At 47.9% G+C, this 542,860-nt stretch overlaps 1 protein-coding gene and 2 long non-coding RNA genes across 5 annotated transcripts; all 3 read right to left on the bottom strand.

Annotated features, from left to right (window-relative positions):
* Positions 1-53,885: 53,885 nt before the first annotated feature.
* On the bottom strand, positions 53,886-68,878 carry LOC122461816. The gene is made up of 3 exons (XR_006284015.1): positions 68,741-68,878; positions 62,551-62,639; positions 53,886-55,293 (listed from the first exon to the last, which is right to left on the bottom strand). It is a non-coding gene; the product is annotated as an uncharacterized LOC122461816 (long non-coding RNA).
* Positions 68,879-96,405: 27,527 nt separating this feature from the next.
* LOC122461830 lies at positions 96,406-110,548 on the bottom strand. Its single transcript, XR_006284032.1, has 3 exons — positions 110,317-110,548; positions 102,253-102,257; positions 96,406-96,416 (listed from the first exon to the last, which is right to left on the bottom strand). It is a non-coding gene; the product is annotated as an uncharacterized LOC122461830 (long non-coding RNA).
* Positions 110,549-231,740: 121,192 nt separating this feature from the next.
* On the bottom strand, positions 231,741-508,013 carry FGF12 (fibroblast growth factor 12). 3 transcript variants are annotated; one of them, XM_037909407.2, is made up of 5 exons: positions 507,657-508,013; positions 322,147-322,257; positions 315,199-315,302; positions 241,145-241,343; positions 231,741-232,145 (listed from the first exon to the last, which is right to left on the bottom strand). In XM_037909407.2, exons 1-5 carry the CDS (start codon positions 507,667-507,669, stop codon positions 232,027-232,029), a joined length of 546 nt encoding a protein of 181 aa, XP_037765335.1. In that variant the 5' UTR covers positions 507,670-508,013; the 3' UTR covers positions 231,741-232,026. The 3 variants fall into 3 exon arrangements, with proteins under 3 accessions (XP_037765335.1, XP_037765334.1, XP_037765333.1); XM_037909406.2 differs by lacking the exon at positions 507,657-508,013 and adding an exon at positions 401,784-401,886; XM_037909405.2 differs by lacking the exon at positions 507,657-508,013 and adding an exon at positions 350,831-352,322.
* Between the last annotated feature and the right edge of the window lie 34,847 nt (positions 508,014-542,860).

Below are 542,860 nucleotides of genomic sequence, written 5' to 3'. Positions count from 1 at the left end.
AAAGATTTGCCGCTTTCACGGTGCTGGCATAGTTAGAACAACAAAACTTTCCCAGTGTAGATGCAGCCGTATTAGTACAAAAACGCTTATGCTGGCAGAGTTCACTCGGCTCTGGAGCAGAATAAGCTATACCAGGCTAAAGGACCTTGTACCAGGATAATGTGCCAACATGAAGACTGTTCCCAGCACAGCTGTGTTGGTAAGAAATCACCCCCTTTACTGATACACTTCCGGCAATAAAACTTGTGAAGTGTAGATCAAGCCCGACACTGGGAGGAGTTCACATCCATGCTGCTCGCCCTTCTGGCTACAGAAGGTGCAAGACTGTGGAGAATAGCCTTCCACAGGAAGCAGTGGGGGCAAAAGATCTGTCTGGCGTTCAGATTAAACTCGATAAGTTTATGGAGGAGCTGGTATGATGGGATAACATGATTTTGGTAATTGATCTTTAAATATTCATGGTAAATAGGCCCAATGGCCTGTGATGGGATGTTAGATGGGGTGAGATCTGAGTTACCCAGGAAAGAATTTTCTGTAGTATCTGGCCGGTGAATCTTGCCCATATGCTCAGGGTTTAGCTGATCGCCATATTTGGGGTCGGGAAGGAATTTTCCTCCAGGGCAGATTGGAAGAGGCCCTGGAGGCTTTTCACCTTCCTCTGTAGCATGGGGCATGGGTCACTTGCTGGAGGATTCTCTGCTTCTTGAAGTCGTTAAACCACAATTTGAGGGCTTCAGTAGCTCAGACATAGGTGAGAGGTTTTTCGCCGGAGTGGGTGGGTGAGATTCTGTGTCCTGCGTTATGCAGGAGGTCGGACTAGACGATCATAATGGTCCCTCCTGACCTTAGTATCTATGAATCTATGAATCCATGATTATTATGCAACATGCTCATTATGGTAATGCCTGAATGCCCCCCAAGAATGGGCCCGTTGTGTGGACACTGTACAGACCCAGAGTAGCACCTGCCCATTGCTTCGTACTCAGAACTCTCAGATGCCGTTGAAGGACTGAAAGACGTCAGGGAAATGAACAGCTGCCGAATGGTGGGAGCGTGAACGGCACCTTGGATGGCAGGCCCAGTGTTGACTCTGCTTAGACCTGGGTAAAACACTAGTCCATGAGAGATTTACCTGAGCTGGGGCGGCTGCAAGGTTGGAAGCTGCCAAACCTATGCGGCTGGTTGTCCCCATGTCTTTCACCTGGCATTGTTATTTACAAAGTAATTGTGAGTTCTCACGTAGTCGCATTTACCTCTCTCTGGATATCTGATGCAGTCACTGGACAATCAAGCTGCTGCCTCATTACACATACTTCTTCTTTCTCTGCCTTCCACCTTTCCAGCAAGTTAGAGGCCTGGTTTCCCCCGGCACCAGCTTCACACCCAGGCCCCTCCATTGACTTCTCTGAGTTATTCCTGAGAGCAGAGTTAGGGCCCAGTCCCTGCTCTCGGCCTGCCAGTCCTGCAGCCTCGCTCAGCCGTTCTAGAATGAGTCCCCTTGCTGAGCTCACAATCTGTGGAGAACAGGAAAAATCAACTGGAAAGGGACATAGTAATTTGCTTTAGTCTCCAGATAGCGCTGGAGACTAAAGCGCTCTAGCCATGGAATAGGGGCAGCAGTATAAGCTTCCTCCACAACATTCTCTGCCAATATGCCTCTACCCTCACTTAGAAAGACCTCGTGGCTACCGTGACCATTCAGTTCTTGGCCTCACAACTGACACTGACAGTTGTGACAGTGGGTTTTGTTGTATGGATATTTACCCACCTGGAAATGGGCAGAGTCAGCCAGATGTATTGCATGCGGACCACCCGTCAGTCATCAGATGATAGCGTTTAGATTCATCTGACCTGGGCCAGATTCCAGTGGGCTGGCATACTTATTGTGAAATTTGGGGAGTGCAATTCGGGGAGTGCAACATGCAATATCTCAAGCAAGTATAGTTTGGCTCACACGCTAATGATTGGCTTAGTCCTTCGTAATCTGGTAAGAAAGCAGGTTTACTGAGTGGGGGCGTGTTAGGAGAGCCACCAGGCACAGCAAGTTGTAGGTGACGCAGTGGACTACCCACTCCACCAGAAACAGTGACTGAAATTGGTTGATGTCATTCCAGGCACGGTTTCAGGTGAGGTGGATGCACAACCTCAGATCACAGAGAGAGAATCAGGTAGCGTCTATCACGCCAAGAGGCAGGGTCTGTATCTTGGCTCCTCGCTGCTGTCTCATCTCCAGAGATTTTGGGTGCTGTGCAGCAAACCCACTACACCTGCAAAAGAAACAGTGTGTTGAGAAGACAACGTGCTGTTCAAATAATACCGTAAGGCTTGCAAATAAGGGCTCCTGATGGATTCATGCAGCGCCCGGCTGTCCGGTGTGGCTGGAAGTGTGCTGCATGCCATGGCCGTTGGGAACCTCCCAGAGACAGCTGGGTAGAGAAAGCGGCCACTCCTGCTCCAAATGCGCAGGCCGCTACCGTCTGGCGGATGGGGAGCGGCTGTTAGCAGCCTAGGGCTTATCGGGGCACCGTTGAGCAGTTCTCATGCCACCCAGGAGGGGGCAGCGTGGCACATGCACTTTAACCAATTATCGCCGTGATAATTAAGCAGCTGGGAAAAGGTGCTGAGTGACCAGCCTGGAGCGTGAAGTCCTCTGTCGATCCACAGAGCAGACAAAGCGTGAGCAGTGACAGTGCAACCTTCCCCCCCTGCTTGGACCCGAGCCTGCCGCACTCCCAGCCTGGAGGGGTGGGAAGGGAGTCCAGTCTCCACGTCCGCTCAACTCATGGCTTCTCCACTGAGGCGGCCAGAGACACGGTGTTTTGCTTGCTATGTACTGTTATCGCTCCGAACCCCGGATGGCCTGATTCAGCTTCTCTCTGTGTTACGCAGGCAAAACATGGCTGGGAGTTTGCCTGTGTGAAACCTGGGGATCCGTTCTCCCCTCCACGTGTGATCCTGGGGAGGAGCCTGCCTGGGTGGAACAGGCAGTGATAGGGTCTTGCATCTCCCCTTGCCCGATAGCCGCTCTGGAGGGTCCCCGTGCTGCAGAGCACAGCTCCTACAAGCCTGAAGCGGGTCGGCTGCCCCCTCCAGACGGGGTTTCCTTCCCGCACTGGGAGAATGGGGCCCTGGGTGGGGATTTCAGAATCATCCCCTCCTTGTTATCAAAGGCCACATTTCTTCCCCGCCCCGCATCCAGCGATTTGGCTTCGGTTTACACTGGCTGTAGGGCAGACCTAATGTGTTGCCCCGTGCTGGGATCAGCTGCCGATTGCTTTGAGACTAAGTTCCACCCTTTCCCCCTTAATGCAGACTGAAGTAAGGACCATTCCAGAGATCCCTCCGTGCCCTCCAGCGGCTGTGCATTGCAGCTCACCATCTCAGACACTCTTGGTGAGCTACAGCCTACCTGTTACCCCTCCCCAGGCTACACCCCACGGCAAAGCTACAACCAGCAGCCGTAGATGGATGAGAAATGGCAGCTGTGTCTCAAATGAGCCTTCGGCTAAACAGTGCCCGCTGGGAAGGAGTCTCACTATTTTAAAGACAGAACGCAGCATTCTTGCTATTTGTTGTTTACTTGCATTGCAGTAGTGCCTTGCTGCCCTGGCTCAGGCCCCGTTGTGCTAGGTGCTGTACAAACACAGGACAGAAAAATGCTCATGGCCCCAAATTTTTAACCATCTAAGACAAGAAACAGCCAGCTGGGGAGCAAGGAAACAAAGAGCCGAGAGCAGAGAGGACACGTCTTTCTGAACTTCTACTGGAGCTGCATGTTTCTCTGCTTAACGGCTGGCGAGACCCAGGCCTATGAAAGCGACTGTCACAGAGCTGAGGGGCTGTGGGGGCTCTGCTCCTGGCTCTGCAATGCGGGTGGTGGAGCAGGCCGCTGTGACGGTTCAGAATTACCCTGTTCCTTGTGCACTGGGGAGCTGCTGAGCACCATAGCTTCCAGTTCTCCCTCTTGCACGTATATTCACCCAGTATGGATTATGTCAGCATCATATTATCGAGGCTGCCTGCTACTTAGAAGGTCAGCGGAGTGTCTCATTGAAATATTTATGTCCAGTGCCATTACTTCACCGAGGCAGTGAGCTGAAATGAATGAGCATTGAATTATGCCCTAAATGCACATAAAACATGCCTCAACCTAATGAGTCTCTCAGCACATGACACATTTGTGGTCCGTGTTATCCTTAATTTTTCATGGACCACACTGTGGCTTATAGATGTGGCTAAAGGGATTTCCTTGTAACAGAACTGGTTTTGCATCAAATTACTATGTGTATTTCTTATTTATAACGTGAGGTACATGAGAACATAACTGGGGTCAGATTTTCATCTCAGTGCAGGGAACTAAACACAATGCACAATACGCCTTCCCAGCCCCGGCGAGATCTTCTGCTTCATTTCCATTTGACTGTGTAAGATATGTATCATGTCTGTAAAATATACCAGGGTAGGGTAAAGGGCTGCTCTTGTGGTTGAAGCTCTAAAGAGCTTAAAACCACTGGTATCCATTTGGTGAAATACTTAATAGAAGAAATTTGACACCAGTAGACACTACTGGTGTGCCAGAGCTCTTTAGCCAACTAACTTGAATTGTTTGCTACAGGATAGTATGTGTAGTTACACGGGACCACCACTGGGTGACAGCATCAAGGCGAAAACATTGCAAAGACACAAAACTAAAGTGGGCATATCAGACATTAATACCCTTGTTTTCAAACATGTTTTATAATCTTTCAGGTTTTTTTTCCAGCAGACCCTACATTCTTTCATAGTGGATGAAATTCCCCCGTGTGCAGGTCAGTACAAGGTCCATGCACTGCCTAAGTCCCATGTAAGTCCTGCTTTGAGGACATAATGGAGACTCAGTGGTACACAGACATTATTAGTCTAGCCTGCTCCCTACGAATTTCACCCAGTGTGACTAAATGAGAGAGAACTTCATGGGTCCTTTGGTTTTGCCTGCCTTGCCACCCATGTTCTTCTGAGGCTGTATCTACGGCCACTGTAATTAGGAGAAAACAACGAGGAGTCCGGTGGCAACTTAAAGACTAACAGATTTATTTGGGCATAAGCTTTTGTGGGTAAAAAACCCACTTCTTCAGCTGCAAGTGGTTTTTTACCCATGAAAGCCTCTGCCCAAATAAATCTGTTAGTCTTTAACAGATTCCACCAGACTCCTCGTTGTTTTTGTGGATACAGACTAACACGGCTACTCCCTGATTAGAAGAAAAGTTATTCAGCTGTAGGAAAAGTTTATTCTTCACTTTTTGTTAAAGGAAGAAGAAAGGAACATTCACAAAAAACATAATTTTTTGTAATACCATTTTCCTAAAGCTGCAACACCACAGAATTCATTCCAGCAGGACAAAAAAGAAACGGACTGTTCTTGGAGATATTTAGAGTACAGGGGAAACCACAGTATTTTGAGGATTTGCTTCTCAAAGCAATGACTGCAGTGGTGTTTTAACACACAAGGTAGCCTCACTTAGTGAAACCCCCTGGTTGGACAGTAACACACGCCGAGATTCCCTGTTTAAATGAGGAGTTGGGGCCAGACTCTGTTAATCCAGAAGAACTCCAGGGAAGCCAGTGGAGTTACTCAGGAATTGCACTGGGTAACTGAGATCAGCAGCTGCTGGCTCACAGACTTATCCCCTTACTTAAAACTGTTTTAAAAGATCTTAACATCTACTTGAACCTTAATAGCCCTGGGCGGCTATAGTGTGCCAGGCAGCAAGGAAAACCCATTTCATGCAAAGAGGAATTTATTAAGCTAGTTTTACTGGATTATGTGGAAATCAGATGAGCATCAGTTGGGTTGACTGGAAGATAAATAGCCTACAGGGACTTTGCAGCTGTCCAGCTCAGGAGATTCCTTTAGGTTGCTGGAAATAGTTCCAGCAGCATCTTTGTGTCACTGAGACATCAAGAATTTCTCCCCTTTAGGGCGTGAGTGGCAGGATGGTCCAGTGGTTAAATGCCCAGGCCAGGGATTCAGAAGGGCCAAGTTCAACTCCCACCTATGTCACAGACTTTCTGGGTGACATTGGACAAGTCACTTAGTGCACCTACCTCAGCTTCAAGCAGCAAACTGAGAACAAGGATATTTGTCCTGTCAAACAACTCCATTGACTTCAGTGAGGTTTTTGCTTCATTAAGGGCATTTTGGATTTGACACAGTAAATAAGCAGGATCCATTGGTACACAAGGCATAAAAAGACACACGGTTAGTAGCAAAGCTATTAAGATAAACCACAGCAGGAGAGGCCTATTCAGAGGTCACCTAGTCAGACACCACTTAACAGTGCAGCACCATCATTTCTGACACAACTGAAATTTAGCCTCATGACGATCAATTGATCTTGAAGATTAATTGTCCCCAATAACATAGTTTTACTCCAAGCTGAAATACACAAAGGACAACCTTTAAGTTTAATGGAGCTGTCTTGCTTTGGTATTCACGAAGGTAAAGCTGCTCCCCGCGTCTGCTGTTTGTCTCAAACCAAAGGAAGGCAAGGCAAGCAGCAGGGAACTGGCGCAATCAAAGGGATGGGTTTTGTTCGTAATGGGATTCCCCAGCCCTGACCTGGAGGGAGCACATGGTAGGGTAGGAGGGTCGCTGAGTCCCCATGGCCTGTTCACTCATTGTCTCAGTGCTGAGATGGATGACAAGGGGTCCGTTCCTGCCGCTTTGTGGCCGTGGTTTTTGTGGCGCAGAAGCTCCTGCCCTGGGAATGTTCTCAGGGAGCACAGTGAGAACCCTTTGCTGGTTTGTCTCACGTATTTTGGCCCTTTATAGAACCGTGGGCTACATTCGCTCTCTGACTGCAGTGCAGCGAGCGCTCTGACCTTGCTCTGTGTAAGCGTGTTCTACGCCCAGAACAGGGGAAAGTGTGCTGTGATGGGTGAATTGGAAAAAGAAGGCCCGGTTCAGGAGCGGGACTGAGTTTGGTATCGCACCAGGGACTCAGGAATATGAAGGTTGCGGCCATGCAGACTCTAGAGCCTCAGCATAGAACGCTGTCCAAAGTGGCCTCTTGGCCTGTCCAAAGTGACTGGCCTCTGTACAGAGGCCTTAGTGACGCCAGGTGTCCAGTTTTCGGTCAGAATGTCTGGTCGAAAAGGGAAACTGGCAGCGTCCGGTCAGCACAGCTGACTGGACACTTAAAGTCCAGTTACCTGCCGTGACCAGCCTCTTCCACCAGGGGTGGAGCCTGGGGGGAGCGGAGCTGCCTAGCAGCTGCTGCTCTTCCCACCCCCCAGCCTGACGCAGAGAACTGGCGGGCCCCCGAACTGGGCTCCAGAGTAGGTACTGGTGCCATTCGGGGGGGAGGGGAAGGAGGGGGACGGACAGGACCTGTCTGCCCCCCCCAGCCCTGCTGTGCCCGGATTTCCCCTCCCCAGCCCCTCGCTCCGGGTACTGACCCTTGCCGTGCCCGCTGGGCCCCGACTGGGCAGGCAGGCTCCACGTCAGCTCCTCCCAGCCTGGCTCTGCAGGTGGCAGTTGAGTCCCAGGGTGAGCGACAGGGGTAGGGGTGGAGAGCGAGCGATGGGGGTGGGGGGGCAGGTGGGGCAGGGCCTCGGGGAAGGGCAGGGGTGTCCGGTTTTCAGGGATTAGAAAGTTGGCAACTCTAGAGGCGATGCATGGGGAGGGCAGTATGTAGGGTCACATGCTCCCCCCGCCCCAGATTTGCTGCTTGGCTTGTATTGAGCATGCTCAGTGACACTGCTGAAGCCGGCTGTCCTCACTCTCCCCCCGCACTGTCGGCAGGCGGGGGTCGTCTTTGCTTCTGTATCTCAAAAAAAGCTTATTTCGGTTTCCTGTCCAAGGCAGGAGGAGCCCCACAGAGGTGTGGGAAGCCAGGGCCATTAGCCTGGAGACTGCACACTTCCACCCCGGCATTCCCCTTTGCAGCCAAGTCCAATGGCCATAGGGCCTTTGGCAGAAGACTCTGAGCTGAATTTATCTCTACCAGGCATTTTCTGTGGGCCCCAGAAGAGGGGCGGATGGTGCTGCAGAAGCAGCCGAGCCCTGGGAGTGCAGGCTTCAACCTCAGAAGAGCTCCTTGGGTTAATTGATCTAGTGAGAATAGGCGGAGCCAATGTTTGTCTTCATCAGAGTGGATTGCATGAAGTGAGGGAGAACACTGTTGTGTCCTGCTGGATAGGGCACACCTCAGCTTTCCCCTTCCCTGCAGCCTGTTGTGGAGTGCTGCTGTTACAGCTGCCCTATTCCACCTCAGAGGTGGCTGCATATCAGTGGTGGGCAAAGCGATTTGTAAATTCATATGCCAGCTGAGCTGAGATACTTAGGTTTGTAAAAAAATAACTTGACACTTTTTAATGCTCACATCTCAAAGTGTTTCACAAGGGTGTACAAGTATTATTATCCCCATTTTCCACGTGGGGAAACCGAGGCACAGAGTGATTAAAATGACTTACCCAATGATGCAAAGGGGAGTTCAGAGAACAGAACACAGATGTCCTGATTCCCTCACTGGTGTCTTTTTCACAGAACCAAGCTCTCTTCTGATGCCTCTTCTTCTGCAGTATGTTCACAGTCACTGTCTGACACTGTCTTTGGCCCCTTCTCTGTTGTCTTGCTGGTTGTTCTTTTGAGGCAGTAGGGGGTAAGGGGGGACTACTGTCCCCATGCATGTGGGGCTGTGAGTGCTGAGCTCCCCAGGAACCTTTGTGAATCTAATATCTAGGGACAATATCAGATTTCAAGATGTTAATCTCCCTTTTTCCCCTTCGCTGCATTTCTCAGATCATGCGAATGCAGCTAAATCCAGAGCCATCGAGTTCTGCCTTTAACATGGGTGTCGTCAGGCTGCAATTTGTGTGTTTCATTTGCCCTCTAAAGTCCCTTCCTTTCTTTTGGAAACCATCTCGCAGAACATGGTAAACCTCTGCATGACACACAGGCATGGGGAAGCATTAGCCGCTGTCCGATTACTCTCGGCTTCTGCCTCTTTAGGGTTAGAGAAGGGAGCTGCTTTTGAATTCACTTGGTACTGATCCAATGTGGCAAATATGGGGCCAGATTCTGGCCAGCCACTATATGGATGTGCAAAGGGTTAGCGGACACAGGAGGGGTGTGCCTGCTCATCCCTATGGCCTGGGTGGGTCAGTCCCTGCTCCCTCTGGAACCACTGTAGCACTAGCTGCCCAGAAGAGGGCAGCAGACAGGAGAGCAGGGCCATGAGTGCCACCCTTTTGAGGCAGCCCACACTGCTATCTAGACACTGCGCCTCTCGGGTGGTAGAGGACAGCTCTAACATGTGTGCCCTACAATTCTGGCTCAAGTTGGGGGACATCCTCACAGGCACTCCAGCTGCTTTGCAGCCCCAAACCTACCTCCCTTGGCCCCAGTAGCTTGCAGGGTAACATCTCATCCATTATGTCCAAGTAAGAAAGAGTCCAAGAAGACTTGGCTCAGGCTGGTTTTGGTTTATCCCTTCTCCTAGCCTCCATTGGCACAATGTCTGCTCAGCGAATAAGCTCTGCAGGCCAGGGACCATGTCTTCATACCTGCTTGTAAAGCGCCTGGTGCACTGTTGGTGCTATATTAATCATATACAATGACAGTGAATAACATTTTGAGAGCCACAAGGGCTTTAAGGTTTGGAAAACGAATGTGCTAGACTTAAAACTAATGTTAATGCCAGAGCCCTGGCGTTTCTTCCTTCTAATGTTTAATCTGCCAAGACATTAGACATTTTAACTTTAATGTAATTAATTGAATTAAACTGAACCTGCTGGAGTCAGACATTTAAAAAGCCCTAGCCCCCACCCCCAAGTCTTGTGCACACACATACCAATTGCCTCATATATCCTAACCTTGCTTAACACAGGGCTGGTGAAAATCCCACTGGGCCAGCTCATTAGGTAGAAGGTTTTACTTGAGTAAGCGGAATCCAACAGAGCTATATGAGGCTCCCACAACTGGTACTTTCCTTCCCAGGATCTCACGTTCAGCGCACACAACTACCAGAGTTCAGACCTACCAGCATCTATGGGTCCCATGGCTTTTCCACTGAAGTCAGTAGCTGAACTCCTCTATGGTTAGAAGCTGGACGCTCATGAAGAGGCAGTCGTTGAGGAGAGCTTTGCTGAGAAAGGCCTTCAGATTTCCAGAAGAAAAAGAGGGCTTCTTCCCAAGATCACAACAATAGCAAACGACTTTCATGTTTTCTAGGGTTTTCTTCTGGTTTGTTTTGTGTTGCTGATAACAGTGTAGCAAGGGCTCAGGAAAAACCGGTTTACTTCCTGAGGGAGGGAGGAGCGGGGAGAGAAGAGGACAAATGCAAGGGAACAAAGTCACACAGTCAGTTTTTTAGTTAAGTAAGATCTTCCTTGAATGAACCATACAACAGCCTTGGTCCTGCAATTGGATCCATGCTGGTGGCCCCTACACCAGAGCAGAGCCCCAGTGAGGTGCAGAGGTTTGTTGTAATGGGCCCAATTGCAGGATCAGGGCCAGCGTGTGTGGAAAGCCCTCGCTCTATTCATAGCAGAGGTGTAAAGTCATCAGGACTCCTGTAGAGCTATGTAAATATCGGATTATTTGGTTCGTTGGCAGTGCTGAAAAACAACTGTTTCTGGTTGACCCTAAATAATTTTTTTTTGAATTTTTCAGTGAACCAAAAAGTAAAAAAAAAATGTTTTTTTTGTTTGGGTTGAACCTCAAACAAGATGTGTTATTTTGCTTTTGAGCTTTTTGAAAGATTTTAAAATTTTTAAAATAAAATGGAAGTACATTTTAAAAGGAAAAGTCATTTTGAATTGAAAAATTGAAATATTTTGTTTTGAAAATGATGAAATGAAATGTTTTGATACTTTGGGGATTTTTTTCCCGCACTGAAACAATTCAGTGAATGCTATACAAATCTGTGAAAGGTTTCAGTTGTCCCAAACCTGCATTTTTTGGCTAAAAAAAAAAAGTTTTGGTCAAAATTTTTTGCCCAGCTCTCTAACTGGATTTTTTAAAATGAGCTCAGATTCAGCAATGGAAATGAGGAAAATAAAAGATTTACAGAGCCAGTTGAGATCAGGTCAAGTCTAGCTGCAATAAAGATGTGGGGAGGGGTGGGGGGGTAGAATTTGATCTTTTGCTGTGTCATACTGAATTGTGAGCAGGTGCTGCTAAACGCAGAGGTCTGATTTTGCTTCATTTAGTGTGTCCACTGTTCTCATAAACTTGCATGGACAAACTCCCTGTAATGGTCGTGTATATAAGTAATTATATCACTCAGCATTAGATGTCTCTGTCTGCTACAGAGAGTTCTAGATAGGGTGTGATCCTTGGTAAACAAAGCCAGCTCAAGTTGGAACTAGAGCTGTGTGGAAGCTTAGTTGTGTGTGTGTGTGTGTGTGTGTGTGTGTGTGTGTGTGTAGTGTTTTTGTTTGATCTTTGTTTTGATTTTTTTAATAAGAAAAGATTGTGATTCCAAAATTCTATATAACATGATACTCACCATAGACAAAAATAAAAAAAAGAGCAAATAGAAAAAAAACAATACACATACAATATTGCACAGGCAAAATATGCAAAGTTATTTTTGTTAGAAATGTGCAGGATCTAGAGTGCCTGCTTCTATGCCCTTGGTATTCCTGAAGGGGTATCCAAAGGTAAGTCAGGTACCAGGCACCAATTGTCCTGGTACCACAAAACAAATGTTACCCAAGCAAAGTCTTGAAACGAACAGCTTTCTTGGTTACATCCCAGTCTGTGACATCATTTTGGGGGGACGTTATTAAGAAGGAGCTATTGAAACAACTCCAGTCGCATCTTCTGCTCACGTGTGTCTTCTACCTGCTGGTTTGGTTTGGGGCATGAGCTGAGGACAGAGTTGGTGCTGGTATAAATGGAGTGTGATTAATAATCAACTCCTGACCATCTGGTTACATCAGTCAGCCGCCTTCAGTACCACTTTGTTGACTCACCTGCAGAAGCTGGTGGGAGTAGGTGGAGAAAGATGCCCTCACAGAGATCCCACAGGGGTTCCATATGTCAATGACATTCAAATCCACATCTCCTCCTGCGGTGTTTCTGTGCTCTCCCTGTGCCTGGCAGAGGTTGGGAAATAGATGGGGTTGAACTTGGCTCATTCCAGATAAGATGGAAGTGATGCCATCCTGGGTCTACAAAACCAGGCTGCAGATGTCTCAGGAAAGGCAATTCCCAGTCTCATTATCACTATTCTGTATTGCAGTTGTGTCTAGAGACCCCTGCCTCACCATGCTCGGCATGGGGAACACACGTAACAAAAAGACTGGCCCAGTCATGAAAAGCTTACAATCTCGCTTCTTCCAGGGCCCCACTTACCAAGGCAAAAGGCTTTATCATGGTGCATCAGCAAATCTATTACTCTCAAAACGCACAGAGGCAGCTGGGAATGAAAAAGAATTCTTAAAACAAGTGAACGACCTTTTAATAATTTCATAAAAGGTTCTGTCTTGGCTCGGGTTCTTACTTGGTTCTTATTTTATTGGAAGCAGTCTGTTCGTCTTACCTTGTTATTGGCTCTCCATCTGGATCCTCTAACACACATGTATAGTTTAAAGGTTGTAGAGTATGTAACACTGATCGTCGGAGCCCTGGGCGCCTGGGACCCCTGCAACGAGCGTGTGCTGCGGACCTGTGGGATCGGTCGACGCTACGCACGGCTCATGCGGCGCCTCATGGTCTCGGACACCATCCGATGGTCCAGGGACATCTACATCGAGCACATCACCGGCCACTGACAGTACCAGGAGGTGTGAGCTGGTACGACATCGTGCATCCACTATGGGAAAGGGACTGAGAGGCTTTTTCCACTGGACCATATGAACTGGAACCATAAATTCACTGAACATTAAATCCCACCAAATGAGGGTAGATCCATCCCCATCATCGTATCCACTCATTCTACTCCACACCTGAACATAGCCATTGTATGGAGAACATACTCCCATAGCTCAATGTCTGTACTTTGACCGGTTAAACTTTTACCCGCAATCGGGGAGATTGCAGATTATGTATTCCTTACGCCACCCGTTCCTAAACCGAATTTCGCACCCCTTGATAATCTGTACCTTATCCCCTGATAACCAGAAACCTCTATGCTTGAACTCTGTACCGTTTTCTTTTTATTTCAACATTATCTTAATAAAATTATTAAATCTGTTCAAGCACCTTGGCAACTCTGAGAATGAGTCAGGAGTGAGGAATGCAGTGAACCAGGAGACAAGGGGCCGTAATAAAACAGCTCCATGGAGCAGGTGCCACATAGCCTCAGGGAGACTTGAGCAAGAGCTGTTGTGACAAAAGCCTCACACTGAGCTTTCTGGGTACCTGCAATTTCCCCACAGGCGACAATAAACTCTATTAAAGATGACACTATCTCCTGCCCCATCCTCCAAGTCGTTTGTAGCCCATCACAGACAGAAAGTAGTAATTGGCTTGAAACAAAATTCTACATCTAAACCTTTGGTGCCATATCCTCAATGGTGTAAACTGGTGGAATTCCATTGACTTCAACAGAACAAAGCTGATTGACACCGGCCGAGGAAGACGGAAGCCATACCAGGTGACCTCTGCATCTTCTCAAACCCGCTCACCTTTCAGGTATGCCATGAAATGCTTGCAAAGGAGCCCAGGGGGCCAAGGAATACATGAAAAAATGATCTGGCAAATAATTCTGAATAACAAATGTGTTTGAGAGAATCGTGCTCCATCCATGGACAAGTCTCCAAGAGAAAGCGGTGGGATGGGTTCAATACATTATCTGTTGTGAAAATTAGCTCCTCTCTGTCTGGGGACATAGCAGTTCCCTCCAAGGCTGTGCCTGTGCTTCTGACCTTTTGGCTTCTTTTAGAAGCCAAGCCAGCTCTTGTCCTCTTAAAACACCTGCAGACCTGTACAATACCCGTCTTGCATCAACCGATTTCTGATGAGAGGACCTGTCTGATTACAAAGAGGCTGATCTCAGGGAACGGAAGCTATCACAGATCTCCAGGATCAGTGTTATGTCCCAGCTTTTAAATAGCCCCTTGGAGGAGCCCCTTCAGCGTGCCAGACCCCCAAGCAGTCCCACTCTTCTTTAAGGTAGACCATGAGACCCCAATGCCTCCGAGACTGAACCTCTAGCTCCAGTCTTCCTGTTACTAACCTCGAGTTCTGCCCGGTGAGTCCACCTGGGACAGACTCTTGGTCAGAGGCTTTTTGCCCTCTTCAGGGATCAGTGCACCTTGGCGAGTATTTGCAGGGACACCAGGCAGCCTTTCAATAGCGAGTAGGGTTTATTAGTCCAGGGGAACCCAGCATCAGCAGCCCTCAGGTTAGCGCAGAGGAGCAAGGGTTCAAACAGCTAGTCAGTGTCAGGCTCCACCCAGCCAAGCTGCTTATCCTACCCTCCTGTCACCTCTTGGTCCACTGTCTTCCTCCTGCAGAGCCATGCTGAGTTGACATGTTCCGCCTGCCCAGAGGGGATAGGTGTCAATGCTTCAGTCCTTGTGTTCCCATTGCCTTTCTGGATCCTCCATTGATATGGGGCCATTTAACAACCTAGTCATAGCACCCCCCAGACAGTTTTGTGACTACCATCTCCTGTCTCCATCTCTCTGCCTCAAGAACAGCCTCTAAACCCTTTACCCTCCATGTGCAGCAATGCAAAGCAAGAGGGAAAGTGAAGCGCACACAGGAATGGTAAAAGTATTACAGAATATCGGCCAGCCCAGAGAGTCAGAATAGCTGTTCGGTTTATCAATTTAAATGATCTGGATTATTTGGAGGGAAGATAATTTCCAACGAAATGAACAGATAAAAGATTTCAATGGAGTTTGGTCCCGCTCTTTAGAGCTGATGTGCCGTGTGACTGAGCTGTGTTACGTTACGTACAGTGTCTTGCTGGGAATCTTAAAGAGCAAGGAGTGAGCAGTCATTCATAACAATATCTTACTGAATGCAAATCTGCATGTGATGCTCACTGCTCTCTTGATAGGGAGTGTGGTCTGGTGGGAAAAAGCCTGATTTAAAGCCCATTTAAGTGATTGGAAAGACTTCCATTGACTGCACTGGGCTTTGGATCAGACCCTGGGGCACAGGACTCCTGGGTCCTATTCCTGCCTCTGGCTGCTATGGGACCTTGGCTAGATCTCTTGTAGGTATGCTTTGTCAGACTTTTTCCAGTTAAATTGCCCCGGCAAGCTGAGTTTTCTCGTTGGTGAATTTCTTTTGCACTGAATTCTTACCAGCCTGCCAATGTGCTCAGACACAGAGGAGAAAGCATATTTGGTAAATCCAGCGAGTGAATTGCCACACCTCACTTTTCCCATTGGTAACTACAACGCTTGTCTATGGTCTCTTACAGGTTTCTGGTAAGGCTTTCATTGGGTGTGAAGTGGTTTGAGATCTTTAGTAGTAAGAAGCCATTTAAGATTCCGATCGAGCCCATGTTTTGTCAGTGGTGATCACTTTTAATTATAAACAGCAAATAAAATACTGAAAACTGAGCCATCTGATGCTAGATAACAGAACAGGGATCCAACTTTAATTCGTGTTCAATAAAATCACACACTAACACCCCAGACCAGCAGCCTGCCCTGTGCAAATTCCAGTTGTACTGCTCGTGCTCATTCCATCGAGCTGAAACCAGGCAAAGTAGTAGCCCCCATCACTGCTACACATGCCCACAGCCCACTGGCCAAGGCTGGTTCACTCCCATTTGTTTGTGACACAAGGAAAAATATATACCATATCTGTATTTATGTTGCCCGTTGGCATGACATATTCAAAAGGTCTAAACTGATGGAGCACCCATTTCTAAATGAGCATTCTCCAGTCAGCAAAGAGAACGTTGTCCTCCATTGCAACCTGTTAGGTATCTTGGAGGGGGCAGGAAGACTCGGCAGAAAGGTGCAGTAGCTTAGTAAATCATTGAGTGATCCTTTATTAACTGGTTTCAGAGTAACAGCCGCGTTAGTCTGTATTCGCAAAAGGAAAAGGAGGACTTGTGGCACCTTAGAGACTAACCAATTTATTTGAGCATAAGCTTTCGTGAGCTGTAGCTCACTTCATCGGATGCAGTGAGCTGTAGCTCACGAAAGCTTATGCTCAAATAAATTGGTTAGTCTCTAAGGTGCCACAAGTCCTCCTTTTCTTTTTATTAACTGGGATTATGTCAAATGTGTCGGGCACCTGGGGAGCGTCAGATGAGATATGCACATCTTGCTGGCTGCAAACCAGCTGCATCCAGCGTAGTTGCTCTGGGGAGTTGAGTTTTCTCTTCACAAACTCTGGGCTTCAGAGTCAGACACATTCAGGGTGCAACTCGTGTGCAGATGCCACAATTGTGCAGGCAGGTCATGATCCCCGAGAGGAACCATGAACTCTATTTGCAAACACAGTTGCCTGAGTTACGTGCACAATCAGAGTAAATGCACTTACAAATGAGGTATGCCACGATATCGCTTGCCTTTCTGAAAACCAGGCCGATTGGCTCTAGCGGAGCCGGATCAGGCCCTTGAAGACCTTGACTCACTGCCACACGACTGCTTCTCTCTTTCTCCCAGTGCAACAGCACAGCTACAACGCAGTATGCAGACAGACTGAAATACCATCCTACCATTTATTAGCCTGCACTGGCCTGCCTGCTGTTGAGAGTAAATAGGACCTCAGGCCCGCCTAGTTACAAAAGAATAAAATACCTTGTTTTGCTTTTTCAGCAGATAGTAGCCACACAAACTGCAGACAGGTTATTCTTAGGACTACATGGTCTTAAGTTGTAGCTGTCTGACCTGCCTAATAATAATAACCATTATTATTATGAGCAATTTATGATTAATATAGTACTTTCGGGGCTGTGCAGTCCTACAGCTGGGCTTTCCAGCTGGCACCTAGCCATTCAGATGCCTGTTGGAAGTGCTGACTGGAGAACCCACATGCAGAACTGGGCTCCCTGATTGAGGCAGCTAAGGTTCTGTGCATTGCAGAATGGGCTCCAGACCCCACATACACAAAAAACAAACACTGGAGGCAGGGGGCATTTGTCTGACCCAGTTGCAAGAAATTGGAACAAATGAGCATCCAGCTCTGGCCAGACTTGCTGTGACCCTTTTAAACCCTGGCTATAATTGGCTGACAATGAGTGGCAGCAGCCTGCATATGTCTCAGCACTGGCTCAGATTCTTTTGCCATCAGTCAGAGTTGCAAGTATCCTCCTCTGATGTCATTGAAAATCAACCCTGGAAATAACACTGTATCCTCCATCCTTCACAGGTAGCAGGTGTTGCACTGGTGCAATGCATGGACTCTGCCACAGGGTGGCACTTAGCCATTAGTAGATTGTTTGCATTACAGGCGATCCACCCCAGAGCGTGATTTGTGTCAATTAAACTTAGTTCAGAGTCTGATGGAGTGATGGAGGTTTCTGTGCTTCTCTCCCTCCCAGGCTTTTGCTTCGTGACCTGAAAAGTGTGTCTGACTTAAGCACTGAACCTTTTAAATACCTGTCACCCACATTCCTGTAGTTTGGTTCGTATCGAGGGAGGAATGGGACAGAGGTCCAGGACGGTCTGTCTTCATTGTGCAGCGGATTTCTCTTTAGTACATCTGCATCCTCTTATCCAGCCCTGGTGCATGAAAGGCGGAGGTGGGACACATACAGCTGTGCAGCCAGATGTGTCTGTTGTCATTTCCTAGCTGACGAGGACAGTCTGTGGGCAAAGGGGTGCTGCAGGTATTTTTGAGGGCCGGTCTAACTGCGTGTACACTAGGGGCTGGTGCTGGCACAGTTCTGTCCCTCGCAGACTACGTGTCACGGCATCCCTGGCCGCTGGCAAAGAGTTGAGGGAGACAACCCACAGAGCAGGACGAGATGTGCCAAGCTGCTATGCCAAGGTTATATTGATAATAGCAGGATTGTGACCCAGTACGACCATGATGGTTACAGAACAAAAGGAGCAGCAGAGTTAACACTGATCAAGCAGATTCTTGTTTCCCTGGACAGACTTGGCTAGAAAGCTCCCTCGCCCCTTCACAGCAGTTATTCTTCATTGGCTCTGCCAGGCAGCTTTCCAAAACCATGGGATTTAAAGGACTGGCGGTAAGAGAAGCAGAAGAATGGGGTTGGGGAACTCTGCTTTTCAGAACAAATGCAGCCCCGGCTACATGGCAGAGAATTCCATTCCCCGCATGGCAGCAAGGCGCGTGCCAAACACAGCCATGGAAAAGACAGAACAGGGCTCCTCGATGTGGTGTTCTCTTCCGGTGGGGCGTTCAGACGCTGCGCCAGGCCTTGATCCCGCGACGCTCTTAGGCATATGCTTAACTCTCAGCACGTGAATAATCTCACTGACTTCCCAGAGGATTTGTTAGGTCCTCGGCGTGCTGCTTTCCTGACCTAGGGTAAAGATTCCCTGCACCCTCGTTCAGCCTGATCCCGCACAGGAATACACACACCCTCACCCCTGACTGGCCCCACACCTGCCCTCCCTTTCCACCGCTCAACACCCCCATGCAGTCTGTGCTGCTGCTTCTCAGCATCCCAGTGATGTCACTTGGGGGGAAAGGGCTCGGGTGACTGTCAGGGGGGTGGGGGGGGAACGTGACTGACTGCTCCCGGGACTGGCCCCCGTGGAAGGGCAGTGCTGGGATTGGATACCGACGGTGTTTGGGGGCCACCTGTGAGGACGGGTGATAATATCACCTAGCTCTTCTCATCAGCAGATCTCAAAGCACTTTACAAAGGACACCCCCACTGTACAGATGGGGAAACCACGTCTCAGAGCCGGGAGGTGACCCAGCCGGCCAGTGGCAGAGCTGGGAATAAAACCCAGGTCTCCCAAGTCCCAGTCCAGTGCTCTGTACTTTCTGCTATTTCACTTACCAGATCATGAAATAACAAAACATAGGAATTACGGGTATGTATAGGGCTCCTCAAAGTCAGAGGCTTTTAAGAATACCAATGAACCACCCTGGGAGGTAAGGACGTTTCAGTAGCTTCATTTCACAGATGGGAAGACTGAGGCACGGTGTAGCTAAGGCCCCTTCTCCATTAACTAATGCCTCGGGTTTTGGATCCTTCACCTGAGATACGTGGGGCCTGAATTCCGAGGTGCTGAGCACCCAATGCTCTGGGCTGACATGTATCAGAGCTTCAGGTGCTCACACCTCTGACCATCGGGCATGTCTCAGGCTGGACTCACAAACATTGAGTCACCTCCAACCTGTGGCTACATTAGGAATTTGGCCTCTTTGCCTGAGGCCCCGCAGTAAACCCGCGGCCTAGATGGCATTAGAACACAAGGAATCCTCCCTCCCAGCCCAGGTGCGAGCCATTCGAGCACGCTGCCTCTCTCAGCTAAGTTATCCATTACCTACTGGGCCAAATTCTGAGGCCCCGAGTCAACTTTTGCTCTGTCTTAACCCAGCTAAACTGCCATGTAAAATTACTTAATGCTTCATGATTTAGCCCATTAAGAATGAATAGCAACTAACAGCTGAGAAACCAGGTGTTCAAATAACCTGTACTTAATGTCTTATTACACCTAACCCTTTAGACACCACAAAGGTGATCATATGAGAGACTGACTGATTAAAGATTAACAGCTATGTGATAGACTGTATCTCTTCATTTGAACTCAATACTATTAATAATAAAAAACTTAGGTGCATATATTTGTCAGAGCACTTTGCAAATATTGACTAATTCATCCTCACAATCCTCTCTACATATGCTTTAATTAAGCAGCTCTCATTTGCTTAACTCATGCTAACTGTCTCATTCAATATAAATTAAATGTGTATTTAGAACCTTAGCTGGAAGCATGACCAGGAATTTATACAAAGAATGAATGTGACCTGTGTTACTGGTCGCGGGAGGCAGCAAAGCTCAAACTGTGAGACATTGAGCAGACCTGTGCTGGTGTGCGTTAAGCAGCGAGCTAGGCGGGTAGGTGCTTCTGTAAAACGCATACATTGCCCTGGCCCTGAAAAAATCAAGTCCCGATGTGATGTTGCCATGGCAATGCTGGTAGATTGCTTCCCGTAACATCTGCCTACAGACTTGGCACCATGTAGTTTAATTTTTCAGACCTATTGCAAGGCTACAGCCTGGAAGTTCATTACATTTCTGCACGGTGGGTTGGCATCTTGACATGAATTACACAGACGGGGGATGTCGTGATAGCTAAGATGGAGCTACCCATAACATGCACATCCAAGAGTCTTCCATTTCATCAGTTCTCCATCACTGCCATGAATATGTTTAGTAACTAGCCTGGGTATCTCTTAGCAGATGACGATATTTCTCTGGTTGCCTAGACGCTTGCTTTGGGATGAGCTGTAAAGCTGAGACCTTCCCAACTTTAGGGGCATTAAAGACCGCCTGGCACTTTCCCCAAGAATAAGATGTGCACTGGACATATTCCAGTGGAGTTCATTATATTCTGCCTAGCTCAAACTCTGTCTTTACTTTCAGTTAAGTGTTGTTTCTGTTCTTCATGTTGTGTCCTAAAAAGTGTAGTGCCATGTTGTTGTAAGCTGTTTAACAGCTGCTATGTGCCACCCTAGAGACAGCCGCAATTCATCAATGAGTGAAGTGATTCCCTGTGACTACATTTGTAAGTCAGTGTATAAAGTGCTGAGAGATCGCCCATGTAAGTGTAAGTCTCATTCACATTACAAAATGTGTAGATAGGCCAAAAATACAATGGAGCTGGACAACGGGGGAGGTCTAGGTTGGATATTAGGAAACCCTATTTCACTAGAAGGGTGGTGAAGCACTGGAATGGGTTACCTAGGGAGGTGATGGAATCTCCTTCCTTAGAGGTTTTTAAGGCCTGGCTTGACAAAGCCCTGGCTGGGATGATTTAGTTGGGGATTGGTCCTGCTTTGAGCAGGGGGTTGGACTAGATGACCTCCTGAGGTCCCTTCCAACCCTGATATTCTAGGATTCGATGAAGTTGGGGATTTGGAGAGCTTGACCCAAACCTTTGCACTGCGTAACATTTTTGAATTTTCTCAAAAGAAGTCAGCTTTTCTTTCCCCCGGGAAAAAGGGTGACTAAGAAGCTCAGAATTTCCCAGCTGTTGTCACTGTGCAGGCAGGTGGCATTTCACAGATTTAAATTCACACCCTATTTTTATAGTGTGATAGGTCCCCAAGCTTCCCCCAAGCGTGGAAAATGTCCCTTTCCCCCTTTTCCATTGCTTTGCCTGGCCTACGTGAAGGCAAATGAGTATCTGATCACCTGTATAAATGGCAATGTGGGATTCCATGTTTATTATGGCTCATTGGCTCCAGATCACGTGTGCTCAATTTGTAGGTAAAATTATTTTTTTCTAACTACCAGCACTGCATACTGAACCTGGGAGTCAAGCCGGGTCCTTTCCTTCTCCTGCATCATCACCAGCAAGAAAGGTTCTGCAGACCAAATTCTGCTCTCAGAACACCTGTGCAACTCGATTGTCTTCATCTTATGCCCTCTCTGCACACCCTCCCACCCACACCTGTGCAACCCCAATCATCTTCAGTAAGGTTCTAGGCTCTACGTCTGTATCCATCTATTTCTTGAGGTAAATTGTAAGGTCTTTGAGGCAGGGACTGTCTTTCTGTTCTGTGTTGTACAGTGCCAAGTCCTGAAGATGGTTATCTGTGTGAGAGTGAACGATTGTCTTGTGCAATGCCATCTGTGTTTTCTAGCCGTTTTCCTTACATATCGTAAGATTTGTGTTTTTACCATTGATGCATGTTATGCTGTCGACAGTGATGCTGGGGCCTTTTCTTGAGTTGAAAGTTACTTTAGAACCCAAGTACAGTGTAGGAGTAGATCACATCATTCCATGCAAGGTGTATTACTTTGCCTCTAACATCGAATGCTTAATTGAACACTTAAGGAACTAGCTGAAGCAATCTTGGAGCTGGAAGCAACTAACTTTGAGAACTCATGGAGAATGGGTGAACTCCCAGAGGACTGGAGAAGGGTTAGTACTGATCTCTAAAAAGGGGAACAAAGAGGACCCAGGGAATTATAGACCAGTCAATCTAACTTGGTACCTGGAAAGATACTGGAACAAATTATTAAACCATCAGTTTGTAAGCACCTAGAGGATGATACAGTTATAAGGAGCAGCCAGCATGGATTTGTCAAGAACAAATCATGCTGAACCAACCCAATTTCCCTCTTTGACAGGGTTAATGGCCTAGTGCATATGGGGAAGCTGTAACCGTGATAGATCTTGATTTTGGTAAGGCTTTTGGACACAGTTCCACATGACAGTCTCACAAACAAACTAGAGAAATGTGGTCTAGAGCAGTGGTTCTCAAAGCCGGTTCACTGCTTGTTCAGGGAAAGCCCCTGGGGCACTGGACCAGCTTGTTTACCTGCCGCGTCCGCAGGTGCAGCCGATCGCGGCTCCCACTGGCTGCGGTTTGCCGCTCCAGGCCAATGGGGGCTGCAGGAAGGGCAGCCAGCACGTCCCTCGGCCCGCACCACTTCCCGCAGCCCCCATTGGCCTGGAGCAGCAAACCGCAGCCAGTGGGAGCCGCGATCGGCCGAACCTGTGGACGCGGCAGGTAAACAAACCGGTCTGGCGTGCCAGGGGCTTTCCCTGAACAAGCCGCAGACCGGCTTTGAGAACCACTGGTCTAGAGGAAATTACTATAAGGTGGGTGCACAATTGGTTGAAAGCCTGTACTCAAAGAGTCGTTATCAATTGTTTGCTGTCAAACTGGGGGACGTATCTAGTAGGGTCCCACAGGGGTCAGTCCTGGGTCCAATGCTATTCAATATTGTCTTTAATGATTTGGATAATGGAGTGGAGCTTATGCATATAAAATTTGCGGATGATGACAAGCTGGGACTCGTTGCAAGCACTTTGTGGGACAGGATTAGGGTTCAAAACAATATTGACAAATTGGAGAATTGGTTTGAAATCAACAAGATGAAATTCAATGAAGACAAATGCAAAGTTCTTCACTAAGGCAAGAAAAATCAAATGCACAAATACAAAATGGGGAATAACTAGCTTGGCGGTAGTACTGCCAAAAAGGATCTGGGGGTTATAGTGGAGCAAAAATTGAATGTGAGCCAACAATGTGATGCAGTTGAGATAAAAGTGAATATCACTCTGGGGCGTGTTAATAGAAGTGCATGTAAGACTCAGGAGAGAATAGTCCGGCTCCACTTGGCACTGGTGAGGCCTCAGCTGGAGTTCTGCATCCAGATCTGGGTGTCACAATTTAAGAAAGATGTGGACAAATTGGTTAGAGTCCAGCGGGCAGCAAGAAATATTATAAAAGATTTAGCAAACCTGGCCTATGAGGAAAGGTTAAAAGCTGGCCTTATGTAGTCTTGAGAAAAACAGACTGAGGGGGGACCTGATAACAGTTTTCAAATATGTTAAGAGCTGTTCTAAAGAGGACAGTGATCAATTGTTCTCCAGGCCCACTGAAGGTAGGACAAGAAGTAACTAGCTTAATCTGCAACAAGGGAGATTTAGATTACATATTAGGAAAATTTTTCTACCTATAAGGGTGGTTAAGCTCTGGAACAGGCTTCCAAGGGAGACTGTGGAATCCCCATCACTGCAGGTTTTTGAGAACAGGTTGGACCAAACCCCTGTCAGGGATGGTCTAAATGTACTTGGTTCCTACCTTAGCACAGGGGGATGGTCTTGATGACCTCTCGAGGTCCCTTCCAGCCCGACATTTCTATGATTCTTGGTTTGCACAGATGCAACTGACTGGATCTCAGTTTACAATGCTGTTGATGAGGCACAAGGAGGATAGAATCCAGCTCAATCTTTCTGGGCTGTCTGCAGGAGTAGAAATATATTTAGTCACTAATGTCAGCACGTCTGACTCGGAACACGCAGTGTTGAGCCAGACATTAAGAAGGTGCCGTTGTGGCATAGTAACATTTCAGAGCACGTCTCGTTCAAAAGATCCTGAGGTAGTAAACGAAATGGTACCAAGTATTTTTTGTGGGAAATAACGAAAACATTATGTATATTTTCATCAAAATGTCCCACATTTCAATAAAAATCAAAACCATTTTTTAAAAAGCTTTTCAGTAAAAATATTGGGGCTTGGTGACAAGCTTGGTTTCTGTTTTTTCTTCAAAAAACTAGAAAGAGTAATCAAAATTGACATTTTTCTACAAAATTTTTCTTTTTCAATGAAAAGGCACATTTTGTCCAAACTATGTTGAGAGAGAGAAAAGTCCATCTGGCTCTAGTAACTGTTGGGGTTGCCCCCAAGACCTCTTCCACTCAGGTCCCCCCAAAACTCAGTTCCATGCCACTCTTGTTACTCAGGTTCCTTTATGTGGCATCCAGCAAAGCCATGCTGAAGTGATCGGACTCAAGCATAGGGGCCGGATGCAGGGTACATTACAGATTCAAATGACATAGAAATCCTCTCCCTTGATCTACATTTACACCTTTCGTTGCATTTACTATACTTTGCTTTACACAGTTTGGAACTGGCTTGGTCAGTTTGTAGGAACCAATCCCTGTACAGCCTGTTCTGTCCTTACATGGTCCATGTTCAACCTAAGCTTTAGTTTTACATTCCTGGCTTATTTTGTCCATTGCCATCTTGTTCTTTGCGAATGGGTATTCCCTTCCCGTGTCTTAGCTAGTTCATTCTGTCTCTTAGCTCGCTGACCCATCTTAGTTAACACAAACATTCGGTTTTCAGCCTGCTGATCTATTTACCTCCCTAATCCTGTCTTCCAAAACATAAGGCCTCCCACATGTTTAATGTCAGTCCAGGCCTACAAACAACGACTTCAAGATGAAGGGCTGAGTGGAGCCTGCCAAGGTTCAGAGCTGTGATTCCAACTAGTTCTCCTGCAGCTGTTACTCACAGGTCTGGACCCATTACTCAATGGGGCACTCGGGATTGAGCGTTGGGTGCTTGAAGGTTAGACTGCTGATGCTACCCTCAACATGCTCTAGTTGCGATGGCTTTGCTGACGTGTAGTTACACTTAAACAAGAAGAGGCAGCTGAAGGAGGAGGAGGAGGTGACACAAATGTAGGGGAAATTCTGTGGGGGTTAATTTTCACTCTGAGCACTAGGAATGATTAATTTTGCTCCGGCTGGGAGTGTGTGGTTAATGAAAAGAACTTGGTCAAAGAGCTGAATTAAAAGCTCCTAGACAATGACACACCATCACAAGCGGCAAATGCATCCCTGCTGACTCCTGGAAGATGTATGTTGTTTACAGATTATAAATCAATAGTGGCTTGTCCCCTTCTCCTATAATATTTCAAATTTATTCCTTGTGATTCATTGACTTACTATCAAATTTCCTATATTAGACAGATTATTCCATTCTCTTGGATAAAGCTGCTGCTACAGTTTTATCTCTAGATATCAGTGTCTCTCTTTCGATGGTATGGCGTTCATCATAGACGGCTCGCGAGGTACACACACCTATAGAGAGCCTGCATATAGATTTCTCAGGCTCTTCACTCTTGTTAACCTATTCTGTGGTCTTTGTTAGAAAACCATGGTAGGGGAATACACTAGTGGTTAGAGCACCAAACAGGTTCTTGGTAGTCCTAGGTTCTGTTCTCTGCCCTGCCACTAGCTTACTGAGTGATCTTGAGTAAGCCATTTAGGGTGAAATTTGCCTCTGTGTACAATGGGCCAGTGTAAAGGCCCAAGTCGATTCCAAGGCCAGAAAGGACAACTGTGATCATCTAGTGTGACCTCCTGTATAACACAGACCAGAGAATTTTCCAAAATAATTCCTAGACCAGAGCTTTTAGAAAGACAGCCCATCTTGATTTAAAAATTGCCAGTTATGGAGAATCCAACACACCCCTTGGTAAATTGTCCGACTGGTTAATTATCCTCCCTGTCAAAAATTTACACCTTATTTCCAATCTGAATTTGTCTAGCTTCAACTTTCCAGCCATTGGGTCTGGTTAGACCTTTGTGTGCTAGACTGAAGAGTCCATTATTAAATATTTGTTCCCCATGTAGATACTTATAGACTGTGATCAAGTCACCCCTTAACCTTCTCTTTGGTAGACTCAAGGAGCTCAATCTATTTAGCTTATCACTAAAAGTCAAGTTTTCTAATCCTTTAATGGTTCTCATGGCTCTCCTCTGAACCTTTTGAATTTATCAAGATCTTCCTTGAATAGTGGGCACCAGAACTGGACACAGGATTCCAGCAGCAGTCGCACCAGTGCCAAATACAGAGGTAAAATAACCTCTCTACTCCTACTCAGATTCCCCTATTTATGCATCCAATGATCACATTCACATTTTTGCCACAGCCTCGCACCAGGAACTAATATTCATCTGATTACACACACACATACCCCTACCTTTTTACAGAGTCCTTGCTTCCAGTGATAGAGTCCCTCATCCTGTACGTCTGGCCTACATTCCTTGTTCCTAGATGAATCCATTTACATTTTGCCGTATTAAAATGCATGCTTGTGTGAGCCCAGATTACCGTGTGATCCAGATCCCTCTGAAGCCAATGGACGTCGCAGGCCCTCGGTGCCAGAATTTGGTGTGGTGGGGCTGGGGAGAAGCAGAAACTTGAAAGCCTCCACAAGCATAAGTGACAGCATCACGGTGCATCTCCAGAGAAGACGGGGGAGGGAGGCTGCAATAAGAAGCCTGTAACTTTAAGGATTAATTTTCTTAGGCATACCAAAAATTCTCAGTTGCACCTGTTCTGAAAACTCTTCTGAGTTGGGAGGCAAAATATTCGCTAATAAGCTTAAGGTATGTGCAATAAATTCTTCTTTCTGGATGAAGGAGAAGATGCCTAGAGTTTTGATCTTTGCCCTGCAAGGAAGTTCTCTGGCTGACAGAATTTGTAGACAATTAATTAGACTATGGAGTTTATCACCTAGTAATACAGAGGCGGCCTTTTAAAGACATCTCCTCAATACACAGTATTGTGGTAATGGGCTTATTCCTTTCTCAGACATTAATGTCAGGCAATTTCACAGCATGGAGTGCTGCCAATATAATAGACATTTGCACCAAGCAGCATTGTTCATGTATCAAATACATTCTTTTCGCAAAGCTGATGGCTGTCATATTTTACCATGGTTGAGCCTTATTTTTACTCATTTAATGGGCTTGTCAGGCACTTCATTTACAAGGCATGTGCAATAAAATAAGATCCATGCAGACTTGGGTATTGTAAACATGTTTTTAAAGGTTATATATGTAATTCCTTGTATCAGGTTTAGTATTTCATCAGGTGGGCTGCCCTGCAGTCTTGTCTGAACAGTCACAAAATCATTATGAGTCAGACTAGTAAAGAAAAGCGTGTCACTGTTTTCACAGAAGAGCCGTGCAATTGCACACCTAATATGTGCACACAATTACTGTGGCTTTTCATGCGAATCAGGTATCTGGACACCACTATTTCCCCTTGTTTATTCCTCCCCTCCTTCCCCGCCCCCCACTGTTCCTCAGACGTTCTTGTTAACTCCTGGAAATGTGCTGGAAACGGCACACCTGGATTATCACTTCAAAAGGTTTTCTCTCCCCCGACCCCACTCTCCAGCTGGTAATAGCTCATCTTAAGTGATCACTCTCCTTACAATGTGTATTTTTTCATGGTCTGTGTGTATATATAAAATCTCCTCACTGTACTTTCCACTTTATGCATCCGATGAAGTGAGCTGTAGCTCATGAAAGCTTATGCTCAAATAAATTGGTTAGTCTCTAAGGTGCCACAACTCCTTCTTTTCTTTTTGCATGCATGATTCACCTAGCATGGTTGTGAGATGATTTGGTCTGGTCTATCTGCAGAAGCAAACTGTTTTGTAACATGGTCAAGACACTATCATCACGTTGTAACGGGGTTCTCTGACATGTTTGTAGCTGTAGTGCCAGACCCTCCCCTGGTGTACATTGGTGTAGTCCATTGACTTCACAAGAGTATTTGCACCAGCTAAGAAATTGTCCTGTAGCATAGACAAGGTCTCAGAGGGAAAAGTGCCACCAACCCTCTTCTGAAAGAACCTGGGTTTTCTTTAGAGGTTGGCTATCCATGCAACTGTCTGGACAGACCTGGTTCGCCGTAAGGCGGCTGATGGGAATACAGCTGGAAATAGCATGACTATGGGGCACAAATAGCCTAATATCTGTGAGTCTGTGGTCCTGTATGTATGTGCAAGCGGCAAGGAGGGCTAGACGAATGAGTACATGGTTGGGAAGAGAGCAGAGTTTTGCCTCAATTTCCCCATGTGTAAAATGGAGATACTTTCCCCACCTCAGGGGATGGGCTGGGGATCAGTGAATGTTTGTAAAGCACCGGGCACATAGGGCTATGAGCTATTGTTTTAATAATCAATTATCGTGGAGAGGCCCATGATGAGAAGACAAAGAACTAGCCAGTACTCTTTTGAAGACACTGTCGCTGAAGGTCGGAGAGGATGTCTGGGGATTGGGCCATCTGTGTAGCCAAGGCAGCATGGCTGAGAAAAGGTAGCTGCAATACAAAATACAGGTGGTTGTTGTGACATAGGGTTTCCAGGCCCAGTATGTCCCATATTGTACAGGACCAATTACCCAAAGTGGTGAATGAGAGGGTACCTATGCCATGGGGCTACAACAGCAAGCCCGGCTGCCCCCAGGGGGAAGTGGCTGAGCTAGGCAAAGAACCAAGGTCTCCTGATTCCCAGACCAGTCTCCACATGGGAGACAGGGGGCTTTGTCTCCCTTCAGTAGCTTATGCACGTACGAGGCTAGTAAGTCTCATGCAGCTGGTGGTGAAGGGAACTCGTCCTTCAGCTCAAGATGGAGTGGTTGATACTGTCACTCTGCAGGCCCGGCTGTCAGCCCACATGGGGTCCATTGCAAACACAGCAGAGGGTGCTCCTTGTCCAGTAGCCACATGAACATATACAGGGGAGCCTGGGATGCACTGCCTGGGACCCCCTGTTCCTAGAGCTCTGTGCTCAGTGACATTCCCTCTACTGGTGTATTGGAATGACAATGCCAGCACAGATCCACCCCCTCTACTTAGATGGTAAGTTCCCTGGGGCAGGGACCATCTCTCTGATCTGTGTTTGTACAGCAGTCAGTGCCATGGGGTCCTGCTCGATGACCGGGGCTCCGAGGTGCTGCAGTCCTATAAATAAATAGCAAGAATAATATAAATATTAGGCATTCTAAAAAGACTTCTGGGGGTACTGTTATGCTCAATAAGTGCCTAATCTAAAACCCATCAAAGTCAATGGAAAGATTCCCATTGGCTTGAGTGGGATTTGGATCGAGCCCTCAGCATGCATGTATCTGTGTGCTTGGGTTAAAAAACAAATCCTCCTCTCGCCACAACTGTATTTAGTAGGACAGGCCGTTAATAACAACATCTACGTTGATAGGAACCTAACCATATCAATGCATCCCGCTGCTTTTCTTTGCTTCCTGCATATAATATTTGCATTATCACAGTTGTATATAATTTTCTTCTGGGGATATTTATTTTATTTAATTTTATAGTTTGTTTTCGTATTTGGCCAACAGTTGGAAAGTCTGTTCCCATCCGGACTCAGGCCCCTATTTAGCCTGAGCTGTCTATGATACGTACCTCTGTTCTCTCTCGAATGCAATCCCTGCCTGGTGCAATGCAGTATTATTGTATGTTCTGTGTTCTCAAGACTGAATTGCTGCACTACTGAGCCCTGGTCTCGTTGTGCAAATTAGCAGACTTTCACTTTCACTGTGCGGCAGCCCCTCCGTTCCCCTCCCGCCACCGCCACTCAGAACAGAAACCTCCCTCCCTGGGGAAAAGAAATAGGATTGTGTCAAATCCGCTCCCTTTCCCCTCTAGTTTGTTCGGCTTTTCCTTGTCAGAAGGTGGCAGGATTTTTCAGGACACTCTCTTCATTTGGAAACATCAGCCTCTCCTGCAAATTAAAGGGTTCTGTAAATCTCCCTGTGTGGGTTATGCCCCTGGAATTTCAGCTCTGCAGGGTTTACATTTGAGGGTTTGCTGCGGCATGCAGAAGCCAACAGTAAATGGATGCGTCCAGCCCACCTTCAGCATGGGAAATGTTCTCAGACTGTACACTAATTACTTTGTGCATGTAGCTACTCAAATTGCAAGTTGAAAACGTGTCAAGTTTCTGAGCAACACCCAGCATAACTTCTTCCTGTGCAATGAGCTACACATTAGTTAACAGACACGGCCCATACACAGTTAGAAAACTGTACGAGTACTTATGGATGGCAGGGCTTTCTAAAAAACTCTGGGGACAGACTGTATTTCTCCCCCCAATCCATTGCTGACGTGTCCCTGAACTGTCGGAAAAGCAGTGGCTGCCTCATAATTTGGAATGGGATCCTTCTCTTTTTCAGGCAGCAGTTATTGCTAATATGTATATAACTCCTCTGAGGTTATGATCTCAAAGCAATCCACAAACGTTTAATGGAGCTATACTCGTACAGACAGGTAAACCGAGTCAAAGACAGATCAAGACCTCAACCCAGCAAAGCACATGTTTTTTAAAGCACAACTGCTTTGCTGTTTTGGGGCTCAAGGTCACAGAGAATGAGTGGGAACAGAACCCAGGATTCCAGACTTCACATCCTCTAGGCTAAAATAGGAAGTCACCTGGAGCCTTATACACTGGGAGAGTTTCAATCAGATTGGAGGACAGATTAGAATTCAAAGGAACCTTGGAAAATTGGAGAACAGGTCTGAAATCAAGAAGATGAAGTTTGATAAAGACAAGCCCAAAGTACGCCAGTTAGGAAGGAAAAATCAAGTGCACAGCTCCAAAATGGGGAATAACTGGCCATGCAATAGTGCTACTAGCTAGTGTCTGGGGGTTGTAGTGGATCGCAAATTGAATATGAGTCAACAATGCGATGCAGTTGCAAAAGAGGCTAATATCATTCTGGGGCGTATGAACAGGAGAGCCATATGTAAGACACGAGAGGTAATTGTCCCTCTCAGCACTTCTAAGGCCTCAGCTGGAGTGCTGTGTCGAGTTTTGGGCGCTGCACTTTTGGAAAGATGTGGACAAATTGGAGAGAGTCCGGAGGAGAGCAACAAAAATGATCAAAGGTTTAGAAAACCTGACTTATTAGGAAAGCTTAAAAAAAATTATTCTTGAGAAAAGCAGACTGAAGGGGGAACCTGGTAACAGTCTTCAATTATGTGAAGGGCTGTTCTAAAGAGGACAGTGATCAATTGTTCTCCATGACCACTGAAAGTAGGACAAGAAGTAATTGGCTTAATCAGCAGCAAGGGAGATTTAGGTTAGGTATTAGGAAAAACTAACTACTGTATAATGATAGTTAATCTGGACCAGGCTTCCAAGGGAGGTTGTGGAATCTCCATCACTGGCGGTTTTAAAGAATAGGTTGGACAAGCACCTGTCAGGGCTGGTCTATGCAGTGTTGTGTAGCCATGTCGGCCCCAAGATATTGGAGAGACAAGGTGGGTGAGGTCATATCTTTTATTGGACCAACTTCTGTTGGTGAGAAAGGTGCTCAGAGTGCCACAGCTCAATACAAGGTGGAACAGATTGTTTAGCATAAGTAATTAGCACATATTCTAAGGGACCATTCAAAGTGAAGTGGCCCACTAACACCCCCGTAATCAAGGGACAAAAAGAGGGGGTTAGTGGGTTATAGATTGTTGTAATAAGCCATAAATCTAACGTCTCTTTTCAGTCCATGCTTTTTAGTATGTAGCAGAGTAATTCATTTAAGCTCCCAGGCTTGTCTTTTAAAGGTGTTGTGCAGTTTTCCTTTGAGGCTGAGGACTGATAGGCCAGATAGGGAGTGATGGCTTTGGGAAAAGTGTTCCCCCATGGGTGACAGGGTGTTTTTCTCTTTTATCATTTTCCTGTGTGAGTTCATTCGAGAGAACTGTGATTGTCTGGTTTCACCCACGTTGTTGTAATTGGGGCATTTAGTGCACTTTTGTTAAAACAAACAAAAGGCAGTATTTTTTCACACAACGCACAATCAACTTGTGGAACTCTTTGCCAGAGGATGTTGTGAAGGCCAAGACTATAACAGGGTTAAAAAAAGAATTAGATAAATTCATGGAGGACAGGTCCATCGATGGCTACTAGCCAGGATAGGCAGGGATGGTGTCCCTAGCCTCTGTTTTGCCAGAGGCTGGGAATGAGCAACAGGGGATGGATCACTTGATGATTCCCTGTTCTGTTCGTTCCTTCTGGGGCACCTGGCATTGGCCACGTCGGAAGACAGGATACCGGGCTAGATGGACCTTTGGTCTGACCCAATATGGCCATTCCTATGTTCTTATAAGGTACAGCATGTGTTGTGATAGGCACATGTAGGACCCAGGGATCTTGAAAGGTGTGTTGTGGGGGGTGTTGGTCATTATAGCCGTGGAGGTATGTTTGCAGGTTTTGCTTCTATTGTTCTGGTGGGGTCTGGTGCCGCTTAGGGATGGTCTAGGTCTACTTGTTCCTGGCTCAGTGCAGAGGCCTGGACTTGATGATCTCTTGAGTTCCCTCCCAGCCCTACATTTCTGTGGTTCTATTTAGCATGACTAGTTAAGGAGAGATTGATAAGCCCTATCTCTGAATGTGCGGCAGGTCCATATGCATGCGTGTGAATGTGCACGTGTTTGCGTGTGCACACACAAAGGAGGTTTAAAACCTTTTCACTTTTCTGATCCTGGTGCTGCTGGCTGGTCACCCTGGCCAAGCTGTAGCAGCCTTGTGGTTGCTATGATTGCTAATGCCTCAAACCCCAGACCTAAACTTTGCAAAATTTTGAATCGGGTTCTGACTTTGTGGTTTGGAAAATATCTAATTTCACAGCCAAACTATGTCATTGCCAAACTAGTGGGTAGTTATCTTTTTCTGAGATGGCCAATAGGTGATACTGCACTGCTCTGATATAGGACTGTGGTTCTTGTCCAGGTTTCTATTCCTGAAAGTGGAGAGTAAGAGCTAGGGTCTATTTTGTGTCTCTCTTTTGCCTGTTTTAATCTTAGCTGACTTGTTCAGTCAGACAATTACAGCAGTTAGTTGTCTTTTTCCTCCTTTCTGATTTTTCCTTTGGCTTTTTGGGGAGGCGGCAAGATGCTACAGAAAAAGAAAATTTCCCTATTTTTTTAACATGCACTATTAAAAGAAGCAGACCAGTTGTATGGGACTGCAAGGAAGGCCTGGCTGTGAAAAACTATTTCATCTGTTTCCTTTGGGTGGGGAGCTCCTACCAATGGAGTCCTTTTACCATTTTTACCATAGACTGCATATGTCTTGCTATGCAATTGCCTTGCGAATCTCCCTAATTTCTCTTCTCTGCCTTTTCTCTCCACATCCTGTGTACATGTCACATGCTGGGAGATGCAGCTCCAGCCTCAAGCCTTTGGGAAAGAGGGAGTTCTCATGGAGGAAAGACAGAGGATATTTTGACTTCCTAACAACAAGAGAAAGAAAGCATCCCAATCCTTAACAAAGACAGTTAAAAACCAGAATGTCCTGTCAACTTCTGTGAAGCACTCTGCCATTTGATGAGGTATCTTTCTGCCTTTCTTGGGTTTTCTGTTAGGGGCCAAATTAAAGTAATAAGACAGATAAAGAAAAACTCCTTTCATGCTTATTCCATTTGAACTCCTCATTCATCGCAAAGGCATCTCTCTCTGAGCTTGTCTTGTCATTCGTGCTGTTATGAGGAAAGGGCAGGTGGGGGGGGGGGGTTGCAAGAGAAATTATTTCTTGTTATGCTTTTAAAATTAAAACTTGCCTGTCAGAAACTGTCTCATTTTGCCTTGAACTCTCTGGAAGAATAGGCCTTTCTCTACCTGAGGCTGTGGTTACCGAACTCGCCACATCGTTCAGGGCAGTGGGTACTTGTCCAGGACCCCAAATTATATACTTCCTTTATAATGGACTTTGTTTAGTTTAGTGCAGGTGAGAGATTCTGGAGTGACAGCTCATCACACTCGCGGTGACAGGCATCACGGTCGCCATCCAGTTACCAAGTTAAATGTTGCCTCCAAGTCTTCAAAACACAACAGCTCCATGAGATCTTAGCTAGTCAGGTGCAAGGACAGGGCACTGGACTGGCCATGAGGAGACCTGGGCTATAGTCCCAGTTTCTGCTGCTTGGTCTTGGCCAAGTCACTTAGCATGCTGCGTGTCTGTGTTCCCCTTGGTCTGTCCTGTATTTAGGTTGTGAGTGCCTCAGGTCAGTGGCTGTTTCGCACTGTGGGTCTCTACAGCCCATAGTACAATGGGGCTCTGGGCTGAGCTGAGACTTCCAAGTGCTACTGTAATAAAAATAAATAATAATTATCTAGAGACCATGGGGGATGGGAGGTCCAGTGTGAACCACAATAGCCTGCAGGAACAGGACCAGTATGGCCCCAGTCCTGCACTGACCTCCACGCAGGCGTAGGTGCCTGTCTGTGCAGAGCTCACTGTAGGACAGGCTTCTGGATCATTCCAGCGAGCGTCCTCCCTCCTGGTCCATATTTGCAGTGGCGGCACCTTGGCCACCTGCCCTGGGATGCTGAGCCACATCCCAGTCCCGCCAGCTGCTCAGAACCCTCCCTCACCGGTGCACTTCTCTGCCATATCTCCAGGCACTTTTCACTTCCCTCCCGCTATTCATGTAGTAATCGAGACATCAGGCACTCCGGTCCTGCCTGATCACAGAAGGTTTAGAAGAGTACATTATGGACCATGCCTGGCAGGAGGCTGCGGCTCAGTTTGAGAATACCTCCCTCAAGCATAGGGCCTGGTCCCCAACCTGCCATGATCTCCAGTTCTCTTCCCCAACCAACCAGCTTCTCCCCCCAACTTGGGAGGCCCACCACTGAGGTCTCTCCGATTGTTTGTGGCTGCAGCTGCTGCCCTAGTGCGACTGTTATTGCTGTCTCCTCATGACAGATTGTGCTGCAAAATTGACCTTGTCCGGTGACGTACCGTGTTCTCCAGCAGACGGAGGTAGGGGATGCAGAGAAGGAAGAGGGGAGCAACGCAACACTTCATTTGCTTTATTGATCAGCGCTTGCAGCACCTTGGAAAGATTGTTTTCCAGGCCTGTCCTTGGAAGGTGAGTGAGGCAGCGTTGCTGGTTGCCAGCGCCTGTTGTCAGACATCTCCCCTATTCCGAGTCAGTCGATAGCTACGAGCTATGTGATGACTTTCTGGCAGGGTTACTGCAGCTGGTGCTTCCATCTTTCACATCTGTTCTCATTTGCTCCAGGGAGAGGTGCTGATGACAGCTCAGTGGCACCACATAGTTAAGAGGCCCAACCCCTGGATAAGCAAACTTGGCCACTAGCTGTTTTCACAGCAGCTCTCAGAAAGGAAAGAAAATACCTGGCTTCTTGTAATTCCCTGTGTCACCCTGCAGCTGATTCCGGGTGCTGACTGTCAGAAGAATATTTTTCATGCAGGTGGTGGTAGGGAAGGGGCAGGATGAACTGTCCTTATTGAGGGAGGGGAAGGGAATCAACCCACACTGGCTCCTGGGCCCCATGGCCCTCTTCTCAGCCCCATTGGATCCACCATGTCAGCGATTTCCCCAGCTGACCCCAGTGCTGAGGTGGATCATACACACCCTAGCCCAGTCCTGCCAGCCACCCTCCACTCTCATCCCATCACCTCTCCCTTCATAGAGCCAAGGCAGAAGGGTGAGGCTGGTGCCACAGAGTGGGTTTTCCCCATTCTGCGTGGTCAGGAGCACGCTCCCCGCAATGGGGGTCTCTCCAAGAGACATTCTAGGAGGCCTGGCCACCCTCCAAGGTGAGCAGAGGCAGACGAGGACAAACTGGGTAGCTGACCCTGCTGTCTTTGGGTGTCCTGCCTTGAATTCTAGGGGGAATCTGGGGTGTGTACAGAATGGAGGCCCTGCAAGTGGGAGAAATACCCAGGAGGCAGAGGCAGAAGGTGGCTTTCTCAGCTTGGAAAGAGCTGTTCCTTTGTGTGGAGTGGGTGGATTCTCAGTCTGATTTTCCTCTCACCAACACCGGTGTAAATTGGCACAGCTACACCAGCCCAAAACGACGAGTAAGGGAAGAATGTGGCTGTTGTCTGAGCCGGAATGGGGCTCCAGTCTTGAGGGTTTGGGCCCTCAGCTGCATTTACTTTTCAGCCACCATACGCTTTTAGTAACCGCCCTCCCTCCCTTGGTAGAGCTCTGGGGGTCACACTTCCAGGCGTGTCTCCGAGTCAGAATTTCTGATAGATTTCCATGAGCAAGCCCATTCTCCTATTCCTTTCACCATCTAATGGGCTCTGGCAGCTCGGCACCGGGGAAGGAGTTTGTTGGCTGACTTAATTTGCTCAAGATTTCATCAGGGTAGCTGCAAGAATGGCTCTGGGATTGCTGTTGTGTCACTCCAGCAGCTGCTCTGCCCCAGCCCCAGAGAGCTTATAACTCAAAAGAAAAATGACAAACTCATTTACGTTCAGTTTATTTTTGGGGGCCGGGGGGTTAACTGGAAAATAAATGCATTAAAAATTGGGGGCTAATTCTCTCCATCACAGACCCACAGAAACAGCTGCCCTGGATAGAAGAGAGAGAAATGTGTAGGCTATTGTAAAATGACCTGCTGGCCCCTGCCAGTGAGTATTTCCATGTATTAAACAGGGCAAAGCCAGGATCCTTTAAAAGCAATGGGTCAGCTTATGCTGTGAGTTATACCGGGCTGACCCATCATACGCTGGTGCAACTGGGAGCAGAGCTTAATGCTATGGGCCCAGTTCTCCCTTTCCACGGGTCACACGAGCACACACGCACAGAGCACCACTCCGGGCCAAATTCTGTCCTCCCTTTACACCCACACAACCTGGACGTTGGGTTTGCAAAACGCAGCTTCAGGCAGAACTCAGTCCAGGGTCCTTCACGGGCGAGGCGTGGCAGGGCAGGACCCCAGTTCGGCTCCTCTCAGCCACCTGGGGGACTCTCCTGGATCTCAATGGGAGGGGCACCTGGGCGGAAGAGCAGAGAAAACAGCTACAGGAGGGAGGTCTGCTAAGACTCTGCCTCTTTGCTTACAGTGACCAATTCCCAGTGGCCAGCTGCGGGCATCAGAAGATGAATGACTTTAGCTCATGGGTTAAAGGACATTATCAGTGTGGAGCAAAGTGGAGCCAGAAGGGAAGACCATCCAAAAACCAGACAACATAATTTAGTTTTCAGGCCTTGCTTAACGTTTTCCACTCCCTCTTTAGCAATAGCTGCTGTGTATTGAAAATGAAGCCTACCCCCATCTATTAGTTTGACCCTTTATAGTAGATGTTATTGCTATTTATATATAATTTTACCAAGAGACGCTCAGCATCTGGGTTACAGTGAAGTCCTCTGTCAGAGTAGCAGCCGTGTTAGTCTGTATCCGCAAAAAGAAAGGAGGACTTGTGGCACCTTAGAGACTAACAAATTTATTTACACAGATTTATATACACAGAGAACATGAAACAATGGGTGTTACCACACACACTGTAACCAGAGTAATCACTTAAGGTGAGCTTTTACCAACAGGAGAGCGGGGGGGGGGGGGGGGGGGGGGGGAACCGTTTTGTAGCGATAATCAAGGTGGGCCATTTCCAGCAGTTGACAAGAACGTCTGAGGAACAGTGGGGGGGTGGTGGTGGGGAATAAACATGGGGAAATAGTTTTACTTTGCATAATGACCCATCCACTCCCAGTCTTTATTCAAGCCTAAGTTAATTGTATCCAGTTTGCAAATTAATTCCAATTCAGCAGTCTCTCGTTGGAGTCTGTTTTTGAAGTTTTTTTTTTTTTGAAGAATTGCCACTTTTAGGTCTGTAATCGAGTGACCAAAGAGATTGAAGTGTTCTCCGACTGGTTTTTGAATGTTATAGTTCTTGACCTCTAATTTGTGTCCATTTATTCTTTTACGTACTCTCGTTACAGTGTGTATGGTAACACCCATTGTTTCATGTTCTCTGTGTATATAAATCTCCCCACTGTATTTTCCAATGAATGCATCTGATGAAGTGAGCTGTAGCTCACGAAAGCTTATGCTCAGATAAATTTGTTAGTCTCTAAGGTGCCACAAGTCCTCCTTTTTTTAGTGAAGTCCTGTTAATTCCCGCTGAGCCTTAATGAGAAACTCAAGTGATTCATCCAGTCATTCGTCACATAATACGGAATGATTCAACCAGGATAGACACAGGTTTTCTGCCCTTTCCCACTGACTATCACAGCCTAGCTGTTCAAGATGTAAAGTCAGCAGCATTGTTCTATACTTTCTTCCCTGAGCTTCTCCGAGTTTGTCAGTCACTTCTCAAGCAACTGCTCGGCCACAAGAACTCTCGTATGGTGGGATGGAAATGATGTAAGGCTGCCTCTGAGGCTAAGCCTGCTCGCCTTGCTCACACGTACAGTCCTTGTACAGGTGACCAGTAAGTACCCCATTGACTTTAGTGCCACTCCTCAGGGGAATGAAGGCAACTTGTGTTACAGGATCACCTCTCTTGTTCATAAATAGAGATTTGAGCCAAATTAAAAAGTTGGGCTCTAGATTTCAAACACTCCAAAGTATGTAAGTCACAGGAAGCGAGGGCTCTGGATTCATCTCTGTTAGGAAAGGGATGAATCAGAAGAGGTTTCCTTCTTGGAAGAGGCTACAAATTAGTTTGAGCATCATGTTAATTCCACCGCCTCCCAGCCCTCCCACAGATACCCGTACTCCTGTTTCTCTGCTTGGTTAGTGTGGTTGCAGGAGACATAAATATCCTAACACTTAGCTTCAGACTGTATGAGAAACAGTGAGAGAAACCATTTGTGCTAAAGGCAATAGTCTTCACAGAGACAGACAATGCCGTGAAAAGCTGATGAGCTGCTTATCTACATGCTCCGATGCACTGAAATTTAACAAGTCTCTAACCCTTCTTAGCAGTCAATGGCATTGCTAGGGAGGATGGCAAAGGTGGTGAAGCAGGGCAGGGAGAGGTGAGACCCACATGGCATGATCCCAGCATGTGTGGGAGTGACTCAGACACATCAAGGTTGACACATTGGAACAGGCAGCTTGAGCTATGGCGTTCCAGCGGCTTGTCTCAACCAGCGAGACCCTAAGCAAACTGTGCGCAGGAGGAATATTGGGTCCTTGGACCCAGCAGACCTTTGACGGACAAAAGCAACCCCTTCCAGTTCCCCACCCTGTCCCACACTCAACCCCGTATTTTATTCTGCTGGCTTTTCCTTTCTGTGAACTGCTGCTAAACTGAAACTTGGTGAGGGCTGAGGTAGGTTGGCAGCCACTGTAAAGCTGCTTCCCCAAGCCTCGCAGGAGAACGAAGGGCAAATTCTGAGACTGTATGTTGGAAACACGTCCGAGTGCAGAGTTTCTCCCAGAGTAACTGAGCTCCCAGGACGCTCCAGTATTGGGAGGGGTGAGCTTGGCTGCATCTTGGAGGCTGGTTTTCTTTGAGTGCACCTCAATTTGCCTCACAAGCTGCCCTATAGAGGCTCTGAACCCAGCTAATACAGCCCATGCAAGTGCAGAGGTGATGAAACAAGCCCCGGTGCTCCCCCTTGCTTTTCGTACCTCACCTCGACTGCAGGGGTTTGCCTGCCTGTCTGCATAAAGGAAGGACAGCTGCACTGACAGCCGGCTAATCAGCTGGCACACAGCAGAGAGGAGGGCTGCGGCTGTGCCATTCTCAGCAGGGTAAGGCCTGATCAGTGGATGCTTGCCAAGAAATTCCTGGTGTTCTGCACAAAGGAGCAGTGACTCTGTAGGTGGCGCTCTTCCCACTGAGTTGGCGGGAGGGGTGCGCTGAGCTGTCAGAGATGCCCTCCTTCAGAGGAGACCTACCCTGAGGTCCTGGCCGCCTGCAGTCGTGAACTATTTCACGTCTTTAATGTAGCTGCGGCTTGACTCATTCATGACTTAGTAAATTAGGCCCAAGGGCATAGGGGAGCTGACGGGGAGCCTGTGGAGAGACTTGAGGCTGATGTGTTCCATGTGGGAGGTGGGGAGCCACATTCTATACCAGCTGTGCATCATCTTCACATTCAGCTTCAAATGCAACGAGTGACGGTAATGCAGCCCGGAGGTGACAGACGCAGGCTCTGCTGCGGCCAGGTCCTGCTCCAGGAGGAAGGGACCAAGTTTCCTGGCAGGCTGGAGGTGAAAGAAGGCACATGGGGAAACTGATGTTCCTGGATCATCCAGGTTTGGCGAGGAGTCAGATGGGACTCTGAGGCTTCGCACCACTCCACCAAATGGGGGCTGCGAGCCATCAGGGGAAGGTGGAGACAACATCCTGGCCAGCTGTTCAAGGCATTTCCCCTTTCCAATCAGCATCACTTCAGCCTGAGCCAGCTGCTCTTCATCCAAGCGCTGATCTCTCGTAGACACTCTGGCAGCACAGTCATGGTGGGGGTTGCACCAGCTGAGAATTGGATGGGCAGCCGAGGGTTGGGACACTGCTGGAAGCTAAGCCCATGTTGGCTCATTCTACCTCCAAGTGCTCTTCTGCAGGGATAGTAGAGATCCCGGCGGGACCCTGAAGGTGAGGGCCTTTGGAGAGGTAGGGCAGTTACCCATCATTGCTCTCTGAGCTCTGCTGGGGCCATTGTCATGTTGGGCCATCCACTGCTGTTATCCAGGAACTTTCTACTGCTGAGGTTCTTGCTCTAAGGCATCTGGAGTAGCCGCTGTCTGGAACAGGATACTGGCTAACAGTACCCCTGCTTTGACCAGCTAGGGCCGTTCCTGTGTATTTCTACTTTATTTCATTGCAGGGAGACAATAAAAGCTCGGTATGTTAGAACAGCAGCCAACTCAAGGTCTCCTTCGAGGAAAGGAGCGGTAGAAGTCCAAAAAGAACTTGTTCTAAACTACTACATGCCACAAGGGGCCACAGCAATGGTTCCCTCAACCCACCCAGCAATATTGTTAACCTATCCAGCTATACTCTTAGCCCAGCAGAAGCAGCTATCTCGGGGCTTCTCCTTCTGCCCCTCCACCCCCACAAACATGATACAGTTCTGTGGTGACCTAGAATCTATTTTCGACGTCTCCAACTCATGGAATATTTCCAACACACCTCTGAACAACATACTAATCCACAGAGACCTCCCTACCAACACTACAAAAAGAAGGACTCTGGGTGGACTCCTCCTGAAGGTCGAGACAGCAGACAGGGCTTCTACATAGAGTGCTTCCGCCGACATGCACGGGCTGAAATTGTGGAAAAGCAGCATCACTTGCCCCATAACCTCAGCCGTGCGGAACACAATGCCATCCACAGCCTCAGAAACAACTCTGACATCATAATCAAAAAGGCTGACAAAGGAGGTGCTGTTGTCATCACGAATAGGTCGGAATATGAACAAGAGGCTGCTCGGCTGCTCTCCAACACCACTTTCTACAAGCCATTACCCTCTGATCCCATTGAGAGTTACCAAAAGAAACTGCAGCATTTGCTCAAGAAACCCCCTGAAAAAGCACAAGATTAAACCCGCACAGACACACCCCTGGAACTCCGACCTGGGATATTCTATCTACTACCCAAGATCCATAAACCTGGAAATCCTGGATGCCCCATCATCTCAGGCATTGGCACCCTGACAGCAGGATTGTCTGGCTATGTAGACTCCCTCCCTAGGCCCTAAGCTACCAGCACTCCCAGCTACCTTCGAGACACCACTGACTTCCTGAGGAAACTACAATCCATCGGTGATCTTCCTGATAACGCCATCCTGGCCACTATGGATGTAGAAGCCCTCTACACCAACATCCCACACAAAGATGGACTACAAGCCGTCAAGAACACTATCCCCGATAATATCACGTCAAACCTGGTGGCTGAACTTTGTGACTTTGTCCTTACCCATAACTATTTTACATTTGGGGACAATGTATACCTTCAAATCAGCGGCACTGCTATGGGTACCCGCATAGCCCCACAGTATGCCAACATTTTTATGGCTGACTTAGAACAACGCTTCCTCAGCTCTCGTCCCCTAACGCCCCTACTCTACTTGCACTATATTGATGACATCTTCATCATCTGGACCCATGGAAAAGAAGCTCTTGAGGAATTCCACCATGATTTCAACAATTTCCATCCCACCATCAAACTCAGCCTAGTCCAGTCCACACAAGAGATCCACTTCCTGGACACTACGGTGCTAATAAGGGATGGTCACATAAACACCACCCTATACCGGAAACCTACTGACCGCAATGCTTACCTACATGCCTCCAGCTTTCACCCTGACCACACCACGCGATCCATTGTCTACAGCCAAGCTCTGCGATACAACCGCATTTGCTCCAACCCCTCAGACAGAGACAAACACCTATAAGATCTCTATCAAGCATTCTTACAACTACAATACCCACCTGCTGAAGTGAAGAAACAGATTGATAGAGCCAGAAGAGTTTCCAGAAGTCACCTACTACAGGACAGGCCTAACAAAGAAAATAACAGAATGCCACTAGCCGTCACCTTCAGCCCCCAACTAAAACCCCTCCAACGCATTATCAAGGATCTACAACCTATCCTGAAGGATGACCCAACGCTCTCACAAATCTTGGGAGACAGGCCAGTCCTTGCCTACAGACAGCCCCCCAACCTGAAGCAAATACTCACCAGCAACCACATACCACACAACAGAACCACTAACCCAGGAACCTATCCTTGCAACAAAGCCCGTTGCCAACTGTGCCCACATATCTATTCAGGGGACACCATCACAGGGCCTAATAACATCAGCCACATTATCAGAGGCTCGTTCACCTGCACATCTACCAATGTGGTAGATGCCATCATGTGCCAGCAATGCCCCTCTGCCATGTACATTGGTCAAACTGGACAGTCTCTACGTAAAAGAATAAATGGACACAAATCAGATGTCAAGAATTATAACATTCATAAACCAGTCGGAGAACACTTCAATCTCTCTGGTCACGCGATTACAGTCATGAAAGTTGCGATATTACAACAGAAAAACTTCAAATCCAGACTCCAGCGAGAGACTGCTGAATTGGAATTCATTTGCAAATTGGATACAATTAACTTAGGCTTGAATAGAGACTGGGAGTGGCTAAGTCATTATGCAAGGTAACCTATTTCTCCTTTTCAGAGTAACAGCCGTGTTAGTCTGTATTCGCAAAAAGAAAAGGAGTACTTGTGGCACCTTAGAGACTAACCAATTTATTTGAGCATAAGCTTTCGTGAGCTACAGCTCACTTCATATGCTCAAATAAATTGGTTAGTCTCTAAGGTGCCACAAGTACTCCTTTTCTATTTCCCCTTGTTTTCCTAACCCCCCCCGCCCTTCCTCAGACGTTCTTGTTAAACCCTGGATTTGTGCTGGAAATGGCCCACCTTGATTATCATACACATTGTAAGGAGAGTGATCACTTTAGATAAGCTATTACCAACAGGAGAGTGGGTTTGTGTGTGTGTGTGTGGGGAGGGGGGGGAGAAAACCTGGATTTGTGCTGGAAATGGCCCACCTTGATTATCATACACATTGTAAGGAGAGTGATCACTTTACATAAGCTATTACCAGCAGGAGCGGGGGTGGGGGGAGAGAAAACCTTTTGTAGTGATAAACACCCATTTTTTCATGATTTGTATGTATAAAAACAAACATCTTCTGTATTTTCCACAGTATGCATCCGATGAAGTGAGCTGTAGCTCACAAAAGCTTATGCTCAAATAAATTGGTTAGTCTCTAAGGTGCCACAAGTTCTCCTTTTCTTTTTGCGAATACAGACTAACATGGCTGTTACTCTGAAATACGTATACATTTTGCCCAGAAAATTTAATCTTGTTAGGGAGATTATAATTATGCATTTGTATTCTGGCAGCTCCCACCATGTGCAAGGTGCTGACCAGACGTCAGCACCTACAGTCTCTGCCTCAAAGAGATTACAGCAACAACAGATCTTTTTGCGGAGGGCTGAGCTCCTCTCTGCAGTGGTTAATCTTCCCACAAAGGAAATCTGCTCCCAGAGGTCTTAAAACTGATGAATGATGTATAATAAACCTACGGGTCTGGCTGCTTTAGAAAGATAACATGTCAAATCAGTATAACATATCCCGGGTTCCTGGTCCTGCTTTATAGACACACACACGAATGTGTGGCCTTGTGGGACTGTGTACTGTATTCCGCATGGGAAAGGGGATGAGGACATAATCAGGATGAAAGATATTCTGGGCCAGATTGTGATGCTCTGGTGCGTGTTCAGTCTGTGAGTAAAGGAGCCAAGGGATATGCCCCTGTGTATCAGCTCACCAGTGTGAGGGTTTCACTGTCCAGCCCTAGGAGTTCAGTTTTCAAAGTGATCCCAAGATGCACCTGCAAAAATTGGATATGCACCATGAGCATGCTCAATATCTATACCAGGAACTGGCAATCAGGTAATTGTACATGGGAGTAAGGCCATGAAGAAGCTAAGCTGTAGGATTCTACATCTCCAGCACACTGTAGAGTCCTGGTTTGTGTCTTCCTTGAGGAGGGGTTCATGGCAGGGGAGAGAGACAGGGGTGAAGTCGGTAGGTTCTTGGATTCACTGCCTAAAGAGATGCAGCATCCACTTCCCCATGGGGAGACCCTTGCAAGGAGTAAATGTTGACCTCTCACGGAGATGCCCTGAGCAAGGCACAAGCTTTGTGCAGGTATCCAGGATTTCCCTCAGAACTACATAATTACCAGGCCCCTGACTGTGAATCGGTCACCCTGCCCCAGAAACCCGTTAAAACATGCCTCAGCTTGCGGGGTGGGAACTATGTGATGTTCTGTATCGGGTAATGAATAAGGACTTGGATTGTTAATCTCTGAGGAAGGCAAATATGGCTGAAAGTCATTTTACTGCAAAGTTAAAATTCAATGAAACTATATTAAGGACATTTGAGCAGCTCTGGTGCTCGATAAAATAAAATAGTTAATCATACAGAATATTTTATACTTCTCGATCCTCCTTTATCCATTTGTTTTTACGGGCCATGTGGTGCCTATATACTACAGTGAGGAGCACATCGGGACTATGATAGATACATAGATTAGATAGCTAATCTGTGCAGGCATTAATTAAGTAAGATCACACCACCCCTGTGACGTTGGAGGGGTGAGGTGAGGTAGCAAGCTACGAGCAGAGGAGCTACTAGTGAAATAAGCTAACTTTATGTTGTTACGAGTGACTAAACTAATGCTTGGGATGCATGCTCAGTGTGAACAAAACATTTCCAGAAGCCTGAGCAGATTCGGGAATACCGGAGTGTTTGCACATTCAAGGTCAAATTGAGCTCTGGGCAGAGGGCCAGCAGAAGGCCCATCCACCACGTAAGCCGTAGTAGCTGAGTACACATGGGATCAGTTTCCCTCTCAGTAAATGACCCTGTGCTTTCTTTCCTGATGAACACAAATTCTGTTCTGAGGGCTTGCTAAACTCAGCAGCGATTATTCTCCTCTCTGTCGTACAGCTGGGGGAACCGGGGCTTCGGTTTGGAGATTCCTGTGTTCTGAGGTTAAGTGAATGTCCATAGTGGGTCAAAGAGGGGATAAGGTGCTGATTCACACACCTGTATTTTAACCCCTAGATCTTGCTCTCCTCTTTGTGTATGAAATGCCATGTTTGCCATGTGCTAGTGTCAGGATACTGCATTTATGGTTAGCCTCTTGTCTGTCCAAGCTGTTGAGGTCTTGAGGATGCAGGGACTCTCAGGTTTGGGTGAAATGCTTTTATTTAATTATTCCATCCACAACACAGGGGATGGATCTGGATTCAGTGTCTCCCGTTGAGAATCTCTAAACTCTCTCTTCCCCTCTCTCCCTATTTCTACTTCCTCCTGCCGCTGCTTTTCCTGCTGCATACGTTCATTGTCCACACTAGCTACCCCCTCCCCTCCCCTCCAAAATAAGATCCAGTATTGCCAAAACCAAGCCCACAAAAATCCTGCATCTGAGCCCCAAAAATCATGATATGAGCCTAAAACTCATGAGTTTAAGAACAACAAAAAAAAGTTGGGCTCTTTTGCTTTGCTTTCTGGTTTTGAGCCATTAGGATCCACTTACTTCATGTATTCAAGCTTTTCTTTGCAACCATGAGGGCAGGAAACTTACTTTAAAAAAAGTCCTTTTAAAAAAAAAAAAAAAGCTAAGATTCTCATACAGAATCATGATTCCAGCAGCTGGGGCTTTAAGAAAAACACTAAAAATCACGAGACTTGTGATAAAATCCAAGAGCTGGCAACACTGCATTTTCAGAATGTGCACTATTGTCTTCAAACCACACCTCTGTTTCTGGCTGGTGTCTAGCTAACTTGGTTGCAATGCCAGCCCATCCACTGAGCTTATCAGAAGTAAATTTGTTGCAAGGTGTGACGTTTTGCTATTCTGAAGTCTCCCTGCAGAGCTAGAACTCAGTGATGCTGAAAGCGCCAGTTTAGTATGAATATATAACTAACTCGGTGCGTTCAATTAGCAGAAAATTTGGTTCATCTCACTGCTGAGCACTTGCAATGTGGAGGAAGTTAATTTTATGCTTGCTGAGATTCTTTTGTTTGCAATGACAAACTAAGGAAACTCCAGCAGTACTGCTATCTGTCACAGAGCGATTTTACAATTCCTTCCACTACATAAATGACATGGTGAAAAATCTCCTTATTAGCTTAGACGGCAACAGCTCTCTTTCCCTAATAGCAATGAATTGGAATTAGCTATCCAGTCCCCATGGTGCCCAGTCACGAAGGAAGGTCTTCTACTTTTATAAGCCCCCAGATGCTTCTCAGGACGTCAGGGTGGGAGCAGTGAAAAGCCAGCTGGTCTCTCGCCCTAGTTAGTAATATAGAGACAGAAGGCAAGTCTTGCATGGCTCTTTGTTCTCCCGTTTCTGTTCCCTAGGCATTGCTTGGAAGAGTGCCGCCCATTGTTCTGGTGAAACTGGAATGAAATGGAAGACCTCTGGTGGTGCTGGATGGCTCAGGGAGTTGAGAACGCACTAGAGAACATTTCTCTCCTTTGCCTGGTTCAGCTACTATCTCTCCGGAAACTCTCTGGCACTCAGATACTACTATGGAAAACAAAAAAACCTGCAGGCTGAAACTCCCCTGCTTCAAGGCAGGAACCAATCTCTGACTAATGGAGGATAGGAAGGAAATTTCGACAAGCACCAGCCTCCTGCAGCCTCCTCCGAAGTAGCTGGGACTGGCTCCCATTACTGGCCATTGTCAGAGCCAGGATAATGAACTAGATGGATCCCTGGTCTGCTCTGGGCTGGCAGTCTCTATTTCCCTGTGATTGTGGTGGCACAAAACCTGCGGAGAGGAAGGAATTTAAAAAAAAAAAAAGGAAGAAAGGAAAAGAGGCTCACTCTGGCCCACGCCATTTTGTAAGTGAAAGTTATGACCTTCGGCTGGCTGATCAGTGATGTGCAGTTCCTGGTACGGAACAATGGTTTCAGTGAACATCACATACATTGCACCTATACGTACATTACCGGCACTAATTGGTTCTCCTTGTTGGAAGTCTCAGCAGAAAGGCGAGGCAATAGACACAGATCCAGGCTGCAAAGCTCTGATCCAGATCCAAAGTCCCAGGGTGTTCAGGTCCTGGGTTGTGTTCAGCACATTATAGAGAAAGGGGCAAGTCCTGAAGTTTGGATCCAGATCCAGTCATGGATCCCAGCTTCCCCTAGGGTCAGGGTTATTCAAGTCTGGTCTACATCTCTATCAAGGAATGCATGAAGACCCCCTGGAGATGGCGTCTGCAGGGCAGGACTGAGGCACATGAGTGGGGCATTGGGGGAAACCTCTGTCTATAGCATTAGTGAGACTGTTACTGGAATTGTGTGTCCAGTTCTGGTGTCCATACTTTAAAAAGGATGTTGAAGACCTGGAAAGGGTTCCAAAATGAGCTACGAGAATGACTTGAGGGCTGGAAATTTGCCTTATAGTTAGAGACCTAAGAAGCTCAATCTATTTAATTTAGGAGATGGAAGGTTACGAGGTGACTTTATCATGATCTATGAATACCTATGGGGAGAAGATTTCTGGTGCTCACACTCAGAGATTCCAAGGCCAGAAGGGACCATTGTGATCATCTAATCTGACCACCTGTTTAACACAGGCCAGAGACCTGCCCCAAAATAATTCCTACACTGTAAAACACCCAGTGTGGAGTTGACGGTAGTAGAGGGCTCTTTAATTTAGCAGAAGACAGCAAAACCAAATCCAATGGTGGATCCTTCATCATTTGGAGTCTTTAAATCAAGATTGGGTGTTGTCATAAATATAAAGGGAAGGGTAACCACCTTTCTGTATACAGAACTATAAAATCCCTCCTGGCCAGAGGCAAAACCCTTTCACCTGTAAAGGGTTAAGAAGCTAGGATAACTTCTCTGGCACCTGACCAAAATGACCAATGAGGAGACAAGTTACTTTCAAAGCTGGAGGGGGGCGGGGGAACAAAAGGTTCTGTCTGTCTGTGTGATGCTTTTGCCGGGAACAGAAAAAGTAATCTAGCTAGATATGCGTTAGATTTCTGTTTTGTTTAAATGGCTGGTAAAATAGCTGTGCTGAATGGAATGTATATTCCTGTTTTTGTGACTATTTGTAACTTAAGGTTTTGCCTAGAGGGATTCTCTATGTTTTGAATCTGATTACCCTGTAACGTATTTACCGTCCTGATTTTACAGAGGTGATTCTTTTACTTTTTCTTTAATTAAAATTCTTCTTTTAAGAACCTGATTGTTTTTCATTGTTCTTAAGATCCAAGGGTTTGAGTCTGTGTTCACCTATGCAAATTGGTGAGGATTTTTATCAAGCCTTCCCCAGGAAAGGGGGTATAGGGCTTGAGGGGATATTTTGGAGGGAAGATGTCTCCAAGTGGGCTCTTTCCCTGTTCTTTGTTTAACACGCTTGGTGGTGGCATCATAGGGTTCAAGGACAAGGCAAAGTCTGTACCTTGAGGAAGTTTTTAACCTAAGCTGGTAAGAATAAGCTTAGGGGGTCTTTCATGCAGGTCCCCGCATCTGTAACCTAGAGTTCAGAGTGGGGAAGGAACCTTGACAGGTGTGATTCTAAAAAATATGCTGTAGCTCAATGACAAGATATGGTCTTGATATAGAAATCACTGGGTGAGGTTCTCTGGCCTGTGTGATGCAGAAGGTCAGACTTCTGTGGAGGTCCCTTCTGGTCCTAAAAATCATGACATCTTGCATTACCATCGCTTGCGGTACGTCTGCTCTGTTCTGAGGCTTTCAGTTGCCAGGGCTGTCTATGCAGCACTTCTGACAAGCAGGGAATGCACACTAAATATAAATCAAAGTAAAATACAAGTGTCTTGTGTTGGTGATGGCTGATACTTTTAGTATTTGATAAGGGAGGCAAACCTCTTACATTGTTTAGCCAAAGAAGGTCATTTAGTTTGTCAGAATGTCAGATTGTCTAGGTACAAGGTACAGGTTTATTTATAAAAAATGCACTTAGTGTGTCTGGCGGGAATATTGATTAAAGAAAATGCTGGAAAGGGGATGTAAGGTAGGAGAGTGTGGGAGATGATCGAAAGATTAACATAGGTTAATTCTGACAGGGAGCAAGTGATGCATTCCAAATAATGATCTGGGCTGGAAGGAGCCAGAGGAATTTGACATTCAGTAAAAATTTTAGGTCAGTCGGATGTGCCTTTCCTATCTGGTACAAACTGGGGCTTTCCCATCAGAGCTGCGTGATGCTCTCTGGTGCAAGATTAATGGGGACGCCCCAGGATGCTGGAGAATCTTAAAGAAACCGCAGCAGGAGGCATGGCAAACTGGCACTCTGCCCCTGCTTTGGCTTTTGAGGATGGGGGGATTCTCAGGGTATTGGGGGAGTGGTCACAAGAAGGGATCCACTGTGTGGAGGTTGAAGATGGACTGGAGAGAGATGGGGACAGTTAGGGGAGGTTGCAGGGATGGGCTGGAATTTCCGTGCACTGACATAAGTGGGGGTTATGTATATTTATGTATCCAGTGTGTCTATATGGTCCCATTACCGAAGTATCTCACACTCCCCAGTGTGTTTATTCTCACAGCACCCCTATGGTGCAGGGCAGTGCTGCTATCCCATTGTACAGGTGGGGAACTGAGGCCCATAGGATCATTGCGAGCACTGAGTCTGCCCTCCAGCATAAGACAGAACATGGCCCTAAATTTATTCTCATTTGAATTAGAGTCAATCCTCTAGAAAAACATCAATTCTTGATTTAAACATTGCCAGTGCTGGAGAATCCATCACAGCTCTTGGCAAGCTGCTCCAATGATTCATTGCCCTGCTGGTTAAAAACGTGCACCTTATTTCCAGTCAGAATTTGTCTAGCTTCAGCTTTCAGCCATTGGATCTTGTTATACCTCTGTCTGCTAGAGTGCAGAGCCCTTCATCCGAGTTTTCATCCCCATGTAGATACTTACAGACTGATCAAGTCACCCCTTAATCTTCTCTTTGTTATTCTAAATAGATGGCGTTCCTGGAGTCTATCGCTATAAGGCAGGTTTTCCAGTCCTTTAATCATCCTAATGGCTCTTCTCTGAACCCTCTCCAATTTATCAACATCCTTTTTGAAAGCAGACACCAGAACTGGAGACAGGATTCCAGCACTGCTTGTACCGGTGCCAAATACAGAGGTAAAATAGCCTCTCCACTCCTACTCCTACTTTCCCACTTTTATACATCCAAGGATTGCATTAGCCCTTCTGACCATAGCGATGCACTGGAGCGCACGTTCAGTCGATTTCCCCCCCTCCCGCCCCCAAATCGTTTTCAGAGTCACTGCTTCCCAGGATAGAGTCCCCCATCCTGCAAGGATGGCCCGCATACTTTGTTCCTAGCTCTATGTCTACATCAGGCTGTGTTAAAATGCATACTGCTTGCTTTTGCCCAGCCTTCCAAGTGATCCGGATTGCTCTGTATCGGCAACCTGTCCACTCCTCCAACCCACTCTCATGCAAAGCCTCGCTGACTTCAGGATTACTTGTGTGAGTAAGGGGTTCCCCATCTAGCTCCAAGAAACTAACTTAAAAAACAGGGCTCTGGGTCTTTCTGGAGTTTAGTCACCTGCTCCCAGAGGAGGCAAAGCCCCTGCTGTGTGTCTACTAATCTATTATCACCTGCGTGCTCACACAGCTGGAGGAGTTCCCAGTGACACAGGGGCAGAACTCAGGAGCCAGGGATATGCTCAGGAGGTATCTGCAGGTCTATAGACAGCTGGGACGGGGGGGCGTTTGCTCTCACAGGGAGTGATACACTAGACAACTGCAAGCTTTGCATTGCTGAGTATACACAATGCAGTGTGTGTGTGTGTGGTGTGTGTGCGTGTGTTGTATTTCATCTATGCTCTTAACATAGCTACTGTGAGCCTGATTCTGGCCTCATATACACTACAGTGGCATAAATTTGCAGTCTGACGTCAGTGGGCCAGATTCTGATCTTACACTGATCACACATGGTTTGACTATTGACATTAGTGGAATTGTTCCTGATTTACACCAGGATCAAGCAGAATTAGCTACAGTGTGAGATTAGAATCCCTCATGTATAAATGTGTGTGTGCAAGAGAGAGCTGGGAACCACTTAGTGCCAATGGCAATGGGCCCAGGAATCTCCCGAGTCTGGTATTTACATTCTAGTTTACCAAAGCATGTGATATGAGGTCGCAAATAAATGACGCATCATATCGGTCACCACTATTACTGTGAAACATACGTACAGCAGTTGTGTAAGGAGTTATGTGTATGTACACTGAAAATATATTCTTACAGTCTGTGTGTAGGGATTGGTCACCAGCAAAGGTGACAAAGAGGTTTCCTGTCAGACAAGAGATGTTTATTCACCTGTTTACACTTAAACTGAGTAGTGTCTTGTTTTACAGCGGGTCTCCTATCAAGTCCGAACTGAATACAAATGAAGGATTGTGAGACCTTCAGAGGAAACTAACAGGAAGAGAAAAACTCTGTGTGTGTGTGTGTGTGTGTGTGTGTGTGTTGGGGGGTGACCCTCAGAGCCCCTTCATGCCAACTGGCAAACGGCACACCCAATATACTGTTGTCATGAATATTTAGCCAAACCATGCCTCGTAAGGGATCACGTAAAAACTGATAACACGCTGATCATTAACGTCATTGTGTGATGTATGTACAGCGGGTGTGTAAAGAGTTATGTAGGTGTGCTGGAAATATGTTCTTAAAATACGTTTTGGGGGCAGATTTGATAAACAAGTTGCCCTAGACAAAGGGATGTTGTTTTGTCTGTCTCCAGTGTAAATTGAACAAGGTGATGCCAGAGACAATCAAAGTTACATTTACATACGAGTCAAGAGGGATAGACAAACGGCAGGGGAGAAGAACCTTACCTGGGGGTGCATTTCAGCAGAAGGCAGAGAATGGGAGAGAACCCCTTAGGGTCTGTCTGCACAGCAAAGAAAAACCTGCAGCTAGCCCGTGCCAGCTGAGCTGGGCTCAGACTGTGGTGCTGTTTCATTGCTGTGTAGACTGCCAGGCTTGGGCTAGAGCCGGAGCTCTGGGAGCCTCCCAGTTCACAGGGTCCTAGAGCCCAGGCTAGAAGCCTACACAGCAATGCAACAGCCCAGCAGCCCGAGCCCCGCGAGCCCGAGTCGGCTGGCATGGGCCAGCCGTGGGCGTCTAGTTGCAGAGTAGACATGCCCTGAGTTCCATCCCCCACTTAGGGGAGAAAGGGGACAGCGCCCTCTGAGTCTGCGAATCTTTGATTCTCCTGCCAGAAGGACTGGAGATGCTGGGAGCTTGATGTAAGTGAGGAAGCTGTTTAGGTGAAGATTGTGGCTTGCTAAAGTTAACTCATAGACACTAGAGAGCATGTTTTATTTTGTTTGGTGTGTAACCATTTTCTGTTTCTGCTATCTCTGCTCAGTATCACTTAAACCTCCGTTCTCTGTTAATACGCTCGGTTTGAGTTTATTGTAAAACCTCTCTTCACTGTTGTATTGAATTAAAGTGTGAGCCCTCAGTCTCTCTGGAGACAGTGGATTTAATAATTTCTGTGAGTGGCCAGGGAGAGGGATTGGAGATTGCAGGGAGATGTCTCTGAGTTTACTGAAGGTTCCCTGCAAGGCTTTGACTGGCAGAGTCCGGAGGAGTTTGCTGGTGTGGCAGACAGACAGGCGTGGCAGGACACTGACACACAGACTAAGTCCCAGTAAAGCTCACCCTTGCAGAGACAGAGAGGTAACACTGGCTTACAGTTTTGGTCACCCTGAAAAAGCCTCATGGGTGTGTGTGTGTGGGAGGAAGAACCTTATCTTTAGGTGCTCTTTGAAGTTTTGCTCTACTGTATTTGAAGGTGGGGGGGGGGAGGGAAGGGGGAACACCCTGGCATCCCTTACATAAGAAATAAATGGACAGTGAATTTGCTATATAAAAGTGGGATCTCAACCAGCCTTGGTTGAAAATGCTGGCGAGAACTGTGGGTGAGATAAGCTTCTTTAGCCTAGTAGAGGGTAACTTGTTAGTTAAGTTTAGTCTCTACAAAGCATGTTCTGATTTTGTTTTGTATGTAGCCATTTCTTTCCCATAGTCTTACTCACCATCACTTGCGTCTGCAGCCCTTGACAATACACATACTCTCGCTTTCACTGGAAGTGTATCTAAGGGCTGCGGTGCTAAGCAAAGTGCTGGCCCTGAGTGCATGTGACGAGCTGGCATGTCCTGTGCCTTTGGGAACAGCCAGCCTGGTCATTCTGCGAGTGCTCAGTGGAGAGCGGACTGGACACTGCAGGACCACTCCGAGGACTCGGGAGTTGGTAACGCTGCCTGTGTGGAGAATAAGGGCCCGTGGAGGCCTGGCCAGGCTTGTGCTGCCAGAGGCTGGTGGCTTCAGGGAGTTGGTCCCCACCAAGCACAAGCAAGACGGCTTCACGGTAAGGGCAGTGAGGGGGAAGTCCCTCCCAGCCCTGGTCACCCTGGGAGTGTCCTCGTGTGCGCATAAGGGAAATTTCCAAAGGTCCAAATCAGAGGGGTTGGGGATCTGACTCCCGTTAACTGTCAAAGGGCTTTGGGTGCTGAATGGCCATTTGTGTGTTTGAAACTTTTCCTCTCTCTTCGGAGATGGAAGAGTCAAAGGGCTTTCACCTTTTAATGAACAATCAGCAGGAGAAGCTTGAGGCTACTGCTCTTGACCTGAAGGTGAAATGCTCTCCTGGAAGCCTGTCGCTTCTCTTTCGTTTTATTTATCGATTGGTGTAATAACCCATCCGAGAACAAGGTAGGAAGAGTGTGAATTTATAACTGCGTCACCTGGACTTAATACTCCAACTTCCCTTATCAGTCTCTCCCTTACGTACACTCTGAGCTTCCTCAAAATCTCCCCTAAAACTTTCCATGCTTTGGGTGAATCATTTTTTTAAAAAGGTCCCAAATGATTTAGCTCGACCCTGGTTTATACTGATTCCCAATCTCCCATTCAAAACCACGACTGGTGAGGCCACAGTGATGTAAGCATGCTAAATTTGGCCTTTGACCTTCCATTTCTATCAGCCTTTCTGACATGATGCTGTAATGACAGTGTCACTCAGAGCAAAATTTATGAAAAATGCCCTGCAGATGCTGGGGGGTGGGAAATGCAGCCTTAGATGCTGGGGGGTGGGAAATGCAGCCTTCCCCATTTTGACCTTCTGAGGGAAAAGTCACGCACAGCTCCGCCAGTCAGTCACGCAAGCTATTTGATTTGCATCTTCCAGTCACACCAAGTGAGAGCTGCCGGCTGAATTGGAATGCTATTCAGAGCAGACTGTATTTGTGGTGGAGGCATTGCATCTGTATAAAGGAGTGTAACCTTGTGCGAATGTCACGGAGCCAAAAGGAGCTGTTGCATCTGCTGTCGGGGAATCAGACCTCTGGGCCTGACTGCTGCTCATAGGAAACACAGGAAATCTCCAGGCTGGATCAGTCCTGTGCTACATGCAGCCCAATATCCTGGCTCTCATGGTGGTCAGTACCAGATGTTTAGGAGGAAAGTGTAAAACCCTGCAGTAGGGAGATATGGGATAATTTGCCTGCCGTGAGTGTTGGTTTTAAACCTGAAGCCGGTTGTTTTTATTTCTTCCAGAACTCTTTGTCGGCCTTAACTATTATAACTCTGGGTGGCCTTGTTATCCATAGGAATGTCCAATCCCTCCTTGAACCTTACTAAAGTCTTGGACTCATCAGCCTCTTGTGGCATCTGTCACCACCTGGTCTAATCTTTCTTCTCTCCATGCCCAGTGAATGCATGGCTGCAACCAGCTCTGCACTTGGCTGTTCTCGTAAACTCCGATTCCCTTCCTTCCGAGTCCAAGAGCAGAATGCAACAGGGGCTACTGGAAAGAGAGAGATGGTGAGAATCATAGAATCATAGAATATCAGGGTTGAAAGGGACCTCAGGAGGTCATCTAGTCCAACCAACTGCTCAAAGCAGGACCAATCCCCAACTAAATCATCCCAGCCAGGGCTTTGTCAAGCCTGACCTTAAAAACTTCAAAGGAAGGAGATTCCACCACCTCCCTAGGTAACACATTCCACTTTGCTTAAGAGCCTTTGGTGAGGGACCTTGTCAAAGGCTTTCTGAAAATCTAAGTACACTATATCCACTGGATCCCCCTTGTCCACATGCTTGTTGACCCCCTCAAAGAATTCTAGTAGATTGGTGAGGCATGATTTCCCTTTACAAAAACCATGTTGGCTCTTCCCCATCGAATTATGTTCATCTATGTGTCTGACAATTTTGTTCTTTACTATAGTGTCAACCAGTTTCCCCGGTACTGAAGTCAGGCTTACCGGCCTGTAATTGCCGGGATCACCTCTGGAGCCCTTTTTAAAAATTGGCATCGCATTGGCTATTCTCCAGTCATTTGGTAAATTGCTGATTTAAATGATCGGTTACAGACTACAATTAGTAGTTCTGCAGTTTCACATTTGAGTTCCTTCAGAACTCTTGGGTGAAGACCATCTGGTCCTGGTGACTTATTACTGTTTAGTTTATCAGTTTGTTCCAAAATCTCCTCTAATGACACCTCAATCAGGGGCAGTTCCTCAGATTTGTCACCTAAAAAGAATGGCTCACATTTGGGAATCTCCCTCACATCCTCAGCCATGAAGACCGATGCAAAGAATTCATGTAGTTTCTCTGCAATGACCTTATCGTCCTTGAGTGCTCCTTTAGCAACTCGATCATCCACTTTTTTAAGGATGCCTTTTTGCTCTCACTGCTTCTTTCACTTTGTTGTTTAGCCACGGTGGCACTTTTTTGGTGCTGTTATGTTTTTTAATGTGGGGTATACATTTAAGTTGAGCCTCTATTATGGTGTCTTTAAAAAGTTTCCATGCAGCTTGCAGGGATTTCACTTTTGGTGCTGTACCTTTTCATTTCTGTTGAATTAACTTCCTCATTTTTGTGTAGTCCCCCCTTCTGAAATTAAATGCTACAGTGTTGGGCTGGTGTGCTGTTTTCCCTGCCCTGGGGATGTTAAATTTAGTTATATTATGGTCACTATTACCAAGCGGTCCAGCTATATTCACCTCTTGGACCTGATCCTGTGCTCCATTTAGGATTAAGGTGCCTGTGCTGTCCTTCTGGGGCTCGCTTTGTTCCCCTCTGGAAAAATTTTGTCATCTGCAACTGTGTTCAGCAAAACTGATGACTGCTTAGCCCAGAGTTCAGGAGGTAGATGAGGTTGTCTCAGGGAATTGCTAACCCGTTTTTCTGCCTGCCATTTCTATTAGCAAAAGACATGTGGATACTTATTTAATAGCAAATTCAGGGCTGGACTGAGATCTGTGGGGAATAAAGTTTCTTCCTTCCCCAAAAAGCAGGTAGAGTCTAGGAAGACACAGTGCGATCTCCCCATTCTGCCTCACCAGAGCCCACTTCTGGAGTGACCACCTGTAAAGATTTAGAAAGTCCTTTGTTCTTCAAGACTTCTTCAATCCTTGGTTAAAAAGGCAGCTGTTTGTCTAAGCAACGGGCCATCCCATTGCCACAGCCAACTGTTTAGCTTGGAGAGGAGATGCTGTCATGCGTGTACTGGGCATGGAGAGAAGAAAGTCATTTACTTATGAGAACGCTCAACCAACGTACCCCATAGTCATCTGACATTTGATAGGGGGTGAGGCAAAAGTAATAGCCTAGTCAGTGGGGGCTTAGTTATTGCCCCCAGATGGCAGACAAGACATCTTAAGGGTTTTTTACTCCCAGTGGGCATGGTAACCTTCAGACACCTGACTCATTCTCTACCTTATACTGGTGAGATTTACACCAGATTTACATTGTGAAATTTGACCAACAATAGAGCACCGATCCACGAGGCCCCGGCCTCGTTGTTTACAAGCCTCTTTGTCACTCACTGAACACCACCCAACTTCTGCAATGAATGAGGCTGAGGGCTTGGCGATCATTGGGATTGAACCAAGGACATCCCAAGCTGAAAGCAGCAGTCTCTACAGCGTGAGCTAAATAACCAAGCTTTGCTGCTGTTGTCTGTCACAGCCTTGTATCCTCTGTGGCTCAGGCACACAGGGGGAGGTGTCAGACGCTGACCAGTGGGTTGCATAATCATGTCATTACAAAACGGTGTTGTAGTGCAGAGCTTAAGGGCAATGCCTTTCGAACTGGTCAAAGGAAATCCTTCAAAGACCACGTGGAATTAGGGCTTGTACACACTAGCGCTTACTTGGTATAACTTAAGTCACTCAGGGGTGTGGAAAAGCCCGAGTGACGTAAGTTACACCGACCTAAGCGCCAGTGTGGACAGCCCTATGTTGGCAGGAGACGCTCTCCTACCGCCGCTCAGGGAGGTGGAGTGATTTTGCCGATGGGAGAGCTCTCTCCTTTCGGCATAGAGCATCTACCAGCTACATCAGTACAGCTGCTCTGCTGTAGCAATTCTAGTGTAGACTAGAATTTAGACAGGGTTCCAGAGCGGTGTAGCTAGATTTGGTCAAAACTTTCTATTAAAAAACATTTTTGATGAAAAATTACCTTTATTTTAAACTAACATTTAAATTTATTTAGAAATGTCCCCGTTTTTCAATGAAAACGGCCCAAATTGAAGAATTTTTGGGAAAAAAACAACCAAACTTACGTTTTAATTTTGTAATGGAAAATGCCTACCATCTTGTGACCAGTTCTAATTCTCTCTATCTGTAATGGGGGTTGATATCTCTTTCTGGTAGTAAATAGGGCCTCTGTGGTACCAATAATAATCGGTCTCTAGTATGCACTATTTGCTCCACATAATTTCCTTCTCACCGCTGCTCTGACATACATCAGCAGACATGCACATTTGAACAGTTGGCCAATGGCCATACAAATGTTATTGCAAAATGTTTCCAGGGCTTTCTAATTGGCTGCCTGTTTTTATTGCTTAAATCTCCATAGGTAGTCTTTGCTGGATAGTTCATTAGTTTAGAAAAAACAAACCAATATTACTGTGTCATTAATTGTATTAATGGAGGAAAACACTTTTGTGGGGAGGAGAGTAGTTCATGCAGCATGGCTTGTATGCCCTCCGATCTTACGGTACCGTGTTCCCAGCCCTGGCTCAGTGGTTGAACACTCTGTGGCTGTATCTCATAGCTGTGCGTTCTGGGAGGACTGTGTGGTGGGATGCACACCATTTCTCCTCTAGCTCATTAGATTGAGTCCAGCCCAGGCTCAGAATGACAAAAGTTGCTTGCTGATGGGTATGTTCAATATCCGTAGGGAATTAGTTGCTTGTTTCAACACAGCACCCAGAGAATAATTGTCTGCATCATATAAATTGCTATCCTAACTGGTACCCTGTTGCAGTCTTGAGCTCAGCATGGAAACCAAACTTTCCTTTCCCCCCATAGAGATGGTCCCACCGGGGCAAAAGAAAGGCACAGCAATGAGGGTTGGGTTTGGGAGAAGTGGTGATGCTCACAGCACTTCCCCCTGTGTTGTGCCTTTCCTATGAATAAATCAAGGACCTCAGTCTCCAGGATTGTCATTTAACAATTGCACCATAAAGTTATTTTAAGTATTTAACTGCAGAGCTACAGTGCCAATAAAATCTGAGTCATGCACCAAGCAAACTGCAAAACCTTTCCAGCTCCAGGTCAATGGCTAGGACTCAGAACGGGAGAAATGGTAGCTCCAAAGTACTCATTTGTCCACTGAAAATTAATGAGCAGATCAGTGCTCAGACTGGAAGACTTTTACAAGTAAACCAGGATGTGCACGTGAGCTGAACTTCAGAGGGGGTTGCAGACCCAGCAGTGCATCCAGATTCAGACTTATAAACAGCCACTGAATCTTACCATGCCATAGCTCTGAGGAATGTGGTTCCCACCTGCCTGGATTTAATCCACTTGCGACACAAAGATCCCCTGGCAAAGGGTCCCCTGTTCTCTGCAAACAGCTCTCACCTCAGACCTGACAAACTCACTACAACAAGCACAGGGTAACCCAAAAGATTATCGACAGAAAGCTCATAACTTGTCAAAACTCGTAATCATTGCAAGATGTATGCTTGAGTGGCAGTGGCAGGAACGCTACCACCCGGCTACCACACGAAAGACTCCCTCTTGCAAGAGGTAGGGGGTAACAACAGTCCCGGGTGCACCGAGACCCGTCAGGCCGTTTTCCTGAACTCATATGCACAGTGGAGGTCAGCTGCGGCACCCAGGCAAAAAGTATCTTTGGTTTAAGTGGAAGAGAACTGAAGGCGGTGGTGAAACACTGGAATGCGTTACCTAGGGAGGTGGTGGAATCCCCTTCCTTAGAAGTTTTTAAGGTCAGGCTTGACAAAGCCCTGGCTGGGATGATTTAGTTGGGATTAGTCCTGCTCTGGGCAGGGGGTTGGACTAGATGGCCTCCAGAGGTCCCTTCCAACTCTGTTATTCTATGATTCTATGAAGGCAGAGAGTTTCCTGTGAAGGGTCCTCGACTCAATGTCGCGTTGATCCATCAGAGCCTGGATTTATTGAACGTCTCAGTGTGCTGGGAATAGATGATCATCTTTTACTTGGAGTGATGGTGAGCTTGACCCTGCTACCACGAAGTCCTTATTCTGGAAAAACATCTCGTTGAAGCAAAGTAGAGCTTGGACTTTAGGGTTTGGGAAAATGTTGGGAATATTTTTAGATATAATTAACGTAACACATCAGAACCAGTCTGTGCCTTTGAAAACGGGCAAAGGCAGTAATCTCCTGTATAAAAAAAGTAACGTTGACCTTGAATTCTATGATTGCTTTATGAAGGATAGAGCATTGAGGAGAGGGTGAGAAGAGTATCTTAATTTTATTTGTATTAATATTCTTTGGATTGCTATCAACAAATAAAAAGGCATGCCTATGATTGTCTACTCTAATATCTAGTAGCTCGTCTCCAGCAGTGGCCCATACTGGATATTTCAAAGCATGGTTCCCTTTGCTCCTACTGTCATCACAATCACTATACCATGCCCTTTTTTGCAAAAGCTATGCCATGGAAGAGAGATTTATTCCAGACTCCAGCCATGAAGCATTAGGATTAATTTGATGGCCATCATAGAATCGTAGGACTGGAATGGATCTGAAGAGGTCATCTAGTCCAGTCCCCTACACTCATGGAAGGACTAAATATTACCTAGACCATCTCTGACAGGTGTTTCCATCCTGACTGGTGTAGCTGCAGACACTATTCTTTAGGATATTTCTTGTAATACAAGGGATGAGTAATGCTGTTTTGGGCTTTCTGCTGAAAGTGAAGGCATTAAGATATGAGTCCTTTGCAACAAATCACCTTTTCTCCTGACAAAGAGGAGGCTGGTGATCACTATCTGATCATTGCAGAGCGAGTGCGAAATGCACAAGAAAGAGGGGGCTATTCCTCCATGCGCGCATGCATCAGCCTCATTAATATCAGCGAGAGATTCATGCATTAATAATCTCAATGATACACACACAATGCCAAAGTGAAAAGGATGTTCTGTACCAAGAAACATCAGTGACGATAGTTATTGCCACAAAGGGTATATCCTTGTTAGCCTTGATGGTAATTAATGTTCCTAGGTCAGGCTTTCAAAGGAAGTCAGCAGAGCAGATGGGATGCATCAACAGGAGCTGCGTTTTGGAAAGTTGGCTTCCGGAGAATCACTAGAAGCAAATCCCCTTTGGGTCTAATTCTGTCCTGATGGACTCAGAGGATGAATCATAGAATCATAGAATATCAGGGTTGGAAGGGACCTCAGGAGGTCATCTAGTCCAACCCCCTGCTCAAAGCAGGACCAATCCCCAATTAAATCATCCCAGCCAGGGCTCTGTCAAGCCGGACCTTAAAAACTTCTAAGGCAGGAGATTCTACCACCTCCCCAGGTAACGCATTCCAGCGTTTCACCACCCTCCTAGTGAAAAAGTTTTTCCTAATATCCAACCTAAACCTCCCCCACTGCAACTTGAGACCATTACTCCTTGTCCTGTCCTCTTCTACCACTGAGAATAGTCTAGAACCATCCTCTTTGGAACCACCTCTCAGGCAGTTGAAAGCAGCTATCAAATCCCCCCTCATTCTTCTCTTCTGCAGACTAAACAATCCCAGTTCCCTCAGCCTCTCCTCATAAGTCATGTGTTCCAGACCCCTAATCATTTTTGTTGCCCTTCGCTGGACTCTCTCCAATTTATCCACATCCTTCTTGTAGTGCGAGGCCCAAAACTGGACACGGTACTCCAGATGAGGCCTCACCAATGTCGAATAGAGGGGAACGGTCACATCCCTCGATCTGCTGGCTATGCCCCTACTTATACATCCCCAAATGCCATTGGCCTTCTTGGCAACAAGGGCACACTGTTGACTCATATCCAGCTTCTCGTCCACTGTCACCCCTAGGTCCTTTTCCGCAGAACTGCTGCCTAGCCATTCGGTCCCTAGTCTGTAGCGGTGCATTGGGTTCTTCCGTCCTAAGTGCAGGACCCTGCACTTATCCTTGTTGAACCTCATCAGATTTCTTTTGGCCCAATCCTCCAATTTGTCTAGGTCCCTCTGTATCCTATCCCTGCCCTCCACCGTATCTACCACTCCTCCTAGTTTAGTATCATCCGCAAATTTGCTGAGAGTGCAATCCACACCATCCTCCAGATCATTTATGAAGATATTGAACAAAACTGGCCCCAGGACCGACCCTTGGGGCACTCCGCTAGATACCGGCTGCCAACTAGACATGGAGCCATTGATCACTACCCGTTGAGCCCGACAATCTAGCCAACTTTCTACCCACCTTATAGTGCATTCATCCAGCCCATACTTCTTTAACTTGCTGACAAGGATACTGTGGGAGACCGTGACAAAAGCTTTGCTAAAGTCAAGAAACAATACATCCACTGCTTTCCCTTCATCCACCGAACCAGTAATCTCATCATAGAAGGCGATTAGATTAGTCAGGCATGACCTTCCCTTGGTGAATCCATGCTGACTGTTCCTGATCACTTTCCTCTCGTGTAAGTGCTTCAGGATTGATTCCTTGAGGACCTGCTCCATGATTTTTCCGGGGACTGAGGTGAGGCTGACTGGCCTGTAGTTCCCAGGATCCTCCTTCTTCCCTTTTTTAAAGATTGGCACAACATTATGGTATGAGACTTACCTGCAAGTTGTTGCTCTAGACTGTATAGACAGGCCTGGGAGGGTGGTTTCTGGTTGGACGGGGCCAGTGGAAACAGTGCTGATGGGTATCTGGACAACGAAGAACAGAAATGGTCCAAGTGTTACTACTCACAGCGTAATGGGTTTGTGGCTTGGTAAATACAGGCAACACAGCTAGCAGCTAAACCACAAGTGGACAGGATTGGGTATTGAATCAGCTCCAAAATCAAAAGTCTTTAGCACTAAAGCTAAAAGAGCTTCTCTCAGGAGTGTGACAATCGACTCCAGGATTTGCCTTGGGAGCACTCAGAACGTATCATCTCCTAGGATCACCGACCTGGAATGGACACTTACTGGTGCTAGGGCACCATGAGCACCATTGTTTCCTGCAAAAAACCCACTGCTCACTTCTACCCCCTTTAAATGAGTGGCTGTCGCTTCCTTCCTGCTGGCACTGCCGTGGGTGGCTGGTGCAGGTGTCAGTCTGAGTGGCAGCACCTGAAACCACTGCCAAAGTGCAAAGAATTAGGGGAACTTGTGGAGTAGGAGATCTCACAAAGCTGTTGACCTATTGCCTGGGGCTGCAAAGCTACACTGACTTTGGGAACCATTTTCTACCTCCCTCTAGAATGTAAACTCACTTTTATTCCAAGAGAAAGACGTTCATTATTAAACAAAACCAAAGCTGTTTGTCTACCCAACGGAGCCGTGTACTGTACATCAGGGAAAGGGAAATAGGCTTCCCTGAGCAGGGCACCCAATCTCAGGCATGTATTTGTGTGTGTGGCACTTATTTGTTTGTCAGCATTTCCCTCTCTCTGCTCCCTTCATCACGGTGTGTCTGGATTTCTGTGTCATTCTCTCTGCTTTCTGTTCCATTTCATCCTTGTATTTGTATTCCTCTTTTTGTCTTTTCCCAGTCGAGCCACTCTACGCAGTGAGTGCATTTGGAGGAGCTTTTCACTTCAGGAGTGAAATTCACAGCTAAATCTGTGGTGTCCTATAGGGCGTGTACGGTTTAGTATCCCCCAGGGTGGCAGCAGCTGACTCCTGGCTCATCTTCGTTACGGGATGCCAGGGGGATCAGTGATCAAGTGGTTAAAACGGGACTAAGGCATCAAGGGACCTGAGTTCTAACACTGACTTACGGTCTGCTGCTGGATAAGTCACTTCCCTCCTCTTTGCCTCAGTTTCCTTATCTTTAAAACAGGGCGAATACTTGTGAGGGGTATTGTAGCACTGAATTAATTAAAGCTTGAGTTCCTTGGATGGAAGGAGCTGTATACTGCAAATATGCAGCATTACCCCTACAACGGAGTCAAGCAGCATTCACCTGCTGGCGTGAAGATGTTGAGCATAAGCATTAAAATAATGTCTCTGTATAGCACTCAGCCCTCCAGCCTCAATATAACTGGCCTACAGTAGCCTTGCAAAAACACTAGTGGCCCCAAACTCCATTGTCAGGGACAGTGGTTTGGACCATTACTGTACTACAGACCATCAGCGGACTTTTTTATAAGGCTATATAGATTGTGTCATTTATTGACATCTTTGTACAGCAGAACGTTTTTTCTTGCAAGTTGTCTGAAAAGTTATCCCTGATGTTATTACTATTCACTTAGAATTGCCTCACATAGAATTGCCCGCTATTGATTGTTTCCCCTAAATCACTCAATAGAAAGTTCATCCATCAATCAAATGGTCCGATTTCAATAGCTAAGGATTGGGAGGAAAGGGTCATTTGTTAATCCAGCCCATTTTCACATTCTTGCTTTTTCTGAGTCTCCTCAGTAACCAAGATCCTGTTAAAATGTTTGACATTCCCTCTCCCCCCCACACACACACACTTCCCAGGCCTATTCCCTCCCGATCTATTCTACACTGCTGCATGTAAAGATCTCCGTGGGCCATTACTGTAAATAAAAGAATAAATGGACACAAATCAGATGTCAAGAATTATAACATTCATAAACCAGTCGGAGAACACTTCAATCTCTCTGGTCACGCAATCACAGACATGAAGGTCGCTATCTTACAACAAAAAAACTTCAAATCCAGACTCCAGCGAGAAACTGCTGAATTGGAATTCATTTGCAAATTGGGTACTATTAATTTAGGCTTAAATAGAGACTGGGAGTGGCTAAGTCTTTATGCAAGGTAGCCTATTTCCCCTTGTTTTTTCCTACCCCCCCCCCCCCCAGACGTTCTGGTTAAACTTGGATTTATGCTGGAAATGGCCCACCTTGATTATCATACACATTGTAAGGAGAGTGGTCAGTTTGGATGAGCTATTGCCAGCAGGAGAGTGAGTTTGTGTGGGTCGGGGGGGGTGGTGAGAAAACCTGGATTTGTGCTGGAAATGGCCCGCCTCGATTATCATGCACATTGTAGGGAGAGTGGTCACTTTGGATAAGCTATTACCAGCAGGAGAGTGAGTTTGTGTGTGTGTGGTTTTTTTTGGGGGGGGGGGGGGTGAGAAAACCTGGATTTGTGCTGGAAATGGCCCACCTTGATTTTCATACACATTGTGAAGAGAGTGGTCACTTTGGATGGGCTATTACCAGCAGGAGAGTGAGTTTGTGTGGGGGGGGGCGGAGGGTGAGAAAACCTGGATTTGTGCTGGAAATGGCCCAACTTGATGATCACTTTAGATAAGCTATTACCAGCAGGAGAGTGGGGTGGGAGGAGGTATTGTTTCATGGTCTCTGTGTGTATATAATGTCTTCTGCAGTTTCCACAGTATGCATCCGATGAAGTGAGCTGTAGCTCACGAAAGCTCATGCTCAAATAAATTGGTTAGTCTCTAAGGTGCCACAAGTACTCCTTTTCTTTTTGTAAATCCAAAGTTACTCTTCTGTAGAATCACCCTTGAGGAGCACAGCTGTAAGAGCAGCCCTCCAGTATGGTGAAGTGCATGGCATAAAAAACCTAGAGATACAGACAGGCCTGGATCCACAAAGGCTCTTAAGTGCACAACCTCCAGACTTAGGCACTTACATCTTGTTTTTAGACACCACTGGGATCCACAAAACCCTCGCTCAGCTGCTGCCCCCAAGGCAACAAAACTCACTCAGCGCCGACATTTCCACTGCAAACGTTCCTGAGGTGTGGACGCTTCTGCCTGTGGGCATTGGCACTGCTGCCTCACTCCAGGCGAGGCACGGACCCTGGGAAGGTGAGTGGAAGAACATCTCTCTCGCCTGCAGGGCTCGATCCGGTCGGCATATTCGGAGACCCCCTCACGCCACACAAAACATCCGGCGGGGGAGGACCTGGCTTATAACCTTTATCCCAGTAATTCGGGTACTCCTCCGGGATGTAGGAGACCAGAGGTTCAAGTGCCCACTCTGCCTGCTGAAGAGAAGGGATTTGAACAGGCTCTGCCCCCTCTCCAGTGAGTGCTCCAGATCGGAAGAAGAGCTCTATGTAAGCTCCAAAGCTTGTCTCTCTCACCAACAGACGTTGGTCCAATAGAAGACGGTCCCTCCTCCACTTTGTCTCTCATATCCTGGGACGGACAGGGCTAGAAAAACACTGCACTAGCCTACAGAGCCATTCACGCTCTTTCTCAGGACGAATCAATACTCAGTTAAAGTGGAACAACTCGACTGTGGGAGCCCTGCCTCAGAATTTCCTGTCGTTCAGTGGTTACTGCATTCTCCTGAGAGGTAGCGGGTCCCGAGTCAAATCCTTTCTCTTCAGGAGGCAGAGGGGAGGTCTTGAACTGGGGGGAATATCTCAGCTCCCAGGTGAGGCCCCTAAACCACTAGGCTAACCCACTCCTCCCAGGTCTTTTGTGTGGAGCTAGAAGGCCTCTGAACACGCCTGCTGTCTTGGGCCCCAGACATGAGGTAGGCAGCAGCTTGCCTGATTTGGTTCCTGCATCGTGAGCAGAGCCAGGTGCCGCCTGCAACCAGGACTTTGGCACCGAACTCCCAGAGAGGGGCGGGGCGCTTTGGACACACCATCTCATCGGCATCGCCCGTCGGCTAGCTTTGGTGGCTCCCCGCTGTAGCCTTTTATTTTGTTTTAAGAGAAGATAGCAACGTGGTATTATACCACCGTGGGTCGGATCTACAGCGGCGACAGCTTCAAGCTTAACAGAGAGAAAGTCCCCTCTGCTCCTTGCTTCAGACTGAGAGTCACTAGGAACATGTGTCCTAACAGGTTGGTTAGTCATAACATCCCACAAGAAATGAACAATAAACTCAAATCAGTGACTACACCCTCTAGCATGTTGTGGATCGCAGTCTGAGGTGCCTGTATCTCCTTTCCTGTTGTACAGGGAGCCTAGGTGGCTTTGTGGCTAGCAGCGTGTTCCTGTGGTGTTTCTAGGAGCCTAAAAGTTAGGGCTCATGATGCTGAGGGTTGCAACATCAAAGTCCTTTCTTGGCTCGGGGCCACAGAAATCAGGGTTTTATTAGGAGTCTTGGTTCAGGGAAACAGGTCTGTGAGATCCCTGTACGTCTAAGTGTTCCCTGGCTTGTGGCTGTTTGGGACAAATTGTGAGAAGGAAGGAGAGTTGGGTTTTCCCTAGCTAGCTTTTAAAATAAAAATTTACAAACCCAAGAGTGAAATCTCTTCTAGAAATTGATGTAGAGGGTACAGCTGATTAGGCTTAATTGTAGTGCCTGTGATAACCTGCACAGCATGATTGCTGTCGCCCTGCGATTGGCCAGGGGCTGGGCGGGGGCTAGCTGCACAAGGTTATATAGCAAACCCTGGGGCTGGGGCAGGTAAGTGGTGGTTCAGCGTCATGGGGGGGAGGCTGTCTGAGAAGAAGGCAATGTCTGTGAGGGTTCAGACGTGCTGAAAGCACACTTTGCAGTTTTGTAGGTAGGGGTGAGAAATGGAGCAAATGCAGCTCCTGCCATGAAGGGGATGTGCGCTGGGTTTTGGTGTGAGGGGCAACAGTGAGGCCTCTGTGGAAATTAACAAACTCCAGGCTGTCTAATTCCAAATTCCTGTGGCTTTTTCTTTTAATTTCCTGCACCCTCTTTTCTAGAAATCCTTTTAAGTCTATAGGGGAGCCATCTGATGTAAAATAGTATTTAAAGACATGAACTGAAAAAACCCAGCAACCTCTCAGTTGGATTTCCTTATCAAATGCTTCTCCTTAGTTGCTGCCTTCTCTCTACTAAAGATGAACAGAATAGTTAGTCATGACATTCAAAGCTGCAGCCAAACCAGCTTCCACACAGCTCCCTTCTGTGCAGCTCTCAAAGCTACTCTGAAAAAAGTAATTTTTGCGATAGTTCTGCCTTGGATTAATTACAGATAAGTGCAGACTAGAACAATGGTTGAAACAATGTATCCTTTTTAGTCAGCTCCCAGTCACTCCTCCAGCCAAAAGAAACACGGTGGAGACAGGCAGGCATTCAAGCTTTGTGTAAATTCTTGTGCTCTTGGAGATATTTACTCTTGGAAGCAGGGAACCTATTTTACTCTATGATAAAGTGCTGTTTAAATATATGGCAGTATGTAAAATATTACTAAGAATCTTTTAATTACAAGACTAAATTATAGTGCAACACATTTATTAGGATTTAAATACATCTTTTTTAAAGAGCATCTCTTTGATGGTCTACGGACCCTTTTCCAGTGTGTAAAAACACAGTGAAAAGAGAGGCAAAATAATAGCACATTTCTAATCAGGTAAAGATTAATGCAGTGGACAATGAGTAAAGAGGCTAGGATTCAATTCCTGGCTCTGCCACAGACTGCTAGTGTGCCCTGGGGCAAGTCATTTAATCTTTCTGTACCTCAGTTTCCCATCTGAAAAATGGGGATAATCATGCTTCCTTTGTCTGTATTGTCTATTTAGATTATAAGCCCTTTGTAATAGGGACTGTCTCTTACTGTATGAATGCACAGCACCTAGCACAATGGGTGCTCTCTCTCAGCTGGGAACTCAAGGTACCAGTGGCATATTGATAGCACACAAGCCTCAGGCAGCATGCGTAGCAGAAATTGGATACTTCAACCCCTATAGACCCACCAATCAAACACAAAATCTATCTACTGTGTTATTTATCAAACTGAGCAATTAAATGTGGACAGGGTAATTGCAGGTCTGGTCAGTAGAAATTTGAAAAGGCTTCCTGTAAAACTGCAGAGGGTTCAGTTAATTCATTGTAGGGGAGGACACCGCCCTAATTTGTGGCATAATAAAACATTAAATATTTACTCACATGGATACTAGCCCTCCTAGACTCACTATGCTGGGCCACAAGAGATTGTTGTTCCTGCTGTCCTAAGTGAATGATCACCTTGCCAGGCTGACAGATCATTTTCATTTTCTTCCCTGGTACGTGAGCATTGACTTCTCTTTCAATAGAGCAGAAAAAGGATTAGCAATTAACTAGAGAAGCAGATAGCTTAGAGGTCAAAGCTTGAGGTTTGAAACCACTGCACTCCTTGGACCCACAGATTGTAAACATGACAGGACTAACTTAATGTTTTATCTTTCTGAATTACAGCCCTTGCGTCCCACGGGGGTTTAGGCCCAGGATCACCCAAGGTCCTGTCTGTTCTCTGTGGACATTAACAAACTCATGGCACTTTTCCTAAGAGTGGGGGTTTGCTCCAAAGCTAAAATGTCTTTCCCGCTGCTATTGTGCTGTCTGTTGGCTGTCATCCTCCACCCCAGCAATGGATGCATTACACCAGGGTAGTACACATGATTATTTCCTATGAGCTAGTTTGGGATTTTTTCAGTTGCTGTCTGTAAAATTATTATAATGAGAAAAAGTGTGGAAAAGCATGAGCTTCTTCTCTCCCTCTGCACCCATTAGATGAATAAAGGAATCCAAACCATTCAGCCGGAGCCAGTATTTCACCTAGAACAGCATGTCGCTGACTCTTTGGAGCCCTCACTTACCACTTCCGCAGTAGTTTGAGCAAGGTAGAGACCCCCAGCAATAACTCACTGCAGTTCAGGGAACAGCACAGTATAAAACAACAAGAGAAGGCTGCTAAACATGGCTTTGCCTCCGAGAAGGTGCAAGCCCAATAGTGAGAGAAGGTCAGAGGACGTGACCTGGCACTGACTGCTTCAGTGATCTTGCTGTGCCCAGGGTAGGGCCAATCATTGCATGCAGTCCGTAACTGGCTGCAACCACCTGGACCACTGGGATTTTGTTTTTCAGGACACAAGGTCAAAGAGGCAGGTGTGACTCTCACCAGAACAGATGAGATCTAACGTATCTCCTCTAGCGGGGCTTTAATTCAAGCAGACGCAGAGAAGTGGCGAGATTGGAATCTAGTGTGGACAATTTCCAAATCAGGGCATGAAGCCAAACTGGAAAATTCCAGCTGAGGTTTTCCCCGCAGAGCAGGCATCAGGCACAGGAGAGGAAGGGCACTGAAGCAAATAACAAACCAATCTAAACCCAGTTTAGAGAGTGGCCTGAGCCTCCGAGTTCAGCTCTGGAGCCGGATCTCCCCTGCCTCACAGTGCTGGGATGTTCAGAGCCAGGGTTCTCTCTCTGTCACCTCGCCCACATGCTAGGACCACAGGCAACTTGGTGTGCAAAATGTGCACCAAAAATTACAAACTGAAACAATGTGCAAACTCCACCCTCCTACCCAATTCCCTGGCTCTCCCGCCCCCTCTCCCCTTTATGCCCCTCTCTGCACAAGTCTAGGGACATTGCTAATGATTTGCAGAGTGCACTGAAGAGGAACAGGTTTGGGGGTAGTTGGAGCAAGGGGAGCAGTGAGAGCCCAAAGCAAGAGCCCTAATGCCCCATTCATCCATTTTCCTCACAAGCGTCTGTGTGCGTTTGTGTTTTCCATTCACTTTATTTCTTCTCCATGAAACACCCTTCTCGCTCTGCTGCAGCAAGCTCTCCTCTCTGTGAGGGCACGAGCCAGAGCCCAATGATGTCAATTGGAGCCTTTTCATTGACTTCGGTCAGCATTAGATTTCATCTCTAAATCCCTCATGGCAACTCTCAGTCCTTCAGCGGGGCCCACAATAAATGCGTTTCCAACATTCTGTCCTGGATCTTTATCTTTGCTCATTTATAAAAAGAAACGAGCAGAAACCCTGAACACAACCCCCCACGATGCGAGGAGGAGCTGCATGATCTGTCCCCCTACACTCCTCGTTCTGCCAACCTCCCTTTGTCATGTCTGAAATTTAGCTTGTCCCCTCCTCAGGACAGAGACCGTGTCTTCTACTAAGCACTCTTCACCCTTCATAATCAGTGCCTTCCCATTCGAGCCAGGAGGCTGTTAGTCTGAGCACCTCTGCTAACCTCGGGTAGCAGAGGGTCACGCATTTTGGTACAAGGCCTTCACAAGCACTAACCCCCCCAACCTTTCCCCCAGACTCAGGCTGAACCTGGACCTGCTTTGGGACTTCGTAGTTGGGCCATAACTAGACACCAAAGCACATAATTACTGAGCGTAACTTTCCAAAAGGGGGCCCCTTTGTCTGAGCCTGGTCCTCTCGACTGCATGGAATAAGCATGGGATACAATTAGAGTGAGACAAAACCTAGCTAAATGCTGAGATGGGTGAATGCCTTTTATTATGTAAATGCTGAGATGGGTGAATGCCTTTTATTATGTAAGCAGAGCAAAAATTCAGTAGCTGTGAGCCTGAAAGTTATCCTGTCCTTTGACTGTCGCTGGCCAGCTCCGAGAGCTCTTAAATGGTGACCAAGCAAAAGGGCGCATGGGAGCAATGGTTTGTTGTGCCTAGAGACACCTCCAGGTAGGCTGCCGTTATGTGATAACCAGCCCCATTTTTCAGTCTCGGAAAGGTTTGGCCAGCTTAAATAAGTATCTCAACTTGAGGGTGCTTGCCCCAGCAGGCCCTCTCTGTCGGATCTCTGCCTGTCTCCCGTACAAAGGAGTTCAAGGGTCAGCTAGGCCTCCTTCTTTTTCTCCTTCTTTTTGCTTAATAGAGAGGGAATTAAATGTCTCAATGACAAGCAGCAAGGCTGGTAGATATAAACCTAAAAGAAAGAAGGCTTTGAGGCCAGCTTATCTTCTCTTCTCCACTCCCCCAAGGTCTAACAAAGCCCAGGAATAAAAGCAGAACCAAAATAGTCTTTTTTTTGTCTAGCACTCTTAGGTTAAAAATACACTTAGAAAAATCAAGTTAACTGTCAAGATGCCAGGGTGCAAGATGCCTGCCGTAGCTCACAAGCTGTGCGCAAAATGCGGCGTTATGTTGTTGCTGTAGCTACTTGTTTTTAAGCTCTCGGGGTTTGTCCATTATCCCTGAGACCTTACAACCTGATCTTTCAGAACACTACTACTAGGCATATCCCTTCATGACATGCCTTCAGTGGGACTACGACTCAGCTCATTGGGTAGAGACGTTGTCTTTTATGGGTCTCTAAAGGATCACGCCAACTTATAGTGCTATAGAAATAAGGAGTGTGGCCCACACAGGTTTACATTTCAAAGCGCTAGTCTATTGAACGCGGCTTTGTTAGCTATTTATCAGGAATGGCCCTAATTACCGTTTATATACTTTTCTATAGGACTGGTCTACACTGAGCGGGGGGCGGGGGGGAGGGAATCGATCCAAGATACGCAACTTCAGCTACGAGAATAGCGAAGCTGAAGTCGACGTCTCTTAGATCGACTTAGAATCACTTACTTCGCGTCCTCGCGGCGCGGGATCGACGGCGGCGGCTCCCCCGTCGACTCCGCTTCCACCTCTCGCCCTGGTGGAGTTCCGGAGTCGACGGCAGAGCGATCGGGGATCGATTTATCACGTCTACACTAGACACGATAAATCAATCCCCGATAGATCGATCACTACCCGCCGATCCAGCGAGTAGTGTAGACATACAATAATATGTCCTTAAAGCTTGAATTTGGGTCATTTAGCCTGCTGGTTGCTTAACCCTTTCTGGCCCAGTGTCACAGGGGGGTGTTTGAAGGCCACAAGTGGGGGTTCAGGAAAGATTTCTTTCAGGAGGGGGTCCCCATAGAGCATGGGTTGCAGTTGTTTGCTGATACCCTGTAGGGGTTCCAGTGTGGGGTGGTAGGTGACAAGTAGGTGTCTGCGGTCAGAGGAGGTTTTATTTCTGTGTTGAAGCTCTTGGGCTATTTGGGTGGCCCATGCCTTGACAATAATCTCCTGGGACTGACACCACTACAACCACACTGCATACAACTGTTTAACACACAGCAGACGTGTGTAGTGAAATCACGTAAAAGTTTATTTAGCAAAGTATAAAGATTTGAGGCATAACAAGTAAAGGTATTGGATGCAAATGATTACATATCACGTAAAATCATAACACGCATTCTAGAGTCTAGATTTAATTAAAAAGATATTCCCCTGTCTAATAAAGTTAAGCTCACCCAAAATCTTTGCAGCATTTTCCAGCCATGTTGGCTGTGACTCTCCTTTCAAGAGACAGGACAGGCCGACAGTTCATCTCCTCGGTGAAAGTTCCCACGTGTTCTTCGGTATGCCAGTTATACCCCCCAAATCCATTGTCTTTATTTGTAAGCAGGATACCCCTGCTGTTTTTTGCCTCTTCCCCCCCCACCCCCCGCGCAGATCTTCTCTCACATGATGTCAAACTTTCTTCATTCGCATCAGGCTTAGTAATGCAAATAGATTTACATTGTGAGACACAGTATACAATGGGCTGCCAGAGAGCTAAGTGTCTATGACCTTCTGCCTGGTGGAAACTGTTTATCACCTGGAGACCTGGCTTAAGAACATAGTTTTCAGTACAGATACATAACTTCTTAAATAGCATCCATCCATACATCTTGCTATGATTAGGAGAACCAGTGCATTTCTGAGTGTTGGAAGAGATCTTAGATGCTGCCCTTTGGCTAACTATTATGAAATATTGGACCCATAGGATGCCTGTGAAATCATATGCATCCCCTTTGCCAGCTGGCATCAGAAGGTTCCTGGGCCTCACATGGTTGTAGAGAAAAGCTTGAAAATGTGACACAAATGCGTCCTAAATGCCCAAAATGCAAATAAAAAGAACCTAAAATGTATCATTTCCTTTTAAATCTCATACTTCTCATGATTTTGGGGGTCTGAGTCCATGGTATTTTAACACTTGGGGCTGATTATACTTTAATAACCATTTTTTAAAATAAAGGTTAAATAAAGACATGATCAGTTGCTATAACATCTTAGATTATGAACGCTATAAAAAGAGAAACACATTAGTTTTTACTATTGATGGCTTTGATTTTTCCCTCTCTCTCATTTGCATAATTCTAATGACCCTTTGAATTCATAGCCCTTTTCTCATCAGGTTCACTTTCAAGCTCTGGAAGGACATTGCAATGCTCTGGCTAGAAATGCTGCAGCAGGGAATGATTTTTTTAGGGTTTTAAAAAATGTTTTATACAGTAATTTAAAAAGATCCTGGCAATATTTTTTGTTTTGCTTTTAAGGCTCTATTTTTCCTGGGGGGGGTTGTTTTTGAGAGTTGTTAATGTTAATATTAATGTTACGTTTATTTTTATGCAATCTAAATTTTAGGCGATTTCAGAAGGAAAAAACATCAGGGAAGTAGAACAGTTCTTTTACCTGGGCAGCACCATCTTAGCCAACAAAGACTTCAGGAAAGAAGTGACATCAAGGACAGGGAAGGTGTTCACAGCATTCGCTGAAGTCAACAACTCATGGAAATTAAAGATAGTGCCAAAATAAAACTCAGAATTTTCAACTCAAACGTAATCTCAGTATGAATCTGCGGCTGCGAGCGCTGGAGAGCTACTCAAACGTTAGACAGAAAATGAAAATAGCCATTGAAAATAAGTGTCTCTGAAAAATCCTGTGTATTGAATGGAGAGATCTGTGAAATCCCAGCCAGCAACTTGTCTCCTCCAGAATTAGAAGGACTTGTTGGACATAACTGGGGCAAGTACTCCAGATGCCAACACACAGACTCCCACAAGAAGCTGTCTAGTGGAAACCAACTGGTGTGAGGAAATGAGGATGCCCAAGAGAAACAACCCTTAGCAGAGAGGGCAGAATTGGTGATCTCAACGCCGTAGAGGAGATGGAAGCAACAGCTAATATCAGAGAGGGATGGAAGAGACTAGTTTCTGCCCTGGCATGAGAAGGATGTAATAAATAATAATTTTTAGGTCAAATTTTGATCTGTCCCTTAAGACTGGCAGAAAACAGAGAGCTGTTCGGTAAAAGAAAGAGTTGAAGATGAGTTAATGAACTGAATGTGGCTGCACGTATCATTAACATTAGGTGCCTGGCTTCCTCTTAACAGAGCTACACGCCACATAATGTTTCCTCCAGAATCTTCTCAGCCCAGTGAGCAGAAACTTTCCATGCTCGTTTTTAATGATAACAAATGTCAAATAGTGTAGACTTCCCAGCAACAAACAGAAGTGCAAGGGGCGCCCTTCACTGCAAGCCGGATTGACAACTTTGTCTTTCAGGCCAGCTGTATGCTCATTTCCAGTGTCACGTACGGCCTCTCTGACAGCAGTCAGAATCAACTGTGGCCTTACGCACATGCGCTCTCCCCTGCCTCGCTGATGAAGGCCATTTTATACCTCTGCTAATATTGTCTAATTGTCTGATTTTCTGTAACATGTTAACCACACGTCTCCATCATGGCAAACATTTTCTGTCACCTGTTTCATTTGGCAGCATTTCTTAGGCCAGGCTCAGATGCGGTTACATTTAACAGGTCAGTTTGGTGTTTTGAATCACCCAGTACTATTCATATGTCATCAGGGAAGACCTTAAAGCACTCCATAATATATGCACAGTTTGTGATGAGCCCAAGTCGCAGAGTTGAGATCTGGATTTAAAGTTTGACTTCCCTCATTCTCTAACCTTCCCTCTTCTCCCTCAATCCCCCAAGAAAACACACATTTGGCGTATTTGAAGCAAGGGTTTTGTTTTAGCCTATAAGTGCCAGCTATGAAATTTGGATCTGTGTCCTGGTTTGGAGTCAGAATGGTCTTCCCCCAAAATATGGGGAATCCCAGCTCTGGCCCATGTCTCTATCATTTGCTTCTGAAATGCACCCGCTTCTGAAGTGGATCTGGCAGCTGTTTAACAGCATATAACAACACTACAAACAGCTGAGGACAAGACATATGCTACTGCATTTGAAACTGCAGAAGGAATTTAGGGTAGCCAAATGTAGTTACCCAAATCTGAATTTGGCCAGGACACTTAAGCTAACGTTTTAAATCAGGAACTGGGTAAACTGGTGTTTATCTTTGTATTAACACAAGTAACGGAGTAACTTCAAGAGGAACTCCAAAGCTTCTACTCTTCTACTCAGCAACAGTAAACACATGAGAGACCCTCCCCGCCCCCTCACAATTAGTAACCTTTTATCCTCTGATCTTCCAAACCACCACCTGTTCTGCGGCCATTCTGTTTACATGGTTGGATTCCTGGCATGCACCTGATGTGTTTCATCAGCGCAGCAGGTGCATTCCGCAGGTCTCACCTGGAAACTTTCCACAGCCATCAAGTGGTTACCCTGCTTGTTTACTGGAGAGTTATGGAAATGCTGCTCCTGACCTGACAAGGTATTTGGGGGAGGGAGCTGAGGTAGCGGGGAAGAGTGGGACTTTTGTATGCATGCCAGAACAAATCCGGTCTGAAAGGGACATTGACTTACCTGTGCAGTCCATCGTGGGCGATGGATGGTTGCCTATTTCCTGCTGAGGAGTGTATCATAGATCTGTTTTAAGACTGCTTGGGGATTTGAGGTTGGAAGATCCTATTAATAATGCATGGTGAGGCTGAATTAAAGTAATAATTGTCCCCACAGAGTGTACTACATTGAAATAGTGGTGCAGAAAGCGATTCCTTCAATGAGCTTATTCCTTTTAGTTCCATCGTTGACGTAGTTACTGTTCGTTTATTTGACAGCTTGGTTCCTTTGCATTTGTGATTCATTAAGGGCCGAATGCTGAGCTCAAGCAATGGGGCTGTGTGCAGAGCTTCCTGGAGAGCCAATGGAGGCAGTCGACACTGCTTCAGCTGCCTCAAGACAACAGCCATCTCCATGGTGTTGCCCCTCACCCTCTCAAATGTACACTTGTCTGGGGCATGCAAGAGGGGGAGGGGTGCCAGTGACATAAGGACAGCTTGCCCCAGTGTCTTCCCTGCCCTGTGCCCATCATGCAGGACAGGAGGTACCTGGGTGTGGAGCAGATCTAGGGACCCATGTTTTGCAGCATGTTGACAGTGACTGAGAAGAACCAAAAAGTGAAAACTAAAAACTAAACAGAAACCAATTTATCTGATTTCATGGGCTGAGCGGAGAAAAATGCAAAAAGTAAACAGAGCTCATAAATAAATCCACAACCCAGATTCTATGTTTTCACAGTCTCAGGGCTTGTTATTAATACAGGAAAGGACATTTCTCATCGCTTTTATTTTTTAACCAGTTGGGTTTTTTCCCATATAGGTTACAGAACAGACTGTGAGTGCTCTGTGCTGCCATATCTCTAAGATATTACCTTGAGAAGATTACTTAGGCTGCAATTCCAGAAAGCACCTTAGTATGTGATTAAAGTTAAACATATGCTCTAGTGCTCTCCTGAAGAGGGCTCTTAGATTGTGACCTATTTGAGACCAAGAACAACTTTTTGTTATATGCCTGTATAGTGCCCGGTGCAATCGTGCTGGCAGTTCTAGGGTATGTCTACACTACAACATAAGCCCAGAGCCAGGCTCAGGCTTGAGTCGATTGCCGCCCCCCCTTCTTCCACACACACATCGCTCAGACTCAGGGGTCTGTGTGTGTGTGCACCCAGGGTTTGAGCCCTATTGATTTGCAGTATAGATACATTTCTCCCATGACTCGGGTCCTCAAAAAGTATCCCACAATCCTGTGGGTCAACTTCCGATATCCTCTCTATCCCCAAACTCTCCGAATGACTCCAGGGAAAAGGGAAGCAACCTGACTTGATGCAATGCAGCTGCTCAGCAAGTCAGTGTTTAACCCTTCCATCGTTTTCTGACCGCTGGGCTGCAAACGCCCCATCAGAAAACCTTTTATGTTTGCAATGGAGATGGAACAGAAGAAGCCTTTTCCAAAACACACTGCTTCATGACATGGGAGCACAGCCAGGTTTACCAGAGTTTGGTAAATTTCTGTTGTGGGGCTAGCAAAACAGTGGACTTTCCTAAGAGTACCAGGAATGATCCCACATCCCAGCAAATAGCAAAGAAGCTGGCAGCACTGGAAATGTACTGGACCAGTGACCAGTACAGGAAGCGAATTAAGCCGCTAAAGACTGAATACAGGAAAACCAGGGAGCAGAACTGCACTTTGGGCAAAGTACTGACATCATTCCCATTTTATGAGGAGTTTGGCTGGGTGGCGGGCACCTGACAGCCCTGCCTAGGCAAAAGTTGTTAAACAGGTCTATTCTAAACAAAGGAATGTGTGTTTACCTCAATTTACCTCTTATAGTAAACAGGGGGCTTGAGACAACAAGAAGGGGAAATTGCTGGAGACAAGGTGAATCTGCATTTCAGCAAACACAGGGAATAAGAAAGAGCATGGAGCCATCTTCACCACCAGACTCCATGTCATCATCTTTACTGCTTGAATAAACTTTGCTTTGAGGGATAAACCTCAGAAGAATCCACTTGAAAGGGTGGCTGGACTATAAAAGTGGGGGGCAAAACACCCCAAGATACCTGTCCCCATCTCTTTCTCTCAACTAAGAAGCCAAAGGAACCAGTCCTTTGACTTTGGGGGCCGATCCTGACCTGAGAATTGGGTCAGCCCTGTTGCTGGGATCGTTTGGTAAGGGTTTTATCATGAACCGAGTCTAGTGTGTTAAGTTTCAGCTACTAGAGATTGTTTTATCTTTATTTCTCTTGTAGCCATTTTTTACCTTAATGCTTTGTACTTGTGCTCACTTAAAATCTCTCTCTCTCTTTAGTTCAATAGCCTTGCTTTATTTTTTAATCAAAACCAATCCAGTGCTGTGTTTAAACAGAACTGACTGGGAACTCCAGTTACATCTGTTGAACATTGACCCTTTACAGGGGTAACGGACCTCCCTTACCTGAATGGTGCAGGAGAGGGCTGGACAGCACAGAACACGTTTGGGGGAAAATTCAGGACTGGGAGTGTGTCGGGGTCACCCTGCAGGTGGTAACCGAGGCTGCTGGAAGCCAGGGTGTGGCTGGTGTTTGCTGACAGGATGCTGTCAGAGTTGCCAGACCAGGGCGTGGCTATACCCAGACACTCAGGGTGTGAGCTGCAGGCTGTCTGAGAGCGGCCCAAGTGGGAGCTACAGCAGCAAAGCACCCAAGGTTGTGAGGGCAGGCTTGTGAGGCACCCAAGGTTGCAGGGAAGGCAGTGACACAACCCCTCACTGGTGTGGACTGCTCCCTGGAATGTGCCATGGCCACATTTGGGGCGGGCGCTAGGCAGTCTGGGATATGGCTGGTTTGATTCAGGCCTGTGGACCGCAGTGTGGATGTTAGAAGCCTGGGTTAGAAAATTCTTAATGTAAGGTTAACGATCAGTGTAGACACTTAAGCCCTGGGCTCTCTAACCCAGGGTCAGCTGACTCAAGTCCCCCAAGCCCTGGGGCTTGAGTGTAGACATGCCCCTTGGTGCCACCACAATAGTAAGAGAATAGAGACGAGATCACAGCCAAGAGGGACAGGGATACAGGCAATATGGTGGGAAATTGTTATCCTCAGTCTCGTGGGAGATTTGGGGCAGTGAAATAGCCCTATCGCTCGCTGAAGGAGGGTTAGCTGAAACGAAGCCGTGTACGAAGGGAGGATCTGGCAGAGAGTAAAGTAATCGTTAAAGCCATCTGTCTGTCTCTCTAAGTGCTAACGCCATGCTCACTACTGGAGTACCAAAGCCCCTATATCAGTTTTGCTAATACAAATGTCTTCCGATTCATTCTCTATTGCACTGGACTATGCATTATGAGCTCAATTCATCCCTCACTGGCCTCAGTGGGAAACAGATTGAGCCCAGTAAGAACCTGACCTTGTCTAGCAGAGGCCCTGACGTGGCCCCACCTAGTAAAGTAACTTTTGATGGTTTCTCTTCCGCGTCACCTTCAACTTCAGCAAGAGGAATTTATCTGGAGAGAAAATCCAGGGATTCCACGGCTATTTTGTGTTCCCTTAAAGTCTGGCCAGATCTTCAGTTAATTAACTTAGCGCTAGGAATTCTATTGCCCAGACAGCATTGCCGCACCAGGACCTCCAGAAGCTCCATCGTACATTTAATTGAAGATCTAAGAGCAAGTTGCTTTGCAGCAGCTGTTAAAATTAAAAGGGGTTGGGGCAGAAGGGAGTCCATTAAGATTATCTGCACTGTATCGTGGGGGGAAAGTTTGCTTTTATTATACATGCTAGCCCCAGGCTGAGCTAAATTGCTACTTTCATAGCTCAGCTGAGAGTGGTTATTTGGGCTTTTTTGTACTCCACTAAGTTTGAAGTGAGCGCTTCAAAGATGATGATGATGATAATGTGCTTTTTGAGTCAAGCTAACCAAAAGAATATTGTTGCAGTCACTGATAAAGCCTAAAGAGAGAGGCTCCTTTCTTCCTTCCTTTAAGAAGTTTTGATTGATGGTGTCTCAGAGATGCTAACTGGATGTGTTAAATCGGGGAGAAATAGCAGCTGAAAATATTGCCTCAATCATATAATTGTCATCTCCAGGAAGAAGACTATAGGGCAGGGCATTCACTTCTCCTTGTACCATACAAAGAGGTCACCTGATGCACTCCCAAGAAGGAAGGGTCCTTGTTTTGTCCTCTCTCCCTACCCTGTTTGGTTATTCACACAGTGCACAGTTAATCTAAGGCACTCATTGCCAGGGGATTTTGTGAAGGCCAAAATATAACTGGATTCAAAAAAGAATTAGATAAGTTCCTGGTGGTTAGGTCCATCAATAGCTATTAGCCAAGATGGCCATGCCCTGGGTGTCCCTAAGCCTCTTACTGCCAGATACTAAGACTGGATGACAGTGGACGGATCACTGGACGATGGCCCCATTCTGTTCATTCCCTCTGAAGCATCTGGCATTGGCCACCGTTGGAAGACAGGATACAGGGTTAGATGGCCATTGGCCTGACCCAGTCTGGCTGTTCTTATGTATATGGTGAGCTCTCTGAGTGATGGGCTAATGGTCTGGTCTGACAAGGGGAGCCCTAGGGCCCAGATCCTCAAAGGTATTTTGGCACCTAACTTCCACTGAAATCAATGGGAGTCGGCATAGACACGGACTCCATGTGTGATCCAGAGCTCGAGCACCCACTGAAAACAAAATAAGGGGTGCTCAGCACCCACGAGTCAGCAGTAGGTGGCAGGAGCACATACATGGCGCACAGTGAAACCAGAAGGTGGAAAACACCAACCAGCAAAAACAAAAGCCAGCACCTCTGGGAGCTGGGTGCCCCAGTCTCTGTGAGCTCTGAGCCTATTTTCCCATGGCTAGGAGCCGTTATCCTCCCCAGTTCTCCAGCCCAGTCCCTCTCTTTCCTCATCCCATTAAGAGATTCACCACTGAGTTCTTTTATGTTTACACGCTGAGATGGGCTGACACGGCATCACGCTGCCGTGGGGAGCTGCTGGAACCACCACCTGGCTTGAATTTATCTGCCCTAATCTCGCCTGCGCTTCAGGAGTGCCCATCCCACCATGTCTGCGCTTGTACCCGCCTCTAGGGCAACCTGGTGCTGGGAAGACTCTGCTCTTTTGTTCTTGCAGGAGGCTTGGCCAAGTCAATGCAGCCTCCTGTGCAAAGGCTATTGCAGTGTATTTCTAAGTGGTGTTAGCTTAGTATGCTTGGAAAGCCTTGCAGGCTTCGGAGTCTGAAGCCGTGTTAGCTGCATGAGTTGAAAAGCCTGAATTGACCAATACACCCTTTTTGCCTGTCAAGACATACTCTGAAGGAACTGGGACTTGAGTGCTGAGTACCTGCAACTCAGCATTGGGCCTTGAGTTTGAAATGCAGTGCAGTGCCAGACTGAGCCATTCTCATTGCACCCCACAAAGATCTCAAGCAGCCTCAGAAATAAGAGAGCAGCCAGGTGTCACCTGCGACAGGAGGCTCTGGTGACTTTAGAGATGCCACCTCCCGTACGTCTCTCCACGCCAGCCGCCCATGCTCCAGAATTCTGTCTCCCCCTTTGCAGTTGAACATGAAGGATGGGTTGGGAGTTCCCACAGATGAGAGACTTAGCAGCCTGCTGCAGTGTGCTGGCAAACCATATGATGAGGAGGTTTGTAAAGCTGTGCATATGTCTGGAACGGCTGCTACTGGGAGGAGGTGGTTGCAGGAACCATACAAAGCCTGCTCCCCAGGGACAGAAAGGTATGAAACATCTGAAGTGAATTCAGCTCTTCATTTTTCACCTAGAAGGACGGGTGCCTGGGCTCTCTCCCCAGCCCTTACCCACTCTGAAAGGACAGCAGCTCCTGGTGGGCGGGGAGGGGGAGGGGGAGTAAGAGCGGGGTCAAGGCACAGAGGAACAGAGATGGCATTAATGTTTTTATTGCAACCCTGAGGACTAGCTCATATGAACAGAGCTCACGTTTACTGCAGCAGTGAGTGCCGCATGCTCAGCCTCCAGGACAGTGTGCAAAGGTGTGACAAGGTGTGACATTCCTTTATCCAGCCATGTCGCTGTCGAGGGAATGTCTGGATCCTGGTTCGCTAGATCGGTACAAACTCTGACTTGAACTTGCTGTCACTTAGGGGTCAGTAGTGGTGCAGTTATGGCCATTGCTGGCCAGCGACACCAGGATCAGGGATATCCCCGAGGGCAGACAAAATCAGAGAGAGAAATTCACACCTACTGTCCACACAGGATTGGGAGGCAGGGATCCCACTTTCATTCCCAGGTGTGCTGCTGACATTGTGTGCGTCCTTGAACAAGTGGTCTCAAACTCATTGGGCCTCGGTTTCCCCATCTATAAATAGGCCTCATTTTACGTAAGCTGCAGGGGTATTTTGAGTCCAAATGGATCAATGTTTGCAAGGCACATTGAGATCTCGGATGAGAGAGGAGTATGAGTGTGCCACCTGGACTGCTAAAATAAACAAATATTAACAGCCAGGAATTCTCTGTAAAGTCTCATTCATGCTGACTCCTGGTCCTCTCCCATCAATGCTTCTGAAGGCATGTTTAAATAGCTATTAATTAGCTATTTAAACAAGGGCTATGTAGGCCAAGATTTTCAAAAGGGGCTAGTGATTTTGGGTGCCAGCTTGGGATGCCTTAAAGAGAGGGGCACTTTACAGAAAGGGCTGAGAACCCGTCCTCTGAAAATCAAGCCCCTTTGAAGTGTCTCGTGTTGGGCATCCAAAAGCCTCGAGTCACTTCTGGAAGCCTTAGCCTAGCTAGCGTGTCATGGAGAGATGATGCGGGATAAACAGCTTGAGAAGTTTAATCTCTAGAGAGTGGTGAAGCCAGGATAATGCAGCGAGTGCCAGGGACTCCATTGTGCAGAGCTGTGCTCTGACATTTTATTTGAAAGCAAGTTTGCAAGTTGAACACATCCTCTGAGCAACTTTAAACTGCTCCCGCCACCGCCTGCATGGCAATAACCTGAAGGCTTGCTGAACTTGGCAGCCTCACAAAAGTAATATTTTTACAAGGATGAACTGTTCTTGAATAATTTCTCTAATGTATTGGACACAAACAGGCTCTCCATCAGTATTAAGATATGGACATCTTCTTGCTCTGGCTGTCTTCTGAGACAAATGTATTTACTGGGCACAATGCAAGGAGAATGTCATCCACTATTTATGTCTCAGCTTCACGGCTGTCCCCTTTGTGCTATCCTGGCTTGCTGGTGGAATACAAGATTGTGTTTCAGGCTCCGTTTCTGGCTCCGTGGCAGTGAGGAGCTGTCAGTGTTATTTTTAGGTGGTCTTCTGCGCCGGTAACACTCACATTTTGCAGTGAAACCGATTCTTTATGCCCAGCATGGAAAGAGCTAGAATGTCCCCAGCCAAGCAGCGTCCATCCATTTCTCCCATGACTGTTCCCCTCCACCCCCTTTATTGTTAATTTAGCACCGGGAAAAGGCACCAGAGCCTAGAAGACTGAAGGCCTGTCCACCAAACAAGTACAAGAGCAGCACCAATGCAAAATCTTCTCAGCTCCGGCCATTTGGCGCGCTCTGTGTCAGCCTGGAAAGGCCATCTCAAAGGCTGAGAGGAGGGATTCCATCCCCACGGCCCATGGTTTAATCCTCAGGCTCTCTGGTGTCATTGGTGATCGCATTCTCTCTCTCAGTTTGGCTGTAAGCTTTAGGGTTTTCCCGTGCTTTGGGCTGGTGGAAACTGCAGCTCAGACGGAACATGATATGGTGATCCCTCCTTTGTCTGTGGCCGACTGAGCTGGGCTGGTCCCTCTTCCACCCCAAAGGCTCGATGGTCATTTCTCTCTCTTTGGACAGAACGCAGCTCCTCGCCACTCCACCTTCGGCACCTCAAACGCGGCTGGGTGTCCCTGCAAGGCAGTGGCTGCTTTGCCAGTCTCCTTTTTAGATTGCCTGCCTCAGCTGGGCTGTTTCGCTTAAACCTGTTTCTTTTTCTTTTTTTTTTTTTAATGGGGATGTTTCTACAGAGGCCTTTAAAGCCATCACCTGCCTATTGTAAAACCCAAACCGCTCTGGTCAGAAGGCTCCAAGGTGGCAGCAAGCAACATACCCTGCACCTTTAGCCTGAACTGAGAGCTACCGTCTATGCTGCCCCTACTTCTGTGTAACGTTCCATCTTCGTGTGACGGAGCGAACCTGAGCAGTGTCCAAGCTTGTCCGGCCAAATGGCACCCTCAGTCGCGGTGCCTCTGTGTTACTGAACGTTTGGGCTCGACCAACCTGCCCTCTTCATGCACTGCAAACGCCGGCTGCTTTCAGTGGGAGTTACGTGCAAGAGGGACTATGTGCAAGAACTTACAGTAACCAGGTCCATTCTTGTGCAGCCAGAGACTCACTCATTTGTATGGACAACAAGCTGGTCTGTTTCCACACTGAACTCTTTCGGGTTCTGGCGGTTTCTGGGTGAGGTGCACTCTCCCTGTGAACCATTTTTTCCCCAGGAGCATATCCAACAATGGCCTGTTACAAAGGGTAGTTTGTGAGGTTCAGAGAACAACTAAGGAAAAATTGCTTCTGCATATCTCTGGAGTGCAGGCTGTTAAAGAACTGAAGGCTGCCTTGTACGTTTGGCTGCGGGTTCGCACTCTTGTGTAGCTGGCAGAATGGTTTTCTCGTGAAATCGGTCCCATCCATCCTCATCCTCTACGTATAAGTGACAGAGTTTCTGGTTCAGAGCTTTCAGTTCAAACGAGCCTGAAGGTGGAGGATACAAAGGCTTTTGAATGAGAACGCAGGAATTGCCAGACTGGATCAAACCAGGCGTCCATCTAATTCAGCGTCCAGTGTCCGTCGGAGGCCAACCCCAGCTGCTTCAGAGGAAGGCACAAGAGACTCTACAGTGATGGGGTAGCCTGCATGCAGGGAGAGTTTCCTTCTGATCATTAGCTAGAGATAGACTCTGCTCTGAAACTTGATGGTTGTACCCGTCTGTAGGGCAGTGGGCTCTGTCACCGGCCCAGAAAGGACTCAGTGCCCAGCCCAAGTCTCTTGTCAGGCCCTTCCCTTCGGGCCTAGGTTATTAACTCCAACTCAAAACACACGCAAACTATCCAAACAAAGCAGTTCCTCTGCCCTCCATGGGCTATGGCTTCCAGAGGCATTTCCCCATGCTTCTCTCGTGCTGAAAGCAGGACACCCCTTTCCCTTCAATCCCCCTCTTCGGGGCCTACTGCAGGAGCCCATCTCCCTCCTGCAGCTCCTTTCCAGCTGAACTCTCCCCGCCCTTTATAAGGGTCACCTGACCCCTTCCCAGCTGGGTCTGATGATCCAGCAGGGCTGGCAGGCGCCAGGCCACGTGTCCCTGAAAGGAGCAGACAGCCCTGTTACACCTCCCCAAACTCTTTTCTTTAACGTTGTGTAACCCTTCTGCCTGTCAGAGTTGGCCGCAACAAGGGCCGGTTCAGTATCTAGGGGATCCATTCCAATAACACAATGCAAAACCGGCTTGAGCCCCCACCCAGTGACCTGGGACAAATATATACCACCCCCGCTGGGCGCCTCCAAGAGACAATACTTCCCCTCTCGCAAGCACAGAGTCTGGGTGTAGCAAAAGCCTTTTAATAACAGAGAGAAACAATGTGGCATTACGTTGGGGAAACACCACCAACAGGATTCATAACACAACCCATGAGCAAAACCCACCCCAAGCAAATTGGGGCATGTCCTTTCCCTTTGGTTCTTGAGTCCAGCAACCCCAAATCACCCAAAGTCCCAAAAGTCCAACGACCCAAAAGTCTCTGTCCTTGGTCAGGGCAGCTCCAGAGTTATCCGCAAAGTTTTACCTCCCAACCTGGGTGGAGATGGGGGAAGGGGGGGTTAAGGGGCACCTTACGTGGTCCAAAGCTGATGGCCCCACCTCTCCATGGGGCTCTGCTCTGCCAGCCGCCCCATGAGCTGCTCTAGGCATCTGACAAACGGCTCTGCTCTGCTCTGCCCGCCGTCCCGCAAACTGCTCCACCATGTAGCTTCAGGCTCCCCCACTACTTAACACAACACTCAGTGATTTCAGCTTGTAGTAGGGGAGCCTCAGTGCTGGTGCACCATTAGCCCAAAGTGAATTCAGCTCCGCAGCCTGTAACTAGACTCCTAATGGAATCAAAATTAGCTCTGATATTCCACAGTGGAGAGAGGAGGAAGTGCAATTAGCATGTAAGGCCCTCACCAGGGGGCCCATGCTACCAAGTATCAATACCTGTCCCCAGCCTCTCTCTATTCATAGAGTTTTGGGACCCATGTCCCTTGCCTAGCGAGTGCTGCTTAGTTGATGGCGAGTCCCTCCATCATAACAAAAGGCCAAGTGCAGTTCCACTGTCCTTGATTCCCATAATCAGGGTAATAACAATTTATTCTTCCTGCCCCAATAACAGAGACACTGGGGATCCCACAGCAGCCAAAGTGACCATTTGGGCAGCTATGGCCTCATGCTAGGCGGGGTGGGTGTGCCTAGGGAAAGGAGATCAGCCCCTGAAGTTCTTTTCCACAACTTGCCACACCTCACCTCCAGATGTCAGGGTGGAGCTCATCCTGACTCTGCTTACAGTTGCTTGAAGAGATTTCCACGAGAACCCAGAGTTGGAGCTAATTTTTACTCATTCCCCTTTCCTCCATCACTACCTGTTCTGCTCTCCACAAGAGCTCAGGGACTTTCAGGGAAACTGCTTTACGGGGTCAAAAGCTTTTTAGACAGCAGATCCAGAGGGACAGAATTTCAACTTTCCCACCTCATATAATTGTCAAGCTCATAACGTTGCCTTCTGCAGGAACTGAGGAGGCCTTAGTGTTAGAAGAGAGGTATGGTTCTAAGGATAATGAAAAGAAAGACTCCATTATGAAGAATCACCATTATTCTTTATGTTCCAGTGAGAACTCAGAGACTGAGCCTGGCTGGTAGAAAAGTAGGACCAACTCAATAGGACTTGGATCGTCCATTTGCATATAAATCAACCTTCCAAACTAGCATCATGGGAACCCAGGACTTGAGCCAAGGAGCCAGACTGCCCAGCAGACCTTCAGGCACTTGTCTTAATGTGACATCATTGTGTCTACACTCCACTTTTAATATCACCTAATTCTATCCCAGAAAAATGAGTGGGGATTGTCCATTCCTCTGAGTGCTTCCCTGACTTTTTGCCCCTGCACCCTGGTCTCCAACTTGATTTCTGCAGCTTCCTTTGGGCTGGCTTTCTGCACAGTACTGTTTTCCATTCTGGAACATTGTTAGGTTATGGCTGAGTTTTGTCAGGACTTGTACTCTATAGTTTGCAGTTACGAGGAAGGCCAAATTTTAAAGGACACGCAACTCAGTTTACACATATATGCTGTTTGCATGCGCAGATCATTTGCCCCCCCAGTTTTGTCATTCTGTGATCTTTTGTGCATGTGATCGCAAGACCGCAGGATTATGAGCTAGACCTTGGGGAGCATGTCCTTTCTTCGGAGACCTGATGTGTGGAATACTTAGCCTCCCGGGCTGCAGAGAAAAGAGAGAGTCAATTTGTTAAAGCAAAACTGGAGATATTGCAAGCTGGGTGTAAACATCAAGGTCAGAGAAGAATTCCTTTGTGTGTTCCAAGCGGTCATAACTGGGGGGAATGGGATGAAACTGTGCACAGGAAAGTTTCAACAGCAGGTCAGAGAAAATGTCCTGGTGTAAGGAGAGCTAAGTGGGAATCCCGCAAGAATTTCCGAGATTACCAATTTTTTCCCCATCCCTTTTCAGGACAGAAAATTTTCATGAACCAAAACTCTGGGGGTAAAAAATTCAGATCAGATCAATTGAAACATTTCATTCAATAATTATAAAACATTGTGTTTAGATTTTGACCTTTTAAAGTGTCTTTTCATATTTTACCTTAAATTAACTTTAAATTTCTAAATGAAAAGTCATTTTGACTCAAACCCCAGAACTTTTCACATTTTGACATTTTTTTCATATGAGAAATTCATCAAAACTGATTCTTTCTACAAACTGATTTGGTTTCAATGGATCAGCATTTTCTGATGAAAAAATATTTCATCAAAAAATTCCCCACCACTTCTAGGTGCAAGATCTATTAGAGTCTTGCACAGGAAAATGTCTTGGGAAATCCTCTTGCTGAGTCATCTGCTGTACAAATGACATTTATTATGTAACCTCCAGTTATGCCTGGGTGCCAAGGCTTGCTTTTGCACTAATGGCTTCATAAATTGGAAATCCTAATTCATTTGATTAACTAGCTCTAGGGGAAGCTTCAATTTCATTCTCTCCCAGGCTCTCTTTCATTCCTCTGTCTCTGACCTCTTTTTTTTTTTTTTTTATGCGACTGGCTTCTGTAGATGATGGTGCAGAAGAAAAGCATTTTGGACAGATGAGAAAGTGGAGTTTACTGCTGGGGTAGGGCTGATTGGAAGGAGCTATTTTGCATTTGATGGTGCTTGTTAATGTAGCCACTAGCCGAGCAAATAAAAAAAATAATCCCGACAGCTATCCCAAAACAGAGTGCAAACACGTGTGTCCTCTGAACATCTCCTTTGATTTGTCCCTCATCAATCAGCTTTTCCAGGTTTCTTTGTATTCTTGATAATTTGCCTACCTTTGCCTAATGTATTTATGTTGGTGCAGAGCAAAATAAAATTGTGTTCTTCTTTTGATTTAAAGGGGCACTGACAACTTGAAATCACACTTCCCTTTTTAATTTTGTTTCACCTGCTTTAGGTTTCACAAGTAAAACCTAAAGCTTGCTGTCACTGAGAGAGATTAGAGAAACAATTATTTGGCTCTATTTTTTCCAGTTTATTTTTCTTTCATCATGTGACAGCAGGAGCTGCATAATCAGTTTCACTCTAGTCAGTTTCTCCTGTCTGTTTGGGTCTTTCAAGCAGCAACAAAAGAGAAAGTTGGTTGGTTTGTTTGTTAGTTAAATCTCACAAACTGGCAGAGATGCAGAGGCAGGTACTAAATTGACTAGATACCAGACTGGCAGTATCTCTCAAGAGACACTGCCAGATAGTTTACAACAAAAATAGATCTTATTTTCTTTTTAAAATGGATGGTTAAAGGAACTAATTGTGTGTTGATCTACCATGCACCTATCACATTAGTACCTGGGCTTCTATGTTAATAGAAGAATTTATTTTGAAAAACCCTGACATTAAAATAAAAGACCCAACCAAAGCAAATAGTATTTTTGATGTTCTGTATATTCTGTATATTCTTTTTCTGTTTGAAAAAGCTTTAATCTGCACTGTTTAAAATCCAAATAGAACAATATTCTAACTAGTGCACTTTAGGATCAAATAGATTAAACCACATCAGTCAAGTTTCCTTATCTGAATGGAGTGAAATGTGAACAATTCAAAAAAATCGTTCAGGTTTAGCGATCAAAGATGCTTAATGGTAAATGACATGGATAAGGACGTTTTATACAAGATGGAAATTTAAAAAAATAGGGAGATGGGCTAGTTCCAATCAAGCCTTTGCTTGGGCCTAAGGTCACTTAGGCTTACCTGGCCATATCCCTGATTTGCATGCAAGACGTAGCACTTGCGGGTCTAAGTGAGACTGTGCCCATGTGATCAACTCACTTTGCGAATCTGACCCATGATTTGTAGCTTGTCTGTGTCCCTTTAAAGAGATGGCACTTTAGTAGCTGGTTCTGCCTTCATCAGTGAATTAAAATAACAGGACAGCAAGTTCCCTGCGGGACTGATTGTGCTTTATTCCTGGTCTGCAGAGGCAGTTGGTATTCAGCTGTCAGTGTGTCATGGTAATGTCAGGGTTGGAGATGTGCTGGCACTGAAGGTACCTGAGAACAAATCCTGGTCTGCATGCTTCACCCAAGGCAATAGGCTGCATGTAAGGAACTTTCAGAGACTCTGCGATGGGGGTTAGGGGACAGGCACTGAACACTGCCATGTATCCACTGCTGTGACCTTTTGAGCTGGTCCCAGGTAGCGAAGATCCCTCTCCACTGAAGACAATGAAGCCCCAATGAAACACAGAGGTGTGCAGAGGTGGGTGGATAACATCGTGTAGACTCCCCAGTCTCACACAGGTTCTGCAGCTAAACAGGGCTGGCACATCCCCAGAAGCAGAGATAGGGTTTTCTCCCTCGGCTCTAGAAGCAGCTGACACCACATTGTAGTGTGGCTAGTTGCCTGCGATCAACTGCCCACCTGCAGTTGCATTAAATCCAACAGCTGCCGGAGCATCTAATGTTTGGCTTCAAATCTGTAATCAGTGTATTTGTCTATGTTTCTGATAAATGTGGAGGGGGGGGAGGGGTAGTTCTGATGCATTATCTTTGCGAAATTGAATATTAATTCATTTTGCTTGGATGGCTTTGTAAGGCCTAGCCTCCGTCTGAGGCCCTGAGACTTTGCTAAGGGTGCTGTGACAAATTTGCCCATGTTCCAGTTAAGGGAGCTTTCTTTAGTGGATTTATCTTCCAATTTTAATGGGAATCTCCAGCAAGAACTCATTGGTGCTGTAGGGTTGTTTGTTGGTGAGTTACTGTTGTCTCTGGTGGGCCACATTCTCCACTTATTTACACTTGAGCAATTCTGTTTTAGACCTTGTGTACACAGGAAAGGGTTTTTTTCAGCATAACCTAAGTTGTGAATTTGAACCAGTTACGTCGTTATACGGATTATGTTGCTTGGAAATGGATTTAAACTAAACTGGGGGAAAAACCTCTCTTCTACTGGAATAAGAGTTTACACCTGGTGTTTTTTTATTGGTATTATTATACCTGTATAACTTATTGGTATAACTGGTAAAAATTTCCCATTGAAACAAAGCCTAAGTCAGTGGAGGGTAAGAGAATTAGACCTGTAATGCATAAAGTGCCCTCTAGATGGCACCTGCGTGTTGATTCCATCTGGGCATTTATAACGTGCCCATCGTATAGAACTGCCTGGTGGTCGAGAAATGGAAACCTGTTTCCAAGGCCGAACTGTGAAATGTGAAATTGTCTTTATTTCAAAGTGTTCTAACTGGAGCTAGTTTGAGTTGTTCCTTAACTCACTATTTTTAGCTGTATTTTTTCTGAATTTTTTTTATCAAAAATGTTATGGAAATGATTACTGAATTTGTTTGTTTAATGAAACACCAGCTTTTAGTGAACAAAAAATGTAAATAACCATTTCGATACTGTTTTCAATAAAGGAAGTGGAGGGTAAATGAAGAACAGAGGGTTTTGGTGGTTGGGTTTTTGTTTGGTTGGTTTATTTTTCACACAATGTCAACAGTTTAATTGTGTAAAAAGCAGATTTCAGTTTCCTCCTTGGGATGTGCCAATATCAGCCCCCGGAGGTTGGTCTCACTGAGGTAGAGCGCAAGGTGCATCATCTATTGCCTCAGGATGACAAGGTTTTTTTCCATTTTTCATTATTTGCTGTAATCTATTGATGTAAAGGAAAATGTGCAGGTGAGACCCAGCTGTCCCTCAAATACAAATGTTAATATGCTTTCTTTCTACACCCGATTAACTTCTCCCACTTCAGTTCCTATTCACGTTTTCAACTTTTTTTTCCTGGAAAGAAACTTTTCCTGGTGGCTTTAGACAGTAAATGACCACTTCTCTGGTCTGAAATAGCTGCTCAGGCATTTGAGGTCAGATCCAAGACCACCGCCCATTATATTGACCAATCTTGTCTACTTGTTCACATAAATGTTGAGACTTGCTGATTACATTGGTTTCCATGTGAGTTTTGCAATTGTTTTTGTCTGTCTAGGTACTTCTATGCTCCACTCCCTTTCCGTAGTTACTGAGCCCCTCACAATCTGCAATGAATTTATGCTCACCTCATCTCTGGGAAGCAGGGCAATGCTATTATCTCCATTGCACAGAGGGGAAACTGAGGCAAAGAGGGGCGAAGGGGCTTGCCCAAGGTCACACAGCAAGGCTGTGGTGGAGCAGAGAAATTAACCCAGCCCCCAGGCAAAGGCCGGAGCCACTGGACCACCTTTTTTCTCTGCCAGCCGGTAACATTTTCCCTGGGATTGACTGCAGGAAGGCTTGAATTGGGGCCATAGTCTGTTACCTCCTGCTCAGGCGTGTTTTGTTTTTCTCCAGGGACTGCGATCAGGCCTGCCAACCCAATATGCATTTATAATTTTTGCATAACATGCAGGTTCTGTGCATGACCCTGTCTCTGAAAACAAGCAGCCATCATTTAAAAAACCAGTGAGTCCTTGTTTATTTAAACGACCCTTTCATTCTTTTTCTTTTCTTTTGACAAGGACTGTGTTCTAGAACTCCCTTACTCTTGTGAAATAAAGGTAATGAGCCATAGTGGAGTACGGACACCTTCTCTAAAGGCTAGTCTGGAGGGGGAGAGGGGAGAGAAATACACATGAAAAATTACCACAGCTGCTGTAATCGTAAAAACAAAACAAAACCAACATCCAGACCATGAGTACAACTAACTAATCTCCCAAACGTCGAAGGAAATTCTTGCTTTGGATCTGGGTTCTATCATTAGGGGTCCCGGGGTCCCCCCCCCCCCGTATACAAAGAACATGTCGTCCTTTTATTTTAGATCAAGAGAAACAACAAAACCAAGAGAGAACAAAAGGATAGTCTTCATGAGTGAGAGAGCACAGTGTGCTTATCTCCTCTACAACTTGTGGCATTCTCCTATGAACACAACATGGCCAAGGCCTGCAGCTCCTTAGAGAGGTAAAGGAGAAGTCCACAGAAAGCAAAGATTCATCAGTTACTTACACCACACGTTTTCTTACTAAAAATATAACCCTGAGACAAGCCCCAGGGCAGGATCTGACCATTTCCCAGAGTAGAGTGATATTCAGAACTGGGCTTTGTTTTGTCCTGTGATTGGGGATTTGCACTTTCCCCCTCCATCGTAAGGATGGCAGCAGTTTCTCCTTAAAGCTGAATTTTGCAGCACCTCCAAAATCAACACAAAAAACAAAATGAAAAGTCGGGTTGGTTTGAAACATGGCAGGGCAGGTAGGAGCCCAGGTAGAGTTTATGGAGAAAGTTTGAAGTCGTTTGAAGAAGCGATTCCTGAGAGAGGCACCCTATACCATGCGCTGTTTCCAAGCTTGCAAATCTCTTCCAAGTCTGTTTGCACACAGCGAGCGGGGAAATGGTGGATAGGGGACAGACGAAACGTACTTCTGCTGCAGAGACCTAGTGAGGGCCATCACCAAAAGAGCCTAACATCTCAAATATGAAAAGTTTTATTCAACTTTTTTTAAATGAGGGTGTGCTGGTGATCCACTCGGACAGCTGGCATGGGGCGCTGACTCCACAGTTGAGATCTTGTCTTCACTACTCGAGAGCTGCAATTACCAGTACATTCCCCACTCCTTCTGGACCCACAAGGGCCAGGAGAGGGTAGGTGGTGGGGCTGGGGACCACTGCTTAATATGTATGAAAGAGGTGCCCGGTCAAGCAATATTAACTTTCATAACTGATGCAGCAAGCCCAGAGGTGCCTGGGCTCAGACCTGGCAAGCCCAGACATGCCGGGGCTCAGACCTGGCAAGCCGTGGCACAAATTAAGCATGTCTGGGGACTGGTGCTAACAGCTCAGGTCCCGTTACAGATGCCTCAGTCAGTGAACTCCCAACATTCAACAGCTCAGAGTCCAGGTTTGACGAATTAGACATGGTTCCTTGGCCGGGTATAGTGACTGAGGATTGGGCCTGGAGCCCAGGGAGTGTTACTGGAGGCCCCCAGGGGCTGGCGGGAAGAGGGTGGCATTACTGAAGCATACCTGTGGGGGGCATGGCAGCGGGTGGGGGCAGAGATGGCAGATGGGCAGGATCAGTTACAGCACAGAAGTTTGTGGCTCCACTCCAGCTGTTTCTCCCCCCATCTCCCTGTCCCTCCTTGGACTCCGGTGCCGCCGAGAGAGGCAGTGTGGCCTGGTGGTTGGAGGAGGGGACTGAGGAGCAGCTCCCCAGCGTTTGCTATCCAAGTTTGACACTCACTTGTTTGACACACTTGTTGCATGACCTCGGTTGAGTCCTTTTTGCCTCATTATGCCCACCTGTAAATGGGGTCTATATATGTGCAGTATAACACTAAGCCACTTCACAGGGGAGTGGGTTGTAAAATGCTTTGAGATCTACCAGCGACAGGCTTCCTAGACGTGCTCTATAACTATTGCGTAAGTGCTAACAGCTGTTTTCTATGTGCCACGTGCCATTGATTCTCATTTACTACTAACACACAGAGCACACGGCCTCTCCAAGTGCCTCAGGAGGAACAATTCCTACTGGAGTTCCTGGGAGCCGAGTGCACCGTCCCTTAGAGTGCTGGAGCATGCTCCCGTCGCTGATCTTGGCCAGCTCTGCTAGCTGGTAGAGGGGATGTGGGACCATGACACAACTCCACCTTGCTCCCTGTGGGATGGCTTGTGCTCCCAGCACAGTAGGAGGACTTCACCTGTGCCTGGCTCTTGCATAGCAGATAAATTCCTTGTACCTGCCCTCCAACTTCGGGCACCATGCAAGGGCCAGGCATGCACAGTCCTGCCTTAATCATTCCAGTCTCCCATACCAGCGAAAGTGGAAGGCGCACACACAGAACGTGCAAGCGTGTCCTCTCCTAGGCCTGTTCCTTGCACTAAACCATGAGTCAGTGCGCCTTCCCTGCCTTGCACATCTAGGATGGTGTTATGCTTCTGCCAGGCTGGGGGCTTTGTCATTGTCCATCTTCCCAATTCCCTCTGGCTCCCTGACATGTTTCTGGTGCCACCTACTGCAGAATTACCCACCCCCCGAGAATTTCCTGTCATTCACTTGTGCTGCGGATCGTGGCTTGGACGAGGGTTCTTGCTCTTCCACAGGGCCAGACGCACATGACTGAAAGCCAGAATGGGCTGTGGCCAGCCTGCGAAGAGGACCTGAGTGTGGCAGTCAGGGAATTAAGTAGCACTAGCTGTGTGCTAAGCTCAGCTGAGGGCAGAGCATTGATTTAATCTCTGGAATGTTTCCCCTGAGCCGCAGAGATCACCTCCCTAAATCTTGGTTGCTTTGCTTTGTCTCGCAGCAAAACAACGCAGAGGAATATTCTACAGCGAGTTAGCAGGCAGGGTTTGGATTGGCTTCTCCTGGGGGAAAGCAGGAAGGAGGGAAATGGAGGGCTGAATGGGGTTCCGTAAGGGGTGGTGACTCCATTCCCATATTCCCTGCGTCACAGGACACCACAAGCTGAGTGGCATGGGTAGGAACCTGCATTCTCTCTGTGATGGAGCAGGCAGGAGCCAGGAGCAGAGAGGCCTGTGTGGTTACAGGAGAGGCCAGTGCTTTCCCTGTACTAGATAACGCCACACTGGCATTGACAGCATCCATTCCAGATGTCCTGAGAACTCCAGTATTAACAGCTTCAGTACTCCAGAGCATGTCTCTTTTCCCCTAAGCTCAGAAGCACCATTTCCAATCTCCACCTCCTAACAACGCTTCGATCATATTAATGAAGCCAATAGAGGAACACAGACAAGTTTTTGGAAGAAGATTTTAAAACATTTGCAGGAAAAGTTTAATGAAATGTTGAACTGTCGAACATTTCCCATAACGCCTCATGCTGGAAGGGAAACAGCACAAACCTTTGTTCAGAAGATTTTTGTTGATATTTTCGAAAAGCTTGAAAAACGTTCTAGCAGTTCGATTCTCAGTATTGAGAAGATCAGCGAGGTCCAATTATAAACTCCCTGGAGGGTGGGTTAGACTGCCCGGGCCATGCGGTCTGCTGTGAGGAGTCTTCCCCTCCAGACAATGCACTGTGAATAGAGCTTATTTTATCTCTGTATTTGGCTCTGATGTGACTGCTGCTGGAATCCTGTGTCCATTCCTGGTGCCCACAAGTCAAGAATAATGTAGACAAATTGAAGAGGGTTCAAAGAAGAGCCATGAGAATGATTAAAGGATTAGAAAAGCTGCCTTCCAGTAATAGACTCAAAGAGCTCCATCTATTGAGTTTAACAAAGAGAAGGTTAAGGAGTGTCTTGTTGACAGTCTTTAAGTACCTACATGGGGAACAAATAGTTAATAATGGGCTCTTCAAGCTAGCAGAAAAAGGTATAACTCAATCCCATGGTTGGATGTGGAAGCTAGACAAATTAAGGCTGAAAAAAAGGTGTATATTTTTAACCATTGAAACAACTTAGCAAGGGTACCGGTGGATTCCCCATCATTGACCATTTTAAAATCACAGTTGGATGTTTTTCTAGGAGATCTGCTCTAGCCATTATTTTGGGGCAGGTCTCTGGCCTAGGCTGTGCATGCGGTCAGACTAGATGATCACAGTGGTCCCTCCAGGCCTTGAAATGTCTGAATCTATGAAAATGACAATGTCTTTTATGACAAGTACCCACTGACTAGTGGCACTTACCTCCTCCCTGACGATGTCACAGCCCCTCCATGGAACTGGGGTTACCTTCCTGATGGTATCTGAGAATCAGGATTAATCTGAACTCTGTTCCTGTGACAGCAGCCAATGGCGGGAGCTATTAGCTAGGACCTAAATATTCTTTCTGCTCCTATTTACCGTGTGCTAGGTTGGGGTGTTCTTGTGCTGGCCTGCTGGAATGTGTTTACGCATTCAGTGTGTTTTATCAATGCTCGCATACTGGTGCCGAGTTCGTGTACCGGACACTGACTTGCAGGGGAGCATCTGCTTTTGACAGGCAGTATGTATATTGTGTTGATGCGGCCCACACAACACACACAGAGCTGCACACGCAGCCCACAATGGTAAATCGGTTGAGAACCACTGGGATAGAGTGATGCAAAATCTCCAGGCCTCCTGCATGTATGAACCTGGGAAACGGGATTTGTTCTGGCTTTAGTTGCAAGACAAATGAGGTCGAACAAACCTCATGTGTGTGACTCTTGAGCTAACACAGAGGCTGGAGGTGGGGTTGTGGATCTCAAACGTTGGGAGCTGGTCAAAATGTTCTCATCAAAATATTTTTCCAGGCCGCAATGGCTTTTTGACAAAACAGAAATGTTCATGGAAGCTTTTCTGTTTCTGTGAACAATTATTAGTGTGTATTACTGGTTTCTAAAATCTGAAATATTGTCAGGTTTCAGTTTTTTGATGAAAACCCAAAAAAAATTGAAGGAAATTTTCAGCAAAATTTTTTTTTTCTTTTTCACCTAAATTATTTTGCAGAGGATCAAACATCATTTCTCGACCAGTTCTACCCCTCCCTCTGTCCTTGGGAGAGATGGGTCGAGGCCATGAGTTGAGAGCTATGTAGCATTCATGGGGCCCCAAGCTGTCACTTGTTTTGGTGCTTAGGTCAGCTTTGTGTCGGAAGAGAACGGGAGCTAAAAGGCTGTTACTTGTTTGTATAGTATTCTCAGCAGTCTACTGGTTTTAAACCTATTTCCTATGCCCCTCTGACCCTGCTAAATGAGGTCAGGTATGGGTCTGGGGAAGGGGAGATTGATTTGGGGGTCAAATTAAATGCCTATAAACGAGAGAGGAAAATAGGTTGGTACTGCCTGCTTGCTGGAAGGATGGGTGACTAACCCAGGATGAAATTCATTCGAATACACAAGGCTAGCTACAGTTCTCTGCATCCATTAAGCCCAGTGCACAAGTTGTTCAGAGAGCAGGGGCCCCGGGTTTAGTGGCTGAAAAGAGGAGCCTGTGTATGCCCTTTGATCTGGGGAAAGGCCCTGGGATTGGTGACTTCAGCGATTCCGTTGTCCTGATTCTCCATGTCCTTGTGCAGCTTACACCTGTGCAAAACACACACACAATTCTGGCAAATCATAACACGCCCACTTTGCCCTTGGCAAAGGTGTTGAGACAAATTGCAAGGCACTGGAGAATCAGAATCACCGCAGAGAGATGAAACATAAAACCCTGTTCCTGGCCCCTGGTGATCACTGAAAGACCGAAGGCACTTCTTTGGAGTGAGGTTTTAACTCTTGTAGCCTGGCTGCGTTCCCCTCTAGATGATTACACTCTACCTAAATTCTCTTTGCAGTTTCAGTTGGATGTAATATTCTGTTTTAGTTCCAGTTCCAAATGACTGCATCATGTTACTCTCTGCTGATTAACAGCTGTTGTGTTCCTCTAGGCACTAGCTGCATTTCAGTGATGGGTGAAGTCTTTAACTCAGAGTTTGTAAACTGCTTTGGGATCCCCTAGGAATAAAGGAACATTGTGAATGGAAGCTGTTATCATTTTAATGAAACTCTCATGACAGTTCGCCACGAAACTTAATTTTGTTGTCTGAGATTTGTAAACCTAATAAGATGTTTGGCCAGCCAAAATACTTCCCACATGTGACATGGGGCTTGAAAATTAAGGCTTCATTTGGAATGCAACAAAACCCTTGAAGCTTTGTCACTATTGCAAACGCAGGGGTTTTTTTTGCAAACAGCACTCATAAATATTTAAGGTTTTTTGTCTTTTGACAGTTTCATTCTATATAAATTAATACCTGTCTTGTTAAAAAGTCCAATAATTCTATCCCCTGGTGGGTCCCAAAAGAACTCTTAAATCTGTGATCATATCCACTTCCAAACACTACTTCACTAACTGTATTCATCTGATGCATCCAATGAAGTGAGCTGTAGCTCATGAAAGGTTATGCTCAAGTAAATTGGTTAGTCTCTAAGGTGCCACAAGTCCTCCTGTTCTTTTTGTGAATACAGACTAACACGGCTGCTACTCTGAAACCTGTATTCAAAATGACGAGTGTCCAGGAAATGAAGATAAGTTGTGTGCTGAAACTGATATTTGAACCAGCTGCCAAATTAACCTTAATATCTGCTAAATCAGCATATTTCCTCAGAAACGTGGAAGGGGGCAGGAATGACGGCAAAACCAAAGGAGATGCTGCAAACAGCTATCTCATTTTGAAATAGCCCGCTCAAAGTAGGCTCATCCCACTTCTGGAGAGCAATGCCTGACTCATGCTTGCTGTTAATGGCATTGACATTTCAAAAAGAAGTAGTCGTGCTTGCAAAACCCATCTGCTTTAAGGACCCTGGGTATCAGTGCAGTTGGAGATTTGCTGTTTGTTAGAAGGCCAAGCATTCCATGCAAAAGTTGGAGCTGTGAAGAGTTTTGCACTGTCGGTCTGGTTTGGCCCAGTGATTAGTGATCTCCTAAAAGTTCAGCCAGATATGTACTCACAAGTGTGGGTGCTTGTGCCGTCCACTCAGGACTGCCAAATTAGAACCTAATCCGGAGGGGGCACTGAGCCACTGCAATTCCTGAGCAAGATCTCAGAAACTCTGAGTCAAGTGCCCTTGATATATAAAATAATCATAAATCGGGTGCTGCTATTGACTCTCTCTGATCATATAAGAATTAGGAAGACAACCAAGGAACTTGAAAGGAAATCAATTTAATGTGGGTAAAGGAGAATGTGGTACTCATTTACACAAAACATAAGGAAGCTGTGGAACTCATTGCCACCAGATATCAGTGAGGCCAAGAGATGAGCAGGATTAGAAATGTACATGGATAATGAGAGCATCCCCAGTGACGATAGACAAGATAAAAATGTATGAGAGGAAACCACATTCTTCATGGACTCGGCCACCCATGAAATGATGAGAGTTAGGGGGAAAATGTCCCCTGTGGACTTCCATCATTGTGCATTAGAGAGTCTCTTGCACTTTTCCTGGACGTATCTGGAGCTGGCTGTTATCAAAGACAGGATGATGGAGTAGATGGACCCTCTGGGCTGATCAGATATGGAAGACTCAGCATTCTAACAATGCTGGGTCTTCTGGTGTATGTGGCCGATGCCTCTGCATTACAGAGAAGGATGGCTATGGGCCGCATGGTGAAACACTGTGCAAAACCCCCCATCAGTTTCCTTTGTTTCTGATAAAGAACTAACAGCTGTTTACAAATCAGGATGCAGTGCATCCTTCCAGGCTTGGTGCTTTTTAAATCTCTTCTTCCTCTCCTTCCCGAAATACCCCTGAGGTTACCTAGGCTGCTCTACTTACTGTGTGTCTGGGAGAAATGTTGTATTTTCTTTCGTTTTCATCATTTAAAAACTCCGGGAAATAAATCTGTTGGTAAAAGGAGAAGTGATGAGAAGGTTGCAATCCCCCAAGCTCCTGTAATGTTAACTTCAGAGCTTCTCACAGCCATGGACCCTTTAGTCTGTTTCCAGGAACATGCTCCTTTGATGCAACTCTCTGCGGGCAGAGCCCCAGGGAGCAGGGCCCCTGCTGGGCAGAGGGTGGGAATAGTGAGTCACTCCTCAGTCTGCTGTTAGGCTTCAAGGTGCAACTCAGCCCCCCACACTGCAACCTCTGCCACCACTTATGGGCTTCTGCCCTACCACTTCTGCATGGGAATACCGGGCTAATGGATCTGTACAAAGCAGCCACCCGCTGGCTTCCCCGTGCAACCTCACTGCAAGACTTTAGGCCCAGATCCTCAAAGACTCCCCACTCAGTGTATATCTGGTGCCTGTGTATATCTGAGCCCTACATTCTCACTCTAACCCAGTTGCTTCCCTTCCCTTCAGGGGACTGTGTCCTTGGGCTCTGCCATCGCCGGTATATTTAGCAAGCCATTATTCTCTCTCAAATCGATATGTCCCTCCAAAAGGCCACGATTCCTGATAGGAAAACAAATGCAACTCTGCTGCCACAGAGAGCGCAAGATTTATCTTAAGCAAGTGACCTGCCCAGAGTTTCGTATTGTCCTGCAGGGGACTCTCAGATTGGAAATGATTCAATTTTAGCTTTCAAAGATGATTTTGTTTGTGGTTGAACTAAAAACTTTTCAAGGGAGCCTTGTAAATCTTGGCAAGCCTGTAGCAGTATTCCTTATTTAAAAAAGAAAACTAGAAATGGCAAACGGGAAGAGAGACCATCCCCTCCCCTCCAGTCACTGTGTCTTCATGGTACAGGGATATATTAAATAGATTCCGATTTGTATGCTAACTGCTTTGCTTAGGAAGCTCACAGCCTTTCCCTTCTCAATCATGTTTTGCTTAGAGAACTGCAGACTCCTAGTCGGATTTGCAAATAAAAGCATTGCCCCATTAAGTTAAAGACGACACGAGCATACACCCCTTAATCTAGCATGCCTTTCACGGAACGGCTTTATTTTAGAATTTAACGCTTCGAACCCACAGCTTCTAGAATTGAAACAGGAGTTCTAGACTTTAGAACCTTGTTATAATGACACAAGTTTTGCAATTTGGAAGCTGCGATGAATTTTCACAGTGAGGATACTAAGCAAGGAGCAGTCACAAATCAGCAGTAACATAAAGACAGCTGCTCCAGACATACAATCCCAATAAAGTGGCCTGCGAAGGATCTTCCATCCAAGGTCGTCAATGCTTTACAAACACCCTGGAGTTCAGCCTCACAGTGTCAAAGTCAGATTCAGGACTCTCATAATTTGTCAGACCACTCTGTTTATTAGCAAAGCGCTTTGCTAATGCACCCAGATGTGAGCCCCTCTCTGAGGCTCAAGATAACTTATTTATACACCTAAGCCAAAGCCAATTTAACATAAGAGACAAAAGAAAGCACAAACTGACAAATATACATACATATCTTATTTGCATACTAACGTTTACCAATCTCCTAGCTCAGTAGGAGCTCTAAGTTAATTAGTTTGAGGACCCATTGTCTCACACTCCTTAATGTTTCTCTTCCTGACAACTATATTTCAACAAACTCTTCAAGTAGCATTTCTTTAATGAATTATAATTTCAATATAATTCATTCTACTTTCACAACAGCAATAGGTCAGGTCGGTTCTGTAGGTGGCATTCTGCCCATTTGACAGCTGGGAAAGTTGAGACACAACCTGGTGAAGTTTACACAGAGCTGGGGATAGAACCCAGATGTTCCAAGTCCCGTGTCAACCTTAGACCAAATCTCCTCTCCCTCAGTTGTTGTTATTACTCGAGTGAGATGAAGCCCAAAGGCATAGAATAACAAAAGCTTCTGACTCCGCAAGGCAAGTGTGACACTTCCCGGGGTACTCAGGGTTGTGAGGGACATCGCTATCACCTGCCCTGAGTGTGAGGGAGCCTTGTCCGTGCATGCCTGGGAGCTGTTCCCTGACTTCACTGGCCACAGGCTACACAAGCCCTGCCCTCCAGGGCTACACAGACCCTGCTGTCTTTCTGCAGTTAGCGACAGGGCCTGAGCCCCGCGAGCCTCTCCCTGTAGTGCCCAGCCCCTGTGCTACTGGACACTTGCAGAATTCACAGCTTCCTTGCTTCCAGAGAAGCTGTACAGTCCACTTGCCAGTTCCCCCTCAGCTTAATACACAGTCCTTAGAGAGGTGTACAGTGAAATCAAATATATGCTTAGTTAATGAGGCACCAAGATTCAAGTGGCTGCAAGTAGAAGTATTGGAAGCAAAAGGTTAGCTATAAAATAAAATCATACCACACATACTAGAACCTAGACTTACTTAACTGGAGACTTTCATGTGTAAGAGAGCAATGCTCACCCAAAGTCCTTCCAGCGTGTAACAGCCAGGCTTGGCTGTGATCTTCCATTCATGAGACAAGTCACACTGTCAGATTGCCTCCTCAGTGACAGATCCCAGTGTATCTCTGCACCCCAGATATATCCCAGCAATCCATTGTCTTTATTCCCCAACAGGATCCCATTGTGCTGTTTTTCTCCCTGTAAATTTCCTCTCCATGTGCAAACAGGCATCCACTGCAAGACACACAATGTCCAAAACACACACAACCAGCCAGAGGAGAGTCTGTTACCTCCTGCTTCACAGGAACCTGTCCAAGACACGAACCTCCTGCTTACCTGCCTTATGAACATAAGTTTCAGTACAGACACATAACTCCTTAAGTATTATCCATACATACATTTCACAGTGACTGTGATGAGCAGCGGGTTACTGGCTCTCATCAGAGATCTCCCATTGGTGAATTATGCATATATCCAACGCAGGGCATCCCTGTAAACCTATTGGCACCCCCTGTGCTCACTGCCTGGGTGGGCACGATGTACCTGGGTCATGGTGAGAGCAGTGCTTGTATTCACACTGTAGTCAGTTGGACTGCGTATGGTAGCACACAAACACTACTCCCCAGCATGTGCTATGATACTGGGCTGTAAATTAGGACGAAACAGGAGGGGAAGGAAGCAAATAGCAATCGGTCGGGAGTTGTATGATGGGAAGGAGGAAAGGTTGATTCATAGTATCAGTTATTTACAATGGGATTAATCTCATGGGGCCATGTAATGCCTGCAGTTTTGAAGCATTGCCAATGGGGTGTTTTGCCTAAAACTAATCTAAGATATGACCCAGAGCTGTGCCTTAAGATCCCTATTTATAGAACTTTATAAAATGTAATGGCTTATGGAGCTGTGATCTCTGGATTGGAGAGCTGAGACCGTTTCAGCGCTCCCGGAGGGGCACGTGCTTTCACTCACAGGGTCACTGTCCTTCCCAATAGGTGGCTTTATTTGTGATTTGCATTGCACGGGTGCCTCGAGGCCTTACCCAAGATCAGGACCTCCCCGGGTGCCAGGGATCAAGGCCTGCAGCAGAGTCAGTCTCCTGGCAACCCAACAAGCACAGCTGGCTGGCAGCAGGCTGCCTGGGTGACTGCACACTGACTGGTCGGGAAGGGCAACTGGCTGGCTTTTAACTCCAGCACCAGCAGCTCCCTCGCTGCCCTCTATAGCTGGGATTCTCCCTGTGGCTGTGCCTCCTCTCCTTGTTCCTGTCTTGCTCCTAGTCCCAGGGCCCTGCCACCTCATCCTGCTCCTGGCTCCATCTCCCTCAGCCTGGCTCTGGCTCTGACCCTTAGTTTGGATCAGCTTCCCAATTCTCGCTTTGTCCACCAGGCCTGGCTGCCCATGGCCCATCTCTAACACAGTGCTAGCCACTGCATGTACACATGGCAAGGCATAGGCCATGCCCCAAAGACCTTGCCATCTAAATGGACAAGTAGGGAGAAAGGGAGTATGGATTCCCTCACTCTAAAGAAGGGGAACTGAGGCCCAGAGAAATTAACTGACTTGTCCAAGGTCATGCAGGGATTCTGTGACAGAGCCCTGACGTGGACCCACGTCTCCTGAGTTCAGTCCAGTGCCTTAACCAGGAGATGAACCGCTCCTGTTTTGAACTGTGTAAATTGTTGAAAGTTTTCTGGTTTGCCTTAAATCTATAGTTCTGTTAGAAAGTGGATAATGTTTGATCCCGTAATATTCCCCTGCATCCAAACCAGTGCCTCAGGTCAGACAGCTAGAGTCCCTTTTAGAGACAGCACAGGAACACTCTTATCCAGACCTGAAAAGTAGAAGACAGCAGTTTGTTTCATGCTAGTCATGAGGCTACAAGTTATAATTTCCCCTGGAAACAGCTTCCACAGCGGTCATAAAGCACAAAAAAAGTGTTAATTGCCTTGTGTTGTTGTGTTCTCCGAGCAATTAATGTGTCACCATCTATAGCGTAGGTGGGTGCAGGTATCCAGATGGGGAATTGGGCAAAGGTGTTTTCATTGCTTTCCAGCTCTCCTGGTGTTATTAATTGATCTTCTTGCCACGGGAAAGGGACTCAGGCAAAGGCACAGCAACTGCACCCAGATGAGCCATTTATCAGCAAGCAGGGAACTCGTGTGAACCTATTTAAATCACCATGACATGGCTGGTGATTTAAACGTGGCTGCAGTGTATTATATGGTGACGTGGCTGCAGTGTATTATATAGTTTGGCCATCCGGGGCCTTGAATCTCCTCTGTCGCGCTGGTTTTACACTGGCAGTCACAGCAGTGTAACGGAACAGGGCCGAAGAGTGTGATACGCTCCCAAACAGCCTCCTTCCCTCCCCCTGTGCGTGTGATTGCACCGGGGACCTGGGAGGGAGAGGAGCTGTGTCCCATCGGAGAGGGGGGAATAGATCTAGGAGATTGGAATGTTTCTCATTAGGGACCTTTTCCAAAAGCCCACTGAAGTTAGCACACAGACTCCCATTGATTTCAACAGGCTTCAGACCAGGCCCTACATATTGAATCCACTCCCCTTTTTGAAGAATGGTTCCAGAGATGGGCTCAGGCCAGGGGGACTCCAGCTGCAGAGTTCATCCTGTTATACCAATAAAATAAAAACCAGGAAGATCGTATTAAAGGGGAAAAGGCAAAATACCACATTTATTGTGAATACAGAAAGAATCATAGTAAGCAGTTAGTTATAGCTATTACATTCCATTCAATCTCACATTCATTTATACACACACACACAGGTTCTGCAAGGTTGTTATCATAGTTACCAGCCTTAGAGTTGCTCATGCCAAGCCACTGGCCAGGTGGCCTGGACATGAGGAGGGAGCAGGGCCTTGTCAGATGCTCATCTGATGCTCCTGGAAGTTGGTTTGCAGAATCAGACCCCAAAGTTCTCACTTTCTAGAGTCCATTTTTATAGGAATTTCTTCCTATGCCAGTCTATGGGAATTGCTTCATCATGCTGTTGCTGAATCAATCAGCAGATAGCACATTCCTGAAATCTCCGTGCTGCCAGATGTTATCTTGTTCTTTGGTTCTCCCATTCTTGAGGCTGTTGGGTGGATTCCAGTTTGCCCTCCGGGGGTCCTCTAGTTGTTTCCACTTGACACCTTCTTCAGCCGATGGACACTGGATTCTTAGGCTGGCACCTCCCTGATCATTCAGTTATTATCCACACCAAGCATCCATCCACATACATCCTCTATCTCTATTTTAATCACAGTTATTAACAAAGCGAGATGAATACAACAAAAGGGCGGGGAGTCTCTGGGTGCTATTTCTGTTGTTACAGAATATTGCTTTGAGTCTCTCTCTGTGTGAGTAGTTGTTGTTACAAAGAATTCTTTGAGAACAGACTCTGTCTTAGAATGTACTAACGCAATTAGCAGCTTGCCAAGTTTCACACACAGAGGGAGAGAAACAGTACCAAAAACCAAGAGACCTCTTAATTAGTAATACCCTGGAATTTAAACTATGGGGAATCAAACTCATTTGTGGTTTTAATACAGAACTTCTTTAATATGATCCAACAAGCCCCCAGCCCAACCCCAAAGTGTGGGGGTTTTGTTTCGAGCCATTAGAAAGATAGGGGCCTTTCGTAAATTTCTTCTGAGCCAGGTTCGGCTTTCAAACACCGTCAAAGTTCAGAAGTGTTCCACTCCAGTGTCTCTGTTCAGCTCTACTTCGAATGTGTTAAATGTCTATTTCTGGAAAAGTATAACAGTCGGGAGACTTGTAAATATCTCTCTGGTTCAAGATCTGCAGCCAGCTGTGTTTGAGTGCACAGAGAAAACCGGGGTGCACACAGTGAAAACCGGGGTGGGAGGGGAATGAAAGTTCGATTGCATAGGACCAAATTTAAAAAATAAGTGGCCAGAGGTACCCATGTAATTGTGTGCAGCATTTGTATGCAGTTGCCAGAACCAACCAACCAAATCAGTAGATGACTGAGTGTGCAAATGAGAAGTTCTGATTGTAAGTAGACGTGCAGTTGCACTTGCCCATCTACTTTTACCCACTGAGCCGAGCCTCGACCCACTTAAACCTTGGCCATCCATGTGCCATCAACGCATCTTGTGCAAGGCAGTCAGTCAATCTGTGGTATCTTTTTGATTTTAAGCCCTTGAGTAATTGATTCCATTCATTCGCCAGCCATGTGTCTGCAAGTTTTTTTGTCCCATTGTCTTACGTGATGGTACAGGAAAGCTCAGCCGAGCTGGTGATGGTTATGTGCTGTCAGCACAGTGCACCAGTGATTCCAAAGACTCCAGCATCTGACCATGAATAAATACCATTCAAAACCAGACTCAGACAAGGATGGTTTCTCCTCCTTTTTACTGCTGGCAAAGCTGGTTTGGTTGGTACGTGCTCTGTTCCACAATGATGTCCTTTTTGTTGTTTCGTGAATTGTTCATACTAAAGTCACACTAGTTACAATAAATAACATGCCATTTATTTGCAGCTAAACAGGTTCAATCATATACATAGCCCATCACCATACTGCCTGAGCCCCTTGCACACATTACTGAATTTCTCTTCGCAACACCCCAGTGAAATAGGGACGCGTTATTGTACCATTGCTGGAAACTGAACCTAGATCTCCTGAATCCCAGTCCGGAGAGGCAGCTGTCACTCTGCAGACCGGGGTTCAGTTCCTTACTCTGCTACTGACTGACTGTGTGACTGTGGCCATGTCACTTAATCTCTCAGGGTTTGTCTGCACTGCATTTAAACACCTGTGGCTGGCCCAGATTGGCTGACTCAGGTTCAGGCTGCAGGGCTGTTTAATTGCAGTGTAGACATTCAGACTCGGGCTGGAGTTGGGGCTCTTGGACCTTCCCTCCTGTTGGGGTCCCAGAGCCCCGGCTCCAGCCCAAGCCTGAAGATCTACACTGCAATGTTACAGTCCCGCACCCTGAGTCCCGTGAGCCTGAGTCAGCTGACATGGGCCAGCCATGGGTGTTGAACTGCAGTGTAGACGTAACCTCAGTGCCTCAGGCTTCCATCTCTGAAATGGGGGTGGAAATACAGGAGTGTAAATCAGGTGCAAATCCAGTGAAGTCAGTGGGGTTACATGGTGTAAAACTGTTTGAAGTGAGAGGAGAAGCAGGCATTGTGCGTGCTCCCCCACTCTCTTACACAGTGGTTTGTGGTCGGTAGATCACCCTCTCAGTTTACTCTTCCTGGCTCACACAAACTGAATACTACATTCCCTCTCCATTGGCCTAAGCCATAGCCCAGTAAGTCAGTGGGATTCTTTCCATTCCTTTTACTGGACTTTGGGGCAGGCCACATGTGACTGCTGTGAGCACACTTTGAGAGCTACCTTTGCCTGAAAGACACTGATGGAGTTTAGAGAAGAGCCACAGAAATGATCAGGGGGTTGGAGGCATTTATGGGGAAGGATTAAAAGAGCTAGGGTGGGATATTCCAAAGCCTCTAAGGGTATGTCCACACAGCAATGAAAAACCTGCAGCTGGCCCATGCCAGCTGACTTGGGCTCAGGCCAAGGGGCTGTTTCATTGTGGTGCAGATGTTCAGGCTCGGACTGGAGCCTGGGATCTTCCCTGCAAGTTGGGAGTCCCCGAGCTCGGGCTCCAGCCCAAACCCAAACATCTACACTGCAATTAAACAGCCCCACAGCCCGAGCCCTGCGAGCCCAGGTCAGCTGGAGCTGGCCAGCCGCAGGTGTCTAATCGCAGTGTAGGCAGACCCTAAGTGGCTTACAAGTCCAGGTCCCAGTGACTGTCAGTAGGGTTTAGTAATATATAGCACGATTGATTTTTAACAGGACTTCTGCTCCAAAGTTATTTACGGATTTTGAAAATGCCACTCAAACGGCTTAGTTAGTTGAAAACTACTTCGGGGGTGAGATGGGCGCTGGTGTGAGTTTGCCGCTATCTGAAGGCCGTGCACCACACAATGGGAGGAGTTAGGCTGGGAGTAATGGAATTAAATTAAGAAAAGGAAAATTCAGGATGAACTTAATGAAAAACACCCCAGCAGCGAGATTCATTAGACTGTAGAATAGCTTCCCTAAGGAAGTACTGGACAGTTCCCTTTCCCTCGGACAGTTAAACGAAGACTGAATCCAGTCCTGGAAGTCGTATGATAGGGAATGATTCTAAAATGATGGGACATAACAAGATGCGCTTAAAGGTTGCATGAGAGTAGTTAAATAAGTGACTGTCGTACCTTTTATGTAACTCAGATAGAGGCACAGTATTTCTACTAAGATAAGAATTATTCTGACTGTCTCTTTCACGTCAAGTAAAACTGAAAGCAATGCCGAAACCAGCTAGTATTAGCCAGGAGTACCCAGTAACTGTACCCAGATGGGAAGACAACCTCCCCTGACTGTAACAGACTCTCCTCCACCAGAGATGAAATTATTTACCCAAAGTAATTACTCCACTCACAACTAGGGACAACTCCCAGAGACCAGACATCTGCTGTGCTTTGACAAGTCATTTGCTTACAAATTAATTTATGGGACAAAGGCAGAATAAACACAGTAAGCACCTATATAAATGATTTTTAGAAAGACCTCTTTGTTGTTTTAACACGCAATAAACATTTTTTGGAACTATTTTTATAATTCCTAAGTAAAGATTTCTGTGAAACCAAAATCCTCCTCTGAGACAACCATGGTTAGAAAGAGGTCTTAAAACACCAGAGGTGAGCAGCAAATGGGAGAAAATGGGTTTGTGCCTTTTTTGTTTTTTTATGATGTATAAAGAAGGTCTGGAAAGTGGGCAACTTGGGGGAGGCTCTTTCTCTTGTTTTTCCTTGGAATGTTAAATCTGCCCTTCCTTCTTTCCGGTGGAGGACTCATTGAGTTAAAAGATACTCCCCTTTAGGTGTGACCAGTAAAGGGCATATGACACATTGTCGAGTCGTTCCAATTCTTTCTAGTAGAAGCCAGAGCTATTGAATTACAATATATGTCCATTTCCACATCTCAAATCTGTATCTACCTACAGATCTACAGTATGTAACAGTGAGACAAAGAGCCTAGCATGGTTCCAAATGAGAGTAGATATTGATGTGGATAATGAAAACCATCGCTTACATTCCATGGGTGTGTTGACAGAAAAAGATATAAGCTCTCCTGCTTTAGGACACAAGCCAACCACCAACTGACAAGGCATCGGAAGAAACTTCGCCCCCCCCCCACACACACATCTGTTCACAACCCACTGGGGTTGGGAACCCCAGACAGTAGCTAGTCTCAAAGACAGGATGCAGAACTACCTGGACCCCTGGGTCTGGGCCTGTGTAGCACTGATTGTTACTCTGTTGAGTTGTACATTTAAATGAGTTTATTTATGGTGCCTGGTCCTGACTGGTTTCAGTAAAGCCAGCAACTGGTATTTTTGCTCATGTTCCTATAGAATCCAAACTGTCTTCTTGCATGCTGCACACTGTGACAAAGCTGTGACATTGCTGATTTAGCAGCGCTGGACGCTGGACACGTTACACCCTTCTGGGACTCTAGAGCCAAAAGAAACTGGAATTCTAGATGAGAGGTTATTGGGTTCTGTGATGGGACAGCTGCCCCTCACTGGCTGGCAAAGGGTTAATAGCAGCCCTTGGCACGGCTGCGCAGAATCTAGCCAATCAGGGCCAGGCTGGGCCCTATAAGAAGGCTGCAGGGCAGAGAGGATCTCCGTCTCTCCCTGGAGCTTGAGGGAAAAGGACTGGCTACCTGTAGAGAGAAGCACCTGGGACAGAGCAGTGCTGGGCAGTGTCAGGGGAGCAGGCGGAGCTCCAGCCTGGCTGGCTCCCAGACTGTGGCCTCGACACAGGGGCCGAGTAGGTGCTGGGGCTACGGGGAAGTGGCCCAGGGAAAGCAGGTAGTGGCAGAGGGGAAGGAGAGGCAGTGAGCGGCTGCCAGCTATCACCTCCCTGGGTCAGGGCCCAGAGTAGCGGGCAGGCTTGGCCCTGCCTTTGCCTCACTGGCTGCTGAGGGAAGTGGCCAGCCAAAGGACTGCAGTTTGCCCCTGAGCAAGGGGCTGGACTAGGGGCTGCAGTTTGCCCCTGCAGTGAGAGGCTGGGCGAAGGACTGCTGGCTCCCCTGGATGTGGGGGAGACAACGGAGTTGGGGCAGAGGGCAGTGTCCTGAAGAGGGCGCCGCAGTCTGGGAGCGATACAGGTCCCTACAGACAGCGGAGACGGTGGAGAAGCAGCGACGGAGAGTGAGACACCACCAGAGGGGGTCGCCTTGCGGATGGACAGAGCTAATTCCCGGAGCAACGAGCAGGAAGCACCACGGTGGTGAGCACAACCCGTTACAGGTTCCTTTTTATTTTTTGCAGCTTCTGAATCTGAGGCTGCCTCCTTCAGAACCGCAAAGTAAAGGCTTGATCGGAGACCCTTATTTCATGAGGCTCACCCTCCGGCTCACCTACTCGTGCCGGGACTGTGTAGCCCTGGCAGATGCAGGGAGATTGGTCTTAGCAGTGGCTCTATAAAGGAATAAGGGCCACAGGATAAGGAGAGCCATAATTTTGTCCAAAATCCTAGGAGCCAAGTTGTTGCCATAAAATTTCAAATGTGAGAACAAATCAAGCCATTAAAGCTCACTGGACATTAAAATCCTGATTCAAGAAGGTAATTGACAAGCACAAGGCACATGACACATCGCTGCAAAGCTGGGGAGCAAAGTAACAAGTGATGGAAATATCCGGCTTCAACCTATGTGTTAGCAACACATTCTGAGCAATAAATACCAATTACTGAGCCACAAGGGGGAAGTCAGCCGTGCGTTTCCTGGCCAAACTCCTCCCCCTGCCCCCTCCTCAGACACCGTCACAGCCTCGCAAGGATGTTCCTCCTGAGCCTGCGTTAATTCTCTGACAAACGTTTCACCAGCTAATTGTACAAATAACTTTGCCACTGGGTTACCCTAGCAAACCCGTAGCCCAACCTCCTTTCTAAATCGATCCAAATCCCAGCCTCTCCCGTCCATCTGCCTGCTTCTCCTACAACCACACACCGTGCCCCAGACTTCCCAGGTGCGCCAAATTGATCTGTAAGGCCGCTCTGTTCTCGAGCACCCCTCCTCGAGCCCCTTTCTCCAGTGACGCCTCTGAGGCACCAGCCAGTTAGCGATGGCTGACGGGTAGATGGGGAGAGCTGACCCCAACTTGATTGATTCATAATGAGAACTTTTTAAAAGGCATTTGTCTGTACACCTCTTGCAGACGGTTTCTCTTGGTGGGTTAGCATAGGAGTCCCTGGAAGACTAGTGTTGGCACGAGCTCAGTTCACCAACAGAGCATCTAGTGTTGCTGGTACGTAGTTTCCCCTCTCCCTGAGGGGAGATACACACATTTCAACTGCTTCTCCAAGGTCCTTCCCGTGACAGGAGATGTGCCCTTTAGGGGCAGTCTCTGGATGTGCCACACACACAGATCCAACCAGCCCGTATTTTCACCCTTCAAAAGTCACTTGTCCTCCTTAGCCTGTAAGATCTTTGAGGCAAAGATGTCTCTGAGTATGTTTGTGTTTGTACAGAGCCGAGCACCACTGGGTCCAGGTCTTGTTTGGGGCCTCCTGGATCCTACCACCATCTAGATAATACATAAATCAGAATTCTGGCGACTGGTGATATAAAGGAAAGCAACAAAAAATATTCCCCACCCCCAGAAATAAATTGTAGAATAATCCAAATAGCAGGAAGAAAAGGAGGACTTGTGGGACCTTAGAGACTAACAAATTTATTTGAGCATAAGCTTTCGTGAGCTACAGCTCACTTCATCGGATGCATTCAGTGGAAAATACAGTGGGGAGACTTATATACATAGAGAACATGAAACAATGGGTGTTACCGTACACACTGTAAGCAGAGTGATCAGGTAAGGTGAGCTATTGCCAGCAGGGGGGCGGGGGGAAGGGGGTAGTGATAATCACTTTTGTAGTGATAATCAAGGTGGGCCATTTCTAGCAGTTGACAAGAACGTGTGAGGAACAGTGTGTGTGTGTGGGGGGGGGGGGGGGGGGGGAGGGGGAAATAAACATGGGGAAATAGTTTTACTTTGTGTAATGACCCATCCACTCCCAGTCTCTATTTAAGCCTAAATTAATTGTATCCAGTTTGCAAATTAATTCCAATTCAGCAGTCTCTCGTCGGAGTCTGCTTTTGAAGTTGTTTTGTTGAAGAATTGCCACTTTTAGGTCTGTAATCGTGTGACCAGAGAGATTGAAGTGTTCTCCGACTGGTTTATGAATGTTATGACATCTGATTTGTGTCCATTTATTCTTTTATGTAGAGACTGTCCAGTTTGGCCAATGTACACAGCAGAAGGGAATTGCTGGCACATGATGGCATATATCACATTGGTAGATGTGCAGGTGAACAAGCCTCTGATAATGTGGCTGATGTGATTAGGCCCTATGATGGTGATTAGGCCCTGAATAGATATGTGGACACAGTTGGCAACAGGCTTTGTTGCAAGAATAGGTTCCTGGGTTAGTGGTTCTGTGGTGTGGTGTGTGGTTGCTGGTGAGTATTTGCTTCAGGTTGGGGGGCTGTCTGTAAGCAAGGACTGGCCTGTCTCCCAAGATCTGTGAGAGTGATGGGTCGTCCTTCAGGATAGGTTGTAGATCCTTGATGATGCGTTGGAGAGGCTTTAGTTGGGGGCTGAAGGTGATGGCGAGTGGCGTTCTGTTATTTTCTTTGTTGGGCCTGTCCTGTAGTAGGTAACTTCTGGGTACTCTTCTGGCTCTATCAATCTGTTTCTTCACTTCAGCAGGGGGGTATTGTAGTTGGGTTTGGATTCTACATTTCCAAAAGTTTGGATCCAGAAGGTCAGTTCGATCCCATCCCACCCTATAATGCTATGTGCAGTATGCAGAGAAACGATATAGAGTCAACTTTGCTGAAATTGCTGCAGTCTCAGTTTAAGCGAAGGAGCAGCCGTATTGTGTGTATACATGTCTGTTGGAACATGCACCCCTTTAACAAAGGGTCAGCAAATAAGATCTGTTGTTCCACTGGATTTACTGTCTCTCAGCTTTCAGATTTAAAGGCTTTAACTACCCAGGCCCTTTTCAACTTCTTTGTGGGTTTTTTTATTGTGATGCCAAGATGGTGTCTGTATTTTTGCAGCATCTTTTATTACAGTGCTTAACTCCTATTACCTTCCGGCAAACATCATTACAAACAAAAGAAAAAATCCCACTCCCCCTCCTTTGCCTAATCCAGCCCTGACGCAATGTCAATGCCTTGCACTCTTAAGGAAAGAGAAGACCCCAGGCCTTGGTGGCTTTTTTCCCTATCAGCTCCAGTCACTTTTTATCCTACCTTTTAAAATCAAAGTGGGCATATTGATACAGAGCGGGCTCCCAGTTTTACATGAGGCCATGGGATGAGCACCCAGACTGCTCAGTGGTATCCAAAGGGGATTTTGTGTAACTCCAACATAGCTAAAGAAGTACTTATGGCACCTTAGAGACTAACCAATTTATTTGAGCATAAGCTTTCGTGAGCTACAGCTCACTTCATCGGACGCATTCAGTGGAAAGACAATGTATTTTCCGCTGAATGCATCCGATGAAGTGAGCTGTAGCTCACGAAAGCTTATGCTCAAATAAATTGGTTAGTCTCTAAGGTGCCACAAGTCCTCCTGTTCCTTTTGCAAATACAGACTAACACGGCTGCTACTCTGAAATCTAACATAGCTGTGTCTGCCAGGTCCGAATGCTGACATAATACTCAGTTTCTCTGCTCTTTTCAGGCATGGAGCGCCCGCTGGTTGGCCTCTGAGTGGCTCTTTCTTTGGCTCCTCTTCCAAATCTTTTTAGTGATGTGAAGTGAGAGCGTGAGCTCAAAACCCTCAACAGCAGCCTGTTGTGCTGCCCCCTTTCAGCCACATCGATAGCTCTCCCTAAAACCTGGTGTGACACAGGCGCAGGGTTTGGACCCTGTAGAGATGCAGAGCTGTCCTGCAGATTCACCCTGGCAGCCAGACCAGGAGAACCCTGCTATCTCTCTAAATCCTGTGCCCTGAAGCTATCGAGCATAAGGAGCGCTCCGCTGCCATCTGTGGGTGAACAGTGGGAAGAACGGCCACAGAGCTGCTTCATGGGCCCAAACGATTTACCCAGAATTCCAAATGGGCAGATGCTTGAGAGGGAAGGGGCTCTCTGTCCCCCTCTGTTGGTGAACAGGGGCTGTGTTAGCCGGACTCCTGGGTTCTGTTTCCAAGTCTGCCACTAATTTTCTGCACATTCCTGGTCAAGTCACTTAACCTTGGTCGGCCCCCAGACCACCTGATCTGAAAAATGACAGTAATACCCCCACCACCCAACAGTTTGTTGTCTTGGGAATACTTTGGCTTCAAATCCAGGTGGAAATTGCCTAAGAAAGTGTCCTTTGAGTTGATCTCAGGAGGAGAAGAAATGGCCCAGAATGTTTTATAAAAACACAAGTCTTAAAGTATGGGGTTTTTTTTATGCTTCTCTGCAAGATGGAGCATTTAAACGGTCTCTCATTTTTCTATAGGATCTTTCGCTCAGCTGGGCTCTGTAACATATGTGCAGCAAACAGGAAATGTGGATGATTTAGAAAACCCAGAAATAATCTCGATGATGCACGTGGAAAAAGGAGTTATGTAAAAGAACAGAACAGGAAACTGTATCTCTTATCATCTGCTTCCTTTTCATTCTTTATCTCTGTCGATGCCGAGACTGCACAGTTATATACCCTGCACAGTTATATACCTTCTGGAGAGAGATGACAAGGTTCATCCATCTGATGCTTCTCACAATCTTCCTGGCAGCAGCCCCGCTGCCAGTCTCCTGAGGACTGAAACGCTTTAGTTTAGGGCTCAAGACAGCAGTATTTGGGTGAAATTCTCTGGCCTGTGCTCGGAAGGAGATCAGACTAGAAGCTCTGCTGGTCCTTCCAGCCTTAGATGCTAGGCATTCATGTTGCCATGGCTGCTCTCTATCTGAACCTTGGTGTGGGGGTGACATGGCATTTCCTGTGGGGGGGGGTCCCTCACTACCACCTGTCCTTAGCAGGAGGGAGCCTGATCTGTGTCTGCAGGGAGGGGCAGCTGCCTGGCACCCCCAGTCGCAGACAACACATGCTCTCCCCTCTCGGGGGCTGCTCTGTCCCTCTGCAGGTGAGTGAGAGGTACAGCTCCTCCCCCCCACAAGTCCTCTGAGCGTCCCCCTTAGGTGTCCAGCCCCTCATGCACTGGGCACTCAGTTACCCGACCCGCTGTTCCCAAAGGGACAATGCACCCCAGCTCGCTCATTACACCTTTGGCCCCAGCTTTACCTGCCATGCAGCACTTAGGCTTGTTTATAAAGCAAGCATGAGTTTAGTGAACAGATTCCTATGACAGCAAACAGAAATATTGGCAACAAAGGGTTACATATGGAACAGAATCATAACTCGCATTCTAGAGCCTAAACATATCTAGCTAGCTGCCCTCCCCTCTGAGCACATGCTACTTACTCCAGAGTCCTTCTCAGAGTTTCTCAACTAGGCTGGCTCAGACCCTCCTCTCAAGATCAACCCCACGGGCAATTTGTCTCCCCAGAGGAAGGATGCCAGGGCATCTCTCGGCACCCCTAGATATATTAGACTAGTGCTTTGTTCTTCATCTGCAAACAGGGATCTCCCCTGGCCTCCCCCTGCCATGGTGCAGCTCCTCCTGTTAATGTCTTCTCCTTCAGGCTTGCAACTCTTCATTTGCATTTGACTCAGTATGCAGATGGACTTCCATAATAAGATACACAATGGTCAGCCAGAGAGATAAGTGTCTCCCACCTCCTATCTGCTGGAACATGCCTTATGGCATGTACCCCTGGGTGACCTGTCTTTAACTACAAGGCCTTAGGAACAGAATTCCCAATGTATACGTGTGTCTTCTTACCTATTATGCGCACAGACATTTATCAAAGATGATGGCCAGTGTGACGCAAGGTCTATACTGAAGGCCTGTATGACACACTTCGGTGACCTAGTACATTACTACCAGCCCCAGGGGATCCCTCTAACCCTTGTGCCCTCTGCCAGTTGGCATCAAGAGGTCTGTGGGTCGCAGGTGGCTACCCGACGTGGTGTTCTCCCCTGTGAAAATGGCCAGCTGGCGGGTTAGTGAGAATCACGGTATGTGTCGACAGACTCTGGCAGTCAGGAGCATTCCAAGCTATTGGCAGAATCTTGCCTTTACCATGCAACTCAACCCGCAGCTCAGGAGCAGCGTGAGGAGAGAGATGTATGGGTAGGAGGGACGGCCTTGTGACTACAGACTCCCTGGGTAACCTCAATTTCCAGAGGCTCCGAGCACACGCAACATAACCTCTTCCTTAAGGTCTCTAAGCCTCATTTCCTCATCTCCACGTCTGGAATAATCATACTCACCTATTCCACTGGGGATTCATGAACATTAATGTAAAGCCCTTTGAGATCCATGCATGAAAGGGGCTTGGTGTGTACGTGCTACATATTATTTGAGCACCTTGGTTAGTAATCCTCTCCCGTCCCTAATCAGCCATGTCCTGGGACTCAGCGTGGCCACAGGGTCACTCTCTCATGTGCCTGGTGCCAAAGCAATCCATGCTGCCCAGCTGACGGCTTCTCACTAAAGCGGAGGGCTTACTAACATGCTCTAACCTGTGTTACATTTCGTTGTAATAGGACTAGAGCGAAAGCAAAAACGTGAACTTTTTTTACAAAACAGAATCGTGCCGACATGTCCGTTTTCATACAGAAAAGGTGGGTTTTCAACATGGGTCTCATTCTCCCTCCGGGACCGGAGGGTCCCTTCTGGGCATTCCTGGAGAAAACTTCACTGAAATCGACACATCTTCATCAAACAGTTTGGGTTCACTCGAACAGCATGTTCTGACAAGAAACCGTTTTGTCCAAAACATTCCCATCACGTCTAGCTAGGAAATTCGTATTTTTAAATAGATTCATGTATATTGTTTAATGAAAGCCTAAATGCTGCTCTCAGGAACCGATGGGGGCAGCAGAGAAATGCTGGTGTGGCCTATAGGACTGTCAAACCAGCAATGAGATGTGCAGACAAATGTGTAAGAAGGAATAAAAAAGACAATGTCTGAAGAATCCTGTACAGATACTCAGTCTGGCATAGATCACAGGCAGTGTGAAATTCATCCCTGTGCAGGGAGCCATCACGTAATTGATTTCAAGGCTTAAATGGCACTTAAGTGCTGCCTTACCCTATGAATTTCACCCCATATGTAATAGCCTGTGGTTCCCTACATATGTCTCCCAACTTTGGGGACTTAATTTCAGGGTAAAAGCCAGATCTGCAGCATGCAGTGTCAATCAGTCCCAGGATATTAGAGAGACAAAGCGGGGGAGGGAATATTTTTTATTAGACCAACTGCTGTTGGTGAGAGACACAAGCTTGTCTCTCTTTCCAACAGAAGTCGGTCCAATAAAAGATATTCCCTCCCACACCTCATCTCTCAGATACACAGCACGTAAATCAGCACAAAATACAACCGCAGTTGGTCATGAAGGGCTTTTGTAGTTGCTCACTCTTTTATTAGTAAACACACTGGAGTCATTTTCTCATTAAGATTGTTTTCTGCCGCTCCTGAGTTTGGATTTTGTGTTTTTACTTTATGGTTTAGGCTAGAGAATGAGAGAGAGATTTATTGATTCCTCCCAGCTCCAAATTGGCTTTGGCATTTATAGACCGAGACTTTGTAACAAGAATTTTAATTCTGACTGATGGGTGATGTTTTTCTGCTGCAGTTTCTTACACCATGAGTATGTAGGCTTTGAATCCACAGGGGCCCAATCCTGACAGGGCTAACACAAGGGGAATTGAAGGCAATTAGGCCTAGATCCACAATGATACTTTGCCTAAATCTCAGAACTAAGCACTCCCCTGCAATCCATGAAACTGGCTCAGCTGCCCTAGCCTCTGTTTGGCAGCAGCTGGGACTGGGCGACGGGGGGGGGAAGATCACTTGATTCCCTGTTCTGTTCATTCCCTCTGGGGCACCTGGCACTGGCCACTGTCAGAAGACAGATACTGGGTTGGATGGACCATTGGTCGGCCACAGCGTGGCCGTTCTTATGTTCTTATGCTGCCTAACCCTGTCGGTGGCTAAACGCACTCAGTGCCTAAATTTTTTCACTGTAAAAGTTCCCTAGTACCTAACTTCCTACTTCCAGACATGTGCATTTCTGCCCCAGTCTTACAGGCAGGGAAGATATGTATCACAAGCCTGCCTCCCTTTGTGGATCTGGGCTGTAGCACCTTCTAGAAGGCGCTTAGCAGCTAGCAAGATCAGCCCCTATCTCAGCAATGAAATTCTCCTATTTTAAAGTAATTGTGACCCCCAGATGTATTCACCAATAAAATACTGTAGCCAGATGCCTTCTTTGCTCTCTGTTTTAAGTCATGTACAGGGTGTCACTCTTTTTATCACTGACTAAGCTTTTCTTATCTATTTCTTCCAGTGACGGAAACATAGTTAAAGCAGCCCGAGATAATATGATCATGAACAAACTTGGAGATGCAGCTAAATCCAAACCATGCTAATACGGCGTGTCTGTGCTAGGGGTTTGCTCCTGCACAGACGAGGAAGTTAATAGCGGCAGCTTGTCTGGTGCCTATGTGAGTAGTTCTTCCCCTTTTTATGATTTTGCTGATATATTGTTTTATGATGTGATGCAACCAGAGCTCTCCAGGGCTGAGTGCCAGGTAAATTTATATATGAACAAATAATATAAATAAAATTGACAGAGGTTTAAGGAATCCATTTCTGTACAGCCATGGACAGCTGGTTCCTTAATACAGGCCACTCTCATGAGGAGATATTTCAGCAGAAATTTGAGCAATCCACACAACCCGTCACCCTGGATCTGGGACAGCCCGTGCTATGGAAGCCGGCTACCTTGCTTGAGTTACCCAAAACTTGTCGTCTCGTTTCCAGAAAGATGTTGACACATTGGAGTGAGTTCAGAAAAGAGCAACCACCTGTATTGTCAGAGAGCTAGAGGGACTGACTCTGGAGGAGCATTTGAAAGAGCAAGATAGGGCGATCTAAGCGAATTGATGGCTAAGGGCAAGCCGCGGTGTAAGAGCCCACAGATATTTGAATGGTGTAAACACCACAGAGGAGGCAGAACGATTTGCCAAACTGAAAGGAGTAAAGGGATGGAGATAAAGAGGAGAAATGGGAGGCAATTAAAAAAAGGAACTTTTAGGCTGACTGACCTGCTGGGTGGCCTTGACACGTCCCCTTTCTGTGCCTCAGTTTCCCCCATCTGTAAAATGAGGACAAAGATACCAACCTCTTTGTAAAGCACTTTGAGAGCGATGGATAAAAAGTGGTGGGTAAGAACTAGGGTTTGTTTTGTTTGTTTTATTAATCAATTATCAGGATGGTATCCTAACAGTGAAACATCCGCAAACAAAATGGGAACCGCTCTGCACTGGGAAGGAGACAGAGTAGATGACCACGTAGGTCCTTTCCATCTCCAGCTCCTATGGACATATCCTGCTCTCAGATGCACTGATGTAAATCTGGAGTAGTTCCAATGAAGTCAGTGCAGTTATGCTGGCTTTACAGTACTATAACTGACAGCAGAATATGGCGCTTGAAGGGGAGTTTTTTGCATCCTTTAAAGAACTGAAGGGCCGGGTTACATTGACCAAAAGAACAAGTTACCTGTGTTCCTAGGGTTCAGAGTAACAGCCGTGTTAGTCTGTATTCGCAAAAAGAAAAGGAGTACTTGTGGCACCTTAGAGACTAACCAATTTATTTGAGCATGAGCTTTCGTGAGCTACAGTTCACTTCATCACTGCATCCGATGAAGTGAGCTGTAGCTCACGAAAGCTCATGCTCAAATAAATTGGTTAGTCTCTAAGGTGCCACAAGTACTCCTTTTCTTTTTGTGTTCCTAGGGATAAGCAATAGTTCATGTGACACAAAAGCCAACCTAAACCTTCTCCCCAAATTGCAGGGGGGTCTAAGACTCCAAGAATAGATCTGAACCCAGGTTAATTTCCCCGGTTTGGGAGTCAGAGGAGGTCTGGCTCTAGGTTTGGTCTGGGGCTCATCTCTTCCCAACCGTCACACCCAGACTGAATTTTCCAGCGCTGTGTTTATTACCGGCACAGTTGCATTTCTGCACAGCAGTTTGGTGTTTCTACGTCAAGTCCCACCCAGAAGCGCATGAGAAAGGAATGGAGGAAAGGAACGAACGCTGCCACAGAAGGTTCAGTTCAAGCTGAGGATGAAGTTTCTTGCACCCCCTCTCATTAATGTACGGCCGCAGCAATTAAAATGCAGGGCTGGGAATTAAAAGCTCTAGACTTTATTCTCGGCTCTGTCACAGACTTGGTGCGAGAGATTTCCGGCCTTGGCAGATTCCCAGACGCGAAAAGGGGTAAATACTAGTGCTGGGTAGCTGCCTCACAGGAGTGTTGTGTTCATTAACCGAGCTGATCCGGCACCCCATACTTGCGCGAGTAATGCTTAGTCACACCAGTGTGACTACAAAGGGGCTACTCGCAAGAGTAAGAGATGAAGGGCTGGGCCCAGTGTTGGCAAGGTACCATGAGATCCTGAGGTGGAAGGCTTTACAGAAATACTTTTTATTATTGAGCTGCCTTATTGCTATTAAACTATCACTTTACAGTTCTCTCCCCAGGGCAGAGCATAAACCTGATTAGTATCGAGAGAGGCACGCAGCATACCGTCCTGGGTAACTGGAGCAAAGGCTAATCAGTCCTTCCAGTTGTTTTGTTTGAGTTCTGTCCCTGGCAAGATGCTTTGAGATCCATGCCAGGCCAAAGCATAGCCGGCCCCTGCACCCCATTAAGGTGACAACTGAGTTACTCCCAACAAGTTCACTTACTAGAAAGTGTTCAGATGTATCTTAATTTATGACTGTGTTCTAATCACCATATGATTATGAATCTAATTAAAGATAATGAATGGCCCCACTAGTCTGCTTCCTGCAATAATACCTTCAGGCAGACTCTTCCTTTGTCTCTCTCTCACGTGATGCAGAAATACACCAAGGCATGGGAAACTTCCCCATCACAGAAACTCCAAAGGCCAAACTTTGGGGATCTTATGAGTGTCAAGAAAGGGAGTGAAAGAACTAGGGTTAGGCCCTGATCCTGCAAAAAGAGATGCACCTGCTTAACTTTTTGGGGCCAATGGGACTATGCCAATGTGTAAAGTTAAGCAGATACATAAGTGTTTGCAGAAACATGGCCTTCATTTCCTGCCTGGTGCAACCAAGCTGTAATGGCTACTGTCATAAATATAAAGGGAAGGGTAAACACCTTTAAATCCCTCCTGGCCAGAGGAAAAACCCTTTCACCTGTAAAGGGTTAAGAAGTGAAGATAACCTCGCTGGCACCTGACCAAAATGACCAATGAAGAGACAAGATACTTTCAAAACTGGGGGTGGGGAATAAAGGGTCTCTCTGTCAGTGTTGCTTTTGCTAGGACCAGAGCAGGAATGCAGGCCAGAACTCCTGTAAAGAGTTAGTAAGCAATCTAGTTAGATGTGCTTAGATTCTGTTTTGTTTAAATGGCTGATAAAATAAGTTGTGCTGAATGGAATGGATATCCCGGTTTTTGTGTCTTTTGGTAACTTAAGGTTTTGCCTAGATGGATTCTCTGTTTTGAATCTGATTACCCTGTAAGGTATTTACCATCCTGATTTTACAGAGGTGATTCTTTTACTTTTTCTTTAAATAAAATTCTTCTTTTAAGAACCTGATTGTTTTTCATTGTTCTTAAGATCCAAGGGTTTGGGTCTGTGTTCACCTATGCAAATTGGTGAGGATTTTTATCAAGCCTTCCCCAGGAAAGGGGGTATAGTGCTTGAGGGGATATTCTGGGGGGGAGACGTTTCCAAGTGGGCACTTCCCCTGTTATTTTTGTTAGACACTTTGGTGGTAGCAGCTTTTAACCTAAGCTGGTAAGAATAAGCTTAGGGGGTCTTTCATGCAGGTTCCCACATCTATACCCTAGAGTTCAGAGTGGGGAAGGAACCTGGACAGCTACCTTTGCAAAACCATGTGGTGCTCCTGAGACACACATCCTCTCCTTCCCCTCAGATGCCTCTCCAGAGAAAGGAGATCTATGGAATGCAACCCCATTAACAATGGGATAGAGGTTCTTCCGGGGGAGGCTACGGCTTTAGGGATTTGGTACCATAGAGAGTGGCACGCTATAAATACTGAGTCAAAGCAATACGATAAAAAGGGTGCATGCCAGAGGAGGAAGGAAGAGTGGTTTTATGGTTAATGCAGTACCTGGGCTCTGCACATCTGGAGTTTATACCTCGCTCTGCCACAGACTGCATGTGTGACCTTGGGCAAGTCACTTGACCTTATTTTTGTGCCTCACTTTCTCCATCTGTAGAAAGGGGATAATGATGCTTCTCTGCCTCACCAGGGTGTTCTGAGACTAATTTCATTGCTGTTTGTGGAGAGCTCAGCTATCATGGTGTGGAGCACCAGCGACTCAGACACAAGGCCTCAGAGCAGATGGCCCTGGTCTACTGCTAATCCTTCAGAGTCTGATTTGTGGGATTGTGGGTGGGCCCTGTGCGCTGGTCCACTGGAGTGGGAAAGCCTGATCCCAATGGAACAATGAGCTGCCGTTTTCTTCCCCTGCACGCATGGTGACTGTGCACCCTGATTTCCTTTTCCAGTTCACAGATGGTATGGACATTATCTGCCTAAGTTCATCTATGGTGAGGGGCCTCAAGGCTCAAGTTCAGTGCAACTCTTCATGTGAGTTGTGTGTGTGGTTTTGTTTTTTTTGGGTTTTTTTGCCAGGTGGGAGCCTTATTTAGCAGCTAATCACAGTACATGCTAGCAATTGACAGAAAGTGAGCACAAAGATATTTCTGACATTTTCTCTAAATTACCCTCCTCCTCTTCTGAAATTTTTCCAATCTAACTGTCAAGAACACAGTGTTTTTAGCTGAGTATTAAAGTCTTGTTTAAAAAAACATGGCATTAGTATCCTGCATTTCTACAGCCCCTTTCATCTTCAGCGATCCAAAAAACACCTTACAAATGAGTGTGTGGAAGTTAATCTCTTCCTATTTTAACTTCTGTAATAAATCTCGAGAGCTAACTAATCTTATATTCATGTGCAGAACAGTTAGTTCAGAAAGTGCACACGGATTCGATATCCATTTGAAATTGGGGCAATGTTTAGAGATTTTTGTCCCAGCACCTGCATTCTGGGAAGTGCCTAGCAGATTGTGGGCAACACCATAAAGAAACAAATAGCATGGAAATAGGTACTGATCACGGCAGCTAGGTCCTTTTATCCTCTTTTACTTAGTCCTGGAAAATGTAGCTATTCGCATTACAGCGTCCCCTCTAGCCCCACCCTGGGGCATTGAGTCTGTAAGGACTTAGCAGGCGGAGCGGAGTCTATTCAGCCACCCACCCACAAAATTCTGCTGCGTGAGTTTTCTCTTCCAGCCAGTCGTAGAGCAAGCCTGAGCTTGGTTAGCTCCTGAGCTCTGCCAGCATCGAGCTCCAGGGCAGTAGGGCTGCAGGCTAGTGAGCTGGACATAGGAGATAGTTTTTTAGAGGCCTGGGGGGTCACACATACAAAATGCACCCTGTGGCTCACAAAGGCCACTTTTAATTACTGTACTTTGAGGGTCAAATCGCAGCCTTCATCTGGTGCTGGGAAAACCAGTGAGTTTTGTGCACCTGGATAGGTGGCCAGCATGGAGTCTTCTGTAGGGGGCACAAAATAGTAGGGATCCTACATAAATCTTCTTGGCCTCCCCCATGGGGTATGGGTGTGGAACGGCCCATGCTGTTTATGCCATCAGGCTGAAGTCATTTTCCCTAGAGCACAATGCAGCCTCTTGGGAAGGATCCGCCCTTTCCCCATGGCACATTTGATCAGGTCAGGTGCTGGACAAGTGAATTTACAAGTTTGCTGCATGTTCCGTTGGACACTGCTCATGCTAAGGCCTCCAGCAAAGAGCTTCCTGCAATCCAGGCTTCTGGGTCATTTAAGGGTTTGGACACTTGTCTGGCTACTGGGCTCGACCGTTGCTGCTGGAAGTCTGTTAAATTCGTTCACTCTGCTGCACACTTGTTCCAGAATGTAAGGACAAGAAACATTCTTCTCAGCTGCACGTCTGAGAGCAGAAAATATCTGTGTATTGAGTAAAGGCTACTCCAGGCCAAATGCAGGCTAATCTTCCCCTGTTTTGACAGCACGCCTTCTGGTCAGTTGCTCAGCAGAGGTTTATGACTTAAACCAGTCAGCTGTTGTGATCTGATGCTTCAAATCTCCCTTGATCTGGTGGAGAAGTTTAATATCCCAGGGTGAGATAGCATCAGGCTTCTTCTGCTAGCTCAGGGGATGTCAGATGGGTTGTGAAACCTAAAGATGCCACCAATATAACTCCCAGCTTCCAACTGGCTTTTTCTAGTTATTAGTGTATGTCAAAGATGCAGATATCATGTTATATAGATATGCAGTAAATACTGGGTCCTGCTCCCATTCTCCCATTGAAGTCTAAAGCCAAAATCCCATCCCCTTCAATGGGAGCCAGATTGGGTCCATAGCTTTAGATATTAAATTAAATGTGTTAAATCTTCAGAACAAAATCTGGAGCTAGAGATAGGCATGAATCAAATCCCTGGACTTGAACTCCTGGGGCAAATTCACAACCCAAACCTGGATTTTGATCAGAATTTCACAGAGATCTCCTTTATATTTTATAATAGCCATAACCAAGCCCCCCATTCCCTAATCTAGACACCCCTGAGGTGGGTACGTTAAGAATAATGGGAGCCCAGACCTGGTTCCACATCACGATTCCGTTACTGGCTCCTGTCTCTACAATGGACTCAACCAGGCACCCAGCTTAGAATACCCACGTTTAGGGCTCATTTTGAAATCTGGATCCAGACATGAATTGTGCAGCACAAGCTCATTCTCACACAGGACATCAAACTGGCAATTATACAAAGCGGTCCCTTGAGACGATCTTTTTGTTCATGCTGCCAGTCTGACCATTTCACCACTGTCGCAGTCGGCCTATCGCACAGGCCCCTGTATTACCTTTACGAGACACTGGCAATGTAAACCAAGCTATCACACACGGCAAAGATCATGTTTGTTCATTTTATTCCATTAATTACTTTTGGAGAGATTCCTCCTCAATCCCCCAATACATGATACTTTGTAAACTTTACCCAGTGCCATCACTCAATAATCCAGTGTGCCTAGAGCACATTCTGGTCCTGAATGTCTTTATTTTGACTACAGTTTGCCACTGTCTTGTATACTAGCGAGGGTAATTCTCCTCCTGATATAAAAGTTCAGAGGGAAACTAAGTCTGGCTGTGTGGCATGGTACATGGCCGTGGAACTGCCAGGGATTTGGGTTTGAGATGCTACAATGGTGCTGGCAGCCCTTCTGTGTTCACCTCAGCGCAGCCTGCAGCAGATATCTGGGGGAACGAAGGAAACAAACTGCAGGCAATAGACAGAGACAGAAGCCGCAGAGCAGCTTGAGAAGGGACCTTCCCCCCAGCCACAGCTGATGCAATCACTTTGCCTTCTACAGCTTTCGCTCTGGACACTGTCTCCCCTGTGCTGATGGGCCACTTGCTCTGCCTTCATCCTCTTGGCCTCCCACACAATCTCTTCACCTCGATCTCCCTCCATGTGCCCTTGCTGCCGTCCCTCCCTCCCTTCCCTAGTCTTTCCATTTAGCTGATCTGCTCCTGACAAAACCCCACTCAGAAATGATTTCACCCCTCTGGAGCTTCCTTCCCACACACCACCACCAAAAGATATCTTGGCATAACCAAGCTGTTTGCGGACTACCACTCTGCTTGTGTTACACCCTTTTCCTCCCCTGGAGTCTGTCATGTCTATTTAGGGTGTAAACTCTTTGAGGCAGGGTCTGTCTGTTTTTATGTACAGCGCCTAGCACAATGGAGCCCAGGTCTTAGTTAGTCCCTAGCAACTACTGTAATACCAATAACTCCTAATAATACGGTGCCCACACAGTGTGCCCTCCCAGGGAAATGTTGCTTCTGTTCATTCCGGTTCTGTTGTTATCTTCAGCTAAATTAAGGCTTTGGGACAGATTCTGATCTCACACCAGCTTTTAGTTACATATTTGGATTTATACACGAATAAAGTTTGTCACAGGCTTAGCTGACTTCATTGGAGTTCTGCCTGATTCACGCTTGTCTTGAGATCAGAATCAGGCTCACTCAGGTGGGAAGGGATCCCTCTGCCCTTTGTGGATGCAGAAACAAAACTTGAGGGAACAAGAGCTGGCTTCAGAGGGTGACACATCCTTCCCTTGGGCCTGCAAACTCTCTCTGCTAGCCCTGGGGTGGATGCTAAGAGGGCCTCAGAGGAAGATGTCCTCCTGCCCTCACCTAATGACCGGTAAAAGTGCTGCTGTGTGTTTAAGTTACTCGGACCTTTCCTTATTTCTGCTTTATGACCTGTAAGTGGCAGGTTCATGGATGTTTCACTGTGCGGCCTTAAAACAACAGCTCCTTAGACAAGGCCACACTTCCCGGAGAGGATTGCTCTGACACGGGAGCAGGTTGGGCAGGGAATCCAAACACCTGGGTTCAATCCCAGTGACTCATGCTGTGACCTTGGCCAAGTAGTTAACCTCTCTGTGCCTCATTTGGCTCGTCCATGAAATGGAGAGAACGACACTTGCCTACCTGTGAAAAGCACTTGGAGGTCTTTGGTACAGTCTGAATTTGTCTAACTTCAACTCCGAGCCATTGGAGCGTTCTTTGCAAGTCCTGCGCTTGCTTGGCTCGGGAGCTCTGGCACAAACCCAGCCAGGGTGTGTAGGATGTGGTTAGTTATGGGCTTTCGGCAGCCGAGTGGGTCTCATGAATAAATTTGTGTCTCTGACCTGAACGAATGAAAGAGTGCTTTCACGTGGGATGATTGAAGGGACTGTTCATTGCTGCTTGTTCATCGCGCTGGTAATTCACAGGGTGCCATGGTGCATTCCTTCTTCAACAGATGTTGGGGTGGGGGCTTCAACTGCAGTTGGCTGGCCCCAATTCTTGGTTTTCCTGCCGGCCTCTTTAGCAATCCTTACAGTTGATTAATGCCTCGGCTGTGGAGTGACAACTCAGCTTCACATCTTCATCCATCATCCCTGGACCGTTTCGTACAGGCTTCAAGACCCTAACAAATTCATAACCCAGTGGGGACTTGCTGTTCCTCCAGGTATCTAGTTGAAAAAATGTCCTACTTTTTATAATGGTGCAAGTGGGGGAGGAGTGTGTGACACGGCACCCCGTATTCTTTGCAGTGATATTATTATGATATGATTATGACATAGTTATAATGTTCTTTATGCAAGAAAGGTCATGCGAGGTATCATTGGAAAGGTGATGATTTGCTGAACAAGGATATGCTATTTGTAGGCATGTATCATTTTTGTATCTAAAGTTATGAATGTTGACTATGTACCTGTATTTCAGATGTAGTTACAGCTGGGTTACGCCCACTACACAAGATGCTTTCAGTCTAGATAGCGGATGGGGAAGGGCCTATTCAGGGCAATGGGCCATGAGTAAAAAACAATAGGCCTTAGGAGAAGCTTATCTCCCATCTGGGGAGCCTTCCTGAGAACGCTACAGACAGCCTCCAAGTAATGGCTGCTACGACCCTACAAGGACATGTGACCAGACCACATGTCTCTGGGCTCCATCTTGGATGTCAGTATTTTTCCACAGGCTGGGAACCAAGCTTTGTAATAAAGGGTTCCTGCCATATGCAAAAGCTATATAACGTAGGGACTGACATCATCTGGTGCTCTTTGTTCCTCAGGTGTTTCCAGGAATCTTCTTGTGTGGGGAGCAAAGACTGAACTGGGGGAAATGCTGGACCCAGGTTTCAGGGATTTCTAGCCTGTGTATCCCAACCTGGGGATTCCACCTGGGGATTCCAACCTGTAAAGCAAGTGCAGCTTGTCCCTTAAGAATCTGCAGCCTGCTTGTATCATCTCTTGGGGGTCAGAATCTGCTATTCATACCCAATCTATTTAGTATATTAAGCTTAGTTTGCTGTTTTTGTTTATTTGCTAGGTAATCTACTTTGATCTGTTTGCTATCACCTATAATCACTTAAAATCTATCTTTTGTAGATAATTTTATGAGTTTACACTGTACAGTTCCCTGTGCGATGCACAACGGTATAATTTTGGGTTTATGCTCCAGAGGGGATGCGTGCGTGCCTGAGGAGCTGAGAGCAGCCTTCCCATGCAGAGGCTGGTCAGAGAGCCTGCTTGTAACTGCACCTGGGTGTGTCCCTATCTGTACGTATGCTGCTGAAAGTGCAGGCTGGAGGGCTTTGTAGCTTGTCACAGCAGTACAGTGTGAGAGGGAGCCCAGGCTAGTGGGTTGAGGAGCTCAGTGGTACCCCAGTTCCAGGTGGCACCCTGGGGGGAGCCCGTCACAGGGGGCAGCTGGCATAAGGGTCGGTTACATTCTGCATTGGGTGTCACAAAAGAGATTTGAAGCCTAATTGACTTTTGAACCTTCAGTGGGGCTCTCTCTATATTTTTAAAAACTAGCACCCCATGGTCATATACACCAGGACTAGCCTGAGGCACACAATTCGGATTGAGGTCTGGATTTTGACAATCCCAGTGTGTGGGGCTGTCTGGAAATGGAGTTTTGCTTAGGTCTATAATAGAGATAGCTATGACATTCAGAGTCTGGAGCAAATTCCATCCCATGCCCCAACCTCCAGGGTTAACAGAGGTGTTGCAGTCTGGCTGTGTCTACATGAAACACTTGCACCTTGTTACCGGGTGTTGCTCCTGCTGGGAAAGTGTTAAGTGATTTCTGCTGACACACTGAGGATGTCTCTCATTACCCCACCTAGATTTAAAGAAGGTAGAAGGGGGTCTCTAGAGGAGAGAGGATGTAGAGTATGGGCTGAGCAGTCTTGGGGGAGGAGCCCTAGGAACAATCAAGCCCAGGGACAATTTTGAGCTCAAAATTTTTGTCGATTTCTCTATTAATAAAGCCCAGAGAGGAAGGATGCCAAGTGGCTAGAGCACTAGCCAGGGCCTCTGAAGACTGGGTTCAAGTCTCTACTCAGTCACGGATTTCCCTTGTGCTCTTGAGCAAGATAGTCTCTCTGTGACTCAATTCCCCACCTGCAAAATGGGGATAACAGCCCAGTTGGGGGAGTAAATACAGTGTAGACTGTGAGGCACTCAGATACTGAGGTACCTTAGATATAATCCCCAGGCAAGTGGGGGAGTTTTGCTTTTTCATGCAGTGTGACTTGGAAAAGGCTCCTCCTCCCAGCACATAACCAATACACACAGACGTGCCCTGCCTGCTGGACTGTGCAGAGCACTGAGCAGCCGAAAGTGGTCGGCTTTGTTTTGTTTTTCAACTTTAAAAATAACATGTTCCCTTGAGACTACAGCTGGTCAAAATTTTTCAGCTAAACATTGTCAGAAAATGTCAGGTCATCGAAACTGTTATTATTTTAGAATAACAATAAAAAAGGAAAAGTCAAAATCAAAACATTCTGAAATTATTGAAATGACACATTTTATCTGACCCAATGTGACTTTTTCTTTTTTCTTCAGATTTTGGTTTGCACAAGTTGTTGATTTTTCTTCCCAGTTTAGGGCAGGAAATGTTTCAGAATGGTTTCCAACCAAGCTTTCCTCAAACATTTTTGTAATCCGTGTCACATTGTGAGTTCACATGGAATTGCTCTTCCCTCCGTTATAACGTGAAGGAGATTAAATCAAATTGAGCGCTCCTCCTCTCCCCTCATCAAAGGAAGTCGAAAGATCAGCTTAGCAAGAGAATCCTGGCCCCCAGCCTGCATGGAACAGACAAAGAGATTCCAGCAACACTTTTCCCGGCAGGGCTGGGTCTTCGTGTCTCTTTCATTTTTAGAGGCTAATAGTACAACAGCAATTGATCCTCGACCTAAATGCCACATTGTCAGGGAGATTTTCTGAAGAGCCAAGACAAACGCAACACAGGGTGGTACCGTATGTTACCACGGAGGTGTTTCGTAGAGGGGTGACAGGTGCTTAACACCCCACTCCCAAACATGAGGTGCTTTCACAGGGAGGGAGAAACAGCATAAGAACATAAGAATGGCCATACTGGGTCAGATCAAAGGGCCATCTAGCCCAGTGTCCTGTCTTCCAACCGTGGCCAATGCCAGGTGCCCCAGAGGGAATGAACAGAACAGGGAATCATCAAGTGATCCGTCCCCTGTCGCCCATTCCCAGCTTCTGTCAAACAGAGGCTAGGGACACCACCCCTGTCCATCCTGGCTAACAGCCATTGATGGACCTATCCTCCATGAACTTATCTAGTTCTTTTTTGAACTCTCTGATAGTCTTGGCCTTCACAACATCCTCTGGCAAGGAGTTCCACAGGCTGACTGTGCATTGTGTGAAAAAATACTGCCTTTTGTTTGTTTTAAACCTGCTGCCTATTAACTTCATTTGGTGACCCCTAGTTCTTGTGTTATGAGAAGGAGTAAATAACACTTCCTTATTTCCTTTCTCCATACCAGTCATGATTTTATAGACCTCAGTCATATCCCCCCTTAGTCGTCTCTTTTCCAAGCTGAAAAGTCCCAGTCTTATTAATCTCTCCTCATACGGAAGCCGTTCCAGACCCCTAATCATTTTTGTTGCCCTTTTCTGAACCTTTTCCAATTCCAATATATATTTTTTGAGATGGGGTGACCACATCTGCAAGCAGTATTCAAGATGTGGGCGTACCATGGATTTCTCTAGAGGCAATATGATATTTTCAGTCTTCTTATCTATCCCTTTCTTAATGATTCCCAACATTCTGTTCACTTTTTTGACGGCCGCTGCACATTGAGTGGATGTTTTCAGAGAACTCTCCACAATGACTCTAAGATCTCTTTCTTGAGTGGTAACAGCTCATTTAGACCACCACGGCCAATCTGTCTTGATGTTTGCTTATGTCTCTCTGGGATGTCGAGCTTCCCCAGCAGACATAGCAATTTCCCTGATAGCTTCCTGCAGTGGACTGGATAAGCCAGCCACGCAGGGGCAAGGCCTAGGGGGATCGCGGCTGCTGTGTAGCATTCTCCTGTCTCCACGGTTTGCCCAGCAGCTCCACTGGATAACTTGTGTGTTGCAGGGACAAGGAGAAATTTGCTGCTTGGGGGGAAATTTCACACTGCTGCCCTGAAATCCAGCCAAAGTATGAACACCTCTTTCCTGGGTGGGAGACAGTTCAGCATGGGCTGGGGGCTTCATGTGATTAAGACGCTGTCCTGTTAAAATCCAATTCTGGCTGCCTTGGGAAGGCTAAAGCTTCAACCAGGGTGTGATTTATTTACTTTGTTTAATTTCATGCTGTAAAAAACCTGAAATGAGCAACCTGGCCAAATCCCATCAGCATCTCCAGATGGTGCCTGGCTTTCACACACCAGGGACCCTCCCTGGCCACTTCAAAGGGCTACAGTAAGATCTGTTAGTGCTTTGACAGCGATATCCACTGTCTGTCCAGCGCGAAAGCTTTCCTCCTCCCCTGTGGAGTGTCCAGACATATCTGGCTATCGGGGCAGGGCAGCCCTGCACCCCTAGCGAAGCGGAGTGAGCGGTAAGCCTTCTTCAGAGTTCTGGGGTCTAATGTCTGAGAATCCCTAAAATGAGATTTAAGAGGTGGCACCCATGGAGCTGAGTGTTAAGTGAATCTGGAGCCCAGTGAGCGAGGAAGCAGCAATCCTAGAATATCAGGGTTGGAAGGGACCTCAGGAGGTCATCTAGTCCAACCCACTGCTCAAAGCAGGACCAATCCCCAACTAAATCATCCCAGCCAGGACTTTGTCAAGCCTGACCTTAAAAACTTCAAAGGAAGGAGATTCCACCACCTCCCTAGGTAACCCATTCCAGTGCTTCACCGCCCTCCTAGTGAAAAAGTTTTTCCTAATATCCAACCTAAACCTCCCCCACTGCAACTTGAGACCATTACTCCTTGTTCTGTCATCTGCTACCACTGAGAACAGTCTAGATCCATCCTCTTTGGAACCCCCTTTCAGGTAGTTGAAAGCAGCTACCAAATCCCCCCTCATTCTTCTCTTCCGCAGACTAAACAATCCCAGTTCCCTCAGCCTCTTCTCATAAGTCATGTGTTCCAGCCCCCTAATCATTTTTGTTCCCCTCCGCTGGACGCTTTCCAATTTTTTCACATACTTCTTGTAGTGTGGGGCCCAAAACTGGACACACTGCTCCAGATGAGGCCTCACCAATGTCAAATAGAGGGGAACGATCATGTCCCTCAATCTGCTGGCAATGCCCCTACTTATATAGCCCAAAATGCCATTGGCCTTCTTGGCAACAAGGGCACACTGTTGACTCATATCCAGCTTCTCGTCCACTGTAACCCCTAGGTCCTTTTCTGCAGAACTGCTGCCTAGCCACTCGGTCCCTAGTCTGTAGCGGTGCATGGGATTCTTCCGTCCTAAGTTCAGGACTCTGCACTTGGCCTTGTTGAACCTCATCAGATTTTTTTTGGCCCAATCCTCTAATTTGTCTAGGGCCCTCTGTATCCTATCCCTACCCTCCAGTGTATCTACCACTCCTCCCAGTTTAGTGTCATCTGCAAACTTGCTGAGGGTGCAATCCACACCATCCTCCAGATCATTAATGAAGATATTGAACAAAACCGGCCCCAGGACCGACTCTTGAGTCACTCTGCTCAATACCAGCTGCCAACTAGACATGGAGCCATTGATCACTACCCGTTGAGCCCAATAATCTAGCCAGCTTTCTATCCACCTTATAGTCCATTCATTCAGCCCATACTTCTTTAACTTGCTGGCAAGAATACTGTGGGAGACCGTGTCAAAAGCTTTGCTAAAGTCAAGGAACAACATGTCCACTGCTTTCCCCTCATCCACAGAACCAGTTATCTCGTCATAAAAGGCAATTAGGTTAGTCAGGCATGACTTGCCCTTGGTGAAGCCATGCTCACTGTTCCTGATCACTTTCCTCTCCTCTAAGTGCTTCAGAATTGATTCCTTGAGGACCTGCTCCATGATTTTTCCTGGGACTGAAGTGAGGCTGACTGGCCTGTAGTTCCCCGATCCTTCTTCTTCCCCTTTTTAAAGATGGGCACTACATTAGCCTTTTTCCAGTTGTCCGGGACCTCCTCCGACCGCCATGAGTTTTCAAAGATAACAGTCACCTGCTTTCTCCTGGCCAGAAGCAACACAAGGCTGAGAAATGAAAGCGCTAATTATATAGCTCTTCTGTGAAATATTAATGTTTGGGGGTGAGTTGGTAGGGGTGGAACAGAAGCATGGTCCATTCCCCACCCTCTACCCCCCGAGCAATCCTGCCCAACAAAAGGGGGCAATCTGGTGCAATTGGGTAATTGATAGCATTTAATATATTTATATGTTTGCAGATAAACAAGAAAGTTACAATTAAGCGTCTGTTTTAGGGTTGTTAGGGCACCAGCTCAGATTTGCTTGCAAAAATTGCCTTCTTCCCTGGTCCAACCTTGTACTTGCTGAGGGAGTCAAATCCTAGAGAGAGGGACGAAGAGCAAGGGACAATATTTCACTGTAAGTGACCTGATTCGTGCATGTGGACAGACACACATGTATGTGCTGTCTCTCTCTAGCTCGCCAGCCAGATGCGCCTGCACTGACCACTTGGTGCAATTCTCTGCCTCCTGCAGCTTGCCAGTACCAGCAAAGTCCTTCAAAGCATCCCAAGCTGAGCACTTTCCAGCGTGCAGATTCCTACTTCCATCTCAGCCCCTGCAAAAGAAACTGACTCTGGCCACCAGACCCTCCTCCTGGTGTTAATGGGCAGAGCTGCATTGACTTCAATGGTGCGAGTGAGGTTGATTTACATCTGCCCCTTTGCATCACCCTGCAGGGGAGGAAGAGGCTGCCCTCTGCCTGTCCGGCAAAGCAGCTTCCCATTGAAAGGCAAGCACTACCCTTTTCTTTCAGGGGCAGCCTTCCCAGAGACACTTCTAGCCATCCTGCACCCTTCTTCCCCCATCTCCCGACTGCCTGTTAAGGAATGGGGAGCACATGTCAAACAAAACCTGGAGGAGCAGTTTCCTTTTCGCTGCTCTGGGTAAAGTGTAAGAAGCAGGACGATGCCGTGGTTTTCAGAAATAGAGAATGACAGGTTAGAAATGTTCACACTTAACCTGCAACACCTATAGCCCCAGGAACGAACACCAGGCCAGGAGAGAATACAGTTACCCTGGAAAGGAGCAGAAGGAATGGGGGATTCTATGCTTGCCTTCACAGACACAACATCCAGGGTCACCAAATCTTGCGATATGATCACACGTCTCACAGCATTTGGTGTTTTTCTTAAAGCCTCAGCTCCTGGAGTCAGGTGAATACATGAGAATCGCATCTTTCATTCAAAATGAAGTGACTAGCTCTCGTGATTGAAGAGAAAATCTTGAAAATGTGACCTCTCAAGACTCCAAAGCCAGGAGGCCAATAAAAAGGTCCCAAATCTATTCCTTTTTACAGTCTGTCTTTTTAAAGCCAAGGTCATAAGTTCTTGGAGCCTGACCCATGATATCTAAACACTTGGGGTTGGCAAGGTGTAACAGGAAGATGGCAAGGGCTGCTATTTCTGTCCCTAATAGTTCCCAAGAACCATTTTACTTTGAGGATTGAGCACTCTTTCCCATGGGGAATCAGATACTCGTATCCATTGTGGTTTTAGTTGGTGTTTGCAAAGGACATTAAAGGTAATGCTGCTATAAAGGTGAATGATGAATGGGGCTGTGATCGGAGAATAAGGCCTGCCATTATGTGAAGGTCACTTATGCATCTTCCCATGGAGATCTGAGTTGGAGGAGAACTGATTTCTGCTTAATCCATCTGCACATCTGGAACTTCTCCCCTCCAGCTGCCCACATGGCTAGGCTTGCTTAAAATCATGGCCAGTTTGTTTTCCAGTCATTTATTTCATATGGGGCAGTAGTGACAAAGCTGCAGGCAGTAATCGGAGCAGAAGAAGGTAATTGAGTTCCTTCTAAAAAACTTTGTCCTTTCTCATCCAGTGCCCTACAGACTCTCCTTTTCTTCTAATAACAAGCATGGCATTTGGAGGCCTTTGGAAGCCTTGCAAACTGTCTGTCTTCACTCTTCTGCTACTCAATCCTTTTCTAAAATAAATCAACCACATTGAGCCAGCTGCCAGTCTGAGGAAGGGGTCATGTCCCGCATAAATAAGGAAAGCGAGGCTATTGATAAATTCTTCTAGTGGATTTGTCCTCATCAATTTAAACACAAATCTATGAAATGTAATATATGTGATAGGGTTGTTGGCTTCTTTGGGTTTTTTTAAAGGAAATAGTGAAAATCCCCTGTCCCAGGCTCCGGGCACCTTCTCTTTTTGCCTGTATATAATGGGTGGAATTTTGAAAAGTTATTGTCGTTGACCTAACTCTACTCCTGCTGGAATCATTGATTGAAACTCCCACTGACTTCAAGGGGAGCAGAGTTAGGCCATCACTAAGTGCTTCTGAAAATCCTGCCTTAACTCTGTGGAGTTCATTGTTATCTAGGATCTAGAGTGGGGCAAATAGTGCAAAAATGTCACTTTTAGTTTTTGCTTAAATTTGGCAGTCAAATGCAATTCAAGTTGACATAAGAACGGCCACACTGGGCCAGACCAATGTTCCATCTAACCCAGGATCCTGTCTTCCAACAGTGACTGGTGCTGGATGCTTCAGAGGGAATGCACCGGGCAATTAGATGGCTTCTGGCAGTCAGAGGTTTAGGGACACCCAGAGCATAGGATTCATCTCTGATCATCTTGGCTAATAGGCATTTATGGACCTATCCTCTATTAACTTCTCCAATTCTTTTTTGAACTCAGTTATACTTTTGGCCTTCCCAACATCCTCTAGCAAATGAGTTTCACGGGTTGACTGTGTCTTATGTGAAGAAGTGCTTCCTTATATTTATTTTAAACCTGCTGCCTATTAATTTCATTGGATGACCCCTGGTTCTCAAGGTATGTGATGGGTAAACACCACTTCCTGATTCACTTTCTCCCCACCAGTCATGATGTTATAGACTTCGATCATATCCCCCACTTAGTTGTTTCTTTTCTAAGGTGGACAGTCCCCGTCTTTTCAATCCCTCCTCATATGGAAGCTGTTCCATCCCCCGCATCGTTTTTGATGCCTCTCTTACTTTTTCCAATACTAAATTTCTTTTTTGAGACGGTGTGACCAGAACTGCACGCAGTATAGATCGTGGGCCTGACCTAGAAAAGCATTTAAGTAGTTGCTTGACTTTAAACATGTGTATAAAGTTGAGCACCTGCACAAGTGCTTTGCTGGATCAGGGCCCGTATTCATAGCTATCACTGGGCAAATAGTGATTTAAAAAAAAAATCAAATGATTTCTCTGGAAAATTTGGCACCCTTTGTCAAATGCATGATGTGACTGACAGATCCATATTGGTTCGCACTGCTCTGAGCAACTCTGAAATCTTATTGCACATTTAAGGGAAACGGCAAGACAAGAAAAATCATACTTGAGAGTACAGTGTGTGTGACTCAGCTGGGAGCGGCAGCCATCTTCAACCACAGTTGCTCTCAGAACTAGAGGACCTCCCCAGCAGAGAGAGGTAAAAATGCACATCCCAGTCAGGAAGAAGCTCCTTTTGGTCACCTGGTAGAGATGCTGCCGGCACCAACCTTTAAGAGTGAGGAGGTGAGGGTGGCAATTTCTTTATTCCCGCTCCTGGCGACCACTTCCTTCCCTCCCCCCAGCCCTCCTCCCCATGATGTTCCAACTGATCTTATCCCTTCAGTCAGCTTCCTATTTTAGAAACCTCTTCTAACAACATCCCCTCCCTCCACCACAGGTCATCAGCAAAGTTTGCATCCCTGACTTCACCCCGACAGCACAGACCTCTGCTACTTGAGTTAAAGGAGTAACTCCATTAGCTGGCAGCAGTGGCAGGCTGTTATCTTCTCATGGATGACTCACTAAAGGAAGACACAACACACAGAATTGTGATCATTATCGTCCTGGTTTGACCCGTGGCTGTGGGAAGCATATGGAAAGCCCAGCTACCAGATGGGAAAACATGTCAATTATTGAATGTGCTCCTTCGTGTCCAGCCACCAGACGGCAGACAAGATGCTTATGCAGCTCTAGTAATTGTTACAACAAATACAGGGAGTCCTATAATGAAGGCATTCCTTGTACTGTCTAAACAGAAATGCAAAAGGATGCGGAGTCTGGACTGAATACACTTGGTGTATTTTTCTTTATCTGCTCCAAAGCACCTGACAGGAACTTCCTCTGGTTATTTTTCAATCCTGTTTTTCATGTCTGCTTCTGTCATGGGCTAGTTACTGTCTCTTTTACATTACAGCCTGTATCATTCCAGCCTCCATGCCTTGTTTGCCGTCACAGCCACTGAAAGATAATGAGATTGGGAGTGCTGGGACACCGAGGACCGTTGGTGGAAAAATACTTCACTTAAAAAAGAAGTTGAGAGCATTATCGCCACTTAGGAGAGCGCTCGGAGGAGTGACAGCATATGCTGTTCAGTCATTAAAACAAAAGCTGTAGATCAAAAGCTTTTTGTCAAAGATACGACGCAGAGATTGTTAACCTGATAGGAATGAGAACTGAAGGAACAGCTGATTTGAGTAGCTGCCATCGGGAGGTGGGGGCAGGTGGTCGGAATACAGATTTGAATCGGATGCAGCCAAGGAGAAATGCAGCGATGTAATTAAGAAGCAATTACCAAAGAAGTCTCTGAGATGCTTAAAAATCCCCCATACTCCTCTTCTTGCTGGAGAAATATAACAGCAGAGGGGGTGGGTGGAATCTATATGTTTTATAGCATTAACTTAAACAGGGAAATGGTGGAAGCCTGTTTCAGGCTGGCTGTGTTTGCCTGAAACATTCCACCCTCTTAGCAGATGTTGATCCCACTGGGAAAGGGTAAAGTGAACTCTGCTGACTCACTGAAGCAGGTGAATTTTTAGCCCACCTGGATATAATGGAGGTAGAAGTGACTCACTAGAGGAGAGAGGATCTTGGGTGTGGGCAGATCAGTCCCAAAAGAGGAACTCGAGGAGGCACCAAGCATGGGGAGAAGGTTTGAGCTGATTGTTGTTATAATAAAGCCAACTCCAGGAAGGTGGTGACTTTGGATTTTGTATACTGTATGGACTCTATCCTATGGGACATTTAAAGCAAAATGGAATGAGGCAATAAAATGATACCCTAGGGAACGATCCAGCATTGGCCTAAGAGGTGAACCACATGTCATCTTTTGAACTATAATGTAGTTGGTTCTCCACTAGAACTGTTTACTTTCTACCAAAACGTTAGCCAGATTTGACTGCAGCACACGTCCCGTGTAATAACCCCCACCTACCCCCATGTAGTCAGCTGCAAATGCTTGCAAAATCTGGCTTCTTCTAAATCATTTAAAATTTACTTCATAGGTGCTAACAAGGGCTTGGAAACAGAACTTGGCTCTTGTGAGGGAGGGCATTGCAATCTCTAAAGCAGGGACTGATTCTCTGCATTAGTGAGTAGGTGCTTCATAGTCTCTCACATTGCCAAGCTATGTAATATTTAAAATATTTATTATAATCAGTGAGCCCTTCTTGTGGAAAAGCACCAGAACCATGGAAATAATTCATAGCGGGTAGTTTAACCAACACATTTAGTCTTTTGTTCAGCCTGTGACTTAGCTATGAACAACAGCTCAGGATATTTGCTAAAGTATTTGCTACCCACAATTCATTGTTGAACAAGCTCCACCAGGAATTCTTAGTCTGTAGTTTATTCATGAGCAATTAATAGTGAGAATCTTATGTTTGAAAGTCAAGCTGGCTTGGTTAGTTTAGATCGGGCAGGTAGGTCACATGATATTGTTTGTGTTCCCTGATTTGATGAATCAGGTTTGCTTGTGTGTTACTCATGTTTTCAAACTCAAAATTCACATTCTGTGAAATAGATAGCTGTGAAGGGGTCTCTAGCCCACACAGGTGAACAAAGGGCTAACAGGCATCTGAGAGCTCAGTGAGCCCACCTTGCTGCACCTGGAGGGGTGTCAGGCTTGATTAGGTCCAGCTGGGGGGAACTGAGCTACCAATGCTGAGGAAGGGGCTTGCAAGCCTGCCGCAAGGACTGTTGAGGCCACCGTGGGGCAGACGGCTGAGCCGCAAGGACAGGCTGAGGAATAGCCCAAGAGGAGGCAGAAGGATCTTTTGTGTTGGGACATTTTGGGACTTTAGTTGTACTTTCGTTACGCTGGACACGATGGGACTAAACTATGACCTGGCCAGAGGCTGAGTCGCAAGAAGAGGTAGACCACCGCAAGACCGGAGCCACTATCTGCAGGGGGCGCCAGACAGGAAAGAGCTGCAATGCCAGGCCCAGCCATACGGGGGCGCAGCAGTGGTGAGCGCACCCTCCGACAGCAGCAGTGACAGGTGCTATAGAAACAGTAAGATTTTCTAACCTTCACTGGAATGTGGCATTTTCCTGAACAATCCTGCCATTCAGCTCATTGGCTAGAATATTTACGAAATCAAACGCAAAAGGGGCTCCAGCACAACCACAGCGAACCACATTTTTTATGTAAGGCAATGATGTTGGAAAGCTTGTGTGTACACAGAGCGGATATGCACCCAAAACTCCAGAAACTTCCTCCAAATCGATTCTTCCTGTCCCTAACGAGGAGAGATTGAAATTGACACCGTCGGTGTGAACGGGGACACACAGGAGCGTGTGCGTGTCTGTACGGCTAATAAGCAGTGTGCAGCATGTCTGCTAAAGACTAATTTGGATAGCTGGTAAAATCTGCACTAGATTAAACTAATATCTCCAGGGATCTGACATAGCGTGTGAAGAATGGAGCTGCCCTGCAGCATTGATAAACATTGACAACGGAGGTTAAGGTTTTCATACACTAAGGGAGTTGGAGCTTCCAAGTTTATTCCAGGCAGACTACAGTAACAGAGCTACCATGGCAGAGCCAGTGCAAAGGGAGAAAGGGAAACGAGTATTGGTTTTAGAATTTTTAATCAGCGATTTTTGTTCACAATAAAACGAATTCACAATGCAAAGAGAAGAAAGGGGTTTCTCATTTATAGTCTTCGCGGCTACTGCCTCTCTGTTAAAGCTGAGTTCCAACTTCCACTCGTCCCAGGTGTTCCGATCAAAAATCTTGTTCTCCTGTAATTAAAAAAATTGGCTGAAGACAGAAACTTCAAACTCAGCCCACTTTGCATATTTCACCAAGAGCTTAGGAAGCGAGACCACGCTGACAGTTTTAAACGAAGGCAGAAGTTTGAGAGCTGGCAGTTTGAAATGTTTGAAGCCGACACTTTCATGAATGCAAACTCAAACTTCTCCACCCTGGTTTCCCTCCCCCACCCCAAACACTTTTCCAAGGTGCATTTGACAAAGAAGCTGCTGAAGCCAGCAGAGCTCCCAGCACCACAAGCCTGATGTCTCCCATTCAGGTATCTTTTACAGAAGTTAGAGAAGGATTACTGCATTCTCCATCACTGGCGGTTTTAAAATCCAGACTGGATGTTTTTCGAAAAGGTCTGCTCCGGTTTGAGCCCTGCTATGGGACTTGCAGCAGGAATCAATTGAAGGAAATCCTATGGCCTGTGACATGTGATGCAGACAGCCAGACTAGATGATCACAAAGGCGCCTTCTGGCTTTAAAATCTATGAATCAAGGATGGCTCTGTTAGTGCTGCTGAAGCCACCGGGGGAAGAGTCACCCCACCAGGAAGCCTCTAGTCTACACTCTAGATCAAGCAGTTTGCAAGGTCTAACACGTGCAGGGTGACACATGGAGGATGTACAAGTACACCCGTAGGACTCCCTATTGGCACAGGACCCCCTGCCCCTCACCCCCCCAGTCCCTGGCATAGGGGATGTGGATAGACGAAGGAGGGCACAACGGGGAACATCTACACCCCACCAAGCTCCAAATACTGAGATGCCCCCTATTTTGTGGTACTTACACCCCCCCCCCCACCCGCATCACTGTGGTATCTGAGACTCATAATCCTTAATCCCTTTCTCCTCACAACAGCCCCTGGGGCAATGCTCTTATCATCATTGTACAGAGGGGCGCTGGGAGATTACGTGACTTGTCCAAGACCCCATAGGCAGTCGGCAGTAGAGCCAGGGCATAAAGCCAGGCCTCTCGCGTCTTAGACTATGTCTACACTTAAGTCACTACAGTGGGGCAGTGCTTCGGCGTAGAGACTCACCGCAGCAACAGGAGGGGTTCTCCCATCGCGGTACTTAACCCAGCGCCCCGAGAGGCGGTAGCTAGCTCGGGGGAAGAATTCTTCTGTTGACCTAGCGTTGTCTATACCGGGGCTTAGGTCAGCTTAACTACATCACTCAGGGGGTGGATTTTTCAGCTGGGTTAACCTACCTTTTTAGTGTAGACCTGGCCACAGCTAGTTCCCTAACCATTGGGCCATCCTTCCTCTCTTCCCCTGGGCCTTAGAGGCAGTCGGATGTGAAGTAGAGCAGCCTGGGAAGGTGCTAAGAGTCAGCCGGGTGGCCCTACAGACCCGTAATGAGGGCGGGGAAGGTGCTTAAAGATAGTTTAAAGCTCCCTCTGCACACAGCCCCCCACAGCTGCCCCATGCCCAGCTCGCTCACAGCCCCGGCTCTGGGCCAAAGTGTGCCTTGTGGAGCAAGTGATTGGTTAGGCGGTGGAGGTACAGTATTTGATGAAGCTTCCTCAGCATTTAAACCCACAAAACCAACCAGGGAAAGGGGCGAGAACGCAGGGCAGGGAGCTAACCCGGAATGAGCTGGATACGGGACACTGAGCAACTGGGGTGGGTACTGGCTCAGGAACCAAGAAAGCATCTGCTCTGCCAATAATTATGAGCTAGGCCGCCCCTGCCAGCCATTACCAGCCTGGGCAGGGACACTGCCCCGAGGAGTAAGCGCTGCTCAGATGGTGGTCACTGCCTCTTGGGGAGAGCAGGGGCTGCTCAGTAATGCCCTCTCCGGAGAGTAAGGGGCAGGGAGAGTAGGAGGAGCCTGGTCTGGGCACACATGGGAATGACCTGCACCCCAGAGAGAGGTGAAGTAACCCCCCTGTGCAAGGAAGGGGGAATTTGGCATCTCAGTCCCAATTGCTTCCTAGTATAGTGCAGTTGCACTCTCCCCGTTACCCTGGGCTGGGGCTAATGGCGAGAAATCGGCCTCTGGAGTTAGTGGCTGGTGTGTGTTGAGTATCAAACCGCTTCAAGGACCTTTCACATGGACGCAGATCCCACAGTGAGCTGCAGTTCCCCCATGGAGCCGCCTCTCCACACCCGTTAGCATCCTAGGGGCTTCCCTCCTTCACTCATGTCTTTCCCTGGCAATAAATGAGCAGCCACCATCTCGCGCCTCCTCCGAAGTCGAAGGATTTGTGCTGCTGGGGTCTCTGCTGCTTTTAAGTTAAATAATCAGGGGGAGGGGAAAGAGCCGGAAAACAGGCTAAATGAAGAAGAAAATCCATTTTGCACCTGTCAAATCCCAGCAAGCATTCTCCCACCCCGCCCCTCCCTTTGATCCTCCAGCTACCAGACTTTCCAGCCTCATCCGGCTTAGGAGATGCCGTGTGGTTAGAGCAGGCAGATGTTGCTTGTCTGACCTCTGAGCACAGCCCAGTGTCCTTGAGAGAAGAGGTAATTTAAAGCATGTCACAGTGATTCCGTGTCGTTTTGTATCCGTGCTCACTCCAGAGCTCAGTGTGTAACATCCAGCCTCCTTCCAGGTGCCACTGTCGATTGCTGCCACTCAGCAGGGCAGGGGGATTCCATGGATAGCTGGCTAACAGCCCATCCCCCCTGCCCTGCCTCTCAGCAGGGCTCCGACTGACTCCAGCAAATTCTTCCCTAGGCTGGTGGGTGTCACCCACATGCTCAGGGTCTAACCGAGCACCATATTTGGGATCGGGAAGGAATTTCCCCCTAGGTCAGGTTTCTTGCCTTCTTCTGCAGCATGAAGCATGGGTCACTTGCTGAACTAGAATAAATGATGGATTCTCTAACTGGAACCGTGATTGGAGGACTTCAGTAACTCAGCCAGAGGTTATGGGTCTATTGCAATTTGCAGGAGTTGGTGGGTGAGGTTCTGTGGCTTGCAATGTGCAGGTCTGACTACATGATCACAACGGTCCCTTCTGGCCTTAAAGTTTATGAGTCTAGGTGTGGGGTGGATCCTTTGCAAATTTGATTGCACTCAGCAAAGGGGCCCTGAGAAAATGGCACCTCCTTCCTCTGCCCTCTGGGTGTCTTCCATTCATGTTTATTTATTGACCAAAAACATGGGCTAACCCCTGCCCCTCCTGTGTCAGTCGAGGGCGGGCTGTCTGGTGTGGGAGCTCTCACAGGTCGGTGGCATGGTGTCTGGTGTGGGAGCTGGTGCTCATCATCTATGCTCAGCAATTTCAGCAGCATCCATTAACTGTCTGGTGCACTGCGACCCATTGGCGATGGTCTGTGGTGGTCTCTGAGCTCCCTAACTTCCAGTCCGCTCCTCACCTCAACTGCCCTTTGTCCTTGCACATACAGCCCACCGGCCCGATTGTGCTAGCCTTACTCATGTGAGCATTCTGGCTCGGGATGCTTAGCTCCTCTGAGGAGGTGCTCGGCACCTAGCAGGATCAGGTCCTTCAAGTCCCAGTAACACTGTCTGACTCCAAGACCCTAGAGATCATGGTGGTGAGTGTAGTATAAGAATGGGGGGTTGGTTACAAAATCTTCATCAGAACTGTTTTTTGAGGGGGAATGGCTTTGAGGGCCAAATGGAAATTTTTATGAGCAAATGTCCATTTTTCTCAAAAATCCAGGCTTTTGTTTTTGAAAAACTAAAAACGCACATAAATAAAAGTTTTCCAGGTTTTCTGACAACCAAAACCTGAATTTATTTTGATTTTTTAAAACTGAAATATTAAAAAAAAAAACACATTTATTTTTGAAGGAAAAAAAGAAAAGAAAAATTCTGCAAATAATATAGACTAAAATGAGAAAACAAACATTTTCGTTTAAATTTTTCATGGAAAATAAAAATGCATTTTTCTGAAATAGCTTTAATAAGAACTGAAACAGAATAGAAGAGTTTAAAAAAGAATCTGTTATCCACTCGTACAATTTGGAAATGGATCAGATATTCAGCCCAGATGTCTCAAGTAATAACAAACACAGCCATGAATGCCTTTGTTGCTAATATTAGCTAGCTCATTTAATTTGACTTGTCAGTATTATCTATAGCTATTCAGGAGTATGTTACACGGCTTGAAATTACCCAGCAAACTTCACTTTTCACTAAAGAGCCCAAAAGACAGCAGCACAAAAGATGTCTTTGTATCTATTTTTCTGCCAAACCTGGCTTCCGACGTGCTGGAGTGGCTTTTGCAATTCATACTGGTGTTTTTGTTTGTAGCTGGGTGCTTTGGCTGATACGCAGCTGTACATGGGGCTGAGAGAAATGCTTCCTCAAGATGGCTTGGTTCAAAGCCACCTTCTCCATAGAAGATGATTGTTGATTTTGGGCCCAGTGCCCAGAGGAGCCAATCTTATGTAAGTAAATAAATATTACAGATGCTTTCCAGCAGGGCAGAATGGCCATTGCATGTAAAACATTTATAAGCCCTTCATTAATCTGGAGCGTAAGTGAAATTTTGCTGGGAGTTAAGGATGTCCTGAGCCGTTGGAAGGCTTGCCGTCCATGTCTTGCAGAGCAGTAAGAGATTTGTTTTTCTTTTTTTAAAGTTTCTGATCAAGGTGGAGTAATATCAGTCATTGCAAATGGTGCCTATAAATATGCAAATGATGCTGCTGAAATGACTTTGACTCCCCATTCTCCCTGGGAAGGGAAAGGAAGCTCAGCGGGTTTGTTTTGTATTCTTCTGTTGGGGCTTGTTTGCCCCTTAGACTGAAGGCATCCCCATACACCCCAACTAAGAATGGCTGTCCCCCAGCTCCACTTTGCCATCTGGTGCAAACTTTACACTAAGTCAGAATGGTGGTATTTTATGCCAACTTTGCACAAGTAAAAATGACTGCCCAAGGTGCAATGTAGTGGAGAATCCAGGTGTTGGTGTCCCCAGAGTTCTCTGGCTTCAGTCGGTACAGTTTCAGACCAGGGTACACAGTGGAGACAACATTGGTTGTGTTAGCTGAACCCACAGCAATGGTGGAAGATCAAGAATGCATCTTGATATTGTTGTATCTCTCTGCCATCTTTGATAGTTGACCATGGGTATTGTTGACCCACCTTTGAACTCTGGCAGGTAATCAGTACCTAGAAAGGACACTTCCTTCATTTCTGAGAGCTCCCAGAGGGCAGTACTGGGTTGGTATGCTCTTTGGCATCTCTCATACAAGGTCCTACCAGGTTTTTGTCCATCACTTCTCCTTTTCAAAAGATACATGAAGCAAAGGTGAGGCAGAAATTGTGTTGGCCATGATGCCTCTAATGTGTCACCTGCATATAATGTTGTGTCTCCATTTCATAGATTCCATGGAGCTGTGACAATTTTCACCAGTTGAGGATCTGCCCCATAGATCTCAAGACCAGAAGGGACCATTGAGATGATCTAGTCCAGTGATTCTCAAGCGTGGCCGTGGTGGCTGCCTGAGGCTACCAAGGACTTCATGTGTGATCACCACAACTTTTGGGGCTAGGGAGCCCCTTCTCTCAGCTCCCAGCCACAGCCACCGGGTCTACTTCCTGCAAAAGCAGGTCAAGCCAAGGTGTGCCCAGTGGCATTTCACAGCAGTGTAGGAGGGCTGCTTTATTGGTACTTTTGTGGCATAGTTAATAGTATGTGTTATTCTTTATTCTTTATATTGGAACACTTCATTGTTTTATTTACATGACACTTCCAGATAACCACGTGACTAGACTGTCACTAGTATAACATTTCAACTGTCAGAACTGCAGCCACCCTAAGTTTGCAAAATTCATTTGAGAACCACTGATCTGGTCTGACCTCCTGCATAATATAGGCCAAGGAATTTCACTCAGTGATTTTGACATCAGGCAGGTATCTTCTGTTTGAGCTAGAGTATATCTTTTAGAAAGATTTAAGGACTCCAGAAGATGGAGATCATACTTCTTCCCTGGATAATCAGTCCCAATACTTAATTATCCTAACTATTCACTATTGGCACCTTATTTTAAGTCTGAATTTTTCTAACTTCCATCTCCACCACTGGATCTTGTTACCTTGCTGTGTCCTTGAACATGAATGGTGCAGTTGAGAATTTTACCCAGAATCTAGTTTGCATGAGAAATAGGCAATATGCAATTTGCCCAAACTCAAATCTGGCCAGGACACCAACACTAATAACTTGTTATCTAGAGACTTTTCTTTTAATTGAATTGCAGATCTAAAAAGAAAATTTCCAATCTAAGCCTATGATTTAGTTGATTTTCATGTCCTCAAAATACCTACACAGTGCCCTTTATATCCCTTTGAGTTCCTGCGGTAGGGTTTAGTTGTTGTAGCTCCATACACGTAACATCAGTGGAAAGACACGTTCTCGTGACAGTTTCATTCGTGCCGCAGTTCAAACTATTACCTCGTTTCAAACCTGAGGCGCCTGGAGTATCTGCTTTGACAAGCCAGGTAAGCGAGGGGCTCACTGCCCATTTGTGTTTTCCCTTCCTTGCCAGACCCAGGTAAGTGATGGCTTTATGAATGTGAGCCCATCAACAGACGTTCAATGTGAACAGCTCCTGTTGCATAAAACAGTCTCAGCTGAGACACTGATCAGTGACGACACAGCTGCTTCCTCAGAACGGCAGCAGAGACGCCCTGCTATGGAAGAGAAGACTGATACGCTCCTTGCTGTTTTCCTTTTTGTGTCCGGGTTTCACATTCCTCTCGCCTGCTCTGAATTTTTCCACTACTCTTCTGTTCTTCAGAGAATAATATTTTCTGTTTGGAAGTAGCCAGTTTTTTAATTGTTTAAGTGCACTAGAAAGGAAAGGAGTCCGTAATGTGTTTCCTGTTTTGCATAACAAAGCTTGCTAGCATTGCAGTCTTCAGTGTCACCAGGCCTCACTTGAGCTAATATACTGCCAGCTTATCATTACCATTCCGTTCTGCCATCAGATCAGTGAGCAAGTGCCTCAAATACTTTCCAGCGGAATAAAAATATTACCCTTCTTTAAATCAGAATTAGAAGCAGCCCTAAGTGAGGCACCGGGGAAGTGAAGTTTGCTAACTACTGCAGGTTTAAAGATATTCCTCTGGTGTCTATTTCAGCTGATCTTATTCATTCATTTTAGTTTTCAAAACAGGGATACTGGGAGGCAAGCTGTCCTGCAGTGGCTCAAGATCGTGAATACCAACTTCATGACAGACTGTTAAGAACCAGGGCACAAAGCCCAAATTGGCTCTGAGTTCTATACTTCAATTTCACCCACCAATTCTCAAGTGTAAACTCCTCCGGCACAATAACAGCCTTCATGTGGAGTCACAGACAGGTCGATCTATCTCGCCACCAAGGTGAGCCTGCCTTTGTGATAGATGGTCCCTTCCGTCAAGGATCACAACAATATTCAGGTTACTCCCAGTCCCAAAGGACCAGTCACTTACCCCAGTTCAATTGCACTTTAGATCTCACACCAAAGACAATGCTTTTAGGCAATCCTATAATAACCTGTATACAGTGTGTGATGGAGCGGGGAGCGGGGACTGATTGACCTGGGGATGTTGCAGGGGAGTTTTACGGGGACCGTCTGCATTGGTGATGGGATAGCAGGGGGTGGCTTCACTGGTTGGGACAATACCTGAGCCTGTCACCTGAGCCAGGAGGGGGGTTGGGTCCAGCTGACACCTTCTGCCCAGGAAACTGGACAAAGGCTGGAGGAAGAGCTGCGGGGAGGCTCGGTGAGTCGGCTGGAGGGAGTTTCGTTTTTGGAGCGGGCTGGGGAAGAGGAGGGAGCCCCTTAGAGCTGGGGACTAATCTCCCTGCCCCCCAGAAGGACCTGACTAAGGGGTCCTGTTTATGCCCACAAGCTCTGGTCTGGACTGGGTTCCTGTTGCCTCTAATAAACCTTCTGTTCTACTGGCAGGCTGAGAGTCACAGTGAATCGCAGGAAGTGGGGGTGCAGGGCCCTGACTCCCCCAATCTCCGTGACACAGAGTTATTAATAGGAAAAGGAAATAAAAGTTATTTACAAGGTTAAAACAGTGGCAAAGAGTCCTGTGGCACCTTATAGACTAACAGATGTATCGGAGCATAAGCTTTCGTGGGTGAATACCCACTTCGTCGGATGCAAGGTACACAGATGAGCTACAATCTTATATTTCAAAAGGTAATAGAAGCTTCTATAATAAGTGTGACTGGATTCCCAGAGTACAACCTGGATCTGTGGAACTGCTGTGCCCCCCTAACTCTCCAACTTGGGGTGTATCTCACAAAGCTGTGCCAGTGACAAGCAGCAAACCTCCTCCAGGTGTTGTCATCACTCAGTCATCAGCATGTGAAGCCATACACCCAGCTAAATTGCATGGATACTCCGTTAGCCACTCAAGAATCATACAGAGAGAGAGGCACCAGCCAGTCACCCCAGCTCCCAGCCTTGCGCCCCAGAAATATTCCATCTTACACTGCTCAAGGTTCCCTTGAACAGTGCAAACTCATAAATAAGTTTGCCACTTCTTCATAGGAAAGTGGACATGCACCAGACGTTGTAATCTGAGCTGAGATTTCCCAAGCACTTCAACCAAAACCACACTGTTTTAGGTAAAATATAAAACAGAAAGATCGATTTTAAGTGATTGTAAGTAGCAGGCATACAGCTCAAAGTTGGTTACCTGAGAAATAAAAATAGAAACACAGTCTAAATTCTAACTTTAACAGGCTAAGCAAGATGTGACTCAAGCAGTCTCTCACCCTACAGGATGCTACAGGCAGCTCACAGTTCCTCCATACACAGGCTGGACTCCCCTCCAGCCTGGGACTAAGCTCCCTAGTTCCAAGTCTTTGTCTTCCTGATGATCTTCCAGCTGTTGAGATGAGGGACGAGAGAGGCCAGATGATGATGACGCTGTCCCTCTTTTATACCTTCTTCCAGCTGGTAGAAAGATCCTTGTTGTGACGTGGGTTAGGCCACCCTCATTGCGTATGTGACTTCTCCGAGAAGTCATTGGGAGGGTGGATTCTTTTTGATGAGCCATTAATGCCTGTCTGGCCTTTGATGGCTGCTCCTTTGTCCCTCCTGAAAGACGGGCTCTGGGCGTTTCCCAGCCTCACAACGCATTTCAGTAGCACGTATAGCAATACTTCATATACAGTTTCCAGAGGAGCAGCCGGGTCAGTCTGTATCCGCAAAAAGAAAAGGAGGACTTGTGGCACCTTAGAGACTAACCAATTTATTAGAGCATAAGCTTTCGTGAGCTACAGCTCACTTCATCGGATGCATTCAGTGGAAAATACAGTGGGGAGATTTTATATACGCAGAGAACATGAACCAATGGGTGTTACCATAGAGACTGTAACGAGAGTTATCAGGTAAGGTGAGCTATTACCAGCAGGAGAGCGGGGGCCAGGGGGAACCTTTTGTAGTGATAATCAAGGTGGGCCATTTCCAGCAGTTGACAAGAACATGTGAGGAACAGCGGGGGGGGGGGGAGGGGGATAAACATGGGGAAATAGTTTTACTTTGTGTAATGACCCATCCACTCCCAGTCTTTATTCAAGCCTAAGTTAATTGTATCCAGTTTGCAAATTTCCCCCTGTTTATTCCTCCCTCACCCCCCCCCCCCCCGCTGTTCCTCACACGTTCTTGTCAACTGCTGGAAATGGCCCACCTTGATTATCACTACGAAAGGTTCCCTCCCCCACCCCCCCCGCTCTCCTGCTGGTAATAGCTCACCTTACCTGATCACTCTCGTTACAGTCTGTATGGTAACACCCATTGTTTCATGTTCTCTATGTATATAAATCTCCCCACTGTATTTTCCACTGAATGCATCCGATGAAGTGAGCTGTAGCTCACGGAAGCTTATGCTCAAATAAATTGGTTAGTCTCTAAGGCGCCACAAGTCCTCCTGTTCTTTTTTCATATACAGTGATAGCACATACAATCCAACAGGATATTAAGGTTCAACAGATCAAGACTTGCTATATGATACTGCACAAGGCATGCATTGTACAAAACATCTCATAATCATATGACACGGGTGAATATGGGGGTCCAGGGTGCTACTTTGAGGTACAATGTGACAATAAGCAATCTCTATATGTCCTTTAGGACTAATTCAATCTAAGCTCTGGGGATCTTCTACTTAAACCTAGTAATCCTTGCCCTGTCCCCCCCCACCCCCCAAGTCCAAACAGCATAAAGATACAGTTCCTCCTTGTTAGGGGTGTTTTATTCCCTTCCTCCCTTCTGTTTGGGCTGCAAACTCAGCCAATGGGAAGAATTCGCTTACAAGACTCATCTTCATGGTGGGGCAGGAGAGTAAACAACTAAGTCTTTTATCCTCTTTTACGTCCCACTCTAGTCCTTCTCACGTCGATGGGTCTGCCTTGTCAGGCAGGACGTAACTCCTGTTGGGGACCAGCATTTTGCACTAGTTAATGTCTCTCTCCTGTCTGGTGATTTACATAGTTACCGAGACTGACAATACAATTGCTCAGATATTACCTGATGCTATGGGATACAGATGTTATAAGTGAGATTAATGCAGGTAGCAACTACAAGCATTCCATAAAGTCTAAACACATTCTTATAATTCTAATACCTATTTTAACGATACTCACACATAGGTAAGCCAACTGAATCCAGCCATATATTTGTCAGTATTCCGTTGCGGCGTGGGGACCTTGGCATGAGATTTCCTCTTTCAAATCTCTCCTCCCCTCTGCATTGATGCCAAGAAGAAATCAGCCACTTAATCATGGCTTGAGGGGCAAAAGGGGAAAGCTGGCATTTACTATATATATATATATATATATATATATATATATATATATATATATATATATATATATATATGATTATCTGAGGGGGAAATTGCAAATCTAGATACAAATTATTGATTTGATTATATTCTTCTTCTTCTACCTTTCACAAGTCACTTCTCTATTTTGGCCCCACTTATACAGCACCTAATGCAAAGGGGGCCTTATCCTGGCCCCTGGGCATGACCATAATATAAATATTCAAATCTCATAGAATTGGGGAGGGTAAAAACTCATTGAAGCTGGTGGACAGAACGGTCACCCTTCATTCAGAATACAATGATGCTCCTTTTTGGAACAAGATGGCTGAAACAATGGGAGCCACCACCCAAACCACAGGCCCCATGCAACTCAGATCAGGCAGTTGAGCAACGTGGGCAGAGGGGTTTTACTGTGGGCTGACTACAAATGCAGGGGTTTAGGAATTATTTGGTGGATCTGTGTGTGTTTAGAGAGCAAAGCAGAAGCAAGCCAAGGAGACAGCCAGAACAAGCACCAGGAGCATAGCCCTGAGAAAAAAAGCCTAGAGAGACAGCTTTTTAGATTGATGGCTGAAAGAGGCTTGGAACTAATGAGTAAAGAAACTGTCTCCTGCTGTTTGATTCCTACTGTGTTCAAGGGAACAGGACTTTGTAAGTAAACAGGATTGCACTGAAGAAGTACCAGACTCCATCATCAGTTTCTCCTCATGGAGACAACTTACAAGACCCTGAATATTGACTACCCACTTGGGTCACAAGGGATAACAATAATAATTACACTGAATTAATTCCCACCCCATAACTCCACCATGTCCCAATTAACATCTCTTCACGTCTCCACTTTATCATGCAAATATGAGCCGGGTTTAGCCCACAGAGAGATTTAATTTCAAGTTTTGCAACCGTACACGTGGATCGGAGCTGGATGAACAAACACATTCTAAGACACCCTTTGGAAAGTTTACACAAATGTGCACAGGTGGTTGAGTTCAGTCTTCAAATTCCTCTTGTCTGCTCTGACGCTCTTGCAATCTAGCAGCTGGGCTACTGGACAGATCACTGAACTGGGCGTCGAATGCCTGGGGTCAATTCCTAGCTCCTCCACTGACTGGCTGTGTGACCTTGGGAAGTCACTTCCATCTCGCTGTGTCTGTTCCCCTCTCACCCTTCATCTATTTAGACTATAAGCTCTTTGGGGAAGGGACTGTTTCACAATGTGTCTATGCAGTGCCTGGCCCAATCATGGTTGTGGCTTCTAGGTGCTTCTGGAATAGCAATAAATGAGGTTACTTACCTGTACATTGACTACAACAATTAATTTTAAGTGAATATTTGCATAAAGACACTTTCACACTTTCACTTATAATCACAAGTATTAGACTCAAAAACCTGATTCTCATTACTACGTTCATCCAATCAAGCACAGAAACATCTCCAACTTTTGTTTCCCATCAAATCAGCTCAAAGTTCAGATTTCAAATATCAAATCTTTGCAACAGCCTGCTCACTAACAAGCCCCCAAGCAATCATTAATCGCGGACAGTATTCAGCAAATACATACAAATAGCAAATTTGAGAAAATTGTCATCTGCCCACAGACAATTTGTGACTGGAAAAAAGGCACATTTTGGCCACTAAATTATTTTCCATGAATTATTTAATGGGTTTTGTGTGTGATAAACGACTGCTGAGAAGCGGTGTGCACTTCCAAAGAGGAGAAGAGCATTATCGCGGCTTTCCAAAAGAGTCTCATTTTTAAAAGATCCTTTATTGTACAGGAGCTCCCAATAGGAGCAGCAGCAAGTAATGAAGTGAGCCGTACAAACTGCTCTGAAAACTGACATCCCACGTCAGCCATGGGGTGATCTGTTTTAATGCTTGGTGATCTGTTCAAATAGTTTATCCCTGAGGGGCCTGTTTGAGGAATAGGTATTTTAAGACTGCCCAAATCATAATTAAATCAAGGCCTTAGATAAAATCTTAGACCTTCTTCAAAATCTAGGGGAAATTATTATTCCAAAGAGACATGACATGACTTTCAGCTCCTGATAGTCTGGGGGAGAGGCAGCCATTCATACAGTTCTAATACCCAAATTATATTATATGCGAATATGATTACATTACTTGACTTGATATAAAAAGTACTTTGCTGGTAGCTGCTGCTGTTCTCCTGAGCGTACCATCCACGCTCCTCTAAGTGGAACTCATCTGAGCCACATCAAATTTGAATCATTCCGAGATAATGTCAATGAAAACAGACCATTGTCACAGGATAATAGTCTCCGGCTGCTACATCAATGCAAAGGCATTTATCGAAAATAACTCTCAAGGGGCAATGAAGTAGACACATAATAACAGGAGAGATTGTCAAAGGATCCGTGCTCTGCTGCAAAGGCTATGCTGTCTCGGAGTGCAGAAGATGCTGCTCTCTGTCTCTGGTATTCGTAAGGCAAAGGCACTGCAGTGAAGCCAGGTCTGATCGGGTTTCCTTTGGAGTGTTCGCAGTTCCTGAGACCTGGGCTAATGAATTGCACCCAGGTCTGTCATATGACCATGCAATGCTACAGCATACATTGGCATGAACAACCTTCCTAAACAGTGGCGCTGGCGCACTTTTAATAGTGGGGGTGCTGAAAGCCAGCCCCCTCTACCCCTGTTCGTGCCCCCCACCCAGCTGGGGCCAGGCGCAGAGCCGTGTCTCGGGGGGGACCCGGACTGGGGTAAGGGGGCCAAGGCTGGGGCCAGAGCTGGTGGTGGGCCCAGGACCACTAGTGGAGCCCTGGGGGCAGGGCCAGGAGCCCGTGGCCAGGTGCCCATGGGCGGGCAGGAGCAGAGCCCTGCTTAAAACTTGGGAGTGATGCTGCACCCCTAGTTCCCGCGCCTACATTCCTAATATTTTTGAATTGGTCTCTCAGGGCTAATGAAAGCAGGTGAAACCCCCACTAGCTTTGGCGGGGCTGGGCCCATTTACACCACTGGCGCCTTATTGTATCATGTTAAAAGAGGGGCAGAAATGCTGGAAATCCTGGCTAAAATTCCTGAGAAAATCCCACAGGCTGGGGAAAGTTCTACACAGATCTTGCCAAAATCTCCAGATTATTCTGTGACTCTGCTTAGAAATCAAATACAGCAAGGAGGAAATAACCACTGAGCTTTAGTTAGCTGATCATTTATGCCTCATTCCCACTTTTACAAACTGCCTTAACAGAACAACCTGTGGCCTGGTAGCTGGTTCAGAGATGATGTTATCACAGGGAAATTGTTACCCTCCCAAGGTAGCAGACTGTCGATAGCTGAGTGCTGACTCCCAGCTCTCTGGTCTAACCACTAGGCCACACTTTCTCCCATAATTCTAAAGGGAACAAAATGACCGTAAACTCATGTGAAAGCTGCAGCTCCCACTATTATTTTTGAAGCTCAGGGGTAAATTCCGTCCCTCTCACCCTACCCCTGCCATATCAGAATATTAGTACCCGTGATATTGAATGGCTCTAGAATAGAGTGGAACCCGAATGGGAAATTTTTAAAGATAATTGATTAAATACTGGATAAGTGACTTTTCAATAGAATTTATAAATATTTTCAGTTTTGACTATTTCAGCTCTATCTATTCTTTTTGTTAATTATTTAGCTTTTAAGCACATTTAATGCCCTTTTCTCTCTTCCCCCATTTGAAATGGCACTTTCATTTCATTTTGAAAGGCTCTCTCGTAGAACTGCAGCTGCAGCAGCTTGAAGAGGAAGGGGTTAGATACGCATATGGCCTCACTGATGTCATATCTGAGTACCTCACAATCTTCCACGTGTCCAATTTTGGTCACTTCTGTACAGAAAGGATGTAGAGAAACTGGAAAGGATCCAGAGGTGAGTGACAAAGGTGATCATTAGGAAGGAATGAAAGCCCTATGAGCAAAGGCTGAAGGAACTAGGTATGTTTAGTTTGGAAAAGAGGAGATTAAGGGGGATATGATAGGGGTCTTCAGCTACTTGAAAGGCTGCCATAAAAAAGACGGAGAAAAGTTGTTCTCTTTTGCCACACAGGGCAGGACCAGAGGCGATGGGTTCACACTACATCATAGCAGATTTAGATTAAATCTCAGGGAAAAACTCTTACCTGTAAGAACAGCAGGACAATGGAGCAGACGCCCAGGGCGGGTGTGGAAGCTCCTTCACTGGAGGTTTTCAGAAGGAGGCCGGAGCCACCTGCCTTGGATGGTTTAGACGCAACAAGTCCTGCATCTTGACGGGGGTGAGAATAGATGACCCTCCCGGTCCCTTCTAACCCTATGATTCTATGATGCTCACAAGACTCCTGTGAGATAGGGAAGTGCTATTATCCCCATTGCACAAGTGGAGAATGGAGGTACAGAGAGATTAGGGGACTTGCGCAGGGTCATACAGGGCACATGGCTTTCTGCAAAGCAGCTGCCCAGACCCCAAACTACCACACCCAAGTCCAGAAACTTCTGGGTGTGGAGAGCTAATTGTACATCTGCCCAGCAACAATGACCCAGACCCAACTCATTCTGCCCCCCCTCCCCCGAGATCTCTTAAAGAGATATCTCCCTATTAGGCACGTGAGTGCCATCGACACTGACAATGCTGCAGGGACCCAGTTGTGCTGCAGTCGTGTTTAGTGAAGACGCTGAGAGCTTCTCCTGTCAGCGTAGATTCTCTACTTCCCTGCGAGGCGGTAGCTATGTCGACGGGAGTAGCCCTCCCGTCAACATAGCGCTGTCTGCACTGGGAGCTCAGTCAGTCTGAGCGATGCATGCAGTTATATCGACAGAAGGTTGTGTTGTAGACCAGGGCTGGGTGTCTGGCGTGAGACCTTCGGGTCTGATTTGCAGAACGGCTGAGCGCTCACAGCTGCAAGTGAAATCCACAGTAGCTGTGCTTTGACCATATAACGTGCTATAAAAACCTGGAAAAGTCAAGGCGTAGATGTCTCAGATTGGACACCCAAAATTAGTGGACCCTTTTGGGCTTAATGTTTATGAAACAATCAGATGCTGTGGTGAGATCCCCATTGAAACACCCAGGAGGAAATTAATAAGGCTGTATTCAGTACAGAGTTTGAATGGTGTACAGTAAATAAGGTTGCCCACTGAATGAGGAGGATGAAAAGAAATCACGACTTATTCACTGCATGAGGAGCGCCATGGAGAAGGCAGCCTGGATGGTGGGTGGCCCAGCCCCAGAACTGGGAGCCAAGAGAGCTGGGTTCTGTCCCAAGCTCTGAAAGCCACCTCTCATTGTGCCTTAGTTTCCTCCACTATGAAATGGGGATAATAAACTGTCCTGTCTCCAGAGGCCAGTGCAAGGCTAAATACGTGAAAAAGTTGAAACTTGCGTTAGCTTATTCCACCCCAGGATGCTGTCTACAGCTCATGCAAATTAGCAGGAGGTGCAGGCCTGGAGCCCCAGAAAATATCTTGGGGAGAGGGTGAAGGTCCTACCTAGTCATGTTGCACAACTTCTGCTACCTGGTAGTGTGTCTGCTGCTGCTTCCTATCAGCGGCATCTTGGCATTCTTCCCTTTCGCTCTGGTGTGCCCCTGGAGTTGTGTGCCGCATTGCAAGACTCAGCAACAGACCAACCACCCCTGTTGTCTGAACACTGACCCTGGGACCTCGAACAGTAACCAGCTGCTGCTGTTCCTGCATCTGTGGGGATTCCCACATCCCAGGAGGAGAGATGGATGCTGCAGGCACCTCACTTGGCAGCGTGATGGAGATGGTTGCACATCCCTGTAGTGCTGACTTCCCTCACGGTGTTTGGCAGTGGGTATTTTACACAGAATGTTTGCAGCATTTCTTATCTTTCCACTTGCTCTCGTTTCCTTTTCAAATGCATTTCTCTTTGTTTGAGGTGTATTTGCGGAGTGACTCGATGAGTTCTAAGGAGTCTCACACCAGGCCTGCCATGGTCCCCGTGCTGGTACGTGCCTGGCCTCACCAATGCCCATTTCAGAAATCCTGTGAAGGCATTGGCCTTTCAAAGCAGCGTTTGGCATGTGTTCTCTAACATAGCCCATCCTGCTCCCCACCCAGCGCTGATGTTAATGTGTCATTCATATGCTACATAAATGCAAGTTATTCTTTCACTACAGCCCTGGCTCATAGTGGGTATGTTAGCATGCAGTGTGTAGTAAATGTATGGCTGGGTTAGCCTCAGAAAAGCCTCATCGACCTCTTTGATAAGAGTAACTCTTATCCTCACTGTCACGACTTCTTCAACCCCACACCCATTCAGCACTCACACTAATGTCGTTAACCGGCAGCCCTGGTTAGACTGCAGTGCATGGCATGAAACTCCCTGCCCCATCTGAACTCAAACCAAAGGCCCCCAGGGCTGGGACAGTGATTCAAACAAGTTATGTTATGTGCCCTGTGGAAGAAAAAAACTACTAAGGCCCTTTGACCTAAATCTCCCTATTGCAGAATAACTGTATGTGCTAAGGAAGGATGAGAAAAGGTCATATAGGTATACAAGTGCGTGGCCAAGGGACGCTATGACAGCAGGGGCATTTCTAAAAGCCCCTGACTATCCAGCCAGTTCCGCTTTTTAAGCCCCTGACCGCAGTATTGCAATATACAACCCATGGCCTACAGTCAACCACACTTGGCCTATGATTTAACCTCAAAGCTTGCTTAAACTGGAAAAGTTGCTTATTGATGCAATATGTGTGATATTGTCCTTATAGGGCACAACGGGTAGGGTCTGTGGAAAAGTACCCATGAGGAAGTGTACTGTTCGAAAATGCCACTGAAAACCCTCTATAAGTCTGTTGAAGCGTATGGAAAGCAGAGCAGCTTGCCCTTTTGTGTGGGGCTTTGCTGACTCTCCTGGCATATATGCTCGCATAAAATAAAAAGCCTTAGGCAATTCTGATTCCTAAAACAACAAGTGGTTAATTTTCCACGACAGCCCTAATGAAAACTACCAGAGCTGCCTGGGGAAAATGTCCTGAGACCGAACACCCCTGAACATTGGGGCCTGCACATGCTTCTTCTGGATCAAGGTTTTAAAACTGGCCAAAGCATTAGACCAACCATCTAGGGTAGGGATTGGCTCTGCACTATGTGGGGATAGGATTGTCCTTATCAATCTTCTCTTTATCATTAAAAGCCGTTATTCTTTAGACTGGGGATACTCAGAGGGCACCACCCAGAGTCCTGTAAGTGTGGGGAGGGAAGAGTAAAACTGATTCACTGCAAGTGTGTGTGGCGTAGTGAATTCGAACAAAGAGCAATTCCTGGACCTCTATCAAAGAAGAGGCCCTACAGTCAGATATCCTGATGTGTGCATTTGTACCACAGAGACCTGCCAACGCGGGGTCATCCAGACCATCTCCCTGGCAATGCAGGCTTGTTTCCCACAGCACTGTACTTAAGGGGTTTCAGAGGGGTAGCCGTGTTAGTCTGTATCAGCAAAAATAAAGAGGAGTCCTTGTGGCACCTTTGAGACTAACAAATTTATCTGGGCTTAAGCTTTCGTGGGTTAGCCCACGAAAGCTTATGCCCAAATAAATTTGTTAGTCTCGAAGGTGCCACAAGGACTCCTCGTTATTTGTACTTAAGAGGTTTGTTTCGGTTGGTTTTCAGAATCTCCATCAGTGAGGCTCCCCTTGTCTCCCTGGGGAGATATCTCCCCCTTTGCATAGATCTCACGCTCAGGAAACTTTTCTTTGTATTCAGGCACATTTTCAGTTTCCTAATTTCATATCCTTGCTTTGCCCCTATGTACAAAGCCATTCCTCCTCCTCGTTGGGGGTCTATCTGCAACAGATATTTGTGATTGTTCTCACCCCCTCCATCCTGTCTCAGCCCATCGCTCACTTAGCTAGGCCATGTGTATTTAGCTTTCTCAGCCTCTTTGAAAGTCAGTGGGACTTCAGCTCAAAGTCACTGAGCTGCTTTCTAAAGTTTGATGGAGGCCAGATGGCAGATCAGGCTTTGCTTTGGGTACCGCTGTCAGCACAGCACGTGAAAGCTAAACCAGGCAAACTTGTTTCCAAACTGCCCAGGCCAGAGAAGCACCCAACACAAACTCACCAACCTAATATTCTTTTTAGCAGGTCTATGCCCTGTCCAGCTCCTCTGCCTGCCAGCTGAGTGCAGGCTGCCTCCTTTCTGTCATGCTCCCCATGGACAGACGAGACCCCATCCTTACAATCTGCACACTCAACAGGGAATAAGATTGGCAGAGCAAGGCTTGGCGGGGAGAGGGAGGAAGAAGAAAGCTGCAGGCATATTAACCTCCCTCCTGCCAACATACTGCCTTGAGAATCCTTGGAGTCCCAGTATTGGTACTGTACATTAGGAATTCCTTTGGGCCAAGTTAAAGGCCTTGGTGAGATGCAGCTAACAGTGGAGTGGAGTCCGTGAACTTTCTGGTTTGTACATGCAAGAGCTCTGAACCAGCTGCTTTTCAAGTCTTTCCTTTTGGGATGCAAATCTTCACTGCAGGGACCATGCATGCCACAAAGAAGTTGGGTGGCTGAGTAAAGGAAATAGACTTCAGAGGCTTGGCGTAGTCTCGCTTCAGGGGAATCCAAAGTCTAACGCTCCTCCTCTCTCTCCAGAGCTCAGCAGTTTTGACTGGCTGCTCAAACTTCACTTTCTAATCCCAAGTCCCAGATGAGTTAGGGCAGAATGTAATATTTCTGGATAAATGAAAACTGCGTCCCACAATGGGAAAGAGCATATTGTCTTTTGGAACCAAGTTTGCAGTAATCAGAGTTCAACCCTGCGATCTTCACTTTACTTTGAACTTGTCGGACATAAGACAAACTTTCTTAGAAAAATAATCCCTTAGTGGCAGGGAAGAGCACATTAGTGGAATGGCCTTTCCCGGAAGTGTGAACCTGACTGGGACCAGTCAGATAAAACTAGTGCAAGATCCAGACATAGGGAATACATGCAAGATAAGAGTGCTTGATTCACCGTTGCCAGGCACCCTGTGTCATCATTTTCATCTGTGCTGCCCAATCAGAATGGTAGCGTCTTCCATCCACTTTGCACAGGGGTATGTGATAACACAAGATCCACGGCAGGAGAGAGCCACGAGCTATATTCACCTTGTGGACGGGAGAGAAGAAAAGCAGTGAAAAGACTAAAGGGAAGGTCTTTTAGGAGGAATGAATCTATGACAACCTATGGAGAGGGCCCAATACCCTGTTGCTCTAAGGCTGCAGAATACCCCAGTGTGAGGGGGCTTCCTGGCTGCCATACCACTGCTACAAGCCTTGTCTACACTAGGATTTCACTGAACTGGGCTAAAGTGCATTGTTGTCAATCATGTCTGCACTAGGACGTTGCACCAATATACTCCTCCAGTGGGTGAAATCTCTAGGCCAGCTTCTTCAATGGGGCTACATGAATTTGCACGAGCTAAGAATCTGGCCCCCAGCATAGATAGGGCCTTGGAGTCAACGTCCAGCACGAAGTACTCTTCTCCCCATATAAAGTGTGTCTGTGTACGTTACACAAGCCCCCTGTGAATCTCATTTCCAAAGTAAACGTCAATGGTCTCTTGTTGTTATCCTCAGTTACCTTTCACCTGACTGTAAACGTTTGCACTCTCACCAGGACTGTTTTCTTTCCATGTTTATCACTAGTATTTGTCACTTGTTTATTCCATAATGCACAAGTGTGTATTGTAAGATCACATACTTCCAGCTGAAAGCTTGTGTATACATATCACTTACAGCACAGAGTGCTTTTCGTCTTCAAAACACTTTACAAATATCATCTAATTAATTCATGCAACAGCTCTGAGCGGTGGATAACCATTATGACTATTGTATAGATGGGGAAAACTGAGAAAAAAGGACCAGGGACTTCGTTAGCATCACAAAGGGAGCCAGTGTCTGAGCTGGGACAGGAAGTCAATAATTCCTGGCTCCCGGGATCACTAGGCTATGTCTCACAGTAAAAGAAATTTGGCCACACTCATCTTTGATATAACTCCATTAACGTCAACGGAGTAGGGCCAAGGATGGATTTGGCTCAATACGAATGAGGCTGCTCATTGTCATACCTGGGGTATGAGTCTGTCACCTTGAGCAGAAATGAGCCAGGGATCATCGGATCTGGATCTATAAAATTTGGCTCAGGATCGGATTGAGAATCCAAGGTACAATTTTCAAGTTTAAGGATGCCTGGAGTATCAAAGAGGTGAAAAAAATCCAGCACCGCAAAATGAGTTTTCTTCCTTCCACAGCCGTCTGCCCCCTTCTCACTCTGCAGAAAGCTGATGATAAAAACCAGCTTCCGTTCCAGCCACTTATTTTTTGTCAAGTGCCTGTGGCATTGAGTGTCTTGCCCACCAGGCAGACTGTGATACCCACTTGCATATGAGTATTTTGTTGGCACCTTTGCAAGTGTTTTTAATGCCAAGCGTATCTCTAAATATAACACAGGAAATGATGCTCGTGTTCGCAATAAGGTAATGCAACTAAATCAGGACTTAAAATAACAAAAATAAATCTGATTATTTGGAGACAGAGAAAGTTTTCTACAGAAATGTTTGTCCACTGGGTGTTGTTGTAATTAAATGTATTGTACCAGTAAAACAAAAACAAGATTTTCCCCAAAATTAATTGGCCCTCATAATTAGAAATTGTTTTTGAAAAATGCATTCAATTTATATGATAGAAATTATCCAGATTATATTATGCTGACAGCCACCAGGGTCAGCCCATGCATAGCCTAATGTTCAGAGATCTATTAATTATCTTACTTAACCAGCTTGCTAGCTATGAATGTTTCCCTGCCTTTGAGAACTCCTGCTTGCACAAAGCTATTTATTAAGATGCTACTTCTCAGGATCCAAGTTCCTGCCAGGTGACATTCATGTGTAGATGGAGACACCAAATAAGCATTCCATATTCCCAGCCAAATTAAAACAAACAGAGTTGGAATCCTTTAAATTAAACCTGAGATAGAGAGAAGGCAACCATCTGTCTTGATGGCATAAGCACCAAAGCAGATCAGTTACTGTGTCATGCTGCAGCATCACAAGTAGATAAAAATTCTTGAGTGACAGTCCTCGCCGCAGATAGTCATAGAATATCAGGGTTGGAAGGGACCTCAGGAGGTCACCTAGTCCAACCCCTTGCTCAAAGCAGGACCGATCCCCAGCTAAATCATCCCAGCCAGGGCTTTGTCAAGCCTGACCTTATAAATATCTAAGGAAGGAGATTCTACCACCTCCCTAGGTAATCCTTTCCTGTGCTTCACCTCCCTCCTATGAAATAGTTTTTCCTAATAGCCAACCTAGACCTCCCCCACTGCAACTTGAGACCATTGCTCCTTGTTCTGTCATCTGGTACCACTGAGAACAGCCGAGCGCCATCCTCTTTGGAACCCCCCTTCAGGTAGTTGAAGGCTGCTATCAAATCCCCCCTCATTCTTCTCTCTGAAAACTAAATAAACCCAGTTCCCTCAGCCTCTCCTCATAAGTCACGTGCCCCAGCCTCCTGATCATTTTTGTTGCCCTCCGTTGGACTCTCTCCAATTTGTCCACATCCCTTCTGTAGTGGGGGGCCCAAAACTGGACACCATACTCCAGATGTGGCCTCACCAGTGCCAAATAGAGGGGAATAATCACTTCCCTCCATCTGCTGGCAATGCTCCTACTAATGCAGCCCAATATGCTGTGAGCCTTCTTGGCAACTAGGGCACACTGCTGACTCATATCCAACTTCTCAGCCACTGTAATCCCCAGGTCCTTGCCGCTTAAGCCAGTCAGTCCCCAGCCTGTCGTGGTGCATGGGATTCTTCCATCCTCAGTGCAGGCCTCTGCACTGCTTCTTGTTGAACCGCATCAGATTTCTTCATCAGATTAATGCAGGTGTAAGGTGCAGGGCCAGTGGATGAAGCCAGCGCTCTACTGGCACTTGATGCCTGCTGTGCTTTCCTCTTTTCTCGCTTCCTTTTCCTCTCTCTCAGCCCTCTCTCTTCACCTCCTTGACTCCCTGACACAGCACAGGCCTCCAGTGCGGCCTGTTGTCCCCTCTACCTGCCCGGCTTGTGGTGTCAAGTTTGAAGGTTTTCAAGCTCCTCTTGCAAACCTCCTTCAGCCTGAGCCTAGGTTGGCCCCAGCTCTCTATACAGGAGACCCTTTAGAATGGGTCCATCATCCATCCTGTGCAGATGACCAAGTCGACAGAGAGGTCTGTGTCTGGGAATAGTGATTACACTTGGTGATTTTTCTTTCTCACGTACTTTGGGGTCAGGAACTTTGGTTTCCCACTTGATATTTAGAATACGGTGAAGACAGCAGGTGTGAAAGGTATTTAGCCTTCTCTCTTGCCTGCTGTGGGTGGTCCCAGGTCTCACCACTATACAGCAGCACGCTCAGAAAGCACCTCTGGAAGACCCATATCTTGGCATTTAATGTTCGTTTCCCGTTATCCCACATGCGTTTGGTTTGTTGGCCGAATGTGGTAGCTGTCTTTCTGATGCGAGAATTAATCTCAGGATCTAGAGATAAGTTAACTGATACAGTTGATCTTAGACAGCAGAAATTGTGCCCAACTTTTGATGTGGTGATAGCTATTAAAATTGTAGGTGTAGTGAATACACCTTGTGCCCTAATCATTGTCGTTCCGTGACATGGCAGTTTCTGTGCTGGGGCCTATGTTGGCTTAAGTCTCTCGTGGTGTGAACTAGGGTCGACCTACGTTTTAGGTGTAGGCCAGGCCTTAAACTAGCTCAGCATCACCTGAAAGCATCATTCAGGTCCTCCAAAGGTCACGCCAGAGTTATCCATATATGTCTAATGTAAAAAACAAGCCAAGTCCCGTCTCCTCTCAAATGAAGGAAGACATTCCATACACCTAATTCACTTAATTTCTTGTGATTCTGCTTCCCATACTTTCTCTCCTGCTGCTGCCTTTCTCCCTGACCCCCATCCGACTAATTTTTAACTCCTTACACACCCATAGCCTATGTCTCATATGAGCTATCTGGGACTACAAGTCTCCAGAAGACTTTCCCTCCCTCAGGAAATTCCGTGACTCTTTTTTCCAGTTCAGTTCTGGTTACCAACTAGGTTTTAGAAGAGAGCAGTGCATCCGGTGGGCCAATAGACCTTGTTTGAGCTGTCAATTGCTATTCAGCAAAGCACTGGGGCTGCAATTCATCTAAGGAGCCCAAGGAGATAGGCACCCAGCTCCCACTGAATTCTTTTGGAATTTGGGCACCTAAGTCTGGTGGGTCCCTTTGAAAATTCTAATCTTAAGCATATGCTTAACTTTAAGCACTTGCTTTGCTAGATAAAGATGAACTTACGCATGTGTTTAAAGACTTCTCTGAACTGGAGCCATAATTACGGGAGCTACTGGCCCTACAACTGGAACCAGAAGAAACAAATAGAAACATATAGAGACTAGTATAGACTAGTCAAAAGACTACTGGAGTGCATGCAATATCATTTCCACTTTAAAAGATAAATACCCTGTTTTTTGCTTGATTTAATAACCCTGGCATTCGGCTGCATATAACTGTGCGTGGAGGTGGCATTAATATACATGCTGCATATATCTGAGCAGAGGGAAAAAACAGCCGAGTGAGAATTCCCTGATGATGCAACTTTCCCCCTAAAGTCCTTATTCCTTCCAGTTTATTTTAATTGATCGCAGACAGTGCTCAGTTACTTTAATGGTCTTATTATTCTGAACTTCTATGAGCTGAATGTTAAAAGGAGCATACTCCACAAAGATAGCATCAATAAATAGGATCAAAATGATTTGGGGATGATTGCTGTGGTTTTTGTGCTGTGCAAATACAGACATCTGCCTGCTGCATTGCTCTAGAGCCAGTGGTAAGACAGATGACTATATGGGCACTGTGGATAGAGTATTGATTTGGAGAAGCACCCAAAATGTAGGACTGCTTATCTTAATAAATTGGGCTGGGAGTCTTTAAATGCACCAATGGAATTTAGGGACTCCATTCCCAATTAAAGTCAAATCTGGCTGTCCTGAACATCCCAGCCTTAAGGCCTAGCCAGCACACTGAAAATATAAACCAATAGGCAAGTACTAGGTAGCATGTGTGATATAATCCCTCACCCCATCTGTCTTCGTGGTGATAATCCAGGAATAGCTAGGCACATTCATGCAGACAAGAAGGAAGAATCTCTGCACCAAGGAGCTCTGAAGCTAGTGGCAGGCAGAAGGACAAGTAGGCAGAGGTTAGGGGAAGGGGAAACATGCATATTGTTATAATAATCATTATAAGGCAGCCAAATTCACTGATAGCAGCATGGCAGGGATGGGATCTTCCAGAGGGACTGGAATGTGGCTGGTTTACAGGCCTCGTGGATGAGCTCGTGGAAGTCATGGCCTGCTTAGGGGGCTGTGTGGAGAAGGCGCCGAGGTGACTGTGCAAGAAGCTGACAGAGAGGTGACCAAGGGTGGAAACGTTGGCAAAGCAGAGGGGATGAGGGCGCCACACAGAGTTCAACAAGGAGACTAAGTGGTGAGGCACAGAGATTTGAAGGAGCTTGTGTGACCCTCTGGTCAGCGTGAGATTTGTGTCTCCCTCTGTGACTGATCCACAGAGGTTATGGGCCTGTTACAGCTCCCAGCTTGGGAGCTGGCCATCCACCCCAAGCTGTAGAGACTCCTCATTCTATTAGCAGTGGAGGTCCCTGGCTCAAGCCTTGGTGATGATTAAAGTGGTGGCCAGCCCAATTCAATTAAATGCAACAGCAGATAGGGAGCCCTAAGAGGGTTCAAACAGGAGAGGGGCATGATCAAAACAGACCTCCTATGTCAGGCTGATGGGACTCCCACCCCAGGAGATTCTCCAGAGGGGGACGTGATGGTCCTGTTGCACTGCCAGAGATTGGCTGAATCTAGCTCTCTATGGTGGTTTAAACATGTCTCTTCTGCCTTTTTCTCACTTGCCAGAGTGTGCCTAATTGTGAAGTTGCAAAGATCTGGATTTAACGATCATCAAAGCAGCACGAATTAATTTGATAATACAGAATTTTGAAGAATTTGCAGAAAAATGTTAAATATAGAATCTAATGTCCATGAAGCAAACAGTAGTGAGTAGATTTCAGTCCATTTATTTATTATACAATACCATGTGGGGGCTTTGAAGTCAGAGTCCCAGTGTTTTGGGGACTGTGCATACACATACTAATAGGCAGTCCCTGCCCCAGGGAGCTTCCAGTCTAAATAGACAAAGGGTGGGAGAAGTAACAGAGGCCTTGAGAGGGGAAGTGACTTGCCCAGCATCACCTAGAAGCAGGGAACAGAACTGAGGTTTTCTGAGTCCCAGGTCAGTGCCTGAACCATTAGACCACCCTGCCTTGATGAATGCAGACGACTTAAATTGTAGGTTCACAAAGTTACCGGAAATGTATTTGATTTGCCACAAAGATCATTCAAAAAAATTATTACATTTTTCAGGTTTTCACTGAACAATCCAGAAACCAGAAAATGCTCCATTTTCAACGAACAAAAAGCAAATTTATTTTGATTTTCAGTTGTCAAAAAAATTAAACATTTAGGTGGTTAAAATTGTCAGGGGTTTCAAGAAAGACCTGAAAATGTTCTGTTGAAACAGAGATTTTGTAAAATAATAATAATAATATAAAAAACTCTTTTGAATCCAAAACGCAATTTTTGTCTAAAAAAAAAAAATGCTGGCGACATTTTGGACCACCCCGGCTATTTGATTTGTTTGCAGTGAGGCACATGCAGCTTAGCCTTTGAAATCCGGGACTTGGGAAGGGGACTGGAACATGTTTATAATATGCCAGACTCAGAGGAAGTGAAATGCTAGTGTTGAGTCCGCTCTTCCTGCTGCTGCTGCTGGCTTCAGTGTGTGCCACTCCTTCCCTTTAGTGCTTGCCAAGGGGGGAGCTGTTTGTCCTGGGTCTTTTAGAGCAGTAGACCAAGGGACCAATGGACCATGTCTCCTGGGACCTTTCCCAGCTCCACTAGTACTTTTCCCGGTGACTTTGGGGAGCTCACTTCATTCCTCTGTGCCTCATGTTTCCCATCACCAAAATCATATTGACCCACCTCATAAATGTGCTGAAGCTTAATTATGAGATGTTCCAATGACATATGTGTGCTTTTGTTTGAAGATTCACTGTACAGCAGAAGTCTCCCAGATGGAAATACCCTCACTTGAGTCAAGATTCTTTCATTTTCATATTGTATGAGCCATAGTGTGGTGAAGTGTGAAGAAACCTAGGGTAGTCCAATATAATTTTGCATCTGTCTCTTAATATCCATCAGCTGTTTATGCCAGTGGTTTGGCCATAAATTGAGACTAGGAAGAGTTATTAATGGGACTCTCCTGTTATGGCTGGCATCACCAGGTGGCTTTGTTACACTGTCTTGCAAGATACCTGTGACGTTCCCCTGGTGTTATCTGGACTGGTGATCTGCTAGGTCACTCCAGTCCTCGACTCTGGGAGCCAGCCTTACCCTGCTCTGCTGTGAGAACCCCCACTCCCAGGCTGTTCATGCACAGTCTCTAGCATGTAAGCTGCTCCCACCTACATGAGTGAGCACTTTTGGCTAGCCACTGCTTGGAGTGTGCAGCCAAATCACACCAGCCAATATCTCTGGTCCCAGAGAACTTCCATCTTGCTGTGTCCAGTTATGCCCGCTGGACGCTGCAAGCTTACATGAGTTCGTCAATTTAACAAAGAAATTAATATGTACCAGGCTTGTTATCCCAAGGGGAGTCTCTGACACGCTTCAAACCAAACACACTGCTTCAGGTAGAATAAACAAACAAATTTATTAACTACAGAAGATAGATTTTAAGTGATTATAAGTCAAAGCACAACAAGTCAGATTTGGTCAAATGAATTAAAAGTAAAACGCATTCTAAGCTGATCTTAACACTTTCAGCGCCCTTACAAATTTAGATGCTTCTCACCACAGGCTGGCTGGTTGCCCTTCAGCCAGGCTCTCCGCTTTGATCAGCGCTTCAGTCGCTTGGTGGTGGTGTCTATAAATGGAGGTGGAAGAGAGAGACAGCATGACAAACATCTCTCCTTTTTTATCATATTCTTTCTTCCCTCTTGGCTTTGCCACCCCCCTCCCACGTCAGAGTCAGGTGAGCATTACCTCATTGTAATCCCAAACTGACCAAAGGAAAAGCAGTGACTCACTTGAGAGTCCAATAGATCCTGTGTTGCTGCCTAGGCCAGTGTCCTTTGTTCTTGTGAGGCTGGGCTGAGTTTGTCCCATACATGCCCTGATGAGGTATGAACTGCACCTCTGCTTCTGGAGAGTTTTGCCTGGGCTTGTTTTAAGTCATGAGGACACATTTTCAGCCTCATAACTATATACATGAAATTACAACCTATAACATTACTATAACAACAATGCTCAGTGCATCATGAGCCTTCCGAAGACACCCGGCATGACAAACCAATGCAAAGCTGCTCCTCCTTCATCTGGAGAACTACCTTGCAAAACTCCCCTGTTGGCTGCTCCTGTTCGCTAGTTTCCACCCATGACACAAGCAAGTACCTTCCTTGATAATTTCCTAATTCCAACAAACCCTTATTAGGAGTATTTCTCTTTTATAGGAACTTTTTTTTTCCCAACATGCCTTTCTGGAGCTGGCCCTTTAAATCTGAGAGCCATGTAGCTACAGCTCTAAAGCAGACATTTTGCACCTAGCAGCTCCTCATTTCCCCTCCCCCGCCCCCTTCTGTCTAGTAAGTACCTGTTATATTTTCTCTTTTTGGTGACTGAGGTAGTCTTTTCTCACAGTACTTTGTATGTTGTAAGATAGGCTACTCTCTTGCCATTTATAGCCTGAGCAGATGCATAGAGTATGAGAAAGTTTTTTAGGAGAGAGGCTGGTCTTGTGAGTTGTTATAGAAAAGATTGGCCCAAACCCCAGCTCTTAACATCCCTGAACTTTTGGAAAGCTTGGGTCAGGATCCAAATTGCATTGCTGGCCCTAGTGCAAAAACCTGATCAAAATTCCTTCCCGTCTTGGGGAAAGCTTGGCTGGGTCTGAATTTTGTGGCTCAGTCCTATCTGTAATTTCCAACTAGCTTTTGCAGACCCATGAATATGAGATAATTCAGTAAGCATATGAACTGACCTCTACAACTTTTGCAGTCTAACCAGCATTAGCAAAGAGTCAACAAATACCAGTAGGTAATTTGCTCCATGTACCAACACTGCATTTAATTCTGACTGTGGCAAAGCCGGGTTAGCAGATCTAGTTTAGGTGGTGGTTCAATAGGCAATGAGCACCCACAGATAAATTTTCCTCCAAGCAAATGCTCCATCTGAAAAAAAGAGATCCAGTTTTTCAGCATGGAATTGGCTGTGGTCCAGGCAATCTCAAGGTGCTGATAAATATTCCACAATGCCCAATGAGTTCCTTTAAGGGAAGAAAATCAATTAAGACTTGAATTATATATCAGCACCTGCTTTTACAAAGAGGAATTCAGTCTACATTAAATCCATAAAATTCTGGGGCAGGGATCTCAAACTCAAATCACCACATGAGGACTAGTACATTGGCCCAAGGGCTGCATCACTGACACCTTTTCATATAAAGGTACAAAAGCCACCCCACCACTGCCTCTGGCCCCGACCCCACTCCACCCCTTCCTTGAGGCCCTGCCCCGCCTCTTCCCACCCCTTTCCTGCCCCCATTCCAACCCCTTCCCCAAATCCCTGTCCCTGCCCCACCTCTTCTCCACCTCCTCCCCTGATTGCACAGCTCCCCGCTCATCCCCCCTCCCTCCTGGAAAGCACTAAGCACCACCAAACAGCTGTTTGGCGGCAGGAAGCGCCTGGAGGTAGGCAGAGGAGTGGGGACACGGTGCGCTGGGAGGGCGGGGGGGGTGGCGGGAGAGGGGAGCTTGGCAGCCGCAGGAAATAACTCTGGGGGGGGGCAGGGGGCACGGGGAGCTTGGCGGGCCACAGCAAATAACTCTGTGGGCTGCCTGTTTGAGATCCCTGTTCTAGGGTGTGGCCAGTCAATAAAATGCACTATGGTGCTTTTGAGTTTTGTAGGTTGCACGGTTATTTTGGCAAGCTGTTCAATGTTGGGGGAAAATAGGCGATTTTTTATTTGTCTGGCAAGTTGTCTTTTTCAGAGATCCAAGATAATATTTGGATGTTCTTTGGTCATGCAATTTTTTTCCTCCATCTTATGGGCAACTTCTCACGTCTTCATATAAAGGAACACTATGGTTTATCCACTCCACTCAAACTCCTTGTGCTTTTTCAAGACCCAAATTTTGTCCCCCATCCACATGCAAGAGTGCCAACTGTTTGTGGTTTGCAATTAGTCAAAGCTATTCTAATTACGGCAGGGGTGTCCTCAGGGACCAGGGCCATATTTACACCTTATCTGCCCCTAGGCACAGCATCTTCAGCATGCCCCCACCACAGCCTAAAGTGGGGTGGGGAGGGGCAGGGCAGTGGTGGCAGCCAGGGTACAGCCTCCCTGGGAAGGCATGAGACCCTCCACCATGCATGGCACTCCTAGCACCCGCCCCAGGCAAGGCACAAGATGGGACTGTACGTTTTCTCACGGTGAGCATGCCCCAGATGTCTTCCGTCCCTCCCATAGCCCAGCACGGTAGCCGTGCTCCAGCTCTGCCCGTGCAAGTGAACGGGGCACCACCCACATCCCTCCCTCACCCTCCCTGGCATGGGGCAGAGGCAGCAGGGCAGTCGAGATTGGGAAGGGGCTGGGAAGCTCCCAGCACCTTCAGCAGCTGCCCCGGCCGGCCATAGCTCACAGCACCCCAGGCGGGCTGGACATTTTTAATTGCTTATGTATTAACTTTTAACCCAATTGGAAATCTGGTCCTGTAAGGTACCCAAGCAAGCTAGGCCCTATTTATGTGGGAATGGGTTTGGGGGGAGGTTGGTATAAGTGAAGGTGTGAATTTTAGCCCATATACCATACCGCCCTGTAAGGACACCATTATTCCAGTATAAGAGTGGTTCCTTTCAGTTTAGCTGCTGTGTCTTGGAAAGGGGTTTAATCTCTGAGTATAATACTGGGATAAGAGTGTCCAAGTGAGTTTTTTACCTGTATAACCCTATCTGTGTAACTATATTTGTCTAACTGGTGAAACTCTCCTGTGTAGACAAAGGCTTGGGCCACTAACTCCCACTCAAGGTCAATAGGAGTTAGGCACCAACTAACTTCTTAAGGCCCCTTTGGAATCCCAGCCCCTTGGGCAAATCCCAGGTGGGTGTAAATTGTCACAGACCCATTGACTTCAATGGAACGATGATCATTTATGCCAGGTGAGGATCTGTCCCTGTGTTCTTAAGGAAATGACCACAGCTCCAGGACTTGAGAGATCGGGTGGCTATTCCTGGAATGCGGATAGGGTGGACTTCACTCCTGTGCAGAAGGACAGTACAAGGCGCGCAATGAAAAGCGCAAAGAGCAATTTCACATATAACATTGTTGCACCTCACCTCTGTTTAATCACGAGAAAATGGGGTTACCTCCCTCCCAGGGTGGAAACATCTTGAGAGCAAGATCTAAAGTCTGTGTTTTCGCAGGTTCCAGTTAACTGTTTTGAAGCAAAGACAGATGTGTGCTGATTCCAAGGTGTTGCACAGAAAAACTTTTGAGGGAAAATTATTAAAAATTATTCCAATGTTCCTAAATCTCTGAGTGTAATGGGGAGAGATTTACATTTTAAGTGAATAAAAAGAATCCCTAAATTAAAATGACTATAGCTAATTCCAGTATTGCATGTAATATCAAGAGAAAACTTTCTGATTATGTGTGTTGTCTTTATTCATAATTTAAATTTTAGAAGGAGAAATTAATCAGGGCTTTTATCTTGTGCTTGGCAATACTCAAAACATAAAGCTGATAGAGGAGAAATTCTTACCCACCGTTCAATTAAAAATGGCCTTTAAGATCCCAGCCTCTTGACTGGTTGCTAGCTTTCCAAACCACGGTATTCCCTTGACATTAAAGCAGAGTGCGAGACTGATTTCCAGACCTTGTGCAAATAATGTCTTCCAACAACCTGAATTAAAAATGCTGAAGCAATAATGTCTTGCATTTCTAGAGCGCCTTTCTTCTGAGCGCTTTCCACATACGAATTAATGTCGCTGGGAGGTACTTTGGTATTATGGCATGGCTCACCAGACGGCACTCTCAGCCTTAATTTTACACCTCTTTTAATTTGTGCGCGAGCCGCGCGCCGTCTGGAGACGTGCCTGTTGTGCTGTTGATTCTTTGAGGAGCTCTGGCAAGCAGCAGGAGAGTTTATGGTCCGTATTCATTTCTCCAGTCAGAGTCCATTCTGGAGGTTTAGTTGCTCCCTGGGAAGGGGGCACTGGTGTTTGGGCATATGTGCTCTGTATGACCACCTCTGTTCAGGGACTGTCCCAACATCCACTGTCCCAACATCCATCTGTCCCAACATCCACTTCCATGTAGAAGAGGGACAACAGTATTAATATACCCATTTGACCATTGAGGGAAACTGAGTCACAGAAAGTAACCCACTGCTCTCTTCCATTGATCTTTATTTTAAAAGATCATTCCCTGAATTAATATGAATCCAAATAAATCTCTGATCCTGAATTAGATCCATGTCAACAGGCCTCTGTCACTGTGCAGAGCCCCCAGGGGTTACATGGTTTGTGGTAAATTAGGAGCCGTGTTACATTCCATCTTTAAAAACATGCCAAAACTCTATAACCTTTCACTGATCCTGCTGGGGAGTTAGTTTCTTCTGTGTTTTGTACAGCCCCAAGCACAGTGTTGGTACTTAAATGATATCAATCATAGGAATCTTTTCCATGTATCTATTTATATTAGAAATGGGAATAGTAATTCCAAAGTGATTTAAAGCTATAGCATAATATTGAATTTTAAATGTGCATGAAAAGGAACTCAAGAACTTCAAAAGATCTCTTTCTCAATCCACATCCTATTGAAACTGTTACAGTATGAACTCAGTGTTAGATTTGTATCCCGTAGTGTAACTTTAGTAAATAGAAGCTGCATTTGATCATGCTCCTTATCAGTAAGCTTGGGTGCATTTTACAAGTCATATAATATCCATCAAGTAGCTAATTAAATTAATGAAAGAGTTTTGTTGTCAGTTACAAGTGATCTCCAGAACATTCCCAAAGTCATTAATTAGACTTTATCTCCATCTATTTGTGTAACTTGGTTAAGCTTCAGGGCATTGAAGAGCAAACTATAATCAAATACCGTTTCTGCACTGCAGAATTTAACCCATTCTAGTAATCTCTTGCACAGCTCAGCTTTACAGTTACCTGAAGGTGAGAGGAGATGTCTCGTGCCCAGGATTTTTTTCTGTGTTTATATTCAGACGGGGATGGAAAGTCTTTGTACTGTGGGTGCCCTATTGTAAAATGTGTTGTTACAACAGAAGAAGGCCCTAGCTCTGCAATAGTTAGAGAGAAAAGCTGTGGACACCGTCCTTAGAGGATGGCTCAGGAGATGACAAAGGGGAAGGTGTGTTTGTTTCAGGACGAGGGAGGCCTGTAATGCTGGAAAACTTCATGATTCTGAATTCAGCACAGGATAGTTGTGAGTCCAGGTGAACACTAAAGATGGTTCTGAGCCCCAGCTCCAGGTTCACACTCAGGTCCAAAGCTTTGGGATGTTTGGGCCTCTCTCGAGTCAATACCACCCACTGGTTGTTCAGTGGCATATGAGCAACGTGCTCACAGTCTAAGCCTCGTCTTTAGTAGATACGTGTTCACATCATGAAGGCCCCCATCCTAATTGGCAAGCCTTTGTGGTATTGAGTGGGTTTTATGAGGCCCTCTGAAAGGAAAATATGTATGGGGCTCCAACTCAGCTCCTTCACCTTCTGTGCATGGGATCCCCTCCACCTACACCTCCATCCAGCCATGAAGCAGCATGTGTGGAATGAGGCACCATGTTACTTGTGTCCCTTGCCCCACGACCAGACTTACCAACATTTAATCTTGGCCAGGGAGGGAAGGATTTGGTCACACTTCGATTTATGATAAAAGAGTTGTTAGGATCTCTAGTGATTCATGCGTATCAGAGATCCCATCACACTTTTTGAATGAGCAGCAGTCCTTGCTCCAAGTGCCATTGCTCAGTTCCAGCTAGATTTTGTAATATTTTGGGAAGTCAGCCAGTGGCACTATGACTGATGATACTACAAGTTCTATTTATCGAAATGTAGAAGCCGTGAGCTCTTGGAGAAATGCTTATTGTCAGCTGTGGTGCACTTTGTTTTAGAAACTGAGCATATGTCATCCAGAAAGTCTGTGCTTCCTGAGTGCTTCTGACAGCAGCAGGCTGTCCGTGCTGAAGCAGCATAAAAGAGGAGCTGTCCAGGATTGCTGAGTTTGCTGGAGTTTAGCTGTGCAGAAGGGGTTAACACGAAGTTCCTCGTCTCCTCTGCTTATAATGCTTTTCGGGACTCAACTCTTTATACAGAGAGAGAGGATCTTAATTCTCACTTCTGCCTTCTCTGCACTTGGTTGCTTAGCCTGATGAGATGTTTGGTTCTGCTCACAGCACAGCCACCTTCCCAAAGGGCCAATCCTGCCTCCCTGTTCCTCCTAATTAACCCATCTCATGCCCCCCTGTGCTGCATGCCAGCAGAGGCAGCCTGTTCAGTGATAACGGTTTAGCCCGGTCTCCGCTAAGCATCGTGTGGCGCCTGTCAGCACTGTCACTGAAAGCTTTTGTACATATTTTATTTAAAATCCCGAGCTTAACCCTAGGGGTGAACTCTGAATTCAAGACACACTGGAGCAAGCTGAGCAGTGCCCATTAGTGTTAAAGGCATGGGAGCAGCTAAAGCCCTGTGTGTTGAGCTGAGAATATACCCCCGGGCACTGATGGTTTGGGTACCAGATTTCCTGTAACGGAATCTGAGCCAGGCTGTCTGACATTTACTAGACCAAGTAAATGACAGATTCCAGATTGTCAGCCCTGACAGCCAACATCCATTATCCATCTACAGAGCAGCTGCAGCAAAGGCAGTCCAAGTTTTCATCACACGAGCCCACGCGCAGAACACAACCCTGACCTGGTGTTGCTGCCTCTATGGGGACGAGCGAGGGTATTTCAGTCTCCCTGGCCTGTTCATCTGTGTGGGCTGGCAACAATGGAGGGCCAGTAAGAACCAGCTCTGGTGTGGTTGACATCTCCCCACAAGCAACTGGACTGTGCACCAGCTGCTTTCACAAAGGCCACCAAACAGCCCTCACATGGCCAGACGCAACCCAATGACCTGGGTCAGCAACACACTTAAGCATGTGCCTAATTTTAAGCTCATCCGTTGTCCCATTGAGCTGAGGCCAAACAGGCAAAAGACTCAGTTTCCCATTACTGCCCCTTCCCCTGACAACCACACGCTTTTTGTCGTGCTGTAGGGATAGTGGGGATGCTGACTTAGTGCTCCAAGGGCAGAGGTGGCCCTGGGCTGTAACCTGGTATCAAAAACCTCCAGAATTTGAATGTTATATCTATGTATTCAATGGCTACTGTGGTGTGGCTGGCTCCATGGAACACTAAGGGTTAATTCCAGCTGAAGTTCTCCCCAGGTATCCAGGAATCCAGAAATGACTCAAATTCTGATTCCTGGTGATCAGATGGACAATACTGTGAATCCACTGTTGTGAGGATCTCCAATCTCCTCTGGAGAAACACGAAAACCAGTTTGACCGGGTTCAGAATATCCTTGGGTGGGAAGTCTGGAACAAAGAAACTTTGACATGGACCTAAGGCAGGCTGTGATCTGAGGGAGGGATGCGCGCACACACACACTGTCTAACTCAGGGGTTTCAGATTATGTCAGAGAGGCAGCAGTAGCCGCCTTCTCTCGACCAGACTCAATGCTGAGGATGAGCCGGGGTCAAGTGGAACCCACTTAAACTGGCGAGAAATGCTACGTTTAGTAAAGACACTATGTGTTTAGGGGTTTGTTATTTTAATCCTTCTCTTGCTGAATGTGATGTTCCTGTGGGCAAATAAATAACACTTATTTTTGAAGAAGCTGTCCTGCGTCACTCCAGCTCCATGCTGGTCACAAGCTCCCAAAGACGCCTCCACAGCAGGGGCTGAACCCAGCTGGATCCGCTGAAGGTAACACAGGTGGTAAACAGGGGCTGCTGTAACATGGTGGTCCAGTCTTCAGTGGAGTGAACCACAGACTCCACTGTGGGAGGAGTGCATGCGCAGGCCTGTCACCTGGAAAGGGAGCCCACAGGGAGAATTTGGCTATGTCTACACAGTAACTGGAGGTATAATTTGCAGCTCGTAGAGCCATGCCGGCACTATAGCTAGCTAGCTTACTAAAAATAGCAGCAAGGACGTTACTGTGCAGGCTGCAGTGGGCGCTGTACAAGCTCACCTACCCCCCCCCCCCTCCAGGTACATACTCACATTGCTAGCCCACATCACTCTGTTCTCACTGCTAGTTTTAGCAAGCTACCTAATTAAAGCTAGGCTGGGTTTAATCTATATGACCTGCGAATTAAACCTGTGGCTGCAGTGTACAAGTGCCTGAGATAGGGTGAGATCGGGTGTCCCATCTTGCCTGGGACAATCCCCCTTTTCAGCTCTGTTCTGTCTGTCCCCACTTTTTCACTAAAATCGGGCATTTTTCCCAGCTGTGTGCAGCAGCCTTCAGAGTAGGCTATAAGGAGCACCATGCATAGCCACCATTGCCAAGAATTGTCCATATCACCCCGCATATGTGCCCCACTGAGCCTTTTCACCACAGTCTCTTTCCGTGGCAGATTGAAGTAGTAGGCGAATCGGTGGATGTCATGCATGCCTCGAGCACTTGAGCTACAGCATGTACTGGGCAAATATCTTTCCTGTGTGCTGTCACAACACTTAAATGAGCACTGATTAGACATCTTCTGGAGCGCCTTATAAAGAAGTGGTCCCTGAGTGCACATGTTAAAGGACACCTTTAACATTTAAGCTCTCTATAGTGCATGTTTCCAACACTTCACCTCAGGAAGGGTGTTGTCAGGGTTAGTCAACATCTTTCAATGTTGCTCTGTGTTGTGTAGCCGTGATGGTCCCAGGATATGACAGAAAGAAGGTGGGTGAGTTAATACCATTTATTGGACCAACTTCTGTTGTCTGAAGAGACAGAGACAAGCTTTTGCCACCAGGTTCAAGTCCCTAGTCTGAATCATGAAAAACCTGGAAAGGAGGTCATGGGTTCATCCTGATGTGGAATAGGAAAAATTCTATACTTCAAGTTTTCAAAATTTTTGTGGAGGAGGTTTAGGTTGGATATTAGGAAGACCTTTTTCACTAGGAGGGTGGTGAAGCACTGGAGTGCGTTACCTAGGGAGGTAGTGGAATCTTATTCCTTAGAGGTTTTTACGGTCAAGCTTGACAAAGTCCTGGCTGGGATGATTTAGTTGGGGATTGGTCCTGCTTTGAGCAGGGGGTGGGACTAGATGACCTCCTGAAGTCCCTTCCAACCCTGAGATTCTATGATTCTATGATTTTGAGCTACACAGACCTGACCTGACGAAGAGCTCCATGGAGCTCAGAAGCTTGTCTCTGTCTCTTCCACGAACAAAAGTCGTCCAATAAACAATATTATCTCACCCACCTTGTCTCTCAAATATCTTTCAACACAGCAAGTTCCAAACACTTAATGGCTCTCAAGAGTAGGAGCATCAGCAAGTATTATACCTCATCAGCAGTCATTCCTTGCTTCCCTCTTCCCTTCTCTCCAGGCCTTGAATAACAATTAAATCTGTTTAAGGGGAATGGTGGCTTTTATTATGCTTTTGACTCTCCACTTTATTTTACAAGGCAATTTGAAATAAAACCAGGAGCAGATGCAGCTTCCCAATTCAATGGGTGCACTACATTGGTGCACCTTGACCTGCCCACCCTCCTGTACCCAGGGTCCCTTGGAGAAAGTTTCCATCACAGCCCAGAGGGGGCAGGAGAATACAGACTGGGCACCCCTTCCCTAGCGGTGGTGGCCCAGGCTCCTCCTCCCTCCTGTTGTATTTAGATGAAATATATGGGCTGAAGGTGCTTTCCAGTCACTGTCCAACATTAAACAGTGTTAAACAAGGTTCGGGGTTTGGCATACAGAGACCTCAGCCTGATTAGCACCATGGCAAACAACTCATTAAAACTCCTTTTAACACTTTAAGAAAGACACAGAAAAGAAGGGAAAACTGTTCCAGCATTTGAAATGAAAGTATTTGGTAAGGCTTTCATTTGAACAACATCCCTTGTTCCCTTCCCTTTAGCTGGAGAGTTGTTAGAAGGAAAAACCCCTTGTCTGACCGTCTCTTAGATGGTATAAAAGCTGGTCAGAACTGTCCCTTTCGGGGGAAGAGAAAAGAAGAGGTTAGTTAAGATGGACTAGAGCTGTCACGGCTGCTGTTAACATCTGATCACATTTCCTAGGAGGCCGAACGAGACAAACACACAGAAAGGGGAGAGAAAAGAACAGCAAAGATTTAAAAGTGCATCTTCTTTCTCTGGTTTTGACATTCACTTGCAACCTCCCTGCTGGAAGATGACAGGCACGGCAGTGGTCTGATCAGCCACCCGGAGCCCTGGCAAACTTGTTCCAGCCCCAGGCAGCTAAGGCATTGCTTTTAGCTGCCTCTTTCTGGTCCCAGGCTTACAGCAGCATTGCAACATATTCAGTCTTGTCCGGCTAAGCCAGACTCTTCTTAGAGAGAAGGAAAAAGGAGAGGGATAGGCAAGAGAAGCAGTAGGGTGGGGAAGGAAAAGGACACGCGCACACGCAGGCAAGGTGTGGGACTTGTAGCAAAATCTCACACCCCAGTGGTATCTGGGATTCAGCCAGAGCTGGTGGAGATAGCAGTGTCATCTAGCTCCCTCTCTTTGGGCCAGTTTAGTCAGGACATCTCTCAGGGTCTGGGTGACAAAGGCCTGAGAGCCACAGGGGTGGCAGCCAGGCTGATGAAGCTTGTTCCAGAAACCAATTTCTCCCCCCCCCAAATGTCTTTCTTCAAGGAGCCCCAACGAGAGTGATGATGGGTGGAATAGGGCAAGTAGGGGATGGGGCAGGGGTGGGGAATCTGTTTCGCTTGTCTCTAGTCATGGTCTGGGATGAGCCAGTGTTAAAAGACAAGTGTGGAGAGGAGAGAAATGAGGGGGGAGTTTCTGGCAAGCAGCTTATGCCCTGCAGCATGAGGCTTGGTCATGCTTGTAGTTTGTATCTTCTCTGGTGTTACTGTGGATGCTCTTCCTAGTCTTTAAAATGCCTGATCCCTCTGAAGCATTGTGGGGACAGATGCCAAACATCCCATAGTCGCAGCAGTGCCAGCAGCCTCAGATCTCCTGGAAGCCCCCAAACAACCTTCCTCTGTTCTAGGAACAGGCGAGGGGGTGAGGCCAATCAGTCTGTCTGAGCACATGTAAATTCAGTGCCTCCGATACACAAACAGTATCAGCAGCCCATTCTCTGCTTCCTCAACCTGACCATTCTCCGGCTGGGACAATATAGCCGCCCAGCTCCATTAACTCCCATGTCAGGCAGCTTCCTGGTGGCAGCTGGCAGGACTAGGCAGAAACGTGGCTGTTTTCTGAAGGAAGCTGCAGTGGACCCACCCATGCTCTGTTGGCAGTTTTCCCACCACACATTGCTTTGCTTTTTCCAGGACTTGGCCAGCTGGCCCCATTTCATGCTGTCCATCAGCTTGAGAAGAGAGAGGCCACCCACTGTACCAGCATGGAGCTGGGCTTGGAGCAGAGACCTGAGTTTCTGTTCCTAGCTCGGTCCCAGACTTTCCCTGATGAGTCACGTTGAGCTTCAATTTCCCCTGTCTATAAAATGGGGGATCATCTTGACCTACCTCCAAGAGTGTTGCGAAGCCTCATTCAGTCTCAGATGTTGTAAAAGCACAAAGTATTCTCATGGTGGTCTCTTGGCTTCACACCAGAACCACCCAGCATATTCTAGCTCCAGCACCCAGGCTCCTAAGCACTTGTGCGAAAGGAGAGTCTTTGCTGGCTATTCTGAATATAGGGCCAATGACACACAATGGAACAGTTCTCATTCTGAACAGCAGGGGGCAGTGGCACTTAGGAACTACAGCTCGTTCACTAAAACATCAGTACTGCCGATGTCAGCCAGGCAATTGGCGGGTAGAGGGAGGTCATTTGGCTCCTGAGGAAGGGCTGGTAATAGAGCTGGATTAGGAGTCCTTGGCAGTATCAGCTACTACACTGGAGGGAGCCAGGTTGAATATATTCTGCCCAGCAGATCAGCTTAAACCACAGGAAAGGGACGAGCTGGTAGAAAGAGACCATAAAGAATCACCTGCCACCGTAGGCTCCTGATCCCTGATTGGGGTCCCTAGGTGCCTCAGGTAATAACGCTATATTTCTGTGCAATGTGTTTTTCAAAAGATCCTGGCACCTTCTCAGGAGAAGTGTCAAGGGCTTATTTAAATCAGGATTCAATCATCATCATGTAGTTAGTTATTTGGCTGGGTATTTAATATTTATTACCTAGAATTGCTTTTTAAATTGAGAACTTAATCATATTAAACACACAGGGCCAAATTTAACCCTGGTGTAAATCCAGAGAGCTTCCCAAGGCGTTACCCCTGAGCTGACTTTTGCTCACACAGTTAAATGGCAATTCTTGCAAACCTGTTAATAAAGAAATAAATCACATATGAAAAACAGACAAATAGCAAAGGACCTTTCAATGCATTAAAAGGGATATCTCCTAGAACATTAACAGGTATGAGAACTAAGGGCCAAATCTCACAGCCCCGGCCCAAGCAAAGCTCCCGTCAAAATCAATGGGGATTTTCCTTTTGAACAGAATGAGTAAAGTATGTAGGATTTGCCCATTACATACTTCAATAAACCGAAACAGCAAGAGCTGGAAAATGTTGCAATATACAATCTGTGTATCTGTACATTTATACCGAGTGTTTGTGTGTATAGTATGTGTATATATTTACATTCTGTATAATGTGTACATGTACATACATGGGGGGGAGCTTGAGTTATTTTTCAAGACCCCTTTTATGATTAGCTTCTCCCGCTCCCACAACCTCTCCCTTCCTTTTCTGCTTCATTCCCCTGTTACATCCTGTCGTGGCCTAAGCCCTATTCCTGCAAGAAGATCTGCACAAAGGTACAGGGAGACACCCGCTCTGAGCAATTGGCAACATTGGCCCTAGACTGGAAACCTAGGAGAGGGGCTGCCTTTTTTGTTACTTGTTTGCACTGGACCTACCAGCATGGGGCCCTGATCCCAGATTGGGGCCCTTAGGTGCTACCTTAATATACACAGATAAGAATGTCATTAACCAAACATGTTTTCTTTAAACAGAACTTACCTTCCAACAACTTAGAAAACCTCTGATTTCCAAAGCATTGCAGTGGTGAGATGCGCTTCCAGCCTCTTCTTTACATCGGCTGACTATCAAGGTGTTACTTGTTGGTTTAATTGTTAATTCTTGTTCTTATTATAGTTAAGATCCATTATTTTAGAAACTAGAACAGTATCTATGCTACCATAGCACTGGCTAACTGTGTTGTATCTTCCTTCATTGGATGAGCCACGGCTGATAAAGGCCTACTACAGCTACCAGGTAATGGAGTTGTTCTTTTAGCTCATGTGGTAAAGGCCTATGGCTTGAGTTCTGCAGATCTAGAGTTTCATCCCTGCTAGCAACCAAGCTGGGGATCGTTGCTACATTGCAGTTTCCATTTTTACATCATGAGAGTCTTATAACTAAACTGATCACTGCTGTGTATTAGATCTTGTCTGCTATTCAACAGGACACGTAGGTGGGTGCAAAGCCAGGCTTTCAAGAGTGAAACTTCAAAATCTGCATTCTGTGCAAAGAGGAATTGAATCAGCCTCAAAGGTGAAAGATGAAGTTTTCAGGGTGAAAACACCTATTTCAATACAATTATAGTAATAGCCCTGGATGAATGTGAGGTTGGTTTGGAGGCAATTCCTGTGCCAGTCCATTTACTGATTAAATTCATTTTAGTTGTGTAGCTGTGCAGAGCCACAATTATCATTATTCAGGAAAGGCACCTGGATTAATCAGAACTGCCACATCAGTCCTCTTCTAATACTGATTCCACACTTATCTGAGGGTTTGTGGCTCCTACCAGGGGGAAGTTTACCCACTGATTTAAAACATAGATGAGTTTCCCAAGCAACATGTTTCCAGCTGTAGGTGGGACAGGGTCAAAATACCTGAAACTTACAGGTCATAGACAGCCAAGAGAGACGGTAAGTGGCAACCATTTCAAAAAGGCCCTTATTTATTTAAATCCCTATACATGAATGCCCGTAGAAGGTGAAATTCGGGACCAGCAAAAGGCTATGGCATCAGAATAGGGCTTGACTGAGACCGGTATGGTACGTAGGACACCTGTGTTGGCAGTCTGCATTGGGGTAAAGAGCTTGCTCCATGCTTTTTGTGATGCCTCCACTTTCCATGGTCTTTTAGGTGTAAATGCTCCCTTGTTGCAACATCTCTAAAGCTACTGAGCACATCTAGAACAGTTGCAATTTGCCCAAGGGTTGCTTTAGTTACGCACTTTCACTCTGTGATGAATGTTTCGCAATATTGTGATACACTGCGGGGGATATCAATACCCACAAAAAAGATTTGCTTTTGTTACCCTAAAAGTGTCACAGAATCATAGAATATCAGGGTTGGAAGGGACCTCAGGAGATCACCAAGTCCAACCCCCTGCGCAAAGCAGGACCAATCCCCATCTAAATCAGCCCAGCCAGGGCTCTGTCAAGCCTGACCTCAAAAACCTCTAAGGAAGGAGATTCCACCACCTCCCTAGGGAACCCATTCCAGTGCTTCACCTCCCTCCTAGTGAAATAGTTTTTCCTAATAGCCAACCTAGACCTCCCCCACTGCAACTTGAGATCATTATTCCTTGTTCTGTCATCTGCTACCACTGAGAACAGTCTAGATCCATCCTCTTTGGATCCCCCTTTCAGGTAGTTGAAAGCAGCTATCAAATCCCCCCTTATTCTTCTCTTCTGCAGACTAAACAAGCCCAGTTCCCTCAGCCTCTCCTCATAAGTCATGTGCCCCAACCCCCTGATCATTTTTGTTGCCCTCTGCTGGACGCTTTCCAATTTTTCCACATCCTTCTTGTAGTGTGGGGCCCAAAACTGGACACAGTACTCCAGATGAGGCCTCACCAATGCCGAATAGAGGGGAACGATCACGTCTCTCGATCTGCTCGCTATGCCCCTACTTATACATCCCAAAATGCCATTGGCCTTCTTGGCAACAAGGGCACACTGTTGCCAAGCTTCTCGTCCACTGTAACCCCTAGGTCCCTTTCTGCAGAACTGCTGCCTAGCCACTCGGTCCCTAGCCTGTAGCGGTGCATGGGATTCTTCCGTCCTAAGTGCAGGACTCTGCACTTGTCCTTGTTGAACCTCATCAGATTTCTTTTGGCCCAATCCTCTAATTTGTCTAGGACCCTCTGTATCCTATCCTTACCCTCCAGCGTATCTACCACTCCTCCCAGTTTAGTGTCATCTGCAAACTTGCTGAGGGTGCAATCCACACCATCCTCCAGATCATTAATGAAGATATTGAACAAAACCGGCCCCAGGACTGACCCTTGAGTCACTCTGCTCGATACCAGCTGCCAGCTAGACATGGAGCCATTGATCACTACCTGTTGAGCCCGACAAACTAGCCAGCTTTCTATCCACCTTATAGTCCATTCATCCAGCCCATACTTCTTTAACTTGCTGGCAAGAATACTGTGGGAGACCGTGTCAAAAGCTTTGCTAAAGTCAAGGAATAACACATCCACTGCTTTCCCCTCATCCACAGGTCAGTTATCTCGTCATAGAAGGCAATTAGATTAGTCAGGCATGACTTGCCCTTGGTGAATCCATGCTGACTGTTCCTGATCACTTTCCTCTCCTCTAAGTGCTTCAGAATTGATTCCTTGAGGACTTGCTCCAGGGACTGAGGTGAGGCTGACTGGCCTGTAGTTCCCAGGATCCTCCTTCTTCCCTTTTTTAAAGATGGGCACTACATTAGCCTTTTTTCAGTCATCCGGGACTTCCCCCGGTCGCCATGATTTTTCAAAGATAATGGCCAATGGCTCTGCAATCACATCCGCCAACTCCTTTAGCACTCTCGGATGCAACGCATCCGGCCCCATGGACTTGTGCTCATCCAGCTTTTCTAAATAGTCCCGAACCACTTCTTTCTCCACAGAGGGCTGGCCACCTACTCCCCATGCTGTGTTGCCCAGCGCAGCAGTCTGGGAGCTGACCTTGTTCATGAAGACAGAGGCAAAAAAAGCATTGAGAATATTAGCTTTTTCCACATCCTCTGTCACTAGGTTGCCTCCCTCATTCAGTAAGGGGCCCACACTTTCCTTGACTTTCTTCTTGTTGCTAACGTAGCTGAAGAAACCCTTCTTGTTACACTTACAGTCAAAGCTGTGTCTATCCAGCAGTGAAACCCCTGCAGCTGGCCCAGATCCGCTCACTCAGCCTCACAGAGCTGTAAAATTGTGGTGTAGTTGTTTAGCCAAGCTCTGGGACCCCGCAATGGGCTTCAGCCTGAGCCCGACTATCTACACAGCAAGTTTTAGCCCTGTAGCCTGGGCCCCAGGAGCCTGAGTCAGCTGATCCGGACCAGCTGTGGCCGTGCTGCGGGTCTTCTCTTCCAGTGTAGATGCACCTTTAGTGGTCTGAATGGCTGAGGTCTTCCTTCTTTAACTGATCTTCTCTATTAATACTCCCCCCATTCATTCTGATACTATCCAGCATGTCACGTTGTTCTCCCGGCAGTTATAGCCTGGTGTCCGTGAAAGTCTGGGTGCTTTCTAACAGTGCATCTCCACTACAGAATTCACTGCCTCTTGCTGCCTGGAATAGCCAGACTGCCTTAGTATTATTTAACAGAGCTGTGCAAAGGGCGTTCCAGGCCCCGTTCAAAGTCTCAGATCCTGGCCCTCTTCCCCCCGCCACAAAACTAAAAAGCAAAACACAATCACCACTAAGTGCTTTTACAAAGGGACCTTCCTAGCATTCTCTGAAGCAATTGCACTAATTAGCTCATCCCAGTCTGTCTATCTGCCTTGCAGCCGAGTTCTCAATAGAAATAACTGCCAACTCACTTAACCTTCCCTGCCCTATGGACATTCTTAGATAGGTTTTGATTAATTTTAGCCTGCTGAAACTTCTCTTGCTAGCAGCCACGGTTATAGGAAAACAGCAAAAAATATTCAGTGCTGTTTCTCACACCTAAAGGCCTGTTGTGAATGTAGCTAAGATCAATGGGCATCTTTGTTTCTAAGTCATTCTTTAAAATTTGCTTGCAAAAGCTGGTGATGAGCTCAATCTTGTTCTCAAAACTCTTGACAGTTTAAATGCTAATTTTTGTGTGCCGCTTTAGGTCCTCACTGCTGAGACTTTCTGTTTTTCTCTCATCAAAAAGCAAACCTTTCTCCAGTTTCATTGTACTTACTCATCCTACCTTCAAATTATGTTAATATCGTGTCCACGATGGAGTTAAACCCCTTCCATTCAAAAACTTTTTCAAGATCTGATGAACTTTTGTCCTTTGCGAGTTCGCCCAACATTACTTTCCTGCTTCAAGATCATTTCTCTTTGAACTGCATGGATACGCCTAACGTTTTAACCTGTGAAGCAGCAGCTCCTTACACACAGTGAAACCAGGAGATTGTAATTCCAATAAAGCATCTCCACAAAATAAATGGTGAGCTCTTTGAGTGTCAAGATCTGGACTCTGCAATGTGTTTTGCTTCCAAGATTAATTTTTGATAAGATAGTAGACCACATTTCTGCCAAAACAAGAAACGAAAAATCTGAAACCGACATTTGTAAGCTATCAGCTTGCTCCTTCAGTTCTGGTGTAAGACTGTGTGAAGCCTTGATCTCATCTAAATCAAGAATTCCCTGTGACTCTCTGTATCTCAGGGGAACACCCTGCCCCCCCATGTTCATCCTTATAATACGATTTTGTGGTATCCAATGCAAAGTTTGTCATGTTGGGTGTCTTCAGAAGGCTCATGATGCACTGAGCATTGTTGTTATAGTAACTGTTGTTATAGTAATGTTATAGGTTGTAATTTCATGTATATAGTTATGAGGCTGAAAATGTGTCCTTATGGCTTAAAACAAGCACAGGTAAAACTTTCTAGGAACAGAGGGGCAGTTCACACCTCATCAGGGACAAAGGACACTGGCCTAGGCAGCAACAAAGGATCTTTTGGACTCTCAAGTGAGTCACCTCCCTTCCCTTCCCACCAGTTTGGGACTATGATGAGGTAAGCTCACTTGACTCTGAAGGGTGCTCAGAATTCGTTTTGCTTTTATTTCATTTGACCAAATCTGACTTGTTATGCTTTAACTTGTAATCACTTAAAATCTATCTTCTGTAGTTAATAAATTTGTGTGTTCATTCTACCTGAAGCAGTGCATTTGGTTTGAAGAGGCTCCCTTTGAGATAACAATCCTGGTACATATCAATTTCTTTTGTTAAATTGACAGACTCATATAAGCTTGCAGTGTCCATTGGGCATAACTGGACACTACAAGTCGGAGGTTCCTAGGGTTGTGTCTGGGACCGGAGATATTGGCTAGTGTCATTCGGTTTCACAATCCAAGGAGCAGTTTACATGCCAGAGGCTGTGCGTGAACAGCTAAGGAGTGGGGGTTCTCACAGCTGAGCAGGGTAAGGCTGGCTCCCAGAGTCGAGGATTGGAGTGACCTAGCAGATCACCGGTCCAGATAACTCCAGGGGAACGGCACATACCCTCATCCTGATTTTGTAGTGAATGGATTCCTCAATACTTGCTGTGACCATCTTGTAATGCTTTAGCATTTCCCTGTAATGCTAATATGCTCTTTCAGCACATACCAATGACAAGTAGAAGCAGAGAACAGAGTATACAATCTTTGAACAATTCCTGGAAATAGACTAAACTTGGGAACAGTCACTGCAGCACCTTCTCTAACAAGATTCAGTGAGTGGGTAGCTCGTGAGATGAAAGACAACATAAGAATGGGCATATTGGGTCAGACCAATGGTCCATCCAGCTCCGTATCCTGTCTTCCGACAATGGCCAATGCCTGGTGCTTCAGAGGGAATGAATAAAACAGGACAACGATCCAGTAATCCATCCCCTGTCATCCACTCCCAGCTTCTGGCAAACAGAAGCTAGGGACACTTCAGACCATGGTTTTGCATCCCTATCCATCCTGGCTATTAGCCATTAATGGTTACTGATTTCCCTGCTGAATTTGATTTTGAACCCCTTTGTATGCTGCAGCTCCCTTGTCATAGCTTTGTCCTTTGCAATCATCCATATCTAAACTCTCTTTTTTCAGCTTCTCTAAAATAACCCCCATAATATCCTACCCTGCTTTGATGTGGATATCAATGAAAATCTATGAAATCTACAAAGCATTAAATGGGCTCCTGAATATACCATTGTGGGCACTAACAAGGGCCCTGGATGATCCATTGGGGGAACTAAATGGGACCCCAAATACACCTTTAGGGGCACAATGCATGGCCCTGAACACACAGTTCGGGGCACTAAGCTAAGGCCCCACAATGGAAGAAAAGAGTCAATTTGTACCATGCACATGTAAGCTCGCATTGAAATCCTGTCAATGGGGACTATTGTCAGAGACTGATAGATTCCAAGCCCTGAAGAGACCATTACAATCATCTGCTCTGACCTCCAGCATCACACAGGCCACAGAACCTCTCCCAGAGATTCCTGCATTTTCCAGTTGTGAAGCTAGAAAAATTCAAACTGGAAATCACCTGCAAATGTTTAGCAATGAGGGGAATTAACATTGTGACATTGCCCAGGGATGGGGCGGGTGTTCTGTCACTTGTTGTCTTTAAACTGAGATTGGATGTCTTGCCAATGATAAACTCTAGCTAAGCCAACCATAATTGGGCATGTTGAAGGAATCACAAAGTGAAATTCTCAGACTTGTGTTCTGCAGGTCAGACTAGGTGATCACAGTGGTCCTTTCTGGGGTTGAAATCTATGAATCTCTGAAATTTGACTGGGTGGTAGAGGGGGTTGTGAGGTGTGCATTTGTGGCTGATTGCTGAAGTATCTGGTTGCTACACAGGAGACAGCTGGCTGAAATCCAGCTTATTATATTTGTTTGCTTAGACGAAAAATTAAAAATCAATTCTTTTATTTATTTATTTATTTATTTTACCAAGGATATTGCAGTGAGGAAGAAGCAGTGCATTAAGAAAAGAAGCTTTAACAGCTTTCCAAGTTGCCAGCATTCCTGTATCTTTTGCAAGTTCAAAAGGCCCCGATATTGGCTTGTTCTCACTTTCCAGCCTCGGGTCAGTGTGTTTCACTCATGTGAGTAAACAGAACAGGACATGCCCTTGGGCTGATAACTAGTTCCAACTCTCAGATGTGCCTGGGCTAAAGGATTTCAGGGCACTTCCTCCTTTACTGGAATATTTTATTTCTGTAGTTCCAACAGACTGGTTTTTGACAATGAGACATATGTGCTGAAGCCACCCTTAGATTTAACAAGTCATGTGCTCAGATTCGGAAAGTTAATAACACAATTTTATGGAGAGAAAAGGCCCTTGAAGAGGAGCACTAGAGATGATGCACAGATTGGACATTCTGAAAGATTTTGCAAGTTCATGAAGTCTAATAAATATCCAATGGGCTTTTCAGAAAGCCCGGCTGTGTTCGGAAGGACGCCTTCCCAGAGGCTCGGAAAAGTCAGTGTAAATACTGCATGAATGCATGCTGCAAAGCGGTACCCTCTGTGTGTTCTTTGGCGACACAGGCTCCAGCAGGCCAGTGCCCTGCAGCTGGCACCTTTGGCTCTCTCAGGACAGTGCTGAGACCCGGCGGAACGCTGTTCCGTGTGTGTCGTTTGTGGTATCTGACCAACTCTACAAGTGTCAGACTGAATTTCTTTCCCTTGTGCTCCTTTTGGCCACGCCCCCATCATCTCCACTTCACACTTCTCATTGCTTCCTCTCCCATCCAGGCTGCACTGGGACAATGATCTCCCCCCTTACAGCCTCACCTCAGATCCCAGATACCGCCCTCGCCTGTCCTCAACTCAAGTACAAATAGCTAAATAGTGGGAATGTCTCTAGGGCAGATGCAATCACCTGGTGCCCTCTCCTTGCTTGAGTCAAACATCAAGGCCTCCCTTCTGAGAATACTTCCCGCTGTTCTTGGCAAACATTCAGAGCACTCCTGCTTTCTCCACCATCTCCTGACTGGTTCTGGTTTTCTCTCTGTCCTCTGGAGAAGGATGGTACCTGGCTAATATCAGACTGGAAACGAGGCATAAATTTGTAACAATGAGCGTAATTAACTACGGGAACAATTTACCCAGGGTTGTTATGGATTCAGCATCAGTAACAATTTTGAAATCAAGATTGGATGTTTTTCTAAAGATATTCCCTAGGAATTATTTTAGGACAGTTCTGCAGCCTGTGTTATACAGGCAATGGCCCCTTCTGGCTTTCTCGCCATACTCATTCACATGCATGCCCTAGAAATAACACAGTCAGTGTGTTTGAGCCATGTTTCTTGTAAAGGGCAGCGGCTGTAGACCGCACACAGCACTCAGTGTGACAGTGGAATTTTTGGCTAAGGAAATGCTGGCAAACCGGCTACTCTTACAAAAATGATCTCCTGGGATCATTAATGTTGGACATGCCATGTCATGGTGTGTATATAGCCAGAAATTATTCTAGTCCAGAATTATGAACTGGCCATGCCAGAAAGGATGCAGTCAACAAACAAGAGAAGTTGTATACAGTGCATCAGAAGGACAGCAAACTGCTGCATTAGGGAGATACATGATGTGAAGAATCCAGCTCTACGGGCCCATAAGCTGAGTGCCTTTGGATTCCAGTGCAGCACAGTGTGGTAGCTCTGTCGTTTAGCTAAGGAAGATTTTTGCTAGTAGTAGGAGAACTGATTGAATTATGTATGGCAGGTGAATTGTACAATGCGTTTAGCTCCTCTTCCTCCTCACAAACACACTGGTTTTTACGAACTTGCTTGTAATTGTTCATGGTTGACAGTTAGTTGGTGAACAAATTTCAGCTTCTTTCAAGAACTGTTTTCGTTGAGTATTTGTTATTCATTATCTGGGGCGGGAGGGATGATTGGCCCCCCAAGTCACATGGCACTAATTCTGCTTCCTGGGGGGATGATTGTAAATTTCTTTTAAACAGGAGGATGGCAAACAGTGAATGATGAATAATGGATAGTGAATACTCTTGTTTGTGACCCAATAACCTGGTGCTCATGCAAATACAGATATTTATGCCAAGAACAGATATTCCCTACCTATTTATTCGTGTGAACAAAATCCTGTTCTCAGGGTGAAATTCACCACTGTGCCAAGGGCCAGCACAAGCTCTAGGCAACATTCAAGTCAAACTTAAACTCTCAATATAGGACTTATGAAGAGTTTAAATGGTGCATGGGCCTTGCACTGGTCATCTGCGCGGGAATGGATTTCACTCAGAGAGCTAGAGTTCAGATACTCTTATCATGCAGAGCAGAGCTTCACTTCAGCCCTGCTTCCATTGACAGGAAGACACTATTCAGTATGAGTGAAGGTCCCAAAATCAATAAGTAGGGACTCAAAAATGGCTCAGTGTTTGCAAATATTGATCTTGTGCCTCCAGTCAATTCAATTCCAGCCTTGTAGCCACAGGAGGAGAAGGATCCTGACAGTGGGCTGGATCTGTCCCAGATGTAACTTGAAGTCAGTGGAGTGACACCAGGGACAAATCTGGCCTGTAGCCACTAACCATGAGTTGAACAGGAATTCTAAGCAGGACAGAAGCATAGGGGAGTTTAAGGAGAGGAAGGGACTGAAGGGCTTTGCTAATAGGGTTTGAAGTCTTATAGAGACATCTCTAGTTCAGAGACAGTCCGGGTCAGTGGTACCTGTCAGGTTCCCCAATATCTGTTTAGTGGTTGATATGTCCCGAGTTGGTCAGCTGTCGTGTTCTCAGAGGGCAAAATATCATGCTTGTGTAGTACTGTCAGTCAGCACAGAAACCCAAATCCCATAAGCGTGGAGCTCAAACTCCTCTCTCCTCTCTGTACATGTTCCCCTACTTGGGAGTTCAGGAAGCCATGAGTGGAGACAGGTTTGTTGATCATGCTGTACCCATTCTGCAGATAAACAGAAGATTTCACTTGTAAAAGGCATCCATGTGGAACTAAATTCCACTAAGTGGAGTGTGATACTCCATACCCCAAAGTAACACCTTAACACCCCCAAATTCACCACTGTCATATAATTATGATAGGTTTTGTACAAAGTATGCCTTGTGAGGTATCGTTCTAAAAGTCTTGATCTGTTGAACATTAATATCCTGTTGGATTGTATGTGCTGTCATTGTATGTGAAGTTATGAAGTTTTCCTATGTGTGTGTTATTGAAATATGTTGTGAAGTTGGAAACACCCACAGCTAGCCTTTCAGGTACAACAATGGATAGGCCAGACAGCGTTGATGGCTAATTAAGGGGAAAACACACACTCACAAGGATTACCCTAGGAACTATACAATGGTAACCTCTCAGAGAGAGCACATACACAATAAAGGCTGTTTGACTCACATCATAGCAAATGTCTTTCCAGCAAGTTGGAAGAAGCTATAAAAAGGGCAAGTGACATCATCATTTGGCCTCACTCCCCGCACAACTCAACAACTGGAAACCCCTCTAGGAAACAAAGACTGAACTGGGGAGGTGGCCGCAGGCTGGAAAGAAGAATCCCAACCTGTGTATCAATATCATCAGTGTAAGACACTGCTTGATTCAAATCCATCTAATTTATAGAGCTCAGATTGCGTTTTTACTTTTATTTCTTAAGTAATCAACTTTGATCTGTAGCTTACTACTTACCATCACTTAAAATCTGTCTTTCTGTAGTTAACAAATCTGTTTTATATTTTTACCTAAAACAGTGTGTTGCTTGAAGTGCAAGGGAAATCTGCTCAGGAACAAGAACTGGTATATGTCCTCTCCACATTGATAGCTGGTAAGGCTTACACTGGTAAGGCTTCTGACTAGGCAAGATGGTTCAGCTCTGGGGTCCTAGGCTGGGGAGCTGGGAATTGACTGGAGCATCTCTATTGTTGGTTCATGAGTGCCTGGCAAAAGCATTCATGTAACACAGCTGAGTGTGTCCCTGCATGTGGATGGCTGTGTGAGTGCAGGACCTGGAGGGGTTTGCGGCTTGTCACAGCATCACAGTGTGAGATTGCTATGCCAGAGGGCTCAGCTGTACCCCAATTCCAGGTTGCACCCTCGGGGCTCCCACCACATGGAGTTACTGCAACCAAGTTGATTTTTCACATGCACCTCCTGGCCAACCAATAGTCAACATGATGGTGCATTTCTACAGTGAGTTCCATCTAAGGATCTCCAACTGCCTCACAAACAGTAGTGAGTTGCACCTCACAATGCCTCCGTTAGGAGACATTATTATCACCATTTCACAGGTGGAGAAACCAAGGCACAGACAGAGATTAAGAGGATCAAGATTTCCACGGCTGTCCAGGAGTAGAAGCCAGGTCCTGTGTGTGGTGTGGTGGGTTTTTTCTTTAACCATTATAGACGAGAATTATGAACATTAGTACAAGGCTGTGCATCCTCCCTCACAGTAAGATGAAGCTACCTTTCTTGCTAGCTTTAATTTCAAGCATTCCAACTACTGCCTTTGGCTGGTATATTATATACCATGAGATTATCATGCATTCCAGGCATCGTACAGGGAAACAGACACTTACCAAGGCACCAGATTTGCTGTGCTGATTTCAGTTTGTTTGAGTTCCTCCTTTCACAAAACACTGTCATTCCCTGCCCTTTGGCTTATGATTTCTGAGGCAAATTCCTCTGTCAGAAAATCCAAGGCTCTAGTGTGTAGAAAGGGGTGCATTCCTGAATGCCCTTCCTGGATTTCCCTCCCGGCCAGTTGGCACCTCATACTTGACAAACAATGGGCCTGTAGTAATGGAGAACCAGACTCCTCTGGATTGGAACATTTTCAGGGGCTGACGTGGTGTCAGGTTTAAAGCCTGGGAACATCAGGCAATTCAAAGCCTGTCAGTTCCTCACAGAAGGGGATTATTGCTTTCTCAGCAAAAATACGACACTGGGCAGGTTTCCTGCCCATGAGTCATCCAGGTCATAGGGGTGGGGATGGGTTACATTTCAAAATGTACATTGAGAGGCTTATGTGTGTGGCTAAATATGCGTGGATGAATGTTATGTAAGATAAACATGTCTCTGTGCTACGTATTAAACATGCACAGGTTGCAGATGCGGCAGGGCTGGTACTTACAGATCCCCCAGTTGCCTTTAGACAATCACTGTAAAAAAAAAAAAAAAAGATGTGTCATTAGCAAGTATCCCCACGGTACAGTCCCTGGGACAGATCCTCCGCTGATAGAAATCAACGTAGCTCCATTGACTTCCAGTTCGCACCATCTCATGATCTGGCCATACACACGTGCTGCTGTCAATGCTTTCATTGGGCATTCCTGGGCAAAAAGCCGTTCAAATGCACTTGGGCTCCACTATAAAGCCTGTTGTAGGCAATAGGAGTCTCCTGAACAAAATCTGCATGAAACTGGGACTGCAGAATCTGCAACAAAGCAACAGCTAGAGTATCAAATACCCTGGTCGTCATGAGACTGTTCAGCTGTGGAGTTATACAAAAGTCCCACTCTTCGATCCAGCAGCTCCTCTCTTTTGCAGTCATTTTCAAGACATGCATCCGACGAAGTGGGTATTCACCCACAAAATCTTATGCTCCAATATGTCTGTTAGTCTATAAGGTGCCACAGGACACTTTGCCGTGTCTGCAGATCCAAACTAACACAGCTACCCTTCTGATCTTTTGCAGAAGATACTGGTAGTCATAAATCTAGTTCTCCTTGGGCTGCCTCTGACACATAAGGATTCTGTTATGATAAAGTTTCAGAGTAGCAGCTATGTTAGTCTGTATCCACAAAAAGAACAGGAGGACTTGTGGCACCTTAGAGACTAACCAATTTATTAGAGCATAAGCTTTCATGGGCTACAGCCCACTTCATCGGAAGCATAGAATGGAACACATAGTAAGATATATAGATATACATACAGATAAGTTGGAAGTTGCCATGCAAACTGTGAGAGGCTAATTAGTTAAGATGAGCTATTATCAGCAGGAGAAAAAAACTTTTGTAGTGATAATCAAGATAGCCCATTTAGACAGTTGACAAGAAGCTGTGAGGGTACTTAACATGGGGAAATAGATTCAATAAATCTAACCAGTTTATTTGAGCATGAGCTTTCGTGAGCTACAGCTCACTTCATCGGATGCATAGCATATCATGGAAACTGCAGAAGAAGTCTTCTGCAGTTTCCACGATATGCTATGCATCCGATGAAGTGAGCTGTAGCTCACGAAAGCTCATGCTCAAATAAACTGGTTAGTCTCTAAGGTGCCACAAGTACTCCTTTTCTTTTTACGAATACAGACTAACACGGCTGTTACTCTGAAACCTGTCAATAAATCTAATGACCCAGCCACTCCCAGTCTCTAGTCAAACCCCAGTTAATGGGATCTAGTTTGCATATTAATTCAAGCTCAGCAGTTTCTCGCTGGAGTCTGTTTTTGAAGCTTTTCTGTTGCAAAATTGCCACCCTTAAATCTTTTTCTGAGTGGCCAGAGAAGTTGAAGTGTTCTCCTACCGGTTTTTGAATGTTATGATTCCTGATGTCAGATTTGTGTCCATTTATTCTTTTGCATAGACTGTCTGGTTTGGCCAATGTACATGGCAGAGGGGCATTGCTGGCACATGATGGCATATATCACATTGGTAGATGTGCAGGTGAACGAGCCCCTCATGGCGTGGCTAATGTGATTAGGTCCTATGATGGTGTCACTTGAATGAATATGAGGTCAGAGTTGGCATCGGGCTTTGTTGCAAGGATAGGTTCCTGGGTTAGTGTTTCTGTTGTGTGGTGTGTGGTTGCTGGTGAGTATTTGCTTCAGGTTGGGGGGCTGTCTGTAAGCGAGGACTGATCTGTCTCCCAAGATCTGTGAGAGTGAGGGATCATTTTTCAGGATGGGTTTTAAATGTTTGATGATGCCCTGGAGAGGTTTTAGTTGGGGTGTGAAGGTGATGGCGAGTGGCGTTCTGTTACTTTCTTTGTTGGGCCTGTCCTGTAGCAGGTGACTTCTGGGTACTCTTCTGGCTCTGTCAATCTGTTTCTTCACTTCAGCAGGTGGGTATTGTAGTTTTGAGAATGCTTGATAGAAATCTTGTAGATGTTTGTCTCTGTTATGATAAAGTACGCTCATATTTTGTTAATTAACCAAATACCTACCTCCAAAGCACCCACCAGTCTTTCTTTATGGCCATCGATTTCCTCCAGTTTGTAGTTTTTAAGACTAGTCTAGAAGACTAGTCTAGAAGACTGTGAAAAATTATGAATCTCAGAACATGAACGTTTGAATTTTGAACTGATTGGAACTTGGAAACTCAGTAACCAATTGTCTTGCCCCGCCTCAGAAAATTCAAGCTTTGCTTTGAGATAATGTGCTGAAAATTTGGGGCAGGTACATTGTGATCATCGTACAGAGGTTGAACCCCCACCTTAAGCGTAAAGTAGAACGCAAGTTTAATTATGTCATTGCAAAGTCATAACACCATAATATTCATGAAGATAGATAGATAAGAGATATATAGATAGAGATATACCTCTGTGTGTGTGTGTGTGTGTGTGTGTGTGTGGCTTTGTATTCGTGTATACATATATCTGGGACTGTGGATGTGTGAAATAAATAGGTCTGTTAAAAGGAAGTACTATAATTATTTGGCTTGCAGACAAAGTGAGGGAGATTGATTGAAATCAGTGTAGTTGACTGTCTAGTGTAGTCCCTGTTTTATAATATGGTACTATACTGCTGAGGAAAGGGATTTTTTTAAAATATAGGCTTTAATGCAGAGCTGCAGCAATTGCCTTGATTGACTGCAGTAATTAAGACAGTGAGCATGGCTCTGTGAGATGATTTCATTTCTCTCTTAAGTTAATTATTTCTTTATTAGTAAAAAAGGATCTGAACAGATCTCAGTAGAACTGAAAGTCTTTCCCCCCCTCAAATACTGTACAGTATATGTGCTGTGATGCAAGCCTTAATAAATCAAATTCAATGCCAAGTGGACAAAGACAAGCTGATCAGAGGAGACATTGTTTGAGGATTTGTTTTTCAAAGCGTTTCTCCAGTAAATCCAAGCCAAACAGACAAAATTATTTTCCCTGTCAACCCCCAGGTTTAAATATGATGAGACAGGTATTTGTTGTGTCAGGTTAATTGCTCTCGGCTTTTTGAAACCACAGCCCAGAGTGAGTGTCAATCCTAACTCAAGCAAGCAGTGGGCTTACCACAGAGGGAAACCATATTAGCCAGACCCACACGGTCCCCAGTAGCTTTCGTGACAAGCCAGTCAGCAGGTGGGAAGGTCACTGTGACCTTAGCTGCTTGCTGAATCTGTAAATAAGTCATTACGGAGCTCACAAAAAAAGTAGCAACACAACCTGCAGTGGGAGAGGGAGGAAAAAAATAGCACTGAAGTGGAAGCTTTGTTCTTTAGAAAGTAAGTAGAGGAGCTTTTTAAAACTGGGTCACGGGAACCTTTATTAACTTGTGTGTGTGTCCAGTTCCCATTTCAAATGTCACTCTCTCTCTCTCTCTCATTCGCACACACACATACACACCTACACCTACACCCACACACACACACACACACACACCCACACACACACAGTCCTCTTTTTTCGGAAGCAACTAAAGCCGGTATCTGCTGCTGTGAGATTTGGCCTCTGGTACCTGTAGACTCTGGGGCCTATGTTGACATACGGTGATAGTCAGAAGAACGTCTTTACAAGCCAGGGATTGTATTTTAATGACTCCACTTAAGTGTGTTAGGGTTTCATTTTTAAAGAATATTTGTTGTTCTCCTTAGATCTCTCTTCATTGTGTGTGTGTGTGTGGTTGTGCGCACACGCACACGTGTGTAGCCCTGCAGCATCACTGGACATGGCTTTGAAGCAGGTACTTTCATTATGGAATTGGGGAATGACCAAGCTAACGCCTTTTGAGTAAAGTGATGAGATGAGATGAGCTAGGTAACCATGTGTGTGCACTGTAGGTAAGATATGAGCCTCTCAGTGCTTACACATCCAGGCACCCTTACTCTTGTGAAATTAGGACATACTTGAAGGAGTAAGGACTGCTGGGATCAGCCTAGAGGCTGCTGCCATAAATCAGTTTTGCAGCCATCTATCATACAGCCCCCATCACCATAGTCTGGAAATACAACCTCTGATGTGTTTTCCTCTCCTCTGGGAGCAGTGCTAGTGTCCCCTCTGTACAGAGGGTAAACTGAAGCACGGAGAGGCTAGGTGACTTGCCCAAGGTCATACAGGAAGTCTGTGGCAGAACAGGGAATTGAACCCAGCTCTCTATAATCCTGGGCTAGTGCCTCAACCACTGGACAAGTCACACTGGGGGATTGGAGCTTGATAGTCTCTGACTCTCTAGTGTCCCACACAAGGTACGCATGTAAACCTCTGGGCCAGCCCTGGTAATATGGTACTAGTGATGTTTCTGGGATAAATATCAGTGATGCTTGCATTTCTCTTCGGGCCTTTGGGACACAGCAGTTAGCAAGGCAGCAGAGGGGCTGATGGACCCATTCATTAGAGCTAATCAAACCTTCCCCCAAGACTCACTGAGAAATCAGAGGGTTCCACTCCCCCTTTTTAACTTACCACCCACTAATGTAATTCAATATAATACCTTCCACAGGAGCTGGGTCCTAGAGTGCATGGAAGTGTTCATAGATCTGCAGTTATGATGTCAGCATACAGAATGAGAGCAGAGGGAGAAGGAGAGGCGGTGAAGGAAAAAACCCATGTGTTGGAAAGAGATGACATGCTCCTGCTCCAGCTGAAGTCCAGGAGAGCAGGAGCAGGCCCGGGTTGGAGATCCTGGCTCACTGACACTGCTTTAGCTCCATCTGAAGGTTCAGGAGAGAAACTGGGTTGGACTCTGAAGTTGCTCACTCCAGTTTTACACTGACTGCAGTGGAAGCTGTTGGTGTGTCTGAGGGCAGACTCGGGCCCACCACTCTCTCCTTATTTCTCTCCATCGCAGAAAGGACCCCTCACCTTGAGTTCTTATCTCCAAATCTGCTCCTGTTGTCAGATCTGCCTCTGATGAACTCCTGTCTGGTTCCATACAGGCTGCCTGGTGGCGGATGGTGAGAACGGTGACACCTCCTCTCTCCTTCCATGCTCCCAGCAGATAGCCCCAGGACAGTCCCCTGCATTGCCGGGAGCTGCGGTCTCCATTGGTCACTAGCAGGCTGGCTGTTTTCAGTTCTTATTAAAGTCTGTTTGGGGAGGGAGCGGGGGACAACCTAGGATATGCCAGATTAGCCATAATCTCTAGCGTGATGCAGGCTCACAGCTTCGTACCCTCCTCCCCACCAGCTCTTGTTGACTTGCTTTTAAATTCCTACCTCTCTTTGCTTCCAGTCTGTACTGTTTTACTTCCAAAGGGCCAGTTTGTAGCTAGTCCCTGAACTGGCACATGGAGGGGTTCAGAGGTCACGAGGAGCTCCCGGCCATGTGCCCCTTCCTCCACCCCCCACCACCCATACACACAGTTGCTGGGTGTAGTTGCAGCCCTTTATCTCCCCTGATCTCAGTGTCAGAGGGAGTGAGCGAGCAGTACGTGGTCTGTCCATGCCTCCATCGTTCCCCCTGCCACCCCCGAAACCTGTTCCTTTGCAAACATTTTAACGATGGAATCCGCACCGCTGCCAAATTCCTTTGCTGGAAGAAGAGATGTGCAGACTCAGTGCACAAACTCTAACGCCAGGAAAACCAGAACCTCAGCTGGGTTCGAGTTCACGCCTCTTGGCTGAAGGACGGATGCCCCTGGGCACCACGTGGAATTTGGGGACTGATCACAAACCAAGGCAAGCAAAGCCCTGGCAGCTGCAGCTGAGTATTGCTTTGAGTTAAGGGTTTGGGTGAAGATGAAACTCAAAGCAAAACTTGCAAGTTCCTGTGTGAACTGAAACCAAAGAGAAGGCTTGTGTGAACCGTTGCCAAGTGACAGCACCCCATTACTTCCCGATCTACCTCCTTTCACAGACCGGTCTCCTTTTGCTCTTGTTTCATACTATTCTTTTCTAATCTGTTTTAGTCTCTCCAGGTTCTTCCACATTAGGTTGTTCTCTCTTGCCCATCACCGTGGTATCCGAGTACTAGAAATGGATGAGCCCAGAGCAGAGTCTCCAATGGGAATGCCCCCGGTCTGGGGGATCTTGGATCCAGATCCAAGTTTGCTAGCACAGCCCTAACTCAAATGTATACCAATTCCCTGCAGTCCTCCTGTTTTCATTGTAATCTGTTACGGGAGGACCTGGTTTGGCTCCACCTGGCATCAAGCGTCATTGAGCCCCTCCGGATGGCTTCCCATTTAGCCTCTTTCAGGCAGCCCCATCCAAAGGCCCCCCCCAATTTAAGTGGGATATCAGCAGTGACTCTCGCTGTTGCCTTGCCAGCTGCTCTCAGCAGAGCTGTCTGCCTGTTCCCGTACTCTTGGCCTCTCTCCAATCTGTCAGCACCTGCTCCCCCCACCTCGCCTGTTGGCAGCGGGGGTGGGAATCTGGAAGGTGTTCAGCAGACTGCAGTGTCTCTCTGTGTTCTCTGCCAATAACGACAACCTCCCCACCCCCTTGTGCTGAATCATGACTCAACAGCGGAAAGGTCCCACAATATGAGAAAAAGACTATTAAGCTCTTTGGCAAGGGTTGCTTTGGTACATTTTCCTGAGTGACTTCTCTCCAGCTGAGCAGGTTACGAAGAGCTGCAAAGAGAGTTAGATTCAAATACCTGCCCTGACGTGCTTCTACCAACCTCCCTAGGTAAAAAATGCACCAACCCCAACTCATCACGGGGGTTAAGTCCCACTTCCACTGGTGTGTAATCAGGGCCAGCTCGTGAATTACACCAAGGACAAATTAGACCTATTGTGCTTTAATGGGACTGCCTAGGAAGCACATTAGAAAACAGTGCGCCAGATCCATGGCGGATGTAGTCCCTGATTTCCATTGTGCTACACTGATTTATGGCAGCTGAGGATCCAGCTCATTGGTTTGGACTCAGGTTTAAACGAGAGACGGGACAGAATCAGACCCCCACATTCAAAGCCTCCACTGACCGAGTTTGGATTGAGCTCTGAAATGCAGTCTGAACTTGTGAGCTGGAAGCAAGTCTAGTGTAAACACTACAGGCCTGGTTTCCCTCGCACTCACCCACACTTAGGGGAGTTGCTCCTGGTTTAGACGAGGGTAAGTGAGCAGAGAATTGGGCCAATGTATTGTAAACTTTGCCCGTGGGTTTGGTGCTCACGAGCTGTTGCAGATCAATAGCCCTGCCCTGGAGAAGGGAATTCCCTCTCCAGCCACAGAACCGGTACAGCACAGACAGCATCAGGACAGGCTTCCCTGCAGTCCCTCCCTGTTAGAGCACTTGCAGCCCGGGGACGTAATTCAGCATTTACAGCCCATCTGCAGAGTCCTTCTGTTGAGGCTGCCAGATGTGTGGCTGGTGTTTGGGATGTGGGCTCTACCCTAAGATCTGCTTCCAACAATGACCACTGAATTCAACACCCTGGCCGTGGAGCAGCCCCCAGACAGGTGAGGAGCCACCTGCAGTATGGATTAGAACCAGTAACCTGGGGGGGAAAGGCCCCCCACATCCCAGCACCAGTTCCTGCAAGACATCCACCCCCCCCGGGAGTTAATATTCCTAACTTGGTCCCCAATGTGGGTGGGGGGGGTGTTTTGTTCCTTTGCAGTTGGTTTTACCATGTGCTATTTTTAAACTGTTTGAACTGATATTTAATTTGGCTTTTTCAACTTCTGGACTCTAATACGAGCTTCCTCTCAACTCTCTGGTGTGCCTGATCATCTTGTGACATACCCCTCCCTCCCCCACCACCTTGTTAGAGAACAAAGGGGAACCTAAACTAAAAGCTGTCTTTGCACTCTGTTTTGCACACTGTCACACTGCATTGTAATTTACCTCCGGAGAGCCCCAGTGCTGGGTGTCTCACAGACTGGCCCAATAACACAATCACTTCGCTCCAAAGAACGTGCAGGTACCTTGTCCCCCATTGTTTTATTGAGCATTTGTAGTGTAGTAGCACCCAGAGACTGGTGCCTATTGTGCTAGGCAAACACACCAAATTGTAGCCCCAGCCCTTAAGAACTTGCCATTTAAATGGAGAAGCCAGACCCAGGGTGGGAGTGGAAACAGGGGAGAAGGGACTTGCCCAAGGTCACCCAGCAGATCTATGGCAGAGCTGGGACTAGGACCCAGGTCTCCTGAGTCCTGACTCCCAGTCTTCCAGATCACACTGCGCCTGTCTTCCATTTGATCAACCAGTTGTGTCTTGGCATGCACCCAGCTCGTGAGCTCTCATGTAGCCTCTCAGTGCATGTTTGTGCAGCACCTAATACGCTGGAGACTGGCCCTGTATTGGGGCTTCTGTCCACTAACATAACACACACAGTAAGCGGGCCACTTAACACAAATACTCAGCTATAAATACACAATTGGCGGGAGGATGTAAAGCAAATGGGGTGGGGGGGGAGGGGATCGGACCAGAAGCAAGGAGATTGCTGAGTGATTCTACACACATCTTGGCTTTGATTAGTTACCGTATGTGTGGCTTTAAACCTCTGCCTGGCTCACTCATGGTGCCGTGTGAGTTCAGGATTTCGAGGAGCACGGAGTGTCTAGTAAAAACTCTTCCCTTTAAAATACAAACTATGGACGCGCCATGAGTGTTCCCTGGGTCAGGCTATCTGGAGCTGCTTTCATGCTCTAGGGTCACCTGGAGCCTGGGGCAGTTCTCTGTAGGGCCGACTGAAAGGTGCAGCCAGACCCACCTGGAATACAAAGGGGGCGCATGTGATAGTGTGCCCCATGTGATACTGTGCCCCCCCCCACACACACACACGTCGGCTGAGCTCCAGAAACGGTTTGCAGATGTGGGCTGTTGCTGCGCACGCAGTCCTGCGTTCCCCCCTCTTTCCCTGGCTGAGGGCACGCACACACTGCAGTCACAGGGTGTGATGGCGACTCATGCAGACATGCCCATGCTAACTTTAATCCAGCGAACTCGGGTCCTGAGCAGTGAAGCTGGGGCAATGCACACCACAGGGTGGGCTGTATAAACCTGCCTGGACCCTGCTTATTTACTCATGGGGTCAGCCCATGCTCAGGTACTAGATTAAAGCTAGATCAGGTACATCTACATGAGTGGCAGTCATGCTCTGTGATTGCAGCATAAAGATACCCTGCATCTGAACCCACCTCCCAGACAACGTTAAGGGTTAGTTCGGTGTCCTGCTTTCAAACAAGCCCAGTAGAGTTTGTTCATCCCTAATTATTTGTACTAATACCTATTGTGGTCATGCTGCCTGGGGCTGACAGCCCATGGGCTAAGCAGCATCAAACCAGCTTTGTACATTGGATGGGAGACGGCTAAGGAAAAGCCATGATGCTGTAGGAAGTGGAATAGGTGATTGGAAAAGGGGTCCTGTGGCATAGGTGCCAGAACTAGGGGTACAGAGGGTGCTGCAGCGCCTCCTGGCTTCAGGTGGTTTCCATTATAGACAGGGTTTACAGTTTGGTTCAATGGCTCTCAGCACCCCCACTATAAAAATTGTTCCAGCCCCCCCGTCCTGTGGTTCCGTTCAGGCTTTGCTCTGGCACTCAGCCAGGGCTTAATTTGTAATGAAAGAGGTGCTGGGGCTCAAGCAATTTTTTTACATTCATAACTGATGCAGCAAGCCCAGAGGTGCCGGGACTATGAAATGCCAGGCCCAGAGGTGCCAGGACTATGAACTGCCAGGTCCAGAGGTGCCGGGACTATGAAATGCCAAGCCCAGAGGTGCCGGGACTATGAACTGCCAGGCCCAGACGTGCCGGGACTATGAACTGCCAGGCCCAGAGGTGCCGGGACTATGAACTGCCGGGCCCAGACGTGCCAGGGCTATGAACTGCCAGGTCCAGAGGTGCCGGGACTATGAAATGCCAAGCCCATAGGTGCCGGGACTATGAAATGCCAGGCCCAGACGTGCCGGGGCTATGAAATGCCAAGCCCAGACATGCCGGGGCTATGAAATGCCAGGCCCAGACGTGCTGGGGCTATGAACTGCCAAGCCCAGATGTGCCGGGGCTATGAACTGCCAAGCCCAGACGTGCCGGGGCTATGAACTGCCAGGTCCAGAGGTGCCGGGACTATGAAATGCCAAGCCCAGAGGTACCGGGGCTATGAACTGCCAGGTCCAGAGGTGCTGGGACTATGAACTGCCAGGCCCAGAGGTGCCGGGGCTATGAACTGCCAGGTCCAGAGGTGCCGGGACTATGAAATGCCAAGCCCAGACGTGCCGGGGCTATGAAATGCCAGGCCCAGACATGCCGGGGCTATGAACTGCCAAGCCCAGACGTGCCGGGGCTATGAACTGCCAAGCCCAGACGTGCCGGGGCTATGAACTGCCAAGCCTAGAGATCCCGGGGCTCAGCCCTGGCAAGCCCTGACACAAATTAAGCCCTGCGTTCAGCATTTGTGTTCTCAGCTCTGCCAGACTTCCTGAGTGAGCTGGGGTATGTCGCAATCTGCCTCAGCGCTCTGTCTCAGCCAGCCAGCTCTTCAGAATAGACTCTCTCTTACTATGTGTATGTGCAGCGCCTAGCACGATGGAGCTCTGATCTCGGTTAGGGCCTCTATGCTCTGCTCTACTGCAATATAAACAATGATAATAACACTTCCCCTGAGCCAGTCTCCCTGCATTGAGTGAGGCGGGGCTCCGTCTTTACCATGCGACGTGCAGCCAAGTTCTTGGCCATCAAAGATCCCATGATGTATCTCGCAAGGCTAGCATGATCAGCCTGATGGACTGGCCAAACTAGCTAATGACTTGTTGGTGAACTACATTCAACCCGCAGTATCAGTTCAGCCCTGTGGTCCTGGTGTTTGAGAGCCCCCCAGATCTGCTCAGCCCCCTTCAAGCAAAAGAAGTCAACGAGCTCGGGCTGAGGCAGGCCAGTGGGAAAGTGAATTCTGGAGATGAGTGCCACCAGCCCCCACGCCTGGAGATCGAGGCCCAGGCAGCTTGAGCAGATCTCAGCTGACTTTAGGTGCTCGGGAAATTATTCTTTGTCTTCTGAAAAATCTCACCATTTATTTACCTGTTACAATGTAGGGGGAGGGGCGCTTTTTAAATGAAAACACCAAACCTTTTCTACACAAATGGGAATTTCCCCAAGCTCTGTTTGTCAAAAGAGCCATTTTCTGTTGGGGGGAGGAAAACTTCACTGGCAGACCCTTTCGGTGGGGCCTGGGCAGAGAGCTGGTCTCGGGTAGCTTTCTCCCTCCATATGAGCTAGTGCCTGGTGTATGCTAGAGTAATTTACAGGTTTTGCCATGTGCTCTGGGCTCGCTGGGTGAAGGGCCCTGTATGAACATCTCTGCTGTGGTTTATTCCTGTCCCGTGGCCGGGCAGGGGTGGTGGCACACCACCAGGACTTTCCCTCCCACTTTCCGAAGGCAGCTGGTAGTTTTGCCCATGCACTTTTCCCTGTCCACGCCACGGTTTCATGTCTTTGTTTCCTTTGTGCCTTTCAAGCCGGCTCTGGGACCTTCACTCTGAAGCGCTGTGGCTTTAAGACAGCCCAGGGCGTGACATGGCTTGTGGAGTTGCTGTCCCCATTGCGGTTACCACGCTAATCCCAGCCTAGCACCTCCTTACGGTCACTGGGCAATCTAGCCACATCATCCTGTGTCTTTATCTGGGCTGGCAGTGCCAGGACCGGGATTGTGAGGAGATATAGTTCCCTGAGCCCTTTCCGGCCCCTTGGACACCACGTACGGTCCAGGGCACTGTGTTGGACAACAGCCCACTGGTGCAGCCACACCGATCCCCTTTCTCATTCATTAGGCGGCTCACACTCCCAAGTGGCTTCTTTAAACTCCCAGCCAATGCCTGATCTCAGGGGCCCGGCTGTCACCCTCCCTGACATCACAGGGCTGTCCTGCAATCTGTGAATTATAGACAGGGTCAGTCGCAGGGGTTGAAACAAATACATGGCGCTAACCTGGAGGCACTTGGAAAATCAGCAAAGATTCTGCACTGGCCTATAGGCCAGAAAGGCTTCCAGAGCGCTGCAGGTTTAGAAGCTCAAAGGGAAATGGGGGATAGGAATGGGGCAGCCCCACACTGAAGACACATGGAGAAGAAAGTAAAAGCAGCTTCAGAAAGAATGCCTGAAATCCTTCCCGTGGCCGGTGTTCTGTGACCTGGATCCAGCTGCAGCCCTGTCTGGAGAGAGCAGACCCTACCCTGCACTTTCCTGCCTGCACGCTTTACTTATCTGCCTCACCGGAGGAGGAGCCGGTGTATTTACAGCCACAGGTGTTCAGCTGGATGAAAACATTAACCGACAGGAGGGAAAACCACTTGCTTCAAAGGGTTTATTATTGCTTGGTATTTACTGAGCAAATGCCAGGGGCTGATTATGCATTTACAGAGCCCCCCTGCCCGAATCATCAGGGGAGACTTTCAAACCTCTCTGCTCCATTTGCTGTCAGTCAGCGATTGTGAACTGAAGGGCCGCCTGGGCCTGAACCGTTATCTCCCTGGTTCTAGCTATGGCTCTGTAACAGTTTGGATGCTGTCTCTGTATAGCTAGAGAGAACCATCTCGTTCATCTGTCTAAGTACTGGCATGTGTATGCATATACGTATGATATAATAGACAGATATATGAATATTAAAGAGATCCCAGTGAATGTTCTATGTCTGTGTTCACCACTGCCCTCTACTGAATGGACTCAGAACTGTTCAACTCTCTTAGACCCTATACTGCTAGTAGCTAAGCAAGGGTCTCCTCTCATTCAAGTGCCAGGAGCCTGTGCTTCTGGAGCCGGGGACTGAGTTCTAGCCACTGCTTAATGTGTGCCAGGGCTGGCTTGGCAATTCATAGACCCAGCACCTCTGCTGCTTGCTGTATCAGTTATGAATGTAAGAAAATTGCTCGAGCCCTGGCACCTAATTGCTCGAGCCCTGGCACCTCTTTCCTTACAAATTAAGCACCGGTTCTAGCCCTATAGTTGCTGTGAAGTTCTGGGTGGCCTCAGGGAGAATGAAAAGCACTAGATTGCCCTGGGGTGATATGATTTTGACATGTCTGAAGAATGAGTCTCCGGAGGTTTGGTGCAGATAAGCCACTGTGAAGCTTCTCCAAACCAGCTGAAGCTGCATCAGTAAAAAACGTGCAGGGTTTTGGGCATTTCCTGCTTCTGCAGGAACACAGGAACGTAACAATTCATTAAAAAAAAAAAGTGAACTGAACATCTTAAAGCCTGCATGAATGTTAGACCCGGGGCCAGTGTGAGGCTAGGGGTCAGCATAAGGACTAGGCAAAGGCGAGGGTCAGTTATTACCTTGGAAGTGTTTCACCCATCACCCCGATGGCATGGCCTTATGATGGTCTGTGGTCCCAATCCTACTCTTCCACTGAAGTCAATGCTTCTTTTGCCGTTGACTTCACTGAAAGCAGGAATGGGCCCTGCACCAGGGGCTCTGACTCGTTTTTTCATAGTGTGGCTGACATCTTAATACCTTCCCACCCACTCACGGTTGGGCAACCTCCCATTGGCCAGTGCAGCACCAGCCCTACGGATATTGCTCCATGGAGATGTTACGTTGGGGGAAGTTGTTAATGTGTTTTAGCTTCTTCTGGTGTGATTTGGCCACTAGAAATATGCCAGAGAAATGGGACCTTGTGCCCTGCCTCTGCAGCCCATCACAAATACCCTGAGAACCCCAGACGCAGTTGGAGCAGAGTTTGGGGAGCCCAGCTCCCTGCGCAGTAACATTTCTTTAACCACAGATCCCTGTTAACCAAGCACTGGTCTAATAGTTCAGGCACGAGGCTAGAAATCGGGGCGTTCTAGTCCCACCTCTGTTGTATGATTTTGGACAAATTGCTCCCTGTCTCTGTTTCCCCTACCAGGGTTGTTGAGTTTGGAAGCTATTTGGAGCAGTGACTGTCTTTATACAAAAAAGAAAAGGAGTACTTGTGGCACCTTAGAGACTAACCAGTTTAGTTAGTTAGACTGGTTAGTCTCTAAGGTGCCACAAGTACTCCTTTTCTTTTTACGAATACAGACTAACACGGCTGTTACTCTGAAACCTGTCTTTATACAGTGCTTACCATGATCTCAGCTGGGACTTCTGGACTCTGCAGGTATAACAATACAATTTCATCCCCCCACATCATCCATAAGCAATAATAGCTCCTTACTTATCAACCCCCCCAAAGGATTTGAATGTGTCTGGGCCTGTTTGCTTAGAGAAACGAGCTGGGACTGCATCCATGTCCTGGATCCTCTCAAGATGCCATTTTGTTAACTTGAGTTAAACGGAGTTCATTGTTTTGTCTGCACCAGGCTGACTGAACGACATTGCAGGGAAATAGGTACTAGGTCTTGCCGGCGAATGAGCTCAGGCCGGGCTCTGTTCATAAGCCAAAGGCTCCCCGTGCGTGTTTACCCAATAAGCCCTTATTTCAAATGGATTTGTAGACTGGCATCCCACTGACCTTATTTCTCTCTCCTTCCCATTGTGTCAATAGTTCGCTGGAGTTTTGCTGATGATAAATAATTATAATAATAAAACCCCAGCAAAGTAAAGCCCACAACTTGATTTCTTCTCTTACCTCCCCACCTCCCCCCGCACCCCAGCCTTCTTTGAATATGGAATTAGCTTAAATGTGTTCATGGAGGATCGTCAGCTGTCAATGCCAGATGACAGTGGTGCTACTGACACATGGTTTGTTAGCTTTGATTGTATTCATTAGACAGTAGGACGACGGCTGGAGTGATTGAGACAATCGCTCAGCTCATGGGGGTGGGGAGGCTGAACCAGGGGGAAAAGAACTCATTAGGCTGCAGGGTGGTCAGTGCGGGAATAGGGCGCTCTATTAGGGATCCTAATAGTGCAGTTAACTGGGCTTTTGCAGGGTCTTCTCAGTAGCAAACCTTTCTCTCGGGAACTCACTCCCACTGGCTGGGTCTGAGCCTGCTCAGGACTAGAATACAATGGAAGATACTCCTCTTGAAGAGCTGCCTCTTTGTCTCTGTAGCCTCAGTTTCCCCATCTGTCAAATGGGGACAATAATTTTTGCTCTTCTAAGAGAGGGGTGGTTGTGAGGCTCCGTTGCCGAGAGTGAGACCCTGAGGTGGAAGGTAGCAGAGAAGCACACATTGTCACCTTGCTTTTCATTGTGAACGTTCCCAGAGCAGCAGTGGGGACAGGACAGTCTGGCAGAGGATGCCCCGTGGGGCTTTCAGAGCACCTTGCTTGCTAAGGTGCCCTCCTAAAGGACTTACCCCATAAACTGCCTTTTGGAGGCTAGCAGGAAGCTCAGTGTGAACTTGCAGGGGCCTGGAAGGGTCTGACTTAATCTCTCCCTGTCATGAGGCTAATTTAGAGAGAGGACTTCAACAGCTGACACACTCTATGCCGGAGGCAGGGTGGCCCGGGGACTGAGTCGCTGACCCAGGACTTGGAGACGGGAGCAGTGATTCTAGTCTCAGCTGTCGTGCTATATGATCTTCGGAGAGTCGGTCCCTTGATTTCCACACCTGTAGAATGGGGTTAATGCTACTGAAACTTCTGTGAGGCACTTTGCGATCCACAAATGGGAAGTGCTAAGTATCATTAGATGCATCCGCTCACCGATTTAGTGACTGCACAGGACCCTACGAATGCAGTGCTGTGGAGTGGCGCAGTACCCCACTCTGCAGACACGAGTGCAGGCATAGAGCGGTTTCTGGGAGCCAATATTAGATTCCTGGCTTGGCAGTTAATTGGCTTTTTTGCTGTTGGAGAACTAACCCGTCAACAACAAAATGGCACCTCCTATACCTGGTGCTAGGTCCCTTACGCAAAGCTGGGATGTCAGTTCTATCTCTCCCTACTGCCTTCCATCCACCAGCTCACTAGTGCTCTTGTTTCCTCCTCCAAAATAGCATCTCTGTTCCTGCCGGTGGGATTTCCTACATGCCCCAGCAGCCTCTGCAGCCCTTCAGAGAAGGAGCTGCGTACGTTTGAGACAAAAATCACACCAGAGGCCAGGCTGAGAAGGAAGCCGAGACCCCTGTTTTGGATGCCACGTGTGAATAATTGTTTATAATAAAAGCCCTACTGTGCCTTGCTAAACTTTACTTAACACAGCGCGTCAGCTCTATGATGTTGAACCTCCAGGGGGTTTAATTCATTTAATTTAATAGTTGACGTTTTATGATGCTGTTGTCTAACTGAAATGTCTTCATTCCATCTCCAGATGCTACTGCTAAACATTGCACTGATCTAGCCCAAGGAAATTGGGTGGGCTTTGTTTTTCATAATGCTTGGGAGACAGATGGTGTTCAGATGGTGCAGATGTGACAGCTTCCATTGCGTTCTTTATGGGACTTTTCTTTCTATCTAAGCACTTGTCTTAAAATGATAAACTTGTAATTTTCCCAGGGATCCTAGAAAAGTGGGCAGCACTGTAGAGCGAGTTAGATTTAAGTGTGCAAAACTGAAGCAGTGAGGTGTTTTGGTTTTGTCAAAACAAAGCCAGAGGAGGCTTGTAGTCAGGTCCTATTTTATCCCAAACCTCAGTGTTTTACAGGGAGAAGGAGTGAGGTGGATAACTGCATCTGCTTTGGCCCATCTTTCTTTCTAATAATAATGCCTAGCTCTTTTTTGCTTGTAGAACTCAAAATCCTTTACAAAGGAGGTCAGTATCATTAGCCCCATTTTATAGCTGGAGAAACCGAGGCACAGAGACACCCAGTGACTTGCTCAAGGTCACCCAGCAACAGAACTGGGAATCAAACCAAGTTTTCTTAAATCTCCATTCAGTGCAATAATCACTGAAGCAAACCACCATACCATGCGGGTGGAGGGGGAAGGGGAAGTGTGTCAAATCCAGGATTCCTTCAAACCGCAAATGTTCTGGGAGAGGTGGCAGGTTCAGAAAAATGAGTCTGCCGTTGGTGAATCTTTATGTGTTATAACCCAGAAGCCGGAATCAAAAAGTGCTGCTATTGAATCTACCACACCAAGAAACAACTATGTTATTTTACATGATGTGTAATTAACCTGGGGAACTCACTGCCTTGGGACATTACTGAGACAGAGTTTAGCAGTACCAGATTTAGTTAATTCCAGCAATTAGCTCCATTATTGACAGCCTCCACTTTGGCACGATCATGGACTCTAGACAGTGCCATTCCCTGGTGTGGGTTGGCACTGCAGGCTGGGAAGCTTGCCTTCACATGTCTGTATTGTGGAGAGAAAGCGAAGATGTGTGTCTCCAGGCTAGCAAGCCACCTTCCTTTCTTGCTAACTCCACTGTGAAACAACGGAAAGGGGTGGGTTCTTGCTTCATCACATCTCTTTGTAACCATTCACATCCCACAAACCAGACCTGGGAAGAGGGCACGTCATTTCAGCAAAATTTGGGCTTCACTGATGTCGATGGGAGTTTTGCCCTTGACTTCAGCGAGGCCCGAATGTCAGCCATGGTGCAAAATACGAGCTGGCTGCAAAGCTGAATCAATAAATAAATGCAGGTTTTGCAAGGAGCCCTACTAAAGCCCTGAGGCCTTTCTGAACGCAAACAGGGCAGATGGCTGATTCCAACTCAGCACTGCTACTTTGAGCTCACCGGGCCTTCCCAGATGTAGTGTCCTTCCCGAGCCAGACCTTGAAATCTGCCTTTGTGGTTTATTATTAACTTTTACTCCTGCTTCAGACAGGCAAGGTCTGGTGTGGCCCAATCTCTACGCCGAAACAGCTCCCTCCTGGGCTTCTGTTTGACCCCAACATCTAGTGAGCTCTTCTCAGCCGCAGATGGTAGAAATCTTCCAAGATCCACTGATTGTGCCAGGTGTCTGTCTCGTGGGCACCAGCTTGTGAGAACAGTGCAATGTTGGTTGAATCGGAGACAGAACTGAAAGCCTGCCCTCCTCCTGAGCTTGGACCTAACCTGAAACTAAAGTCAGAGGTGGTGGTTCTGATTCAGGGGCGTGACTCTCAGTCCACCACTGGACTTCAGAGGCACTCAGAAGCTAGTAAGAAGTCACAAAGGCAGGCTCAGGTTATGACAGGTGCTGCAGTATACGTAGTGCAGCCCACTATACTGTACGTGGTTTCAGCTTCTAGCCTGCCATCTTCGAATACCTTTTTCTGTTTAGTTTGAAAGGGGCCCGTTGCTGTGCTGTGTGCACACCATGCCAGCTGAAGTGATACGCTGCTGTGTGTGTATTAATTGCCCCAAGCCCCTTTCCCGTTCACATGCAGAGACACACTGCATCAAACTCTGTAAGTGGGTACGTTCTCAGATATTCTAGCAATGCATGGGTGGAAAGCAGCCCGCCGGCAGGAAGCCTCGGACTGGTAACGGGAGAAATCAAGGTAGAGCAAAAATTAAATGTCTTTGCGGCGGGGCTGGAACGACCATGCATTCAATGTATGGACGCGATGATTTCATGCAGCACCAGAGCCGAATACTCTTAAACGCATAATTGCAAAGCACTTCACGGAAAGCTGTTCTAACCTGAGCCATTGCCCACCGTGAAGGCCCAGTAATGAAACCCATCATTGTCCCGCTTCTGGTGTTTGTTACAAATGATTTCCCCACTTGAAACAATCATATCTGCCATATTTCAAGCAGCTTTTGGGGTTGGTGGTGTGCAAGACAAATAGCTAGCGGGCAACAAAATTCCAGGCCTTGAGAAAGGTGCAGGGCAGCGGCACAAACACAAGGACAGCAGTAAAAAATGAGTGTTTCCAATCAACGCATTCATAATGTGTCGGGGGGGGGGGGGGGGCGGGAAACGGGATTCACTCACTGCTGGAGGCGCCCTCTTGTGGCTGGGTCTGGGGATCAGCTCTTGTCCGGTCTAGCGCCCCTTCACTTGCTCCACGGCCCTTCTTGCTCTCCAGGGCTTGGGATGCTCTCTCATCATGACTCACCCTTCTAGCCAGGTCCCTATATAGTTTTTCCCTTCTGGGGTATCCTTCAGCAGCCTGTGCCACTTCCCCAGTGGCTGTTAGGGGAACCCAGGCCTGCCCACTACTCCAGCTTCCAGCCCCGGGGTCCTATAAGCAGCAGCTGATGTTTGCTGCTCTTTCCCTAGGCTTCTTCGTATTCTGCCTTCCCCAGGCTTCCTTCCCCACAACTCCTCTGGGTAAATCCCTTCCATCAGGGACAGGGTTCCAGGGCTTTAGCCCTCCAGGTTTCCACTGACTCACTTCTGTGCCCAAAGAGCAACTGCAAATTCGCTCCCTCCAGCCTTCTTCTGCTTTCAACGTCCTCTCCTTATAATCCTTGCCCAGCTCCTCCCCTAGCTGGGCTTCCTCTGCAGTTAGGGTTCATCAGTCAAGCTTGACTCTCCCCTAGAAGCTGGGGATAAGGTTAATTGGTCCTTTCTGAGCCATGTTAACCCCTTCCTGGTTGGTGTGGGGTGAACACCCCATCACAGGAAGGTCGTATGACTAGAGATGGGCTGGATTTGGTTCTGGACGTACAAATGTAAAACCCGCGGTGTTTTGACTCCAAATCCCAGTGTATGTGCAGTGCTGTGTCTGGGGGTCGGGGATAATGGCTGCAGTTTGGACAGTGAAGAGGCAGGTACCGGGACAGAGGCAGAGAAAAAGCAGAAATAGTTTTGATGTGACATTTGTAAAGTGTCACAATAGCCCATAATATCAAATGTTGATGGGAAAAGGTGCAAAAAAAGAGACAGACTGACCTGGTCCCACTGAAAAGGCCTCTGGGCATAACTCCAGGGCTGTGTTACGCTCCGGGCTGGTAAACAAGAACGTGTGAGACTGGGAATCAATGAACCAAAATTGGTGTATGGGAAATTAGGCCTAAGTGGTGGGCAAAATAAAGAGGGGAGGGGCCCATCGTTCCCTTCGGGGGTCCTGAGGGGAACAAAGAGACATGGGGCCGGGGGGGAGGGAGAGCCAGCTACCAGGACGCTGGCTGACTGAACGATGAGGGCAGAGGAAAGAGCAAGTTTCACCATCATGGCTGCAACTCCCACCGCCTCCTGGGGCCCCGGGACCCACTGTAACATCACCGGCACTTGGTCATCCTGACTGAGAGAAGTCCTGACCAGGCCAGGCCAAAAGAGGGACCCAGATGACATAGTCACCTCCTCTGGCTGAATCCCAGACACCACCTGGGGTCTGAGACTTCGTCCCCCGCACACACACACACCTCCAAGGGGTCCTTTTCCTTCCCCACCTTCTTTCTTCCCTCCCCCTTGTCCCCCCTTGCCTTCTGTCTAATAAAAGTCTGGCTTAGCAGGCCACGACTATATTTTGCAACACTGCTGTGAGCCTGTGGCCAAAGAGGCAACAAAAGCAAGGCCCTAAATAGCCCAATGCTGGTACCAGTCTTTCCAGCAGAGAAGTTGCAAGTGAGGGAAGCTGCATTTTCTATTCTTTTCTCTCCTCATTTTCATTTTGTCTTGTTTTGCCATCAAAGAAGCAGGATCAGACTTTAACAAGAACAGCTTGTCCATTTCAACTAAATTCCCCTCCTTTCCCCTGAAAAGGACAGTTAGTACCATCTTTAACACCACCTGAAAGACTGTCAGACAAGGGGGGTTTCTTTCTAAAAACTCTCTCCGACTAAAGGGCGAGGGAGAAGAGATGTTGTTCAAATGAAAGCCTTACTCCATAAGTCCCATTTCAAATGGTTTAACTGTTTTTCCTTCATTAATAAAAGGTTAGAAAGATTTTTAATAGCGTGTTTGCCACAGTGCTAAGCAGGCTGCGGGCTCTGTATATCACACCCCGAACCTTGTTTAATGCTGGTCAGAATCATGTTAACAGTTTGGACACTTTGGGCCCATATAGTTCATCAAGTTAATACAACAGTATTCCCTTGCCACAGCCCAAATCCTGTCTTTCCCTTAGAACAGTAAAGCTGTCCCAGCCCTACAAGCAGGGGAATCACCACAGCTGTAGGGTCAGGAAGAGGAATTTCCCTGTGTGGGACGAGAGAAGCCATCGTGTTTGAAACTCATAAAGAGAGAGATTCCAGAGTGGGAAAGAGACAAAGCCCTATAGCAGGTGGGGAAGGGGATTTTCCTTGATGTGTTTCCATGGCTATAGAGGCACACAGCAAATTTCAGGTCTGGATTTTCTAATCCTCAAGGGTTCATTTTAGTCTCTTCTCTAGTTGCCAGCTATCCCATGTCTCTGCCCAGTCACCCGTTTCTGTGGAAGTGACGACTGTCTGTGATACATGCACATCAGGTAGAAGGCAGCAGCAGCAGCAAAAGGTGGATGGAAAAATATCCCTTGCTCTATGTCTAAAAACAAATAAAAAAACAACAGGGCTTTGGGGCCAGATTCATCCCTGGTGTAACTCCATTGTCTTCAGTGGCATTGCCCCACTGCTGAATCAGGTGCTTTAATTCCTAAGGAATGAAAAACAGCAAAGCCTCAGTAAAGGTGGAGGCGGAGGAATGCAGTTGTGTACAGAGGGCTGGGGGTGGTGGTTACTGTTTGTCCTTATCACCAAATGTCTTCATGCAAAATACCCTGTGTCTAGCCTCCTCCTTAGTGCTGGGTTTGCATGTGAAGGCCAGATACAGTGTACATAGAAAACGAGCTCCTCTTGCCTTTTTAAGACCTTCACAACTTCAGTGATGAGCTTGAATTTATATTTAAAATAACCCGCAGCTTTGAATCCCATTTGCACGTCTACTTTATCCATCTTTGATTCCGCTGCCCTCAGGAGCGGAACCAATTTCTGAACAGCAAAATGCTTTTACCGCATTAATAATAGATGGCCTGAAGCTGCACCAGTCAGCTCGTGATATGGATGTGGATGTTGGACATTCCAAAGTTTGGCCGTGCTTGGCACTCGGGTGTGGGCTCCCCTTTAGTTAATGGTGCTTATTTTTAGCTCGCTAGTTTTTGAATGCGGCTGCTCAGAGGCACAGTAAACTCTAGAGAGAGCCTAACCTGCTACAGCAGCGAGGAGTTTGTGTTTGAGGATTTAGATTTAGGACTCTGAACCTGAATCTGAGTTCACATGTCACAGTGGTGAAAATGGCTTGAACCAAAGCCCTCTGGATTCAGAGACGCCTTCCTCACACACAGCCTGGGCGATGGTGAGTCAAACTGCAGATGCAACTCTTACAGCTCAGCCCCAGCTTCAGAAGAACCACCATTACGGGAGGTTGCGGATGAAGGAGGAACCTCACGGTGGTCTCAGGTTGAGCTTTGCTAGGCACCCAAAAGTCAGCTGCGTCTCTGAAGCCAGTCTGAGCCGCCCCAGATCCCTGGTGTGACGTGGGGATTCCCACCAACGGGTTTACCTGTGAGCTAGTCATGACTTCCTGCTTCAGTGAGTCCTGCTGCATTTCTTCCTGTCGCTTCTGCTTCCAGGTCTGTCCACAGTCAGGAAGTACAGAAGAGCCAAAAAATGAAAACCAGAAAAAAGTTAACCAACCGGTTCGGAACGTCAGATAGGGCTGATGTTGGTTTGAGTAAAGACGCGGTTTTAATCTTATTGGTTCGTCTCTTTGTTGAGTATGCATCCGATGAAGTGAGCTGTAGCTCACCAAAGCTTATGCTCAAATAAATTGGTTAGTCTCTAAGGTGCCACAAGTCCTCCTGTTCTTTTTGCGAATACAGACTAACACGGCTGCTACTCTGAAACCGGTAAATTGTATGGAGCCCTCTTACTCTGTAAATTGTGAGGCAGGTTAGAAAATGAAATGAACGTCAGGCCTTCCAAGTGACCTCTTCCAAGACACAGCAGCATGTACAGCCAACAGACAGAATGGATTCAGACCCTACTATGGCAGTAGGTATGTGACACCCCCCGCATCATCATAGTATCTGAGCAGCTCACAAACAATGCCTGTCTCTTCACAGCCCCTGCTTGTGTTGCAGGGCAGGGCTGTTATCCCCATTGTACAGAGGGGGAAACTGAGGCACCGCAATTATGCAACTTGCCCAGGGTCACACAGAAGAGTGGCAAACTGAACCCAGACCTGAGTCCCACTCCTGGGACCTACCCACAAGGTGTCAGCATGGTGAAGTGTGGGGGAGTAGGGTGCAGTGGCCAGGGCACTGGACTGGGAATCTGGAGGCTTCAGGCTAAATCCACAAAGGAATTTAGGCACCTAACTGTCACTTTAGACATCTAAGACCAAAATTTAGCTCCTCAAAACCACTGCTCAGCCCGCATCTAACCCTGTAGGTGCCCGTCTCACTGGTGGAGCCCTGTCTGGTAGGCGCGTTCAGAGCCCGCATTGTGGGAGGCTCGGGTTGGACTCCCCGCTCTGCCTGATGTGGAGCAGAGGTTTGATGTCTCACTTGCCAGCAGAGCCCCTAACCACCCGGCTATAAGGTCATTCTCATTCTTTGACCGGCCCCATGACTAGGAAATCAAGTGGAGGATTGGAACCTCGGTCTCCTACCTCCCAGGTGAGTGCTCCAACCTCGGGGCACCACCTTTCCCTTCATTCTTCTGGGAGAAGGATTTAGACGCCTGACTGCGGGAGCAGGCTCATGACTCTGAATCCCAAGCAGAGGGAGGCATTAAGTTCCTTGGAGGGATGGAGCTCAGACCACAGCCAGTTCCTCTGCCTTTCCTGCTGGCTAGTTTAGGGTCTGTCGCTCTGCCACTTGCTGGCTTTTGTGATACCCGTTCTTAGGTGCCTCACTCTCCCCCGTGCATCACATAAAGCGCCCCAGCACCCGGCTTGGGACTGTAGCTTGCACGAAGCAGCCTGGTGCCCAGAAGGTAGGCAATCCAATGCTGAGTCCACATCCACCTTGTGGAGCTCACCCTTCAGCTCTAATCCCAGCTCTGCTCCTAATCTGCTGTGTGACCTTGGCCAAGGCACTGGGCCTCTGATTCCCCTCCTACCATTTGTCTGTCTTGTTTCTTTAGAGCACAAGCTCCTTGGGGCAGGGACAGTCTCTCCAGCGCCGAGCCCACTAGAGCCCATTCTGCTACCGTATTCAAAATAATACGGCCATCCGTCCTCTGCTGCACCAAGATACTGCCATTATTACCTAGGGCAATACTCGGATGCCACTGTGCAGTCCTGGTGGGCACATGTGGCGAGGTAATGGGGATCCCTGCAGGGCAGCTTCGTTACCTGCTAACCGTACTAGGTCGCTTTCAAGTTTATAAAGAAAGAAACTGAAACTGATGTCAGGTCCATTGCTTGGTGCAATCACCGGCACTTGAATGGATTCAGGCCACACTGAATGCTGGTCCCCTTACCATTTTTGTCACAAGCACAAAGTGCAGGAATTAAATGCATCTACCCTGATTTTTGACACACAATAGCCTGCATAACTTTGCCCTTTGCTATGTCCTCCAGTTTGATGGGCAGCTATCCCCCTGGTACAGATTTAGCAAGCTGCGAGAGAAAGGTGAACAACCAGCTAGCTAGAATTCAGATTAACACCCAAGGTTAACACAGCATAAGCACATTGCTTTCTTTCACCAGCCCTGCTCGGTATTTAAACTGAGATAGTGTGTTCCCATGGGGAAAATTGGCCGAGAATAGAAAGACGCACAGCATGTATCTCTCATTGTGGCAATGATTGTATTGAGCATGGAAAATAGAACAATATACAACCCAGTCTTAAGAGAGTCTTAAAATTTTCTTCATCTCTAATTTTTGGAGGGCATAGCTCAGTTTTCAGCGCTTAGTATTTGTGCCGGCGAATAGTACTGGCATTAACCCTTTATGTGCATCAGAGTGTGGTGCAAATGAACTAAATCCAAACTCCCTTTGTAGAGGTTGCAAGCAGCTAGCTTGACCAGCTAGCCAGCGTGCCCTGTGCTTTCCACAGGGCAATCAAAGGGCAAGTCCTCCTGCACTCGGGCCCTCACTTGCCTGAGGCAGGAGCCTCCTGGAGTACGTGATTGCAGCATCTGGGTCTCGAGGGAGCTCCTCGCATCATTCTCAAAGGTTGCTCTCTGGCTGGTATTCAGCGGTGATATGGGCCCTGGGGAGAAGGTGGTGCTGAGCCCGTGGCAGGATGAGGAGGCAGTTAATGTTTCAATGCAAGCTGCAGTGATGCATGGCTCATGGAAAGAAATGCTCGCTCTGGAAACGCTATGTGACAGCTGCTCGCCACATACTATTCACGGTGGGCCCTGTGCAACAGTAGAGAGGCCCTCGTTACCAGGTATTCCACAGCACCTCCCGGAATGAGTGGGACTGAGCCAAGAAGGAATATGTTAAAATGAATGTCTAAAAATGTGTGAGTAAACCAAACCCGAATGGCAGGTGTGTTTGTTTATAATGCGGGCAAATCAAGGTGTCAGGCATAACTCAGTCGTGATGAAATTCATTGATGCCCACCTGGGACCTTCAGCAGTCTCATAAAAGGGCGTGATTGATTGTTGGTTGGTGTGTGTGAGATGTAATCTTTGTCTCACTGGCCTCCTCCAACAGGGCTTTCAGTCCGCCCACTGGAAGAGAGAGAATTAGAGCATTAAACTCTATGGAAACTCCCCTGCACAAGGGAGTTGAATGTATTTTTTAAAAGGAGGCTGGTAGTTTGTCACCATGCAGCAGCAGTTCAAGTTTGTGTTTCATTGCGAGAAACCCTTGATGTATAAACCTGGTCCTGCAGACGCTCATTTGCATATTTTTGTCCTAATGCAAAAATGAAGCACACGATTAGTTCCATTTATCATGCAGGCTGTGGGCAAGGACAATGATCTACTGCTTCGAGCTATCGATATATCTTAGCCAGTACACATTAACCTTCTAATGCAGCGCTGACCTCGTTGGTCCCTGGCACCATCTGGTGCAGGGCCACAGGGAGGTTGGGGGTGATTCAGACAAATGCCCATTTCTAGCTTTGTGCATGAACCAAAAGCAAGAGTTATTTTTAACAAAGAAATCTGTCCAGCTATTAAACATTAGGACAGCCAAGCAATTTAACTCATGCTGTCCTGCTCAGTTTCTGTGCTTCTCATCTTCCCATGCCGGGGTATATCGGGGGAAGATGGAGACATGGTGTCCCCCATGGGTGACAGTGTCAGATGGGGAGAAGCAGCCTCTGCAGAGCTGCTATTCTCCTGCCTGCACAGGTGAGAAGAGATGGGCTGGAGCTTTAGCCCCACCCTCCAATCCACATGGTGCTGGGCAGCATGCTGGGGAAAGAGAGCTGGCTTCCGTGTGGCCTTGGGTCATGACTGCTGTACAACGTGGGTACGATATGCTACCCACTTAATCAGCATTCTCCCCTCGCTTAGAGTACTCTCTCCTCTAATATACTGCACCCACTTTGCCACCAGGTGGGCCGAATTAACCCCATCATGTTTTGTTATGGGGGACTGATCCTTCAAGGTGGACCAGGCACGTAATTTGGAAGCAAAAAGCTTCCAGTAATGGTCATATCTTGCAGCTCACTAGAGGGCTCCTGTTTCTGCAGCTCAATGGAGGAACAGTTCTGATTCCCGTCCACGGGGGGTGCAGGCACTGTCAAAAATCTCATTAGTGCCCAAGAGGGAGTTAGGCACCTACATACCTTTGAGGATCTGGGCCTACTTGCTGGTGGGGTCTTTAGGCACTTAACTAGCTTTAAATTCTGGCCCCAAGTGCACTCAGCCCCCTAGGAAGCTAACAGGGGTGGGTGTTCGGCATCTGGTAGGACTGGACCTTTATGGTTGGATGTGTGCTAGGAAACACCATATTTTCCTGCGTTTTTGTATTAAGTGTGAGCTGTGCCACGCTGCCATAGCATGAACAGTTTTTGCCCTGGATGGCTAGGTGAGAATGGGCTCGTTAGGGTTGGTATTCACACAATATTGCAAAGGCCTAACAACCCACAGTTAAGAGAAACAAATCCCTTTCATTTAAGAAGCAACCACATGCACACTGCAGCTCTTCCTACATTATACTGTCTGTGTCTCACTTCAAAGCTCCTCCATTAGTATCTTCCATTGCTCTGAGAGCTGTGAAGTGTTCATCAAACACAGAGCTGCTACGGGGGTACGGTCTTGCATTGTGATGTGTGCCAGGGGAGAGTAGCTTTCATTTTAAACCTTTTAACTTCAAAAATTCTTGGCCAAATTCTGGTCTTAAACCCACATGGGCCCAATGTCTGAGTGCAGACTTTGACCTGTTTTCACATTTAAGGCCAGACGAGTGTTCCAGTTTTCATTAGTTTAAAATAGAGTAATGTCTTTCTAGATGCACACTCAGTATTATGTTATAGTCTTCTCTATGAATTGGGAAAGAAGAACTATACAAACACTTAAAGCCTGAAGCGCTCAGCTGGGCTTTGACATTGGAAACTTAACAGCACAAAGCAACCAAGAGCCTGTAGGAGCTTCCACAGCAAATTCTGTGAGCACTTGCCTTCTGTTCACTGTCCTGTCACATTGTGAAGCAGCACATGGGTTCCCAAGCATGGCACTGTGCCTCCCTTTTACAGCTGTCATGGGACGGGAGAAAAAGCTTCCCAGGTGTTTATTAAAAACACACCGTGTGCAATGTGCGACCGCTAAGCCATGCCCTGCAGCAGAGCAGAGCGGTACCAAAGGCGTCAAGAATCTATGACCCACAGCCACACAGAGCAGCTACTTTGCAAGACAAACACTGTGCAGTGTGTCCTAAGGGGTATGTCTACACTACAAAATTAGGTTGAATTTATAGAAGTCGTTTTTTTAGAAATCGTTTTTATATATTCGAGTGTGTGTGTCCCCACAGAAAATGCTCTAAGTGCATTAACTCGGCGGAGTGCTTCCACAGTACCGAGGCAAGCGTCGCCTTCCGGAGTGTTGCACTGTGGGTAGCTATCCCACAGTTCCCGCAGTCTCCGGAAATGAGATTCAAAAGTTCGCGGTTCTTTTCCTGTCTACCTGGCCAGTGCATCTGAGTTGAGAGTGCTGTCCAGAGCAGTCACAATGGAGCACTCTGGGATAGCTCCCGGAGGCCAATCCCGTCGAATTGTGTCCACAGTACCCCAAATTCGACCCGGCAAGGCCGATTTAAGCGCTAATCCACTTGTCAGGGGTGGAGTAAGGAAATCGATTTTAAGAGCCCTTTAAGTCGGAAAAAAGGGCTTCATCGTGTGGACGGGTGCAGGTTTACATTGATTTAACGCTGCTAAATTCAACCTAAAGTCCTAGTGTAGACTAGGGCTAAGTGACACAAGGGGGTTAGCCAGAGCTTCATCTTTGCCAGGGCTGACCCTCAGCACCTCTAGGCTTGGCAGTTCATAGCCCTGGCACCTCGGGGCTTGCCACGTCAGGTATGAAAGTAAAAATGTTAACTGCTCGAGCCCTGACACCTCTTTCATTACGAATTAAGCCCTGGGTTTAGCTCCAGGTTACACCAAGCTGTGCAGCTAGCCATCTGCCACGGCTGAGTGGGCAGGGAGGGACCGCCCCATGTTTCAGGGGAGCGGCTCACCTGCTAGTCCATGACAGCTATTGACAGGAGTGTCAGTGTGATTTCCTTCACCAGTTGGCTCAGGAGGTGACTATCCCAGAAAGAGAAAAATGCCAAAACTCCCCAATGGTGAGTAGCTGGCGCAAAAATGGTTCTACCTGGTGACGTTACCTTGACGTTTTGGGTTGAATTCGGCACTTTCCGGGGCTTGGGGACTGTATAGTTGGAAATAAATGTAGTGCCCAGGACATGTGCAGGCCTGGGAAACCTCTCTCCAAATCACCCCCAGACTAAACATAGCATGGGCAGTGCCAGTGCCAGCTTCCCCGATGACCCCGCTCTGCCAGCGGCCCTCAGGCTTAGCCTGGAGGGGCCCCTGGATGGGTTTGAGAAAGATTTTCTTGTGGCCAAGGTCCTGCACAAGGACTTGGGAGAACATTGGCTCTGTTTCCAGCTTTACTGCAGGTCCCCTTTGTTTCCTGGGCAAATCACTCAGGCCCCTAATTCAGGGTCCCGAGCTGGAGACCCCGTTTGCTTGTCAGATGGTCTGTGTGCCCCTGGCTCCAGCTGAAGACAACAGCAGCTGCTCAGCCCCTCCGACCATCAGCCCCAGCTGTGTCGTTTGGAGCACCTAGCAATTAAGGCACTCACAAGCAGAGAACACTTTGCAAAATGTTGGCCTCAGTTTCTCTTGGAGAGAGTCCCCGGCCCCGGCATCAGCCCCAGATCTGGCTGGGGGTGAACTCCCCCAGTGCAGGAATTGGGTAAGCCCTGGACCAGGAGGCATGTAGGGGCTGGGGCCTTAGCAGCCGCTACTACAGTGAGTCTGTGCATGCTGCCACCTTGATGCAGCTTGGCTTGGGCTGCTTTAGATTTGGCCCTGGTCCAGAAGTGTGAGGGCAGAAAGGTGTTTTAAAGTCCCCCAAGCCATGAATTTCACAGCTTCAGAGCACCCAAGGCCCGATGGGACCACTGTGCTCACCTGCTTGGGCCTTGTGTGGACCACAGGCCACAGACCCGCCCCAAAAGAATTCCTGTTTGAGCAGCTCTTTTCGACAAACAGCCCAGCTTGGTATAAAAAGGGGCCAGTGATGGCGAAGCCACCATGCCCCTTGGTAAGTTTTGCCAATGGTTAATTACCCTCAATGTTAAAAAAAATGTACCCCTTATTTCCTGTGTGCATTTGTCTAGCTTCTGCCTCCTGCCATTGCATCGTGTTAGACCTTTGTCTGCCGGATTGGAGAGCCCATTATCCAATATTTCCTCATATAGGTATTTGTTGACTATGATCAAGTTGCCCACAACCTTCTCTTTGTTAGACTCAAGGAAGTCAATCTAGTTAGCTTATTGCGATAAGGTACGTTTTCCAATCCTTTACTCAGTCGGGTGGTTTTTTTTCTGAACTGTCCAGTTTTGCAAGATCCTTCTTGAAGTGAGCACCAGACCCGGACACCGTGTTCCAGTAACACACTACTGGTGCTAAATACAGAGGTGAAATAGCCGCTCTGTGGCTACTTGAGATGTCTCTGGTTATGCATCCGAGGGTTGCATTTGCCCTTTGGGCCACAGCATCCCCTGGGCCCTCACATTCAGCTGATTATCCACCAGAACCCCCAACGGTTTATCAGAGTTGCTGCTTCCCAGGAGAGAATTCCCCTTCCTGTGAATATGGCCTACAGTCTTTTAATATAGCCGAATATACAGAGCTGGGAACAAACGCATCTTGTTTGCTTCTGCCCAATTTACCAACCGCTCAAAATCGCTCTGTCCCCCCCAGTCTTTGTGTTAGTGGCAAACTTGACCAGCGATGCGTTTATGTTTTCTTCCAGGTCATTGATAAAAATATTAAATAGCGTAGGACCAAGAAATGAGCCCTGTGGGGACATACCCCACAAGAACCACACCTGTGTGATGCGGTCACCCCTTTTACAGTCACATTGGGACATCTCAGGAAGCCAGTTCTATAGGTGACAGTGTGTGGAAGCTGTTCAGATACTAGGGTGATGGGAACCCCAGAGCAGACGCTCAATAATTAATTCCAATGCCCCTCTTCACCCACAAGAAGAACTTGACCCTTTAAATAAACAACAACGTTAAACCGTTGTTACCAAACACAAGCCCTAATATTGCTTACTCAGCCTCTGGTAGCCCTGCCAGTCACTACATCAGCACAGCGGGAAAGCAGGCCACGTGACTATCCATGTGGCGGTGGGGAATAGTGGGCAGTGGTGACAGGTACAAGGGAGCTTTATTTCAAGGTTTCATCATTTCAAAACTCCAAGAGAACATGCTCTAATTCAGGGGTGGGCAAACTTTTTGGCCCAAGGGCCACATATGGGTGGGGAAATTGTATGCAGGGCCATCAGTGTAGGGCTGGGGCAGGGGGTTGGGGTGCAGGAGGGAGTGCAGGGTGTGGGAGGGGCTGCGGTGTGCAGGAAGGGGCTCAGGGCAAGGAGCTGGGGTGCAGGAGAGGTGCAGGGTGCGGCAGGGGGATCAGGGCAGGGGGTTGGAGTGCAGGAAAGGGTGTGGAGTGCAGGAGGGTGCTCAGGACAGGGGGTTGGGGTGCAGCAGGGGGTTAGGGGGCTCAGGGCAGAGGGTTGGGGTGCTGGGTGCAGGAGGGGTTTGGGGGTGCGGGCTCCAGCCCGGCGCCGCTTACCTCGAGCGGCTCCGGGGTGGCAGTGGCACACAGTGGGGCAAAGGCAGGCTCCCTGCCTGCCCTGGCCCCGCGCCACTCCCAGAACTGGCCAGCATGTCCGGCAATGGCTCCTGGGAGTGGGGTGAGGCAGGCGGCTCCGCTGTGCACTGCCCTGACCTGCGGGTACCACCCCCGAAGCTCCCAGTGGCCCCAGTTCCCCATTCCCAGCCAATAGGAGCTGCGGGGGGGGTGGTCCCTGCAGGCAAGGGCAGCGCACAAAGCCCTCTGCCTCCCCCACCCCAGGGGCTGCAGGGACGTGGTACCAGCCACTTCCAGAAGTGCCAAGGGGCCAGGGCAGGCAGGAAGCCTGCCTTAGCCCTGCTGTGCCACGGGGCTGGCAATCCTGCAGGCCAAAATGAAAGCCCTGATGGGCCGGATCTGGCCTGCGGGCCGTAGTTTGCTCTCCCCTGCTCCAATTCCTCTCCTTGCTCTCTGAGCCTCAGCATCCTCCAGAACCTTTGGAATTTGTCTTGCTTCTTTTGCCCCTTGTTAATTTTTGTAAAGCCTCAGAACCTCGGGCTCAAAACTGCCATACAATATCGCACTCCTTTTTTGTGTGGCCTTCATCCTGATTGCCCAGAGGATGGCATTTCACACCGGCCGATTGCTTAACTCCAGAAGCCGTAGCAGCTTAGCTCTTGGTCTGGCCTCTCAGGCCAGCTGAGGCCCTGAAAGTGACAGTGACGAAGGCTGTGGAGTACGGCCATGGAGCCCATGTAATGTATCTGAAGAGCATCACATTTACAGCGGTCATCAGTTCAAAAAAATCATAACCATTTTGGGTTGAACTTTGCATTGTCTAATTTGTGGTTCCAACTCTTTACCCCTATCCAGGCCCGTCACCACTAATGTTTGGGATGTGTGGCAGGCATTAGGCATGTCCTGCTCTCAATTTCACCCACAGCTCTTTGGTGCCATAGGGGGCATGGAAAGTGGCAGCGCTTGCTTACAGGCTGAGAAGCACATGGGCACAGACCAGAGTGACAAACATCCCAGGATAATGGGATTGCTTTTATTGCAACATTTGTGTAAGTTGGACATCACCCCTCCGACCTTTATGGCCTGATCCGGAAAAAAGGTCAGCAACCATCGTGGGCCCCACTTAAACCAAAATGGAACCCGTCTGCTGGAATGTACAATTAGAAAAATTGTCGAGAGTTATTTTAAAGTAAGGGCTGAGGACAAGCCGATAGGCACAAAGGAGCCCGCAGTCTGGGCAGAGACGGCCTATTACCAACAGGAGAGTGGGTTTGTGTGTGGGGGGGGGAGGGACGGGACCTGGATTTGTGCTGGAAATAGCCCAACTTGATTATCATACACATTGTAAGGAGAGTGATCGCTTTAGATAAGCTATTACCAGCAGGAGAGTGGGGTGGGGAGAGGTATTTTTTCATGCTTTGTGTGTATAAAAAGATCTTCTAAACTTTCCACAGTATGCATCCGATGAAGTGAGCTGTAGCTCGCGAAAGCTTATGCTCAAATAAATTGGTTAGTCTCTAAGGTGCCACAAGTACTCCTTTTCTTTTTGAGAATACAGACTAACACGGCTGCTACTCTGAGGCCTTCAGAGATTAATCTATTTGAGGGGGAAGGCTATACCCAGATAAAAAGGAGAGGAAAGACATTCATAAAGCACACATAGGAGCTTGTGAGGAACAGTCCAACATCAAAGAGTTCCATTTAAATAAAACATGAAGACGAGCAACTGAATATGGACCAAATGTACATATGCTTATCTACATGTCTAAATACTAAGATGGCTGGACGAGAGTGCCTGGCATTAAATAAGGATATTGATATAATAGGCATTGCAGAAACGTGGTAGAAAGAGGCTAATACACTGGACATGGTAATACCAGGATACACAATAAAGAAAGCATAGAGTCAAAAAAAACTTCAGTGAACTGAACTGTACCATAGACTCTCTCTGGATAGAAATTCCAGGCTTGAATAATAAGAGTACAGCAGTAGAAATATACTACTGACCACCAGATCAGGAAGGTGACGGTGACTGTGAAATGCTCAAGATTAGAGAGGCTACAAAGGCAGAAAACACAACAATAATGGGGGATTTCAATTACCCACATGTTGCCTGGGAACATGTCATGTCAGGACGGGATGCAGAGAGAAAATTTCTAGACACCATAGATAAATTCTTCTTGGAGCATCAAGTCCTGGAACCCACAAGGGGAGTGGCAATTCTTGGTTTAGTCATAAATGGAGCACAGAATCTGGTGCAAGAAGTAATAATGACCATAATGTAATTAAATTTAACATCCTTGTAGGGGGGAAATGCTAAAGAAGCCCACCAGAGCAGCATTTAACTTCAACCATAATAGAGACTCAAACTGAACGTATACCCAAAATAATAATAATAATAATAATAATAATAAACTTGTACAAGAACCCCCCTGCCCCCCCCAAATGCTACTACGGCTAAACGGCAGACTACAAAGGCATTCTTTAAAAATTGGCAGTCAAAGCCTAGTGAGGAAAACAGAAAAGAGCACAGAAATAGAAAACTCTGTCAAGTCAAATGTAAAAGTACAAGACAGGCCAAGAAAGAATTTGAAGAACAACTAAGGACACAAAAATTAACAGCAAAATTTTTTTTAATTATATCAGAACCAGGAAGCCTGCCAAAAAGTCAGCAGGGCTACTGGATGAGTATGGTGCTAGGAACAAAAGGCTGTTGTGGTGAAGCTAAATGAATTCTTTGCGTTGGTCTTCACTGCCGAGGGTGTGGGGGAAAGTCCCTATGCCCAAGCCATTCGTTTTAGGTGACAGATCTGAGGAACTGTCTCAGCTTGAGGCATCAGTAGAGGAGGTTTTGATAAACTAAACAGTAACAAAGTCACCGGGACCAGATGGTCTTCACCCAAGAGTTCTGAAGAAACTCCAATATGACCTTGCAGGAAGCTATTGCACACATCAGCCCGCGTCCGAGATGGCTGGCGGGTAGCTAATGTAATGCCTGCTTTTGAAAAAGGCCTTACCAGGCGATTTTGGCAGTTACAGCCAGCTAAATGTGATGCGTTGGGGGAACAGTTCCCTTTTGTAACGGGAAGTAATGCTGCCCACTCTATTAGACTTCTTTGACCCAAAACATGTCCACATGGCAGCAGGCATGCGGACAAGAGTGAGCCAGTCGCCATAGCGCGCTGAGTATAGTACAGTGGACTTGTAGAAAGCATTTGACAAGGTCCTGCACCAAAGGCTCTTAAGCAATGTTAGCAGTCATGGATAAGAGGGCAGGTCTGTTCATGGATCGGTAACTGGTTAAAAGACAGGAACCAAAGGGTAGGAATAAATGGTCAATTTTCACAGTGGTGAACAGTAAATAGCAGAGTCCCCCAAGGAACTGCACTGGGCCCTGTGCTGTTCAATGTATTCATTAATGAGCTGGAAAAAGGAGAGAACAGTGAAGTGGCAAAATTTGCAGACACTACAAAATGTTAAGGCCAAAGGTGACTGCGAAGTTACAAAGGGACCTCACGAACAAAATGGCAGATGAAATTCAGTGTTGATAAATGCAAAGTAATACGCACTGGAAAACATAATCCCAACTATACCTATAAAATGATGGGGTCTAAATTAGCTGTTTCCACTCAAGAAAGAGATCTTGGAGTCATTGTGGATAGTTCTCTGAAAACATCCATTCAATGTGCCACGGCCGTGAAAAACGTTCACAGAATGTTAGGAATCATTAAGAAAGGGATAGGTCGTAAAACAGAAAAATATCATAATGCCACCACAGAAATCCATGGTATGCCCAGCCTTTGAATACTGGCTGCCGTTCTGGTCACCCCATCTCAAAAAACGGTATATTAGCATTGGAAAAGCTGCAGAGAAGGGCAATGAAAATGATGAGGGGGGTGGAACAGCCTCCGTACGACGCGAGAGTACAAAGGCTGGGACTGCTTACCTTCGAAGCACTGACTGAGCGGGGATATAATAGGGGTCTATACAATCATGAATGGTCTGATGAAAGTGAACAGGGACGTGTTATTTACCGCCCTAAACATAACACAAGAACCAGGAATCACCCTATGAAATTAATAGGCAGAAAGTTTAAAACAACCAAAAGGCAACACAACACACAGTCAACCTGTGGAACTCATTGCCATGAGATGTTGTGAAGGTCAAAAGTAGGCCATTGTCAGACCTGTGCTCCAGAAACTTGCCTGATTTAATTAGCCAAGATGATCAGGGACGCAACTCCATGGTCTGGATGTCCCAGAACAGAAGCTGGAATTGGCTGTCAGGCATAGGCTATGTGTGTGTGTGTGTGTGTGTGTGAGGTGTGCAGGGGTCATGTGCCCCCCCAGATTTGCTGCTTGGCTTGCACTGAGCATGCTCAGTAGCACTGCTGAAGGTAGCTGCCCTCACTGCCCCATCAGCAGGCACGGGTTGGCTCTGGGATGGGTGACTCAATGATTGCCTGTCCTGGTCATTCTCTCTGAAGCACCTGGCACTGGCCACGGGCAGGGACAGGACACTGGGCTGACCAAGTGTGGCATTCTTTTCTTCATGGCGGTGGAGGTGGGCTAAGACACTGAAGGGACTAGGTGTTGAGGAGCCTCCGCTCCCATTGACTTCACTGTTGTGCTGGGAAGTGAGAGTTTACGGCACCACACAGAACCTGGGCCTATGGTGGGGGGTGTGTGCGTGTGCTTTGTAAAGCAGAGGGACAGGCTTAGCAGCTGTGGGTGGGGTGCAAACAAAGGCTTGCAGAGAGTGGCAAAGCCCACTCCCCTGCCTGTGGGTGTCCTGCAGGGCTGAAGCCTGATTTATTTACTAAAGGGAAATTTATCTTCCCCAGCAAATGCTCATTTGTTCTCACTAGCCATAGAAAGGACCAGCGTGAAGATTACACTTTGCATATCAACTCAATGCTTCTCCCCCGCCCCCATTGCCTGTCTCTGATTTCGTCACTTTTTCAATTACATTCAAAGCATCTGTTCCCTCTGCCACTACTCTAGGGTTGCCAGGCATCTGGTTTTTGACCAGAATGCCCAGTTGAAAAGGGACTCTGGCGGCTCTAGTCAGCACTGCTGACCGGGCGGTTAAAAGGCTGGCCGGCAGCATGGCAGGGCTAAGGCGGGCTCCCTACCTGCCCTGGCTCCGCACTGCTCCCAGAAGTGGCCGGCATGTCCGGCCCCTAGGCACAGGGGCGGACAGGGGGCTCCATGAGATGCCCCCGCCCTGAGCACCAGCTCCACAGCTCTCATTGGCCAGGAACCACGGCTAATAGGAGCTGCGGGGGCAGCGCCTGCAGCCGGGGGCAGTGTGAAGAGCCACCTGGCCGTACTTCCACCTATGGGCCACAGGGACGTGCCGGCTGCTTCCAGGAGCCACCTTAGGTAACCCCCCTCCCGCACCCCAACCCCAGCCCTGAGCACCTTCCCACCCTCTAAACCCCTCATCCCCTGGCCCCACCCCAGAGCCCACACCCCCAGCTGGAGCCCTCACCCCCCCGCACCGCAACCCCCCGCCCCAGCCCGGAATCCCCTCCCACATGCTGAACCCCGCATTTCTGGCCCCACCCTGGAGCCCACACCCCCAGCTGGAGCCCTCACCCCCACCCCCCAACCCCCTGCGTGAGCCCAGTGAAAGTGAGCGAGGGTGGGGGAGAGTGAGCAAGGGAGGGAGGGGCATGGAGTGAGCAGGGTTGGGGCGTTGGGAGGGGGCGGGGCAAGGGTGTTCAGTTTTCTGCCATCAGAAAGTTGGCTTGGGTTGGTAGGTGTGTGCCACGCTGCCCCTTCCAATCTGCTACGCTCAGCCCCCTTTCCAATCTGCCAGGGAGCTGGGATGGGCGTCTTGCAACTTACTGCTCAGGCAATGAGAATCCAGGGGAGACCCAACTCCCAGGGATTGTGTTGGGCCCCCGATTGCTAATGCAGCTCTGTGGAGATTTCCAGGGCCTCACAGGGGGACCATCGGCTTGGGACTTGAACATGGTCTGAGTGAAAAATACAGGGAGCATAAGAGTGGTTGCTGAGAGGTCAGCTAATTGGTAAGGAAAATGTTCTAGCATTCGCTCTCTCTCCCCACCTTCCCCGCTCTCTGCCCCACTCCTCAGACACCTCTTTCTCTCGCCCATGTGCACATACACCCCCCCTCCACTGAGCTCTTCCTCCTTTCTACTCAACAGCAGGTATCGCTGTAGCTTTATTTCCTCTCTTTTGATTACCCCTCATTTATTATTCGATGTTCTCACCCCTAATAAACTTAACCATTTCCCCTTGTGGGACCGGAACACCTAGTTCTGAACCTGCTCTGGCACCTAATAATCGTAAAAAATGTTGGTATGGCGGAGGAAGGCATAAAGCTCTCTCGCCATCTTCACACTTGCTCCAATACCAGTAGCAACAACAAATAACTACGTGCTGCGCTACTGGGACTGGCAAAGCCAGTTGCACAATCACTCGTTCATTGCTTGTGACTGTCAGAATCCTAATTCGGCTGGGCCAGACTTCACTGATACGAGAGGACACAGAATCATAATCCATCCCTACCTTTTCTGCCCTGTGGAGACCGGGTCCAGCCGCTTGGGAAAAGGACTGGAATGATGCGGGTTTGTGTGTGAGAGCAAAGAATAACACAAAAGCACAGAGAAGTCAGTTTTTAGAGCCTGGCTTGTTTTCAGCATATCATGTGCTAAGTTCAATTCTCCAAAAGCTTTTTTTATTTTTAAAGGTAACATCTTTATTAATTATTATTATTATTATGTATTAGTTAATAATTATTTATTATTACTATGCAGAGAAGAGACTTTTCCTTTTGATCAAAGAGCAAACAGTTTGCTTTTAAAATGGTAATGGAGTCCTGATTTAAAACATTTTTTCTTCTTTTTTTTTTTTGAAACGTTGCAACAGGCAAGATTTGGGAGTCGATTTCCTCGTCCTACACAAAGAAAGATTTTTGAGTTCAGAACCCTAGCCGCTACTGGTAGGTCCTGCCTTGCTCAGTTTATTGTCGTCTCGGTGTGGTTTCGCCGGGTGGGGTGGGTAGGTGAGTGGGAAGGGAAGAACTGGAAGAGAGGGAGAGGGGTGTGTCAGTTATGTTGAGTCCTGGTTAACAACTTTGCCTCCATTCATGGTTGGTGTCCCTGAACTTTTTCTTGAGCGTCCTTGTTTTTCTCCAATTTCATGCAGCGATGGCTCTCTGTACATGCACACTGCAAACAGAAAGGGCAACAATTAGCTTTCACACTATCCCAGAGACAGAGTTCTTTGACCGTTTGCATTTGCTTATGTATTCCCGAACCTAGCCTCCTCATCCCCCACCCCCTTTCCCGCCACACACATGCAGAAAAGCCTTAATATCCCAGTAATATATTCCTTTATTATTTACGGTTCTCTGTCTGTGCTGGCAGTCAGACCCTTTGAAGTCTACGCCCTCCAAGAGGCACAAATACAAGTGAAGGGTTTTGGGTCTCTCACAGATAAGGCTCTCTAGACTCCATGTTTTTTATGACATACAAATATATACACATATAAAATGAACATCCCGATTCACAACAGTGCACATTAGCTCACAATGCCAATATTAGCTAGCAGAAGATCAACGAGTTAGCCCATTCCCCAGTCCTTAATATCTGACAAGAAACAATGAGACCCCCCAAAACAACAAACATTTGCATCCGGGCCCACCTTGGAGGGAGTTCAACCTCCGGATCTGGATATTGTGCTTCCAACTGAAACCCCCTCCAGCCATGAACAGAGCAGTTCAGTCAGTATCTCTGCTATTTAACTCACTGCAGACCAGAATATGCCATGCCCTTAAGTGGCTCTGCAGCAAAGTAGGAAGGAGAAAGGATCCCCTCCCTTGTGCGGCCATGTAGGAGGTGTGGGCACCACAAGTCTGAGAGAAACACTTCCCCCATCAGAATCATAGAATATCAGGGTTGGAAGAGACCTCAGGAGGTCATCTAGTGCCACCCCCTGCTCAAAGCAGGACCAATCCCCAATCAAATCATCCCAGCCAGGGCTTTGTCAAGCCGGGCCTTAAAAATCTCTGAGGAAGGAGATTCCACCACCCCCCTAGGGAATGCATTCCAGTGTTTCACCACCCTCCTAGTGAAAAAGTTTTTCCTAATATCCAACCTAAAGCTCCCCCACTGCAACTTGAGACTATTGCTCCTTGTTCTGTCATTCCCCTGGGAGCAACCTGGTGGGGCGTGGACAGAGCCACGGCTTTGTGCCGCTCCTTCCCCACATGTGGCCGTCAGCAGAGGGGGCTGGCCATGCAGGAAGGGGAGTTTATGGCTTCCTATAAAAAGGTGTCCTATTACTCCTCCCTGCAGTGCAGCTGGAGAGACCAAGGAGAAATTGTCCCTCTCTGAGACACAGCACCAGCCCACACTCTGCCTGGGGTGATGCGCCTACATGCTGCCTCTTTCTAAGGATGTGTATGGCATGATCTAGCCCTGAGAAAGGCAGAAACAAACACAGAGTCATTGCTGAACAAGGGTCTCAGGAGTTAGCCCCATGAGGCCAGTCTTCAACAATCGCAAACACGGCATAGCTCTAACAGTCATCAAAACAGCGATGTTTCAAGGCCCAATATGCTGGGGATGAGAATGAGAGATGGGTCAGCTTGCAAATCTCACCCCCCACCCATCATTCTGGGGATGTTAGGCCTGATCCTGCCAGCCTTACACCTTTGCCTGTGTAAAGCAGGCGTGCAGTCTGTCCTTCCCGAGTTGCCAGAGAATTGCCGTGGAAACGACTGCAGACAGTGTAAAGCAGGGGAGAAGCGAGCCTGCAACGCTTTGGTTCTGGCTCATCATCAAGAACATAAACACAACATAAAACAAACTATTTCCATTCCAAAATAGCTGAATAAATGAAACCATTCTTCATCTATAGAAAGATGAATTCAGTCCTTATGTTTATAGCCTTTCCCTGATTTAGGAATAACTCCTGCCACTTAGGGCTAGATTGAAATGGCACTGTTACTTTGCCTTTTACTCCCATCTAGATGAACATTTATAGTGATGCATAACAATCCAGGGCAGAGATGAAGTGCAGTCAAGTGCGCACTAATGTAATTGATGTTGCATTGCAAACAAGACCAATGAAAAATACTATTTTGACCATACAGCACTTTCCCTCCAAGCACTTTAAATACACACCATAACTAAGCCTCACAACGCCCCTTTGAGGTAGGTAAAATTATCAATAAAGCAAAGAGAATAAGGAACTTACCCAAGTTCGCGCATTGAGTCCGTGCCAGAACTAGGCATAAAATCCAGGAATTCTGCCCTGCCGGCCACTAGATGGCACTTTTTGTGACGGACACAAACTGTGCACGTCAACGTCATCACCATTACTGCCCACTAGCCCGTCTCTGCTGCTTCTCTTTTGCCTTGCACATCGCATCGTCATTTGCCTCTGCTCCAAGCACTCCCCTTGCGCCCCAATAGCGCTGGGCGCCCCCATGGGCTAGGCACTGAAGAATCAACGTTTGACCTGTGGGCTAGTTCCGCAGCTTTGGCAGTCGTGTGAGTGTGAAATGGTGGAGGGCTGGATGGCAAAATTAGCCTCTCCCACGTCCTGCTGTCCCTCACAATTCCCATCTCTACTAGCTTTGGAGCTGGGATCCCATTTACTCAGGCTGGCTGGGTTAACCCCAGGGACACGTTTTAGCCTGACAGCATGGTTCAATGAGTCACCCAGCTATCAGGCAAAGCAGGCTATCCATAGTGCAAACTGGTTCAGTCTTGTCAAACGTGAGACACAAGTAATGTTCTCTCGTGCACCACATACTCACACGGGAGTTTCCCTCCCTACCCGGAGCACCTTGTATGCACGAGTGAAGGGGACTGGTTACAGAACAACCCCACCACACGGCACCTCGCTTTGCTGGCGTGCTAGCGAGGCACCCAAAGCTGTGGGGAAAATGGCGTCTCCGGGGACAGAAGCAAGAACAACAATCCTACGTAAATAACACGCTGTTATGGGCTAATTATGCCTCCCAGCGCCTCTTGATAAGCAAGGAAGCCTGCACACAGCCCACAGTTCTGAAGGGGCACGCGACGGAGGTTCCGGGAACCCAGAAGTTTGGTTCACCAGATCTCAGATCAAGGGGGCTAATGCTGGGGGCCTGAGACTCCCCTTTCTCGCACCGCTGGAAATCAGGTGTCTCTCCACGACAGGAGGGGGCGCTCCCAGTGTGGTGGGAGAAAGCTGGTGGTGCTGAGAGCACGGCCCAGGCCTGCACGGGCATGTCTGCCTTCCACGGGAGCGCGGTTCGCTGTTTGGAGCCATCCAGCTGACGCACGGTATCAGACGTAGCCAAAGATGGGGAAGGAATTAATGATCAAAGAGAGAGAGTGCAAGAATTGATTTATCCCACGGCATCGATCTCCTGCCTGGAAAGTGGATAACGATGCATAGAGAGAGAATAATGGCAGAAATAACTTAACTCTATAATGACCGACCGGAGCAAGTCCCCAACCATTCCCACTTCCCTGTCCCTCCCCCTTCTGCCATATAAGCCCACATCCGCATTTCATTGTGCAGCATTGGCTGTTGGAGCTCGGAGCAGCACACGCCCCTTGGGAGCCTGATCCTGAGCATCTTCCCCCTCATGCCAATGCACCAAACTCCACGTCCCGACTCTGGTGGGTGCGGCACAGCTGGGGAGGGAACAGTACAGGTCCCCTGGCTCTGCCCCAGTCCTGGCTCTCCCCCACCCATAGCATCACCACTCCACATGCAGAACTTGGCCTGGGAGCATCACCCCCAAGACTTGGAAGGAGGGTCACTTGTATTAGTCAAGGCTCCACTGAAGAGATTTAATTGACTTAACACCAGATGTGGGAAGGGAGTCAGGTCATTATGCACCTTGGTTTTCTGCCTTAATTAATGCAAGAAAGGCTGGAAGGAAATCCCAGCTGATGTGAGTTGCAGACGGTTGAGCTAGTCGCTGCCTGGCAGCTGAACACGCAGGATGCCGCCAGATGGAACCACAGCGTGTCCGAGGGTGACTCCGCACTTTTATTCCCAAACGCCAAGGAAACGCAAGCTGAAAGTGATCCCTTTTCTTCCTTCGGGATCTAGCGCGAGGGTTTCAGTGCAGACCCAGCGAAGCAAGCGTGGGAGAGACTCTGTGCAAAATCCTGCAATTCTAGGGCCCTGATGATACAAGAAAACAAGCTGTGTCTAGCAAAGGGTAATGAACAGGGTTTTAAATGCTGCTTCTTCTTGGCATATGTGCAATGTGCCTCAGGTGGCATGCGACCAGGATTCGTCACCGAATTTGGTCCGCTGGTTGGATCCTTAGCTTCCCCGGCCTGGACGGGGTAGTGACAGGCAGTGTGACATGACTGTTGATCCATGCCCCCCAAAATGCTGCTCAGCGCTGACTAGACGCAGACAATGATCTGTGTTTACTGGGGCTGAACACGCTACATCTTCCTAGTGCAGACAGCACCTGGGAGTGAAATTCCCCTTTTCCACTTCACCGTGGTGACCGAGGGCTCTGATTTAGCAGAACTGGGGTAGTTCCACTATGGGGAAAGAGTTGGGGAAGACTCAGGGGCCTCTGTACGAAGCCCCTTGCACCCCAGCCTGCCAGGAAGCTATGGGGGCAGGCAGGGAGGTGGTAGGATCAGGCGACCCACTGACCATTCTCCACCACAGAGGAGGTCTGGATCAAGCCATGGTGCTTAACTGCAATGCCAAGCTGCAAAAGCAGGCCTGGGGCCTCTCAGCTGAGTGAAGGAAGATACCACCTTCCCCTTGGGCTGCACGCTGGTTCCAGGGTCAAGTGCTAGGAAAGGGGAAATGCGGGTACTTTGGAGAGTGAAGCAGGAAATATCCCTACAAAGGGGCAGAGTTGATATAAACAGCCAAATATTCCCACTGTAAGGGCCTGATCCAAAGCCAATGGCAGTGAATGGAGAGATTCCCACTGGCTCGGCAGCGGGGCAGAGGATAGGTTCAGTCCCTGCGGCTATAGACACTCAGATTGAAATGGCTTTAAAAGGTTGCACAGGGCCCAAGCCGTGATTCCACACATGACAACTGGCCTGGCTCAGGCCGCAAGCTCACATTTTAATGGCTCCTTGAGTTCAGGCCACAGCAACCAAAAATTAAAATATCAAAAGAGGTGTGCAGCGTGTGTGTTTGTATCCCACACTGGCATCTTGCCATACATTAACTAAGGATCCCCAAATACCCTTCAGGTTGTAGGACTTGAAAGCATTTTTGTAGAGTCACCATGCCTTAAAACTTGCTTTTTCTGTATAGAAAAGCCATTTTAAGACATTTTTGAGGTGTTTTGCATTTGTTAGCTTTGTGTCTTGTTGGCACTTGCACTGGATTCTGAATCCAGAAGTAACAGTTTCACCAGTTGAAGTAAAAGAACACATTTCCCTCGGCTGGTCGCTATTAGAGCACGGAGGCCTGGTTTTGGTGTTTCTGCAGTTCTTGTTTTAACTAAGCTGCTGTGTAGTCTTGTGCACACTGGTAAACTGCTGCCAAGTTTCACCTCAGAGGTGGCTGCCATTCAGTGGTGGGTGATGTGATTTCTGTAGATGCAGTTTGTGAAGCCTCTCTTCTCCAGCAGGCAAAAATCCTCCTCAACAGACACACCTCCCAGCACTAACTCTCATGGCCTTCATGGGGGTCACATTCCCAAAGGAAGAGGAAGGCTTGTTCAGTGGTTAAGGCACTAGCCTTGGTCTTGGAAGACCTGGCTTCCATTCCCAGCTCTGCCACAGACTTCCTGTGTGAACTTGGGTGTGTATCTTAATCTCTCTGTTCCTCAGTTCCCCCTCTGCAGAATAGGGATAACAGCCTTGCCCTGCGGTAGGGGCATTTTAAGGGGGCTGGAGCTGCACCTGAGCTAAAAAGGGTCAGAGGGAGGTCAGATCTAAGAGGCACAGGTAGAAAGGGAATTGCAGAAGAGAAGTGGCTGGGAGGGAGGGTCTCCTACAGTGGTACCCGGCGAAGGGGGTTGGGGCTTTGGGAGAAGGCAAAAAGACCACCCTTGGCCTTGCATTTCCTCCTGCTACCCCGACAACAGAAAGGGACACACCTCCGGGGGGTGGGGGTGGGGGGGCAGGGGCTGTGCCCACCATCAGGCAGGGGGTAAGATTTGTTTGTTTGAACTTTGTGTTAATAAAGGAACTGGACCCCAAGCAGGGCTGCGATTGGATGAGCAGGACTGCGTGGAGTTTTGAAGAAGGAAAAGAGCGGCAATGTTCTGGAGAGGTACCCCTGGCCACCGGGGGGTGCTCAGACAGTAGCCACCCTATTACGGTCGCACACAAAGGATCGGGGTGCTCTCGGGCTGGCTGAGCTACAAACACATAGGAGGAGAGGTAAACCGTCACACACGCAGCCTTGGGGGGGAAGGTCCTATACAGGTCACCTCTTTCCATCCTCCAGGCCCGAGAGGGCCATCCAGGACCTTCACCCTGGCCGGGACGTTCCCGTGAAATATTCCGTGCCCGTCTCAGACTCATGGTGGGGGTGGCTGCTGGCGTCAACGCTCTCACCATGGCTTGTGTTTCGCCTTAGCCCTGCTCGCAGAGCCTGGTGGATGGGGCAGAGCCGAGTCACGTGGAACGGAGCCAACTTCACTCCACCACCTCTGCCACCGACCACTCACCTTCGGCTTGGGAGGAGAGCCCTGCTCGAGCCGCGGCCCCAGACAGCGGAAGGCTTTGGCAGGCTGCACGTGCCTTTGCTTGGGCCGCAGCCAGCTCTTGGATGCAGCTGGGGGAGGGAAGGGGTGGAGGACTCCTGACTGTGGCTGCCGGATTCCCTGCTCGCTCTGGATTGCAGCGATGACTGACGCGCCCGTGGGCAGAGGGATGCAGGCGAGGGAAAGGAACGCCAGTGCTGCGCTGGGGTTTTGGAAACTGAAGCAGCATCAGCAGCATCTACTGTCAGGAGAATGCAGCCCTGAGTCAGGCCTCTCTGCCTCCCAGCCGTGTGGCTCGCAGGGAGCAGGGTCCCAGTGACATCCGTCCACCATGCACCGACTGGGCCCCGCACGAAAACCCAAATACATAGCAGCAAACGGGACCCCCCCCCTCACCGCACACAGCCAGGCAGCACCGAAATATCTGCCACAAGGGCAAACCCAGCTGCTGTTAGGGAAACCACTCCACTCCCAAACGGGTCCCACCCCAGCGAAGCTGGGGACAGGGGGTGAGGAGGAGACAGACAAGAAAGTGGTGGGGGAAATGGTCAGAGGGAGGCCAGGTGAGATAAACAGGCTGGCTGCATACTCCAATGGTGACCATTGCGGGCTCCAGGGGGGGAGTCCCACAACTGGGCATCCTCAACTCAGAGCCAGTGCCTGGCAGCCACAGAGACTCAGGCCTAGGTTCTGCATGGTTTTCTGCTACTAATGACCTTGACGATGTAGCTGTGGGGGAAGGAGTTTGCAGGGGAGTTCACACGTCGTCTGGAATTCATCTGTCTCAGCCACCTGCCCGAAGGGATTTCCTGCCATTCTCATGCCATTCATCTCCACTCTTCAGGGAGCCCAATCTTCTCCTCCGAGCAAAGGACAACGCACTCTGGGAGCAGCACAGAAAAGCTGCAGGTCTGAAGCCATTTCAGCCCTCGCTCTGAGCCCCTGACAGCTCCAGAGTCAGCGCCTGGGCTCTGTTCTGCTACTTTTGTTAGCAAGAGAGAAAACACTTCCTAATTAAAGCCATCCATCCTAGGCAAACACCACAGCAGTGCCTCGGGCTGCCTGCACGCAGGCTACACTGGTGTAACTTATATCAATTTAGTTAGATTGGCGCAGCGGTGTGTGCAGTCTCCTAGAAGGGTAAAGCTGGCTCTGTCAGTTCAGCTCGTGCAAGTAAATTTACCAACACAAGCTAAATTGCTGTAAGCCAGGTTTAAGCCAATGTACGTGTCCACACACACAGTGCCACTGGCCAAACTAAATCAGGGTAAAAATTGCATCTTTAGTTACACTGGTGGAATTCTGTGTTGACCAGCCCTCAGCATCTCTCTCTCTCTCTTATTTTCTTTCCTCCCTTTCCTTTTGCCCTGAAAAAAAGTTTGGTTCTGGATTTCAGCCACTCATGCTGAGCAGAGTATCAGCGTTTGTCAGGGGTTTGTCTGCACACAAGTTTGCATCAGCTATCAGTGCAAACCCTGCGTGGACACTCTTATGTCAGCTTTTTGTGGTTCAACTATAACCCATTGCTAACAGAGTTCAGCTAAACTGAAATAAGCATGCTTTAAACCAAAATAAGAGCACCCAAACAACCTTGTGCACTGGCTGAATGAGACCAGGTTAAAACCCCACTTTTAGGGAGGCCGGGGTAACTCTGGGTGTGTAGACGAGCCCTGGGAGCTGCGGAGGACTTGGAGAAGCTGGAGAGAGCAATGCTGGCCCACTGCAGTGTTCTCGTCTTAGGTAAATATTTCTGACACTGACAATACAGACCTAGGCCCCTCCCTCCTCCTTGAGGAATTCCTGTTGGGAACAAGACCGTTCACTTTTCGTCACCAGGAGGAAACTTCTGGGTTTGTTTCCAATGTAAAGTTAGTGCCTGTGAAGGGCACTAGGGTGAATAACCCTGGGGACCACAGGATGGGTGCATCAAGGCGAGCTGCCCATGTGCTGGCCTGATCACATGCCTTGCCTCTGGGGTGTCAGGACAGCCTCCAGGGGAGGGTGGGTAGTTCATTGTCTATGTCCCGGCTCTCTCGCCAGAGACACATTCTGCAAGGTGGTCAGCTGGTGACTCGGAATTGGACTGAGATTCCCCCAGACTCTTGACAAAGGCTTCCAAGGAGCTATCAGAGATGGCAACACATTGTGGCCGTTTCAGACAAAGGTTGTATTTGAACTTATGACCTAGGTAAAAGGCTTGACCATCCCTGTACTACGCTCTTTACTCAGCCCGTACCCCCCGTTCGGTTGGGTTTTACAGCTCGTTCTCTAGTAACCCAACCTGCCGGCTCACGGTTTGCGACGCGCTGCGGAGCTCACAGCAAAGGCAGCCAGCCAGGCTCCGATATCGATGGTGCAGCGTGTTTCAAATCTGAAGCTCTCACACCACTGTCCCTGCTGTAGGGTATAGTCCCCACTCCACTCTGCTGAACCATAGTACAATCTCCTCCCTTCTACCCATTACCCCCTGGGGGCTCACATCTGCCCCAGGGGAGAGGGAGTGGGAACTGTCCATACCTTCAATGGGTTTGGGTACAAAATGTGACGAGGGTTTGGTTTTTTTCACCCGGTTCCCCTTCATAATTTGACCTTCTTTATTGAGCCCCAGGAACCAGGCTCGTCCAGACTCCTGCTGCCGGTACAGTGTGGAAGAATAAATAACGTAGTAGTTTTCAAAGACCGATTCCTTAAATTTGCACTCTGGTGTGAAAATATCCTGCAGGGAGAGAGAGAGAGAACACAAAGCAATGGAAGGAATTAATCACTAATCACTTAAACCAGGCATCACTGGGAGATCATCAATGTTCTCTGTTATTACAGTCAGTTTAGTGAGAGAGAGAAATATACAGAGAGAGCAATAATGTAGGGAAAGCAAGACTATGTAGATCGAATCTCCTGAAATGGAAGGCTCTCTGGCTGATTGTAAACCAAACCCCTGTGCTGTCCAGAGAGCTTGCAGTGGACGTGCTTTAAAAGTGCTCAGATATGGGCCAGCGTGCACAGATATGGGCCATTGCACATCCAAGCCTGGATCAGCGTGTGCAAGGAGCCATGGAGTGTGAAGGGACGGAGAGTTTTAGCAGCCCTATGGCTGGGTGTTTCTGTAGGAACAATCTATAGTGTGTTGGATAACTGCCGTGTAAAAGGGGGGGCCGCAGCGGCATGGCTCCGTCACTCCTCTCCTGTTGTGGTTGCCTTTTCTGGGGCACAGCCCCTGCCTGGCCTCCCCAACAAGGTCTGCGAGCGTGTGGTTGCCAGCAGCAGAAACAGCGATTTCATTAAACAAACGCAGAGTCCACCTTCTGGCAAAAGGCAGCTGTGAAGGGAAGGTGTGCAAGGGATGATAAGAGGTGGGGGTTTAAGCCACAAATTGGATTTTATCTTTTAAAAAGTGGGGCAATAAGGAGGTGAGGGCACAAAGCCTGGAAATGTTTGAATAAGAAAAAAAAACAGGTAGAGGAAAATTTGTTTTAAAGTGTAACCACGAGCCCAGTTTCAACAGGGCTGGGCTCATTCCTGACCAAGAAGTGAAAATGACCAGGAAGAGACAGCATTCGATCCCTGCTCCTGCGACAGCCCTCCAAACCCGCAAGCTACGCTGCCAACATGCCCTCTACACACCACAGTTCAAAGGGAGCCTTTTGAGCTTTCAGTACCACACTGGGTTATAGCACTGATCCCCAAGTGTTTTCGGGGGGTTATATAAACTATTGCTGGTATGGCAATAAATCTGATGTGCAACAGACCTGCATGGGCCGTCAGCCTTGAAGCCAGAGAAGATAAAGAGCAGGAGAAAATGTCCAGTTCCTGGCTGCATGCAGTGAAGTCGACACCAATCATTAGCACTGCCCAGACTGAAAACCAAAAAAACCAACCCAAATGAATGGGTTGTTTGGCCATGTCCGATGGCATCTCTCTGGTTTCCTTAAAAATCAGCATTTCCGAGGGTGAGAGGAGGGGATGCAATGGCCTTTCCCAGTCCTTTAGAAAGGTATACGAGGCAGTTTACCAGTTATCAGTGTTTCAGGCGATCTCCCGATATCGGTTCTCTGCCGTGAGGGGCAGTCACAAACACCCAGCCATTGTCCCGTCTTGGAGTACACAGCTTATGTGGGGTGGAGACACAGGCCTCTTACACTGGTGCTTTTCCCCTCAACTCCGCAGTGTCCTAGTCTGTGCTCTGAGATCTGTGAGAGTTGAGGGCTGGGCCACACACACTAACAAAGAAGAGAGACATTCTACTTCCCCAGTGCTCACCCCCCTAAGATCTCAAAGTCCCTTACCAAGGCGGGGAAGCATTATTGTCCCCTGAAACTCCTGTCATGGTCTGCCTCAATCTTCGTGGTCTCACAGTTAGACTGGGAGTGAGGGTACCAGGATTTAGTCCAGATGTCACCTTGGAGAAATCATTTGCTATGTGACATTGGGCAAGTCACTTCCCCACTGCGTGCCTCAGTTTCACCATCTAAAAATTGGGATACAGGGCTCCTCTCCCTTTATAGGCTTATGGCTCGGTTTGTAGTCAGCAATGCTTAGACACCAAGGGGCCAGACTCTTAGCAATACCAGAGATCAGATAGATAGGTTGTATTTAGATAATGCAATTATTATTATTATTTATTTCTATTGTGGTAGCCACTGGAGGTCAGGGCCTCATGGTGCTAAGTACAGTACAAACATAGAACAGAAATGGCCCTGGCCCTAAGGAACTTATAACCTAAATCAGAGTGGATTTGTCCCTTGCATTCACACGCTGATAAAACAAACCGTTCTCCTCTAAAAGCAAACCATTTAAAAAATGTAAAGGAAGGTTGTAAGGCAGCCAAATAACCCTGCAGGAATCGCAACATGGAATTCCATATTTATCCTCTTTCACTGATTCCTTACAAAATGGGCTCAGTTTCTGTTAAAAGACAAAGAGGTTTCACTCCATCTGCCACTTCTGCCAGCGCATCCTGGGATCTTAAAATCAGCTGGGCTCTTTCTACCTCAGAGGTTGTCACTAGCAATAAAGATTCCGCACCTGGAATTTAGCTGATGCCTTTGTTGACAGTAAATAAGGCAGCCCAACATCCAGCTCATCTCCCCAAAAGGCACTGGCTCTGCAAGGGTAAGAACACAACCCTTTGCTTTAGGCTGCTCAGTGAGCAAATCTGACTTGAAGATGCAAAGGATGTAGATATGTTGGGGAAAAGGGTCCATTTTTACAGTTACTTTTCCAGTTATTGACCACGTGTGGGACCAGAGTCTGAAGTCACTCACACCTGTGTAAATCTGGAATAACTCCAGGTGCAACTGATATCAAAGACTCCTCTGGGAGAACGGACAGTGATCATAAAATGTAGAGTGTGTTTTTGGTATCCCCCTGTCACTACCACATGTAACAACAAATGGGATTTAAGTCACTTTTCCAAGCATGGCAGCATGTCCTGTCAGGGACAGACAGACAGATAACCAGTTTCTTCTGCTTGGTGGTGGTGGTAAATGTCACGCCCTTGAGGGTTTGAAAAGCACATCTATGTTATGGCATAATGTTTCTGGTGGGGCCATTAGCTGATGTCTTTGAGGATGCTGATAAGAGGTGATTGAAGCTGTCCACCCTACTTGTTCAAAAGATGTCCTAACAAACTTGACACAGGCGGGTTATTTCATCTCAACTCTGGGAGTAGTCTATGATGTGTATTACTTTTAGCTGCTAATTTTACTAATACTCTTGAGTGCTACAAGGCAGGGGAAGGCTATTAAGATAATACGAGCAGATCCTCTAGCAGCTTTACTGGCAAAGTTAATTATATTAACTCAAGCAAGGAACTGTTGTTTCACTTATCTCAGTCTGACTAGAGCTGCAAAGAAAGGGAATAACCGCAGATGTACTTAAATGGTTTCACACTAATAGGCTAGTTCTTACCACAAATATGGCACGGACTGAACTATCTGGCAATTTCGGGGTTTGTTTTTCTTCTTGATTTCAGAAATGCAGTACGCTACTGGGCAGAGATGGAAAAGCTGGGGGTGGGGTGGCCTTTTTTAAAGTCAAGTTAGTGCTGGTGAAATGTGCCAGGTGGGCCTCCCTGGAGGCAATGTCCTCTCTCAATGCGCCAGCAGCACTGGTTCCCCACACCATCCTCCCCGTGTCTCAGTCTTCCTCTTTGAGGGATAACAGAGAGTCTCCATGGCTCTTCAGCACCTGATTTGCCCTACCCTGTGTGACCCCTGCCTGCTTGGTGTGGCCCCCTGCCCCCCTCTAGCCCAGCTAGAGGTTGAGGAGTCTGCCACAGCATTGGCTACGAGCCATGTGGCTTTTAGCTCATGCAGTAGAGCTGTGGTGGGCAAACTTTTTGGCCCGAGGGCCACATCTTGGTATGGAAATTGTGTGGTGGGCCATGAATGCTCAGGAAATTGGGGCTGGGGTGTGGGAGGGGGTGAGGGCTCTGGCTGGGGGTGCGGGCCAGAAATGAGGAGTTCAGGGTGAGGGAGGGGGCTCCGGGCTGGGGCAGGGGGTTGAGGTGTGGGTGGGGGGGGGTGAGGGCTCCAGCTGGGGGTGGGCTCTGGGGTGCAGGAGTGTGGGACTGAGGGATTCCGAGGGCGGGAGGGGAATCAGGGCTGGGGCAGGGGGTTGGGGCGCTGGAGTGAGTCAGGGGTGCAGGCTCCAGGCGGTGCTTACCTCAAGCAGCTCCTGGAAGCAGCGGCATGTCCCCACTCCAGCTCCTATGTGAAGGCACGACCAAGCGTTTCTGCGCACTGCCCCACCCGCAGACACCGCCCCTCTAGCTCCCATTGGCTGCGGTTGCCGGCCAATGGGAGCTGTGGGGGCAGTGCTTGGGGCGGGGGCAGTGTGCAGAGCCCCCTGGCTGCCCCTATGTGTAGGAGCTGGAGGGGGGACATGCTGCTGCTTCTGGGAGCCATGCAGAGCCACGACACACATAGAGTGGGGCAAGCCCTGGAGCCCACTCCCCGGAGCCCACTCCCGGCAGGAGCTTGAGGGCCAGATTAAAATGTTTGAAGGGCCAGATGTGGCCCCCGGGCTGTAGTTTGCCCACCCCTACAGTAGAAGCTCCTACACGAAGCCTCAGAGGTCCCAGGTTCCATCCCAACAGTCGTCAGTTTTATTCTTGCATTTGGTACAGCCATTTACACCGCTTCAAAATGGGAAGTAAACACTCCTGAGTCAGCGGCTTACATCCCTTCTGTTCAGGTGACAACAACAATACAGGGAGCAAGGTGGGGACGAGTCCGGGAGGGAGGGTTCAGCTTTCGTCTTCTGACTCTTGGGGTGTTTTTTATTCATGAATTCATTCCCTGCCATGACTCCACGGACTCCCACAACCCATTCACACTGGCCCCCGAACCGTCAGCACATCTTAAAGATTACACCTGGTTAACAAAAAATAGAGTTTGTTGAACCATTTTTGGGGACAAAAACCAGCTTTTCAAGAAAAATAAATATTTTTGCAAAAAGATTTCAAGGGGGCGAAATTTTGCAGATTTTGTGGGGGAGGGGGAAGGACAAAAACAGTTAAAGAAAGTTTGGTGAAATGTTTTTGGTTTTTGAACAGTGAAATTTCTTTCTGAAAACCATTTGCAAAACCTGAATTCTTTGCAGCTTGTGATTTCGATCAAAAAAACCAAAAACAGTTCAAAGAATTTTTTTTAAATTGAAATTTACGAAGTTTTCCCATGAAAAATACTTCGCGCTGTCTGACTAGCTCTACGACTGATTTTCCGGTCTCAGCCCACTTGGGCGGGATTAGAACCTGAGACCTAGGAGTGCAAAGTTCTGTATCACAGTCCAATTCCCCTAGGACGGTCGTCCTCCAACTTATTTGATCGCCCCTCCTTCTGGTGTCTGGAGTAGTTTAGGGGCCCAGTCCCCCACCACACAAGTACATATACTGATATACATGGGGGCGGTGCTGCACTCAAATCAGTTTCGGCTTCTTTGTTTTTCACTTGAGGTTTTTTTTTTTTCCTGCCAACGATCCATGGTAATAAGAGCAAAAGCAAAACTGCGATTGTGATCCATGCTTAAAATTAAAAGTGCACACGGCGTTGTAGCAAACGGGTTATCGTACAGATGGCAACGACTTTGTGTAATGCTATGCAAGCTTAACAGAAATCTGTCAAAATGCCCAGCGTTATTTAAAGTCAGACGCCCAGCGCCAATGGAGGACCTGATACTTCTGGAGGAATCAGCTTGCTAGTAATTCATTGCTGTGGGTAAAATGGGGGCAGTACGTTTTTTTCCCTAAAGCTTCCCTCACCTCCCCCCCAGAACACATTCCGCTCCCCCCAGTTTGAGAACCTCTGCCCTAGGAGAACTGCAAACTCCACTAAAAAAGAGCGAGTAGATTTGCTATTTAAAAAATAAATTTTGATCTGATTTGTGCTAACTCCATTTCCTTTGAAAAATGCCTATCTACAGGGCCACCCAGATGTTTGTGGAAGATTAGATTCGGGAGACGGATCGATCTCTAGTCCGTTGAGGCATGCACATTCACCGAAAACAACACAGGAATCTGTCTGGGCCGCTTGCACTCTCCCAGGGATTAGCTACATTTCATTTAACCGCCACCTGCCTGGGAAGTGATGACAGGGCTCTGTGCCTGTGACACTGCTCCCTGAGAAACGACTGTAATGTTCTGTGAATGAGCAGTGCGGCTGGGCTGCACGGGGACTGCAGAGGGACTCAGCCGTGTGCACGGCAGCTCCGGAACCGCTGGGAAGCAGCATCTGGGAAGGCACCACAACCACTTGTGCTTCGACACCATCACAGAAGGGAAGTGCTGTGGGGCCGAGCGGCTGCAATCTAATCACTGAGCGATCGTTCCGCATGGAGAGCATAATGGCAGGGCAAAGCAGGTGTCACACTCCAACAGCGCTGGCATAACAATGCCACAACGTCGGTAACACAAATGCAGTGTTACCCCTGACCCTGCAAGGCCCCGAGTGCCCTTGACTCTCCGGGCTTCGCAGGAGGCAGTCAGGACCGGTATTCGGCGTGCTGTGTCCACCTGAACTGAAGTCTGGGGCAGGAGGCCTCTTAAGGAGTTTTGCTAAATTGCTCTTCCTTTTCCTTCCCTTCATTCATCAGTAATGCACTTGGAGCAGACACATTCACTGATGGCTTAGCTGCAGAGGCTCTCCGTTTGGGCCTAATCCTGGCCGGTGCAGAGCCAGCTGCAATGCCACTCACAGTAGCAGGAACAACAGCAGGGTGCCCAATGCAATGCCCACTCACAACAATGGGCGTCTTTCCATGGATTTTGCTGGCTGTTGGATCCAGCCCCACATGATCAGAACCTCTCAGGATCAAGCTCCCATTCCCAATATTTCTGAAATCACCGAATAGAGAGAGATCTTTTTGTAATAAAGTTCTCCCTGCGATGTACATGGAAAGGAGAAACAAATGGCTTCGTGAAATCAGTCGCTGAAATTAGCATCAGTAAAAGAACGCAGCCATTCTGCGAGTAATATATGGCATTGTTTAGGGAGGGATCTGAATTATGTGCACTGAAATAGCTCAATAATTTAATGCCGGAATAATGTTTTTGCTTTGTTCAGAGTATTTATGGGCTTCTCTTTACTTATGGAACAAGACTTGGGCCAGACCCTCAGCGGGTGTCAATCAGAAAAGCTGCACTGCAGTCAGGGGCAGGAGGACGATTTATACCAGCTCAGAATGTCGTTCACAGTTTTTATACTTTTGTTACATACTGAGTCTTTCCCACGTGTATTCATCTGAAGTAACGACTAGGAATCCTAGTAAACATCTTCATTTTTAGCATTGTCTACGCTCATAAGAGCTGCATTTTGCTGAGCTTACGGAGCTGGCACTAGACATTATGGAAGCACCTTTGCCATGTTTCCATAAACACTTCTCCACCCAAAAAGAAAGGATGGATTTGCAGGACAGTCTTTATTTCACAGGGATTTTTCTCCAGTTACAGGCCATGTCAAGTCTCCCACTGACTTCCATGAAAGCCATGCTAAATGTTGACCAGGTTGAGTACATAGATAGCATTAATATCATTTAACGTCATCACCATGTGCGGTGCTCTATGGATAGAATACAGACTTGGTTCCGACCCAAAAGGATGTGTAATTTACGGTTTGGTCCTGCATGCCCTGATGAAGGGAAATGGATCTTTACTCATGCAAGTAGGTCTTGCTCACATGAGTAATCCCACTCAGGAAAACTGGGGTAGTCCCATGGAGAATTATGCCAGACAAGTACCCCCACTGACTTCAGTGACTTGACCACTCCCATTGACTTCCATAGGACTCCACGCCTGGGCAAGAATCATAGAAGATGAGGGTTGGAAGAGACCTCAGGAGATCATCTAGTCCAACCCCCTGCTCAAAGCAGGACCAACCCCCAACTAAATCATCCCAGCCAGGGCTTTGTCAAGCCGGGCCTTAAAACCCTCTAAGGATGCAGATTCCACCACCTCCCTAGGGAACCCATTCCAGTGCTTCACCACCCTCCTAGTGAAATAGTTTTTCCTAATATCCAACCTAAACCTCCCCCACTGCAACTTGAGACCATTGCTCCTTGTTCTGTCATCTGCCACCACTGAGAACAGCCGAGCTCCATCCTCTTTGTAACCCCGCTTCAGGTAGTTGAAGGCTGCTATCAAATCCCCTCTCACTCTTCTCTTCTGCAGACTAAACAAGCCCAGTTTCCTCAGCCTCTCCTCAAAAATTATGTTCCCCAGCCCCCGATCATTTCCGTTGCCCTCCGCTGGACTCTCTCGAATTTGTCCACATCCTTTCTGTAGTGGGGGGCCCAGATGTGGCCTCACAGTGCCAAATAGAGGGGAATAATCACTTCCCTCAATCTGCTGGCAATGCTCCTACTAATACAGCCCAATATGCTGTTGGCCTTCTTGGCAACGAGGGCGCACTGCTGACTCATATCCAGCTTCTTGTCCACTGTAATTCCCAGGTCCTTTTCTACAGAACTGCTGCTTAGCCAGTCAGTCCCCAGCCTGTAGTGGTGCATGGGATTCTTCCGTCCTAAGTGCAGGACTCTGCAGTTGTCCTTGTTGAACCACATCAGATTTATTTTGGCCCAATCCTCCAATTTGTCTTGGTCACTCTGGACCCTATTCCTACCTTCCAGCTTATCTACCTCTCCCCCCAGCTTAGTGAAATCTGCGAACTTGCTGAGGGTGCAATCCATCCTATCATCCAGATCATTAATAAAGATGTTGAACAAAAACAGCCCCCGGACCGACCCCTGGGGCACTCCATTTGATACCAGCTGCCAACTAGACATGGAGCCATTCATCACTACCCATTGAGCCTGACGATCTAGCCAGCTTTCTATCCACCTTATCGTCCATTCATCCAATCCATACTTCTTTAACTTGCTGGCAAGAATACTGTGGGAGAGCACATCAAAAGCTTTGCTAAAGTCAAGATATATCACATCCACCGCTTTCCCCATATCCACAGAGCCAGTTGTCTCATCACAGAAGGCAATCAGATTGGTCAGGCATGACTTGCCATTGGTGAATCCATGTTGACTGTTCCTGATCACCTTCCTCTCCTCCAAGAACTCATCTGAGTTTTCAGGAGCCAGGATCTCTCGATACCAGAGCATCTTACTAATGGATCTTGCTTCTAACTTCTGACCTGACCATTGTCACTAATACTGTCATCATGTGCATTTTTTAAATTGCTTGACGGAGAAAAAGAGCCCAAACCTGCCTGATCAGCACTGACCTCAGAGGGGCTGTACATGTTACAATCCTGACACTCACGTAGCCTCCAGTTTAACAAAAGCAGACACGAAGGCTGCATGCTTTAACTCCTCTCCTGCAGCCGAACTGCTCGCTTCCATGCTTCCATGGCCAGCAATGGCTGTTCGTGCACGCTCCCAGGCATGCACACAGGGTAAGTTAAAGGCGGGCGAACAGGCCCGGGGAGCTAACAGACTGTGGGATTTGAGACTGACAGCAGAGTGGCTTTACGTATGGCATTAGTTCTGAGCTGACAGCATAGCCGGCAATCTGGCGGCAAACACACTAACCCAGAGAGTTTGCAAATGAAATATTTGATCCTTTGCTTCCTTTCCCACTAAAGATGGCCCAAAATTAAGATCCAGGATCAGGTCCAGATTTTGTCTCCGAGAGCCCCGAAACTCAGAGTATGTTTGGATTTAAGGGGCTGGTTTGTCCCCTTTATGCAACATAAACTTGGGATTCAAATAAAAGTCCTGATTTTAATCCCTCTAGGCGGTTGGAAGACATTAAGAACTGGAGCTCTGGTCTCATTCTAACTTAACTTCCCTACAGAATTCAGTGCTATGCTTTAAGAAAGCAATTGCCTCTCAGGAAATGAGAAATCTAACAATGCAACCACCACAACCACTTTAATGGTCATTTGGGCATGGGCAGATTCCAGCACAGATTCTGGTTTTCAATTCCTTATCTGAGAATCCCAACACAGCCCTTGCCTCTGCTGCATTCTGGTTATCTGAGCAAGTGTCTGAAATAGGTAACGACGCTATAAACAGCTCTTACTCAGAAGGACTAGCCGGAAACTCCTCTCTGCACTCAGAGCCATTGATTACCAGGCTGCGGCAGGAGGGGAAAACAAGATGCAGTTGTGTGACGGTTAAAATGGAGATTCTTAAATCAGGGGAAACAGAACCTTACCTCCCAGGCTGCAATGGACACCGAGGAAATGTAATCATGCAGAAACCCTAAAAATGAGGTGAGAGCAGATTATTTTATTTTGTAATCTCTGTGGGTCAGGGACTGCCTAGTCTGTTCAGTGCTAAGCACAGGGGGCCACCGAACCAGCCTGGGACTTCTTGGCACTGCTCCGATAGAGATATCAATGAATAACCGTTCATAGAACCTGGCATTCACAATAGTATTGACATTGCTGTATTGGCCTAGAGGCTGCAACTGAGATTCAGGCCCCATTGCACAGGGTGCTGGATGTACACATAGAAAGAGATGGTCCCGGCCCCAGAGAACGTGCATTATAAACAGGCCGGCTGTCACAGTGCAGGGACAAAGGGACTGCTCATTTCCCTATTTTACAGGCAGGAAATCTGAGCACAGAGAAATGAAGTGACTTGCCTAAGACTGTGGCAGAGGTGCGCACTGAACCCAGACCTCCAGCATCTTAGACTAGCCTCTTAGTCACAAGGCTACGCTTCCCCCCTTAAATGTAGTTGTAAGTTTACACTGATAACCCAGAGGGCGTTCTAGCTCTCCAGGAGATGGATTTACCGTTGTGACCGCTGTGTAAGACATCCCTCAAGAAGGCCCTGATCCACTTCTCACTGAACACAGGGGCAACACTCTGATTTATTCAGCTGTTACAACCCTATCCTGGCCATGCTGTCACACAGCGTGACGACGTTTCACTGGCCCTGAAAGTGGTTTCAGTTCCTTCCTCTCCCACAAACACCGCGCACAGGTCAGAGGGACACCCCAATGAAATTAGGATAGCCCCCAAAATATCATGATGGGCACCATCCGTGCCCAACGAGAGGTAGGAATAGCATGTAGACAACATGTGTTTGTCTTTGCTTCCAGAGATACAGTCACACCGAGCTGGCAAGAAGGAGGGTGAGGACTCGCACACGGTTTTCGGTGTAGTCTAACTTTTGAAGCAACATGTCACCTGGGCAGAAGAGAACAGTACCTGCCCAGGAGCTCAAGAGGCCTATTACAGCCATAAGCGTCTGACGTACCGAGATAGCTGCTTTGCTTTGACTCTTAAATTCAAACCGTAGGGTTTAGTGGAGACAAACCGTCACTGACACACTCTCTATCTCTTCTAGCGCTGGAAAGATCTCCCTTGCCTTAATCCCAATTTCAAAGCTGTCATGGCCAGGGCTGGATATCCAATTTCCTTGCTGCTAAAACTTTCATCCTGAAATACACGGTCCTAGATCATTAATGTTTTGACAACTCGCTGACAGACTGGCCACAGCTGACCAGTTAGCTGCAGACCTTTTGGTCCAAAGCATCAGGCAAGGCCAGGTGGTGCTTGTATTGGACAGCCAAGGTCTTAGAACCAAAAAAGAAATGTTACAAAGTCTGACAGCCGGCAGGCTTTGGGTTTTTCCCCTCCCTTTGGCATGCTTCTCTGCACAACTGCTGCAGCGTCCAACAGGAGAGAACGGAAAGGCTGATTTAATTCTGTACTTTCTAAATTAAAATGCAGACTGGATAGCCAATCGGAAGGCCAAAGTGAAACCAGTCAGTATCTATGCCACAGGGTGCAGAGACCTTCATGGCCAATGGGGTCTTGTGGTTCAGGCACTTAAAAGAGTTGGGTTTAGTTCCTGGCTCTATCCCGGACTTGCTGTGTGACCCTGAGCAAGATGGTCTGGACCCAGAGTTTGAAATGGAATCCCATATTGGGATTTTCTGGAGTTCTTACTGCATACGAACAACTCCTGTATGAGAACTGTGTGCTGAGGAAAGATCAGATATTTATTGTGATGAACGGCTCCTCCCCAGTGGCCGATGTTTTTAGGGGGGGAGAATGTGGTTTTCTGGAATAGCAGAGACGTCCTCATTCCTTTGGGTTGCTTCTGGGGATTTCTATCTCCACGTTAGTGGGCAGCTGCTTTTTCTCTGAGGGTCTCCCATCCAAGTATGGTCAAGCCTGACCCTGCTTAGTTTGTGAGACCTGAAAAAACCCACAGCCTAAGGCTGCAGGCTTGACTCTATTCATTATTAGCTTCAATGTGTACGTGATGTGAAACTGCCTTAGCCTTCCCCGCTTACAGCACAATTTCCCCGTGACTTAGCACACATGGACACCGAATATACACAAGGGCATATTGCATAGACCCACATCTTCCTGCAGCACATCTCAGACAGTTCTAGTGTACGACATCAAACGACCCATGCTGGCTGGGTCTCGGCTTGTCAGGAAGCAGGCAGATGGAACCTGCTGGGTGAATCAAAGCATTTTGCAATAGTGGCAATGTTGGGATTTTTCACTCTATTGCACACCTTCCCAGAGAATTCAGATTAGCTTTGGCACCTGATCCTGACCAGAGGCTAACTAATGACTGCAATTTCCAATACAAGATAAAATAGTCACTCTGGAGATAGAGTAAAATAACATAGTAACTCTACTTGTCATGATGCACAGTCAAGCATACCATATTCCTGCATTACTGATATTCAGAAAACTATGGGCAAGTATCTTTAAATGATGTGACCCAAAATACATCAAGCAAAGGAATCCAAAGTTAAGGACTGATTCCTCCTATTGCAGCAGTTCTCAAACTTAATGGCACCATGCCTCCCTTCTGACAACAAAAATTACTACCCAACCCCATGGGGTCATGACCCACAATTTGAGAACCGCTGTCCTATTGGAATCTATTTATTGCAGCATGTACCACGTAGTACATAAACCTGCCCTCTTTCATTAGAAGATACTTGCCGTACAATCAAATGTTGTGTGTGTTCCTTCTATTTGATTTTAGTTTACCCAGGTATGTGAGCTAGTTCACTCATGGGACCAGACTGTAACAGAGCTGACATGGGATGTTTCTGAAATATTGAACCTTCTTATAGTGGTCTTGAAATATAGATGATACAGATCATGTGATTGAGCAGACATCTGAAGGCCAAACTATGTTGTCAGGTGCACGTGTATGGCTCCTGTTAACTTAAATGCAGCAAAATCCTCATTTTCTAACCTAAAGGGATCTGTGGTGAGGTGTATACGCCAGTTGGGCCCCAAGTAAGATTCAGGATCCAAACATGTTGGAAAAATATGGATCCGGATCAAAATTTTGCAGCTTGGGTCTATGTACAGCCCAGGCCCAATTCTCATCTCACATAGTTTTTACATTAGAGTTACTCTTGATTTACACTGGGGTTAATTGAGATTAGGCGCAGTCACGTTACCTCTCGGCCATCCTGGCGCAGTTTAGTCGTTTGCAGTCCGAGAAGCACCACGGTCACAATGAATTTAGAAACATTCACCCCCATGACATGTACCAACATGAACCACAAGAAACAGCCTTATTTAACAAACAGTCAGCTGCTGAGTCTATTTGAATCTCAGAACGTTGCTTGGAGACAAGCCGGGAGTGGATCATGCTTCCCTGTCAGGGCCGTACGGGCATGGAAATACAAGCAAAACCAAACACATGCAAAGGGAGGCATGTCTCCAGAGAAGGTTTGTGTTGCTGCCTGCTCTCGTTTCTGCTCGTCCACAATCGAAATAAAACAGCAAGACCAGAAACCCATTTGCTCACGACATCACAATCCCTCCTAATTATCCATAACGTTTAATAGCAGAGGTGATCTTCTAATACCTCTGGATCACTACCACATCCTGAGGGTAGGATGCTGAATCCTGATTTGAGCCTGTCCAGGGCACCAAGAGAAGTCAGCAGGACCCACTAAGAATTTCTAAGCGAGTCAGGCTGTATTTCTTTAGCGGAACGAATGGTGGTTTATGATTGTTCCTGTTAACATTGACGCTATCCCCTCATTACTAGGGAAGGACAGTAAAAAACTAGAATCCTTCTGTAAATAGTATTTCTTGGTGTTTGAAGAAAGAGAGGACCATGTAACTGTGACCATCTTACTGCAGTCTTTAAATCAAGATAAAAACATGCTTTAAGTCAAACAGAAGTTATGGGTTTGATACAGGAATTACTTAGTGTTTGCCTGCACGGTGAGGTAATGTGCTCTAGGGGGTGTGATTTCTAAAGCACACGAACGTGTTGCACATTAATTGGTCCATGGAGACCCTTTGGGTTCACTTTAATATGGTGCTGTTTGATACAGAACTACGTTAAGTGTGCTAGGGAACCTTACTTGTGCACCAGACCAAACCACGTGTCCCACAGTGATTTTCTGCACTGATAGCTCTGAGCTTTTTTCCCATTTGTGGCTGGCCCAAGCCCTGTGGCTGACCGTGATCCATCTAATTACCACCATAACCAAGTTACATTCTGACAGAATGTAATTAGGAAGATACACAATTGACTAATGAGCTACAATTTCACTCTTGGCCACTTCAGCAAAGCTGCGTTTGAAGACGTCCATCCATGGAAGTGACCACCGCAAAAAACCACGCCAGCCCTGGGTATCATTTGCCAGGAATCACAGAACCATGCCACTAACCTGGCTCCTGCCTTACATTCTGGATCTAGCCGTATAATCCAATGCTTTGGGAGATAACATGAGTTTGTTAAGTGGTGACAAGTACAACAAATGCTGAAATGAATTCTCTGTTTTCAGCGGCTTGTCAGAGACAAAAAGCTTTTTGAGTCTGCGGCATGCGCGCTCGTATGTGCCAGAGAGCCTACAACGTTCAGCCTCACTGGAGCTTGTCAGAGCCTGATCTGCCATCCGTTAATCAATGGGGCAAGCTTCTGAACACCATGTGCTCCAAGCAGTAGGCTGGGGTCTCTGCAGGCAAAGGAATGAAGCGCGCTGTCGTTCTTGCCACGGCATTCCAACACGAGTCGCCTAGCAAGCCAAAGCCAAGGAAGAGCTGGAAGTGGCTCACAGTTTCTCCAGCACCTCTCTTTTCGGATGAATAGTCCCTGGAATAGTTTCCACCACTTCTCTTGGGAGACTCACTGCATGGGTGGTTTACAACTAGAGAAGACACTGACCAGTCAACAGCCATAGGCAGACGGGAGATGGCCAAGCTCTCAATCTGTGTCATTCCATTCTGCTGTGTAAAACGTGTCCAGGTAATGGGACCCTGACCTGGTCCGCCTCTAGGCCCTACTGAAACATGTTTTGTAACAATAATAACACGGCTTGCCTCTCTACTTACTGTCCTAACGGCTCGTAGTGCCGCAGCATGCCGTGGAACTGCTGTCATGTTTCACACCCGTGGGAACTGCATTTCAGGGGGGGCTAAGGGACAGGTTGAGTCTCCATGGTGCAGAGTGCCGAGCATATCGTGGGGGCTACCAGAACACAAATACACTGATTATTGCTAGTTAAGAATATACCCCAATTCTAACTGAGGGGGAAAAAACAATGAAAGGAGACTGATTGAAAAGCTGGGGAGCAAACTTATTGTCCGTGTCCAGTTGTTGTCCATGCCAGCAAGTCGTTCCCGATCTTAAGTCAGGACTGGCTAGTCAAAGCGCTGGGGATTTTCCTTAAGAAAAAAGCCCTGGAAAATCCCAGTCGTGGAAGCAAGTAGACAGGTGGACACAGACCTCTATGGCACCATTTTCAAAAGTGTATTCAACTGGACCTGCAGTGCACAGAGCACTTCTGAGTCTCTTGTCACTAGTGACCAGAGAGAGAGAGCACTGGAGTCGTGGCTGGCAGCTTCACAACTCCAGGGGCCCAGTGTGTGGAGGGGAAGATCAGCAGTGCAAGTAAGGTGGCCTGGTCCGGTCCGCCAGTAAGGTATTTATAGCTGGCACGGCATACAGTAAAGACACAGGAGGAGCAGAATGTGGGGCCACCAGGCAGCCCCACATCGGCAGCTCCTCCAGCGCAGCTGCTGTACTGCCCCCAGCCTCGCCCACCAGCCCGGTCCTCTGGCAGGGCTGCCTGCTGTACAGACGGAGGAGACCCTGCGCGGAAGGGCTGGGAGCCGTACAGCCACGCCGGAGGAGCTGCGGGCGTGGCCGGCCAGTGGCCCCACGTTCTGTTCCTTTCGCTGCTGTGCTTCCGAAGTCTCCGGCGCAGCCAGAGGAGGACAGAGCCCCCCGCCCCCCCCCCCAGGTAAGGGGGGGGGATCATGGGATGGGGATGGGGAGAGCGTGGCGGCCCCGGGCTTGGCGGAGTCACACGGAGGACCACGTAAGGAGGGCACATGCTCCCCTGCGGCCCCCACCCCCACCCATACCAGTAAGAAATGGATTCCACTTGCACTACTGGGGAAGATGCATCTGTATTCACACATCACAAGGGCGCTGACTGGATTTTTTGGAGAAATGCTCCCACCACACCCTGTGTATATGGGGGGGGAGCTAGGAAAGGAAGGAGATTTGGGGCTTGTCAGATCTGAAAATACCCCCTTTGGGAGTGACCCGCAATGAAAGTCCTCTTTATAGAGCTTAATATTGGTCACAGGGGACTAAGGTACCTTTCTGCTCGGATGCCTCCGGATGCTGATTCCTGGGCACTGGGATCTATTTCTGAATGACTCTGAACCTGGCGAGCTCATAATTTGGGCAATGTAGCATCACGCCATCTGCTTCCCCACCATTCAAATAACAATGATTATTCCCCCCCCCACTTCTGATCCTTTCTTCTCTACTTCTCATCTTTAAAGGACATGAAGACCCTTATTATTCCACGGTAGCAACGTTTCCATCCTGCGAAATGCTAAACATTATATCTCTACCCGAGTCATCATTTTATACAAAATCTATGGCCCAGAAATTCCGCGACTGCCCTAGGTTTCTGAGATATAGGTCGCATTGTGCAGTTGTTTTAAAAAACACTTCGAAATTAAACCTCTTTGGGTTCCAATTTAATTGAGCATAAAAATGACTTATTTTTCTATCTGCCCGTGGTTACCTCTCTTATCTCACCGAGGGGGAAGTATGCAGCGGGGTCGGTCCCAGGATATTAGAAAGACTAGGTGGGGAGGTCATATCTTTTATTGGACTTCTGTTGGTGAGAGAGACGAGCTTTCAAGGGGAAGGGGCATGCAGAATGTCGTACAAGGACAGGGATTTAGAGCCAAGATGAAAAGGGGACATGCCAGTGGGAGAACTCTACAGTCATGATAAAGTGAGCAAACAACAGAACCAAGGTCACTTTCCACCTGGCAGCCCAGAGAACCCCACTCCGCTGGAAAGCTCCAAGCTCCATTTGGGAGAAATCAGTTTCATGCAGTAATTTTCTGCATGTCTACTTCCTTCCCTATACTGCGGTCGTATATTGCTGTGTGTGTGACTGCCACCCCTTTGGGGGACACACCGTGGAGCGAACCAGGAACCTCCAGAACTGATGGCATAAGCTGCTACATTGTAATTTGGGCTGTAACAACTCCAGCCCCCCTCCCTCCCACACACACTCACACGCAACCAGCAGCAGCATCTCTTAAGCAATAATGATGTGAGGTTAGGAAATGAGTTTGGGATCAGTCTCTGAATGGGCTGAAGAACCAAGCCTATACGTATGGAGCCTCCCAGTCACCCCCAGATACCCTCCTGCAAGTTCTGTGCTGTTATCTGCAACTGGCTTCTCTACTCTGAAATCCGACCAGCTAAGGGTAAAGCTCTTTGCTAGCACAGCCTCAGATCCATGTACGTGCCAATGTTTAAGAAGAATATGCTCTGGTGCGTGATGCTCTCCAGTCTGAAGCGACTATGCTCAGAAGTTCAGACATACGAGCTGGGAACAAACTAGCACTGCAGCTACTGCCAACACTGAAGTGAGGCGATCGATATTCTTATTACAAGGGGAGCCGAACGCATTTACGCCTGCTTGTCCATTTTGCTCTGGAGTATCTGCACCATCATAACGGGATGTACTGACAGCACTTGCTGTGGCAGGAATGGAATGCAGGTTGCATAACTTCCACACGGAAAAGGCGATCAGTCATTTAAATACACAGCCCTCCCTACCCACCGCCCTTTTAAAAAACGAGATAACCTGTCTGATTTTGCTGAATGAAGAAATATGAGCTAATCCCTGGCACCTACATAAACCAAATGTGAAAGAGAACCTCTCCGTTCCTGAGCAACTGCTCTCCCATTCTCCTCCATCTGGATACTGGGAGCATAGTATTCTTACTTTAACCTAATGCAGAGCAACAACCACAACCAAATGGCAAGGAACTGGCTGGATGTCCAAGAGATGAGATGACTGAGACATTTTCTCTTGTCATATGTAGACCCCCTCTCCCCCGTATTTAAGAATATGTTACACATCTAATTCAAATAATTCTTGTATTTCCATTCCCCCTGCAGCCCCTCCATCCTACCCTGCCGTCTTCTGCAGTGCAACCATGCTGGTCTAGAACCAGGAGAGGCTCGGCAGAAGCGGAGGCAGGGTTTGCCATGTTGGAAAGTGGAAAGGGGATTCCCACATCGATCCTCGTGGCTAGGAGGAATGTACAGCGAGTACCAGTGGAGAGGAAAAGTGGGGCCTGGCGGACACAATCTGGGAAGGATCCAGGGTGGAACAGAGGCTCAGTGACGGAAGCAGCAGCCGTAGCAGGACACTTGGTCCTGCCAAACCATAAAGGGCAGCTCGAGTTAAACATTGGTCAGCGGCCTTGGAAGTTCAGCACTAGAGAAGCAGACAGGAAAGACCAATGCCAAGCGCATTCTCCTGCAGCGCCCCTCTGCTTACAACACAATTCTGGGGAGACAATGAACTCCCTACAGGCAGGTTATTGTGTGTGTGCAGTTTAGGGTTTATTTGGGCAAAATTCACACCCCTGTAGAGAGACCGGAACCTCAAAGCCAAGGGCTATCAGGTGGATCTGAGAGGATTTAACCTTTGTGAACATGGCTCCTAGTGCCTATAGGACAGGGATTCCTGAGGGGGTATGTGAGACATCTCTGGAGGGTAATGGAGGATTTTATTAATTAATTTATTTATTTATTGCATTTCCATATAGGCTACTCAGATGAAGCTTTAAAACTCTGGGGGAATTTGTTATATAAAAATACAGTAGTTAATTTACTTCGAGATGTACCAATGAGAACACAGATACACAGAGCCCTCACCTCCGATCACCGAACAGCGCGGGTTCAGTTGCCCAGCAACTGTCCAGTTTAACTGAGCTCAGAACTTAGGGGTTTTTTCCGTTGTATAGATCGTACTATAGCTCTATCTGGATGTAACCGTGAAATATGGACCGATGGCTCAAGACAGGTAGTGTTAAGAAGAACACACAAAGTATCAGTGCTGAGAAGCATGGGGTACGCGGGCAGCTGGTAGGACTGGAAGGGGGTACACAATAAGAAAAGTTTGGGAACCTTTGCTCTAGAATACAGAATAGATGGGCCTGATTCTCCTCTCGGATGAGTTTTGACTCCTGGCTTGCACTCGTGGAAGTAAGAGGAGAATGGGGCCCAATATCTCCCAAGACTGAACATGTTCATTAAGGATGCCATAGCTGAAAAGACCATGGATATTTGTAAATCTAGGCCAGCTACTCTGGATGACCCTATTCACTGTCTCTGAATTTGACTTTATCATCATGAGCTTCAAGTATATTCCATCCTCCGTTGCTGGCAAGGAAAGGAGGTGGATGCAGACGTGGCTGATGAGACCAAAGGTCTTCCTCCTTCTTGGAAGGCGAGACGCTAGACTCCGGACTGCGGGGGCAGAACAGATTGTGGCTGGCTGAAGCTTACAGCACGTCTCCCTGCTGGGTTGTGGAATGTTTGAATACAAATGTAATCGTTAAATACCAGCTCCCCTGCAAGAGGAGCAACAGAGACTGTCCTCCAATCTTCCCTGACCTTGGTGATTCCCTGACAGAATCCTTCTCTGTATTTTAAATGCTGCTGCTGTATTAGTGATGAAGCTTTTCGCCACGCCCAGCGAAGAGGCTTGAGAGACTTGGAAAGTCGGAGATTGGCTCTTCGGACAGGTGACAAGCCCATTTCTGCTAAGCCAACATTTTTCAAATTGAGAGTCACTGAGCAACAGCGCTAAAAGCGAGAGGAGATGAAAGCTGGAGATCACATCCCGGCTCCCAGCTGGGCTCCTGAGCATCCCCCGCCAGCCCGAGTGTTTTCATGTACCTGATTACTTTAAATTGGGAGTTTCTGAAAACACAAAGTATAACACTCAGGTTCCAATCAGAGCGGAAAGGGCCTGCCACTGAGGAGCAGGGAGAGAACACTGAGCTGCGCTGCAAGGTATTTACTCTTCCGAGGCTTTTTCCAGGGCTGGTGTTTTCAGTGTGCAGCTCTTTAAACTGAGACAAAACCTCAAGCGCAGGGTGGAATCTCTCCCTCAAAACAATCACTCCCTGATAATTCCTATGAGCTGTATTGTAGATGCATCTTGGATGGATGGATGCAAAGTGGAGAGCTCCTTGCACAGCCATCCTCCCCCCTGCAGGGTGGTGGGCTTAAGTGGAATCTTTGTCCCCTTTGTATCACCAGCCCCAGACAGCCCTTGGCATCGGGGAACACAAAGATGAGGCAGGGCTAGGGCCTTGTCCCCAGCCTTCTGCACCGGTGTTGAGTTGGCGGGAATAAGCCTCTTAAGGAATCTGGCAGTGGCCTGAACTCCTGGGAGCTCCCAGAAAAGCATTAACATCTGCATCCTCTTGCAACATAGGCTAGTGCCTCAAAGACCCAGCTCAGCCCCGAAGTGGAGGAGGAATTCATTTCCTAGCATGGGAGGCAGCCGATTCTGCAGAATCCTGAGGTTTATTTCCTGGTCAGTCTGCAATTTGCTGTGAGACCTTGAGGAAGCTCTTATTACCTGCCTGACCCTCAGTGCATCTCTCTGTACAATGGACATTTCCCCGACCTCTCTCGCAAAGTCCAAGGAAGCCAGTAATGTTTGTGAAGTACTTTCCACCTGTGGCCTCTTTCATCTGCAGCTCTGCAAGTGTTGCTTTAATCTGGGCTTTTGTGACTGTGGTCAGGGGAGTCAATAAAATGGAAGGAGATACAGAACTAAGCATGCCCAAGCTACTCTAGATTCTGTTGGGGACATCTGACAGCACATAGTCTCAAGCAAAGACTTTCCTCTGCAGAAGCCCTGCGCAGTCACCTTCTCACATCTGTACCTACCGAATATGCTGGCAAGGAAGACAAGTAACGGGCTTCAGAAAAAAAAGCATTCCCTGAATTTTTTATACGCCGAGTGCCAATTAAACTCCTGGTCTTAAGGCAACTTTTCAGAGCCGTGGTGGAACCAGGTTCACCCAGGCTTACTATTTCCTTATGCCACAGTATTCAAGTGACATCAGTGACAAAAATTCTGCCTCCTTTTACCATTGGCTGATAAACCTCAAGATGTTCCTTAAACCAAATTCATCCAGGGCTTTCTCTCAGCTCCAGAGCTTGGCTCAATAACCCAGGCCTCCATGACTTCTACGCTGGATTATTGCATTGCCCCTACTCAGGGCTACTCCTGACAGCAATTTGGGAGCTCCAGCTGATGAAGAATGCAGCACACTTCAACCAAAACCCCGGTATCTTCCTATTTGCTTCTGGGTGCGGTCAGGGTGTTAAGCTGTCTTGGATCCTGACTACCCAAGAAAACCACATGCCTCCACAGAGCTGAGCCCATCAGTGCTCAGGATAAGACCATAACAGGACTGAAAGGGGCCTCCTGGGTCATCGACTCCAGTCCCCTGGTACCTCAGGCAGCCCTGCCATAGAATCTGATTCATAAACTTACCAAGCTCTCTACAGGCCCTAGATATAAGGAGCTGGTGGCAGGGGGTTCTCAGGGAAGGGCTACCAGGGCTGGAAGATGCTTCCCCAGATGGTCCGTCAGAGCCAGAGTCATTTGGCTTTTTGAGCCCTAGGGCGAGGCCCTCTTTTCTGGCGAGGTGGCTTGGGGTTCTCTGTGGGGGGATGAACTTTTCCTTCTTAGATAGCAGGCAGCAATCGCGTGTTGCCCTTAACATGTATATGTGCCTCCTGGGACATGGGGATAAAGTGCGTGTTATAGATAAATATAACTCGAGGGTTTGGCCATTGGCCAAGTGTCGTGACAGACCCGAGGCTGCCGACAGAGAGTTAGGCAGAGGGGATCAGCAGAGGGTGTCCCGCACTGTTCTAAGGGCATGACATCCAGCTCTGGGACAGGGGAAGAACAGAGAGAGCCAGACAGATCCGCCGCTGGTGTGGAGGTGTGTGAAAAGTGCTCGTGGGACATGTAAACTATTCAGGGGAGCAGCCATGTCTCCCTGACGCAGGGCCGACCCCCTCCGGATGCAACTGCAAGGGAAACAATAACGCCAGAATGTGCGCCTCCTTCATGAGCAAGTAGATGTTCCCAACCCTCCAGGATTGTCCTGGAGTCTCCAGGAATTAAAGATTATGTCATGTGATGAAACCTCCAGGATACATCCAACCAACCCTACTAGCAATAAGCAATGGAGACACCATGTACGGAAGATGTGAGATGCCTGAAAACAGTGGGATGTGCAGCTGTTCGACAGCTCCCTCCTTTGTGTATTTTAACAGCTTCTAGTTCGTAAAAAGAAACAACCGACTCTACCCCACTGAGCTAGGCACACGGCTCCCATAGGTAATCACACGGTCCTGTTACTGCTATCCCAATTCTTCCTCCCACCATCTCTTGTGATAGCTTAATTTAGATTGTGAACTCTTTGGGGCAGGCCTGCCTTGTTCTGCGGGTCTGCCCAGTGTGCAGCACCACTGGGGTGCCAATCATGGGGGGTGTTACAATTTGAGACACAAGTGCCCCATGCCATGTGTAACAGGTAACACACCACGTGGGTGCTTTGACACTCAGCTGAGTAAGCTAGCCTACACTGTCTCACTGGTTACCGTGTCCTCTCACGCCCAGCTGACGTGGTTCTCTCCACCCGTTGTCTTTCCCAACATGCATGGACTCTAAGCATGTGGGGGCAGGGACTATCACTTTATTCTATGGATTTACATTCCTTAACATTAGGGGGCCCCCATCCAGGTACTACCATTGTCATCATCCCCATAGCTAGCCCTGATACAGTGCTTTTTATCAGTAGATCTCGAAGCACTTTACAAAGCAAGTCACTTTCATTATCCCCATTTTACAGATGGGGAAACTGAGGCACAGAGAGGGGGCGTGATTTGCCCAAGGTCATACAGCAGGCCAGTGGCACAGCCTGGTCTCCTTTGAACCCAGGTCTCCTGAGTCCCAGTCCTGTGCTTTATCCACTAATCCACACTGAAATATCAGCGACTAAAAGAAGTAGGTATTCTAAAACTCTTCCCACAGCATGACACTTGCATGAGGTCTCATTTTGCTTTGAAACAGTTACCTGTTGGTTTTTTAATGCACACACGCATTCGGTAAGCTGTAAAAGAACGACTTTATTACCACGGATTTGCCTCAAAGGGTAAAAGTGAGCCAAAAATCAATTCCAGTTTGCTGACAAAAAGCAAAATGCTAATCATGGTGTTAGGGAGCTGACATGTCACTCGTTAGCACCTGCATGAATATTAATGAGTTTTATATAACACTTCTCTTCACTTGCTGTGCCGCTCCTCAGCAGAGCCAGGCCCACGTCACGGAAACTAATCCACACAGACCTGGATTCTGTGGGTTCACGGACACTGAAGATCCAAATGGTTTAATGGTTTAATTTTGCTTTTAATTTTAATAATCCATGGTTTAATTTTGCTCTAAAACTCACAGAAATGAGCCAGATAGGATAGCATCCAATCTGTATGTGCAGTGACACCTGTGAATGAACGATTCAACCCTGGACTTCTGGATCTAACAGCATGACCTTCACCTGCTTGAACCGAAGGACCATGGCGCCAGAATTACTGAGGTATATCGGCACCTAAAGATACAGAGAGGTGCCTAATGGGATTTCAGAGGCACTGAAGCAGATTGGGCATGTAACTCACGGAAGCACTTCCTAAAATCGCAGTAGGCCCTTTCCCGTGGAGGCTGAAGCAGCTTCATAAACATCGTCTAGCTACTGGAGGGGACAAGGACTCCTGTGAGTATGGATTACATACAAACAGGCTCATCACTGCAAAACAAGAGCACAGTCAGCAAGCAACGAACCAGAGCTGGTCAACCTTGTTCCCAGACTCTAGCTGAGTCCTGGCATCTCAGACATGAATGAACCATGATAGTCATAGATTCTGAGGTCAGAAGAGACCACCGTGGCTATCTAGCCTGACCCCTGCATAACACAAGTCACAGAATTTCACCCACTAATTCTGTATCAAGCCCATATCTTGTGGTTGAGCTAGAGCACATTTTTTAGAAAGACATCCAGGCTTAATTTAAAGACTTCAAGAGATGGAGAATCCACCATCTCTCATATCAGCTACGACCTCAGTGGGGCGCTTGAGTCAGTCACCTCCAGAGGACTGAATAATACACCAATGGCATGAAAGCTTTACTGGGCTTTCCATAGTCACTTGTTTTTCAGAATCTGTTCCACAAAAGACTTCAAACTTTTCATCCCAATTTGGGATGAAAACAATGGTTGAGAGGTCAACATTAACAACATGCCAAAAATTCCAAACTTCACCCAGCTCTCGTCAGAGACTCTATGCGGCGCCATGAAATTCCAGGTGTTCTACTCTGAGCAGCCTAATGGAACCATGAAGTCCTACGTTACAGACGGCATCTACCACTATGGAGATTGTAGACGCACAGCGATGGTGAAGTATGAATGCTGACATCCCTATAGCTCTGATACACCACAATAGGACTTGCACCTACATAAATCTGAAAGGGTCAAGTCTTGGCTATAGTGGAAAGCTAGGGAAAGTCCTGCCTCTAAGCCCATCTATGCTCTGGCTTTAAACATTTGCTAACATCACTGTGAGGAATGTCTTTGTCTCCTCTTCTGTTCTGGGGTGATTTGCATTCTCACTTGTACAATACAGCACAAGACACACTACTTCACTCTGCAGCTCACAGGCGGTGTCTGGAATCTTCCCTTTGCCCCTGCCCTCTGCTTCTAGGAATTTCACAGAAGACCCACTGTACAAAAAAGGTCCATTTTCATCACCCAGAGTCCAATTCTCCTCAGGCTGTACTCCCAAAACCCCACGCCATTCAGTAACGTGTCCTGAGGTAACTGAGGGCAGGAAAAGGCCCCCATTTTCAAACTAGGGTGCGAGTGAGGCACTGAAGTGCATATTTGTGGATTCAGGGGCCTAGCCTTAGCACCTGAGTCTGCAAATGTAGAACCGAGTGCTTTGGTCCATGTGTGGCTCACTCTTTGTAGAGCAGCTTTCTTTGCTGTCTGTGCTGGCTTCTCCGTAAATACGTCTCCTACTTATAGCCTCTCTCTGTTCCGAGCACCTTATTTTATGATGCCGTCTTCATCTAAACCTTTCCATCCCCTCACTTAAAAGCTGCCAAAGTAAATGACTCCTCTGAGATGATCCATGTTGAAAGCCATATGGGCTGGCTCTTTGGAGGTGGGGTTTTAAAGCCCGGGTGAGATCTGGTGGGCAGCAATAAGCACAAACCTGGGCCTGGTTCAGGTTTGTTAATGAATCAGGCATCTGCAATGCAAGAGGCTGGGCGTCTGCCGGGATCCTCCAAGGGGCCTCTTTCTAACGTTCAGGTGACTGGCTTTTACTGGTTTTCAGGATAAGGGGAACTTCTCAGAGATACTGATCTTACTGGTGTCAATTTCAGTCCCCTTCAACTCCCCCGCTGAGTACCCAAGATCCCTCTCCTGGTGGCTCCCCCTCTCCTCTTCTCTCTCACACCACTCTCCACCCTAGCCCTTTCCCTACGGCTGAGCTTGGGCACATGGGGAGAGGAAGAGCAGGGGACAGGAGAAAGGTATGTACACAGGTCCCCGTCCCCCCTGCCCCAGCCCTAAGGCAGTGCTGCCGAGCCTCTGTGCAGCGTTGCCAACTCTTGCAACTTTACTGTCAGTCTTGCGACCTTGTTTGTGTTCCTCACTTGCTGGAATCAGGAGATGGCAGCAGAACCTCCGCTCTCTTTGAGCACAGAACTAAGTTTCTAGCCCTTATGGATGTGGAGAAAGGCTGCACTGAGTGGGACCCGAAAGAATCAGAAACTGGAAGACAAACACCCACATTGCATTATTAGATTTTATATCTGAGACATTGCACCCCATATTCTTCACAGAAATATTGTTATGATATGAATATGGCATAACTAAGATATGTTTTATGCAAGATGGATCATATGAGGTATCATTGGAAAGGTTATGATTTACTGAATGCGTTTATCAAATTTATATGCATCTATCATTTCTGTATCTGAGATTAGGAATATTGACCATGTAACAATTACAACTGTGTGTGTATTTGGGGAAACGCCCATCAGACAGTGGGCAATCAGCCCCAATGGGCCATTAGGAAGAACAAGAAGACTTGGACTAATAAGACTAATCTTCCGCCTTCCTGAGAAGTTCCCCGGGTTGCTGCTTTGACACTACAGGGTCAGGTGATCGTGTCACCTGGTACTCGACCCCCATCTTGGGCTTTCAGTGTTCTTCCATTAAGAGGGGGTGGGGGGTGGGGTCAGACTGGGAAACAAAAGATTCCCGCCTTATGTACATTCTGTTTAAGGCTGGGAAGTAAGGCAATCAGGACTCTTCTCCATTGCCTCCCAGTCCAAGAAGGAAGATTGCTAAAAACACCTGAAGGGGAAGTTAAGGGCTGAGTCCAGGCTGACAGGGGTCCAGTCTGTAAAGAGAAATAACTGGAACTCTAAGCTACAGAAACTCTGCAACCTGCTAAAACAAGTTAGTGTGAGAAATTACATTTTGTAACCTGTTTCTTGAGTGTATTAAACTTAGTTTTGTATGTTGTTTTATTTGCTCAGTAATCTGCTTTGTTCTGTTTGCTATCCCTTATAATCACTTAAAATTTACCTTTTGTAGTTAATAAACTTATATCTTGTTTATTTCAAAACCCAGTTTGTGCAATACATATCTTGGGGCAGGAGCTGTGCATCTCTCTCCACATTAAGGAAGAGGACAAATTTTTATGTGCTTGCGCTGTGCAGATCTTTCTATACAGCACAAGACAATATTATTTTGAGTTTATACCCCAAGGAGGTGTGCACGTGAGTGCTGGCCATTCCCCTAGCTAAGTCCTTCCACACAGAGCTGATTTCAGTCTGTGTTGGCAGCTGGGGGTGGCCTGACCTGTGTGTGTGCCGGAGAAGGCTTGAGAGCCTCGCACAGCAAGAGCAGGGTGAGGAAATCCAGGCTGGTGGAAAGGGGGGGGCTCAGTGAGACCCCAGCACATCAGGTGGCACCCCAAAAGGGGGTCCAACCCATCACAATATCCATCATCATCTTTTGGGGCCAAAGTTTCTAATGCTCGGGGTTGGCAATACCGGGCATTAATTTTTTAAACAGAGCCCCTGACAAGAAGTGCTCTGTTCATTTATTTGACAAGAATCATTTGGTTTTAATTATGCATATTAGTGATGTGCAGGATTCTGGGGCCTCTTCCACTGGAGTATAGTCTTAAAAGCAATTTAATTCTTAGCAATGGGAGGTCTCACTATTGCACTGTCACTGCTATTTAATCTTTGCTGAGACACAGGGAGGGAGACTGGCATGTCTGTGAACAGCGAGCCTGCAGCCCAGCAAGTTATACTCCATGCCTGCACCTGGGTACACACACGTATGCTCTCACACATCCAGAGTCAAATTAACTATGGGCATAGGTCCATTGAAACAATTAAACCAACTTAAACCAGGGATGAATTTGACCTTGTATTGGCGGGTGGGTGTAATTATACAGACAGACATAGACATTACAGCGACCGGGGTTAGTCTGTGTTATCTAAGTTTTAGGTGAGGTTTGCATGGCAGAGTTATGGTTTTCCAGCCCCTGAGCTCACAGAGCAGAGATAAATCCATTGTTTTCATTCCACAGCAGCCTTGCTCCTGGCTGGGGAAAACAATGCCTGGCGGCGAGTTACCTGCACCTCTGCTCATGCGGCTGGAAGTGGAGATGGTGCCAGCCAGTGAGCCGTCAAGTCAGAAGAGAATGAACAAATGCACTGTGAAGCTTCGATCACTTTGCCATTCACTTCAACTACCTGCTCAGCCTTATTCGTACAGGGTTATGCTGCTGTCTCAATGGTGGGGTGGATAAATCCCTGGCTCTGCTGACATTACTTTTCAAAACAATGTCTTTCGGCGCTGTATAAAAAACAACGCACTGGATGCTACAGATCTCAGATCATTTTCATGTCACAATGGGTTGAAGAGGGCGCGTGCCATCAATAACATTGGGACCTTATTTAGATCTTACACCAGTTTCATTTGGCTTCAACGGGCTATAGTTTATATCAGTGCAAACCGGAGCAGAATCTGGCAGATTTTCTTCTCTAATTGCAGATTCTTTTTACAATGCAAATTCCTTTATTTAACATAGGAACGGGCAGACTGGGTCACACAGGTGGTCCGTCTCACCCTGGGTCTTGTCTGTGGCAGTGGCCAGCACCAGCTGCTCCAGAGGAAAGTGTAAGAACCCCACAGTAGCTATGATGGGCCCTTCTGGCCCTATGATCTATGAATCCACGCTTTTCTGAGTCACCCAGTCTGCTTCTCCTCTCGCTCAGGCTGGTTTTACACTTATGTAATGCAGCCTACTTCACTCCTGATTAACACGAGGCTAAGTGAGGAGAGAATCAGGCCTGTTGACGTTTTCCCCCCTGCTCCTAATTTTTGCACACCTAATTTTACCATATTGATCACGGTTATCCCCATGTTTCCATTCTGTTCTGAATTTCCCCTCCGCTCAGGCCAGATGTGCACTACACACCTATATCGGTCTAACTACGTCGCTCAGGGTGTGAAAAATCCACACCCCTGGATGACACAGTTATACCGATCTACACCCACTGTGTAGACAGCGCTAGGCTAGCAGGAGGGCTACTCCCATTGACACAGCTACCGCCGCTCGGGGAGGTGGATTAACGACACTGATAGGAGAAGCTCTTCCATCAGCATAGGAGCGTTTTCATTACAGCTATACCACTGTAGCGCTATACGTGAAGACAAGCACTCGGACTTCCTTTTCAAAGGTTATTTTTGGTTCCTTTTCCCCCTTGCTTTTGCACCCAGCAATGATCTGTAAGAAACACTTACTAGCTAATTGGTTGTGTTAATTCAAAGCATTTAAGATTTCCTTGTGCTCTAATGCTCTATTTACCGGTCTGTTGGCAACTGGCAGGGAATATGGACTACTACATAGGCAGAGCAGAGGCCAGGGATTCAAGATTTTGGGGTCCTAATCGCAGCTCCTACTCTCTGTGGCCTGGGGAAGTCACCTACCCTTTCAGTGCTTCATTTAAAATGGATACAATGATAATTTCCACTTAAACTCACAGGGTGTTCTAAGCCTTAATTAATTCATGATTCATAAAGCAGTTTGAGATTTTCAGAACAATATAAGTATTAGGCATTATTAGGTATTTTAACAGTAGGAGACTGGCAGTGGTTTAACTAACTAGACCCCCAACATCATTTTGTCCCAGAAAAGTATATTTTAAGCAAACTGTTAGAAAATTCAGGGTATTAGTTTGTTGCTCACTATAGGCCCAGTTCTGCCACCCATATGTATGTTGAGTAGGACCATTCTCAGTGAGTAGTGCCATGGAAATCAATGGAACTACTCATGGAGTAAGGTACCATTCATTGTAAGTAACAGTTTGAGAATTAGTTTTTTTTTATGAATGGAAGAGGTAGACATATGGTTTCATCTGTTGGAGGTAAGACAGATATCTTTCTTGGGACAAACCCAGTAGAGGAAGGGCCTGTCATTGTTTTTATCATATAACTTGAGAAAAGACTAACGCAATTCAGAAATTTTCAGTCAAAACTTTTTTTTAGTTTTCATGGAAAATGTGATTTCTGCAAAATCAAATATTTCCGTGGGAAAATGTCGACTTTCCTGATGGAAAATCGAACTGAAACATATTGTTTTGTGTCAAGTTGACATTAAGTTGTGTCTGCCTGAGCCACTGTGGTGCCTCATGGGTAGTGTAGTCCAGGTGCCTCGTGTTCCCATTCACAACGTTGGGCCAGGTTCCCTCACTGGACTACACCTCCCACGATGCACACCCAAGCTCCCTCGGACTGAGCCATAGGGGAGAAACAAATCAGTTCAACATGTCAGAACAGAAATTTTGCAGAACTTTCCATGCTGAGAAAAGTTTTGATATTTTTATTTTTCATCTGGTTTGGGACAAAAATAAATGTTGAAATACTGGAATTTGCCACCGGACAGGAGGAGCTCTAGAAAAGACCACGAATACAGAGATCAGAAAGGCAGAATCTCCAAGCTAGTCTAATAGACAGTTTGATACAGAAGAGACTAGAAAATCCTACATTGGATGAAGACAGACAGGGATGGGGGGAACAGACACATATTAACATAAGAATGGCCATACTGTGTCAGACCAAAGGTCCATCTAGCTCAGTATCTTGTCTTTCAACAGTGGTCAATGCCAGGTGCCCCAGAGGGAATGAACAGAACAGGGAATCATCAAGAGAGCCATTCCCTGTCGCCTATTCCCAGCCCCTGGCAAACAGAGGCTAGAGACTCCAACCCTGCCCATCCTGGCTAATTGCCATTGATGGACCTATCCTCCATGAACTTTATCTAGTTCTTTTTTGAACCATGTTATACTCTTGGCCTTCACAACATCCTCTGGCAAAGAGTTCCACACGTTGACTGTGCTTTGTGTGAAGAAATACTTCCTTTTGTTTTTTTTAAACCTGCTGCCTATTAATATAATTTGGTGGCCCCTAGTTCTTGTGTTATGAGGGGTAAATAACACTTCCTTATTTACTTTCTCCACACCAGTCATGATTTTATAGACCTCTATCATATCCCCCCTTAGTCGTCTCCTTTCCGAGCTGAAAAGTCCCAGTTTTATTAATCTCTCCTCATACGGCAGCCGTTCCAGACCCCTAATAATTTTTGTTGCCCATTACGAACCTTTTCCAATTCCAATATATCTTTTTTGAGATGGGGCGACCACATCTGCACCTCTTAGGTCTGTTCCGCACCAGCTCCTGCAAAGATCAAAGGCTGCACCATCAGCCCCTTGGCAGAGGGAGGAACAATGCTGAAGTCAGCGATGACTCAGACTTCAGCACACATGCAAAGAGATGTTTTGTTTTGCTCAGTTTTATAATATATGTATCTAGAGAAATCAATGCAGAATAAGAAACCGTTCCCCTTGGCAGGCAAGTGAAATTATATCTTCATGTTGAAGATCCAAAAGCAGGACTTTTTTTTTCTTATATCTTTAAACTTGTACAATTTAAAACCAACTGACAAAGTATCAAAACAGAAATATTCTTCACCCTCAAGACAAGCAGGAATCCACCACTCAGACCTGGAATTCCCAGAATTTAAGAGGGGTCTGAAATGATCTACGTCTGAATTTTACAATGGGGCCCTAAACTTTATAATGTGCCAAACCAAAATCTGGGACCCAAGTGCTCCTGCATTTTGGGGAGTTTGAAATCTGGATCCAGACCCAAATTTTGAAGATTGCTCCTATCCACAGTTGCCAACTTTCACGCGGTAAATAAGCACCCCAACTTTCACAATAACCCCAAAATCAAGCTAATCCCGTTTCAAAACAAGGCCAAAACAAGCCAATCCCTAAGAACTCCAATGCTCTATGTGACCAGATACCCCCGGTGTGCAGTCTGGGACTGTGGTGGGCCCGCTGTGCACCCCTGACTCTCTCCCCCTGTTGCCCCTGCTTGCCCACCCTTGCCCCTGCTTGCCGGGAGCCAATCAAAAAAGAGAAGCAACATGCTACAACAAGCAATAAGCCAAAAACTAGCCAACAAGCAACTCACAAACCAATTAAGACAAAACCAAGCCCAATTTCTATGTTTTTTTCTCAGGGTTCCATGTCTGCTCCTATCATTACAGGGTAGCCAAAGGTGGGGAGCCGTGCAAAGACACAACCAGGGTTGGACTGGGCCTGTACATAGCAGTCCAGCGTACTGCCATCACTCTCAAGCTGCTTACATGTTCTTCAGAACCTCAGCTTTCTTTTCTTTTCTTTTTCAAGGAAGTACCTAGCCATTATGGCTGGAAAGAATACCTTGAAAGCATGCACCGTGTGCAAACTGATAAAGTGACATCTGCTTGAATTGCAGAAAGCTTGAAACAATAGCTCAGAGAGGTGTGAACTCGCTGAACAACAGTTCTGAGAGGTGTGGGTGGAGTTTATTTTGTGGGTGGAGCTTAGAAGAGCACCACCACCAGGAGGCGTTGTACTCAGGGAAGCACAATGTTCCTAGGTAGGCAGTGGGAGCATGTCTCCATCCTCTACACTGCACCTTTACATAAAGGCATAATATCTGTGCCACTTTGCATGGTCCGAATGCCCCGACCTCCGGAATGCATGAAATCCAGATCCGGAGTCTGTGGCTGGAGCCCAGCTCTCAGACCCCCATGGATCCATTTCTGCTACTCATTCAGTGTCATTGATTTTTATTTTTAATGTTTTAAACGAATTCCTTCCCCTGCCAGGTTTCCATGACACCCTGCAGGGTAGGAGTTGGGTGGGGTTTTTTATTCCTTTATTTAGTTTCCAAAGAGAACAGTGGGTTTAGTGGGTGAGTGGGAGTCTCATAAGCAGAAATACCCCAGGTATTGCCAGGTGATGTGGAGGGGGATTTGACTACGGGGCTCATGTACCTCAGCAGTCAATGTCCAGTGGGGAGGGCGCAAGCTGACAAGCTGTACCAAAGGCGGAATCATCATCATCAAGCAAGGGAACTCCAGCAGGAGCAGTAGAAAGCCTGTCAAGAGTTATATGGAAATTACTGTTATGTATCATCATTTGCACAGGGCCACTGGTGCGTGTGATGCTTTACAGAGAGTGAAAGGAGACAGGGCCAGTTTCTCTTCTCCCCCACACTGGTGCAAATCAGGAATAACCCTAACCGAAGTCAGCAGCGTGATACTGGTGTAAAGCTGCTTTGAGTGGGATCAGAACCAGGCCCATTGTCTCTGTTCCAAAGAACTTCCAACGGAAGGACCAACTTGTGGTTCTTTCTACGTTGGGAGTGGAGGTGGGGGTGGGGGAGGGAGCTTCCCCCAACCACACGGACATGTACATGCACACAGGGATCCATCACAAGACTGTCACCAGTGCTCCTTGTGCACCAGGGAGGTGGGCAGCTGTGCACGGGTGGGCGTGTGCCGGGGGGCATGGCCAGTAGGATCGCGGGTGTGGCCTGGGATTAACACTCCACTTTGCAATATTTTTTCTCTATGTTTACGTCTACACAGCGGCTGGGAGGGCAACGCCCAGCTCAGACAGATGTACACATGCTAGATCTGCTTCAGCAGAATGGGCAGCATCTCTGAACATGCGTCTCTCGTGGCGGGCTGGGAATTACGCCGCCCAGCTGCTGTGTGGACATACTCGACAGCACAGAAATAACATTCCTCTGTTAAAATCCAACCTGCTGGAAATAGCCAAGCATTATTCCTTTGGAAAACCCAGCCTGTTCTTTCCAAAGGAGTGCCGGACAGATTCTCATCTGATGGAAATCAATATTGTTCCCCCGATGTCCAGGGAGCGACGCCGAGTGACACCAGCTGAGCATCTGCCCCTGTGCACCCACCATAATATTAGAGAAAAATCTACCCAATTCTCCTTTCAAAAACCCATGCAAGTCTGATTAAATGGCATGTCGCCTCCATGCTAGTATGTCTCTGAAATGTTGAGCTGTATGGAAATCTGGGCCAAAGGATGCTCTCTCCGTGACACTGGGGCACACCTGAAGCTGTTGTGTTGGCTTCCGTACAGTTACAGCACGTCACTCTTGCCTCCGCAGATATCCTTGCCGTAATTACATTAGCGAGAAGAAGACCCCGCTCATGTCGTGCCAACCCAATTTTCGGCTGTTCTTTCTGAGCCTGGTCCCCAGGCTTTCAGCACATGCCCTGCTCCTCGTGTGGCTCTCAGACATCCAGCTAATCCACTGGTGATGTTTCCAGCTGCACAGGTACAAAGGCCACTGCATTAAAAGTTGGCTTTCTACTCGAAGAAACACAACTTTCACTTCAAAAATGGGGCCTCGGAACAAATGAGGATAAGCTGCTCGGAAAGGAAGAAGAAAGCAATCCCGAAGGGTACTCCAAACTGTGCTGCTTAAACTCACATTAATTTGCTTGACATGAAAACCCAGTAAAAGCATCCAGCCAATTCTCCTTGCTGACAGCCTAATATTGATTTGAGACTAATTCTTTATACATAAACCCAGCCATTAAAAATTCCCCATTCACCGCTACAGACTTTTATTGTCTTGTGCAAATAGATCGAGTCTCTGAAAGGGGAGAGACTAAGGAGAAATGGAAATGGGGTGAGGAGGAGGGTTGTTCCCTGGATTTCCCCTATTTTACCAGGAGTGGTTTGAACCAGTTGGGACAGACCGAGAACCCAGTCAAACCTGCACTCATCCCCAGATGGAAACTGAACCAAATTGGTTGTTACTCTCTCTCTTTTTTTTTTTTAAAATACTGTCTTCATGTCCCTCTGCACTTCCAGCAGGCACCAGATCCTGCTTCCGTCTAAATCATTCGGAGCTGTGCTGTCGATTTCAATAGGTGCAGGATGGGACCCTAGAATCAACTGAACATTGTGGGAAATGCTAGTCTCCTAGCCCCCATTTTGTAGCTGGCAGAGGCTGACATAAGTGTCTGAACAAAACCTTTTCAGCTTTCTCCATTACTCCATTTTCCCCTTTTTGCCATAAGGCACTTACTGCTCCGGCAGTTCCTGCATGACACGGGTGTGACCTTGGCAATACTGCCTTCAGCACCAATAGCTGGCCAATGCAAAACGCCCGTATTTTGCAACCACCTAGTCTGCTATGGGAAACAACAGAGGCTTGATCCTTACACAATAACTGCTACTGTCACCTGGGATAATACTCCAGCATGGAGCTGCAGATGCGCACATCAAAGGCAGGTCTTAATGCTTTCCAGCCCCTGCTTGCACTGTGACGAGGAGTGAATCACTAGCACTGTCTAAAAAAAAGGAAAGTTTCCTTTTGTGGGAAACGTCGAAGCCGCTTTCCACTCCAAAACAGAACAAAAAGGCAAAATATCGAACATTGACACGAAATAAACAATTCCCCCTCAAATGTGGAATCAGCAGCATTGAAAAGGAAAATGTCGCTATTTTCAGTCAGGTCAGAACGTTCTGACATGCCAACTCCGTGCAATGCTTTCCGTTTGGATTCCGCCCATCGGAAAAACCAAAGCATTTTGTCAAAGTCGACAATTTCCCACAGAAAACTTTTATTTTACGAAACCCATTTTCGGACTGGAAAATATTTCAGATGAAAGCTGTGGATTGACTCCATAAAACACCCACTCCTACCCACAGGCACTCTGAGATCAGCTTTCTACGGGGGCAGCAGTACATGTGAGATTCAAATCGGCCATAATTCTCAGATGCGTACAAAATTGCACATATGCCTAATACTGTTACTATGTTGCATTTGTACAGTTCCTTTCATCCTAAAGTGCCTTACAGAATATTCTTGCAGGAACCATTTCACCTGTCACTGAAATGCAGCCACCTCTTTGATGCAACATACAACAGCAGACAGCAACAACGGAGGCCCAATTCTTCCCTGCCTTGCACCCTGTATGGTCACTTACATCTGTAACAAAATGAGAGTCACATTAACTAACTCTGCAAGGTGCCAGGCAAGGAGAATCTGTTTATCACACCAATGACGATAACCCTGGCACTGGATTATATTCTAGTTGAGGGGTTCTCAACCATTTTCTTTCTGAGCCCCTCCTCCCCCAACATGCTATAAAAACTCCACAGCCCAGCCATGCCACAGCAATGGTTTCTCGGCATATAAAAGCTAGGGCTGGCGATAGGGGGTAGCAAGCAGGGCAGTTGCCCGGGGTCCCATGTCACAGGGCCCCCCGCAAAGCTACATTGCTCGGGCTTCGGTTTCAGCCCCAAGTGGCGGGGCTCAGGGCCCCAGGCTTCAGTCCCATGCGGTGGGGCTTCAGCTTTCTGCCCTGGGCACCTGCAAGTCTAAAGCTGGCCCTGCTTGGCGGATCCCCTGAAACCTGCTTGCAGCCTCCCGGGAGTCCCCGGATCCCTCGTTGGGAACCACTGTTTTAGTTGTGAGCTTTGCTATATTGATACAAAGCACTGTTAAATTTCTCGCTGCATGAAAGTCTGATACAATCTGTGTTAATAATGTATGATCCAATGCATTAAAGTCAAAGAGAAAGGAGTTTTAGTGTATCCTATTAGGATTTATTCCGATATGAAGTTCATTAATGCAAACCTGGCAAACACTGCATCCTTGTACTTGTAAAAGGGTAATGAATTACAAGTGTAAATATGGATAACAGGAATCAGAGCCTACAGGGCAATCTTCAGCCAAATTAAATCAAGACTTCCTTAACTATGGCTAAGGGAAATGAAGGTGACATCAGATTTCATTGTAATAGATTGCAGGAAGGTTTGCCTGTGGGAGGAATCAAAGACCCTCTATTCTCCCAACTTGTTAATGACTATCTTGTCAGATTCTGGTCCCATTTAAAACCCCATTACTGAGAGGCATTCAAGGGGAGATATGGGTTAAAACACACACACACACACACAATGCCCAGGAATTCACTCCATTGTGACCTTGTATTTACTATTCTTGGAGATCCTGCTCCTACAAAAAAATGGATCCACTTGTCTTAGACCAGTGGGATAAAGAGGAAGGAACTAAAGATACAGTAAGGTACAAACGAGGGGCTGCACTCTGCTGTCCCAATTCAGCCAAGATTCCTGCTGACCAAATCCCAGCCCTGGCACGGCCTGGACACGGCGCTCAGCCAGAGCTCAGTGGCCCAGTTAGTCACATCACTAACAGCACTGGGCGGGACAGAGTTTCCCTGTCCTGTGAAAATTTTAAAGACTTCAAATATTTTCCTCTTCTGCACTGAGACCAGTTGGAGACCGGCTTACGCCCTGAAGCATTCCAATATCCACCTCACTATGGAGCACAGACTAACCCAGCCACTTTCTGATGCCCAGGAGACCCTTCTTCAATTCATGAGCGGAAAACTGCCCGTTCCAAGGCACTGAGTCCCCCTCTTCCCCACACAGGCCAGGTGCCAAATCCCCAGCAGCTGTTTCACTGACTTCAACAGAGCGGTGCCCGCTGACGCCAGATTTTCAGTTCTACCCCGTTAGGGCACTGGGACTGAATTCTAGCGGGGTCACTGTTACCCACCCAGGACCCACTCAGAAGAGGGAGAACAAGCTGCCAAGCAGAAGAGGGGGCGGCTCTTGGAGCCGTGAAGTCAGTCTATCCACTGCCCGGAATGTTTCCTTCTCTCTCCCTCTCTCCAGCCCATTCAGCAAAGATAGAGCCAAATGACAAGCAGGCTCCAGTATTAATCTAAGCATTACACTTCTGGCGGAGAGAGAGGTGCCAGGGAAAACCTGCCGGGGATGGATTGACTGTGCAATGGTGCGGATGCTCATGAGAACTCAGAATTTCCACCAAGCAGGCCTCAGGCTGAATTGATGAAGGGTCTGATGCGATTTGGGACTCTCTCCCTTGTGTTTGTGGGCAGGCTAAACACATTCCGGGCTGTCAGCAAGTGTACTTTAGAAAACTGGACCGCGCGCAGTCAATTCGGCATGGCCACAAATCCCTCTCCGCATGTGAGGTGTGAGCGGATAACTCTGAGCATAGGAATGGGGGAGGTGTTAAAGGGCAAGTGGTGAGAGTGTTGCTTGGAACGACCAAGAAGGATTGTACTGGGATTGCAGCACGGGCCATTTTTCACTTTACAATTCTCATCTCCTGGAGGGGAGGCGGGGGGAGCCAGTTTAGTACTAGACTGAAAACACGAATGCTTTATTCTTGCTGCCTCTCAACCCCCGTTTATTGAATGAGGCTCCCTTATTCTGCTACGCTGGAGATATCCATTGTGTTATTCTATGATATCCATTGTGTTACTATAGGAGGGGCTGGGAGGACCACCTATTATTAAGGTTGCCCAACATGTCCCATTATAAGCCCCTGTTTTCAATTACTTGTCACTTTGACAAGTTTTAACCATTTGGGGTGCAATTTCCCATGCCTCATTCTCTTTCCACCCTCAAACCAGCTCTGCCCCTAGCTCCAGGTCCTCCCCTTACTCAGTTCTGCCCCAGCTCTGCCTTCAGCTCAAGCCCCTCTCCTGAGCCAACTGTGCAATAATGAGGGGATGGAGCGGGGGGCAGACAGATTCCATTACTGGAAGTTGGCGGGGGGGGGGGCAGAGGCGTGACAGGAAAAGTTTGGCCACCACTGTTGTAATGTAAGGCCTCACAAAAAGACAAGTGCAGAGGGTAAAGTTTTCAAATCTCCTTAAGTCCCATTAAAAGTGAATAGGTGTCTAAATCACACAAGAGGAGAAAGGGAAAAGCTGTGAGGTCCTTATAGTCCTGCTGGGATATGGTCACACCCAAAACTCTTACCAATAAATAAAGAAAGAAACAACTAAAATCAACCCCCCCCCCCCGGGTTAGAACATCATTCTCTGCTTCTGAGGGAACTCCTTGACTCGGCTGCTCTTACTTATTGTCGGATAAAACAATTGCAGTAAGTAGCACGCTGCACTCCTCCATCTCCCTGGCTATCATAAGGGAATCACCACCAGAAACAACGGTCTCTTGACGCAGCAGAGACATTATCACCCAATTCCTTCCTAGTGAGCATATCTCTCTGCACTGCGTGATGGCTGGATTTGCCGCAACACTTCTAGCTGTGCTTAAATGTCATGTTTTCTACTATATACTGCCTTTGCTGGCTGGATTCCTCCACAATTAACTCATCTGGTGGGTATTAGAAAGAGAAGAAAGAAAAAAAGACGACCCAAACGGACTCAGTATCTTCGCTTTAAATAGTGCAGCAAATCATTGCTATCTGTAGAATCAGAGAATATCAGGGTTGGAAGGGACCTCAGGAGGTCATCTAGTCCAACCCCCTGCTCAAAGCAGGACCAACCCCCAACTAAATCATCCTAGCCAGGGCTTTGTCAAGCCTGACCTTAAAAACTTCTAAGGAAGAAGATTCCACCCCATCCCTAGGCAACGCATTCCAGCGCTTCACCACCCTCCTAGTGAAAAAGTTTTTCCTAATATCCAACCTAAACCTCCCCCACTGCAACTTGAGACCATTAGTCCTTGTTCTGTCATCAGCTACCACTGAGAACAGTCTAGATCCATCCTCTTTGGACCCCCTTTCAGGTAGCTCTGGCACTACGAAATGTAATCACTGAGGCCCAGGTGAAGAGAAAACCCCATGCAGGGAAAGATGTTGAGTTCAACGAAAAGCGAGAGGATCAGAAATGATGTCAGCAGACAGGACGCAGCACATAAGTCTGGGAAAAATTAAAAGGCTGCTACAGCGTGCACGTGGAGAAGCTCCAGACTGAGCAATTTCCAAACAACCTCCAACCCCCAAGCGCTCCTTCCCCAACAAGCGCCTACCTCTGAATGAGCAAAGGGCTTTGTACACACAGGGCCCTAGAGCTTTTCTCCGGTCTGATGAGCCTTTACAAACTGGGATGGATCTTAACCTCCAGCCTGTCTCTCTTGATAAATATTAGCTAGGGGTGAGTTAAGACAACCGTCAACTCTCCTCCTTCACCCAAAGAGAAAACACTGGGGAAAACTACCTTCAGAACTAGGGGTGGGGTTTAAAACCTACATATTTGCCATGAATGAGTGTGGCATATTTAGACTGGTATCCCTTTGGGCAGGGAATGCCTCTTCCTTTGGGTTAGAAAGTGCCTAGCACACAGGGGGTGGGGGAGGTGTACTATTACTGGGGTTGGGGGAGGTGTACTACTGTAATCAAAGTGAGACATCATAACATTGGCCCTGCGTCTTGTTCTCTTGCACATATCCCTTCTTTCCCAGATCGAGCACCCAGCTGGAGAAGGGGAAAGTCTATAGTGCCAGCTCCATGGCTGAGCTGGGGCACCCCAGGCCAAAGGAATGGGAGGCATGAGGCAGGAACAGAGAGAAGGGCGGCAGCCCACAATGCTGTCCATGCCCTGGTGACCTTGGATCACAGGGCCCCAACTTTGATCGTTCCCTTTCTTTTGTAGGTTTGCAGGATGTCTCCAGACATTTTAAAAGGTGTATTTAAAACCCCGCCTGCTCATTCTGCAAGCAGCACTGACTTTGCCCTGTCTCCTTCATGTCATTCACAAATTACTTCCATTGAATGGGGAAAAAATCTGATCAAAATTGGCCTTTTTATTAAAACTGCTCTAAAAAGGGCTGTTTGTAGGGGAAATGTGACTAGGACGATCGGGGTTTCATAGCACTTTGACACAACTAAATGCATTTTTGTGATGGAACTTAATCTGAATTGTTGGGGGCTTTTTTGGTTTTTTTTTTGTAAATTCCAGCTGGATCCTGTCAATGCTGGTTTATTTCCATCTCTGTGGTTGTGTCTTCAGAAGAGTTCAGCTGTTTTAAGCTCTGCTATAGCATGTACTCTGAGCACCACTTGCTCCTGCAGACGAGAGGAATTTCCCACCTACGTTCCAATTAAAACTCCATTAAATAGCACTGCACCTAGAACCTTCACATTATCGCGGGCATTGGCTCTGCTGTACCATGGCTACCAGGCTGTCAAGCCAGGTTGCTAACAGAAAGCTACATCCAACCAATTATCTACAGGAATGTCCAGCCCACATCCCTTCCAAGAGCCCAGTCTGTGATACCATCACCACGAACCCTGTCCCTATGGGGGAAGGTCTCTTGGGCAGAGGGACAAGCACAGAGCCCTTCACCATCTCTTCAGTCCTAAATTGTAGGTGAAAGTAATTCAGCGCCCCACTTCTCCTGACCCCGTAACAAGCTCCTGAATCCTAGTTATAAATCCGGAGTAACTCCAGGGACATCAGCGGACTCACTCTCAGTTTCCAGGGGTGTAAAGTGAGAGTAGAATCTGCCCTGCCATCCTTTTTAGTAAAGATGAAGAAACGAGGTCCACAACATTGGCAGTTAAACATTTAAAACACACAGTGAATGACTGTGCACTGATCTGTCGCACGCAAGCTGGGACATGCTCTTTCCTGGCCAGCCCAAAGCATGTCCATCTCATCCCGTTTTGCAGGGCTACCCATACCTCACTCGCTAAAGGCCTGCTGCATCTGGAAGTCATGTCTCAGGAAGGGAAGCACTAATGGTGCAGTGAACAGACCAGATGGCCTGGGTCTCACTGGCAAACTGCTCTCCTATCCACACTGGGGGAGAATTTGCACATGAGGGGGAGATTTTAAGAATTTTAGCTCCATGTCCATTATGGGAACTGGACACAGTTTGTTTCGAAAGTGATCAGGTACCGGAAGCGTATTTAAATTACGAACAGAACTGGAGTAAGAAAAAAGGATACACAACCCCATTTATTCTGTACATTCCCCCCAGCACTGCAACCCAAATCCCCTAACGACAGTGCCATGTCATATTGGTGTAGCAATGTGGAAGATACTACTGCTCATGCACGCTCACAGCAGGGCAATCCGGGTATCACCGGCAACACAACAATAGATCATCATCGCAACAGAGCTGGAAGCATGATGAAGAACACAAGTACTAAGACATAAGTCTGGGGAGTTCCCTGTTAATTTGTACTGAGATCAGATGTGCACTTTTTTTTTTAAAGGAAAAGAAAGAAAGAAAGAAAGAAAGAAAGAAAGAAAGAAAGAAAGAAAGAAAGAAAGAAAGAAAGAAAGAGATCTGTAATCTGGCAACACTGGAAAGTACAGGGTAAACCCAGAAAATGCATTGCCAGGAAAATCCAACAGATGTTCAAGGTGGATTAAAGGAATGTAGTGATCAGCTGAACCAAAGGCTACCAAAACATCTAACAAAACTAGAATGGAAACCATGCCAGAGTCTTGTTGAAAGGAAGATTGCTGCAGGCTCTCCTTAGTGCTAGGTCTCTGCTTCAAATCAGACTGTAACATATTTTCCACAGAAGACAGTTAACGGCCTCGTGTTGGCTTCAAGGCACCCTACTTAAGCACCTTCACTAATAGCTAATTTGGAAATGGGGTTATTAATTAATACACTCCTCCTGGATAAGAGAAGCTCCTGCATCTCCTGTTATCCTCTGGAGAAGACAGGGATTTTCCCCATCAGAACTATAGGCAAGGAGGCAAAGCACAAGGATACCAAGTTGGAAGAGGCTCTGGCTGACAGGTTAAATGGCACACGTACAAGGGAACCTATCTGGTGACATAACTACCTCACAAATGGTGTCAGACTGACATACTCCAGTTTTGGAGACTCAAGTAAACCAAGGTTGTACAGTCTTGTCAGCATGTTGAGTCTGTGGGTGGGGTTTGTGGGACTTTCCAGAGTTGAGATAGAGTGGGGCATGGAGATAGATGTGCACATTTCATGGAGTTGTCCCACTTTCATGGAGTGTATTACATGTTCAGTTTGCCTAAACTCGAGCTCTTTCATTCTCTTTCCTCTCTAAGTCAAACTCTGGCCCATATTCATGTCTGTTGCCCTTCCCTGCATTCCCCCCAATCTCCTATTCATAAAATGGGATTTACTGGGCTCAAGATCTATTATTAATAAGACCTTCTACTGTAGAATTTAAACACTGAACTTAACCCAGGCACCTCTTGTGCTGTAGGAACATGGCCTGGAGCAATTGGATCAAACGTGCGTGAAGGAGTTTTACCCGCAAAGCTTTACTTTCCCCACGGAAGCCAATGTTCAAACTCTGCTGCCTATGGGAACCGTTAGGACAACTACTGAATGCTCTGGGACATCCCACCTAGACAGTGTTCGGTCCTTTTTATACACTGCTGTCTAAACACATAATCATGGAAATGTCAAACTTGTAATAGCCATAAACATCACTGCCGGGAAAACTGGGGTGACGGGGAGAACAAAAGCACAGAAACAAAGAACGGTGAAGACAGTAGTGCCCTCGCAATAACCACTGCCTCTGATGTGCTCCGAGTGACCAGTGCAAGACACAGACTGGATGGCAAGTGACTAGTGCCCCAAGGATGGGTGAAAATAAACCTGACTTCTAACTGAAACTCTTGGGCTGTTTCTGAAGACCTGTTAATTAACACTGTGGATTCTGAGCTGAACAGGACAATTTCGCTCGATTCTGTGTGAGCAATAGCTGCCAAAGAGCTCCCTTTAAAGGCAGAGCAGTGGCAACATTATCGTCTCATTTTGAAACTGAGTGAAAATTAAGTAGCTACATTTTTATTACAGATGACTGCAGGATCATCAGAGCTTCTGAAACGTCTGAGCGTAGGGCGGACGTGCAGTACAGGAAGTGACTGGAGTGGGGACACATCATGAATGTACTTTTTATTGAAAATCCTTAACACAAGAATTGCAGGTATTTTAATGCTGATGGAAGATGCTGGATGGACAACAAAGATCTGCAAAGATCCACAGCCCATGTACAACAGTTGTCAGACAGAAGCTTGCCATTCACACACCGTTCCCTGCCACCAAGACTCCAGCCATGGGCGTTCAGTCTCTAAGGCCCATTCAGTGTTCGTCCAGTCTGCTTAGATTGACCATAGCTCTCGCGGTATTTGTGATGTGCACACCTATGTACTAGAAACTCACTTTTCACCAGCAACCACCACCATGGCCTGGATATCAACCAGTGGGCTAGGGACATTCAGTGGCTCAGTAACGTCCGTGGGATTGCATGAGGTTTGGACTGACCAGCAGAGGCGACACGGAGGCAGGGGAGGTCATGTGCCCTCCCAGATTCGCGGCGTGGCGTGTACTGAGCATGCTCATATGGACTGAGCATGCTCAGTAACATCTTCTGAAGGCACTGTCCCCTCCCCCCCATTATTGGCAGGTACAGGTCATCTCTACAGAGCAGAATTTGGCAACTGAAAGTGAAAGGCTTTATATCCTATTATCAATCCTCCAAACCACCCACTTTTCCCCAAGACAGAGCTTCTCTGCTGGTCCATCCACTTCAGTCAAAACCTTCTCTATCTTGTCTTACCCCCTGGAAAATATGAAGGTTACGGAATTAAAGAAAAAACAACATTGATATGAATGTAAACAGGCTGCACGCTGGCTTTTGGTTTTGATGGCAAGGAGATTGTTCCTTCCAAAACAGATATGGCTTTCAGAGTGCGAATGGGTGCAGCTCTGTATCTGAGCTCTATATCAAAGAGACCTCCCTCTTTTATCACCTAAATGCTGATGCTAGACTGGAAAATGCGTTAATGTAGCATAATGCAGAAAGAGGGCCGTATGCTTTGAGACTCCGAAGACTGATAATTACCCACTCTCTCTGATTGCTGGCCTCCCCGGTAAGCTTTAGTGGCATTTGCAGATGGCGCAGAAACTTGCTGCCAGCCTATTTACACACTAGCTTATTCTAGCAGGTCCCGCTATTGTATTTGTTTCAGTGGCTCCCATCTTAGCAGCACATTAACATTAAATTCATTTAAACACATTCCATAGTTTATTTCTATTGGCCAGAGTAAATTTAGTGATAGGAAGTATCTGGGAAAACAGCCACCAATAACAGAAAACAGAGAAAGCATGCAGCATCTGTAAAATATAGAGACGCTTTTGTCTGGCACATAAACAGAAGGGCCTCATCTAAAGAGGAAGATAAAAAAAATTGCAGAGAGAAAAGAGTTACATAATAAAAACTGTAATTGTATTTCTTTCTGTGCTGACTTGCTGTGAAAAGCAAGGGAAACCCCAATGAAAAGCATGGAGTGGCTCATGGCTCTGGTGCCTGAAGTCCTCTGTATCACCATGGAACAATAACAGCCTATGGGGACCTGCTGACAGGAAAGACAGATTGCTTCATTGCAGTGCTTTGCTCCTGGCTCCCAAAATGCAGTGATGATTTCCAAGACATGGGTGCCTGCCTGCTTGGAACTGCGAACTCATTTCACAAAGGTCATCAAACAATAGGCAAGAGATGGCAATGACTTTCAAGCATTGTCGTGGTCTCGTTTTGGACCAGGGATCTAATGGTATCCAATGACCTGTCCTCGGAACTATCAGAGGTATCCAACTACCAGTCCTCACTGTTCCCATCTACTTCTCTTGGCTACAGAGATACTCTTTCCTTCTCTATTGATATGGGCTTGATGTTTTTTTGCGATCACATCATCTTGCTATTCCTAGAAAGCCTCTGAGATTCCTTTGTGTCTGTACACTGTATAGTAACAGAATTTGTACTTTTGCTAGAAAGGGTGTGAACAGCTGGGATTTGGGATTAATTGCATGTGATGGAAATGCCCTTGGAGTCCAATTTTTTAGACTGAAATCTACAACCATCTGACTTAGATCATTAACTTCCTACACATTAACACTCATTACTGGTATCCACAATCCATTAGACTGGATAGTCTGACTCTTGGGTCTGTTACCACAACTGACAAGTCCGGTGTTGAAATGAAAGCTGAAGACTAACCTGATCCCAAAGACCCGGTAAATGATTGAAAGAGACCTGCAGAGCATCCGGGAACTTTATTATGGGATTCAGTCATCAGAGGGATGCCTCGCTGGAGTGGGTCAGTGGAATATACTAACACTGACTGACTTTGTATTCACAAGGTTTTGTGCTGGACACCTGATTCTGAGTTACATTCATCCACCTGAAGAACAGAAATGTATCACGTGACTTTCATGTCCAGTCAAAGCAGCTTGAATTTTTAATATCAAACTCTTGTAACAAACTGTGAGTGAGCTACAGACCAAGAATTATTCACAGAAAACAACAGTATTAATTCAGTAATAATTCTGAATAGCACATCAATCTGAGGCAATTTGCAAATGCAAGAGTCAGCATCTGTTGATTTAATCCTCTGTTATGAACAATTCATGCAGCTGTACTGCCTACTCATCTTTTCAACCTTTGTAGAAAGCCTGGGCAATATATTCAAGTCCCAGGTAGGAATGAGACAGAATTTGGATGATCTATTTTTTTCTTGGCGTTGCATTTCAAACACTCACCGTGTAACATTGGTTGCTGTGCAGATATTGTACAGTCTATAGACCTCCTGTGTCTCTCTGCTGCACTTCCAAGTGATATTTGAGTGAGTAAAACCTCAGCTTGTCTGGCATTTGTTCCTCATTATTCTACTTAGCCAAAGACACGTGACTCACCTTTTAGAAGGTGGGGGAGAGTGGATGAATTATTAAACTATTTGGATACATTTTGGGGGTGGGGATGGGGGGTGGAGCAATAACCTATGACCGAAACACCCTTGACCTGACTCTGCTCTCAGTGAAATCCGTGTAACTCCATTGATTTCAAAAGGATTTACTTCAGACCAACAGTGACGCAAGATCAGACTCCTATCTATTCATTCCCCAGGGATTCGGTAACACTTATGATTCCCTGTATGGCTCCATATAATAAGGGGAATGGAAAAAACCCTATAGTCACTAGTTCGTGATAATAGAGAAGAGTTTCATGCTGAACAGATTCTGTTTTATTGCTTTTACTCTTCAGTAGTGCTCATCAAAGACAGCACGAATGGAGATGAAAGAAACAAGCTTTTTCACCTTCGGTTCCCTATGGAGAAGCCAGCTGTATCAAGGAGGTTTACCAAAAGTTTTCGGGTCCACAGTCATGCTTGCTAATGACCTCAGCGAACCGGCCTTTTTGGACTTTGCTTGAATTGAAAAGGGGGAAAAATATATTAAAGCAATACTAAAAAGAGGAAGGGACGTCTGGTCTGGGGACTGAGACAGGAGACTAGGATTAGAGCTCTGTAGACCAGTTCTATTTGATTCCCAGCTATGCTGCAGACTTTCAGTATGACCTAGGGCAAGTCTCTCTGTGTCTCAGTTCCCCATCTGTAGAATGGTGATAATCCTCCTCCTCTTCCTCCCAGGAGTGTTTGGAGGGTAAATCCACTCATGCCTGTGAGGCTCAGCTGGCTATGGTGGCAAGTGCCATAGCAAAGTCTCTGAACGATAACCATAAGTTTATTTTTAATGGCTCAGTAAGTAATTTGTGGACTCTCAGAACCTCTTAAACCCACGACAAATCTTGAAAAGCAGCAGTTCAATAGTATTTTTTAAACTCATCTGTCAGTTACGACAGTCTTTTGAGCATTATAATTCCTCCTACCTGGCAAGGTGAATTCTATTGAATTCCAGCGAATCCCTTTGAAAGCCCCGTCCCTTCCTGTGCGGCCGGAGGGATTTTTAGGCTGCTGGAATATATGTTCAGTTGTATGAAAACAAAATGCATTGCACAGCTTGCCCAGAAATTACGCTAGCCCAGTAAGGTGCAAATTCTCTCTTGCTTTTCGGTAGAACTCTACTGCCAAGAGCCGCCTGCACCTACAACTCTACATACGCTCAATCAGCTCCACTTGACTTCAGCGTGAGTTACACCAGGCCTTACATTTACAAATCTCCTGAGAGCAGGTATGTCTTTTAATCTATTGTGGCAGGACAGAGGAGACAAAATTCCGCACTCAGTCATCAGCAGAATCGCATGGAATCAGATTCTAAACTGACACAGGCCCCAGTTCACACAGAATTGATTATTTGGGGGTGGAACGGATTCGTTCTCTGGGAAATGGATGTTGGGAATGCAGGTTCACCTTCCTTGGGGACTCTCAGCAGGGATCAGCTGTAAGAAACTCTTGTCTTCTCTCTATCTTTTGTGGTGCTTTCATTCAGTCTGGAGCCTGCCTCATTTCTCACCAGGCATCAATCTATTTACTCTCCCATTTGCTCCATTCTGCTACATCACATCAAACACTTTCCAGGAACCTACCCAAATACTACCATGTACCCTGTCACTCACATTCAATATGAACCTCTCTCCATATAGGATTAATGCAAACAATACAGTCCTGGTCAAGACAGTTCACTTGATAAAAAAACTGCTCTGCGTAAAAACTGATCTGGCCAAGTTTGGCAAAGAGACCTTCTGACCCCAAAGTGTGTACTTTATACACTGCAGCATGGGTCAGTCTAATCACATTTATCCTGGATACGTTTTCTTGGTATCCCTTGGAAAGCCGCAGATTCCCCAGCACTGTTCTGATGGACGTCCTAGAAATACCACAGATAGATAGATAGATAGATAGATAGATAATCAATACAGAAGATTTTCAAAGACCCCTAGGGAACTATGGAAAGTCAAAGGGAGTTGGGTGCCAAATTCTCATTTGTGCCTTTGACAGTTCCCCCAATATGTTCTATGCCCAAAGAGACATGCCCGTTCTATAAATTCATACAAAAATCAGATAATATTAGGAGTGGCCTTTCCTTGGGAGTATTTATTCCCAATCACCGGAGCGCAACAGAGCCCAGTTACTGAGTTGCTGAACATTGAAAACATCCAGAAACATTGTTTCTTTTTTTTGTTTATTCACTGCTGTCTAAAGGAAGGGTTAACTCAATTTTCCTTTGTAATCCAGACAGCTATTTTCTGCTGACTTCACAGGTGTACGCTAAAGAACTGTTCATTGATTTTTATTACCTAGATGTCAGAAAGTCTTCCAAAAAACAAAAAGCCATGGAAGGTTTGTTGATTGGTGTTTCCACAAACGCCTAATGAAAAAAGGAGCCATTTCATTTCATTCCAAACCAGAAACTACTGTAGAAGAGGAAATACTCACTGCAAATTATTTATGGATTTGTGGGTAATCTCCCTATGTGTTGAGATAATGCCCTTTCCTTATTTTGCTTTTATGATGTACATATTGGAGTTGGGTGATTGTTTAGGTATTAAACTGATTAATCCATTTATCTAACTAAATGAGATCATCATCTAGGGCCACTTTTTCAAACATGAAAATCCAATTTGTGCCCTCCACATTTTATAGTTACAGTACCCCTGAAGCATTACAATTTATCCATCCTGCATGCAAATAGACTCTTAAGGGGTGCAAGTGCCCGTTTTGTGCATGTAAATTCCTCTTTGTCCAGGCAAATGTAGATTTGACTTTCAATATCTGCCACACATCTGACTGCTCAGCCCTCTAAGGCATTCTTTTTTCCTCCCCAAACTTTTCAGAGGAACATTTGAGATTACAGGCAAGAGGGACATTCATTTTTAACGGCTACTCCTGTACGCGTGGAGTGGGAAAGCAAGAGAGGCTTCCGTACGAGGAATGTTCTATACTTGGTCATGTACTAGCATCCATTGCATCACATGATCTGGCACTAACAGATTTTATTTGAATGATCAAATTCTTAGGCACATTGAGTTAGAAAACACTGGTATTTTCCTGGCTGCCAGCCACAGTCAATGAATGCTTGGAAAGATTAGAGAGACAGACAGACAGATAGATGCTTTAAAAAGGGGTAGCTTAAAGTGATAGACAGATGGGTTATACAGTTTGACTGAAAGGATCTATGTATTCACACCCTACGCACTATTGTAATAATCTTTGCACAAAATATGCCTTGTGAGGTATCATTTGAAAACGAAGAACTCGATGGTCAATAATATCATGGTGAACTGTGTGTAGCAACATTAGGTGTAGAGTTATGAATTCCCCCATATAATGACAGGTTTCAGAGTAGCAGCCGTGTTAGTCTGTATCCGCAAAAAGAAAAGGAGGACTTGTGGCACCTTAGAGACTAACCAATTTATTTGAGCATAAGCTTTCATGAGCTACAGTTCACTTCATCGGATGCATTCAGTGGAAAATACAGTGGGGAGATTTATATACACACAGAACATGAAAAAATGGGTGTTACCATACACACTATAACGAGAGTGATCACTTAAGGTGATTACCAGCAGGAGAGCGGGGGAGGGGGGGAACTTTTGTAGTGATAAGGTGGGCCATTTCCAGCAGTTGACAAGAACGTCTGAGGAACAATGGTGGGGGGAAGGGGATGGATAAACATGGGGAAATAGTTTTACTTTGTGTAATGACCCATCCACTCCCAGTCTCTATTCCAGCCTAAGTTAATTGTATCCAGTTTGCAAATTAATTCCAATTCAGCAGTCTCTCCTTGGAGTCTGTTTTTGAAGTCTTTTTGTTGTAATATTGCAACTTTTAGGTCTGTAATTGAGTGACCAGAGAGATTGAAGTGTTCTCCGATTGGTTTATGAATGTTATAATTCTTGACATCTGATTTGTGTCCATTTATTCTTTTACGTAGAGACTGTCTGGTTTGGCCAATGTACATGGCAGAGGGGCATTGCTGGCACATGATGGCATCTATCACATTGGTAGATGTGCAGGTGAACGAGCCTCTGATAGTGTGGCTGATGTGATTAGGCCCTATGATGGTGTCCCCTGAATAGATATGTGGACACAGTTGGCAATGGGCTTTGTTGCAAGGATAGGTTCCTGGGTTAGTGATTCTGTTGTGTGGTGTGTGGTTGCTGGTGAGTATTTGCTTCAGGTTGGGGGGCTGTCTGTAGGCAAGGAGTGGCCTGTCTCCCAAGATCTGTGAGAGTGATGGGTCGTCCTTCAGGATAGGTTGTAGATCCTTGATGAGAGGATTTAGTTGGGGGCTGAAGGCGGTGGCTAGTGGCGTTCTGTTATTTTCTTTGTTGGGCCTGTCCTGTAGTAGGTAACTTCTGGGTACTCTTCTGGCTCTGTCAATCTGTTTCTTCACTTCCGCAGGTGGGTACTGTAGTTGTAAGAACGCTTGATAGAGATCTTGTTGGTGTTTGTCTCTGTCTGAGGGGTTGGAGCAAATGCGCTTGTATCGTAGAGCTTGGCTGTAGACAATGGTTCGTGTGGTGTGGTCTGGGTGAAAGCTGGAGGCATGTAGGTAGGCATAGCGGTCAGTAGGTTTCCAGTATAGGGTGGTGTTTATGTGACCATCGCTTATTAGCACTGTAGTGTCCAGGAAGTGGATCTCTTGTGTGGACTGGACCAGGCTGAGGTTGATGGTGGGATGGAAATTGTTGAAATCATGGTGGAATTCCTCAAGGGCTTCTTTTCCATGGGTCCAGATGATGAAGGTCTCATCAGTGTAGCGCAAGTAGAGTAGGGGCATTAGGGGACGAGAGCTGAGGAAGCGTTGTTCTCAGTCAGCCATAAAAATGTCGGCGTACTGTGGGGCTATGCGGGTACCCATAGCAGTGCCGCCGATTTGAAGGTATACATTGTCCCCAAATGTGAAATAGTTATGGGTGAGGACAAATTCACAAAGTTCAGCCACCAGGTTTGCTGTGACATTATCGGGGATACTGTTCCTGACGGCTTGTAGTCCATCTTTGTGTGGAATGTTGGTGTAGAGGGCTTCTACATCCATAGTGGCCAGGCTGGTGTTTTCAGGAAGATCACCGATGGATTGTAGTGTCCTCGGGAAGTCAGTGGTGTCTCGAAGATGGCTGGGAGTGCTGGTAGCGTAGGGCCTGAGGAGGGAGTCTACATAGCCAGACAATCCTGCTGTCAGGGTGCCAATGCCTGAGATGATGGGGCGTCCAGGATTTCCAGGTTTATGGATCTTGGGTAGCAGATAGAATATCCCAGGTCGGAGTTCTCGGGGTGTGTCTGTGCGGATTTGTTCTTGTGCTTTTTCAGGGAGTTTCTTGAGCAAATGCTGTAGTTTCTTTTGGTAACCCTCAGTGGGACCATATAATATTATGGCACATGTTCAAAACCAGACAGCCCTGCCTAGGCAAAAGTTGTTAAACAAGCCTATCCTAAACACAGGAATGTGTATTCACCTCAATTTACATATAAGTAGTCAACAGGGTCCTCAAGGCAGCAAGGGGAGGAGATGGTAGGAGACAGAACAATTTGCATTTCAACAAACACAAGCGGGGGAAGAAAGAGCAGAGAGCCTCCTTCACCACCAGATTCCATGTCCCCTTCCTCATATCTTGAATGAACTTTACTTTGAGGGGCAGCCTTCAGCAGAATCCATTTCAAAGGTTCACTGGACTATCAAAGAAAAGGAGCAGAAAACCTCAGTATGTTTGACTTAAGAAGACAAAGGCGGTAGCACTTTTGGGCCTTCGGGAGAGACCATGACCAAGGAGAGGGTCAGTCACCATGTGGCTGGAAGACTGGGGGTGAGAAAGGCCATTTGGAACAAATTTTCACTTTTATTTGCTTGTAACTCTTTCGAACTTTATCTTTTATAAGTGAGCTCACTTAAAATCCTATCTTCTTTTGTTAATAAACTTGTTTTACTATTAACCTAAACCAACAGTGTTCTGTCTGTACTAAAGTGAATGTCGGCTCCAGTTAATGTGGCAAACTGGTGTGTGTTTGACAGGTGATGTGAAAGGAGCAAATGAACCATCTGATTTCTCTGAACTGCCCAGGAGAGGGCTAGACATTGCAGAGCACAATCATAGGTGCCAACTTTCCCCGGTGCCAGTGGGTGCTCATGCCCCCTCACCCCAAGCCTCGTCCTGACTCCACTCCTGCCCTGCCCCCATTCCAACCCCTTCCCCAAAGTCCCCACCCCAACTCCGTCCCCTCCCTGCCGCTATTGGAGCCCTTCTCCAAATCCCTGGCCACACCTCTTCCCCGAGCGCACCACATTCCCCCTCCTCCGCCCTCCCCCCCAGCTGTGCGAAACAGCTGTTTTGTGGCGCAAGCGCTGGGAGCTAGGGGGGAAAAGCGGGCATGCAGCGCACTCAGGGGAGGAGGCAGAGGTGAGCTGGGGCGGGGGGGGGGGCAGGGCGGGGAGCTGCCGGTGGGTGCAGAGCACCCACCAATTTTTCCCCATGGGTGCTCCAGCCCCAGAGCACCCACGGAGTCAGAGCCTGTGGAGCACATGGTTGGGGAAAATCCAGGACTGGCAGTGTGCTGGGGTCTCCCTGCAAATCGTAATCCAGGCTGGTGGAAGCCAGTATGAGGCTGTGGGACTGTTGACAGGCTGCTGGGGTAGAACAGCTGAAACGGGGCTGTCTAGCACACAGACACTCAGGGTGTGACCTTCATGCTGGCAGGCTGATTGTGAGTGGCCCAGGTTGGGCACTACAACAGCAAAGCATTGTGAGGTGCCCCAGGTTGCAGGGCAGACAGTGACACAACCCCTCACTGGTCTCGACTGTATCCCAGAATGTGACATACAGATATGTATTGCCAAGGTTTGTGGGGTACAAAATGTGGGTCTGCCTCCAGGTCTGATAAAAACTTTCCCAGTGGCGATAAGAAAAAATTTCCCTCAGAAATCTAAGCAGATAGAAGTGTGCCTCCCAGCCTGGTTAGTCAGAGGCGAGCTAGCTTTGCTCGAGCTAGTGCTCTAAAAATAGCAGTGTGGGTATCATGACACGGGTAGCAGTTTGGGCTAAGCGCCAGAGTCCAAGCGCGCCCAGGCCCCTGGGTCCAAGCTTGCATGGCTAGCCCCACTGCAACCTTTGTCGTTACTGCTTTTTTAGCATGCTGGCTCGAGCAGAGCTGGCACAAGTCTGACCACCCAGCTGGGAGCATGCTCTCAGCTCCAGTGGAGACGTACCCTAAGGCCCCAGTTCAGCAAAGCACTTAAGCACGTGTGTAACCTGAAGCACCTGAGTCTTCCCATTGACTTAAGAATGTGCTTGCGCCCATTGCTGAACTGGCCATAGCAGAAGACAATTTACTGTGCACCCAAGAACAGTCAGGCTGAGGAGCCCTTTTCTCAAGCATCTTCCAGAGAAATGGTGGGGTACAAATGCCCGCGGAGGCTTTACCTCAAAGTGATTTTCAATGGCGGGTTGCAAAATGAAATAGTCCACAGGAAAGGAGAAGGAAGAAACGGACAATCCACTGCAGTGCCTATAACTTACGATACTGTGCGCAGGCTTGCAGCAGCTTTTGCTCTGCTCTGGCTATTTCGATGACTTAAGAAGGGGGGGGTGGGGGCGGGACAAAAAAGTGATGTATGGTCTTGCTTGCGCAGTGAAGTACTAAGAATAATAGTGATGCATCACTCCCAAAAGCCAAGCAATTATTAACATGGAACAGTAAAGTATTTTACCATTAAAGCTGATATTTGCTGAAGAAAGAATACACCTCATTATCAGGACATATGACTGATGACTGCTGCCATAAAGCAAAGGGGCAAAGTAAAACTTAAGAGAAATAAAAAGAGGAACACAATGCATCCTAATCTCCCCTGGCGTGCATGCTGCAATACGCCTGGCAGGACCTTTGGGAAGATATACAAGTTTATCCAGTCCCTGTATCCAACTCTCATGGATGGATAATCCATGGGTAAAGCTGCAGTCTCGGAGCCAGGAGAATTCCATTATCCCCAGTGTCGCCACGGCCTGGCCATGTCACCATGGGCATCCCCTTTCACTTCTCTGTGCTGCCGAACCCTCATCTGTGGGAGACAATGGCTTCCATTTTCAAAGCAGCCGAAGGGAGCAAAGGTAGGCGCCCAACTCCTATTGGATTTCAATGGTATTTAAGAATACCATTTCCAGAAGTGCCTAGGTGAGTTAGGAGCTTGCCTCCCACTGGCTTTCCAATACCCAATCCTATTGGATGGAATTTCCAAAGCACCCAAAGGGAGTTTTTGACATTTTTACCCTTGGTTCCTAACTCCCCAAGGATCCTCTGAAAATCCAAGCCAATGGGACTCTTCACACTGATGTTGGGAAGCTCAGGCCAATGTGTGCACACCTAAGTACCCAAAGCTAAGATTTTAAATCTCTGTTTAGGCCCCTAAATAAAAGTGGCTCCAATTTCAGAGGTGCTGAGCAGCTGAAAATCCCTCCGAAAACACAGGGAGCCGCAGCTATCCAGCACCGTCAGAAATCAGTAACTGGCCCTAGGTACATATATAGGGATTTAGGTATCCAAAATTTAGGAACCCAGGTTTGAAAATTTTGGCCTTAATTCAGTGGTGCTTGTAAAGTACAGAGCTCCTTTGGTGGAGGGAGGCATTATTAATTATTATTTGTATTACCGTAGTGCCTCGGAACCCAACCCATGGTCCAGGAACCTGTTGTGCTAGGAGCTGTACAAAGACAGAACAAAAAGGCAGTCTCTGCCCCAAAGAGCTTACATTCTAAATATAAGACAACACATGGATACAGACAGGCAGACGGAAACAAGGAGACAATATTGGTCAGCATGGGCTCAGCTCACCAGCGGCCAATAGAAGGGTAACTATCATCACTAAGTCATAAAACCAAAGGTGGAAAAATAATACAGTCCGATTTCAGATACTCTTGTTCAACAATTCCACCTAAAATTGGCTCATTTTCGAACTCAAATGGCAATCTCCCCATGTGCCTGCCTCACAGACTCAGCCAGGGATCTGACAGTCAAGGTGTGCCCCTTCTGCCCTTGATGCTCTCGCCCATAATGGGATGCCTCAGCGAGAACTTAGCACATTGCACTGCTGACAATCCTTGAAGCAGACTTGACTCAAGCTCACTCTTCCGCAGCTGAGTTATGCAGGGCTAATGACTCAGTTAGACCTGGCCTACTGAAGTCAGAAGCAGATGGGGACAGGTTTGGAACAACCTCAAACTTGGAGGTGCTCACACCTGGGGGGTTGGTTGGAGCTCATCTCTAGCTTACAGCATTAAAGCAGCATGCACAGTGAGAGGATCTATTGCGTGAGAAGCACTGTTGTGTAGTGACCCCCTTGGACCACAGTCATCCGTCTTAGGTACTTACACAGCCCTGGTTACAGATGGGCAGCCAAGGGACAGAGAGACTCAGGGCCAGAGTTAAAAAAGGTCTAGAGGCACCTAACTCCCACTGAATTCACGTGACCTGCCCAAGGTCAGGCAGCAAATCTCTGGTAGAGCTGAACCCATCTTCTGCATCCCAGGCTGGAGACCTACCCGCTGCAGTCCTAACCACTGGGGTATCCTTCCGCCTACCCACATCAAAGAAGTTCCCCTTTCCTCACAGGTTTGGCTACAGTTCACATTACAATGCTGAATGTCATCCCGTGTTTGGCTGTTCCAAGATTCCCCAGGACCAGGATCAGCCAGGTGTACTGCACTCTGTAGCCATGCTGGCAGGATATGAGCAGACATCAATACTCACTCCCAAGAAGATTCCAGCTCTGTGAATCTGGAGGGTTTCCATGGAAGTCAGTGGAGTCATGCTGCATTTATGTCTGGGTAACTGAAGGCAGAGTTTGTCTCCCCGTATTACTGAGTGCCCCGCCCAGACCTCCCACTGAAATATTAGCCTGCATCACCATGGCAATATTTACAGAAAGACATTTATTGTAGTTCATGGCAAAACTTTGATAATTGATGCTTGAAATGAGCTTACTGAAGAAGAATGGGAGGATGGTCGAAGTTAAATGTGACACAGCAATCGGTCTCAACCTGTACAGCAAAGAGAGATCCCAAACAGCTGCCCAATCAGAAATAGGCTGTATGCAGAGAGGTTACGTTGGACTTATTGCAGGATGGTATTTTGGTGAATTAGGTTAAAGAAAACAATGTTTAATGCTCAAAGCTGCTCACGCAATGTGGACGCAGAGTTCCCACTCATTTCAAATCAGGCAGCTTTGAAAATCTTAGCCATAATTTTTAAGTGAATGTGGTGCTTGTGAAGAGCAGAAGGTTGGCAGAGCCAGCACCCTCTTCCTCCAGTTACACCTTTCAGACTCAGAGAGACCCTCACCACCTCCAAAGCGTAACTCGATCTCCATACCCAGCTCTTGGCCTTTCCGCTACGCAAAAGCGCAGAGCCAGATTCTCTTCTCAGTTGCACTCTGAGGTTACTCCACTGGCTTCATAAACAGAACGGGGAGCAGAATTTGGTCTATCGATGTTGTAATTTACTTAATTCTATAGAATACTTCAAACCAGAGATGTATTGTTATGTTATTGGTTTTTCTAAATGTGAAATCCTATTAGAACTACCCTTGTGAGGCAAAGTGGGACATGGAAATAGAGAGCATGTGAAAAAGGAGGGAGCTACTAAGGTGCGAAAGTCATTCCCTTACAATCCTTCCAAATTGTAATCTATTTACAAAACAAATTCTTTGCAAGCAACTCCTGGAGGTACAGATCGCAATTTTTAAAAAATTAAAATACATTAAGAACCCATCTCCCAAAGCTCTTTCAAAGGAGAGCTTGTTACAGAATACAATGTTTGTCAGATTCACACTTGGAATCCTGCTGACAATTTCAGAACATTGTCAAAGGGGAAATTGAAAAGAAATGGAAAAGTAGCCAGAGCAATCCAGTGACTGGCTCCCAGGAGGAGGCTCAGGAGATCTGGATTCTTTTGCCAGTGCTGCCACTGAACAGTTGTGCAACTTGGAGCAAGTCACTCCCTTCCTCCATGCCTCAGTTTTCCTCTCTGTGAAATGGGGATATTAATTCTTACCTTCCACTTTGAGATCTATGAAAGACAATTAATACAAGAGCAAAGTATTATTATTTATTATGTCATAGCATGATCTCAAAATACGCAATGAGGAACGATTACGTAATGGGATCTCCAAAACACGCACTGACTCTTTAAGATCACCACATACACACTGAATTCTACAAACCCTGAATATTAAACAAAGCCCCAAAGGTTCAGATTATAACTCCCTGCTAAGGGAAATTGGTCTTTACAGCTATCAGAGCGGTAGCCATGTTAGTCTGGATCAGCACAAACAACAGCTAGTGCATCAGAGGCACAGACAAACTGTGACACAAACAATGGGGCAGATTATGACCTCAGTCACTCCAGGGTAAATTCATTGATCTCAGTTATCTGGCTTCACAGACTCCAGGTTTATACCCGCATTGAGATCAGAAACTGACTCAACCCCTCAATACAACATCAAGAATCTACATAACCTGCCTTCCTTATTTCCTCTCTCTCAGTGAGGTGGAACTTTATGACAATGCTTCCACCATCAGGTATAAGATAAAGGGCCAAATTCTGCATTGGACTTGCAACTCAGGAAGGATACACAGGGTGCAGAGTTTGGTCACCAGCTGTCATCTATGTCTTTGTACCCAGTTTGATCTTCTCATTTGTGCCCTCGCTCAGAAGTCTGAAGACAACTCCACGTGGCTAGCTGCATCAAACGTAAGAGGCTTGTCTTCACTTTCACGGCATTCCGTAGTCTGTCCCCACCTTACCTATCATCTTCATTCCCTTGCGATCTGCTGACGCTCATCTCCGCTCGATACCAGCCTCCACTGTACACTTTCAACCCCTCACTGTTATGCTTTCTCCATGCTGCCCCCAGAAACACATCTGGGAGGAGCTCCCCACCTATATCTTCAAAACTACCTCATTATCCTCTTTCAAACTCCTCCCATGTGCCAGCCAGGTAAGCCCTCTACGCTGGAGGAATTCCCCATGGCCCTTTCCCTGACTGCCCGTGGGCTGGGGCACCCTGGTAAAGGGTGTGGGGCTGGAGTAGGAGCCTCCACCGGCACAGCCTGTTCATGGCCCCAGCCTTGGCAGAGCTGCCTTCAGGAGGGCCCAGGCGGGGCTGGCGAGTTACTGCCCCGGGGGCACACGGCATGCCAAAGAGGGCGGGTAAAGGCAGGGAGGAGCCATGGCTCCGCCCAGCCTGCATGCCAGATGGGGGAGCAGGCTGAACCCCTCAGCGGGGTGCAAGCGCTGCTGCCCTTCCCCATGCCCCAGGGAAATTGGGCCTTTCACAGGAAGAATCTTTGACTGCTCTCCCAGGGTGGTACGGCTCCACCTTGCCCTCTATGTCGCCCAGGGAGCCTCCTCCTGCCAGCGTCAAACCTGTCCCATGCACTGACAGGTAACAGCCCTTCTGCACCTGCCTCTGCAGCCATTGACGGGGCGGGGGGACCAACAACCGTAAGGCCGCGCGGCTGTGAGACAGGGCAGAGGACCGTGGCATCCCCTAGCTGTGCTCCCCAGGCAGAGAGAGCCAAGAGGAGGCCGGGTGCTGTATTTCCTCCGTGTTGTGTAGTTTTCAAGGCAGGGCTCTGCTGTACATCGACACGTTACCCAGCACACGAGGCAAGGACCCTCCTTTCAAAGCACATGCAGCCCCCAAAGGCGATACAGTATCCCAGGCTGGGGGCCGTGTGGAGACAGGCTCCCCCAGCAGTAACTCCAGGAAGCACCATGCCTGGAATGGCTCCAAGGTCGTTGGCTGCTGCACCACCCTGGAAGATGGGGAGGTATCTTTTCCTTTCTCCACTCCCCCATCCCTGCCCGCTTTGGAGAGGCTAACGCTGGTAGAAACATGGTCATTGCACTCAGCGGAGTGTGAGAGCCACACTGCGTCTAGCTCCTTGTGCTTCCCTCCCCACTGTGCCCATGCATGGAGGGTCACGCACAATCTTTCCCAGTGCCAAGTACCTCTGGAGCTAGCAGCCTCGTTCCAACGCCCTGAGAGTCTAGTCTACTTTCTCCTCAAAGATTTAACGGAAAACTTTAAATCCAAGAAGCGCAGGAGATTAACATTTGTTTAATCTCACAAGTCTCAGGCAGAAGAATACCATCTCTGTGGTAATTACCCGCAGAGCTCCCATCCACATCAGGAATCTGTGCATAGCTCCCACGCGCTCTTATCAATAATACATGTTGTGTGCCGCCCTGGAAGCAGCCAACCAAAGGAGCTCGTTAGAAACAGAAGTCAGCCCTTTGGAGTCGTCAGGAAGAAAGCAGCAGAGGGACAGCAAGGCTTCCCATCTTCCTGTCATGTCTTGTTTGCATCACCAGAGTGTTCGCGTTTCAGAAAGCTTTTAGCACGAGGCTGGGGCCCGTGTAGGCATCCAGGGGGTTGGAGAATGCGTTGCTGTGAACGTCAGGATCACTTGAACTTCCTGAGATTCAGAAGTAAACTCATGGAAACGAACCTCCTGAAAGCCTCTCTTTGTCCCTGGGGCACATCTCCTCCACACTTTAAGTGGCATCAGCACTCCAGGACGTGGCAGGAAACCCTGATCTCTGCTTTCCTAATGGCCAGGATGGCCCAGCACCAAATCAGCCCCCAGCCTGGGGATTTCAAAATCTGAGATTTGTTTGCTTTCACTGTTTCAGGGCCTGATTCTGCCAGCCTTCCTCACACTGAGTGATACCTTCCTCCATGAAAGGAAGGGGGCAACACACCTAGGAAGGTACTAAGAACAGCAGAATCTGGCCCGAAGCGAATGCAGCATCCCACTTACAGGGCCTCCGCGTTCCCAAACGCCAGTGACCGCATAGGCGGCAGTACGGCACTTCCTCTCTCCCCACCACTGCTATGGGAACGAGGGCAAGTCCTTAGCTATCTAGATCACACTTCTCCCTGAGTATCCATTGGGAAAGGCGCTGGGATCAGCACAGAGCAGTTAAAAAAACAAGCAAGCAAAAGCAGCAGCAGGAGGACACTGGAATATGCAATCAGAGAAAGCATGAGGCAGGGAGCGAACAGAAAGAGAGCCCCGGGAGTGAACAAGTGAGAGCAAATTCGAGCAGAAAGCAGCCTGATACACCACAAAAGGACTGATGAGCTCCAGTCGTGAACAGAAGCAGCTGTCAATTTACTAGACCCATGAGAAATTGGCAGAGCGATAACCGAGCATCAGGGAAAGCTGCTTTTGATCCTGGAAAGTACTGACCAGACCAGACGTTCCAAGCATTGACCAAAATGGTCTCTTCTGGCCTTACTACCTATTAAATCATCTTCCACCTGTGACCCCTTGCCCCCCCCCCCCCCCCCCCCCATCACTTTTTTCTTCTGTGACTTAAAAATCTCCACTTTCTCCCCTCCCATGCCCCCGGAGCCCAGAATTCTGGGTGTCACATCCCAGACCCTGAACACGATTTCAGAAAAATCAAGTTAAAAAACACCACCACTTTTGACAGTATATTTCATAAGAACTGTTTTTAAAGTGCCTTGTGTATGGCCATAAAAATCACCATTTACTGTCAGAGCATATTGATTTATTTCACTTCTTTAAAATATATTGAGTAGACCTGGTCAAAAAGGTTTTCAGCAGACCACTTTCCACGAGAAAACAGAGTTTCATCAAAATCAAAACGGCTCCTGGTTCAATTTGACATTTTCTACAGGATAAAGGCAAAATGAATCATTTCAACATTCTCATTTCACTATTACTTTTTCATTATATTAAAAATTTCAATGTCATATATTTATGTTTTACGATATAACATGGATATATTTAATATTTTATATTATATTTTGATATTGTTGAAGCCAAATGTTTTCAAAATTTCTGAATCAATTTTTTTCAGAATGAAAACAAATTTCAAAATGTCAGCATTTCCCAGAGAATGCAAATCCTGATCTCCAACCAGCTCCATTATTCAGATAAAAAGGAGGACTTGTGGCACCTTAGAGACTAACCAATTTATTTGAGCATAAGCTTTCGTGAGCTACAGCTCACTTCATCGGATGCATGCAGTGGAAAATACAGTGGGGAGATTTATATACACACAGAACATGAAACAATGGGTGTTACCATACACACTGTAACCAGAGTGATCACTTAAGGTGATTACCAGCAGGAAAGCGGGGGAGAAAACCTTTTGTAGTGATAATCAAGATGAGCCATTTCCAGCAGTTGACAAGAACGTCTGAGGAACAATGGTGGGGGGTGGGGGGAAGGGGATGGATAAACAAGGGGAAATAGTTTTACTTTGTGTAATGACCCTCCACTCCCAGTCTCTATTCCAGCCTAAGTTAATTGTATCCAGTTTGCAAATTAATTCCAATTCAGCAGTCTCTCCTTGGAGTCTGTTTTTGAAGTCTTTTTGTTGTAATATTGCAACTTTTAGGTCTGTAATCACGTGACCAGAGACATTGAAGTGTTCTCCGATTGGTTTATGAATGTTATAATTCTTGACGTCTGATTTGTGTCCATTTATTCTTTTACGTAGAGACTGTCCGGTTTGGCCAATGTACATGGCAGAGGGGCATTGCTGGCACACGATGGCATCTATCACATTGGTAGATGTGCAGGTGAACGAGCCTCTGGTAGTGTGGCTGGTGTGATTAAGCCCTCTGATGGAGTCCCCTGAATAGATATGTGGACACAGTTGGCAGAGGTGCGGGGAGAGAAAACCTGGATTTGTGCTGGAAATGGCCCACCTTGATTATCATACACATTGTAAGGAGAGTGATCACTTTAGATAAGCTATTACCAGCAGGAGAGTGGGGTGGGGGGAGAAAACCTTTTGAAGTGATAAACACCCATTTTTTCATGGTCTGTGTGTATAAAAACATCCTCACTGCATTTTCCACTTTTATGCATCAGATGAAGTGAGCTGTAGCTCACGAAAGCTCATGCTCAAATAAATTGGTTAGTCTCTAAGGTGCCACAAGTCCTCCTTTTCTTTTTGCGAATACAGACTAACACGGCTGCTACTCTGGTACCCACCTTAGGCGTTACATAGACATAATTACACAGCAATAGTCATGGACAAAAATATCCAGTCCAGTTTCTTAGATGAGAGTGAACCAATCCCGGTTCACTCCTGCACTGTCCCCAAGATTTCAACAACTCCCACCAAAGCTGTAGATTCACAGGGAGAAATCCTGGATCCACTGAACTCAATGGGAGTTTTGCCATTGACATCAATGGAGCCAGGATTTCACATGTAGGTTTTAAGACCAGAAGGGACCCTGGTGATCATCCGGTCCAACCTCCTGCCTAACTCTGTATTTCACCCAGCAATTCCCACATCAAGCCCAATACCTTCTGGGTGAAGTGGTGTGCAGAGCCCACTGCCAGTCATACTGATCAACATAATCTTATTGTTTCCTTGTGCTCCCCTCGCTGTCTGTATCCAGCTGTTGTCTCTTGTGCTACACTTAGATTGTAAGTCCCGTGGGGCAAGAACTGTTTTTTTTAATTCCATGTTTGTACAGCGCCTAGCACAATGCGGTCCCTGGTCCATGACTAGGGCAAAACAAATCAATCATATAATCATCATTAAGGTGTATCTGTGAGTCACTGGGAGATGCTCTTACCCTGTAGGTGAAGAAATGGTCCCGTGTACACTGGCATCTCACAATCTATGCTACTATTACTGTTCAAACCCATTAACCTACATACCTGAATCAGTGCATTTTCCAGGGAGCACCTGACAGTGGGGTGGATTTTAAAGCTGCTGCTCACCACTGCCTGTCCTCCCCTGGGAGCAAAGTCCTTGGGTGGTGCCCCTGCCCCTTTGGGCTCAGGGGTATAAGCCACACCCGCAGGGTTAAATTAAGTCCTATGTACTTTCCTCCTTTTAAACTGAAGTTCTGTAACTAGTGGAATGGGTTAATGCCGGCTCTTAAATAATTCTACCAAGCCACTTATTCCCAAGTGACTTGTTAATTCTGCTGCTGCATTCTGCCATTTGCACAATGGTGCCTGGGAACAGCCTGCCTCTGGCAAAGGGACATACTGAATGGTGGTTTAGGAAAGGAGCTCTGTCTCTGACATACTCTCCTGAAGTCCTGGTGTCTGATCCAGTTACACCGGCCCAGATTTTAGTTCATTGGTTGTAAGCACATATGGAGAAGAGGACCACAGGAGGCCTCTCCATTGTGCCAAACAGAAGGCAAGGGAAAGTAGCAAGAGGGGCGTGGAGGGACCAGCATACCTCCTGTTCCCAGCTGCATTCTGCCTGCCTGTGTTCTCTGGATCGACAATGCCTTTGGGCACTAATGTTGGCGAGATGCCCCTCTCTATGATAACCTTTGGGTTGCACAGACTGTAAGCCCCTGGGAACAAGCATATTGCCTCTCCCACGCTCTCTGCGGCACTGAAAAAAACTGTCAACATGCAGCAAATCACAGTAATGACGAATTGGCAGCAGTAAAAGCAGAACTGGTGGCCCTATCCCTGGGCGCAGAGTGCACTGCCTGGAGAGAACGCTGGTCGATTCAGAGCTTTCCTTGCAGTAACAATTAGTCCTCAGAAAAGTTTGGCTAAGATGCTGATTTAACTTAAATGCCAAGTGACCTTTAGCCCTAAATGCTAACGCCCACACTACAGAGGGTGCTCAGGGATGCAGATGCAGCAAAGCACCTAGGCTCATGCTTAAGTGCTTTGCTGAACTGGGACCTGTGTAAGCACATTTAATCTCCTATGGCCAGATTCTGCAACCATTATTCATGCCAAGTTGTACTTTACTCCACTGATTTCAATGGAGCTACTTACACACAAGGTACCACACAATGTCAGTAAAGGTATCAGGATCTGGCCCTTATGTCCCAAGGGCTCAGGATGGCTAATAACTATGAGGCAGGAGGCCTAGGAGTTAAACATCACTGATCTGACTATCCTTGTCTCTGGTAAGTGGGTGGACGAGACAAGATCCGAGACCAACGTCCTTTCACAGAAGCAGAGAAACTGGAGGTGGTCCAGGCTCCCATCCATGTCTGTTCCCTACAGCCATGTTCTCCACTGGCTTAATCAGTACAGTTTCAAATATCTCAAGCACTTTGGACTTCCACCGCTTCCCTTGATCCAACAGCAAAAGAATTCTCATCACTGAAAAGTTTCCCATTGCCCATTTCCATCCTCTTAGTTAGATGGGTTTGCACCCTAAGCTATTCCCCTCTGTCCTAGGTCTTTTCCATCTACCTGTCGATGACTGCTCTCACCCCCAAACCTTTCGTCAGTGTCTGCCAAAACCAGCCCTATTCACTTGCTTTATTCTTTCCATCTTTGAAGTCACTGGTAGCAGAGCACAGATCCAAACCACTTGTTCTGACAGAACTGACCTCAGTCAAATATGTCCTCTTTTTTAAAACCTTCTCTCCACATAAAACAGAGTATTGTACCCAGGAAGGGTGATATTTGTCCTCCTTTCACCACTAGGGAAGATCTTAACTTCAGTTGTGTCTCTGATGCCCAGGAATTATGGGTAGCTCTCACTTGTGGAAGATAGACACCCCCTTCATAGGCGAAATAGTCCATGTATAAATTATACTGGAATTCAACACAGTATGCCCTTGAGATGTTGCTGGAATGTGGAGAAGTGGGGAGATGGGAGAATATAGGGGGACCTAGGCTAGCATAACATTCCCTTCTGTCCCCACCAACAGAACTAAAAAGGGACAGCATTCAGGTTGATGTCCCCAGTCTGAATCAGGCACCATAGCATCTTGAACCTGGGTCTCCCACATTACAAGTGAGTGCCCTGTCCCCTGGGTTCTTGGCTAGCCCGTGGTGGAGTGCTCTCCTTCAGACATCAGAAATTCCGTCCTGGGCCTGAAAAGCCTTTCCCAGGAAAGTTTAATTGAAACATGATTCCGTGAAAAGTTTTGGTTCCAACAAACAGCATCTTCTGGCACACAAACCTTTTGTTGGAAAGTTCCGGACCAAGTCAGCATACGTCTGCCTTGTTCTCATCACTTCTACAGGGCTCAGTTAGAGATACTTGATTGTATACCAATGGCTGAGGAGAAATCCCTGAGCAAACATGGAATCCTTTACACAAAGGCACAATTCTTTAGGGTCCTGCTTGAGTACTTTGCTGAATGAAGTGCTTCACTTGGAACACGTGCTTAAATCCCACTGATGGCTTGAATCCCACAGATTCAGTGCAGTGTGGAGAATGGAACTTCCAGTTCATGAAATATTTCAAGATTTGGCTTCATTTCAAATTGGAATGAAACTGAACATCTCAAAAGGGAAACGTTAAAAAAATTGATTTGCATGTTATTTTGCATTATATTATAATGCCTAATTTTTAAAAAATCAAAACAAAGTAACTTCAAGATGAAAAATCAAAACTTTTGATTCCAAAAATGTCAAAATGGGACATTTCAATCTTTTCAGACCCCTCTCCCTCCCCCCCCCCCCCCCCCCGGTCTTATTCTAAAATGAAATTCTGGCAAAATCACCCTGATTTTGCAATTTCCATTTCATTAGAACTATATATTCTGACAAAGTATTTCCATGCAAGTGGTGTATATATATGCACTTAAGTGCTTTGCACTGGGACTAAATGTGAAAGAGGCCCAGTTCTCTACTGCTGCTTGCCCTTGGATTGGAATAATGCCCCTGAACTCAGTGGGAATTATTCTCAACCTGCAGGGAGGAGAGGCTGGTGCCCCCATGTAAATTAATACCTCAATCTGTGCTATTATTAAATGAGACAGGGAATAGCCAGCCAGGAAATCAGGGTTATGTCCTGCTGCTTCTGTTCTTGTCCTCTGAAACAGCATCATGGAAGCCTCGGCCCTCCCCTGAATAACCAACCACCCCAGCTGGAAAGTAGGTTTAAAACTAGTTCATCTGAAAAGCCGGATGCACTGGGCAGCACAGTGCTGATCCTACTTCTTGAGCCTCTGCCCAACACTATGCTCAGTGTGTTGTTAGAATACAGGCCCCTCGACTGAGAAGTGAAATGAGAAGTTACGGCATTACACTGTTCTGTCAATCCCTCCTTGTCTGGAGAGCAGAGGAGCTGCGCTTGCCAAGTCAGGTCAGACCCCTTTTTAAAGACCATCAGTCATAACTCCGTACGCGCATCTGCCATGTCCTAATTGGCCAGTTAGCACTTGCCATCCCTGGCGTCACCTGCCTTTCTCTATGCACCAGCAGGGATTAACAGAGCCGAACATTGGAGCATTACAAAACTTCTGCATAATGGAGACAAGCAACATCTGTGGAAGCACCTCAAAGAAAAAATAACCACTGCACTGCTGACAGCTGTGCTTACAAGGTTCCGTGCCCCGAGAGAGCCGAGCCCCGCGGGGGCTGATCAGAAGCTACGCTTCAGGGACATCCAATACAAGGCAGGAATCAAATAACTTTTCCCAACAGAACCTCTCACATCACAAGCACCCTAGTATGCAAGGCTGAATTTGTTTATAGGGAAGTATGTAGTTACGGTGCCTAGTTGGCAGGTTTAACAGTACAGACCTTTTGGGGGGATGAAGTAAAGTGTAACCACTAGAGGTCAAAAGTAGCACATACTTCAGTGTTAAAAGATACACCAGCCAATTACAGGAGCAATGTAGTGCCAATTGATTTTAGCTGATGACCTTGAAATAGCATAGATAATATTGTAATAACCCTAGAGGAGCCGTGGTAAAACAGTTATGACAATACAGGCAGATAAAAGCCCTGTTAATATACACACTTCCCTGGATGCTTGTTTGTTATTATGCAAGACATGTTTGTTATGCAAAAGGACAGAGCAGAATAAAAAGGCGTAGAAGGAGCAGAAATGAAAGATACACAGAGCGCGTAGGTGACATGGGGGTTTGTTGTTGTTCAGGTTTTTTTGTTGTGCATAATCCTCATTCCTTCATTAGCAATGATCTTTGCAGGGATCTGAGCGGTAATTCCCTGCATTGCAAACGACACATTTTATACGGTAAACGCACACTGCACCCTGGGAAGAAGCCCAGGTTTTCTTCATGGCAAGTCTGTTAGAGTTTTCATAACCTTTCCAATAAATAATGGATTACGATTTCCCATTTCAAAAATGATTAGAATTCTGAGTTAAACGACGGGGGATGTGTTATGGCAGTTCATTCTTTCCAGTGGAAACAGAAGTGTTATGTACTTGGGACCAGGCTGGTCCCAGCTCTGACTCCACTGAATTATACACAACAGAGAGAGAGAGAGAATTTCCGTATATGCTGAGCAATCCAAGGAGCCTGCAGAGGTACTTTTGCTCCACGTGGGCTTTCACTGTAAAAGAACAATGCTCGGCACTTTTCTCGTGCAAAGCACGTTGCAGACATTGTTTGTATTACCACAGTGCTGACAAGCTCCAGTCATGGACCAGAACCCCGCTGTGCTAGGCGCTGTACAGACACAGAGCAAAAAGATGGTCCCTGCCCCAAGGAGCTTATTAACTACTTCATCTGCACCACACCCCTGTGAGGAACATAGGTACCCCATTCTACAGCTGGGGAGCCTAAGAGTTAGAGGTTACGTGACTTTTCCAAGGTCGCTGAGGAGTCAGTGTCAGAGCTGGGGGCAGATTTAGCCTCGTAGTGGCTCAGGAACTGTACTTATCCTATTTGTATCTACGGAATACATGTGGGTGTGGTATAAACCGTTATCAGCATGAGTCTGGGCTGAATGTCTGAGTCACGAGAGGAGAATCCAGGGGTGGGTGATGGCATTCTCTTAAACAGACGCTGAGAAAACCTTTATGCACTTTCACGTTGTTTGCAGCTACTCCACATCACAGGAAAACTCCCTAGGGAACAGGCTGTAGAGTTTGTGAACATGTTCTGGGGACTAGATTTTACATTCCTCCATCTGAAAAGCCAGATGCCTTAATTAACCAGGGCCTGATTTTCACGGGTGCTCAGCATCCAGACCTCCAGCAGCTTTCAGCGTCAGCGATCAGCGCTTCTCAGAAAGCAGGTCCCATGAGTCCCTGCAGACAGGGTACAGAGGGAGTCCAACTTTTCTATACCGAAATATGTGATGACTACAGAATTTGAAATGTTGGACCTTTCCAGGCCTAGAAGCAAGTATTGGTCCCTCAGTGAGAATTTGGGAGTCTTTACTTTCTGGTGGGAAAAGTGTCCAATTTCTAAGCCACAAAAGACTTTGGGCTTCACTCTTGTGATGTTTAAATGCAGAAAACCTGTTAGTGGCCCAGGGCTGAATTCTGCCTGTTCAAGACCTCAGGCAATGGGAAATTCTATATAATTTCCTGCACTTCTCCCCAGAGTAGTATCCCTCCCCCCTCAACAAATGCACACAATGCATTATTAACCTATGGAACTCTCTGCCACAAGATATCACTGAGGCCAAGAGCTCAGTCGGATTCAAAAGAGGCTTGCACATTTATACGGCTTATGACCGCATCTCTAATGGCACTAGGCAGGGTAAATAGATATGGTTAAGAGTTATAAGTCCTTCTGTTGCCCGGCCCTAACTGACAGGGGTTGGGGAAGGCACTTCCCTTGAGGGCTGGTTATGCGAAAGTTGCACGCGAAGGGCTTCTTGCATCTTCCTCTAACACAGCTGGTGCCGGCAGAGACCAACTAACCCAGCCTCTACCTGAAGCCCTGGCCTGATTTGGTAGAGCAATTCCCAGGCCAGACTCTTTTCTGGTGTAAGCAGATGGAACGCTATGGAAGTCAGTGGAGCGCTGCCCATTTACAGCGGAGAATTTAGTCTCCTGAGAGAGAAGGAGGAAGCATTTCCCTGGCCAGCTGGTTTATTTGGAACCAGCGACAGGGCTCAGATAAATCCGGGGGAGACGGATCAGCAGGCAGGGAGGAGCTGGGTGAGTGAACAAAGTCAACAAGAAGTATTAGCCCCTTATTCCAAATCACTGATCACTGCCCTAGAGAAACCAGGCATGTGCCTGTCTGCAAGTTAAACATGCTAGAGGCGGAGAAAAGCTGTGTCTTGTGGTCTTATAAGCAAAAGAGTAAAGACCCAGTGGTTAGTATGGGAGACAGGACCTGAAGGAGCCTCTGAGAGCCATACACAGGTGCCCCATGCTGACCCCTGCCCCTCGTGAGAAGCAGCAGCTGCAGCTGAGATACAGCTGAGCCATTAACAGCTTAATTCAATCCAGCTACAGACCTCGGTTCAACCCTTTACCACAGAATCATAGAATCATAGAATATCAGGGTTGGAAGGGACCCCAGAAGGTCATCTAGTCCAACCCCCTGCTCGAAGCAGGACCAAGTCCCAGTTAAATCATCCCAGCCAGGGCTTTGTCAAGCCTGACCTTAAAAACCTCTAAGGAAGGAGATTCTACCACCTCCCTAGGTAACGCATTCCAGTGTTTCACCACCCTCTTAGTGAAAAAGTTTTTCCTAATATCCAATCTAAACCTCCCCCATTGCAACTTGAGACCATTACTCCTCGTTCTGTCATCTGCTACCATTGAGAACAGTCTAGAGCCATCCTCTTTGGAACCCCCTTTCAGGTAGTTGAAAGCAGCTATCAAATCCCCCCTCATTCTTCTCTTCTGCAGACTAAACAATCCCAGCTCCCTCAGCCTCTCCTCATAAGTCATGTGCTCTAGACCCTAATCATTTTTGTTGCCCTTCGCTGGACTCTCTCCAATTTATCCACATCCTTCTTGTAGTGTGGGGCCCAAAACTGGACACAGTACTCCAGATGAGGCCTCACCAGTGTCGAATAGAGGGGAACGATCACGTCCCTCGATCTGCTCGCTATGCCCCTACTTATACATCCCAAAATGCCATTGGCCTTCTTGGCAACAAGGGCACACTGTTGACTCATATCCAGCTTCTCGTCCACTGTCACCCCTAGGTCCTTTTCCTTATCTTTGATGCTTAGAGGCATTTCAACCCACAGTCCTTGCTGTTAAGACGACCCAGCTCGAAATACCAGGCCCCATTTTCCTCTCACTTCAGGCCTGGTCCAAAGCCCAGAGAAGACGCCCGTTGAGTTCCGTGGGCTTTGGGTGAAGCCTACGCTGCTGTCAGTCCGTCACAGCTCCCCCGAGACAACGGAGTCAGCCCAGCAGAGAGCTGGTGCGGGAGGGAAGCCAGGCCCCGTGAGCCACGGCTCCTTGGGAGGCGAGGGCCATGCAACATCCATGCACAGCACACAGGAGTCTGCTTCCCCGTGACATTTTGTTCATGAAAGAAACAATTTAATTCTTATTGTTGCAGACACCACCAAGCTGAAAACCATCAAAACCACAGCATGTAACCATGCCCATGCCAGCCATCCTGCTAACCCCTGACCATTCTGGGGGATTCTTAGTGTAATATCGGGGATAACGGAATCAGAGTAAAGCTCTCAGCTGGAGGTACTGGGCCAAATCCTCAGCTGGAGGTACTGGACCAAACCCTCAGCTGGTGTAAATCAGCAGCGTTCCATTAGGCTGTACTCATCTGCAGCACCAGATGATTGGCGCGCTAATTGTAAGGGAATTTGTTTGACTGAAGGGAAAGCTCCTCCTTGCTTTTAAGGCACTCCATCCTGCCTCCCAGCCACCACCTCGTTTTCTGGCCTTCCCTGTCTCCCTCTGGCTCCTCCTCAATCCTTCACACGACCTCACGAATGTCACTGAGAGAGCCTTCTTGTCTGCAACTCCTGTTGTCTGGGGCTGCTGCCCCTTAGCTCTTCCTGAATCATTCGTCCTGGATTGCTTCCCATATTTGTGGATGGAGCTGGTAAAAAAAATGGACACAATTCTGAAAGATTCCAGGGACATTTTTTCCCCATTTCTGTCCGAGTTTTCTGACCAGCTGTATTTACAAAGCTCTTAACTGCTCTCCTTCCTTGTAATTCTTTTACTCTGCCAAGAATTCTGAGCTCTAGAGTCTCTGAAGGGCCCCGTACAGAAGTAGGGATTCTACTGCGCAGAATGCCACTTCTGTTTAAGTCACACAATCCGTGTACCCTGTACAGTTTATCTCAAGAATTAGTTATTTGCATTACTGCAATGCCCAGGAGACCCAGTCATGGATCAGGACCTATTGCACTGGGCGGTGTGCAGACACAGATCCAAAACAGGATGGTCCTGATTCCAAAGAGTTTGCAATTAAGTAAACTATTTACATTGGTAACCACACCAACAGTAATAATAAATAATAATACCAACACCAAGCTCTCACATAGCTCTTTTCGTCCATGGATCTCTAAGCGCTTTACAACGAAGGTCAGTATCATGGTAAATTGAACAGATTTATTTAAAGGGACACAACTGATTAGACTTAATTTACACTTAAATGTACTGAGCTGTGAAAGAAAGGGATGTTTCTGGCATACCAGAGAGCTGACTGATTTAGCCCTCTCTTGGTCTTGACAGCTACCCAGTTCTGAAAACTAAAAAGGGATCCCCAAACACACAGCCACACTAGCATGATGACTTGTAATCCCCTAACAGTGAGCTCCACCAGGCTATGGCCGAGCGCCCTAGGTAAGACGTGGGAGGTAGCTGTTCTGCACTGCCCGGGACTGGTGGGGCCTCGGCTGGAGTACTGCGTCTAGTCTTGGACAGCACACTTTAAAAAGGATGTGGAAAACTGGAGAGAATCCAGAGGAGAGCAACAAACATGATAAAAGGCTCAGGAAACCTGACCTGTGAGGAAAGGCTGACCGAACGGGGTGTGTTTAGACCACGTCTACACTAGCGAGCTTACCGCGGCGCAGCTGTACCCATGCAGCGGTGCTGCTGTCAGACCGCTCACACAGCCGCTCTGCACGGGCGGGCGAGCTCTCCTGTCGACGTCATAAAACCACCTCAACAAGCAGCGGTGGCCACGGCGGCAGGAGACAGCGCTGTGCACACAAGCGCTTATGCCGGCACAACTTACATCATTTGGGGGGGTGGGGGGGGTTCACACCCCTGAGCGACAAAAGTTTCGCCAACATTAGTGGTAGTGTGGACATCGCCTCAGTCTTGAGAAGAGAGGGCTCAGGAGGGACCTGATAACAGTCTGCAAATATCAAAGGGATGTCATAAAGGGGACAATGGTTCTCCATGACTACCCAGGGTAGGACAAGGAGGAATTGGCTTAGTCTGAAGCAAGTTTTTAAGAACAGATTAGACAGAAGACCTCTCTGGGATGGGCCTAGGTATACGTAATCATGCCTCCTCAGTGGCGAGGCGCAGGGAATGGACTAGGTGATCTCTCAAGTTCCGTTCCAGCCCGGCACTTCTGTGACATTATCGCCCCGCAAGGTAAGAAGGGGAAATAAGAGTTATTTGAGTGGTTTAAAACTGGAGCGCTTTGTCCTGTCGAGACCATACCATAAGGAACAACCCTGACCTGGTCAGGGAACAGAGCGAGGGGGTGACGAGGCCGTTTACACTCCCGACTGCTCGGACTGTGATTACAGCACGCGAAGAGGCTAATCCAGGGTCTGAGCTCTGATCCCACAGCGCTTACACAGGCATCCACAAAGTGATTTCATCTCGCAAACAGAACGCCACAGAGCAAACTACAGGAGAAGCTGATCGACAGCTCCCAGAAGAAGGAAAATATGCGTAAGAGCCACAGACCCACTGGGCACCTTGTACTCATTGGGAAAGCGAACGTGTTCAGTGGTGCCATGTTTTCTCCTTCAAGTCGCGAGACACAGGTTCGCATTCAGTCCTACAGTACCTGCTCCGACAAGAATTCCTAAGATTCCAGGGTGGTGGGACAAGACGACCCCAGAGCTGTTTCCGCCCATGCGATAGCAAACGTGCTGTCCTTCGGTCGGGAGGTAACTAGGGGCAGCTCTGCATCAACCAGTGGTTTAAGTGCCACCTTTGGTCCTAGAGGTTATGGCGATAGCCACATTACAGATCAATTAGCCAGTTACCGAAAACCAAACTATGCTATTTCCTATTCAGTGGTTCTATCCTCAATCCCCCACCCCAGCCACACACACACGTTTTTAAGTCAGAGTAACAGCAGAATTACAGTACTCTGGATCCACACTGGAGTTAGTGAGGTCAGAGTCTGGCCCATAGATTCTACAAATATCCGAATGGAAAATTTATCAACAACAATTTCCTTGTCACATAGCACCAGTGTGAAGTTATTTCAAGCGTAAAATATTTCTAGCAAAGAACTGCCTTATTTAGTAAATCATTGTGAATCATTGATTTACTTCAAAAGAGAATCTGATGAATAACCTCATGCTTTTTAATGCCATCTAAGAAAGTTACCGGGGAATTCATCAGTAAAATGTGTCCCATAGATCTTTCATACTGTGTTAAAAAGACCACTCATATACAGAGACATTCTGCTCAGTTACACTGGGGTAAATCCAGAATAACTCCATCGAAATAAGCAGAATTACTGTGGTGTGGAGAACAGGACCTATTATGATCAGGTACACTGGTGTATATCGGGGTATCTCTGTGAAGGCAATGTGTGGTCGCACTGATGTAAAACCAGATCAGATCCAGCAGATTCAGTAACCTAACACAGCAAGACCTGAGTTAAGTGACCATCCAAAGGCTCAAACAGATGTGTGCCTTCAACTAAAGTTCAAAGAATACTGCCCTGAGACTACATGGAGATAGCTGGAGGTAGTTGCTAAAGACAGGGAAGAGTCTATTTGACAGTGGACCTTATGACAGCTCCTACTGTGCCAGGTTGTCCAAAGTGTTCCCAACATAGCAATGCGCTCAAAAACCAGCTCCGAAATCACCAAACCGGGCAATGTACTTACTGAGCTGTAGAGATATCCCTCACCATTCATGGCGACGTAGAGACCTGCCTTCACCCCCTGGATCGCCACCACACGAAGGCCCACGGGAATTAGATTGAAGAGGGCTGCAGTTGGAAGAAGAACAGGGGAAAGCAACTGTTACTGAAGGTCGCCTTTCCATGCGGCCCATGTTCCCTGTTTTCATTGTCAGCTAGTGCCCCTCACCCCTTTATACAAGAAGCAGAGTTACAAACATCTCCAGGGATTTGAAGTACAGGGAAAAGTCTGTAACTTGCTTTCAAGGTTCACCTCAGGGTGGGTTGTAAAAGTTCCAGTTCTCACTGTATCCCAGAAACCTGCAGAAACCTGCAGCCCATCATCCATCTGGTCACTGCTAGCCAAGGAATAAAGACTCTCAGGAGGAGCCAACCTGGACTCCGGTGTCTCCATGATCTGAGTCCTCTGTGCCTTCTGGAAGTGGTGCCAGGCAGCAGTAAAGGACAAGACCCTTCAATGCCCCATTTTACTGCCATCCCATTGATTTAAGCATCGCAGCCACTTCCTCCCCAATATGCTACAAAAGGTAACTATTGCTGGATGCCACACAGCCACTCGGATTCAGAGAGGCGACCTCTCTCTCACGCACGATGGCATTTTTGCTATTATTTGTAACGTAACAGGATCGGAAAGGCTGCTGGCATTATTATATGAAATGTTGATGCATTAATTGTTTCTACTATTGCTACCTGTAATACGGGCAGCACTGAGATACCCCAGCTGAGATCAGGGCCCCATGGTGCTGTAGCTGGGGTCTGTAGGTGCTACTCTATGCACAGTAAAAGCCAGTCTCCGCCCCAGAAAGCTTACAGTCTAGATAGACAAGACAGAGGCTGGGAGAGAACATAGAGCCACAGAGAGGTGAAGTGATTTGCTCAAGGATCTTACAGGAGGTCAGCCGAAGAGCTAACAACAGAACCCAGGTCTTCTGAATGACTGCTGGGTGCCCTATCCATTAGACCACACTGCCTCTCCCCATTAACCAGCAACATTTCAGAAACCTCTACCAGTGGCTCAGTCTAGCTTTTCCAGAACCACATAGATACTGCCCAGTGTCTCATGACCTTCTCCTGCCAGGAACGAGTCCAAGTTAGGGATTGTCCCTCTCCAGGAGTATAGAACTCCTCCCATCTGTTTGCCTGGAGGAGTGAGAAAATATCAGATCTTACACACATCACTTTTGTGGGAGTTAGTACTGACTTTCCTAAACCTTGGACTAGGGTAATTATGGGGGCAGTGGGGAGACGAATTAGCAAACACTTCACTGGTAGCTTGTTTTATATTTATTCACTCGTTCATTCAAAAGGCGTCTGTCTGAAGTTTCTCAAAGGGTTTGGAATGTTCAAATTAGTCTCCAGGGGGATGTATCAGTGGGTAGAAAGCAGGGGAGGTGCTCAATGATCAATAGCATGCCTTTTATCACGTGGCTTTGCAGTTTATTGCCTAGCTATTGACATAAGTATACCTAATCATTCAATTTATTTTACAGAAAATTGATATAATTGTACAGCTAGTAAATCACTTTGTAAAGTGAGCACAGCACAGTGGGGACTTTGGATGAAAGGTGATATCCAGATGCCAATCATCTTTTTCACCTCCCACTGCCCTGCCCCCTTCTCTCTTGGGAGCCACCTATGCCCCAGCATGCTAATGATTCAGTGTTATTGCGACACAGACTGTTAGTGCTAACCCTGGTTTAACAGAGTGGAATAATTCAGACCCAAGTCAGACTAAGGTTACCAAAGAGACTGTTTGCATGCACACGTGCTGGGTAGGACACCTGGCTTCAGCTGCACCAGGAGAAAACAAGTACAACAACATGCCATAAACCCCAGAGTCTTTTCCACACGAGACCTGGGAGCCAGCTGCAGAGAGGGCGCTTGTTTAGACTGTTTTGCCAGAGAGACAGTTTTCAATGACCTCCTCTCACACACCCTAGTGCAAGCAAGGGGTAACTCCACAGAAGGTCACTGGAGTTGCACAGCTGAATGAGAGACAAAACAGGCCCACGGCATCTGGGAATTATTTGAAGCATTATGGGAAGGCCAGGTACGCCACGACGGCACTCGCCTAGGTCTGCCTAAAGGGTCGGGGGGATAGCCCTCTTTCAGTGGGAAAACAGGCACTAAAGACATGCTGCTGGATGCAGCCCCGTCTCAGCAATCCAGCCTCCCAGCCCCACATCTGACAAGTTCGTGCTGGAATCCCACTGCAGTGAAGGCCCATGTTTGAGTGGTTTCCTGGAGCGGGAGGACTTCGGTGGAAGTCAGTGTCTAAAGTGCAGCCTCATTACAGGTCTTTGCAGATCAGGGTCTAAGGTGATGCTGTAGTCGCCATGCTCGGGATTGGTGCCGGTTTGCCTGTTCACTTCTCACTGGTGTAACTACCTCAGTGTCGGGCAAACCCTTCATGCGGGCTCCTCGTGAGCCATTCCCTTATCGAGGCAAGTTTTTATTGCCAGACCTTTGATACGACAGCGATGCTCCAAAGCCTCGTTTAATTAACAAGTCTATTTATAAGCAACCCCCCAACCCTCCCCTTTTTTAAAAAACTGAAAAATGAAGCATATCACTACAGATAATGAAAGCAAACGGCCGTCATTATTCACTCCCTACAGCTAATTCGTTTTACATAGAAAACTTGCCTCGCAGACCATTCTTTTGAGTGACACCACCCAAGATCAATAAGCCAGACTATCCCCACAGAAACCTATCAGTGTTTTGAATAATTCCCTCCCACTCCCCAAGGGCCAACCCCCACCCACAGGGTAAATCATATCCTATTCCGTGTAAAGGCACCACGGGATTACACAGCAGGTGGGCAAATCCGGGGAAAGGGAGGTGGCAGAGCTGTTCTGGAAGGAGTTCCTACAAGAGCACAGGATGCCAGGCGGGCCTCAAGACTCTTTTTGTGACTCATATGTGTTTATACTCAGGGTAAGAAGCTAGAGATTTTTTACCTTGGTATCAGTCCAGAACAAGGATTTGAAATTGAAAATCCCAGCATGGCCAGGCAGACTGGAAGCAGTCCTGTTGAAGTCATTGGGCCCGATTCTCCTTTCAGACTGGAGTAAGCCAGGGGAAGTCAGCGAGGCAGTTACCCCATTGGCATCAATGGAGCTATGCTGATTTACCCCACTTGAGGATCTAGCCCAAATAATTTAGACAAGTGGAAAAGTGGACTGAGACAAGAATGAGGCCCATTGTGTGACCCACATTCTCAGCTGGTATGAACGGGAGTAGATCAATCAAAGGATCCATGCTGATCTACACCAGCTGGGGGTTTGGCCCTGCGAGTGCAGGAAAAAGCATTTACATGGAATACACTATGCAGGGGATCTCATTCACCCCTCTGTTACAGTGGAATTATGCTGGCATATCAATGGGTAAAACAGCTTGGATACAGAACTGAGGTCCTGGAGTCATGAACCAGGCTCAGAGAGCGATATTGATCAGTCTACTAAAAGATTATGCCAAGCAAAGGGAAAAAAAATCAACACCGCATAAATGGTGAGAGGTGACCCTACCAATCCTGCTGACCAAATTCAGGGTAATAACACGATGATATCACAACACAGATCTGGGCCTAGGTTCTCTTCTTATATTTGGGGTAACCCCACTGGCTTCAATGGAAACACTTTTGATTTACACCAGTGTCAGTGTGAAAAGAATCTATCCCACGACTTTTAGCTCGATGGCGTCGCTTTAGCCCCATGGCCTCGGCAGCAGAGGCACTAAGTGTTGTTTTGCTGGACGCCTGTTCAAATGGAGCTTGATCTTGGCTTCTAACTGTATTAAAAAAAAACCAAAAAAACACCCCAACCTCCTGTTTCCCCAGGAACAGAAACACGAAGTGGCACCAGATAGATCAATTAATTTTAAAATAGCTTAAATATTAGCAGTCCCTCTTATTTAAATAACTGGATTTTCATTACGAGTTTTAATTACATCGGACGTGTAGAAGGGACGTGTCTCGTTTCATTTTAAATGTTTATCTTGCCAGAGTAAACCCACATATTATATTCCATGTAAAATCAGCTCCCTTTGCTAAGGCTAATCAGTCTGCCCCAACACAATGCAAAGTGGTGATGTATGGCACATCGCGTTCCTGTACGTGTTTCAATTACAGACTCCATGCAGCGTCCATCTTGATTGTCCCCCCGCATCCTGCCAGGTTAGAGTGAATCAGGCACCACGCTTGGGATACGGGTGTGTGTTTTGTCTCCTACAGTGTGAACTTCAGCCCTGAGCAGACACAGGGTGCCAAGCACCGCGCCAGTCCCGTTACGTGACCCAGATTTTCTGAAGCGCCCACAAGTTTTGAGTGTCCAGCTTGATTGTCAAGGGTGCTGAACACCCATGGCTCCTGCTGGACTTCAAAGGGAGCTGCGAGTGCTCAGCACCTCAGAGAATCAGTCCCACCTTGTCTCAAACTGGGCACCCAAAATTAGCGGTCATTGCTGACTGTCTGGGCCTAAACCCTGGTCCGGCCCTCTGCACAGCAGTGAGTACCATCAGTGCGGTCTCCCTTGCCAGTCTGGGCCACTGCAGGGCAGCTCTCCAACATTTACCTAGATTCATCTGAGTTTCAGTTTTACCCCTTATTTTCTTGTCCCATCCTCACTGACTGATGAGAACAATTAATCCCCGTCTTCTCTCCCAGTCCTGGGCATGTGTGATGACGGATATGCCTTCTGAGCCTTCTTTTCCCCTGACTGAGATACCTGACTGCGTTAACCTCTCCCATAAGTCACAGGGCCCAATCCTGCAACCCTTACTCAAGGGAGTAGTCCTTGCTCACACGAGCAGACCCACTGATGTCCTCCCATGAGTCTGGGCTGCTTGCAGGTACGGGCTGCAGGACCAGCCTCTTCACTTCTCAGTCCTATTCGCATTGTACGGCAGTGGCTACAAAACCCTAAGGACCTGAGTGTTTCATCTCTTTCATCTGCCGATGTAAGGCAGGAGGAGCTTCCCTGAAATCAAAGGCCCTACACAGTGGTAAAACCCCAGTGAGAGAGCAGAATCGGGCCCTATCCCTTACAGCGAGCTACTGCTGGGTACAGCCTTTGGATTGGGGGCAGGGGGGGTTCTTTGTTTTCAATAAGGGATGTTTCCCAAACCTTCTGTTATTTCAGCTGCTGGCCTCTGCCGGCATCACCCCATGACCTGGCTCCCGAAGCAGAAGGTAGGACTCTTGCTGTGCTCGAACCATGGCTGAACGGAGGAGAATAAGTGCCCTACTCGTGTTAAACGTGCTACTCCTGCCACGGTGACCCTGCCGACCCGTCGCCGTTTTGGGCACAGCGTCACGTCACCGACTGCTATTCAAACTGTGCTCTAGCCTGAGGGCTCCCCGCCGCCCCCAGGAGGCTGCCTGTGGAACTGCTGCCTAGCCAGTATTGGAGCCAACAGGCCCCACTGACCGCTCCAACCCTGCAGTCTTTACTCAGGAAGGGCCTCCAGGGGGTTCGCTAGGAGTTCTGTCTGAGGAAGGATGACAGGATTGATCCCCGGATTAAGCAGACTGGATTATCCCTCCATAAGAGTACGTCTACACTGCTGCTGCACACGTGCTTCCCGGCGCGGGGAGACCGAGGCGTCCTAGCGCTGCTCAGGCTAGCACGCTCAAAGTAGCAGCGTAAGCGGGGATAGCGTGCATGGCCGCTCGGGTTAGCCACCCAAGGACAAACAGGCCTGGGTCCCCAGGCACGTATGTGGGTGGCTAGCCCAAACCGCTGTCCAGGCTACCCCGAGCTATCCGGCTATTTTCAGCGCACCGGTTCAAGCACAGCCAGTACATGTGTCTGCCTGCCCTGGGAAGCACCCTCCCAGCTGCAATGTGGGGACTTTATCTTTGTCGAGCCTCCCTCAAAGACCAGCTTCTGCTCCGACTATTAACAACTGAGAACTCCCGTCCCTTTGGGAATGTGCCAGCCGTGACATCCTTCTGTGAACGCTCCTGCAGATTTCAGACTCCCAGCACGGGGACAAGGTTCAGCCCTGCCCTAGCTGATGCAGTCAGTGAGAGCCACCTGTCTTGCCCTCTCAGAAGGGCTCCTGAGTCCCACAGAGAGGGCAGAGCTGATGCCACAGATGGCACTTTGCATCTCCTCTGGGGCCTAATCCTTCAGAGTGGTCCCAACGGGAGCTGAGGGCACCCAGCACCTCCCGGGACAAAAATGTTTTGTGCCCTTTCTTGCAGAGGGCAATGGGCCACTGGGGAGTGCTGACATGCAGCGTGGTCTCCCGCCAATGACAGCGGCTTGCTGACTGCTGCATGAAAAAATTCAGCATCAAACTTTGCCCCGGACCTTGCCATCTATTGAAGGGTTTGGGTAACTTCTGCCAGCCTCTGAGTGTGGGGTTCTCATAGGAAACTTTCCCTGGAGACAGGTTGTCTCATCACTGCCCACTGCAGGGTCTCTTCAGAAGCAGCTTATAATGGCCGTGGTCAGAGACGGGGTACTGGAATGGACAGATTCTTGGTCTGATCCAGTCTGGCAATTCCTGGGTTCCTAAGTCTAGTTAGGTTTTAGATGTTTTCCTTGAAGATCGCTTTCCTTTTATCCCTGAAGGAAACAATCCCTACATCCTTCTCCCACATGCATAGCATCTGCGCAAATATCACTCCTCTCTCTTCTGGCGAGAATTCAAACCACGCGTTTTTATTCTCCTCCACACCCCAGATGGTGGTTGTAGCGTTAGGGAGAGGCGGGGGGGGGGGGGGACAACAATGTGTGAAAACAATAAAGGAGAGATTTAAAGGGGAAGAGCCGATGGAAATAAACGGCTGAGAACAGCTGGCTTCTTCCTAATTTGATCTTTTCAAAAATGAAGGCTTACAAGTGAGACCCACTAGGTGATGCATTTCATTTATCATCGGGTTGCAAAGAACGCTAATTTTCCTTACTGTAGTCGCTGTTTTCGTCCTTGGTCCCATCAATCGTACCATCTGGGTGCATCTGCAAGAAGTATTCCTGCTGGCTGAATAACCTTGTCACAATTCCTTTCAGTTGGGGTTCTACAAAGATAATAATAAGTATTAGATACACAAAATATACCAGAAGCGGCAAGAGACGTCAGTTGCTCAGCTACTGTAAACTCCTAAGTAAATAAACCAGGACTCTGGTAGATAACTTCCTGTGGTTCCTTGCATATTGGATTGTAAAGCAGGCATATAAAATGGAGCTCAAGCGAGTAGGTAAATAGAAAATACATCAATAGTACAGTACAGGGTTAAGAATTTAAGAAAATTCATTTAGAAGAGCTGCCTTATTGCAAGTCATACACATCCTCCTAAGCAAGTGCCAATGAACCCTTTAGACTATTCCATCATGTATAAACCACAGGGGCTCTCAAATTGTGGGTCGGGACCCCATTTTAATCGGGTCGCCGGGGCTGGCGTTAGATTTGCTGAGGCCCAGGTCCAAAGCTGAAGCCCGAGCCCCACTACGTGGGGCCAAAGCCAAATCCCGAGGGCTTCAGCTCTGGGCAGCAGGGCTCAGGTTACATGCCCCCAGGGTTGTGAGTTCAATCCTTGAGGGGGCCATTTAGAGATCAGGGAAAAAATTGGGGATTGGTCTGGCTTTGAGCAGGGGGTTGGACTAGATGACCTCCTGAGGTCCCTTCCAACCCTGATATTCTATGATTCTAACCCGGGGCAGCAAGCTCGGGCTTTGGTTCCCACTCCTGGGGTCATGTAGTAATTTTCGTTGACAGAAGGGGGTCGTGGTGCAAGGAAGTTTGAGAACCGCTGACATACCATCTCTTTACCAGAAAAGCTGGTTTAGAAATAATGTACGGAGTTAATAAAATTATATTAATAATATGATTATAAATTAATATGAATAAAAGCAAGTTACTAGTGACTTCATAGGAAATATCCCCAATGCAGTATATCATGATGTAATCAGTTTCATGACTTTGATGCACCGAGTGAGATTGTTTAATAAGCCATTATATAACTCCGGTCAGGCTGTGTCAGTGTTTCCATTAGGAGCCCCTGTTTCCAACAGTTTACCACTGGGCTGTACAAATTTCCTTTGAGAATGACACGAAGAGCCCAGAGACACTGCATTCCTTTTGCAGACAGTGTGCGCGTGGACATCTCTGGGAGCTCTGAATGCAGGAGGACAGCAGGAGCAGAGAGTTAGTGTGAAAGGGCTCGGCTTAAAACCATGTTGCCAATTTAAGAAGAGAAAAGCATCATTTTATAGTTTGCGGCAGGAATGGCATTTTAGAACTGGTGAATGTGATCTTCTACGCCATTGTGCTTAACAGAGTACCGTGGAGTGTTAATTCTAGGCAGGGTTCCTTGGTATAATGCTGGTGCTCCTCTGAGGTAGAGGTAGGAAGAAGATGATCATTAAAAAATTATACCGTGGTGTTTAGAGTGTTTGCCAGAATGATGTCCCTAGACCACCAGTTACCCATTACCTCACGCTGCAAATGGGGACACCATTATATTGTCAGGTACATGTGTCACTGCAGTAATATCAGAGACAAGTGCCCCTGATTCCTAGTCTCATTACAAATCTGACAAACCTTATGTCAAGCTTGGCTCAAGGTTCAACATTTATGAGCTTTCTGGCCAATCCTGGCCTAGTTTGGAGTCGGTTTGGGCTGATTTATGGTTTTGAGTGGTAATGAGATGGGTCTTGCCATTTCTGCAGGTTTCCCCATCAGCTGAGTTTTAGCTGGAGTTTTTGGGTCCAGCCCAATCCCCAAATTCACAGAAAACTGAAAAGAACTAAGCTGCCAACAAAAGTTGCCAAGTTTCTCACAGCCCTAATAAAATCTGATCACCATGGCGTTCCTTGGGTTGCCTTTGCTTTCTGGTTTCCTCTGACATACGCGGGAGGAGAAGAACCTCCCGTCACAGGGGTCACGTTCTATACACGAGGGGAGACCCTGCCTGGCACATTCCAGAGCTGCCATCTGCACTTTGGCTTTCGCACGCTATGTTTGGGTTGGAGCTTCTCAGTGAAGCAGTGGGATTTTGATCAGCCCGGTTATGTCTCAGGTAGGCACCTGGACCTTCGGATGCTTACACCTGAACTAAATCCTAAACCCCTGAATGCTCAGACCTGCACACAACAAGCATAAGCTTGGTATTCTCTTAGGGAGATTCTCCCCACAACCCAGAATAGTTTTTTGGAGGGGGGGGCCTTAGGAATACGTTAGCATGGGATGAGACAGAGGGTGACCTCTGAGTCCCATACTGAGTCTCTCCTCTTCTGTTTGAAAGCTCTTGGATTTCTTGCAGTTTGCTCATCATTACTCACACCTGCCTCCCGCTGATTTAACAGCCCCGGGCACAGAAAGCTTCTGTCTGACTACAGAACAGGTGTAAGTAGCTCTAGCTAGTGCTGGCTCCCCCATGTGGCCTGGCCAAGGCATCACAAGCATGATCTGGGGGCAACAGCCCCAACTGTGGAAGGCAGGCAGGCTGAACGGACCCTTTGTTGGTTGACCTATCTACTGAGGACGCCAGCAGAGGAGGCGGGGAGAGTTAAGGACATTTTAACTGGGAGCCAGGATATGACCACCTACTTCTTTGGCACAGGTCATCAAACAGCCATCAGATGGTAATTGCACCAGTTACTAGCATCCAGGGAATGGATTGGAGCTGCTGGCCCAAAGGCAAACTGCAGCCCCTGGTTTTAAGCAGACTCCCTGCTTGTGTGAACCTGAATTTGGCCATATATTTCGGTGTCGTTTCCTCTTACAGCAACAAAGATTGAACAGGTAATTGTATTGCAGCTTTCTCGAGTGCCGCTGCCCTTACGCGGCAGTAATTTTCAGGAAAGGCTGTTCGTTCGTGGGAAATACATCAAAGGCAGCACATCATCCAATTAAGGTGGGGGAAATGTCTGAATAAATCAGAGCAAGAGGCAGCTCATGTGTCAAACAATAAAACAACATGAGACGGTCTGGGACTTTCGCGAGAGGAAAGGATACTGAAAGATCCTTCAACTCTGGCCAGGCTGGGGTGATGTGATTTAAATCACATTAAATCGGTGATGTGATTTAATCAAACATAGGCTTCATATTGACAGGTTTCAGAGTAGCCGCCATGTTAGTCTGTATTTGCAAAAAAGAACAGGAGTACTGCTGGCACCTTAGAGACTAACCAATTTATTTGAGCATAAGCTTTGAAGTGAGCTGTAGCTCACGAAAGCTTATGCTCAAATAAATTGGTTAGTCTCTAAGGTGCCACTAGTCCTCCTTTTCTTTTAGGCTTAATATTGTAATTCTCTTATTTGTTCAAAGGTCCTTCAACAATATTGCCCCAAGTTACAAGCACTAAACGAAACATACAGTACTAAGAACAAAATCCAAGCACACACCATGCCTACCTCCAAAAGGGCTCCCCTAATTAGGTTCCTTACCGCAGCTCATGCTTTCCCCAGGGCCTGAACTGAAGTTGACTTTCCTCTCTCAGGTCTCTTATTTTATACCCTGGCGCGGGGGTTCCCAGCTTTCCCTGCTCTTAAAAGGGACAACATACTTCAGCACAAAATCCTTTCCTATCGCTGAGCTGCACAACTCTGCACACCCTTCTGTTTTGCTTCCAGATCCGCTTTCCTGCTCTGTGAAAATGGAATGGGATTGATGTGGCCAAAACATGCTCCTCAGTGACTTGGCTTGCAGCACTCATGCTCTAGTGCGGCAAAGCAAATGCATTTAAAAAGACAAACTTTACCTCCCCTTATTTCACTGTATCGATGGAATAGATTTGAGAAACTCTCTGAAACGAACACCTGGATTCAGATCAGAGTGCGACAGGGAAGAAACCCCATAAAGACCAAACCATGGATAGGGCAGCAGAGACTTAGCAATGTTCTCATTAAAAGGAAGGCAGGGTACAGCTTTGTGGAGTGACTGTTTGAAACACTTTGAAATGGCAAATGTCGATGCTGAAGTAATAGCCCTTAATGACCAAGACAGGTGCTCTGTTACCGAGAGTAAACACAAGGCGTAGAGCCCACTCTGCCTCCAGATGCACCATTATTAATTATGTGTATTACAGTAGCACCCACTCAGACTGGAGCTCCATTGTGCTAGGCGCTGTACACACACATGGAGAGAGTCCCACTCTGAAAATCTTACACTCGAACTAATCAAGAGACAAAGAGGGCAGGAGGAAAAACAGGATCACAGAGAGGGGAAGGGACTTTCCCAAGGTCCCCTAACAGGTCAGGAACAGAATCCAGGTCTCCTCAGACCCAACCCAGCACCCTACCCACTAGATCACACTGACATGTTTGGTTTACACAGCTCTGGGGTCTCCCATTAGATAAGAGACTTCACCTACATCAGCCTTACCCCCTCTCACAAGCATTGAGAATATTGCAGTCTGTCAGTGCTACGGGTCTCGTTTAACCCCACCCCTCACCCACTGCGTGTGGTGCTCACTAGCCTGTCTGCTGGTTCTCAGAGCCCCATGATCAGGTGACTGCCCTGTACAGCTGTCAGTTTCCTATCAGTGCATTAGTCTATATTTAGGGTTCCCTGCCCTCCTTGAGTACATGGGAATCCCAGAGAAGGCAACGGGATTTCTGTGCAGTGAGCGAAGGGAGACTCTTGCCCATACGCTGTCAGTAGGGCTGCTGCACTTTAGGACACCAAAACTAAGGGCCATATTTTGGCTGCTCTTCTACAGATGCACAGGGATCAGCACCCCCCCACCCTCCCACACACACACACACACACACTTTGCACTCCTCTCCAGCTGCTGGCCAGAATCCTTCACTTCATGTGCCCATGAGAACCCAAAACAGAAAGAGACAAAGCAGGCTGCTCTCTAAAAGCAGAGGTGAAAGAGAGCATCAGTGCTGGCGGAGAACCCCAAAGGGATTGTCTGTGGTGCCCCCTTTGCCCCCCCAACCATGGCCATAGCAAACAAAGCCTTGGTCTGTCTAACCCATCCACCAGTGGGGAAGAGAGTAAGAACTCTGACCAGTGACACTGGGGCAAACACGTCCTCTTATGGAAAATGCCACTGGATCTCTGATTTGTATATATTGGATTTCTCTATTAATTGAAGTTGAATACAGAATCTACCCGAACAATGAGAACTGTACAAACTAGAAAACATAAGGAAGATAACTGTGTTTAATACAAAGAAAAGGACGCTCAACCAGGCCACTGTATAACAACATCCAGATGGCGATAGCAAATCACAGCCCACAGCCATTAGTACAAGACAAGCTCATACACAAGAGAATAACTCCGGGGACAAGGAACACCACTCCACTGCCAATCCCCCCAAACCAGCTCAGCCCAGTCCTCCCAGAACAACAGATGCCCCTTGATGTGTGCCCTTAAGGTTAACTAATCTGAGCTCTGCAGGACCATGCTGGGGATCTGAGCACCCGCTGAGCTTCCATCACAGAGGACACAATGCCAGGAACCCCATTCCCTGCCAGCTCAAACAGCTTCTCTCATCACAACTCCGTGCTATTGCATTGGGGGAAAGAGGTGAATCAGGCTCCACATCACTTAGTGGTCCAATATCCAAGCAGAGGTGACAGGACCCTGGTTATAGGAGTCACCCAACCACCACCACCCCATACAGTAAACTGCATGGAAGTCAGTTTCTAGCTCAGGAAGATGAAGGGTTAAATTGCCCTTTCTGGGATTTGAACCATTGGTCCCAAGGAGTCTTGGTGATTCATATGTGATGCTAACATCACTGAGGGCTTGGCTACACTTGCGAGTTACAGCGCAATAAAGCAGCCCCGGGGGCCCTAACTCACTCCCCGTCCACACTGGCAAGGCACGTAGAGCGCTCTGACTCCGCAGCTACAGCGCGGCTGGTCTCCACCTCAGCGAGTGGAATAACGTTTGCTGCGCCCCCGCTGGAGCGCCGCGGTGCCAGTGTGGACGAGCTGTTGCATTACTGCGCTCTGATCAGCCTCTGGAAACGTCCCATAATCCCCTTAAGTCAAGTGGCCACTCTTGTCATTGTTGTGAAATCGGCTGCAGGAATGCGGAAATGCCCGTTGAAAGCGCCGTTTCGGAGAAGCCAGCTGCTTATCAGCTCTAAGGAAAAGCAAACATTTACTGTTTGCTTTGAGTAAGTGAGAGAGAGGCAGGGAGGAGGGGAGTCTGAACTTACAAGACAGCATGCTGACACACTCTCAGCACCCCAAAAACCCACTCTCTCTCCCCTCACATACATACAACACACTCCCTGTCACACTCCACCCCCCACACCCATTTGAAAAGCACGTTGCAGTCACTTGCATGCCGGGATAGCTTCCCACAATGCACCGCTCCCAATGGCGCTGCAAGTACCGCAAATGTGGCCATGCCAGTGCACTGCCAGCTGTCAGTGTGGACAGACTGCAGCGCTTTCCCTACTGCGCTCTAGGAAGGCAGGTTTCACTCACGGCGCTCTACATCTGCAAGTGTAGCCATGCCCTAAGTAACCCCTCTGGCTCATCTGGCTGGTGCTAAATTCTGCCCCGAAGGTGTCTGCATTTCAGTGGTGGGTGAAGCGATAAGAGGGGGATAAGATAAGATGGGCTAAGAGGGAAGAAAGATCCTTTCATGGATTGAGAACTGGTTAAAAGACAGGGAACAAAGGGTAGGAATAAATGGTAAATTTTCAGAATGGAGAGGGGTAACTAGTGGTGTTCCCCAAGGGTCAGTCCTAGGACCAGTCCTATTCAACTTATTCATAAATGATCTGGAGAAAGGGGTAAACTGTGAGGTGGCAAAGTTTGCAGATGATATTAAACTGCTCAAGATAGTCAAGACCAAAGCAGACTGTGAAGAACTTCAAAAAGATCTCACCAAACTAAGTGATTGGGCAACAAAATGGCAAATGAAATTTAATGTAGATAAATATAAAGTAATGCACATTGGAAAAAATAACCCCAACTATATATACAATATGATGGGGGCTAATTTAGCTACAACTAATCAGGAGAAAGATCTTGGAGTCATCGTGGATAATTCTCTGAAGGCGTCCACGCAGTGTGCAGGGGCAGTCAAAAAAGCAAAAGGGATGTTAGGAATCATTTAAAAAGGGATAGAGAATAAGACGGAGAATATTTATTGCCCTTATATAAATCCACGGTAAGGCCACATCTTGAATACTGCGTACAGATGTGGTCCCCTCATCTCAAAAAAGATATACTGGCATTAGAAAAGGTTCAGAAAAGGGCAACTAAAATGATTAGGGGTTTGGAACGGGTCCCATATGAGGAGAGATTAAAGAGGCTAGGACTTTTCAGCTTGGAAAAGAGGAGACTAAGGAGGGATGTGATAGAGGTCTATAAAATCATGAGTGGTGTGGAGAAAGTGAATAAGGAAAAGTTATTTGCTTGTTCCCGTAATATAAGAACTAGGGGCCACCAAATGGAATTAATGGGTAGCAGGTTTAAAACAAATAAAAGGAAGTTCTTCTTCACTCAGCGCACAGTTAACCTGTGGAACTCCTTGCATGAGGAGGTTGTGAAGGCTAGGACTATAACAGGGTTTAAAAGAGAACTGGATAAATTCATGGAGGTTAAGTCCATTAATGGCTATTAGCCAGGATGGGTAAGGAATGGTGTACCTAGCCTCTGTTTGTTAGAGAGTGGAGATGGATGGCAGGAGAGAGATCACTTGATCATTACCTGTTAGGTTCACTCTCTCTGGGGCACCTGGCATTGGCCACTGTCGGTAGACAGGATACTGGGCTGGATGGACCTTTGGTCTGGCCCAGTATGGCCATTCTTATGTTCTTACGATCTCTGTCCTGAGCATTTATGCTCATAGAGCACACACTCAGAAAGTAGATAAAACATATAAATATTTCTGCTGGAAGGTTGCAGAGTAACACTACTTACGCCTTAGACTTCAGAGCAACAATACACAAGAACCCAAAACAGAAAGAGACAAAGCAGGCTGCTCTCTAAAAGCAGAGGCTCGACTACCCTACCTTACTTTAATCTGTCTTTTTCCCCCAGCTCCTCCCCCACCCACATACACACTCTTAAAGTGATACCTTGCAATTCCAACACTGTCCTCAATACAGCACCTGTATAGTGCACTCTGTATTTGTTGCGTCTTGGACTATGAAACTGTTAAGCGTTTGTTTTCTGTGCACTGAAAACTTTAAATACCTAAGGAATCTGCTGCCTCCATGGACAGACAGCCATTGTGTGCGGCAAAGTGCAGACTGTTCGAGAGGAGAGAGACACTGTGTGTGCTCTCAAAGGAGATGGAGTTCTGTCTAGAAAAAGAGCAAAGAAGCAAGAACAAAAGTACTCTGGCTGAAAGTCTGTGTCTGAACTCAGTGGAGGGGGAAATGGAGCAATATTATCAGAGATTCCAAATGCAGGATTTCAAACCGGCCTTTCCTGAAACCCGTTGCTCAGCAAAGAACATTCATCCAGCAAAGGGGAGCATTTCCACCGCTCATCGGCACTGGGAGGACACTGAATATCCTTTGTGTCCATGAAACAGTTTTGCCAAGGATGTGACGGCAAACACTCCGAGCCCTGCATTACATCTCGGGAGCACAACTCACCGAAATGTTTTTTAAACATTTGTTTGTGGCAATTAAACATTTTACCCTGAAACTTACACATTCCATTATTCTCATTTTCCTCCATTCAGGCTGCAGCTGTCAGAAGGGGTGGTTGATTTATGACTCACTCAGGCAGCTCCCAGCTCCTTAACACACCAAAACTACCATTCATGTCAGAGCGTAAACGGCTTCTAATTTACTTAAATTAACTGCAACTTTAAAGTGCCATCACAGAAATCACTCTCACCCTCCCCTCCCCTAAAAAGTGATGATTCCAGAACACTTGTTAAAACTAAATAACAGCCACACACCAGGAAAAGAGCTAGTGTCAAACCACAGCGTTAGTGACCGTTTATATGAGCGTATCAAGAAAATCCATCAGTGCACCCAGTGCAGATTGCTATGGTGACAGGCGTCAGCAGCGAACCCTGGGAGAGATGGGAAACAGAGAGAGGATAATTGTTCTCTCCCACTCCAGTAACTGGGGGCAGCAGTGAGTCGAGATTAACGGTGTGGTAAGTGGTTGGTTTCAATCAATGTATCATCATCACTGGAGCCACAGCACAACATACCGGCAAGCTTTACTGAACCCACAAAAACTGGGGACTTCTACAGCAGAGCCAGGAGCTGTGCTTGTATGCAGGGGCCCTGATTCTCCCCGGCCCTGCACCTTGTGCAGCCGTTCGTACCTGGGCCAGGTGCTACCCCCTCCAAAGGGGAGCGGTCAGAACCTACTTTGCACTGGTGTGAGGTGCGGGGCCAGAGAGAATAAGGTCGGAGCTTCCTTGACACCAGGCAGAGACATTGCACTTTCCAGCATTTTCACTGTGCGGTCGAGGTATCAAATCCTTCTCCCTGCAAATAGGGCTTGATGCTGCAAGGCCCTGAGTGCCCTCAACCCCCACTGCAGTCAGTCAGGGTGGAGAACCCTCCCGGTGGGGGTGAGGAGTGGAAAACAACTGTCCTGAGTAGAAGCAATCTTTGAGAAAGGGGCTCCCCTACCTGGAAGGACCCTGCAGCAGGTGGCCTGCAGTGACTTGACCTGTCAGTCTATAGAGTGTACCGGGAGGGTGAGGGGAACACGTGTCCGGGTACATCTGTAGCACACATGCCCCCTGCATTGCAGGTACAAACTCTTGGGAGTGGCCTCCAGCAATTCTAACACTGGTGCTGCAACAGCTTTCGCAAGCACACATTCCCACGCCTCCCCTCACATCTGGCCCCTGCAAAGGGTGACGGCATGGACGTGGTGCAAGATTGCAGGTGCACACCTGGCAAGCAGGTGGGAGAGCAAGGGGGCACCTGGCCCTGTTTAATCAGGTGGGCAGAGAAAACGAGGACGCCTACGATGATGGTGTATGGACACAAGTAGGCACTCCCTAATAATGCAGCGTCCTAAACTGACCCATAAACCTGCCTCCGAAGTCATCACATGCCCCTGGATATGCGACAGCACTGCAATTTATCACCACTGTGTGGGGGGGATGGACAGAGAGCTGTAAGTGAGCAAACCAGGATCTCGAGGAGTGTCATGTTCGACATCCGATCGCGGAACTCCGCCGCCGTGAAACTCTGCTTTCGCTGTCGAATTAAAGGCCCAGCTCACTGCAGCTCCTAGCAATAGCAGGGCTACCATCACCCTCCAATTACAGAGCGCGTATTCGGAGAAGAAAATGACTCCAGGGGAATAGGGCTCCACTGCACACGTGCATTTAACCACTTTGGCTGCAAATCTCAACCCAACCCTACTATAGACGGGCGCCTCCATAATAATTAAACAAAACAACAGCCTGAGTTCGCAGGACCAGCCTCTGCTTTACTGAGCAACGGGACACGCTTCAGAAAGACGCAGCCGGGCCATGGGCTCAGTGCCCCGAAAGGACGTCTCCTGGCAGTCTCATTCCATTATTGGCAGGGAGTCACTCGAGCACACGGGTACCTTACAGGGGAAAGAACATCCCAGGGAACTTTTCTATTCCATGCTGATGCCTCTGAGGAAAAATACTGACACTCCTTGGCCTGCAGAGCAGCTGTCTTCCCGCACTGCCATACAGGGGACAGGACACACAGGACTTTGTGCTACGCTGCCTGTCTCCTACTGAGTTTATTCCCTTCAGGGCAAGTCTATCCCCAGCAGGAGCAGAGGCTCCCCAGGAAGTGGGGAGGTTGTGTCGTGCTGGAGGTTTGCCCCACAGCCCATGTGCAGCCCCTGTGCAATGAGGAGCTCAGCTCTGCGGGGATAGCTGTGTGGTGGCATGCATGGGACAGGAAGAGGTGCTGCTGGGACATGCTGAAGGACGGGTGGGGCCAGGGAATCCATGGCTTTGTGGATCCTCTGGAACACGTCAGCCATTGGGGAGCAGCCGCTCTGCAAATTGGGGAGAGGGCTCCTCTCCCCAACCTCTGCCCTGTAACTGGGCCCAAGTTTCACCCACTTTGCACATAAGGTGCAAGGCAGGGGAGAAGCAGGCTCAATAGCTCAGGCCAGTTTGTAGAAGACAGGTGTCCATGTAAGCAAGCCAGTCTGCTAACTAACTGTGATACAGAGGCCCATTGGTGGCTCACTACTCTATGTCAGCAGCAGTTGTCAGGCCTGACATACTCGCTACACCTCACACACACTGTTGTCCTGATCTGTATCTAAACGGTGTCATGTATGCTATCATTGGCAAGCTAATAGCTCACTGATCGTTAGTATGGGGTGCGTACAAAGAGGTATGGATATCTGCTGGAATTATGTCCTTTTAAAGTGTTTGGCAAGCAATGTGTAAGCCCAGTCTGTCTTCGACAAAGGAATGTGTATTTGTTTGTCTGACTAGCCGGGTCGCCAGGCAGCGGCAATGAAGATACATTTACATAAAAGGTAAACAAAGCCATCAACCTAGCAACCTTGCCGGGCTCTGAACCACAAATGACAAGCAACTGACTCAACTGATTGTGTACAATGTGACTATTATAAAAGTGCATCAAGTATGGTCTTTTTTGAAAGCTAATGACACGCTGGTGATTACTATCATTGTATAATGTATGAATTTACACTGTAGGAGAAATTATGGATACTCGCTGATATTATGTTTTAAAGTCAGTGACCAAACTAAGAGAGAAATGGGATTCCTGCCAGGCAGGAGAGAAGGGAGCTGTCTACCTTTCTCCAGTGAAATTAAGCAAGGTGTGAACAAAAACAATGGAAGCCCCATTTACATATGGGGGATGTGAAGTCCACTGGCATGGAAGAACAGTGAGTTTGGGACAATTCGGAGAGAGAAGAAGCCATCTTGGCATCCATCACTGGACAGACACAAGGGGACAGAGCTCTTGTGAACTGAGAAAAATGGGTCTTTCAATCAGGGGGGTTGAAGTTTCTGGGAACTGATCATTACTGTGCTCTTGGAATCTATGTTTGGGGTGCATACGAAGAGTTATGGATATGTGCTGGAATTATGTCCTTAAAAAGTGCAAGGTCCTGACTGAGAGAAAGTCAGCCATGGCTGGAAAGAAAAGGATTGGTAAGAAATCTACCTACAACCAAGGTGGTGCTTGTTGAGTTATGTCTTAGCCTCTGGGAAGCGTACTTTACTTTTATTTGCTTGTAACCATTGTGTCTTTATCCCTTGTGCTTACACTCACTTAAAACCTATCACTTTTGATGAAATAATCTTGGTTTATCACAAATCAACCCAGTGCTGTGTTTGCCCTGAAGTGATTGTTAATGCCGGTTAAAGCAACGTGCTGCCGGGCTTTTGTCTCTTTAAAGGAGCGATGGAGCTTTTTACGCCTCTGAACGTTCCAGGAGAGGGCAGGACAGTTCAGGTAGAAAATCTGGGGGAAATTCAGGCCTGGGGGTGTGTTGGGGTCACTTGGACAGTGGTAACCCAGGCTGGTGGAGACCAGAGTGTGGTTGTGACATAACAAGCAGGCTGCTGGGGTCAGAATTGCTGAACCAGGGTTGCTGAACACAGACCCGCGGTGCAGGCTTGTCAGCTGGCTGGGAGCATCCAGACATGGAGCAGCAACAGCAGAGTATTTTAAGGGTTACAGGACAAGCGGTGACACAGCCCCTGACTGGTCTGGGCTGCACCCCAAAACGTGACACTGATATTAACTCCCCACCCCCCGCCCCACCCCGGAGAGGCTCAGCACAGAGGCTGAGGAATCCATGAGCATTCAGACTGAGTGCCCTGTGCCCCCCAAGGCAGATCAAGGGGGAAAGCCCCGGCGCAGTGGAAGGGAGTTTACGCTGCCGTTTGGCAAGGTAAGAGGCGTAACTCTGCTGTCAGTTACATCGGCGTGACAGGGCTGATTTCAGTTTGGTCCCCCTCTGAATATGGCTCACGTCTCTGGAACGTTTCATCAGCACTAAAACTTTTCACAGGCTGCTCCACCCACACGAGCGTGCCTCGTCCCTGGGGCAGAAACCGAGCCCGATACTCACTGAGAGCCGCCAGGACACAGGCTCACGGCAGCAGGGCTGGGTCAGCGCTTAGAATTAATGCACCCTCTTCATGGCAAAGAGAGTCAAAATCAGACCTGACTTCTGGGAGAGGTTAATGAAAGAGCCAGAAGAAATTCCAGCTATCAGAACATTAACTTCCTGGTAGAGGCAATGCCTTGGCTACTGACGTGGGTAGGTAGCTCACACCCCAGGAATGTGGGGAACAGGTGGCTGCGTGATCTGCATATACCCTTTCTTTCAAGTGTTACTCTGCAGCTATTCCTGACCCACTCAGCAATGTGGCCGAATACCAGCCCATACACCAAGACGGAAACAAATGACAGTGTAGGTCTTAGGGATGGGTCCAGCCCCCAGGGATGGGTCCACCCCCCAGACCGCACTTCCCTCAAGTGGAAGTGGGACACCCTGAACTGAACAAGAACAAAGCTTCTTTCAAGGGCTGTTCCCCAGGCCACGTCCATCCCGACTGCAACTTCAGTGGATTTACACTCTTTGTCTCGGGACTTCTCCAGCCCGCCCCACCCCAGCACTGAGCCCCCATCCCAGTGAGTGTAAAGCAAGGATGAAACGAGAGTGGCAAAATCAGTCTATTCATTTTACAGCCATGCCTAGAGAGGTCCCGCACTGGGATCTGGACCTTGCCAGGCTAGGCGCTGTACACATGTCTAGCAAGAAGGCAGGCCCTGCACCGAAGAGCTCACCCCAGGCCCAGAGCAAGCCTTGGGCTCAGGCCCAGCTAAGGGACGGCCCGTAGCTGTGCTAGCCTAGGAAGAGACCCAGGAAGGAATTATGACTCAGGCAGTCAGGATTCCTTCGCCAGACCCCTCTTGCTCTGGGGGTGAAATTTCAGGATGCGGCTTCCTTTGCACCTGGCTGGTTGAGGGAGGAGCTAGGGCTCTGTCCTCTCCCCACCCCACTTGCACCACTGACCCCACACACATCACAAGGGAAAGGTTTTGCGGCCCTAACCCCCCCTGCACAACCACGAGGCCTGGGTACCCCCATGTCTTGAAGAGTTGGTGGCAGGTTGACTCGTCCCAGGTAATCAGTGACTTCACAACCCTTCTGAGCTCCATGTTGGGAGGGATTCAAGCCATGCCTCCCCCACCTGGACCCCTCACCTCTCACTTCCACTGTTGGCCACCTCGAGGATACCAGAGCGCACACCGCAATGACAAATAATCCGAGGCACTCCCCACCTTGCCACGCTGTGAGTTGTGCTGCTCCCGGACATGCAGTCTCTCCACTTCCCTCAGCAGTTCTGCAAGCCTGAAATACTGCAGAAGCCACCGGAACGCACACAAACAAATAAAACCCAACTCCACTGAACTGGCTACGTCGGCCTTCTGCTCCGGGGAAATGAAATCATTAAAACACAAAACAGCAGGAGAACACATGAGAGAGACAAGCTGGGGAGATACTATCCTGTAAACGTCTAACTTCCACCGACAGAACCTGGTCCAATAAAAGGTGTTAGCTCTGATATCCTGGGACCAACACGGCGACTACTACGCCGAAAATAGCACAAAAGAGAATCGAGCGGGGCCCATCAGAAACCATGGAAGGCCTCCAGGAATTCACGAGGTAAGTGACAAATGATGCACTCGGAACCACAATCATCATTCATATCTCCCAATGATTCCTTGCCACCCTTAGGAACCTGAGAAATATAGGAACCTAAATTTTTAGGAAGGAAATACAGGACAAAACATTTGTTTTGTAAGCTCTAAACTAAATAAGATGGAAACGTGTCTTCTCCCTATAGCATTTTTCCACATGTGTTTCTCAAAACACTTTGATGAAGGTGAGTAAGAAATGTTGTCCCTATTTTACTAATGGGGAAACCAAGGCACTGAAGGGTTAAGGCCTATCTTTTAAATCATGCTTTTGTTTCTGGACCACCTAGCTCAAAATATGGGCGGGGGCTAATTTTCAGAAGCTGCCGAGCACCCACAACTCCTACTGATGCAGCAAATTGGGACTAGAGCCCTGAGTATTTGTTAATCTCCCCCCAGGGCCGCACTGCCTCCCACTAGAGAGCTGTGACTACAGAGCTGACTTACTGGGTTCTGTGATAAGGATGATGGAATCTGTCCAGCCTGTGCTAAAAATGATCTGAATCTAGAACAAAACCTGTAACTAGGAACAAAACTTGGACACTAAACCTGATAAAATCTGGGATCCAGGAAACCCTTAAGCTAGGGTTGGGCAAATCATACTTTCCTATCATTGAAGCCCACTTCCCCTCCTAAGAATACAACAAATTATTGTATTTGATAAATGCCATTTACTCCGAAGAAATAACTGCAAGATTTTAAAGCATTTATGTGCACAGATCCCTGTATTTTTAAGACGACGGAAGCAGAGAGGGTGGGTTCAGGAATTAAGGAAATTAAGTAAAACGAAAGCAGAGTTAGTTACCTCTTTAACAACTATGCTTGTGGTTTCACCAAACAAACGGGGCCCGTATTTAAAAGAACAAAACCAAAATAAAACAGCAATCAGTGCACTGGTGTTCACAGCACCATGACTTGCTAGCCCTTCTACCCATCTCCACGGAGAATCCTCTCAAGGATCTGACGTCTCTCATCAGACAATGGGTGTGAACGTCAGAAGATCAAGGATTGTTTTCATCACAGCATTTCTGAAACAGGGTGTCCTAACTCAGTGGCACTCAACCTTTCCAGGCTACTGAACCCCTTTCAGGAGTCTGATTCGTCTGTGCCCCCAGATTTCACCTCATATAAAAACGGCTTGCTTACAAAATCAGACATAAAAATACACAAGTGTCACAGCACACTGCGACTGACAAATGACTTGCTTTCTCTTGTTTATCATATAATTATACAATAAATCAGTTGGAATATAAATATTGTACTTACATCTCAGTGTATAGTGTACAGAGCCGTAGAAACAAGGCACTGTCTGTATGAAATGTTAGTTTGTACTAACTTTGCTAGTGCTTTTTATGTAGCCTGTTGTAAAATGAGACAAATATCTAGATGAGCTGGAAGAGCTCTGCGTACCCTCAAGGGAAGACGTACCCCTTGTTGAAAACCACTGGCCTCACTGACTAAGGCCCTGATTGTGCAGTATAAGGAACAGCCTGCGCTGATTCAGCTGCAGGATTGGGTCTCTTAAACTTTAAGGCCAGAAGGGATCATGATCGTCTAGTCTGACCTTCTGCATACTGCAGGCCACAGAACTTCACCCACCCACTCCTGTGATAGACCCCTAACCTCTGGCTGAGACACTGAAGCTCTCAAGGCATGGTATAAAGACTTCAAGTTACAGAGAATCCACCATTTACACTAGTTTAAACCTGCAAGTGACCTGTGCCCCATGCTGCAGAGGAGGGCGAAAACCCCCCAGGGTCTCTGTCAATCTGACTCGGGGGAATATTCCCTCCTGACCCCAAATCTGGCGATCACTTAGACCCTGAGCACGTGGGCAAGACCCAGCAGCCAGACACCTGGGAAAGAAGTCTCAGTAGTAACTCAGAGCCCGCCCCGGCTCAGCTAGTGTTCCATAACTCACACACACCTGCCCACGACTCTCCCTGCTCCGACAGCTCTGCAAGGGCCAGGAGAGCTGTGTGCACCGGTGGGCAGGGCATGTTCCACGATCAATCCTTTGACGACAGGGAGTTCTGTGGCTGTTGGCTAATTTCAGCCTGTTTTTACAATTTTCTGGGCAAAAAAATAAATGGAGTGCCGGTTTGCAGCTTGGTTTTGCTCTCACGAATTCCATATTCTTGACCTTTTGCAAACCGTTGCACTTTGGGAGGCGACGAGAATGTATTTTGATGGCAGCCCCGATACCGTGGAAGGGAACTGCTCAGCAAAGAAGCTATTTGTGCTTCGGGCAGGGGGAGGGCATTGCAAAGTATGTTAGTCTAGATAAACAGAAATAAAGTGAGCAGGTTCTATTAACCTCAGGACCTGGCTTTTCCCCCTTTCATTTCAAACTGAGGTACTTAAATATTTTACATCTGACTCTGTTGGAAGGCAACAGCTTTGTCTAGTTACTATGACCACCGTTTGCACCCTCTAGGTTTCAGCTTTCTGCTGGGAAACGGGTGGTGGGGGGTGTTAGCATGAGTTGATATCGCATCTTTCTGTATGTTTCCCCAGCCACTCACAGGCAGTCACCTCTCGGGTAAAACACAGCAGCTGTTTAACAGAGCACCGCAGTGCTACCCAGCCACTCAGGACAGGAAGTGGAGAAAGTGACATATCCCATGGAAACTACCGGTGGATCTCGTTTGGGTAGGCAGCAGTGTTAGAATGATCTTCCTTTTGCCCGGGCTTCCATGCTTCCAAGCACTGGGTCTTTACTGACCACAAGCGGTCGGGACTGTGACTTTAAAACTCATCTCGACCTTCACCTCACAGTGCTCTTTAGCTGTGTGGGTGGAGAGTCGATTCAGTACAGACTCAGCAGAATGAGCTCCTCTAAATCACCAGCTGCATTTCCTGCAGCACCCACATGATATTCCATCCAAGCACAAATCCTGACCCAACCCAGGAGATCTCCAGCTGCAGCAAACCCACATGGTGCAGACAAGAGGTAGTCAGATTCCACTCCACCCCCAGGAGCCGGGACTAGATCCCTTGCCATTATTATTTGGCCTCTACCATCTGTGCTAAAGAGAACTCCTTTAACAGAAACAGCAGTGTGGCTACTTAGTGCTTGTGTGGCCTTTTCACTCCAGGATCTCAAAGGTGGCTAAGAATCCACATCATAGAATCATAGGACTGGAAGGGACCTCGAGTGGCCAGCTGGTCCAGTCCCCTGCACTCGGGCAGGACTAAGTATAATCTAGACCATCCCTGACAGGTGTCTGTCTAACCTGCTCTTAAAAATCTCCAATGATGGAGATTCCACAACCTCCCTAGGCGATTTGTTCCAGTGCTTAGCCACTCTGACGAGTGGTTTCCTAATGTTCAACCTAAAACTGCCCTCGTTGCAATTTAAGCCCATTGCTCCTTGTCCAATCCTCAGAGGTTAAGAAGAACAATTTTTCTCCTTCCTCCTTGTAACAACCTTTTATGTACTTGAAAACTGTTACCATGTCCCCTCTCAGTCTTCTCTTTTCCAGACTAAACAAACCCTATTTTTTGAATCTTCCCTCATAGGTCATGCTTTCTAGACCTTTAATCATTTGTGTTGCTCTTCTCTGGACTTTCTCCAATTTGTCAACATCCTTCCTGAAATGTGGCACCCAGAACTGGACACAATGCTCCAGTTGAGGCCTAATCAGTGCGGAGTAGCGCAAAAGAATTACTTCTCGTGTCTTGCTTACAACACTCCGGCTAATACATCCCAGAATGATGTTTGCTTTTTTTGTAACAGTGTTACAGTGTTGACTCATATTTAGCTTGTGATCCACTATGACCCCCAGATCCCTTTCCACAGTTCTCCTTCCTAGGCCGTCATTTCCCATTCTGTACGTGTGCAACTGATTGTTCCTTCCTAAATGGAGTACTTTGCATTTGTCCTTATTGAATTTCATCCTATTTACTTCAGACCATTTCTCCAGTTTGTCCAGATCATTTTGAATTTTAATCCTATCCTCCAAAGTACTTGCAACCCCTCCCAGCTTGCTATTGTCCGCAAATTTTAAAAGTGTACTCTCTATGCCATTATCTAAATCACTGATGAAGATACTGTACAGAACTGGACCCAGAACCGATCCCTGCAGGACCCCACTCGTTATGCCCTTCCAGCATGGTTGTGAGCCACTGATAACTACTCTCTGGGAACAGTTTTCCAACCAGTTATGCACCCACCTTATAGTAGCTCCATCTAGGTTGGATTTCCCTAGTTTGTTTAGGAGAAGGTCATGCAAGGCAGTATCAGAAGCTTTATTGAAGTCAAGACCTACCACATCTACCGCTTCCCCCCATCCACGAGGCTTGTTACCCTGTCAAAGAAAGCACTCAGGTTGGTTTGATACGATTTGTTCTTGACAAATCCATGATGACTGTTTCTTAACACTTTATTATCTTCTAGATATTTGCAAATTGATTGCTTAATTATTTGCACCATTACCTTTCAGATACAGAAGTTAAGCTGACTGGTCATCCATCCACCCAATTTACAGAGGGGGGAATTCAGAGCAGCAGTGACTTGACCAAAGCAGACTTAACACAGCAAGCTCATGGAAGAGGCAGGAATAGCCCTCAGTCTTGGAGTCGCCCATCTCCATGCCCCATTCCCTGGATCATGCTGCTTCCCTAGTAAGCTCTGTATTCCCCTTGCAAACCAGCCACACTCCCTAGGGGAACCAGGGCAAGGCTGGTGCAATGTGTGTGGAATGGCAGATTCCAGAGGGCGCAGCCAGCCAGCAAGCTTTCTGAAAGAAACGTGCCAGCACGTGGGGGTGGCGGGCCAGGAAAGGCAGCCCCGCAAGCCGCGGGGAGATCAGCGGCAGATTGGGAAGCCGTGACACGTAGTGGCTGCAGCCAGGAGGTGTTTCTGACAGAGCTCCGTGTCCCAAGCACTGCTCTTTGGTGACGCCCTGTGCACTAACCCCAGGGGGCAGAGCCCCGGGCGGATCGAGAGGCAGGCACTGCACAGGGCGGGGTTGCAGGGCCTGGGAAGAGCAGTCAGATCATTTCCTGTGGCTGCCAAGAATGACCCAAAGCACAGAAGGGGTTACTGCTCCTCCCCTTGGCTTTTTTGGGGGGTGCAGTGTTTTAAAAACATTTCTAGCTGAAGGTGGCACTGGTGAAAGGTGCACGATCGCCTGCCCTGGCGGCAGCTATTCCCGCATCCCCTTGCAATGTCCGCCAATGCACCTCCACCTCAGCGGGAGACAGGCCAGCCTGCCGCACTCGGCCCGTCCTCGCTACGCGACAGTATTTTAACGCCTTTATCAAGGGATCTCAGTGCTGCAGCCTGCTAAGCGGCCACGGAGTGAGGCAGAGAGTTGTAGGGAGCGGCCTGAGAACACGGGCTCACTTCACAGGTCGCGCCACACCCATCAAACAGGACTGGCATTCGGCCACCATGCCCATGGGCTGGGTGTGAGCGGCTGCCCGTGGTGGCGAAAGGCTCCCCAGCCACTGACGGAAGTCCCTAGGCCACCCTGTGCGCTTAGCTCTGCCCCTTTAGCCTGCAGATCCCAGCTCTCAGCCACCGTTAGCCAGCACAGGGTTTGACCGACCACGGCTGCCGGTCTGACGGACTCCTTAAGCAGCAGGTCAAGTCTCATGCAGGCTGTAAAGAACGCAGGAGACCAGCGCTCCGCGCTGCAGGCAGACACACAGCATGGGGGCAGGAAAAGCCCAGTCAGCCCGGACAAGAAAATGACTTTGGAACCCTCCTTTTAAAGCTGTCAATAGGCAGGTGGCTGCTGACTTCCAAGTCTGCAAATCTCTCACGCTACTGGGAGCCAGTAGCCCCAGGAATCAGTAGCCCCACAGACCTGTTTGCTCTGCTCCAAAAATTAGTAGCCAGCTGGGACCAGGATCAAGTGAAAATTTTCGACTGAGATTTCAGCAGGGCCAGATGGGGATTTTCGGAATCATACAGCCTCCCGATTTTAAACCACGTCCCACTGATGCGTTGAGTGGCCTCCTGCACTCAGCACCAGCTGCATGACTTGACTTGCTTTCAGGGCCAAATCATTCCTCTCTCCCTCCTCTCTCCCACCGCAGCTTTCACAGGACTGTGGGGTTTCTCTGTGCATTTGGCAGACTGCTGAGAACACAGGCAGGAGAGGGCAGGCACCCCTCCTGCACTGGTCTCTGGGGTCAGGGATGGAGACAGAGCCACAGGACCTGTGACCAGCACCTCATCCACAACATTGCAGCCTTTGAGTGGAGAGGATTCGAGCCCCATGCAAAGTCCTGTGCCTGGGCTTGGTGCAGGGAAAGGGGGATCTGAACTTTAAAAAGAAGAGTCAGGACTGATCTAAAGCAGAATTGAGTGAGTTCTGTTCAAAGGATCAGTCCTGCAGTGGCCGGAGCAGGGACAGGGTGAGCTAAAAGGGCCTTCCATCATCCCTCCTTCCCCACAAACGTTTTCCACCATGGCACAAATCCTCCCAGTATTGCTGCAAACCTGTGTCCATTTTTGGCTTCACAACTTCTCTCCTGCTCCCCCGACTGACGCAGGGAACAGCCGCCCACTTGGCTCCCACCAAGCATCAAATCCCTCCTGCAAACCCATTGCTTCCAGGAAGCCTTTCTACCTAGTTTTCCTCCTCTTCCAACACATTCATTGGGGATCCCACCCCACGGTTTGTAAAGTGCCATAAATCAGTGGGGCTATATACATTCTTAGTAATCACTCTAGGTTCTAATATATCACCCAAGTATTTAAGAACAAAAACAACAATAACTCTCTCTCTCTCTCTCTCTCTCTCTTGTTTTCCAGCCAGTAGGAGAAAAGACACAGGATTAATTTTCAAAAGTGCAGCAAAGCAGCCCACCTCCCAAGCACCCCTTCATAGCCAGGGGTGGCTCTGCAGCACCCTGCCTCAGCTTCCCTTCCTCCTGGGCTCCTCAATAAACTTCACACATAGGCTACTCTCTGTGCAAAGACCCCCTCCCTTAGGTACTGGGTTTATTAATATCACAGTTGCAAACAGAACTCAAAACTCCCAAGATAAAGTCTACTCAAGTCCCTGCTTTTAGCAGGCCACTCCCAGCCCTATGGCTGGCTGAAGTCTTGTTCCTCTAATGTCTCAAACTCTTGAAAGGAGCCTCTGACAGCTCCCTCCTGCCACAACTTCCTCTTTGGCTCCTTACAGACACCAGCTGCCCTCTATCCGGCGAAAGGCTGCTAATGCGGCACAAGGGCTCTGGTCCAGTTGTTCCCTCTGAAAGGGCCCAGTCCACTTTATGACATGGGGATTCTCTGGGGGAGTGGGAAGAGGAAGGTAAGTCCGAGAACTGGGGTTTGTATTTGGTTCTGAACACGGTGAGTTCCAGGATCACGCCTGCCTCTCGCAGCGGTGAGGCTCTCACAGTCCAGACCCCGCTCCGGTGACTGTTCTGTCTGCTGCACCCGACACTGCTCTGTCTGCTGCTACACTTCCCTATGAACACAGCTGCTCTGGGAAGCCACGGGGGAAGAAGACATCTCTCTGGCCGCGAGAACCAATCCCATGGACAGCTTTAGGTATCAATGGGATTCACGCAGGAGCTGGGGCAGTGGACAGCTGGGGTGATGTGTTCACAGTAAGCTGCATTGGCTGCTGGAGTTGTTTCAGGGTCTGCGTGCTGACAGAAGGAGAAACCATAACCAAGTCTGCCACTCATGCATGTGGATCCCCAAGGCCTGGTCTGGCTGGGAAGATGGGACTCAAGCCTCTGGCCAACTGGCACAGATGGGAGCAGGCACTTTCCCCCCAGCGTGGCTATCTGGGCTTCCATTGCACACACAGTTCCAAAGAATGCCAAGGCTATGGGCTGACTCACCCACCTGAAGGCAGATGCCCTCAGCAGTGGGGGAGATCAGTCTCTCCAAGCTCTTCCCTCTTCTTACCAGCACCGCTTCTGTCCCACCCGGGCTCAGGTTTAATCAGTTGCTCTTCACGTGGGGGCTGATCTCAGCTGTGCAGTGAGAGAGCCGGGAGGCGGCGCGGTGTGTGCTTGGCGTGAAGGGGATGCAGAGCCCGGTGCTATCTGCACGGCCAGCACTGCAGCCCAGGTCGTCTCACCGGCTCCCCCAAAAGCGTCAGATTGTGAATAATATGGAGAAGAGGCAGGATCTGGGGGAAAGGGGGTTGGTCTGAGTGAAAGGACCTGAGCATTTTAAGGCACTTCCACTCACCCCGACAGCTTCTCAGCAGCAGGACAAGGGTGGTTGATGATGGATGGTGTCCAATACTGCAGCGAGGCCAGGCAGGATGAGCATGGAGGGATTTCCCTTGGCTGTATGCAAACGCGTATATGGGAAGTGTGCAGTATTCTACCCTTATACACCCAGATAACACAGCCATCACCTACATCCTCTGGTGATTGGGGCTCTATGAATTCCATAGGGTAGAGAGATAATTATAGATATTCCTAGCACTCCATCACTTTTCTTCCCTATAAAAATTGACAGAAAGTAGAACATATTTGACTAAACCGCCCGTAAAATTGCTGGGAGAGCTAATGACAGTGTTTTAAGGAAAGCAGAAATCTTTTAAGAGGCTGAATTGTGTCGCACTAAGAATGATTTTCCAAATTGTCTATGAACTGAAAGAAAAGGAGGAGGGATTTTGTATGGATCTGCTATGCCCATGGGACTAACATGATATATTTTGTTTTGATTTATAGGATGCACTAAGTACTGTGGTTCCAAATCCTGAAGTTCTTCTGCAATTTTTGTCCAGGGAAAAGTTCCATTGGCTTCAATGAGCATTTCCTCCCAATGAGAAATCAAGGCCTTCAGGATTTGGGCACATGGTCTGCAACAGCTTCTGTATAAAATAAAAACTTCAGCTGCTTCAAGAAAATCTGTGGCTGAGCTAATCCCTTCTGCGCTGATATTTTTGCTTGTATAGGTGTATAGATGTACATACACATGAATCTTATAAATCCCAGAGCCCCCTTCTTAATTCAAAACAAACATTTTAAAGGGAATTTTAAATTCCCTCTGAAGCAGCTGGCACTGGCCACTGTCGGCAGACAGGACACTGGGCTAGATGGACCTTTGGTCTGACCCAGTCTGGCCATTCTGATGTTCTGTTTTTAAGGCTATGTATTTTCCTTTCTAGTACTGCAGTTTGTCCCTACAAATGAACCATTTCCTTCACGTTACAAAAAACCTTGAGAGCTTCAACGGCCAAACGTTCCCTGCCTGAATGACAACAAGGTGCACGTTAAGGAGCAAAAGCAGCATTTGTTTTGTCTTTGCAAGGCGAAGGTGACTGGCAAGAGCACCGTCAGCTGAGCCTTTGGAGCTGGAAGCTCGTGAACGGTGAGGCCGAAGAGAGTAGGGAGGACGCTGAAAATAGTCTGATATGGCCACGAAGTCAATGGCAGTTTCAGGGTATAGTGGGTGCTCTGGGTAACATTCCCACTGACTTCCAATGATGTGCTGCCTGACACCTCTTCCTCTTCCCACCAGTATGCAAGGCCCCAGAAACACCCGATACAGCTCATTTGTTCTGCTGCACTAGACAGCCCGCAGGAGGAGACGTGACAAATGCTTATATACTGCAGAGCCAAGTGCCATCGCAGTTCCCTAGGAAGGCCCCTGGGTGAGGTCATGGCCACTGGGCTGCATGTGCCCTCTGGCCCGGGACTCTCTCTCAGGGTAGGACTTGAAGTAGAAAAAAGATAAGGAGGGGGAGTGGTGCTCTCTTTTTGCAGGTGTCCAAACACAGAGAAGGGGCTTTGCATGCTGGAAGGAACTGCAAGAGGATGGGATGGGTAGGACCCCTTAGGGAAACGTTGTAGGTCATCTGTACAATTGCTGCTGATGGGCTGTATTAACTCCAGACACCAGGAATAAGCTTGCGTCTCCACATTTGCAGCTCAGAGTGGAATACATAGCAGAGCCCTCTCTGTTCTCACACCACATTAGGCCTATGTGTGCGCACACACAAGAGAGATCACAAAAGCATAAAGGCTGCACAGAGAGTTGTCACTGCCCACTGAAAAGCCAGATGAAACAAGTGTTGGTTTTACAAGTTAAGCCCTATTTTCCTATGGTCAACAGAGTGGAATTTTTTCTGCACTCCCTCTTTATTCTTCTTGTTACCCTCTGGTATCTTTGACGACAGCCACTATATGGGCCTGATTCTCCACTGCATGGGCCTGATTCTCCACTGCCTGGTCCCTTGGGTTGCCGTTTACACCTGGTGCGAAGTGAGTGAATTCTGATTGGAATTCTCCCCTCACCCAAGTGCTAGCATTTCAAGCCCACTTGGCCCAGGGTGCAGATCATGGCACAAAGTGCACAGCACTGCAGACTTGTGTTTACACGCACATACCTTTACTACCTCGTCTATTTATAGCGACGGCTTGTGCTAGCTGTTACACACGTTCATGTCTTTGAGGCTAAAGATGCACCAATTCTTTGAAAATATTGTTCAAAACAAAAACAAAACAAAAGAAATATAGTCGCCATTGGGGTTACTTTTTCTGTTCGAGCATCCTGTGAACGTGACCCGTTCCAAACCCCTCTTGATTTCAGTGTCACAGCATACAGATAGCTGTGTGGCCCAGAGAAGAGAGCACTGGAATGAGATTCACAAAATTAGGACTCTCTTTGCTCTTGGACAAGTCATCCAATGGCTCCATGCCTCAGTTTCCCCATCTACAAAATGGGGAGAATCACCTCCACCTTGTAAAGTATATTGAGCACTATAGTTGAAAAACACGGTGTAAATGCTATGCATTTGGCCCTTATTCAGTACAGCCATAAAACAAAGGCCTGGCTAAGAAAGTAGTTGTAATTTCCCTAGCAACGTACCATTTCCACAAAGGATTTTTAACCCCATGTCTCCTGACGCTGCTTTCAGTAACTTATATGCTGCTGAGCCAGCAAATCAACAAGAAAATGTAATCACGGGGGTTCAGAGGTCACCACACAATTTACGCGCTTTCCTTTTAAACCAGCTTTCTTTTTTTTTTTTTTGCATATCTTCGTCCGTGCACAAAAGAAACTCTGCAATGTATATCTCCTTCCAGCATTAATAAACTCCTAAACGAGGCGCTCTCATTAGCAGCGAACTCAGTGGACACTGCCTTCTAAACAGCTCTGGTACGTAGACCCGCGAGTCCAGGAAAATGACGTGCAATATGAAGAACCATCTATTTACAAAATCTGGAATAGTGTGAATGAAAATAGACTGTGAAAGGGTGTTTAAAATCTCCTGCATACTGCCTGAAGTGCCAGTGAAAGGCGAATGATTGACAGCCTTCTACACTGTCTTGCTCCATTTTTATACAGGCTCCCTTCCTTTCCCCACTTAAATCAAAGATAAAAGCTTCCCTTGTCTTCAGTGGGACTGGTCCGGCAAGCTACTTAGCACCTTCAGCCAGCATTGAAGTCAATGGAATTTGGGGGCACTCAGCCCTCTAAGGAGCTGTTTGGAACCCTGCAGGATCAAGCCCCATGGATGCAGGATTAGGAGCAGAGTAGGCTGCCTGAGTCTGCTGACCTGACCGTGTAAACTTGGCGACACTGTATGAGAACGTGCCTTCACCTTAATCAGAAGGGGCTGTCTCTAGAGGCGACACAGCCGTTCCGTTGCCATGCAATTCAGTCCCTGGCCTCTCTGATGAAGGCTGTCTCAATTGTGGGGGAGGGGGAGTTGGGTTGTGGCTGCAGGAGCTGCTGCGAACAGATTCCCAATTTATATTCCACACCTACCAAGAGTAATTCCCTAAGGGAAAAGTCTGAGCTTTTGGGGACTATCTTGGTGCTGTGACCTAGCACCCTGGGGTGCTGGGCCATGGCTCGCACTCCTACAGCTAATGAATGAGAATAAGAACAAGTTGGGCCCGTGTCACCAGTGATGAGGTGATGCACAAGACCATTGCTAGTCTGCTCCTTGTATCACTACTTTATGCTACCTTAGAGACTAACCAATTTATTTGAGCATACATTTATTTATATATTTTGCGAATACAGACTAACACGGCTGCTACTCTGAAACCTACTTTATGCTAGCAAACCTTGGGACCGTGCTCTGTTTCAGCTCTTTTCCCTCCTTAAGCAACTTTTTCCAAAGGCAGTGGCAGAACCCAGGTTCCCTCTGGGTGTTGCAAGTGCAGAACCAGTTCACCAGCTAAACATCGTCTCAGCCCCATGGCACGTGAGTTGCTGTCATCATGATTCAACGGATTCATTTTTTTATTTTGTGGACAATCCGAATGCCTGGCCTTCCTCCTCGGGAGGCTTTCCCCCCATTCCTTTCCAGTCCTGACTAGAGTATGGGCAGAATTCCTCAATGCACAGCTCATGCAGGCGACCGCTACACTCAAGGTCTTAGCTAGTTCTGATATTTTACTCTAGAGTTCTGTCTGTCTGACTTCAATGGGGCAAAAACCTAACAAGGAATCTCTCGGTGACCAACGAATCTGTGAGGCTTAACTAGATCAGCAGAAGATGTCCCCAAGAGCGACGCTAACCAGGACTCAGTGTTTTCTAACCTGTGGCTGATGGGTGTGTGGGCGGGCTGAGGAAAGCACCCGACTATTCTTTACTGCCCTTGACAACTTCTTAAGCCAAGCCGTGATCTGTACCTTAGCAAGGGAGCACAGTGGATTGTAACAATCTACGTAATGTACATGGGAAAAGGAAAGAGACAATAACTGTTTTCTACAGATAAACCCGTTAGGGCCCAATCCTGCAAGGTACAGAGTTCCCACAACTATCAATGGGAGCTGAGGGCCCTGTAGAAACTGAACTGCACTTGTGGGTCTTCACTTTGGAAATGCAGCAACTTGTACTGAAAACTCAGAGGTTTTCAAGAGGATCGCACCTGTTTCCAGTCCACATGGCACAGACGCTGGGCACAAGGAAACTGCAGGCCCACAGGAGAGACCCTCTCTAACCCACTGTGATCTGAATATTATGCATTTGTTAGTGCAGCTGCCGTCTGGAAGGTCTCTAAACCAATGTTCCCTCTAATTTTTAACAGGCCATGTGTGCAAAAAATTTATTCTGTGCAAATTGTGCTTCTGTGCAAATATCTGTGCGTGCGGGGTTTCGCCATGTGCGCGGGTTTAGGATCTGTGTGTGCGCGCGCATGCGCACAGCTTAGAGGGAACAGTGCTCGAAACTAATCACACGCTGGTGAGATTCACAAAGCAGCTCCACTTGAGAAGCAGCACTTCCTGCATCTGCTTATCAAATGGCCACAATTTTAATTGCCCTGGATTTATAGACTTCCTTGTCACCAGGGAGGACACAGGAACACACTGTTAAAAAGCCAATAGCTATCTACAGTCAAGGGGGAAACATAACACTAGGTTAAGCTACAAGAGACTGAATTGCTGGGTATCGCTAAAGGCTCGATTTCACCATCTTTTCCAGACAGCTACATAGTGGTTATTGACCCCAGGCCAATGCAGATCTATGATACAAGCCCCTGCAAGGACCCTGGGAATAGTTAAGTGCTAACCAACAGCTGAACCAGAGTCAGAGGGAAGAAATCAAAACTGTGGGTCTGGAGTGCAAGTGTCTCTCCTTTCAATCTGGCTGCTCCAGGGCGTGAATTTCCCCAGCACACAGGACACGGATGGGGAGGTTCATTTTTAATGCTAAAGCCTTTCCCTAACTAGGGCACTGGCTTGGAGGAAGAAGTGGTCTCCTGGCAGCTGCTGCTGCTGGCAATTAACCAATCCCAACTCTGGACCAGGCAGGGTCTGAAATGTGGGACGCTGGCCTTTAACACCTGGCCGGGGAGGATCCAGAACCCCCTAGGGTGGCCCAGGCCGGGGAGCAGGTGCTGCTCCCAGAGGCCCAACTCACCGCCAGGGAAAGGGACCAGGCGGGATTTGGCCCAGGGTCTGAAGTTCGCTGCAAAGCCAGGCAGGGTTCCCTGGGGCCGAGGGAGACGGGCAGGGCTGGGGACTGGGGCGGAGGAAGAGAGGCTGCCCCGGAGGAGCTGAGAGCGCTGCCCGGGCCAGCCCCCGCCGCTGGGCCGGGCTCACTGACCTGGTCTCCGGCGAACCGGCCGTTTCCTGCCGCTGCAGAAGCGCACTTTGCTGAAGACGCCCAGCACGTGTCTCTCGCACAGGGAGCGCCCGTCCTTGCTGGGGCTGGAGCGGCGCTTGGACGTGGTCACCCGCTCGCTGTTGGACTCCCGGGCCTGCCGCTTCTGCCGGATCAGCGAGCTGGCGATAGCCGCGGCCATGGCCTCTCATCGGCCCGGCCAGCGCTGGGGCGTCCAGGGGGGGCTGGAGGCCGGGGTGAGGGGCCCCGGGGGGGGGCAGAATCCAGGGGCGGGGCTGGGGGGGGCTTCTCCGCGCTGCACCCCAGAACGCCTCAGCCGGTCAGGGGCAGGAGGCCTGGGCTAGCCCGCGCCCACCCCTGCGCCCCCCTTGGCCGGCGCAGCCACCCCCCATCCGTCTGCCTGCCGGGGAGCCCCGCGGGGGGCTGGGCAGCGAGCCCCTGGACGGCGAGGTCCGCGGGGCCGGGACAGCCGAGCCGGGGCGGAGGTGGGGGCCCAGCAGCAGCCCCGGTCGCAGGCAGGTCTCTGGAAGAGCAAGTCCCGCGGGCTGAGCCAGGCTGGGGCAGCGGGTCCCTCGGGAGCCCCCCCGCTGCCTGGGAAGCCGGAGCGTGGCAGGGTGGGGATCCCTCCCGTGCGCCTCGCCGGGCTGCAGCTCCTGGGGGGCCGGCCGGGCGCGTCAGTCCATCCCCGGCGAGCTTTGCACAACGGGCCGGGCAGCGGGGGCGGGTTTCTCTCGGGGGGAAGCGGCCCGAGCTGGCCTGGCTCCGCGGCCAGCACAGATCCCCGCTGCAGGCTCCTCTCAGGGCAGGGCACGGAGCCCCACACACCGTCCCGGTCCCGGCTGCTGTGCGCTCCGCTCCCCCGGCCCGCGGGGACCCGCCTGGGGCCCCTGTCACGGGCAGAGCTCGGGCATGTCTCGGAGGGTCCTGCCCCGCGCCGCTGGGGGCAATGCACGGAGGGAAGGGGGAGAAAATCCCCTTCTCCCGCTGCGCTCCGGGCTCCTCTGCTCCGGCGGCGGGTCCCGGGCCAGGCGAGCCACGTTGCCGAGCCCGCCGGGGCGCTGTCTGCTCACTTTGTCGCTCTAAGGATCCGCCGGGCGAAGGGGCTGCAGCGGGCTCCGACCGCAGCCGGCCCCGGGGCTTCTCCTCCCCCTGCTCCGCCTCACGGCCGGCCAGTGCCCGTCCCCTGCCGCCGCTAACTCCCCCAGACTCGGCGTGTGGCTGCCGGGCTCGGGGCGCTCCGCATGCCCGTCCTAGGCGCCGGTGGCCAGGGCTTCCCCGCCGCCCGCCGGCATCCTCCTGCCATGCATGAGCTGAGTTGCCCGTGCTCAGACAGCGGCGGCTGGGGCTGGCGGCGCTGCCCGCTCCGGGAGGATTCAGGGGCGAGCCCGCCCCGCCCCGCGGCGAGCCCCCGCCCGGCTGGGGGGTTTGCAGCCCGGGGGCCGGGCGCTGCCTTTGCTGAAGCGCCGGGAGAATCGCAGCCTCCTTCCTCGCCTCTCCCGCTCTACGCAATCCTACGTGATCGAGGTTTGGATGAGAAAAGCGCCGGGCAGAGCCAGGGAACGGCAGCTCAGCGGCGGCTCCGGCCCCCCGGGCGGACGGGGGCTGGACAGAGCCTAGGGGGCGAGGGGCGGTGGGGTGGGGAGGGGGTTACTCTGCTTCTCCCCGGGGCCGGGGAAGCGGCTAGACTCGTCCCCCGCCCCCAGCTGTTTTCTCCAGAGCCCTGCGGGGAGGGAGGATTCGGGCGCAGACTAACACCAGTGCCCCGGCCGCTCCTGTCCTGTTGCCCGAGCGCCGTGTTCCTCGGCCTGGGGGGCTTCCTCGGCCTGGGGGGCGCTGAGGCCCGGAGCCGCTGCCCCAAGGGGCTGGAGCCAGTGTTTAATCTGGGCCACGCCTGGGCCCTGGCAGCTCAGAGCCCGGGCACCTCTTCTGGGTGATTTCACGTGACATCACACAATGTTGCAGCACACAACACAGACCCAGCGTCAGAAAAGCTCTTTGCGAGCAGGTACCTATTGGCTGAACTGCCCACCGCTATCCGAAGCTGCATCTTCAGAGAGACCAATCTGATACCTTCCCAAGACAGATTTCTTCTGCCCGCCCACAGAGCCCAGCCTAGAGCTTGCAAACCTCTCGGAACGGAACGCAGTGTGGTTTAATCCCTGACTTTTGAAATGACAGAATTACTTGGCCTGCTTTGACATCCAGTTTGTGCATGTGTAGTTAACTGCCTGCCTGGAGCAGCTCTGTGCTCAGAACGATCCTCATCAGAGACAATCCTACAGCTAACACTTTGCAGTGCTTCTAGAAAGAAAGGCACCCCAACCAAGAAGCATTTCTCCAAGCTCTAATTGCCCATGCAGTCTGTTAAATAAAAGGAGAACTTGTAAAACTGTGTGTCATATCTGCTGCCTTCCACCTTGGAGCTCTTAGAGCCTGTGCCTGGACAAGTGCACAGCACCATCCACTCCCGGGGCAGGCAGTGGAAACTGTGGGTACTCTCCGCCTCTCAGGTCACACCCCAAGGCTGCAAGGTCCTGGGAGCAAGGACTGCCCCCTTACATATCTGCAAAGCACCATGCAGCTCTATAGATAATAATAATGACTTGCACATATTGGGGAAAGTAGCCAGAAGCCACCCCAATACTGCAGCGCCATTCTGGTTAACAAGACGGGTAGGATGGGGCAGCTACTCTGAGTCTGTGGGAAATTATTGGGGCCAACCCCCATATGGGGGGAGAACTCTCATCTCAGCCTCAAACTGGGCAAAGACCTGTGGCTGGCTGAAACCGCCTTCCTCTGGAGTACGAGCTTCTCCTTTCTGAGGGGAGCGTGGCATGACTTTGTCCACCCCATCCTGCTCCAGATTATGCCAGTGGAAGTCTTCCCATTGTCTTCAATGAGAAGCAAACCTGGTCCAGTTTGAGCAGAGTAACTGGTCGCCTGACCCAATCAGACCACTTTCCCTTAAACACACACACTTATTTTTCCCCAGTCTGGAAGGCTTCCCATGTACATGTGATAAGCGCTTTAAACAATTAGACACAGAAGCACACTGATTCAAACTGAGGCAGAGAAAGGGTGTCTTTAGACCACGCCAAAGGGTTATCTCAGTGCCCTCTGGAATGAGACAGCCCCTTTTGAATACGTATTTGGAAACCAACACACTACCAGGCCTCAGTTCTGGTTCCCCACCACTCTAGGAGCATCAGGCCAACAGGACTTACTAGTGAGGGACTCCCCCTGAAGTCAGGTTGATGCCCTTAGCGCTCACCCAGGGGTAAGTGTTTGCAGGACTGGGCTCAATATTAGCATTTTAAAGTTTTTGTTCACTACATGAATAAGCTCTCGCTTCCTCCGTGCCAAGGTTAACAATTAAGTCCTGCCTGGATTACAGGGCTTTGTGGTTTGGGGCAGAAAGGAGATCCAGAACTGCATTCCCTCACTTCCTAAACAGGGCGATCTAAGTAGGTCATCAGTGAGGTTACTAGCATCTTTCCTTAGTGAAGTGCAATAATATTGCCTGTGGGATTGCTAACCGAGTACCCAGCTTGTTCTTCATACAGGCTTCCAGAATCATGAACTATAGTCTTCAGATTCAGTCATTCGACATATCCCTAGCTAAACGTCACTGCACAGCCACTGAAAAGGAATGCACCACAACTAAGATATTCAAAATTTAGTACCACTTTAAAAACAAATAATCACACGTCAACAGTTGTGGAAAAAAGACAACTTCCTGCTCTGTCCTATAACTACTAACAGTCTAACTCACCTTTAATAGCAGAGCAGCAACAAATCTCTTCCAATAAGGGTATACTGCTGAGTTTCAAGTCTACATTTAAGGACACCTTTAGAATTGTATCTAATTTCCACTCTATGTAAATTACATCTACAGCTCTGCTTATTAAGCAGAATCGAGCCCATATCCATGTTTTATTAATATTTTTCTTTGTCAGGTAGCTTCCCGTTGCTTGTCTAGAATCATTAAAATTCACGTAGCTTTGGCAATCCCCATTCTCTTTGCGTGGGTGGATTCTTTTAAAAGCATGCCCTGGTATCCTTCAAGAAAAGGACCTATAGTAAATCTCACTTGTTTTCTGTTCAGGCTAATTTTGTTTACAATGCAAGGTTTTATATCAAGGTTTGGATGGCTAATGAGAATTCTCAGGGCCACTTAGGAATTTATTTTTGCTTTCAGAGATGTAACTGGCCCTACAACAGCACCAGAGTAGGAAATCTGGCTTGTTTTCTGGGGTTTTCTCTCACAGCTGACTTGGCCTTATTAATAAATGGGGAAGAGACTGCATTATCTGATTGCCAATTGCCATATTAAAACAATTTCTTTAATGGACCCCTCCCCCCTCTTCTGGCTTCAAAGATTCAATTAAAACAACGTTTGCAACTCATTGTTAGAGTATTCATTAGCCTGCACAGTCTTTAAAAACAACTCTAGCCGAGAAAAGATTCAATGCAGGAGTGAATTTGCCAGCAACTTCAAGCAAACAGCATGGAAACAGTTGTGTCGAATGCAGTAGGGAACCAGGAGGGGGAAAGCAGAGCAACAAACCAAACAGAGAAAGCACGAAAGGGGAATGGAATTCACGGGAACAATAGCTTCTTTAAAAAAATGGATTTCTACCCTGACAATAGACGCTTTTATTTCTCTCCTGTGACTTTTCATCTCTATCAAGGAAGGGCGGGAGAAAGCTTTACCTCCCCGAAAGGCAATCACAGGGGCCTGGAAATGAAACTGTCAAGATGCATTTTCCTTTGAGGAAATTCAAATGTGTGTGAACATACCCCAGTGCCATGTTATTTATTTTTCCACGTGTTATGGAGGTGCCCATTAAAAGTGGCCAGGAACAAAAGTTCTTCAAAACAGGATTTTTTCACAATCTTACTTTACCCGAGGGGCAATATTTGTAGGGTTCAACCCCTACCAGCCCGACAATACAGATCTCAGAGCAACCTTCATCGGCCTCGTGTAAGCAGACAGTGGCCCTCTACTCTAGGGCTCCCAGTGGGGCTGATGTGGTGTGAGCAATGGTGGGACCTGAACTCAGTCTGTCCCTCGGCCCCTGTGTACTGGCATCCCAGGTTCCACTGAGTTCCGCACACAAAGTGATGGCAAGCGATGGAGAGGCAGGAAGGCCCTGGGTTCTCACCCCAGACTCCCTTGGTGGCCTTGAGCAAACTGTAGCCTCTCTGTACCTTCATTTCCTCACCCCATGTGATGCTGCCAGGGTGAACAGAGCTGATCTGCACACCAACTGTTGCAGCTGCAGAGGCCTTAGACAATCCCACTGCGTTTTAAATACCAGGGCCCAATATGCAGCTGCCACAATGAGGGTGGCTTGAGTAAGGCTGAGGTAGAGTGGCCAGTGGCCTGATTCTTCACCTGCCTGACTACGTGAGTTGCCCCAGGGGTTGCCATGGGACTACAATACTAAAGACCATGAGGGTAGCAGGATTGGGACCCTCTGGCTCTGCCCATCCAGCCAGAAAGAAGAGAGAGGCCAGTGACAGCTTGGCATGACAAATCAAAACCTCAGGATTGTTTGCAAACCAGGCTCCAAGGCTCCATAAATCCAGAGCCCGAAAGGTTAACAGCAGCCCTGCCTGTCAATCACGCTGCTATTGCCTTTGGGAGGGGAGCAGGAGAAGGGGGCCGCTGTCCTTATGCTGAATTAGGTGCCCCTGGGGGGGAAGGTCTCAGAGCCTGGGGTGCAGCCCGAGGCACAATGTCTACACGGCATCTTTAGCCCTGCAGCCGGAGCCCCCCAGCCCGAGTCAGCTGAGCAGGGCTCCCAGACTGGGTGCTGTGGATTTCAGCCTAGACGGACCCAGAGGCGCACGCCCAGGAAGAGCCCTGCGGGGCACTGCTGTTGCCAAGCCAGGGCAGGGAGAAAGTAGCGCTGCAACCGCGTGGGGGAGGGTAACCCCCCCGGGCATTCGGGGACTGCAGAGTTTGGTCGAGGTTAGGGGTTTTTTTACCACTGCAGCTCTGCGTGGTACGGTTGAGATGCAGCCCCGTGCAAGGGGCCTGTGAGAGGTGTGCGAGGCAGGGCTCTCCTCAGAGCACCCCTTACTCCTCTGGCTGGGGGCTCTCTCCCCCTGCAACACGGGGGGGGGGGGGGGCTGGCAGAGGCCCTTGCTCCTCTGATCGGGGACGCGGTGTGCAGCAGCCCCACCGACAGGGAAGCAGCCACACGCCAGCTCGCCCTGCCTGGCGCTGGAGCATCTCACAGCCCTGAGACCCCAGAGCACACACCTGCACTCACCTCCCTTCCACTGCAGGGGCAGGAAGGGAACAAGGCGCCGCCCTGAGATCCAGGAGGAGCAAGGGAGGTTTGAGGGCCTGGGACGTTGTGGCTTGGCTGTTGTTTTAAAGAGAGTTTGTGTCAGGCCTATCTCTCCAGGCTACACCAGGCTACACCGGCTCTGCTCTCTAGGACTCAGAATTGGGCCGAGAGCCTGTAATGCCCTTTGTGACAGGTCAGGGCTGTCTGGCCTTAAAATCCCACCTGCCTGCAGGGTGAGTGGAGCTAAATAACACCAAATTCCTGCGGGGGGGGGGACCCCCCTGCCTTCCTGCAACCCCTGGAGTTTTAAAGCCCCCAGGCCTGCCCAGCCTGCTCCCCCGGAGGGCTGAGGGGGTGCGGACAGGCCGGCCGGGTGTCTGAGGAGGAGACGCGCTGCCTCCTGCACCCCCAGCTCACAGGCAAGCGGCTCCTCTAGCGTCCCGCGGCGTCAGGGGAAGCCTTTCCCCGCCGAGTCTGCAGCAGGCTGACTTTGCTGAAAGTCAAACGGAGCCTTCCTGATTAGATCTCGGCGGAGGGGGCAGCCAGACAGCCAGATCGTGTGATGGAGGATGATCGGCAAGAGGAGGAGGGGAAAAACCCATCACAGTCTTCCAGCAGGGCTCAGAGGGCTCCCGTTTCACAGGAAGGATTCGGCTACTGGCAAGCAGCTGGTGAGCGCAGAGGGGCTGGATCTCCTGCCACACCCACCACCGCAGCAGGGGGAGGAAGAAAAATGCGGCTATCAAAGCCAAAAAATAAATCCCTGGAGGTCCTGAGTCTTGTGCATCGGTCTCTGCTCACTGCTCACCCTGCCGGGGCTCGGAGCAGCCCAGGAACGCTCCTCGACCCCGGACCTTGCCCTTGCCTCCGCCCTCACACTGAGCCCAGGCACACCTGGCTGAGGCCAGTGACATCCTGAACCATGCAGGGGCGGGGAGGACAGTGCTTCAAGGAGAGAGCCTGTGGCTCCCTCTCTTCTCACAAGAGCCCCTTTTAATTCGGGGAGCTGCTGGGGAGGGGTAACAGGTCTGACTAAGGATTGTGCCACGCCGCAATCAAGCTCTGCAGAACAGGAGCCGTGGGGATGTTAATACCACCCGCAGGAGCGCTCTGAAGTTCAGTGCATCCAGATTGCATCTCATTTAAACAACTCAGTTGCTTCTCTCCATGCGGCAGAGACCCGCTAACCCTAAACTGTACAGCATGAAAGATGGAGTCTTCTAACGCAGCTAAGGTCTCCTAACATAGGGTGATTTCCTCAGCATCTGCTGGCCTAAGGACTAAGCCTGCAAGTCCAGATGAATAGTACCAGGGTTGCCACATCCCCAAGGCCACCTCTCCCAGCCACACCAATTTAAATGGCTACGTCTTCACTTCCCCAGCAATAAATCAACTCTACTCTCCCCTGATAAAACCAGTTCTGCCACCCCTTTTACACCAGGCACTAATTACACACACACACAAAAACACTGCTATGCAGATAACGCAGTCCCATATCTTCACCAATGACCTGGAAGCAAATATAAAATCACTGCTGATCAAATTTGCCAAAGATACAAAGATAGGGGGAATAGTAAATAAAGGTGTGGACAGGACAGTTATGCAGTGAGATCTGCTTCACTTGGGAAGCATGCAAATAAGATTTATTTTCATACGGCCAAATGCAAGGTCAGACATCGAGTAGCAAAGAAAGTAGGCCACACTTCAAGAGTGGAGAGGGTGTTTGGGAAAGCAGTGACCCTGTAAAGGAGGTAGAGATAATGGTCAATAACCAATTGAACAGAAGCTCCCAGTTCAATGCTGCGGCTAAGAGGGCAAATGCAGCCGTTTGATGTATGAGACAGAGAACATTGAGAGGTAAGGAGGTGGTATTACTTCTGCGTACATAATCAGCGAGACCATTGCTGAGACACCGGGTCCAGTTCTCCTGTCCAGCCTTCAAAAAGGATGTTCAAAAATTGGGAAGGATTCCAAACAGAGCTACAAGAGTGATTTGAGCTATGGCAAAACCTGCTTTACTGGAAGAGACTTGGGAAGTTCAGTCTTTTTAGCTTATCCAAGAGAAGTATAAGAGATGACTGGATAAGGGTCTAGAAGATTTTTGATAGCAGAGCGCTCTTTAGTCCAGTGGACAAAGGCAGAACAAGATCCACTGGCTGGAAGTTGAGGAGTACTTGTGGCACCTTAGAGACGAACGAATTTATTTGAGCATAAGCTTTCCTTTTCTTTTTGCAAATACAGATTAACATGGCTGCTACTCTGAAACCTGGCTGGAAGCTGAAGCTAGAGAACTGTGGGGTAATTAACCACTGCAACAACTTAACAAAGACTGTGATAGATTCTCCATTATATGAGGCCTGTAAATTAAGAGTGGATTTCTTTCTAACAGATCAGCTCAAGCTCAACCCAAAGTTCTGGGCTGGATGCCGAAATCATGGGTGAGTTTCCCTGGCTGGTGTTATGTAGGTCAGATGATCAGAATGGTCCCTTGCTCTTCTGGCCCAAACATCTCTGAATCTACGATTAACAAATTTGAGGTGCCCCCTAACCCTTAATTTTAGACACTCATCCCCTCTCCTCCAATTAGTAAAGCTGCATCTCTCCCCCATTAATGAATTTTTGGCTCTTTTCTACTCTTCTGATTAACGTACCCTGGATCCTGCCTCTCCAGTACATTAATACTAACCTCCAACTACCTCTGTGAGGGACTCCTCTCTGGCTTCATGCCTCAGGCCTTTCAGGAATCCCAGTAACTCTTCTCCGCACTGGCCCCCTTGCTCCCCTGGATAAAGAGCAAGCGCTCCAGTCTCCCTGCTCTGCCCCTCCACTTAAACGAGCAGCACCCGCACCTCTCCATTTCCCTGCTCCTCACTTGCTGGGGAAGAGCAGCGGCTCCCCCTGCCCCAATCTGACACCCTCTCCTGTTCGGAGAGCAGCAATTCTTGCATCGCTCTGCTCCTTCCTTCCTCTCCCCACTGCAGGGAAAGAGCTCATGGCCCCGTAGTCTGACTCCAGCCGCTGGCTCCGGGAAAGTTTCTCGTTGCCACAGGCAAGCGAGCAGGGGGCTTTTCGAGCCCAGTTCTAACAGACCGAGTGTTCTGACAAACCCTCATTTAGCGATGAGCCACTAATTGGGTTTGAGACACCATTTCACAGAGCTATGGGGCAGGCCTGGACACAGCAGTCTCATCTTCATCAGCCACGACGCAGAGAGGAACAGGAAACTACCCCGTCCCTCCTTCTTGGTCTCTTCCCAAAGCCTTCCCTTGTGCCCGGAATGAGGTAGGGAACTGCCAGAGCAGGAGGGCCATGACCCCCAAGCAGGGCTGCAAAGCGTGAAACCCTCATTTCCCGTAATCGGTTCCCCCAGTCCCCATGTCGCCCTCTTGTGGTTTAGTCTTAACGCTCAACAATTCTTACATGCTGAATCAGCAACTCCCTTCCTCGGTGCCTCCACCCACTGGCCAGGTCCTTGGAGAGCTCCAAGGGCCTTTGTCCCCAGCCTCCTGGGATTCACAGGAGGGCCCCCCCCCACCGCAGTACCAGACAGCTTGCTGTGCCCCCCCATCTGTGGACACACACGCACAGGAGGATACGGCACAGAGGATGCTTTCTAGGAACAGCCAGCTGCAGCACAAAGTTAGTCAGACGACTCAGCTGAAGACGCCTTTCCCTCTCCAGTTGCTCCTAAGCTCATGTCCCAGCCTGGTGCTGCTGTTGATCCCGTCTTGCCAACAGGACATAAAATGAGACACGATCATTAAAGATCCTTACATTCGGACCCCAGCAGCCCATGGAGAAGCCACTTCTTCGTCCCACTAATAAATCACAGCCCTTGTTGCTACCCCATTCATGCTCCCCTCTGTAGACCCAGCTGGGGCCAGCATCGGCCGTAGTGCAGGCTCCTTTCCGGCTCAGCCGTCAGCAAGGGGAGTGGTATTTACAGCTGCAGTGTGGAATTCTGAGCTTCAGGCTTGGCTGGTCCTGGGGAATCTTAGCAGGCACCTGGCTTACTATAAATAAGTTTCTAAAGCCACTTTAGTGACACCAGTGCAAACCCCTGTTCCCAATCGACTTCTTATACTGGAACAATAGCGTCCACATGGGTATTTGCACCAGTTTAACGAGACTGGTTTAAATTAATCCTTTAGGTTAAACCAGTTAAACCAATTCAACATTCCCACGTAGACAAGCCCCAGAATTTGGACTCCTGGATCCTCCTCACAGAAAATGCCGGGCAATACTCCAATAAATGGTACCATAGCATTGCCAAGTACTATCTTATGCAGGGAAACTCACAATGAGAGCCTGCAGTCTTCTTCATTATGATTGAATGCTTCTGGTTTGGCCCACCGAAAATGCAGTCTCCGACCACATTCTTGGTTCACGTAACTTTTAGTACTGCTCATTCACGATAAAATAAAACGGAGGGGGAATTGCATTCATTTCTTTTGACAGATACTAATTCACACAATTAGTTGGGTTCTGCAATTAGAAACTACATAAGCTCGGGGTGGGGGGAGGAATCTAAATTAAAAGCCACATGAGTGAGCACCTTGAGGAATTACTGGGAGGCTTCCGAAGAGACTTTTTCCAGTCATTAAGGAGAGCGTGGCTCTGTGTTGGGGGACGGGCCGCAGGGCTGCCAGGGAGTGACTCAACCCCCTGCCAGATCTGAAGAGACTAGTCGGTATTTTCTTGCACAAACAACTTCCTTGAGGGGGATGGGAGACACAGGCAGTCTGGATTAACACATGCCACCCTTCAGCGGTGTCTCAGGACCATCCTCGTGCCAGGGAGCAGGACTATCCCACAGGGCAAAGAGCCAGTGGTGAATTAACAAACAGGCCCAGAACGCCTGTGTCCAGGTACCCCGGCCAAATTGGAGGCCCCCACAGGTGTGCCGGAACCTGGGTAGAAGTGGGGGGGGGCACCAGTGCCAGAACTGTGGCCCTGCCCCCTGCTTCTCCTCTTCCCCTGGAGGTCCTGCCCCCTGGCCAGGCCAGAAGCCAGAGCCAGACCATGGTAAGAGCTGCCCAGGGAGCCCGGGCTGCTGTGGGGAGCCCCAGATCCTTCGCCTGCCCTGGGTGCCAGAGAGCGGCCCCCAGCCTGTGTCCCTGCCTGGTTCTGGTGTCCCTAGGCCTCCAGGGTGTGGGAGCCTAAAATGTTCTTTGTGCCCAGGGCCCCAATAAATCTTAATCCACCTCTGCAAATAGCTTCTGTAGCACCTCGCTCCCCAGGAGAGGTAGAGCCCAGTTACTCCTCCCTCCTCGGTGGCTCCTTCCCTCCCACAGAAACTGAAGGGCTGTATCTCTTCCTGCAGCTGGCAGCCAGCTCCCTTCTCCTGAACACGGCACGGGTCCCGGCTCAGCGCATGTGTCTGGCAGTCCCAGCCCCAGATTTCACAGAGAAGCCATTGGGGAAATATAATAGTTTTGCATAGTCCTCACACCTTCCACGGGAGGATCTCAAACATTACTGAATTAAGCCTCCAGCCTTCTATCCAGTAGGGCAGTATTCTCTCTGCCCTCCCCTTTAAAGACGGGGGGGTACAGTGTGGTGCAGTGACTTGCCCAAGGTCACTCAGCAAGTCAGTAGCAGAGCTGGGACTATCTAGAGCATAGATGCATCCTGCACAGAGTATTCTGGGACATTTCACTAGCTTCAGACACTGCTGGAGCTGCACCTGTTCTCCAGCAAGCCCCTAACGGCCCCTGAGCCTGTTCTGAAGCTGCACGCTGGGATTTTCAAAGGGGTATGAGTGAGCCAAGCACCCCAGTCCCGCTGATGCTCCACAGATGTGCCCCTGCAAGCCTCAGCCTCTAGAACTCTGTATTCCCAGCGATCTGGTTTGACCCTGGGATTCCTGTTGCTCTGTGTAGTACGTCCCTCCTGGAAGAGTCCCATTCAGTGTAATACAACCCGGGGATTCTCCAGAGGAGACTAAAGGGAGTTAGACACTGGCTCTTCAGTGCCTTTGAAAATCCCAGTCAACATCAATAGGGTTCTACAGCAGTTAAATGGGACTCCATATCAATCAGTCTAAGCCCCTATACAAGGTAAGGGAGACTGAGATCCCCATGACAGAATTCTACAGGCTGCTTAAAACCAAAAATCCACAGCAATGGTCTCACCATCTCTTCCGGGGTTTTTCCATAAGTAATCTGCCATTCTAAAGAGGCAAGCGCCAAGCATTCCTTCCTTGAACAGTCTGTATTTTATCCTGATCTCATCATTTGCAACTGAACACATCCAACAACAAAAATTAAAGCCTACCACTTTTCTTTCATGAGGTCGGCTGCTGGGTAGGATTTGTGAAGTCTTCCGGGCATTGTTCCTCATTTAACCACTTAACAGGGAGTCACCTTAAGCTTGGCCTGGACTTTCAATTTTGTAGAAACAAATCATTCATAAAATTGAAGTCAAAGGGCGAATACTTCCATACTATACACAGTTTGAATGCAAATTGTTTATCTTTAAAACAAAGAATATGTCTCCATTACAGTGCTTGAAACCCAAACATAGCAGCCCTACTGAAACTGAAAGTGAAACTGACTGTAAACAAAAGTGAAATTGACATTTCATAGACTTTCATTAGCCACTGGAGAGAACAGTAGACAGCGCATAAATAGTGACAGGAAGAGTACACTGGATTTTTAATATTCTCTCAATAATCAGGTGTTATTAGTAACACTTAATTTGTATGCAACAGATTTTTAAATGTACAATATCCCTTTAATTTCTTGAAAAATTGCTATATTTTATATTTGTGCTGGTAACAAAAATCATTTAACTGGGGAATTTGTCTAATGTTTTTATTTAGTGGGGTGCTTAAAAAAAAAAACCCCAACAAAAAGCAAGTGTGTGTTTAAATAAGCGTTGCTGGAAATGTAATGAGAGGGTGATTCACAGCGCTTCTGTTGTTACCATCATTCAAAACATCCAACAACCTTTTCTGATTTGATTCGAAAGCCATCCTGTAGATCTCTGTGATGCGCTCTGCAGAGACAGCACATAACATGAGGTCGTTTTAAAGTGACTCAGATGTCAGGATGGTCTCTGCTACATGTCCATTGGTCAAAGCCCATGTTAACCGGTCCACTGGGAAAGCGCACATTAACTCTAAAATTTCTTTACCCTTGCCAGATGTTTCCAAGCTGCTAGACTTTACCCCTGTGTTTCACGAAAGTAGGTTTATTTCATGTAGCAGGCGAGCTAGCTGGAGGTGTATGCTTGGAGCCAAACCAAAGAGCCTGGATTAAATTCTTCTGGCATGATTGCGGGCAAATCCCTTGCACCAACACTTTCAAAGCAGCCTCTGATTGTGGGAACCCAGCTTGACAGATTGTGGGAACCCAGCTTGACAGCTTGACACTACAGAGACTTCTTTCCCAAGTGTCTGCCTGCTGGGTCTTGCCCACATGTTGAGGGTCTAACCAATCGCCAGATTTGGGCTGGGGAAGGAATTTCCCCCCCGGATCAGATTGGAAGAGATCCTGGGGGGAAGGGGGGGTCGCCTTCCTCTGCAGCATGGGGCACAGGTCACTTGCAGGTTTAAACTAGTGTAAATGGTGGATTCTCTGTAACTAGAAGTCTTTAAACCCCGATCTGAGGACTTCAATGACTCAGCCAGAGGTTAGGGGTCTATTACAGGAGGGGTGGGTGAGGCTCTGTGGCCTGCAATGTTCAGGAGGTCAGACTGGATGATCATGATGGTCCCTTCTGATCTTAAAGTCTATGACTCTATGACAGGCTTAGAAACTGATTTTTGAGGACCCAGGTAGCTTCAGCCCCCACCCCCGGCTTCACAGAGCATTGTAGGAACAGAGCCTTTCTGGAAAACCAGGCCCTGCACGTCTAAAGCTGGGAAGGCAGAATCTGTGGCCACTTCGGAACTTCTGGATGGTTTCAATCCCCTCCATCCCTGCAAACACATTTCCTAACAAGAATCCGACTGGGACCAACTTCACATAGACCAAAGAAAAACCACTCAACAAAGAGTTGAAACAATAACCCAGAAGTGAAAGGCGCCACAGTCAATGACTTCTCCCCTGAGTCTCCCTGTGGTAGGAGGTAGATCACGGTATCTCAGATTTTCACTGCTACAGAATCTGCATCAGTGATATGTTTAAAGGCCCCAGATACTGTTTGTACAAACAGGACTCCGCCAGACACTGATTAAGCAAAATAGTCACAATATCCGTATTGAGTCACCTGCAAAACTGCCATTAACAGTGGATAAGAGTGCTCAAATGTCCTTACAGATCTGGTGTTAAGGGCGGGGAAAACTACTATCCATCCGGTTTCAGAGTAGCAGCTGTGTTAGTCTGTATTTGCAAAAAGAAAAGGAGGACTTGTGGCGCCTTAGAGACTAACCAATTTATTTGAGCATAAGCTCTCTAAGGTGCCACAAGTACTCCTTTTCTTTTTACTATCCATCCCGGAAATCCTATGCATATTCCTTTGACACTGTACTGAAATTCTATGGTGCTTCTTAATATTACTGAGAAATGAATTGTCATTGCACAATAGACAGATGAGTGGAAGGAGGTAAAGAAGAGGTTAAAGAATGTATTACACCACACTTTGTAAAGCTGTCGCTCGCCAGCCATAATCGTCAAATGAGACAAAATTCAGAGAAGCAGCAACAGATTCCTTCTTACACGTCTGGCCTCTTACAGTACGTACTAGGCCACTGTCCAACCAGAAATCACATCACAGTGAAATTCCTTGCCTCTATTTCTAACACTTCGGACTTTTTACAGTCTTTTGGTTTTAATTACATGATTTACTGCCCACCCTTGTTTCCTGTTAAAACAGTACAAAAACACTGTGTAAACTAGCCCTAAACTAGACTGGTCACTTGCTAAGCAGTTTCATCTGTCTGGTTCTCAAGCACAAAACCCAACTTGGGATGCAAACATTGCCAATCACCATTCAAATAATCCCCAAACAGTGAGCAAAGCACCAAGTTTAGAGAAGAGACCTGAGCTCTGGTTTCAACTCTGCCAGTGACTCGCTGTATGACCTCTGCAAAGTCACTTGTCCTCTGGGGTCCAGCTTTCCCCATGAGCAAAAGGAGTGTGACACTACTGACCCATCTCATGAGATGGGGGGCTTATTATATGTTGGGCACAATTTCTATTTTGGGGACATTTTAAAAATCCATCGAGCTGATGGCATAGGCGTAGCTGGGGTGGCATTTGTCAGACGTGTCCTGGCCAGGTCAGAATTTAGTGTCATGCCCACAGAAAAAATGGAGACAGACGGACACTTAAAACCACAAGTGTCCCCAGTTCACTCTTCTCCTAATGCCCACGGGCTCAGGACATGTGACTGTTTCTCTCTAGCAGCTGGCCCACTCAGGATAAGGGCCGGCTACTCTGGGAAGCACCAGAGATGCTTCTTGAGCTCAGGTAGTAGGGGCTCGGCTGTGTGCATGGACGTGGGCATGGCTCATTACAAGACAGGACTTGTGTGGACCCCACGTCCCTGGGAGCAGCTGGACAAGATTCTGGCGCAAGTGAGGATAGGTGCCAGCTATCAGAGTTACTGGGGCTCCCAGGCTGGGACAGGGGGTTGGGGTGTGTGTGGTGGGGGTGAGGGCTCTGGCTCAGGATGCGGGCTCTGGGGCGGGGCAGCAGGCAAAGCCCCCATGGCCGTCCCTCCACCTAGGAGCCAGAGGGAGATGTCTGTTTAGGACCCGGCATTTCAGTTTTGAGACAGACAGAGAAAGTGTGGGGCGGGGGGAGGGGGTTGTATTACAGTACACACTGCGGCTCCAATTAGGGGTCAGGGCACCATACAAACACACAACAAACCGGCAAGCCCTGCTCCGAAGGGCTCACCACCCAAGCACCAAGGTGGGGCTTTGCAAGGCGCGAAGCAATCGGAAAGGTTTCCATGACGTTTTATTCCGTTCAGTGACACCAGGGGCGCGTGCTCCATTCACATCCCACTCCGCAGTGCTGGGGGGAATATCAGTGATCTCAGGGGTCTCTTCCCGGCTTCAGCAAGCCGGACCCTCCATTTCTGCCTCTGGAAATCGCAAATAACGCTGCTCATCTGTCCCACCGAGGGGCTGGGCGGCCGAGCTCCGTAATGGGACACAGAGGAAGCTGAGATTGCTGGATCCCAGGCTGGAAACGCGAAGGAGGGGCCGCCCCCAGTGGGACATGAGCAGCGGAAAGGGAGACCAGCCCATCGACAGGAATGAACCAGCCAAGCCAGCTGCACCGTCCCCAGTGAAAGTCAAAAGACTGAGCAAGCACATGGGGAAAGTCAGACATCGAAGGTTCCCTGTGCACTGAGCTAGTGCTGCCATCCTCATGGTCACAGCGCCCTCTGCTCGCTGGACTGAGGGACAGTCACAGCCTGCTAACCCCCAGGCAGCCGGGACCAGTGCGCCCTGGGCTCGACCTTCAATCCCACCGACAGGTGTGGGGTCTGGATCAGCCTCAGCGTCAGCACAGCCCGGGCTGGTCCACACACAGAATTTGCAGCAGAGGAACTGGTGCAGTGGTGTGTGTGGACGCTTAAAGAGTTAAAGCCGGTTATACTGGTTTCGTTTGCACAGGAGATGTGCCGAAGTGAACTAACCTGCTCTAAGCCGGGCGTACCCTGCCGGGAGACACCGCACCCGAAGCCACACCGCTGGGACTCAGCTGGTGTGAGAAGGCCACCTCCAGATCGAGCAGCACAGCTGTGCCTGCAGCCGGGAAGGAGGATGTCCGGGATTTTTACCTGTCACAGAGTCCTTTTCACAGCACTCCGGCCTCGCTCTCCCCGGGGGCTCCGGTGTCACTTTTATTAATGGCCGTCGGGGCTTTCAAAAGACCCAACAATTAGCAAAAGTCTCTATTTTTACACTGACCCATTTTTCATGCCTCCGAGTCCATCGTGTGACAAAGGAGCCGGAGGGACGGGACCTGCGGTGGGCTCTCTGGTTTGCCCTTTCCCAGAACTGGGGCATGGGGGGTGGAAAACCCTCTGCCCTTGGAATGCCTTTGGAGACACCTTCCCTCAGAACGATGAGCCACGGGGCTCAGGACACGAAGCGCAGGTAGGTCTGGGATGGTGTGAGCCACTGCTCCCAGATCCACTCAGCCAACACCAGTCGCTCCCGACCCTCCACGGTGCCTGCTCTTCCCGGTCAGGACCCTAGACGTCTCTGCTGCTGCTGCCCCCAGGCCTGCCCCACGCTTCACTCCCAGCACAGAGACCGACAGTCGCACCTAGCTGGCACGGGCACAAACTGGGACCCGGCTGAGATCTGCCCAGCTCCTCTTCACCGCTCCCACGAGTGAGTTTAGAGGCTGGGGAAGAACCCAGGGCTGGGAAGGCCACTGCTGATCAGTGAGCATGGAGGCCAGAGGGGCTGGTTTCATTGGGAACATCCTTCTCCTAAGTCCTCTTGTCTTGGAGAGAGGCGCATGAGATCCCCACGCCTGCTCCCTGAACACAGGGCTTAGCAGGACCACGAGCATTGAAGCTCCCGCCCATGCTTGCACAGGGTCTCCAGCTGAGACCCCAAACACTTCTGGAGCACGCAGCCGGCCTGTGGGCCTGTAGGGGGCTGTCAGATCTGCTGCCCTAGACGCTAGGAGCAGGACTTGAGCTGCGATGCTCTTTGCAGCAGGAGAATAAAGCACAAACGGCTGCAGGGCCTTCACCAGACCTCTCCTGTCTCTTCGCATGGGGTGCCACTGATTTTTAGTTCAGGGGAACCAATCAGGGAAGGGAGCAGCCGCATTGACCTTTACCCCATGACCTCCAGCTTGAGTCGCCGGCAGGGACAGAACCTGGGAACTTCAGCACCAAAAGGACACGCCTCAGGCAAGCTAAGCAAGTAACTCCATGCACGGGTATCAGTCATAGGCCCTTCCCCTCTATGTGAGCCAGCCACTAGGGAGGGAGGGAATGTGACACTTAGCTAGGATGCTGCACAAGCTGGTGGCAGAGAGAACAGGACCCCCTCACACTTCTAGGAATGGCAGCCAAGTCTGGGGAACCAGCTGAGGAGACATAAGCAAACCTTGGCCAAGAGAAGCGGATGTAACACTGTTGCAAAAAGCCAACATCACTCAGGAATGTATTAGCAGGAGTGTTGTAAGCAAGACACGAGGAGTAATTCTTCCGCTCTATTCCACGCTGCTCAGGCCTCAACTGGAGTATTGTGTCCAGTTCTGGGGGCCACGTTTCAGGAAAGATGTGGACAAACTGGAGAAAGTCAAGAGAAGAGCAACAAAAATGATTAAAGGTCTAGAAAACATGACCTATGGGGGAAGAAAGAAAACAATGGGTTTGTTTAGTCAGGAGAAGAGAAGATAACTGTTTCAAGTACATAAAAGGCTGTTACAAGGAGGAGGGAGAAAAATTGTTCTTCTTACCCTCTGAGGATAGGACGAGAAGCAATGAGCTTAAATTGCAACAAGAGCGGTTTAGGTTGGACATTAGCAAAAAATTCCTAACTGTCAGGGTGGTTAAGCACTGGACTAAATTGCCTAGGGAGGTTGTGGAATCTCCATCATTGGGGATTTTAAGAGCAGGTTAGACAAACACCTGCCAGGGATGGTCTAGATAATACCTAGTCCTGCTGTGAGTGCAGGGGACTGGACTAGACGACCTCTCGAGGCCCCTTCCAGTCCTACAATTCGCTGATTCTCTGATGTTTGGTGAAAAGGTCACACTGATTGGGGTTGGAGGGCAACCCAGAACCGCAGGGGAACCCAGGTGGGCCCTGAGAATGTTACCAAGTTACAGAGGGGAGAGGACTTCTCATGGGCGGGTGCCAGCATCCATGGGCAGTGGGTGAACCGGCAGTGGGGGGAGGCTAGCCCCCCCACACCTCCCTGCACAAGGCCTCTCCTCTCCCCCGCCCCCTCCGCCGCTGGAGCCCAGAGTGGCAGAACCCAACTGCAGCTGCTGCCCCGCCTGCCCCAGGCCAGCGCCCCTGGCCCCAGCCCCCACCCCGGCCCCAGCCCCAGAGCGTGGGGTGGGTGGCACAGCTGCAGTGCCCCCAACCCCAGCCTCAGAGCACCAGGAGGGCACCAACCTTAGCCTCCCCAAGTCCTGGCAGCAGGCTCTCCGGCCCCAGCCCAGACCCAGCCTGGACCACGAAAGAACGGGAACTCACAGGCACTCCTGGGAGCGGAGTGTGGGCAGGGCCATGCCAGGCTGGTTGGGCAGGCACAGCCTTCCCCGCCCTGATACCCGCTGCCCCTGCTAGCATCCTTCCCCTGTTTGCAAAGCTCCCGGTTTCAACCCGCCCTTGCAGCCTCCCACAGGGTCCCCTCCTACAGAACGGGGAGCTCGTCAGGTATCTCCGTGGAGCACAGGGCCTTCCGCCGGAAATATCCTGCCAGTGTATCTGACTGGGAGCTTCTCCTCACTGACCTGGAGTCTCCCCAGCAGGCAAGGAGATATCAGACACACACACACACACACACCTGTGGGAAAACACCTCCCCTTACACACACACACACACACACACCTGTGGGAAAACACATCCCCTTACGCACACAGTGGGAAAACACATCCCCTTACACACACACACACACCTACCTGTGGGAAAACACCTCCCCGTACACACACACACACACACACACACACCTGTGGGAAAGCACATCCCCTTATGCACACAGTGGGAAAACACATCCCCTTGCGCGCGCACACACACACCCCCCCCCGTGGGAAAACACAACCCTTTCCCAGGGATACATCCAAGGTACAATGCTGCCACCCTGTGGCGAACAGGGGTTACTGCAATGGCCATTTGCTGCTGAAAAGTGAAGAACCATAGAAGTGGAAGGGACCTCGAGAGGTCTCTAGTCCAGTCCCACTGCTGAAGGTTTGGGGACAGAGCGAGGACAGATGCTAGAGGCGACGTATTCGGTTCTGCCCTGGCACCGCAGTGCTGATGGGCTCCTGCTGCGCACCTCGCCCTGCCCCAAGCAGGGGCTCCAAGCAATGGGACGACAGCCGCATGTAGGAGTAACTGAGCTGCCCAAAGGAGCCTTGGGAGGACAGCTGACTCCTCCCGTGTCATTTGGCCTGTGCCCCAGGCCTTGAAGCCTCCTCCCCCGACCGCAGCCTCGGGCCCCGCAGAACAAAGGTGGAAGCTACACGCCCACTGCAAAGGATTGGCTACCCAGGGGCTAATTTTGCTCATGCCCAGTGGCTTGCTGCTGCTCGGTTAGCCAGGACCCTTCCCGCCAATAACATTCCCTGGCCCTGCAGCGAGGCGGCCCAGTCGCCCTCCTGGCCCAGGACTTGCTGGTCTCAGGACACGGAGCTGTTTTCGGGTAGCTTTCAGCTCCGCTTTGCGCCCCCCTTTTCTATGCGTTGGGCAGGAGACCAACATGGAGCAAGAGAGGCCAACCCCAGGCCTGCGGCTCCGGCCTGCCTGCACGCGGCAAAGCAACCCTGCTGCACAGACTGCCTTGAAAAGGGGCGTGGGAGCAGGCGCTGCCCCACCCTGCTGGCTCTGTGTGGGAGGCCGCTCAGGGAGAAGACCCAGGCAGTGCAGATCAGCCCCACCAGCTGACACATGGGCAGCCCGAGTGAGCCTATCGCTGCCCGGGTGGGGCATTGGGTGTGCCGGCCTGCGTGTGCAGCCTGTTGCTGGGCTGTTCCAGGGCACCGCCGACTGCCAGCTCTCTTCGGGCAAGCGTCCCTTCCCCGTCCTTTGTTCCATGGCAGCTGGGGACGCGGGCTTCAGATCCGCTAGGCGCTATTCACCGTTGGGTGGGGAGGTCTGCTACTGAGTCCTTCCGCGGCTTCTCTGGTAACAGGCTTCACTGCCCCTTGGAGCCTGCTGGCTGGTTCGGAAAGCTGCCTGGGAGCAGCAGGGCTCACGGCATGGCCGGCAGCCCCACATGCCCACGGCGGAGCGACATCCTTGCGTATGGCACATGCAACAGCCCTCTTGGCCTGCAAAGACTCCTGCTGCTGCCAACAAACTGGGCTCGGGGTTCCTGATGGGGTCTGAGCATCCTTTGGCTGTGACTCTGCCCTCCCCCAGCACCCCCTCCCTGCGAATCTGCAGCACGTCGCAGCCTTGGTGCTCGCCAGGCTCCTCACCCACACTGGGAGCGGTTCGGCTCTGCTACCTAAACATTAGTTCATCGTCTCTCCCCGGGTCTCCAAAGCCATATGTAGGGCTCTCCCGGGACCTTCTCCTCGCCCTCTTTGCCCTCCGGGTGTATCCCCCCGGGGGCAGGGCTCACCTCTCAGCACAACTTGGAGTGCAGTCACCCGGCGCCTGCCTCTGTTGCAGGGTCGCGAGAGCCTTTCCTTCCCATTGCCGGACGCACCTGCTCAGTGCTACAGAATAAGGACGCAAGGCTGGGCAGATCCTGCAGCAACAGCCGGGAGCTGGAAGCCCTCTGTTCAGCCACCCAGGATTACCAGGCACAGGGATGAACACCATTTGTTGGGGAAGAATCCACACGGTTGTGGCAAAGGGAAATCCTGCCTCACCCATCTCCTAGAATTCTCTGAGGGGGTCAACAGCCATGTGGACAAGGGTGACCCAGTGGATATAGTGCACTTGGGCTTTCAGAAAGCCTTTGATTACCCATTAGCCAGGCCAGTCCATCCCAAGGGGTCCAGTTTTGTGACATGGGCCCATAAGGTGAGTGTTTGCAGACTGTGACCGATAGTTTACACAGCCCTCCGGGCCTGCTACCTCCCACTGGCTCCAAGGTGAAAACTGCTCCATAAAGAGCAGCTCACTCGCCTGAAGGCCTCCCCGTCAAGGCCCCGCTTCTCTCATTGCTTTGCTCTCTGGGCCAGCTAGCGGCCAGGGCCAGCCCACTCGACTGCACGGTGCCCTTCGATGGGGGCCCCTGAGCGTTTCACTCCTCCAGACTCCAAGCACCGGGGGGCAGGTGCTCGTGACTCGTGTGTCTTGACCCCCGGCTCCCTACAGGTGCCTGGAGCCCTCCTGCTACCCCAGAGCCTCGCTCACCAGCACGCAGGAGTTTGCTCTGAGGGCTACGATTCGGTGCGATGCTGAGCACCCTTGAAATCAGTGGAGCGGGAGCTCAGCACCTCACAGGACTGGGCCCAAGAGCTACTCCATGTAACAGTTGCCATTCTCCAGAAGCGCCAACTCTCGCCCAGATGTTAGACACAGGGAGGAGCCACCTCCCCGGTGATCTGACAGCGTTAGCCAAACCCCTCGCCCACCAGGGCTGCACGAGCCGCAATGCCAGCGGCACCAGGCCTCTCACCACACTTCTGCTGCCAGCCTCCCCCCAGGAGGCACACTCAATGTTCACGACCCTTTGTGTCCCGGGGGTCTCTGCTGAGGCTCCACCCGGGTTGGGATCAGTGGAGTCCTGTCAAGGCAGCACTGTGATGCACGGTGACACTCAGCGGGAGCAGGAAGCAGCCAGGGGGTTACGAAAACCCCAGAGTGTCCAGAAGGTCTGAAAAGCCAGTGATAATCTTGGAACGAACCCTCCCGTTCTTCTCCCCAGGCTGCAGGTCTTACCTCTTACCTTGACTGGCAGCAAACCAGCACCACCTGGTGCCCAGAGCCACACAAAGCTCAGGAAAGTCTTTCAAACGCGCTCGCATTCGACTCTCCGAACTTGCCCTAGAAAGACGTGTGACAGTGCTGGCCGTGCAGCACACACTAGGAGAAACTGGTGTGTGAATTACGGGACACTGCTGCAGGGTCTGGTTTCTTTAAGGAGAGCTGATTGGGGAATTTAAATCTTCCAGCATGCCCAGAAAAGGACAAACGCATCTTGCTAAGCACCTGCACGGCCTGCTCTGAGCGGCCGTGGGAATCGTCACACGCTACCGGCTGCAGATAAAAACACAGACTTAGGAATCATGCTCCATTTCAGTACCTTCTCACCCCCACAGAGCCTTCTGGGTTTCTGAGAACAGGGTACAGGTCCTTTCTGCCTTGCAATGCCAGCTCAAATGTGGCGTGGAAGCTGCTCCCTTGTGACAGCTGTTTAGACGCATAGGGGAGATCTAAGTCCATTTGCCAGGGGATAGGTGTCTACAGTGAAGTTGTGCTAACCTGGTTTCCTCTGGCAGCTGGGACGTACCATCCACTCATGTTACAGGTCTGTAAGTTGGCCCCGTACTTATCAAGGCTCTTCCCCTCCACAATACACGTGAGCTCTTAACAACTACCAAAGAGAAAGTCATTTGCATCATTTACAATGGGGGGCGGAAATGCACATGCCCTGGTAATTTCAATGACTGTTCACCTCGGCAGCTCACACCGAGCCAGGGTTTTACTCAGAGAAATAGAATCACAATGCAAACCCTAATACAGAAGGTGGCCATTGCATGCAAAGGCCTCTGACTTGCATTTAAATAGGACCTTGCATCTGCCAATCCTAGTGTGCTTTACAGATGATATACACATGGAGAAAAGGAGTACTTGTGGCACCTTAGAGACTAACCAATTTATTTGAGCATAAGCCGATGAAGTGAGCTGTAGCTCACGAAAGCTTATGCTCAAATAAATTGGTTAGTCTCTCAGGTGCCACAAGTCCTCCTTTTCTTTTTGCGAATACAGACTAACACGGCTGCTACTCTGATACACATGGAGGTTTCCTTGCCCCACTGCTGAAAGTGCAGCCAGCAATGGGATCGGAACAAATCAGCCTTGGAATAATCCACAGCCACCCTAGGGAACCTTGTGTTGGAGCCAGCACGGGGGGGATATGCTCTGCAATTGGATGCAGTGGGATTTTCTGGCAGTCAGCCAGCTGGAATTTGGCAAGGACCCTGGAGCTGACATCATTAATCACCATGGCCCGGCTTTCACATCTCGTCCGAAAGACAAACAGCCAGTCCTGCAGTCGGGGTGTTCCTCCTTCCTACTAGCTAACTTCCTGTACTGCAGGGTGAATTCCATCGGACACCACTGAGTGCCTGTTAACTACACACAAGACGGGTGCAATTTTACAGCCATTGGACTCTAGTTTCCCTGTAAGAACTGGACACCATTGCTTTCGCCCCACTCCCCTGGCCTGTTCTCAGCAGCCCTAAGGACACAGAGGAGTCCAAAGCTGGAAGTTATTCCGTGAACTCATAAAACCCCCAACATGAATTTGTTCTTCAAGGAAGATTGTTGTGAGCCTGGTTCTCACTTACCCAGAGGCCCTGTTACAGCACTCTGGTGGCACAAAGGGGCGGAAAAGTGGGTGTTCAGACAGCCTCACCCACTGCAAGTGCCCTTTAACTGCTAAAGCAGCATAAAAGAGTCCTAATGTAACTTGTGAATCAGGCTCAGTGAGTCTGTTTCCAGGCAGATCGCTGGCCTTCGGGCTGATCTGGGGGCCGAGGGGGACATCCGTTTGACACAGTTCCCAGGAGCTTGCCTAGAAGTCTTTCTGGATTGCAGGGCACAGCTACACTAGGGTAACCACCCATCCCAAAACATGCCAGACAGTCGAGATTTCCCAGCATATCCTGCCAGCCTAGCACCTCTGTAACGTGCTCTGCGGTCAGACTGATGAGGCTGAGTCTTGGCATTTGCATTCTCCCCTCCCGCTGACCAAGGCACTGCATCAGTGCTTATGGAACAGTGTCAATATGGGCCGAAGCACCCGTCCCCGCCCAGGGTGTGACATCTCATCTCACTAGACGTGCAAGGAGGCAAAAGCCCTACGCTATGTGAGGAACCCAAGCTTGGGGACACAGGTCCGTCCTGTCCCACCAGCAGAAGAGTAGCTGGGACGTGGGGCCGACGGAGGCAAAGGAAAGAGACAGGGACTCTGGGAGTTCAGATGACCCTCTGCCAACGGGGTTACTTACCAGAGCAGAAGGTCTGATCACAGCAGAGCTCAGTGGGGGATGTGGAAGGGACCTCATGAGATCAACGAGCCCACCCCACCACGCTGAGGGAGTTGTTTCTTCAGTTCACATGTTTTTTCCAATCAAAAAACTGAAACTTTCCAGAGTTAAAACTGAATTTCTTGACGAGCTCCAGCTGCCATCCAGGGTGTAGAAGAGGAGCATCACTAGCTGAGATACCACAGCTTTTAAAGGAACACACTTCCAGAGAGCCTGCAGAACTTACTAGGGGCCTGTCAGATCTGCTTTCGTGCACAGGAGCGGGCCTTGGCACAGGGGCTGGGTGCCCGAGTCTCACTGCCAAGCCTTCCATGCCGAGACGGCGCTGGACACACAGACAGGCAGGCATGGATGCGCCGCCAGGCGTGAAAGAGAGGCCCTTTGAGCAGGACGTCATGATGGTCCGTTTGCAACCCCAATGGGCAACCTTAGCAAAGAGGTTAAGGACTGGAGCCGTGCCCACCCTCCCAGTATCTAGAGATGACCATCCAAGGCCATGTAAGTCGGGGGACAGAGAAACCCACACTGCTGACACCAATGCGAACCCGCTCAGCTGGCAATACAGAAATATTTCAAACGTACACCAGCCACCCTCCCCTTCAAGGATTTAAAGACTCTTCCAGAAATCCCTAGTAACTGTGTAGTCACCATATGATTAGGCAACGCACTTTTTGGCCTGGGTGGAATTTATCCAGAATAGGCCCTGATTCAAGTGGAGCATCAAAAAACCATCCAACAGCATGGCGGGAGGAGCACGGTAATTCTGAAATTGTCAGAATGTTTCACTTCGACATTTTCAATGGGAAACATTCCAGTTCGAAATGTCGTCAGGGTTCAAAAGTTAATTAGAGTAAATACATTTTTTTAAATGGTCAAAACCAAAAGGAAACATTACAACCGACCTGAACTGAAATTTTTTTCAGATTTTCAGTTCAAAAAATGTTCAAGATCTTGCCTTTTTGTCCTGATCTGAGACGGGGAGGGGAAAAAAAGAAGTCAAACTCTGACATATTTTCACAGACTGGGAAAGGTCCCCCCCAAACACAGTGACTGCAGCAGACATGACAGCGATTGTTTAACAAGCGTTGTCTGTGTCACGTGGATGCATCACAAGTGATCAATGTGTATGTCAGTTGCACCTCTGGCCTATTCCAATTCAGGTCAATGCTAGGGGGTCCATTCCCATTGGGCTTATCTTGGGCCACATCATCATAATGCTTCTAGTGCACCTTCACCCCCGCTCTTGGGATCAGCCATTATTATTTTCTTCCCTTGTCTCCGATTGTACCTGTTTATGCAATTATGCATTTCCTACCCTGGGACAGAAGCTTTGCAGCATCGCTGATTAGGGCAATAACAAGTACCAGCAGGAAGCTGCAAACCCTCAGTGGACCAACACGGATTTCTCCATTGTGCAATTTTTCCCTTAGATTTTGTTTTTGAACACGGGAACCAGATGTAAGAGGAAGGGAGGCAGAAAGCCTCCCATGGACTAGCCTCACAGCCTTTGGGATAGCACAGGCATAAACGAAACTATTTGCAAAGAATCAGTATGAGGTTGTTTTTTTTAAAAAACAAGCCTAGGTAGCACCTCGTTAGTTTTGTGCCAATGGATGCAATTAGGAGGTCCATGCAGACTTCTTAGTTTTAAATAGATTTCCCGGATTTCCAGCTGTCTACAGAAACGGAACTTTTCACAACTAATTACAAAAAACACACAGTGGGCCTCATTCTGATCTGACTGATACCAGGGTGACCCAGGAGTAGCTGCGGTCAAGACAATGGAGTTGCACCGTATAAGCGGCAGCAGAATCAGACCCAATGCATCTAATGGCACACCTTTATGTTAATGCCAATGAGAGAGAGAAAAGGCCAGATTTTGCTGTCAGTTACACTGGTGTAAATCCAGAGTAGTTCCATGGAAGTTGGGGGAAGGAGGAGAAGGGGTCACTGGATTTACACTAAAGCAGAATTTAACCTTGGATCCATATTTTTATGTGTATGCATTCACTGCCAGTGAATGCTCCTGTTACACTCCCAGCTTTTTTTAAAACAAATTTGTATTGATTGTTACAAAATAAATGCCATCTGTTTCAGTTCCATCTGCACGGCAGTGGATGATAAAAGGTCCATCTGCACTTTAAATCCCAGTGTGCCATGGAAAGGACGGCCGCCAATCATTTCAACTGGCAGCAAAATGTCAGCTACCAAACTTTCCAGTTCACCCCTCCCTGGTCATTCCATCAGCAACCAGAGTAAAGAGCAAGGCTATATAAACGGGAGCTGCCCATGATCCTTCACAGCAGCCGCTGAAGCCCAAAGAGTGTTTCTGACCACTCATGCACAGGGGAACGGAGCCGGTGGGAAGTCTGTCCCATCCATCTTATACATGCCCCAGCCCCTCACACCGCCCAGCCGTCAGACTAGGGCGAGCACTGGGCGAGTTTGGTCCTCTACAGGGAGATGTTGCTGGTGCCCCAGGGGCCCTACAGGGCTGTGGCTTCCAACAGAGGCCCGTCTATCTCTCTTTGGACTCAGGTTTGGGGTTTTAGTGGGGGGCCTAGCCCTGTCCGTCTCTGGGGACGCTCAGACGTGGGGACGCATTGTGTGGCGTGGGCCCATCTCTCATGTTCATGCCACAGACAGTTACTTTTCCCACAGTCCCAGAAGCACCTTCTCGTCCATGCTGAAAAGACAAAGGCTCTTTGTGAATACTCAGTCGTCGTAATTCTGGATCATCGCTGGCAAGGCAGGCAGGGAACCTGCGGAGCCCTGGCACACGGCTCTGGGAGTAGGGCACAGATTAAGTTCATACACCCTGTGCCTTCCTGGGACGGTCTCCCCTTTGCCCCTCAGCAAGGGAGCCAGAACTGCCAGAGGGACCTAGGAGACTTTGGCTCCCACCCTTTTAGCTTCCAATGGGAGTTATGCCCCTAAGAAAATCTCTTAGCAACAGCCACTCACTTCCCTTGCAGCTGCCCCATGCTTTACACACAGAAGCACGAGGCACAGAGCCACTGAGCTGCCTTTTCAGTGGAGAAAGACACTGCAGTGACCGGTGCACCAGGAACGGCCCAGATTCACGTTCCGAGTTCGAGCCGATTACGTTGGATGAACGTTTTAAGCCCCTTCTGTTTAAGGGTTGATTTGGGCAAGTCTCCGAGCTCTTTAGAGCTGCCTCCTCCGCTGTTTAAAGGAGCTTTGGGCTTCCTCTCTGACCGCACGTGTCCTGCGCTTGCTCGGCCTGTCCTACAGCCACAGAGGGTTATGCTGCCAGGTGAAGGAGCGGGGCTGAAAGCAGCTTGTGGTTCCACCGGTGTAAACGGGGAGGAATCCACTGAAGTCGGCGCCATTCTAGCTAGACCCCCCCATGACGGAGCAGAGCTCGGCCCACAGAGGTGATTCCCCTGGCCGTGTTTCTCCCACCCTTTGGTTTGCCTGCAGCCCCGGCTCCCTGGCGCTGGTGCTGGGTGGCAATGCTGCAGACAGGCCACAGGGAGGCAGCCGGGGGATGCGCTGGCTTCTTGCTAAAGCAGGAGAGGAGAGCAAAGGCCTGAGGCACAATTACCGTAATGATGCTGGCGGCTCTCTCCTGTCAACAGGGCCTGACAGGCTGCCTTTGAAGTGCAGCTGCACAAACACAGCCAGGGCTTTCAGGTCCCTTAAAAGCACAGGTGCCCACAAAGCAAACACGGCCAGCCCGCTGAAACCAGCCCTGGGCCGGCTGGAGGCAGAGCCGGGGCCTTGTTTGCCTTCTAACACAGCCGACGGGTGTCTCCACTGAAAGCCGCTCCCCCCCACCCCAAACACACACACACACACACACACACTAGCCGCCGCCAACCACTGCACAATGAGTGTCAACGACACTCTCGTGAACATCAGCAGGGCCCTGCGCAGCAGCAGACAGGGCAACCTGAGATTTTTTTTTTATGCCTCTTAAATAAACCTTTCCAGAGTGATGGTTGCTTTGAGAGTCCTGGATGTATACAGAAAGAAGGTGGAGGGGCGGCAGGAGAGAAGGACTCTGCCCCCCACACCTCATCCCAGATCATTACCCCCTATCCCTGCAAGTAACTGCAAGCACCTCTTGGATGTGTTGTAAACGGCTAGCTAAGCCGAGATTTCTGAGCTGGCTTCTCAGCCGGTGTGCACCAGGCACGAGTAATGACTGCCGTGTACAGCAGTGAATATTTTACAGCAATAGGTACTCCCGCTCAGAGAAATCCCCAAACCGTTACCAGAGGTACAGAGGCAGTTCAGCCACTGGCATTGCAGAGAGCTGCCAGCTGCAACTTCATTGGCCTTTCCAGCAGTGGAATGACGTTTGTTGCGCGGTGGAAATGTACGGGGCCATATTAAAGAGCAGTCCCACTCTGAAAGGACACTTGGGCTGCTGTGGTTCCAGACCCTCCATCACCGAGACTCTCAGTTTACATCCTAAAAAGTGTTTCCTTTTTTTCCTTCCGGATTGTTATTGGCTTCACAAAAGCCACACGAGCAGGACTTTGCAAGCTGCCAGAGTAAGCGAAAAGAGGGCAGAACTTGGGGGCAACGGCTTCATGAAGATAAACACGCTATTGTGAGAATTGTCTCCTTATTGTCTTGTTTGAACAGAATAATTATATGCCTGTAAGATGAAATCTTTACATGCAGGGTTCATCTCAAACGCCGAAGAATGGAAAAAAGAAGAGGTGGGGGAAGGGAAGGAAAGAGAAAACAAAACAGAGATCACAGAAAACCAGGGGAGTGGGAAGATCTATCATGAAAGGTCCCAGACGGAATCAAATCAGTCCAAGTCATTATTTTTGACTCCTGCTATGCCTCTCAGAGTAAGTGCCTTAGCAATTGCAAGCTTCCATTCACCAGGGAGAGAGGAGTGGGGATTTTTTCCAGAGCAAAGGAGAAAGCTTTTAAAGGGCTGTAGCTGGTCGTGACACTTGAGGTAGTTAGGGATGGGCAGGTCCTTGTCACACACAGTAGGTATAGCTTAAATGGGAAGATGGCTTTCTAGCAGTCTGCCATGCAGAACTGACCTGTGCTCATTCATCAGGGGTTCTCCTGCCTACATCGTGTCCTCAGTCACCCCTGCACTGTCGTCAGGGAGGTATCGGGCGGGACAGCAGGCAGGATTTGACCTTGCAATTGGAACTTAGTTAACAATTCTGTTGACACACAAGGATGGATGGAATCCAGCTCACTCTCCCGGAGCAGTGTCAGTTCTGCAAGGGGAACAGGAGTAGCAGAGACGTGGTTTTGTCCCTAAAGCAATCAGCCACGGCCCCTGAGAATACCCAGAGAGCAAATTCATTGAGGATCAAGGTGCTCTTTAATATAGACACTCTTCAGACCATATCCATAGTTTCAAGCCCTTTGGAGGACAGGATTAGAACTTAAAACGCTCTTAATAAGTTGGAAAATGGTCTGAAAACAAGATTAAATTCAATAAAGACAAATGCAAAGTACTACAATTAGGAAGGAAAAATAAAATGGGCAAACATAAAATGGGGAATAAGTGGCTGGGCAGCAGGGCTGCAGAAAAGGATCTGGGGGTTCTAGCGGATCACAAATTAAAAACACATCCCACAGCAACGCTGCGGCGAAAAAAGCAAGGGATGTGTGAACAGGAATACCGTCGGTAGGACCTGAGAGAGACTTGTTCTGCTCTACTCAGCTCAGGTGAGGCCTCAGCTGGAGTACTGTGCCCCGCTCCAGGCACTATCTTTAAGAAAGATGTTGACAAATTGGAGAGAGTCCAGAGAAGAGCAACAAACAATGATGAAATCTTTAGAAAACCTGACCTACAAGGACAGGTTGAAAGAATTGGCCATGTTTAGTCTAGAGATGAGAAGGCTGACGGGGAGAGGGGACCTGATAATCTTCAGCTATACTAAGGGCCGTTATGAAGAGGACGGCAATCATTTGTTCTGCATGTCCACCAAGGCTCGGATGAGAAGGAATCGGCTTAGTCTGCAGATTTCGGTATTAAGGAAAACGTCTAGCTCTAAGGGTAGCTAAGCATTGGAACCAGTTATCTCAGGTGTTATGGAACCTCCGTAGTTGGAGGTGTTTAAGAACGGGCGAGACAAACACCTGTCAGGGATGTTCTATGTTTGCTTAATCCAGCCTCTGCATGATGAGATGGACAAGGTGACCTTTGAGGTCCCTTCCAGACCTATGATTCTGATTACAAATTAATGGTGAAGAGCACCCCATCCTGCACTGATGCGTTCAGGGTGGAGAAGAGGCCAGCTCTGGGCTGCAATGGGTGCCGTCATGCTGTTGTGTAATAATCCACAAGGGTGATGTGACAAGTGATTTCACCATTTGAAGCTGTAGTAGGTAAGTCATGTTGGCAGAGGCCCCACCCACAGGAGAATTTGAGGGTCAGGAGCTGGCATTAGCTACTGCACCCGTGGGGAAAGCATCCTGGCATTGGGGCTAGGGAACTAAAGTGAGAGACTCTGCATTCCAAACTGGTAAGAGGGAAATATTCTAAAATACATACATAACATGTGGTTAACCTATGGAACTCATTGCCACACACAGGGAAAGCGCTTAGTGGGACTACAAAGCACATTCATTCAAGCTTTCTGGGAGCCAGATGAGACCCAAGCACACTTATACTAACTAGGATAAACATTCATAGAGGGGTGGCAACCCTCATGCTTCATGACAAAAGCAACAAGAGAGGGTTAGGAAGGTATTCCTCCCTGGGAAAGTTATGGCATACGTTGTCTGTTCTGGGCATGCTACACCATCCCTGGAAGTGTCTGGGGCTGGCTACTGTCAGACACAGGGCCCGATTCTCAGTTACACTAAGGATCTTTTGCATGACTCTGACAGCATGAAAGGGCCTTAAGTTACATTTACACTAATTTTAAATTCCCTTTCCACTGCCAGTGTGGCATCTGGCCCAGGGTACCAGACTAGACAGACCGTTGGTCTGATCAGGTATGGCAATTCTTCTACAATTCAGCCATCTCAGTTTTCCCTCTCCTCTGAAAGACACAGGAATAGGTATTTCAGCCTGAGATACGCTTTTCAGTTTCTTCTTTTGTTTCGCTTTAACAGGTTATGGTACAGATAAGAACAAGTTAAAGGATCTAATGATATAAGCCAAGATTTCCAACAAATAGGTGTGTATCACTGAAGTCCATATTTAGGCATTTAACTATTGATATTCCAACATCCAGCAGTTGTCAATGAAATCAGTGGGAATTCACAGGTGTTCAGCGCTTTGAAAATGCAGGTGCCTAAATCAGGTTGAGATTTGCAAAGTAGACTAGGAGATTTGGACACATCTTCCAATATTGTCAATGATATGTTTATTTAAGTCCCTTACGTGGCTTTGTGGGGGCGGGCGGGGGGGGGGTGTAACACACACAAAGAATACACCTCTCAACTTTAAACACCCATTTTTTAAGATCTTGGATACAATTTTTACCTCCAAATTGATGAAAATATCTCTGGGTCTGTTGAAGCAGAGGGGGCTGGACAGAGCCAGGCAGGAAATGGTTTTCCCATCCTGCAGGAATTTGAGATATTGAAACTTTTTCCCCTTGCCCCCTGAATCATGACAAAAAAAGTTTAAAGTCTCAAAAGTTTTTGGATACGGTGAATCAAATCATTTTGTTGTGAATGTGACCTTTTTCAGTTGTAACTTTTTAGCATAAGGGAACTACAATTGCAGAATGAAAAGCTGTTTCAGACCAAAGAGAACGAAACTTTTCATTTTGAAAATCTCAAAAACAGGATGTTTCAACAATTTCAAAATGTTGTTCAAATCCGGAGATTCCTCAAACCTGACCGTTTCCCAGAGATGATTTCAGTTTTGATCAATCCGTGTTTTCCAGCGAAAAAACATGTTGGAAAAATCCCAGCCAGCTCTAAAGCTGGATAGATTAGCTGCTTGGCTGGAATCAGGCAGTCGCTCAGAAGCATCAGACTGATTGGAAGAACCTCTTTAACCATAGCCAAGACCAGAGAAGTGCCCCCAACTATGGGTGGGCCATCAGGCTAATTGTAAATGCCCCACTTATGTGTGGTGGAAGGTCCGACTAAATGGGAAAAGGGGTCCCCAGTTGCAGGCAGGAGGCACCAGTGACTTCAGTTATGTTTGAATCCTGCTTCATTAGGCAACATCATTCACAGGTGACACTAAGAAAAGTGACTCATCCCAGGAGCAAAACAGCTGCCCAGAGTAACACAGACGGTTCCAGGGATGATGCCGAAAGCCCTAGACTGGCATCCCCCAATGCGTCACACAGTGGAACAAGCTAGTGTGTGCAATCCCGAGCAGGGCCCCTCCAGCTCAGATGACACCTCTGCGTTAAGGAAAGAGACGCAGACGGGGCCTATTTCAGCTACTGCAGAATTTCCCTCAGCTGCATCCAGGATTTGCTGCTGAGCAAGTCATTTGTGGTGAGGGGGTGGGGGAGATCAATATGTTCCAAGCTAAAATTAGCATCCGGATTCTATTTCACCCTCTCCTCAGTACTGCTGAATGGAAGGGATCAGGGCACATGGCCGGCGCCCCCACAGGAACACGTCACTGACGAGCTCAGCCCACGTAAAGCAGCGTAACATACAAAGCCTTCAACAGGGTAAGTGTAATCAGTCCTGGAGTCTCTCCCCACGGGAGAGAAGAGGAGAGAGAAGACTCAGCTGTAATTAATAACGAGGAGAATCTCCATTGAGGCTTCTGGACTTAGACAGCTCTTCGGTTTGCACCGGCTTGCTGACCAACACTGCCTGGGTTGCCTAATGGCCCTGCATCGGGTCCGTCTAGGATCTGGCTCGGACCGAGCAATCATGGGACGATCTGTCTCTACCCGGCAGACACCTGCTGATAGCCCCATCCCCTCACCCATCATTGTTAGCAGCATAGGCAACATTTTACAGCATTCTAGGTTATTGCAAGAGATTGTGGGTAAAAAAAACCAAAACAAGTGTTGCCATTGGTCCAGCCACAAACTTCCCGGTCAGGTGAGACTGATGTTTGTAAGGTCCTCTGAGACTTCCAAGGAAAGTAAGGACAGACGTGTATTCTTGCACAAGCATTGCCTCTCGACTCATTCCATGACTGGGGCTGGGGAAATACCTCAGCCTGCCCTACCCACATACAGCAAGTGCTAAGACGTTGCACAGATAAGAACCTGGCTTCTCTAAAATCCAGCAATGTTCAGCAAATGACCTAACAAGCCTGCTGTAACTAGCCAGCCCTCCCAAAGCCCTGGCAGTAATGAGATCCTCGGCCACCGCATCTATCCCTGTTACCCTTCTGTTCTGTGTCGTAGGCTAAAACAGTTCTACAGCGGACACCGGTCGGATGGCACAGAGAGAGAACGCTCATGATCCAGAGAGCTTGGCTACGAACTGCTTTATACCCTGCACCCCTAAAGCCGGGGTGAAAGTAACTTAAAGGACTTACCAGTACGCCGGAGTCCTGAGCTGGGGGTGGGGCCTCAACCGGAAGAGGTGGGGCCTTTAAATCACCGTCGGAGCCCTGGGCCACCGCTGCTACCCCGGGGCTCCAGCAACGGGGCTCCAGGGGCGATTTAAAGGGCCCAGGGCTCCCCGCAGCGGCCAGAGCCCCAGGCCCTTTAAATCGCTGTCCGAGCCCTGTTGCTGGAGCCCCCAGGGTAGTGGCGGCAGCCGGGGGCTCCAGCGGTGATTTTAAGGGCCCTTTAAATCACCTCCTGAGCCACCTCCGCCACCCAGGGGCTCTGGCAGCGGGGTCGCTGCCGGGAGCCCCAGGCCCTTTAAATTGCTGGCCTGGGGAAGCCGGTTCGGTCTGGTACGCTGTACTGGACCGGACCGGCTTACTTTCACCTCTGCCCTAAAGGACGTGGAAGTCGGAGGGCCAGCCTCTCTTAGTTTAAAAAGAACACCAGGATTCTGACTCAGATGGTTTGTAACTTGCCCAGACTTGTCAGACACAAGCACAGATGGTTGTCAGACTGATCTCGATCTATTCACCCTTCCCAGTGCGTACCCAGCCTTCCTCCTGTACACCCACGAGCTATTGAAATGGGATCGGCGCACCAGCATATGACTGATGCCTTTGGGGCTGCATTGCCTTCCTGAAAAATACCCGTTTCCCTGCCCTGGTAGAAGGATTCATAGATTCAAGGTCGGAAAGGACAGTTAGCTCTCCTCCTGCATATCAAAGGCCGTTACATTTCACCCAGCTACCCCGGGGTTGAGCCCAATGACTTGTGTCCATGTTTGGCTGAAGCGTATCTTCCAGAAAGGCAGAAGGTGCAGGCTGTCTAAGAGGACAAGGAGGAAGTCAATCATCCTCTTCAAGCCTCCTGCCTCCCAGGCTTCTGCTTTATTTGGCATCTTCCTTTGATGCATCAAGTAGTGGACAGGGCATTACTGGAGTTGTGGGTCCTAGCAGGCCTGGCTGGAGCGATGGTCACACCGTACAGCAGATCTTATGTTCCATATAAGAACTTTGATACCATTGAGCTCTCCCATGCCTCTGGATGATCCTCCTTCATACCATAACTCAGGTGGGAGTCTAGTGGTTAAGGCAAGGGACTGGGGTCAGATCTGGCTTCATTTCCCAGCTCTTGCTGAAGGACTGCGGGCAAGCTACTTAACCTCTGTGTGTGTCATTTTCTCCATCTTTAAAACTGGCCCAATACTGTCTCCCCAGGGGATTGCTGTGTATAAAGCAATGCTTTCTAGCTGGCATCAGAGGTTACTCATTGGGGATGGCTTCGTACCACCACGATCCTGGATTCAGATCAGTGTCTAGCATAGATAATAATTTTGCAAGGCTTGACACGGATATGGGTGGGGGACCTTGGTCTGCTTAACTGTACGGTCAAATCCAGTTAGTTACAAGAGCTTCCCCGTGGCCTCTGGATTCTGTAACTCGCATGACTCTCCCCTGGGCAGAGGAAGGGCCTTTGCGATTCAGGCTGCATGCCGGTGAGAATTCTGAATGGACGAGAACTTGCTTTGCCTGTGACGACGGCTGACTCACCACTTTCTCTGCTGCCAAACAAGGACCCGGGTTTATATCTCTGTAATTATGCGGTTGGGAGGGGCAGCAGCTCACCCAGTACAAGGCAGAGTGTTGAGCACGATGCTCTGGGGAGCGGTCGTGATGGCCAGTGTGATGTGCAGGAGAAACAACAGGCTTTGGAACTGGTGGCAAATGAAATCTCCCTGGCCTAGAGTTTTACTCCATGTGCTAATACTTCCCTCTACCATTGTTATCAGACCCGAATTAAGGGGAGAGCTTGGCTGGAGTGAAAGGACTGAGTCCTAGGAAAGGACCATTGTTTGCCACTGGTAAAGTATTTATGTCACTGGATCGATCTTAGCTCTGGCCAGGAGTTTGCAAGAGCTAACAGGCATCTGCTGGCCCGTGTGAAACACGTCACTGTCTCAGCAGTTCCCAGCCAGCAGGCTCAGCAGAGAGACCAGGGGCTGACAGGGTCCTGGAGCGTGCATCACCCCTGCACGTCATTCCTCAAAGTCACTGTGATGAGACACTGATAGGGCAGTGTAGGGCAGGAAGCCCAGTGCTGTTTTGTCCCTGACCTGGGGCTGACCAGAGGACTCCTGCTTGCTGGGTTATCAGGCCATACCTGGAGGACTAACTTCACACGGACAGAGAAATGACAATCATCCACCAGGAACTGGCCAGTGCGCTGCTCTCTCTGCTGGATTAACGCTCAAGAGGAGGCTTGTCTTGTGTAGCAGAACCATTATTATCCTCCCACCACAGTTTTGGGTCCCAGTCAGATTCCAAACCAGGAGGTGCCTGTTTTCTGGATCTGATCCAGCTGCAACCCATAGCAGAGGAAAATCTAACAAGGAGAGTGAATCTCATGCAAATGGCACCATTTAGTGCCCAAATCCTGAGCCCCAAACCCAAACCAGGTGCAAGCATGTCTCCCTCTGCCTCTCTAGAGTCACAATACACTATGAGCCATACACAATACGGAAGGGGAGTCATCCTACCTGTCTAGGCATTCATACCGTGTCCATCATTGTATCAGCAGGTACATTTAAAACAGACACCCCAAAGCCTACCAAACCAAGCACTGCACTGCACACACAATTCTCCCCTGGTGAGACGGGAGAATGAGCCACGCGACAGATGTTAATCTGTACAGTGCTTCATGCATGACTGGAAGGTGCTCAAACAGGACGGCGATGAGGGTGGTACCAGAACCTAGAGAGGACAGAAAAGAATCTGAATCTCTTTAACCAGGAAGAGCTAGGACGCCACTAAACACACCACCCTCAGACAGCATCAAATGGGGGGACAAAGAGAAACCGTGAGGGAAGCAGAATGAAAAAGAAAAGTGAAAATGTGGAAGTGGTAGGAGATCACAGGAGTAGACACAATATAAATTAAACTAACGTGCGCAACATTTAGATCTCACAGGGACCTGCACCTTCAGAAACAACAGAGTGAAAACAGAGGAGAAAAAGAGTTCCAAAACTGCGTTCTCAGATGGCCACTTTCAGTGGTAATCATGGTAATTGCACATACAAATCAGACAAACAATTATGAATCCGTTTTTCAAAATCAAGCCCCGTTTGTGTTACTCTTGCAATAGTTTCCAATTTCAAATACAGAACAGTTTAGTCATCAGAAAGGAAAAAATGCTGCAGAACACACTGAACATGAACGAGAAACAGCTCTTCCCCACCCCCCTCCCCTTCCAGAACCAATTCCCTGCACTGAAAACCATGTGGTCAACTTCATTGGTCAGAATCAGAATAAAAAATTAAACTTGCACAGCAACTTCCATCAGAGCTCTCCACGTGCTTTACCAGCATTACGTTAGTCCCACGACCGCCTGGCCAGCTGTGCAGGATTAGCCCCATTTTCTGATGGGCCAGTGGAAGCCTGGGGGTGGGGCAAAGTGACTTGCTCAAGGTCACGCAGTGAGTCTGTGGCACAGCCAGTGCCAGAACCCAGCTCTCCCAATTCCCAGCCCAGCCCCTTAACCACAAGGCCTCTAAGACAGCCCCAGTTCGAAGGAATTAAGCCAGACTGGACAAAAGACAAGACCACGGCTAGATGCACATTCCAATCAGCTTCTGCGTCCCCAGGGAACTCGCCCCTTTTCTAGTGGCCATCTCAGGATTGCCACCCCTCTCTCACGACTTGACTACGCCTGCCTGAGTCTTGTCCACATGCAGTTTGGCCTCCGATTTAATTACACAGGTGTAGACCCTGACGTCGTTCTCTTGGTGCATCCCCCCAGCAGGAGCACCGGAGGTGGGTTTAATTTCAATGTAAATTGCTCTCAGTATTGACCTATTATTTTGTGGTAATGAGGAATTTGCAGCTTGGCAACCTGAGCACCCTGGTGGAGACTCTCTTTCGCTGAGGGCAGAAAGCATTCAGCAATGCACAGCACATTTCCCTGCCGCCTTTCGGCTCCAACTAATATCGCAGCACCTCAGAGAGAGCTGGACACATTTTATACCCATTTTGCAGATGGGAGGGCTTTCCGGGGGTCCCTTGGCCAAGGGGATGCACTGAATCAGTGTGAGTGGAACAGGGAGGCTTGCTTCTGGGCTGGAGAGCTTGGAGCTAAGCCAGCCCTGACTACAGAGGAGCCCCCCAGGAGAGGAGTCAGGTGATTCCAATGTAAAAGGCAGCAGGAAGGGGTGGACTGGGGAGAGCAGCTCAGACTGCCAGAGGCAGGAAGCCTGGCAGGGAACTGGGGAAGTTCAGGAAGTGAGAGATTGTGCGGAGCTGGGCCTGGTGGGAGGAATGGCTCTGAGGAGTGAGTCTAACAGTTAATGAAGGGAAGAGGAGCTGGAAGACTCTGTGTTTCATTTGGACTTTGGAGTTTTGATCTTTGATAAACTCTGCTGCCAGCCAGAGGGGAACAGCTGAAGGGCGAATGGAAAGATTTGAGCTTAGAAGGTCACTGGAGACTGAGTTCTTACAGGGGTCTGGGTGAAGGGGAAATAGAGGCAGAAGGGCCACATGGGGGTGTTCGGGCGGCAGTAGGCGGCCACGGAGCTACAGTGAGAGCCAATAAGACAACCCAGGAGTCCTACCCGCCAGTTCTCATCTACCACCATTAGACCACATTCCTTCCCAGGACGGAGAGAGTCATTTAAGTTAGACAGAAGCCAAAGAAGGTGGGTTCAGCCCATTCCTCTGCAGCGTGCCAGGCTGCTAGGCTGTCTCCAAAGTCACAGGGGATTGTCTACCAAGAGGAGTGCTCCACGGGTCCTCTCTACTAAAAATGAGGATCTGAGTCTATAACCCAACATTCCTGCAGTTTCTTGCACATGGTCTCGTGAGCAGGATGTCCCAGAATCAGTCCGAAAGGACTCAGGCAGCAGGAGAAATTCTGGTTACAAACGAGATACAGGATTTGTCAATTAACAGACAAACGTGCTCTGCTGATTGCACATGCAGCCTTCATCTTCCCTCTCCAATGCTTAATCCCAGGGGCATCCTACCAGCCAAATGAATATCGTCCATAAATAATAGAGATACTCTGCCTTCCTCCCCTCTACAGTCACGTGCCTGCAGTCCGTACTGGAGTGAGAGACACACACGGGTAGGCTGTTCTCTGAGGTCTGCACAGAATTAGCTGGGGGAGGGGTAGCAGAGAAACAGAGCTGCCACACCCAGACTGTGCAAGGAAAAGACCTGATGACCCCTTCCCAGCCAAGCTGTGACTTACGCAGAGGGTCAGATTTGGTGAACTCCATCCTCCAATTCCAGCCAGACCCTCTTACCACATGAGCCCTGCCAGTCCCTCCTCCCTACCTGAAATATCTTTAGGGATGGGTATCGTATGAAGCCACAGGGCGTGGTAGGGGGACAATGATCTGCAGCTTTCTCAGCTCCCCAGTGACCTCAGCTCACGGCCACCGAACACATGACCACGGGCTGCGTTTGTGAACACATGGACCATGGACCCAAGGCCCAAGTCAGGGGGAGGTGTTTGAGGTTTTACATGGATGTTTCACTGCTCTAGCCTTTTGCCTCTGGCTACAGCCCCCTCCCGGTTTCCAAGTGAAACCATCAAGCTGCCACTGTCTGTCTGCTGAGACTATGGGAGAACTCCCGCTCTGGCCCCGCACACACCACCTCCTGGTACTGCTGGACAGTGCGTGCTTCGACTGGCAACCTGCCACCCTTTGTCCACGGTCTGCTCTGTGTCGGTTCTTTTGCTGGGTGAGCGTCTCTCACCCCTTGCCATCTTAGGGCTAATTTAGACGGTAACCTCCCATGGGCACAGAGCCATCAGTTGTGTCTGTTAGCTCCACACATGGAGGCATCTGAGTCTAGGGAATAGAGGGGGATGGGACCGGAAGTGAGAAGCCCTGGGTTCTACTCCCCACTCTGCTACTGATGCAGCATGTGACTTTAGTCACGTCACTTGCCTCTTATTTCTCATAAATAAAATGAAGACAATGTTACCATCCTGCGGCCCATGGATGGAAAGAGCTGCACGGGTGCTAGGTGTCATTACACAAGCTGAGGTCATTGAACAAGTAATTTACCAGTCTCCAAGGCACAGCGTGGATGATGGAAATTACTAATCCTTCCCTAATTCTGGTGGAGGCTATCCCTCTCCCCTCCGAAACACTTCACGGCAGGACCTCCGCTCAGTTCTCTTTCCCAGAGCACTAGACACAAGCAAGGCTAGAGAGCTGGTCTGCATTTTCCCATCTAAATATTTTTTCCACAGACCATGTACTCAGGTTCTAAGCTCTTTGGGTAGGGCCATCTTTCTATTTTGTGTTGTAGGGCACCTAGCGCACCACAACCCTGGCACACAACTGGGTCTCCTGGCTACTACGATCATATAAATAAATATGGATCATAAAAGGGCTAGTCAACAAAAACGACATTGACACTAAACATGTTTTCATCAAAAAAGTTCGTGTTTGGGGGCTTTTTTTAAACACAAACACGAACCATTTTCAAAATAAAAAAAATTGTTTTAATCAATTTTTGCAGGGAAAAGAAATGATTTCCTAACCTACACGAGAGGGCTAAAGCCAAGGATTCGCCATGGAGGGGAATGCTCACCATGCCGGTGACCTATTGCAGGACTAATACGGCACAGGACTTATCTGCAGCATATGAATTGTGTGGTGTTAAGTTCCCAAACAGGTGTTTTCGGCAAGAGCCAGATATGCCAAATAGACATAATATTCATTCACAAAACCGCAGCATCCGGCTTTCTAAAAGAAAATATTGACAAGCTCCTCCCACCTCCCTGCATTTCTGTATTTATTTGCGGGGCTGCACAAGTCATTTTACTCCTTTAATTCCCCCTTTCTGACCTCAAAGAGCTAACAAAAAGTGAACACAGACGCTTATGTCACCCTAACCACAAAGGTCTTGTGAATGAACTGCAAACCAGTACGGATCTCAGCCAAGACACACTGGGATATGTGCCAAACAATCTAAGATTAAGATCAAGGTGTGTGCAGAGCTCATTTAATGACCAAAGGCTGCAGATATCAGGGATAAAGGGACCAGGTTCCATACAGAGCACATGGGGTTGCTGCTTTTTCATTTTAAAATAATAATGGCAAAGCCTTCATCACAAAGGCCTCCACAAACCCAGAGAGTGGGCAACACACAAAAGCACAGAGGAAAGCAAGCCCAACGTCTGTGTCCTGTCGAGAAAAGGGAAAATCCAGTATCACAGCTGCTGTGATTCATCACCCATTTACCAAGAGCACTGAGCACGGGAGCCGCCAATTTAGCCCAGCCCAAGTATTCAGAACTTTACCAAAGCAACTAATCAAATATTTACAAAACTCACACAGCAGTTACACAGAACAAGAAACCCGGAAGAACTCTGCTCTTAAAAGTAACAGTTCAGACCCTGAGCCCCACTGGTACCTGATGTAATGCAATTAGGGCAGATCTCAAGGCCATTTTTAACCACCAAGAAGCCTGGACTTAAAATGCTGGGGTAAAGAGCAGGCCACATTGACAGGGACAGGAGATGCAACTGAGCGGAGACCCATACACTGGCACACAGCTTGTATTTGGTACAGGTGGGATCACGCTGCGCAGTTCTTATCTGGCTCAAACCTCTACATGGTGCAGAGGGTTGGGGGTCCATCCCATCCCCAGGATATATTCTGTGTAAGGAATTCTCAGGAGGAAATGGGGGTGAAAATTGATTGAAACACAGAGATTTGAACCAAGCAGCGATGGCTTGAAGCCCGACGCTGTGTATCCTTCAGGATGCATCAATCTGTGTCAAGGAAATGTGACGTGTGGTGCTGTGGTTACGTATGCTGTGTCAATAGGGAACATGGTTGGTTCTTTGCATACATGAGAATAGGACATGTGGGTGGTTGTGTTTTCTCATTTCCTTTTGAATGCAGTGTCCAATCACAATACTTCAAGAGCCTATTATTCCCCTGAGTTTCCTAGGTCACTGTACCATAGATCTTCACTTCGTGCCTTATCCCAGTGATCACAGACAAGGAGGAAATCCAGTGGCTAAGGATGGATTGTTTGCCAGGGGGAGAAGACGGGAACTGACTGGAGTCTTTAATTGATCATTTCCAGACAGACATTCTAATTTTCTTTTGAAGAGGGAGAAGTTTTGTGAAGAGTGTGTCAGCGTTACGCGGGGAGTGGACTCTGACACACACATAAAACCTTCGCTCTTTTTTAAAATGAATTTTTTTGTTTAGGAATTTCCCGGGTTTTTTAATGAGCCTGGTATGTTTCAGTCAAGTTGCTGTGTGCTAAAGTAATAGGAAGGGATCCTAGATCAAAAGACCTGGGGAGACCAAACATGGCAGAGTTCCTCCTCCCAAAGACTTACTCAAGTCCAAGCTGGGTGGCAAGGAGGGTTAGACCTAGGTGGAAAATGGGGTTTGTGGAGGAGACTTTTATCCATACGGAAAACACACCACTTAGAGCATTTATGACTAGAAAATCTAACATTTGACATTTTTAATAAAAGTCACTCCCTTCCTCTGGCCCTGTATTCCTCCCCTGATGCCCCATCCTTCATTTCTCCCCCACCTCCCTGCATCCCTTCTCCACATCACCCATGTCATCTCCATCCCCTCTCTGTGCCCTATCCCTCTGTCTTAAAACACCCCATCCATGACTCTCTTTGATTCACCCATACCCTCGTGTCCATATCCACGTCCCTTCGGTGCTCCCCAATACCCACCTTCTCCTCTCCATGTCCCATTCTCCCATTATGTCCCCCCCAGAATTCCCTAATGCCTCCCCCAACCTCATACAATCAGATGAGCCCAAGTGGCAAGACCATCTACAATAGCGCTGATCACCCATAACAATTTTACATTCAACAACAAGCACTTTGTCCAAACTATAGGGACAGCCATGGGTACTAATGCGCCAACCTCTTCAGGGGCCAGCTTGAGGAAGAATTTCTGGACAAATGCACCACAAAACCAATGATATACCTGATGAACATGGATGACATTTTCACCCTCTGGACAGACGGCTTAAACTCCCTCATAGAGAGCCCACAACCTCAAAACCACCACCTGTCCATCAAACTCTCTCTAGAATATTCCTGCACCAGCATCAACTTCCTGGACACCATGATCAGCTTCAACAATGGAACCCCACAAACAACCATATACCAGAAACCCACAGATCCCTGTACCTACTTTCATAGAGGCCGTAACCACCCCAAACAAACCAAGGAATCTGTTATCTACAGCTGGGCACTCAGATACCATAGAATATGCTCTGAGGAGAAAGTCTAAGATACACACTTAGCACACTTAAAAACCAGCTTCACCAGACATGGACACACCACAAGAGAAGTGGATCATATCATCTAATGGGCCACCTGAATACCCTGAGAGAACCTGCTTCAATACAGGAAAAAAAACAGAACAACCTCTGACCACACACTCTTAGTTGTCAGCTACCACCCCACACTGGAACCCATTCAGAGTACCATTAAACAATTAAAAAATACACTTGATGGGGACCCCATCCCGAAAGAAATCTTTCCTGAACCTCCTCTTCTAGCCTTCAAACAATCCCCAATCTCATCATCAGAAGCAAGCTCTCTCTAGACCAGGGCACACCAACTCAAAGTGGCACCAGACCTGCCCAGACTGAAATACTGACAAACCTCGGATGCATAGGAACAACGAACACAGAGAGGCACCTCCAGCCTTCTGTGATCTTCAACGATCTGTAACGCTCAAGTGCTTTATGAGTAAAATGACTAGTTAAGAAGTTCCTCTGCTGAGCCTGTGTCCCTTTAGCTGCCATGCTGTCCCCAAGGGGTTAAATGAGGGAGCCCATGGCTGAGGTGCAGCTCCAAGGGAGCGTGTACAAAGTGCCTGGGGGGGCCTCAGGAAGGCTCAGGCACTGGTTTTAGGGGCTGGGGTGGTTGGCTGGAGATGGACCAGCAGCCTACATCCTAAGGAAGGGTGGCTGGCGATAGGTCTGAGCCCGGGAGTGTGCTCTGGCATCCCAGAGCTAGAGCCAGTGACTAGAACTTTACTCAGGCCCAGCGGGCTCAGAGGTAAGATTGAGAGCAGGTTTGGGGGCTTCTCGTGGCTCCAGGTGGGACTAACTGTAACAAGGGATTGCAGCCAGCAAGGGTTTCTCCGGTGAGTGACCTCAGTCATTAGCAAGTGTGAGGTAGCCACACGGTCCACTCTCAAAAACCTGGTGACAGTACGATGAGGTTCTGAGCCAGTTTGTAACAAGTTCCAGCTATGAATTTCTAGTTGTGTTCCAGAACTGGAAGGCAGACACTTCTAATCCTGGTTCTGACACGGAGTTGATGAATAACCTTGGTTAAGTCACTTTATCTCAATGTGTTTAAAATGGGGGAAATATTTCATGCCCCACTGTGGGATTAATTAGCTAGTGTCTGCTCAGCACTTTTCAAGATGCAAAGCCTTATAATCAGCATGAGAACTATTACTTACCGACTGATGCACCAGAGAAAGTTTTAAGGTTAAGTGGAAGCAAGGCTGGTTAATGTGCATTAAAGGAGGAAGAGGGGACTAAAAGGTGAACAATTAATTTTTTAAAGTGTCTTTTGAGAAAGAAAAAAGGACTGGTTCTTCTATTCTTTTCTCCAAACCAGACAGAGCCATGTAAAACAAATACAAGTATGGAGATAATCCAGAGATTGGATCCCGGAAGCGTTAACTGCTGAATTCTGGAAAACAAAACAATGATAAGGAGGACTTGTGGCACCTTAGAGACTAACCAATTTATTTGAGCATAAGCTTTCGTGAGCTACAGCTCACTTCATCGGATGCATCTGATGAAGTGAGCTGTAGCTCATGAAAGCTTATGCTCAAATAAATTGGTTAGTCTCTAAGGTGCCACAAGTACTCCTTTTCTTTTTGCGAATACAGACTAACACGGCTGCTACTCTGAAAACAATGATAATGACTCACACTGGGCCTGTGGGTGGCTCATCACAAAATTAGCAGCAGCTTCCATACTCCCAGCTGAGATTGGCTTTGCTGGGTTGTTTTCACAGATCTCCAGGACTGCAATTTAGCACATGCAAATAGACCCAGCAGCCAATCACAGCCACAATACCAGAAAGGCATACACATGCCGTTTAGAAAAATGCTTTGCCACACAAAACATGATTACCAGCTTCCACACTGTTTCGGGCTATGGGAAGAGAGGCTATTTTTATTATTAAACGTGACCCATCTCCTTTCCTCAAGGGGAAGAATCTATTCAAAGGCCTTTCAAGCAAACATCTCTTCATACAATTGAAAGCTTTGTGTACTATCATGGCATAAGCAACCTGATCTACTGTTTGGAGCCCACTGGACTTTTCATGATGCTTGTGCCATCTGGTTTTGTAGGTTCAGTGTCTTGAACTGACTGTTTGACCAGCATACAAGAAAATCTTCAGTTTTTGTAGGGAAAGGGGTCACACGTTTCAGTGGGCTAGAGACAATAGACAGGGTTTCAGGATTCTCTAAATCCAAGATTCAGAAAAGTATTTAGGAATGTGCGTAACTTTAAATGGGATTACTCACATGGTTAAGAGAGGTTTCAGGGTAGCAGCCGTGTTAGTCTGTATCCACAAAAAGAAAAGGAGGACTTGTGGCATCTTAGAGACTAACAAATTTATTTGAGCGTAAGCTTTCATAAGTAAGTAAGTGCTTTGCTGAATCGATGCCTAACTCCAGAAAAAACAAAATCAACCCACTGCCATCCAGTGGCCATGAACCAGCAAATCTATGCACCGCATTTAAATTGGTCACCTCCATAGTTAAATAAGAAAACAAGTGATAAGAGGGGGTTTTTTAAGAGCCGGTTCCCTGTCAAACATATTTTAAAATTGCCGATTTTATATATACACTTATGAGGCTATATCAACCCTAGGAGCACTTCACTAGTATAGGAACACCAATATACTGCTCTAGTGTGGACACAGCTCTACCAGCAAAGCCAGACTCTACCAATATAGTAAAACCACACCCCCAGAAGTGGTGTCAGGGATACCGGTCAAAGTGAAGTTTTGCTGGTGTAGCTGTGTCTCCCCAAGGGCCTTCTGCCAGCACAGCTTGTTGATCAGGCATCATACCTCTTCTCATCCCAGCCTGGCAGAGCTACGCCAGAAGAATTATGCAGCATACAGCTGGCCCGAACCTGGGTTATTTTTCAAAGTCAGGATAAACAAAATCTGACCACAGCATTTTGTGTAGATCTGATTGTGAATCAGAGCTGCTCAGAAGGCAGGAGACATTTTTCATTACATCGTAAGTGAGAAGTTTTGGTCAACGTTTTCCAAGAAGCCCTGTCACTTATACCCCAGCACAGGTGCACGTGGCATTTAGAAAACAACAACAGGACAAGGTCCCTTCACTTCTCCGTCATCTAGGTTGGGGATTATTTTCCCTGGCAAACCCCATGAGAACTACAGATGGAAAGTTCTATAGAAAGAGACAGGTACAATTATTCCTTCAAAGAACAAGATATCTACAACCTCGATTCAAGCTGGTCAGAAAAATTCAGACTAAACATTTTTTTTCATCTGAATTTGCTGTTTCATTACAATTGAAATGTTTCACGTAGATGGTTCGATTTGACCAAGTTCCAGTGGTATCCTGCCTGCCAGGCAGGTATCAAAACACAGCAGGCTGCTGGGGAAGCAAGGCTGCCAGGTCATAGCTCTTCCAAAGCATGGGCTCAAGGAGATCTAGCAGACAGCTGAGGGTGGCCTTGGGTGGCTACTCTCTAGGGATGGCAGTGCTTAGTTTAACTGTGTGTTTTCAAATAATGCAAGGAGTCCAACCAACAGCAATGAGGAAGAAATTCCAATAATTTAGATAGCCAGTGGAAACAGACATGAGACGTTTTACACGCAGTATACGTTTTAACACCACTGAGCTACATGGCAGGGTTGTGCCAGAATCTGGAGATTACTGTCACTTTTATTAGCTGCCTCTCGCCCTATGTCAGGCCACAAAAATGCCTCATGATGGTCAATAGACTCAGAGTCAGAGGTCAGCAGGGATCATAATGATCATCTAGCCTGACCTCCTGTACAACACAGGCCACAGAACTGCCCCAAAATAATTCTTAAGAGTGTATTTTTTTAGAAAAACATCCAGTCTTGATTTTAAAATGATCGGGGTGGGGGAGAGAACCCACCACAACCCCAGGCAAATTGTTCCAGTGGTTAATTGCCCTCACTATTAAAAATGTACCCCTTATTTCCAGTCTCAGTTGGTCTAGCATCCACTTCCAGCCATTGGATCACGTTAGACCTTTTTCTGCTATATTCCAGAACCCATTACTAAATATTTTGCCAGGAGCTGGGAATGGGTGACAGGGGATGGATCACTTGATGATTCAGTTCTGTTCATTCCCTCTGAGGCACTGGGCATTGGCCACTGTTGGAAGACAGGATACTGGGCTAGCTGGACCTTTGGTCTGACCCAGCCTGGCCGCTCTTATGTTCTTATTTGTTCCCTATGCAGATACTTCTAGACTATAATCAATTCACCCCTTCACTTTTTCTTTGCTAAACTAAATAGGTTGAGCTCTTTGCGTCCATCACTATAAATCACGTTTTCCAATCCTTTATAACCATTCTCTGAACCTCTTCCACTTTATCAACATCTTTCTTGAATTTTGGACACCAGAACTGGACACCGCATTCCAGCCGTGGTTGCACAGAGCCAAATACAAAGGTAAAATAACCTCTCTACTCCTACTCAAGCTTCCCCTGTTGATGCCTCCCAGGATGGCATGAGCTCTTTTAGCCACAACATCACACCTGGAGCTTGTGTTCAGCTGATTATCTACCCCCTCCCCCCAAATCACTTGGTGATTCCCTGCTCTGTTCATCCCCTCTGAAGCACCTGGCATTGGCCATTGTTGGAACACAGGATACTGGGCTCGGTGGACCTTTGGTCTGACCCAGCATGGTCGTTTTTATGTTATAAATGCTTTGTGCTGTTATAACCCAGATATATTACAGCGAGATCGGACTATTTACACCCAGGCATTATTATTCCCTGTGCTGTCCTGACTTTCTGAATGACATGAAGTCGTTGTTTATTAGGACTATGAAGGAAACTCTAGCTTTGTGTACCACTCAGGTGAGAACCAGGCCTGGTGTTTCAAATCCAGCGACGATTGCCCCAGCATAGCTGATAATGACATGTATTGGAGTTTTCTCCTGACTAAAGGTAAGAATAGCCTCTGGAGTTCCCAGTCCAGTCCTCTATGTGACTCCCTGTGCCTGTCCTATTGTTATGAACCAATTACACTTACTGACTCAAGTTGGGAGTGACCAGGCATAAATAAGTGGCTCTGGCAATTAACAAGCTCTCTTGTTGTTTGGGCCAAAAGGGAACTTAAACTGACCTCAGCAACAAACTGTTCCCCAGTACAGGACTGTTTCAATGGGAAAATGAGCAGTATTTCTGTGGGAGGTGTGAATAATTTCTCTCCCGAGAGGTTGAGCTCTCACATAAGAAAACAAGTCACCTGTTACTAGGCCAACAAATGGCACCTGTCCTTCTGGGTATAACAAAAAAAGCCCCCTTCTGAATGTCTACTGCCTAACTATTACGGCGATCCTCCGGTTAGGTAAATGTTGGTATGGGAACACGGACCCAACCAAGTCTAAAGCAGTAGCCTTTGAGAGATGCCCATAACTAATAAAATTCTGCTTTGCACTTTTAGGCCTTTTGTTCATGGTGCTTTAGAAAGATTAAGTCTTACAACCCCCTGAGATATGGCAGGTCTTCTTATCCTCCTCACATTTTACAGCTGGCAAACTGAGGCACAGAGTGGTTAAGTGACTTCCCCAAAACCCCAGGAAAAGATAATGCAGAGCCTGAGAAAAACCACAACAGGTTCTGATACTCGGCCCCCTATTCAGGCAAACACATAGGCACATGCTTAACTTTAAGCATGGGCTTAAGCACATTCTTGCTTTGTGGTCTCAGTTTCTTGCTTCAACCCCTAGAAAACATGTCCCCCTCCATATAAAAGTTCAGAGCATAAAAATATATATATGGCCACTACAGGGTCAGAAACAGTGTTTGTGTGACAGATACAATGTTATCCAGATTTCAGCTGAAATATGTGCCACTATTACATTTCAAATAAAGATTTTAATAACCAGCTTTTGCTTTAGGAGATGTATTTGAAAAATGCCTTCCAGAAAAGTCTGCATTGTAATGAATAAAAAAGTGACTTGTTTGGGGTGTATTGTCTTTTGACCCACAGACCTGCCACCAAGAGTGTTAGGAGAAGTCACACACGTTTTTGAGACAAAAAAGTGGCTCTGGTTTAAAAGGTACAACATAGAGCTGTTAACAGACCCCGGGACACCAGAAATATTTATTTAAAAATACAATCCTGATTTTTATGGAAAGAGAGAAAATCTGTTCATTTTATTTTGATCCAACTGCTTCATAGAAAGAGCAGAATAGTAGGTTTTCGGAATGCAAGAAAGTCAACCACAGGGGCGGGGGAGAAAGAGTTTACCATTGATTTTAAAAAAACCTCTCTCACACACACACACACCCCCAAAAAACCCACGCCTGATTAACCACAACACCTTTGGAATAGTTCTCACTTTGTTCAAAGACTCTTCACCACGCACACTAAATCCACAACAAAATCAAAGTGGGCAGTTTGGTTATTTTACCTTAAACAACATCTTCCTCTCGGGGCACCTGGACAAACTAAGCTCATGAAGCTTTAACCGTAGATTCCCCAGGCCCTAGACAAAAGATTGACCCGATGGGGTCTTCGGATCAGGGCTTGGGCCAAGCGAGGTTCTGGGGCAGTGCACCTGTCAGCACCAAGGACAGAGCTCCCCCACGGGCGCGGATCCCCTTGCACAGTAAAGCGGGGCTGGCTCGGAGAAGGAGTTGGAAAAGCCACTCTCCAGCTCTTCGGCAGAAGACACTTTGCCAGCCACCTGTTCGGTGTCCCCTGTGCTCCCAACCAGCCACCAGCCGCTGAGACGCAGCCCGAGTGGCACCCCCATCCCGCCCGCAGGGCGCACAGGGGGAGCGCCCGAGTGGCACCCCCATCCCGCCCGCAGGGCGCACAGGGGGAGCGCCCGGGTGGCACCCCCATCCCGCCCGCAGGGCGCACAGGGGGAGCGCCCGGGAGCCGGGCTAGGCGGGGTCGCTGTGCGCGGCCGGCTGCAGAGCGCTGCCTTCCAGACGCAAGGGGGGAAAGTCCGGTAAGGAAGGGGCTGGCGCACCCCCTCCCCGGGCCGGGCTAGCAGAGAGGAGGGCTCGGGGAGGCGGGGGGCAGGGACTCTAGCCCCCCAGGGAAGGGAAATCCCCACCTGGGCTGTTGCTGGATCTCAGGCGCCTTCCGCAGAGACACTGCAGCATGTGCGAGCCTTTCTTCAGGAGAAGCCCCGGAATCTTCATGGGCGTCCCCGGGCCGCGGCGCCTCCCTGCGGTGCGGGGAACCGCGACCCGCCACCAGCCGCTCGCAGCCCCGGGGGCGCGGGGAGCCGGGCGCACGGAGCCGGGGCGGAGAGCGGCGAGGGCTGCGCGCCCCCAGCAGCCGCCGCCGCTCCGAGCCCTCGGAATCGCTCCAGCGTGACTTGTTGGGACTTTTCAGGGGAGGGGCCGGGCTCTGGGAAGCACGTCAAGCCCCGGAGCCCATGGGCCCTGCCCCCTGCCGGGAGCGCCACTGGGGGGGAACAACCGCTCCCAGGCCCGGGCTGCCGATCCCACCCCGCCGGGAGCAGAGACTCCGGCTCCCCGGCGGCGGAGCACCCCGGGACCAGCCCCGGGCGGAGATAACGCCCCGGGCCCGGCCCGGCGGCAGGAGAAGGCGCGGGGGGTTAGACCGAGGGAGCGGAGACTCCAGGGGAAGTGAGGTCGGACGGGACAGGGGGGGCGCAAGGCGGGGGGGGGGCACAGGACGGGACGGGGGGCGCAGGGCTGGACGGGGGGCGCGGGATGGGACGGGGCGAGTGGGGCGCAGGGCGGGACAGGCGCCACGGGCTGGCCGAGCAGCGCGCTGGGGAGTTGCCCAGCGCTGAATTGCTCCTGCCCCCGGAGGTGTGAAGCCCCCATTGCACATGGGCCCCTGGCTGGGGACTTGGGGCACGCGGGGCAGGGGGGAGGGAAGGCAGGAGGGCGCCTCACTGGCGATGGGACAGGGCCGCTTCGGAGAGTTGCTGGTTAATGCAAAAGGAGCCTCTAGCTGTCAGATTTCTCCAGCCCGGGGCGTTTCCCCAGAAAGTGCCCAGGGGCTGGATGGGACAGTCAGCCAGGATCGCCCCTTACACCCGTCCCCCAGAACAAGCCCCTGTGCCCTGCCCCTGCCCGCACATTTCACGGTGACCATTACACAGGGCTGCCGCCCTGGACTCCACTGACAAGCGACAGCCAGTGCCCCGAACACCATTGCAAACAGTCTGAATGTCACGGCTCCGAGAGCTGCGGGCCAAGGGGGTTTGGGCCTCAACTCTTACTCGCTGGTAGGTGCCTTGGCGTGTGGCCTCTGCTGTGGGCTAGTGTTTATCTTGCCTGGTTGAACCTTTGAAGATGATGTTCCCATTGTCTGGGGGCACCAGCACCTGGTTAGTTGGGTCCGAGCTGAACCCCGGCACACACACACACAGTTGGGGGCTCAGCCCGACGTGCTCGGGTCCTAGTGAATGGACTCCCAGGGGGGACTCAGAAACAGGTGTGGCCTATGGCCCACCAGTGGGGAGCTCTGCTTTAAAGCTCTCAATGACCCATGGCCATGGGACCTTGGCTTTGCAGTTCCTGTAGCCCAGCAGTTCTTAAACTATGGGTCAGGAGCCCAAAGTGGGTCACAACCCTGTTGTAATGGGGTTGCCAGGGCTGGTGTTAGACTTGCTGGGGCCGAAGCCCGAGCCCCACCACCTGGTCGAAGCTGAAGCCCAAGGTCTTCAATGCTGGGCAGCAGGGTTCAGGTTACAGGCCCCTGCCCGGGGCGAAGCCCTGGGGCTTCGACTTTGGCCTGCCCACCCGCGGCAGCGGGGCTCGGGCTTTGCTTGGGCGGGCTCTGGCTTCGGTCCCCCTTCCTAGGATCATGTAGTAATTTTTGTTGTCAGAAGGGGGTTGCAGTGCAAGGAAGCTTGAGAACCACTGCCTAGCCCCATGCGGTGCTGGTCTACATCACCAGTTCCTCCTCCCCGTCTGCTCTGTACACTCACCCTGGCCTGCCAAGGTTTACAGGCAGGAGTTATTCCTCCCAGGCAGACACACCCTGGGGTAGCAGTACTAAACAGGGCCACTGGAGGGCTTTTCAGTTTCTATTTCACAGCAGCAACAGAACCCAGGTGCACCTCTGGTCTTGGGGGATTAAGGTGATGAACTTGGTCCAATTAAAGCAACAGGTACAAGCTGGTGGAAGAAGTGTGTCTCCTGGGCGGAAAAACCCTGTCCCCTATTAATATACATGCCTACCACACTCGCTCTAGGCTGCAGTGCTTCAGAAGAGGGTGTCAGATTATTTACACAGGGAATCATTCAGAGACCAATTGGTTTAGAAGGCTACTCCTTTGCACTTATACAGACAAAATGATTCGTCAGGGTTTTCATCAATTGTTTTTGGAAGCCCTACAAAAGTTAGTTGTCACCTTAGGGCTGTTGTCCAGGTCAAAGCTAGCACCAGCTCTCTTTGCGGGGGTGAATTCCACACTCAGGGCAGGAGAGCTACCATGCTGTATGAAAAGCACTATTAAGAAAGTTGCCTTTGATTCAAGAAAGTGCCCAGAATGGAAAAATCCCTCACCTAGAGATCAGCCTGGAAACCTCTCCATAGGAAGTAAAACTCCTAATATGAAGCACCCTGAAATGGAGCCTTTCATCAGAGTGGACCGTACAGCAATGCAGTGCAATGAAATGCAGCCAGGCCCCGGGGCAGTTTTCTGCAGCGCTGGAGCCGATGGCAGTGATGTACAGGCCCCATATTGACCCAGTGCACAGAGTGAATTTCAATGCTCACTGCTCTGAGTTGCTTGCCTACCTAGTCCCTGCCCCTCAAACCATCACCTCTCCCTGCTTTCGTTGGAGTCTGCAAACCTCCCACTGCTCTCGGCTGTGTGTGACCATCCGCCGTGGTGCAGTATTGATAGAGGGCTTCCAGGGGATGTAATAGGAGTGTAGGCTTTGTGCTGCCACTGTGCATGGGGTGAATTTCTCCCCAAGAGTTCAAGGGGGATTCAGAGTTTTCACTGTAACAATGAGAGAGGATGCCTCTAAACCCAGCTGTAAAGAATGAGGCAGAGCCAGCCTCAGGTGACAAGTTACGGGCTCTATGGGCCAGGAGTAGGGAGAAAGGATGGAACCAGTGGTCAGGTGGTAACCTGGGATGTAGGTAACCAGCGTTCGAGCCTCTGTTCTGCCACACGCTTCCTGCGTGACCTTGGGCAACTCTCTCTAGGACTCCATTCTCCATCTATACAACAGGCAGATAGCACTGCCCTCCCTCACCGGGGTGCTGTGATAATATCTATATTACAGATGGGGTGCTTGGATACTCTGCTTGGATACCTAGCACACAAGTAGAGCATGGCTGTCTAGTACTGCAGCTGGTCAGGAACTTTTCCAAAAAACAAAACAGACTTTTAATGGAATTTTGATTGGGCCGGGGGTGGGGAGGGAAAGAATTGTATAGCCTGGTGGCTAGGGCATCCATGGGGCGGGGGAGACCCAGGGACCAGTCCCTTGCTCCATTGACTATTTAAATTATTTATCTAAAGTGGAACAGCTTTAAAACAGGAGAGACTGAGGGAAACCCCCATCACACTATCCTATAGCCTTCTGGTTAGGGCATGCTCCTGAGAGGCAGGAGACCCCTGTTCAATTCCTCTCTCCCGCTGGGTCTCCCACATTCTGGGTGAATGCTCAAAAGTTGTAAAGGGAGCCATTCCTCCCCACTTCCTCCTCTTGCGAGAATGGCCACCCAAGCTGCCTGGCCCCAGGAGAGGGTTTCTGTTCCTGGATTGCTAACAGAGCTAAGTGCCTCCCTGCAGCCCAGACTTGGCACCTATCTCCGAGAGAGGGGCGGGGCTTACCACACCTGCCTCTCATCGGCATCTCCCATTGGCTAGCTTAGGCAGCACCACACCTAGTGTGCTGGCTCTGTGGGCACCTGTCTCTCCCCATGCCTTGGAGAGGGAACCTACTTACCTAACTCGGGGGGGTTGGATCCCGTTGCTGTTCCAGTGAATTTGTAGGTGCCTAAAGAGGAGGTGTTGTGCCACTGAGCATTGCAATGCCTGAGTCACGCTGTGGATCCAGACCCTAGCTCAGGGCAGTTAAAATGAAAGCCAATCCTGACCATCAAACCAGCCATTAAACGCAGATGACAGCTGCATTTCTTATTTAGATCTTAAAAAGCATTTCAAATGCTTGCTCGGTAATTATAAACCGATCATTTAAAAATTGCAAAAAGAAGGGCCTGCTTATTTCTGTCAGCTAATTAATTACATTGTTGTAGCGCCTCAAACCTTACTGTGCAGCAAACGCTGCTCCCAGGGATTCGTTATTAATCACAAATCTTGTGCCCACAGTACTTATTGCCAGGGTACCCTCTGCTGAAAGTCACCACAGAGGGGATCATTAACTTCCACATTGAGTATTTATGACCCACCCATCCAGGTCATTCCAGCAAACTCCTTGGAAAAATCACCATGCCACAGAATAAACAGAATTGCCCCATATCCCAACTCCATCTCTCACCACAAGACCCTACACAAACCACCCTGCCCCCTCTCCCAGGACTATCACCTCAGTCTCCTTTAAATACCAGAGCAATGCCTGTTTCTCTATGCTTACCGAACATCGCCAGCAGATGGCAAACTGAGACTACTATTATTACACGAAGATATAATCACCTCATCCCCCTTCTCCCAAGTTAATCTTTCATCCACCTGCTACATCTGGTCATGAACCAAGACTGCAAGTCCTCTGCGAACGGGCAGGTACATTTTCCTACACCCAGGTACAGTACTTACCCCATGGAACCCCCAAAGTCTGATTGAGGCTATTGCCACATACACTGTAACAAACAACAGTAAAGATTCACTTCCACAAATGCTTCAGTAGCACACCTGGAATGTTAACAATTCTGGGCACTGGCAAATCAAGAAGAAGGGAGAGTTTCAAATCTAGACGCCCTCCTGCCACCAGCCCATTCAGAGTTATAAACGAGGGGGATCCATCCTTAGCGCTTCCACTGATCAACTGCAGCAGGTCACACCAGGAGGGAGGCAGTCCCCTGTCTACACTACAGAGCCTATACCAGCATAGCCCCAGCATAGCCCCGGAGTGTCGATGCAGCCTACACCAACAGAAGATGCTTTTCTATCAGTCCAGGAACATCAACTCCCTGAGCGACATTGGCTATGGGCTTGTCTACACAACGGAGACTTTATGAGCACAGCTACAGTACCGTAGCTAGGCCGGCATAACCCCATAGTGTAGACACAGCCTACAGAGATGGAAGGGGTTTATCCATCCGGGTAGGAACACCACCTCCCTGAATGACGGTAGCTACACTGACAGAAGCATTCTTCCAGTGACATAACCCCCAGAATAGATGCAGCTAAGTCAGCATAGCTGTGTCACTCAAAGGTATGGATTTTTCACCCCCGGACCAATTCAGCTATGCCAACATAATTGTTATGTGTAGACCAAGCCTTAGATACAGGGAGGAGAATGTGTTCCTACTAGTGAGGTTTGGATGGACATTAAAGGACCCTATATAAATTTGGGGAACATTTAATAATCAGGAGACTGTGAGAAACAGACTTATAAACAACTAGCAATTTAGGCCCCAGATCTAGGTTTGTTAGCACAATATACAAGTTCTGGGAAAACCCAGTAGAAATGGTTCCTTACATTAAAAATAAATAAAAAACTCTTGGTTAATTGGTGTATTTAGGTAATCTCCCTGCAGAGCTGGAAATTTAGCCAGAGCAGCATTCTGTATGTGCATGCAAAGGAGGAATCAAAACTAGTTTGGTCCGTTGTCCCTGAGAAAAAGGGAAGAGAGAAACCACTTTTAAATCTCTTTTGAATTCCTCATGTAGCAGATGCTATCATCCACATGAGTGACAAACTTTTAAAAGGTAGAGCTGGGATGGCAGGGGTTCTTGTTTTGTTTTACTTTGACAGAGTTGGACAAAGAGCCCAGAAATTATAAATGAACGTTCATTTGAATGCAAGAGGGAATTCTGACCCTGCCATATTTGTGAGTGGAGTGGAATTAGCGTGATGGGGGGAAATAACATTTTAAAAAATTCCAGGATATTCAAATACGTTCTTTGAGGACTATGTTTACAAATTATTCACGTAGGTCTTCTCAATAGTGTCCAGCTGAACTCGAGCTACAGGGCCTGATTTTGATCTTCAAAGCCGTGCTGCACTCTGGTTTCAACAGAATTAGTCCTGATTTACATCACAGGAAGGAGAACAGAATCAAGCCCACGGAGAAGAAACAATTGATGCATGTTGTCATTTGGCCATTTTAAAGGCTAGCTGTAGAAGATTGGCTAGGCACACACTCATTTCCTCTGTAGACAGATACAGCCTTGCTTCTGGCAGGGGTAAGCTATGAAACGGAGGCAGGAAAATGGCTAGAGGGAGGTCCTTTAGGAAGCATAGTGTGTTTTGCTCAGGGTTTGCAAAGCACCGAGCGCATTTTGGATGCAACCACAATGTAATCAATAAAGTAATAATTCAGTTCAATAAATCACTCAAAACAACACGTGAGCCAAGCATTAAAGCCCATGCCACTTTTGGAAAGATAACTGCAATTGTTTTTAAGGAGAAATGCAGTGAAATAGTCAAAGGATATTGATGGAGATGGTTACTCATTATAGGACAAAGATAGGGCAACTCAAGAAGAACTTTACTCCTTTGCAGAGGGCTTAGGTACAGTTAGGCTTAGGTATGGTTTCTGTGGACATAAGTCATGCATAAACCTTGCTCTGGCTCGCTGCATGGGAGCACCCACAACAGCCATGATCAAATCCCGCAGCTGGTCAAATCCCACTTGTAGGTGGAATGCCATTATTGAAAACACCCCTGAATAAGACTGTCAGGGTTCCCTCCCCACTCTGATCTCTGGGGTACAGATGTGGGGAGCCACATGAAAGATCCCCTAAGCTTAATTCTACCATCTGAGGTTAAAAACTTCCTCAAGGCACAAATTCTTCCTTGTCCTTGGATGGTATCATTGCCACCACCAAGTGGGTTAGACAAAGATTCAGGAAAAGGACCACTTGGAGTTCCTGTTTTCCCAAAATATCCCCCCAAGCCCTTCACCCCCTTTCCTGGGGAGGCTTAAGAATAATATACAACCAAACAGCTAAACAAGGTGAGCACAGATCAGACCCTTGGGTTTTTAGGACACTAAAACAATCAGATTCTTAAAAACAGAACTTTATTATGAAGAATAAAGTAAAAGACGCACCTCTGTAAAATCAGGATGGAAGGTAATTTTACAGGTAATAAGATTTAAAAACACAGAGGATTCCCCTCTAGGCAAAACTTCAAAGTTACAAAAAACAAACAAACCAGGAATAAACCTCCCTCTTAACATAGGGAAAATTCACAAACCAAACCAAAAGATAATCTAATGCATTTCCTTTCTTTACTTACAATCTTTGTAATCTAGATGCTTATTTCAGGTAGAGTTTTAGGAGATGGTTTTTCCTACCCTGGTCCCTCTCTGTCCAAGAGAGAATGACAAAAGACCACACAAACAAAACCTCTCCCCACAGATTTGAAAGGATCTTCTTCCCTTATTGGTCCTTTTGGTCAGGTGCCAACCAGGTTATTTGAGCTTCTTGACCCCTTACAGGTAAAGGAGGGATTTTATGCTACCCTTAGCTGTATGTTTATGACAAAGACAAAGGCTGCATATGCTGGAACACAAAAGCTTGCTAGGAAAGGCTCAGACACATCAGAAGAGAGTTGCAGGGAAGGAACTGTATTGTCATGTGTGTACAAGAAGGTTGGAGCAGAACAGGGAAGTGAACTCAGATCTCCTAAGTCCCAGTCCACTGTTTTAATCACAAGCTCAGCCTCCTCCTCATCACGAAGGAAGTGAATCCATCAAGCCTTTCCAAAGACAGGTGACATTAGTTCCACAAGAAACCCTACCATACAGAAACTACATGGCAGAATGTTCTGAAACATTGTAGTGCCCATCTTTAAAAAAGGGAAGGAGGAGGATCCTGGGAACTACAGGCCAGTCAGCCTCACCTCAGTCCCTGGAAAAATCAGGGAGCAGGTCCTCAAGGAATCAATTCTGAAGCATTTATAGGAGAGGAAAGTGATCAGGAACAGTCAGCATGGATTCACCAAGGGCAAGTCATGTCTGACTAATCTAATTGTCTTCTATGACGAGATAACTGGCTCTGTGGATGAAGGGAAAGCAGTGGACATGTTGTTCCTTAACTTACCAAAGCTTCTGACACAGTCTCCCACAGCATTTTTGCCAGCAAGTTAAAGAAGTATGGGCTGGATGAATGGACTATAAGGTGGATAGAAAGCTGGCTAGATTGTTGGGCTCAACGGGTAGTGATCAATGGCTCCATGTCTAGTTGGCAGCCAGTATCAAGTGGAGTGCCCCAAGGGTCGGTCCTGGGGCCGGTTTTGTTCAATATCTTCATTAATGATCTGGAGGATGGTGTGGATTGCACCCTCAGCAAGTTTGCAGATCACACTAAAGTGGGAGGAGAGGTAGATACGCTGGAGGGTAGGGATAGGATACAGAGGGACCTAGACAAATTAGAGGATTGGGCCAAAAGAAGTCTGATGAGGTTCAACAAGGACAAGTGCAGAGTCCTGCACTTCGGACGGAAGAATCCCATGCACCGCTACAGACTAGGGACCGAATGGCTAGGCAGCAGTTTTGCAGAAAAGGACCTAGGGGTTACAGTGGATGAGAAGCTGGATATGAGTCAACAGTGTGCCCTTGCTGCCAAGAAGGCCAATGGCATTTTGGGATGTATAAGTAGGAGCATTGCCAGCAGATCGAGGGACGTGATCGTTCCCCTCTATTCGACATTGGTGAGGCCTCATTTGGAGTACTGTGTCCAGTTTTGGGCCCCACACTACAAGAAGGATGTGGAAAAATTGGAAAGAGTCCAGCGGAGGGCAACAAAAATGATTAGGGGACTGGAACACATGACTTATGAGGAGAGGCTGAGGGAACTGGGATTGTTTAGTCTGTGGAAGAAAAGAATGAGGGGGGATTTGATAGCTGCTTTCAACCTGAAAGGGGGTTCCAAAGAGGATGGATCTAGAGTGTTCTCAGTGGTAGCAGATGACAGAACGAGGAGTAATGGTCTCAAGTTGCAATGGGGGAGGTCTAGGTTGGATGTTGGGAAAAACTTTTTCACTAGGAGGGTGGTGAAGCACTGGAATGGGTTACCTAGGGAGGTGGTAGAATCTCCTTCCTTAGAAGTTTTTAAGGTCGGGCTTGACAAAGCCCTGGCTGGGATGATTTAGTTGGGGATTGGTCCTGCTTTGAGCAGGGGGTGGGGCTAGATGATCTCCTGAGGTCCCTTTCAACCCTGATATTCTATGATTCTATGAAAGCACCTGGCAAGTTGTGGGGAGGGAGCTGCTCCCCATCTCCAGGAAAGACAGCAGCATGATATTACATACATCAAGCAGGAAAGACTCCTTCTTTAATTGCTTTAATCTGGTCAACATGCAAGACCACCACGTGTGTACAACTAATGGAAAACACTTTCAGCACTTGATTGAAAGACTGGCATAGAAAATCTCTCTTCAGCTCATCAAAGCGGATTTAGACAAGAAAGACGTACTACACCCTTGATCGTTTAATAGGTTTATCCTCAGACACATAAAAGGCTCACGGTAATAAGTATTTATTAGCAGCATTTCCAGACATTGAGAGGGAGCATCATATAATACATAAAGAAGGCTTTGTGTATCAAATGTCTTGCCTCTGAGTTAGAGAAAGGTGGGCGTGGCGTGGTTCAGGATTTTCAGAGCGTGGTAATACTACTGTAATCCCACAAACGCTGGAATTGGTAACAGACTGTCCAAGCAGATTCAGGTAGAGAGAGTTCTACCAGGCAAAGGTAATATGGCTCAAGCCCCATCGCTTCCACACTGGTGTTTTACTTTCAGGGCTGCCAATATTGTTCCTGGGTGATTAGTTCCCATTTCTTGATTTTCACTCTATCAGACAGCTTAAAAAACAGAGTCTGAGGATGGTAAGTGGCAAGACAGAGGGACCTGCTCATTGTATTCGAACTGACCTCCTGCATCTTGGTTGTCTCAGAGAACAGGCCTAGACATGCTCCAGCCAAGCAGAGAGTAGCCTGGCCATGCGAGTACATAGTGACGAGGCTGGTTCAGACTGGAAGATGGCCTGTCTCTTTGTTCTTAGCAGCAACACAGACACACCCAACCCTGTGCAAGTCACTTAAGCTCTCGCTAACACTGCTTCCCCTTCTGTGAAGTGGGTGACATTATTTGCCACATGCTTGGAGATCCTCAGATGAAAGGAACTCTGAAGTGCTGGAGAGCTCTCATTATGTATTATTGTTATAAGGAATCGGAATACTTCCCACCTCTGCCGTCTGCCAGCGATCGGACTGTTCCATTCAGCACAGCACATGGATTCTTATTCCTGTCCTCAGCGCGGGGCGGACTGCAAGGGTGTGCCATGGGGCAGGGTGCGTGATGTCGGTAACAGACCCACCCACGCAGCTGCATTCAGGGAAGCAGAAGGACTGCTCGAGTCTAGCATCACTGCACTAACAGAGCCTGCCCGCTGTGCCAGGTCCAGTAAACAAAGCAGGACAGGGCCAGCATGCCTGTGCCAAAGCAGGCCTCCCATTTGGCCAGTTAAGAGGGCAGGGCAGCACCTGGGGGCTATAAAGGACCAGGGCGAATCAGAGACAGGGAGAGGCCCAGCTGAGCAGACTGGCTTCGGTAGAAGGGCAGGTGAGAGCGGCCAAGGGGCTGTGGAAGGTCCGGGAAGGAAGCAGAAGGTGGTTCCTGGAGGACAGCTGAAGGCAAGAGAGCAGCAAAGGGGTTTGTCGGCTGGCAACCCCAGGCCAGGGCCAAAGGCAGCGGAGGGAGATGCCTGTTGGCTCCGAGAGCCGGAACACAGGGCCAGAGAGGAGCAGCAATGTGGCTGAGCCACTGACGTCTCCACCTCATGGGCCCAGGAGAACCATGAGAGAGTCAGGTGGAGTGAGCGGTGCGCCCCTGACAAGGATGCTCCCAGAGGAGAGACTCAGGGGGTCCTACTGGGAAGACGGGGCTGCACTCCATTTGGAAATGAGGGGTGGCTGTCCGAGTACTAGGTAGGGGAGGATGGCTCTGAGGGACGCCAGGGCAGCGTGTCATACGTACTGCTCTAGATTGTGCTGCGGCAATGCTGGTCTAGGCTTATGGGACTTGGTTACGGTTTATGGGCACAGGATTGCTGTAACCAATGAAGGCCGCAAGGGCTATATTTTTACTTGGGACTATTTTGAACTATTTCTGGGGACTCTGGAGGAGGGAAATTCAAGCAGGCTTGTCCCGCCGTGGCCCGCTGCAGGAGGGCACTGCCAGGTGGGAGTGCCTTATGACAGAGACAGGGAGAGACAGCACAGAGCATGGATGGGCTGCACTGAGGGGGCTTTAAGTCACTGTTGTGCCCACCTGATTCTGGTCTCTGCCAGGGCCCAAGACAGCCCCCGGTGTAACTTTGGCAGCCTGAGGGGCTGCTCTTAGCTACAGCAGGCTCCCTGGCACTGCCTATGGCTTGTGGCACAAGCTGGAATTGCCAAGGGGCATGTGTGCTATGGCCCCACCCCTTTACACCAAGGCTCCTGGGCCGGGGGACCACCGACAGCAGCCCAAGACAGCACCTGCTCCTGCAGGGAATTCTCTCCTAGTCCCTGGGGGGCTGTTCACAGCCAGCCTGCACCCCCCAAGAAGTGGGCAGAGTCACTCCCATGGACTCTGTTCACAGCCCTGGCCCCACTTTGCTCTGCACCAGCCAGCAACTCTGGGACAAGCTGAGCCCTGGCCACTAGACAGCAGGCTATTTCCTGGCAGGTGTTTGTCCAACCTGTTCGCGAAACCCTCCAGTGACGGGGATTCCACAACCTCCCTTGGAAGCCTGGTCCAAAGCTTAACTACCCTGAGAGTGAGAAAGTTCTTCCTAATATCTAACCTACATCTCCCTTGCTGATTCCATCTTGTCCTACCCTCAGTGAACACAGAACAATTGACCATCGTCCTCTTTATAGCTTCCCTTATCGTATTGGAAGACTTATCAGGTCCCCCCTCGGTCTGCTTTTCTCACGACTCAACATGCCCAGTCCTCTCAAGGTCAGGTTTTCTAAACCTTTTATCATTTCTGCTGCTCCTCTTTGGACTCTCTCCAATTTATCCCCATCTTACCTGAAGCATGCCCCCCAGAACAGGGCACAATAGTGCAGCTGAGCCCTCACCAGTGTCCAGTAGAGCGGGACAATTCCCTTCCATGACACTCCCACTAATACACCCCAGACTTATATTGGCATGTTTTGCAACAGCACCACATTGTTGACTCATTTTCAATTTGTGATCCACTGTATCCTCCAGACCACCAGGCCAATGGGAGCTGCTCCAGGCCAAAACAGCAAAACAGCCAAAACAGATCGAGAGCTGAGTTTACCCAGCAGCCCTCTCCGCCGTTTCATCCCAGAGCTGAATGTCCCCAAATACTGGGGCGTTCCAAGCCTAGATCCACATATTGAATCTAAACCCCCCTCCAGAACAAAGGAAAACTCCTTCCCTTTTACCCTTGCCTCCCCAGTTCTTTTAAACTTGGGTAGGTGCAGGGAGGGGGCATGCTCTGCTACAGGATTTGTCCCCATTTGTGCGTGTGTGTGTGTGTGTGCCATTCCCCTCCCCACCCCTACACAAAACAAAACAATCTCTGCAATTAAACCTGCTCCTCCCCAGGGAGGCTTCCCTCAATTCTGCCTCTGTCTCCCCTTTCCAAGAGAAGAATCTGGGGCTCAGTCTGACCCTCTTTAGAAATTAAATTAACTCCACTTGATCCTTGCTGCATCTCTCTGCCAAGAGTGGAGCTTGTCACTGGCTGGGAAGCAGACTGGAGCTCCAGTTTTACAGCGGGGGATGGCCCCTCCCAGAGGGATTTATGCAAACTAGGGGGTGGAGTTAGTACAAGTGCAGCTCCAGACACACTACAAGGACCCTGCGTGGGTGGGTGTGTCTGTCTCACATTATATCGTCTTTCCTCCTCCCCTGCCTCCTAATAGTAGTTATCGCTGTCGTGTTTTTCATTCACATTCAGGCCCTCATGAAACCCTAGTTTATACAGGATTGCTGAGCGGTGTATCAAAGACAACTCTGTCTTTATTTACTACAGCTCTTGCCTAGCACAGAACCCTACCTAGAGAAACAAGCCCATCTTGGCAGAGGATGGGTGGGAGGAGAAAGAGACTTTAAACAAAGGACCGGAGAGCTGGCAAAAGCCACCTGGCTGTGTCTTGGGAGTGCTGCCTCAAGGAACTACCCTGGCCCTGGGGTTACCACCAGCAGAAACTCAGAGAAAGGAGAAAAGTAGCTCCCAGGGGCAGAACATCAATCAGGCAGTGCCTCTACAAAATCCCTTGGAAGAGGATGCAAGCAACACCACTCAGCCCTCCATCTGCTTTAAAGCTGCAGGCCAGCATGTAATCACTAGCCTTTCATTGTGAGTAAGAAACAAGGAGCCACCTTCACCCTAACGCGAGCTGGTGCAAACTCCCGCAGAGCGGATGGACTCCTGGCACTCTGACCTTGCCCTGAGTTGTTTAGAAGGATATTACTTCCTTCCAGCGTTCACTGGACCCTGCACCAACCACTCTGCTCCTGTGTATCAAAGGGGGCCCATTAAATGGGAAGGAAAGTGGCTGGGACCCCAGATGCAGGTTTGTCTGTCTATCCCCTCCTGCAGAAGCTGTGACGTTTCCCAGAGAGCAGAGCTAGCAAGCCCACAGCTAGTGCGTCCCACAGTAAGATTTGCAGCGGCCGTCCATGGAAAGCAGAGCTGAATCAAGCTGGAATGGCATCTTATCAACTAAAGCATCTGGTAATGGGATTAAATTAAACACGGGTAAATTCTGGGAACAATTTGTTAACTAATCTCTGACAGAGCCTGTGGGATTCATGATCCCCAAGCGGTGGAAGCAAACACAGACTTCTTAGGGGTGAAGAAGTTACAGTGGAAATCCTGCATTGGTGCCTATACACTGGCAGCCCTAGTCACTAGCTGGGAAAAGACAATCTGCCACCCCCAGCTGAGTTTTCTGTCCCTTTCTCTGGGGCTCAGTTTATTGTCTTCACAAACAAGACAGATATGCACAAAGCAACACAAAGTCTGGCTGGGGTCCTCTGGCAGCTACGAGGCAGGGCCTCCAAAGGTCAGTCTGCCTGCCGGCAGCCTGCTCAGGTTACATGACACTTCTCTCCCAGTTTTCCCCCTTTATATTACCCAGCTGAGTGCATGGGCCAATCATGCTGTGCTGGTCAGCCCGTTCCCAGCCGCTGCCCCATGGGCTTGTCTCCACCCTGCTCCCCACAACCAGCCCAGGCTATGAAAGGGGCAGATCACCCTGGGAGAGCACCCCAGCGTTAGACTAGCTAACAGTTGGATAGCGCTTCCTTTTACAGGCTCTTCACCACTCTCCTCTTGGGCTTGGTTCTCCAGCCAGCTTTCTGCATGGGGGAAGACGGGTTTTTCCCCACACCTAATCTCTGTGATTCTAGGAAACCCTACAATTCCTTCCTTAGCTATAGTCTCACCAGGGGATATTTAAGGCAGGGTTCCTGCTGTGAGGGCTCACAGGTCTCATACCTGGGTCTATGGGTCCCCAGACCATCCTCAGACTGCAGCCATCACCTGGCCGCTTACTGGTACTAGCCTAGCATGTGGGCTGGTGGATCGTAGCTCACCATGGGCACCACCCACAAAGCTCCCAGTTGGAGAAGTCTGGCCCCTCCGATTGTCTCAGATTCATTATTTAAGCCAGGAGGCAGCACAAGAAGTTGTCAGAGCACCCCGGTCTGTGTTACTTGCAAGGCAAGATTATGGCTTCTCTTGGGGATGTTTATATTGAATCAGAGCAATAAGGGACCAACGCGTGTCTGACTTAGCCAACCTGTTATCCATCTGCAATGTTTGCACTCCACGTAGTGGACGCTGCTCTTTGTATTTCATATTTCAACTTCTCTTCTTTTTTATTTCCCGTTCCCAGGTTTCACAGCCCTTTAACGTCTCTCTCTCTCTCTGTCGTTTCCTTCCTCTGGATAAAGAATACATACTGAGGAGAGGAGTACCCCTTTCCCCACCAAAAAGCCATGGAGGGAACAGCTAGGTTAACTGTTTGTTGGATGGTCTGGTTTCCTTCACATTATCTGATACGCCTGCAGTCCTCCTTGCTGCTCTCCTCTGTTATTTAGTATCGCAACAATCGGGGATCAATCACAACTCTACAGCTATCGCTGTGCTGCATGCTCCAGGGTTGCTCAGGAATCACCCTGGAGGGAATTTAACCCTCCAGGATTGTACCTCTCCTACGGACAGAGGACTTCCATCTCCATGCCTGTCAAGAGACCACCTTTCCACAACACCAAGGGCTGCATCTGGTGAGCGGTTGAGCACCTCTGCTGAGCTGCCAAATGACTGCGGCTCACCCAGTGACACTCTGGAGTTGCCTGGCACCCTGCATGATCAGGCAGTCTATTCACCGAAAAACGTATTAGTGCAAAACCCCACCATGCTGTTACAGAGCCCACTTTGGGCTGAAGTGGGGCACTAGGGGTTTTAGTGGGCCAGATCCTTAGCTGGTGTTCATTGGTGTTGCTTCATTGACTTCCCTCGTGTTTTGTTGTTCCAACGTGTATTCTTCCTTGAAAGAGACATCCTGCTGTCTTGTACTACACAGGTCATGCAGAGGGGATGTCTCTCGAGAGTACTATATAGATTAGAGTGTAATTTAGACTCTGGAAATCTTCAGATCATTGGGTTGGACTATAGTTGGGTATTTTCATTGCCTCAAAGAGGAGTCACGAAGTCAATGCATCCCTTAGGAATTTTTTTGCCACTAACTGTTAATGACTATAAAGTAAGAGCTGAAAACGTAGCCAAGGTGCATCAGCAACATATCTTGCTACTCCAGCAGACTCTTGCTTTCCCTGGGCTAAAATTGGCCTCAATTAAAACAGTATTTGGTCCTGCGAGCCAGCTGCTCAATACCAATGCTGCTGCAGAAGCTGAGAGACTGTGAACTTTCTCAGCAGCATGCACACTTCAAAATCTATCCACAATGGGATCGCAACACTCACCTGCGTTCCTCTGTCACTTTGTAATTAGCACAACACGACCGAGGCTTTGGTCAGATCATGCTGTCCTTGCCTTCCCCTCCCCACGTCAGCAGGAGGCGGCCAAGTGTGCTACAGGGAGAGGCTGAACAGAACCAGATTAAGGCACAAGCTCCATAGGCCGGTGCCTGGGGCTTTGATTCTCTCAAGATGAGAGTGCACACCGGCTTGGAGCATTTTTGGCATTTTTACATCTGGCTTTGTGGAGCACACAGAAGTGTTGGGCTGGTGGCTGGGTGCAGCATTTCAATGTAATTTGCCACTGTCACTTTCACACAGACGCATTGTTCGGAGCTGGGCAGCGTGAGGCCAGGCTCTTCTCTCGCTTGACTGCCTGCCTGTCTCAGGGCTCTGGGGAGGGGCTTGGGGAGCCCTGGCTCCCGGCCGTGGCAAGGAATGGCCCAAGCCCTATAGAGGGTAGTCCCATCCCTTGATACATGAGTGCAAGCTTACCACCTGCTTTTAGCCAACATGCAAGTGAAATGCGTGTTCAGATGGTCATGGAAAGCAAACAGACCTGGCTGAGGCTACTTCATCTTCGGACTTTTAGTGACCCCGTGCGGGGATTTTCTTTGGCTGAATATGTCTGGCTTTTAGAATACCACCTCCCTCCCTCCAGGGGCTTGGGAGGGTGAACTGAGCTGGAAAGCGCTATGCACGCGCTAGATGTGAGGCGCATGCACTGCTTGGCACCAGGGGGCCCTCGAGGTGCTACCACGGTACAAACACTAGGGTCAAAGGGTCTGATATTAACATGGGTCCGTGCCCATGGGAAACATTTTGCCATAGAAGGATACAGTTTGAAGGCCAGATCCTCCAGCATACTGGGGCACATTGGAGCAGCTGATCCAGATCAGGGCCTGCACTGGACACTCCCTCCATTACACCCAATAAGGGTACGGAACCCCAAGGGTAAAAGCACCCAATCCTGGGAGGCGCCGAGCACTCGGCCCTTCACGCCTTCAGGTCTCATCTTAGCTAAAAGGGTGCTCCTGCTCTCATTCGCTAGAGGGACAACACAAGAGGAGGAAGCTAAAAGATACATTTGTGCAGAGCAGACACAGCCAGGGTGCTCTGCATTTCATGGCTGCTCATGCAGTCACCAGAGTTAAGGCGCTTCCTGCACAATTCACGCTTTGAAAAGGCGTTTAGCGGACAGAGCAAGGGTGAGCTGGGAATCCGGACTCCTGGGTTCTATTCCCAGCTCTGCAAAGTAAGTGGGAGTTCCAGTGACTTAAAGCAAGTGGAGAACTAACTAGAAGTCAGGACTCCTGGGTTCTATTCCTGGCTTGGGGAGGGGAAGGGTGTCCAGTGGTTAAAGCAGCGGGTGACTGGCACTCAAAACTCCAACTTTCTACTTGATGAAACACTCTGGCATGTGCTGTGCAGGAGGTCAAACCAGATGATCATAATGGTCCCTTCTGTCTTTAACCCCTGTGGGGAAAGTGATGTTTTGCACAGGAACTGCCTGGCCAGCTCTTAGAGAATACACGTTTTCAAATCTCTCACACTTGGGTGTTGCTGGGATGATCTGCCAAAGTAAACCCACTGCCCAACCCAGACTTATAAATAATACTAGATCTGTGTATAAAGCCACATCGCTTGTATAATAACTGAACTGAATCCGGTTTTGGATTAATTCTAATCTCTTCTAACACACGTACCATCCCATTTCATCCTCCCCGGCATTAATATGATGAGCAACATTTGGCAACTGGCAGAATTCAAACTAAAAAAAAAAAATGATAGCAAGGAAAGTAGACAGGCAAAAGCATCCTGTGGTATCTTCCACTGGCAGTGGTGTAGGTTTGTCAGCATTGAGCTATCCAGGAGCCAGGTGCGGGTGGAACCACCCGAGATCTGAAAGTTAACTGGCTCCCTCATCAGATGTCTTCCATTGCTGGCTGCTTTTAACCTAGTTTAAGAGTTTCAGAAATAAAATCTCTCTGTGTGTCGCTTTCATGCTCAGCAATGTGTTCACCTGTTCAGCGGCTTCCAGCAATGTAGGCCACATCACCAAAGTCCCCCTCTGGACAGACCAGCCGAGGCACTCGGAGATGCAGAGGGGCATTGCCCTGGAAAAAACAAAGAGCAGTGACGCTTCTGAGAGTTTTTTTTTCTACACTGGAACCAAATCGCATGGTGTCAAGGTTCCTTCCCCACTCTGAACTCTAGGGTACAGATGTGGGGACCTGCATGAAAACCTCCTAAGCTTACTTTCACCAGCTTAGGTTAAAACTTCCCCAAGGTACAAATTAATTTTATCCTTTGCCCCTGGATCCACTGCCACCACCAAACTTTAACTGGGTTTACTGGGAAACGTAGTTTGGACACGTCTTTCCCCAAAAAATCCTCCCAACCCTTGCACCCCACTTTCTGGGGAAGGTTTGGTAAAAATCCTCACCAATTTGCATAGGTGACCACAGACCCAAACCCTTGGATCTTAGAACAATGAAAAAACATTCAGTTTTCTTACAAGAAGACTTTTAATAGAAGTAAAGGAATCACCTCTATAAAATCAGGATGGTAGATACCTTACAGGGTACTTAGATTCAAAACACAGAGAATCCCTCTAGGCAAAACCTGAAGTTACAAAAAAGACACACAGACAGGAATAGTCATTCTATTCAACACAGTTCTTTTCTCAGCCATTTAAAGAAATCATAATCTAACACATACCTAGCCAGATTACTTACTAAAGTTCTAAGACTCCATTCCTGTTCTATCCCCGGCAAAAGCAGCATACAGACAGACACAGACCCTTTGTTTCTCTCCCTCCTCCCAGCTTTTGAAAGTATCTTGTCTCCTCATTGGTCATTTTGGTCAGGTGCCAGCGAGGTTACCTTTAGCTTCTTAACCCTTTACAGGGAGAGGATTTTTCCTCTGGCCAGGAGGGATTTTAAAGGGGTTTACCCTTCCCTTTATATTTATGACACATGGTGAGGCTTTAAATGAAATAACTCTCCCTGCACCACGGTCAACTTCATTTCCAGAACTGACGGGACAGACAGGCTGTCAGCAGGACAGAGAGCCACCTTCTCTTTTCTCCTCCTGTTCCCCATTTTTTGTTTGCTTGTGTTTGATGGGGTTATTTTATTTATTGCGGCTTTACTCTTCATTGCTTTATTCATACTCGTCAGCTTTGGTGCCAGGTTCTTTTAGACCATTGAGGAAAATGTTTTCTTAGAAACACACACTATTTAAAAATCCACAGTTGCCACTGACTGAAATTCACTGTATTCAATATGCTGCATTACTATGGCTTATATGAATGTACAGCAGCTCTGTAAAAGTAAAAACGCACTGCAATTTCAGCTTTTGGCGAATCTCCTTTCATTACCAGCGGCTAAGGGTCTATGACCCAGAGCTACGCAGTTTAGATTCCATGCAGTAGAGGGCACACACACACACACACACACACACACACAGTTTAGTCTCTACCCTCTTGCATTACACTGGGTTTGGTCAGCTTGCACCTAGTCACACGCCGACAGGAGCAGTAACCCAACATAACCTAGCCTGAAGAGCGAAATCAAAGGCAGTATTTTAAAATGCTCTTTCATTCAGGGTGGAAGATGAGAGCAGGTGATAAACTGCCTCTGTTATAACCGTGCAGGTTCCACACCCTTTGGTCCCCAGTTGCCCCAACAAGCTCATGAAGAGCGAATACAAGACATGCGGGCATAAGAGGTTCAGGAAGAAACACTCCAGGGGGTAATTTGGATGATGCTTTCCTGAGGGCACAGTGCAGGGACAAGGACAGCAGCTCCCGCAACCAAAGGTTGTCTATGGCTTCTGGCCTCCCCTGTGTCAGTTCAAGGCGCTCTGAGACCACTGCAAGCATCGACACCCCAGGAGATGACAGAGAGACCAACACAGCAGTAGCATCATGGTGTTTTCCTACCTTGAAAGCCTTTCACACAGAGCAGCAAGGCCACACTGCTCTCCCAGCCAGAGAGGTTGGTGTCACTGGCCCCGGCTGCCGTTGCTCTATGTGTGAAATGGGGACAATCAGACTTGTTGAGAATCAGGCCACAAGTGACTTGCCAAGAGCGGCACATGGACTCACTATCAGAAGTAGGTTTAGAACTCAGGAGTTCCTGGCCCAAATCCTGTGCTCAGGCCACTACCTCACCCTGTGCACAAGACGAATTCCCTCTATGATACAACTGCATCCCTCGGCTCACGGATTTACCTGCTTTCACCCATGCACCTATATGGGAGGCACGATTTAGGGATCTACTTTTGGAAAAACAGTCAGAGTCTCGTCAAAGATTTGTATTTTTGTTTCCCAGTTTCGTTATCTACTGAACTGTTTTCCCCAGCAGACTTCTTTTTGTGCCTGATTTGTGCAGCGCTCACAGGCTACGTTCCTCCAAAACCGACCTTTTCACATTAACATTGACCCCTTCCGTTTGTATTACGCCTGTGCTGCGATTCCCTCTGAGACCTTTTCTACTCGGCTTATCCAGAACACCTGGTCCAGTTTGGGGAGAGCTTCATCCAGTTCTCTGGGATCCCAAACACTCAGTTTGACTCTGGCTTTCGTCACTCAGGTTCCTTTGTTTGGCATGCAGCAAAGCTGTGCTGAGCTGATCAGACTCAAGCATAGGGGGTGGGTATAGGACGCACATCCAAAGTTACACAGACAATCTCTTCCTTTCTATACAGTCACACATGGCATTGCATTTGCTATACATTAAATCACACATTTTTGGCTTGGCTTGGAGGAACCAATCCCTGTACAGCACGCTCTGTCTGTGTGCTGCTCACTGGAACCTGATCTTTATAATCCAGGTTTATCTTGTCCATAGTCCCAAGGATTGAGGTGCTGCTGTTATCTGAGCTCCCTCAGACATCCTGGCTCCAGCATACTGTTTGTCAAGCCCCTATTTACAACTTAATGTTTCATTCATCTTCCCAGTTACGCTACTAAGAAAGGAGGCAAGCCAGGCCTGTCACCCAATGATCCCATAGGCCGGGTATGCACCTCAGCCGATGGAAGCCAAAGAGAGTCTTTCCACTGACTTCAGTGGGCTTCAAAAACCATCAGTGAGTTTAGCCTCAGCACCCTGTGAGGGAGGACAATATAATAAATCCTAATTGTACAGCTCGGGAAACTGAGGCATGGAAGGGTTCAGTGAGTCGCATACAGTCACCCAGGATAGGCCGACACTGCAGTTAAACACCTGCAGCTGGCCCAAGTCAGCTGCCTCAGGCTGCTTGGCTATCAAACTGCAGTGTAGAGTTTGGGCTCAGGCTGGAACCTGAGCTCAGGGACCCTCCCCTCTCTGCCCCGCAAGACCCCACTTGCTCTGTGAGGGCAACGGGAGCTTTGTCATCATCAACTTCAATGGTAGCAGGTTCATGTCCTCTGCATATAAAGAAAGCCTTCATCGGGGGTGCCGAGCCGGAGCCCTTCCCAGTCACTAACACTCACTGTGTACAGAGAACACCTCGCTCCAGTCCCTGTTTCTCTAGTCTACCCCCCACTCCAACCAACCTGCATTTGCAGTTATCATCTTAAATCAAAACATAACTGATCCATCTTAAGACACAAAACTGGTTGTTGACATGCTGTTGGGTAGGAAACAGCAAAATGCCCCTGAGTCGGATCTGTTCCGTTTCTGAATGTGTAAAAACTTCCCACGCTGAATGTTAATTCTGCTGCACAAACCCAAAGAAATCCACCAGAGGGTAGCAAAGCATTTTGAAAGTAGCAAACGGAGGCCCAGACAACACCTTCGCATCAATTCACATCTCGTTAGTATTCAATACTTTCCATTTGCTTTGTCAATTCCCCTGACAAAAGAATTTGTATTTATTTATTTTTATTGGGATGCAGATTTGACTCTTTTGCAGACTAGTGGAATTTATATTTAATGTAATCCCATGCCCCATTCTCTGGGAAAGTCTTAGGAAGAAGGTTGCTTCCCTCTCCTTTGAATCAAATTTCTTGAATCAATGTCTATATCATAATTAAAGACCCCCTGACCCCCTCCCCCTACAATCCTGCCATGATGCAGTGTGTGATTGTCACTATAATAGTGTGGCGAGCAAGCCTGGCTAAACTGGTCTCTGTTTCAGTGAACTGGCTGCATTACTGTAACTTGCTAGGTAAGGAGCCATAGGGTTACGCAGATGGTCCAACAATCAAACAGCATTGTTAACATCTCCTGGGCCATGCTCAGGGTCATGGATTCACCCTGCCTTCTGCCCGCTTTCAGGCTAGGACACTCACAAATATTTTACGTTTCTTTCTGGCCTACCCCCACACTCCCATCTCCCTTATACAGTATCGAGATGCCAATCCCTACTGCACTGGAACGGTTCAGCTCTGAGTGCATTGACAAGCCCAGGGGTCCAGTCTCAGAGCAATCTGGCTCAGGTGGGGTCAAGCCCCCAAAGCAGCTTCACACCAACCCCCCTCCTGGCCCCCACCCCTGAGTCCCTCCCTCTTCTGTTCTCGCGGACAAGCTTCCTGGCAGGAGTAATTGTGAAAACATCCATTTTTAAGACTTACAGAATGTTCTTTGAGTGTCAAGTTCTCACCATGACTATTTGTGCAAGAAATATAAGTGCTACACTCATCCAATCAGGGGAAAACAAACATACCATGTGACTGACGCGTCGAATCCAAAAAGAGCCTGAAATTCAAACATCAGCCTCTCTGCATGCAGTGTGCATGAAGCAGGAACAGCTGCTGAATATTTCAGCAAATGATTTCCAATCATGAAAAAAGCCGTGGAAATTGCGATGTGTTAATGAGCAACCCAGAGAGAGGTGAAATCCATCAGCTGTATTGTTCATTACGAATTATTCACCTCGCGGCACTTGCAGAGTTGGCAATTCCTTTCTCATCGACTGGCACTAGTACTCCTCTGGGCACCCAGAACTGAAGTTCTTTCATTTCTACCATTTCAAGAAATGCAAGTAAACCTTGCCTCTGGGATGGACCTGGCACCATTACTGCCGTTACCACAGTGAGTTCATTGCCAGGGTTAAGACATCTTGTGAAACTAGTTTCAGTGCTTTCATATGGACACAGACGGGAAGTTTGTTCTTCCTACGAACATCTCATCTGTGAAATGTGCCCAAAACGAGAATACTGGCTCCTAGGCCTGCTCTCCCAAACAGCACGCTCTGTGGGATGCTGAAGCAGACTGGCAGGAGGCAAAGGGAGGCGGTGGATGGGCTCTAGCAAACCAACGCCAGGTTAAAAAGAAGAGCTTCCGTGGCTGTCAGGTCAGTTCACTCTCTTCTATGGACGGAAGGCGTTCAACCCCATGAAGGGCTGGAGGGGTGGCATAGCCACAGCCCCACCCTAGGGTGCAACTATGCACCTAGACAGCACCAGCAGGAGCACAGATTCTTCACGACTCTTGGGGAAGGTGCAGTGTCCCTGCACCTCTTGGCCCAGCCAGTTCCACAGCCCATCTCTCCATTATAGACAGCTAACGTGAATCAAAGAACAGACCCCCAGTTTTCCCTAGAGATAAATTACAAAGCTGGAATTTCTTGGAATTTAAACATTCAGGGCAAGATTTTCAAAAGGGTCTAGTGATTTGGGGAGCCTCAGTTTCTGGGTGTCCAACTTAAGACATCTTAAAGGGGTAGATTTTCAGAAAGTGCTGAGTGGACACCCCCTCACCCCAAAAATCAGGACCCCAAACTCACATCACTTTTGAATATCTTGGCTTTACCATAAATTGTGTGTGTGTGTATGCGCATGTGTGTGTGTGCATGTACGTACACTAGGGTTGTCAACTCTCTAGTCACACAAAACCAAACTCCTAGCCCCGCCCCTTCCCCGAGGCCCTGCCCCTACCCCACCCCTTTCCCTGAGGCCCCGCCCACTGCATTCCCCCTCCCTCGCTCACTTTCATTGGGTTGGGGCAGGGGTTTGGGAGGGGGTGAGGGTTCTAACTAGGGGTGTGGGCTCCAGGTGGGGCCAGAAATGAGGGGTTTGGAGGGTGGGAGGAGGCTCCGGGCTGGGGCAGGTAATTGGGGTGTGGGAGGGGGTGAGGTCTCCGGCTGGGGGTGCGGACTCTGGGGTGGGGCTGGGGATGAGGGGTTTGGGGTACAGGAGGGGTCTCCAAGCTGGGGGGTGGTGCCGAGAGATTCAGAGTGCAGGATGGGGCTGCAGTTTGAGACGGGGGTTGGGGTGCAGGAGGGGGTGAAGGCGTTGGGCTGGGGGTGCTGGCTCAGGGGTGGGGTCAGGGATGAGGGGTTCAGGGTGTGGGAAGGGGCTCTGGGCTGGGGCAGGGGGTTGGGATGCAGGGAGGGTGAGGGCTCTGGGCTGGGGATGCGGGCTCTGGGGTGGGGCCAGGGATGAGGGGTTTGGGGTGCAGAAGGATGTTCCAAGATTGGGGGGAGTGTTCCCTGGTGGCGTGTTCTCACTCCCCTGGCTTGTGGGATCTGGGGATGCTGTGTAGCCGGCACATCTTGGAGGAGGAAGTTCCCTGGGTTACTTACTAGCAACCTTTCTGACTGATTAAGGAAGGATGTAGAAGGGGTCCAACTGCTCTCCATGGCTAGAACGATAGTCACTAGGATGGTGCCGGCAGAGAGATGGATAAATTGGAGGCTCATGACTGGTCCCATGGGGATGTGGAAAACCCTTAGGATGAAGGGAGAGACGATGTCAGATTCACACAGTTTCCACCTCCCCCCCCCCGCCCCCCCGGCTCCACTCACCCCCAGCTGCACCTGTCACTTCTGAATGTCATTTTTGAGAGAAAGGATAAAATTTCTGGAGGAGGAGTCGACTCAGAACTAGACAAGCCGCCTCCTTCAGTAACTTGCCTAAGCAGTGTGCAAGGCCAGGACAATAAGACCATGTCAGGCCATAATTAAAACTTCTGAGTAGTTCCTGCTCCTCCCTGAAAATCTTTTCTCTGACATTCAAACACAATTAATATAATGGCCCTCCCCACCCCGACATGTCTGTGCAAACCTAGAATTACAGCTCTCTGCTGGGAGGGAGCGTGGCTAATGGTTAAGGCTGGGAACTCAGAGTCAAGTCAGAAGTTCCGGCTTCCGTGCCCAACGTCACTACTGCTGACTCAAGGTGTGACCTTGGCCAAGTCACTGAAGGAGTGGGTAGGGGTCAGAAAAGGACTTGTGTAAAAATAGCACCTTCTTTCTTGACAGATCTGCTGCCTGGGTGAAATTCAGCCCTGTGCAAAGGGTCAAAAGAAAAAAGTCTTTGCACCATTGGAGTCCCATTTAAGTTCTCAAAATAGAGTTTTAATAGCACTTCAGTGGTACCCAGAGTTCATGCTGGCCCTCTGCAGAGGGGCAAATGTCCTGAGAACAGTCAGAGTCACAATTGCTCACTTGAGATAAAAATACCCTTTAGTGTGTGCTTTTTTATTTTCCTTTTTCTTTCTTTTTACTCCTTTTAGCACTGCAGAGCCAACAGGGCTAATCAATAGTTGGCAAGAGTTAAAGCAACAAAAACAAATTTAGATGGGTAAGTGAGTGTAGGAAAGGACAGCAAAATAAAGAAATAAGAAAAGGCAGAGAATAAAACTGAATGTAAACAAAAATGAAAGGGGTGGCAGTTAATGAAGTAAGTAAATTTCTATGAAAAATGAATAGGCAAGAGCAATTATTTAAAATGTAAGCAAAGGCTAATAAAAAAATAAAACCCCACCATTAGCTTCAGTGAGACTCCACACATGAAGGAGACCACCTGGATGGATCCGACTTCAGGATCAGGGCCTAAAAAGCAGCACAAAGAAAGGGGTGAAGAAATCCCCAATTGATAAGAAATTACTGTAACTAAGACCATATGTCTGACATTTCCCAGTCCACCTTGCTGGCCATTTGTATCTCTGTCATAAATATAAAGGGAAGGGTAAACACCTTTAAAATCCCTCCTGCCCAGAGGAAAAACCCTTTCACCTGTAAAGGGTTAAGAAGCTAGGATAACCTCGCTGGCACCTGACTAAAATGACCAATGAGGAGACAAGATACTTTCAAAAGCTGGAGTGGGGGAGAAACAAAGCCTCCCTTTCTTTCTGTGTGATGCTTTTGCCGGGGACAGAACAGGAATGGAGTCTTAGAATTTAGTAAGTAATCTAGCTAGAGACGCGTTAGATTCTGTTTGTTTAAATGGCTGAAAAAACAAGCTGTGCTGAATGGAATGGATATTCCTGTTTTTGTGTCTTTTAGTAACTTAAGGTTTTGCCTAGAGGGATTCTCTATGTTTTGAATCTGATTATCCTGTAAGGTATTTACCATCCTGATTTTACAGAGGTGATTCTTTTACTTTTTCTTCAATTAAAATTCTTCTTTTAAGAACCTGATTGCATTTTCATTGTTCTAAAGATCCAAGGGTTTGGGTCTGTGGTCACCTATGCAAACTGGTGAGGATTTTTTTCAAGCCTTCCCCAGGAAAGGGTGTGTAGGGTTTGGGAGGAGTGGGGGGAGGGGAGGGCAAAGACATTTCCAAGCGGGCTCTTTCCCTGTTATATATTTGTTAGACGCTCAGTGGTCGCAGCAATAAAGTCCAAGGGCAAAAGGTAAAATAGTTTGTATCTTAGGGAAGTTTTAACTTAAGCTGGTAAAAATAAGCTTAGGAGGTTTTCATGCAGGTCCCCACATCTGTACCCTAGAGTTCAGACTGGGGAAGGAACCTTGACAATCCCAATCACTCCCTTTCTCTGGTGGTCCGTCTTTCTACATCCCAACCCTTCAAACACTCACACACAGGGCTGCAATCCTGACTAAAGCCTTTGGATGCTCCTACCATACAAATAATCACTAGCAATGGGAGAGGGACCCAGGCATCATCAACTGTACTGAAAGAGCTCCACTCAGAGAATCTCTGGGCATGTCTACGCTGCCCTGCAGTTCAAACTACAGGGCCATGAATAACGCAGCCCTCTTCAGACAGGGCTACATTAGTGCAAACTCAGGACGTTTAAGTTTGTGTCCACATGAGGGAGTTACAGAGCAGCACGTTGGAGCACACTATTAGACACATCCCCTTAGTCCAAACCCTGGTGTGGCGTAGTTGTGCCCTTTATTACCAGCTGGAGAGAACCCAACTTGCCTCGGTCAGATACCGGATTGGGTAGCCAGACGTGCTAGTTAGAGATGACATCTCTCAGCTAGGAAGCTGCTCAGATTCTACATGGAGAGCTGCTGGGAGACAATCAATGTGGAAAACTTAACTGGCCTTTTGAGACTCCACGTTCAGACAGACTCTTCTTCCCATTGGTCCAAAGACTTTATTCTCTTTGACCTTTAGATGGTCATTCAGTTCCCACGGTGTCCAGTCCTGCTGCCTTTCGTGTCTCAGATCCTCTCTGGTCACTGTGAATTACTCTTAGAAATACCATGGTAGCTTGGGACCTATAGGGCAGCCCACTGCGATGGGGTATTTGGATTCTATTGCCACCTTCACCCACTCGCGACCTCATCTCTAATGGGAATGATTCCTGATCTGCAGCCAAACCACACGATTCAGGCCATTAGGCCAGAATCTTCATCCAGTGACTCTGCTCCTCAAAGAAGCCAGGTGCCAGACAGGAATTGCTGCCCTAGGGCGGTGTCCACATTTAGCAAGGCCCAGCTGCCTCAACCACCATTTCCCATGCCCCCCAGAGCTCTCCCTGCTCAGTTCCCTCCCAATACCATGTCCCCCACCTCCCTCCGTTCCTACAACCCCCACTTTCTCCGTGCTTCTTTGTACTTAGAATTAGCTTCAGTATCTGATGGGTATGGATTCCCAGAGACTCCTGAAAAGTCAAAAATTGCCCCCAAACTCCACTGTGTTTTTTCAGTTGCCTCTCAGGATTGTTATGTGCACAATATGGGAGTTTGAGCGCTGACCCTAAAGCACCTGCACTGCAGATGAGCGGTGATGCCAATACCAGCCTCTAGTTAGTAATACCCCAGGAACTGCCGTCACTTTCCAGGCACTCTGCAGGCCAGCAGGAAGACACAGCCCCTTCCCCAAAGACCTCGGCAGACTGACACACCGCTTCAAAGCTGGGCGGTTCTACGAGTGATGCCGAAGTCCATTTACATAGGCGTGTTGGAGTCACAGGGATTGCTGCTACAGTCACAGATCTGTCAATGTCTCATTGCCCAACGTAGCACTGAGACGCCACTTTTTCAAAAAATTAACTTTTCTTCCTTTTCCCCCCCACTGAAAAATAAGTGGGAAAACAGTAAAAGAAAAAAAAATGAGAGAGAGAGCGAGAGAGAGAGAGAATGGGAGCTATTTCCCCAACAAAAAAAACACATTTGTTCCAAAAAATGAAAAATATCAAATCGTTCAACGATGTTAAAAGCTCAAACCAGTGCAAGAAACAATTAAATGAAAAATGAGTAATTATTTTCTTTACATTTTTCAAAGAAAATAAAAAATACCTTTCTCAAACAGGTTAATTAAAAAAAAAAAGGAACCCTCTTCTGCCCAAGTCACTGAATTACCAGCTCTGTGAATTCAGTCTGATCCTCCATTACACTTCTTACAAACAAAAATCGCAGCCTTTCAGTCGCCAGAGTGCCACCTCACCTGGGAAATTCATTTTTCACCTCTCATAGAGGCAAAGACTCAATTTTGGACCCACCTTCTTTCTTAGTTAAGAGCCCTACCTGCAACCCTCTCCTGGGACAGCAGGTAGATAGATTATGGCAGGGTATTGAAGATCAGTCACTGCAGGGAAAATGAAATGTCCTTACAATTACATGGTATCTGTAAACTCCTGACTCACGTGTCTTTTGGGGTTGTTAGGTTTGTGCATATTTTTAACAAAGATATAGATCATCATCACAAAAAAAGCAGCATTCAATTTACATCACCAATTTACCAGATGTTTTTAGCATGCAGCGATTCAAGCTCCCACAGTAAAATGACTCAGTAAGCATTCTTACACTGCTAGCACTCAGCGCATTCAGAAGATGATGGAGTGGGGAGTTCATAGCATAAGGAAGATCTCTGTGGTTCTTCTCACAGCATATTAAAAACCGACTGGCTATAAATCTAACTGCATCCTAGTCTAGGCTAGTTTCATGGCCCAAAAAGAGTTAAAAATCAAAAAGATAAACAACCGCATAAATGGTGATAAATAAATGAAAATTTTAACATGTTATGAACACCAAAGAGAAAATCGTATGATCACGTGACCCTCGAAAACACGTCAACAATTTAACCTTCTGACTTCCTACTGTTAACAGAATCTTGACAGTATTTTACTGGCTGCGAAAGCATGGGTTTTATACTGCTGTACACACACACACACACACACACACACACACACACAGTGCTTCAGAAACATTTACACATCCAAAATGTGCAAGTGTCTGAACACCCCATGCCCACAACACACACGTGAGGACTTTACATGCAGCATCTGGGGTCTAGCTGAAAATTTACTGGACATAAAAAATGACTCAAAAGCATCTTGATGCATACCTGGTCAGTGTGTCCACGTAATCCCCACCAAATGTTACTGGCTGCCTTCTTCCCCTCATCTCTCTTCCCCCGTCCCTTCTGTTTGTTGGAGCAATCTTACGCTTTTCAGGACAGTTATGCAGCACCTAGCACAATGGGGCCCGGATCCCAATTGTGGCCTTTTTTTGTGCTACTATAGCCAAATATTTAATAAACAAACAATAATACCAATAAATAAAGAGGATCATGTAAGCACAACTGAACTGCCAAAACTTTTAAGATAGAGGAAGAAAATCTGTCAAGAAGAAATTACATTTCATACAGTACTTCTCATGGCACATCTAAGGGCCTGTCCAAAGACCATTGATATTGATAGGTCTGGATCAGACCTGAGCGCCCTCAACTCAGTGGGACTTGTGGGCGATAGGCAAGATCAAACCCTTGGATAGGAAATTAGAGTTACAAAACTGGAAGGACGCTGATGCCACATCCTCAGCTGCTGTTCCCCTTAAAAGACCCTTCAGAACAGCATGGGCCACGGCAACCTGTGCAAGTAAAACGCTCACCAGCCTAAGCGGCTGCACCTGTCTGACTCCGCTGGGCTGCACCGAGGGGTTGGCAGAAAGGAACTGAGCTATTCTGCTGTCCGCTCATTCGTTCAATGCAAACTGCCGGCTGCCCTGCCCCCCAAAGAAGAAATTTACACTCGAAAGATGATTGCAGATGTCCCACAAACCCCAAGCATCAATTTGCAGCCAACCCTGTGCCAAGTGATGGTCCTGTGAGCGGGTGCCGCAGGCTAAGCTAACGGAGCTGCAGATTTCACAGATGAGGAGGCCCGGCTGGCTCCTCTGTCAAGAGATTGCAGCACTTGCGTCACAGCCTCACAAAGGCCGGTGCCTGGGGCACCACACCACTGCTGCTGAGGCCAGTGAAGGGCAGAATTCAGAGGTTCAGTTCAGATGAGAACCTGGTTTCGGCTGCCTAGCCAAACTACGTGAGCCTCTGCGGTCAGCAGCACTCGGTCCGAAGTCCCACAAGCACAAGCAAAATTTCACGAGAGTCCTGTTCCTTCCAGGATGTTAATGCTTTAATGTTGCAGGCGCTGTTATTCATGCCGACCGTTTGGCATGTGTTTCTGATGGGTGAAATCCTGAAGCTCAATGACTCAAATGGATTTTTGCTTGAACTTCTGCTTGAGTAAGGATTCGGCTCAATATTTCTGCACACAAATTGAGCAGACAGACATCTTACTACCCATAAACCCTAGCTGCGGCAGTACAAACCTATGTAAAATCCTGCCTGCAATTTTAGAGGCAGCTTTTGGTTTTATGCTATACAAATATTAGTTATAGAGTGGCTTGAAAATTTTCTGTCAAAATGGCTTTTCCTGCGGGAGAACGTTTCAGCATGAAATGGAAACGTTTGTGAAATCAATCCCTTTTCTCTCAAAAAATTTAAAAGTTTAAAAAAATCAGGTCTTGGTTGAAAAACTACAAATTTTCAAAGAAAAGTAAAAAAAAAAATGCTTTTTCATCAAAATTGTTTGCAGGGAGAAATATCGTTTCCTAACTAGCTCTAATTATTTAGTGTATTTGAGCCAGGTCCTTCCCTCTTACCAAGTTCTTACACTAAGGGGAGCGGCTGCTGCTGCTTTGAGGCGGGAGGAAAAGTAACACGCACCTGCAGGGGCATGTGCAGGAATTTAAATTTGACCACTTTTGGAGGGGCACGTTAGAGCAGCAGCCGGGGGCTGGGTCCGGTATCGGATCAGAGGCAGGGGACTGGAGCAGCCACAGGGGGCTGGGGCAGTCAGATGCTGGGGCTGGAGCAGAAATACATATTTTTTAGATGAATATTGGGGGTGCCCCTGCTTGTCCCCCCCTCGTGCACGCCCATGCACAGGTGTGGTTCCCCTGGAGGCATGGCGCTGTGGCATCAGGAGCAGGAATCGTTAGTTAGATTACAGACTAACCAATTTATTTGAGCATAAGCTTTCGTGAGCTACAGCTCACTTAATTGGATGCATCAGATGAAGTGAGCTGTAGCTCACGAAAGCTTATGCTCAAATAAATTGGTTAGTCTCTAAGGTGCCACAAGTCCTCCTTTTCTTTTTGAGAATACAGACTAACACGGCTGCTACTCTGAAACCTGTTAGTTAGACTGTATGCTCTTTGGGACAGACACCATCCTTGTTCCGTGTTTGTACAGATCCAAGCAAAAGGGTCGTGGCCCATCCCAGGCTCCCAGGTGCCAGCGCAATACAAATGATAAATGCCAACGGGGCACTGGGAGCAGGGCATGCTCCTTGGTGGCCCTGCTACACCTTTACGCTGCTTTTCCCACACCTCAGCTCCAAGCGTAGTTGGTGTGCTTGGAGTGAGAGGGCCACCGTCATTCCACTCCCAGGTGCCCAGAGATAGGGGGTAGGCCGAGAGCAGCCTCCCTAGGGTGCAAGCAGCTAGGTTATATCTGCCTCCCATGGGGACGGAGGGAGGGAAATGGAGAGCCTTAGGAACACAAGAGAATCTCAGTCTTGGTCTTTAGCAGAAGTATTAAGTTTCTAGCCTCATTCCTTGCAAGGAGCCTTGAAAATGTATGTGCTACAAGCTGATTGCTGGGGCTGGAAGCCTGGCACCAATTTCCCCTAGAGAGCAGGCAGGTATTCACAATCCCCTCTCAGGCCTGGGGAAACCACAGCCAAAGTCTCATGCCTTTTTAGGAAGACCCAGGATCAGTTCACAGTGGCAGGGAGTAGGCCCCCCCTGGTTACCATAGGCCATCACACACAGGATGAGACAGCAGCCAGCATCGGGGCTGGCCGCAGTGAAACGTGCTTAGTAGCTGGCGAGGCAGAATGGTGCAGCGGATGGAGCAAGGGGCTAATTCTAGCTAATTAGGGACCCTTTCCCCCAAGCAGCACTGCTCTCCCCCTGCAGAGATGCTCAGGGACAGCTAATGAGGCGCGGCTGGAGATAGCCGGGCCAGTCATGTGTCAGGGAGAAGGGCGGCAAACGCCAAAGCTGCAGCTGGTCGGGGGACAGAAGACAGAATGGTGGGAGCCAAGAGGGTGCTAAGCCAAGTCAGGGCGAGGGGATAGTCCAGACGGGGCTCTGGTTGCTGCTCACAGAACACTGCCTTGTTTGGGGTTCTCTTGCTTCTCGATGCAATTTTTGCTACAGCGAGGCTGGGGAAACGCAAACCTCGAGGAGGAGGATACAGGAGACCTAGCCATTGTTCCACTATCTTACAAAGCTAAGCAGAGCAAGGACAAAGGAACAGAGGAATAAAAGATCAAGGCAAGCTTTTACAGAAGGGGGCAGCCCACAGAATTGCTGTAGCTAAATTACCGATCCCCAGCGAGGAGGCTGGGGCAGCTGTCACACGTACATTGCGGCGTGAATAAGCACAGCAATTCCATGGATATTTGCTCTCGCTTTATCTGGGGGGATCTCCAGAAATGAGAGAGAGTCGAAGAGTGAAAGAAGCTGGCACTGAAGCTGAAGAGACGGAGGACGATTAGGGACATTCCTTTGCAGCACTATTGCAGGCTGTGCCAGACACGCGGGGAGGGACGGTGCTACTGAGGAGGGAAGAGGCAGGAGCAAGGGAAGGAGCTGGCAAGGCATTTTGTATTTCAGGCACAGAGAGGTTCTCTCAGCTGGGGCTGCTGCGGCGAGACTGGCCTGCTGGGACTATGACAAAGCAGAAACAGGATGATTAAAGCAGCAGGCGTCTCCCCGGGATGCCAGACACAGCAAGGGGGCCCCACGCCCATGGCTTCCAGGGGGGGAAGCGTTTAGATCTAAACTGAGACGAGGAACCTATGCTGGGGCATCTGGGAGCTGTTCTGTTTGCTGTATGTTGGACGTGTCCACAGGCGCTGGAGACGGGACCAGCTGGGACTGAAACACTGGGCACTTGTTGATGCTGTGGGGATTCTGCTAGCAGGGCCCCAAACTCATACCTAGGGTGACCAGATGTTCTGATATTAGGGGCTTTGTCTTATTTATGCAACCTCCTGCCCTCCCCCCAGCCCCGCTCCTGAAAAAAACCATGTCCTGATTTTTCACACTTGCTATCTGGTCACCCCCTCATACCTGCCCTAGGACGTGTGTCCCAGAAGCACCTCCCTGGCAGAGACAATGCTTCTGGGAAAGTCTCGGCCTCTCTGATAGCACATTCAGATCACAGCGGCTTCTGGGAGGTTTACAAGGAATCCAAATTCAAGGCTGGCGTTAAGTGGCTGGGACTCTGGTGACCTCAGTGGAGTTGTGCCCGTTTACGCCCTTGGTGGGGTTGATCCACGGTGAGTATCCAGTCTCAGATCTGAACTGTTGCCACAATGCCCAAGATGACATTTTGTGTTAAGGCATAAAGCCCATTGCAACGCTGTATGGTGGGGATGGAGTGCAAGTGGATCACTGCATGGAGAAGCAGCTGCCTTCGTCCACTCTCCACACCGTGAAGATGCTCCCAGGGCATGCACACTCTCTGGGGGCACAATCATGACGTGATGGCATTGTGGGTTAGGGTTGGGTTGACCTCCAGTCTGGGGAATTGGGATTTAGACTGGGGGCAGCCTGGCCTACAAGGACTCAGGAGTCCTGGGTTGTACTCTCAGCTCTGCTACCGGCCTGCTGGGTGACCTTGGCCATTTCCCTTCCCACTTTTTGCCTATTTAGAATATAAGCTTTTTGGGGTGAGTGGTGGGGGAGGGGGAGCGGGAGGGTGAGGGTGAAAGAGAGTATGTGTGTGTGTTGCCTAGCACAATGGGGCCCTGGTCTCATTTAGGGCACCTACGCAATACCAGAAAAATATAGCCTGTCCACATCTTCTCTCAAACCCCATTTCCCTATCCCTGCTTATCAGAACAAGATTTTGCCTCTCACCAACATTAGCAGCGATTAGCAGGTAGGGAGCGAGCAAACGAGGTTCTCTAATGAACTGCATTTCAGAGAGGAGCCACCCTCCGTTTGGTCTCGGATTGGGGAATAAACAGTAAATGCGTTATATCGCACAACACCCGGCAGCAGGCAGCTTGGGGAACAGTTTGAATACGAATGTTTATTACCCACAATGTCCTGAGATCTCCGCAAGGCAGATTCAAGGGCAGGCTCCGTGGATACGATACAGCTTTCCCGCTCTTCTTCCCAACGGCCTTAGCTGTCTCAGGGTTATTGTGCATGGCGCACTGGGTCACCGAGCTACGGAGACGGCCCTCAGTGCCCCAAAAGACGGGTTTGCCGTCACATTTTGCTGCTGCGCCACTTGGGGAACAGAAGGATCTCTTCAAAGGGAACCAGCTGTGTCAAGACACCAGCACGATGACGGGCATCAGCTAAGGCCTGGGGAGCTGGTGCAGAGGCTGGGCAGGTGCAACTAAGAGCTAACAAATGGTGGACATTTGCTAGATTTACTAGACTGCCTCCGAGGCGGAGAGCCACAGCTTGCTTATGGAACTGGATTTCTGTTGGCCGCCGCGGCAACGTATGGGCCAGATGCTCGGCTGGTGTAAACTGGTGAATTCCACTGGCGTCAGTCGTGCTCTGCCTGTGTGCACCAGCTAAGGGTCAGCCCCGTATCCTTACAAGTGGCACAAAGACACATTTGTGGGAGGGGCTGTGCAGACACATGATGCTCATGGGGCTTCCACTGTCTGGAGAGTGAAGGATAGCTAGGACATTGGGAAGGGGGGAGCAGCATTAACAACCTAATAGCATTCACCCCACAGGCTCAGGGCTCAAAGTGGGGCTGGGGGGCTAGCAAGTGATGTGCAGCTAGGAGTCCCACCAATTCACTCCCCCTACTCTGACCCTAGACCACATGCTTTGCCCTAGTAACTGAAACTAAGCCTGGCGTTTGGTGAAATGAGCGACAGCCGGGAGTGGGTGTTAAACGCCTGACTCAATGACATTGTAGATCAAGACAAATTTCATGAGAAAAGGTAAAAAAAATGGGAACCTATTGAAATGATGAAACTTGTAGAATGCCCAGCAGAAGTTACCCGGCTCCTCCTTCATGTCTGGAAAGGGCTGAAGAGACAGGATAACACTAGGACACAGGCTGTGGCTCTCAACCTTTCCAGACGACTGGACCCCTTTCAGGAGTTTGATTCATTGTGTGTACCCCAAGTTTCACCTCACTTAAAAACTACTTGCTTACAAAATCAGACATTAAAAAACAAAAAACTGTCCCAGCACACTGTCACTGACAAATTGCTTGCTTTCTCATTTTTACCACATAATTATGAAATACAAAAATTGGAATATAAATATTGTATTTACATTTCAGTGTATAGTATATAGAGCCGTGCAAACAAGTCATTGTCTGTATGAAATTTTAGTTTGTACTGCTACTGCTTTTTATGGAGTTTGTTGTAAAACTAGACAAATATCTAGATAAGTTGACGTACCCCCTGAAAGACCTATGTGTACCCCCAGGGGTATGTATACCCCTGGTTGAGAACCAGGCTAAGGCACTGGGGTTTAATAGATCTGGATTCAACTGCTAACTCTGCCACAGAGTGCATGTGAGACCCTGGGCAAATCACATAATCTCTGTGGGCCTCAGTTTCCCCCTGGAGGAAGCTAATGCTTCCTTTGTCTAATGTATTTAGATTATACATTTTGGGGGGCAGACACTGTTGTTTGTAGAGCACCTAGCACAAAGGGGGGCTCAATCTCAAAGGAGCCCGGCTGTAACCTTACTCCTACAGTGCAAACACTGAGCACTCTGCCTGGTACTTACAGCCCAGTTTTGGCCCTGGAGGTAGAGAGATGTGCATTTTGCCCCTGGACCAGGGAATGGGCTGCAGGAAAGCCATCAATCCAATAACTTCAGGGACCAATGCTCCCTAGGATCTGTCCAGGAAACCAGCAAAGCCTCGCAAACCGAGATACTTCGGAATAAAGGGTTATTAATCAGGTTCTGAAAAACCTCACCCAGTAAGTAAAACACATGGAGTCTGCATGGGGTAATTTACTTTTACACATTTTCAGCTGGTCAGCACATTGAACACTGATTTATTTTCCCTTGGCCTAAGAAACAAAGAATCAGCACAAAAGCTGTAAACACATAGTAATGCTTAGGCCTTCCAAGCAAGAACAAGAACAGAGAAAGGTTACTGTTCCGCCTGCCTGAGCTATTCTGCTCCGTGACGCCAGTTGCTAGAAAAAACAGATTTTTTAATTAGTCTTTGTAAAACTCAGCACCAAGGAAATGCGCACGCAGGAATGCAGGGTACCAAGGGATGCTGCATTCATTTGTGTAGTGTACACAGCACTAGATTCCTCTCCTATCCCAGCTTTCATGTCAGGATCTCGGAATGACTTAGAACCAAAGTCTGCCAGGGTGTTGGGGGTGGGAGAACACAGAGAGCCGTCCCCCACCTCTCCGCTTGTGAGCCTGCAAAAAGGCAAGGCAGGAGTGCAGGGGCTGCTCTATCTCACTACCTCCCTGGGGTGCACAGAGCCCACAAAACAGGACTATGGCTCCCCCACATGAAGAATAAGCTCCACCCCACACAAGGGTACAGTAGCAAGTGCACTCTCCCGTCATGCCCAAGAGCTCTGGGGGGAAGCCAGTTACCTCCTAGTGCTCCCCTCTGGGTGACTTGGCTCCAAAAGCTGATGTAACCCTCCTGAAGTGCATCAAGTCTCACACCGCCCCTAGGAAGGAAGGAATTACCGTCCGATCATGCACATAGCAAAGCCGGGGCACCGAACAGTGATGTTGTAACCCATGTGCCTGATAGGGAGATATCTCTTTAAGAGACCCACTGCGGGGAGGAAGGAGTGAGTTCTGTCTGGGTCATTGCTGCTACGCAGACTAAGCACGCCACATCCAGAAGATTCTGGAATTGAGTGTGGTCGTTTGGGGTCTGCTCCACTAGGTTCCCTGTTGCTGGGGTCAGACCCCAGGAGGGCAGCAGTCAGGGCAGCTGCTTTGCAGGGGGCCATGGGCCCTGGGTGAGTGGGGAGAAGCTGAGCCCAGGAGCAGGAAGCAGGTTGGTGTCCCAAACTCAGACGCATTTTGCAGCAGGTTAGTGCTATAGTTAACCCTCTAACAGGGAAGCCTGGGCAATGCTAATTATAGCCAGGGGAAATTGGGTGGGAAAAATAACTTCTTCTATTTTAATTGTACACTTTGAATGTGGTTTTGATTTTAGCCAAACTGTTCTAGTTACATTGTCTCAAATAGTCTGAGTCACCCACTGTTCTTTAACTGTAGTAATGGGGAAAGAGTCATTTCTAGTTTCACTCCATGCATCTGATGAAGTGGGTTTTAGCCCATGAAAGCTTATGCCCAAATAAGTGTGTTAGTCTCTAAGGTGCACAAGGACTCCTCATTGTTTTTGCTGATACAGACTAAACACGGCTACCATTCTGATTTCTATTTTGCTATTCTCAGTTTTGTGTTTTCTTGTAACAGGGTTTGCTTTAAATCTGAACACGTAACTGAGTGATAGGTTAATCCGTCAGCTGGCTGGCTAGCAGTGATTTCAGCAGAGGAAGAGTCTGCCTGGATTCCAACTGAAGATCCCTACAAGCAAGTGGAGGGAAGAGGTTGTTTTAGATTCAGCAGACTGTCTAGATTTCGTGATCAAAGACTCTAACTGAGACTTAGGTGGACAAAACCTAAGCTTTTGGGAACTTTCAGTTTCTTCTCACTGTGTTTCTGTGGGGACTGAACTGTTCAGATTTTGTTTTCTTTATTTATGTTTATGTATAACTGTGAAGATAATGTCTGTAGGTTATAAAATAGCCATGTCATGCTGTAAAAATTAGATTATTTGTTTCTTTATCATAAGATTTTATTAAGTTATTTAATTAAATTCATTTCTTTAGTTCCTTTAGGGACTTGAATGTGGGGAAGCTGACCCTGTGCAATCCTGGCAGAAAATCCTTAGAGACTGAATGCTTGGTCTCCAGCTACTTTCTATGGGAGTTGGGGTTTTTTTAGGCACTGGAGAAGGGCCACTGGACTCAGCTGTAGCTCACGAAAGCTTATGCTCAGATAAATTTGTTAGTCTCTAAGGTTCCACAAGTCCTCCTTTTCTTTTTGCAACCAGAGCAGACATACTGGATCAGGTCAATGGGCATCTAGCCCAGTATCTTGTCTCTGATGGCGGACAGCACCAGCTACTTCAGAAGAAAGTGTAAAATACCGCCTCGCAGAGAATAATAGCATAACCATCTTATAGAGGGACCATTTCCCAGTCTGGTTTATGCCTTGAAGCAGAAGGGTTTATGTCACCTCCAAAAATGACCCCAAGCCCTATTTAATGTAACTGCGGATGCTCTCATTACCCACAAAGTGTCTAAACCTATTTTTGTTCCCTATCTCTCGGTCACAATATCCTGTGGCAGTGAGTTCCACATGCTACTTATGCATTAGATAGGATTGTTTTCCTTTTATGAGTTTTAAATATGTTGCCTTTCACTTACTCTGCATGTCCCATTGTTCTTGTATTCTAAGAGGGTAAATAGGAGCGCCCAATTCACTGTCTTTATTCTATACATTATTTTGTCTACCTTTAGCAATGACACCCTCCCCCCACCCCCCATATAGGCCTCTTGTCTAAATAGTGTCAGCCTTTTCAATCTCATCTCATACAGAAATGTTTCCAGGTCTCTGATCATTTTGGTGCAGTCTGTGAAGCCTTTCTATTCCTGGCATCTCCCTTTTGAGACGGGGGGACCAGAATTGAGATCAGTATTCTAGGCGAGAGGGCGTACCATTGATTTATACCATGGCTTTATTGTACTTTCAGCTCTATCATTTATCCCACATCCTAACATGGGTTTTCCTTTTTGACCATTGCTGCAAACTGAGCAGAGATCTTCACTGAGTTGCCCACAATCATAGAAATGTTGGGTTAGGCAGCCCCTTGAGAAGTCATCAAGTACAGCCCCTTGAGGATGGTCTTTTTCCGGAGAGGTTACAGTAAATGGAAGGCTTTCTTCTGCCATTCCCTACACCGTGCATTACTTAATATTGCTCCACACTGAATTTCATCTGCATGTTGCCCAATCACCCACCTTGAACTCTTCTGAAGTTTCGCAGAGTTTTCTATAGCCTTGACTAGCCTAAATAATTGTGTCACCTGCAGATTTTGCACCCTCTCCCGCCCCACTGTTCACCCTCCTTTCCAGATCATTAATAAATACATTAAACCCCCGTACTGGTGTAGAATCCTGCAGCACCCACTGTTAGCCTCTTACTATGTGGTCAATTGAGCATTTATTCCTATTCTTTGCTCTCTGTCTCTTAGCCTATTTCTAATCCAGGACAATTCTTTACCTCCAGTGCTTCGACTACTGAATTTCGCTAGCAGCCTCTGGGCAGAGTTCTTTGTCAAATGCGTCGTCCAAGGAGTGGGGCAGATTGTAAAACCGGTGGGGACATTAGGTAATACGGACTGTTAGCCATGAGATGGACTGAGCAGCTCTTAACTGACATTCATGAGGAAGCTATGCTGTAGAATATGGGTCTGCCCTGTTCTGGTCAATCATATACTCAGCTCTGTATTCATTTCAGATTAGCATATTCCCCATCCAGCAACAAAGAAAACTATGGACTAAGAGATGCTGAACTAAAGGCTCCCTGATTAGGAGTACAATAGTGACACAGACTTTTGGACTTATTCCTCTTCTGAGGAAGGTGCTGAGCACCCTCAACTCCCACCGGAGTCCATAGGACTTGGGGCACTCAGTCCCTGGAACAAGGGCACAGCTTCTCTCAGGATCAGGGCCCTTCTTTGCACAGATACCTCATTCTAAAAGCTGTGACTAACGAACATCAGTCAGACTGGACCCTGGGACACGTCCATTTCAGAACGTTTCGTCTCCCCCAAAGCTCCATGGGGTTTTCCTGGACAGCGTTGCACACTGGATAGTCCATGGTTTAGTGCAGCTGCCAGACGGCAAGCACTGAGGAGTGAGGTTTTCTATGGATCTGCAGAGCAGTGTGCAGAACTGGCAGCAGCTGTGCAAGCTTTCTCCCCATGCTTTCCTGCCAACGTGTCTCATGCCTGACCCAGAAGTACTTCTGTGGGGTGCAGGGAAGAAAATCCAACCTTCATGCCCGGTCACTCCCGAGCCTCTTTGCTCTCAGGCTGAAACATGCCAAAGGTGGTGGAGGAGGTATTTTGTGACGGGATCCTGCTCAATCAGAAACTGCAGCAAAACCCCCAAATTCCTTACCCAAAGGACGACAAATTATCAGTCGATTCTAAGGACTTGGTGTCACTGTTGACATGGGCTGCATGTCTATTGCCTCCTTTCCCATCCCACTGTGGGCATATTTTAGCTCTTGATGTTCTAGGAACACACAGATCAATGCATAACTATAGATCAGGGGTGGCCAACCTGAGCGGGAGAAGGAGCCAGAATTTACCAATGTACATTGCCAAAGAGCCACAGTAATATGTCAGCAGCCCCGCATCAGCTCCCCAGTCCCGCTCCCAGCACCTCCCGCTCTCCAGCAGCCCCGCCAATCAGCGCCTCCCCCTCCCTCCCCGCACCTCCTGATCAGCTGCTCCGTGGTGTGCAGGAGGCTCTGGGGGGGAGAGCGAGGGCCTGGCAGGCTCAGGGGAGGGGGTGGGAAGGGGTGGAGTGGGGGCAGGGCCTGTGGCAGAGCCAGGGGTTCAGCAGTGAGCACCCACCGGCACACTGGAAAGTTGGCACCTGTAGCTCCAGCCCCGGAATCGGTGCCTAGACAAGGAGCCGCAGATTAACCTCTGAGGAGCCGCATGGGGCTCCGGGGCCACAGGTTGGCCACCCCTGCTCTAGACAATGGGAAAATTCTGCTTTGAGTTACACAGCAACTCCATCCAAACCAATGGATTTACGCCCATGCGACTGAGGTCAGAATCTGACCCACTATTTTGTGTGTGGGGAGTATCGAGGAGCCTGCTGAGAGAATCAAGAGCTGTTGCCCAGTGTGCATCCCCCCACTTCTCTTCCCATTCGTCGTGCTTATTGGATTTAAAGGCAACTGAGCTGGGCAGTTCTTTGCCTGATGAGAGAGAAGGGATTTCATTATGAGCAGCCACAAAAGATGCCCATTTGTCCAACCTATGGAGTTTACAGCACCTAGTAAAACAGCATTTGAAAAACATTAGAAACTTTGTGGGGGGGGTTATTGCATCTTTAGACAGGGCAATGTAGAGGCTGGGGGATTCCGTAAGAGGGCAATATATGTCTTCTGGCAGATGTACTCCAGCCAAGGGGTTCCGCAGGAGACCAGCAACTACCAGTGGGTTTCAGGAGACAGCCGGCATGCACCCCTCCTTTTAGTGCTCGTGGGCGGAGCTGTGTTAATAAAGGTGGTTTTGGTTCGCTGGCAAATCTGAAAAATTGGGGAGGGGGGGCGGGACCCTTTGGGGTCAAATGTTTCCATTTGATTTGGAGTGTTTTAATGGTTTTGAATTTTTTAAAATAAAATTGAAGGAAAATGCCAAATGAAAAATCCCCTCAAGTTGAAAAATCTAAAAGTTTCATTTAGAAAAGTCAAACCAAAATGTTCTGGCATTTTTGGGTTGTTTTTTTTTTTAACACGGACAATTAGACCTAAGAGACAAATTGCAAAATGTTCCAGAGTCACCAAATCTGCATTTTTTGCTGAAAAAAGTTCTAGCCGAAAAGCGTCACCAAGCTCTCCTGGGGATGTGAGCGCTGGGGACTGAAGTCTGGTGTTTACCCACATCCCAGGCAGTGGCTGGCTTTTCAGTGCCGCCCTGCCGCCGTGCCCTCTGCTCACAGCTGGATCCACCCGTCTCTCAGGCCAACAGGCTTGTTCAAACTGTACCCTGGGACTCTGAACAGCGCTCGGTGCTGACCTAACTCCCATTGCAGCCAGCAGTTGAATTCCCACGGACACCCTTGGGAGCAGCGTAAGACCAACGCTGAGAGCGTCTGAAAACCCTGCACCTAACTGTGAGCACGGTGGGGGAAATTCCAGAGACTTCGCTAGGAGCCGGACCCAGCTCTGGCCAGGGCAAATGTTGGAACGATATTTACTGGTGTTCTGACTAGGAACAAGCTAGTAAACTGGTTTATGAAGACAGCTGCCCCTCGGATAACTGGTGTATGGAAACCTGTCGCAGATGCTGGGCATCGAAGAGCCAGCAGGAGACAACAACTGTTCTTCTCTGCCAACTGGGGCCAGATTCAGACCAATAAGCTACAAAGGAGGGACTTTCTCGCAGCCTGGCCTGGTGACTAGGGACACTGGGCTGGGAGTCAGGAGACCTGGGTTCTGTTCCAGACTCTGCCACAGACCTGTTTTGTGACCCTGGATGAGTCCCTTCCCTTCCCTCTTTCCCCTCTGTAAAAGTGGGGCCGATGACCTTCCCCCTCCACAGCATAGGGCTTGGAGCTCTGGGCAGTGGAAAATGCTACTTACAAGTATTTTATGATCCGCTTTCCCCTTCCATCCTGAGACTCCGCACAGAACAAGCAACGGCTCTTTCTTGTTCCTCCACATTTCCTCTGCCCTAGGCCCGGGGTCCAGGGATGTGTCCAAATTAATCAGATTGGCAAAGGAGCTGTTCAGAGGGCAGGAGCAGAAATAGCTGCGTACTTAGTGTCACACCAGGGGCACCAGCAAAGCCCTGATTTTCACCCACTTGAACTTCACCTTGGCACCTGACCCGAGCCCCCAGTAACCAGATGAGACAGAGGTCTTCCTGATTTACAGGTACAAGCTTCCTTTCAGAGAACATGGCCCAGGCAGGCTGCTGTGAGAAGGACACATTACATGTTGAGATGGGCCCCAGCCCTACCTGCATTTCACGCTCCGCTCTCATTCTGTGGCTTCTAGGAGTCGGTCCTGTAAGGCACAGAGGAACCCCAGCACCGGCTGTGTAAAGTGAGTTAGGGAGGTGCTCAGCGCCTCATGGGTATGACCTCTCACAGAGATCTCTCAATACAGAGCCGGTTACTACTTTCCAGGGGAAGGAAATGCAGCCTTCTCCATTAGTAAAGTCCCCTCCCCGCCTCCTGGGAAGGTGGGTAAATATCAGCCTCCCCCTTTTACATCAGAGGCTTATGGAGAAGAAGTGACTTGTGCAGGTTCACACAGCGAGTCAATGGCAGAGCCAGGAACGGAAGCTAAGCTTTTCCAAAAGTCACTAGTGATTTGGGGTGCTGCAGGTTTTTGGTGCCCAGCCCCAGACCCCTGAAAGGCGATAGATGGCCGGAAAGTACTGAGCTCCTGCAGTCTGAAAATCAGGCCCTGTTGAGCCATCTTGAGTGGGACCTCATAAATCACTAGACACTTTTCAGAACCCTGGTCAGGATCCGAGTCCTGCCCAGTCCTCACTCCCCACCGAGGCTGTGACAACAAGTTCGAAGAACATGTGATCCACTCTGAATTCCCCAGATGCGAGACAGTGCGGAAAGATTCCACTGAATGTTTCACCGTTTGCGGGTTGGCCTCACTCTACATCAGCCAGGGACTTCGATCTCGGGTTTGTGCCTGCCCTTTGCAAATAGCAAAAATTCTTCAAAATGATTAATTGTGCACAGCTGTAATTAATGATCCCTAGGAGGGCACTGAAGGGACAGGCTGATATCACGTACTGAATCCTTAGGGAACATCAGGCTGCTTTGCTATCCTTTCTACACCTTACGTGGAGTTAAAAATAGGAAGTTTAGTATGCAGTGTGAAGGACCTTTTTTCCCCCTATAAGGGAAATCTGGGGGATGGAGGGGTTCAGTTGCTCTGCAAAGTCCTGCCGTCCTAGAGGATGCGATGACATTTGGTTCTTCTCCACCCACTCTCGGCTCAGTTCAATACCAATAGGAACCAGGGATGGGCTTTATCAGGGACGAGAACTGATTAAAAGTTTCTGCAGAAACTTCTGAAGCCAAGCTATCTCCAGTGACGTGAGGCCACAGCCCAGTTTGTTGAAGGCTGTTGGCCCCAGTTCTCTGTTTGGCTGAGCAGTGCGTGGCATCAGGCCAGAGGAGGGTGTGCAAAGGTGGCTTTAAGCTACTTTACTCCACGCTCTGTTCAGAGGCTGGCTGGCTGCTGGGCCAGTCCTCCAAAGGCTACTCTAACCTATGTTGGGCTACTAATGGCTGCCAGGGCTATTCTGGCAGCTAGAGATTATGGGGGGTAATGGAGATGTGGCACCTGCCCATCCCTAGGCCACACCCTGCAGGCAGTGGCAGACAGGCCAGAGCTCATCTGAGGATTCCCCAGTGCAGAGGTGTGGGGAAGTTTCCTCTTGTCGTTGGCTAAGATGACTTCAGTGCCACATTGTGACACCTGAGCAGTGCAAAATGGCTCACGTGCAAGGCAGGATCTAGCCCCCAGCAAATCAGCAGTTTCAAATATTCTGCTCCAGCCCCCTATGTAGAAGACAGTCCGTGGCTTGATTTATGAATGCTTGTAAAGAGCTTTGAGATCCTGAGTGGAAGGTGCTACCAAAAGATCAAGTGTTACTGTTGCTATTTACAAGCATTCATAAATCAAGCCACTAAGTTCTGTCTGGGACACAGCATCATCCTAATCTCCAACCTAAATCTCCTTTGCTGTAATTTAAGCCCATTGTTTCTTGTCCTATTCTCACTGGTTAAGGAGAACAATTTATCACCCTCCTCTTTATAATGAAGGTATTTGTGTGAGAACCTTGCTACAAGTACCATCATGAAAGAGAACAGAATCTGCCCTACGAGGCACTAAATTTAAATTCCATTATTAATAAAAACGCTCCTAGCTTTGCAATAGTGGTTGAGCCTCAGACATGCTGCTTGGCTGGAGGAGTTATTGGCAGGAGTGTCGCTAGTGATCTGAACTTTGTACGTGCACCAGCTGAGTCATTGCCTTCTTGTGCCTACCATCTACCTGCCACTTCACCCCAAGGTAATCACTCCCAGAGCTGCTACAGTTAATTACTGAGCTCCAGCAGCTGTTAATAAAAGGCCAGATGAAGAGTAAAAACCCTGGGTTCCCACAGAATTACATTCTCTGCTGCGGTGGTACGTGGCGTAAACAAACCAGCCTTCCTCTGGGGTACTAATGCTCAGAAAGATTCATATTGGAGGATGAAAAACAACTGTGGATTAATTAAGATTCATGAGTAAACACATGCCTGTCAATGTATTTCCACTACTGAATGGGGGGAGATTAAGCAGCAGCCCTTGGCTAATACCTGAGAATTAGTTTCCTCCCTTCTCAGAGGGCTCACACAATTCAGTGAGCAGAGAAACAAAGGAAACACATTGAAACAGTTTCTTTTTCAATGTTCTGGCCTTGGAGAAGAGAGGGACCAGAATGCATATTCGGCTGAAAATGTACCAGTAAGTGCCTTTTCATTTTATTTTAAGTTTCATAAATCTTGATCCTCAGGGAAATGTTTCGGTGATTTATTTTAAAAAGCGTTTGGATCTATATCCCTTATTCTTGGCACCATGTGTACATCACTCTCTTTACATCCTCCCACGTGGGTCAGCAGAGAGATGTGAACCCTTGACCTCTGAAGCCTTCCCACTTGAGTTAAGGAAGCAGAGTGCATCACAGCAGTAGCTCCTGATCTGCTGAGGTGGACCAGCAGAGCTGGTGCTAGATATAAGCAGACTGAGCAATTGCTCAGGGCCCCAAGCTGCTCAAGGGGGCCCCCTAGTTACCTTTTATTATGTGTTGTGGGGGTGGCCCCTAAAAATATTCCTGCTTAGGGCCCCCAATGGGCTAGCACCACCACAAGAGGGGGAGAAAGCTAGCATGAGCTCTTCATGGTGAAAGGTCCCTCTCTGCGTGAGCAAGGGGAAGTACAATCCAGCCTTTGGTTATTAGTGGATTCAGATCCTCAGAACGTGTCCAAGTTCATTCCTATCGTCTTTTCTCAGGCAGACCGGCAGGCAGCTGAGGAAGCACTTGGAGTTTTCCATCCATCAGCTTCTAAGAGCGGGTGTAGTTTTCGCAATTAAGCATTCTGTCTCATACTGTTACTCCTGATGGAGCCAGGCTCCAGGGTTTTTCCCCTCTGCGTGCAGAGACTTTCGTTAAAGTGTTTCTCTAAAGCAGTTTGCGTACAGGTTAATGTGCATTGGTTATTTTAATGTTGTAGAGACAGAGGAGCTCCCTCGGGTGTTACAAATGCTGAAAGGGAACTCAAAACTTCCCAGCAGCTCCGGACTGTACAAGCGCACCCCATGAATGCAGCCAGTGGCTCTCCTCCATTGCACCCTCCGTCGGTCTGTCCATGCCAAGCGGGTGTAAAATGCTACAGTTCTGACAGAGGAATGCGCTACGCCCACTTTAGGCAGCTGGCTGCACATGGGGCAAGCCAGGAGGAAAGGAGATGCATCCAACAGTCATGTTCCTCACATCCACAATTCACAGCCTGATTCTCTGTTGCCCTGCACCTTGGGCAGGTATCTGTGCCTGGCTAACGTGGGCGTGAAACACTACTCCTCTGATCTAGTCGTATTTTATACCTGGCCTAAGGAACAACAAAGAGGGCAGGGCAAGGAAGAAGGCGGCCCCTTGACATCGGTGGGAGTCAACGCCTCTCACGATCACCCACGCAGAGCTCGGCTACGCTGTTACCAGCGGTAGTGAATGAGCCCTGAGCGAGATCCGTGCTGCCCGGTGAGAGGGATGAGCAGATGGCCGGATGATACAGGCAGATGCGACATTACTATCTGCTTCCAGACCAGTTTTCACCACTGTGTCTATGAGAATTTCAGCATGTTGAATTCAAGTGGACTTGGCGGCAGGTGCCTGGCCTATGCTAGGGCTCTCACGGAGAGGTCAGCAGCTGGTGAAAGCTGCCCCAATCCTAGCCGTATATCAGATTTGCAACCCAAAAAGTTAAAATCATGGGTCAACCCCACCAAAGCAACTCATGAGATTGGCCCCACGCTTGCCAGATTAAAGAATAGAGAAAAAGACGAAATCATGTTTTTTGAGCATCCCCCTCATCCCCCCAGCATGTGGGGGTGACACTGCAGCGTTGCCATCTCTCCCACATGGATAGAGAGAGGGCGGTTCTGCACCCACACCCCTACATCAATTAATTCTGCACCCTCCGCCCTGCATCTGCCCCTTGCCCCCCATGCACCTCAGCCCTTGGTGCAGCTGTGGAGCGGGGGGACACACAGCTTGGGGAGCAGCTCCAGCAGGGTACTCTTATTCCCCTTCCTAGGGCTAGGGGTGCAGGTAGTCTGGAGCAGAGGGGGGAGGAAGAGGAGGACTTGATCCATTTTCCACAGGGCAGCAGAGCGCTCTGAGCTGCTGGACTCCTTCAGCTCCCTCTTTCCCCTCCATCCTGTGGCACGGCTACAGCAGCTGCCTCTCCCCGCAGGTCCTACCCAAACACCAGGGAGAAGGGGGAAAGCTCTGCCCAGCTCCTCCATCAGCCCTGATTGGCCGCTCTGCCCGAGGAGGTGGGGGCAATGGGACATCTGTGACCCGCCCCTCCCCATCAGAAACACTGATGGAATTCGGCCGCCTTTTGGAGACAAAAACGTTCCAGGGACATTTTTGTTTCTTTCCCCTTTTTGCCATTGCCGTCTAATCCACAGCGTCTGAGCTCCAGGCGCCCAAGGGCAGAGAAACTATTTACGTTTCCAAAACTCCTGGTGCTGCATCCTGCAGATTGCAAGATATGCAAAAAAGCAGCTTCCATCCGACAGGAGCTGAGCAGAGCTCCTACCAGATTAGCCCAGGCAGCATCACACAGCTGGGCTGCTTCTCACAGGTCCCGTTTCAAGCCTTGGCAGTGGTAACATGGAGGATGCATGCCCAGACCGGCTGGTTGGAGAACCCCACTAGACAGTTAGACCCCCTTGCAGATCCGGTCACTAAATCTTAGGCCTGGTCTCCTCTGGGGGTTTTAGCCACTATGTAGCTACACTGATGCATGCACAATGCTCTGCATAAAACACCCTGCACCTGTGTAAACTATGGCTTTCCTGGGCATAGCTCACCCCTATTTCAGACGAAGCTCAGCCATACCAGACCAAGCCGGGTCTACACTAAAGGTTTGCATGGATGTAGCTAAAATCCCAGCAAGCATTTAGGGCCCAATCCTGCAAACCTTCATTCAGGGGACCTGATACGCCAGTAATCTTCCACCACGTATAGTCATTTACACCTGTGCAGAATGGGTGTAAAATACTAGCACATCCGAATGGCAACATTTTACATGCATTTTGCAGAGATAGGTAACTCCACAGGATGCAAGGCAGCTGAGAAGCAGTACATTTTAAGGCCTAATCCTTGCAAAACCCCAAGTAAGGATTCCTTGCATTCATAGGTGTGGTTAGAGTTTGGTTCAATGGCTCTCAGCACCCCCACTACACCAATGCAAGTTGTTCCAGCAACCCCGCTTGCACTCAGCTATGGACAGTCGAGACACAACTACCAGAGTGACTGGTCAGGTGGAGTATTCACCAGCAGAATACCCTCCACCACAGGACTGAAATGGCTTACTGATTTAATACACGAGGAAATGCAAGACTGCATACAGCAGCGGCGCTCATTATAACTGAGAGCACCCTTCCTGATAATGGAAAGGAGTACTTGTGGCACCTTAGAGACTAACAAATTCATTAGTCTCTAAGGTGCCACAAGTCCTCCTTTTCTTTTTGCGGATACAGACTAACACGGCTGCTCCTCTTCCTGATAATGGACTTTTTAACCGGACTTTGAAAAGGCAACGTGAAGTTGGTTGGGTAACTGGGATATTCCCAGGAAACCTTTTTCAACAGCCTTCAGCCTTTCACCATAACAGCTCACTAGCCAGTATTATATCTACACCGTAATCAGTGAACAGTAGCATAGTGGTGATTGTAGTTGATGCATAGGACAAAGGAGCTGCAACCTACTGTAGCACCAACCATCCTCTGTACTTCTGGAGCACTTTCCATTGGAGGGTCTCAACAGGCGTTACAAACATCCATTCATTATCATAGCTTCACAGCCCCATGGTTCCCATGTCCAGCTTATGGACAGGGACCAATGGAAATGTCATCACGAGCAAGTGAGGTGGGGATAGGAAACCCGGCAAAATGACAAGGAAAACACCCTCAAGAGGACAAGGATTGTTCCCTCTTAGAATAAACTCCAGTTCCGCTGCTAAGCCCCTTTGTCACCAGGAACCTGGGATACAAACAGTGCAGAAGGAAAAAAAAGCCACATTGATCTGATCCCTTTTTAAATTATTAATTAATTATTTTTCTACCCAGATTTCAAGGGCCCGATTTTGAGAAGTGACTTATTTGCACCCAAAACCCTTCAAGTGCAAATAGTCGGTGCACAGTCATTAGAGATCTAACTACTAGACTGCTCGCAAATCTGGTGGTCAGTTCGGTGCAAAATAGGAAGCCAGTGCAACTGCAAGTGCTAAATAGAAAGCCAACTGAGAAACCTCTCAAAATAAATAAAGACCTGGGGAGGGGATCAATCCCTAGTATGGAAGGCAACTCTTGCATCTCTCTGGCTATAACAGACAAGTGCCAGCCCTCACCCTCGGCCCCTCAATCTTATGGAGCCATGTAGTCCAAGACATTCAAACCTTTTCTGAGAACACTTGGTTTCAGGTCTAATCAAAATCAAGTTTTTCAGGAATTTAGAACAGCAATTACATTTACAAGATGATTAAGAAACATTCCAAGTTCTGAATTCAGATAATCACACACACACACACACACACACCCTTGAAGAAAGAGCCAATTTCAGGTGATGTTTTAGAAATCAGCCCAGACTGAGGACACATGCTGCACGATCCATACACCGCAAGCTCTCCTGGGGAAGCTCTATCTACAGCTCAGCTTTCAGGTATCTCAGAGCTTTTCTGATTTTCTAGGGTCCTACTTCGCCGCCATCTCTGTAGTAGCCATCTGCCATTAGAGTGCTTTTAAGGGCTCAGGTACAAGTGCCAAGCAAGTCTATGGCCATGCCAGGTCCAGTGTGCTAAACATTGTACAAGTTAAGCACATGTGTAACTGTTTGCAGAATCCGTACCCAAACTAGTGACTAGAAGGGACCAGGACGGGTAGAACGCAGGAATTACAAGGTACCAGACTCGACTGGAATAAGTTTGAGGCTAATTCATGGCTCTCACCGTGCTGTCCATCACAGTGACTCTGAGCGTCACAGCCAGAGCAATGACAGAACTCACGTCCTTTTCCCCCCGTCGCAGTCGTCCACCACTTGAGCTAATGGAGAATCTCCTTTAGCAGCGTTCAGCCCACACCACAGTCAGGCAGTTCCAAGTTAATCCAAGTAGGGGCAATAAACAAGTGGCTCGTAGCGAGGATGAAGTACAGTTTGAGAGACGTTGCAGCAAAAGCAGGAAGAACAACAAAGAGACAGAGAAAAATACATTTGCTGTGGACTGTTCCCTTCCCTCCACTGCACAAACAGCTACAGATAGTCAATAATATGTAACTGTTAACATCAAAAGCAGAGATCTTAAATAGACAAAGGCAAGGTCAGGTGGAGAAAATAATGTTTTTGTTTGGTTGGTTTTTACATGACGTTTTTTCTCAGCGGGGTTGTCTGTCCTTGTGGGAGACAATGTTTATTAAGGAAACACACACACACTTTGGCTTTTTTTGACTAGGTCCCACTGGCACTATTCACCATCCGCAAAGGAAAACACACAGCTTAGCAAAAACTAGTTCAGATTTTAACCAACAAATGTCAGTTATCCTGCTGAAATAAGAACAACAATTTACAGAATTAAAAAGAAACCCAGTGAATGTCTTTTCCCATTGCTACTGACCAAGATAACTGTGGGTAGATGAAGGCTCTGTTTTATCAGCTGCGGTGTAGCCTGGTTAATAGTACTCTGCATTTGTAGAGCACTGTGGCACCTTTCGGATGAAGATCTGCAGAGGACAAATATCGCACTTGATCCCCAACATCCAAAGCTCCCATCGACATGAGTGAGAGTTGCAAATACTGCACCTCCCAATTAGACCCCAGTGCCAGCCCCTACAAGCACAGAGGGAGTCCGCGATATCCCAATAGTCAAGCGGTACCTTCCCTTCTCACTGCGACTGCCTTAGACCCCAGAAAGGAGGGAAATTTACTCGCATTTTGGAGCATTGGGCTGTGACAGACATTGCAACCCCACCAAGTATCTTTGGAGACCATGGTATTGACTTTATGAACGGTTGTGTATGATTGGGTTCTACTCCATGTGGTACAGTCACCACAGCTCCCCCAGGAACTAACAGACAGTAGAGGGGTGATTACCCTGCATAGGCCTGGGCACTGGGAGTGGGGGGCACCCCCAGGTTTTACGGGGGGCTCCACACCCGGACCCGCACCCAAGGGTCCCGGCTGCCGGTCCTGGTTGCCGGCACCGCACCCGGGGCTCCACGCCTAGCCCCACATGCAGGGTCCTGGCTGCCAGCCCTGCACCTGGGGCTCCGCACCTCCCCCCCGAGCTGTGGCCGCAGCCTCAGCCTCCTTACCCATGCCCGTGCCCTCCCCCCATCCCCCGCCCCAGAACCCCAGGGTGCCCCCCTGCTCCCAGCCCCAGTTCTAAGGGAGGCAGGGGGCGTGGACGGGAGTGAGGGGGGTTGCAGCACCCCACACTCTAAAAAGTGTTTCAGTACCACTGTTACCCTGAGATTGTGAATAACTCTGGAGAGGTTCCATCCCGGGCTGGTTTGCATAGACTGGTTCAAACTGGGTTTTCCAGGGACTGAGAGACAAAAAAAGGACTTATACTCTAAACAGATACGGTTGAACAGACTCAAGGCCTTCTTTCTGACCCAGCAAATGGACAGGACCTCCTGTCCAAGGGGAGGTGGGGGCAATCTTTGCAGAAGGTTTGGAAAGACTCTGCCCTATCAGGGCCGCATGAGACTGGTGGGTTACTCCAGGCATGTTTAGCGTGTGTTTAAGTCTATTGTTTTATGATGTTTTCTCTGCAATGCTTTTCAAAGAGCCAAAAAGAGGGAGGATTTTCCTGGGGCTTTGTTTTATTTCCTTCATTCAGCTCTGAGCTTCCTTGCAGGTAGCATTTCCAAGGTGCGATAGGGCCATTAATCAATCCTTTGAATTGCCATGTTCCTTGATGACCCATCTGATTTTGATAACCCTTCTGGATGGGCGGGGGTGGGGGGAGATTCACGTGCCTGGTTTCACAAGTTCAGAGCAACATTGTCAAAGTTATAAAGCAAAACTTACATGTTTTCTTATCGTATGGACGCCAGACATTACAAGTGAGATCAATGCATGCAGCAATTTACAAGCGTTTCATAGAGTCTAAACACTAAATACATTCTTATAAGACTAATATCTTTGCTGAGCAAAACTAACATACAGGTGACCTGCTCTAGTCTCCAGCTGTAAGTTTGCTAGTTCTTAGCTAATACCTGCAGCCTGGAAAAGAGCTGACATCTGGCCTGCCAGCATCACAATCATTTTTCACCTTTAAAAATGAAGATTTAGGACTTATTTGCAGATTAATTTCAGTTTTGCAGCATGCTTAATTTGCAAAAAAACTTGTCTCTTCTATAATAATTCATTTTCGTTGACACAGACAATAGACACAGTGCACCCACGCCACGTGGGTGCATATCTCCCCATGGATCTAAGGATCATGCAACCATGGGGTGGCCCCATTAGATTATATTTGTGGTTACTTTGGTTGAGTGCATCAATTGGCTATTTATACTGAAGCCCACTGAAAAACAGAAACATTTGCTAAAAGTCTGCAAAAAACTGTCTACAAAGTAGGATGAAAAATTTCCAGATAGTTTTCCATAAAAGACTGAAGTTCAGATGGTGTTCCTTACCATGCAGTTACTCCAATTGCAAAAGTGGCCAGAATACATACGATTTTTTTCATTCATCACGTTATTTTAGGTAGATTGTGTCTTATAAATAGAAGGGATGGGGGGAAACTGGAGATGGGCTAAACTGGAACCTTCGATCTGAACCGTTTTTGAACTTGTGGTACAGTTTGGATCCAGATCTGGATTTTCTTCTTGAGCCAGTCTCTGTAACAGTCTTGAGCAGGAATCCCAGCTCAAAACACACTGAACGATATCTCTGTTTCACAAGCATGGCAGACAGATTAAGCGTCCGATACAAAATTTCCCCACTCAGACTCTAAGTCATTTTAATACCGACAATGGTTAAAATATCTGTGACTTTCAGAGACTTCTCTGTTGGTCACATGAATTATGGATTTGTTGTTTTGCTGGGAGATCAGATGCTCTGTTAATATGATGTTCTTGAGGAGCTCAGCGGCTCCAGTCAGCAGCTTCCTGGCTTGCCGGCTGCCTTTGAGCAACTGTGCGAGACTGAGCATAATGCAGCTTTTCCACGGGAAGCCACAAATGCTGACCCTTAATGCTGTTCCCGATTAATCAAACGGAGAGCGGAGCTGCGTGGGGTTGTGGTGATTGGCATTTCTGATGGTCACATGTGCAGTGCCCAATTTAGGAATGTTTAGGGTGCTCTGACTCGGCTTCGACAGATCGTTCTTGGCTCCATTTGGAAAGGGAAGAGAAAAATCCTGCAAAGTTATCTTCAATTAATTTATCATCGATGTCGCATTTTAACAGGGCTAAATCCAGGCCTTTAGAGAAATACTGCGGCTAGAGTTATTACCAGTTTGCCTCATCATGAATCCTTTCTAAGATGCTCAGAACAACATCTAGCCCCACAACAGATTCGCACCCCGCTGCTGAGGAGGTGGCTATGAGCATTAGCTCCGCATGTTTGCAGGCACAAGGTATGTCTCCAAGTCCCGTTTTGGCCAGGACAGTCCCCTTTTTAAGGCCTGTCCCTGACGTGATGATTTTTTGGGGCACAACTGGACACTTGTCCCGTTTGCTGTTTCTGACCGATCAGCTGGCAAGAGCAAAGGGGACAAATGCCCACTTTTGCCCCAAAATGGGTTGTGCCCCCCAGTGGGGTGCAGAGGATCGTTCGAGGGAGGAGGGAACAAGCAGCAACGCCAACCCCATGCTGCAGGATTCAGGTGAGCAGTGATGCCAGGCGGCACAGGCCAACCACGCCCGTCGGAGACCCCTAAGGCCAGCCCCCACGTGTGGGAGGGGGCTCAGGCGAGCAGCTTGGGCCAGCCCTGCAGGGGGCGGGGGAGGGGTTTGGGGCAAGCCCTGCACTGGGTCCTGTTTTCCCTTTGGGAAATATGGTCACCCTATCTCCGCAGCATCCTGAAGTTGTCTATTAACCTCAGTCAGAAGGCATCTCTGTGCCCCGACTGCACAGGCCTCCTAGGCATCTTTACGAGTCTTGGGTTTGCGACAGAAAGTTTAAAGCTTGCAACAGTTTCTCTGTCCTGTAGAAGAGAAGATTGTGCGCACGACCATGCGAGGAAAGAAGAGACACTGCTGCACCGTTTGAATTAAAAACCAAAAGGGGCCTTTCGACTAATGAACCCTAGACTTGGAGATGGAAAAGTTAACGCAGGTTCCGCCAACATTTCATTCGAGCTGAAACGCACGTGCAGCTAAAGCTAACTCACCGAGGTGCACAAGAAATTACGAGAGGAAAGACAGGGGGCTGTTTGTGGTCTAGTGCAGCCGAAAGCCACAAACTAAAGCAGCGGTTCTCGGCCACAAGTAATTCAAGGCCACTGTTTCAAAAGGACAGCTTCCCTTTTGCTTGGCAAGGGCCGCACCTGCATTTGCTTGCAAGTATTCAGATTTGTGACCAGGCCTACAGCCAATGGTGATAGAGGCCACATTTCAGACATATTCCCAGGTTAAAAGCAATGTAAAAAAGCGGAATTAAGGCTCAGCGTATGTATCAGTAATTTAGGTTAAAATACATTATAGGGATGTTGCAATTATTCCCCCCGCCCTTCCCCCACAAAAAAAACCCACCAAAGTTATAAACCCCAGAAATTCAGGGTAAAGGTTGACCTTAAAGAAATCCAAGCAAGTTAAGTTATGGAAATGTACAGTTATTGCACCCGCGTGGCCTTAACTCTACCCAGTGGGGAAGGGGGGGAAATGGAAAAAAACTCTAATGTGTCTTTGAAAGTCAGCTGAATCCAGCTGGGACCACAAACACTATTCTGCATTAATCATAATTCTACGGTCATTGCATGGTGTCACTCCATTCAGATCCACGCCCATGGAAGGAGGGTCCGTTTTGAAAAAGGGTGCAGCACCTCCCGAGGTCAGCTCCTGGCTTCAGTCCCATGGATAACACTAGGCAGTACCAGGCATTTGAAAGAGGGCAGGTCTCCATGGAATTTTCTGTAGAAGATTTTATTCAGCACCCTCTGCTGCAGAACAAACGATCAGCTATGAAGGACATAAACCAAACAACAACAACAAACCGTTCCAACCCAGCCTGCGCGTGAGAGTTCAATGCGTTTAACTTTGTAGGAAGTGTCTGTTCTTCTGATATCGAGCTCATTCAGGGCCAGATAATAAGATTACCTCCCATGCTACATATTTCTAATAGGGCCAGTTTTTTAAAAATTAATTTCAATTCTATTAAAATCAATTAAATGGTTACCAATACAATTCAACCAGTTAACAAAGCTGCATGCAAATCCTCAGAAAATGCATTCACTACTCAAACAGAGCTGGCTCTATGGACCATTAATGTTGATTTTTAATAAGTCTTAAAATAATGAGGAAGTTCCAGAGGACTAGAAGAAAACTAAAGTTCTGCAAACCTTTTAAAAGGGTAAATGGATCAACTGAGGTCATCTTAGGCCTGTCAGCCTGGCATTGATCCTGTGCAAAATAACGGACTGGCTGACAGGGAACACATTCATAAATTAAAAGAGAGTACTATAATTAATGCAAATAAACTTGGGTTTATGGAAACTGGACCATGTCAAATTAACTTGATATTTTTTTTGATGAGATAAGTCTGGTTGACAGATGTAATAGTGTTAATGTAATGGACTTCTGTAAGGCATTTGACTTGGTACTGCATGACATTTTGATTAAGAAACAAAGATGATACAAAAATCAACATGGCACATATTAAATAGATTGAAAACATGCCAGCTGAGGTTGCAAAATGTAATTGTAAACAGGAAATTCTTATTGAGCATATATGTTTCCAGTAGGGTCCTGCAGGGATCTGTTCTTGGCCTTTTACTATGTAACATTTTTATTTATGACCTGGAAGAGACAGAAATTCATCACTGATAAAGCATGACACAAAGATTTGGGGAGCGGTAAGTAACCAAGAGGACAGGTCACTCATTCAGAGCAATCTGGATCGCTAGGTAAGCAGGGCGCAAGCAAACAATATGCATTTCAATATGGCCAAATGTAAAGTCATACAGCTAGGAAGAAAGAAAGAATCGCCCACAGATAGGATGGCGGACTCTATCCTGGGAAGTGGGGACTCTGGAAAGGACTTAGGGGCTGTGATGGATAATCAGCCGAACGGGAGCTCTCAGCCCTTCTGATCACAGCATCAGACTAACATCCTTCGATGTGTAAACACAGGGGGATATCAACTGAAAGCCGGAGAGTTGTATTACCTCGTGTTTGACGCTGGTGTGACCGCCACTAGAATACTGTCTCTTGTTCTGGAGGGCTCTTCAGTCTAGCAGACAAAATTTGAAACTAGAGATATTCAGACTGGAAATCTTAAAAAGATTTTTTTTCTAAAAGAGATGCTCTAGTTTAAACAGGAATTAGTTCAGGGAAGTTCTCAGGCCTGTGTGATACAAGGGGTTAAACTGGACGATCACAGTGGTCCCATTTGGCTTTAGTGTCTATGAATCTGGCTGGCGGGTAATTCCCCTGGTGCAGACTTTGTGCAAGATTATGCTGCCCCACGAGTCTGCAGCACAAGTACCCACACAGGAAGCATATGGGGCAGGACCACAGCACGTATCCCTGAGGGAATCTAAGCAGCTCTGCTGCCCATAGGCAGCTAGGGACCAGAGGTAGAATTTAAAAGCTGAAAGTTTAGGTCTGAAGCTTTTTGCACCAGTACTGGCTGGCCACTCTTCCCACCCCCCATAGATAGTTTCTGCCCCCACCCCAGTCTCTCAAAGCCCATTCTACTCAGAGAGTGTGTGGGGCGGAGGGGCATTTTCCACCCATCCTGCAAAGTAGAGCCAAAGATTTTGACTCAGGCAGACTCTGCAGAAGACACAGCTGGGTCTGCAGTCAGCACGGGAAGAGTCATGACCAAGCACAAAGCAAAGAGTCAAGCGTGTCCTTGCAAAACCCAGCCGCAGCTGATTATTGTTGTTCATTACAGTAGATCCCACGTAACAGCAGATCCCATGTAATAGTAGATCCTGATATTAGCAGCATCCATGGCAATGTTTTGCCAGGAGCCAATCCCACCCCATTAACATCAGTGTTAATGGCACTCCAATATTGGCAACGGCATGCTACTTATTAGCATGGTGGGGTTTTTTTAAAGAAAGGCCCCACGTGCAGGCAGGTTTGCAGGGCTCCCACAAGGGCAGGGAGTGCTGCGATGCGCCTTCCCTGGCTGTAGTCCTGCAAGCCTGTCTTGGCCAGTGCTCAGCCCACCCCTACGCTTCCTTCTGGGGTTGCTGCCTGGCAAACCCGCTTGCACACAGGGACTGCACAAAAGGTAGGAAGCTGCAGGCTGGGAGGGGAGGCTGCGGGCAGGGCAGTAGCGGGAGGAGGTTGCAGACCGGATGCCGGAGCAGAACAGTGCCTTTCCCTGTGCTCTTCAGTCTGCACCCTGCCGGGTGGCTGCATCAGGGAAGGAAGTGATGGGATGTGCTGTGCCCTGATCCCCGGGGGGCACAGGGAGAGCACAGAGCAGCCCATGGGCCCTCAGGGTCCCCGCTCCCTGTAGGAAGCCCCAGCATTCGGGGTGCAGCCAGGAAAGACACATCCTGGCGCTTCCTTCCCCGGCTGCTGCCTTGCAAATCTGCCTTCTGCTGACGAGCAACTGCCATGTTATGGCAATTTTCTGTGGGCACCCACGGGGTTGTTAATACGCGGAATCTGCCGTATTTGCAGTAGCACCTAGCGGCCCAGGCCCCCACTGCGCCAGGTGCTGAATGAACAGGAGAAATAGTCCCTGCCCCCAAAAGCTGAGTCTACACTTTTGTTGTCCTGTTTGCCAATCAACATAGCTGGGGCTTTGATCTCAAGGGGAGCCGGTAACAATTCTATATATTTGAAATAAAAATGGAAACGTATGAAAGTTTCCATCAAACTTTTATTTTTCAACAAAAATTCCAAAACAAGAAATTGAAAAATTCCAATGTGTTTTGTTCCATTTTGATGGGCGGGGGGGAGGGAATCCCACTCTCTCAAACTTTATTTTCCCCTTTTACTTACCTTCCTCCCCTCCCACCTTTGGAAAAGGCAGGGAATAAAATATTGAGAGGAAAAGTGCATGATGTTTTTTGAACAAGGCTAACCCAATTCCCCTTTCTTTCAGAGTTTTCTTGTCAACCGACTCTCCTTTTTTTGACCAGCCCTAACCTTAAACTCCTTGCCAAGCAGCTTGGACAAAGCACAGCTCAGAACTGAGAGAGTGCATGCTGTTCCTGCTCCCTTAATTCATGGGAAACTGCTTATCGGCTTTGGGGGGAAAGACAGCAAGGCAGATTAGAGAGCATGGACATCACCAAGGCTGGCTTCCTCTATTTTACCTTCCTACATGGAATGGGGTTGTAGGAGCATTGGGTCTGCAGCAGTAAATTCATCAACTCCAAGGCCAGAATGGACCAGCTAGTCTGACCTTCTGCATAACACAGGCCAGAGGACTTCCCTGAATTCCTGTTTGAACTCGATAGCATTCTGTCTCGATTTAAACATTTCCAGTGATGGGTAAATACACCACAACCCTTGCTCAGTTGTTCCAGTAGTTAATCACTGTTAAAAACTATCCCTTATTTCCAGTCTGAATTTGTCTCGCTTCAATTTCCAGCCATCGGTTCTTGTTACAGCTTTGTCTGCTCGACTGCAGAGCCCTCCACAATCGGACTCAGGATTCCAGCAGCAGGAGCACTGGTACCAAACAGAGGTAATATAATCTCTGTCCTCCTGCTCGATATCCCCATTTGTGCGGTCAAGGATCACATTAGCTCTCTTGCCCTTGAGCATTGCACTGAGGGCTCATATTCAGCTGATTATCCATCATGATAGCCCAAGTCTTTTTCAGAGTCACTGCTTCCCAGGATAGAGTCCCCTAATGCGACAGTATGGCCTGTATTCTGTGTGTATACATTTATATTTGGCCTTATCAAAACTCATATTGGTTGCTTCTGTCCAGTTTACCAAGAGATCCATATCACTGTTAGTGACCTGTCCTCTTCATTATTTACCACTCCCCCGAAAGGTGTGTCATCTGCAAACTTCATCAGGGATGAGTTTGTTTTCCTTCCAGCTCATTGATAAAAATGTTAAACAACATAGGGACAAGAACTGATCCCTGTGAGACCCTGCTAGAAAAAACGGTCACTGGGCAGTGCTGGTAATTTTGCCTCAACCCTAGAGTTATAGAATCCCTTGCTTTGCCTTTAAGAGGGTCATGGAACTGGCCATCTCTCAAAGACATTTCCTTTCAAAGGCCAATGGTACAGCCTACCGGTTGCTGGCATTCCTTTGGATCATAGTCTAGTCAGTTCTTACCCCTTGCTAGGCTCAGGGTTACTGTGTTGGGTGTCTGATGGCATCCCCCAGTGTGTGCGCTAAGGCCGAGCACACCCCAGTCACAGGCCCCTCCAGCATCCTGAGTAGACAATAGCCTCAGAAATAACACAGAAGGAGCAAGGAATACAAGAAACCATGCTCGAGGTGTTAAATAATTTAACAAGCTCTTTGACTTGCATGCTGCCGAGATAATCTCCCTCAAAGAGAGTCAGGAATAGAAATATGCAAGCAGACAATTTATTTTGCAGATGCACAAAGTCCAGGGAGATTCAGAATGTTTATTTGCAGAAATCCAGAGGGTTATTTTTAGCTAATGCAGCATCTGGGGTCAGAGGCCGGGGAGGGGGGGGGGGTGAGGGGTGAGACAGAGGACTCAAAACATCTCATGTCACTTGTGTTGTATCACTGTATGGCATTTCATCTGCTCCATTCTTCACGGAACGCCCAGTTCCCCTCCCACCCATGCTGGTTTAAATCAGTAGTAACCTTGCTAAGACAATGATGCAGCGGCACAGGGAAGGAGGCAGCATAAAAAGTGAGAGTAACAAGGTGGCAGGAATTTGCTGTTGCCCCACCCTGTTAAGAATTGCTAGAAGCCTGCAGGAAATTGGCAACAGATTCCTGATGACGCTGTTGGGTCAGGGGCAGCTTGGAGGTAAAGGGGAGGGGAGAAATGGCTCTCAGAATGGATTAAGGTCTGGGCAAAAGATTCCTCAGGGAGGATCCCCTGGGCTGGAATTTATTGGACTGTTATTAGTTTTTATTTATAAATAAAGCCAAACCCAGGGGCAAGAGGGACTTTTAATCCCACACAGCGTGTGTGACGGTTTCACGCAGCGGCGTTCCCAGAAAGGTCTCGACGCAGGTTTCACAGTCCTGTCCTGCTTCGGCACCTTGGGCCCTGCTCCTAGGACACCTGAACGGCAGCAGCACTGGGTGGGAGGAGAGGCGATCCCTGCCATTCCTGACAGCGCCTGCTGTCTCATCTAAATTCATTGAATGAAATGCAGTCCGTTCTCTCAGCTATGAGCCCTTTGTGTGTAGGGTTCTGCCATGCCAGCCCCGCGGACTCAGCCAGAGTTATCCACAGATCATCACTTCTGAAGGTGAAACCATAAGAAACCCTACGGGCTGACGTTTAATTTCAAGGGAGTTGCTACCCCCCACCCACCCACCCCCAAAAAAAAAAAACTTGCACGAATGTCCTCAACTCGCACACATTCCCAGTCTTGCACGTATCCAGGTGTGTCTGGTACAAGGTGGTTGGAGCCTGGAAAGAGACCTTGGAGATTCAGCAAAACACTTGGTGCCACATTATACAGGAAAATGATGTCGTTTTCCCAGGGGGCTGACCTCAATCTCCAGAGGCCCTACATTTGTTTCAGGCCCTTCCAACCAAAAATAAAAACCAACCAACCAACCAAAACCACAAAAGCACCTCTCTCCCCTCTGAGCCTCCATCCCAGCTGAGACCCACTGAGAGGCTTCCTCACAATCTGGAATTTAAATATCTCAGGAATGGTACTAGGATAACCTCATTGGATGGTTGGTTCTGGTCCACTGGAGCCCACTGCCAGGTCTGTTGGCTTTCGGGGAACAACGCAATGCTCGTTTATTTATTCAGGGCGCAACTCACCCCTATGCAAAGGGCCACAAAGCTGGATGAACACAGGTTTATCCTCCTCCCTGTGCTGTGGGGAGGGATTATCAGATCCTAATTCAATGTCTGCTGAAGCCGATGGAAGGACTCCCATTGAATGCAAGAGGCTTTGGATCAGGCCATTAGGCTCAGTCATAACTTGGGGCCTGATCCAACTCCCATTGATTTTAATGCAAGTCTGAGAAGGCCTTCGATACCAGGTTTGCTAGATGGAGCATCAGGTGTGCCAGCTTTCTGTGAGTGGCAGACCAATCACATCACCCTCTACGCACCAGCCCATGGAGGACACACCACCAAATGCAGCCAAGGGGGATACTGTTGTTGGGGCCAAGGAAGTTTTCAGCAGAACTTCCACCTCCCCTATGTTCTGTGCTTGCCAGACGTCTGCCCACAGCCCAGCTGCACGGACCCCAGCGCATAGCCCCACAAAACGATCCAGGAGCTTTGGGCAGCTATGAAACCCCTCCAGGCTTCTCTAAGTTTACATCCTTCTATTCACTTCAAGCTCTGCAGGAAATGTCTCAGAAACAGACATTTTCCTCTCCAGTACTAATCGTGAGCCTATCAGATCACAGCAAATGTAAGACAGTTGCTGAGAGAAGAGAACAGGTCCTGAGAGAGCTGTCAGTCAAGAGACTATAGTAACAGGCCACTTTTAAAGAAGCATTACCATAGCTGAACCCATTATTAGACACTGGCTGAAGCAGAAGGCCACAGAATAGAATTAAACAAGGTTCGTTCTGCTGGTTCTTGGAGTTTTGGATCAGGCCACTTTCTAGATCCAGTTACGTGGTTTTACTTTCATGTGCGTTCTGGGTTCCAACTGGGACCGGCAATGAACGAACCCAAATATCATGAGAAATGTTGGTCTGCGTTTTCAGAACCAACGAGCAATTTTGAGACACCTAACCCCAATTACAGGCGCCTAATTTTATGAAGAAGGGTGCTCAGCACTTCTGAAAATCAGTCATCTCGAGTTTAGCTGCCCAAAGCTGAGGCATCCAATCATGAGTGACTTGACAATTCTGGCCCCTGTTTTTGTAGAAATATAGAACTAGAAGATTGCTCCTTCCCCTGGTCTAGAAATGACCACAGCCTGCATTGCTCTCGATGTATTTTTCAGACAGACTGAGGTAGGACCTTCTAGAAGTCACACAGATGTGACCTCTTGCAAGACAGAGTGGACCTTTATAGACAGGAGACTGTGGTTCAGACAAGCTTTGGAAAAGCATCCACTCTCCAGGTGATTATCCAGACTGAACTCAAAATCCAAACCTCAGAAAGGTCTGGTTTGAGTCTGGATTACAGTTCAGGTCAGGTTGTATGTCAAATAAGCTATGTTGCCCCTCTGTCTGTGAACACTTAAGAATTCAAGATCCAGATCTCAAGATTCATTATAGGTTTCTTGTAATAACCGGGACTAAAAATTTACTCTAATTGTAAGCTCAACTGTAAAAAATATATGAAAGTTTATAAGATGATATAATAACCTATAGCAACCAATATTGGTGGAAAGTAGGTCACATTGTATTCAATAATGAATGTTATGAAGAGGTACAAGAAAACCAGAGAGAGACTAAATTAATCCAAACAAAAAGGACAAATTGATTTGATTCTAGGATTATTTTCAGATCATGCTTGGTAAAAATAGAAGCTGCGGAACTGGAAATTAACAAACCAAAATTGGCATGTTGGATATTAGTCCTAATTGGTGGACAAAATAGTGTGTGGGAGTAAAATAACTATGCACTCACTTCTCCCCCCTCCCACCCAGTTTTTTGGGATTCTTAAAAGAAGAGTCAGGTGTGGGGGGGAACCCTCTCATCAACTCTCATCAATACATCTTCACTTTCCACCTCTCATATCATCCAATCTCATTTCCCCCAATCCCAAGACAGAGGGAGAAGGCCAGACCGAAAGATTTTCTTCCCGAGAGAATGGACATCAGACTTTGCTCTTGTTTATGGAACTTTGGGTTTTTACCTGAGAGTCTTGAAAATCATCATGATATCCAGTCCTCAGCCCATCAGTGAAGATCCTAATTGCTAGCATCCCAGAAGCACATAAGATCATATTCTGTCTCCCTTCCCTTTGGTGTTACTTTCTGCCCTACTATCTCTTTTCTCCTATGCCATTGCTCATTCCATTGGCTTTTCACCGGATCCTCAAATCAACTGCACTCCATGCATCCCCACAGTGATACAAGACATCCCTGCCCTGTCAAAGGAGAAAGAACCCAACCAGAGGACGTCCCTGACCAGAATGTGAACCAGGGTCCAAGCAACAGGTGTCGTGGTCGACCTGCCAGCCAAAGTGTTCATTCGTAACTGACTAACTATCCAGTGCTCCAAAACATCACCAAAGCCGTATTTCCCCCAACTTTCCTATCCTGGCTCTCCTCAACCTTGTCTATCTGTTAAAAACAGGAGAAACGAGTACCCTTCACACATCAGGACAGAGTAAAATTCACCCTCTTTCACAAAAGAAAGGTTATTGGTGAAAATAAATGCACAGATATTTTGCCTACAAAGAAGAGAGATTTTAATAGGTTTTAAGAAAGTTTGTTTTGTATAATTACTCAATTTTAGTATAAGTACTTGTTTTAGTTTCTTGTTCTTTTTTGTGTTTGACCAATAAGCGTTCAATCTTAGAAGAAATTATTGTGGGTGTTTGCCAAGAAATCGAGTTAACAAGGGCCTCTGTTGAACAACCCCCTCCCCAACCTTTGTATCACTGTTTGAATGTTGGACAGTGAAAGACTTTAACACCTTTAACTCTTTTGACCCCTGAGATTAATTCAACAGGTCTCAAGCCAAACATTTTCCCAAAATTCAAGCATGTTTATCCAATAAAGTACACTGGCTTAGTTAGGTGTATTTGAACATGTCTCCTCCCTCTCGTGGGCAGCCCCAGTGCAACCTGACAATGCCCACAGATGTTAAGGGCAGAAGGGACCATACTGATCATCTGACCTCCTGCATAACACAGGCCAGAGATCCTCACCCAGTAATCTTATAATCACTGGATCTTGTTGTACTTCTAGAGGCATGGGCTTGGAGGCAGGGAGAGGTTGGCGCCAACCCTACAAACAGTGAAGTCAGTGGAACCATTCACATGAATACTTAGACTTTCAGAAAGCCTTTGACAAGGTCCCTCACCAAAGTCTCTTAAGCAAAGCAAGCAGTCATGGGCTAAGAGGGAAGGTCCTCTCCTGGGTCAGTATCTCATTAAAAGATAGGAAACAAAGGGTAGGAACACATGGTTTTCAGAATGGAGAGAGGTAAATAGTGGGGTCCCCCAGGGAGCTACACTGGGACCAGTGCTGTTCAACATATTCATAAAGGATCTGGAAAAAGGGGTAAACAGTGAGGTGCCAACATTTGCAGATGATACAAAACTACTCAAGATAGTTAAGTCCAAAGCAGACTGTGAAGAATTACAAAGGGGATCTCACAAAACTGGGTGACTGGGCAACAAAATGGCAGATGAAATTCAATGCTGATAAATGCAAAGCAATGCACACTGGAAAACATAAATCCCAACTATATGTATAAAATCATGGGGTCTAAACTAGCTGTTACCACTCAAGAAAGATCTTGGTGTCATTGTGGGTGGTCCTCTGAAAACATCCACTCAATGTGCAGCGGCGGTCAAAAAAAAGCTAACAATGTTAGGAACCATTAAAAAAGGGATAGAGAACAAGACAGAAAATACCGTAATGCCTCTATATAAATCCACGGCACGCCCACATCTTGAATACTGCGTGCAGTTCTGGTCACCTCATCTCAAAAAAGATAATGGAATTGGAAAAGGTGCAAGGGCAACAAACATGATGAGGGGTGTGGAACAGCTTCCACATGAGGAGAGATTAAAAAGACAGGGACTTTTCAGCTAAGAAAAGATTAAGGGGGGATAGGACAGAGGTCTGTAAAACCTTGACAGGTGGGGAGAAAGTGAACCAGGAAGAGTTATTTACTCCTTCACCTAACACAAGTACCAGGGGTCACCCAATGAAATGAGCAGGCAGCAGGTTTAAAACAAACAGAAGGAAGTGTTTCTTCACACAACGCAGTGTCAATCTGTGGAACTCCTTGCCAGAGGATGTTGTAACAGGTTCAAAAAAGAACTAGATAAGTTCATGGAGGACAGGTCCAACGATAGCTATTAGCCAGGATGAGCAGGGATGCAACACCATGGTCTGAGAGTCCCTAGCCTCTGTTTGCCAGAAGCTAGCAGTGAACGCCAGGGGATGAATCACTCAATGATTGCCTGTTCTGTTCATTCCCTCTGAAGCACCTGGCACTGGCCACTGTGGGAAGACAGGACACTGGGCTAGGTGGACCATTGGTCTGACCCAATATGGCCAGTCTTATGTACAATTGTGAAGGCTAGGACTATAACAGGGTTTAAAAGAGAACTGGATAAATTCATGGAGGTTAAGTTCATCAATGGTTATTAGCCCGGATGGGTAAGGAATGGTGCCCCTAGCCTCTGTTTGTCAGAGGGTGGAGATGGATGGCAGGAGAGAGTTCACTAGATCATTACCTGTTAGATTCACTCCCTCTGGGGCACCTGGCATTGGCCACTGTCGGTAGACAGGATACTTGGCTGCATGGACCTTTGGTCTGACCCAGTCTGGCCGTTCTTATGTTCTTATGTACAATTATGTGTGTGTTTAAACACTTGAGTGCTGGGTCCATGGTGCTGAAGGTGTCGGGTTCAGTCCCTCCTGAAGACAGTCGTGCCTGTATTCCTTATGTCTGCAACAGTTTCTGGATGTATCTCATAAAAAGAGCAGTAGTTTAAGGTAGCAAATAATACTGCATCGGCAGCAAGTCAGCCTTACGACAGGGAGAGACAACAAAGAGGAAGACGCTCCATCCTTCCCGCCTCCTGAGATGCAGGGCACGCCCGGGCTGAGCCACATTTGTTTCATTTTACCCTCATCAGTCACCCAGCCCTCAGAGCGACAGCCAGCATCAGCCTGCTGCAAGCCAGCCGGATTCACACATGGGATTGCAAGCTTCCTCTTACAACCGTACATACCAAACCATTATTTTTACTCCAGCAAAGCTTCCAAAACTCATGGACCAGGACATGCAGCTTGTTTGCTGCATACCGGTTCACTTGCATGGCTGCTGACATTACAAATCATCACTCGCACTCACAGTCACACTTTAATTTACAGCTAAGATAATAGTGAATTATTTGGGTATTTTTTACAAATAAATCAAAGCCCCCAGGGTGGGCAATTCTTACTCCAGTTCCGGGCAATTCCAGTTCCCTTGTCACACTCCTCTGGAACATGGGAGCAGGGATCACTCACTAGAGGCAGATGGACACCTCTCAAACTTTCCATTTCTTGTGAGTGCAGGGGTTGGTCATTGACAAGCACTGGTCCTTTGGGTCTCCTTCTAGATCTTCATGTTTTCCTCCAGGTGTGGAGCTTGTCACACAGCTCTGCTCAGGGCCGTTTGTTACATACCTTTAATCTAGCCATTGCTATGTCTGACCACGGGCCTTGAGAGAAATGGAACGTGAACTTTGCCCGGGGAACAGCAGCACTGCAAACCTTGGAAACAGGAGGTGATTGCATACCCCTATCATGCCTACTCCTGATTGCTTTCCACACTTCCCCGTGCCTTCCTGTGTCTCCATCCACTACTTACCAGCTGCCTCCTGAGCTCTCTGATGCTCTTTGATTTAAGGAACTTTGCAAAGGAGGGGTGGGGAAAGCTACTTTCCCCATCTCAGCAGCCAGCTCCCTCGTAGGTCATTGTTACTGGTAGCTTACGTGCATTACAGTCATGCCCAGATGGGCCAGCTGAGGTCAAGGCCCCATTGTGCTAGGCACTGTACATGCATAGCAAGGAACAGTCCCTGTCCCAAAGAACTCACAGTCTAAAAAGACAAGAGAGAGACATAGACAGACTCTGTAAGAGGGAACAGATGCAGGAAGTGACTTGGTCAAGGTCACGCACCAGGTCAGTTGCAGAGCCACAATTTGAACCCAGGTCTCCTGAGCCCCAGCCCAGTACTCTTACCACTAGCCCATGCCACCTCCCATTTGCAGTTGCCAGTTTGCTTAGCTTGAACCTTTTACTCCAGGCCTAGATTGTTTGCATTCCTCTCTCCTGGTCATGCAAAGGTAACACCACAAGGCAGCCTTGCCACAGGGTACGGTCAACAGCAGCTACAGGAGACTTTGCCACCGTACCCTCACACTCATTCACACACACCCGACCAGCACCCTCCAGATAAAGAGCCCCCCCGACCCCCCGCACTCTAGTCACAGGGACCTCAGTCCAAAAATTGCTGTCACCCCCCCACCCCCAAACACCTGCCAGGCTTAGCCTGACCAGGAACACACCACCAGACAATAGCCAATCAGCATACAGAACCAGAGCCCTGCCCTACTAGTAACATAATAAGCCAAAATCACCCTGGTGTAATTCAAGGAAGTCAATGGAACTGCACTCGGGAACAATTTGGCCCAAGAATCATGTCCCTAATTCACACATGAGGATGGCTTTCCAGCCAGGGAACACAGCTCGGAGACTGAAAGTTCTGTCACACGATGGCCACGCTCGGGGCGCTAGTGAATGGGACCCGATCCTGCAGACACTCCTCCCCCCCATAAGTGACACTACACACAAGCTTCCCTAGGTGAATGGAGAGGGGGACCTCCTGGCAGAAGGTTTGGTTTTTGTCTGCGCACAGCCCCAAGGTCCTGGCCAAATTCCAATCCTGAGGTCCTTACTTGGATTTGACACAGTAAAATCTCTAAGGATTTGGTCCATATCTCATTCTCTAGGATCCTTTGGGATGAAAGGTGCTAAATTGACATCATGGGGCCAAATCCTGCACTCCTTATTCAGACAATATGACCATCAATAAAGACTGGGCCTGTTCGGATTACAGTAGTGCAGCGAATATCATGTAAAACTGTCACACCAGTGTGCAAAGGAGGAAGTGGACAGATTTGTGCACGTTATGCTCACACACACCTCAGACCCCCCACAGCCCCAGACAAGGTGGTTCCTGTCTCCACTGAAAGGCGGAAAGTTAGACAGCTGAATGAAGCAGAGAGGTGAAGCATTTCCCAGCAGCTGTTATCGTTAACCACAGTCCTGACTTTTCCTCTTTCACTTTAACTGCTGCCACTTTCTTTTCTTCATACTCAAAAAAGATTTCAGGTGTTAGTGGTCAGGTGATTTCAATGTTGCAGACCTTTTAAAAACAGGTGGCTTTTAGCAGGGAAAAAGCCAAAGCACCTCTGTCTGTTTTACAGTGGGAAGAGGGTAGGTCAATACACCGGACTATTTGTCTCAGCAAAGGCACCTTTGGAAACTACCATTATATGCTGCATTTCTGCAGCAGCTTTCATGTAACACGTTCAGAGCACTTTACAAACAGGAATTAACGTCTCACAGCGTCCCTGGGCAACTATTACAACACTCATTTTACAGATGGATAAACTGAGGGGGTGATGCCAGTGCTCATGCCCTACATTGGTGGCAGAGACAGAAACAGGCTCCAAATAAACTCCTGGCTGCAAGCCTTTTCCTCTAACCAAGCAGCCCCACACCCCACACCTATGGAGGAGGACTGTTCTTCCCCGGGTGTCAAAGAGGACTAGCGTAAAGCTTGCAGCAGGCCTTTCACTAAGTTAAGTGTCCATGCACATCACCAGGTCAATGTGTTGCCAATTCTTGTGGTTTTATCACAAGTCTTGTGATATCTGGTGTTTTTCTTTAAGTCTTAGATCCTGGAGTCATGTGATCATACGAGAAACTCAGATCTCATAGTTGCAGAAAAGAACTGACAATGTGACCACTAACAGCTCTACACAAACCAAACCCTCTGGATTTTTAGGACAGTCTCACAATTTGTTAAACACTTGGGGTTGGCAATACTGGCCTGGACAGCCCATGCTTTCCTAACCCACTGTTCGTATGGTAACCGAGAAGAGGCCACGTGGAGATGCAGCTGCCTGCCAAAAACCAAAACGAACCAAGGCACATCTTCTCTCCCCCACCCCACAGGCTATTTGAAGCTGATGGGTTTAGTTCCAGGTCCTTCCCCACCACAAGCTCCTAGAGGCGTCTCTGCTTAAACAAAAGAAAAAACCCGCCACTTGAACTAAGCTGAGGGTTAGACACCTTCAACAAAAGGCGCCCAGCTCAGACAGCGTGCCCAGCACTTCAAACCAACCAACGAACAAGCACCTAACAAACAGAGCACCTTCCCATGCCAGGCTAGGTACTAGATCATCCCCAAGCTTCCTGGAGAAAGGTTCCCTCTTTGCCTAGAGCCTGCCCTCCCTTAGCAATGCAGCACAGCTGCCTTGGTTCCAGGGTGTCAGGCACCCAAAGGGATTCAGGGGTTCCCTCTCCATCTCCTTAGGCATGCTCAGAACCATCCTGCATCTGGGCTGCCCTTGGAACCCTCCTCCCCAGAGGATAGTCAGGCGGATGCCAGCTCACTCTGTTAGGGAAGTTGCAATAGGGTTTGCATTGGGGCTGCGCGGGCCTGCACGGCCACCAGTTCAGAACAAGTGGGCGGTGCAGGGACCATGCTTTGGAAGGAGAAGACACAAGGCCAGACTCCCGGGCTGCCAGATAGTTCAGAGGTTTTAAGGATTCAGTGGCATTCCTGTTGCCCTTTTACCAGCCGGTACCACTAGGGTCTCTGGGGGACAGCTGAGAGAGGGGTGTGCTTAGACCAGCCTTTCATACATCTCCCATTGTGCTCACCCAGCGACAGTGTGGCTCAGTGACTGGCATGGCGTGTGCACGATGGCAGGGCCACCTGCCTGCCCCTACAGCAGCCTGACCAACGTGAGCTCGTCCCACGGACATGCAGGCAGGGCAGCAGGACAGAGCAGTCTGAGGAGTCTCGGGGAGATATAGCTCCCATGGGGCGGAGGGAGGGCAGACAGATACGTAGATAGATGCAGCTGGGAGTCGGAAGTAGACCAGCAGGGTAGCACTCCAATGAATCATGGTGGCCAGCTGCCCCAAGGGCTGGGATGTCTCACAAGCAGAGGCGGTGCTAGCCCCTTGGAGGCCCTAAGCATTAATGTCCCCCCACAACACAGACTCAAAAAGCAAATAGGAGGCGCCCTTGAGCTGTCAGGGCCCTTAGCTCCTGCTTAGTCCGCGTATGCCTAGCGCCGGCAGCAGCATTAAGGAGCAGGAGCAAGAGTCCATCTGGGTGACGGTCAATCCCTGGGCTTAGAAGAACCGTCTGTCTGGACTGCCCTGACGTTTGTGTTTATTACTGGGGAGTGAAAACTTTCAGCAGATCTAGGCCTGGTTAGCCTGGGGCCACGCACAGTGGCTGGGTGTGGTATGTCGACGGGGGGGTGGGGGGGAGTTCACACACCAACTCTTGTGGCGCAGAACTTGCAGGTGTGGTATTGGAGGGCAGGCTGAGCTGCTTTCTGGCCCTAACCACAGAGGCGGTGGGTTCAGTGCTGTAAAGTGCCCCCCAAAAAGTGTTACACAAATGGCCCTTTCCCTCCTGCCTTCCCCAGAGCAGAACCTTTAAAACCACAGGGCTGGTGCTTAATACTGCACCCTACGGCCACGTCTAATGCTGGTAAAGTGGGGAAAGCCAAACAACTGTGAAGCATCCTTCAGATTCATCATGTTTAGCCACCAAGGTACAGGCGGTACTTGGGGTTCCCATCCCAGTGGGAGGAGCTGGGTTAGCCCCAGACCCACGCTACTCCTTAGGCAAATAGATTTTTTTTCAAAGCACAGATGCGATTTCAATTGGTAAGTGACCAGGCATTGATAGGGCCTTAGTACCTTGTGCATTAGCTAATCAGATTACCAGGATCCTCTCCAGCAGCAGCATTCCAGTTGCATCCTCAGTCCAGGTGATTAAATCACTAAGCTGTGCCCATTTAGAAAAATCCAGCTGTGGCAAGCAAATTCCTCTGAAAAACCCCTCCGAGAATTGCGCTTTGTCCAATAGGTCTGGACTGAAACAAGCAAATTCCTCCCCCAGGCAGAAGTTGGCCCTGAGCTGCAATTAACAAGTCAATTAAAAATATTAACATTAGCTTCCTTGGCCAACTCCCATCCGCTGCTAACAAGTGCCTAAGCCACACCCAGTGCATTGATTCATCCATTGCCCCAAGACGTACAGCCCCTGTTCTCTGGGACTTTCCGTGGCCATTTGTGGAACAATGTTGCATAGACGTAGCCAGCCCGGGACCTCAGGGAAGCCCTGAGTGCTCCTACTTCAGGCCAGCTGCTGCCGCTGCTGATCAGAGCCAGTCTTGCAAATTGTCTGAGAACATACACAAATCACCTGTGGGAGGGGAATGGGAGGATTGGCACCCATCTGCTGACAAATCAGCCACTGCTGGGTGTCCCTGGGGACCCACAGGACACAAATATACAGATGGGCCCAAACTGCAAAGTTCAGACCCACATACGGACTGCTCCAAAGTACTTGAGGGGTGGGGGTTGGCTGTGGGATCCAGTGGTTTGGTTTGATCCAGTACAGAATTAGGGCTGCCTATGGGTCGTCAGGAGCAGGGCCCATCAGAAAACAGCCACCTTTGCAAAAGAGAAGGGCTGCAGCAGCGCTCCTGCGCGGCAGGGGATGCAAAAGGACTTGTTGGAGCAGGAGTTCAAGTCGCTGACAAAGAGCCACTGGAGTCTGTGTTAAAAACCTTAGGCCTGAGTGAGCTCCGAGTCAATGCTGTAAATCCCCGGCTGCTCCTGGCTCACCCCCAAACGGCTGAATAGAATCAGCCCCACTCTCTTCTGGGCTGTCTCCAGCTCCTCTGAGCTTCCCCCGGGAGCAGGCAGGCTTTGGCCTGAGTTCCCATGAGGCTCCTGGCTTATGTAACAGGAGGGCGTGTGTGTGACCTTGTCCCCTTCCTGCCCCCGTTTCAGGAACGGCCAACCAATCCTTGCTAGAACACTGCCAGCTGAGCCCATCCCAGAGAAGCCCTTGCAAACCACCGAGTCAGCAGACATCAAGCACATCAATAAATATTTTTCAGTTTGTCAGGGTCTCCATTAGATGCGATGACCCATGCACCATTTAACCCGATCTGCTTGGCCTTCTCACCTGCAAATCCCTGCAGCCAACTCAGCTCCGCCCAGCCTCACCTTGACATTTCCTGTGCTTTTAAACGGAAATGTGTTGTGTTAACAGGCTACCCCCTTCCAACCCCGCATCTGACAGGAAAAACTCTGCAATGGTCTCCGCTGGTTCTTACTTTATTTTGCAGGTCACGGGAAAATCCCTGCAAGGAGCAAGGGCTGATGCCGATGGCCCCATCCAACCCCCTGGTTAGTTGTGGTGCCTGGGCATTGCAGCAAAGGCAGGGAGAGGCTCCAGGAGCGCTTGTGCTCAGGCGTATGCACGAGGCCGGCCCAGCCAGTGAGGGAGAGCAGCACATCGCAACCAGCAGCGTCTGTGCAGAGGCCTCTCACAGCATTGGGCCTGGAACGCCAGACACTGTGCAAGGACGCAGCTGTGTTTCTCCTCACTGCAATGCTAAATTCCATTTCCTTTCGGCCAGTGGCTTGTCAGTTTCCTGTGGCAGATGCTGAGGGGTTTGCTTTCACCTATTAGATGCGATGGATTGGGGTGCCATCCCGTCCCGCCCGAGCCAGGCGGGAGGATGGATTACATTGCGTATCCCAGCTCCAAGCGCTCAGTGGGAAAAGCTCAGATTCTAACCGGGAACGAGGGAAGTGGAGTTGTTTGAATTGCTCTAAACCGGAAAGCTTGATAAAAGCCAGCAAGGCGGCAGGCAGTTCAGACGTTATGAAGATGAGGAACACGCAGAGCTGACCCACACACCCCTCCTGCAACTTCCTTCTCCTCCTGTCTTTCACCTCAACCCACAGGTGTGTCCGGAGAACCTCCACAAAACCATTCACCTGGCCAGGCCCATGCCTTCGCTTCACGTGGCTTCCACAGCAAATATACGTTCCCTGGCCTCACCCTCCTTCTCCAGACCCTGTCTCTTCATGCCCATCTGCTTCTGCACCCCACCACGCTCTGTGTACGCTCCTGCCACTCATCTCCATCTGCCCCGGGCACCCCACTCTGCCCATCTCCCATGACTCCTCCCACCTCAGCACCCTTCTTGCAGGACCCTTGTTCTCATAAAGGCAAAGAAATCATGGAACTAACAAGATACCTGCTGGACGTCACTGCTTGGTCAGCCACTTCCTGCCGCATCTCCTTTGTTCCACCCACCCCCATCTTCATCGAGGTGTTGTCTATTTTAAATGGTGAGCTCTCAGGGCAAGGGACCCTGTTCTCTTATTGTCGGCAAAGCACCTAGCCCACTCTCGCTACATTCACATCGGTAGGCAGCATGACTTGAGAGACAGCTAGCAGGATACAGAGCATTTCATCTCTGGGCCACTTGTTTAAATCTGTCCCTTCTCAGTGGCAACACAAGCCCTCTGATCGTTACCGCCAAACACAGAGCTGTGGTGTGCACCGCAGTGCCTGGCCCCATCAAGTCGGACCCTGGTCCCTGGAGCTGGGCCAGGGTGAAACAATGAGAGGGGCTCAGTATCTTACCCACATCACCCCCTAGCTAGAGATTTATAGCAGGGAGGTCTGGGCTAACCCAAGTTAACGCCAACTTGACGGAGGACTCTAGCTGCATATCCCGTCTATGCTGCAAACTCCGAAATCGGGGGCGGGGTGTAGCAAGAGCACTCACAGCAGCTCCACTCTGCCTAGAGGCCCCTACCTCAGCTGGTGGTCAGTGCGATCCCCTGGCCTGTCCCTTCTCCAAAAGCAATGCTCCCTTCTTTGAAATAGGCTCAGCTGCATCTAACTTGCTCCCAGTAGGTGGTGCGCTCCCTGAGCCGCCTCTGAACCCTGGCTGGGCTTTATCCTCCAAACCCAGCCCGCTAGCTGTCTGACAAGGCCTCCTAGTAAGGGTGCGAACCGCGTACAGTGGGAACCTTCCACAGTCTTTTCCAAGGGGCGCCGAAGCACCCTTTACACGCCATCACGGCCCTCAGGGTCGGGTATCATTGCGTCTGACTGTGCCAATGTCTTATCTTTCAGAAGAGGAAATAAAATATCCACAAGGGACCTGACCCACTGTGAAATACTCTGTGCACTGGAAAATCCTTCCCTGGCCCTGGCAAGGGATCAGTTTGTGCCCTGAAGGATGTGGCTTTAACACCTATCCTAGCATTCTAGATGGGTAAAGCCCGACAAATCTGCAGATATCCGCGGATATGCGCATCCATGGATGCGGATGTGGCTATCCATGGACCATATGGGCGGATCGGATGTGGATACAAATTCTGTATCTGCGCAGGGCTCTACAGATGGGCTCAAACCAAAACCATAGATCCAAACACTCCTAGACTGAGGGGGAGTTCAGACCCAGAACAGAACTTCTGGCTGAACCCAAACTAATCAGTGTACGTGCTGGCAAAGCTTGGCTTCCTCTTGATCCTCTTCTTCCCCAAGGGTGACAGGGCAGGGTGGTAATGGTAGAGAAACAGTTAACACAAAGGTCTATAAAGCTTCTTTAGGTGCTTTCCTGCCATCTAATATGCTAATGAGGAAAGTGATTGGAAAGATGGATAGGAAACCAAACTACACAACAGGGAAACTGATTTGTTGATCATAGAAACACCAAAAGAGTGCACGTCCTTATGGATGGAGTCACTACATGATTAATCCATAGAAAACGTCTAGCAAAGCCTTGCAGCCAAGATCAGCACTGCCAATTTGTAAATCAGGGTTCAGCCAGAAACCAAGCTCACATCGTACCGCTGTGGGCGGTCTGGTGGGGACACTTGGAGAGAAAAGCTACCCCCATGCTGGCATCTCCCCAAAGCTCTGGGACGGGCCGCAAGGGAGCTGACTGCCCAGGAAGCTAGATAGGCTCCACCAGCAGTGCTGGCGGGGTGGAAGGTCCGTTGGATTTGAGCACATTTCACATGACCACCACTGCACAAGGCCGATAACAATGGTATTTTTACTGGGTGGCCTCATGTTACTCTTGGGCTCCTATGTACAGTATCTACAGTATGTCTTGCTGGGACCGCAGTCCCAAGAGGAGCAAAGTTCTCCACAATGAGGCCCTGGATCCAGCTGGCATCCAACCAAAATCTAAACAATTCCAAAACCCAGCAAAAGTCCCCGTCTCCGGACACTGGCCACCAGCCCCCCGCCGGATAGCTGACCAGGGAACGGACGGGCAGAAGAGCTGCCTGCTTTCACAATGCTGCATGAACCCATGAGCGAGTATCTAGGCTGGAGCCCATTGGTTCAGGAGACTCTGAATTGCAAAAAGAGGAAGCACAAGCCCGGGAAATGGGGACTCTCCCTAATTCAGGAATTGTTCCCTCTGCTTGTGACTTAGTTTTGCAATATAGCGGCCATGTTTGATCCACAGCTACTCCAGGACAGTCAGTTAGTAGCTAGAGCCAAATCCGCTTCTTTTAACCTGAGAAAGGTGCATAATCCATACTTTGAGATTAGACTGCTGCAGTTTGCCCTGCGTGGCTCTATGCTTTCAGACCATTCAGAAGCTCACATTAGTGCAGAAGGCAACATGCCCACTCACTGAGCAATGCCTCACAGAGACAGCACATTCCAATCGTGTTCCCATGTCCACACTGGCTTCTGATCCACTTTCACGTGAAGTTTAACCATTACATGGATTTGGGCCCACGAGAGACATTCTGCAACCTGACAGGGCTGCTTTAACATAACCAGCTGGCATGGCAGGTGCATACAAAACTGAGCCAGTCATTCTCTGTCTCATAAGCTGTTTTTCAAACAGTATCGTCTATAAAACACTCCATTATCTGTTTTGTCAAACGCTGATAAAGGCATTCCCAGTTTTGTGGTGCTGCTAGCCCCATCTGAGCTGCGATTAGACGGGAGCTAATACGTGAACTCTAACTATTGATTTTCCGTATCAATCAATGAGTAATCAAATACTTACCAAACCATGGTCCGTTGAAAGCAAACATTTCTAAATGTAAGTAAAAAAAGAGTGGTTTCCTTTATACTGTCAAGATATAGACGGTTTGACCTTTCCAAGCGATCAATATTCTTCCTTCTCTGGCCCAAAAATACATCTTCTCAAATGGCTGAGTTCTGTGAGCCTGTTATTAAACCGCACATAAATTTCACCAGGGAGTGTAAAAATTCACTGTATAAAAGAGCCAAATTTCAATCTCACTTACACTGGTGCAAATCAGGAGTAATTCCACTGGGTTTACACCAGTGTCAGTGAGGTGAGAATAAGCCCCCCCCCCCCCCGCCTAGTGTTTTAAAACCCTTTTATAGCGATGTCCCTTTTTTTCCCCAACAAATTGCCTTTGTCCAAACTTGAAAAGTTTTGCAGAATTTTTTTTCAAAAATTTCTGCTTTTTTTTAACCAAAGCCTAAAAACAGAAGAGATTCTAATTATTCCAAATTTTAATTTTCTCTCCCCTTCATCCTCTTTCCTTCCCCACTTCCTTTTAGAGACAAAAGGGGAGTAGAGGGAGAAAAGGGGGAAGAAATAGTAAGAGAAAAGCAGAGAAAAAGGGGGAGAAAAAACAACCCGATCTGTTTTTTTTTAAAACAGAAAATCATTTCCATTTCAGGACTGGCCGGAGCCATCCTCTGTTCTCCTGCCTGGTTCTGGTCTGTACTGGTGAAATGATTCACCTGCCCAAACATAATGCATGGGTAACAGCAGCTGGGAAAAGTTATCTGTGCATTTACTTACCCACTTGCAACACAAGTACACCACATTTTATAAACTGTTGACTTAGGCCTGATGCTGCGAAACTCCCAGTGACATCAGTGGGCAGCCATTTCTATGTCAACAGCAGCATGCACCGTAGCAGGACACACAAAGAGAAGCATAAATCACACAGAAAGCAATGGAAGAAGCTAGTGCAAAGAGGCTCCTTGTTCTAGCCTCTTTGCTCCTCCGCTCAGTTGTGGATACTTATTTGTATTTAAACCCATCTAGTCCTAGAATCATAGAATCATAGAATATTAGGGTTGGAAGGGACCCCAGAAGGTCATCTAGTCCAACCCCCTGCTCGAAGCAGGACCAAGTCCCAGTTAAATCATCCCAGCCAGGGCTTTGTCAAGCCTGACCTTAAAAACCTCTAAGGAAGGAGATTCTACCACCTCCCTAGGTAACGCATTCCAGTGTTTCACCACCCTCTTAGTGAAAAAGTTTTTCCTAATATCCAATCTAAACCTCCCCCATTGCAACTTGAGACCATTACTCCTCGTTCTGTCATCTGCTACCATTGAGAACAGTCTAGAGCCATCCTCTTTGGAACCCCCTTTCAGGTAGTTGAAAGCAGCTATCAAATCCCCCCTCATTCTTCTCTTCTGCAGACTAAACAAGCCCAGCTCCCTCAGCCTCTCCTCATAAGTCATGTGCTCTAGACCCCTAACCATTTTTGTTGCCCTTCGCTGGACTCTCTCCAATTTATCCACATCCTTCTTGTAGTGTGGGGCCCAAAACTGGACACAGTACTCCAGATGAGGCCTCACCAATGTCGAATAGAGGGGAACGATCACGTCCCTCGATCTGCTCGCTATGCCCCGACTTATACATCCCAAAATGCCATTGGCCTTCTTGGCAACAAGGGCACACTGCTGACTCATATCCAGCTTCTCGTCCACCGTCACCCCAAGGTCCTTTTCCGCAGAACTGCTGCCTAGCCATTCGGTCCCTAGTCTGTAGCGGTGCATTGGATTCTTCCATCCTAAGTGTAGGACCCTGCACTTATCCTTATTGAACCTCATCAGATTTCTTTTGGCCCAATCCTCCAATTTGTCTAGGTCCTTCTGTATCCTATCCCTCCCCTCCAGCGTATCTACCACTCCTCCCAGTTTAGTATCATCCGCAAATTTGCTGAGAGTGCAATCCACACCATCCTCCAGATCATTTATGAAGATATTGAACAAAACCGGTCCCAGGACCGACCCCTGGGGCACTCCACTTGACACCGGCTGCCAACTAGACATGGAGCCATTGATCACTACCCGTTGAGCCCGACAATCTAGCCAGCTTTCTACCCACCTTATAGTGCATTCATCCAGCCCATACTTCCTTAACTTGCTGACAAGAATACTGTGGGACACCGTGTCAAAAGCTTTGCTAAAGTCAAGAAACAATACATCCACTGCTTTCCCTTCATCCACAGAACCAGTAATCTCATCATAAAAGGCGATTAGATTAGTCAGGCATGACCTTCCCTTGGTGAATCCATGCTGACTGTTCCTGATCACTTTCCTCTCATGTAAGTGCTTCAGGATTGATTCTTTGAGGACCTGCTCCATGATTTTTCCAGGGACTGAGGTGAGGCTGACTGGCCTGTAGTTCCCAGGATCCTCCTTCTTCCCTTTTTTAAAGATTGGCACTACATTAGCCTTTTTCCAGTCATCCGGGACTTCCCCCGTTCGCCACGAGTTTTCAAAGATAATGGCCAAGGGCTCTGCAATCACAGCCGCCAATTCCTTCAGCACTCTCGGATGCAACTCGTCCGGCCCCATGGACTTGTGCACGTCCAGCTTTTCTAAATAGTCCCTAACCACCTCTATCTCCACAGAGGGCTGGCCATCTCTTCCCCATTTTGTGATGCCCAGCGCAGCAGTCTGGGAGCTGACCTTGTTCGTGAAAACAGAGGCAAAAAAAGCATTGAGTACATTAGCTTTTTCCACATCCTCTGTCACTAGGTTGCCTCCCTCATTCAGTAAGGGGCCCACACTTTCCTTGGCTTTCTTCTTGTTGCCAACATACCTGAAGAAACCCTTCTTGTTACTCTTGACATCTCTTGCTAGCTGCAGCTCCAGGTGCGATTTGGCCCTCCTGTTATCTTTCCTACATGCCCGAGCAATATTTTTATACTCTTCCCTGGTCATATGTCCAACCTTCCACTTCTTGTAAGCTTCTTTTTTATGTTTAAGATCCGCTAGGATTTCACCATTAAGCCAAGCTGGTCGCCTGCCATATTTACTATTCTTTCGACTCATCGGGATGGTTTGTCCCTGTAACCTCAACAGGGATTCCTCTCCAGGCATGCTCTGAAACTGAGCACCAACATTAGCCCAGACACACTCACACTGACATCCATCACCTCGCTTGCACCGCGGTCAAGTTACTGGTACAGGTGGGGCTATCCAGACACATGAATTTATGGCAGCTCTGTAGAGGGGACCAGAACCAACAGACAGCACAAGGGCGTGGGTTAAAAACTTGCATTCTGCTGCCTAGCATTAGCCAAAGAACACAGAGGAGATTGTGGGCCTGACAGGGGCAATGGAAGCTCCCTAAAAGTGACGGGGGGCACTGGCATCCAAATTGTGTCATCCCCCTCGAGACCCCACCCTCACACTGCGCCTTCCTCCAACGCCCCACCCTCGCCCCTGCCCCTCATGCCACAAAGACCCCTCCCCACTCTCACTCCTCTTCGCCTCCCCCCCACAATCGCTTGTCCTTACGGATGGTAAAAAATGTGAAGGCATAGTCCTCCCACTTTTAAAAGTGATGGGGCCATGGCCCCTGTCCCAGGACCCAAGGGCCTGATCCTGCCTCCGTTCCCTGGTCCTGTCATTTACAGCCAGGGCAAAGTGGGTGCCAAAGGCTGCCATTCTGATCTGGAAGCATCCTATGTTCACTCAAGACAAGAGCAAATGAAGACACAAGGTGCAAGGCATGGGCGGGAATCAGGCCCTGTGTGAGATCCTAGCACATGTACTGGGACATACTCATTCAAAACTCCATCTCCTGCCCCACAGCCCTGATTAGCATAGCACCAGCTTTGCACACAAGCAACTTTAGATATGGTTTCTATCCTGTGAGCAGATATGACCCATTAGCGATTATCTTCTAAAAGTCATGGAAGACAGGAGAGATTTCAGAGGACTGGAAGAGGGCAAATATAGTGCCCATCTATAAAAAGGGAAATAAGGACAATTACAGACCAGTCAGCTTAACTTCAGTACCCAGAAAGATAATGGAGCAAATAATCAAGCAATCAGTTTGCAAATACCTAGAAGATAAGTTGATAAGTAACAGTCAGCATGGATTTGTCAAGAACAAATTGTGTCAAACCAACCTAATAGTTTGCTTTGACAGGGTAACAAGCTTTGTACATGGGGGGAAAACGGTAGATGTGGTATATCTTGACTTTAGTAAGGCTTTTGAGACAGTCTCGCACGACCTTCTCATAAACAAACTAGGAAAATACCACCTAGATGGAGCTACTATAAGGTGGGTGCACAATTGGTTGGAAAACGGTTCCCAGACAGTAGTTATCTATGGTTCACAGTCATGCGGGAAGGGCATAACGAGTGGGGTCCCGCAGGGATCAGTTCTGGGTCTGGTTCTGTTCAATATCTTCAGCAATGATTTAGATAATGGCATAGAGAGTACACTTATCAAATTTGCGGACAACACCAAGCTGGGAGGGGTTGCAAGTGCTTTGGAAGATAGGATTATAATTCAAAATGATCTGGACAAACTGGAGAAACGGTCTGAAGTAAATAGGATGAGGACAGATGCAAATTACTCCACTTCGGAAGGAACAATCAGTTGCACACATGCAGAATGGGAAATGACTGCCTAGGAAGGAGTACTGCGGAAAGAGATCTGGGGATCCCAGTGGGTCACAAGCTAAATATGAGTCAGCAGTGTAACATTGTTACAAAAAAAGCAAACATCATTCTGGGGTGTATTAGCAGAAGTGTTGTAAGCAAGACACGAGAAGTAACTCTTCCGCTCTTCTCCGTGCTGGTTAAGCCTCAACTGGAGTATTGTGTCCAGTTCTGGGCACCACATTTCAGGAAAGATGTGGACAAACTGGAGAAAGTCCAAAGAAGAGCAACAAAAATGATTAAAGGTCTAGAAAACATGACCTATGAGGGAAGATTGAAAAAAATAGGGTTTGTTTAGTCTGGAGAAGAGAAGACTGAGAGGGGACATGGTAACAGTTTTCAAATACATAAAAGGTTGTTACAAGGAGGAGGGAGAAAAATTGTTCTTCTTAACCTCTGAGGATAGGACAAGAAGCAATGGGAGGTTGGTCCAGAGATAATACTTAGTCCTGCCACGAGTGCAGAGGACTGGACTAGATGACCTCTCGAGGTCCCTTCCTGTCCTATGATCTATGATCTTTCCAACATTTTTAGAAGGATTTATTTTTTAAAAACATTTGAAAAGGAAGCACAGAACAGATGGCTGGCGTCTCCCCCAAAAGAGCTGGATTCCCCAAAGAGAGTATTACACAGAATGAGTCAATGTCTCCCACATGCACATAGCAGAGAGCTGAAGTAAGGATTTTCAGTAAATTACAGTAAAGGATAATAACAATTACATACAAGGAGCAAGGTTCTTTGACAGTATCTCTGGGTTGCATTTACTATTATTGCAGATATTTGTCTTAGAACAAAAGCTCTCACTGCTTGAAAAATGAGATTTCCTCTCTGCATAGAAAACTGTCATTTACAATTTCTTGGAGACTAATTTAATTATTTAAAACGGCATAAAAAAAGATTATAAAAATTATTTTATATATGACCTATGTAAATTACATAATCTGCTACTTAATTTGTTAATATAGATTGCCTTCAACAATTTTTCATCCTGTAAAGATACACCGAAACATATAAAATAAAACATGTTCTCTATACTAAAGGATTTATAATCCAACAGGAAATGTGTATAAACCTGACATTATTCATAATAAATATATCAATGTTTTTCAGGCTGAGAAAGTCGTGATTTATTCTTCAGGATAAATCAAGCAAGTCCTTAAACTGTAACTTGGAAAACATTATGCACCCAATATGTATTTGTAAACTGGAAAATGATGCAGGTTGCCACTAGTTCACATATGCATGTGCCTTCATTTTCCATTCAGTGTTTCTCTCTCACAGCCGAGATGCTCCATCTGTTGTGTCCTGCAGGGAAACCATTACGGGGTACTTATGCTATGACAGTCTTCTTCCATATAAATGAGTATGATGATGTAATGCTAGCATTGGGACTGACGAATGCCAGCATTAGAGAAAATGGTGCCGTGAAGAACTCAGCTTTCATTGCAATGCCATGTGATTAGCAAAGATGGCAAAACAAAACTATGACAACCATCTGACCACTGAATGGATTTATGCTCAAATCAGTGTGTGTCCAACAGCTTTCTTTTCTCCTAATTTAAAAGTCCCCCTTCAAAAGATGGTGCAACGCACAAAGGCTTGCATTATTTGCACTGTACACTAATGCCTTTCTTTTAGAAGGTGTTTTTGGAGCAGCAGTTCCTCTCAAGCATGCTCTCCACCCCACAACCCCCCGTCTCTAAAGATCTGTCCTTGCTTACAGACGGTCCCCCAATCTGAAGCAAATACTCACCAGCAACTACACACCACACAACAAAAACACCAACCCAGGGACCAAACCCTGCTACAAACCCCAGTGCCAGCTCTGTCTGCATATCTATTTAAGGGACACCATCATAGGACCTAACCACATCAGCCACACCATCCGGGGCTCGTTCACCTGCACATCTACCAATGTGACAGATGCCACCATGTGCCAGCAATGCCCCTCTGCCGTGTACATTGGTCAAACTGGACAGTCTCTGTGCAAAAGAATAAATGGACACAAATCTGGCATCAAGAATTGTAACATTCAAAAAACAGTAAGAGAACACTTCAATCTCCCTGGACACTCAACAACAGACTTAAAAGTGGCAATTCTCTAATAAAAAAACTTCAAAAACAGACTCCAACAAGAAACTGCTGAACTGGAATTAATTTTCAAACTGGACACCATCAAATTAGGCCTGAATAAAGACTGGGAGTGAATGGATCACTACAAAAACTAATTTCCCCCTGTTGATACTCACACCTTCTTGTCAACCGTTTGAAATGGGCCACCTTGATTACTTTGGCCACATTAGCACCACAAAAGTGATTTCCACCCCTTCTTGTCAACTGTTAAGAATAGTCCACTTCCACCTTCATTGAATTGGCTCGTTAGCACTGACCCCCCACTTGGTAAGGCAACTCCCATCTTTTCATATGCTGTGTATTTATACCTCCCTACTGTATTTTCTGCTCCATGCATCTGATGAAGTGGGTTTTAGCCCACGAAAACTTATGGCCAAATAAATTTGTTAGTCTCTAAGGTGCCACAAGAACTCCTCATCATTTTTGCCAATACAGACTAACACGGCTACCCCTCGGAAACCTGTCAGGCAGATAATAGTTATACTGAATGGCCCAGACCCTCTGGTGGTGCAAATCAGCCTAGCTCCAGTGAAGTCAATGGAGCCACACCGTTTACACCAGTTGAGGATCTGCTCCCATATTCATAGAACCACTGTCACCCGCAGAACGTGTTCTGCATATTAACTAATTAACATTCATAGCACCCAGTATTGTTAACAGTGACTTGGGCAAAGCAGGCCAGTTTCAACTCAGGAATTCCAGGCTCTGGGCTTAGTTCTCTCGGCCATAATGCTGGGCACACGGTGAGGATGGAATTTCAACAGCAGGGAAGGAGGCAGTGGCAGAGAGAGCTAACATAGATGGGACACATTTTCAGAAAACCTTCATTTTGCAGGCACAGAGTTCAGTTCTGGATCTACGTTTCCAAACCTTTACAGGGTGTGCGCGCGCGATGGTCCAGACTAGGGCGTAAGTACAACTCAACCTCTGAATCAAACAGAAAGTGCTCATTGATTCCTAGAACAAATTCACACCCTCTTTCAAGATGCTCAGTGTTGGGTAGCAGAGAGGCAAGGTGGGGGAGGGAATATCTTTTATTGGACCAACGTCTGTTGGTGAGAGAGATGAGCTTTCAAACTACACAGCGCTCTTCTTCGGGTCTGGGAAAGGAGCTCCTAGTGCCACAGCTACATACAAGATCAAAGCGATAGTTTAGCATAAGTAATTAGGACATATTTTCTAAGGGACCATTCAAGGTGAAGAGGCCCGTTAACACCTCTACAGCCATGGGACAAAAGGGGAGAGTAATCGTCTGCAGCTTGTTATAATGAGCCATAAATCCAGTGGCTGTGTTGAGTCCATGGTTTTCAGGGTCGAGCAAAGTTATGAATTTAAGCTCCCAGGCTCTGCTTTTGAAAGTGTTGTGCAGGTTTCCTCTGCGGATGACGATATAGAGTGATCGCTTTGTGTTATCGCGTGCGCACAGCCACCCACACACACCCTACTCACCTGGCAATGGCAGTCATTGTCCCAGCTGACTGCCTTTTAACGTGGCCTAGAGAGTGCAGAGCCATACTTACATGTCCCTCCCGGGGCTTATCCGAGCGGAAGGACCACAGGGCATTAGTGGTTAATGCAGGCAGCTATAATTCTCCCCAGTAAGGGTGCAGAGACTGATGTTACCATGTTAGCTACTATTAATCAGGGATTTTTGTAGCACTGGCCATTTTCACATTGCACTGTGGAGATTGAGCACATGGGACTGATGCCAGGTGTTCGCATTCTTGCATTTGATTCTGCTCTGCTGTGCAGGAGACTTCTGCCCAGTCCTCATTCCCTGTCTCTTTGGACTGGCAGCGAATGAAACACTGAAGGGCCCTGGGCTCAGCTCCTTGGGATCAAGAACAAGTCTATTGTATCCCTCAACAGTGAACCCTCTGGCCAATCCAGGGAAAAGCCTGGGCTCTCTAAAGGGTCTCTCAAAGTACAAGCAACTGAAGCGCAAGCTTCCCACCCACTCTGTCCCACTCATACACCCAACTCTGGCCTAATGGGGCCACCTCCAGGAGTGGGACTTCAGTCTCCAGAGCATGTTCATTCCTGGGTATCCCGCTTCAGAAACTGCCATCAGGGGATGGTAATTAGTGACATTGTGATGGCATGTTTTGTTGTGTGGACACATTTCATAAGAACGGCCATACTGGGTCAGACAAAAGATCCATGTAGCCCAGTATCCTGTCTGCCGACAGTGGCCAATGCCAGGTGCCCCAGAGGGAATGAACAGAACAGGAAATCATCAAGTGGTCCATCCTGTCGCCCATTCCCAGCTTCTGGCAAACAGAGGCTAGGGACACCATCTCTGCACATCCTGGCTAATAGCCATTGATGGACCTATCCTCCATGAATTTATCTAGTTCTTCTTTGAACCCTGTTATAGTCTTGGCCTTCACAACATCCTCTGGCAAGGAGTTCCACAGGTTGACTGTGCATTGTGTGAAAAAATACTTCCTTTTGTTTGTTTTAAACCTGCTGCCTATTCATTTCATTTGGTGGCCCCTAGTTCTTGTGTTATGAGAAGGAGTAAATAACACTTCCTTATTTCCTTTCTCCACACCAGTCTTGATTTTATAGATCTCTATCATATCCCTCCTTAGACGTCTCTTTTCCAAGCTGAAGAGTCTCAGTCTTATTAATCTCTCCTCATATGGAAGCTGGTCCATACCTCTAATCATTTTTGTTGCCCTTTTCTGAACCTTTTCCAATTCCAATAGATCTTTTTTGAGATGGGGTGACCACATTTGCACGCAGTATTCAAGATGTGGGCGTACCATGGATTTATATAGAGGCAACATGATTATCTATCCCTTTCTTAATAATTCCCACATTCTGTTCGCTTTTATGACTGCTGCTGCACATTGAATGGATGTTTTCAGAGAACTATCCACAATGACTCCAAGATCTCTTTCTTGAGTGGTAACAGCTAATTTAGACCCCATCATTTTATATGTACAGTTGGGATTATGTTTTCCAATGTGCATTACTTTACATTTATCAACATTGAATTTCATCTGCCATTTTGTTGCCCAGTCACCCAGTTTTGAGAGATCCTTTTGTAGCTCTTCGCAGTCTGCCTGGGTCTTAACTATCTTGAGAAGTTTTATATCATCTGAAAATTTTGCCACCTCACTGTTTACCCCTTTTTCCAGATCATTTATGAATATGTTGAATAGGACTGGGCCCAGTACATACCTCTGGGGGACACCACTATTTACCTCTCTCCATTCTGAAAACTGACCATTTATTCCTACCCTTCATTTCCTATCTTTTAACCAGTTACCAATTCATGAGAGGACCTTCCCTCTTACCCCATGACTGCTTACTTTCATAGAATCATAGAATATCAGGGTTGAAAGGGACCTCAGGAGTCATCTAGTCCAACCCCCTGCTCAAAGCAGGACCAATCCCCAACTAAATCATCCCAGCCAGGGCTTTGTCAAGCCTGACCTTAAAAATATCTAAGGAAGGAGATTCCACCACCTCCCTAGGTAACACATTCCACTTTGCTTAAGAGCCTTTGGTGACGGACCTTGTCAAAGGCTTTCTGAAAATCTAAGTTCACTATATCCACTGGATCCCCTTGGTCCACATGCTTGTTGACCCCCTCAAAGAATTCTAGTAGATTGGTGAGGCATGATTTCCCTTTACAAAAACCACGTTGGCTCTTCCCCATCGAATTATGTTCATCTATGTGTCTGACAATTTTGTTCTTTACTATAGTGTCAACCAGTTTCCCCGGTACTGAAGTCAGGCTTACCAGCCTGTAACTGCCGGGATCACCTCTGGAGCCCTTTTTAAAAATTGGCATCGCATTGGCTATTCTCCAGTCATTTGGTAAATTGCTGATTTAAATGTAAATGATACAGTTAGTAGTTCTGCAGTTTCACATTTGAGTTCCTTCAGAACTCTTGGGTGAAGACCATCTGGTCCTGGTGACTTATTACTGTTTAGTTTATCAGTTTGTTCCAAAATCTCCTCTAATGACACCTCAGTCTGGGATAGTTCCTCAGATTTGTCACCTAAAAAGAATGGCTCACATTTGGGAATCTCCCTCACATCCTCAGCCATGAAGACCGATGCAAAGAATTCATGTAGTTTCTCTGCAATGACCTTATCGTCCTTGAGTGCTCCTTTAGCATCTCGATCATCCACTTTTTTAAGGATGCCTTTTTGCTCTCACTGCTTCTTTCACTTTGTTGTTTAGCCACGGTGGCACTTTTTTGGTGCTGTTATGTTTTTTAATGTGGGGTATACATTTAAGTTGAGCCTCTATTATGGTGTCTTTAAAAAGTTTCCATGCAGCTTGCAGGGATTTCACTTTTGGTGCTGTACCTTTTCATTTCTGTTGAATTAACTTCCTCATTTTTGTGTAGTCCCCCTTTCTGAAATTAAATGCTACAGTGTTGGGCTGATGTGCTGTTTTCCCTGCCCCGGGGATGTTAAATTTAGTTATATTATGGTCACTATTACCAAGCGGTCCAGCTATATTCACCTCTTGGACCTGATCCTGTGCTCCATTTAGGATTAAATCAAGAATTACTTCTCCTTTTGTGGGTTCCAGGACTAGCTGCTCCAAGAAACAGTCATTTAAGGTGTCAAGAAACTTTATCTCTGCATCCCGTCCTGAGGTGACATGTACCCAGTCAATATGGGGATAGTTGAAATCTCTCATTATTACTGAGTTTTTTATTTTAATAGCCTCTCTAATCTCCCTGAGCATTTCGCAGACACTATCACCATCCTGGCCAGGTGGTCGGTAATATATCCCTACTGCTATATGCTTATTATTCGAGCATGGAATTACTATCCAGAGAGATTCTATGGTACAGTTTGGTTCATTTAAGATTTTTACTTCATTTGACTCTACACTTTCTTTCACATATAGTGCCACTCCCCCGCCAATATATTTTGTACTCTGGTATTACTGTGTCCCATTGATTATCCTCATTCCACCAAGTTTCTGTGATGCCTGTTATATCAATATCCTCATTTAATACGAGGCACTCTAGTTCACCCATCTTTAGACTTCTAGCATTTGTATATAAGCACTTTAAAAACTTGTCACTTTTTAGCGGTCTGCCATTACATGATGTAATTGAATGGGACTCTTTTTCATTTGACTGTTTCTCATCAGATCCTACCTGTATTTTATCATCTTCCATCCTCTCCTCCTCACTAGGACAGAGAGAATCTCCATTGATAGATCCTCCCCTAAGGGATGTCTCTGACTGAACCATGCGCTCCTCCGCACCTGTCGGCTTCCCCCAGCCCTTAGTTTAAAAACTGCTCTAGGACCTTTTTAATGTTAAGTGCCAGCATTCTGGTTCCACTTTGGCTTAGGTGAGCCCCTCCTTCCTGTATAGGCTCCCCCTTTCCCAAATGTTTCCCCAGTTCCTAATAAATCTAAACCCCTCCTCCCTACACCATCGTCTCATCCACGCATGGAGACCCTGCAGCTCTGCCTGTCTAACTGGCCCTGTGCTTGGAACTGGGAGCATTTCAGAGAATGCTCCCATGGAGGTCCTAGACTTCAATCTCTTACCTAGCAGCCTAAATGTGACCTCCAGGACCTCTCTCCTACCCTTCCCTGTGTCACTGGTACCTACATGTACCACGATCACCGGCTGCCCCCCAGCACTACACATGTCTTGAGAGATCCGCAGCCTTTGCACCAGGCAGGCAAGTCACCGTGTGGTTCTCCCGGTCATCACAAACCCAGCTCTCTGTGTTTCTAATGATCGAATCGCCCATTACTAATACCTGTCTCTTCCTAATAACTGGAGTTCTCTCCCCCGAAGAGGTATCCTGAGTGCAACAGGATACCACATCATCATCTGGAAGGAGGGTCCCAACTATGGGATGGTTTCCCTCTGCTCCAGTTGGATGTTCTCCTTCTCTGAGGCTTTCATCCTCCTCAGCAGCACAGAGGCTGTCAGACTGGGGTTGGGACTGTTCTACTGTGTCCCAGAAAGTCTCATCTATGTACCTCTCTGACTCCCTTAGCTCCTCCAGCTAAGCCACTCTGGTCTCCAAAGCCCGTACACGGTCTCTGAGCGCCAGGAGCTCCTTGCACCGAATGCATACATACGCCACCTGCCCATAGGGCAAGTAATCAGACATGGGTGCAATAAACTGGGTAGCTCCCACTCTGTTGCTGGACTTCTGCCGGCATTCTCTTTTTACTTCTGCCGCTGGTTCCTTTGTTATTGTTTTGGTTTTATCAGGGGGTGGTTTTAGTTTAAGTTTAAAGAAGTTTAAGGAATGTTAAGTGTAACTAGCCCCCCACACACACACACACTCCCCCTGTAAACTCCCTCGCAAAACTCCCCTGTTAGCCGCTCCTGTTCTCTGCTAGGAATATTGAGACCCACCAACTCATTACACGCTGGAGCAGCCACTGGATGGTAGCAACATTTGCTCACTACCTGTTAAGAGCAAGGCTGTACATATGTAAACAGGTTATAGATAACGTGCCAGTAGATGGCACTCAAGAGGTTTGCAGGAGTAATAAAACGTCGCCCTCTGCAAATAGCTTCTTTGGTGCATCTCCACTATCCACCTCGCCCACATTAGAGTCAGTCTGTCTGGGGTTTTAAAAGGTCCCCAGAGCCACCCACTGCTGATGAAACACCATAAAGGCCCTGCACGGGCACAGAAAGACTTGAACTCAGGGGGACATACGTGCTCTGTGGGACATGAGGCAGGACACCATAATCTCAAGACCCTGTAGGCCAAATTACATGGTCCCACTAGGGAACCAGAGTGTGCCAGGGCTTTGGGATACAGGCCTGGGGAGGGATAGGGCTGGTGCAGTCAGGACTATCTGGAGCCAGTCAAATCTCCACACACACACACACCCCTTTGTGGTGGGAGGGCATAGCAATTGAAGGGTAGATTGTTTGCACCCTCTGAGCCGCCCGGCAGCTGTGGAAGGAGAATTCCTCAGCTCTCACAGCCCAAATCCCATGGGACTCCCCTGTGCAGAGCCCATTTGTGCATTGACCAAGCCCCATGTCGGAACTGGTCACAGCCTGTTCAAAATTCCCCATCAAGCTCTCCCGTTAATGCCGGCGGCAGTCAAACAGGGCTCCTGTTGAAACCTTCGTCGCATTCTTCTGTGCACAGAATACCTTGTACCGTTCAGAGCCCCTTTCGCGGCAAACCGGTCAGTAATATGTTAGAAAGGCTACAACGATCAGGAACGAGGAACTGGCAAAGGAAAGGTTAGTAGGACTTAGCTGATAAGAAAAGGAGCTGGGGGTGGAAGAGGGTGACAGAACTGTGCAGCACTACAAAGGGGACGGCAAAGTGTGCAGCTGAATGGGAATGTCCTGCAAGGACTAATGGGCAGTAAAAGTTTTGCTATATATATCTCATGCGTCCTCTGAAGGAGCTTTAAGAGCATGAGTTAAACCTCAGAGCATCTCCGCGAAGTAGGCTGTACAGCTCTGCCAACAACAGATCTTTCCGTTTGCTGGTAATTCCGGAAAAAAAATTAAAAAATCACTTGGGATTAAAACTAAATGTTTTGTTCGACCCCAAATTAAACATTTTGGTTCCATTTTGAGCGTTTTTGAAGGTTTTGATTTTTTAAATAAAATTAAAGGAAATTTTGAAACAAAAAGTCATTTCAAACCAAAACATTTTAAAAAAATATTTTGATTTTTGGGGGAGATGGACGGGGGGAGAAACGGGCTTTTTTCTACCAAAACATTGAAACCAATACATATTTGTGAAATGTTTGTGTCCCCAAATTTGCACTTTTCACCCAAACAAAGGTTGCATACAAAAGTTTCTCCCTCCTCTAGTGGGGAAGTACTATGATAAGAGCTTTACAGATGGGGCAATGAAATACAGATGCTTGCCCAAGGTTCATGCAGAGCTCTGAACAGAACCCACGAGGCCTCACTGTTACTACCATTAAACAAAACACTCTCTGTTTCTTTCCCTTTGAATGAATAGTCTTAAACTAAAGAAGGGCCATTAGATTGGGAGTAGCTTTCTAATCCTCAGGGGAACTGCACGATGGACTGGTCTGATAAGAGATTGCAAAGTCATCATTGAGGGTGTGGGGAAAGGGTAAGATATTGTCTCCAACACTTCACTACCACTGTGATAGGTGCCATATAAAAATCCAAGAAATATAACTGGAAACACACCTGCAGTGGATGTGTGCAGCCAGACATGACGTTGACATATAAGGTCCCTTCCACCATATTCTGAAGCAGCAGGCTGCGATTACCTTTATTGTAGGATGGTCTGGTTGTTTGTGTGGGTCGGGGGTGATTGAATGATTGGCAGTGAAGATGTCTGCAGAGAAGCCCTGACTATATGTAGCTGAATTTTCTGGTCCTGCCTCTGAACTCACTTACAGCAGTTGGATGAGTTTGATTAATTTCTGTGGGGTTATTCCCACTTTATGGTACTGTGAGATCAGAGTCAAACCCATTGTTCTTAACCAATAAAGATAAAAACGATTAAAAAGAGGAACTCTGTTTATCTGAGCCCCGCACCAATAACTCCTATGATCTGACTCCGAATCTCAGAGAGCCAACATCTGCACTGGGCAGTCCCTTCTTTAGCCACAACTCCACAGATTCACCTTAACAGCCTGTCCCCCAAACTACTCAGAAACGTGTGGCCCTACAGAGCAGCATGGGCCAAATTCTGCTCTCACTTGCACTGTTGCCGCTTACGGATGTCAGTTGGGTTGCACCAATGTTAACCACCAACAGAATTTGGCTCTACATGATCAATCAGGATCAATACTTCCTCACCTCAAACCTATTCCTAAAATTTTAACAGTCTCTCTCAGTATTTATATGGTCCCCAAGACGACAGTGTACAAACGCCTCTCCAGCGTACCTGGCTTGGTTCTTACCCATTTCCTGAAACCCATTTACTCAAACGCAGTGTCAAATTCAACACCAGCACTGGAATAAATCCTGCTAGAATTGGATGTTGCACATTATTTTAAAAATGGGCTAAAAACAGAGTTAGGAAAGGAAAGCCCGTAACTTAGGCGATGGAGGAGAAGGAATTGAATGAAATAAAACCAGCAGGGGCAATTCCAAAAGACTGGCGCAACATTAACCAAACAAAATCATAATGGGACAGGTTGCCATGTTAATAATGCAACTGCTTGTTCTGTACGGTGGTTAGAACCAGCTTATTGTAGTAATTGAGGCCAAGGAACAGTTTTATCATTTGGAGGTGCCACACGGAGATTTTAGCTGCATTTGCTATCACAAAAACTTCGACATACCATGTATTATTTCACCAACACACTCCTCATTCCACCTTCGAAAGGATGGCCAGGAAGGCACAATGACAAGGAGTAGCACAAACAGGACAAGGCTTAAACAGGCTTGTTCTGAATTTTCCTCCCTGTCACCTTGAAGCAATGCACATTTCTTCTTTTTTAAAATCTCTACTTCTTATCTAAGCTATCGAGGCATTTTAACATGGACATCATCTTGGAAACTGTGAGCACCTAGCTACTACATTTGTGGGTGCAACAGAAATACCTAGGACAGATTAGATAATATGTATCTTGACTGTACCTAGTAGCCAAATTACGCTGTCAGTTACACAGATGTAAATCAAGGTAACTTCACTGGCTTTAATGGAGTTTCTCAAGACTTACCCTTGATATTGGTGAACATCTAAAGTCTAAGTTAGGCTGTGCAGTTTCCTCTCACTTGCTTTCCATATGGGAACAAAATGGCTACAATTTACAGCCTGGAACTTCTGCACTGCTTGGCACGGCTGTGACTACAAATATTTAAAAAATCAAAAAGTTTTAAAATGAATGAAAACGGACTTTGCCAGTGTGTCACACGCACCAACCCAATTATGTGGAAGTGAATGTGCGTTAGTTAATGTGTCTTTCTAAAATTCCACCAGCACTGTTGAGTAGTAATAAGAACTTGTAAGGCTGAGTTTGTGTGTTTTGGGTTGCTGGGTTTTTTTAAACCAATCATGATCTGGCATTTTCCAACCCAATAAGTACCCAGGGAGCAGTGTGCAAGGGTTCTCAAATGAAGGATGAATTTTATATTCATCACTTTTCCATACATAAGATTTCAGAACAGTAGGATATATTCAGCACTCTCTCTAAAATAAGATTTCTCTTTTAATGAAATGGAGTAACGTTTTCACAGAATATTTCTGGTTTGTGCCCCATATTTTATGTAATTTTCTAAAAAAGCCAGTGCTGAAAGAAACCCTTAATTGTAGATTAGTTAAGTTTTATAGTCAATGAAGCAGCTTCCGTCCCCTCAAGACAGACAGCTGTCTCCAAACTCACGCTTTCAGGATCTCACATGAATAAACAATGAAGCACTCAGAGGCCTGTCCTTGAAGATATTTGGCTGGCAGTAGTTTAGTCAAGTGCTGAATCTAATAAATGATTGATAACTGAAACTGCCCTACCATATCCATTCTTTATTTTCTGTACAGAACAGAGCTGGACTCCAGCTACAGAATCCGGATCCACATTTTGAATGCCTCAAAGTCTGGTGGAGGTTCATATCTGAGAAAGGTACATAAATAAAAAAAGGGCTATTTGCAAAATTCAAACCACACTTCAGGCTGCAAACCCTTCCAAGCACTGGGGGTTCGTCCTACAGAACAAACCGAGGGCTCTCATCAACAGGAACTCTGAAATTCAGGAACAAAATTCTACATTGGACTAAGTATGGAGCAGACCATATCAATGGTCAACACTGGTCCATTCTTTCCCTAGGACAGTGGTTTTCAAATTGTGGGTCACGACCCAGTACTGGGTCGTGGCGGCTCTGGTCAGCACCGCCGACCGGGCTGTTAAAAGTCCCATCGGTGGTGCTGCCTGGATACGGCAGGCTAGTCCCTACCTGTTCTGACACCGCGCTGCGCTCTGGAAGCGGCCAGCAGCAGGTCCGGCTCCTAGGCGGTGAGGCTATGGGGCTCTGTGCACTGCCCCCACCCTGAGCACTGGCTCCGCACTGGTTCCTGTCCAATGGGAGCTGAGGGGGCAGTGCCTGTGCGGAGCTGCTTGCGCGCCTCTGACTAGGAGCTGGACCTGCTGCTGGCTGCTTCCGGGGCGCAGCGCGGTCCACGGTGCCAGGACAGGAAGGAAGCCTGCCTCTGCACCCCGGGTGCGCTGCTGACTGGGAGCCGCCCGAGACAAACCCATGCCCCAACCCCATGCCCCAATCCCCTGCCCTAAGCCCCCCCAAAATCCAGAACCCCTTCCTGCACCCCAAACCCCTCATCTCCGACCCCACCCTAGAGCCTGCACCCCCAGCCCAGAGCTCTGATCCCCTCCCACACCCAAACCCCGTGCCCCAACCCAGAGCCCCAGCCCACACCCTGAACCCCTCATTCCCGGACCCACCCCACAGCCCTCACCCCCACACCCCAACCCTCTGCCCCAGCCCTGAGCCCCTCCCACAACCCAAACTCCTCATCCCCAGCTCCTTTGTGTCACAGGCATCAACAATTTTCTTCAACTGGGTCGCCAGAAAAAAAGTTTGAAAACCACTGCTCTAGGGTCTTCACTCTTGCCAACCACTTTTGGAGACCACATTACATTCAAGTAAAGTGTTTTTGCATTAATAATACATTAATAATACATTACCAATGACTGAGAAGCAAAAAAAACCTTTCCCTTATTCCTATTATGTCAATAAAACATCCAGCACTTTTGACTGTTCTTCATAAATCATTTGGGTAGCATCATCCAGCTAATTAACTTCATCTATCAAAGACTGGTGGATAATAAAACTAATCTAAATCAAGGGTTTGAGCTGGGGCAGGGCACAGGGTTGGAATGAAAGACAGAGAAATGCCATTTTTAATACGAAGAATCACAGTTCCCATGTTCGCAAAAAGAAAAGGAGTACTTGTGGCACCTTAGGGATGAGTATAAAAATATTGCTCGGGCATGCAGGAGTGAAATCAGGAAGGCCAAATCACACCTGGAGTTGCAGCTAGCAAAAGATGTTAAGAGTAACAAGAAGGGTTTCTTCAGGTATGTTAGCAACAAGAAGAAAGCCAAGGAAAGCGTGGGCCCCTTTCTGAATGAGAGAGGCAACCTAGTGACAAAGGATGTGGAAAAAGCTAATGTACTCAATGCTTTTTTTGCCTCTGTCTTCACAAACAAGGTCAGCTCCCAGACTACTGCACTGGGCAGTACAGCATGGGGAGGAGGTGACCAGCCCTCTGTGGAGAAAGAAGTGGTTCGGGACTATTTAGAAAAGCTGGACGTGCACAAGTCCATGGGGCCGGATGCGCTGCATCCGAGAGTGCTAAAGGAGTTGGCGGATGTGATTGCAGAGCCATTGGCCATTATCTTGGAAACCTCATGGCGATCGGGGGAGGTCCCGGAAGACTGGAAAAAGGCTAATGTAGTGCCCATCTTTAAAAAAGGGAAGAAGGAGGATCCTGGGAACTACAGGCCAGTCAGCCTCACTTCAGTCCCTGGAAAAATCATGGAGCAGGTCCTCAAGGAATCAGTTCTGAAGCACTTAGAAGAGAGGAAAGTGATCAGGAACAGTCAGCATGGATTCACCAAGGGCAAGTCATGCCTGACTAATCTAATTGTCTTCTATGACAAGATAACTGGTTCTGTGGATGAAGGGAAAGCAGTGAACGTGTTATTCCTTGACTTTAGCAAAGCTTTTGACACAGTCTCCTGCAGTATTCTTGCCAGCAAGTTAAAGAAGTATGGGCTAGATGAATGGACTATAAGGTGGATAGAAAGCTGGCTAGATTGTCGGGCTCAACAGGTAGTGATCAATGGCTCCATGTCTAGTTGGCAGCCGGTATCAAGTGGAGTGCCCCAAGGGTCGGTCCTGGGGCCGGTTTTGTTCAATATCTTCATAAATGATCTGGAGGATGGTGTGGATTGCACCCTCAGCAAATTTGCAGATGACACTAAACTGGGAGGAGAGGTAGATACGCTGGAGGGTAGGGATAGGATACAGAGGGACCTAGACAAATTGGAGGATTGGGCCAAGAGAAATCTGATCAGGTTCAACAAGGACAAGTGCAGAGTCCTGCACTTCGGACGGAAGAATCCAATGCACTGCTACAGACTAGGGACCAAATAGCTCGGCAGCAGTTCTGCAGAAAAGGACCTAGGGGTGACAGTGGACGAGAAGCTGGATATGCGTCAACAGTGTGCCCTTGTTGCCAAGAAGGCCAATGGCATTTTGGGATGTATAAGTAGGGGCATTGCCAGCAGATCGAGGGACGTGATCGTTCCCCTCTATTCGACATTGGTGAGGCCTCATCTGGAGTACTGTGTCCAGTTTTGGGCCCCACACTACAAGAAGGATGTGGAAAAACTGGAAAGAGTCCAGCAGAGGGCAACAAAAATGATTAGGGGACTGGAACACATGACTTATGAGGAGAGGCTGAGAGAACTGGGGATGTTTAGTCTATGGAAGAGAAGAATGAGGGGGGATTTGATAGCTGCTTTCAACTACCTGAAAGGGGGTTCCAAAGAGGATGGCTCTAGACTGTTCTCAGTGGTACCAGATGACAGAACAAGGAGTAATGGTCTCAAGTTGCAGTGGGGGAGATTTAGGTTGGATATTACGAAAAACTTTTTCACTAGGAGGGTGGTGAAACACTGGAATGCGTTACCTAGGGAGGTGGTAGAATCTCCTTCCTTAGAAGTTTTTAAGGTCAGGCTTGACAAAGCCCTGGCTGGGATGATTTAATTGGGGATCGGTCCTGCTTTGAGCAGGGGGTTGGACTAGATGACCTCCTGAGGTCCCTTCCAACCCTGATATTCTATGATTCTATGATTCTTAGAGACTAACTAACTAAGTTCCCATGTTAGACACAAACACACAAAGTCAGGAATCAAGAGGAAACCCAATTACAAGATATTAAACACAAGGCAAAACAGCTCAGCCTCTACCATGCACACCCCAACCAGCGTAACTCAACCAGACACGCTGCACTATCATTCCTATGTCTCCTAACTCTGCTGAGCCACCAGCCCTCACCCCAGCCACCGGCTGCTGATGGTAACATCATGACACAGTAAATATACAGTTTAATTCAACCTGAAGCAAAAGCTGTAGCATTCGGGATGTACCCCACATACATACCATATCAGCAGGTTTACCCAAACCCAAGGCCAGGGAGAGGAAACTCAGTGAATTAGTGTAATGGCAATACAAAGAAAGTCTTTAGGAAAACTGGTGCATAGGAACTATAGAAAAAAACATGAAATGAATACATTGATCACTGACAGGAAAAGAGTAAACGCCTGTTTCCGTCATCTTACAGTAACATTATGCATTAAAATCTCTATACTTTGATCAGTGAAAGCATTAATTATCATGTCCATCAGGAAAATTGTTATTGTCAAACTGCCTTTTACCATGCTAATGAATATCCAGTTTTTCATGTAAAGATAGATAGATAGATAGATAGATAGATAGATAGATAGATAGATAGATCTCTTGCTTTAATAAGTCATTTTACAGATAATTGCTTAGAAAATCTAATTTTAAAATTTCTAGCTCTGTAAGTGAATCAATTATGCAATAAAATAGCATGTTACTTAAATGGCTAGACATAATTTAATATTTGAGGAAAGATTTTAAAGGACCCCAACATTTCATAAAGTCTAAATGTACGTGGAATTTATCTGTGTTTCCCACTTACATTGTTGGGAGCCATGGGGCTGAATCTGTTTGAACATAGAGGAGAAAGTGTCATTATAATGAGAGTTCCTCCTTCCCCTTTAGTTTTATGCCTGTGTGGATTTTAGGGTCTGGAGGGGTAAAATCCAAGCATATGGCCATCCCTGCCTCCTCTAGCCTGAATCAGCTCTTTTGGTTAACTGCCTTCTAGAATGCAACATTCAGCTTCTTCCAGTCACCAGCTGGGAGCCTTGTGGCACTTTAGAGACTAACCAATTTATTTGAGCATAAGCTTTCCTGAGCTACAGCTCACAGCCGGCATCATGACATCACCTATTCTCTCTCTGGTCTTTTAGTGGTAGATTCTCACCCACAGGATTTTAATAGCTTCAAATGCATGGTTAGAAAAAGACTAACGGAATCACCTTGGGACAAAGGCATTAGAGACTCAGAATTAGCATGTCGCTCCCTACACCATGGCTATGTGTATCGGTGGCTCGCCGGCTAGAACGCTGACCAGTCTCACATACAACCCAGTCCCTTGTCATCATTTTTCAGCCCTCCCAGACGTTTTGCATTGATTGCCTTTAGCATTATCCTCACTATCACGGTATTACAGTTAGCTCGGCTCGTCTTTCAAATCTAAAGTCACCGGGTGTAAGTCCAGAGGAGAGCACCAGATCATCCAGCCTGGCTTCCTGGAAGGCCCAGGCCACCGCCACCCACATGCTAAACCCAACACCCAAAACGAGGCCCAAGTACCCCAGGCCACCGGAGAGCAGACTGCTGTCCCACAGGCAGCGAACGAGCTTCACCAGTGCCCAAGCCCCTGCCATGGCAGGGAAAGGACGATGTCAGATGCACCCAAAAGATCCTGGCAAGTGACCCGCACCCACACGCTGCAGAGGAAGGAGAGGAACCTCCAAGGTCCCAGCCAGTCTGGCCTGGGGGACAATTCCTACCCAACCTCACTTATAGCGATGAGTTAGACCCTGTGCATGTGAGCGCCAACCAGCCAGCCAAGCACCTGAGCGAGAGAGAGAGAGAGAGAGAGAATGCTCGGTGCCCCCTCAGAGCCCGAGCCCTCCCCGGCCAATGTCCTGTCTCCAGCCCTGGCCGGCCCTGATGCTTCAGTGGAAGTTGATTAAAAAACCCCAAACAGAACACATTGGGTTGGGAGAGGGGAATCCCTTCTGACCCCTGAAACGCGAAGGCATGAGCTTTTAGCAACATAAACCAAAGCAAGCCCCAGGGCTGCCCCGAGTCATACTCAGCCCTTCCATACACCAGTGCTCAGACATTGCCCTGCTCTCTCCAAGGCAAGATAGAGACGTGCACGCCGAAGAATGCGTGTGACAGTGGCAGAGTCAGAGCAGGGCACTGGTTTTGGACCGGAAGTCTATTTGCCAAAATATGCACTTTCAAGTCAACCGAAACTATTTGTGAATTTGGGCTGATTCGGCAACCAGCTTGGACTGAAAAAATATATATATTTGAAACAGAAGAGAGTTTCATTTTGAAAATGTCAAAATGAAACGTTTCAACTTTTCATTTTGACACGTTTCATTTTGAAAATTAGCTAGATTTATTTTTTTAAAGAAGAGAATTTTTTTATTTTTTACCCAAACCAGAATTATTTGGGGTTTTCATTTCAGCAGAAAAAAATGTGAAAATTTCCATTTTGGGTCAGCCTGAAGTGATTCTTTTCTCTTTTTTTTTTTGGTTTTTTCAGTGAGGTCACTGAGCCGAAAAGTCAATGATTCACTCAGCGGTAAATAGAGCAAGAGTCCTTTGCACTTCCTTAGTGCCTCCCACCTGAAAATCTCAGTGTCTTTCCACATGCTACTGAATTTAACTTTGCAATGCCCCACTGAGGTCGGGAAACATTACCCCATTATACCCAGCTAGGGAAACCGAGGTCAGAGGCGTTAGTATCCCCTTTCCAGACTTGGAGGTCTAAGCAAACAGTCTGCTTTTCATTGGTGCTGGGACCTCACTAGGAAGTGCTCAGCACATTGGAAAATCAGACCACTTATGATGCCAAAACAGGGCGTTAAGTGCCAAACTCCAGACAAACAAGTTTAATACTGTTGGCCTGAGGAACATGTCCCAACTCACAGGGCAGATTTGTAGCAATGAAGGCGAGAGAATCCAGCTCTCCCCACTACCAGAGAACATCTCCCCTCAAGAAAGCATTCAGGTACTTGCTGTGCAGTTTTACACATCATCCTGCCCAAAAACAGGCTCCCCCACCAGCCCCACCTCCACAACAGGGAAGAAAGCAGAAATATTCTAGAGTGGCTGAATCTTTTGTGAATCTCCATGATCATTTACACCATTTCTTTATGCATAACTGTTTCTATAGCCATAAACCAAACATACCTTAGGATAACACAGCGTCTAACGGCCTTTGCCCACACACTTTCACCAGTTAGAATCCCTGTTGCCTTTTGCTATTAGTGTATAAAGCAATGCAATTATGAAGGGTGCACAGCAATGCAAAGAACCCCATGTTTTCATTGTGTAGCGCTTGCCCCACACACATCTCTCTCTGCATCGTTGGTGGAGGCGGTTTCCTTTGTGTCAGAGTAACAGCCGTGTTAGTCTGTATTCGCAAAAAGAAAAGGAGGACTTGTGGCACCTTAGAGACTAACCAATTTATTTGAGCATGAGCTTTCGTGAGCTACAGCTCACTTCATCGGATGCATACTGTGGAAATCGCAGAAGACATTATGTACACAGACACCATGAAACAATACCTCCTCCCACCCCACTCTCCTGCTGGTAATAGCTTATCTAAAGTGATCATCAAGTTGGGCCATTTCCAGCACAAATCCAGCACAAACTTGATGATCACTTTAGATAAGCTATTACCAGCAGGAGAGTGGGGTGGGAGGAGGTATTGTTTCATGGTGTCTGTGTACATAATGTCTTCTGCGATTTCCACAGTATGCATCCGATGAAGTGAGCTGTAGCTCACGAAAGCTCATGCTCAAATAAATTGGTTAGTCTCTAAGGTGCCACAAGTCCTCCTTTGGTTTCCTTTGTGGTGGTTTGTCCAGCATTAGACTGTAAGCTGTTCACGGCAAGGAACAGACACACCCTTTATGTATCTACAAAGCACTTAATATCCATGGGCAGCGGTATACAGAAAAACACTGGGCGCCAAGGAGAGCTCAGAACACTTCAAAGGGACAGACAGGGCAAAGAGGGCTTGATAGCACCGTACCATTCCCCAGCCCTGGGGTAGGTGCCCATGATGGCAGTCAGAGGAGAGCAGGGTGCAGGGAAGGTCAGGATGTCCCCCCTTTCCCGTGGCCAAGACCTTCATGCTGGCTATGGGAGGGCACTGCAGTCGACTACAGCAGCTCCAAAGATCCTCCGTGAGCAGGTCCATCAGCTTTCTACCAGCGAAGCAGCACCAGGGGAAGGCCCAGGTACTCTACACCCGTGCTTAGGGCCGCACATCCTGGCGTCACATCAGCACCGCAGAATCACAGCTGCCACGCAGAATCACAGCTGCCATGCAAAGAGTAAAAGCCAGTTTCTAGTCTTTATGGTTGCAAAGAAAAGCTTGAAGTGTGACTCAAGTGTCACCGATGCAGCACCATCTGCCTGACTCTGCAGGCAGCCGGAGAGAATCACTCTGGGGGGGTGACTTGTCCCACATATCTCACTGGGCAGGTATTGCTCTGGGGGGCCCACCAGCCCCACCTCAGTAGGGAACTGTGTAGGGCAGATGGAGAAGAGCACCGCAAGTCCCCCCACATGCAGATATACCCCAAATGCTGGGGGGAATCCAGAGGCTTCCCTGCTGCCTGTCTGGGCATGGTGCTACTCCTGTGGAAAGGCGGGCCCTGCTGCTGTTCCTGGTAGAAAGCCGTGGGGCCCGTGCCACTCTTCCTGTGCCTTGGGGAGGGAAGGGACCCCCCAGCCACCAGCACTGCCAGCAGGACCCTGGCAGAGCAACAGGGAGCCCTGTGCTGGAGTGCTCCGCAGGCACCAGAGTGTCTTCTTGGGGACCTGGCTGCCCTAAAGCTCTGGCCAGTGGACAGGATCCAAACCTGCAAAGAGCCATTTCCCCCTATGCTGTGCCTCAGGCTCCGGGAAAGACTGCCAAGCCACGAGGAGACTGCCCTGCCTTCCTCCCCTCACCACGGGCACTGGAAGGGAGGGTCTGTCCTACCACCCCTAACTGCACAGACAGAAAGACAAAAGGCAAAGAGAGACCCCAGCACCATGGGTCTAACCCTGCAGGGCTAACTCAGTGCAGACTCCCAGGGGGGTTAGAATGCCAGGTCGCTTGTCTCTTGACTGGCTGTTTCCTGAAGTCTCACCGTACCAGGTGCTGTGCTTGCCATCTTTTCGGACTGAGACCGAAGAATCTGGCAAGCCACCAGTATCCTTTCACCTCCCCATTAACTCCTGTTAGCGCCGGCAAAGCTCTGCTATTGGGATGCCAGGAACGGCATCACCTTCTAGCGTGTCCGAGAGGGTCTGCTGCCGGGAGGGCTTGGAGAGGAAGAGGATCAGGTAGCAAAGAAAAAAACAAAATTCTCGTCCACTTTGCCGAGTATTGCACAATCCCCCCCTCCCCCCCCTTTGTCTAATTAACTCGATGTGACAAAAAATACTCTCTCGTTTCCCACACTGGAATGTGCTAGAAAAGCAGCCATGCAAAAACTAACAGAATCAGACAAAGAAGCCAAAATCTACATTTAAGGCTAGGTGGAGCCTTTGGGCTCAGGCCTGAGACAGAGGCCGTAGGTGGCTGCACCACTCCACAAGTCACGCTTACTCCTGCCTTGTCATGCATGAGAAATTTGTCACCTTTTTGGGGGTGCAACTTATTTCCCCACCTGATGCCTGGGCAGCTCAGCTGGCTGGTGCATTGAGGGGCGGAGTCAAGGCTCCACCCATGCCCTGCCCCACCCTGCCCACTTACTCACAAGGACGGGTACCACGGGTGTGCAGGGCCCCCACACCCAGAACTCCCCTCTGAGCAGCCCACACACAGTGTATTAGGTGGGGAGCAGCCCACACTTCCACTTACTATTCCCCTGTGCAGGCACATTTGGGCTGGGGACTGAATGTCGGTCTCCAGTCGCTGCAGGAAGAGTCTGACTGAAGAGTATGGCTGCTTTGAGCACTTCCAGATCCCAACAGGAATCTGCAAAAGTGGAGGGCCATCAGCGAAGCATCAGGTACAAGCCACATGCCAAGACATGCCGCGCTGATGCTACTGCTGGTTTGGTGTCACAAATCCTAGACTTCGGGTCAGGAGACTTTGGTCTGATCTCTAGGAGCAGCTGAGTTCAGGGACTGGACAGGGGGTTTTCTACACACCCTGTTCTAATATAGCATTATTATGAATGATGACTTTAATCAGTCCAGCGCACGTTCTCTCTCAGGCCTGTAGAGCACTGGATTTGAATGCATGCTCCCTGCAATCACCACTGGTAGGTGCAGGGGAAATGGAGCAGTGTAAGACAGAAGATGACATCAGAGAGGCATCACCACCAGGAGAACATGAACAGAGATATGATGATCACAACACTCAGGACCTTACATGTGGAGGTTTACTTGCAAATGGAAAATAAAATGTAAATGAGTCACTTATTCAGGGCCAATGTATTTAGGATCAGACAAAAGACTACGGATGCAATGGACTGTGTGTATATTCTCTCTGGGTAGTAATCCTGGGCCATGCCTTACCACATACAGATACACAAAAGGCTCTTTCCCGTGTTGGACTTGTGTACATTAGGCTGCTCCTGCTTCCACGGATATCAAGGGGATTTTGGCCAATGACTTCAGTGAGAGCAGGATCAGGCCCCTACACTGACCAGACATCCAGCTTCTTTGGAACGTCTCCACTGAGACATCAAGGTTCCTTTTTTCCTTAAACTTCTCTCTGCTTTGGACCCGTCCACTTCTACAGGTTTGGTTTCTGGTGGGCTGACTCTGCCTGGGCTTCCTTTTACAGGGAAAACTAAACCCCGGGAGCCTCAGTTTCCTCAGCATTGAAGATTCCAATAAGAGGAACCTGCCACCAGTTTTCTGCAAAAACGTAAGGCTGCCCTGACTAGCCACCCCATGTGGCCCCTTCACTGACATCACCAGACCCTGGGATTCTGATGGCAATAAAGCATGTCTTGCAAATTTACAAGCCCGAGAAACAGCAGCCAGATGGCATTTCCTGCTCAGGCGGCTCTTTTCTCCAAAGCCCAGGGGTGACGGTGTTCCTACGGACGTGTCTGCGCTAGAATGGAGTTCAGTAATCCTGTGTCAGGCGGGAGGAAGCACAAGGAAGATGCGCCCTGTTTTGCAGTTATTACCATTCCACCCTCAGTTATGTTAGGTCCATCAGAAATCCCACAGAGAGCCACCAGTCTGTTGTTGTACTGCATGACAATGCAGAGACTGTGCTCTTTTTAAGACACAGGCTCTTCCTTTCTCCATCAAACACATACACAAACAGCACACACACACACCAGGGGCCCGGGGGCCACGCATCAGTCAGTCACAACAGTAACGTGGCAGTTCAGTAACTGAGCTTCCTGGACTGTTTGAGTTTCCAATCTAATCAGATCTTGGCAGATTATTTTAAAAACCCAAACCAGCCACACTTACCTGTGCTCAACCCCTGGGAATGCTACTGCTCACCGGGAATGGCATTTTATAGGACATGCTGCCTCTGTGTGACTGAAATAGCTGCCTGCCTTAGCCGGCATGTGACCAAATAGTTCCACCCAGCAGAGCGACAGCCCTGATTGACAAGACAGTTATCAAAATAAAACGGGGGGTTAAATATAGCTAGTTCAGGTCTGGGTAAGGCATGGAGTATTGTGTTATACCTGTCTACACCATTTCCCTTGAATTCATACACTCCATATTCTTGCTCTTGTCGTATGCCTATCAAGCAAAGCAGTCCCCAGACCTGGGTTACAGAGGGGAGCTGAGATGGCATCCAGCCTTGTCCTTAGACAGAGGGACATGCCATCGACATTTCATTAGTAATAAATATTTCGCCATGGAGAGTTCACGTACCAGTTGAATGTGCGTGTATGCGGAGAGGCATGTCTCTGTATGTGTGCCCCTCTGGAGAGAGACACAGGCCTGGGGCGAGTGACCGGGGTGGATGATATGTAAGGGGGTGCATAAAGAACAGGAGGACGTGTGGCACCTGAGAGCCTCGCAAAGGGGGGGCAGGCAGCCAGCTAAGGAGGCTCGGATGACACACCGGTTCCGGGCGGAGTGGGTTCACTGGCACGGCATTCACTGCACTCCCCAAATCCATCAGCCTGGTCTGATGGGCTCGGCTTGCAGCGGCAGGAGGCGGAGGACCCAGCCCTGCTGCTCCCCGCAGGAAGCCGGAGGGCTTGGGGATCTCTCTCTCCTGATCACCCGCTTTCGGCTAGCAGCACCCCCCGCCGCTGTCTGGCAACAAGCCCCCGAGTCATCACCTACATCGCTAGCGTGAAGAACACAGAGCAGCGGCCAACATCTGTCTCACGCTATCGCCCAGCCAAGGGACCAGAAAGCGCGGCCACGAAGGAGGCGCCTTCCCCAGCCCCGGCCCCGGCCCCGGCCCCGGCCGGCGCCGCAATCTCCATCACCGCCCGGGCAGCCGGCGGCCGACCCAGCACGATGCCCCGGCCCCGGGCACGGCGGGGCTCCCGTGCGGACCCGCCCCGGTCCCCCGGCCCCCCGGCCCCGGCCCCTACCTTTGCCTTCCATCGCGGACCCTGGCGAGCGTCGGGAAGTTTAAGAAGTTGCCGGCGATGCGCCGCTCGCGATGCGTCCTCTCCAGCAAAGAGCGAAAGCCCAGCCTGGGGGGGCCGCCTCCTCTGCCCGCTCCGCCTTTGGGGGCAGGATTTCCGGCACCCCGGAGCTGCCGTCACCCCCCGGAGCAGACGGAGTCAGCGGGAGCCCGGCGGAGCGCGGCGGCCGGCGCGGGGAGCGGCTGGCGTCGGGCTCGGCGCCGGGAGAGGGGCCGGAGCGCAGCGGGGCGTTCCCCGGGTCTGGGCGCCGCCGCCCGGCGCTGTCCTGGCGTGCGGTGCTGCGGGCGCCGGGCTCAGACCCGCCCGCTTGGCTGGCTGCACGGCAGATTTGCATGGGAGCCGGCGCGCATGCCCAAGCCCCCCTCCCCCCAAAAAACGCATCCACAGCTCCCCCCACGGTGATCCCTGCTGAAAAGCAAAGCCGTAGCGCTTGGTGACGGAGCTACTCTGCTAAAAATAAAGACGGGACTGGATGCTCCCTGCGAGCCCCCCCAAAAAGCGGACTGGACCGTACATCACTCTAGGGGAGAGGTGGCCCTGGGATTGCCAGGCTGCTGGTAATTGCTGCTCTTCTGCTGGAGGATTAGGCAGGGTGTCTCGAGTCAGCATTTTCATTTTCTGGGATTCAGATTTTCCTCTAATTGCTACCTTGTCAGTTCACCTCCGGCGCCCCATAACCAGCCCATACCACATGGCTGCCTCTCCCCACGGTTCAGCGAACAGAGCAGATGCCAGGGTGGTCTTGTATTAGGTCATCAAAACCAAATCACTTTCATGCAACAGAGACAGCCACTTCTTTCTTAGTAGCATTTTAAAGGATCTGAATGAGTCCCTGCACACAAAAGTTTAAGAGTTGCATGCAAAAAAAAATATATAAAAAAAAATCTGATGTATATGTGCAAGATAGGGCTCCGTGGATGTAAATGTAAGAATATGCAAACCCCTGGCTTATGCATGACCTTCTTTCAACATATAGGTTGTATGCATGTGCAATTTTGTACGTGGATTTTTTAAAAAAATCTGGACCAGAACATTCACTGAGGTTCAGCCCAGAAGGGGCCATTATGATCAACTAATCTGGCCCCCTGCATGGCACAGACCAGAGTATTTCACCAAGTAATTCCTGGATCTAGCCTATGGCTTCTAGCTGAGCTGGAGCAGATCTTGCAGAAGGACATCCAACCTTCATTTGAAAACTCCAAATGGTGGAGAACCCACCACAGCTCCAGACAAGCTCTTCCGATGGTTAATTACCATCACTGTTAAAAATGGATACCTTATTTCTACTCTGAATGTATCTAACTTCAGCATCCAACCATTGGATCATGCTCCATCTTTGGAGCCCTCTACCACTGGCAGAAGCATTCTCCCAGTGGAAATCCTTGTAGACTGTATCATATCACTTCAGCCTTCTCTTGGATAAACTGAATAGATTACGATCCATCCATTTCTCTATGAGAATGGTTTTCCAGGCATTGACTCAGTCTTGTAACTTTTTGCTGAACCCTTTCCAATGTTTAAACTTTTTTTTTTTTGTGGGGGGGGGGAGCATGGCCATTGGAACTGGACAGAATAGTCTAGAAATGATCTCACTCATGCTGTATACAGAAGCAACAGCACCTCCTTACTCCTAGTGGATAGCCCCTGCTTATCCTGGACATTCATCCAAGGGTCATGTTTGCCCTTTTATTTACAGCATTGCACTGGGTGCACATGTTCAGCTGGTTATTGGTCATGACCCCTCAGTCCTTTACAGAGTCACCACTTTCCAGGAAGCAGTCCCCCATCTTATAAGTGGGATCTACATTTGTTTTCCGTAGACGTCTAACCTTGTATTTGGCTATTAAAATGGATGGTGTTCAGTGAACCCAGCTTGCCACGAGATCCAGATCACTCTTTTGAATTGACCTGTCCTTATCAATGTTAACCACTCCACCAATTTTTGTGTCACCTGCAAACTTTACCAGCAATTATGTTCTATTAGGCCAAGAACAGAGCCCATTGGATGAGGCTGACCCATTTAAAATTCCTTTTTCAGATCTACCAGTTAGCTAGTTTTTAATCCATTTAATATGTTCTACCTTGATTTTGTATAGTGCTAATTTTTAAATTAAATTGTGGTGTGGTACTAGCCAAATGCCTTCCAGGAGTCTTAAGTAGATTATGTCAACACTGCTACTTTTATCAGCCAGGCTTGTGATTTCACGAAAAAGTGATATCAATTTGGTTTCCTTTAATTGTTTACTCATTGAACCCAGATCACCTTTTCCATGAGTTTGCCCAGGATCAATGTCAGGCTAACCTGCCTATAGTTTCCTGGGTCATCCTGTTTACCTTTGAAATATTGACACAACATTCGCTTCTTTTTCAAGTCCTCTCTGGACCTTTCCTATGGTTCTAAGATTTGTAAAAAAAAAAAAAAAAAAAAAATTACATCAAAGGCTCTGAGAGCTCCTCAGTACAGCTAGCTATTGAAAAAATTTCCTGTCCCAAATATTGACCGTTAAAATCTCAAAACTTTTTATTAACTGAAAATCCAAAACATTTTCTGTTCAACTTCAAGTCAATCAGAATGTTTCATTTCAGTAATTACAAACACGGTGTTTAAGTTTTGATCTTTTTTCTTTTTATTAGCCTTATTTTCAGTCTACATGTTCTAAAACCTTTGAATAAAAAGTTGTTTAGACTCAAAGCCCCCAAAAAATTTATTTTGAAAATGTTGAAATGGGATGTTTTGGGCAATTTCTATATTTGTCTTCCCAATAATTTTCTGAGTCATGAGATTTGTTGAAACTGAACTCACTTCAACAAACCAGCATTTGGGGGGCCAAAAAAAAAAAGCCCCCTCATTTTTTAATCCCCTATTTTCAGGTCAAAAATTCCTGACCAGTTCTACACTTCAGTCAATTCTTTTAAAACTCTTGGGTTCAAGTTATTCAGTCCTGCAGATTTAAAAATGTTTAATTGTAGGAGTAGCTGTTCATCACTTTCCCTAGTTACCTTTACGTGCATGCTTTTAGCAATAATGCTTAGTACTCCGATGCTATGGTAATGGGCGTCATATATGTACCGAGGCAAATAGATAAATGGGTATGTTACACTGTCATAATAGTACATATTGATAGTAAATGAACATTAACCTGCACTTGAAGAATAAAGGCTCAGTTCAGGAAAGCATTTGAGCACATGCTTAAGTCTCATTGACTTAAATTTAAGCATCTGCTTAAGTGTTTTTCTGAACTGGGCTTAAATGAACTAAATACAGATTTTGTCCTGAAATGTGACCCATGTGGGAAGGGCCCCTCTGGAGCCCGAATGACTATAATAGAACTCTGCGAGGGAGTAAACATCTGGGCACAGATGCTCAGGTGGCGTACATTGTCATGGAGCTAGGACCTTTGACACCATCTGAGAATCTGGCCCCTGCCCATCACACTGTATTAACCATCTTTTTATTGTTATTATCTGCGTTCACTTTCTTTCTCATTTGCAAAATTCAGTCAGTCATTCACAATAGGGGTTGGCTACTTTCTTCTGCAGTAACATTTTAAGGTTCCATGTTTTGTCTTACTTATATTTCATGTTTATTCTTCTTCTCACTGTCTTTCCCGTATATTTTAAAGGGGGAAACTTTAGGCATTCCTAGCTGTTGGCTTTCATGTGTGTTTCCAAATGTTTTTAATTTGTGTATATAGGCACTTGGATTTATTTTTAAATGGTAAACTTCAATCATTTCCCACTCCATCATTCTGTTGCACAATTTAGGCCCCAGTCCTGCATAGACTTACACACAGGCTTCAATTTAAGCACTGTAAATAGTCCCATTCAGTCAACATCAATGGGATGACCCACAGTGCATAAAGCTAAGCAGATTCATAAGCCTGTACAGAACCAGAAGCATGAGAACTGCAGAAAGGAGAAGAAAAACTCCAGATTATTCACAAAAGTCCAGAACCAAAAAATAAAGTTAAAGTTGGTGCAAACAAAGCCCACAAAGACAAAAATGGTATTTTCTTACAATATTTTATTCCATGGTTATTTATTTAGTTTGATTTATAGATACATTCACAAGAAGGAGCACCTCTCTTTAGCACTAAGCACATTTTAAATATACAGTTACAATCACTGCTCTCATATGCTCACTGAAAAGCAAAGTATCACGGCTAATTAAACACAATGGGTGAGTTTGGTGGATATAGCCCAAAGCTGCTGAAACCAGGTGTGTTGAAAGCTTGTCCCTTTCACCAACAGAAGTTGGTCCAATAAAAGATATTATTTCTCACCTTGGCTCTTCCACTGCAATAGGCATCTGCATTGCTTGGTTTTATAAGAAATTTTGAATCTCTTATTTTCAGGTGACCTGAAAAGGATAAAGGTGGATTGTGTCTTACCTGGCTTCTTGATGAAGCTTAAGGAAGGCCTCAAGGATTTTTCCTGCTTGTTTTTTACCTTACAAATATCTAGAATATCAAGCCTCGTCTTCAGTTTTGCTGGAGATCGACTTGGAGGACCTAGAGATGTGGATTGGGAGTTCTCTCAGCCCTCAACTGAAGGGAAGAGAGACCTGAATCTTTAACTACTGAGTATTTCTTTCATCTGGGTTAAATTGTTGTTTACAAGAATTATGAGTTCTAAACAGTCAATTAAAAAACCACTCATTTTTCAGTCTCCAACAACCGCGTTTCTCTTGCTTGGCATCTCATCATGTCACATTCCTACTCTTAGTTCTTCAGTCAACCACAATAACTTCCCGCAACCAGAATAGATAAGACCTACATTTTTAATGTAAAAAAAAAAAAAGAAAACAAAACATAAAAGCCTCCTCCTTCTGCAAAACACACCCACCTTCTTCATATATACAAAGAGGCAAGTACAAGGGAACAAATCCATTGTTTTATTTTTTTCATTTGCAGGTCACCTTTCAAGGTCCTTATCAGCATAAAATAATCTGAAACTGTTACTGCCTGATTTTAGACCAGCATCCTGCATTAAAATATTATGCTGCCTTGCATCTCCAGCCCCTCGCGAAAGTCAGATGTGTATCCCATGCAGCTTCCTGAGTCAGCAAGAGTCTAAATAAAAAGATACATACATTTGTATGTATCTTTACAGCACAAAGCTGTTCAAACCACCAAAGGACAGAATGCTGCCGTATTCCCACAGATTCAGCAGAATGGCTGTCCCACCGGGCTACTTCTCCGTGAATTCCCAAAAGGGAGACAGGACGGGGGGGGAATATCTTTTATTGGACCAAGTTCTGTCGGTGAGAGATACAAGCTTTTGAGCTACAAAGAGTTCTTCTTCAGGTCTGGCTAATATGCTGGTCTCTAAAATCCTGGGACCAAACCCTGCTACAACTACACTGCATTCCCAGAAGGGAAACCCTTTCCCCACCCCTGCGCTTCCATAGTTTGCTGGATGGGGATGAATTTAATTCTTGTGAAAGGTACCGGATTGCCAGTGCTGGAGAAGGGGATCCAGGAAACGGGTGTCACATGCTCAGCAGTAGTTCAAAATCATCTCTAGTGTCTCACTAATGTGCCCTCATCTCCGGACTTGCAGAGTCAGGATAGTTGAGCCCTGGGCCTCTCTGTCCAGATTGCCTAGGACGGGCCAGTTGTGGTGGTTTTGCAAGGCGTGCACTTGTCCAGTAGGACCTTGCCTGAGCCCCACTAACCTCATTTCATAGATCAGCCATCAGATTTGCCTTTAGTATTTGGGTTACAGTAGTGTCTAGAGGGCCCCAGCCAAGAGCAGCACCCTCCTGTGCTAGGCGATGTACAGCTCCAGGGAGAGAGAGTCCCTGCCCTGAAGAGCTGGCAGCCTAAACAAACAAGACAGGACAAGGATGGGAAACAGACACGCAGAGGGGAAGTGACTTGCCCAGGGAGACCCAGCAGGTCAGTGGCAGAACTGGGAATACAGCCCAGGTCTCCTGATTCCCTGACTAGTGCTCTATCCACTAGACCATGCTGCTGGCAGCCAATGCTGGGCGCTATGGCCTGGGGCTGCAAGGTCGAGGCCCCCCGCCCCTCTAATCCCATGCAAAGCTAATGTCTGGAGTTCAGGTCGAAGGTGGTGGTGATGGCACAGCTCTCCCAGCTGCGGTGGGCGTGCCATAGACAGGCAGTCATTTGGACATGGCGGGTGGAGACTGCTGGCCACAAAAAGCAGATCTGATGCTTGTCCATGGTCTCTTAGCTGACAAACTCCTGCCCACCTGTTAAAATGGCACTGCACCTGCTTAGCAGGAGGTATGCCAGTTTCCCTAGGGCATAGGTGCCAGCCAAGCTCAGAGGGTAGTCTGTATAACAGTGCAAGTGCTATTTCTTCTGCAGGATGCCCGTTCCTCTGTGGCCGCAGCAAAACCGGGTGCCTCCTAACCTCACCATTTGACACTTTACATGCTCAGAAAAGTCCCCTGACACTGCTGAAAAGGAAGGTGTTCGGTTTGCCGGAGCCTGACCCTGCCAGAGAAACAGGCTGCAGAGCTATTCAGCTCTGGCAAGGCTACAGTGCTCGTCAGGCTCTAACGGTGCAGCTGCCAGGGGCGGTCTGTAAAGTCACGGCCATGGCAGACTATATTGTTGGAGGGACAAGTTCAAATGACAGGAAAGAGCTCCACTGAGCAGCTGGTGCAGATGTTGGAACCAGACTGCTCAGTGGCAGGATGCTTGCAGCTGAGCAATGGCTATGTATGAGTCTGCATGAGAAACAAGCAGAACCAGAGTGCAGAAGGGGCATCCTCTGTTGTTTCATGATAGCTAAACCGACACAGCGAGGCACTGTCCTTGCAAGTCCTCGAGCAGGACACAGCAGGAGCACCAGGCAATTGTGTTCAACCCTGAATGTGAGGAGAGACTGCACAAGTCAGGCCAGGCACAGTCCTACACGGCAGGCAAAAAGGTGCAGAGAGGGCACCTGGGCACAGTATGTCCTGCCCTCCCTTTCAAACAAGGGTGCTGTTAACTTCAGGACCTCTGACACACACACACACACACACACACACGCTCATTCACACTCTCTCTCTCATATCCTAAGCCATTTATGGTACTACAGATTGAAACACCAGGAAACTATTAGTACCCATCAGTCTGGCCATATTCTGTGGGGAAGCACACGGGAGGAGGGAGAACTATCGACTTCCTCTGAGATATTGTTCCCTCTGCAGGGCTGAGATGCAGCCAGCGCTTAGAACTGGACTTTGTGGGCAAGTCACAGGAGAAACCTGGGTCCCTGAATCATGTTTAGTCTCTAGAGAAGTCCACATCTTGCAACTGACCTGTTTCCTGCGTAGAGTCCTAACTTGGAGTCGGGGCGGGGTGGGGAGAGGGCTTGGTCTCCTTGCACATCTGGTAGGAAAGATATTTAAGAACCAGCCAGAGCATCTGCAACCCGCGGTTCCCACATGGGCCTGTGTTTGAACAGGCAGACGAGCTCGAAACATGTGACATTTATTTATTGATGTATAACGGGTGTCCATCATCTCAGCACCTAGGTACCTCTGTTCATTTTTTAAAACTATTAAATAACTGCAGGCCGAAAGCATACATGGGCCCAGACCAGATCCAACCCCTTTACCCCCCACCCCAGATATTATGGGAGTTTGTATTTGTAACCCTAACTCTGACATCTCAGCTGGCCCCCTATCTACACAGAAATTGCCTAACCAACCCCGCAGATCTGAACACATCCAAATCTTTGGGGAAGTTCAGCTCCTGACTGGAACTAGCGGCTCGTCACAAATACAGGAGAATCCTGAACCGGTCTCGAGGTCAATCGAAAGCTTGAGCGACCGTAGCTGCCTCTGACAATGTGCTCGGTAGGTCAGCAAGCTTGCGTTCTGTCTGACTGATGCGGAGCAGATGGTAGACGTCTGCGGAGGGGAGTTCAAGGGAGCTCAGCACTGGGCTAACTCAGCTCCCACCAAAGCCAAAACTCCCACTGGGAGCAGAGGTCGGCCAGCGCAAAGGGCTTTGGAGAGTTCTACCCCTGAGCCCCAGAGCATCTGTTCTTTGGGAATTAAGAGTAAGAGCAAGCTAGTGGTGGCAGCCAACCCAACAGACTTCTCGGAGGCAGAGAAAAGCAAAACTTGGCTCCTGCACCACACAGGTCTTTGTAGATGGTACCCAACACTCAGGCATGAGCAGTAGCCAGAGCAAGAAGTTACAAGGAACAGGCTGTGGCAGTCCAGCAGGGAAGGGAAGAGCTCCAACATGGTTAAACAACTAGGAAGCAGTAAGTGGACAGAGAATAGAACGAGTACTTAACATATACAGTATACGGCTAAGGTTTGGATACCAAACGTGCTCTTCAGAGCCAAAAATATTCAATAGCTTAAGGAGGGAAAACCTCACTTACACAGAAGCTTCAGATCAGGAAGAGGAAATAAATGGCAAAATCAAAATACCAAAAATCTCACAGCCCGCCGATGTCATGCCCTGACCTCACACGAACAACATCTAGAAGCAGAGCAATCACTATTCAGAGCCAAAATGTTTGACAAAGACCAAAGAGCACCGCAACCTTTGAACCAAGGACATAATCAATTCCATTAAAGCACAGTTCGCAATGAAATGGCATCAAGGTTATTCCGAAAATATTCTTAAAGGGGAAAAATACTAACTGTGGAGTCATCACTGAACAAAAAATATTTGTTGACCATAATTCAACAAAAAATTGATGGAGGAAGACTGGGAAGGGAGGAAACTATCACCGGATTGACTCCTGGAGTAAGGTGCTGTTCAGTGAACGCATGTGCCAGAACTGGGACTCAAGCAAACTTCAGGCAATTCCTATAATTCATTTTATTTGTGAACATATGTACAAAGACAAATCTGTTTGCATGAATGTTTTTGTGAATAAAACTAATAATGGCTTCATGAAGAGAGAAGGTATGTAATTCACTGACTGGATCACAAAAAAACGCTCACCAGAATTTATCTGGCTCTGGCTTTCACCATCGGTGGAAGTGGAACTTGGCTATACAACTCCAAACTCCACAGTGCTGGATGGAGCTCCAGCATCAACCAGGGGGCCTTAGCAAGTGGTTTCCCAGAATAGTCGGAAACTCCACCCCTCTACTCACGATTGTTAATGCTCGCTAGGCTGGAACAAAAGGAGTGCATTAGGTACTCACTTAGGGCTTGAACCAATTCCCATTGAAATCCATGAGAATGTGTTCCATCACTGTTAATGGCAGTTGGATCTGACCCATAAGGCCCAGTCCTGCAAAGTTTTGGATATATCCTTCAAGGTGCTGAGCACCCTCATCTCCCATTGAAGTTAGTGGGAATCAGGGTGCTCATTTCCTTGCAGGATCAGCCCCTGGGTCCTTTGGGATCCATCGTACATTTGTACCTAATCACAATTTAATGCGTAACTTTATGCCAACTATTTTGCTGTGATTCTATTGAGCGCTCTTTGTCAGAGATATGAGTGGTCAGAAGCATCCTGGCAAGCAGAAGTCAGATGCTTTTATGCAGAAGAGATGCAATCTGGATATAAGCCAGTGGACAGATCTATTTCAGAGAAACCCCTTTTGACTTGATAAAGAAAACAAAGTTAATTACTTCAGCACAGCAAATCAACTTGCTCTTCCAAAAACAGAATAAAAAGGAATATGGCAGGAGAGAGACTGCAAGGAAATTCAGCTGGCAAATGACATGGATCACCTATGGCAACGGATCATCCCAATCAAAGGCCATGTAACTGGACAGCCAATTCTTAAAAAACCTATTACCTTCTTCTCCTTCCTGTGATAAAGAGCTGTCAGTTCATCACTAGCTCTGTCGTCGGGGCTTAATAATACAAGCTGCTTCTGCTTTTAGTGCAGGGGAAAGGTGGCAGATTCACATCCCGGCCAAAGTCATCAGAGGCAAGCGTCCCCACCCCGATGCGTACCTTAATCCTAACCTGGAGGGGCCATTCCGAGAGGAGAAAGGGGAGCTCAGATTTCTAGGGTGGCCAGAGGAAGCCTTACTTTTCAGTGAGACAGCCATTCAGAGTGCCGATTTCACAAAGCCATCAGCTGGTACGAGCTCTGCGTCACGGCTGATCAAGAGTAAATTACAGATGAGGAGATGGGCGTGAAAGGTTCTTTGTCCCATCTCCAGAGCCTGCTGCACTCCTCTCCACATGGCTGTGTCTCTAAACTGAGTGATTAAGGCAGAACTTTCTAAAATGTTACATGTGAGAAATTAACAAATGCAACAAAGCCCACAAGTGGAGCCAGTTGTTCTTAATAAGAGTGTGGATCTCCCGTACCCAGTGAATTGGGTTCAGGTGAGGATCTGGAGCTATTGCAAGCAGAACCTCCAAATCTGTTGAGATTTGCCCACCACACAGGGACGGGTGACCACCTTCTGCCTAGTTTCAAACCCCACTGAGAGACCGACTTGACTTGAATGCTATTGGGCTCATGTTTCACTTAGGAGAAATTACGAAACGAGGCTGCAGAACAGAAGAAAAATCCATTGAAAACAAGGTGAGACATGGAGCAGGAAATACAAGGGCAGAATGAAGAACCACCAGGAGTGAAGAAAAGGAGAAAAGAAATAGCCTAATCAAATTAACGCAGTGTGCTGGCTGTACCTAGGGCACCCACTTGGGCCAGCCTGACTGATGGGGATTATCCGTCTATCCCTCTTAAATAGCAGTGGGTTCCCTTGAATGAGTGAGACATTTGCCCTTCCTTTGTTAAGTTAGGCCCTGGCCCCGAAACTCGTTTAAACACAAACCTAACTCTAAGCATACGAGTAGCTCCCCTGACATCCACAGCTTTACTCACATGTTTCTAGTTCAGCGTGAGCTTGGCTCAGCGAGGGACTGAGTCCCAGGGGAGAACACATGGGCTGAAAGTTCCAGGGGGAAGGAAGCTCGGGCTGTGAACTCAGGCTAGCTTTGCACACCCAGCAGGGAGCCTGTGACAGCAGGAAATCCTCAGGCTCCAGGCAGTTTATCCATCCCAGATACGAAAAGCTGCGGCTGTAGACTTGGGACTCAAGTCTTGCTAAGGTTACTGGCAGAGGCAGACACACAGCTCCTCGGCTGAGGCTAAGAAGTTCACAGCGCGACCCAGGAATCAGGGTCCTTCTGGACTGACCATGTGCCGTGCATCTTGTGGCAGTTCCCAGCAACCCAAAGGGGTGACATGGCAGCTGTCGGGATACCCTGAGCACATCGAGGGTGATGCGTAGGAACCTCTGCAGTAGCCCTGGAGGAAGCCGCTAAGCTGGGGGGGATTGGCCTCTGGCTGGCTATGCTGATTTTAGAGCCAGTGTGTGCTGGTGTTGCAGCCCGGGACCCAAGCAGAACCCCCAAGGCAACCCACAGTGATTTAGGAAACTGGTTTTCTTGGACCAGAGTCTCTCTGTACACAAGCTGGACTTTTAGAATCATAGAATATCAGGGTTGGAAGGGACCTCAGGTGGTCATCTAGTCCCTCCCCTGCTCAAAGCAGGACCAATCCCCAACTAAATCATCCCAGCCAGGGCTTTGTCAACCCTGACCTTAAAAACGTCTAAGGAAGGAGATTCCACCACCTCCCTAGGGAACCCATTCCAGTGCTTCACCACCCTCCTAGTGAAAAAGTTTTTCCTAATATCCAACCTAAACTTCCCCCACTGCAATTTGAGACCATTACTCTTTGTTCTGTCATCTGCTACCACTGAGAACAGTCTAGAGTCATCCTCTTTGGAACCCCCTTTCAAGTAGTTGAAAGCAGCTATCAAATCCCCCCTCATTCTTCTCTTCTGCAGACTAAATAATCCCAGTTCCCTCAACCTCTCCTCATAAGTCATGTCTTCCAGCCCCCTACATCAACACTTACGTAGCCAGTGGTTGCTGCAAAGAGCAAAGCGAGACGCCATCTTCACTGATTTATAAAACAATTCCTTGAAGGCCAGCTGACCAGACTATGCCTGGCCCACAGGAATGAGATTTATGGGCAGAGAGCAAACGAGCTCCCTTTCCGGCTATAAAGCAGGAGTTCTGGTGCTAGCTGAGGACTGGGCAGATACTGGGCCAGACTTGAGCTCCCTCTCCACGGAGACAGGGAACCCACTGGATCAAAGTGCATTGTCCCAGAACCTCAGCCTTAGATAACCACAGGGGGTAGGGCCATCACCACACACCCTTCTGCACTGCCTGGGGGAGTGCTAAGGTTAATGCATCCTTCCTCATTGCATCACCCCTACCTTCAGAGCCCTGCCCCCAGTAAGTTGCTCCACAAAACCATTATAGCAGCAGAGTTGTGGCTTCTGCAGCCACAATGCAGCATTGTGTGTTTGTTGCTGTTGTTTAGCATTGGTTTCCGGCAACGCTCAGGGTGTGCGAGGTGCTGTACAAACAACAAAGGAGGCATGGTTGCTGTCCTGAAAAGCTTATGACTATGGAGGTGCAGACAAAGGGATGATGAAGGGGAGCAGCTCACCAGTAAAGCATTCGAGGGGGTGCCTGAACATATCAGTTGTATAAACATGCAATGACTTGGCTGGTTAGGTTGTGGGCCCGAGTGCCGGGGATACTGGTGGTGCTATCAGCTGTAATAAGAAGTGGGGAAAAGAGGAGGATAGAGGGCTATAGAATAAGGATTTGGGAGTTCGGTTTTCAACATATTACACTTCAGCTGCCATCAAGTCACCAGACGAGTGGCAGGATTAGATGAGAAGGCAGAATTATGAAAATTAATGTTCAAATTGGCTGTGGACATTAGATTCCAGGCAGGTTGTCGGAGCTCTGTGATGTAAGGAGATTTGGGTCCCTGGCTTTGAAAGGTTCCGTGGGGCACTGGTCAGGAATTTTTTTAATGAAATGTTTTCTTCCAATCAGAAAATGCCGATTCAGCAAAATTGTAACAGGTCGCAGGAGGGGGCTGGTTTTGATGAATTGGTTTGGGAAATATTTTTGAAAAAAAGTTTTGAAAAATTGTATAAACTTGGATGTTTAGACATTTTCAAAACAAAAAAAGTATTTTTTTTTGTTTGAAATGACTATTTTGAAATTTAAGCTAACTACAGTAAAAAAATTTTAAAGGTCAAAATAGAAACAAAAAGTTTCAAACATGTGAAAACTAAATGTTTCAATTGTCCCCTCCCCCCCATTTTTTCTTTCTGATTTTCACCATCTTCACAACAACATTCAAGATTGACTTTTTGTCTCAACTCAGGACACGAAAATTTTTCAAAAATCTCAGAATTATCCCAGGATGGGAAAACGATTTCCTGCCAAACTCTGGTTCTGTGTCACATTGCTTGTCCACTGTCTTCACCATAAGCACCTTCTTATTGTCATCACAGCCTTTGATTAACTCCTCTGCTTTGATGGCCTTTTACATATAGACGCTTCAATGTTGAGAGAGGAAACCTCTTAAGAAATGATCAGTGATTATCTGTTGCTCTAATGGAGGAGAGTCCCTAACTAAAAGCAAAACAATACTGTACTGGAAAGAATGGGATACTTCAAAAGTGGGCACTTCACATTGGTTTGCACTTCCGTAACTCCTGCCAGCTGAGGATCTCAACACATTTGAGGCACTGATCTTCCCCAGCCTTGTATCCCATTCTCCCATTCACCCAGAGTAGGTCAGTAGTCTTTAGCGCAGGTTGACCCAGTGGGTCAACTTTTCACCAGACCCTGATTTAGCCTGTGTGCCCTTTGCAAGGTATGAAAATAGGTTAGTTAACAGCATAAATACTAGCTACCCAATTTCTCTACACAAGTGTCCATCTGGGCTGGAAGTACCAGACACACAATCCTACTCTGCATTCTTCTCTTCTCTAGCATTTAGCCAAACGGGTGCCTGTAGCAATCATTTGCCATTTGGTCTGTTCCTGTGCAGCCACAAGGGCTCGACGCGTCAAGAGTCCAACATCAGAACAGACTTGATGCACCCAGGTAAGAAGGGGTCGGCTGCTGAGCCACCTCTACCCCTTCGTTGGTGGAATTTTATCCTGGATGTTACAAGCCACCCGGAGAATGGCATTCGCTGGAATGTCTTGTGTCATTCTCGTGACACATCCGAAAAGCATAAGATGCCATCTGTGGACAATGGCTCCAGTAGTCTTTAGACCAGAGCAACCATGAACATCTGCATTACAGATTAAGTTATTCCACTTATTGTCCAATATACGACATTGGCCTTTTGTGTGGAAAGCGTCCAGCTTTGCCCAGTCTGAGCGGCACAGAGTCCGTGTTTCACAGCTGTACAACAGTACGGGAGCATACAGCTTGAACAGATCCTGAACTGGTTGTTGTGCTGAGATGATGCTGATTCCACATTCGTTGTAAATGACCCATGGCAGATACTGTGATGCCAATCCAATGGAGAACCTCTGGGTGAGAGTTGGAGGAACTGATGAGTACAGAACCCAAATAACAAAAGCTGGAGATGAGATTGGAGTTGTGGGTGGACCTGGTCCTAGATTTTGCGGCTTTGTCTTTTGACCACGAAACATGGTGGCTGATGGTAGCCAACTCCTCTTCCATTTGCTGGAGTGCCTCGCAAAACCTGTCGGGGCTCTGTACTAGAAGATCATCATCATCCGCCTAGTCAAGGTGTGAGACAGAGATGACCAATCTTAATGCCTGTGGACCTGACGGAATGCTGCATTATGAGATCCATTGCCCAACGAAAGAGCGCGGGGGCTAAGACACAGCCTTGCCTGACACCTCATATTGATTTAAAAGGTGCCGACATCTGATTCCCAAGACGTACCCGGGCAGTGGGTCCGTTCTGCAGTTCGCTCATCACTGCACTCTGAACCATGTCTTCCCCCACCCATATAGTGGCCCACCTCTAACCTGTGGGCCAAGGTCTTGGAGGCATAAGAGAAGAATCAGCAGTTTAAAGACTAGCTGGGTATATACGTTCCCTTCCGACCGCATCCCTCCGCATTGTCACAGTTTAATTATACCTAGCATCCGGCTGTAGCCTTTTCTAAACACTTATGTGGCCCCTTTTCAGGGACAGTTAGATATAAGCACAGGAACAAATAAACAGACTGGGGGGATTCGGAGAGGAGATATTTTTTTCAGCCTGGGATTAGATGGGACCAGGTAACCTGGCCAGCTGCAAGTTATTTAAATCCTGTTAGCCAGACAGCGGGCTCCTCCCTCTGGGCTTTTCGCAGTCCCGTTAGTGGAGGACGACGAGGTGGCGTGGAGATCCCTCCTGGTGACGTTAGCGGCATCTCTGGCAGCGTGGCTGCCCCAGCATACTGCAGCGAGCACACGGCTACCCAGGTGCATGCTAGAGGCAGGAGCACCACGGTGCCTCCCTGACTCTCAGCATCTGTCTCATGCTCTGCTCTGGCTGCCAACACACATGCCAGCTGTGCGACTTGTCTCCGCCGTGAGGACGCCCGTCCAGCTGGGATCTGACTGGGCCCACCAGGCACGTCCCCCTCAAAGTCTTTGGGCCAAACTCACTGTGAGCATCCAGGGAGTAACCAGGACAGTCAGTGGGGTGGGGTCCCACTTACCCCAGCAGTGCACATGGCCAGTATGTTGCCATTCTCCCCCTCTCACAGAAGCCCAGACCCAGATTCTTGTTTTCCTGTGGCACCTGGAGTTTGTCCCCCCTTCTCCTTTCCAGGCACTTTTCTTTCCTCACCCAGAGGCAGCATCAGGAAATCTCAGCTTCACAGAATGACGATTCACTTATAAATAGTCCCACAACTGTGTCTGGCAGGTACCTTTGAAGACTCTCTTGGAAACACTAGAACTGGTAACTCAATGTCCAGACTCATTCAGCTACCCAAAGTTTCTCAGCTTCTGCTCTGAGGCATGAGATTAGAACCTCCACTCTCCTCTCTAGTAACAGGGCGTTAAGAGGGCCTGTTTCTTCTCTGCCTGCAGCAGAGGAGGACACTGGCTCCTCATTCATGCTCTTTAGCCCTCCCTGTGCCTGCTGCAGCAACCAGGGGCTTTGCTCTAAGAGAGAAACACTAGAGGTGACCTGCACAGCTTTTGGGAAAAAGAAATCTGTTTCTGATCCTAAATCCCTAACAGAATGTGTGTAACTAGAGATGGGGTCAGATCACTAATGGGAACCTAGCTTGAACTTACAGTTACAAATACACTTTAAAACAAAGTATTAGAAAGGGACTTCCCACGTCTGATTTTTCCTGCAGTGGCATCATAAACACCTAAAACAAAATAGGATGTGCCAGAAAATGTACCAGGAACTCTCCGAGGTACATGTTTTGAATCCTGCTTTGGCTCTAACCAAGTCATCTTTATGCTAGGACTTAATTTTTCCATGGCAAATGTATATATAGTGTTGTAAAGAACTGGCTAGTATGGCTATCACTGCCCTCCCTGAGATGGAATCAGAACATTTGTGTGTCACAGCACCTATACTGCCAACAGCTAATGGAGATTCTCCTTTAACTCAAAGGGCAGGGAGCTTGTGCTTTTGAAGTAGGACCACATGGATTCTTTCCTTGCTGCCATGAAGTTCCACATAGCCATTGCACGCAACACAGCGACAACCAGGAAGCCCCAGGTGGACACGGGTGGGTTATAATTCATAGATATTTAGGTCAGAAGGGACCATTATGATCATCTAGTCTGACCTCCTGCACAACACAGGCCACAGAATCTCACCCATCCACTGCTGTGATAAACCTCTCACCTATGTCTGAGCTATTGAAGTCCTCAAATCGTGGTTTAAAGACTTCAAGGAGCAGAGAATCCTCCAGCAAGTGACCCATGCCCCATGCTACAGAGGAAGGCGAAAAACCTCCAGGGCCTCTTCCAATCTGCTCTGGAGGAAAATTCCTTCCCGACCCCAAATATGGCGATCAGCTAAACCCTGAGCATATGGGCAAGATTCACCGGCCAGATACTACAGAAAATTCTTTCCTGGGTAACTCAGATCCCATCCCATCTAATATCCCATCACAGGCCATTGGGCCTATTTACCATGAATATTTAACTACCAAAACCATGTTACCCCATCATACCATCTCCTCCATAAACTTATCGATTTTTAATCTTAAAGCCAGATAGATCTTTTGCCCCCACTGCTTCCCTCGGAAGGCTATTCCAAAACTTCACTCCTCTGATGGTTAGAAACCTTCGTCTAATTTCAAGTCTAAACTTCCTGGTGGCCAGTTTATATCCATTTGTTCTTGTGTCCACATTGGTACTGAGCTTAAATAATTCCTCTCCCTCTCTGGTATTTATCCCTCTGATATATTTATAGAGAGCAATCCTATCTCCCCTCAGCCTTCTTTCAGTTAGGCTAAACAAGCCAAGCTCCTTGCGTCTCCTTTCAATGCTCCATACAATGTACAAACCCACCCTCCCTTTTCGAGGGTTCTATTGATTTCACAGCACACATGCATAAATTATCAAGAAAGCTCAAGGCTAATAAAATGCATCAGGTCAGAAGTACGTATTGGCTTGCTGGCCGAGGAATCACATATAAACACTGGGCATAACTGACAGCTGGGTGCAGAATCTCTCCTAGGGTGCGCTGAGAGATACGCTCCCCACTCTCCCATGCTGAAATATATAAAGGGTCCTGTGCAGTATTCAGGTGGCAGGCCAGTCCAGGGATCTCGACCAGGGAGCAGAATATCTGGGTTCAAGTGTCTAAGCCTCCTGCCCCTGGCAGGCAAAGCAAGGTGTCCCGGTGATGGCATTGGCCCAGCATTCAATTCCCAACTCAGCTCGGAGAAGTCCCTTAATCTCTTATGGCCCCGACCACTGCTGGTGCCCCAAGGTGCTACCGTAATACAAGCAATGCGAATACATTTTCAAACAGACTCGGCGGCCAGGCGCTTGGTGCTAATTGCTGGTTCCCATGGGACACGGTGCTAATTGCAGCTCGGGCTCCACCATCCGTTCAGCCTTGTCCCCCGGCAGGGGCATGGGACCCTCAAAGCATCACGACCAAGCTACCGGTAAGCCTGCTCCTTCCCTCCACACCAGCCTGCAGCAGCAGCCGCAGCATGTCCTCTTAAACCTTGCTTCTCTCTCCTCCTAGGGAGCCTCCCTGCCCCAGGAACCAGCTGATTCCTGACAAGCTCCCCACAACTGGCTAGCCCCAGCCAGGACAGCTGCTGGGGTGATTCCCTGCTTCCAGTCTCTACTGTGCAGCACCGACCTTGCCTCTGCATCCACTCTGACGTCCACCCTTCGGACTAAGCACAGGGCTCTCCTTCTATATGCTCTGCCCCAGGCAGCCAGATGATTTCCCCAGCCACCTCCCCTTTCCAGGGCATGTGCTCTGCCGGTCAGCGGGTGCCCTTTCCCACCTGGGGACCAAAAGTCCCAGAGTTCTTCTGAACGGGCGGAGGCGGGAGCAGTTCACATGTGCTGCAAGGACCAGCGCTGCAACTGCCGCTGGATTTCTTTGCAGGGGTGCCCCTAGCAGAGCCTCCTCCCTCTCTCAGGGCAACCAGAAGGACAGAAGTTTTCTTGCTCACGAACGCCAAAGCGAGGCATCTCCCTCGCTCCAGAAAGACACCGTGACAAGGATGTACAGCTGAGCACATTTCATTGGTATACATGTAAGCGAATGGCCATTTTTAAACCAAGATTGGATTTTTTTCCTAAAAGGTCTGCTCAGGAATTATGTTGGGGGCAGGTCTCTGGCCTGTGTTACACAGAAGGTCCGATTAGACAATCATAATGGTCTCATGTGGCCTTGGAATCTAGGAACACGCGGCCACTATCTCAAAGGGATCATTCAAAAAGCCCCCTCTTAGCCTGGGTTGCCAGAGTTCATGCCTTCACTTTGGAAGGGCAGGAGCTGCTGGGGAAAGTGACTCCTTTGTTTTCCCATGTAAATACAAATGATCCCGTTCCAGCCAGCCCCAAGAACGGAGACAGCACCATTTGGCAAATGAGCCAAGAACACAGTCAGAGCATTTGCTGGAAACGTTTCTAATTTAGTTACCTAGCGCTCTCCTGAGTGCCTGGGAAGGGCAGTGTCTGCTCAGTAAAGCAGGGCACTGAAAGCCTGGCCAAGGGTTTGGCTTGGGAGACCTGCAGGGGATGGTGGGACTTCAGGGGGGTGAGAGGAGGGAAGAAGAGAAAGTATCCAAGCCTTCCTGGGAGCTGACTCATTCCAAAGCAGGGACACGTCACCCCCCCACTCTCATGTCACAGCCCCGCACACACAGGAAACACTAAAAATATGACATTAGCACACCTACACGACATGGCTGATCCCACGGGAGGCCCCTATATAATCCTGCCCCATCTCCCTCTCCCTCTTCTCACTGCCTCCTGCTGTCCTTCTCCCTGCATCTCCTCCTGCTCCCACCTTCAGGCTGTTTTCTCCCTGCACCTGCAATGAGCTCCCTGTTCTCATACAACATTCACCTGCTCTCTTTCTGCTCCCCTCAGTTGCCAGGTCCTCGAGGCCAGGACTATGCATTGCTCTGTTGTAGTGAAGTGCTGTGTAAATGTGCCATGCTTCGTTAGTGATTTTGAACTAATTAATATCCTTCTCTGGCTCCAGCAGATGTGCATGTCTGCCCTCCACTGGATGGAATAAGAGATGCTCAGCTGGCCGGTTCTGTCCCTGGTGCCTGTCCCCATCCTAGTGGCCAGAGCACATGCACTGTGGGGACTACCATGGCATCCAGTATTCATACTCCTGGTGTATTTCTTACAATGGGATCAGTCTAGGATCCTCGCGATGGCAAGGTTGTATTTAAATGTGTACTCAGACTACCCACCGGCCCACTTCTCATCCCAGGCATCTTGGAAGCCAGAGTGGGAATCTGCAGAGTTACATCGGAGATGAATACGACCAAATGGGGGCAGATTCCTGGGTAAGTCAGGGGACAGTACACAAAGATTAATTAAAGTTCCCTTTGCTCTGACCCGGAGGCCATTCCCACTTGCCCCGCAAAGGGCTTGAGGGCTACTACAATCTGTAGCCATTACAGGCCAAGATAAAGGACTGAAAATACAGCCTAAGCAAAGCAGAGAGCTGCCCCCCAAACACTCCCCCTTTCTCGAGTCTTTGAGGATCTGGGCCTCTGGGTCTGAATTTCAGAGGCACAGAGCACTCATAGCTCTAGTTGAGGTCATGGTGTCTGACAATCGGGGCTAAAACGTTTCACGCTGGGACCAGAAAGCTAAGACAGCCCAGTCAGTAGACACTTTTGAAAATATGGGTCTAAGGGAGCCGGTCCCAGTCCACGCAGAGCATCATTGCCAGAGATGAGATTAGAACTTGTGTCTTCTTCACCCAGCACTTCCTCTAACCACTAAACTAAGAGACCTCCCTACCAGAGCTCACTGCCTCTGCAATAAGGCTCCTCATACTGGGCTGGATGCCCCCCTCCTGTGTATGTTTGATTGGCTGCACATTTCTGTCCCTACACACACAGGCTTTTTTGCTAGAAATCAAAAAAGTTAAATACAAAGATCCCCCCAAGCCCCTCATTGACCCACAATAATTGAAATTTCGCATGCAAAAAAACGCAGGAAATCCCAAATTGTGGTTCCCTGTAGCATCCGTAGTGCTGCCACGTTGCACATCTATCTATTGGAGGCATTAAAGTTATTGCCATAAACAGGAATTCTAAACCCTGTGGATGTGCAAGGAGGAGACAGTCCATTATTTCCATATTATCCTGGCCTCACAACTCCCCTCCTGATTAAATTACCGAGAGGGATGATCAGCAAGATAATCAGGTGCAGTGTTTAATCTGGATAAATCAGTATTAATGGGCCTTGCGACACAGGATTTGATGGGTACCAAGTCCGTGCACCCCAGAGAATTACCTCTAGCATCCAGTACTTCAGGGAGTCAGACCCCTAAAAGTTTGGAGCCAGGGCTAGCTTGAGGGAAACATTCTGAGATGTGGGGCCTAAAGTTAGGCTCCTGAATCCCCAGCTAGGCACCTCTTCAAACTTGGCCTAGTTCTTGGAGGCGGAGAGCACCCACAGAGCTCAGTCTATCTGTGATGATTTGTGGGTGCTCAGCATCTCTGACAATCCAACAATTTAGCTGGCTGCCTAAATATAGATATAGGTGCCCTCCCTTTGAGCTTCCCTGCTTCAGTCTAGGAAGGATTAGCCGCCCAAGATTTGTGCTTGTGTGGGGACGTGACGCATCCTGACGGAAAACTCCTGCCCCGGGGTAATGGGGTCTGGAGCGAAGGATCCCCTGCCCAGTGTGTTTGCATTAGAACAGCCTCCCCCATGCTAGGGACAGGTGGCAAAGGTTTCAACGGGGAGCAGGCGAGTTCCCCTGACCGGCTGAGTGCCTCCTGCTGAAATGAATGCCCCACACGTATATTGGCACCAGTTGCTGCCTCACATTAATTAGGAGGTAGCTCAGGGAAGCTTTTGCAATTCTTTTGTCAGGGAGGGAGGCTGACGGCTAAAACTCTGCACGACGCGGTGCAGACGGAAGAGCCTATCGGGGAACCTGCTATGCCATTGCGATTACACAATGAAGGGAGATGCACCAGTGGGGCTTGCTAGAGAATAAACTGACCTGGATGGGACATGAAGGCAGAAAATTCACCTGCCTTCCCCAGAAGACTCCTTTGTTCACAGACAGCGTGACAGAGGCCTACAAAGCCTCTCTTGAAGCCCTGCATGGTGACCTCTTGTTCTGCTTAGAAAATGAGTCACCAACAAGAACTTTTATCACCACCTTCCCTCCCCCAGCTGCCTCCTTCGAAAGGGCTTGATGTCTGTTTGAGCACAGAGGGAGGTCGGGTCCCTGAGAGAAGCCAGGCATTGTGTGCTCTTTTGAAGAACTTCAAACACCTCCGGGCGTCCCTGAAACACACATCTATCAATAGCCACAGCTCAGAGCTTTCCACGCAAAGTGCAGAGGAAGGGCTGCAGGGGTTCGAGCTCTGCGAATCAGGTTCCGGCTCTCCAGATGGCTAGGTGATATTTTTGACATTTCATAGCTATCTGACTCCAGCTTCTCTCTCAAACGCCAGGGACAATGGGGGAAAAGAGGACTAGGAAAGAAGTCTTGAGCACAGAACAGATGAAAATATGTTGCTCTACCCATCGATTATCAATCGGTGCCCGCAGCACAGTGCGGCAATTCAGAAACGTGCAGAGAGAGAGCTCTTTTCACCCTTGCGATACCATCCTTTGAAACAGAGGTTGTGCCTCACTAGCTCAGACCATCTAGTCTCGTATCTGCCACCACCAGTAAGGAACCACCACTGGATACTTCAGAAGTAACCAAATCCCACCCCACCCTGCTTCATTTCATGCAAAGTGCGGGACTGTTGAGGAAAGTGATTCCAGAATAACCGAGACATGATGATGTCACACTTAGCCAACCTGCTGTGGGAAATCCACAGCCTCCATCCAACGAATCTCAGCACTGGGGGAGAGGGAGCAGAAACATTCCTCGCAACTCAGGGGACCAGTCAGACAACACAAACCCTGTTTGTAACTCATCCCTGAAGCAAATCGGCCACGAGGGACCCTGACAATTACTTGTGGAAACTATTTAGCAAATATTTATTAATAATGACACCCAAAGCACAGCAGGAGCAGTTCACAAACAGCTCGCCAAGCAAAACTTTTGCAACCAGTATGATTCTCAGTGATTAGCTTGGAACCCAAACCAGTCTAAGGTGATGCTCTCCTGCCTGTTAATATAAAGCTGGTGGTAAGATGGGGCCCATGACAAGTGCTGGAAATGTACCCTGGAAAGATCAACAGGGCTTTGCTAGGATCCAGGGAGAGAATAAGCAGGTAGCTTTTCTTTTAACACTCTCTATTGTGCAAACTTAAGGAGAGAACTCTGGTTTCTGCCCACTTCCATTGATGTGCTAATCAGTCTGCATGAAAAGCAATGAAAAATGCATACACCCAGCGTCACTTGTAGATTCGCTTAAAAATCCTATTTCAGGCATAACCAAAGTGTCCTCCCTAGTGCTCAGCAGGCTGGGTGAGTTGGTTGGGTTTTCTTGTTTCTTTTGTCTTGAATAAATCACACATCCTTACAGAAGCTGCCATTTGATATTGAGCCCTTGGGTGTATCATCTTCAAAGCAGCTTCCAGGCAGGCTCTGCTTTAAGAAATGAGACAGGCAGCAGTTGCTATGGGCCATGTCTGGAAAATAGCATAACATATACTTGCTGAAGTCATCCTCTGGCTGTGTGCTCAGGGAAAGCAGGGAACTGCTGGAACAATATTACACCAGGCTGGAATTTGCTTAGGCCACAATGGAGCTTTTCAGAAAAGAAATTTTAAAGGGGCATTGCCAGAGAGGTTAAAAGCAATGTTGACGTATGAAACAAAGATTTACCAAACCTTCAATAAGTGGAAAACCTAATGCAAACCCTTAAAGTTACAGGATTTCATAATTTAACATTAAACAATAGTCCTTCCCAACACACACATCTCCACGCAGACCACCGCTGGAAACACAAACACTGCACCAATACGTTACTGCAAGAAATCTATAAAGTGAAACAAACCATTCTGCTTTCTGTGTCCAGCGTGAATGAAAGGCAAGTTGTAGAAAACAAAAATAGCAGCAGCAGTAGAGGTGAAAAGGAAATTCATTTAAAAGGTTCTTTCAATTGTAATGATCGAGTGAGTCAGCAGGTACATTCTTCCTATCACACACTCTGGTCAACATCCATCGATCAGACTGTGAGATCATTACATGAATGAGATCTAATAATTAAGCAGGGTTACAGAGAGAGAGAGAGAGAGAGAGTGCCCAGCACAAGGGCGCTCTGATCCCTGACCAGGGTCCATAGACACTGTTGCAAAACAAGTAATAATCAGTCTATGTCTATACCTCCATATCCATACCTCCACATCTATTCAATATCCATGAGTGCAAGATATATGCATATACAGAATAGTTACAATTTGTTACATTATCATGACAAAAGCTAACAGCAGGTGCTTTGCTGAATAGGGGCCCAAATTTGACTCTTGAGAGATTGGATGTAGAGTTTTGGTTCAGCCCATTGTCAGAGTAAGGGCTCCTGTATTTCCCCTCTGTGGTCCCTCAAGGGTAGCCATTTGAGGTTTCCAGCTCTCAGCCATCACTGGGTAGAGAGCCATGCCTCTCTCCCCTCCTGAACAGGGTTTTAAGGCTGCAGAGCTCCCTGCCTTACAGTGGGGCGTCTCCAGAAAGCCAGGCTGTCTAATGGTCAGTGCCTGTGCTTTGCTTTCTCGCTGCAGGTTACGAACAGTGCCTTGTCTGCAGTTACAAGGGACCACTCAGCTCAGTCTAAGAAAGCACCTTTATTCTTTAGTAAAAGCAGTACAGGGAAAACATGTAAAAAGCTGTAAAAGTTCCTGTGCGCATGCTAACAGCTTACCAGCGGTCACCCCTCCGCCTCATGGTGCCATCGTAGGCCAAAGTCTTTCCAACTCTTCCACAAGGACTGGGGCCCATGGACAGGGGGTCCTGCCTGTTTGCTGAGTCAGAAAGAAGGCTCTGAATCAGTTTCAACTCAGCCTTGTTATGCCAAAAGTCCTTCCTTTGTCTCTTGGTCTCTGGAAAACCCAGTATGAACCAATCTATGCAAACTGGCCCAGGGGAGTTACCTCTTGGGGGGGGGGGTTTGCAGCCTGAGTGATTCACCCCACTGTTTTAATCCCTGGAGGAGTTGTGTTAACTCTCCCGGATGTAGAAGAACACGATCATACGTAGTATCCCTGGCCCACAGCGATACACACACTTAACACAAATATGTTCCCCCAAAGATACTGCATGCGGCTGCAATACCTGTCACAGCTATACCGAGAAGTTCACGTCTGGGCCCAGCTGCTTCTGGAGTCCGGCGGGACTGAGGGGGAAAAGAAGTGGTATTTCTGATCCCATGTTCCTCTTCATGCCCAGCTCCACAACAGATCCAGTGCACGCTTGCGCTCTCTCTCTCTCACACACACACAAAATCTTTTAAGCCTGTCATTGCAGGGAACGACCTTTCAGAGAGCTGGGAATGGAAGCTGTCTCTGGCCCGGCTCAGTCAGAAAGGTGTAACACACACAACAGCTCCCTGCCCCACAGGGCTCGGACACGCCACGAGGCTACCAAGATCTGTTGCTCAACGGCAAACTGCCATTCGGTGACCTGACAGCGAGCAGAGCTCTGGCTGCAGCCTGGGAACTTGCTAAGCCAAGTGATGGGGCATGTCTCTGAGAAGCGGCTGTGCTAGTGTATGTTAGAGGCTGACTCAGGGCCAAGCCTAACGTCAGTTTACACCGCTGTAACTCCACTGAGATCCTTCCTTAAGCGCGACAGCACTGCTAGGAGGCAGGTGAGTCGTTTCTGAGGCTGTGATCGGGGGTGGGGAGGAAGAGGAGGAGGAATTAAGCACTGGCTCTAGCAGTGATCAGGTTTAACCAAAGTAATCTGCTAACCAGCATGAACACAGCACCAGGCAAGTGTCCCCAGCTGCAGTAGCCTTTCAGCAGCATAACTAAGGGCAGAACTTGGTCCACATCATCCAGTCGCCCTAAACGTAATGACAGATGAACCAGACACGCAGAGGAAGAAGTAGATTTTCCATTGGCTTCATTGAGACCTAGAATGGGCCTTAATGAGGCTCAGACCTCTGGAAGGCTTCCCTCCTCATTGTCCTTGCCAGCTTGCCCAGAGGCTGAATCGTGCCCGACCAAGTGGAAGGGGGGGAAATGAAGTTATGTTTGTCCTTGAGTCATCTTCTCTTAGAGGCAGAAATGTCCAAGGAGTGAGGAGGCTGCCTGGAAACACCTATGAAAAGAGCCCTTCTCTAGTCCGTGTTCAGAAGAACACACCAGGAAACAAGAAACATTACACGTGTGACATGAGAAATCAGGGCTGGGGGGACTCTGGAAGGGGCCTTCTAGGCTGGCCATGGCTCTGCACTTCCTGGTGCAGAGAAGCCCCTAGCACTGACACTGTTGGACCTTGTTGCGATTAGTCACCAGCAGGGAGGTCCAAGACTGAAGTGACTTCTGGTCCCTATGGAAGATGGTCAGTCTTGTGGTTAGAGATCTGGTCCTGAACCAGGAGATCTGGGTTCAGTTGTTAGCTCGGTGAGGGGAGAGTTTGGACTGAGCCGGGAGGACAATGGAATAACAGAAATACCGGGATTGTTTGTTTGGTGTCCTCACTTCTCTCTGCTGTCTCCCCCTGGATCCTTCCCCATTTTCAAACTAGCAACATGGTTTCAACTCTAATTGCCACAATAAACCTGTTTGCAGTAGGTTGACATGAGTATGGAGCATCAGCTGCCTGCTCTTTTCACTCTCACTCAGTCTCTCAGCACTTATTGGTTGCTTCCCACAGAACAAACCAAGAATCTCCTTGTCTTCCCCAATGAGACAGGTCACAAGGACAATGCTTTGTGAGAGACACTAAACATCTGCTGATGCTTGGATCTCGATCATGAATGATGCTTGGATCTCGATCATGAATGATGCTTGGATCTCGATCATGAATGATGCACTGTGCTGTGCCCTGGCATTTCTCATATATGTCCCCTCTTTGCATTCGGATCACATCCCTTTTCCCAGCTGATTATTGTACACAGTTGTTTCTGGTTTTGAGCCAGTGTTATCACCATAGTAGCATCAATTTCAAATAGCCAGGTCTCCTGTTCAAAACACCAAGCTCCACTCTAATGTTCCTGAGGTTGTTCACCTCCAAAACCAAAGCAAAAGAACCCAGCCAGACTCATGTAGGATCTGACTCCTGGCATGGCAGCCTGCATGGTAATTCAGACAGGGTCAAATTCCACGCATGCCGTGTGATGAACTTTTTTTTTTTTTTTTTTAACATGAGGCTCCTCCCATAGCAAAGAGATGGACAGCAGCACATTTGATCTTTCCAACGTCTGCAGTGTTGACAGCTACTTTCTCTGGTGTCCTAGGTACCTACATGGCCTCCATCACCATGGTACCAAGCAACCTCATAATTCCTGGGGACCGTCATTAATCCCCATTTTACAGGTGGGTAACTGAGGCATGGAGTGATTTGTCCAAAGCTGCTCAGGAAACCCGCATCAGCATCAGGAATCAACTCCAGCTGAAGGGCCCCAGTCTGGTGCCTTCCCCACACCACCATCCTTTCTCCATGCATCCGCCCTGTGCTCAGCACTAACGGAATGGCTATTTGCCTTGTGCACGTCACACACAAGGAGCGTGGTTTCCAGCAGGGCCAGGGACCCGCAATTTCAGCTGAGTTCAAGGGGAGTTGCAGGTGCTCAGCTCCTCTGAAAATCTGGCTCTGGGTGTCTCAAGTTGAGCTCCCAGAAACTGAGACACTCCAAAAAACTAGAGGCCCTTTTGCTAATTCAGGTCTATAACCCCATTGCCAGCTCCCTGAGCCACCACATTCCACTCTCTTAATGTATAAAGAAAAGGAGGACTTGTGGCACTTTAGAGACTAACAAATTAATTTGAGCATAAGCTTTTGTGAGCTACAGCTCATTTCATCGGATGCAAGAAATAGCTCACGAAAGCTTATGCTCAAATAAATTTGTTAGTCTCTAAGGTGCCACAAGTCCTCCTTTTCTTTTTGTGGATACAGACTCACACGGCTGCTACTCTGAAACCTCTCTTAACATATGCAAACCAACACTGGCACTCGTTTAGCAAGTAGGAGAACAGCTGATCTTACTCCTTTGCTTCTTACAACAGGAGTTCTCTCTCCTGTGGTTATGAAAGTTTGCATAAGTACCATTAGATCTGCACTTCACTGCAGCCCCAACAGCAGTGTGCCTGGCTGTTGATCACTCCTGTTTACCCCAGCTCTAATGCATGTTGGCAGGCACGAATTTGCAGGAAGCTAACTCCCTAAGGGGAACAATGACACATTATCACTCTTCTCAGACGAACCTAGAGAACAATATTTTAAAAAATAGGAACCCTGGCCCTAACTGACTGCAGAGGAATTTAGACAAGTGCAAAAGCACAAATCAACATAATCCCGATGTGACTGGAATAGAAATCAACCTCTAGAAATGAGGAAGTACATATTTGAGAGATGATTTTACAAATGCATCCAGGAATTCACATTTATGTTCATTCTCCAACCACCACCACCACCATTTGAACTCAAGCTGGCAAAACAGGGACATTTGTCTGAGTGCCATGTGCTTGGGGGACCATGATGGTACTGCTCATAAAAGCGAGAGAGGCAGGTTTTTCCTTATGAAATCATCCCTAGGTCGGTAAAGATACTATTAACTTACCAGATATAGGGAAGAGCGTGGCCACAAGTGGGCTGCTGGAAAGCCCTTCCCAACCAGCGCAAGGATGAGGTAGTTATTGCAAAAGACATTGAGGGTTTTTAGGTTCTAAAACATAGTATAATATAGGAGGCAGCACCAGGCACCGGGTGAAGGTCAGCCCTGGAAAATAAGCGATCCGGGCTCTGTTGCTATCTCTGCTGTGCTAGCCAAGGCAAAGCACTCGGTGCTTCAGCTGGAGACCAGACGTTCCCAATCTCAGAGCGGAGGTACAGGGAGGTGAAGTGATCTCAGAACGGAGCACCGTGATGACGTTTGTAGTGTGCTTTTTGCTCCTCACAGAAGCCCCTGTGAACAGCCTGAAGTAGTTTGTGTCCATGTCTAAGTACCGCGTTATAAAAACAATCAGCAGAAGAGTGGCAGATCTCAACAGAAAAATGGCATTTGGAGTCCCAAGGAGCATACCCCAGTCAGATGGCAAGCGAGTAACGATGGTGACATTTGGACCCAGGAGCCGTAACCAGCCAGAGGGATGAGAGTTATTATACAGCACCGAAGGCATCCCTTCCACTTTTCAAACATACAGAAAGACACGGGCCAGGCTTCAAAGAGCGAACGATCTAATAAGGGGTGGGCAGAGAACCTTAACAGCTTACTGGTCTCCTAAGCCTCAGATTTGGTTCAGGGCCCAGGAGGGTTAACTCAGCCCTCTGTTCAACAGTGGTAAATAACTAGTGTCCAATTCATTTGTGCTGCGATCCCAGTGGAGCTGCACCAGGGCCCGTTTAGCTCTTTGAGTCATATGCCATTGTGTAGCACAGGTTAGGATGGGTTAGCTATGGGGGGGAACCTAGGTGCCACATTGACCAGCTGGACCTCATCCAGGCTGCCCTGCCTGTCTAACTCCAGGTTCAGAACAAGCCAGGTAGCATGAGAGAGCCAACACATGGCACGCCTTTAAACCCCAGCTGAGACAAGCACCAACTGTGAATGGAATGGTAGTGGGTCTTTTGGATGAGACCCTAAAACCCCAAGTCCCCTCCCCTCTACTCTACACAGACCATAACGATCCCATGGCATATTTCGTAGGAGTTGCTTGATGTACCTGGCTAAGATTCCCTGTCCCCACACCACTAGGCATGGGGCTGTATGGTCCTCCCACCCCTGCAGTGGCTGGATTTTGTGTGTGTGTGGGGGGTCTGGGGTCAGCAAGGAAGACTACTACTGAATGCATTTACTTTTTAAAGAACTTTAGCACCTTTCGAAGGGAAAGATGTTATATAAAACATAAAATATTAACACACCATCTGCACAGCCAGCTGGAAAAATATCCAGCTAAAATGTCTGACATAAGCTGGCATACACACCAGCTGCCCGCTGAATTGGACTGGAACTGTGGAAGAGTGTTCCCACCTGGACAAAGCCCTTCTCTGATCAGAGCCTCCAGACATGCGCTAGCCAGCCTGAATGAAATGGGATGGAGTTCTTCACAGATGAGTAGCTGGACACCAGATCTACCCTTTGCTATTTTATTCTATATATAGGTTCTGACCCTGCCCTCGTCTCTGCAGTATCCAAGCCCCTTACACTTGTGTGAATGGGTAGGGGCACTGACTGGCACTCTGGAGACCTGGGATCTATTCCCAGCCCTGCCATGAACCTGCTGGCTGCTTGGGCAAGTCACTTCACCTCACTGTACCTCAGTTTCCCCATCTGTAAAATGGGAATAATGATACTGACCTACTTTGTAAAGCCCTTGGCGATCAGCTGATGAAAAGCCTTATCTAAGAGCTAGAGATCCTCGTTAAGCAACATGACTAACATCTGTCAGATGTGGTTCCTTCGCTCTCTCATCTCCTCCCTAGAGGGACGATTGTGTACGGTACAGTGGTTTCTTTCACGGGTTGTTTTTGTGGGGGTTGTCAAGGTCCGCGCAGCTCTGGGTTTATATCAGAGGGGGCTGGTCGGAGCACTGTGCTGTCCCGGGGAGCGTGGGGGGCGCTGGATGGTCCTAGGTACCAAGAGTTCTTCACCTTCTCTCCACGGTAATTGGTGCTGTTCTGCACTCAAGCCTTGCTCGCCACGCAGCTGCGTCTAGTAAAGGAAAGCAAGCCCAGTGGCTCACCTCACACTGCTAGGGACGACGCTCGGGTGCTTGCCACCTCGCGCTGTTACAGCCTTCTCATGCTCACAGCGGGGATCCCACGTCCCAGGACCTCTGGCAGAGCTGGGATGCTAACGCTGCCTCTAAGTCAAGTTCTCCTTGCTGGGCAGCAGTGGTGGGAGACAGGGGAGGGAATCATGGAACGGTTTCAATGGGGCAAAAGGCTGATCTGGGGCTGCACTCAGGTGCCACTTTAGCCTAGTGGGTAGGGGCTCCTGCCTGCCTCCAAGCCCAGTCCATTCCTTTCCCCCAGGGCGGGGGGCGGGGGGGGCAATTCTTGCACTGAGAAATGCACCTGTAGCTTTAGTTCATTCTGAGAAGTCTCCACTTATATTCCATTTAGCTCAGAAAGCTCTCCGCCATGTCTCACACTCCACCAAGTGGGGTATCCCCTGGCCTTTTCCTCTTCCATGTGGTATTGGGAGAAAAGGGTGTGGATTTGTCTCAGCACTACAGAGCAGTAAGCCTTAAAAGGCAAAAAAAATAATAATAAAAAAAGATGGAAGCCCTTTTTTGATCACATCGTCTGGCTTCCAGAAAGCGCCCTGGAGATCTTTCTAGCACTTCATTTCACATGCTAGTACTCAATCTGCTTTCAAATCCAACGCCCAAACCGATCAATCGCCCCCATGCTTATACAGACCAATAGAACACCAAATACCTGTGTGCAAAGATGGACAGAGAGACACTTCACCACCGCACCAAAAATCTCCAGAAAGGACACATCACCTAGCTAAAAGAAAGGGAGGACTTGTGGCACCTTAGAGATGAACAAATTTATCTGAAGCATAAGCTTTCGTGAGCTACAGCTCACTTCATCGGATGCAACTAGCTAGGCATCTACACTGCCCTCATCCGCAGGGGACCAGGTGCATCCAGACTGCCACTACCTTCCTGCAGCCCAAGTCTAGAGGAAAATTAAAATCCTGGCAGATTGCTGGGTAATTTAGTAAAGAAATGGGACATTCTGCATCTGGCTGGACCATTGCACCCCAGCAGTGCCTCTGAACTATTTACTCTAGGAGGAACTTGTATTTCTTTTCTTTTTTTTGCAGTCACTGTGATGCTTGTATCGCTGCAAACAAACCAGAGATGCAGACGACACCGACAATTAAGTGGCTCTCCATGATTTTAATGAAATGTGACAGGACATTTATCCAGACCCTCGCAGCAGCAATTCATTTGCGGTAGGGTTAGTACTGTGGAGGAGAGCACATTCACAGCGCTTATTTACTGTGCTTTTGTTCCCATCATTGCTCCCACATGGCACAGGGCTGGTCCAGTGGAGTAACAGTTTGCAGGGCCCAGCATGGTGATGCGGAGAGCCCTGCCATGGGCCAGAGGATGAACGACGGAGGAAATTAGACTGACTCTGTACTATTGACCTGGTAACGTAAGTCACTGACAGGCAGTCTAGTCCAGTGGTCAGACAAGAGTGAATGGGATTCAGGACACCTGGGTTCTGTTTCTGCCCCTTCCCTTAACTCAACGTGGCTCGTGTCTGTGCTAGACGTCAAAAAACGAAAACAGTTCCACTGTTGTTACTTCCAGTTCAACTCTGCCAGTGCTAGCCCAGACAGTGCCTGCGGTCTCATCCACACCCTGCTCACGGCAGATCTAGAGAACACGGGTTAACCCCACCAGTGGCCACAGGAGCCTTCTCTACACTAGAGCTCTCAGTGTTGCAGTCTGTGATGGAACTACCGCAATGGGAATTTAAGCAGAAATATCTAGTGTCACACTGGGTACACCCCCTAACCAGTACCCCAGTTTAGTTACAGCCTTTGGCAGATGGATGGATCCCACACTACCAGCTTTGGAGGGAATTAGTTCCTGTTTGAGCAAGATTTGGAGCTCCTTGGATGAAAAGGCACCCAGAGCGGAAAGCCGTAGCATTAGGGGACGAAGGGGTGAATTCACATCTCTGAAAGCTATAGCTCCTGCTCCTGATTCTCCACCTCTTGGCCCCTTCTGCAGTCATTTACCCAGTGCAAAGCGAGTGTCAGCTGCTACCAGATCAGCACGGGGATGTTTTACCCGGACTGTGCACTGATGTAAACAGTGACACAGGGTGCCAGGCTGGGGAGGATCAGGCCCTCTGCCCATCTGCATGCTTTGGGGGTGGGGAAGGGGGGGAATATTATCTTTGTCGCTGTGAGGACGAGGCATTCCCTCAGCTATGGCTGCCCTGGAACCGCTGAACAGGGACATGAAACCCCACATGGAAGGGCTCCAGCGGGAAAGAACCACTCACCCCAGGGTCTTGCCTGCTTGTGGGATCTTCATGGGGCCAGCACGTGTACAGTGTGTCCCCACCCATCAGCCCTCTCCTCGGGAATAGCCCCACAGAGAACCCTCCTCAGGGCAGGGAGGGAGTGAGGAGACCCTTGAGCCCCTTTGGGGGCAGGAGGGAGAGTCATGCACATCACCTCAGGACACTGTCAGCTGGGTGTCAGACACCCAGGAAAGGGCCACTCCCCAGGGTACCAGCAGCCAGAGAGACCTTCTCCTGCCCACTGCCGCTGGAGAGGGGGGCAGGGTTTCTGGGGGGAACTCCTGGCACTAGGATTATCCCCTCTTCTCCGGGCAGGTTCACATTAGAGGAGCTGAATTACCTTTACATTAGCTGCGGGGGCATGGCAGGCGGCCTCCCGCCCTGCCAGCCACTGTGACAGTCGGCACCCAGCCAGCTTCACCCACACCCAGGGTGCGTTCAGTCCCTGGGGCACTGCCTTCCACAAGAGCTGAGGGGGGACCAGGCCAAGCAGCCTGAACTACAGGGGCTTGAGCTTTGCCTTCTCTTCTACCAAGCCATTATGCCAGGCCCATCCCCAGGGTGCCCTCAGGGCGGCTGTGTACGAGCCTTGACATGGGGAAGCAGCAAAAGGATCCAGCATCACGGCCCCACTGTTCTTCCATGTTCTGGTCCGGCGTGGGTCTGTCCGCCGTTCAAATCCGCAGGGCCACCAGGCTCTCACGAGGGGAGGGGAGGCCATTCGCAGTGCCACAGGGAGCCCTGCGGGCACCGCTCAGGCAGCCAGCGCCAGGCCAGCGGCTCAGCGAATGAAAGCTGCAGCGAGGGGTTCGACAGGCAGTGAAGCAGACAGTTCGGCCCAGCCTCCACCTTGTAAACAGAGGTTTCAGGTCGTACTAGGACCCAAGACTTGCAAACCAAGTCTCACCTCGGCCCACGGCTTCTCCGGACCCAGAGAGGAGGCCTCAGTCACAAAGCTTATGGCCGGACAGGACCCCCGGCTCATCTAGTCACGTTCCCCAGAAACGCTGCTGGCCTGGCTTGACAGGAGTCATTGGACGTGGACGAGGCCTCATTTCTTGGGAGACAGGAACAGGGAGCGAAACACATCCGCAGGCTGGAAAGAGACCGTCTGGACTAGCTAGAAGGGGGCATACCCAGGGACCCAGGGCCAAGAGAACAACGGATAAGATAAGGCTGGAAGGAAAGATGCATAAGCTGTGCACGGACCCATAGGTGCTGGAACTAGGCGTGCTGGCTGGAAGTGGTTTCCATCATGTACAGGGTTTACCGTTTGGGTAAACGGCTCTCAGCACCCACGTCCCCTCCCCACAGACACCAACTTTTCCCGGTACCCAGCTCGCGCCCCAGCCCTGCCCTGCCCTGCCCCCATTCCAACCCCTCCCCCAAAGTCCCTGCCCCTGTTGGACCCCTCCCAGCTGTTTCGCGGTGGCAAGGGCTAGGAGCTAGGGGGAGAAGAGGGACGCGGCATGCTCAGGGGAGGAGGCGGAGGTGAGCTTGGGTGGGGCGGGGAGGTGCCGGTGGGTACTCAGCACCCACCAATTTTTCCCCGTGGGTGCTCCAACCCCGGAGCACCCACGGAGTCAGCGCCTATGCCCCCACCCCACACACTCTGTATAAATTGTTCCAGCATCCCTGCACGAACCGTGCATGGACAGCACAGGGGATTGGTGCCTACCAAGTGCCTGAGCAGGTCCCCAAGTGTGTGATGCCATGTGCGGGAAATGGCATGTAACATGTACGTGTAGATAAAGGAAGAGGCCCGCTGGGTAACTCTGGAGGTGTGGTACGCCCGATGCCCACCCCCTACGCTCGAGTCCGAGCAACTCCCACGTAGCTTTGCTGTGTGCCAAACAAGGGAACCCGCGTGACAAGCCTGGACTCAAGCTGAGGCTTTGGGGAACAGAGAGGAAGAGGTATAAAAAGGAAAGTCACTGTAAGTGGAGCTGGATTTCAGCTCCCTCTCCCCAGCACGAATCCATCCGTGTCTGCAGCGTGAATGGAAACACGTCACCGCAACCAGAAGTTCAGAAAGATAAAAGGATCAAAAAAGCCCAAACGCAGCGTCAGTTCTCTGAGGCAGCAGCATGATGCCAAGCCAGGAACAGTGACAATAAAACACACACAATAGTTCCTCAGAGCAGCTCTAAATAATAGATTACAAATGAGAAGGGTGGGGGAGGGATGGAAGGGCACTTTATCACCATTGCTAAATGCATTCAAAAGGAATAATCCGGCTCCATGTGACGTCCAGTTCTCCCAAGCCGTAGTGTGCTCTGGATAAAGCTGAATTCCCAACGATGAAAGGTGCCAGCAAGAGGACCTTGGCAGAGCAGCTTCTCAAGGACTGAGTTGTTTTTCCTTTTTAATCTGTGCTCCACCATGCTTAATTTCATTTCTAGGTAGCTTCTCCTACAGCGGTTAAGTTTGTCAGCTGCACGAAAACATTCTGGTTTTCATTAGGTTCCCCTAAACAAGGCTGCCGGGAGAAAGACGCGATGCACTCCAAGCAGGCTGACCGCGAGCCTTTTGCACGTTGAAGATTTCTAGT

The sequence above is a fragment of the Chelonia mydas genome, chromosome 9, assembly GCF_015237465.2.
Source record: "Chelonia mydas isolate rCheMyd1 chromosome 9, rCheMyd1.pri.v2, whole genome shotgun sequence".
Taxonomy (NCBI): Eukaryota; Metazoa; Chordata; order Testudines; family Cheloniidae; genus Chelonia; species Chelonia mydas.
This window is presented reverse-complemented; position numbering and strand designations above follow the sequence as displayed.

Coding starts and splice junctions, on each gene's coding strand:
- FGF12 (XM_037909405.2), bottom strand. CDS start 351,029: ATGGCCGCGGCTATCGCCAGCTCGCTGATCCGGCAGAAGCGGCAGGCC. Junction 322,258..350,830: donor GCCGGTTCGCCGGAGACCAG/GTCAGTGAGCCC, acceptor TTATCTTTGTAG/AACCCCAACTGAAAGGAATT. Junction 241,344..315,198: donor AGGGATATCTCTACAGCTCA/GTAAGTACATTG, acceptor CTCTCCCTGCAG/GATATTTTCACACCAGAGTG.